This window comes from Lycorma delicatula, chromosome 8, assembly GCF_047948215.1.
Source record: "Lycorma delicatula isolate Av1 chromosome 8, ASM4794821v1, whole genome shotgun sequence".
NCBI lineage: Eukaryota > Metazoa > Arthropoda > Insecta > Hemiptera > Fulgoridae > Lycorma > Lycorma delicatula.
Genome location: NC_134462.1, coordinates 63,654,239 through 64,222,242, shown reverse-complemented (window position 1 = coordinate 64,222,242; position 568,004 = coordinate 63,654,239). Strand labels below are relative to the sequence as shown.

Genomic DNA, 568,004 nt, shown 5'->3' with positions numbered 1-568,004 from the left:
TCGGATGTTCGTCATTACCACAATTACAAATATATTATATGATTGTACTAAATACGTCACCACTGGTGGTTTGAGGAGCATGGTGGGGAATGACTGTCACTACTCCTCCCACCGCGTTCTCTCGCAACCGATAAGCGAGAATTACATTAACAAGCATTACTGATTGACGCTATTCATTACTGGCTACTTCGTGACGTTCGATTGAAATGCTGCTAATTGACACCTTTCGATACTTTAATAATCAATGTGGTTGAAATCAATTTGATATTAAAAAAAAAAAGTCGCGTGTATTCTGTTAACATGATAATAATGCGGTTAAGAACAAAAATAACGTTTACTGGTGAACCACCTGTACGTTATACCATCAATTATGTTTATAATACAATCAATGTGTAATACAAATTAATGCAATTTTTTTCTAATTACAGAATATAGTTTTTATATTATTATATTAATTTTATATTGTTTTTTGTTAAGATTTATATTTTGGCAAAGATGGTAGTCCCAATTTTGTTGATTAAGTTTGCAGTAGATTAAAAAATATATACCGAAGGTTATATGTAATACTAAATTTGAGATTTGTTTCTCCCACTAGCAAATCTGATCTTGAGCAACTGTGCTTGAAATGAATAATGAACCATAGAAATCAGAATTTATTCTCAATTCAATAGAACAAAAAAAATTAAATTGGGTTTTACAGAAATAAAAAAAATTCATATTTGTTAAATGTCTTGCCTCACACATTTATATATCTTCGACATATTTTTTTTTTCATTATTGCAATTTTCAAAACAATAAAAAATTAGCTTTATGGTTTACTTTTTAAAAAACTTTTTATGTTCATCTTTAATAAATTTGATATATCAATTCATTTTCAGTATAATTTGATGGGCCAATCACCATACTCAATGTTAAAAGTGCTCTATAATACACAATCCGGAGGTATATTTTTCTAGTTTAGACAGTTTTTAATACTTAAAAAATATAAATTTACTAAAAAATTGTTTAAAACAAGATTAATTTGATTTTTACCTACAAAATGTAGATAATCAATAAATTTATACCAAGCAATCTTGCACAATTTTATTTAGAGAATAATTTAATCTTGTATAAGATTTATTTTAGACTCCTACCAATTACTTAACTGATTTGATGGACTCTTGTATGCGTTATATTACAGTATTCCTTATAGTGATCATGAGATCTTTTCTTAGTTAGGAAAATTGTTTGTCTCTGAGAAACATAGCTTTTCCACAGGAAATAATATTAGATTGGATGTATGTACAGAGGCCAGAATAGGGGGAAAATTCCTAGATGGGGCAGTTGTCATTTTAACAATTTTTAGGATGTAAATTGTCTGATTATGGCCTGAATTCTAAGCCTTTCTTGTTGTAAGCCTGAAATACTGTATGGCTAAAGGGAATGGAAAACCAGCCGGTGTTTTTCAAAGAATGTTTTCTTCATTCCTCCTCATAGTAAAATGCAAACAAGAATTTTTTGAGTAAAATATTCCAGAGGTAAGATAATCAGCCAGTTGGATCTCTGAATAGGACCACTCAAGAGGTAACCAAAAGAATATAAGTAAATTAATGATTTACCAAACGTTTAACTATTTATTTCCTTCAACACACATAACACTTCAAGCATATGTTCTACAGATATAGGCAGAAAGTTATCATAGGAGGATAAAGAATAATTAAGATTTTCTCCCATTTTAAGTGGCACGAATGTAGTATAGTCACGTGTAACAAACATATATGTGTCTAGACAAAAACAGGATAAAACGGATTCAGGTATATCAATAAATGAACTAAAAATTAATAAAATATTTTCAAACTTTCTTCCATTCTAAATGCTCAGAGAAAATTTAATTACTTCTACACAAAAGCCAATTTCCATGGTGGAGTGGTAGCATCTCAGCCTTTCAGCCAGGGGTCCTGAGTTTGAATCACAGTCAGACTGGTCATTTTTCAAATGCAACAAAATGTCATATTCACGCATACATGTTTCTCTAATATTAATTCAGTAAGTAAAAAAGAACAGCTGACAGACTGGTTTACAGTTTAAATAGTCTGAATAAACCCAAATTTGATTGACAACAAAAATCTTCAAATTTCAAAATCATTATCAATATGATAATGATAGTTAACATGATGTAAAATTCATCTTTTTGCTATCTTCCAAACCCATACTTCCAAAGTTTTAAAAAACATTTGGTTTAGGAAATAATGAAAGAAATAAAGTTTATTTACAAAATATCTATTTTATTTTCTTACACATATACTATAATAACAATAATAATAAATAAAAATTGAAAAGGCAATAATACAAAATACAATATTAAATAAATGACTTAAGTGATGTTTACAGAAATATAAATATGAATATATAAATTATATAAGAGGAAACCACTGTTAATAATTAATAATATAATAAAATTTGGTTCAACAATAATGCATACTGTACAAAACTATCCTTTCTTCCTTGAATTTTTTTGTCATTAGCATGAAAATTTAAAGGAAAACTCAATATTCTTGTATAATTTTAGTAAGCTATAGGGATGTATTTTTCTAATTTGGCTTTGGCTGTTAGCTTTATCTTGAAATACATCCTTTTATATATTTGAAAGTTAATCCTTTGAAAGATTCCAGGTATCAAAGAACAGTCGGGTTCTAAGGGACAAAATTTATTATTACCAGGAATTCACTTTTATATAGATCTGTAAAAGGTGGTAAATAATCAGCTTTTTATGCAAATGGTACTTCGAACCATTAATAAATATTGTGATTTAGAATTTATGTACAAGAAATAATTACATATTATAACATAGGAATACAAAATATTATTGGTTGATTATATTTTAAATGGTTTTTTGCATTTAAAATTTTTTTTTTAAATTCTTCAATGAAAATACTCTACTTTCAGGATTACTGTAAAATAAACAGTCAATGTTCTAATGAATAAATATATAAATACATGGTAACCCACTATATTATTGATCTGTAACCAATATACACAGCCATAAAACTGTTTTTGTGTGCTTCGCAAAAATTCTTAATAATATTGGAAAATTAATAAAATTGAAAACTTTATTACTTAAGCAGTCATAAAGGAAAATTTCATAATATTAAATACGTGTGAGTAGGACTAGTTATTATTATTACCATACCAATCTTTAGTGTAATTATAATGAATTTAATTAACAAGTAAAAACACTTCAAAATGTATAATTCTGGAATAATATTACACATTCATTTACATAAACTATACACAAATATAATATTAATAAAAATAAATATTAATAAAGTAGTTTTATTAAAAGTTAAATATTAAGAAAAAGGCATTATACAATAGTTATGAAAGTGGTAAATTAAATGAAGAATCAAGATATATTTTTACAAAGTATCCTTAACAACTAAGCAGACTTTGAAGTCTTTACATATTTTTTATATCAGTAAAATATTTGTATTCAGTAGAATTTGAATCAAACAGGATAAAAAAAATTATGCAGGTAACTGTAAATTTAACTTATAACATTAGCAAGTACATTATCTCATAATTGTTAAATCATGACAACTAAAATAAGTAATATATAAGCACGAAGACAAATGTATAAAAAAGAAAGCTGAATTTATAATTAAAAAGGGTCAATTAAATAATAACAGTTTTTTAATTTAAACTGAAAAAATCTCTTAGCTGAAATTACACTTTTAAAACAAAAAAAATTATCATTTAATCCATCTTCATTACTTTAAATTCATTTACATTAAACTTAAATGTAAAAAAAAATTATTCAATTTTTTTTACATTTTATTTCAGTTTTTGATTCTGTTAAAATTAGAAAAATAAATATAAATTAAATACAAAAAGGTAAATAAAATGTGATAAGAATCATCATTTTATTTTTAATTAAAAATAAAATAAAACATAAATCATTTTGACAAAGCATTAAAACATTATGTTAACAGACCGGATGGTAAGCTTTCAAAATGTTTTTGCCATGTTTCTCTATCTTTTAATACTTTCCAAGCTTGTTCACGTTCTTTCTTTGTTACTTGTTTCTTTTTAAGTTTAGCTGCAGCCATACGTCGATAAATTTCAACAATCTAAAAACGATAAGTAAAAAAAGTATTAGAAATAAATTTTAAACTACATATTTAATAAATTAACAAATATTTTATCAGGAATAGTATATAATTTATACATTAAAGTTAGGAACTGGAAGGTGTGCTGCTGTATAAATGATAAAAAAATTGCTTTAGCATTTACCTGGAAGGATCAAGAAAACCTTCATCAGACCAGAATCACAAAATTAGTAAATCAAAGAGAAAATGTTCAAGTCACACTAATAAATAAATAATAAGTATATGAAATAATACTGAATCTATTATTTCATGTAAGTTAATTATGTCCATGCTTGGAATTTTTCACATTACAAAATTGCCATATATTCCCAACAAACTTTAAGTGTGTAATGAACTAAACATAAAAAAATAATATTTTTTTGTAATAAATCAAAAAAATGTTTACATGGTTAGGTAATATGTCAAAATGGAAGCAGAAGCATTATGTCCTTTCCTGATGTGGATATATGATATTGTATAACGTAGAACTAGTAATATCATCTGGTTTGGTAGGAGTACATATTTTACCTTTTTAAGGATTTTTTTATGAATTTTCTTTGAGTAAAAATAATAATAAATATATGACAAGTATCCCTTTATAAAGATACACAAATTTCATTTTTTTCTATTTTGTAAGTTTTTCATGATTATGAAACACAATAGGAAGGAAAATATTATAGTGATTACAAAAATTCACATTCTGAATTTATTTTTAAAAAATATATATATACAGCATGGCAAGTGGGTTTCTCAGTAAAAGAAAAATTTATTATTAAAAGATACATTTTTAGTATAGGTAGCATAATCTTAAACCCACCTCATAAATATTTCTTACCATGAACAAAATTTAAGTTATAACTTTTTAATATTACTTGAAAAAAAAAAATTAATACAAATTTTTTAATAAATATAAAATTCTAAAAGGTTATTTAGAATATTTAAGTATATTATTGGTCCCAACATTATAAAAAAAAGATGTTTCTGCATAATTATGTTAAACATAATTTCTACTACCTAACTCTTGTTTATTAAGAACACTTTTTCAAAATTTTTGTTTCCAATAAACTAATTCTTTGATCAACTATCAAAAAATTACAGCCGATTTCTCTGGATTTTTATAATTAAAATGTATCAAATGCTTCTTCAGAATAAAGGAGGTATCTTTATTTTAGTATTAACCAATCTTCCATCATCAACTTGTTCTATGTATTATTTGAATAAAGTATTTACTCAATTTAATTGTAATACATTGAATATATATTTGTGCTTTTCAAAACCTTAATATACAAATTTTAAACTATTCTCAACGTATCATGATCAAGAAATTTTAAGAAAGGAGTAAGAATGTAACACTAATCATCACTGATTGTTTTAAGTTTAATTTTATTGCATAAAACAATCATGTTGCTAAAGAATGTATATTCTAATTAGCAATATATTTGCAATGTTTTACATTGTCCTCTTTTTAAAGGATGTCTAGAACAAATTTTAAATTACTTTACGAATTTTTGTGAAACAGTCATTTTTTTCAATTAATTCACCAAATAAGCTAAAGCTTGTGCAATGAATATGTATAATATTTGTATTGTATGAAAAATGTCAAGCTAAATCAAGATTCAAACCCTGATCCTTTTGAATGAGAGGAAAGATGCTGCCATAGAGTTTGATGATAAATATTTATTTATCTTATAATGATTAATTTTTACTTTTTTGCATGTTAAATGACATAAATTTTCTTGAACACTGATGAAGTTACTTTCAGAGAATACTTACGTATTCTCTATGATAAAACTATTCCCTCTCACCAAATTTCATAGCAGATGAAATTGTTCAATTGTGCTACAAATTGACAATATGTACCAATTAATTTTGATAATGCTCACAACATTGTAAAAATCATTAAACATTTCAGTGCGATTTTTATAATGTTATGAGCATTATTGAAATCAATTGATACATACTTATTATATATATTTACAGAGTAATTTCAAATTGCACAGTAATCTCTCAGGAGATTATTCTATAGCCAAAAATAAGAAAGAAAAGTTCATATAAACATAGATTAGAAAACAGTTTGTTAGGTAGTGTCAGCTCACAAAACATTTATCCCTGCTTTCTAATCCTTCTGTGAAATTAAATCATACCAAAATTCTTGGAGTTATAAATCGAAGGGTAAAAATTTCATGCTTCCTTATGGTTTTAAGAAGAATGGAGTAAAACACGTTTTTAGGTTTGGAATAAAATAACTTTTTTAATTTACCAACGACAAATAAACATTTCTAGTTAGTAAAATTTGTAATATGGATAAAATCAAAACTTAAGCAAACAACAATTGTTAACGTCTATAACAGACGGAGCATATAGGGAAGTTAAGGAGAATTTTGTGATACATAAATTAAAATTTAATAATGTGTTAAATAAAAATGGTATAATGATTTATAATACAAAAGAAAAGGTTGATAGGTGGATGGAATGTATTGAGTAGTTAGTTATGTGGAGGAAATGAATTAGAAGCTGGTGTTACACAGGAAGAAGAGGAAGTCAAATAGGATGAAAAGGGAGAAACAATGCTGAGATCTGAATTTACTAGAGCATTCATTAAAAGGTTTTGAATGGCAGAAAGGCTACTGGAAGAGACAGGATACCTGCAGAATTACTGCGCAGTGCATGTGAGGATGCGATAGATAGACTAAAGAAACTGGGTGTGTAATATTTACGTAAAAGGGGAAGTTCCGTCAGACTTCAAAAAGAATGTTATTGTCATGATAACAAAGAAAGCAGGAGCAGAAAAATGTGAAGAATACAGAACAATCAGTTTAATTACTCATGCATCAAATATCAACTAGAATTCTGTACAGAAGAATTGAGAGGGGAATGGAAGAAGTGTTAGGAGAAGACCAATTTGGTTTCAGGAAAAGTATAGGGACAAGGGAAGCAACTTTAGGCCTCAGATTAATAGTAGAAGGAAGATTAAAGAAAAACAAACCAATATACTTGGCGTTTATAGACCTAGAAAAGGCATTCGATAACGTAGACAGGAATAAAATATTCAGCATTTTAAAAAATTTAGGGTTCAAGTATAGAGATAGAAAAACAATTGCTAACATTTACAGGATCCAAATTGCAACAGTAATAATCGAAGAACATAAGAAAGAAGCCATAATAAAAAAAGGAGTCTGACAAGGATGTTCCCTACCCGCGTTACTTTTTAATCTTTACATAGAATTACAGTTAATGATGTTAAAGAACAACTTAGATCTGGAGTAAGAGTGCAAGGTGAAAAGATAAAGATGCTGATTTGCTGATGATTAGTAATTCTAGCCGAGAGTAAAAAAGATTTAAAAGAAACAATAAATGGCATGGAAGAAGTCCTATGCATGAAGTACCACATGAAAATAAACAAGAACAAAATTAAAGTAATGAAATGTAGTAGATATAATGTAGATGGACCACTGAATATAAAAATAGAAGGAGAAAAGATTATGGAGGTTGAAGAATTTTGTTATATGGTAACTTAAGATGGACGAAGCAGGAGTGATATAAAATGCCGAATAACACAGATAAAATATGAGCTTTCAGTTAGAAATATAATTTACTTACATCAAAAATTAATTTAAACATTTTTGAAAGTATATGTTTGAAGAGTATATGGAAGTGAAACTCGGATGATCAGAGTACCTGAGAAGAAAAGATTAGAAGCTTTTGAAATGTGGTGTTATAGGAGAATGTTAAAAATCAGATGGGTGGATAAAGTGACAAATGAAGAGGTGTTGCGCCAAATTGATGAAGAAAGAAGCATTTGGAAAAATATAGTTAAAAGAAGAGACAACTTGTGGGAGACACCCTGGAATAGGGGCTTTGATATTGAAAGGACAGGTAGATGGGAAAAATTGTGCAGGCAGGCAACGTTTGGAACATGTAAAACAAATTGTTTCGGATGTAGGATGTAGGGGGTATACTAAAATGAAATGAGTAGGACTAGATACAGAATCTTGGAGAGCTGCATCAAGCTGGTCAAATGACTGAAGACAAAAAAAAATTCTATACTAGGTGGTTTAATTAATAGAATTTAATATATACTGGAATTCAGCAGTAAAAGAGTAAATATTTACAATTTTATTTAATTTTAAAAATCTATGACTAAGGACATTTAAAAAACCCAATTTTACGTCGTTCTGATCAGGTACTCAAATCTAAATGCAAATGAATGGGACAATTCACTTAACCTCAACTAAAAAGCAAATATAGACTAAAACTTTCACATTTAAACTTTTTCTTTTAACAAAACAATACTTACTTCAGCATCGGTCTGTCTAAGTTTTTTCCTGACTTGATTTCTGGCCACTTCAGCTTGAGCTAATTTTAATACATGCTTTAACTGTCCAATATTATGAAGAGCACAATTTCTTAGTTCTTCTTGGCATTTTTTAATCTCCTTTAAGATTTCATCATTTTCTTCCTAAAAAAAAATCCTGTTCATTACACATGAATAAGAAAATAACATAACAAAGGAAAGATTGTACAGCACAAATATGTGTAACTGTAGACTGTTTAAAGGAACTATTTTTCATATCTTTAATATTAATATTTCCTTGGATTATTGGTAGGGTTTTTTGTAGACACATACCTACTTATCTGATAAAAAAAAGATAATCACAAAATTATATGGCATAAAATTCATATTTAGATAAAAGGGAGTTATTTTTATCTTGCTTCTTGAGCACCCTTATTTTTATACTGTCAGAATGGATACACTACTTCTGATCTATTTCATTTGAGATATCGCAATATGGATTTATTTATGAATAATCAACAAGAATATGAATTATATTTTCATTTCATAATTATATAAACTAACAGTAATACTCTAAGGATCACATATTATAGCTTTTTTCATTAGGCCAGTCTTCATACATTTTACTGAACTCAAGGAATAGGTAAGTTACGCTAGTGTTGACCTCATATCCAGGGCTGGCTTAAGATTTCCACACATTTCAGGAAATAATCTAAAAAACAGGACCCAATCAAAATTCTTAAAACCTCTGCTACAGTTACTATTTATATAAACTGAGATTTAAAAAAAAATGTTTAAAGACAAAGCCAAGTTATTAGAAAAGATCCATATCATTCAATCATGGAGAGACAAGAAAACATTATGTACAACATCAAACACCAAAATTAATAACTTAAATGTGCCTGCTAGAAATACTTCTGATAGAAATTTAAGTAGAAATAAGATCTTTCTCATAGAATAGTTTATTTCTAAGGGCCTGCCCTGCCTCTATCTAGGATATTTCAATATGGTTTTATTTCTAGAAATAAGAATTAATATGTCCCATTTTATACTCTTACGTTTATAAATAATAAAAAATATTATACATTTACTTAGTTGTTAATGTTGCCTTTGTTTATGATTATAATTAAAACTTTTACTGACAAAAACTATTGAAAGAATACTCTTATCTCCTACAGGTTTTTTCTAACTAAAGGAAAAAGAAAATAAACTGACTTTCTACCTAGAATAATAGACAATAATGTTACTACTTGCTTTCAGTTTTTATTTAACTTAAACTAAACCGGTGTAAAAAAAAAGCACAAACCTCTTCAGTTATTAAAAAATAAATGTTAAAATATTTCAAAATAGTAACTATTAAAACTGATTAGTCACCTGATTTTCAACAAGCATGATAAAATTCTATGCTTCCTTTCTTCACAAAAAAAAAGAAGAAAAACTTCTGAGTAACATAACTTTCTCAGTATGGTTCATTATATTTAACAGTATAAAATTTCATACTTTCAATGGTTTGACTTGAGTCGATTGATGTAATCTCTCATAAGCACTTAATACAACTTTAGTCATGGCCATGCTATAATATATAGTTAGGAGAGTTAACACTACTTAAGTATCTGACATATGCTAGCACCTTGTCAAATATAACACTTCCAAACGTTCAGCTAGTCATATTGCTTTTGTTTGTTTAAATTCTTACAGTAAGTAAAATTTTTTTTTTGGGATATGATAAACATTTTAAGTTACATTAATGTAATTTTTCTACACAGTAAAGATGACTAATTTTTATATGCTTTTATTTGTTTTCATTTGAGTACTAAAGGTTTAAATAACAATTTTTTGTTTCCTTTTTAATAATTAACTCTACTTATTTTGTTCTGCTTAACATAATTTAAAAGCGAAAATTATTAAAAAAAAAATTTGTAAAAGATTCACTGTAGCTGCATGTTTGAAAGTCAATTTAAAAATACTTTTAGAGGAAATTTCTTATTAACTTTTCTTTTCACAAAACTATACAATACTTGGCTAAAATAAATACAGATACATGTTCATAATATTTATTAAAAAAAAATTAGTGTAATGAAACACTTTGTAGGGGCGATCATGTAATCAGCAGGCGAAAGAGTAAAAAATTAATAAGCAATGGAAGAATTAAATGATAATATTCATATCAATTAAAGAATAGAGAAACTCAGTACCAAATTAACAAACTAGGAAATAAAAATTAATCCAAAACTTAAAAAGTAATAGGTAGTAATGAATGTAACCAACAATGGACAAACAAGCAATGCAGCATAGTGTGCAGCCAAAATGGTGGAAATAATGAGGTGTTAACTCTTGTAAAAATATCTGCTTATTCCTGCCTACAATGTAATTTTAATAAAAAAAGATTATTACCTCTAATCTATTGCAATAAAATATAAGTATATTATCTATTTAAAGAAATAATATTTTTTTTTTTTTTTTATTTAACAGAAATTGCGAAAATCAGGACATTATGTGTCAGTAAATAAAATACTCTGTTAAATTAATATTAAGTGTTAAGCTAACAAGTTTTTCCCTAATCCACTTTTCAAAGTTTGCCAAACTCATCTAACCTGGTACATTTCTAACCTTAAATAACAATGGAGCAATCTTCACAGCCCACATGAATAGATATCGGTGAACTAGTCAGACTGAAATTCAGTACCTTTAATCTATTAAAAGTGTTTCATGTTCACCCAAATTTATCAATGCAAAGTATTGGCTGTCGTTCATTTCTGGATCAATTTATCATACTTAAATTATTAGACCATCAATCAATTTTTATGGCTGTGGCTGTTGCAGTAAAATCTTCAGTGATTTTTTCGTTTACTCCATTTACTTCAGAGCACACATTAAGGATCGTGCTCCCCAATGGGAAATCTGTTCATGAACAGATATAATAGTTTCTAGCAAGTTTTCATCTTTTTCCTCAATTATGCAAAAATTATGAATTAACTATATTACTTCATATCTATCAAACAAATCAAAAGTTACATTTCTGTTAAGTGAAAATGGATAATGTTTAACTGCCATAAGAAATGTGTCCCAGCATTTTTAATCTGTTTATCTACCTGAGAAACAGTTTGTTCAGAGATGCCAATTACTTTCATTAATATTTCAAGTTTTCATCTTCCTTCTAAATTAAATTATAACAATTTTTCTACCCTCTTTGTTTCTTTTTTATATAAAAAAAAAACACAATTGATCTTTAGCATAACTGATGAAAATAGTGAAGACATTACCTGCGTCTTTCTTTAGCTTATAAGTACCTGAGGCTGCTGGGAGTCAAGGAAACCAGCTGCTTCCAATCCTCTTCGTATTCTTCTTTCGAAACAAACAGATGTATGATATAGAGGTAATTTCTTGACATAATTAGGTACTGCATTCTCACCTAAAATGTATATAGTTAAAAACAGATTTAAAAAATATTTTTACCATTGGTTTTTACTAAATATTCAAAATATCAAAACAACCAACATCTTTTTCTCTTTCAAAAAGATCATTTGTCAATTTATCAAGTTCAACCCTTATATGACTGTTTATACTTTCTTTCTTTTTCCTGTTTATCCTCCGGTAACTACCGTTTAGATAATTCTTCAGAGGATGAATGAGGATGATATGTATGAGTGTGAATGAAGTGTAGTCTTGTACATTCTCAGTTCGACCATACCTGAGATGTGTGGTTAATTGAAACCCAACCACCAAAGAACACCGGTATCCATGATCTAGTATTCAAGTCCGTGTAAAAATAGCTGGCTTTACTAGGACTTGAACGCTGGAACTCTCGACTTCCAAATCTGCTGATTATTGGGAAGATGCGTTCACCACTGGACCAACCCGGTGGGGTATGACTGTTTATACTGAGATCCTCCATTCACACTGGCTGTTTTTTCTGCCAAGTAAATACGAGACAGACTTCTTTACATATTTTCCTACAATACAAATTTTAATTCAAAAAATTTGAAAGAATTCAGCATTAATGATGGTTAGATAATAAAGTATAAAAAAAATACTGAAACAGTTCATTGATTTTTAGCCACAAATTGATATAACGGTTATAAGGTTTTTGTGTATTTTTCATGTTTTTACAAAAACTTTCTTCTGGTGTAATGTATATACTTGTCATACAGAATTTTTTCTTCACATAATATTCATTTACAGAAGTAAACAAGTGTTCTAGACCACATTTAATGATTAAGTATATGCATGTAAAATGTACAGTATGTAATTACATATGTACTAAACAAATTTACTTGCACAGTATACTTTTTTACATTATGTACCAGAAAAACCATAGACATGTCTGTAAGATTATGTCTGTAAGACATGCTACAGTATTATCAAAGTGAGTGTGTATATATATATATATATATATATATATATATATATATATATATATATATATATATATATGTGTGTGTGTGTGTGTGTGTGTGTGTGTGTGTGTGTGTGTGTGTGTGTGTGTGTCTACGAAATGCACTATTATTATCTATTTTGCATTATTACTTCCCAGAAGAAATATATTCTAACAAAAAAATAAAAATAAATAAATAATAAAAAATAAAAACTTATAGCTAAACTACCATTAAAACTCACTTAAAACTAATATCAAGTCGGAATCTTAAAAATAAGATATATTTATTTGAAAGAAAAGCAAACAAAAAATATAAAATTTAAATAAACTCAAATAAAATTTAACTAAGTCTGAAAAGAGTAAAATTGTTTTTGGATAACAAAACAATTACCAAAAACTAAGATAAAAACCATAACAATTATAAGATTACAACTACACTAAAAAAAAGGTCAGAACCTTAACAAAATTTGAATCAAAAATTATTGTTGATTTCATATGGCAAAACAATATTAAAGTCTATGAAACATACTGATACTTCAGAGAAATAACAATACCTGGTCTAAAACCTCCTTATCATTGTTCAAGATATAGCAAATGTTTCTTGGTAATTTAAATTTACAATGGAAGGCTGCATTACATATGCAATCCACAAGGATAGGAAGCACAGTAAAGCAGCAGTTACATCATACACAGAGGAGTGTGCTTTCTGAAGATGTCAGATACTTGAGAGCAGCTCTGGTAGAATCTAACTGCAAATGGCAGGTGACCACTTCCTCTCAGTGAATTTGTCTATATGAAGAGTTCCATAGCAGCACAGTATTCTTGATGTGTCATAATCAACCTATTGTAGCAATCAAGTCACCTTGCCATTTTGATCAAAGAATGTGTTTTACAAAATTAATAAAGTCAGCAATAGTAATGGTGAAAGAGATGGTTGACTACATTGTCTTTAGCATCAGAATGTGCACATTCATTACCCAGAATTCCAGAGTGGCTAGGGATCCAGTAGAAACTAACTTGTGTGTTGCGATGGTTCAATCCAGCGACTGTATTATAGATTTCACTGATGATAAAATGTCTAGAATACAAATCTTCTAAAGCTTGAAGTGCACTACATGAGTTGCTGCAAATAAGGACAGGATGGTACTTTGGGTTAATGATATTCAAAGCTTTATTGATGGTGTACAGTTCAGCAGTGAAGATACTTGTGATACTAGGCAGATGGAAGATATAGGTTCTGTCAATAACTACAAATGCGCCTCCAACTTATTATTGTTATTAACTTGTTATTCTATTTCCTATCTATATATACTATTGCGTCTGGGTTTGTCTTCAAGAGAAATTCATAAAACATTTGCTGAAAGATGATAGGAGTTGTTTCAAGACTTTTTTATTACATATATTTATTAAAATTTAAATTTATGGGGTCAAGTCTCCATGGAGAACATGGATAGGTTGGGAAAAATAGGAGTATCAAAATTTAAAAGGTATAGTAAACGCTGAGTATGAACACCCATTGGTGCTGTATAATGAGGCTGGTCTTCATACTGTTATAAATGAGAGTTTGTGAGGACTGCTTTAAAAAGCAAGTGATTTGGCTGTCCTTTAAAACAAGCATTGTAGGATGTTAGCAGATGGTCCAGTCTATCCCAAAGTAATGGCTCACTGCAATCAACACATATGCTTGCAACAGGGCTTGATTTAAAAGTACCTGTAGCAAAAGTACCTGAAGAAAAGTGTGATGTACAGTATCCAGCATCTTAAACACAATGACATGCTGAAGAGTAGGCAATACAACCGTAATCCAAACAGGACAGAACTAAAAATATAAAAAATATTAAAACTAATGAAATATTAAAAATCGAACATAGATGATCGACTGGCTACCCAATTGGTGTTGCTAAGGTCTCACAACATATCTCGAATTTTGAAACATTTCGTTTTTAATTGTTTCATGTGTCTGACTCTTATAAGATGATTATCAAAAAGTAAATCAAAAAACATAACATCAGAAGAGACAGTAATTGACTCTGTGAGAAAGACATGTGGAATAAAAGGGTCTCGTAGAAAAGACTACACATTTAGTTTTCTCAGGTGAGATAAACAAGCCACTAAAGCTTGGTGAAGGTGAAACTTGGTTACCTTGGACCAAACATCAAGGTGAGATGTAATATTCCTTAGTTAATATTATACATGAGTATATATGTAGCAAAATCAACAACAAATAAGGAACATGAAACATGTGGCTGCACACTTTTAGTAATACTGTTGATGGCTATAGCAAACAAGGTGGCACTTAATACACTTCCTGAGGCACTCCATTCTCCAAGGTGACAATACTCGATACAGAATCTTGAACACCAACAAGGAAAGTTCTGTAATTTAAGAAATCAATAATAACGCCAAGCATATTGCTCATGACTTCCCATTCTATAAGGGTGTTTAGGCTACCATGTTGTCACACCGTGTCTTACACCTTCCTGATGTCAAAGAAGATAACAAGACAAGACAATGATGGAGCAAAAAATCGTTTTGGATAGCTATTACCAGAAGGTCAATGGAAAATCATCCTTGGTGGAAACCACACTGTTCTGGAAATATAAGAGCATGTTTCTCTAAATACAATCTAATCCTGCGGTTCACCATTCTCTCCATCAACTTGCAAAAACGTGCTTGTCAAAAGGTTAGGGTGGTAGTCTGAGGTGTATGGTTTAAGTACTGGTACAACAATGGCTTCTGATCAGACAGATGGGAAGACTTGCGCAGAGAACAACACATTATAAATACGCAAAAAGTGTGTCGAAAATAAATTGGTGTATGCTGAATTGGGAAGGTTTGAGAGTATACTGAGACAAATGTTGTCAGGTCCAGGAGAAGTGTCATGTGAGTTTTTTTAGTGAATGTATACAACTTATCGAATGTAAAGGAAGCATTTAATTCATAGACTGAATCACCAATGTTTAACAGTACTATTTTCATCTGTATCTTATATCTTTGAAATTTTTTAGTATATGAGAAACACTGAACAAAAACAACCTGCCAAATTAGTTGCGATTGCAGAAGTTCTCCATTGTGAGAAGTCCAAGAATAGATTGTTTCTGTGATCTGCAAATTGCACGAAGCTTCTGCCACTCAGTAGATGTTAAAGTAGTGTACGAGATGGTGTCTAAGTAATTCATCTAAAACTCTCCTAGCGTCTATGAATATCTGATGACATATTGCTCTAGCCTTATGGCACAAATTCAGGTGTTCATTTGTAGGTCAGCAGTTAAAATTATGCAGTACGTGCCATAATTTACTAATGCATTTTGGCAATCATCATCCACCAAGGAATTGAGGGATATCTAGAGTTTCCAAATGTTTGTGGAATGTATCTACTAGCAGTCTCAAGTACCAGAGAGTTAAAAGAGGTAAGTTGATCAAGGGTGTCAACACTATTGTCAAAGTGTGATAGGAAGGCTTTATAGTAACCGTTCTAATTTGCTCTTTCAACAATCCATCTCCAAGGCCTTTTGTTCATCACCAAAAGCAATAACAATTGGCCTGTGATCACTGCTGTAAAAGTCATCACAAACAGACCAACTAAGATTAGGAGTAAACTCAGTGAGAATAAGGAGAAGTTGATGTTGGATAATGTACCAGACAAGGATGACATAAACGTGCATGATCCATCATTCAGCAGTTAGAGGTCCAAGTCTTACCTTACTCAGTAAGATAAGATATATTTCCTCAAGGGGAACATACTGTTGAGCCCAATGAAATAAGGTGTGTGCATTAAAGTCTCCTACTATTAATGACAGAGATGGAATTTGGGAAAGGAGATTTTGTATATTTAGAGTATCAAATTTAGAGTTCGGTGAGAGATATAGATTGCAGATATGCAATTTGAAAGTGATAAAGATTTTTATGACAACAGCAGGGATGAGGGTAGCTTGCAGCTGACACCCTGTCCCACAAGATAGCAACCCCACCACTTTCACTGCTATCTATGAGACAGTCATACCTTTCAGAGAAATAGCGCCTGAGTGTAACTGCATCTTGCTGCAGGAGGTGCATTTCTTGGAAGCACATTATTAAAGGATCTTGTGTGTGCATTAATATTCTAACATCTTCAATGCGAAACTGAAGACCTTGAATGGTCCACTGAGTAATGTTCATAAATGAAGGTAACTATAGATATAGAATTACAGATATATATCAAATTAATTACATGGTGATCTGGTTTTTCTTTTTAGAATTTTTAATTTTAATAAACTCTTTTGCCCTGGGGTCAGGTGGATTCTCAACCATATCCTCCAATATTTGAGGTGATGGAGAGGGTTTTTGAAAAATGGGAAGTCTCAGATGATAATCCAGAAGGGGTGTTTGTGTGGGGTCCTTTAAGAGGGAGCTTATTAGACGGCTTACTGCCAACTGTATTTACTCCTGCCCATGACAGCAAAACTTTGGGGGCAGGGGCTTTCAGAGGGATCCCACTAACGTTGATTTCACTAGCTGCAAATACTTCTTGTTCATCTTAGTTAGCACAGAAATAGTGGCTATGAGGGAAGTAACTTGATAACATATGAACAAGCTGTTTTAACTCATTGCAGGTTCCACACTGTTTATTATTCATATCTGCAGGGCTTGTCTTGATGCAGTGGTAGCAAAAGAGATGTCTGGTTTAACCAGGTTCCAGAAGTTCAGGGTCTTTTTATATCCTTTTTTGTGCAGCTGGAAACGATAGCTTCTGCATGCATCTCGTGAATGAGCTGAATGTGATCCACCACAGTCAGCACATTTTTCTTTCTCTTGACAGTTAATATTGTTGACCTTCTTTAGCGCCTACTATAGTTTTCAAGCAAGATGTAGTGTTGCCACCATACCCTTGACACTGGAAACATCATCATGTTAGGAATGGTCGTACTCAAATAAACAAGTAACCTCCTAACTGGAGCTATTTTCTCCAGTTGTTAAACGTTACTATAAGAGAGGGAGTAGGTTTCTCCATTCCGCTGATGTTTCATAATTTGTCTAATCTCTACAACACCTTGGGGACAAAGCTCATTGGCAATCTCACTGACAGGATGTTCAAAAGATCCTAGCAAAAGATTACTCCTCATCTGGAATTCAAGGATTTGTGGCATATTGCTTTTATATGTTGATATCCTATTGGTGAAAAGCCAAGAGTGATCAACTCTGTCACTAAACATCTCAACCAGTATCAATCCATCTCTCAATTTCCTGACTTTTTTGGTGAACCAATTGAACCTGTTATTACTTTATTTATCAGGAAAGGTGAGACCTTTTGAAGGGAGGTCTCTTCCTAATTTTTTTGAAGAACTGCAAATTGGACGTTTTTATACTATGGATGGGATATGTCACCATTTGACATATAAAATCTCTCTGAAACTATTATCTTCGATAGAGTACTTATCCTCATCAGTCAATGCTGAGTAAGGTCTTTTCACATGACATCAGGTAGTGGTTTTTCAGATGGTTGGAGTAACCATCATAGGATTTTATCAGGACTAATAATTTTGGTCCCATGAGTACCAGGGAAATATAGGACTACCTATGCACAGCCCACACGTACAGAGACTAGAACTAACTGAGTTTACCTAGGTGCCCAGAGGATATAGTTTGATACTCACTATGCAGAACCATCCACCCTTTGGCACGATAGTTTACACCTAGGGTTAAATTTGTTTCGTAAGGTATTGCAACACCACCGAGTATAAGTGTAAGTAGAGACAGTATAAGATGTTATGTTGCTGGGTAAGAGTATATGTTGTTGTAATCTGCATAGTGTTTGTGGTGTGGTTTACTTGTATGGTATAAAAAATTATGCAGCTCAGTGTGTAAAACACACTGAAAGAAAAACTTCATAGGCTAGGGCAGTAGGGAAGCCAACCCCCAAAGTTTTAAAGAGCAAGACATCGCAAGTCAGCGATGATGGAAATTAAAAAAAGGCAAGATATTTAAATGTGCTAGAAAATACACAATCAGCTTAATTTAATTAAGCTGATTGTGTATTTATAATGAAGGGAACTTTAAAATTCTAAATCAATGAAAAGCGTATAAATCTTATTAATTTTCTTGGAATAAAGGTTAACACAAACATAAATCAAGAGTGATTATTAAATACAATAAAATAAAATACTAACCACCTTTACTATCAACAACAGTAGCATTTGATGAACTATCTAATTTTTGCCTTTTAGCTGGATTTTCATCTTGATCAGGTACAACTGAACTTTGTTTTTCAACTGTTAAAAAAAGAAATTCAATATATAATCACACAATTTGAAAGAGAACTTTAATTAAATAATAAATACGAATATCAAAAACCAAAAAGCTGGTGAAAGCATCAAAATTTAAATGTAAATTTAAACTTTTTTAAGAACACTTTAATTTTTCTACTTATGAGTTCTTACACTACAAGACACTTTTTTAATCTTTTGACATTCATAATAACATCTTCAAATGCTTTTAAGTAGGATTTTCACAGCATCTGCTACATACCCAAGAGAAGCGTTTCTCTGTTGACAAATACTGCAGCTTACTTATCATCTTCTTTTGAAATATACATACTTCTCAGAATTAAGAAAAACCTCATACAGAAATAAAAAGAGAGGGAGGAATATTTACTTTCTTGTTTTAGAATAAGTGATTACTTACTTAAATAAGAAATATTTTCTTATTTTAGAATAAATGCTTTAATTGAGTTGCAAAATTTCATAATTAATGAACTTTGGTATTGATAATAACAACCACAATGTCAAAAAAATTGCAGCCAATTATCAGAAATTTTAAAAATAAGGCTAGCATTTACACCATCATAATAAAATTTACAAAGTTATGACACTACCTAACCCTTCTTTCTGTCAGCGAATGCTTGATAATATAAAAAAACGACTACGACACATTCAGATAGCTGAGATGAGATTTCTAATTACAGTAAAAAAAATCTAACCACAAAATTGTAATACTTTCCTACCACTTTTATTTACTCTTTACATTCTTACAACTATTACATAATTATACATTAAGTTTTATTATAATTTTTTTTTCATTATATGCTTAAACAAACAAAAAAAACTATTAAAAATTCAAAAAATTGTATTTTTTATTTTTTCTGCTCCCCATCACCAAAATCGCTTTCCAAGAAAATCTGTTGATTTTTCTATGTTTATTATTTTAAATATAAGAAACTAAAAAAATTTCACTAAAAAATGTACAACCAATGTTACCTAAGATTTCTTTTTTGGGGTGGGGGTATTATTATGATGAAAGTTTTATTGTAATATTATTACCAAAATTTATTTACAAACATTTTGGAAAATTAAAAAAAAAAATTTAATTTTAAGTTTTTTGTCTAGGAAGAAAAAAGAAATTTTGGTTAAAAAATATGCAATAAATAAAAATTGCTATTTCCAATTTTTGGGCAAATATTTTTTTTAAAATGGTAAGAAGCAAGCATGCATGTACTGAGCTTAATATAAAGTGGGTTTATGTTTGCAAAATTCTGAGATAATTGACCTCCAAAAAAACCCGCACCCCATAGTGATTCTGATTCCAAAATTTGACCAACAAATTGCTCCATATACACAAGTTTCTGTACAAAACTTTATCAAAGAGTTTATCCAATTAAAAGTGTTAAGCTTCAAACACACCAATGCATCTACATACGTATGTACGAATGAAAATTACCCCTAATTTTTGTTTGTTTTAGGGTCCCTAGGTCATGAAACGTCGAGAAATACAAAATAACCATACCCCATTTTTTCAATATATACCATACTTCCCTTCCTGCAGCATAGCTCTAGAGCTATGAAGCCAGGAAAGTAAAAAAAGTAACAAAATTACATAAATGTAGGAATGAAATACTATAAATGAGCTCTATGTTACCACTGTAAATGATACGATATAGATATTGCAGAGATTGAAAAATGATAGGCTTCCCCTATAAAAAATCTAATGATAGGTTGCATATGCTTGTGTTTATGCTAATCCAAAGAGGTTTTTTAGAAAGTGTAAGAAGGTACTGTACAAAAATTACTTGTCAGTTTTGACCTAAGAGGAAATGTGGGTGAAAAGGACAGTAAAATCCCGGTAATTATAATGAGATTTTTAAGCAGTATGATCAGTAAGATAAAGCATAATAGAATTAGTAAAGAAGAAGAGTGGATGAGTATGAAGATAAACAGCTTAGTAGTAAAATTAGAAAAAAATAAAGTTGAGATTGGCTCTTTTAGAACGATGAAAGAAGAAAAACAAGAAACATAATGAATATCAGCACAAAACATGCATTTTTATAATTAATTCTATATAAATGATTATCATACCTTTTAATTTATTACCACTATCCTGAAGAGGAGTAATATTAATATTTTCTTCTAACAATGCAGAAATAAGACGTTGTGTTAACGGGCCAGGAATCCGTTCCCTCGCACTAAAACAAAAATTCTATATGTACGTGTCATTTACACCAATACTCTTAAAAATGAAATAAAACATCAAATGTTTATATAAACAACTCTTTGTTCAATATTTTATTTAAATACCTCCTCTTTTTATACGATAATAGAAAGAAGAAACATTTTACAAAAACATTACTGAAGATCGGCTTGTACCTGTAAGCGCTGTAATTAGAAAAAAGTAAAGGTAAGAATGTTCTTTAATTCTATACTTTGTGGAATGGCTAAAAAAATATTATATTATATGATTAGCTAAAATTTAAGTGCAGAGATATGGACTACTAATTTAAATAAATTTATTTATTTATAGGCCATGTGTAAAATTTTGTGGCTTGAAAATCTTCACAACTAATAGATCAATTTCACTGAAATTTAAATAGGACTGTAGTAGCCCTTCAAACTGTGCATCTGAAAATTTCATGAAGATTGGTTGAGTCATTCTTGAGTTGTGCAAAATTTAAGGTCGAAAAAATTGAGCAGGGCAAGTTAGAAGCGTGGTTCGTTATGATTCTACAAGTTGGAATGTTGACGTTTCTTTATCTGTGGTATATATTGTAAGCAATATTGTTTGTTATATTCAGGAACCTTCTTTAAGGGTCATGGTGACTGGCTAAGTGTTTATTAATTAAGGGTTTTGTTGACTGTGTTGTGGTGTATTTTTCATATGCACTTATGCAGTGAGTCATAGTGGTAAGAGATGCTTGTGTGGATAATTAACAAATGTAGTGAGTGCATTGTACTAAAATTAGTACATTTGTGATAAAATAGTGTGGGTAGTGAAATCATTGAATTATTAATGATTTTTTTGTTACAGTATATTAAAATTATTTTCTTATTATTATTTATAATTGTAAATAATTTTTTATTTTATTTTAATTTGTTTCTTGGTAGTTTAGTTACTTCTGTTTCTTATTTATTTCATAATTAATTTCCTTTGTAAAATTTTAAATTAAAACGAGTTAATACTTTTTGAAAAAGAAACAAAATAAAGTAACGAATGAATGTCTGTCTTTTTTGGGCAGAACTATGCAAGATTATTATTTTTACAATCTTCTCTACATGTGCTTACTCTGCAAGATTTAAATTTTCATGTGCAACTATGATCAATAAAGCTACACTGCACTTAGTACTTGAGAATATTATGAACAATGACAGGAAAAAGAAAATTAATAGAAAAAGAAGAATTTAAATAAGAAAGTCAATGTGATGGTTTGAAATTGAAGAAAAAAATATTTGTTAGGCAATTTATACAAAAATAGGATGAATGAGAGAACAGTGACAACAGTGTTTGAATAACTCAATGGTGGAAACCACTAGGATGCCTCTGTAAAAGAAATTAATATGGTAGGTGTAGGAAGAATGAGCAAAAGAAGAAAGAACAGCAACAAATATTATAAGAGGTGAAAATGGATATTATTTATAAAACATTGATTCTTAAACAAGACATGAATAGTAATGGAAGAACCAAAAATAGAACAGTTAAGGTGAATTTGTAAAAAACTATATAATAATAGTTTTTATTTATTTTACATTAAAAGACAATCTGCATAATTTATTTTGTCCAATGTTTAATCTTCTATACATTTTAAATTTATTTTGGATTATAAACATTTATAAATCTATACATCATACACTGAAAATCAAATAAATTCTCTATTAGTTTAAAACTTCCAATATATATATATATATATATATATTTGAATACATTACATCATAGTTTTCATTATAAAGTAACTTTCCTTCATGAGACTGTTTTTTCAACATGCCTTGATGTTTACAATTATGCTGATTAATATAATAATAATTTTAAGAAAGGTGCTAAAACCTGGTCAGCTGCACATTTTGAAATGCTATAAGATTTTCATTTCCATTCCATATTTTCATATAAAATAGTTTTGGGCTTATATCCTTCTATGTTTACTTATATGAGGGTGTTCAATAATTAACAAGACAAATTGAAGTAGAGAAAAAACTGTTCATTCAATGACAATGAAACTTTTTGAGGGTCAAGTTGGCAACCTTAACCCACCGGGTTGGTCTAGTGGTTAACGCGTCTTCCCAAATCAGCTGATTTGGAAGTCGAGAGTTACAGCGTTCCAAGTCCTAGTAAAGCCAGTTATTTTTACACGGATTTGAATACTAGATCGTGGATACCGGTGTTCTTTGGTGGTTGGGTTTCAATTAACCACACATCTCAGGAATGGTCGAACTGAGAATGTACAAGACTACACTTCATTTACACTCATACATATCATCCTCATTCATTCTCTGAAGAATTATCTAAACGGTAGTTACCGGAGGCTAAACAGGAAAAAGAAAGTTGGCAACCTTGGGAACACATTTAATCAGTTGTTTGATCATAGTTAATCTAAACAAAACCTCTTTTGTTAAATTCAGAATATCAGCTACGCTTGAAATGTGTACACCGGAAGAGCAATGTTCAGTAATAAGATTTTTGCTATCAGAAGGTGTGAAACCGGCAGATACTCAAGTATATTGAAAAGTGTTTAAACTGCAGTAACCAGTATAAGTGGGCGTAACAGTTTAATTTGGGCAAAACCAGTGTGACTGATCTCCATTGCTCTGAAAGACCAATTGAAGTTTCAACTATTGTGCTGTAAAATTGCATAAATGATCTTATTCATGAAGACAGGCAAATCAAAATTTCTCAAATTGCTAGTTTGCACAATATTAGTGTTGAAATCATGCATTCAATCATTCATGACCTGCTGAATTATCGCAAAATGTATTAGAGATACATTCCAAAACAGTTGATTCAGAATCATTCGGAGAATGGAAGGTACACTCGAGAAGTTGGGTTGGGAGATGTTACCACATCCTCCTTACAGCCCAGACATCATCTGACCAATTTTCATTTGTTCGGCCCACTGAAAAACTTTTTATGCAACAAGAAGTTCGATGACAATGAAGAGGTCAAAAAAGCAGTACATGAATGGTTCTAACAGCAAGGTAGACTTCTACGCTGCGAGAATCAAAAGCTCACAGAATGGTGGGCCAAGTGTCTAAATGTTGCTAGATATTGTACTGAAAAGTAGTGTGTTTCATTTTCATTGAATAAATCGTTTTTCTCTACATCAATTTGTCTTGTTAATTACTGACATCCCTCGCACATACATAAGAAATAAAGAAAGACAAGGTTTGTCTTCTACTAAAAACAGTTTATTTAAATGCACATCAAAAACAAATTTTAGAAGGTGGTTGATCTATACAAATTGTTGAAGTTAGTATATAAATAAAGGCACATATTTGGAATACGGTGTTCGCAACAAAATGAATCAAGAAAATGGGGAGAAATTTGACAAATTCATATACATCAAAACAATTTTCTTTGTTTCTTCAAAGAAAAATAAACATATAAAAAAACTTACCATAATTTTTCAGCTTTCTTTAATAATTCCTTTGGTCCACTAGCACCAGTACTGCTACTATTATTATTACTAGATAACTGATTGTCACCAGAACCACTATTATTATTAATGGTAATGTTTGAACTATCTGTTGATTTACGTTTTAATTTAACAACAGCAGAAGCATCTCTTTCTTCTGCTAAATCTTCCTCAGCCCATCGTAATGTGTAATGTTTACCTAACGGAGGTATCTTCATCATTTCTGCATCTTTTTCACAACTTGCAATTAGATCTTCAAGATACTAAATCAAGTAATTAAAGAAAAAAGAATCATCAAACAAACATAAATATGCAGAAAATAACAGCTGGTTTATCTGCTAGTTACATTAAAAGTTATTATAACTGGAAGAGGTTTTGGGTTTTGAACTATACACAGGAAAATGTAGAGAATTACATGGTTAGATAAAATAAGAATTAAATAAGTATTACAATAAGAAAGGAAAGAAGTTTGTGATAAATTTTTTTAAAGAATTGAACTATGTTAGTTAAATAGGGTACATTAAGACATCCATGTTTGATTAACATTTTGTAGTAGAGGCTAAATACTATACAGGAAGAATGGAATATTAAAACTGATAACTTAAAATGTAATGATTAAGTTAAAATCAGCATAAAACAGAAAGTAATGGAGATCAAGGCAATTAACAAACTGATGATTCAAAAAAAGGTTTAAAGCTAATATTTTAATTTTAAAGTTTTAAGCTCATCACTACTACTAGTCATCATTAATGATGTTTATTATAAGTAATTGTTGTATTTATGAAATTTGTTATTTTTAAAATACTAAAGACCATTTTTTAAATGCAGGATTACTTATCAATTACAGGGCAGTGGGTTAAAAGTTACAATTAGGTGAAAAATTTGAAGTTATTTATAAATTATCTAAGATTACTTAATGAAATTGGAATTGGACCGCAGATTATGAAAATCCCATTATGTAAAAATATTACAATATTTTTATACACTGATATAATTAAAGATTTGATATAAATTAAATAGTTAACAACAATGTTTAAATTTTATGTAGATAAGGTGTTGAAAGTGATTTATAATATTTGCTTTTGTGCAGACTGCTTTTATTTATGTTCTTAATTTAAGTCAATAGATTTTGTTTTGGAGACTATTCTGTTAGTCTTAACCAGCTGAATAGTTGAACTTTTCTTCCAAGTATAAGTAAGAATAAGTTTAATAACTTTACTTACAGCATAATTCATTTTATAACAGTTAAACAGCTAGCACTTAAACAAAATTCATGTGTTCAAATGCTGAACAATCTGTATCAGTGTTGTTGCTCTTAAAATTCTTTAAAAAAATTAAATTAAAATAAAAACAAATTCTTTAATAATAATAAAAAGTAAAATAAAATGTCATAGTGAATGAAAACTTTTAATGTGATTAATATATAACTTTCTCTCAGCACATATAGATATTAATTTAAACAAAATTAATAAATACATAAAAATGTAACCTTTTTTTAGTTTTCTTCCCAACACTTTTTAAATGCAAGTGAATTTTTTACTACTACAGTACATTCATTTGTGGTCTAAGGTGGTACAAATTAAAAAATAACTTTTGGAAAATTCAATTAGAAATAAACAATTACTTGTCTTAATTTTTCACATAAAACATAACTTCAAAAATTATCAACTTGCTTTTATTTTTCTGGTATACACTAATAAGTTATGCTTAAAATTTAATCACATCTTTGTCATTAGCAGAAAAACTTATTGATCATCAATAAAATATATGTTAACCATTCAGTTCATCTGATTTTTCTTAAATTCAATTAAATAAATTTCAGGATACTAAATACAGAAAATAAATCATTTAAATATTTAATATTGTAATTTTTTAATCATTAACACATTTTCTTTCCTCGAGGAGAAAAAATCATTAAGAAATTATAAAGAAAAACAACACACACTTAGTTCTTGAAATGAATAACTAAATAAGACATGTTGAATCAATCAATAAATGTAAACTACCATTTTACTGATTGTTAAAATACATTAAAAAATGAAGAAGAGTACTCAATTTAGATAAAATTATCTATAATAACTGCCTATTTTTTAAAAATAATTCTCTCACTCACTTCATCTATATATAAAAAACAAATCACCTTAACATCATCTGCAGTTATTTCAGAACAATATGCTTCTACATAAGCCCAAAATTTATTTGGTGTATCATTTTTAGGTACCACTACTTTTGTTTGATCTGTAACAACTGCTGGATCAGGTAGAATATTTTCTGGTAAAACATCCTGGAAAAAACACAAAAATATAAATCCAATACAAAACTAAATTAAATGTCATTACTTTTCTTTCCTATTGTATATGTTACAATCTGTTCAATTAGTGAACAATAAGCAAACCCCCCTCTGGCCCAATGAGATGAGCATAATATGTATGACATATAAGAGAGGTGTAGTCTTATATAAACTCAGGCCGACCATTCCTAAGATGTATGGTTAATTGAACTACACTAGTGGTACACCATACTACACCAAGTGCACCAAAGTACACTGGCATCCACTGTCCAGTATTCAAATCTGTATAAAAGCAACTAACTTTTACTAAGATTTGAACCTAAAACCTTCAACCAAAAATAAGCTGTTAAACAACTGATTTGCGATGATGAATAAACCACTAGACCAACCAAGTGGGTTATATCATTATGTACATCAAATAATAAACAACACATCGGAACACATAATTTTTTTTTATAGTTAATTTTTTTAATATTATGTGATAAATGACAAAATTAAACACTAAAATCATGCACAAAAAATTATTTTTCTATAATTTGTAAGTCAAATAAGTAAGAACTAAATGATCAGAATAAATTCAATGAAGAAAATTTAAAACTTAATCTAAGACTGCAATGTACTGAAAAGATGTAACAAAACATAAGTTTTAGTTACACAATTATCATTACATGAAGATAGTAAATACAAGATTTATTCAATGAATAACTGAACTTTTTTAATTAAGTGCCAATGAAGATTATTTGTGATAGGCAGCCGGCAGCATTCTGTTCCACATAACCTCCTCTGTAACCACATGTTCTTGGATTGCTGATATTTCGTTTAGTTTTCGTGTTATTGTTATTTGAGTGAACATGTTTAAGTGTTAGTAGCGATTTTTATATGTGCAATTTTTTGATGATTAAACTTTTATCTCAATGTCGTACCCAGCTTTTGTCTCCCGTTACGATCCTTTGCAAGAATGTTTCATTGTCATTAGCTTGTTCAAGGAGTTAACAGCAATTGTCCACTCAATGTTCTTTCTATTGTTCGGTCATCTAACAAAGGAATAAACTTTGCTGCAACTTGATGCATGTTTAATTTTTCAGTCAAAATGTCATGGCATAATCCACTCAAGATGCTAATCCTTTCTGCAAGTTCTCTGACAGTCAATCAGCGATTTGCACACACCAGATCATTGATTTTCCGAATGTGTGTGTCATCAGTTGAAGTCATAGGCCTTCCTGGTCAAGGGTCATCTTCAATTAATTGATGACCACTCTTGAAGCGTGAAAACCATTCGCATCATCTCTGTAAGCTTGTTTCAAAACTTGAAAAGTTTCTGTGAAAGTTTTTCCCAATTTCATGCAAAATTTTATGTTGTATTGTTGCTCTCGAAAAATGCACATTACAAAAATCGCTACTAGCACTTAAACATGTTATACTCAAACAACAATAACAGAAAAACTAAACAAGATATCAACAATCCAAGAACATGTGGTTACAAAGGAGATTTTACAGAACACAATACTGCCAATTGCACATCACTAAATATTTCTGTTGGTACGTAATTAAAAATGTTCAGTTATTTTTTGAACAGACCTCGTACTTATTACACAGTAAAGAAAAGTCTAATCAGTTTTATTTCAAAATGATAAATAAAAATAAACATGTAACACTAAAAATAAATGTAATACTATACCTGATCAACACCTGGTGGAACACTCTTCGATTTGGTTTTGATTGGAGGAACAGCTGAAGTAATTGTTAATTTAGTATCTTTTACAGGTTTACTCACTTTAACAACAGATTTATCATCAACCTTTTTCTGAAAATTACAAACAATAATTAATGTAAATGTATCATTTATTACTATTTTTAAGAAAAATAACACTAATTTCTTAATACATATGTCATAGTAATTCAATTTTTAAATTATGTTTTTATCAGTTAAAGTTTGTAAAAGGAAGCCACCAATCTTTTTTTCTTTGTTTCAAAACCAGTACCAATGTAGTAGGCTCTAAATAATATAAGCAAACTCATCAAAATATGTTTACACATAACAACAACTTATATTATCTTTCTATGGAAAAATTATATAATTTTTTCTTGAAATGTCATTTGACCGATCTGATATTACTCTATCTTCCTTTCTATTGTGTCAATCTTTTAACCTTGACAATTACTATAACCTAGATCCTCAGTGAACCATTTGAAAAAAGTTAAATCTCTTTCTTTCCCTGTAGATTTTACTTTCTACACATCCATTACCATATTAATTAAACTGAGTATTTTAACATATGAGCCTAGTTTCATCTTTTTATAAAATTTCATTGTAATATTTTTTCTGCTACTTGCCCCAACTCTTTTTTCTTTATGATTTCACCATGTAAGCTTGAAGCTGGTCTGTGGGATATGGAAATGGAATTTTGTAGCATATGAAAAATGCCATCCCTGACTGGGAGGCCGACACTACCATTCTGCCAAGGAGTGGTGGTTGTTAATTTCATACTTCATCACATAATTTTCAACATCCTTCTGAAACAACATAATTTTTTTTTTTTTTTTGAAAGCCTCCTTCTTTTTACGTTCCCTAATGTTCACGTTTCACTACCATAAAGGACTAAATTTAACAAAAATTCATAATATCTTTCTAATCTTACATTATATTTGACTTTTTGTACAAAAGTTCTTCTTGCTAATGCCATTCTCACTTGAACTCTTACCTTACTTTTTTCATTGTTTGGAACATTTCTACCTAAATAGCAAAATTCAGCAATTTTTGTTATATGATTGGTGTTCCCTTTTCTTAATGATTAAGTCCTCATTATCCTGTTTTCTGTCAGATTTCTTTACCTTTGTATTATTTTAAAAGCAAATTTCTATCCTAGCAATGAATCTATATCACTTAGAAATTATAAAAATTTACTTTTAATTCATGCCAAAAAGAACAATGTTATCAGTAGATCTCAATATTTCTGTTCTTCCCTTTTTGATAGTTATTTCATGTTTTTTAATACTTTTGATAAAGTATATGTTAACCCTTTCAGAATCAAACGAGCAGTGTAATATTGCACATAGTATATAGTACATATGATGAGCAGTGTCTCCTCATGCTGGCTAATTTTCTTTCTATGATTATCTTACCAAAAAAATTTAAAAAAGTCCTGTACAAAATGAAAAACAGACCATTCAAAATATAAAATTTTATACAAAATGTTAACTTTTATACAAGAGAGAATAATAATAATAAAATTAATAAAAAAAAGGTAGGAAACAAGTAGTGAAATACTTAAAATTTCTATGACATGCCATATGATCATTTGCTAGGTGATGCTCACTAGAAAATAAAAATTATCCATTGTCTTAAAGAAATAAATACAAATAAACACAGACTTAAATTTAATGACACTTCTACATGACTACGGTAAGAGGCATTATGAGAACAACTGATAAGGACATCATTAATCCACGACAATGCAGTGGAACCTGCTGACAGAGTGTAAAGCAAAAATACATATAAAACTTTGTATGAATCCTGAACTCACACTCTTCTGCTAAAGATCTTCTCTTCTATAATATTGTTGTCTCCTATAAAGAAGGCAGAACATATATCAAACATCCAAAACAGGTCATCTATGTTCATAACCGGTTACATTATATATTGTGAAAAAAAAATCCCCTTCACCCAACAAAATTGTTCTCTTTCCATATGTGTTTCAAAATAAAGAAGAGATATCAAAAGATAATTAAGCATCTAAAATTACTATTATCATACTTACTTGCAAGCCCCACTAAAATACCACTGAATTTAATATTACTATGATTACCCATTTCCAAATCATTATCGCTTAATCACACTGAATACCAAGGGTACCTTGGCAGATCACCACTTTATACACATGATCTCCATCCCCATACTGAGTCAAACTCCTATCTGTCTTTTTAATAAAATATCATTAAGCTCTGCAATCTCCTAACTTAAACCAGCACCTCATGTACATAAACATTTCACATGAACATAAAGTTTATCCACTGGCATACAGTTTTTCTCACCCACAGTTTCTATTTTTCCTTCATTAGCAACACCAATACAATACAAATTTTTCAATTTTTGACACTAAAATCACTATGAATCACATGGGCATGCCCTACAATTAATATACAAATATTTTTCAAGCCCTTATCATCGGGAATATGCATAATGATTGTCGCATTGTACATTCCATAAACATTTCTAACCTAACTGATGAATGTGATTTACGTTAATATTATTTAATATATTTAAAACAGAAACACAAAAATTCTCAACAATCTGCATCTTTATCATTTATTAATTAGGGGTAATCCCTTTAAAAATTCAATTATTAGGTTTAGCATAATCCTCCAAATTAATCATTTTACTTTTCTGAGAATTTTTTTTTATCCTTCAATTCCAAACCTTGTTTTTAAACATAGATTTTCTTCCATCAACTTAGTAATACATTCCTTCAACTAACTTACATCAATCAATGGATGTTGGATTACTTCTTTTTTTTAAACATAAAAGTTTCTCTAACACCACTTCCATTAGACTAATTGGCACATGCGACAATCTAATGATTGCCATCCACCACCATAATATCTGTACCTCATTTTCTATCTTACTATAAACTTTCAGAACTTAAGCTAAGACCATTTATAAGGTGATAAATATTTTTAAATTACATTGAGGAACAACTACTCAAAGCAAAATAAATAATGAAATCAGAAGGAAAAGAATATCATAAAAATATAAGAACTAATATTGCAAATCTAGATAAAATAACACGTTTCTTCCTGTACATCTACAATACTTATTGTCCTTCCTTGACAAAGGATTGTTCATAATTTACGGAGTTTGAATTTAAAAGACACTAAGATTTTGACTATAAATATTATATTTACCTTTAAAACAAGTAGCATGTGTTTTATTTAATAATATTAACTAAACAATCATTAAAATCACAAAAATTAAAATAATAGATATTCAGAATTGTGAGAGGATGGTTGTGCAGGTTTTTTTTTGAAAACATGAAAAACTTCATAAAATTTTCAGTTTATATTTACATTTATATCAGAATCATAGAATTGAACTGGCAGCCTTTATGCTTCATGTGTTTTTTTAAATTGCAAATACAGAACAGTAAATATAACTCAATTCAGAAATGTAATCATCTCAAGTTTATAATACTTCTGTCTGTAGAATAATATTTCTGAAGTTGTAAAGTATGTGCATGTTTGTTTTAATGCAAATAAACATCATAAATGAAGCAATTAAATTAACATTTAACACAATAAATCTGAATAAATGCAAGTGAATTGTAAAATAAAGCCTGGCCAGTGGCATGGCTGACGTCCACCTTTAACAGCAATACTAATTTATACTGGAAAAGAAATTATTAGATTAAAATAAAGAAATGCTTTGCGTGTTTTAGTTTTCTTTTAATATAGGTATATGTAATTTATGTTATAATAATCTGAATTTTTGTAGCTAAAAAAAATCTGTTGGCAATATTGTAAGCATTTACTGTTAAGATAAATTGAAAGAAATTATTATTATTACTTTAAACCTAATCATGTTGTATTTTTTTTTTTTTTTTAATGAAGATTGACAAAATTATTTTTTAGTGTGATTTAAAAAGAAAAAAATAATAATTCATAATTATTTTCTTTCTGAAATTAAAGAATATCATAAAATAATAGGAATCTGAAAATTAATTAGCAGAAAAGTTATATTTTGTTATTTAAGTAAATTCTTTATTTCAAATAGCTTTTCTATACTATCAGTGAAATAAATTAAAATATTAGCAACTTGTAGAACAAAAAATAATATCCATACACAATTTTTTTTTTATAAGTTTAAAATTGTTTCCTAAATTCTCTCATTTAAATGACTTAAAGTCATGTAACTTTTGTGAATAATTAACTTTTTTTATGTAGGGTTGCTTCACCTGGAAATGTTTCATTCAAATCCTGAAAAATAATTACATAATGGATAATCTCATTGGGGACAGATTTTTTCTTTGATTTTCAAATTAATCCAGTCAAGAGAAGAATAACTGGAAAAAAGTATTATTGAAATATTTAACCTGATAAGTTAATCAGTTTAAAAATTTTGATGAATAAAAATCAAACTACATGACTATTAAACCATACTAAACCATCACGTTTATGCAGCTAGCTTCAAGTTGGTAGTTAAGACAAATTATAAGAGTGCAGATAGATCTAGAGTGCTGGCAATTAATTTTTCAAATTTCCCTAATAGTAGATATGATATAACTGTAATACCAGAATTATTTTATTTTCATGCATCTTATAAAAAAAAAAAAAAGATTAAGAGATAAATTTTTTAAAATTAACAAAAATAATTATAATAAAAATACTTACTGTTAACATTGTTTTTCCAGCAGTTAATTTTCCTTTTTTATCTTTAATACGTTCATCAGTATTGGTTAAAGTAACTATTTCGCCTTGAAGATCTCTTATTCTAACAGATACAGCTGATAATAAAGTTTCTAATTCGAGTTGTAAATTATCCAGATCATCCATTCCAATCATCTCTTCTTTTGATTTACTTAAAACTTGGAAAAAAAATTATTTTCTAACCGCTAATTGCAAGTCTACACTCAATTAGTTATCCTACTTTTAAAATAAAAAATTAATCTTGTGGCATATAAAAAAATGTCATGGCTGACTGAGATTCAAACTCAGAACCTTCCAGATAAAAGAGAGACATATTGTTACTTTGGCGTGGAGATCAATAATCATAATAATAATTTAACCAATAGGCTCCATCATTATTTATTTAATTGATCAACCAAAATAACTGTTGCTCTTTTGAGGAAAACCAGTCATCGAATCATTTTTGTACATTTTCATAAGTAAAGCACTGCTCAGCAAGTGCAGGTCTCATCGATGCAAATAAATAATAGTCAAATGGAGCCAAGTCTGGTGAGTAAGCCGCATGCGAAAAAAGCATTTTCCAACTGAACGCCTCAATCGTTTCCTTTAATAGTTTTTTCTGTGTGTGATCATGCTTTACCATGATGCAAAATCACTTTGTGTTGCCTGTTTTGATATTCTTGTTGTTTTTCACGCAATGCTTGATTCAAATCAATCGTTTGTTGTTGGTAGTGTTCAGTATTAATGGTTTCGCCAGGTTTTAGCAGCTCATACTAGATCACACCCTTCTGATCCCATCAAACACAGAGCATTGTCTTCTGTTCATAGCAGTTTGACCTTGAAATCAATGTCGATGGTTTGCCTGAAGTTACCCATGATCTTTTACGCTTAGGATTCTCGAAATATATCCACTTTTCATCACCTGTCACAATTCAATGGAGAAATTACTTTCTTTTGTACCTGGCAAGCAGCATTTTGCAAGTGGTTTTTCGGTTTTCTTGTGTCTTTCATTCAGTTCATGTGAAACCCATTTTCTCATCTTGGATCTTTCCCATGGCTTTCAAATGTATGGAAACGGCTTCTCATGTTACATTTAATTGATTCGCAAGTTGTTGCATTTGAGCGTCATCCTCATCCAACAATGCTTGCAATTCACTGTCTTCAAACTTTTTATGTGGTCTTCCACGTTCTTCGTTTCTCATGTCAAAATCACCACTTTTGAATCTTTTAAACCACTCAAAACACTGTGATTTACCAAGAGCATGCTCACTGTAAGCTTCGACAAGCATTCAATGCGATTCTGCAGCAGTTTTCTTTAAATGGTAACAGAAAATCAATGCTGTCCACAAATCGTAGTTTGTAGGTACAAAACTCAACATGTTCAACACTAATTAAAACTATGCTGTTGTATGAAACTTGTATTGTAGCGAGTTGAAAATCTTTGTCAGCTGTCAAAGAAAGAAAATGGCGCCAATGATGTGGTTTGAAGGTAACTAAATTGACAGCTAGGGGAAAATCTGGGCAATCTATGGGCAAATTCTGGTTTCATATTTACACACCTGGTAATTTTATAATCTAAGTACTTTATGCTGTATAATTATTACACCAATAAGATTTACTAGATTTTTGAACTTTAAAATATGATGTTTACTTTTGAAAAAATTATTTAAATCATTTTTTGTTCAACGTCTCTTAACCCATTCAAATATGATCGACAATCTTTTTACACACGAATGGTTCTCTAAAAACATTAAATAAAATGGTAAATATAAATACAATATCTACATATACATTGATTCAGAAAAAATTAAAATATTAAAATAAGAAATTGTAATAAAGAAAAATATTGTATGGAGTTTTAAAATATATAGAAAACAACTGGTACCACAGAATGGAGAATTTCTCAATGAAACAGCAAAGTAAATCATGACTGACAGCTGTTAGTAGTTTGATTTTAATTTGGTATAACTTCAAAAGTCAAACTGTAAAAAAAAACTGTTTTTTAATTTTTATTCATTTTTGAATTTAATTATTATTTTTCTCTTTTTCATTTTATTAACACTGATAAAATCTTATAAAATAATAATATAAACTAAAACCAATATAAATATAAATCTTAGAAAATAAACCAAAACTAGCACAAAATATATTATGGTAAAATGTGAAATTCAATTTTAAAAAAATTATAAAAAGCATCAGATAAATCAATAAATCACTAAATTAATAATAGTGATTGAACGTTAAATAAATGTATTGTTACTTATATTTTCATTAACTTTAGTTAAAAAAAGATAAATCATTTGGTATGTTTACTAATTAATGAATAGAATTTTATTAATAACTTTAAAAAAATAAAAGAAAAAATTTAAAATAGGATATTGATTCCACTGATCAAAAGAATACAGCACACCAATAATGAAAGCTAAAAATGTTATATAAAGATTCCAAAAAAACTAAAACTAGATCAATAATGGTCTACACAGCAGTCAGCTAATTAAAAAAAAATTATTTAAAACTATCTCTATAAGAATATAATTATGTGTCCAGCAATAAAATATAGAATAATCGCTGTAAAAAGAGAATATTTAATTACACTTAATACAATAAAACAAAAATTACAATACCATAAAGAATTTTTTTTTAAATTACAAAATAGACAAAATATTTTTCATAAAAAAATATATGGCCGCTTTTGGTTTTAATATCTTCGTGAGTACCTTTCTTTTCCATCCTATTTTAATCTCTAAAATAACACAATAAAGATGCGCAGCTCCATGATGGTGCAGCTGGATAACTTAATCCAATAAAGGGTAAAATTAAGTGAACTAAAACAAAACCCTCTACAGCTCACAACCTTAGTAGTATAATGTTGGTCAAAATTTATGTCATGGAAATGACTTCTCACATAATAAATTACCCCAAAGACAAAACCAGGCAATTGGATTTCAGGGTGCCTGGGTATTTCAAGTTATGTGAAATTGATGAGTCAGAGGATCATAAGAAAACCTCTAGTTTTAAAAACAAAAGAAAATATTTTTTTGACACTTTCAATATAAACTCTTTAATCTAAGTTGGAAAATTAAAACGATTAACTAGTGCATTAAAAAAATATAATATTTCAATCTTAGCAATACAAGCAACCAGAGTTTCAGACGAAGAAAGCATTTTAATTAGATGGTTTCAAAATCTATATAGGGAAATGTGGAAGAATGATAATGAAGTCACATTTAGGAACTGCTTTCATAGTAGATTCCAAATTTCAATCCTAAATCTATAAATTCAGACTGTCCCTTTCAACTTTAAAATCTGTAAATAAGAAATATATTTTAATGTCTGTGCCCCAATAAATCAAGTAAATAACTAGACCCAATCAAGATCTGGGATAGTCTAGAAGACTACATAATCAAAATTCCTAAAAATAATATTAAAATTTTACTGGGAGATTTCAACGCCTAGTTGGGTACAGACAGAAAATTTTTAAATATAACTGGAGAGTACCCAGCTCATAAAAGAACAAATAAAAATGGAAAAAGATTAATCCAATCTGTAAAAATTGTAACCTTGCAATAATGTAACCAATTTTAAAGCTAAAATTGTAAGGAAGAATTTCAGTTAGATCATCTAAAAACTGCTATAAAAAAATTCAGAGAGTAAAAGTTAGAAAATATAACTTCTGATTATTTATCTCAAATTAAAATAAATTTTATTCCAGCTTTAAAACGAAAACCTGAAGTTAAAATCCTAAAATTTTACTACAAAATCCTAGAAACAAATAAAAAGGAATTCCAGAATAAGATCCTAGCAAACAATTCCCAAAAGAAATTCAAGAGAGTTTAATAAATACTGCCAGGGAAGTCGGTCCATTACAATACAATAAAAAAGCATCCATGGTAGAATTCTAAACGTGAATTGGCTATAGAAAAAATCTCCGAGATGGAAGAACTAGAATTCTAAAAAAGATGAGAGTAACCTTCAAATTTTGAAGAAGCTAAGAAAAACAACACACAAAATTCTGAGAGAAGAAATTAGCAAATATCATAAAGAACAAATTGAAAAATTAGATGAATATTTTAAAAACAATAATACTCAAAATTTTTAAAGTAAAATCACAAAGTACAACCCACCAAACTTATACTTTAAAAGAAAACATCGATCTCTAGCTACAAATAATAAAGAGAATTGTGAAACCTAGCAGAATATTTCAGAAATTTATTAAACTGCGAAACCCCACAAAATAAGTTAAACTTTGACTATAACCCACAAAATAAGTTAAATTTTGATTATAAACCTAACAAAACAAAAATTCCATACTAACAAATTTGGAAGAAATAAAAGAAACTACAAAATCTTTGAAAAATGATAAAGCTCCTGGTGAGGACATTATAAACGTGGAATTGTGCTAATAATGGTGGAAATTAACCAATAAAAAGTTTCTTTCGGAAACAGTAGAACTTTTTGGAAAAATTTGGCAGAAAGAAAATATCCCTAAAGATATTAGGAGAACTGCAACTGCCCATCCTCTTCACAAAAAGAATGATAAAAAAGATGTGAATAATTACAGAGGGATCTCCCTCTTTAACATAGTAGCATAGAAATTTTTTTCTAAATTACTGTTAATTTAGAAATACAAATTCATCCAAATTAGACAAGTTTCAAGGAGGCTTCAGAAGGGGTAGGTCATGTTCAGAACAGATTTTAAATTTTAAATTAATCATTAAAAACCAGATATTAAGATCAACAATTATTCATAACATTTGTTGATTTTCTAAAAGCATGTAATTCTGTAAACAGGGAAACTTTTACTGACACAATGAAACAATATGGAGTTGATCAGACAATTATAAATTCAATATAACTAACTCTACCAAACACATTCCAAAAATAAAATTTTTAGACAAAGTCAGCGATCCGTTCGAAACTAAAACAAGTCTGAGACAGACTGATGGTCCTTCCCCTATACTCTAACTAGGACTAGATAAAATAATGAAAACATTTTGGAATGTTAACAATCTGCTTTTGGAATTAGGGCAGGGAAAGGAAAAATAAAGAGTAAATTATTGAACTTTCACAGATGATTTGAAAATAAAGACTACATTAATTAACTTTCACAGATGATTTGGCTTTACAGGCAAATTAAAAAACAGATGTAATTTATCAAATTGAGGATCTGAAAATAATTGCCAAAAAAATGGGTTTACAAAACTCCCTTTCTAAAACAGAAAATATGACAAATTCTAAATAAAACAAGAAATGTATAGAAACCAAATTTTTATAAATTTAAATGTCTAGGTGAAATAAAATAACCTAAAATGGCTCGAATAATAATAAGCTTGAAAGCAGAAAAACAGTTCTTGAGAAATTAAAATTTTTAACTAAATGTATGTACAAGAAAAATTTACCCATAAATGCAAAATTGAAACATTATAATAGCGTAATGAAACCAGTAATCCTCTATGCTACAGAAACCTCCAATATAACAAATCCAAAATTACTTTTAAAAACTGAAAGGAAAATTTTAAGAACAATCTATGGTCCTAAAAAAACAAAAAGACAGATACAGAATGAAGTCAAATAAAGAGATTTACAAAATTAAAGAAAAAAATAAATAAAAATTTTGAAGATTTGGAAACCACAATACAAAAAAAGACAAATTTGTGGGAATCCATTTATGATTCAAATGGATTCAGATAGATTCAGATAGAACAAAACTTTTTATAAATTTTGAAAATATAAAACTTCATCCCCATACATAAAAGAAGTAAAGGAAGACCTAACTAAAGTAAATATTGAAATAAAAAAACTGTCATGATAGAAAAAAATCTGCAGAATAGAGGTTGTTATTGTGAATGTTATTGCTTGACAGAAGAATGAAAAGCACAGCATAGTGAAAGAAAGAAGGAATTCTGTTGGGAGAGGGAAAAGCAGTATAGAAGTTATTAAAATGATGTTTGCCTAGTCCTCTGCAGACCTGTTCAGAAAAAAAGAAAGAAATATGAACTTTTTTCATTTTTTTAATACTTTTAAGGGGAAAATTTTTAGTTTTACAGAAAAAAGTTTTTTCCAACTAGTAAAGCAGTGATAAAGCTTGTTGCAAACCACAATAAGTCTGTGTTTGTTTTGTTTGTTTCTTCGCTGTCGTAGTGTGTTTGTAACTGTGTCTGTATGATTGTGTCTGTGTGAGTATATTATATTAGTTTTATGAAACCATCGTGTTGTTTTGTTTATAAGATTATCAGTGTTTTTACAATTTTTTAATTTTTACATTTTCTGTTGTTAATGGATTTTGTTTCTTTAGATTACAATAAGTTTAACAAAGGATAGTATTATAATTCCCCTTCATTATCATGAAAGGTGAAAGTAGTACGGTATACATGAAACACATTTTGGGGGGGAGAATGCACTTATCCACAGCCAGACGAGAGTCATGTTTAATGTTTTCAACTTTAAGACAAAGGAGGCACAAGGTGGACTGATCCTTCTTAAACATGTTCAGAAAGCTATGGAATTTCACTCAGTAGTGTTCAAAAAAATTTATACAAAGCAAAAACTAATCTCCCAATTAATGCTTTAATACTCCTATAAAACGTTTTAATACTAAAAAATTAAAACATCCATGGATAACTTTGATAAAAGCGTCATTCATGAAATTATTTTTAATTTTCACAATAATAAGAGTAAACACGTTACTCTTCAATTGATACTACCAGTCGTAAAAGAGAAAATCAATTTTCAAGGAAGCTTTTGGTCCTTATGGTGCATTATCAAAGACATGGAGTTCAAATGGTAAAAACTGTAGATAATAGAAAAATTAGAAAACTGGGACCTGAAGCTATGTAAGAGCTATTAGATTACTATAACTAAAATAACCTATAATTTACATGGACAAATCCTATGAACATGCTACTCATACCAAATCAATATTGTATATAGATGGCTCTGGTCTCAACCAACCTTGATGCTGCACTTTCTACATGCAAGTGTGCGCTTGCATTGTTCATGCTGGTTCTGAAATTGACTTCATCAAGAACATGCTTCTTATATCTAAATCTGGTGCCAAAACAGGATATTACCATGACAATATGAATTCTGTTGATTACGAGCAGCGGGTAAAAAAAGTTCTAAAGTTCAAAAGAAAAGGAAATATGATTGATTGGCTTACACTAAATAACATGTCATTTACAAGTACAATGTTGAAACCAGACCTGAACAGTTTAATAAAACTGCATAAGCCGCATCTTATATTATTTAAAATCTATTCAATTTTAACTGAGAAAGGTTGTCACAATGTTTTGAGATTGCCTCCTTATTTTTCAGTATTAAATACAACTGAAAAAATTTGGGCGGTTGTTTTCAAAAGTATGTTGCAAAAAAAATGTTTATTTGACTCTTTATAAGTGTTGAAGATCATAAAATGCAATAAAAATAAATAAATAAAAAAAATGACTTTAGACAGCTGTGCACTAAATAACACTGCCACCATAATAATATTTTATTGTAATTCATTGATGAGTATACAGTGATTAAATTTTCTTTAAATTACAACATTTTCTCACTAAAAACATAGGACTGAGCTGACATGAATGTTTTTGTTGTAACAAATGCCCCTGTCTATTCTAATGTTTTTATAAAGTTTTTTGCAGGACTGATTAGTTTGTTTACAATTATACTACATAATTGTATTAAATGATGTTTCATGTTAGAATAGCAATATGTTTACCAAGTAACAATATTTACTTGGGAAATATTTTAAATATAAAATGATACATCAATGTTTCACTTGATTCTGTATAACTCAAATAAGATTAGTTCCATAATAAAAACAATTTTTGGATGTAAGGATCTAATATGGATTAGACAGTTTGGTAACAGTTTTCTAGTTTATTAGAATTAAAACATATGGTTGTCAAAGCACGATAAATAAAATGTAGATCTCAAATTCTAAAATGAAGAATAACTACAGAAATTTTAATACTTACTAGATGAATAACAATGTAATTTATTCTTATCAACGATTCTTAGATCAGGAAATGCTAAGGTACATTCTTCAGCTGTATCAGGAACTTTAGGTAATCTAGCCTCCTTTCCTTTAAAATTACTACTACTGCTCCCCCCAACAGATCCAGATGCAGCTCCTCTACTGTGTTCTTTTTGTTTTAAACCTTTCTTTGAACTATGTTTCATTTTGAAGGATTACCTAAAAAATTAATTAAAAATAAAACAAAGTAGCATATGTAGACTTCTTACAGCAGTTTTAGAATAATGTTATCTTAATAGTAGTACATATGATAAAAGACATAAAGTGATATGACACAACAGGTGTATATGACTTAAACCACTGAAGAAGTTAAGAAAAACAAAATCAACTTTGGATACAGATAAAATTATTTTGAATAAAATAGTATGGGCATATTACAAGGATCAAATATTTCTATTATAAGCTCCACGTAAGTGTTAACAACTTATCCTCTCCACCACTAAAATAATATGGAACAGAATTTGGCTAATAATAATAATAATGGCTTAGCCATAATTGTAGGCTGGAAAAACATCTCATATAATTATTTAATACTTCCCTAAAACAATCAGTCTTAAAAAGATAAATCTTTTAAGACACAAGAAAAAAATGTTCTTTACAACATGAACAAGTTTTTAAGTAAAAATGATTGATGACAATATTCTAAAAACATTTGCTATAACAAAATAAAATTAGTTTCTTTTTTAACTCTGTTGTAATTTTTGAGCATTATTTAGTTATTAAAATAATTATTTCTTGCTACTCAACACTTGAAATATAGTCCAGAGATTGTTTGAACTGATGGATATTGTTCCTAAAAACTGCACTATACTTCTGAACAGATTTTCTGGAATCATATTTCTAAATACTTAAAAGATGTCAAATTTATACAAATGCAATCAATACAGTAAATTAATTACATGTGACAAGTGTAGGATAGATATACAAAATATCTTCTTTTTTTATTCCACAAAGCAGTGTAAGCAATTACTCATCCTACTTTTTTAAATTTGTAGTGAATAAAAAATGCCAGGCCTTATACGGACTCGAACGTAGTACCTTCCGAATGAAAGGTCGCTACCACTTTGCACGGGCTTCGGCAAATCATAACTTATTTTATATTTTTAGTAGTCTTCAGGAAAATGTAATAAAAAAACTAATTTTAGAAAAATGAGGAATAAAAGATTTTACCAATTATATTTTTTTCTTTCAAATGAATTAAAACGAATTTTATTCAATTTTTTCGTATATCAAACATAACACGATTCTACTCGAATCATAACAACAAAATTAAAATAGTAAACACCTTTTGGTCACTACTGTTACGTCAATCAGCTGACAAGAAAGTAATTATACAATGTACAGCAAAAGGTTGGATGAGTAATATAGGTTCATAAGCCTATAACGTCACTACTTACGAAAAGATCATAACCTCGCTAACTTACTTCGTAGAGATTATACTACAAAAGTTGTGAAATAAACAACCAATCAACTAAAAAAACTGTATGCTTTTACAAAATGTGAAGAAGACTATATGCGATACACATTTTAAAAACTTTTAATCGAATAATATCATACGTAGACAAATATGAAACCACTAAATTAATTAAATTCACAATTCAATAACTACAATTACCGTGCCAGCTGGCGTCCGGCGTTGTGCAAAGCGGTTAGTTTGGAAAACAAGGATATGTATTCTACTAGCGGGAGATTATGAATCCTGTAGTTATTAGTATGTAAAAATTGTTACTGAATCGTAAAATTCATAATTTACGGTCATTATTTCTATAACAAATTATTGCTGTAAATGTTTATACAATAACTAATCACATACAAGCGAATTATCTTAGCAAGCCAAACAAAACAGTTTTGATTTTTATAAAAATTATTATGGTAATCACTTATTTTAAACAACATAAAAATGTTTAAAAAATATATTACATTAAGTTTTTGAGATACTTTATAATCACAGCTCATCCCATATTCATTTTTAACTTTTTTCTATTTAATGGGGAAGAGTTTAAAAAATAATATTAAAATGAAATTCTCAAATAACATAAAATTATATCAATTTCAAATTCGAATAAAAATTCTCAGAACCACTAAAGGAGGATAATCGCTTTTATTACTTCACACGATCTCAGTAACTAATGTAAAGTGAATACTTTACAAATAGTAGAAATACAAATACTTTACAATAGTAGAAATTGAATAATTTCTACTATTGATTTTGTAGTGCATTAGGTGAACTGGTTTATTAATTTCTTGAAAATATAAAATCAGATTAAGAATTACAGAGATTGAGAGAATGTTATATCTTGAAGTATACTGGATTTTTTTTAGCTTATAAAATAATAAATCTTTAAAAAATTAAATTTCATAAAAGTACCTCTACCCCTAAAAATTTGTATCAATAATCTTTCTAACTTTTAAATATTTCAAATGATTGAACTATTTTTTTTCCAAATGTTAATTTTGAATCCTTACCAGATGGGGTAATAAATCTTTAAAAAATGTTCAGACTTTTAAATTTTCACACTGACTTTTTTTATTACATTTACAGACCAATATAAGAAAATTTACTTTAAGTTTTATGAAATAATAACTTGCTATAATTAATGTTTTTAAATACTTTGAGATATGCTTTCAGAAAATTATTTCAGTAGAATAATGAAGTTCCATTTTCAACTATCTAATATTTAGAAAATGAGTTGTAGTAAATTGTTTTATTAAAAAAAAAATTTATTGAGGGATTAAATATTACACCTTTATCATAGAATAGCAAGAACATTTTTAAAATATAAATTTTTTTCTCTAGTAGTTCACACAATATTTTTAAATACAATTTATCGTAACTAAGACAAAATGCGTTTTTGCTCATTTTTATTGCTTTAAAAAAAATGTTTAATTCATTTTTATTACTGTTTTAACAATTATAGCCTCAGTGCTCAGTTATAGTTGCTTTTTTTATACAATAGATGATAAATGAATCTGTTGGAAAGACATTATAATGTAGTAGACTTACAGTATGCTCTTTATTATTAGAAAATGAAAAAATAAATAAAAACTATATAAGAAAATAACTAGGGTACAATAATAATTTTCAAATGCATTACTCTGAGAGAAGTTAAAATCTTATCCAAACATTGAAACATCAGCATTACTGTTGTGTTAATATTTGAATGAAAATACAATATATTATACAACTTAGTAGACTTCATATTATTCTCTACATTATATAGTAATGTAATAAAGTAAAATAATGTATAGTATAGCATAGTAATAGTTTAGCAAATTGTATACTAGCAGCCAAATACAATTGTATATAAAACTAAATTTGTCTCTTACTTTTGTTTATCTTCTTCCTATCTAGCACTTTTGCAGAGATCTCTGCTTCATCTGAATGTTTTATAAGGAATTAATTAGATTAAAAACATTATTTAAAATATTAAAATTATTTAGAGATATATTTTATAATTACAGTTACTGATACAAAATTAACTATTCTGCTGCTATTACAATCTGTGGCAGATAATGAAACTATTGTATTTGGTACTATAATATGAATATATATTTTAAGTAAAGGTTGAATAATTTAAATTAAATGTATTATTTCCCTAATTCAATCATTGTGTTCAAACTTAACTTCTTCATTAATTATATTTTCATAACAGTTTTTATTATATAGTATGTCCAAAAAAAGATTCATCAGATTTGAATTGTTTATATTTTGAAAAATATTGTAATTTTCTTGACAGTAAGGGATCTAAATTTATAGCAATTTATTTCTTATATCTTAATCTTTTCATTTAACAATGTATCTTTATTTTCCCTAGTATGATCAGTGTAATTAGATTACTTTGCATTACATTTGTATGGTTGTAAATGTTCCTGAAAGTGGTTTTTAACATTTCTATTTGTCATTCCTATGTACAGTGGCTGGTGAAACTCCCATTCAACCTAAGTTCTCTCTTTTTAATGCAACTGCAGCACTATGCATGGACCATTGTAAAATATTTTACAATTTGCTGAGTAAATTTTTACAAATTTTAAGAGTTCAGGTATATTACTTTATAAACACCTGCTTGTTATAAATACCACAGTTAGATTTGTTATTTTATCTAATTTTTTTTATAATACTTTTATTTATAACACCCATATCCTGAATCTAGTATTCAAATCTGTGTAAAAGTATACCTACCTTTATTAGGATTTGAACCTGAGAACATAGATTTCAAAATCAGCCGATTTACAATGACGAATTTAGTCAATTTTTTATTGTTACTTTTAAAAGAAATTTCATAAGTTAAATATTCTCAAAATACTTATTTTGTTAGTAATATAATCGTATTAATAACTCTAATGAAGAAATAAAAAAAATACTGTTTGTCTCTTAATTCGAATTATGGTGCAAAAAATTATACATTCAGTATCTCAGATATATATTAATAATAGCAGCATAGTTCATTTTCTATCAGTGACAGAGATGTAAACAAACTTTCTACATCTTAAAATATTTTTCATTTAAATCTACATGAAACATTCTGATGAAGCAGAAATCTCTGCAAAAGTACTAAATGTGAAAGAAAAAACAAAGGAATAAATGAAATACCTAATTACTTATAAAATGGAATGAAAAAGGAAAATGGGGATAAAAAAAATAGGAATGACTGATAGGAAAATTGATCAACAAAATAATATTAACTTTTTTTAACAAGTAAAATTGTATTTACTGAATTAATACAACAATAAATAAAGCGTATAATATTAAAGACTTAAATTTAATAAAATATTAAAGCACACCTCATAAAAAATTAAAAACTATTACAACATATATCCCAAAACAAAAATAAATTTTGAACAGATACTTATTTAATGTTAGTAATTATTTTTGCAAATGAACAAAACTGTAACTCGGTTCATAAAAATTATACTTGTAATATCAGTTCATAAAATTTAAGTTGTTTTACACAGCCTTTTTAAAAATTTTGGTTATTTTATATATATATAATTCATTTCAATTTGTGTATTTCTTCCAGTTTTTTTATAATTGATGATAGATTAGGTCTCATTTCTGGTTTGTGATGCCAACACAGTTTATATAAATCAATGAAACGTTCTTCTCTGTTTGAGTTAATTTCAAAATTTCTTGGCCTATAATTTTGTGAAACTACCTAATCAAAAGAAAATTGATTGGTATATATTTAAATAAAATAAAAAAAAATTAAAAATCAATATTCTATTATGATGTAAATTTAATACTTACAGCAATTTAACTTGAAACAACTAAACTAGATTATAGTGTAGAGCCTTAAAAATCTCTGTTCACAGTGATTCTAGAAAAAAATATGAAAAATCTACCAACAATTTAGACAAAAAGTACAGTACAATTCTGTTCACCCTGACTAGATGGGATCAAATGCGGTCTTGCTAAACATGTGTGTAGATAAACCAGAAATGTAATTTAGCCTATTGAATCACATAGTAAGTGTAAAGTGTAAAATACAAAATGTATTCAAAATTCTTTTAGATGTATGTAATTTTAAATCAATATCATTTAGTATAAACTTAACTTATTTAGATTATTATTATTACTTATTTAGAAAATAGACCCACAAAATATGAAATGCATTAATAATACAGTCACTACATCGTATTTCTTTGAGCAAAGAATGGAATGGGCAAATTTAATATCCTATAGTGGCTACTACTAAACTTTATACAAGCACATACTTCAAACTGATGGGTCTATAACATAATAAGTCTTTTATTTATTGAGAATGAATATGAAAAATTTGAATTGATAATGAAAATATTATAGTATATTAAATTCATTCAACAAAACAGTTTGTATTTCACAACATTGTACCAACCTGAAACAAAATGGACTAAAATAAATGGGAGTTTTAAAATTCTGTAAAAAATAATATACAAATGTAATTGTTTCCAGTACTCTGTAATAAAAAAATAATGGTAGTTTGGTCATTTACACTAGCTAGACATTATTGATAATTCAATAAGCTCCATTTAATTCATTTGTGTTTTGATTTCATCTGTATAAATTTAATATGATTGGCTCATCTTCTAAGTATTTAAAATTGTGATTCCAGAACATCTGCTTAGAAGAGCTGAAATGATTTGCTGTTATTGGTGAGGAAAATCTGGATATATGGGATCTGGATAAACAAAGTTATACTGTAATGTAGGTGGAAAGAAAATGGGTTGAGCTTCATTATCTACTCTTGTCTCATCTATGCCATCTGACACCGTTTAACAGAATAATGACAACAGGTTTCATTCTTAATGGCAACTGAAGTAGTAACACACTTTATATTTATAAATTACATCAACTTCTACTATTGAATATAATAATGCATGAGCTAGAAGGAAGTATAACCAAAACTCCAGGTACATGAAAAATTAACAAATGGTTCCCTCAATAATGTTATTTGTTATGTCTACACATGTGCAACTGAACCTACAATGATTCATATAGCAATATGGTTGTTTGTTCATCAATTCAATAGAGAAAGGACCAATACTTTTTCTAGATTATGCTAACACAATAGATACAAATACTAAAAAAGTATTTTGTAGTAAAGCTACTACAACATATTAATGTTTTTGAAACCAACTGTGTTCCATGACATAAAAATCCACTATTTTTTATTTCATTACTAAAGAATTAAAAAAAAACCAAACAGTGATTAAATAGAATATTTTGCTTTTCTGAAAACCTGTCAGTTCCAGTTATGTGCTTGGAGAGAATATATCTAATTTTAAAACTATAATGACGTTTGTATATTTACACAGCTTTTTTTGAATTCATAAAATTTTATTGAACTTTCTATCACTTTTTGGTTAATATATTACTTCCTTGTATGAAAGAAGTATTGTGATCACGAAAAATTTCGGTTTTCAGATTTCAATGTAAATATACATTTTGACCATCCCTGAATCCATTTTGACTTGTCTCGGCGTGACATCTGTACGTATGTATCTCACATAACTCAAGAATGATTAGCTGAAATATGTTGAAATTTTGGATTTACAACTGTTGTAACATTTAGTTGTGCACCTCTCCTTTTGATTGCAATCAACTGAACCAAAAGTGTCCAAAAAAGCCCAAAATCCAAAAACATTTGGATTTTGGACTTTTTCTTAATTGCAGTAATAAGCCCTCATTGAGAGCTTTTCAACGATATATCATAAATGGTACTTATTTTCACTGGTTCCAGAGTTATAGCCAAATAAAATTTTAATTAATGAACTATTTGGATCTTACAAGGGAAGTCACTTCCTTTTCTTTTTTTTAACTTTTTTTTTTAATTTAAATATATTGATTTATCAATAATTATTAACCAGTGATTGTAAAAGGATTTTTACAATAAATAATTATTCAATAATAACAATAAAAAAAAAATATTAAAAAAAATAGAAGTTATTTGTGAAATAAAATTTTATGTACTTTTAAAAATGTGTATGTATAATTTGATAGGCATTATTACATATGTGTATATGTAATAGATTTGGTGAAACATCTGATTGTTTAATTTTAATTGAAAATTACAATTTTAATTATATTATTTTTGGATTTTCTAGTTTAATTTCTGTTAAACCTTATTTAATTATCTGCATTAATTTAATGTCTACATTTAATTATCTACATTAATGTTAACTACAGCGTGACTGAAAAATAGACCCTCACAAGAACATATACATTGAGACATACATGCCCGATCATTGATAAATTGCAAAAAATTCTTATCTTTTAGTTCATTACTCTTCTGATATTGTCAGACAATATTCTCCCTAAGTCAGAGTTGATCATCATTTCATTTATTTCTTTTTGTTGCCAATCATTTAATCACTTTTTGGTTTGATATAATTCTTCTAATCTTAATTTGCGTGCACATTCTCTAGTTTTCAAATTTTCTCTCTTTATATTCATCATCCTCTCTTAATCTTTTTATTTTCTTTCCTTGATCTTAACATTTTCTTCCTCTTTATATTTATTATCTTCTTTTAATCGTTTTATTCTTTCTTTTTTTGCAACATTTTCTTCCTGTTATTTTTTTGTTTGCAACATTTTCTTCCTGTTCATTTTTGTTTGCAACATTTTCTTCTTTTTTTCTAACTTCTTTATTTTAATTTAAATATATTGATTTATTAATTAACCTCTGATTATAAAAGAATTTTTACAATAAATAATTTAAAAAAATAAATGAAAAAAAATCAGAAGTTACTAGTGAAGTAACATTTTATGTACTTTTAAAAATGTGTATATGCAATTTAATAGGCGTAGAAGGAAGTCATGTGGTGTCCACATCAGATTTTTAATAATGTATTTATACATACATGTATGAGCAAAAAAAGAAAGAAAGAAATAGAGAGAAAGAGGGAGAGCTATGATATTCTCATGCCATTCAAGAAAACAGACAATTATTTTGATAAACATTTTAAAAACACAGAAAATTTACAATAAGATGATTGGGCCTATTATACACTTATAGTAGCTTTTGCATTTGACTTTGACTGGGAGTTTCAAATAAATTTCTTTTCAGGAGGAAAATTTCATAAAAACATTCTTATTGTCTAGCTAGATAATTCATTTTCTCTTAAATTTCTACCCAAAGAATATTTATATGTATACTCCTAAAATTTGTTTGAGTTAATATCCTTGATTGTTTGAAATCCTTGATTTCTTGTTATTTTATAATATTAGCAATACAATTCTGAAGAAACAAGGTACAAAAAATTATCATTTCTTATAAAATGAAGCACTTAGGTTTGCAGTTAAGAGTTTGATCTTTTTTGTATTCAACTATGAAAATAAGTGTGATAAATGTCTCACAAAGAAATTTCCACGTCTTTGTTTTGTTTGTAGTCATTCTATCTCTGATCTCTGTCCTTAATGTAATTTCTGAGCAGAATTTCAATAATAATTTATATTTTTCACCAAAGAAAATTTCAAAGAAATTTTTCAAGTATGCACAAAAATACAATTACATAATAACTACTAATTCTAGTAAAATATCATTAAAGGATTAAAATAAATGTTAAACCTTATAGGCAATTATATCCAAGTCTTCCCCACTGTATGGTGTTTCTTCATGTAACAACTGCCACATAGTAACTCCAAGAGAAAATATATCAGCCTTTCCTGTTATTGAACTACCACATAACAATTCTGGAGCCATATATTTAATTGTTCCCTAACAAAATTAACAATATATAAATTAGTCAAACATAAAATTAATTATATATGTATATATACACGATCAGCAGACCAACTTTTATAAAATACTTATACTTATAGTCATCTATTATAATTATCATTATCTATATTATAATTATAGATAATAAATAGTTAAAAAATGTAGTTAAAGTTTTAAAATTGTTAGTATGCATATACTACTGTCATATTTAAAACTCTGTATATCCACCATGGTAAAATAAAGAATAGTATTATCAAAGTATGATAGTTATTTTTTTTTCAAGGTCTGATCGGTCGCGAAATAAAAACCTGCACGAAAATCGGATGAACCTTTGCACATATGTGTTGCGCAGCATCTCTAGTATTGCCTTCAATCACGCCGCGTCACTTTTAGTTCTGAACATGCAGCTAGTACATAAACATGTCTACAACAATGACATCTCCCGCCCAAGTGTGAAATTCGATTTCTTCAGGCTGAGGGGTGTAATGCAGCTGAAATTCATAGACGAATAAGTAATGTGTATGGTGAAACTTCAATAAGTGACAGCAGAGTGCGACAATGGTGCAGGAACTTTAAAGCAGGACGTGCAAATGTTCATGATGCAGGCGATCAGGGAAGAAAGCACTCAGTATTGAGTGATTCGTTTCCTGAACTTTCAAGGTCAGCTCTCTATACCATTTTGAGTGAGACTTCAGTACCGCAAACTGTGTGAGAGATGGGTTTTCCCAAGATGCTGTCCAACCATCACAAAACAATGAGAATGGACGCTTCCCTAACGTTTCTCCAGCGCTACCACAATGAAGGAGAAGATTTTTTGAACAAAATTGTCACAGGGGACGAGACATGGGTCCATTTCAAAACTGAAGAAACAAAAGAACAATCCAAACAGCGGATGCATTCTCATTCTCCCAGTAAACCAAAGAAGTTCAAGTGAACCTTCTCCAACAGAAAGTGTATCGCTACTGTGTTCTGGGACCGGAATGGAGTTCTGTTGGTGGAATTCATGGAACGTGGCATGACCATCACTGCAGCCTCATATTGCGTGACTCTTCAACGTCTACGAAGGGCAATTCAGAATAAGCGGAGAGGAATGTTGTCATTAGGCATTGTTTTTCTCCATGACAATACTCGGCCGCACACTGCAGCTGTAACAAAGAAGCTCCTGCAGCGTTTTCGTTGGGAAGTGTTTGATCACCCACCACAGCACGGACTTGGCTCCATCTGATTTTCACCTCTTTGCTCACATGAAGCGTTGGCTAGGAGGACAACATTTTGGCACAGACACCGAGCTGCAAACCAGCGTAGAAACATGGCTGAAAACACAGGCGGCTCCGTTCTATGATGAGGTATTGGAAAGTTGGTACCAAGCTACGACAAATGTCTAAATCGTAGATGGGAAAGTAATGATATATTAGAGAAATATTATATTAATAAATATAAAAAAATAGACTTACTAATAAACAGATTGAATTTGAATTGATTAAACTGGAAACCTGACAATGATTGAATACTTTGATAATACTATTCTTTATCATACCTTGGTGGATGTAGGAAGTTTTAAATATGACAATAGTATAAATATATATATATATATATGTCATATTTAAAACTGTCATAGAAAATTGTCATAATAAGAACTGTTAGTATATATATATATATATATATATATATTATTTTAATTATGTTTAAAGAAAACTGAATTTTTAGCTATTTATTTTATCTATAATTATGTGTATTTTAAAAAATTGGTCTGCTAATGTTGGAGTTAAAGCTATGAAAGCACAACAGAGAGATAGGAAAGTGCTCTTACTTTTTACTGAACTGTGTCTGGCAGTTTAAATATTTATTTATTAATTATTAACAAATATATATTTATTATTTATTTGTTAATGATTATTTTTGATACAATGGTATATAATGTTTGATAAAAAATATATGCATAGACTTAACTGCAATATATATTTGTCATGGCTGAGATTATTTACTGAATTACCAACTAATACACATGAAACAGCTAACTGGAGACTCATTATTCAGAAAAATGCTGTGCAGGGAATCAGTCACAGCAACCACTCAGAATAATCAAAATTCTGATCAATACCATGCTCTGACAGCAAAACAGTAATTAATTACATAGTCTGGCAGCTGCAGTACTTATAATAAAAAAAGTGGACTTGCATTACTTATAGTCTATTCTGATGGCACATCTTGGAACAAAAAAGAAAAAGAAAATGCACAGAAAGTCAGCCTGCTGGTGAGACAAAGATTAATTTGTCTTTTCAGATCAGTTAAAGGTTGAATAACCACCCTGAAGAGGTTTCTTGTTCTGACCACCAGATACTAATTCAAAATTGACTTTTTAAATACTAGCCTGAGGTGGTTTAGGCTTCCCTGCTGGCATTGTTGTCAACAGTGGAGGTTTGCAAACAAGATGATTTCTTAAATTTGATTTCTCAAAGATCTTTCATTGCCAATCTCTTAAGGTGAATGTACCTTAACAGATTTTTGCTCAAACAGCAACTAACTTAAATGATCTTTTAAGTTAGTTAAGATTGTTTTTTTCTGGTAAAAAAAAAATTAAGTATATTTATTTCTTAAAATTTTTCTTTTTTTTCTTTCTTGTTATTTTTTTATGGAAATGGATATGCTACTTTTAATATATTAAAATGTTCATGTTGGTAACTGCTCTAATAGAAAATTTACAGAGTGAATGGAATCTCTTCTCTTGGTCTGCATGCAGCACAGTCATTTTGTAGCATTTTCATTTTATACTGTCTATTGAAAGTGGCTGGTTTTGTGTCAGAGCTTCCCCTACCTTAGTCTTAAGAAAATCTTAACTACCAACCAGGCTAAATCATTTTATTAATATGAGTATTATATTAAATACACGTCAAGATTAATAATCCAATGCTAAGAATTAATTTTAATAGAAATTAAATTTTAAAAATAGTACAAAAGCTAGAAACCTGTATTTGATAAAACCAAAAAAGAATTGCTGAGAAGAGACATAAAAAGACTATTGAAGTGTGAACTAAGATGGTATTTCTTAAAAAAAATAAAAAACAAACATTTATAAAGATACAACGCTCCCTGGATGTGGTAATATGTTTATTTTTTCATTATCTTCATACAAGTATGAAAAAATGTAAAGAAACTGATACAAAGTTTGAGCTCAAGAAAATGGGAAAGTGTACTTTTTTCAACCAATTTTCTTGAATTTCAGCAGGAATTTCCAACAAGTAAATGCTATCTCATAATCACAAATTACACAATTTAATAGATTTTCAATACATTAATAATAAGTGTTTCCAGTTTTTAAATGTTTAAAAATTTACCTGTTCCTTCCCTAATAAAAAAATGAAAACCATTTTCCAACTGTCGACACATAATTTAATTAAAAGAGAAATAAACATAAAATGTTTTAATGTAATGAAACAGTAAATGTTAGAATAACAGACCATTTAGAAACTAACAATAAAAAAATCAAGTCTATAAGTTGGAACAGTAAAAAATTAACAAAATTCCTATTTTTAAGGAAAGATATATAGCATCCTACCTCTACTTGATAAAAGTTGAAAACTGAGAACTATTTTTGAAGAAAAATAATAAAAATAAGCAACTCAAAAGGCTTAAATTTATTTAAATGATACTATTTTTAATAAGCTAAAAAAACACAAGTAAAATTTTCATTAATTGGAACCCCCTTGATGTTCTAATTGAATTAATTTAATAAGAATTTATATTAATTTCAATCCGTTTTGAGACATATTAACCCCACTACTTCATCATCCAAACAATACATAACAAACCCACTGTTGTGTTCAAACATATTCAGAATTTTGCAACCATTTAAGTATTTTTTAGCATATGGGAGAAAAAAAAAGATTTAATGTGTACTTTAAGTACTAAAAAAACAACTAAAAGTTGTAGGTAACCTGATGAGAGTCACAACAGTCTTGAAAATAACAGGAGTGACAACTTGATTCTCAAGAATAACAAACATTCCATGCAAGGATTACAAGATAAATGGGTTTTATGTTGCTTTCTTCACTAAGTCACATATACAGTAGCAAATCAGTAAGTCAATCCTACCAAAATGCAGGTGATAAGATTTAAAAGTGATATTTTTACTTAGTTTACCATACTGTGTTGTGTAGTAAATCATTACTATTGGACAGAGCAATTTTGACTTGTGCCTCTTGAATCTCAGGATTATTTTTTTTTTAAATAGTGATGCTGTATAATTTCTGTTTGGGAGATTAATATTAAGATCTAATCATAATTATAAAATAAACTAGCTGTACCCTGCCACGCTTTGCTGTGGCAAAGCGAAGTTTCTGCGACATTTATCAATTGATCGTTTCTTCGATGGAGAACAATATCTCTAGGTTGGAACTGATCTCAGACTATGACAATTGCTACTTCGTCTATAGTTGGAGCATTATATCTCCGGACATGTTCTCCAGCGGGCGTTTTGTCTGCGTGAAAGCCAATGTTGTGGGTATCTGATGGCATCATATCAATTAACAGTTTGAACAAACGCACCAGATTGTTCCTTTCGTGAAGGAGCTTCTGTAGCTGCGAAATAATGGATCTTCTTAGCGAGGTATGTACTCCACAACATGCATCGACTTCATCTCTATCATCTCCAATGAAGTACATTTGAAGGAATTTATGGTCACTATCTGGCAACGGGAGCAGGGAGCCAGCTTTGTGATATATTTGCCCTTTGATTTTAAAAGTTGGCATGAATTGAGTCGTCACGATTTCCGCACCAAATGACATCATTTGGAAGCAAGAGTTATATTTCCTGATGTTCGATAGGAAATGCTTCGATTCAGCGGTAGATCCAGCAAGTAGAGTTTTCAATGGCTCTGGTGGTGCATCAAGTTTAGGCAATTTGATTTTTCCGCCAGCGCAATACATCCCTTTCGTTTCATTATTAAACTTTAGAGCCTGGCAGTAGGTACAGACATGACTCATCTGGCCAATGACAACATGCCGACATGAACTATAATCAACAGCTGGATTGTACCAGAATGCAAGACGATTGTATTGCAGATTCAGATCAGCTGTTCTTTGGGTTCGTGTTTCAGCTATCCTTACCCTGTCGCGTTCATTCCGTTGAGAACGAACCAAATCTGTTGCTGCAGAACGCAACTGACATGCTCGCAATCGTTCATCCTCAAGCCTGGCTACTCGTCTTTCTGCTGGTTCCACGTTACGTATCTGGATGGTGCTTAGTCTGTTCCTCTCTCGTACGGATGCCCGCTTTTCCTCAGTCATATTCGAAAGCCGTCTTCTTAATCCTGCTGTGTGGTGAGTGTGACGGCCCAAATTCGATTTTCTGCGAGGCATTATTTCGGGTTTCTCTGGAATAGAAGGAAGGGATAAGATTATAACCTCTTATGGCTCTCACAGCTCTAGGTTGAAAACCATGACAGAAAGGACAAAAAGTTTAATAATGAAAAATTTTAATTTTGAAAAGGCCAAAAAAATTTATTTAAACTTTTTTCACCTATCTCTCATGGTTCTCATAGCTGCAGCTCGACAACAATGAGACACAGGACAGACAGTATTGAAAAGTGGCTAAAAATTAATAATATTAACTAAATACATGAATTTAAATAAATAAGTAAATTATTAGTTAAATGAAATAGTTATATAATAATTATAAAAAAATATTATTTTTTCTGACCATCTCTCATATAAAACATAACCTCTACTTACGATTTGGTGAAAGGCGCAGCTCAATCACGACACGATCACACAAAAGTACCTCGATTAAAGTGAATATTTAATTCAGATTGTATAATAATCTGAATCAGATGCAAGTGGATATATATATATTTTTTTTTGTTAATAAACAATGTAATTGGGAACAGGTATTGTTTCACATGTGACTGCGGTTGTCGTTAGCTAGTATGGCGAGTGTTCCCCTCGCTTCCGGCAGATGGCGCGGTCACTGGTACACAGCTGACCGTTAAAAAAACTGTTTTCTCGCGGTCGCGGGTATGTGACTGATGCGAAAAATAGATAAAAACAATCTTTGATGCGGGTTACATATCGTGCTAAAATTTGAGCTCAATCAGTGCAGAACATTTTGAGTTTTTGAAGCATACACAAACGAACTTAACATTTTTATATATAAAGATGAATAAAAATCAAACCTGATGATGTATATAGCTGCTGCATTTTTGTTCACTACCAATTACAAATGAGCTACCAAAATCACAAATCTTACAGTATTGATGTTGATCTGTATCTTGTTGACTTACAAGCACATTTTTAGGTTTAATATCTAAATGTAAAACTCCATTATCATGACAATATTGAAGAGCCTGACATATATTCACTATATATCTACAAAAAAAAAAAATAGTTATAAAATAAAGAACACAAACACTAAGAATGTGTTACTTTTAAAATTATTCAGAGAATTTCAGTTTATACTCTTTGAAAATCAAACTATAATTCTGATCATGTTGAAATATTTTAATATTTAAATTTTTTTTTAGTGGAAAATGAGTTTTAGGGGAGAAAAGGTTTGGAGTAAAGGAATCTTAAGTTTAAAGTTTATTAGTATAAGTACCTGTAGGTACTTATAATGAACTTTTTACTTACCCTTGAAATTAAAACATTTTTTGAAAGAGAAGTTTCAACATTACAATATTCCAATTTATGGTTAATTGGCAAATAACTTTTTACTCAACCCAAAAGATTTCATATTTTTACAAAAAGAATAATTTACATAGCACAATTTTACAATTATTTGCCGTTTCAAGGAAGGCTAGAAGGTCCCAAGGGCTTCTTCAAGGTCATTAATTTTTCTACTTTATTCTGAAGGCAGAACTCATTTGGTAAAATTAATAACTAATAATTTAGAGGCTTTCAGGGGTGTGGAGAAAGGGTAGCCTGCACTTTCACACACCTACTGACAATTTCCTTCCTGAATCTGAAGAATGAGATCCCAAGTTAGGTAACTTAAGCTGAATGGTTTCCTTGAAAAATCTTTATTTATTTATATATTATTCTCACAAGCAGCATACACTCAGATGGAAAGATGGGTAAATGAAATTTAGAGTTTATAACTTAAAATGTTAATATAAATTTTTTCAGTCTCGAAAATGGATAAATAATAAATAAGCCTCAAACAATTTAAGTACCCTGAAGCCTTTAGTATTTGAAACAGATGATTTAGACTTAACTGTATGAATTTATTGCTCAGGAGAGAAGCTGATGAACTGACCCAGAGGAAAATCCCTAGCCAGTCAATGAAAGGTTATCTCTAAAGTAGTAAAGACCGTTTCATTGTCAAAACATTTATTCTGAAAACTTTACAAATATTTTGTATTTCTGTTAAACTACATTCCTTATACTACTTCGCTATACAATTTCCACATGAATTAAGACATTTATCGTAACGATATATCAGCTTCAATATACCCTCGTTGTGTTCTTCTGCCACCAGTCCTTTTAGCCCCTGATTAACAGCATTTTTAAGTTCATCATCAACTGTGAATTGCTTACCACTCAAAAATTCTTTCAATTTCCCAAACAAATGGTAATCAGAAGGTGCTAAGTCTGGACTATATGGTGGGTGATATTTCCCATCTAAATGTTCTCCATAAATCATGTGTTGGAACCAACATGCGGGCATGCATTATCATACAGTAGTACGATGATGTCGGTGAACTGCCCACGTCGCCGATTTTGAATGGCTCACCATTACTTAAATAGAGTTTCACAGTAGGCTTCTGCATTTACAGTCATTCCACATGGCCTGAAATCAATCAGCAGTATGCAAAACCGATCCCAAAAAACTGTGGCCATCATTTTACGTCCAAATGGCTCTGGCCTGACATTTGTTGGACTGGTTGGTGATTGAGGATGATGCCATTCACTTGACTGTTGTTTTCTCTCTGGCATCTAATATGAAATTGAATTAAGGAACTCATCAACTTTTTCTGTGTAGCGCATCAAAAATTCCAAACCAGATCCTATTCGTATTATTTTGTGATGTTCTGTTAAGATGTGCAGCACCCGATGTGCAAAAACCTTTCTGAAGCCTAAATAGTCATGAACAATGTGACCAATAACAGCTTTTGAAACATCAGGAAAAAGAAATGCCAGGTCGGAAATCATTGAGCGACAATCTTGTCTGATTTCATCATTGATGCGTATCAACAAGTCCTTGGTGATTATCAAGGGCCTCCCCGAATATTCTTCATCAAGCACATTATTTATGTTATTTCTAAACATTTCATACCATTTCTTGCATTAATTATATTATCACCATTCACAGCAACCAATTGCCTATAAATTTCAGCCGCCTTAATGTTTTGAAAACATATGACTCCATGTATTTCAGAGTTGGCGGCAAAATTGATTTTCCTATTGATTTTATAACATAACAACTCACATGTAATCAAAGATACACTAACATGACAACTTATAGATAACAATGCAGTATGTACATTACTAGCGTGGCCATGAACAACACAGATTCGCCAACCTTAAGTAGAGAAATTTCCCAGCAGTTTTTGCTTTAGAGATATCCCTCGTAATAAAGAAATGGCATAAAATAAGAAAACAAGATTTTTGTCATAATTGTCAGTTCCATATGTTCTGCAATAAACCTAAGATTCTTTATAGACAGTTTTTCTTTTAATTTTAACGTATATGCATATTATTTTTAACTAAACACAATAAAACATCTCGTAAAGTAGCAAGAATGGCTTCTAAAAATGTTATAAAGTGAATTTTTGGATTGTGATTTTATTTTTATAATTTAGAATCATTAGTTAATTAACTGAGTACTACCAAAAATTGAAATTTTAACCTACACATGATAAAACCTTTAGTTTTTGAAAAAAATCTTCTTAGATTAATACTTGAGAATTCTCCAGAAAATCAGTTTACAGGTTGCTGAAACCCAATAAGTTCAGAACAACTTTGAGTTTGAATAATACGAAGTGAATTATATGGAAAGGTAATGTTTCCAAGTGGGATAGTAATTCAGTGATTAAATTTGATTTCACGAACTGAAGAAATAGAGAAAAATATAAAATTGAGATTAGTAGTAACTACTCAATGCACTTCTATTACAAATGCAATTTGGACGTGGGAGAAAGTAAAGAAAGTAAAGTTGAGCTTTGATGCTGCAGTTTGGAATTTTTACGGAATATTTGTTGGGTTTCAAAGTTAAAATGAAGAAATTAGAAGTAAAATGGAAACACAGAGCATTATAATGTACAATATTGATAATGTATTTTGACTCTACTGAAGCATGAAAAAGCGATATGTGAGAAATGATCTTTGCAAGGTCAGAGATGTAGCAGATGTCAATCCTTGATAAAATTATAAATGAGATAATGTGAAGGAAATGCCGTTTACAACTAGTAAAAGATTTCTGTAAAAATAAACAGTAAAATAATATTAACAATAAATAAGGTAAAATAATAAAATTAAAATAAAAAAAAATATTTTGCAATATTTTAGTTAATCACTATATTTACCTGACCTTTAACTGGAACAATATACTTGATTTACGTAAGTCAATTAAATTCTGCATGTTAGTTGTATACCATAATTCCATAATTACTAGACCATAATTTATATTTATGTCATCAACTACTTTAAGAATATTAATTATATTTGGATGACTGAGATTTATTCCATTCATTTCCTTTAAAAGAGTATTGCTTTTTATTTCTTTATCTTTTTCAATAATCTTTACAGCAACGCTTCTATCTAAATAAAAAACCCCAAAAATACCTATTAATTTTTTTAAATAAATATGTAATTAATCAAACATATTAGACATTGAAATCCCCTTATAGATGAGCGAGTACTATTGATAAATTTATTACATTTTCCATTAAAAAGCAGATTTTTTTTTTAAATGAAGCAATAATTTACATTTAATAAATAAGTAATATAGATGGGGTGTCAGCTCCTTCCCAAATCTCCCATAAAGTATTCTACTACCAATATAGATTAAATTTCAGAGAAAAGATGAACAGTTTTTTTTGGTGCTAATTTAAATCTCTGCTGTAGTGCCACATAATATTCACAATCAAGGAGAATTAAATGAACTGTTACAAGGCAGTTATCAAAGGGACATATTGGTGACTCACTAGATAATAAAAATCCATACTCCGACCTACTATGCTCCATGCAAAACTGACAGAATTTGACTTCCATACAGTAACTGACAATTTTCACGAAAATATAATGTACTTCTTAAAGCTAATTGTCAAGAATCATCAGAAACTCTTTCTGCCAAACTGCCTTCAATAAACATTCACATTGTATGTATAACTGTAATGAATTATGTGCTATCAAAAGTCAGTTCGGTCAATACTGAAAACAAGCTAAACAGCTGTATTGGCTCACACATTGTCTGGAACTGCTATGTGCTTAGAATCCATGATAAATACACATAGTGTGGTTACAGGAAAAGGAAGTAGATACATATATGTAGAAACTAATACATTTGTCTCTTTCATTTTCTGTAACCACACTCACGTGTGTAAAATTTCTCGAGTGTAGTATACATGAAACTGCTTATAATGCACTACATAAATCAAAACATATTAAACACAGCACCAACCACCAATAAGGTGACTCAAGATTAGGAATATGGCGTAAAGTCCAGATGTAATTGTAGTGATTTCAAAATAACTACAATTACACTAGTGAGCAGCATACATATTGTGTAATTTGAGGCCAAACTTTGAAAGTATGTTTACTTTGAATATCCATAGGAGCTGTGCAATGGGGATGTTAGGTGAAACAGTCAAGAAGTCCATTCCTACAAAAAAAAATATAACAGAGATGATATGATGAGGCAAAACACCTGTAGGCTGTTATAAGCTGATTCTATCACTGCCTGAGAGAAGGTGTGTCACTCTCACTAAACTTCTTACAACCAGGCTAGATCAAAAAGCACCAGTAATAGAAAGAAAATGAAAATTGTTGTAACTGGAATCCAATAACCAAAGAGGTTTATTAAACTGCCCTTAGCACTGGCATTTCATTCTTACTTCACACACTTTAATCTTTATACTGTCTCCTGAAATGCTCTATATGTTTCAGAACAATCAGATTGTAACTGATTCAGTATTCTGGAAATGATACATCAGTAAAAATGGAAATACAAAGAAATGTACTAATGTTTACTATTGACATTCTCAAAACAATTAACATGCTATGTACACAGAAAACATTAAAACAAAAAAAAAATTGTTGTTTATAAAGGATTCATTTTTTTTCTTGTACAGGGAGATTCAAAGAAACGGGAAATTTAAAAAATTAAATAACGTTAATAAAAATTTTTTTAAAAAATGAATTTTATTTCATGTAATTGTACAAATGTTGCCATTTTAGGATACATACATTTTAGTTTTTTTTTAAGGATGACATCTTGTAGGTGATCTCCTCTACGTAAACACTCACGAAGTCTCTTCGTTAAATTGTTCATGGTTTGACGTAACATCTCAACGGGAATTTCCGCAATTGCTTCTCGGATCTTTGCCTTCAGTTCTTCCGTTGTAGCAGGTCTACTGTGGAACACTTTGCTTGTCGCAAAGCTAAGAGATCAGGCGATCTGGGAGGCCATCTAATGTCACCATTTCATGAAATGACACGTTGTCCAAACAATCGACGTACAGCTGCCATCGATATTCGTGCAGTATGTGACGTTGCTCAGTCTTGTTGAAACCAGGCTGTGATAAGAATTGGTGGAAATCTCTTTTATTGTTCCACAACAAAGGTTTCAAGCACAGCTACGTAACGAGTCGACGTCACTGTAATCGCAAGACCGTTGTCATCCTCAAAAAAATAAGGGCCTATAACACCGTAAGATGACATAGCACACCACACGGTCACTTTCTGGCTGTGCAACGGACGCTGGTGTAGCTGCGTAGGATTTTCTTGTGCCCAGTATCTGAAATTTTGCTTGTTAACAAATCCACTGAGGTGGAAATGCGCTTCGTCTGACTTCCACAGTTCGTGAACAAACTCTTCGTTATCATTTATCTTCTGAAGCATTACATTACAGAATTGTGCTCGCACAACTGCATCGTTCGGTTTCAGTTCCTGGACGATCTGCAACTTGTATGGATGGAATTGCAAGTCCTTCACTAACATTCTTCGAACACTTGAACTATGCAATTGTAAAGATGCTGAGAGACGACAGATTGACCGATGTGGACTTCGTGTGACAGCATCTTGTAAACCTTGAACATTCTGTGGTGTACGGACGGTTCGCTCACAGCCTGGAGGTTACTTTTTCATTGCCGAACCAGTTTCCTCAAAATTAGATATCCATGTTTTAATTGCGTGTGCTGATGGAACACGGTCGTGCCATCCCAGATTAAAATGACAACGAAATACTCTACTGTCATTGTTTTTGTAAAATGCTTTGATAGCAAATGCACATTGCGCTCCACTCCAAGGATCCATGACAACTAAATGGCAGGTTAGGTTAGAGAGGCTGGCGCCACTTATCAAGTGGTACCAATCGCCCACAGCTACCAACACAACTTTCAAAATTTCCCGTTTCTTTGAATTACCCTGTACTTTTGTATAACACTGATAAACATAATTTTTGTTTTCTAACATGCAGTACATGATTTTAATCTGAAACATGATTGTTTTTTGATGCTGAAAACGAAAATGAACTCTGAATCTTTTATCAATCTCCATTTTTGAAAAATTTTTTAAATTTAATTAAAGAATTTTCTTAAATTTTTCAACGTATAGTTAGTTTCCTATATTTTATTTTGTTAGGTCATTTTTTATTGTTTAACTTTGTTAACATAATTTGTAAATTATAAATAAACAATACTAGACAAATAATTAAATCATATCATAGTCACATATTATGATGTCATAACTAATACTGTAGAGTGAGCCTTCACGGACAAGACTAATCATGTCTGTGCAGGTCAAAACATGTAGCTGAAAACACAGCTGTGTTGTTTGTAATAAGCACTGGATTTAGGAATGAATTAATTTTGTTCAGTCTTATTATTGTCTTAAGTTTTTATTAACAGTGCAGTGCCAAAATGCCTCAAAATTGTGTAAATGATTTGGATGCCTTTTGTTAAGTATGAGGTGAGTTTACCATATAATCAAATAAAAAATAAATTACATCTTTAATTAAAAAAGCATATCATTTGTACTTTCAGTGTAAAATTGGTAATCAGGATAAGACGTGCACTCCTCATATAGTATGCACTAATTTTTCTGTACATTTAAGAGGATGGCTGAAAGGTCCATGGAAAGCTTTGCCATTTGGTGTACCTATGGTTTGGCATGAACCAAAGGATCATGTAACCAACTGTTACTTTTGTTTAACAAATGTATCTTGAATTTCTAAAAAATCTTAACATACTGTAAAATATCCTTCATTGCAATCTGCAATCAGGCCTGTAGCTCACAGTGAAATTATTCCAGTTCCTGAGCCACCTGTGAATGTATGTTTCGAAAGCAGGGATGAAGAATCAGGCATTACTGAAAAAGACAATGATTTTGTTTTTGAATTATCTTCCAATAAGTTACATTTTATATCACAAGGTGAATTAAATGTTTTGGTTACGGATTTAAATTTATCAAAATATCAAGGTGAACTGTTAGGATCAAGATTGCAAGGTTGGAATTTATTTTAAAAAAATACAAAAATTTTGGGCTTTTGAAGCCAACAAAAAGAACTTTCTCAGTACTTTATTGATGAAAATAATTTGGTTTATTGCACAAATTTTGATGAGCTTATGTTGCACTTAGGACAAGTTCATAAACCTGAGGAGTGGCGCCTTTAAAAGTGGTTCTACTACACAACGGTAACAAATATCCTTCGATATTGATTGCTTTTGGTATTAATTTGAAAGAGACATACAATGTGATAAAAGACGTGTATAAAATACTATCGTTTAAAATAAAAGATTAACAAGTAATTAAGTTTATAAGTTTTGTATTATCTGATAAGCAAGATCCTTTTTTAAACAACACAGCAGCAATTTCATCAGAATTATGTTTAATAATGGTTGACTGTATATTTGTCTTTTCATTACAGCAAATGTCATTTCTGCAAACCAATTACGAACAGGAAGTGATTAAGAATGCTGAATACAACAAAGAAACAGCAAATATAATAAAGTAATCATTACACCTTTGAAAACTAAATGAGCAGTACCAATAAGGAACACGTGTAATTAGGATTTCATCATTTAATGAAAACATTTCTCACAGCTGTTTAATTGTAACCACTACAAAAAAGATTACTCACTATCAAGGTAAATAAAGCGAATACTAATTAGGATATGTCGTTGCTGACAGTTTCATATCAATTTTAAATCAAATATTATAAAAGTAGAAAGTGATTTATATAATTCATTTACCTTTATATTTTGCTTTAATAACAGTTCCAAAACGACCATGCCCAATAACTGACCAAACTTCTTTTGGATTAATTCCTTTAATTAATAATGCTTTTCTTTTGGGTGTATCAACTGATGGTAAATATTTTACTTGACTCTTTTCATTACATTCAATATTATTTGAATCTCTATCATTTTGAGGAAATAACTTTTTTGAAATAATATTTTGATCATGTTTTTTCAAAACCAATGTATTCTTATCACTTATGGGGGAAATATTATCAAAACAAAGTGTTCTTCGTACTTCTGGTGTTCTAAAATTATGTTGACAAGACTTACGCTTCTTATTTTCTGATCTAGAACAAATAAAAAGATTATAAATTCATTTATATAATTTCATTATACAATGATGAAAATGTAATTCACAAATTGAATATTATTTAGGATAAATAAATAAAATTATACCAAATATATGTGCAAAGTCAGTTCAATGTTATAACCAAACTGGTATAGAAGATATGACATGATAAATAAATTGTCACCCCTGAAAACTGTACATCATTGTCAAGCTCAACAAGCATACTCTTCTATACAAGAACTACAAGGAAAAGTAAAAATGAATTAATTTTCCTCTTACTTCTTCAATGCACTATATTATTGTTCAGTGTATTAAACAATAATGCATGTGCACTCAGATATTTCCATATGCTACACAAATCCAGGGATGGGTGAGATTATTTCTTTAGGAATGCTTACAAATGGTTCTTTAACTTTGGGAGAAAAACAATTTTTGTTGCTGATGATACACAGCATTGGTACTAAATAAAGACTAAATTTATTGTAAATTTTTTTACTTTTTGAAATGTTTAAACATCTAAATTATAATAAAAATGCCTTAGTTACATTTATGTAACGTGAAGTTTTTGTTTTTAGTTTTCATACATCTTCAGTAAAGCAATAGAACTCTTAGGACCAATTAAAAGGCAGAAACTGAAGTTAAAATTCATGCTTAAATCACTGAAACATAATAAGCTTCTTAAAAAGTGATTTAGAATCAAATATGAAATTACAAGATTTCAACTAGTAGTTTAAAATGTTAATAACAGTAATTTAAATTTGTTTTATCCTCACTAATTGCTTTATTCCATTAACCATGTATCAACAAAATTGACAATTTTAAAATTGTGCATATAACAAGTGTAAGCAAAGTGAATTTTTATTGTCTTTTTAAAGTTCTACAAAATAATCCTTGGATCCTCTGGTGTTGTATTTCTAATCCATATTTTAATAATTAATGGGTGGGTGGACATGTACTTGTGAACAACTAATCTTCAACTACTTATAAGATAATTTATCTATTTATTAACAGCATACACCAATTCACAAAATATGACTTACAAGTACAAAATGAAAAAAAAAACCAGTAAAATTGATTACTTATTTAGAAGACCAGATACAATAAATAATAACAAGATGATCATCAGCTCAACCTTACAATATAAAAAGTACCGGTAACAAAATAAAATAACAGTAATAAAATGCCAACTAGAAGATATAATGACTATAAGGATATAATAGCAATATAATCTTAATGGAGTTATCAATAAAAATCTAATCTGTGAACCGTCACAGAATAGTACTATGCAGCTCATAACTATTAGAATACTCATGACAGCTGAACAGGTGTGATGGACGAGTCTGGCATGGAATTCTGATATCAAGCAATTCAGGACAGTCCACCTTTCTGATCAGAACTCTATGGAGAAACATAACATCATGCAACCGTTGTCTTCTCAGCAATGGCTCCAACCATAATCTCCCCCACGGCACGGACCGGTATTCAAAGCCAAATCCAACCCCTACAACATGCAAAAATCTGTCCTGAATTCTCTGGAGATGCCGGATGCGTCCAAGCTGATGAAGTAACCAAACAACAATCACAAACTCCAGAACTGATCTGACAAGAGCAACATAAACAATCCTCATCGCCTCCACACTCAGTCCCCTCTTGGATGTTCTAATGAGAAGACCCAGAGCTTTTAGCAGCCCTACCAGTAATAGCATTAATGTGATCCTCAGGGTTGAGATTGTATGAAAGAGTAATCCCCAAGTAATGGATGAATGACTCACGCCTTAGCATAAGGCGTGAGTCTTGGAGCTCAGCTCCATTAAACTGTAGTAAAAACAGAAGGACACCAGAAGAACGACAAAAAGTAACAATGCACTTGCCAGCATTAAACCTCATTCAATTCAGTGCACACCATTCATCAATTTTAGTGAGACAGTGCTAGAGCTGATGACACTCATCCACACAGAAGAGTAGCTCTTAATATCATCAGCAAACAACTGGCACTCAACATTGATGCAGTCCACAGTATCATTAAAAAAGATGGTAAATAAGAAGGGTCCCATGTGAGAGCCTCGTGGAACTCTGGATGTTGCAACAAAAGCTCAGGAAGAAGCACCAAGAAATTTAAAAATGGTGTCTGGTCGGAAAGATAGGTGTGAAACCACCAAAGAAGACTGCCCAAGATGCCATAAGCTTTTAACTTAGCAAGGAGATGTCTATGGCTGACAGTGTCAAATGCCTTAGAGTAGTCAATGTGAGCACTATCAACCTACTTACCTTCTCTGAAAGAGGAATGAATATAGTGTTTGTAAGGAATGAGGTTTGTAGTGATGGATCTACCATGAGTAAAACCATGCTGCTATTACTTCATGATACCACCACAATGGAAACCAATATAATCGAGCACAAGGGACTCTTACCCAAGGTTGGCTGGATAACAATGGGTTAGTTGGTACATACATCAATATCAGAAGTATGAATCGGAACTGCATAACTGGTCTTGAGTCTATCTGGGAAGACTCCAAGTTCTAAAAGTCTATTAAAAACTAAGTTGAGGTGTAAGTAGCTTATTGCAGCGCTTGAGAACCAGTGGCACTATTTCATCAGATCCTGCACCCTTATATAGATCAAGGCAGGACAGTTCATGCTCAACATCAATCTCATCCAGCACACACCCAGAGATTTAAAGAAGTTTCAAACAGGTAAAGAGGAGTAGGAGCATCGTCTTGAGTATATACAGAGCTAAAGTGGTCGGCAAAAAGATAGCAGATTCCAGTAGGGAAAGACTCGAAGCTGCCATCGAGGTAGTAAGTTTCTACAGAACTTGAGGAATCTTTTACGCTATTAAAGAACTCCAAAAAGATCTGATATTCAGAGGGATAGTGCTGTTAACATGGTAGATGTACTCAGCATAACAATTGAGCTCATCTCCTTGCACACTGACCACAGTCAACAAAATTCAAAGTAATTATTGGGATCAAAAGAAGTTTTAAACCTCTTATGGAAAACTTTAGAAAGTGTTTCTTCAATAATAACAAAGAGAAAAAAATCTTTATCAAATTTGCTGGATGGCAAATTTTTACACGATTATCAAACCGATTTAATTTGCAAAAAATTATAATTGTATTATTTAACGATATTCATAATCAATATCCACTGTTTGAAACTAGAACGGTTTTTGCATAACACAGCATTCAAAAAAAGACCTTTGCCATTTTTAATAAATTATCAGTCTATCTAAAAGATCTTATCACCAATTTATTTAAAATATAATTAAAACATTTCCTTTTCGAAAATAAATTACTTTATGGAGTTAAAAAAATAACTTCAATTAATGCTTGCTAAAATGTATTTTGTTTATTTAATTTTTACTATGATTTCATTTATTAATATAGACTTAATCATTTATAAACACATGCATTTAAATTAATAGTGTATTTATTGATACATGTTTTAGTGTATTAATGTTTTAACGAAATTTTCCTAGTTCCATCTAGACAAATGATGGAGCAATAATAACGATTCTGAGTAATGTATTTTATACTAATGAGAATAAGGCATTTGTTTAATAAAATGTAAATCATTTATTTTCTTTACGATTACTAATTTTTAAAGAAATCCTTTTAAAATTTGGACAAACAATTACCCTGAAGAGATTGGATGAATAACTAAATATATTGTTAACAAAAATACACTCACCATAGTTGAAAAATATAATTTTTTTAAGCCTCCGGAGCCACCGTTAGGTATTGCTTCCGAGAATGGGACGGAAGGGCAATTTTGTAGCATGTGAAAATGCCATGCCTGACCGGGATTTGAATCCGGGACCTCCGGCTAACTTACGGCCACATCAACAAATGTTTCTTACTTTCAATACAAAAAAAAATTGTTTATATTAATAATTTATAAAGTTAATTCAGTTTTCTATATATATATTTTTTTTTAATTTATAAAGTACTTTCAATCAAAATTTACAAAGAACGAAATATATTTGCCAATATTAAGTTTAGTAAAACTAAATTCTTTCATAATACTTACTTTTAATTCTATTATACGTTTCAAATTTTTAAATTGTTTCTTTAAAACGTTCTATTTTAACTGCTACTACTTTTAGTAAAAGCCTGATGTTCACGTTAGCAACACTGACGCATCAAACCACTTTGCAGTGGCTTTTTGTTTAGATAAAACGTTCTAACCTACAAACTCTTGTTTATCAAAATGACTGCCTCAGTCGCTACTAACCCTTCAACTTTGTTACCGTTAGGTATTATTTATATATTATATTGTTCAGTATTTCATTAAATATTATCTTAAATCATATATTTATAGCAAACGTACATACGAATATTACAATTTTTATTAACCTCTCTCGTAACCGGAAACATGAGATTGTATTTTCATTATTACTTTTTTAACGAATTAAGGCAATAATACCATAATCCAGAAGATAAATTCATAATTTACTATATTCACGCGTTAACATTTCGTTTTGTAGATACTTTCTTGTTTATATTCGTTTAGAATAGTCACTTTTGTGTACTGTCAGGGTGGTAAATTCATTCCAAAGGCAACAAAGTTCTTGTTTTTAGTTAAACGTAGGCGTACAGATTTGTTTTACCTACCGTTGTACAACAATATTTGGATCAGACTGTGTTTGAAGCTTGTATACTGTTGAAACTAGTAGTGTAATTTCAACTTTGTCATAGTTTTTTACTTATTTTATTCAGGAAATTATTTTTCTTGAATGTTTGAATATAACTTAACCTCAACTTCCAATAAACTTATTTATAAAATTTGTTTTAAAAACGTTACTCTGTTGATAATACTAATTAAATTAACGTCAATTTTGATGATTAATCCGACAAAGTTGCATGTATAACGGTATTTATAGCTTGTGTATAATAGTGTAAATTATGTACAGATTTGATTATAAGATTTCTTAATCCCATCTTCTACTCTTTGTTTATAAAATAATTTGCATAATGCTTGGTTAAGCAACATAACATGGCAATTCAGTTTCGGTTGTCCAAAGTTTTAGATAATTTCATTATTGTAGTGGTGTAATTTATATTTTTTCCTTTTTACAGAATTGGTGGATAAATGTATTGGATCAAGGATTCATATAATTATGAAAAATGATAAAGAAATAGTTGGTACATTATTAGGGTTTGATGATTTTGTAAATATGCTTTTGGAAGATGTAACAGAGTATGAATCTACACCAGAAGGAAGAAGAATTACTAAATTAGATCAGATATTATTGAATGGCAATAATATCACAATGGTAACTATAATTTTTGGTAGGCAATGTTGTTTTTTTTTTCAATTTATTAGGTTATTTTATAGTTTTTTTTTCATAATATAATTGTAAGTAGAATTTATAATATTTTTGAATCTATGTTAGCATTATCAACATTCATGAACCACTTTCTAATCCAACTTGATTAGAAAAGACACAACATGACTGTTGCTACCGTATAATAATTAATCACAATTATTTTTGTTCCTTGTTATCATTTTTTAATCCAACTTGATTAGAAAAGACACAACATGACTGTTGCTACCGTATAATAATTAATCACAATTATTTTTGTTCCTTGTTATCATTTTTTTTCAGTTCTTTCACTGAAATAATTGTTTTTATATTTTGAATTAGTAATAATTGGAGTAGATTGGACCGCATTTATTACAGATATTTCAGTTAGTAGCTGTGTAATGTATGTTGCTTAGTGCAGCTGTGATAAAACAATTATGGTACAATTTTGAATATAAGATACACTTTTATCTCTAGAAATAATTATGTAAATTTAATTTACAGCTTGCAGTTTTGCCTTCTAAAACAGATCAAATGTAGTAACCAAACTATCAGTTTTTAAATAACTGAAGTTATAATAATTTGTGTGGTTATTTTTTCTGTGTATGCATGTGCACAACACACATGAGGTGTGTGCATGTTTACTATCATTCAGTTACAGAAATTTTATGCAAATAACAACTAATAATCCTTTTCATATATAAATCATGCAATTGTAGCCATGCTGTGTTAGTTTTGTTTGATAATATTTATTTAAATATGTGTTTGTTATTTATTTAATGCAAGACAAAGTTCTTAATCAGAAGAAGACTTATGGGAAAATACCGAGAATTAATGGTGATAGACATAAATTTTGGGAAGGATGTAATAACCACTAATTTCCCTTCTGTGCTCCTGTTTCATTACGAAACTATATTAACAAAAAAGGTATATTTATATATTTTACAATGGAAATCAGAATTAATTATTTAGAAAATTTGGGATAGATGAAAACCCTTCATTAGATGGTACAAAAAAGAACAATTTTTGATTGATAATATATAGTAGTTTTGCATAATTAAATTATTGATTTTAGAAAAATATGCACCACATATTTTAAATTTAATTTAAATAATAGATTTTGTGAATACATCTTACAGATCTAAAGCTAATTATCTGTGTGGCTAGTATTTAGAATGCATATACTGATATCTAAATTTACAGATCCCTTGTTCCCTTCAAAGTACACTCCTTTCCTATTCACTCACTTTTCCCAGCAGTTTCTACTTCGTGAAGCAGTCCTGGATAGTTTCATTTGAAATGGCCTTTAAGATCCATGACAAATTTGCTTTAATCTCATCAATAGTCTCAAAACACTCCTTTCAGCACTTATTTTATTTTTGGAAATTGGAAAAAATTGCAAGCGGCCAGTTCTAGCAAGTAGGGAGGTCTCTACTTGCCTGAGAGAGGGCAGTCATCTGATTTTTGGCACAAAGCTGAGTATGCAGGCGCATTGTCGTGGTGAAGGAACCATAAGTTGTCTCACCACAACTCTGATCTCAAACTCCTTGGTAGTATGGTTTACTGTTTTTTTAAATTTTAAAAAGAGAGAGCAACACTGGATTGAGATAGACATGCTTTCTTGGGATATGGAGATCCTTTGCCAATCCATTGTGATAATTAAACTTCTGTCTTGTTGTCATAGTCGTAAACCCAGCTTTCATCTCTCGTTATGATCCTCTGTGTGAAAGTTTTATCATCATTAGCTTGTTCAAGAAGTTGCTGATAAGCGTCCACTTGATGTTCTTTCTGCTGCTCGGTTATCAAACGAGAAACAAACTTTGCTGCAACTCTATGCATATTCAATTTTTCAGTCAGAATCTCATGGCATGATCTAGTCAAAATGCTAACTTCTGCAAGTTCTCTGACAGTCAATTGATGATCTAAATGCATCAGATTGTTGATTTTTTGAATGCAGGTATCACCAGTTGAAGTCGAAGGCCTTCCTGGACTAGGGTCATCAATTGACTGACAATCATGAAAACCATTCATACATTGTGTACAACCCAGGGTATTATCTCCATAAGCTTGTTTCAAAAGTTGAAACATTTCTGTGAAAACTTTCCCCAGTTTTATGCAAAATTTTATGTTGTATCATTGCTCCTGAAAATCGCACATTACAAAATTCACTAATAATACCTAAAACAAGTTGCACTCAAATAACACAAAAACTAAAAGAGACATCAGCAATCCAAGAACATGGGGTTACAGAGGAGGTTATGCGGAACAATGAAGCCAACCACACATCACTAAATATCTCTGTTGATGTATAATTAAAAATGTTCGGTTATTTTCTGAACAGACCTCATAAGCTTATCTTTGGAATAGAATATTAGAGAGTGGGGCATGAATATATTTTCTCTGTTATCATGGCAGGGGAATATTAAAACTATGTTAATCATTTTAAAAAGAAGGTTTTTTATTTTGACCCTTACGTATTCTTTATCAAATAGACTAGTCCGAGTCTCATGATTCTTCTTGAGAGGAAGTTCTTCATGGGTAGTCCTATTGTAATTTATTTATAAGTTAAAGTAACTTAACTTTTAGTAAGTATTCTTACTTCTAGTAAGTATTTATTTAGAAGTTGATAAAATTACTTTTATTAAGTAATTTCATAAACTTCTGTGGAAGATTTTAAAATAAAAAAAGCTCATTATATACATTTATCATCTTTAGATATTTTTCATTTTTTTGCTACCATTGATTTGTTTTGTAATAACATTATGATTTTTTTCTTCTATATTCTTACTATTTAAATATTACTAAAAAATTAAGAAAAAATTAATACATAATCCCAGATTCTAGAGTACTAATGCTTGCTTGATAACAGTCTCTTTGTCATTTTGTCCACTTTTTTTAAATTTTTTATAGGCTTATTTATAATTTAAATTAGTAAAAAAAAGTTTTTTAAAAAAGGCTTGCTTCAATTTTTAAAATTTTGACTTTTTGTATCCATCACAAAGTTAATAACAAAGAGGAATTACTAACTCTTAACAACCCATATTTTAGTAGCAACTTCTAATTTTAAAGAAGAAAATATTTAATATCAACTATTTATAAATTCTCTTTTTATTTACACTTTACAGTTGGTTCCTGGAGGAGACATGCCTGGAGAATAACCTCATGTTTACAAGAGACAACAAGAGTTGAACAATATCCGCCGTATCAACACCCATACTATGTTTATATATTCAATGATATATATTTAAGGGCTTTTTATTATAATTTGTCGCCTTTCTTAGTTAAAAAATAAAATTTATTTTTATTAATATGCATATATCATTTTATTTATTTAAATCTTTCATCGCCAAATTTTTCTTTATTATTTGAAGAAAATTGTTGTTGAAAAATGTTATGACATTAACAAATACAATGTTAAATTAAATGATAAACTTGACTATAAAAAAATTCCACATTTAGTTAATCTTTATTGAATTACAAATCATTTAATTTGAAAGAATAAACAATACACAAATAACATATATTAATTTGTAATAAATGATAATATTTTTTATTCAAATTTATAAATTTATTTTGTTAATATTTTCATGATTATTATTGCTACATATTTTTTTTTAAATCAATTCTTTTAAGAATCATACTCCTCTGTACTATATACAAATATATTTATTTTATTTTATTAGATAAACTGAAGTACAGAATAAATAAAGTAGGATGACTTACCTTATTTCACTATATGCAGGAACACTTCTGTGATTTACTTGCACATCATCAGCTGCATTACATATTCATTTTAAATTACATTACAAACTTCATAAAATATTAACTTATCATGTATTTATTTAAAATTTAAAACCTTTCATATTTTTATTTTAAGAATTTAAACTTTTATTCAATTAAATTAAAAATTAAATAATTTAAAAATATGAAAAATTAATTAAAATTAACATTAAAAATGTAATTGTAAAAATTCTTACATATGTAAAAATAAGACATCAAGGCCACTAGAAAGACCATTAGATCCTTTAAGGCTAGATTTTTGGAATATTTTGGAAATTATATAAAAAAAGGTAACTAGGTTTCTCTAATATATCTGATTAAGAATAAATATACAATATCTGATATTAGGACAAAGTTAAAATACTTGAAATTAAATATGAATACAAATAGTAAGAGATTAAACATCTTAGAAAGAAACTATATGTATATAAATTTAATATGATTCACCTTCAGTCAGAATATCAGGATGACAGTATTTTGAAAGCCACAGTAGCTGGCACCAACATCTATTTTGAGAGTGATATATAATTTATTATTTTTCAATCAGTATAATAAATTAAGTTCAATAAAATGGACAACATGCATAAATGCTTAACTTAAAATTATTTTAATTTTAATTTTTGATTTTATGCCTTGACATCATATTTTTACATATGTAAAACTTTTTACAATTTAATTTTTAATGTTAATTTTAATTAATTTTTCATATTTTAAAATTTTGTAATTTAACTAAATAAAAGTTAAATTCTTAAAATAAAAAGATTAAAGATTTTAAATAAAATAAATAAATGCACGATAAGTTATATTTTATGAAGTTTGAAATGAATATGTAATGCAGCTGATGATGCGAGTAAATTGTAAAAGTGCTCCTGCATGTATAGTGGAACAAGGTAAGTCATTCTACTTTAATTATTCTGTACTTTCGTTGATGTAATAAAATAAATATAAATATAAATATATACATATATATTATGTAATACTATATTGTGTGTGTGTGTGTGTGTGTATATATATATATATATTATATACATACACACACACACACACACACACACACACACATTCTTTTTGTTAAAATCCTCTTTTCAAAATCTTTATTATTTTATATAATATAAAAGGGCGAGTCAAACTTATGGAAATCCCTCAACAACTTTAAAACAATTCTTGATAGAATACTGTAAATTTCAGGATAAGTATTGGTCAACTACTTTACCTTTTGATGAGAAATAGAATTTCTCAACCCCTTCTTGTGGGGTGGCCCAAGGGTTGAAACTCAAATATTTTAAATAGTGGGATAAAACTTGGATTTTGAAAATGGCTAAATTTAGTAAATTCAAATAAAATTAAATAAAAAGAAATTACACATAATTAATTTTTTTTAAACACAAAAAATTGTTTTTGTTCCAGTAAATGAGTAAATAAATGAAAATATTGTCACCTAATCATGCTAATCAGCTGATCATTGATGGTCTCTTAATCATTGCAGCAAAAATGAAGCTTACTTCAATTTGTGTATATTGCATTTAGTGTTTCATTACTACATTTAAGTTTCTTATGAAAAAAAAATATTGTGATCAGTTTACTAATTGATTTTGTCAAACTTTACCACATTTGTTATTTACATCTTTATCACCTTTTTTGTAATTATTTTTTACTGAATTAATTTTTTCTATGCTACCTGCTTTCAATATGTCACTTAGTGACCATGAGGGGGTCACAATTTTAATGATGAGGCTTTGGTGATAGAGTTAGGTAGTACAATGAAGTTTATGAATTATTCATTGCAACACTTAATAATCGTAACCCTATTTCAAAAGGTACATTGTCAAAAACCATCAAAAAATTTGAAGAAACATTTTTTGGGAGAATTAATAAGGGAAAACCAGGGAGGCCTAAACTTGCAACAAATAATAAGTCATTAGAGAACATGCAAGAATTTATCAAAAATCCTCTTTCCTCGATTTGAACAGAAGTATAATAACGTAAGTTCAGTATCAACAATTCACTTCCGTTCTTCCAATACTTTCAGTATCCCAATAATCGTCGATTTTGACTGATATTTATTCACATAAATTGTATATTAATTGATATTTGTTCACTGCTATTGTGAAGCACATATACAGTATCCAGTCAAAGTAAATGTACAGGCAGGTATTGTTGATGGACGATTGATTAGGGCCTATATTTATTGATAGAAACTTAAATGCATTGAAATATGAAGATTTGCTTCTCAACCATATCATTTCAAACATTCAAAACGTTGTTGGCCTTAACTTCCAAAATGTTTAGTTTCAAAAAGATGGTGCACCGTTTAATTTCGGTCTTCAGGTATGTGAAATTTTAAATGTATTTCTTCCTGGACGGTGGACTGGCCAAAGGGGTCAAATAGACAGGCCAGCAAGATCACCCGACTTGTCACCATTGGATTACCTTTTGTGGGGCCACTTAAAAAGTATTGTTTATCATTGTAAGCCCAAGGTATTGATGATTTACAAAAAATCCCAGAATCAGCACAAAATATTACTAGGGAATCAATGAATAAGCAGTATCATCCTTTTACAGCCGACTGTTACTGTCAAACAAAGGAGGATATTTTGAACCTACATTAAAATGAAATGTAAATAAATAAGCAAACGTTATGCTTAAAAAATCTATAATTTATTTAAAATTTATCCTGCCACCATTTTGGATACAGACATCGTACCAACATTTTATTTATATCATTTTTCTTGTCATAAAGAGAGCTTTAAATTGATGTATCACATAAAGGGTGTCACTATTTGAAATACTTTAGTTACATCCCCTGGGTTTTTATTTCAGGGGCATCTCCTGGGCCCCTGGGGTTACAAACTCTCCAATAAGGGGTTGAAATTCTATTCATCAAAAGGTAAAGTAGTTAACCGATACTTATCTAGAAAGTCACAATCTATCTGGAACGCTTTTAAAGTTGTTGAGGGGTTTACATACATTTGATTCACTGTATATAATACATATATATATATATATAAAGAAAAAATATTTGTTGCGAATAGATAAACAATTTTTTTTTCAATTTTAATATGGACGTTGCTATCTGTTCAACTTATGAATAAGCAACCCCAAGGCCCAATGAAATGAGGGTGATATGTGTGACTTGTAAATAATGTGTAATTCTTGTACAAAACCAGGCCAACCATTCCTCAGATGTGTGGTTAATTGAATCCCAACCACTAAAGAACAGTAATATCCACTCTCTATTAATCAAATCCGTATAAGTAACTTACCTTTACTAGGATTTGAACCTCAGAAAACCTTTGACTTCGAAAATCAGTTAAACTGTGATTTACAACTATGATCTTACCATTAAATCAACCTGGTAGGTACATAAAAATAGTATTTAAAATAATAAATATATATATTGGCACAAAACAAAGATCAGAGCACTGATTCTTGTAAGCTGAAAACTCTGACTTGAAGTTATCTCACAATAAAATATTACATTTCAGGTAGGAACGTACATAAACATATTAAATATTTAACAATACTGCTAACCTTAGAATCTGATTAAGGTAATTCAAAATGAAATAATAAGATTTATTTATTTACTATATTTTGAAAGAAATGATGGCAGTTGTAAATCAATTATAGTCTCAAAAGTTTTATCGACAATACTCCAAAACATTTTACACTAAGGCAATAGAAAATTCTGATATTAACATTAATAGGAATGCTATCCACTTATGATTGCTAATGATACATCTGCTCAAGAAGTATACTGCAACAGTTTTATTCATATTTAAAGTTAGTGCCATATATTGAAAGGATGATTTTTTAAACTACTTTTCAACAGCATTAGGAAAAATTGGAACAAAAGATGGTGAAATTAAAAAAAAACATCTTTTCTGTGTTTAACTGCATTTGAAAAAACAAAATAGATAAATACAATGAGACAGATTAATGTAACAAGATGATAACAATTAAATTGAATTCCAATCTATAAATGTATTTATTGATGTTACACTCAACTGGTGGTAAATTTTAAAGGATTATGATCATTTCACAATGCAGGGTGATTGTAACTCAGGAGATATGATTTCATTATCGATAAATCACATTATTGTGGCTTTCAATTTATTTACACTAATAATATACAATATTAGTAAATTATACAGATCAACTAATATAATTGCTATGATTATAAGAATTGTGTCTAATATTTTAAGTACAGAATCAAACGTTATTATTTATCAAAGATAAATCAATCACCAAAAAGTCAACTAATTATTCCATTCTACATAGAATGGCATGACTCAGCTAATAGCAGATATGATACTATTGTATAAAAAATAAATAGGCTTTTACCTGCAATAATTTGGCGATGTCGTTGGTAACTTGAATATTTTTCTTTCACTTGAACACTTTACAATTCTCCTTTCAGAAAATATATTAAGTCGAAGTCTTTTTTTTATCGGGGAAACACTATAACCTTTATTTTTTAATAAATTGAATTTTGGGGTTGATAAATGTTGCATTTTGGAAGTTTCCATTGTAGATAATGAGGTTAAAAATATAGATTAGTTGTAATTTTAACAACGATACTCAAATATCAGTTAAGCACAACCAGCTGACTGATAAACGATACTCACCCTACCTCTGATAACTGAAAAAGTATCAAATCTTTGTAAACATACGAGTAGCCAACTTAACAGTAAACATATATTTTTTATAGATGTCCCTTGGCTACTGAATAATTAGTAAATTCATACATTACATCTTATATTCGTTCGCGTTCATACTACTCCATTAATTTGATTCTTTTTATAGTTTTACAGCGTGTGACGCTGGTTAGAGCGGAATTATATATTTTCATAATTTATAGAGAAAGTATATGAACTTAACAATAAAAATGATTTTAACATACTGCATTAAAATCATTGCTCAAAATTGCTTAGCTATCTTAAAAATGATTGGACTTTAAATAAAATAACTTTTTTATAAATAATAAAACGTTCTGTAAATTCTTAGTAGAAGTTCAAGAATTAAAATTATATGAAACTCAAATACAATTTAACAATTAACTTATTTCACATTTATGTATATAAGGCATTATGAATGCCTTTTAACGTTGAGCCACCAAAGAAAAAATTAAGAAAAAAAATTATCAAATAAAAGGTAGAAGTTTCGAGGTTATTCATAAGCTCCCTTCGACATGCTCTACTTTAAATGTAGAGTGATTCAAGGAAACAGAAAATGACTTGTTATGGAAAAAAAATATTTGTAACATTTAAATAGAAAAACATGTCGATTACGAATAAGTACATAAAGTGTATTTTTGGAAGATCATAATTTACAGCTGTGCTCTGTCTTGGGGTAAACATTCGTGCAGTCTATAGTGAAACTCTGAATGGTTCTACTCAACATTTCAATAGAAATTTCAGCAACTGTTTTTCTTGGATCTTGGTTTTTAGATTACTACGTACTTTGCTATTAAGGTCAGCCCATAGAAGAAATCGCACACTGGCAATTCAAGAAACCTAGGAGGCTATGGAATCTCACCGTTTTTTTCGAAATTAAATGGTTGCCGAACCACTGACGTGTTACAATAATCGTTATTCGTGCTTTGTGATGTTGATTCATCTTGTTGAAACCAAGTGTGTCAATAAACTGTGGAAATATCTATAGTTTTTGCGCGACAAGTTTTTCATCATGTTGTAATTATCTGATATGACTGTAATTGTGAAATCATTCACGTTTACAAAAGAATAAGATCGTTAACGCCATATATGACACAACGTACCACCACATGGGTAGGATTTCTATATTTTCAGTGAGTAAAACCGGAACAGTTGTTACCTATAACTAGTGGGTATGAACCCCTGCAACCAAGAAAATGTGTGCTCCAAGGGTCCTTCTCTGTAAATATTTAAAAAAATTAACATTTGAAAAAACTTTTTTATTACTAAATTAAAATAATTACAATATTATTGTCGTAAGTTATAAACAGAATATAGGACAAATAACATTCCAACAGCAATATTCATGAATTACAAGTCTCTACAGCTGTAGTAGTGGGTTGAATAGATTCACTTTGATTATCAGTGTACCACTCATATTTCTCAGACAAATTCGCAGCTTTTATAAGGTCTGGTTGATTTTTCACATATTGTAAAACTCAGCACAGGTTTTGTTGAAGTTATACTGACAAATTAGTAAGTTTTGAACTGTTTCCACTGAAAGGTGGTTGCGTTCATCAGTCCACTGAGATGACATCATTGAAGAAACTCTCTACATTTGCGTTGTGAGCTGGTATTGAAAATTAGTACATTTTCAACAAGTGAAAATAGTGCCACTTATCCATACTCTCAAAGTACCTTATCCACTTTTCACTTGAATTTAAATTCTCCATGCTGTTTGCAATTCTCTTCAATTTACTCATGCTGTTTGTCCATTGAGACTGTAACTGTGCTCTTTAAACAAGAAACTGATTAAAAACTTCATTTTCTGGGAAGGAAATGTTCTTTGAGGTAAAATAAGTCAAATTTGATCCAATTAGGGATACCTTTAGCATCATTCTGTTGAAAGATGGTTAAGTGCTGAAGGGATTCACTCCACTTATCCAAGTAACTGTAAGCTGTCTGGAAAAATTCCTTATGTTCCCCAGTAAACTTCTCCTTATCACTTTCTTTCTCTTTAACAATTATTTGCTTAGTTTTAAACCCAATAAAGAGAAATTCTTCTCTTTCTTTAAGAGTTTTCAAAGTTTTTTCAAGGTTTAATTTAAACTCAGTAACTGAAATATTTGAAAATTTAATTGTTTTTATTTTTCAATGAAAGATAAACAAACAGCTGGTTGTGAAGAAACTACAGATCAGCTCCACTCAGTGTGGTTGAGAAAAACTCCGGGAGTATCTTAGGGGATTTTTCCCAACTGAAGAAGTACACCTTAGAAAGCTTCCCAAAAACTTAAAATGCATTTAACTTTAGACATAAGCGATACCTGACTTGTTCTTGTGTGGTAAAGTAACTGTTTGTAAGTTATGTCAACAGACTCACAGAAACTCTTAAGCTCTTCAGTTCTGTTTGTATAAATAGGGAAGTAAATGAAGAGTTTGACAACTACTCTTTAAACATCCAAAGCAAGGATATCAGCTGCACAAGAAACTGTGTTGTACAATATGTGAGCAGGGCACCAAATCCCCTCTATGTCTTTCTCCAAATTACCTTGGAGTTTGTGGAAAATGTTGTTTACCCTTTGTGGTTTGCACCTCCAAAATTAGTGTTTGTGTTATCACCACAAAATGACAAACGCTTGTCTAAAGGAAGGTTTACTTCAGCTAGGCTTGTTAAGCAGTAGCTGGTTATGGTATCTAAAGTGTCATCTTTCAGTGATGAAATGTTTATTATTTTACTGGTAATACCATCTACCATCTTTAAAGTATTGAATAACAGAAGGAAATATTTTTTCTGCTTTATGGTTGCTAGCATCAGTTGAAACCCCATAATATGGAATCTTTTCTAATTCTGAAACACAAGTACCAACTGAATGTGGAGAAAGCACATTACTGTTAAGTAACTTTAGTGTGCGCTGTTCATTGCTTTGCTGCAATCTTAGAGTTGGAATAAACAGTGGGATTTAATGTATTTAAAATATCATCTCATTTGAAAGAGTGATTATGTTTCACAATATGGTACGCTGTTGTAAACTCAGCAGCAACTACCATTATATCTTCTTTGTAATCCTTTTTCACAAAAAAATTGCCATCAGCTTAGAAGAAATTACACTGCGCATGCTATTTTTATGTCTGTTTTCAAGTGATCTAACAAATCAGCTCTACCTGAAGCTGTTGCAGAACAATACCCCTCTTCTTCATTCCTTCCGCTTTTAATAAATGTCCACTCTTTAGGATATTCTTCTCTGAAATGACATTTTCATTTTAGCATTGTACATGTACATACTATACTAACACCCAATACGCTACAACAACTTAAATATGTGCACAATGAAGTAGGCTAAAACATCAAAACAACAATAATGGCACTGACTACTTGTGAGCAGTGAAGTGACTGACCTTGATTTGGCTTTTGTTTTGGTTTGATGTCTGCTGTCTGCAGGCAGGCGTACAGGCCACAGATTGCCAACCCTCAACACATGAAATTTCCCTAAAGTGTAGCAAAATTTCTCTTCCGCAAAAGATTTACCCTTGTATGTTTACAATATTTATTATACCAGGACAATTTGATGTCCCAAAAAATCTTTTTGGGACACGGGGGCAATGAGGTCAAAACTGGTGACAGTCCCAGAAAACTAGGATGTATGGCAACCCTACACATACCTTGTTGCTATGTAGCGTGTGCTGATGTAGCTGTGTAGGACCTTCTTGTGCCAAAAACAAAAATGTTATTTGTTAAGAAAAACATTAAAGTGGAAATGGGCTTTGCCAACATCCAGTTTATTAACAAAGTCATTGTTCTTGTTTATCTTTCAATTACTAATTCATAGAATTGATGGCGCATCATGTGGTCGTTTGGTTTCAGTTTCTGATGATCTGCAACTGTAAAGGTCACTGCATAAGAATGGAGAGCTCAAATAGCCTCAATATTGTCTGATACAAACAGTGCGCTTACCGCCTAGAGATTTCTCTTTTATTGCTGAATCTGTTTCCTCAAAATTACTTATCCATATGTTAATTGCATGTGCTGATGATACACAATTGTGACTTCCTAATTCTATACACGCAGCCTCCACACTGTCATTAAACTCGTATCAGCGCAAAGTCGTGGTCTGGGGTATCCGATTTGGTGCCACAACTGCAAAGAAGTGGGAGAGAAGCTCTCCTCACTAGGCAATGACATGACTTAAGTAAAAAAGCTGATCACAAGGGATGGTAGAGAGACCCTTATGTGCCTTGTGGCACTTAAAAGAATGCCAGTCACCCCGGTCACCAGTTACCTGGACAGTATGTTTTACTGTAAAATAACAGCGAGCATCGTGTCATGAGAGGACCCCCTCAATGCCACAGACGCCAAAAGTTCGGCCACTCGTCGAACTATTGCCGCAAGGCGCAACTCTGCGTCAAATGTGCTGGGGACCATGAAACGGCGTCCTGCCTAAAGTCGCGAAAAGAACCCGCCTCATGCGCGAATGGTAAGAGGCCTCACGCGGCAAATTATAGCGGATGCCTTTATTACAAGGTTCTCTTGACCTAACAGAAGGGCACCCTATAAATGTCCGTGATCACTGCCGGGCGTAGCTAGGCGCGGGTCGTCAGGGGGGACCAAAACCCTAGCCGCAAGAGGTTCAGCTCGCGGCTAGCCCGGCGATGGGAAAACAGACGCCACCTCCTCCCACACCGCAAAAGCTCCAACAGGTTTCGGTGACCGAGAAGGTCGCGGCCGCAAAATCGACCAAAACCAAAATTAAGCCTTCCTTATAAGCGACAAAAGAAGCCAAAAATTCGGGAAAGCCTTGGCGGATGATCGACAAGACTGTAACAATACCCACAAGAGCTCCCGAGGCTCCGCGCCCATCGAAAATTGCGTCAAAAACACCTAGCCACCCCGGCGGGAAAAAGCCGGAAGCTGTGTCCTCGAAGGAGAGCGCCGGGAACGGCTTTCGGTCGAGGATATCAATAAAGGAGGTCCTGCCTAAAATTTTGGCTGTATTGCCCCGCCTGTTTAAATCTATTAGGGACCTATTTCAGTCCTTGATTGAATGTCTCATCACCTTACTCTCCCGGTATGGCTAGGCAAACTTTGCGACTGCTGCAGTGGAACGCGCGATCCGAAGCAGGCAAGACGGCGGAGCTATGCCGTCTGGCCGATGACTTAAAAAAAATTGAGTGATACTGTTAGCAGAAACGCGTCTCAAGCCGAACAAATCATTGACCTTTCGGGACTATTTCACCGAAATAGTCCCTGTTTTCCCGAAGCCCCGCCAGCGGCGGAACCGCTATTTTAGTCCACAGACGAATCACGCATATGCGGATCGAAGTCCGCACCGAACACCAATGTCATGGAACAGACCTGCATACATGTGCAGGATCTGGGCACAGTATACAGACTGGTCTCAGCATATAACAGGCCGAACTCAGCTGTACCCGGCGCTGCCCTAGATGCCGTGCTGGAAAATTGGGATGATTCCTTCATACTTCAGTGCGATTTCAATTCTAAGCACACATCTTGGAATACAACGTAGTAAATGCTAATGGCAGGTTGCTGTGCGATCAAGCGAAGGCCCGAAGTGGGCCCTTGAATGGCAAATGGCCGTGAATGAGTGCAAATGGCCGGTCGAAACCTGACGTGCTCGACATCGCAATTCTGAGAGCGGTACAAATTCCGTTCATAGTAGAAACAATCGAGGACATCAGTTCGGATGATTCTCCGGTCTTACTGGAATAGCGACCAAGGCCACCCTTTTCAGTACGCGTTAGGGGACCCTTATCAACTACCAAAGCGATAACCGTCGGGGTTCCCTAAGGGGCAGTCCTGTTGCCGATTCTGTACACTGCATATACAAACGATATGCTGTTGTCAGAAGTCGTCAACCCCGCTTTATACGCCGATGATACAGCATGTAATACACATCCCGAAATATGGATTACGCGGTTGAAAGACTCCAACGGCAACTGGATTTAGTGGAGCCGTGGCTTGATATGTGGAGAATCAGGGTCAACGGGGAAACATTTGTGGCCGTGCTATTCAAATGCAAGCGACGCGCTTCGGCCAGACAGCTGGAAATCTCAGGGGAAAAATACTCTTTGAGATAAAATATTTGGGAGTGGTCCTGGATAAACGGCTTACCTTAGGGGAACATGTAAAATATGTGACCCAGAGGGCAAAGTCCACCAAGGCTTCCCAGTGCTTAATCGAGCCAACCCCATTCCGCTGGCGACTAAGATACTCATATACCGACTCTACGTCTTACCAATTCTGACATACGCCTACCCGGCACGGGGGGAGGGCTCTTTGTGCTCCACGTTCCAGAAAAAGCTGAAGGCCATCCAAAACCTGGTGCTGAGGACGATCTTCGGAGCGCCGTGGTTTGTCAGAAACGCCACATTTCGCTACGACACGGACATAAAAACTGTGTCGGAAGTGAACGCGTAGTACAGGCGCGCGGACTGTTCGGGAGAGCGGCCGTGTCCGAGCACAGCCATCTCAGGGACATCTGCCGAGAAGACCGCAAGTGTGAGGCAACACACCATCGTGAAAAGGCGGGACGAGGGTTTGTGTATGATAAACCAGGCCAAAAGCCTCTGCATCGGGTGAGCCAACACGGAACTTCCAGAACGATTGCGGGCCTTTAAAAAAAGAAAAAGATCATTAAAAAGAGATGTGCTCGCAAAGTCTTATATTGCGTGTAAAGTTGTTACAGTACATAAATGTATGGACATACGGTTTATTTTTTATTTTTTGACAAAACTTAAATCAATTTTATTTACCCCATTTCAGAATCATACAAAACTACAGAATTAGAAAATATAACATAACATCCTAACTAGTGATTAACAAATAATTAAACATTAGGTTGCATTGCATTTTATTCAAATTAAATGTAAAATAAAATAAATACTTGAACCAATATTAATTTAATCTACCCCGTTATAATATCCTACAATAGTACAGATAAATTAATATAATCCACCTTACCAGCACGTTGATATGCACTCTAGATCTTTCAGCTTATTTGGAAGCCATTATCAGGCGTTAAAATTAATACATTTAAAGTCAAAAGTTTAAAAAATTATAGTTAAAATTAAAAACAGTCATGACTGTCCCGGTCATACTAGTATACTGAAGGAATATACATGTACTCTGGTGGATTAAAATGAAATCAAATGGAACCATGTTTTCAGAGAGATACATGGCTCAGTTTGATTTCAGTTTCGTTGTTCCGTTTGAGTTCAGTCCAGATAGGTTTGAGTTCAGAAAATATCGATATTACGTTGAACACTACAAAAAAAATCTAATACGTTATTTTGCGTACAAAAAGGTTCCGTTTTGAATTTTTGAAAGTATAAATTAATAAAAGTACATATTTTACATATTAAATTGAGCTTGCAATATATGTATACAGAGGGTTGTATAAATCATGAATAATATATGGAGGTTAAAAAATGTTTTTAGATTTTCGAATAAAATAATGTTGATAACTCTTTTTCTTGTTTTTCATCAATATGAATTTTTTGTCTGAATGGTCGTCAGGCTTTGTAAGTGATTTAAATTAATCTTTTTTAATTGTACATAATATAGAGTTATACACATTCGTGTATACGAAGAGATTGATGAAGCAATTAAACACGTAAAAGGAGATGAAAATTTAATAATAGTTGGAGATTGGAATGCAAGCATTGGAAAAGGCAAGGAAGGAATACGGGTGAATACGGGCTGGACAAAAGGAATGAAAGAGGGGACCGACTTATAGAGTTTTGCACGAAGTATAATTTAGTAATTACCAACACCCAATTTAAAAATCATAATAGAAGAATATACACTTGGAAAAAGCCAGGCGATACTGCAAGGTATCAGATAGATTATATCATGGTTAAGCAAAGATTTAGAAATCAACTCGTTGACTGCAAAACTTACCCTGCAGCAGACATTGATAGCGACCATAATTTGGTGATAATGAAATGTAGATTGGGGTTTAAAAACCTGAAGAAAAGGTGTCAGATGAATCGGTGGAATTTAGAGAAGCTTGAGGAAGAGGAGGTAAAGAAGATTTTTGAGGAGGACATCGCAAGAGGTCTGAGTAAAAAAGATAAGGTAGAAAATGTAGAAGAAGAATGGGAGAATGTTAAAAAGGAAATTCTTAAATCAGCAGAAGCAAACTTAGGCGGAATAAAGAGAACCGGTAGAAAACCTTGGGTTTCAGACGATATATTGCAGCTGATGGATGAACGTAGAAAATATAAGAATGCTAGTGATGAAGAAAGTAAAAGGAACTATCGGAAATTAAGAAATGCTATAAACAGGAAGTGCAAACTGGTGAAAGAAGAGTGGATTAAAGAAAAGTGTTCAGAAGTGGAAAGAGAAATGAACATTGGTAAAATAGACGGAGCATACAGGAAAGTTAAGGAAAATTTTGGGGTACGTAAATTAAAATCTAATAATGTGTTAAACAAAGATGGTACACCAATATATAATACGAAAGGTAAAGTCGATAGATGGGTGGAATATATTGAAGAGTTATACGGAGGAAATGAATTAGAAGATGGTGTTATAGAGGAAGAAGAGGAAGTTGAGGAGGATGAAATGGGAGAAACAATACTGAGATCTGAATTTAAGAGAGCATTAAAAGATTTAAATGGCAGAAAGGCTCCTGGAATAGACGGAATACCTGTAGAATTAGTGCGCAGTGCAGTTGAGGAAGCGATTGATAGATTATACAAACTGGTGTGTAATATTTATGAAAAAGGGGAATTTCCGTCAGACTTCAAAAAAAGTGTTATAGTAATGATACCAAAGAAAGCAGGGGCAGATAAATGTGAAGAATACAGAACAATTAGTTTAACTAGTCATGCATCAAAAATCTTAACTAGAATTCTATACAGAAGAATTGAGAGGAGAGTGGAGGAAGTGTTAGGAGAAGACCAATTTGGTTTCAGGAAAAGTATAGGGGCAAGGGAAGCAATTTTAGGCCTCAGATTAATACTAGAAGGAAGATTAAAGAAAAACAAACCAACATACTTGGCGTTTATAGACCTAGAAAAGGCAATCGATAACGTAGACTGGAATAAAATGTTCTGCATTTTAAAAAAATTAGGGTTCAAATACAGAGATAGAAGAACAATTGCTAACATGTACAGGAACCAAACAGCAACAGTAACAATTGAAGAACAAAAGAAAGAAGCCGTAATAAGAAAGGGAGTCTGACAAGGGTGTTCCCTGTCTCCGTTACTTTTTAATTTTTACATGGAACTAGCAGTTAATGATGTTAAAGAACAATTTAGATTCGGAGTAACCGTACAACGTGAAAAGATAAAGATGCTACGATTTGCTGATGATATAGTAATTCTAGCCGAGAGTAAAAAGGATCTAGAAGAAACAATGAACGGCATAGATGAAGTCCTATGCAAGAACTATCGCATGAAAATAAACAAGAACAAAACAAAAGTAATGAAATGTAGTAGAAATAACAAAGATGGACCACTGAATGTGAAAATAGGAGGAGAAAAGATTATGGAGGTAGAAGAATTTTGTTATTTGGGAAGTAGAATTACTAAAGATGGACGAAGCAGGAGCGATATAAAATGGCGAATAGCACAAGCTAAACGAGCCTTCAGTAAGAAATATAATTTGTTCACATCAAAAATTAATTTAAATGTCAGGAAAAGATTTTTGAAAGTGTATGTTTGGAGTTTCGCTTTATATGGAAGTGAAACTTGGACGATCGGAGTATCTGAGAAGAAAAGATTAGAAGCTTTTGAAATGTGGTGCTATAGGAGAATGTTAAAAATCAGATGGGTGGATAAAGTGACAAATGAAGAGGTATTGCGGCAAATAGATGAAGAAAGAAGCATTTTGAAAAATATAGTTAAAAGAAGAGACAGACTTATAGGCCACATACTAAGGCATCCTGGAATAGTCGCTTTAATATTGGAAGGACAGGTAGAAGGGAAAAATTGTGTAGGCAGGCCACGTTTGGAATATGTAAAACAAATTGTTGGGGATGTAGGATGTAGAAGGTATACTGAAATGAAACGACTAGCACTAGATAGGGAATCTTGGAGAGCTGCATCAAACCAGTCAAATGACTGAAGACAAAAAAAAATACACATTCAGGCTCGGTACCTATCTTATCGGTAAAAAATTTTGTTGTTTCAATTGTAAGTTTTATTCTCACCTTATGATTAATTAATGAAAAAGGATTATGATTGATGGGAAAATACTATTTATCATTGTTCAGTATCTGTTACAGTTCTGATTGCTGGGAATTAGCGACTTTTCAATTGGTCAATCGTTTTCGTTATTTTGATTGATAAGGAAAATGCGGCATTCTGATTGGTTAGTTACTGCCGTAATCTCTGGGAGCGGTGAAACTTAAGTGTTGTATTTGCGATACGCAAGAATGAATGTGTAATGCCATTGGTTTAATTTTATCAGCATTGGTATGGGAGAAATAGAATGATGAGGTTTTATTTTCATATAACATTGTTTAATTGAGTGTTTCAGAAGGAGCCATTGATGAACAAATATTCACAGAATTTTACTGTTATTTATAAGCAATGAATACTGGTATCTCAATCTTTTATTTATATCTACATTAGCCACTGCCATTAAAAATTTTATTTAAAATTTATAAACGTTTTACGCATGTAAATTTTTTAAACTATAATTTTATATCTTCCACATATTAAATAAAAAGCTTGCAATGTATGTAAATCATAAATAATACATGGATTTGGTTAACAAATATTGTTTTTTAACTTTTGAATAAAATAATGTTAATTACTCTTTTTCTTTTTTTTCATCAATGTGAATTCTTTGTCTGGATGGTTGTCAGTCTTTGCGTCTGATTTAAATGTAAAGTTTTTAGTTGTATATAATATAGTGTTATACACATTCAGGCACGGTACCTATCTTATCGGTCAAAAATTGGTTTGTTCCAATCGGTAAGTTTTATTCTCACCTTATTATTGGTTAATGAACAAGGATTTTGATTGATAGAAAATTACTATCTTATCATTGTTCAGTATTTTTTTCAGTTCTGATTCGTGGGAATTAAACGTTCGCATAATGTTAAAATTGGTCGAATTACTAATCATATTGTAACTTTAAGGCTATGCCCCCCCTCACCATTTAAACTGAAACTTGATTGCACTCGAATTTCGGTAAATGCCTTGGGACCTGTTCATCCAGTTATGTGTGTAAAACATTGTTTGAAAGAGATAAATCTTTGAGAAACAGTAGTTTACATTAATACCCATGCCCATGGAGGTTTAGAACAGTCTTCAAAAAGAGCTTTTATTATTTTTTTTTTCTTCTGAAAAGGAGAGTTTAATCAAACATCACTTCCAACGACCACCCAACGCACCCTTGAAGACCATCTTCAACTTCAATTTCATCACTTTGTTCAGATCGTCCTCGGTGATCGTAACAGCGAAGCGTTTTGGAAGGAACTCGTTTAAAAGCTCACCCTTATCCTGGGTAGAACAGACGACATTTCTCCCATATCTTGTGTCTACTATAACACTTTGGATCGCATTATTTATTAACAACAAGATCGCCAACCCTTTTTGTTTCAGCGTTGCGAGTAGAGGTCTTGTTGTGAAGGTGTTGGATAATATTTCGCTTCGTGGTATCAGTCATGATGCATCTTCTAGCTTCGGCGTTGATTTCCCTGTACGGTTACGTGGGAATATGTATGCCCGGCCTGACATCGATGCGCGTCCTGTCAGCATTTCACACGAAACACCACACACAACTGGTCGAATTAAATAAGCATATTTATCACATCCAGTATTCTAAGAAGTAATTGATAGTGGTCATCTGAAACTGATTAACTAACATCTTTATAATCACGCGCGCCCTGCCCGCACTATCCACGAAACAGCCATACATAACTGGTCAAATTAAATAAAAATATTTTTCACATCATAAAACACTGTTTCCACACGCGCGGAGCGATCCATCTCAAATCGAAAATTTAAAAAGAGGCACAGCATTCTTCTTCCAAACATCAAGTGTTTGATGATCTTCAAATTCGGGTAAGACTTGCGGTGTTTAACTTTCTGTTTGATCCTAACGGGTTGAGTTCCAGCAAAATTTACCTCTTTTCTAAATCATTGCACCAGACGAAGTATTTATTTATTAAGAGTTTACTGACCGATGTTGAAGGAATAGGTTACTATCCTTTTAGCGACAATGATGTTATGTAACACCGGAAGAAACAGAGCCGAATTCGATAACGGAATATGTGAAAAACAAATTAACGTAACGAAATACTTTACCATGGGCCGACAACAACATATACGTGTTTTGTATGTGTCAGACGTACAGGAAAATTCCTAAACAATTGGTCCGTGATAATGCTAATTTTCTTATGGTTTTTCATCTGGACGAAAGAAATTAAAACATACATATCACGATCATGTGACACTTTTGATTGCGCTATTTCTTGGAACTTTAAAACGGTGAACATTTTCGTGAAATTGTCAATAAAAACCCATCGGAGGAAGGCAAATATTTTCAGTCTGTGCACCAGTTATTTTCTGACTTGTGTAATAAACTTCGTCATTTTATTTCTGAATTTCAACATGGATTTTTAAGTAATTCTTCAACTTCAACGAATTTAAAATCCTTCTTTCATCTATTGGTTAAGAAGTCGAGTGTAGAGGTTAGGTAGACATTGTGCATTTTGATTTCGTCAAGGATTTTGATAAGAGCCTCATTTCTTATTACTTTGTAAGCTTCGCAACTATGGTCTTAGCGAGCAATTTGTGACATGATTCTCATCTTATCTTAAAGAGAGGCGTTTTAGAGTCCGTTAAAACAGAAAAAATTCTGATGAATATTTCACACCACGTCTTGAGTTTCGCAGGGTCCCTTGCTGTTTCTTCTCTTCATAAATGGTACTTCCGAAGTCATTTCTATTGATTTTCAACTGTATGCCGAAAACTTAAAGATAAATCATTGTATCTGTTCGTATGATCACGATCACCTCTAGAAGAATATTCACCCTCTTCTCAGATGGTCACAGCTGAATTATATGCCGCTGAACATCGACATATTTTTGTACCACTTATTCACGAAAGGCAAACCAATCTATCTTTCATTATTCCATAATTTTCATGTTATAAGGAGAGAAATTTTGTTCGCGATATTGGCGTCCTTCTTGACTCTGAATTATATGTGAATAATCTATTAATAATATTGTTAATAAGGTTAAGCGAAATCTCGGACTTATAAAATTTATATCCAGACCTTTCGGAGAGATTTCCACATGTTTGCTAGTGTACAAAGCATATGTCAGATCATCTGGAGTGTGTTACAATAGTTTGTAACAGAGCACTTGTTTACACTGATGCGGATATTGAGGGCATCCAGAATAATTTCATATCATGGTTGAGTCATAAATTCAAGTTAAATCACCTTACTAATGATGATATTCGACTCCAATATAAGTTACTGCTTATATTTTAAGAAGAGAGTTCAATGATCCACTACTATGTTACAACACATCTTAAAGGGTAGTGGTGCTGTGTCGAGTATCGGTCTCAGAATATTGAACAGAAGACTGCGTAATATTTTTCCTTTGGTTGCCCCAATGCAAAGAATACTCACTTCAGATTGATGATGTTTTGGCCACGTAGTGAAATGATACTGATTTCTTCGAACAGAATCTAAATATTTTCAAGAATAATCACCTCGAATGATTTCAATGTTGCCTGGTGTACGAACAGTCCACACATCGCCTTGAGGTTTCTTTTTTATTGGTGAACCTGTTTCCTCAAAATTACATATCCATGTGTTAATTGCATATGCTGACAGTACATGATTATGGTGTCCTAAATTAAAGTGGCGGCAAAATTCTGCAAGTGCAGCCTCCACACTGACATTATTTTTACAAAAAGCTTTGATGGTAATAGCACATTGTGTACCACTCCAAATATCCAAGGTAGCTAAATGTCAAGTTGATGCAATCTAGTTTCTACAAATTATTAGACACTGACACTCTCCCAGGGTGACCAAATTTCAAAATTCCACGTTTTCCAGAATCATTCTGTATATACATACATCCTACCAGAATCAGAATTCTTTTTACAGTGGTTAAGTACTGGAAAATTTTATTTAGTACTTAAATAAGCTACTTGAAAATTATCTGTATCTATTATAAACCGATACACGTATTTACCAGGAAATGAAGAATTAGAATTTCATTGTCAAATTAAATCAGATTAGAAATGAATTGGATTTGACTCTTTCAGTCTCTCAAGTACCAAGAGATGTAACCAACTCTAGGGAGACTTGACCAGACCCACTGGGTTGGTCTAGTGGTTAACGCGTCTTTCCAAATCAGCTGATTTGGAAGCCGAGAGTTACAGCGTTCAAGTCCTAGTAAAGCCAGTTATTTTTACACGGATTTGAATACTAGATTGTGAATACCGGTGTTCTTTGATGGTTGGGTTTCAATTAACCACACATCTCAGGAATGGTCGAACTGAGAGTGTACACTTCATTTACACTTATACATATCATCCTCATTCATCCTCTGAAGAATTATCTAAACGGTAGTTACCTAAACAGGAACAGGAAAAAGAGAGGGAGACTTGACCAGATTTGTAATGTCTGAGTAGATAATAACTGTGTAAAAAAAAGTAGCACATTTTTTAACAAAAACATACTGGTTGTGTAGACAACTTATTAGATTACTTGTTCACCAGTATAATCATCTGTCTAGTATGTGAATGCCTACATTCACATACATATTATGAGTAATAAAACAACTAAATCTGATCCAGATTTAAGGAGAGTAAATTAAAATAAGGTATATATATATATATTAGTTACTGAATATATTTAAAAAATGAAACCATTAACAATGGATAAAATTTTTAAAAGAAATATATTTCATTAGAAGAATATACACAATGTTTTTAGATGTAAAAACTGAAAGATAGATAACAATTTTTTTAATAAAAGAATAAATAAATTAGATATTTATTTTTTTATTTATGTAAACTGCATTAATTCAAACATGTAATAATTTAAACTATAAAGTACGGAAAGCTTAGTAAACAGCACTAAATTATTTGACAAACCTTTATCTTATGGCCCTGTTACCAAAGTTAATCTGCTTCCTTTTATACTCCTGCAACATTCCCCTCTCTATTCACACAGTGCTGAAGTAGTTTAAATATAATGTAATAATATTTATGAAATATGTTGTCTCCTGCCATTAGGTGTAATAATCTGTGTAATCTAGCAGGTAAACAATACTTTAAAATACATAATTAATCAATGACCTCTTTCAATAAATCATTTGCTATGTTCATGCTTGCATAAGTGAACATTATCACAATTCATATGGCAATATTGTTGTCTATAAGATCAATGCTTTTTTTTGTAAGTTTTGCAACACGTAATAGTACGAGCCTTGCAACAAAAACTACATTTATGAAGATGAAACAGAAAGAAAAATAAAAGAGTAAAAATTTATAATGTGAGAACAGTCTTATAATTAAATTATTATGAAACATTTACAAAATCATATAGGTAAAAAAAAAAAAAAATAATAATAGAAAGCATTTAAAAGCTGTTTAAAACAATATAAAAATATAAAACTAGATGTGCATTTCATTATAAAACAATCATCGTCAGTAGATAGGTGAATTAGCAAAGGTTACAAGAATAACCATATATTATTATATTCTTATGTAATAAGAGCTAATTATATTCTATATATATATATATATATATATATATATATATATATATATATATATATATATATATATATATATATATATATATATATATATATATATAATATATATAATATTATAATAATATAATAATATAATATAACAAAAAAATTAATAAATGATAATCAATAATTAATTAATAAATTACCTATACTTAGAAAACATTACAAAAAGAGTATTTCTAGCTCTGATTAAAATAAAAAGTAATAAAACTGTTTATAATAATAATAAAAAACTACTGACTAAAAACCGTATTACCAATTAAACAGTGTAAATTACTTAAATTACTACTCAGACTGGCCATTCTGTACATAAAGTAGGATACAACAAACACTAACTTCAGGAAAGACAAAATATGCTGAAGATTCAAGCGGTTTTTGTTTTACTTTACATCTAGTTTCAGATTTTTATTTTCTTTTAAATGGTTTCTGAGTTTCTATTCATGATTTTCTATTTAGTAAAATACCAAATAAAAACAATTGTTATTATTATTTTTAGCAAATTTTATTTAGCACAATCTTTTTTATATTAAAAAAACTTATTTTGTTATTTTTAGTATGATCAAATAACATAACTCTTTTTCTGAATTTTAAAGATAATGATGTAGAATGTGATCTATTTAATTTTTGTTTGGTGACTTAGAAATAACTAATAACAATTATTATAACAAATAATTATATTTTCAAAAGAATGGTTTTGAAAATAACATAACTGGCAATCAACTATTATTCCATGAATTTTATTATGCAATTATCCTGGCCTAAATTCAGGTTAAACATAGCTCATTTTAGATGGAGCTGGATAAGTATGTTACCAACTTACATAGGTAGTTGTGGTTTTAAAATGAAATGAATAAAATTAAAAAAATAATCCATAATGTGGGAAAAATTAATTAATAAAAATCATGAATTTTTTCTTCTAATGGAAAACTACTTTATACTACATCTGAATAATATAATAATTTTAAATATCTACCAATCTAACAAATTTTATTTTTATATATATATTTACTTTAATGAACATTTACAGCACTCTATATATATATTTTTTTTTTTTTTAGTGGAAGTACACATTTTCTTTTACTATATATATATATATATATATATATATATATATATATATAGAAATAAAACATATTCTTACATTAGACTTAATAATTCTTAAATATATAACAGATTAAATTTATTAGAAAGAGAATTTTATTAATTAATAAAAATTTAATTATAATTTTAATACTTTTTTAGTGTATCTCGTAAAGAAATATATATATATTAGTCCTTTAAATATAACAGATAAAAATACAGAATCATAAAATAATTCCTTAAGAACAAAAACAAACGTTTTAATTTATGAATTTATTACTTCTAAATAAATTTAGGAAAGAAACAAAACAACATTAATTAAACATGTTTACAGTAGATACAATACAAAACCAGAAGAAACTTATCCTCATTTAACCATCATTGACATGAATTAAATTATGATACTGTTACAAGAATCTCACTGATCTGATATTCTTGTATTTTACATTATGTTTTCATAAGAAAAGCCGGTTTGGATCTGAGAGGGTTTATAGAATCAGATGCTCTTCCTAACATAAACCTACTAGTGACAACAATTTAATGATAATAGCTGATGTTATTTGCTTCAAGGTTCAATTAATTTAAGATGTATCAACCCTTGATATATTCTTAGTGTGTATATATATATATATATATATGTTACAGTAAAACCCCGAATACCGGTAAATCTTAAGTTTTACCAGTAAATTCTAACATTTACCAAGTCACTTGGTAAAAGTCTGAAAAAATCTGGAAAACACATTTATTTCGGACTTTTAGCAAATAGTTTTGGTCATTATTTACATTTACCATAGACTGTTGGTAAAAGTTGACAATTCTGTACTGAAATTACTCAAAAGTATGAATTTAAAAATGCTCTTCCCAATTTCGGAATTTCAGTGCATTTCAGTGGGTGAAAAATGAAACAGGTTTTTTTCAAAAGATTACAAAAAACTTTATTTTGCTATATAATATTAAGACATTTCAAAAACTTTACAAGTAATTAATTCATATACACTGTCATTCAGGAATGAATCATTTTCAGCAAACTTCTACAACGGTAAATAGCAATATGTTCATTGTTATAATTAAATGAATCCTTTTGAGACTGCAAATTACAAAAAAACCCTATAACTAAAAATAATGCCCATCTCAAGTACTAGATAATAACTCGTATGCAAGAAACATTTGCTCTTCATGTTAATTACTTTTTGAATGAAAAATTTTGTTAAACTTAGTGTTCCAATTGTACGAAATTTTGAAATTCACACGTTATTATTTATTGCAGCAAGGTTGACTATTATAGCATTTAGAATTACAAAGTAATTTTGCAGATTTGCGCAAACATCTGTTCGTCGTACACTTTTTCATGCATTTGCATTTTCTGAATCCCTGCCCACCAACTAAAGACAGTTTTTTCAAACTTCTCATATGCTTACTGTCTTAGTTCCAACTTCCTCAACACTCAAAAAAGTTTCTTTGCACATCATAATCTGGTTTCTCATATACATCGCTTGTAGTTTACCCACCTTTGTACAAAGTACAAATTGGGTTAAAAAACAATCCGGGTGTTAGACCCAGACTGTGTATTTACGAGTTAACTATTAATTGATTATTCCCACATTTGAAAATGATTAATTTTAATGCAATTTTTGAACTGAAATCCTGAAATTGAGAAGAGCATTTTTAAATTCATGCTCTTTCCTATTTAGAGGTGATTTTGTTACAGAATTGTCAACTTTTACCAAGAATATGGTAATTGTCAACAATGACCAAAACGATTTGGTAAAAGTCCGAATTAAATGTGTTTTCAAGATTTTTTCGGACTTTTACCAAGTAACTTGGTAAATTTTAGAATTTACTGGTAAAACTTAAGATTTACCGCTATTCAGTGTTTTACCGTAACACACACATATATATATATATATATATATATATATATATATATATTATATGTCAGAATCAAATCTTTGATGTAAAATGATTTTAACCTACATCAAATGTGTCAGAATCAATAGTAATGAAAACATCATATTCTATTTATTGTTTACTTGAAAACTTTCAGTTTTAAAGCAGAATTTTATATTTCTTCTTTGCTTTAAAAGTGCACAATTGTTTCTATGTATTAACATTGATCATTCCAGAAAGAACATAACTCTTAGAATAATGGTGTATAACTTTACATTTTATTTTAAACTGTTTGTTAAATAGTAACATTATTCTTGAGGTTTGCTTCATATAGGAGCTGAAAAAACCTTGATATGCATGTTTTATTTCATTATCTATTCCTTTATGCAGTGCAAACTTCTTTGTGTTTTGCTTATAAATTTTTCAAACATGTAAAAGGTTAGATTTAATAGAAGTTTCCCCAGTCAGTTTTTCCCAATAAGTATGTTTGTTACATAAAATTTGTCTTATTAAACCAAAATTATACAGTCCATAAAAAATTTTTAACTATGGAGATTATTTAGAATGAAGAAGAATGTTTAATTTATTCACGCAGAAAATCTAAAAAAAAATTCTCCTCACAGGTTACTGTCAGCAGCAACTACTTTCATGGATACAACGTAGTTTAAGACTTTAAACTGCACAATTACTGTATTCTATCAATTGGCGTTGTTCATGAACTGGAAAAAGCAGATCATGAAAAACATTTAAACTGTCGACATTTTTTGATTTTTGTTGATGAAAATGGGACTGAGGTGCTGTGCTATGTTCGTTTTAATGACAAGGCTTGATTCCAACTGAATGGGTAGATGAACAGTAAAAATAGCTGAGTATGAAATGGTGAAAATCCTCTTACTTTTAATGAACAATCATTAAATACATACAAAATAGGTGTTTGGTAAGAAATCTCGTGCTATTGTAAGAAGTTTTTTATTTATTTATAAAGTACAGTTCATGATAAAGTTCATTATGATTTAACCAAAAGTTGTACTATTAGAGGGTAGAGGAGAATTTTGGCTCTTGCATTGGCTGATACCTGTCATACTGTTAATCAAACATCATTTAAAAGTTTTTTGGTCCTAGTTTAATCTCAAAAGACTTGTTGCCATTAATATTTTAATGAATAGCTATTTCATCATGAAGAGTGTACAAACATAGATTAGTAGGGTGCAGGTTATTAGACCTAAACAGAACCAAGACAATTTTTTTTAAAAATTTAATCTCAAGAATACTGTGGTATTGTTTCAGAGGTTGAGATGAATGACAATTTTTGTAGCAAATGAAAATGCCATCCCTGACCAGGAGATTCAAACCTGAGACCTCTGGATGAAAGGCCAAAACACTCATGCCACGAAAGCCAGCAACCAAGAGGATTTACAAAAAAAAAAAATACTTGTACCAAAATGAAGTGGTGTAACAAATATGCAAATAAATAAAAATAGGAAAAAAATTTTTTAACTAATGGGATATCAGAATTAAATAAATATTAAGCAGTAATGAATGTGATTTTATCACATTTTTAACAATCAGTTAGTGTAATTCAGAAAGAATAAAAAAATTACGAATAAATTATACAATAAAGTAATTTTATTTGGACTCAATATCATGCCAATAGAGGCTTTAATCTGTTGACATAAATCCCAATAAAAATTATTTTAGTTTAATTAATGTGTAATTTATATTTTTTACTGCTGAAGTTGGAGTGACACTTCAAAAGCACTACAGTTGGGTAGGTAAGTGTTCTTACTTTTTTATTCTAACTGTATCTGGTGGTTGTACTATTATAACTGTTTAAATTATTTTATCTGAATAAGTGGTAAATATAATGTTTTAAAAATAATATACAAATTATGTAGTTTGCATTTCAATACCTAAATCTTACTATATAAGACTCAATTAATAAAGTTTATTTTTCAGATTTAATTTTCTTTTTTACAGTAGTGTCATCTCAAGGGTATAAAATCCTTAGTAATACCTACAAAAAGGTCATACATTTTCAGTAATTTTTTTCACTAAATTTTCTTGCTCTAATAATAGACTCTGTTTGTAATTGATAATGTGCTGGTGTAATAATGTGTGATCAGTTAGTTCAAGCTGTTCATCAGTGACATAAAAACTCATAATAGGAAAGCAGTATTTAAAAACGTATCGCTACTCTTTGGATGGACAGTACCTTCAAAAGTGAGTTACTGAAGCTAGCTTTAAGTTACCTTCAACAAGCCACATTAACTGAATACTTGCATTCAGTGAGATGAAACAGATGGAATAGGATAACTGTAAATAACATAATCTGGTACTCTATGATAGTTGTCAATTTTTCAGAACAACATAAATACAATTTTATTATTATTAGTTTTATAGTACTGGTATTTATTATTTAGGTTTTAGTATTATTAGTTATAGGTATTTCTCACACCTCTGCTCTTTGTTGGATTATCTTTATTGGCATAAATCTGGAATCGGTCTGTAATGTTATTAATCATTTCTACTTTTATCTTTTTTCTGCTTTAAAAATTTTGCGTAGTCAGAAATGCCACTCAGTATTCTGGAGGTTTTTAGTAGTTGAACAAATTTAGATAAGTTTGTTTAAATAAATACACTTCGCCTGAAGTTCTCATCCAAAACTTTGTAGTAAATTTATAACCTGTATGATTTGCCAACCTAGTTTATCTGATAAAATTCTATCACAAATTTTTCTCTTTACCTATTTTCTTAAGACCTCTTATTTTTGTACTTTATCAACCCATCTAATTTTTAACATCATCCTTTCAAGAACACATTTCTAAAGTTTATGTTCCTTTTCTTTCTACATTGCATAACTTCCATGTTCTATTAACATACCACTAAATATTTTTTAGAATATCTTTCTAATTCTTAGATCTGTATTTGATAGGAAACAGACTTTATTTCATATGAAAGTTCATGATTTGCAATCTGATTTTGATTTCTACCTTATTTGCCCACCATTTGTAATTTTATTATTAAACAATAAATCTAAGCAATAATCTATGACAATTAGTATTTCTCCTAACAAATTTTTTATTGGAAAAATAAAGATAATATCAGCGAATTTAAATATTTTTCTTGTTGGGCCGTTACACACTTTCAAATTTTATATTCAACTCTTGAACAGCTTCTTCTGTGTACAAGTTGAAAAGCGGAACATGCCAGACAACCATCCTTAAATCACTTCCTTTTGAATCAGAGCCAGCATTTATGTTTTATTCTTATCTCTGCTACCTTATACTGATACAGATTAACTATAAGTCTTCTTTCCCAATATACCAGTCCAATTTCCTTTAAATTTTTTTTTACATTAGAAATAATATATATGTAGATTTTTCTTAATTCTGTCTTCTAAGATTAATTTTAGAGTATTAGAATTTTTCTCTTACACGTATGATCTTTATGAAACTTAACTGCTCTTTACACAGTATAATTTCTACTAAATTTATTTACCTGTAAACCTTTCTAGTAAGTATTTTTTATGTTTGATATGCAAGACAGATGGAATTATAATTCTCACACTTATATGTTCGTCTTTATTTTGGTATGGTAACAATTACACTGTTAATAATAAGATTCACTTAAAAAATCTCAACAGGTATTTTACTTTAAAGATTTTGCAGAAATCAAAGTGACAGATTTGTCTTAAAAATTATTTCTATCTCTTCCTAGAGGTAATATACAAGTAACCACCACATATGTTGTGAAGAAAGTACAAAGGTACTCTTACACATTTAAAATACATTGTGAAAAAAGAAAATATTGGAAAATGACTTTATTTTTTTAAAGTTGCAATTATTTGATTTCTACCCATACAAATATCGTTAGGAGAATTACTGTTCTCATTTTATTTGAAATATACTGCCATAGATATAAATGATTATTGTCACTAAAATATATTTATTTTGAAAGCTACCAATATATCAAGAAAATCTATCAATATATTTTTAGATTCAAAAAATATACTTTTGCAAGAAAAAATCATATTTTGGGAGTTTTATGAGAATTCTAGCTCTTAGAAGAACCCTGCCACTGGCTATTACTGTATCTACTACAAACTGAGACAAAACAAAATAGTATACTGTAATGTAAGATACTGAAATAAAAGTGGCAATAAATCATTTTGTTATATGTTATAATTATATAAGTACTATATTCATTATATACTCAACAAAATATATATTTTTTTTTACATAACTTAGTCTACACAATTTAAAAATAAGAATTTTACAGCAATAATTATAATAAAAGAAGCATAATAAAAATCTAATTATATTATTTATATTCAAATAAACAGTGAATGTATATTATGAGTAAACATAAATATATTTATAAGTAGAAAGGCACAAGAATTACTAACTACACAATTAATTAATTAACTTTATAAAAAAATAAATACAAAAATAAGTAAAATATATACTTTAACATTTCTTCTACTCAATAGAAAAATAAATTTAATGAGTTAACATATTAAAATTTTTTTAAATATTTGGTCTCATGAATTTATTTTTAAGTACTATATGAAAATTAATATTTACTGTTTTAACTAAGATTAAATATATTTAGTTTACAATTAATCAACTACATTAATATATCTTTATTTAATTGTAAAGAATATTTACATAAAAATTGAATTTAACAGATTAAATTCATGAACTGTAATAACTGTAAGTTTAAAGTCATGCACTGCAATAACTGTAATAATGAACTGTAATATTTGTATAAATATACATATATATATATATATTAAGTAATTTTTTATACATTTTATCCATTTATACAATAATTTGTCTTTTTTAATTTTTTTTTATTACCAAAAACCAGATTCCCTGCTTAAAATTAGCATCATTGCTGATAACTTTTGATTGCTATTCCATGATGTTACGAGACCTTGATTTTAATTTCATTGAAGATATAGTTTCACAGTATACACATATGTACAAGATAAGGATCAAAAAATAAGTTACACCCTTGCCATGTGCTTGAATTGAAAGGGATATATCAATGTCTTGTGATGGCAGCACTGGTTGTATTGTTCTCTTCACACTCCCACAGCAGCAAATCTGTATGATATTCAGTATGTGTGTAGTGTTGTTGTCAATATGGCATGTCCTCTAGAGGTTTCGTCCAGCATAGAAGTGCATTTAGTAGTACTATTTTTTGGGGCAAAAAATTATTGTGAAATTCATCATTAAATTGTTGAGGTATACAGTGAGAATGCAATGCCCCATGATCACAAAATGGTGCCAAATGTTCAGAAATGGAAGAACAAATGTGAGTGACGAACTGTATGTTGGTGGGCTTCCTTCAACTGCAAACACGACAGGTAATGCAGAATGAGTGAATGAAATGATCTTGAGTAACTGGCATATTACAATCAGCGAGATTGCAAGTGAAATTAATATCAGTTATGGTTGTGTGTTTGCAATTATTCATGATCAGCTTAGATTCGTAAGATGTGTGCTACATATGTTGACCGACAACCAGAAAAATCAACATTTTGCGTATTCTTCCTTTTCTTCAAAGTTATTCCAGGATTGGTCCACAATTTTTGAAACAAATCATCACAGAGGATGATAACTGAGTGCTTCATTACACTCCTGAGACTAAACGAGCATCACATGAATGAAGACACAAAAATTTGCCGCAACCAAAAAAAGTGAAAACATCCCCACATGTTCAAAAGGTTATGCTGACAGTCTTTTACGATTCTGAAGGAGTTGTTTACAGTGAATTAATGGCCCAAGGAACAACAATAAATGCTGAATCTTACTGTAAGACTAAAAAATTGCATAAAGCCATTAAAGATTGAAGACCCGGAAGATTGAGTGATGGAGTTGTTTTTCTTCACAACAATGCTACTCCTCATTCAGCTCATGTGACAAAGGAGTTACTGTAAAAATTCAAGAGGGAAATGTGGTCTCAACTGCCTTACAGCCCTGACCTAACACCTGTTTGGTCCTCTCAAGCGAGACCTGGAAGGGGAGCGTTTCGCTAATGATGATGAACTGAAGGAAGCAGTCCTTAAATAGTTGAAGGAAATTGGATGAAATTTTTATGAGAGTGGAATTGAAAAACTTGTCACAAGGTATGAAAAGTGTTTAGAAAAACTTGGTAATTATGTAAAAAAATATGTAGTTTTTTGTTCAATAAAAAAAAATTTCTTATAAATATGTTTCTTTCATAGAGGGGGTGTAACTTACTTTCTGATTGTCCCTTGTATTACCATGATATGGTGCCAATGGTGTCCAATTAATGACACTGCTCCAGAAATTCTTGGCCTGTTACTGTAGAAGAAAAACTACTGAAATTTGACTTGGATTAACACTATTTAAGAGATAGTATAATATTGAAATAAAAATAATCATAAACAAAATAACCATTTTTCTAAGTGCTTTATTTTCTTATTATTTATTTAATTCCTCTTGTCTGTACTTTATCTATTTTCGAGATCAAAGTTTGCCATCAGTTTTCATCACTACCCATTGACTTAAAAATTTGTATCGATTCATTCCTAGTGATAATATTACAATCATTCATTTACAGATTATTAGTGAAATTATAATAAAATAAATTCCAATATGGAGTTCACAATTAACAAAGAAAATTGGAACTTACTACACTGGTTAATAAGATGTGATAAATAAGTACATGGATACATAAGATGCGACAGGATCTTAACCTAAAAAGCTCAAAAATAAAAATACACTAACATTCTTTTTAAGTAATAACTTAATTTAAAATTGAATAAAAAGTGAAAAATAATTCTGTAAGTCATCAAAGTAATGTTGGCATTATGCAGTTAAAATAAAAGCACGAGGGTGATTAAAAGTAAAATAACACTGCTTGCCATTAACATTAAATTAACTTTGCATTTAACATTAAATTAGTTATATTATAGTCTTAATGTTCAACTAATGTTAAAGCCCTTTTCAGTATTATGCAATGACAAGTATGTATCTCACTTTAATTTTTAGTCATATAACATGAACTTCATTTTGACAGCAAAAAATCTTTTATTTTTATCTTTTAATGAATTTAAATAAAAATGGTTTTTAATACATTTTTATTGTTAAGTAATAAGTAAAAAACCAAGGGATGAAATATCCCACTTATAAAATATTTCTTTAAAGAATTTTGAGGGACATATAAATAGTAAATTAAATTTCTAAGACAGAAGATAATTTTATAGTATGAACGGGGAGGAAATCTTGCAATTTTATAATAATGTTAGGTAAAATTTTGGCCACAATAGAAATCTATAATTTGTAATTTATTTTTAAAACCATAATTTCTTCTTTTAAGAAGAATTTTATTTCAAAATTCTAATGTGAACAGAATAAACCTTTTTACATAAATATTAAATAATAGCTTACCGGATAGCAAAAGTACATTCTAATTTTGCTTTTTGTACTATTCAAAATAAAAAAGTCAGTTTCTATGTAAACTATGTATTATAATATTCTGATGAAGAATAAAAAATATAAAATAATACATTTGTAAACTTCGTTAATATTACATAATGAATTAAAATATGTTTCTTGTTTCTAAAAACAATAAATATATTAACAAATAAATATAAAAACAGCCTATACAATTTTTGGCTACAATAAAGATCAATATTAGCATATCATAATCTGTGAAATGCCTTACATTAACAACATAAATTAAATTTATTTGATTTCTTTTAATAATATATAGTAAAGCTTTAAATCAAAATATTCTGATTATTTAAAATATTAGCATTTATTTTGTTGAAAACCATTTCAAAATTAAACATTTTAAAATTTTACTGCTAATTTTCCCAAGGATCAAGATTACAAATATGTAGCATATTTTTCAATATCATTGCTCAACTGTTGGCTATATTAATGCAATCACATTATTGGTAAATAATCTACTTTTTCAAATTTATGAAATGAGTATTAAAATAAATAATCCTGTTGAATATGAAATTTGACTTGTAGTTTGATTTTGTTAGTGAAAAACTACTACAAAAATTCAAAGGAAAATTCGTTTGATTTATGAACTAAATGTAAAATAGGAACAATAAAATTAAGGCAATGGTCTTATTTTGAAAACAATTATTCATAATCATGATAAATGTAGAGTTGCCCCATAGATTTAACTATTTTGCAAAAAAAAGTAAATGAAAAATATTTCTAAAAACACCATTTAGCAGTTTCCGAAATTCATTGATAGAAATTTAAAGATAAGAAAAAGACAACATGAAAATTATTCTAGTAATTTGTAATTAAGAGGTAAATAATATTTAGGCAATAGATTGATTTTATTTGATAATAAAATTTCTTACCTTATTTTATTATGTTTCTGTATAAAAATTGATCTAACTTAGAAAACTTTTCTTATATTTTTTATTGAGTAATAATATATTACCATATATCATTCTACATAGTTTAACATTACCAGAAAAAAACACGTTCCTGGCGGAAGGAGAAAACAATCATTATGGTCAGTAGGTTAGATATGCTGGACTCCATACAAGATCTGTAACCGTTTCCAACTATAGGAACATTTCTCCTTAATGTTTAATTATGAGTTATTATGCAAATTTTTTTTTTCTGAACGAAGTTAATAAACTTAATTCTTACAACTTAGAAACAAAGATTTTCTTTAATTGTCTTATATAACAACAAACAATGGGATTGTTTTTTGTTTTTTTGGATGTGGTAATGTAAACAAATGAGCAGTAATTCTCAATTTAAACATTTTACAAATGGGGTGATGTTAATTCTATCTATTAAATAAGAACCTAATCATATGCTAATAAAAAATGAATTTCTTGATGTTAAAGTTGAAAATTAGAATTAAAATCAATTTCTGCAATTTTTTTTTATACGCTACATGTACTCTGAAGTAACAACATTCATTTTTTTAAGATTATTTTGGTTTCTTAGAGAATAACTTACAGCAATAATATATGCAGGCATCACATACATAAAAAGATTTTCTTTAAAACTCAATCCACAATCATAAGCAGAAATTCATTCTTAATCCTTTGTTTTAAATGGTGATGTACGTTAAATACCATCTGTCATATTTCATATAAATTCATCATATTAATGTATAAAATGTTAAAAAAGATAAAAATGTTATTTAAAAAGACACCTGAAATGGCTGGTTATGTTTGGTAATAAATTAGAAAATATACAGTGTTTGCACTAATAAAATATCATGGATATTATATAAGCAAAAGTTAAGAGAAATTTTAAATTATTTGCAAAATTTGGTTTAAATTTTAAGTAAATATATCACTAACAATAACTATAAACAATTAACACCATATAAATCACACAACAATATTAATAATTAGGAAACAGTTGGTTTATATCTATTAACATTAAGGAATAAATAATTAAAAATCTGCATGCATTATCTAACAATGTTTATATACACATCTATAATCAGAAATTTCTTGCATAATTTTTATCTTATCTTTATATCAATATAATTTATACTTTGAATCAATCAGAAAGCGATCAGTTTTTTAATATATTTAAAGTTTTGACAATGATATTTTATCATACAACTTTTCTTCAGTATTATTTAACTAGTGATAACTAGTTAAAATAATGAAAAATAAAATATTTTTTTCTTATAAGTACAACTAACTTATACTGATTACTTATTATATTCTATATCAAACAAAAAAAAAGAAAAACATCCAAAAGTATTCTGACAAGAACTTGAGGAAAAATAGACTAAACTTCTGTTGCTGTTTTTATCAGAAAAACCTTTGATAAAAATTCAGGTTAGTGAAATCCTTTAATTGTTGAAATCCTATTGGTTAATATCTGACTTTTGGATCTCACATTTTCAACAGTATGTGAAATATTTCTATAAGAGTTCCACAGCCTGATAAGTCTTAGGTTTAAAAAAAAAATGATTATAATCAAATCCAACCTCACCTTAGGATTTCCACAGCTTGATATGTCTTATGTTTAAAAAAAAATGATTATAATCCAATCCAACCTCAGCTTTGGAATCCTAAAAAATATATTTACATAGTACACAGCATTTACTTTAGTCATGGAATAATAATTAGCACATCATCAGTATGAATCACTGTCAAATATATGATTCCTATAACACGAGTCAGAAATTTCAGAGAACTATTTCTGTGATATTTAAAGCACATGTTGTAAAAAAAAGTATTTCAATTTTTAGACCTTTCTAATTGCTATCCAGTAACAAAGCACATACTGTCAGTATCTCCCAGTTATTGTGTACAAAGACCCTCCAGGATCGATTTATACTAAAGAATCAATTGTTCAAAATATTCCTTACTAATTCATATTTCAGCAATTCAGCTGTTGGTCAGATTATTTTGTTTGCTCTTTAAATTACAGATGTTTCGTCCTATTTTAAATCAAATTATTACTGGAAAGTTTCTAAGTACTGTAAATGTGTTTTTGATTCATATTTTTTATGAATTAAAATTTTTTGTTTTGTATAAACTTAGTTCACAGTATTTTTATATTTCTACACTTTTTCATCACAAAGGTGAGGTTTTTAGTTTTTTACAGTCTTACATTCATATTTTAACATTAAAATAGTTAAGTAATATAGTTTATATTTTTTATTACACACACACACACACACACCCACAAAGTTTACTGTTGAGTTGGGAAGTAATTGATTTCATAAAAGTGATAGAAGACATTTGATAAAAAGAGGTAAAAAGTTGTAAATATGGAGTCCAAAAAATAGATAATGATGACTTGCAATAAAGAATTAAAATCACATTTTAATAAAACTTACTCTGAATCAACTTAAAACCTTAAATAGTTAGTTGTAAATATAACATGTATTATGCTCCACAAAAGTTTTTTACTGCATGCCAAGGAAAAAGATGATCAATCTGAAAGAATTGTAACAAGGCAGAATAATCTGAATGCACCTATTTCTTAGATAACATATATTCTAATTTTCTCAGCAAATTTATATTCATGATTAGAAAAAAATTACCTACAACAAAAATAATTATGTACTATTAATCAGTGTAATATTGAGGTATGTAAGAGGCCTACATAGAAAGGGTTATCATGGAGGTATAAAATAAGATAGTAGTCTGGTCTATTTTATTAGTTAAGGGTACTAGATAAGAGAAAAATAACTACAATAACAGCAGGAAAGCTTGAACTTATATCCTTACTTTTCCTTTTTGATTTCTTGCTTCAATAAGTTTAACATAAAATTTTGCTCACATCATCTAATCTTTTTAAAAATTAACATATGAGCGATATTAAGTTGTATGTTGTATAAAAGCCTGTTATACAGAGTATGTTTATAATGTTTAGCTGATTGCAGGTGCAGGTAATCTATGTGATTGTTTCAAGTAGGTCAGTTGGTTTACAATTAAAATAATAAAATAGGTATGTTTCATAAAAACTTTCTTGTAAAGATGTAAGCTTTTGGAAGAAAATAACAGGGAATATTTTTTAAAAATAACTTGAACTGAAACATAATTAATTTTATTACATTAATATTAAAAAGTATTTTTAACTACAATTAATAACTTTGAATAAGAAAATGAGCAAGATAAAACACTGTAGTTAAGTAAATAATGTGTTTCATTTTTTGTTTCTTCACGAATGAATTCACTGTACCAACACCTGATAAGCAAGCATATTAGGAAGTGGTGAGTTTTAATTTTCAATATGATGAGGAAAACTTATCATTAATTAGTTTCTGTTTTGATGTTGCTTCTTGAATAAGATTTTCTTGAACTGATCAAAATGTTCACAGTAACAGTGAATGCCTGTTTTGCTGACAAGTCAATTAATGAAATGAACATTAGCAATGGGCTTGTATACACAACAAAATGTTGACTTTTTAATCATTTTCTGTTCAGTTGCATTACTTTTATCAGTGGCATTCCTCAAAAGGACCTCACAATTGTCTAACCACAAACATTATTTTTATAACTTCAGTTGCTCCTGTTCTTTTGAATATTTAATAAAAAAAAAAAAAAAAAAAAAAACAATTTCATAATTGATATATTTATTGTACAAATTTCTTTGATGTATTTTGTAAGTGAATTCATCATAAACTTTTGTACACCGGCTACATTGGCTCTACCAAAATGGCTGTTTTGATAAAGTAATTTTGATATTATTCAGTTTTTTTCTGTAGTTACTTGCATTCAAACCCTTGCTTAAGGTAATAAGAATTTCATCTAAATATCTTCTCTGTCATAACCTTTTATATCCTACAGTCATAATTTCTTAATCCATATATTGCTTGTGTGATATTACATTAAATGAAAAAAATAAAAAAACCTTATTTTGTTATTATTAAAAGCTGATCAAGAACTGGATGTGTGGATGCATTATTAAATACTAAAAGAGTACTTGAATTCAGACAGCAATTTTGAAGATTCTATTCTCAATTATCAAACTACTGTACAGAAAAAGATGTTAATAAAAACTAATCATTAAAGATTTAGATAATTAACCAGGACTTATTATAATTATAATAATGTACAGATTGTGATAGAGTTCAGAATATATGGACAGACAAATTTGCATCTAACATAAGTATTGTCTTCAAAAAGAATAGTAATAGTATTTGTTTTATACTCAGGCCACTTCTCTTCATGTTGTAAAATTTAGGCAATGAGGAGAGATGGATAAATTAGAAAACTTTCATCCAAGCTGTTTACTTGGATAAACAGAGAGAACTTATTTTTTATAAGACAGTTTGTTTCTTACCTCTGTACAATTCTACCTAATCTGAATTTTTACTGTAGACTTCAGCTAAGGGTTTTGTATTCAACACAAATTTCTAAATTACCATAACTAACCATCACTAGCTTCAAAACATCTGAATCCTAAGTAAAGAGCAAACTTTTCGTTGTATTTTCAATTTCAACTTCACAAATATTTACTCCACAATAACTTTGCTAGAATACCATTTAAAAAATTTTACTTCTAAATTATTAAGTGTAATTATCATGTGCTTCTTTTCATTGGCTCTATTCAATGAAAAATAAACAAGCTTCTTGTCAAAATAGAATTTACTTTACGTTGTATTCCTCATATAACCTAGAAATGCTAGTACCCAAACAATTCCAATTACTGGACAAATAATTAATTTTTGTCAAATTCACACATTTTCTTTTTTATACTAAATTTTCTTGAATTTTATAAATAAAAAAAGATTAAGGAAAATTATTTAAAACATCAAGTTAAAATGCTGCTATGATAAGATTGTTTGGTAGTACTAAGAAGTAAGCTAAATAAGAAAAATTTGTATTTAATTACAGTATTACCTTACGATCCAAGATTTGAGTAATTTTCCATGTTACCTACACAAAGTTCATTATACTTGAAGTCTCTGTTACCAGGTTAACTGTTAATGAACTTATAGTTAATGAAAATTAAAGCCTTACATTTTTCTGTTTTATGGCAGTGAATTTCAGTGCTCCTCTAATTAACTTAAGTAGCATAAGATTTAATTCTTCATGAGCACATACGTTTTTATGCTTAAATTAGAAAACAAGGTTATATAATAATTATTTAATTACGTATAATTATGTAGATAAATTAATTACAATTTTTTATAAAAATAAATTTTCAAAACATTAAAATTTATTTTTAAAATAACACTTTGAAACAATAATTATTTTGGGGAAAAATCTTTATTTTTTCAAAAGAAAGTAATATAAGAAAAAATTTAAGGAATTAGAGTAATAATAAAATGACAGTAGCAATCAAAAAATTAAATTCATTGAAAAAATTATTTTTATTAAATTCCACATAATGCTGTACCTTTTAACAATGATTCTCCATAGTACTTTTATTCTAATTAGTTTACGAGTAAAAATATTCTGTAGTTACAGATCATGGTTTATTGTCTACCAGACATATGTGCGTGTTCCCTTGGAAAAAAGAAGAAAAATTTGAACCAGTCATTAAAATATTGTTGAACTAGTAAATGAAATGAGACTGGGTGAAATTTATAAAGATATAGAACTGTTGTTTACACATGCTGAAAAACTAAGTAACTTAAAAGTTTTACCAAATTTCAATGCATTACATTTTCAAAGAACCAAATGATTCTGGAATGCTGAAGAATTAAAAAGAATGTTGAAAAATTACAACTGAATTCCTTAGTAGCTGAATAACAACGATTCCACAGATTATGGATCAGCTGGTCGATAACTACAATTATGAGTGAAGTTCTAAAGAGAAGAATGGAATACTAAAAATATTATCAAAAAGAAATGCATAATGACCAAAAAGAGCAATTAGCTATGAAAATGACTCCAGTAGTTGCTAGCAGTGAATGGACTTGATACATCAACTGGTAGTCCTAAAGTGGACCCCAAATGACCGAATGTAACACAATGATTTAAACTTACATCTTTGTAAAATATGTAGTTGCAAAAATTAGCTATATTACTACAAAATAAAACTCATTTAACAGAAAATACCATTACCAACCATCAGTTACTAACAAGTAATTAGGATTTTATTCTGTAATAATTCAATATTCAGCAGAGAAATAATACATTTCAGTTACATATATCATACTCAGTAATTAATCATTGTTTCAATTATTTATTTAAAATAATATCTGGTAACATACGCATTACATTGGAAGATGGATAAATCTTTCAATTTAAAAAAAATAATAAATGTTTAAAAAAATTCTGTTTATGTAAAATATGAATTAGTACTTTTTTTAAACAAATCGTTTCTTTCCTCTCAAGTGTACTCTTCTTCTTGGTCCTTCATTTTTATTAAAAAATCTTTTGTTCCTAATGCTTTGGAATCATCTTCAATAGACTTGAAAAATCTTTAGCAGTTTAAATTTTACATAAATACTTACATTTATGTGCATATAAAGTTTAAATCTCTACATCAAATTATTGATCCTGACATACAACTTTGGATATAAAGGTGGTGATGTGTAGGATTTAATTTTCAAAAGGCAGCTGAAATTTTTCTAGATGGAGAATTTTTAACGACTGAAAATTCCAATTCGAGTTATATTTTTAATTTTCACAGATTAATTTACTTTCAGGATAGAGTTTAATCTGTTAACTCAGTCAAATGAGCATGGTTAATAGAACTAACAATTATTATACATTAAATACATTTAATGTACATTAAATGACAAAAGAGGAACAACTCTTCCTTTTATTTATCTTGCATTAAAATACCAACCTATTTTATGTAAAACGGTCTCATATGGTATATTTTTTATGTAATGCATATTAAAGTTATTCTTAATTTTAAGTATGCCTGCGCTGTTTAAATATACTGGTAGGAGATAGTAGAAGCAAGAATAAGAAGGGTGCTTTATAATGAAGAAATCTCCTACAATTTACCTTCATATTCAACATGCTAAAACCCATTAGCTAACTTAAATACCATTCAGACTGCTGCAAGCAGGATTGCTACTTATTAAATTACCATATTTCAATTCATTTACAGAAAGTAATAGGCTCAAATAGGCTAAGTTTGTAAATGAGCATGAAACACTGTTATTCTACAGAAATTTAACCTACTAAAATAAGATCAAGCTTTTTAAACTAATACAAAATAAAAATAAAAGGTAAAATAAATTTATTATTTTTTTTACATAAAACACACAAAACAAATAGCTCTGAATGAAGTTTTATGAAGCTAATAACATTTTTCCATTACAATAATTCTTCATATATAGAGAAAAAAAGAAGAAAATCATAATAAAATAACTGTCAAACAATTTCGGAGAAGTTTAAATATATCAACGTATTAAAAGTGTGTTAAACAGAAACACAAACAAGCAAAGATGAAAATCCTTTCCAAGGACTTCACAATACCCTAAGCTACAGAATGCTCTGCAGCCTCTCTGCTGACTGAATCCACAATCTTTCTCTTGAATAAAAGTAATTTTTATTTCAATAAATGTTTTTTTTTCTTTAAGTTTTTCATACAAATATTGAAATATATATGAAAAATCTGTTTTAACAAATGATTTATTTATTTAATTTTACATAACTTGCACACCTCTTATATCTGGTGAAATATTTAGGCTGTGTATCAATAAAAAGAATATTTTTATTATGAAAATGTATTGTAAAAGTGTTTTTATGAAAAACTGTGAACACTAAGAATTTGCATTATGTTAAAATATTTGTTAGGTGGATATAGATTCTACTGTTCAACACAGCTCCCATATATTTATTAGTATAATATAAACAAATACAAGTAAATGAAGTGATGAGTTGACTGATTGCCGCTCATCTCCAGAACTACTATTACGATATGTAGTATAAAATCTGCTTTTAAACATGTTTTATTGATCAGAGATAACAAGATCAAAGAGTAATTCATTCTTGACTTTGAACCAACACACATCCAGAAAAACATATAATCATATACACTTCTTCCATTACATTAAGATTAAAAAGAGAATTATGTAAGACTGAATAAAAAAAAAACTTCTTCCATTATATTAAGATTAAAAAGAGAATTACGTAAAACTGAATAAAAAAAAAACTCCTTCCATTATATTACGATTAAAAAGAGAATTATGTAAGATTGAGTAAAAACAAAAAAAAAAAAAACAAAAAAACATTAAATAAAAAAATATGTATTTTATACAATTAACGGAATGTGAATTTATAAAATTCAAATAAGGTTTAACTTGAATATGTGATATAAATTTAAAAAACTAAAAGTTTACTGATTTTTTTACAATTAGTAATTTACTTCATTTTTAATTGTGAAAGAAATGCTGTAATTAAAAAAATGATAAAAAATGACTGAAAATATTAAATTAAAAAGGGAATAATTCAAATAGTTATAAATTAAATTGGCTTTGAAAATACATCACACAATCTCATCAATTAACATTGAAAATAAAGTAATTACAATAAGTGTACACATCATTAAAAACTACAGATAAGCAATTATTAAATTATTATAATATTAATTCATTAATTTACATTTAAGTAAGTATTATATATGATACTAATTTTACTAATAAACCACATCAATTAAGAAATATATATACTTATAAATTATAAGTTAAAATACCCAAAACCAAATATTATTATACAATTCAATTTATTATCTATCTATTTATCACCCATTTATGTAATACCAATTAGTTAATTTATTTTATTAAATAGATATTAATATATTGCAAGAGGTACTAAATTCCAGAACTACCAAGAACAAGAAAAGGGTGTACATTATTTATTAATTATTACAAATGATTACCAAGATCATTGTCAATAAATTCTTTGGGAATGTTTGTAAGTGTATGGGAGGCAATTAATTTATGTTCACTTTGTTAATTTAATTCTAATTACTAGATTTAAATGTAGGCAGTATAGGACCAACCGTAAATTACATAAGTATAAAATTGTGATTTTTTAAATTACCCTTCCTCCACTGACATTTATCACATTTTATAAGAAATGCCCTTTAATAAACCATTATATAAATATTTCTTCAAGAAGAAAATTAATAAGTGAACAACAAAAATTTGTTGTTTACCAAAAAGTTTGAATTATTATATCATTTGTATACTAACTAACACATACGTATTATGTAGGTACTTTCAGTCTTCAGTTAACTTTTTTAAATTAACTCTGTAGATAAATAATATAAAAAGAAAAGAAATTAAATTACATGCAAGCATAATGGTAGTGATTTTTTAAAATATGAAAATTGTATATTTCAAATAAGAGTGTTCTTGACCGACACTAAGTGTGCTACTTATTTTTAAATCACCATAATAGGGAAATTCTTAAATACGTAAAATATCTTTTTAATAAAAATGTACCTACGTCTTTCACTACAATAATTTACAAGGAGCAAATTTGGTTTGCATTTTTTTTAGGATACTTACAAAGTTATATACTTCTGATAGAAACTAAACGTGAAATCCATAAGATAAACACCGAACCGAAGGAAATGTGTTTTAAATAAATTGTAGCTATATTTTACCATTATTTAAATTAAAATGATAAAACTACTATTATTTAAATTAAATTAATTTTGATATTACAGAATTACTTAAAAGTTGTTTTATTTTAATTTGATTTATTTGTAAAAAGAGGTAAATCTATAAATTTCTAACAGGGAGCGCACAAATGAATGCTTTAGACCTCCACCCCTTTATATAAGATTACGATTTTGTTAAATCCTCTCCCACTCCTTTATGTTTAATGGATGGCCCTGATGAACCGTAAACATTAATGTACTTTTTCATCTTTTTTTTGAATTATTTGTATATGTTTTTTCTGTTGAGTTACATTTCACATCAGTGAGGTAGTTAATTAGTGCAATTACCGATCCAGCTGTCTAAACATGCTACATAGTTGAATATATCTCGATTTCCCAAAAGTTCATGTAATTATGCTATATCGTAAAGGTATTAACCTATTATTTATTTTACAAAAAAAAAAAATTACAGTAATAATAAATATCTCTGATATACTTGAGCAATTTTCCCCACAGAAATTTACCAAATTGTAGGGGAAAATAATTTTACACATTCCAGCAGAATGGAATACCATCACATTTCAATTAATATGTACTGAATGAGAAATTTACTAATTGTTGGTATGGTAGGGGAAAACTATCTTCCTAGTTTAGATTTAATATAGTGAATTTTTTGTAAAGGTACACATTACAAATAAAGAATACTCAGAAAAAAAATTATACAATTTATTTAGTTGCAATTGTTACAAAGGGAATTATTGAGTACAACTGGGCTTAAACAAAATGGCCTTTTGTCTAACAAGTACCCAACTAAGCAAAGATTTGAGCATATAAACACTGGTAATACTAACTTTTCTCTGTAAAAAAATTACCTTCCCATATCAATAAATATCAATGATACTAATATTCATAATTTTCATTATATGAATACCCAGTATTACAAAATCATATAGTAAAAATCAGAAGTCTCAATAAAAGAAACTTAATTAAAAAAGTTCAAAACAGGAATAAATGGATGCAATTTAGAAGATATTATAGGATGATTCATGGATTGCAAGTTATTTATACTCAGAGAATATTTTAGCTTAAATGGCTTCCAAAAAGTATATTATTAAGTAATCTAACTTGTCAATGGTGTGTTGTTAAATGATAATAATGTATATCGTACGGTGTTGTAACAATAAGCAAGAGGATGCATTTAAATTTTGAGTGCTGAGCCCCTAATGTTTCTTACATTTCCATTCATATTACTACAAAAACATGGTGAAAATTAGTTTAATACAATATTACAGTTACGCGTGTTTAAAATATAAAAATGACTCCTCCAAATTTTGTGAAAATGCCGCTTCGAAAAGGTATTTTGGAGCTATTATTTGATTTCGCTAGCATAGTTACAGGCGACCATGATGTTCATGGCACCCCTTTTAGAAGCACAATTCCACATAATTTTAAAAAGGTTATGACAAAAAGGTTACTGGTCATTTTTTAATGTTTAGATTGGTGTCGTTACGGTTGGACATGCTGATCAATGAAATTATATCTTAAAAAAAAAGACATTATTTTATTGGTGGCTGAAGGGGAGGGGAAAACAATTTATATTTTCTAAAATTTGGTATTGTAGACAATAGTAGTTTTGATATTTAGTACCTTAATAAATATACATGCGTGTATGAATATATACATAATTATTACATTCTTAACAAATACATCACAGCATAAATTAATAATAATTTATTATTAATGCATCAATATGCATTTCTATAAATTTAATACCATATCTGTTAATACTATATTACAATTACTTTAGTAAAATAAAAATAAAAATATGGCAATATATAAATGCCATATTAATTAAAGAAAAAAATTATTAATTTAATTTTCAATAAAAAATAATAGTTATATTAAAATTTGAATAACAAATATATAAATATAATTCTAATTATTGCATTGAGCTGATTTCTTTTTTTTTATAATATACACAATAATTCTAGAATATTATCAACAGAAATACAGAGGTAAAAATAATAATGATATTATAAAATTAGGATGTTCTCTCATTTAAGTGATGCAACATATACTTATGTCATAACTCCAATTAAATTATCAAAAAAAGATTATAAGTGAATCATTTTTTGACGAGATGAACACATTTCTTACATCAAGAAAATTAAATTTTAAAGAAAAACACTTAGAAAAAATAAATAGTGAACATATGCAATAATGTTTATATATATATATATATATATATATATATATATATATATACAAACATATTAATCAAACAATGTTTATTCCAGCTAAAAAGAGACGGTAGGAGGATAACAAAGTTTTAGTACGTTTATAAAATGTAAATGCAGTGCTTTAGTAACTACAAAAAATGTAATTTAATTTGTTAAAAATACTAAGAAAATAAACATCATAAATATTAAAGATAATGCTAATGTATGTTTGAAAAATATCCTTTTAAAATTTTGGGTAAAAATAAATGTAAACATGGCACTCTAAAAAAAAATATATATATATATAATTATATTGAAATTAAAAATTAATTTAAAATTAAATTTTATATGCAGGAACTCTCTTTGCTAAACTCCCAATAACAGAAAGGGCTTTTCCAAGTTTTTGTCAGTGTTAGCCGTGTGGCATAGAACCTAAAAATGAATTCACTGACTTTTGACATATTAGGTTGTAAAGATTAAACTTTTCTAAATTAAACTAGAAAAACAGGTAAAGCAGAAATATGCTGGAATATGAATCAGCATATGTAAAACTTTATTATGATAAAACACATAGTGGATTGTTAAACAGAAATTTTAATAAAGAATTGTCATATTAATTTAAAAAAATTCTATATTATAAAGAATTTATTATTTTTCTTTAATAAACAGAAATATTATATTATGTAATATGACTATAAAAATAAATTTATAACATTTTTTTTAAGTTAATTCTGAAGTTTCAACTGACAAGAAATAAAAATTATTTCTAACAATATGACATACTTCACTCTCTAAATCTTTAACCTGAACACATTCAACTGTTAATAAGCAATATTTTATATTAAAAAATGAAATTCTGATAAAAATTTATAAAGAAATATTAAATGTTTTTATATAAAATAATATTTCAGCTAAAATTATTAAGTAATTATTCTTGACAAGCTGATATATGTCAAGTCATTTGTCAATTATAGGCTGCAGATACCTGAAGATAATACTGTGGTTGAGTTGATAGAATTATTCTACAAAAACAATATAAATAGTGGTTTTCGTTAAATAGCTTGGGAGAGAGAACAACCTTAATGTAAATTTTTATACATTATTCATAATAATTACTGATATTATTTTATTATATCCACAAAATAAATAAATATATATATGTATATATTTATATATAATTTTTGGAAAAAATAAACAAGCTATATTTAAAATTACATATAATATAGCAAATTAATAACATTAATAAAAAAAAAATTAAGTGGTAAATAAAATAATATTAATGTACAGCCACATGTGAAATGTACAAACTTTATTTTGTTTTATTTACTTTAGTGTTCGTTATTTCTCTATGTTGTTAAAAAAAAACAAAATAAAAACAAAAATAAATTATTATCGTAATATATAATGCAACTGTACGAATTGTTTGTTTTATTAATCACGATTATACGATTAATTTTACTGAAATATTCTCATTTATTTGTTGATATTATTTATTAACTATTATCCAGGTAATAACGATTCAGCATAGAAATCAGGTTCATCTTCTCGATCATCAATATCAGGCTCATCACTATCAAGCTGGAAAATTTAATAAGTAAACAAAATTAATCAATAATTTAAAACAAAATCAATGAATAAACATTAAAAAAATGATTTATTTAGGGGAAAAACAAACATTAAACATGTCTTGAGTTCTTTATCTGCCGTTATATATATATATATTTATATCTTTTTTTTGCGCACAACAAAGGTTCATCATTAGCATCTGGAAGCAATAATTCTACAATAAATAACGCTAATTCTATAACAAAATGTAATAAGTATAACAGATATGTAAACTAAACAACAGAAAAATAGAAAATAAAATAACAAACAAGCCGCAGAATAACACAGAAAAGTAAAACACAGTATAAAATACTAAAAAAAACATATCACATTAAATAATTGAATATAGATGTCTGAGTTTAAGAAACAACAAGATATTCGATAAGATCCTCATATTTTTTCCTAGAATAACTTAGATGTTAGCTCCTAATTTAAATTTCTGACACATACCACATAACACATGCAGTCCACAAGGATGTGGTGTATTGTCAGTTGGCAGTTGCAGCATATGCAAATGGGTGCATCAGTCTGATTCATTAAGTGTCCTTGAGTAAGATTAGTATGCCACATTCATAAACAGCAAATAATAACCTTCTTTTGAAGATTATTCCAGATTGAAGAGCTCCATGGCAGCACAGTGTCTTGATATATCAGAATTTATTATCTAGTGTAGCAGTCCAGTTATCTTGCTACCTTCCTCACAGTGTGTTTAGTAAAATTAATAAAATTGGTAGTAGTAACACAAGTAGTGAAAGACCATTGCTGCAAGCATCTTTAGTAGCAGAATCTACCCGTTCATTACCCAGGATCATTTGTGTGTTGTGACGGTTCAACTCAGCAATTACATTATGAATTTTGATGACAATAGGATCTAGAATACAAATTTTCTAAAGCTGGAGTGGACTACATGAATCGCTACAAATAAGGATATGACTGTATTTTGGTTTAATGATATTCAAACTCTTATTGATGGCATACATTTTAGCATTGTAGACACTTGTAATGCCAGGTAGACTGAACATGTAAGTAATATTCATTTACATCAAAAGTGCATCTAACGGTATCATTCAGTTTTGACCCCATCTGTGCATACTACTGTGTCTGGGTTTGTCTTGATATAAATTGGTAAAATATTTGCTAAAAGACGATAGGAGTTTTTAATTTTTTATTATATATGGTGAGGTCATAAGTAAAATTTATGGGGTTGAATCTTCACATAGGATATTAACACGGATAAGTTGGGAAAATAGTAGGTGTATCAAAATTTAAAAGGTACAGTAAACACTGGGTACGAACAACCATAGGTGCTATATTATGTGGATGGTCTTCATTCCGTTCAGGGTTTGCGAGGACTGATTTAAAAACTGAGTGATTTGGTTATCCTTTAAGACGGGCAGAGTAAGATGCTAGCAGCTGGTCCCATCTATCTCAAAGTGATAGCTCACCGCAATCAACAAGTATGTTCGTGAAAGGACTTGATCTAAAGGCACCTGTAGCAAGAGGAAGAAAAGCATGGTGTACAGCATCTAACATCTTAAGCATGCACTGAAAATTGGGTGATGCAACCGTAATCTAAATGGGACTGAACTAAATAATAAAAACACAACATAAATGATCCACACAAAACACAACATAAATGGCTCCCCTCTTGGTGTTTGTTAAGAACTCATAGCAAATCTAGAATTTTTAAACATTTCACTTTTAACAGTTTTATGTGCTTGACCCATGTAAGGGGTGACTATCAAAACGCAAACCAGCATACATTATGCATATATTTTGCAGCATATATATCTGTTAAAGAAATAGATGCTGTGATGAAAACTGTCATTAATGTAGTAAATTTCATTTGAACCAGAGAATTAAACCACAAAAAATTAAAAAATCATTCAGAAGAAATTTACAGTAATTATGGCAACTTACTTTTACATATTTTAGTACGATGGCAAAGCAAAGGAAAAATTCTGAATCAGTTTTTTCTAAAATTCTGAAATTATCTTATTCTTACAAGAAAACAAAAACATTTACAGCGAGCTTGACAGTAATGGGTAGTAGTCTATTGTAATCTTTCTTTGCGACATTAAAGACAAATTTCTGTGATCTAAACCTTGACTTATGAGGTGAAAATACAATTGTTTCACAAATGGCAAATAAAGTATTCGCCTCTGAAGAGAAAGTATCTATTATGAAGAAATACAAAACCAAATACTACTTCACTTTCCAACCTTAACAAAAGCTAAGGAAGATGGTATATCATTTCTTCAGACATCTACATGATCATTTCAAGTTATTTATCTGCCTTACTGAAGGAATTTAAAAGCAGATTTCAAGATTTAAAAAGAATTAAAAATTGTCTTTTGCTGACAGAAAAACGCTGGTGCTTAGAAACAGCAACTCCTACACAACTAACTACATGTGAATATGATTATGGAAGGCCATTTAATCAATTCATTGAGTTCAAAAACAATAAGAATCTGGATGTTATTTTTTAAAGAAAACTGAGAGGAGTATGTAGAATTTTGGATATTAGTGCCTGAAATATAAGATTGTACAAAAATGCATATAAATGTTGCTCACATTGTTCACATAACATATCTTTGTGAAATACCCTATTCTAAAATGAGAAATGTGATGAACGTTTACAGAATCCTGATTACTGATTCATATCTCTATAATGTATTAAGAGTAGCATGTAGCAATTATAAACCTGATTACTTTGAAATTGTTAAAACTCTATCTCACTGTCAAAAAATAACATTAATACTTAAATAAATAAATGTCTGGAATATTTACATTTATATATTATAATTCCTTTGATTAAAGTTGCCAGTGGTCTTAACTAATCTGGCCATTTTGTACATTACAAGTTGGCGCCTGCTTTACATAGCAAACAAATGTAATTGGTCCAAAAAAAAAAGAAGTTAAGCATGGCTGTTCTAGTGTTGACAGATCTATATTCTTTAGTTACCTATTTTTAAATATCAGTCAGAAGTTTTTGTTGATTAGATAAAGTATGCCTAAAAGATACGAATTTTAAAAAAAATGTGGTTCTGAATTATTATTATTAATATTATGCTTTTACGGCCAACATGGGACCACTTAAGTCAATTTTAGTTGGATCTTTTCTGAGAAAAGCATGTTATTTTACTCTTCCGAGCTGCCCAGTATTTCTTCATCTGTTCAGATCTTGCTTTCTTTTCTTCATCCGTAAACATGAATCGTATTTTGTCGTTTGTCGATCTTTTGTTTAAATCTAATGCTTTTGTCTTTTAGCTTTGTAATTTTTCCAGTTTTATTCTGTAGGTCAGTCAGGGAAATTCCCAATTCTTTCATATCTTCTCTAATTTCTTTGATCCATCCTACTTCTAGCTTTTGGAACCAGAGCTTTTCAATGATATTTCTTGACAGTCTTGTTTCCGGTGTCCTTATGAGATGACCAAAGAAAGAGATTCTTTTTTTCCGCATAGTATCAGTAACAGGCTTTAATTCTCGATACACCACCTCGTTTGGCACAATCCACCATTGGCCTTCTTTTTGGTGTTTTTTATTGATACACGTTCTGACAATTCTCCTCTCTATTTTCAGAATTTTTTCAATTTGGTTTTTCTGAGTGATTTTGAAAAGGGTCTCGCTTCCGTAGGTGACTTCTGGCTGTACTACAGTTTTATAATGTTTAAGTTTTGTTTTAGCAGAAAGGCATTTTTTGTTATATGTTGACCAAGTTAATTTTTGAAATTTAATCATTTTATTTGTCCTGTTTTGCCATGTCACTTTTTCATTTAAATTATAAGTTATTACTTCCCCTAGATATTTAAATTGTTTTACTATTTTAATTTTCTGATTGTTTACCGTAATGTGCTCTATTACCAGAGGATCTATGGCCATTAGTTCAGTTTTTTCGAAAGAGATATGAAGCCCTATCTTTTGTGCTAGGTTTTGAAGGCTCATGATTTGTGTTTTGGCTTCTTGAATATTATTTGCTAAAAGAGCGAGGTCATCTGCACATCCTAGGCAATTTAGTGTGATGGAGTTTTTCTTAGTACCCATTTTTATATTTTTGGGATTTATTTCATACCATTTTCTCATGACAAATTCGAGGGCGCAGTTAAAAAGGAGTGGTGAGAGGCCGTCTCCTTGCCTCAATCCAGTTTTTATGTAGACGGGTTGAGAGAGTTCACCTCTGAATTTCACTCTGGACTGGGTATTGGTTAAAGTTAATTTTATCATGTTTATGAGTTTAGGGTGAAGGCCCAGGTTTCTCAGAATATTCAGCATGGATGGTCGGTGTATACAATCATAGGCCCTTTTAAAGTCGACGAAGGTGATTATTAGTTGTTTTTTCCGTCTTTTATATAAGTCCATCATAAGTTTTAGGGATATTATTTGCTCCGGGCAACCTCTCTTGGTGTGGGCCATATTTCCTTTTTTTCCTCTCAGCATAAGGGTGGGTGGTTCATATCTTTGAAGAGCCTGACCAAAAATTTTATAATAGTCTCGGGAGTTAGTATTCTTGGAACTTTCTTCTATTTGCTGAATCAAGTTTTTTTGGGCTTGTCGTTTGGTTCCTCTTATAATTTTCCGAGTTATTTTCCTTTGTTTGGTGAATTCATGGTTAGATTCTTCAGTTTTCTGGGTTTGGTGATTGATCCAAGCCCGGTGTCGGTCTTTGAATGCTTTGTCACATTCTTCATTCCACCATTGGTGTTTTTTTCTTTGGTTTATAGGGGCTAGTTCTTCAGCTATTTCTTTCAGTTGGGATGTCAGTTCTTTTAAATTATTAGTTAATTTGATTTTTTTTTTTGTTTCTTCAAAGATGGCATTGTTTATTAATTTATGTGGGTCATAAGCTCTTTTGTTTTTAGGTTGGGATTTTTTCTTTTTATGCGGGGTGAATTTTATTTTAACTTTAATTAAGTAATGGTCCGATCCAGTATCTGTTCCTCTCAAGACTTTTACATTATAAATCTCCTTGTGATAATTCCGGTCCATGCAAACATGATCGAGTTGCCATTCCCCTTTTTTCCAATCTGGGTGTTTCCAAGTCTTCAATTTGTTTGGTTTTCTCATAAAATAGGTGGATTTTGAGATCATATTATGGTTTCTGCAAAATTCGACAAGTCTTTGGCCGTTCTTGTTAGTTTTCTTCTGGGCAGGCCATTTTCCGATAATATCACGATATCTTCGTTCTTTACCAAGTTGGGCATTAAAGTCCCCTATTAAAATCTTGGTGTGGGTCTTATTTATGTTGTTTGCAGTTTGGTCAAGAAGTTCCCAGAATTTGTCCATTTCTTCTCTATCTTTTTTAAATTGTTTTTGTCATTGGTGGGAGCATGGACATTTATTATGGTGTAGAATTTATTGGCTGATTTTAGGGTTAAGGTTGAAATCCTGGGGGAGTAAGACTTAAATTCTACAACTGAGTCAATTATTTTAAGATTGATTGCAAATCCTGTTCCGAACTGTGGGCAATTCTTCATCACACATTTCCCGGGGATTCCTTTGTAAATTCTGTAACCCTGAGATTCAAACGGCGCTCGATCGGTGTTTCTCATTTCTTGAAGTCCTGCGATTAGGATTTTTTGTTTGTCCATTATGTCTGTTAGAGTTTTTAGTTTGCCGGGTTGAGTTAGAGAATTAATGTTGTGAGTGGCAATGTAGTTTATTTGCTTGTGTTTTATCCTCAATTTTGAAGTTGTGTTGTTTTTGGGTGTTTCCAAACACTCAGATTCATTGTTATCTTTTAAGCAGCTGCCCACCGGATCCGAGTGCAGCCTTCTCTGGTATTTACCAGACGGTGGATTTTTTCTTAAAAAACCTTCCATATTTGACTTTCAAAGGCAGGTCAGCCTTGGGTGGGAATAAATTCCCGAGTTACAACTCTGGATGTGATTCCGATTGATTCCTCAGAGAGGTGATTCCGATTTAGTTCACCAGTAGAAATCTCCACGTTTCTAACTGGTTATCCAGACGAACCAACGTGGAGGCGCAAACTGATTTTCTTAATTGAGATTTTAAATATGGAGAAAGTTTAAATCGGTTCCGGAATCATTTCGTCCTGAATTATATACTCATATAAAAATAGAAAAATACAAATAGATGAAAAGCTCAATAAATTAACACATTCAACTACAGTTAAAATTTTGTAATAACTAAGAAGTATATATAACAGGTACAAATTATTTTAATATTTAATCCTTTAAATCATTAATCTTTATTTAAAAAATTATCTCTAATTTTTTTTATCCTCTATTCAAAAGATATTACATTTTAGAGAATCAACCAACAGACATAAATATACAGCAAAAACAATTTTTTACAATATCATAGCTCTTTAGCGTCCTTGACAACATTAGGAAAATTGGGTAAGATAATACTTACCGCTCTCAATTCAGCAGGCGTAAACATGCATCGTAATTGTGCTCTCAACGGTACCATTAATATTAAAACAAATGGAAATGCTAATGAAGCTGGTGTTGATTTAATAATCCATAATAATACAAGACATAACAACTGTATAATTGTAAATAAATGCATCTTATACGTTTGCACCTAAAACAAGAATAAAAAAAAATTATTCAAAAAGTTTATAACTTTTTAACATCTAATAATACGTGAATAAAAGATTTACCATACATATGAGTAAATTGAAAATTAACAACAAACATAGTTAATGTTTATAAGTCATGACCAAGAAGTGGACACACTTCTTGAAGTGGACTTCACTTCATTTCACATCCTGTTGTTTTGACTATTATACAAAAATAATAATTATTGGACACCTTTTATGTAGATATTTTGTTTTACATGTTTCATTGATGGCAACTATGATACATAAATATTAAGCCAACTAAGTAGGCTGCTTTTATACATTACATTTTCTGTAGCCCAATACACAAGAGAAAAAATTTAGTAGTAGGGTAAACAAACATGTACTGGTGCTTCCACTGCCCGATCTATAATACCTTTTAGCAGGACTAGTGTATGTAACTAGATGGATCCTTGCATTTATATTTTATCTACCATCACCTGTCAGAAAAAAGCTAGCAAAAGGCACTGTTAGGGAATTTATGCTAAATAGGTTCATTGTTAAATACCAGTTAATGGTTACTGTTTCAGTTATGAAACGGAGTCTTCTATGGTTACAGTTGGTAAGCAGCTCTGTTCAAGGGAATCTTATTTTCATGCTACCTTGACAACTCTTGAGCAATGTATTATGGCATGTGGGTTGTTCCATTAAATAATCAGATCAAAGGAGGGGGAAAAGGTGTATTCTCAGCATCTTAAAGCACAGATAATTTGAATAAATTATGGTAATCCTGACAGAAGTACTCATGGACTCAAAATTGGTCATAGGATTAACAACCCAACTCTGAAAAAATCCAGTATTTGTGAAAACAACAGACTTGAATGATGAACAGTAGTTACAGATTAAATAAATGGAATATCTTAACAAATAAAGATTTGTGTTCAATGATAATAGAAGGTGCAAGATTGATATCAACTAATATCAAGGCTTGGAGAAGGACTGTTGAGGAAGCCAGTCTACCAAAAGTTGCAGAGCTACAATAAGAAGAACTGTAAATAATAACATCTTAATTGTACTTGATAATTTCTTTTACATCTGTTTGAAAATAACCTAATCAGCTATAATTTCCAGAACACCAATAGCATAAATGTGAAAAGTTATATGAATTTATATATAAATCACCTCTTTTAATTGTATTTCCTCTAATCAATAATTCAATCAGCAATAGTATATTTTTTTCTTTTTGTAAAGTAAGTACTTGCTTTTTCAGTTACTTGAACTATACTCATTACTGGCAGTCAAGCTTTGTTTATTTTTTTTTGGCAATGCCCACATTGTCAAAGAAATTATTTTTAATATTATTTTCTTTCTTATTATAATATATTATTAATTACTGTACATAAAAAATGTGGTACATAAATAAATTAAAAAATGTAATTTCACACTAACTGTAAATAACTCTTTTCATATAATTCAATCCTATATTTTATAAAATTTTTAACATTATCCCACTGTACATAAGCAAATGCTTTTTCCAGACCTACAATGTTTACTAAGCGGCTTTATTTTTCAAAAGCCTGCCTTCTAAAATTATTCTGAAAGCAAGAATGGAATCTCTTGAGCCCATTATTCCCTTCCTGAAATCAAACTTCTCTAGTCTAATAAATTCTACATATGTATACAACCTATTCAGTCTTGATGTAGCAGAAATAGTTCTGAGTGCTAAATTTAGTAACCATTAAAAACTTCCCAGTTTCTACCAGAATTGGTAGAAAGAGATGTGCACTAGCGCACCGGATATAGAATGCAGCAGTGTTATCCCATCTGCAGATGTGCAGGAGATATAGCAGTAAATGTCTTCTGTGAACATATTCTTTTCTTACAAACATAACTGGTAAAGAAAAGATTGTACATAAAAAAAAACTTTTTTTTTTCTTTAAATGGCTTCAAATATATGCACCTGTTGAAATGTTTATTTTATAAGTTAATGTTAAAAATTAATTTTCTTACCCTTCTAACATAAGTAGCTTGTGTATGATGTTTAACGGGAACAAAAAATAGTCTTAGACGCTCAAAGAATTGTATACCATCAATAGATGAAATACCCATGTACAAGAATACACCAAATAGTACAGCCATAGGTACAAGACGCAGCAATGGTGCCATCAGTACAGATACACCAACTAAAATACTAACAAGCAGTGCACTGACTCTCTGCTCTGTAAAAAAAGCAGAAAAAAAAATGATTCTATTAATACAAATAAATTTAATAGAGTGTAATAAAACCGAACACCCCATTTTTATTTTATTATTTTAACAGCTCATTTAAGAAACACCTAACCAGAAAAAAAAATTGTTCAAATTAAGCAATAACCAAAAACAAGAGATAACAAAATGAAACAACTAACGGGTATTTATACAATAATTTGAGAATGCTGAAATCTCAATATTAAAATGAAGTTTTTAATGCTAAGTTCATTGGAAGAAGGGGGGGTGTTAAAATCACTACATGACCAAATGGATGGACTTTAATTACTGTATTTATTCGAGTACCCCCCGCCCCGAATAAGCCCCGCACCACGATTTTCCGGTCCAAAAATCTAAAAAAAAATTGAGTATATACCAGTATTTTAAAGTGCAACAGATATGATAAAAAAATACGTAAATACGAAAATATTCGGAAAGTAAAGCATTTAATTCGTTCATTTAAATTAAGTACGTACTAGTTTAGTTCGGAAACAGTAGGCCAGTAAATCGAAAAGAAAGTATCATGTTGAAAAGGATCATTTCAATACACTTTTTAATATGGGATTTTATTTTTAATTAATCACTGTCACTGTCAATGTCTACAGAAGAGTTACCAGTAGTCTGCACATCGCTCTGCCAAAGGTGATCATTTTCACTGCCATCAAGTTCATTAGATATTCCACATTTTTAAAACTTTTCCTTACTAATTCCGTGGAAATACCTTCCCAAGCATCTTTTATCCAAACACAAATCTAGTTAAAATCTGGGCATTTGATTCTTCCTGTAGGAGTGAGAAAGAAATTTTCATCAGCCATCCATTTACCGTACAGTTGTTTTAATGCAGATTTGAACGGTTTATTAATGCAGACATCTAGTGGTTGCAATAGAGATGTCAATCCGCCTGGGATTATTACTTGGTCTGTCATACCCTTTTTTAAAATGTCTTTCACTTTATCAGTCGTATGCCCCTGATAAGTATCCATTACTAGCGTACTGGTATTTTTTTTATTAAGTAAATCTCCTGATCGCTTTTGCCATACACACCTGATCCAATCTATAATTAAGGTTTCGTCCATACAACCTAATTCCTGTGCTCTGATAATAACTCCATTTATCTGTATGGTAGGAAGAGTTTTTCTTTTAAAAACAATGTATGGAGGTAATTTTGATCCATCAGAAGTAACACTACACCTTTGTTTTTCATTACCACCAGTGCAAATCGTAACACTTTTTTCACCTTTTTTGTTTACGGTTTTGTCAAATGGCATTTCAAAATATAAGGGGATTTGATCAGCGTTTCCTATTTGAGAAGGCAAATAGCCTTTATCTTTTCTAAGATTTATTATGTATTTGTGAAAATGAAATATTTTTTGTTCATAAGCATCTGGAAGTCGTTGAGAAATGGTCGTCTTATTGAAAAATCATTTTGAGCAAAAAAATCATGTTATCCATCCACAGCATGCTTTAAAATCAACTTTATTCAATGATTAACACATTTCTGTCATGACAGCATAACTGCATTTCCTTTTTTTCATAACAAAGTCATACAATTTTTTTTCTATGTCTGTGTATTTTGGTTTTAAGCCACAAAAAGCCATTTTATTACCAGTGCCTTTCATCAGAAGTTGTTTCTTCTTACGCCAGTCTCGAATGCAGCTTTCATCTATGTCAAATTTTCTTCCTGCCGCCCGATTTCCAATTTTTTCAGCCTCTTCTACAACGCGCAGTTTTTCATTTACTGTAAAAGATTGTAGACGTTGTCTTTTTGTACTCATTTTAATGCCGTAATTAAAATAAATCACCATATTAAACTTTACAAGATAAACTAAACAGATAAAATGCACATAACCGTCCACATATACAAACAGTACAATGACTATGGTGAATAGACAAGACGACGATGGGTAACTGATACTGTAACTGTAGTGTCATTAGAACTAGATGCAGCCTATACAGAATGAATCAGTTTATGAAAATACTGTAACTTTGTTCCTATCGATAATATGAACAGGATGTTAATAATTAAGAATGTATTCTGTATAAGCGGCATCCGATATTGATAAACAAAAGCCTAATGTAACTATATTTATGCGATTGAATTTAGGTACTTCTAAGAAAACATTTACTTTACATAAATTATCCTGGCTAAAGGCTATGTTTCAAGTAAGCCCTCCACCCTTATTTTTCTCTCCAATTCCAAGAAAAAAAGTGCTGGGGGATACTCGAATAAATATGGTATTTTACTTTTATTCTATAGAAGTTTCTCTAGCAGTCTTATTATAAACATTTTAACAATGATTTGAGTGAAAGATTTTTTAAGCAAAAAGTAAAGTCTACAGAAATTATTTAAAGCAATTTTTCATAGTATTGTCATAATCACTGCTTAGTATTGGATTTTTATAATATAATGATATATAAATTGATATTCCAATATTGAAAATATTTTCATGTGAAAATTCAAGCAAATTATTAAGAAAAAGAAAAGGTGTAAAAACAATATATACTCTTGCATTCCAAAGAGTCTTAATTCATTCTCAGTAGTATACTTGGGTTATTTCATTGCAATTTGTTTCATGTTTTTAACAAGAACATAGTTTTACACATCTACTCACATATGTCTTGCGAACAATTATTTCATATGAGCAGTATCTGTACACCTGACTATAATTTAAAAAAAAATAAAATTATTCTACTATGTATATTAATTACTGACACTGACATTTATGAGTAGGCCTTATATCACAAGCAAATGTTTTTAAATGTATATCACTTATATACACAGGCAAAAAACAAAATGTTTTTAAATGTGCTGTAGAATGTTATAACATCTAATTTATAAATTGGGTTATTGAATATAAATAATATTCAATATTCTTTTTAATTTAACTAGACTGGCCAACAATGTTTATTTATAATCATAAATGAAACTGTGGTTTAATTATATATATGTAATTCAAATACGGTGGTACAAGTATAACATTGTTACTTATTGCTTTGTGGAGTGATGCATTATTCCCTAACATTTTAAAGGTACACAAACTGGCAACTATGCTTCATATTTCAGAAACATTCAATAATACTTTCAGCTGTAATACGACACCTAACCTGATTCAGAAATAGTGTTGCAAATAGATATTTTCATTTCAGGTCTGGTAGTTTTTCAATTTACGCTCCCCACTTTTTTCACATAAAAAATCCCTTTCGGCACGCTGGAAGGCAGAGATAAATTTCACCAGTGCTAAGTAGGGAATAAAAAATATTTCCACCTTGAAGTTAAGAAAAACTTCAAATTTATTCAATACGACAATGGTTGCATGTGAAAAAAGTTTCACATGTATAGTGTAAGACAAGCCCCATTCTTACAATTCCAGCAACATTTTGGTCATCCTTTGCCGTAAGGGTTGGTCGTATCAAAAATTTTTCAGACAAAAGTTTCAGGTAATCTTTAGAGGACTAATGACTACTTTAAACTGAATTGATACTGTAACTATTAAGGAAGGTATGGTTTTTTTATTTGTTTTCAAAACCACATTTTTCCACTCCCTGGGTTGGTGATATCAAAAAACTTTACTTAGATAAGTTTTAGGCCCTTATCTAAAGAATAGTTGGAACTTTAAACAAATTCGATATTTTACTTAATAAGAAAGTAATAATATATTTTTTTTAAACCCCCCCCATTTCCACCTCCATGGTCCATTTCGCCTATTAATGAACTTGACCAAGATTTTGGGTTGTTATATTTTATATATCAATTTGAAAGTGATTGGCGCAAAATTACAGCAGTTATTCGTGTCCACAAGAAAGTGAAATATATATATATATATATATAAACTTTTAAACCGAGACGGTTTTGCAGTCTGGGGATGCGAAACGCAAAGATATGTAAAAATTTTCCAGAAGTCGAATCACAGTACCCATTACAATAGGTAGCTTTCTTATGAAATCTACCTAAAAATTACTTGATATATGATTTATATAATTGATGAATATAAATTAGAGAAAATATACTAACATGCTGTTTACACCCATAATTTTAAACACATCAGTCAAGGTTAGTGGGCGAAGTGAACGTAGGTTAATGTCATGTGAAGCAATAACAGATTGGAAAATGTACCTGAGAGAGGTGTATGTGCTGATCATTTATTAAAAAACCTAAAAAAAGGAGGTGATCCAGGAATATTGATAGAAATTGATGAGTCTTTATTTTCAAAAAGAAAGTACAACAGAGGCAGAATTCTTCCAAACAGTGGGTATTTACAGAGAAATTATAAATATAATCTAACCAAACCTAACAATTGCAATAATTACTGAATTTATTTATATTTAAATAATTAAAACATTACTGTTAATTAGTCAAAGTTATAGTTAAGTTTAGTCAAATTTATAAGCAATAATGTTTATATTTTTAATATGTAAAATATGTTACTATGGAGAATGTTTAAAATGACTGGTATAAAATAGCATGTTAGTGTGTTTTTTCAAATATATTATTGGTTTTTTTTTTGTAGAGTTACAGGGTTATTATAATATTTCTCTTGTGCTTTATTCAACAATAATTATAAAACATGCTATATTAAGTAATTTTTATGTGAAAAAAGTGGGAGGCATAAAACAAATATGTACCCAGGTCTTTTGAAATTTTCTCAAAGTGAAACAAGTACTTTTAACTATAAATATAAATCATAACTTCTTGCACTTTTTTTTTAAGTAGTTGTAAAAAAATGTAATTTGTTTAATTTATCTATTATGTAGTAAATCATCAAAATTTTATTTGTCTTCCAATTTTCAAAAAGGAGCTATTTTGAAAATCAATCCTAACTTAGCAAATGCAAACTTTTTTTGTTAATTTTAACAGAAAAGAACAAACTTTGGGTAAATTTACGTTGATTGTAAAGTTGCCTAATTTTTATTTATTACTGCCCTGATGGGAATACGTGTGTCAGCAATCATGCCTGAAATTTAGAAAGGCCTTAATATGCTACGCTGTCAATTTATACATTCTGAATGACGTACGAGTACTGAAGTGAATATATTAAACATAATAACAGAATTAAAAAATCTTTAAATTTAATAAATTTGTTGCACAAATAATGAGATAGCTAAAATATAAGAGTAGAGGTTGCTATTAACTGAAATATAGATTTTACACACTTAGTATTCTTTAACACATTCAGGTTTTTATTTAGTTTCTTGTGGATATTTATTTTCACAGTATAGCAAAAAACTAATCTTGGTTCTCTTTTTATGGCAATTTGTGCATTAAATAAGCCTTGTAAAAATGTTATAAAAACAATTCTTCCATGGTGTATTGCCCATTTGTATAATGCATGCAATTCCTGCTGTTTTCTTAAATGTAAATTTAATGTCAATTAACATAAAAATATCCTCTTTTCAATGAAAAAACCATCACTTAGGCTTTTCTGTCCCTTTTGACTTATTATAAAATTTTGATTAAATAATGATAAAATGTAATAATTTACATAAGATATGTTCTTTCATCCTATTCAAAGTTATTATTTGAATATACTTTATTATTTTGTTATAATAGCATTACGCTAAGAAAAAAAGACCATCTCAAAAAAACCATTCCACCTCTAGCCTAAGTGACCTTTTTTGTATATTAATCTACATAAAAGAAATACTATGTGCCAAATATTTGCCAGCTGGAAATTTTTGTTTCCTTTGTTTTGTTTTATTTTCTTTGATTCAAGTAAATCCTGAAACAGTTCCTTCTGTTACCTTGGGATAGCATATGAATAATTATATGCATAACAGTGCATTATGCACTGATTTTTTATAAGTGCGTAGTGCATTATGCACAGACAAAAATAAAATATTTTTTTTAAAAATTATTTATCTTCATAAGGTAAATGAGGAAAAAAGACAGCAAAATTTTTTTTGTTATCTTTCATAATCAACTGCATTATATTTATTGAATTTCATAATTAGAGCATTTGTTGCTAAAACGAATCAGTAAATGAACCAAAATTTCACTAACACAGGTCCAAAGACTGTATTAAATTTTGCAATAAGTGTTATGAATGTTGCACCAAACAGTGTAAATATTTTTAGTGACAGTGCTGATCCATGTTGTACAATCACAGAAATATATCAAATTATAATCACTCATCAGTGTATTTTCTATTAATGAAAGGAAGAAAAATAAAATAAATACTTGATAAATAATTTTTAAGATTTATAAAAAAAATCATTATAAAATTACCTTTAACATCAATAATATGTGGTTTTTCTCCAGGAGCATGAGTACGAGACATAACAGTTACGGCAGAAACATGAGTAACTGATCGAACAGTGGCAGCACACATGAATGGAGCTCCCAATAAACCACAACCAATGTTAGTAATACATATTAAAACAATATCCAAATGAAAACCAGATCCTTTTTTTAATTTTCTTTCTTTCTTGTCTATTATTAATCTAAAAAATAAAAACATCAAATTTAAACTAAAATAAAAAAAATAATAACTTTAACATTATAAAAAATATAACACTGAATCATTAGATATATGGTAACATATATGATGTCATTAGATGATATGGTGATATTGGGCAAACCTATGACAAGGCTTAGCTGAGATTATACAAGATTAAGTGATAAATTTCAGTAGTACATATGTACTAAATTTAAAAGAAGTTATATATGTATATATATATTTTTTTAAGTTGTTTTATATTTTATTTTAATATTGTTAGCATGAGCAAAAAATACACATGTTAGTAGCTGTACTTCACCTATTTAATGCCAGACCAGTTACTGGAATGAATTTGATTTTTTGACTAATTCTCTTAATACCTTGAATACATAAAAGCAATAGATTAATGAAAATATAGAAAAACATAAAGTAATAAAATTTTATGTGGAAAAGGCTAAGCCCCGTCTGACCTGATATTCCTGTAACAAGTCCAATTGAAAGAACAGCAAAACAATTCAGTGGATATAAAAAGAAGGTGAGATGAATGAGTTAGAACTAATTTCTATTCAAAACCAGTTCAAATTTCTTAAATTTAGGCAGTTTGAATAACTATAAATGTTTATAAATTTTTGAAAGTCTTTGTTACTTGGTGTTTTATCATTATTTTAATATTTAAAATAAATTTAAAAAAATACATAAATGACTACAGAGCACCTTATAAACAGGGAGGGTAGTAAAAAAAAATGTTCTGGTCCAATATAAAACAATACAATGTTTTCAGAATGTGTGAATTTATAAGTGAGTGAGAAAGATAAATTTCTGTTACACTTCAACAGCAACAGAACTTTAGCTGCATAGTAATAAATATACATGTAGCAGGAAAAGTTAAGTATCACTGCAGCCTAGAATAGAATAGGTGGTCAACAGGAATTATTGCTTAATTGTTTATAATTTTGCCAAACAGTTCTCAGGATTTCCAAGCCTTGTCAGTAATCAACAAAGGAACAAGGTTACACATTTTTAGTGTAAAGATATACTTACTCGCATATATGTGTTTCCATAAACAGAAGAATATAAATAAGAAGTGCAGGAACAACAGCAGCAAACATTACCCAAGGCTGTATTGGCTGAAATAATCCCCAAGGAGAAATAACCCATCCTCTTACTGTCGAATCTGATGGTGACAAACCTTCTGGTACTTTTAGTTTTTCAGTATATGTACCAGGCACAATGTAATCCAATCCAACCATAATAACAATTGCTATAGGTACACCAAAATCACCCAGTGCTCTTCTTGCCTAAAAAATAAAATAAATATTAAATTATCTATACAAAAACATATATCTAAAGTTTGAATCTGTAACTATACAAAAGTGAAAGTCCTCAATGACTCATTAATTATGCCAATTCCTGAATAGAAAGAATGCTAGTAGAGTTAATTCAAAGGAGGGGTTAGGAAAAGTTATTTGATTAACAACTCCTGAAGATTTAAACTAAATTGTGGATCAAACATGCTAGAAACCCAAAAAACTGAAAACCTAATAGGTATGATTATGTACTGAGGAAACTGCAGCTACGATGCAATAATTTTTTTCACTCATCCCTAAGAGGATAAAAATGAATACAAAACAACTTTTAACTAACTAGATTTGATCAAATTTAGCAAAGAATAATTATCAGATTTTTTAAAATAGTTCAAGAACTTTCTCATATTCAGCTTTGCTCAATATTTTATAAATTACATACAATATTCTAAAAACAACTTTATTACATACTTCAAACATTTCAAAAAAGTGATAGATATTTACGAAGGCAGCCAGCCAACTCTCACATTGAAGTAGCGTGAGATGTCCTTAAAGGGGAGAGAATGTGAACCTACAGGTCTGCTTTTTATATTAATATTCACTTACTTAATGTATAAGTGAATACTATACTAATACTTACTAATAGTTGATACACCTTTCACAGACAACAGAAGTGCTATATTCATAAATCCTCATGCAGTTCTGTAGACAGTGGTAACCTTGTAGTATCAACATGAAAAAATATCAAAATAAATAAAATGTACTAATGCGTGTTCACTTATACTTTGTACTAATACTTTCCTCTAGATTCAATCATCACAGAAATGATCATATTTTTCTACTTATATGTCATTATTGAAATAATTCTTCCAACTGAATCAAACAGTAATTAGAGTTATATTAAGTTAAAAAATTCATTAATTTGCATTTATACAAATTAATAGTTTAATTAAAATTTGGCAAAATATTATTAATATAACCAACTTTAAAACAACCTGGAATTAATAATAGATTTGACAAAGCTATATTTGTAAAATTTTTGGTTAAGACTTCTTACTAATTTTGATTCAATAGTCATGAAAAATAATAGGGTGAATACTGAAAATTATATAATTTAATGAAAACACCAATATAAGTTAAATAAGGGCTGAATATCTGTCCTGTTAAATAAAGAAACAAAAGGAAGTTTTATATTCTAAAAAAATTACCCAAAAGGCTACCTTTTAACTATTGTAAGCAATCAAGTCTCTTTTTAAGGTTGTAAGCTGTCCTAGTATTACTCAATAAAAAATTTATTCACAGAGAATCATAAAATTATATTAAAAAGGAAAAAATAATTTACTAGTCAAACATAAAATCAAGAGTGTATACCAAAATTATTATATTAGAACTCTATTATATTAGAAGTATTTTAAATCAAAAGTTATTCCATTATGATCAAGGAGCAAATTTAAGATAAGCTCAATTGCATATGACTTGTTTTGGAATGGTTTTTCAAAAAATTACAATAAGTGAAATTATGATCAGATTTCCCCTTTTCAATATAATACAGTAAACCATATTATTTTAATAAAATATGAAATAATGTACAACATGTTTCAAAATGAATATCGGGGTTTTAAAGCTATGTAATATTTCTCAACTTTCACATATACTGATTAATTATTTATACATGAAATAAAAGAGCAACTCAAACAGTTTTAGTTGTGTGAAAGCTCATAAATAGTTTCCTGTACTTACTGCTTGAACAGTTTGCTTACTTAAAGCAAAGATAGCAATCCCCCAACAGAAAGCGTTTTGTGTTTTGCTGTTTGCTAAGTGTGAATCTGTAATTACATTCAACATGCATTCTGTTCTGGTCCCCCAAGTGACAATAACGTTAGTGGATGGCATAAATAATTTGAAGCTAGTGGCTGTATTTGTAAAGGGAAGAGTACAGGACAATTTGTAAAGGGAAGAGTACAGGACAACTGAGTGTGTCCAAAGACAATGTTGAACATTCGTTCAACATTGTCTTTCCATGCCAGTGAGGAGATGCACCACATCTCCTCACTGGCATAACGCTGAATGTGATTGATTGAATGAAATTCTTCCCAACCACTGGACCAGATGACATGATGTTTACCATGGCCTCCCCATGTTCACCCGATCTGACCCTGTGTGGTTTTTTCTTTGTGGGTTTATAAAGGATCAAATGTACGTGTCATTATTACCAGCTGACCTACCTGACTTGAGATACAGGTTTGAAGCAGCTGTTGCATCAATTACTCCAGACTTGCTGATTAAAATATGGAATGAACTCTCCTATTAGCTGGATGTGAGCCATGTGATGAATGGTGCTCACATTGGACGCTTATAGGAAAAACTGTTTGAGTTGCTCTTTCATTTCATGTATAATTTATCAATGTAAGTAAAATTTAATAAATATTACATAACTTTAAAACTCTGATATTCATTTTGAAACTCATGCTATTATAAATATCAAACCTTAATGATAATATACTACACTAAAAAAAATTAATTATATTAAAAAAAAAAATAATAATAATAATAATAATACTTTTTTTAAATAAAATTTCAAAATGACTTCTAAAATTTTCTGAGCTATAAAACCATTTTCTTAAAAATAAACAAGACTTACTTCAAAAATAAATTTACTAGGGATTACATTACCTTTTATAATCTTCAGAGAGGTTGTAGCTCATGAGTTGCAAAGCTCTTCACTGAGCCACGAACTCAATGAAACATTACCACAAAAAATTTAAACAGAAACAATTAATTCAAATTTAAGTTTAGGCAAGCAAAAATCCTTTTACATATCTACTTTTGTAGAAAGAGAAAGACATATAGCTTATCTAATAGCTCAACAAATAAGGCTATTGAATTAAACTGACGTTTAATTATTACTATTAGAGTACTAATAATTTATTGAAAAGTAAATAAATAAGTAAAAAAATAATAATTTACTGACACTTCTTCCCAAAAATTTGCTGTTACGGAAATGCCTCAAATAATAAGCAATAAAAAATGTTCCAAGTGCTAATATTGTACAGAAGAGAGCTGTATTAGGTTGATTTCGAACATCTTCAGGATAATGAAACGGTGATGTTAATGTTGAATTTGCATTAAATGCTGGAAATGATTCATTCTGAAAACTGAAGAAAAAATGATTAAGAAGACTATAACAGTGAGTGATATGAATAATGATTAATACTATAAGTTTTGATATGAATTGATATTGTTAATGTTATAAGTTTTCAGTACAATGTTAACATATTATGAGCAAAGGAAAATTACAAAAGCCATCAGAGCAAGTCTTTCTAGTGAGCATGGGTTTGTTAGTTAACAACATAGGTTGCCGCATGGAAGTATCATTGGTTCCTATTTCTTGTTAATATTTATAAAGGTTTTTCCTAAAAAAAAAAAATAGACTATTCATTGTTTACCTTCTTTTCAAATAATAATACTGTATCTATATCTGAAGTTAATTACTTAAGAGGATTAGGAAATTCTACATTAACAGTAAGAAAAATTATTCATTAGATGGATACTAACTAAATTAAAATATGGATAAAACAGTTGCAATGTTCTCAAATACGAGGTCTGCCCAGAAACTAACCAAACTTTATTTTTTTAATCTTTATTATTAATTTTACAGATTATTGGTCCTTGTCCCCTTCAAAATACTCCCTTCCCTTATTCACACACTTTTCCCCCAGTCGTGTTTCCATTTCACAAAGCAGTCCTGGATAGCTTCATTTGAAATGGCCTTTAAGATCCATGATGAATTTGCTTTAATGTCATCAATAGTCTCAAAAACAATGTTGCACTCAAATAACAATATCACGAAAACTAAACAAGATGTCAACAATCCAAGAACATGTTGTTACAGAGGAGGTTATGCAGAACACAATGCTTCCAACCACATGCCACTAAATATCTTTGTTGGCGCATAATTAAAAATATTCGGTTGTTTTCTGAATAGACCTCACACATTTATCATGGTTAACTTGTGGATTGTACTTTCTTTAATGATTAGAAGTAGTAGTAGTATTTACACTGATTATAGTGTAAAATATTTTGAGTGTTTAATTAAATGAAATTTTTTTTAGGGGGCGACTACACTGATTTTGTTACAAACAGGATCAAGTTATATTTTGATTTATTTAAATGCATCTTGATCAATTTATAATCTTGCCAACATCACTAATATTTGACTACTTCTTCAACTACTTCAAAAAGTACAATTTCAGAGATAAATAAAATTTATAAAAGTTGAATTATAACTATCCCACTATACATTTATGAATGAAAAACACATGTATACAAGTAGTATAAAACTGTTAGTACAGTTTTAAATACAATTTCATTACGTGCATACATGTAAACTAAAAATTTTTAGACTTAATATTGTTTCTAAATACCTTTAGAAACAGCCAATCATAATTAGAACAGAAAAACTATTTTTCAAAGTCTTTTGTGGACTTAACATTTTTTTTTTATTTTTTATAACAGAAATAAAATATGAAACATTTATATTACACATAAACATAAGATTCAAAATAATAATTTTAATGATCTTTGAATTCGAACTAGTCTCATCACTCAAAAACAAATGCATTGTTGATAAATGTTGTTTTCATTCTACCAGTATGTATGCTTATTTATTTTCTAATCTTTATGATCTGATCTCTGTGAGCATAACTCCAAGCTGGCTGACCAAAATTACATATTTGAATCTATTTAAATATATAATTTCAGAGATCGTAAAACATTTAGTGAAGAATTTTATTTGAATTTACAATCAAATAAAATTTAATAATTTAAAATTTCATTTATTCAAATTTTTTTACTGTTCCTTCAAATTTTAGAATAGTAAAATTTCTGTTTACTCATAAATAAATGCATATTATATTTACAGAATGAAGTAACCAGAAGATTCTTGGAAACCTATTGTCAATTAAATAATTCATTTTCTATGAAAATGTCTTTGAATATTAAACCATTTCTATTCAATAAAGTTTAATAAAACTATAATTTGGTATTAAAAATGTACTCACTCTAATGAAGATGAATTATAAAAGCTGCCGATGTTACCAATTGATAACGTACCAGATTCCAGTGAGTCAATTTTTGAAGCATTACCAATAGGGGTAATGCCATTAAGTTCAATTTTGTTATTAACATACACAGATGGCCAAAAATTAGTTTCATTATTCTTAGAACAATATTCTTTCAGAGACAGTAAAGGATGTTTTTTAAACAACTAAAAAAAAAACAAAAGAAAAGATATTACTTATTGTGAGATTATAAATTACTATACATTTAGAATTTGATAGATCACATTGTGTTTTTACAGAAAAAGGTACAACTAATTTTGAACGTTTTACGAAGCATCAGTATTTTTCTTTGAGGCAAACCTAAACAATTACTACACTTACACACAATAATTTTTTTTAAATATCCATTCTTGATTATTTTTCCTTCACACCTTTTGATAAAGCAATCTTTTCTAAGATTTTGAGTTGCTTTCTATATACAATGAGTGTCACTGAATGAAATCTACAAAATAAAGTTTGGCTTATTAAACATTTTAATAAGTTTGATTTGCATAAAGCAAAGTTTGAACTTTATTTCATTTGTAGAGCTGGAAGCCAAACAGTATCTCTATATTTTTCTGTTATAATTTATGGAAACTTTAATCTTTCATGCAAATGTCCCTCCAGTTTAGCTAACATTATAATTATATACATTTTTCTTTGAAGTATGAACACGTAAAAAAAAACCCACATGAATACAAGTTTGAGGAAAAAGGCAACCATAAATTTTTTTTACTGTGTATTCCCTGTCTACATATCTTGAATATTTGAAAACATGTGATGACAACAAATACAGTAAGCAGACCATTCTAATAGAAAAAGCATTGTTGATGAGAATTTTTCTTATCCTGTAAAGAATCTTTGTCCTTTTTTAATGAAAAATTCACTATTTTAGATTTAATTTCAAACCTTTATTTGTCTGTTCAGGTTTCAAACACAGCTGACGTTTATTGACATTATCAGGAAGAATCATATTAACAATCATGTTAGCTTATTAATAAAATAAGTAGTAAAATTAATTTAGAACTTATAGTGTATTTTTTACAATAAAAAAGTTGCAGCAAATACACTGATCACAATAAATAATCTATCAAAATTTTATAATTTTTCAAAATTTCTTGAAATACGAAAATTAAACTCTAGAGTATAAATTTAATTTTTTGAGTACTAATATTAAATTTTCCAGGTGTAAAAGATTCTTACACAAAGTGTCTATGTACTGTTTATTAAATGTTTACAGTTTTGATAAACAGAATACAAAGTTCTAAATGTAAATCTGATGTCCAATTTTATGGACATGAGGAAAATAAAAGAGAATAAAATGTTAAAATGTTTTTGGCCAGTTTCTTTTAGTTGTATTAAAAACTTTAATATCATACGACATGTTATGAAGTAGTCTTAGCCAAGACAAGGTTGATACTACCATTTAATTTTTATGAATAATTTCAGAAATAATGGTTTTATAAAATCATGAATATTTCGTTGAACAGAAATAAATTTATAAAGATAACAAAAAAAAACTCATTGAAATTTAAAAATAAATTACAGACAGAATTTAAAAATAGGATTGTAAACTATGCTGCTGTTTTCTAAACATACCACACTATAAATACAAAACTAACCTATGAACTTACAAATCTTAGTAAAACAGAAAACTTCTTTTAAAAATAAAGCCTTTTCACAGGATTAAGTTTTTTGAAATCCACAAAAATGCCAAATTTAAAATACTTGAATTATCCCACAAAACACTATATTTTATTATACAGTGCCTTACTATATTGGATGATCAATTTTTGTATGCTGCAATAACAATAAATAATCTTCAGATTCTTTACAATAATTAAATACTACATAATAATTGCTTTGAGAATGTTCCTAGACTTTCAGTTTTTTATGTACATGACTGTTAAATATTTTCTGTTTAAATTTACAAAAGGTTTTCCTAAAAGACATTTGATTAACAAACAATATAACAGTAACTAATGTAAATACATAAGAAATTCAACTGAAATCCAAAAAGTGAATGATTAAAATTCTGATAAATCCATATCCCTACAACTACTATTTTATAATGATAGAAATTATCATTTTATTGACAAAAACTATAGATACAATAACAAACTGAAACAAAATAACAAGTTATATAATAAAAAGAAAGAAAGAAATTTAAATACTTACATCATACAACTTAAGTACACTTTCAACAATGTATAACAGTGATATAAGTGATGCAAATATATCTTCAGAGAAGCGAGTAAACATTTTTATAAATACACTGCCTTCGAAAAAACTAATTAACAAAGCGATAACCCCTAACCATATACCTATATAAACTCTCATCGTCAAATACTCTATACCATTCTCCTGGCAAAACTGTAATGAAAAACAAATGATATTAATAAATAGTAAGTAAAAGCTTCTTACAATATAGAATGAAAATTTGTAATAATTTTCACTCTCCACCGGAAATCTCTTTCAGAAATAATTTTTTCCGGTTAATTTATGAACAAAAAAAGTAAATAATAAAACTTTTATTTTCCATTCCAAATAATTAAACATAGTTTCCACCCATTACAATACACATACACTCTTGTCAATGCTGCATAATTATTGAAATCAAAAAATTAATGTTCTCTTTCTGAAATTATTTCTTCACTGCAGATTACATCACTTCATCAGCTGAATTGCTGGCGTGTCTTTAGTTTTGAGAACAAGTAGAAATCAGTAGGCATAATATCTGGAAAAATGATGGAAGCATTAAACTATTCGGGCTTGAATTGCATATTTAGTTGTTGTACTTGTATGAGGCATGACAATGTCACGTTGAAAAAACATTTTTTTTTATCCTCAGCCCTTTTTAATTTTCTTTTCAACTGTAAGCGTTTAAATGCAACACTCAAATTTTATTGTCATCCCCTTTTCAAGAAAATCTGCAGGAATACTAAAATACAGTCAATATGACCTTCACAACTGAGACTTGAATTTTCATCTGAGGTATTCCTTATTATGGTATTTCATGAAATACTTTTTGTTCTCATGGTTGTAATGGTAAACCCAAATTTTATCATCTGTCTTCATTATGAACTCCCTATCTTCTTTTAAAAAAATGGTGCAGGAATTCTCAAGAAATGAAAACTCTTTCAGTTTTAACTTCATTAGATAGTGCCCATCTGTCATATACCTTGTGGAATTCAAGAACTTCAATAATGTATTCCACTCTGTCTGGAGAAATCCTTAATGTAACAGCAGTCTCTTCTGGCTTGATGTGATGATTTTCAACACACCTAGTCAATTAGTCACAGGCTTTCCTCTTTGTAACTTATTTCTGCTTGTATCACTTCATCATCTAAATTGCCTAATCTGGCTTCTATCTGTAATCACATCATACACTGACAAATAGCTTTCATTTGTGTATGAATTTTAATTTTAAGAGCTTTTTCCAATACTAAGAATAACAGTGCACTATTTAAACTGCAAAGTATCTGGAAACCCTCAGCTGCATATACAGAGTCAAACATGATGAAGGAAGATACATTTTGACTGTACAGAACCAGCTTCATCAATATCCGTCAGCTATAACTAAATATATTTTAGCTGAAGAAAAACTTTTCAGTCTTCCCTATCATGACTATAAACACCTTATGTTACATATAATATTCCTTTCAAGTAGTTAGGTTAAATATTCATATAGTGCCAAATGTTCAAATCTATAAAAATCCAGTTAATTCAGTTTTAACCCATAATTTAAAAAAAAGAATTCATTTGAAAAAAAGGATGTTTAGAAAGAAACAATATGTTTTCATTTGAAAACTACTGTTTACCAATCAGTAGATTTAGAAAGGGTTAAAAGAGTGAAATACTAATGCACCTTCACGCCAAATTATGTTTTGGGAAAATTTTTTAATTAAAAACTTTGTAAGAGGGAAAATGTTTTATAAATATTTTTCTGAAAAATGTTTTGAAATATTTTCATGCTATTGGGGAGAGAATATTAAGAATAATATTTTTTATATCTGAAATTGGATTCTATATTTCAAATTACATTATAGTAAGCTGAAGTAAAAGAACATTGAAATTAAGGAAAAATTTCTGAGAAATTATATATTGTTCTTTATATAAATATTTGTGATAAACATCAAGAAAAAAAAAATCAAAAAATCTAAATAATCAGAAAGCCTATTCAGTGATAAAATTCCTCTATTTTCAGGCTGAGGAATATAAATAAACAATATCTGAATGATGGAATTGACAAGGAAAAATGAGAAGAGTTGAAGTACAAAAGCTCAAGACAGAGAGAAATGGCATAAAACAGCTTAGATGGGATCTAAGATGTAAAGAATGTAAGAAAACTGGTGGATACCAGTTTTCTTACATTTTGTCACAGGAGATTATTTTTTGGCATATACTTTACGAATTATATAATAAGTGTGAACATGCACATGTGCAGCATGCATAATTATGAAACTCAAAGTTAATCTTCATTACCAGATTTTCCATATAATTCATGTATTTAATCACTAATAATTTGATTATAAATCTTTTCAAAAATCAGTCAGGCAGTCATACACTCTAATTTACCATTGTTCTAGATTTTTACTTTTTGATGTTAGTTGATTAATTAAATTGTAAAAAAAAATGGTTTTACTCTCACGGTTACATCCTTTATTTTTTCAATAAAATTAGTTTATCAGCAAATTTACCAATATCTTTTTACATCCTTGGATCACTAAGTTATCATGTTAATTAGAACTCGGTAACTAAATAGGTCTATGTAGTGATAATGATTCAGGATGAAAAAAAATTGTACATAAACATAAAAAACAAAAACATATGATGATAAATTGTAATAAAATACAAAAAAATTAAGTAAAATAGTAATAATGATAATATCTACTTAGAAACTTGTGATGTCATACTTGAAACAACGACTCATCAAACAACAACAAAGGCCCAGTAGTTCCAACAATAACTAAAGGTTGACCAGCCAACAAACCAAATACAACACCAGCACCAGACGTAGCTACCAATGTTTCTGATATACCGATTAAATTATGAGTTTTATCAGCTGAAATAAAAAATCAAATGCAAATCACAATTAAATATTAAAATATTTATTTAAGAAAAAAAATTTATGTTTTGTTTAAAAGATATTTTAAAAATATGTTTTAGTAAAAGAAATTATGTCACTTATGAATATTACATAGACAAACTAAAGACAATATGAATGTTTTTGTGCAATGATACAATTCTAAGAGCTAGTAAGAACAAATTAATTATACTATGTTGCTGTTACATTTTACGAAGCAAAAAGAAACAACGCTTAAATATTTATTAGAAAATATGCTCACTAACAGTAAAACAACAAAAATAAATATTAAAAAAGAGATTTTTGTGGCAATTTTCATGATAAAATATATGAAATATGTTGCAAAATGGAAATATCTATCATTATGTTAAATTGGTGAAAAATTTTACAGAGATTTATAAAATATTACAATAAAGTTTTATATATATAGTATATATACTTTATTGAAATTAATCTTTTTAAGATTGATATTATCCTGTATAATGCTAAATCATATTTAAAGTCTATTAAATAAACCATCCAGTACAAGTATTGAGATAAGAGATGTCTTACCTTAATTTTTCACCAAAGTACTTTCACAGGATCCCATATCCACACTCAGGTTTGAAATAATTCCATTATTGCATAATAAAATACTAAAATAATGAATATTGTGTACTAAATTACACAAGTGCTGCTATCTGTTACAGTTTTTATAAGGCCATCTCTATCAAACATTGTTGATGGTTTATCAAATTGAAATTTTTTTGTATTTAAATACATAATATTTTTCTAATATATTTAATTTTATGTTATAGTTTTTATTTTCATTTAAGCTATTTAATTTATACTAATTCGTAACCATTTTTTATATTAAAGGTATTAGGTAAATTCATTTTATTCCTAAGAATTTTATCTATTATTATGGATTAATATAACAGGGGCAGATTTAAAATTGATTAAAGGTTGGTTTGGGATGTTTAATGTATGAATTTTTGGTAGTCCAGTTAATTTAGGTGCAATCTACTCAAAATGATATAATTTAGAATGGTGTTTTAAGTTATTATAATTAAAAATTGATCTAAATTTTTTTAATTAAACCTTTTGTTACTTTTAGAAATTTGTTAGTTGGGGTTCATTAATTTCCTCAAATTTATTATCAATAATGTATTATTTCATTAAGTTATAATAATTTTCAACTGTATGATAACCGGTGTATTTGTTTTACCTGATTTTATTACTAAAAAAGGTTTTGTATTTAATTTTTTGGATATTGTAGCTGATAATATTATGTAATTATTTCTTATCTGTAGGATTCATTCCGTTAGAAATTATTTCAGAATCTAAAACGTTCTTAATAATATTAATTTTATTATTATCCATTGTTGAATTTAAATGCGTTAGTGATGATTCATTTTTCATTATCATTAAAATTGACATTGGTTAAGATCAAAAATTTATTACTTATGATATTATCTGAATTTTCTTGAGAATATACAAAATTAGGTTTAAATTTATTTAAATTATTATTATTAATATATTGTTTTCGATCAAAAAATTCTGTATCATACTTACTTGTATTTTTATTTTTAATTTTGATTGAATGATATATTTTGGTTTCATGAGTCTTTTTTAGGTTATATTTATGTTTTTCTATATTAAATTTTTTATATAGGTCCTAAGCTTTTTTGTACAGCGCTATCATCTTATTGCACACATCATTTAATGAGATGGGCATACTGGATAATGATTTTTAGTGGGCCCAATTTTTTTTCATAACCCTTGAGAGTTCGCAACACCAGATATAATTATGCAATTTGTAACTCTTCACCAGCCTGATGAACACTATTGTTACCTGCAATAAGGCGGATCAATGCGCCATTCATTCACACAGCTTAACATTTTTGAAAGAAATGTTTGGAGATTGTTTGATTTCAAAAGGTCTGTAGCCCCTCATTCCCCTGACTTACTGTCACCAGACTTATTTCTCTGGAGTTTTTTGAAAGCATGTGTATAACAAGCAAACCATGTACTCTACAAGACCTGAAACGAGCCATTACTGCAGAGGTGAATTCCATTAGCCCTGATGCTCTACGAAGAATGTAAAAAAATATGGTGTGAAGGACCTGCCTTCAAGAAAATTGTGGACATTTCCAACACTTGCTGTAAGACATTACCAGTAGTGGGTAACTTCATTCCAAGAATCAAATCAAATATGAGTATTTCTGTATTATAAACCAAAATGGAATTATAATGTATATATAATATTATGATGTAAATGATAAAATGATCACACTGAAATTTTAAATGTAATATACAATTCAATATTTATACAATTTCTCTTGTAATATCCTTGTTTATTAATCTCTTGTTTTACTTGGAAATGTTTGACAAATTCATAAAAACATTTGTTTTTATCATGGCTTTATTGTACTGGAAATTACTCATTTTTATGATTGTGTATTTAATTATAAAGTTTAATATGCAATGTATAAGAATAAAAACATGAACTTTTAAACAGATTAATTTCAGTAAAATAATAAATATATAGCTATCAGGTCTGTTCCATTCCTAGTTTGACCCAGCTAGTGCTGCTCTCTAGTTTCTATTAGCACTGGCCTGCGAGCCAGTTCATACATTCATTTGAGTTAAGAATTCCATCTGGCGCGGTCACGTATTTCGTGGTCTTATGTGATTTGTGTTATTTAGTATTTTTACGAATTAAATTCAATTACCTAGAAGAACATTGTCTCATTCTTTCATCAACAATTAATACAGTCATCCATCCTAGCTCTAAAGATTTAACAGGGCCATCTACTTTACTTTTGACAAGAAATAAAATTTCAACACCTTCTTGGGTACGATAAGCATTTACAACAATGAAGTAAACTTCATTTTTTGCAGCAATGGTAAGAGACCATCAATGGTCAGTATGATTAGGTAACAATATTCTTATTTATTTACTCATTAAATTGGAAATTTAGTTATGTTTAATTTCGTTTTATTTAATTTTATTATTTGAACTTACTAAAATTTAATAACTTTCAAAATATAAACTTTATCCTGCCACCATTCTGGGTACAGTCATCATACCACGTTTTTATTCCCATCACTTTTCTTATCTTACAGAAACCTTTAAAAATGATAATCACACACAGGATATTATCATTTAAAATATATGACTTACATCCTCTGGGACACAACCAAGAAGAGATTGAAATTCTATTTCTTGCCGAAAGGTAAAGTAGTTGACCTATACCTTATCCTGAAAGTTACAGTAGTCTATCTGGAACGGTTTTAAAGTTGTTGAGGGATTTCCGTACTTGTGACTCGCTCACAGAGCACTTCAAAAGTATTGAGTGTATATATATATATAAATAAGAGAAGGAATGTATCAACCACACATAGTAGTATACAAGTGCTTATTGAGTGGTATTTCATTTTATTTTAGGTAGAATAATTAACAAAGGTAATGAAAACTTTTTATAGGCATCAACATCAATTGATGAAAATCATTTTGAAAGAGCATAATGTAGTCAGGAAATAGTCATTGATTAACTGTTCATGAAGAGTAAAACTAAGAATTTGTAAAAGTTTGTCACTTTATTTTGACCGGAAGAAAAACTTCTAAGAAGTGTTTTAACAGTGCCAGAAATATGCTGGCAAGAGAAAAGTAACAGTGCAATGCAGTATTCTATAAGTGATAAACTGTAATAATATGTTACCAAATAATTTGTAGGTAAGGTTCTTTATGAATATCCCTTATAGAAATTTAGGATTTCCAACTGCTAAAACTAACAATACTAAATGCATGAATCTGACCAAGCATTTTACTTATAATAGAACTATTAATTATATTGTTGTGTAAAAAAATTAAAAATGCTGACTTAAAATTAAAAATCTCATATCAATTGTAGATATGATTTCCCTTGAGAAATTAAGAATAACGTATGAACACAATGTTTCACAATAGAAAGACGTACATTAATTTGTTGCTTTTTACTATGTTTTCCAGTTTTTTCATATTAAAACTTAGCTATAACTGCACATTTCTGCTTCAACTGTCATTTATGAATTAAGCGTTAAAATAAAATATTGTAACATGATGTCATCTTGTCAACATGATACATAAAAAATAAATAATTTTAATAATTACCCATAAGACCACCAAATGTTATAGCACCAGATAAAGCAGCAAAATACATAAATATTGCAGCAGCAAGACATTGACAATTAAGACCATCAATTATATCAGTATAATAATGAGGAAATCTGCGTTTAATATCATTTAATAGACCCCCAAATGGTCTTCTAGTTCTTCTTAGTGGATTATCAATAGGTTTCTTTCCACCATCAGGAAGAAGAGCTAAAAAGGAAAAACAACAATGTACACAAAAAACTTACTTTTAATTCAGCAATGTATACAAATAAACAATAACAATGTATACACTAAATAAATAATTTTTTTTTTTTGCACACAACAAAGTGACATTATCAGTGCCCGGACACAATGTTACTATAAGAAACAATTACCAAAAAACACCACTTTTACAACAACACCAAACTTAAAAATTAAATACCAGTCTATAAAAGAATAAAATAAATAAAAAATGCGCAATATCAAAATGGAAAATAGTTCTTATGTAGTACAGCACACATATAAAGTGCCTATGCCATATGATTGATAAATGAAATAAAACCACAATCACATACAATGTTGAAAATCTAACCTAAAACAACAAAATTCTGGTATACACCTAATGGCATCAAATAAAAAAACAACTACACTGATTGTTTATTAAAACACTCAAAACCTATTATGTGTCGTCACATCAAATGATTAGACCAGCTACTTTAACATCTGACCTAATTATTTTTTTTGTCAATGGGCTATGTATTTAGAGATCACATTAAAATGCTTACATAAATTGTTGTTAAAGCAGCATTGATTGTATGTATTAGCTAATAAAATACAACTTAACAGTAGTTTTTTTGCAATGAAAAAAAGAAAAAGTCATTAGGAAGTATAATTACACGCAGGAACCAAAATAAATGAAACATTACTGAAAAAGACAATAATATAACAACACTCTTTCAGCATTTATTGATACTATAAAATGATTTACGTATTGTCTGATTTATTATTATAGGTACACATTTTAAATCACCTTAAGAATTCTTTTTTCTTTGTTGGACATAAAAAAATTGCTGAAAACAATTGTTACTTTTATACAGAAATAAATTGCTGAAAAGAGTTACAACCCTAATTAAAGAGTAAACATACTTTGCACTTACATACAAAAGCTTGCATGCTTACAAAAAACAATACCTTTTTTCTCAATTCCAGCTGCTATGCTTCTGCCACGACTTTGCCGCCTTTTAATAGCTTCATTTTTCTCTTTCAATTCACTAAATTGTAATAAAGCTTGGTTTTCCCAATCACCTGGAGGTAATACAATACTATAATCCAAAAATTCATTTATAGCAGACAATAATTCCTTACGATCATTAGCTCTATAAGCAACTTTATGAAATTCCTGAAAAAAAACCGATCATATAATTAGAAAATGAAAAAAAACAATAGAATTCATATGATGTATTCCTGTGCAACATATAATAATACATGTCAGTGACAAAATTTAATTTTCTTTTTATTTAATAGTATGAGATTTTAAATGCCTAATATTAACGAATTAAATTAATTTTATTGGGCATGTAATGTTACAGTTTTACAAGTACATGAATGTATATATCATCCTCATCCATCCTCTAAAGTAATACCTTATGGTGGTTCCAGAGACTAAACAGAGAAAGAAAACAGAAAGCAGTACATGCATATTCTACATAAAAAAGAAAGCACATCTGAATGCTAAAAATATATAATGAATTCCTCGTAAACTAGAAATACATTTGTTTTCAGTCATGTAGCAGCTATCAGTACCAAACAAAATTTCAAAACAAGAAATGCAATTTAAAAAAAAATTATGTAAAATAATGATTTAAAGATAAAACAGAAGAATTTAAAAAAGAAATGTTACATCTTCTGGAACTGCCAACATATGTTATACATTGTTGATGATCATACGCTCTCTTGTCCAGAAGATAATCAGAGATATTCAGTGTTTCCAGTATTTCTACATCATTATTTACATAGTACTTACATTTTAATCTTTTAGAAGTTCTAATATCAGTTTAGTTCCCTTAACAAACACTTGAAGAAGCTAATGTATAATTTTCGGATATTTAATTTTTTTTAATGCTTCCTCATTGTTATGTTTGTTTATTATTATGGAGCATGAGATTAGTCTAATAATTGTTTTATAGATTTTTCTAAGAATTTATTCAGTTACATACAGTTCTGTGATTATAAAATATCTAAAGATATTATTACAATTTAAATAATAGCAGTCCGATTTTGAAATATTTTATGATCTATTCACTGCCAACAAGGAAATAAATTGGATAGAAACTCTTTATACCAACCAAGAAATGGAAAAGATTTATCTTTTCAAAATACATTTTTTCATTTTAGTGATGTTCTTAGCTTACTAATATTAAAAAATAACATTTTAAACAATTATATTAGTTTCAGCAACCATTTTTTAAAAAAGTTTAATTAATGAAAGAGTGTTAGCTTTAGAGAATTTTTAACAAGTTGTTCTCTGTAGTTATGGTTGGCGAATGAAAATATTTATGGATCAAGTAAAGTTTTATTTTCTACTAAAGTTTTCAATTACAGTCTGTAACTAAGTTTTTCATTACAAATCTGAGTAAGAAAAGTAATACTATATTTTAAAGATCATACCATTTAACCTTATAATACATTGAATTTGGCATCCTTTTTTACTGTATTTAGTATGGAACAGAACCATTGCTGTTCATAGCATATATTTAAAACAAGAGAAAAAAAATTCCTTATTTTTTTCCACATGATTTGATGTCTTACATGAAATGAATTAAAGCAATTGCTGTCATAACAGCAGTTATACTGCACTGAAATTTGAACTGCTGGTCTGCAGGTCCATTGTACTGAATGTATTACAAAAAAATGCACGATTTGTAGAATTATAAGAAATAGATGTATAATTTTAAGTTACAAAATTTTAAGCATTCAGAGAATGTGAAGTACTGAAATATATTATATACTTGTAATTGATTAACATGTATAAAAATGCTTCAGGTAAGAGGGACAACGATTTTGAAGTATAAATATTTGATGATACAGTATATTTAAAACACAAAGAAAGAAACTGTTCGAGTGTTAAAAGAAAATAAAAACTACCTGAAGTAGTACAAGGAAGTAAAACAGAATAGAATGTACATAGAATATATAAATAAAGTTTGAATAAACTTAACAAATTATAAATACAAAAAGGTATTAACAAAATTATAATAGAAAAAAAATGAGGAGAAAAATATATCAAAGAAAAAAATATAATTATATAAAGTGAAATGTAACAAATGTAAATGTAAATGTAAGTAAATGTGAAGTTTTATAACATAAAAAACCAGCAAGATTGTAATAAAATTCTCCTTGTGATATATGGTTAATAAAATGAAATCTTATTTGTATAACTAGCTGCAGGGTTGTACCTATGATACGCCTCTGCAGCTAGGCCCTCCAGGCAGGTTGCCCTGGCGGGTGGCATCTCAGAATGGGATTATTAGGTGTCCAAAATTGATTACCTTTTGTGTAAAAATTTTTTTTTTGAGTGATGAAAATTGATATAGCGAAAGTTAAATTAGAAATTTAAGTCTAGAAATTGATACTAATGAATCAGGATTTTCCGCTAGTGATCGGTACATTCTAGTGCCTACTTTCTGGTTATAGTTCATTATTTTATGAAGAAAAACTATCACATAAATAAATATAAGATATGTAAAAAAAAACTTTTTACACCACACTTAAATTAAATGCACTAAAAGGTAAAATAATTGTAAAATAATTTTAGTACGGTATCTCAGAATGGATTTGACAACAAGCTTTGATAGTGATATGTAAGATTATGTGTAAGTTATAGCTTCAAATTAAAAATTTGATGTTTTTGCCAGTTTTTTCTTATGCATGATTGTACTCCATTCTTTAGGCAATTCATCACGCATAAGAAAAATTGGAAAAACATCAATTTTTAATTTCAAGCTATGATTTTCACATAATCTTACCTATCACCATCAAAGCTCGTCAAATCCATTCTGAGAGACTGTCCTAAAATTTATTTATTACATTTTTGTGCATTTATTTATGAGTGGTGTTTTAAAATTTTTTTTACATATTTTATATTTTCTTCTTTTTAGTCTTCCTTGATAAGTTTACTTTACAGCTGTGCTAGTGCACAGATTTGAGCGTATTTAGTGAAAGATCGGATCGGTACTTTTACAGTGGGTGAGTGCAATCAAAACAGAGGGCTAAACAATTTAATTTCCCGACAACCAAGATCCAGTCGATCTAGAGTGTACCTGATGCATTAAACAGTTAGCACTTGATGTGCTGATACATACACCATTTGAATCATCAAAATCGGACGAGCAATTGCTGAGATATTACGGTAGCACCCTGTTGCATCCCCCCCCAACTTCCAAACGGCGCCCAGGGGGCACTTGAAAATATTACTATCTGACGGGTACAACAGGAGCAGATAGAATATTGGCAAGCAGGGTTGAAACAGTCTGTCAGAGCACTAGGAGCGACTGTTTTCAAGATATTTACAATTTTCATCTGAAAATTCAGATCTGGTTAATAAGTACTAAATTTTCTCAAAACTTTGATATATATGGTATATTGATATATAATATAACAAATATACACTTGACCACCACGATACATGTACTAACGAATCGAGATTTTCTGTAACACACTATGTGTGGGTCCGAGATCAATTTTTAAAGAAATTTTATAAATAATAAAAATGTATAATATATAAATCACATCAATTTTGTTTATGTTAATTATTGAATTTACAGAAAAAATGAGTGATAAAAAGAAAATGAAATCTTTATATTTTACAATGTAATAATTTTACAGTAAACATTATAGAAGCAAAATTAGAATGGGATAAGGTTGCTGAACAACAGAAACTGGTGGATGAGAAGGTAGCTTATGTAGAACATAAATAAAAAACTTACAAGGAATTGAAAATACTGGCTCATAGCAGAAAAAATGGTGAATTACAGGGTACCAAACATCCAAAAGGTTAAAAAATGAATAAACAAAATATAATTCACTAGCCAGTCCTGTCTAGTCCTGGAACCCCACTGTGTTCATTGTCCTCATGGTTGTGAAAATAATTTTATTAAATTATAGCCTGAAAACCTCTCTTTCCTCCAATGTTTCTCTCGTTCTTGATGTAGAAGCTCCTGCTGTAGCTGAATATAACCCTTTTGGTTCCCCTTTCCATTACCCTCTTATACCTTATATCTCAGGAAGGGATCAAGATAGACAGCTGAAGTCATTTTTGTTATAAAACACCGTAGTCTATTATTTTTACATTGAAAAATAAAAGTCATTGTCCAAGAGGAAAAATTCACAACTTCACTCCCACGGGGGCTAAGGGTCTCGATTTATGACTTAAAATCTTCCCTAGGATAACATGAATGTATCCTGAAAATCTGAAAGCAATCGATTAGTTGGTTCTTGCATGATGCTGTTGCAAACGGACAGATCCACCACAAACTTTGGAATTTATGTTAGATGCAAAAAAAAATCTTACTAATGAAAAAAAAATTAAAAAATGTTTACACAAAGAGGATTAAATTATAATTAAGAATATGAAATTAAGTGATATAAGAAATACCATGAGTCAGTCAACTTACAGAATTAGACATTAAAGTTGAAATTGATCGACCAATTTCATGATAATCTAAATCAGCATCACTTGGTCCAAGTAAAATAAACAGAAATCTCACAGGAATTGTAACCTAAAAAAAATTAATAAAAATCAATAATAAATCTTTTTCACAATATCTTGAAGAAAGACTTAAAATATAAAAAAAATAATTTAAAAATGTTTTCCTAATTTAAATATAAAAATTTCAGTACATGACTGACAATAAAACAAGCTGCAATGTTTTTGTTTATGATTATGAACAATGAAAATTACCAACACATCTTAAAAACTCTTATTTTTTGTTTAAATCACAGTTAAAAACATAGCAATTTCATTGTTCAAAAGAACTTTTGTAAACATAAACTTTGTTTCAGATCAATTAGTTCTTTTCTTTAAATAACTAGACGAATAGTTTATAACTTATCTAACACTGATATTTTTAAAAACTTACATCCAGCTACGAGAAAGAGCTAAGAGAAATCGAGCACAAGAAGATCGTTTTTTATCAAGCTACCTAACTGTAGCTAAACTAAGGCTTCAAAACAAAATTTTCATTAAAGGAAATTATGTTACTAAATTCAGTTAAGTAGCTCAGAAAGTCAGTTTTCAAAATTATTATAAGTATTTTGAATGAAAAATGAAGTAATCAAATTCTGGAATAATTCAGGATACGAGGCATATTCATAAAGTAAGGGCCGTTTAGTCATTAAAAAAAAAATTAACTTAAGAGAAAAAGTTTTTACTTACAGTTTTAGTTTACTACATATCTACTTCACTTTTCCACATAATCACCATTCAGTTCTAAGCACTTTTCATAACACTGCACCAGTTTCTTTAACCCTTTGCATAAAAGTTCAGTGCCAGGAAATTGAACCAGTTGACAACAGCAGTCTTGAGTTTCATGTCGTTTACAAACCATTGTCCACCAAGCCACTTTTTCAAATACAAGAAGAGGAAGTAGTTGCTAGGTGCAAGGTTGGGACTATATGGAGGGTGATCAAAAAGATCCCAACGAGAATTTTGAATCTTCTTCTTGGTAAAGGCAGTGGTGTGAGGACGCGCATTGTTATGAAGGCTTACACTGAACGACAGTTTCCTGCGTCGTCGATTTTGGATTGCACATTTCAGTTTGGTGAACATTCTGCATTACACGTTATCTGTAGTTGTTGACCCACGTTCTATTAAATCAACCAAAATGTTGCCCTTTTCATCCCAAAAAACAGTAGCCAACATTTTTCAACTCAAGTACAGAGATTTCTTAAATTTTTTCAGTTTTGGGGAACTTGAATGGTGCCACTACATTGACTGTTGTTTTGGTTTTGCACTGATGTAGGGTATCCATGTATCTTGGCCCGTAAAAATGTAGAAAAACAAATCATCTCTATTTTGTTGATAGCAGTCCAAAAACACTCATACATACATTAGGCACAACTCCTGATGAATTTCGGCAACTGAAGATCCTTTTGGACACAAAAATCAAATCACTGTGCACACTTCACAACTGGTGGGAGAAATGACTGTCACAGACATAGTGATCTGCATTCACCGACGGGCAAACAACTACAGTGGCTTTGTAAATAGCCGATAGGTAGATGACCCTGCATGCGTGAAACTGCGTTCGGACCCGCTAATATTTAAATATAAGTTGACAGCCCTTATTTTATGAATATGCCTCATATTTTCATACAATGTTAAAATGTAGCCATTTTTCAGCAAGATTCTGAAAAAAATAATTGTAAGATAGCTGCAAATGAACAGACCACTTTAGAAAAACTGCACTGTTACAAGCATTTTTGTGACTTGTGTACATTCATTTATTAGCAGTCCAATATCAAGCTTAAACTTGATAAAGATTACATCAAATAGTGAACATCAATTATTCTGTGTCAAACACAGGAAAACAGCAACAGAGATACTTAAAATTCTTCAACAGCTTCTAGCAATAAAGCATGAGCTGAGGTATTTGTGCTCTAAGAAGAGAACTCCACAGGAAGATGATGTGATGAGAAGTCAGGATGATACTAAATTGCTTTTTTTCACATAAAAGAAGTAAACAAAGAATTTGTCTTTGAAGGTCAACAAGCTATCATTGGCAAGTTCTGCTCTCAAGTTTTTATGTATCTGAGAGAGGAGCTTTGAGATAAATGAATTGAGGGAATGTAGAGTGAGGGAATCAAGTATTTCTCACAGCAAGACTGTTCAAATTACACTCAAAATGTGTAAAATTATTTGTTTCACAAATTTTATCTCTCTTCTAATACCATAATTGCCTGTGATTTCTTCAAAGTGATAAATCATTTGTTGAGTAATATGGAAGAGATTCAGCAATAAATTATAGTTGGTTCTTAAAACAATTGAATGAATAATTTTCAGTGAGCATCCAAGCCGAGAAAAGTTAATGGTAATGGTTTATTGCTGGATAAAGATGCTTTTTAATTACACAATTAACAAAAGACATCTACAAAACTTATAATTCAATGTAATGTTTCAGTTATTATCAATTATGAGGCTTTCTCATTCTACTATAAAAGACAAACCTTAAGAAATAATTGTACTTTGTAATAATAGGGTCAGGTTTAAGGAATTACTTCACTGAACTTGCATCTGGTGTTAAGTTTCTATACTAGAATCTGTAAAAAAAATATGCCATCAACTTTAGAAAAGCATGTTTTGGCAGATTTTTTTATAGATTCTAGTCTAGAAAATCACATTTTCTCAATAGACAAGAATAAAATTTCTCATACATGAATTTAAAATTAAATAAACTGAGCAACTGGGAGCTAACATCAAAATTATCTTAGTCAGGTAGCCGACACTATAACTAAATAATATAACTAAAACTATTTTAAAAGAAAAAAAATTAACAAAATAAAATAAATAAATTATTAATAGTAAAATAAAATGAGCTGATACCTCTGTAATAGAAGGAATAAGTATACCCTCAGCAAGTCTAATGAAAGCAATAGTAGGTTGTTCAAGAAATTCGACCGCACCGACCAAAACAGTAGTCGCTTCTGCTCCAACAGGTATCCTTTTCAATATGCTTTCTTTAGCAGCTTTACGTGTTAAATCTTCAGACGATGACATGTAAGTCTCCTCCTTCATATCTACCTTCACAAATAACAAACATATCAGATTATCTTGAATCATAAATGTAAAACATTACACCACTATACTTTTTCATAAAAGAAAGTTCCCTTGGAACTTTCAAAATCATATAGTGGAAAAGTGAACTTACTATTTCACAGCCAAGAGTACTCAGCAGGGGGGGATGGTGACATTAGTAATGCCCAACAGCTTTAAACTTCTCCATAAATAAAATAAGGTACTTATTATAATAAGCATGATGGGAAGACACTAGCTATGTTATACATTTTAACTGATTTAAGGCAGATTTGAACTATTACCACTTGGGTTAAAAAGTAATTATTTAAATACTGTGCTATCATAACCACAAGCATTCTGTTTTTATTATAAAAAATAATTCAATGAATAATTAAAGGTATGCATAAAATTTCACAATTTTTTTAAACATTCTCCCACCATAAACTACCAAACCAAAGAAAAGTTTAACTCAGCAGTAATCAGAGAAAACTTTAATAATGCACAGCCACATACTTCACATTCTTTTATTACTCGATGATACTTGATGCAATTTACTTTTTGTAAAAGCATCATTATAAGAGTGACACCAATTACATTTCTTTAAATACATATTAATATTTCAAAAATATTCCTTCTCTTTGTATACTTGAATTGATCTGTTTATTTATTTATATTCTCATCTTACAAAATAATGAAAGTAAACAGAAATTAATCCCAAATTATTTCTAAGAATATAAAAAAGAGCAAGTGTTTTTAAAAATTAAATCAAAGTTTATGATTGTTTTAAACACAACACTTGAAAAATAACATTACACTCACCTTAGTTTATAACAGCAGAAAATTATTTTAATGATAAAAAAATAACTATAATAAACAGAAATGATGAATGAGAAAAAACCTGGCTCATATTTCACGCAAGAATACTTCTTTTTAAATTGCTCATCAATATTTCTTAAAATCTAAGCAAATAAATATATATATAGCAAATAAATAAGAAAAACTTACATACAAGCTGTATAGCTGAATTCAGAATTAAGATGATGTAACATCATCTTAGAATGATGAAAAAAATAAAATGGACATTACAATTCTTCAAACATAAAAATAAGTAGAACAAAAAGTAGGGTACAGGATAAAGCTTATTATTTTGTAAACAATAAAGAAACAAAAAACAACTTAATCAATATTTTTCTACAACAGCTTCTATATTACTCAACAGCCTCTCAGAAAAGAAGTAGGAAAGTAGAAGGAGCAAGATCTTTTATTACCTATATTTGTTCAAGCCTAAGTGTTACATTATTTCTAAATGGATTCGATCCAATCAGCATACAGTCTACTTTACAGTGCATCAATGAGGTGTAGAAACATTTCCAAGAACTCTTTACTGCATTAATAAAATAATGATAGGGTCTTAAGAAAACTCTATTAAAGAATGGTTTACAAATCAAGGAATAAATGAAATTTACAAATTTCACACTTTTATTAACCCTTTTATTGCCAGGTTCTTAAAATCCAAACTAAACTTGCCATACCGGTTTTTTTTTTTGTAAATACATTTTTCTCTAAATTTTGTAGTTTTCTATATTATTAAAATTAGCTATAATCATATATAATGTTATATCTTATATATATATATATATATATATATATATATATATATATATATATATATATTTAAAAATGAATGTTTGTCCCATATGCGTTCCTACATACCATTCATCCAATTGCAATGAAACCTTTGTGAGTTGTGCGCATGCCGATAAAGGTTTATGAATTACTTTGGACCCGCTAGGTGGTGCTGGGGTAGAGATATTTTGAAAAATTCTATTTATGGTGTGATTTGGCTCATATTCAGAATATATATTAGTTACATGAAAAGAAATAATTTTGCAAAAAATGGACCCGCTAGGTGGCACTACGGTTGTAATATTTAGAAAAAATTTATTTATGGCCCAATTTGGGTGATATTCAATTCAAAATATATATTAATTACGTAAAAAGAAAAAGTTTTGAAAAAACTGTACCCGCTAGGTGGCGCTGATGTCAAAGTACTTACAAAATAAACAAAAAACAAATATACAAATAGACTTGCTTCTTCTATATATATATATATATATTTATATATAAAAGGCAATGTTCATATGTGTATCCGCTATAGACTAAAAAACTACTGTATCAATTTATGCGTGGGTTTTTGCAAAATGGTCCGTGTTGTCCAAAGAAGGTTTAAAGCTATTGAAATCCTCGATCTAACCAGTAGAAAGAAAGTTAGGGGTATTTTGAACTGACTATCTGTTTAGAGAGTAGTTTGAAGTAAATCCAGTAGATAGTGTTGTTTTGACAATTGGATCTATTTACATTCTAACTTTTATAAAGTGAACGTTTAAATTTTGTGAAGTTCCGTAATGCTTTATAAGTTTCTTAATGTTCAGTATTAATTGTGATGAATTTACAGTCATATCTTTTTTTTGTTAAAAAGTTATTTTCTACTGAATATTGTGTTTAGAAAGTGGTTTGAATTAAATCCAATATGTAGTGCTGTTGTTTTGCCAGTTGGATTCATTTATATTCTCACTATTATAAAGTGAAAGGTTAAATTTTGAGAAACTCCGTAATGTTCAGTTTTTTAATGTTTTAACAAACTTTCAATTGTGTCATTTAATGTATATATATATATATATATATATATATATACACTCAAATCTAGCAATAACGAATCATTGCTGGGTCTGCCAGTATAAAAATGTAACATAACTCACGTTCAGAATACAAGTTACTGCAACAAGGACAGTTTGAAGCCATAACAAAACAATTCTAAATACAACATAAACAGTAAGCGTAATGGCTATGAAGGATAGCATGAGGAGAACATCTGTTCAAAGTTTACTTGATTTCGTCTTTCTATAAAATATTATGGACAGTTTTACTTGAAAATAATGTTGGCAGCACTACTAGGCATGTATTCAATGCATTTTTAAATAATACGAATATATCCAGGAATGGCACAGCAGGTTTGAAGTTGAAATCGTATATTTATGGGTTTGGTCTACCAAGACAACATAGCTTAACCGTAATAATACAGGTTTGGTAGTGAATAGGTTAAATACACAATAATTAAATAACCGCAAAAATAGCTGTTAGGCTTCAAACTCTGAAGTTAGCTACAGAAACGCATCAGTACACATCAGTAGTTATATATTTTTATATATACACATATTTCTTTTCATTTTACATACTGCATTCAACTCTTACTTCAGAGATTTATTTATGTACTTCCCAAATTATGATCCAATGTAATAAATTTCCTAATCTTTAATATCTGACTGATCAGGATTGGTGAGGATTCTCTTTTACAAATTTCCTCCATTCAATATTTACAAGTATGAAACATGGATTTGAGCAAAAGACTTGAAAGACTTAAAGTCTAAGGAAATTAATATAAGAGAAATATGAAAACAAAAAACAGGGGAAGTATAAAAACCAATAAATTAGTAATGAGGACTAAAAATTAGGGATGATAAATAATCTGATTGGTTAGATTTCAAAACATCTATACACAATACCATATGTAACACAATATTTGTTGAACTCCAGTGGAGTGGTAACATATTAGCTTTTCATCTAGGTCTTGGGCTTGTAACCGGAAAAAGCTTTGGATTTTTGATATTTTAATATTTTAACGAATTTCTGTACCATATTTCCAAGAACAAACTTCAAGTTTATGCAGTCAAATTTATAACAAATCTAATAATTACAACTAATTAAACATAAATAGTAATTATTATATATAATATATTTTGGCTTACTGCAGTATGATTATTATTAAACGCGGAATTTAATTTATTTTCACTGCTTCCAAGATGATTAGTTGTGTGATTATCAACCAGTTTAGAAGACGGTACTTCAAGAGATGATGCTGATGGAACAATTTTCACTTTACCTTTGTGATCTTCACTTAAATTCTGTACATAAATAAAGCAATAAACAAGTAAATTAAATAAAATTCATAAAATATAAACTGATTTCAATATAATGAATTACACTGATGAACAAAAAGTAACATAAGGAAAATAAATTATAAGTACAATAAAAATACAGTTTTGAGCCGAATGCAAAGAAAAATGAGGTAAAATGATAATGAGATTAGTAAAAATAAGCTAAAATTAGCTAAGACACACAGAACCTAAACAATAATCTGTTACAAGCGGCTTCCCACCTCAAAGGTATAATTTCAAATTGCATTTAATTTATGAAAATTATTTCATTAGAGTATTCCATCTTCTTCATAAAATATTGTATTTAAAACATTGAAGAAGGGAATAGAGTACTAGAGAAAAAACTGTTTGACCCTGATCTCTAATCATCTGAAATAGTTTATTTTTACATCACTGTAAAAAAAATTAATAAAGATCTGTAAAACAAAGGATGACAGATCATCAATGAAAATATTTTAAAGGTTTTATCACAAAGTTTTACAGTATAACATTTTAAATTAAGCTATGAAAGATGATTGGTCAACAACATCCTTCATTCCAGGGAAATTTATTTTCATTTAGACATAAAAATGTTTATGAAACCTATCATATAGTTATGCTTTCATCCAATTATAATTTCTAAGTAAAAAAAGAAATCCACCATAAGTTTTAAAAATCCAAAACAAAACAGTCTAGCCCATGATGAAGTAGCTTATCTGAAGCAGAAAGCTATGCTACTGGGTCTTGATCATACTATGTTAATGTTTTAAAAACAGTTTTATTTATTGTAGTCATTAATAGAAAAAAGTGATCAAGTTTTTTTATGCTACAATCATTTACAAATTTATATAAAGAAATAAAATTAAATATGACATATATAAAACTGCCCTCCATAAACCATTAAAAAAATAGTAGTATGAAAAAAACTAACAAAGAAAAATAATTTTATTTTTTTAAAATTATACATTATATTTATTCCAAAAGCATAAAGAAAATTCAGCATAATCCACCACAGAACAAAATCAATAAGCACTCTTATCTTTACTTATTAATTTTCTTTTTCTTTTCTATATATCAAAAGTGCTTTCGAGGAAAGTCCTCTTCAACAGTTGATTAAAATTAAAAATTAATTACATATTAAAACATTAATATTATTATATTAATATATTCAATCAAATAATTAATAAAAATAATTAAAAATATTTAAAAACTTTAAGAAAATATTAAAATCTTATAATTTTTGTTTATTTTTGAAACATGTTTGTGACCAGCCATTAAATACAGCACTGTACTATTACAATTTAAACTTTACCTAATATTGACAAAAGTGAAGCTATCTATAGCAGCTTTGATAAGAGTATAATTATCAAATTCTGACTGTAGATTGATCAAGCTGAATTTCTGTCTATATTTATATACATACATATGATATTTTTCTAAAATGTCCAATTTTTTATTATAGTTTTCTTTTGTTTCTTCAATTATTTTCAAATTAGTTTCTAAGTCAGTAATAGAATGTTAATTCACCATTAGATGGTCGGCAACATTATAAAACCCCAGTTTATTGTTTATATAACTAAAATGTTCTGCAAATTTTACTTTAAATGATCTATTCGTTTTCCCAATATAAATTTTATCGCAATCATTACATATTTTATAAATGCCACATGAACTATTAAAATCATTATTATCATTATGTTTAGTTTTTAAATGGCTTATTATATGGTTGTTGGGCTTGTATGCTGGTTTATATTTTTCATCTTTATAAACATAAACGATTTTTAATAGTATAGTGCTGCTATATTTAGTGGCTGGCCACAAACATGTTTCAAAAATTAAACAAATTAAAAGATTTTAATATTTTGTTAAAGTCTTTAAAGATTTTTAATAATTTTTATTAATTATTTGAGTGCATATATTATGTCATATATGTAATTAACATTAATTTTTAATGTTTTAATGTGTAATTAATTTTTAATTTTAACAACTGTTGATGAAGACTTTCCTCGAAAGCGCTTTTAATATATAGAAAAGAAAAAGAAAAAAGAAAATTAATAAGAAAAGGTAAGAGCTCTTATTGATTCTGAACTTTGGTGGATTGTGCTGAATTTTTTTTATGCTTTTGTTATTAATTAGTACAGAGGAAGATAATAACAAATTTAATTTACTAAATTAATTATATTTATTATATAGATAAAAGTTATGTAAATTTAAAAACATAACATTGGCAAAAAATTCATTATATAATTATAATTAAATAAATTAATAAATTTAAAAAACACTAAAAAATTTAAAAAAGATGTATACATTTCAGTTCTTTTTTATTTTCACTTTCTGTCAATTGATGCATATTTCTGAAAAATCTATAGAAAGTAGGTATTACCTTTTTTCTACATATGTGTTTAAAAGCTGGTATTACTAAAAAAAAGTCTATTTTAGTTTTACTTCTATTTAAAGTAACGGTAGGCCTGTAAAAAGCTTTACCTATATTAAAAACTGCTGTTTGCAAAAAATTGTTTTCTAAAGATTCTATAGTTTTAAAAATCTTTAACACAAGTTATTTAGAGACCACCAAAAGATATATCCTTTACAAAACAAAAAAAAAAATTATAATTGAAATTGTAAATTTGGTGAAAAGTAAAATCTGAACACATTAAAAAAAAGTATACAGGTTAATTTGAGAGCCTCCTCTTTTTAGAAGTCTGTTAAAAAAAACACTATTCAGTAGTAAAATGAGTTTACCATTTCAAAAGCGGCTGGGAATCATGTAATTAATAAGCACATTCAGTTTGTGATAAGTAAATATGCAAAGAGAAGTGGCATTTTCTTTTATTCACATGATATTTGCTGTTAAAAAAAAAACAGTGTCCTGGGAGGATTCTGCTAAACTTCATAGGCATATTTCTCATTAAAATAAAAAAAAATTATATAAACATGGGTCCGAAAACACTTTGTTGGCAAGTTATGGCTGGAGAAAGATTTTGCCCCAATTTCTGCTCCTCCGCTGAAATGAAGTCCTACTGAAATTCTGAGAAGGCAAATTAAGGGGCAAATTCAGCAGTTTCTTATGGTTTTGACCTGAAAAATTAAAAAAAATCAGTCTCAGAAATGTATCACTATTACTTTCTACAAAATAGGGCGTAATAAACAAAAAAAATTGAATTGAAAAACACATTTTTTTTAGCTGTGATATAAAATAACTTTATTGAATTGTCAATAAATGATTAAAACTTATTGGTTAAATTGATAGAGAATTTAATTCTGAGAAAATTGATGTAAGTTATCTACCAACAACATCATCCCATTAATAGCAATTTAGTTATACTATTAAGTGAAACAATAACAGAAAAATTATGCTTATATATATTTTTGTCTGCCTGCAATATTATGATGTTATTTCTTAATTATTAGTTCATTAATTCCCCACTAGGGTGGCTGTAATGATGTACAATATTAGTAATCTGCGTTTAATCTTCCAGAGAGCAAAGCTCTACAAATAAAATTTTCATACAAACAAAATTTTCAAACATTCGGTTATGATTCAGTATCTTGCTTCAGTGTGTACTTGTAATTTTGAAGTTAATTTTCTGTATAAAATTTTATTTCATTTATGAAATGTATATTTTTGATTTGTTTGTATTTAAGTAGTTCAAAACAACATGTTTCCATTGCTATTATTTACAGATGGTTGCTTCATCTGTAAATGTTGATTTACGAGAGATGGGAAAAACAACACACGAAACAAAAATTTTTGGAAACATGACAATCCTCATGAAACCATTGAAATTGACCTCCAGCACTGTTTTTCACTAAATGTGTGGGATAATAGGAAATGTTCTTATCAGACCTAACATTTTCAACAGTAGACTCACAGGTAATGGGTACTTGAACTTTCTTCAAAATGAGCTGTCAGTTCTTTTAGAGGTGTTTCACTTAGTACAAGAACTGATATGTAGTTCCAACACAATGGTGTACCAGCCCATGTTTATGGTCCTGTTATACATTATCTGAATGAAATATTTCCTAATCACTGGATTGTTCAAGATGGACCTAAACTATGGCCAGCTAGATAAACTTGGATTTCTTTTTGAAGGGATATATGAAAGCGTTAGGTGTATACACAAAAATCAGAAAATGCAAACAAGCTTTATAAAGAATTATGTGCGCCATTGAAAAATAAAAAATAACCCAAGAATGCTAGAAAATATTATCTCATCTGTAACTAGACGTGCTGAAATGTATTTTCAGGCTGATGGGGGACATTTTGAACAGTTTATGTAGTGTAAGAATAACTTATGCTATTTTATTTGGTTTTAGAAGTTAAATTTGTTTTTACAATTTCATCCAATAATAAACGGCATAAAATTGGTTTTAGTCCAAAATTGTAATTCTGTATTTTCCATACTGTTCTGCATTAAATAATACATTATTTTCTTGCACTATTATTTATTGACTTCATTTATATGAACTTTCTCTGAATTAAATTCTCTATTAATTTAACCAATATGTTTTTGTTTACTGACAATTCAACAAAGTTATTTTACGCCAAAGCTAAAAATTGTGTTTTTCAATTCAATTTTTGTTTATTACATCCTATTTCGTAGAAAATAATGGTGATATAGTTCTGGGACTGATTTTAAAAAATTTTTCAGATCAAAGACCTGAAACCAATAACTTTGCCTCCTAATTTACCTTCCAAGAATTTCAGTAGTGCTTCATTTCAGTGGTGGAGCAGAAATCATGGTGAAATTTTTCACTAGCCGTAACTCATTAACAAAGCGTTTTCTGAATCATGTTTATATGAACATTTTTCATTACTTTAATGAAAGAAATAAGACTATGAAGTTTAGCAGAATCCTTCCAGGACACACTTTACATTTCTGTGATCATAATATAAGGAATAAGGTTAATATTCATACTTCACATCATAATTTAAAATTACTTTAAAATAACAGGCAAATTTCCAAACAAGAAATAATAATTTATTAAAAAAGAAATAAAAAAAACAACTCTTTTTCTAAATTAATGTGCTTCCAAGATCTTTTAATTGCTAAAAAGAGGCTCCTTTGTCATTGATGTTATTAATAACACCCTCTGCTATACACCACTGACAAAGGAGCTGTATATTAGCTGTAAAAATATTTTTATAACAATTAGAAAGTGGGCCACCTCTAATTTTATTTTAAATATTCTGTCATGCTGATCAGTAAAATACCTAGTTGTATTTAACAGCTTTTCTTTAAATAATTAATCAATACAGTACCATGCAAAAAAGATTTATTAAAAATAATAACAGTATACTAAATACTACTGTCTAAGACATTATAATTGTTAAAAAAAAAACCTAGGCTACTAAGAAAAATTAATAAACAAAAACCAACTTAAAGTAAAGTAGCCTATAAAAAACTGCAGTTAAATTTATGTTAATGATGGCAACATGTAATAATATCATAAGCATATAATTAATATAGTTTATAGAACGATAATATAGATTTGAATAAAAAAAAAAATACATTATTCATTAACAGAAATGTTTATGAGTTAATTTTGAAATAGTTAGTAAACCAAAATGATTACTACATAATGAAAATGTTAAATAAGGTCAAATTTTTCTGTTATGGTTGTTAAGTATTAACTATTAATCTCTACTAACAACTACATTTTGAGTTATTGAATCAAAATTTCATGCTACAATTTTATAATTAAATAATTACAAATACTAAAACTCCATAAAAAGTTTTACAGACAAGAAAGAAATCTTAAAATCTTAAAACAATGATTTTAAATAAATAAATAACAAACAAAACCAAAAGTCTAGAACTTCTAAGATATTTAATAAATATTTAAATAAAATTAGGAAGCATGATATTAGAAAAACTCAACAATTTCCAACTGATGCAAGAGCTAATCTAAATTCATAAATAAAACTGTTTAAAATGTTACACATACCTTAACGATAGAGAAAAACTCCACAATAATGAAACTAATGTAAATCTACAAATCTAACATAAATCTAAACTTTAACTGAACTTAGTGTGGAAGAGTATGCATCTACTAATCAAGCAGCTTTACAAATGGATCTCAAAGTTTGAATATTATTACTAAAAAATGCTTTACATATATATATATTTCTCAGCCCATTTCAGTATGAAATTTGAAAATAATCAATAATGGAATCAAAATTTTGAAAAAATGAAGTGAGTTTAGTGAGAATTTGATGGCTTTCATTTATCACCCTTCTGAATTAAATTGGTTTTGCAATTTAAAAAAAAAAATTACTGTAGAAAAAATTTGCTTTCAGGTACAATATAAAAAAAAAAAAATAATGTATGAGATTCTGCATCTCATTGCTAAATATTTTTTACTACTAACATGACAATACACATTAGTTTCATAGTGAACAACACAGCACACTTCATTAGAAGATAGTATTATTACACATATAATGATATCATGTGTTGAGTAAGAGCAAACAATAACAGAAGATTGGAGGAAAAGAAATTCTTAGATTGGTAAGGAAGGTGTGTGAACACAGATTAGTACAGGAAGAGCACCAGCAAACTCAGAGAGTATAAGTTTTCTGAATAGTACTAAAGTATTTCTCAATACTTCTCAGAAATACTACTGTATATATGCATACTATAACTGTAGTATGTAGTATGTACTATGCCTGAAATCCCCTCCTCTATTTGCTAACACATCTAGCAATAAAAGATAAGAAAAATAAACATTTTATTCTAATCAATATGCAATAATACAATGTATACACATCACAAACAGGTGGATGTTCTACTCCATGGGTAACAAAAGAACTGCCCAGTAATTGCCTAGACTGATGGAAATAACAGAGAATAAAAAATGCAGAGAGAATATATAAAGGAGAACTGCAAAGTTTTTAATGTACAGGATAACTAATAAGAGCTTCTACTGGTAAAATATTAAAATATAAGTATTTTTACAATCCCTAAAGAGTAGGTGAAAATAAAAAATAAATGATAACTATTATTTATAATAAATAAAAACATGGGTAATGAATGTTTTATAATAGCAAATTTCTATTCATTAAACAAAAATTTGTACTCCTTAAAAAATTAGCAAAAAATAATGACATTAACAAATTTTCAGCTGCTTAAAAGAAATAATTTATTAAATAATATGTTAAAATTTAATACATTTATTGAACAATGCATTTAAGGTTAAAGGAATATAATAACATGCAATCTAGATAAAAATTTACAAATTACAAGTAATATTATTCATCCTTTAATTACAACAGTAATAGATGTCCAAAAATATAAGTAACAAAAAGAAATCACAATAGTATTTTCCTAAAATCTTGAACAAGTATTTTTACTTTTCCTTCTTATGTAAAAAAACTAATACTAAAAGGATTGAAAGGGAAGTAAACAACTATGAATAAATATGAAGTTTATGTCAAACGTAAAGATCAAATGGTAATAAAGCTGATTGGTAACAGTGAATTTGATTGCTCTTATTTAATAGCTTAAAGTGGTTATTTTGTAGCAAGTCATTTTGTGGCAGTTTAATTTTAAGTGACAGTGAATTGTAATGACCGTAACAGATATTATCAGTTGTGGAATTAGATATCTGATTAACTTCAGAGTGCAAAATATGTTTACATTGCCAAAATTCATGGTAAATTATGTGAAATTTCTTGACCTAGATTAATTATTAAAACAGGGTCATTTTTAGTTCAAATGCATAAACTTGCTGAAGAAGTGAATGTAAAAATTTGTAAAAATCAACAGTAATTCATGCATGTTCTGGTTGAGGAATTTCCATGTACTTCCAATAATTTTCTAAATATGCAAAATTGTTATTGAAAATTGGCAGTTTATAGGTTCCATAAATTTTAACTGTAGCACGAAAAATGTAAGAAAGACTTAAGGACATACATTCAGTAAGGAGGGCATAATTTTCTTGCATCATTATTAATGATAAAACGTGGATTTCTTATGTTGAACTTAACAACAAATAATACAATTCGGTAGTATCATTTAATTTCAGTTAAAAAAATTCAAGAAAACCTAATAAGCAAGGTAGATCATGGCCTCAGATACTAATAACAAGTAACTGGCAACATTGACCAAATTATAAATATGTTATAACTTCCAATGATACATTGGATAGCTATGCAAGTTGATCTATAAACCAAGGTAGGTAACATATTTTAACCCATGAGGTTGGTCTAGTGGTAAACTCGTCATAAATCAGCTGATTTCGAAGTCAGAGTTTTCAGGTTCAAATCCTAATATAAATATTTGCATTTATTGAAATTTTAATAATAGATTGTGGATACTGGTGTTCTTTGGTGGTTGGATTTTAATTAACCACACATATAAGGAATGGTTGGCCTGAATTCATGACTACACATTTAATGGTAGTTACATTAAGTAACTGCCTAGTCGCAAATGACTTTAATTTTTAATGCAACTATAAATAGAAGTATTTAAAAAAAAACATATTGCATCAGACACATTAAATTGTTTTTAAAAAAAGTTAACCAAATTAAATCTGATGGCAAACTTAGAAAATTTTGAATTTTATCACTGAAACAAGTTACTACAATCTAAATCCCAGAACACTATACGGCCATAATCTATATCGCCATATAGAATAAGACAATAGAAATTTTTTCCTGGACAGATTAACTGAATTTTTAGTAAATCTTTTTAAAGGCCTAAATAAATTACTGCCATAAACTGTTCCACACCTTAATACAATAAAAAAATATATGTATATATGTGTGGATAATATATAACAATAAATAATTTCATGTAACAAATATACTAATGTTTTTGGACATCTATGAATGAATCAATATTTTAAAGAAAATAGCGGGAAAACGCACAATAATATATTAAAGCCAATGCACATCAAGACAAACTGAAATAATTAAAATAAAACAAAGTAAACGAAACAATCAATCAAAATGAAACCAAAAAGAAAAGAATGGTTTGTACCAACGAACAATCAGACAAACATTACATGATTCGGATCGGTGTTATCTTCGCTGGAGTCATCATCTTCATCCAGCGACTGCAGAAATGAGTAAAAATCTTACTTAGATAATGAACTGATTTATTTTCAAAAAAGTCTTACGATTCATATTCTCAACAATGAATGAGAAAATGAATAAGGAAAAAACTTCAAATATTATAATAAATAAAAAGAATAAACACTAATTATTTAAAACCAAAAGATCAGTTAACTTATCATTAATTATTTACTAAAAAAAATGAATTCCCTGTAATATTAATTATAAGAAACTGAAAGAGATAAAATTATTCTGGGGAGGAATAACTAAATGTATTTTCACATAAATATATTTGTAGGTTGTGATATATAATTTCTAAGGATATATATAAATCCAAATTCTAAGGAAGAATCAACTATAACTAATCAAATATAATTATCTTACAATTTTCACTTTGAAACAAATTAAGATATATATTTGCTGTAGTGATAAGTCAACTGATCAAAAATTAAATAGATTTAGACTGAAGTAAAATTATTTATTAAGTGGAACATGAAAAAAGAACATTTTGAAATAAATCCTATGACGTCTAATGAATTTACAGAATATTATGCATGTATGATTTTAATGTTTGTATGTCACCTGCTATAAACAATTTTAATACAGATTATTTTAATAAATATATACATATTTATATATATATATTTATTATAAACAATTAGTCACAAAAATATTACACCAAAGTTGCTTGACTAAAATTATTTAAATATTTTATTATGAAAACAACAAACTAACAAAGAAAAAGCTACTGAATTTATTTTATTTATTTATTTTGAACGTTATTGATTTTTTCAGGTTTTTTTGTAATAAAAAAATTAAATAAAGAAGTTGTAACCAAAAGATGAGCAATTTTTGGTCCCAATAAAATAATTTATGTTAATTATAATAAATTAATCAACTTTTTAGAATTATGCAGCAATAAAATAAAAAGAAACTATCACCCTATTTTGTAAGTGTATAATGTAGAACATTTTAAGGGAATAGGGAATTACCAATTAATACAGCCGATCTTTTAATTTTTATTCATTTAAACCTACAGAATATTTTTTAAAAACAACAGTTAGATGTATATAATGCAAACAGAGCAACTGGAAACTGACAAGTTTTGCTGTTTTTTAACAAATTCTTAAAAAGTTTAAATATTACAGAAAATTCTGAATGCTCTTTTAATGTGCGATCATGGGCTTTTTAGAATTTTAGAATACTGTTACTGTTATTCATTTAAATGACAGTTATATGCAAAATCCCTGGAGGATAGTTTTCTTTAAAGTACAAATGAGAAACAGAAGGAAAAATCATTATAAAATAGTATATGCAGTTTTCCTTTATTAACAAATCAAATTCTTTCATAAAGTGTTTTAACTTCATCAAAACAGCAAAACAAAGTTGCTTCAAAACAAAAGCATCCGTGTGACTTCTTAGAGAAATTGCTTAGTTGAGTTGTTTCTGAGGTAGCAAGTAAACAAATTCTTTTTACAGGCCTTTAAATTGGCAAACAGAAAAATGGCTATCTCTTCAGATTGATAATCATAATAACTTTATTCACTCTCCCTGGTTTATATAATAGAAGGTGATGATCTTCACCGTACTTCAGGTTACTTATACTGAGTTTGTAAAGGGATGATGATAAAAATATGTACATAAAGTTTTGAGCGAATAGTTAACTTTTCCAGCTGAAATAAGTTAAATGAGATGGGAAACAAATTTTTTATTATATATTATATAACAATATTAACCTATAATATTAACTTATTTATATGCATGAAGGGAGGGGGGAGGAAACATTTCTGAGAGTAATTGTACATGACTGAAATAAAACGAATACTATCCAAGATATAAGAAATTAAATTTAATAGAAAGTATATGGTTGAATTTTTTTTTAGGGAGAAAAAATTCAAGTAATGCATTTAGAATTACAGCAAATCACTAATATAATTTTTAGAGGATACAAACAAAAGGCTTTTAAAGGTTACCAAACCAATTTTATAAGACTAATAATATCATAATTTAAAAACATGTGAAAACAGCTTTTCATTTTTACCTATTTATTATAGGTTATAAATAAGCATGGCAAGAAAAATAATAAAGATTGGTGTAGATAATAATTTATAACAAACATGTATGAATTCTTTAACATAAAAATTCTTGATAATAAAATATTAAATCAATGTGTAAATATCACATCATATAACAACATGTAAAATTATACAACAAAAGGAAAAAAGTCCATTCAACAAATCCAAGTAATAAAAACTAGTAACATTGATAAATGAAGAAAGTAAGTTTGTTTTAAAAAAAAGGAAATCTTCAAGATGTTAAATAATTTAAAATATAAAATCAAAAGTCATAACTTCTCCATCATTGCAGTAATAATAAAGATGATTGTGCACCAGGTGAAATACAGGCATTAAAATTAATAAAAGAAAAAAACAAATACAAATAAATAAATGATATTATCTAATAACAATCCATGTATGACAATATGATGTCACTGTACAATGTACTCAAACTTTTAAAAATTTCTACAGTAGTTACATTTATAAAGTTAAACAGATACCTGATTATTTTGAAATAGGTACTTTGGTGTTACAAGTAGGGAACACTTTCCTCATGGCATAAAAATATTACATAATTAAAGTTCAGTTCTGTCTTACAATTAAAGTTCCGTCTTATAAAGTTCAGTTTGTCATGGAGTCGAGGTTATCAGTGACAATAGCGTAACCATTTAAATATTTAATCTAACACAGTCTATATTAACAACTCGGTTAGTGTTTTTTAAGGAGTTCAACTAATGATATTCTTTATCTAGCAACACCATTTTTATTTGTATACCATAGTTTTGGGAAGGTTTTCTAGATGGCAGAATATCATCAAGTTGACCTAGATGTTTGTATAGAGGAAACTACTGTTTTATGTATTAATTTCAGTCATTTAAATCTAAGTTGAAGAAGACTGATTCTGAAGTAAGTTTATGACAAAGTATTTGAATACTTAAGGATTTAAATCTTTATTCCTATAAAGTTCAAGTGGTCATCAACAAGTAGTCTTAAAAGGATTTAAAATTATATAATTTAGAAAAATCATAAAATGTTCATAATTTGTTAAAATGAAGTATATTCTATTATGATGCAGTCTGGTTAACAAGCAGAACTTTTGTTACTTAGCAGTTGATAGTTCCTTCGACCTTTATCAATGAACATTTGCAAAATTTGAAATTTATTATTTGGTGTAATTTTTTTCACCTGCATAATTAATTGGACTGTATTTGAAGATTATGGTAATACTTTGACAGTGAATACTAAATGCTGTATAGACATGTAATAAAACTCTCTTCACTCTAAAAATTAAATGGTATACCTACCTGAGAGAACTTCCGGTTTCAGTAAAATGGTTTAATCACACTATGCTACAGCATATGCCATACATGCAAGCATGGCTGCAAGTGTAACTTACATCAAGCACAAGTTGTTTTAATTTGTAAGTGTGGAATTATCATTTTGTTTTGCTGAAATTTCACCTCCAAACCTTTTTCTATGGGAATTAGTTAAAAGGTGTGAAACCAGCAATATTCAAATAAACTTTAATAATAATGGATGACGCAAGAAAATGAAAACAATCCAAAAGAAATGCTGCAGTGGTTTATTTGAACATCCTATGTTAGTAGACCAGATTACTAGATTGAAGTACGTAAGGTTTCATTAACAAAATGTGATGCCTCTAATTTATTAAAAGCATTAGGTGTTTTTGCTCAATCTTTAAGAACGACATAAAAAATATATCAAAATCATAAGTTCAAGTAAAATAATAATTACATCAATCCTCAATCCCTACCAATAATAATTCATTCAAATTTTATAGTTTCTTAATTAAGGAAATTGTGATAAACTGAATTTCCAAAAGACATTTAACTGTTTCATTGTTTTATTCTTTTCACTAATTTAAAAAAAAGATAAAAGTTACACAGTAAGAAATTCAAATTAAAGGCTACATGAAAAAAATTTGATAGCAGATTCATAGAAAAGGTTTTTCTGACCATTTAGTGAAATGAGTAAGCATGCCTTTGCAAAAGATTTACATATTTACTCATATTTGAATTATATTACTCCACATTGTGGAGTTATATGAAGCTATAATAAATTAAATGTTATGATATGAATAGATTTTCTTTCAGGTGATCCCAAAGAAAAAATATGAAAACAAAATATCTATCAACCCAAAGTCCACAATAAATTAAATCTTTCCAGAAGGACTTGTGCAACACTATCATAATACCATTCACTTTGTACATTGTCACAAACCTATAACACCAGTAGTCCCCCTTCAACAGGGCAACAAATGGTAATTATAACTGTTAACATTTAACTGTTTAATTTCATTAAACAACATTTTCTGTAATCATGATTCTTATTTTCAGAAACACAATCTAAATACTTCTCCTTCTCGGTGAATCTGTCAAGCGACAGATTCAGGTTTCAACTGGACAGTTTTTTCCTTCTCGATCCTGAGCTTCTCTTTTCATTTGCCAATAACTTCTTTCCTTTCTTATGTTCTTTGTCATTCCTATCTTTCTCCTACCCTTTCCTCATGTTCCTTTTATTTTCCCTTCAAGTATCCTAAGTAAACAGTCTCTTCTTAAAATATGTCCTACCCATGATGCCTTCAAAATCTTCCTTTTTCCTCCTACTCTTCTTAGTAATCCTCATTTCTCACTTTGTCAGTCCGTCTAAATACTAAGCTACTGAAATTGTAATGGAAACACACAGAACATACAAGGGTTTTCTGAACTTCAATATCTGTTGTTCTGGCTGTTATACTACTTGTAGCCAATTACATAAAAACCATCTTCATCATAATAGAAAGTATAATCTAAAATTTGAACACTGTTAGAAACAATATTCATTAAAAATTAGGACTGATAAAATCTTTTTCGTACGGTTTTTTTAAAAAAATCAATCTCAAAAGTTGTGCATAATACACCAATGAATTCAAAAATTAATCACAAAAGATCCAAATTAAGATCACAATATTGAGAAATATGTATGGCATCACATATTACTCAATAGTAATATTTTGTTTTTACAAAAAAAAAGTCTTGTGTCATTTTAATTAGTTGAGGCAGTCTTCATGTTATCTTGCTGGCTTTTATATTTTACTATAAGGAAATCTGTCAAATTATTAGAGGCCTGATATTCTATTAAGGCTGTTGAAGTATCTGTCTGGCATTTTAAGAATGACTGATTTGAAATAATTCAAAAGAATAAACGAACATTGTGTCCAGGTGAACCCCCTGTTTTAGTCCACTCATTGTTCATTTGCTACTGAGACAGAAGGTGAAATTATTTTGCTACAATATGAACAATTACTACCACAAAGTCATACATTCTCAGTAGATACAGGTACACCACAAGAAAAGAAGTAGACTTCCCTCTGCATTATATTTTTGAGTTGAATGATTACATTAAGGATAATTCTGTGCACCTTAAAATAGAATAATAGGGAATGGCATTGGTTTATGATGGGAATAAAGAAAGCTTTGTGATGCTAATAAACATTATATTACATATCAACCATACTACAATGTGTACAGAAAGATATGAAAGCACAATCAATTCAGAATGGGCGGTCTCAATATCATTAATGATTTCAATAAATTCGTGATCAAAAGTCCAGACTAACTGCATGAAATACTGCTTCAAAGTAAGTCTTTATACTGAAGCTAGATGTTTAAATCTTTTAAGTGTTATAAAACTTCCTACAAAAACTCTATATTATAAAAACATTTTTTAAAATTCCTGAACTAATATTTAAGATCTTGTTTGAAATATAAAATAATACAATCATTCTGATCAGTTAGAATAAATCGTTAACATTTTTGGAATGTCAAAACACATTACTTATATATACAACATCAGGTCAAATTGGTTAACACTTTTTGCAATGTGGTTAGTTTATTTGGTGATAATTTAAACAATAATAATTTGGATGGTGTTATTAACGTGATGCTTTAAAAGCTGCTGTAAAATGAGGTTTATCAAAAAATAAAAGTTATAAGAACAAGACCTTGCTAAAATATATGCTCTTCTGCAAATACTTTTTTTAATGAATGGATATTTTGATAATGGCCTTCAGTTATCTACCATTTGCTATTAGACGCAATAAAAAGACTTTCTGCTCAAACTAATGATTAACAGTACAATCGTGTAAAAAATTATTTTATGAACTGTACTAGTCAGAACAAAGTTAATAATAATGACTTGAACCGATCTGATATCTTATTAATTCTACAACTTTTAACAATCATAAAGAAAAATAAACAAGTTATGAGCACATCCCCACAGAATAGTTATTAATACACAAACATCCGTGGCATCTTTGAAAGTGCAAATGTACGTAAATTATAAAATTGCATTTAATAATAACCAGTACATTCCTCTAATGGCAATGTTAATTATTCTATTCTCAATTTAATTATATAATACAGTAATGATACAACAGTTTCTTCAACTACTACCAATAAAACAACCAAAAAGCTGAATAAGTTGAAGGGATACTTTAAAAGGTGTTTACAATAAATCTATCATAAGATTTTGGCACCTTTAATTATCATCTTTAAAATAAACCTTATAACTTTTTTTTACAAAAACATACAACTAATAATGCAGAAACCAGTCACATCTGAAATTTAAATAATTTTCTTTTAACATTCTACATTACTTAATTTCAAATAACTTCAGTCAAAATAAAAAAAGGAACATCAACTAAAACAATTTAACATTGTGATAATGGATTAAGTGAATATAAGATCACAAATGTAAGACAAAAGTGAGCATATACAACACTAAAAATACTAATTAATACTTTATTTTTAATAAACAAGTTTAAGTGGAAAAATTATCCATAGGATTTTTTTTAAATAGTGAATTAATTAAAATTAAAAAAAGAAAGAGCCGATAGAATTAAAACAAGAGTACAAAATTAAAAACATACAAATAAAAAAATTTAACAGTAAACTGCCAAACGTACAACAGCAAATTACATAACTTATTAAGAAATAATTATTACATAAACAAATACAATATCATCAAAAACAATAAAGCACTCATCACAATACAACACCTCTAATTGCAACACAAAAAGTATACAACAATAAATTATAAGAAATAATTACAATATTAATACACATAATTTTTTATAAAGCACACACATATAATGTATGTGAATTGTAGATAATTACCTGAAGGCTGGTGTAACTTGAAGTATTTTTTCTAACGCTGAAACGGAAGCGGTCATGTTCATGTACATGCCTATGACGTAACAGAAGTGCTCTCATAACAGTTGATTTATTTTCTGCTGAAATAAGTTCGTCAATAACCATCTGTTCTACCACACGGTACGCGACACCTGGAAGATCTTTTTCTTCTAGATCGAGTAAAATTACCCCTGAAAAATAAGAGTAATTACATTCAAATATTATGTTATCAGCTGGCTATTTTTTTTTAATAATTTATTAAATAGTAAACATTTATTATTTTTTTAATTAAAAATTAATTTCTTATATTCCAGTAATTACATTGAAAATAAAATATTGATATTTATCTAGAATGCCTAGATTTAGATTTACATTGATATTTTCAATATCTTGATATTGAAGACTGTACTTCATCATTTACATTCATAAATATCATCCTCACATCCTCTAAAGTAATACCTTACAGTGGTTCCAAAGGCTAAACAGAAAAAATTGATCAAGATAATTCTTGGCATTCACTTCTTGCTGTTTATAAAATAAAGTTGAACAACTTTTTATATATTCTAAGTTCATAACAAAAGAAAATTATTTACAAATCAAAATTTAACTGACATTTTTGGGTACACTTACTAATGATTAAATATGGAACAAATCACACATTTTGGTTTTATGATACTGTAGCTTAATGAAATGTAGTCAAAGTTGCAGGAAATTTACAGAATTTTTATTCACGTTAAAATCACTGAAGTGCTTGTAACTCAAGTTAAACATGTTTTATGTTTCAACAATAAAACCTGACACAAACATTTTTTAAGGGGCATAGCATTGATAAAGCCGATCAAAAGGTTTTGTTTTATGCACCTAGAAACCTGCATAAAAAATACTGAATTTTTCATAACTGAGAAAAGAATTAAAAAAAATGAGATTATAACATTACATTGTCTCATGACTTGTCAGGCAAACTAGAAAAAACAACTGAAAATTAAATGAAATCAGTAATCAATAACTAATAAAATTTTATTTTTATAACAATCTCCACTAAACTTCATTCCATCTTACGTTTTTACATCACTGTGATTTAAAAGGTAAATCTGTCTTCAGTAGAAATTCTAAACTTTTTAGAAGGAAATAAATGAATAAAAGCAGATTGTGTTTAATTGACGGTGACATTAACTACAAGTTAAAGCACCTTGTCTTGTAAATATAATTTTGCTATGGTATACTATAAAATATTAACATAAAAGAAAAATCATAAGAATAACATACCGGTTTCAAGACATCTTCTAAGATTGAGAAGAGAATGAAAACTGAGAGATGCAACATGAGGACGACCCCACCTGTCAGCACCCTCTTCCAAGTCTTCTTCATATTTGATCCATCTGGCTGTTTCTTTCCATTCCCTTTCATCACCGATTCCATGCAGTTCATCCAGTTGGACAAATACCTACAGTAAGAAAAATAAATTATTATGCATTACACGGTTTCTTCAATTTAGAAAAATTAAAAAAAAATAAATAAATATTTTAATAGGATAATTAACCCTTTTTACATGAAGAATACAGACTCTTCATCCTACTTCAATTCTAACATTAATGCAGCTTCTTCCCTTGAAGTTCTAACATATTCTAGTGGTGATATTTTCGTTTCCAAAAGCCAAATTATCCATACTATCTTCCAACAACAATATTTTAAAGCTATTTTACTTTCATGAATATCTCTAAACTATGATGTGCATATTTTTTTATAGGATTTTTAACATTTTTACAGTAAGGGTTATTATGATCGCAAAAATTTTTTTTGAACCGGCCAATCCGGGCTCCTCCCTACCAAGGGCTAGATAAGAGGGAGCTATTACAGCGGCGGAAGTTAAGTACCACAAAAAAGAAATATGAAAAAAAAACTCCAAAAAATAGTCGCGGCTCCTGATGATGGTTCCTAGGAACAGCAAGCTGGGCTCAGTTCCATCACCGCAGGTTTGAGGCAAAGGGTGAAGGAGAAAAGATCTGGAACCGGCAAGCTAACCTGTCATGCCATACTTACTGCTGGTAGGCATGGAGGCCTGTTAGAGTCAGAGGGATACCCCCTGGGATTGAGTATTAGTTGCTTGGATGCAGATCCTTCCCAGGGGGCGGAAGGATGAAAAAAAAAGTTAATACAATGGATATAACCCCACGAAAGCGGTAAAAAATTGTTCCTCTCTCCCAACACACACAAATGACTCAAAGACAGATTGCCAGTGAGTGTAGTGTGAGGTTAGGCACTGCAAATGAAATCAAGAAAAAGTTTAGGGAAACACGTTCTGTCTTTCCAACAAGAAAAGGAAAATGTGGACAGAAAAAGAAAACCACACCTACACAGGATCGATTACTAACAAGAAAAAGCAAAATTAATCCATGATTGTCAGCTGTTGACCTTAATAGGGACTTGAGAACCAGTGTGACTAATGTTTCTGATATGACAGTTCGTAGAAGGTTGTTGGCAGTGGGAAGGATTGCTTAGAAACCTGAAAAGAAGCAGTTACTGACACAGATTAAAAAGACAAAAAGACTTCATTAGGCAAAGGAACATAAAGAATGGACTATTGAGATGTGGAAAATATTATTTTTTCAAACAAGACTCATTTCTTTGTCCAAGGATATTTCTTGTGTCCACACATACCAAAAACCAAATAAATAAAAAAATCCTATTAAAATAATAATACAAAAAAATGAATATAATAATAAATACACCAGAACTAAAAGACATAACAAAAAATACATACGGCCTACATTTATAAGTCAGCAGATGAGAAGACTACTACACCAACTCATCTGCAACAAGCTCCCAAATACCCAGCCAAAAAGATGTTTTATGGATGTTTTACACATGAAGGGCCAGGACCACTTATGCCTGTGGATGGAACGATGAAATCGGACCAATACATAAACATATGCCAAAGAAAAATAGTCCCACTTATGCAGAAGAACCCAGAACTCATTTTCCAAGAGGACCTTGCACCATGTCACACGTCAAAGAAAGCAAAAGAGTTCTTCAGAAACCAAAAAATTCAAGTGCTCTCGTGGCCAGGGAACTCCCCCGACATGGATTCCATTGAAAATTTATGGGCCATACTAAAAAGATGATTTGTGAAAAGGAATTGTAGTACAAAAACTGAACCTAATTCAGAGATACAGGTTTGGTTTCGAGATGAAGAAATCAAAAATCATGTTCTACCTTAGTGGAATCACTGCCAAAGAGGATTAATGAGATTATCAAAAAAAAAGGAGGACATATAAACTATTAAATTTGAGTAAGTTTGACTATTAAACATTTTTTCTTTTAAAAAATACTGTGTTCAGATTAATTTGTTCATCACTGTAGTCAATATTGCTTATAAGAGGCACAAAGCAAATTATAACTTTTGTATTAGCAATATTCTGAAATTCTGCATTAATTGTGAATCAGTTATAAAATTCTGAAATATCCTATCTATATAAACAAATTATTTTAATACACACATGCACAGTGAATACAATCTGTTACAATGACTACAGTCAATTTATTACTGGCAAAAGGATTCAGAAAAGTCTGCCTAGAATGCCTAGGCATTCTAGGCCTAAATTCTAAATCTAGATGTTAACTCGGTTCACTTTAAGATTCAGCTAGAGATGTTTACTAATTATCACAGTTAATAAAAACTATTATGAAAGTATTTTGTGTAGAATTCTAAATATTTCAGTAATTCAGTAATTGCTTATCTCTATGGCGGAATGGTAGCATATTGACCTTTCATCCAGAGGTCCCAGGTTTGAATCCCAGTCAAGCATGGTATTTTTCATATGCTACAAAACTCCATTTCCATATCCCATGTACAAACTTCAAGCTTATGTGGCAATATCATCAAGCAAAAAAAAAAGAAAAAATTCAACAAAAAAAATACAATTTAACAAAATTATTTAATTGTTTATATAAGCAGTTATAAGATACAAAGTATGTTACACAGATGTATCAAACAACAGATAAGCTAAAATATTTAACACATATTTTCATAAATAAATGAAATGTGTTCTTTAAACATGGCTTCTATTAGATCCATTAATAGTTGTGAAGCTATTTCAAAAATCCTTATTCTTGAAATTTTACAAAATATGAGCTATATCTTTAAAGTAAAGACCACTGGGAAATTTCTCTCCTTAAGGTTGGTCAACTTGAGTCATTCATGGCCACGCTATTAATGTACACACTGCATTGTTGTCTGTAAGTTGTCGCATTGTAGTATCTCTGATTACATGTGAGTTATTACATTATAAAATGAATAGGAAAATTGATGTTGCCACCGACTGTAAAATATGTGGAGTCATAATTTTTTTCAACCATCAAAGCTGGCTAAAATTTATAGGCAGTTGGTTGTTGTGTACAGTGATAATGAATGAAGGAAATATCCAAAAATGGTGTGGAAGGTTTAGAAATAACAGAATTAATGTGCATGATGAACATTCGGGGAGGTCCTCGATAATCACAGAGGAATTGTTGAAATGCGTCAATGATGAAATCAGAAAAGATCGTCACTCAATGATTTCCAACCGGCCCTTCTTTTTCCTAATGTTTCAAGAACTGTTATTGGTCACATTGTTCACGACCATTTAAGCTTCAGAAAGATTTATGCACATTGGGTGCCGCACGTCTTAATGGAACTTCACAAAAAAATCCAAATGGGATCTGTTTTGCAATTTTTGATGCACTACAGAGAAAAATGAATGAATTATGAATTAAAGAAATCAGCAAACTTAAGCAGATGAAAGAAATATATTTACCTCATGAGGACTGTGATCAAATGTTTTCTTATAACCAAATATAGGAAGGCCAGGATATAATGAAGCAGCAGTACCAGTATCCCTACGAGATGATATAGATGGTGCTTTGGATTTGGCACTATATCTTCTTTTACCACGAGGTTCATCAAATCTATGGCCTAAAATCAAACAGAAATACTCAAATATAAAATAGATAACAAAAAAAATTTTATTTAAGAAATGAATAATCCAATTTGAGATCAATAATAAATATATAAATAGTTTACTACTTACCATAATGTAGTAAAATCAGTTTAATTATGAATGAAGTATGTTGATCCCGGGCAAGATGGTAAAATGTCCTACCGATCTAATCTAAAGTATTTTAATTTAACACAATTAACCTTAACCCTATTTCATACAAAATATTATTCAAAATAAACTAAATGGATAGTCCAACTTTAATTGTTTGATTCTATCATACACAATGTTATATAAGTAAAGATAAGTAACTACAAAAGTAAATATGAAGGAGTCAGATACTTACACTAAAGATTCTGAATATTAATAACACTGTATAATCTCAATCATATAATAACAAAAAAAATAAAATTTACTAACCAACTAACCACTTTTCTGATTCAAAGACGAATCTTCAGCGATGTCAAGATTTTCACGTTTAAACACCATGTAAGAATTCTATAATTTTTATTTCACAAATATTTTCATTTGTCATGAGTGTAATAAAAAAAAATTAATCTATAATTATTGCAATAAGTAAAACTGACTTATAATTGTCATCAAATTCTATTTATTCTCATACTCATTAATTCCCTTTTATTTTTCAATTAACTTTATTTTTTACCAATTTTATTTTCATCAATTTTTCTCATTTTCTTTCATCATCAATTTTATTTTCATTCTCATCAAATTCTACTTCGTTATTCATCAAATTAAATTTCTGTTTATATTATACAAGTAAATATAACATTTTTCTAGATCATATTCCAACATGATTTACTATTTCTATACTGGGAGCCTTTCTTAGCTTCATTCTTTTATTAATAAAAGAATACAGCTAAGAGGGGTAAACAGTACTCAACAGAAATCATAACGCTCTTAGCAGAAAAGATAATAATAATTATTATCTTAATAACAACAATGGTTTATTATTATTCCACTGAGTGATAATTATTTATTTCAAATTAATCAATCAAGACTACTATCAACACTATTATAGTATATTTATTAATAATGAGATATGCTGCACAATTTGTTGATTTTTTTATATTTAATACTTTTGGGAAAGATTCAAAGAGTATTTCCTCTTAAATTAACAATCTGTAAGTTTTCCATGTTTTTGTTCCCAATAATTACTCTTAATTTAATTTTATACCTATTCTAGTAATTACATTTATTCAGTGATTCAGTTTTTTTTTATAATTAAGTATTTTGATACTCCATTAGTTTAATATTTTGGTCATGTGATGAGAGAACAATGTTATAGACTTCTATGAATATTTTATAAGGGAAGATCAATGGAAAGGGAAGTGTAGGATAACAAGGAATATGATGACTCGGAGAATGGTTTCATCGTACATCAAACAATTATTTAGAGCAACAAATTATATGAATAAGATAAAAATACTCATGATAGTTACTGACCTTCGTTCGAGAATGGCATAATAAGAAATTATAACAAATTACTTTTCAATTTTTAATATACTTACTTCAATTACTACGACTGTAACTTCATGAAATGTATATATTTGTTAATATGTATACTTTGCTATATTTTTTAAATGAAAACAATATTGAACTAAAAGTTCTTAAATCATTATTTAGAGTTTTTCTTTATACGTATAATCAACAATGCTCTCATTATGTTTGTTTTGGTCTGAAAGTTTAATTTCATTACTATGAAAAAAAGAAATTTTTAATATTGAAAATTATTAACTAAACATATTCATATTATATGTTGCTTTTTTCTTCTGGAGTAACTCTGAGAGCTAAATATCCTAAAAAAATTCTTAAAAAATATGTATCATTAAAGGTAGTATCCCTAGTAATCTCATTGAAAAAAGAACTGTACAATTACCTCTGAAAGGACCTATGGAAAAACAATCTCCATATAATTTGAAACTGAGTTATTTGTAATTACACTGAGGAACAGAATTAAACTTGTTTTCTGAACAAGGAAGATCCTAATAGAACTTAACTGAATTTAAATATGTAAATAGATTTTCTCAATCATTCATCAATTTTTTTGTGGTAAATAGGTAAACAATGAAAGAAACGTAAAAATTAATATGCAAGCAAGATACTATTCAACTTACTAAAAGAAAGGTAAATGTTGTTTTCCTTTTGTCATTGACATCCCTTTTTAGTGTTCAACAGTAATCTGCAAGTATTATTGCAATCCACTGTTACTGATACCTGTTTTCCATGTCAGAGATTAGCTGTGGAAACGCTACCCATGCTAGTCACTGATGGTGCCAAGATTTTCCAGAAAGAACTCCAGGTATGAATCCAAAAAATGAATTTTTAAGGGTTGTATGAAAGAATTTTCATGTATGTAAGACTGTAATAATTCACCCACAATATCCAGGTACTTGGAAAATTTGTGGTTTCCTAAATGTTTTACACAACACTTTTAAAGGAACCTCATGCTGTCTTTTCAATTTGGTTTAACAAGTTTTTAAATTGTCCACATATAATCAAAGTTCTTACTTGGAGAGCCATAAAAGTTCCTTTTTTGATTTTAGGATCACTAATATGAAGAAATGTTTTTTCAAATAATGAAATCTAGTACCATTTTTATAATAATGAAATAACTTTTTAATCACAATATATAGTCCAACAGTATTTGTTGCTTAAATTTAACAGTTGTTGTTGTTTAAATTTTTTCTAAAAAAATCTTCATATTGTTATATGTTTCTTTCTTCTTATTAGTTGCATAAGGTAAAAGTACAAAAGGAAATTTCTAGGCATTGAGCAAAGAGATAGCTTTTAAACTATTTTTTAAGGATCAATGATGAGTTTCCATTCTGTTGAGCTATGTTCATGATGAAATGTATCCATGACAGCACAAATATTCTTATAGTACACTAAACTATCTTCTTCAGGATATAAATCTTGAAACTCTTTCTGACGATTATGAAAGAAACACACTTCACACAACACACTGTTAGTATGGAGAAGATTCCAGCCTTTCGACCTACATTTCAAAACCACAGCTTGTTTGTTTCACAAATTCAAATCCTGAACAAGGTTGTTGTTAACCTTGAGTTATCAGATGAAGTTCACAGGAAGAGGATTTTGCTTCAAAAGTAGGATCATCTTGTTCTTCATGTCAAACTTCAGTAGCTACATCATATTCTGATTCATTTTCTAAATTTAGTTGTGTTGGAGGATGCAGTATAGGTAAGTACTCACCATGAGGCATGCAGTATAGGTAAGTACTCACCATGAGGCACTGGCCTTATAGTAAATAGTAAGTTTGGGTACTGCCATGTATGTTTGGATTTATTACTTATTCCTCTTATATTTATTATACAGAAATATGACCAATGGTACTGTGGTTCACACTACGTCATCGGTATAACAAACTCTTGTGCCAGTTTTCTCTAACTCAGTCTGTCAGACATTTCACACAGATTGAACAGCAGTTGTAAGGGGTCCACTTCTTATCTTGATCCCAAACTTTACAGCTAAAATATAGTTCATAACATTTATTAAGTATAAAACTTTGTCAAACTTTTCTGTACTTATTTAAACGTCAAATCCCCACACAAGTAGCAGAAGTTATTCCAATCATTTATATACTATCTTAGCATATTTATTCACTAATACAAAACATTTGACACAGTAAATGTAAATCATAAAACAGAATGAAACCACAGTACATACACACACATTGAACGTTTAAACAACAGGGTCAATTGTATTATTCAGAAGACTGCTCTGTGTTAACATGAAAAAAATCTACACTAAATCATGCATATAATGTATTCACTAATTGCCTTCATAATGTTATGTTTATACCCCACATTCAATTAAAAACCATTTAAAATATTCTTTTATATAAATAAGTTATACCTAACAAATATGCAAATTCTGCAAAAGCAATACTTCAAAAATGTTATTAAACAAAAATTATTGCTGATGGAAAAATTCTGATTGCATTTTTGATTAAATTGGCATAAAAAGTTATAACAGGAACACAAAAAAATTTCATGTGCAAACCTGTTTTTTTAGCGTTAACAATATTTTAAAAGTGTTATCTCAATTCATCATGCTGTTCAACTAACAAAAATACGCATCACACTGTAATTAATACATACTTCAATCAAGAACAGTTTAACTTTAATGCCCAGCTCTGAAAAATTAAAAAAAAAAAAAATAAGACTGTAGAAACTGATAGTATATTATCTGGCCTTTAAATGATTATACTGTTTGAAAGTTATACGGCTGTGTAGGCTGTAAATACAAGTAGGCATTTATGAGACTGGAGAAATACCCTCAGATAAAAAAAAAACCATACCAAAAAAATGACAAATAAATATAATCACAAATAAACTATAATTTAAAAATCTGATTCTTCCAAATAACTAACTGTAATAACTATAACGAATAGAACAAGAAATAGAAAATGGACCTAAACTAATTTCATTGCAGAAGAAGGATAGGTATTTTTTTATTTATAATTTATGAGAGATTGGCAGGCTCAAATGCTTCAACCATTAGGCTTAATATGCCAGTAAATGAGTCCCCAGTTCTTACCACATGGGTAAAAACTGTAAAGGAAGACAAGATATACAAAAAAGATAGTAAGCATATGTAAGTATGGGATTGATACAAATAGATGATTGAATGATGAAGTGAAAAAATGCATCAAACCAGTAAAATGAGAAAACTTAAGTAAAATGACATGATTTTATTTTAATATCATTAAAAAAAGGCTTAGGAGCTGCTTCTTTGTTTTTTAAGTGATTTTTTACCTTGTAGAATTCATCACTCAACTAAATTTAGCTTTATGAAGATGGCACAACTTCCGTATGTATTTGAAAAACTATTCAGAAAACAATAAAAGTTGCTAATTTAAACGTTTTAGAACCAGGATTAAAAATAAAAAAGTATCTGACTTATTTTGCAGTATAATTATTTTAATGAAGGTAAAATCTAATTTTCATGGCAAAGATTTAAATTTAAATCATTTGCGGGTTTATAAAATTGCCATTCAAATTTTGTGAATTTGGGATCCTGTAGACATCCTATCAAAGTATTAAAAAAGTTCATTATTATTCAGGTATGAACTCATTTAAATATGACAATGAAAGTGTGATAAAACTCTTACTTATCTCAGTATTTTTTTGGTATAAGTGTTGTATAACTGATATTTTTAATAAAATATTTTAAAAAATTACAATATTTTGTGCTACCAGTTAGGTTTGATATGGGTAGATCGAGTCAGAGTTTTCATCGCTTGAGAAGAATTTTTCTTAAAATTCTATAATTCTGTAAATTACCTCAATCCACCTAATGAGCTGTTCCTAAACACTCACCCTTCTTCCCCATTATCATTTAGTGAGTGTAGTTCTGATACTGCCAGATCATTCATTGCTACTTATAAAGCCAGTGCATTCTTAGTGTTATCAGGTAAGGAGCTTCAACAGACCAACTAGGGATTTTGTTTCCTATCCAGTGGCTAGACAATAAGCCTTATGGCTAAAATGCTTATCAGTAAAGCCAGACCTTTTAATATCCCCTCTCTAGAAAAAAAGGTAAAATAATAACTGTCAAAGCCATGTTCAATGTACTACTGGAATTCATAAGTCATTGAAGTTAAAGTGCAGTTCAATGGCATTTTTGCCATGGTTTAAGTATTTAATGGTCATAGAATTTGATAACACTTAAAAAAATAACAATCAGATTCAAATTTTTTGGTGTGGATTTAAAATACTTCTACTTTCTCCAGAACATGGGAATGGAAAAAAAATTATTTTAGAAAAACAGTTTGAAAATGAATTCAAGAAAGGTTACATAAATTCATCTACTGAAAATAGATTCGTTAATATTGATTTTAAAACTGTAGTAAATAAAAGACATTTAAAAAAAACTTACTAGTCAAATCATCTTTGTCAACTTCTTGAAGCATTGACACTTCTTCAGGTTTAATACTATGTTTTCTATCATCCAATGTAAGAAATTCAGCACCTGATCTCTTTTTCCATACCGAATCATCCGCACAACTATGTTTACGTCCTTTATGAGAATGTCTAAAAAAATCACACATTATACAACATATTAAAAAATTATAATTATCACTTCAATTATAAAAACAAGTCATATAAACAAAAAACAAATTAAAAGAAAAAAACATATATCATTAAAATGAAAAATTACAAATAGTTCTTTTTAAGCAGATATTTAAATTATGAGCCAAGTATTAAATGCTTTTTATTATATGAAAAAAAAAAAAACTAAGATTAATATCCACTTTGTCAGCTACTGAAGTACTTACTCAAGTAATAATTGTAATTAATATTATTAAGATAACAAATTACATCAAAATATAAAATATTCTGGATGTCTAACGTCATAATACTGCTTATTTGTTAATGCATAAAAATATACATAAAAATTATTGCAGTATTAAATTTTTTAAAGTAAATAATAAAATTATATTATTAAAGTAACATTAGAATTAATAAGCCAAGTATAAAAAAAGCAAAATTCAAAACGTAAAAATGAGATATTGATACTTCATATTTTTTAAATGAAATAAAACACTCAAATACACATGAATCATTGAAATAATTTTAGATTTCTATGAACAGTACAATAAAGATTAAAAAAATCATATTATAAAGATAAGAAAAGGATTAAGAGAAAACTTGAAGTTTGAAAATGAGCTTTTTTACTAGAATAATTAGTGGGGATATGCCGATTAAGAAATGAGAAATTTGAATCAATTTTAAACTGAAAGACTGCAAGAGTGAACTGAAAAAGCTAGTTTCAGGTAGGCTTATGACACGTGAGGAAAATGACTTTGATAATAAATTCTGTACTTTAAATTATTATTTTAACTGAAATGTCCAAGTGCATTATCTAGAATTAAATGCAAAGATATGACAATCAGAAGTATTGAAATAAGACATTATGCAACAACTGAACCAAGATATCAAATGACAGTTAAGTATTATAGAGTAACTTCTAATCTCTGTCAAATCATATTAAGTAAGTACAAGACATGATATAAACACTGGGAAAACGTACACCTCATGTAAACTATTCCTTTTTATAGCGAATAAATATTTATTAAAATGCTTTTTAAAATTAAATGAAACAAATGGTTATTATTAACAAAAATATTAAAAAACTGTATTTCAAAAACATAAGTGATAAACGTATCACATGATATTAATGTTAAAAATAATTTCTGTAGTGATAGTTAATACTTTATATTTAAATTTTGTTAAATAAACCACTTATTACAGAATATTGAGATAAGATATATCTTACCTTAATTTTTCATGGAAGTATTTCACAGGATCCCACATCCTCAGTCATGACTGAAATAATTCTGTTATTGCATAATAAAAATAAAAATAATGAAAATTGCGTATCAATTGAAATGAGTGCTGCTCTTTTTTTATAAGACCGTCTCCCTCAAACCTATCTGATGGTTTATCAAATTGAAATTTTATATATGTTATATTTGTTAGTATTTATATATGTAATATTTTTTTAATATGTTTAATTTTATGTCATCTTTATTAATTTCTAATATTTCTAAATTTATGTTAATAGCAGAAATAGAATTTTTATTGTTTATTAGGTCTGCCTTATTATATAAACCTAATTTATTATTTTTGTAATTTCTATAATGTTCAAGAAATCTAGTTTTAAAGGATCTATTTATTTTTCCTATATAAATACCACCCCAATCATTACATTTAATTTTATAATAGACATATATAAAAAAAGTACCTTACCTATGGGATTTCCACTATCACCAATTATGTCATAAATATATTTGCAGGATTTTGAGAGTAAATTAATACATGGCATCACTCATACAAATGAAGATTTAATATGGATACTGTATGTTGATGATGTTCTTTTAATAAACAAGGAACATCTAATAATGTTAAACAACTTAAATTCTTACAACAGAAATTAAAAATTCACATTTGAAATAGATAATAGAATGTTAAATAATTTAATGTCAATGTCAATGTCAAAAAAAAAACAAGGGCAACCAAATTGAAACATCAATAAATAGAAAACCTAACCTAATAGTAAAATAAATCATAAATAATCAGATCACCCTTGGCCTCCTAAAATTAACACTTACATAAATATGATTATTAGAACAATATGTACATAATAATAAAGAAAATTTAAATAATGAAAGAAACATATAGCGGTTGAAAATGGATGGATATACTATTTTAATTAATAGTATTTAAACAACTATCAAGACACAATAACAAATAATTAACTTACAAACAATACATAATAAGACATAAAAGAATGAAAAAGAAAACATAAAATATCTATACATTAATAAGATCATTGAAAACATTACTAAAACTTACAATAAAGAAATATTTAAACTAGCATACAAACCTAATAACCATAAAATAAAATATTTAAAAATATAATAATAATAAGATAAACAATATGTAAGAATTTTTTAATATAAATGTAATGATTGTAATGCTATTTATACAGGAAAAACAAATAGATCCTTTAAAAACTATTACTTAAATTTTATAGAAATTAAAAAAAAAAAATTAGGTTTATCTAATATCACACATCATCTAATAAACAATAAACATTCATTTCTGATATTAACATTAATTTAGAAATATTATAAATTAGTAAAGATGGCATAAAATTAAGTATATTAGAAAATACAATAAAATATATAAACACAAACAAAATTTCAATTTGTTAAACCGTCAGGGTAGTGTTTGAGATGGTCTTATAAAAACTGCAATAGATAGCACCACTCATTTAAATTAATACGCAATTTTCATTACTTTAGTATTCTTATTTTTATAATGCAATAAGAGAATTATTTTAATCATGACTGAGGATGTGGGATCCAGTGACAGTATTTTCATCAAAACTTACGGTAAGATATGTCTTATCTCAATATTCTGTTCTGGGTGGTTTATTTAATAGCATTTAAATATAATTTAACAACACAGAGGAATAATATGAATCTTAATATTAATTTCAGTAAAATCATGAGATCATTGGATTTCAAGTTAGTTAACGACTTTATCAGTACAACTTATCAGTACTTTAGCAGTACAACTTTATCTAGAAACATTTATTTTTTAATGTTATTTTTTTATATTTCAAACAAATTTAAGTAATATTTGTCCTTATATAGAAAAATGCATATTATAATAATAATAATAAAATCATCAGTAAATTTTTTTCCTCAGAGATTTTATTTTAAATGTTTAGTGTAATATCCCCAATTTTTCAAAATTCTTGTCAAACTTAAATATAATATTATTACAGTATCAAAAAAATACATTATTTAATACGTCAACTATATGGTATATCATTCATATGCTAGTAACTTTTTATCAGTTACCAATGGAAAACATGTAATTAAATATAACTGATAGAAGTATATTATAACTAATTTATAGTGATCATAGTTTGCATAAGAGCAAAAAACACATGCAAAATGCTAGTAAAAAGCAATTTCCACAAACCTACATTCCATCTGCTCTATGTATGTATGCATTAAAAGGAATTAAGAACTATAGTAAATGTTTTACTTCTTTCAGTAATTAAAACCTGAATAACGGCCAACATGAATAAAGGGTAAAGGGCTGTTTTATAAAAAAAAGCCAACTTAACACCATGTTAAGAATTTTTAAAATACAAAAAATAGAAATCAAGATTTTTCACTCAGCCCCGTTATTAGAGCTGAGTCCACCAAACTATACAGTTACCAAAGACACAATAACTCTATAGGTCCCCCACAACTTTAACACAAAACGAATCCAGCAGATCTTTTTGATCTTTATGTGAAAGATAAGAGAAGAGATGGAAAAATAAAGGAAAAGGCATGATTTAACCACAAAAGGATAATAAAATGAGAATAAATCCATTCAAAGTGATATTCCAAAGCTCACCGAGGTAATTTTTGCCAATCTTGCCCATAATTCCTATGGTAATAGAACTTTATCAAATATAAGCAGCACATCACTAATCAACAAGTTTATATTCACTAGCTGATCTATAGGCTGTAGAAATGCATTTATCTAAGATGTTTAAGAGCCTTTTGTGAACAGACTCGTCCTAACTAAGAAAGATGGTCACCCAATCCCTCAGTTGTGTGGTGTAGAGGAAATATGAGGGTTGTCTGGAAAGTTTTGAGCCTCATCATGGATAGCAGCACTTGTCAATAAAAGTTAAGGAATGTATTCGTGAGAATAAATCCATTCAAAGTGATATTCCAAAGCTCACCGAGGTAATTTTTGCCAATCTTGCCCATAATTCCTATGGTAATAGAACTTTATCAAATATAAGCAGCACATCACTAATCAACAAGTTTATATTCACTAGCTGATCTATAGGCTGTAGAAATGCATTTATCTAAGATGTTTAAGAGCCTTTTGAGAACAGACTCGTCCTAACTAAGGAAGATGGTCACTCAATCCCTCAGTTGTGTGGTGTAGAGGAAATATGAGGGTTGTCTGGAAAGTTTTGAGCCTCATCATGGATAGCAGCACTTGTCAATAAAAGTTAAGGAATGTATTCGTGCGTGCATTAAAAGCTACTGACTAAAATTTCAGCCATTTTGGACGCTCAGTTGCTGTTTGATAATCGTTTGAGTAAATCATTGCGAGTGTTTTTGTGAAACTGTAAAAAACTGAATATTGTGCCATGATTAAAAACATGCATTTGAAAAGCAGTACGCCTACATGAATTAAAACTGAGTTGGATGCTGTTTACACAGATCTGTCCCATCATTTGCCAGTGTGAAATGATGGACAGCTGAATTTAAACATGGTCGTATCAGCTTGGGTGATGATGTGTTCAGAATGACCAAAAACTGCAACCACCACCAATATCATAGAAAAAGTTCACCAAATGGTACTGGACGACCGATGAGTTAAGGTTATAGAGATATAGCAGAGGTTATGGACATATCGAAAGAACGTATATGTCATATATTAACTGAAGAATTGGATATGCGTAAGATATCTGCTATTTTTTGAGTGCTGTGTTTGCTCACTCTGGACCAAAAACACATTCGAATGAACATTTCCAAGTCCCTGCTGGAGCAGTTCAAGCAAAACAAGTCAGATTTTTTGCGTTGATTCATAACTGTAGATGAAACGTGGATCCACCAGTACACTCCTGAGATGAAACAACAATCAAAACAGTGGAGTGCAAAGGGTGAACCTGCTCCAAAAAAAGACAAAGACGGTTCCATCGGCCGGGAAGGTAATGGCAACTGTTTTTTGGGATAGTAACAGAATTTTGTTTATCAATTATCTTCAAAAGGGTAAAGCAGTAACAAGTCAGTATTATGCATCATTACTTAACAAGCTGAAGGCAGAAATTTAAAAAAAACAACCACATTTGAAGAAAAAGAAAGTGCTTTTCCATCAGGATAATGCACCTGTTCACACTCGGAGGTCAGCATGGTTAAAAATCACAAATTGCACTGAATTGGTTGACCAATCCATATTCACCAATTGGCCCCAAGCAACTTTTTCTTGTTTCCTAACCTTAAAGTTTTGCTTGGAGAAAAGAGATTTTCATCAGAAGAGGAGGTTATCACATATGTAAACACTTATTTTGCGGAGAAAGATGCCAGCTACTACTTGGAAGGGTTAAAGAGGTTAAAGTATTGCTGGAAAAAGTGTATCGACTTGAAAGAAGACTTTGTTGAAAAATAAAACTATATTTGACAGAAAAAATACATCTTTCTATGTTAGGCTCAAAACTTTTCAGACAACCAACTGAACTGTAACCTGCTGTAATGTAACATCTCTTTTAAGCATCATAATCACCAAAATTATTTTAGTCAAGTGCAGTAAAATATTAACAAACAAACGCTTTATTAAGATTTTATTACAGATTTGTTTAAGACACACATGAAGGAGTTCCCGATCTTTAATCTTTATATAATAATGGCTCATTTTTTTTAATTTTTCTGAAATATTAATTTGAGGTAAACATTTATAATTTCTACCAAAATTGCAACAGAAATTAGTGAACTCAAAAATGTCTACAACATAAAAAAAAATATAAATTAATAAATTACTCAACAATGATGAGAAATATTTGTAAAAATAAAGAAAAAATCTAGAAAAAAGGCAAAATATCAATTAGCAATTTTCATGATTAAAACAGTTTATTTCTGTTTGTTTCCTAATATATATATATATAAACATATTCAAGTATCCATAATTATGAGCTGGAGTGGAAGAAGATAACATAAATCAATAAAAGAATATGTAACAAGAAACATTATAATAAAAAAAAGATAAATTAATTTTAAAATTAATAAGTACTATAACAACAAAATAATAATAATAATATGTGCTTGTGCCTATCCAAACAACTTTATCACAAATTTAAATCATCTTGTACCTTTATCTTAATCCCAAGGCCACTTCCCTTACATTGTTAAATTAACATGGATCAGAAAATTTTATTATAAAAATTTTATCAATAGAATTAAAAACATAAGACGTAACAGTTTTTAAAATATAACATTAAATTGTTTGAATTCTGAATAAGTACAAATTATTATCAAATTAAACCTAACCTTTCAAATAAAAGTTATATCTAACTCTTATTCAATCAAAATTTTCATTAGATTAATATCTTCATTTATTTTTTCAATACGGAATCATGATCTTCCTAGGAATTATACTATTACAAAATACTCATAAATCTTATTTCTTACAAAAATGCATGGGATAAGGGTTCATTTTTTGGATGACACACGTACCACTGACTGCATAATATGAGATCTACTCAAAACCATAGGTTGAGAAAAACAAAATAGCTTACTTATTGGCTTTTTACTCAAATATTCTTCAACCCCTTGTGACACCACACACTTAATCAGTTTACTTCCATAGCTGGAAAAATTTCTGAAAGTTCTCTTTTGGTATGGTATCAGCTTTGCTGTAGTGTTTTTTTTCTCTTAGATCTCAAATCAGGAGCCTTTCAGTGGTACCTTTAAGTTATGGAACAACTACATATCACAAGGAGCCATGTCTGGTGGGTAACAAGCCTGATGAAATAGAGAAATTTTGAGCTTTGATCAAGAAATCCTGCATCGGACACAAAAAATGGATGGGACCACTGTAATAATTCAATTGCCCGTTTTGTAACTACCATGTGTCTTGATTTCTTATGCCAGATCATATCAAAAAAAGGAAATTGTAAAACCTCTTGATAATAATATTTGTCAATCATTTTTGGTGAATTTTTTTACTATTGATGACTGATCACGATCAAGTGAAGTTCAACTACTTTTCAATTAGTATTTATCATTCTTCAATTGTGTTATATCTGTAGTTATTTCCAAAAACCTGCTCAATTTTACAAATTGTTTTACTTTGGTGGTGTCATAAGCTTTTGGCAAAACTTAATGCAGTAGTACTGTTCAGTAGGTCCTATCATCCTATCACTGGGCAGGCATCCACACATGCATACACAGACAGAGAGATGGAGAGAGAGAGAGAGAGAGAGAGAGAGAGAAATCCAACAAGCATGTTACACAAACATACTCACACATCCTGAGTTTTGATATTTATATTCAAGTGACAAAACTCAGCGTGTATAACATGTTGCGTTTATATCCATAATCAAAAAAATCTGAATTACAATATTTTTATAATTTAAACAAATAATTAATATTTGTTTATTTGAAAAAAAAGTTACTTTTTAAAAACATTTTAAAGTAACCACTATCTTTCCAGTAAAGTATGAAGAATATTTATTTCAGCACTAAGAAAAGCAATATAAAAAAATACAAATTTTAATTCAATATGTTTAAATTCAAAAGGTTTAAATTCTTCACCCTGAAAAATCATAATCAAGAAAAAATCAGATGCGGTAAGAAAAATAAAAATAAAATTTACTGAACACCTATTTATATACAAAAACTGAGAAGAGTAATTTTTCTGACTACAGTAATATTTTTACTTCTGTTATATACGATAATAATAACCAAGAAACAGAAAAGTTCAAACAATACTTTTTATTCAGAAGCCACTTTTCAAATGAATTTTTAATATTCTGAAATTATTAATATTTTAATAAATAATTGAGGCATCTAACAAAGAAAATGCTTATAACCATAAAGAAAAGGTTATTGATAAAAAGCATACGGCAAAATCAACCTGGACATCTATTAACAATTTAAAAATATATAAATGGAAAAACATAGATGCTTTTAGTTAAAGTAATTTGGATATAATAAAATTTAGTGGTTGGAGTAAATATTCAATTATCAGTTAATATCAATTCAATGATTATAATTTTTTGGTTCTATAAATACATACTTTACAAATAAATAAACCTGTCATCAGTAAGTAAAAGAATTATTGTAATTAATAAAATGACAAAAAAAATTCTATATTAACTTTACCAAGAGATACTTAATTTTTTTTTTTTTGTTCAGTGTCATTTAAATATTTTACATCAAAAGAAATATTATAAGTAATAACATCTGAAATATCCTAAAGTAAGAACAAAACATCAAAGAAATTATTTGCTAACAAAAAATTGAAAATTTGTGGTTTTATTGCTGAATTTCAGTCACCTCCCAACAGAAAAAAAGAAAAATTAAGCAAAATGAGTTTAACAATATACATTTTTAGTAGCAAGTCTACCTGAGATGAATGAAATCTAAGTTAATACAGAAAGTTGACTGAAATCATAATTCAAAGCACAAAATTTTCAGAATTATTAAATAAATTAAACTTGAAAAGTTCTAGGTATTTCTTTAACCATGAAGTAAATTATTGTAATTTTATAGTTTGAGGGGATTTAGAGTTTTCATTTTTTATAAGGAAAATGTGGGTTTATTATATGACTGCAAATGACTTGCAGGCAAAAATGTTTTTTGGTTTTTCATTAAAAAAAAAACTAATTTTACTTGTGGTTTGCGTACTACAAAGAACCTAAATATTTTACACAAATAAATGCATATTAATTTTACAGAATGTACTGTAACTACTATCAATTATTAATAATGCAATGTAAGAATTTTACTCAGCGACATTATAAAGATAATTACTATAATGAATATGTAAATTAACCTGTGCTTTCTCCTGTGCTTCTTTTCACTTCTGCTATCTTCATCATCAAGTTTTTTATCATCTGATAGCTCTTTAATTGTTTCACTGGCTTCACCCTCAGCCTCACCATCACCTGCTGCTTCAGAACTCTGTCCTATGTCACCAACTCTTTCTGCAATTGATATTTTTAAAAAATTACATTACAATTAAGCGTGAATACATCAAATTAATTATAACAATTCATATGAATAGCCAATTAAGCAACTGTATTCTATGTTTTTAAAGAATTAGTAAACTATTTTTTAATTTTTTAAAAGAGGTGCATTAATTCTAAATAATATAAACCTAATGTTTATTGCAAAATAACACAAGTTTTTCTTTTATGAAACATGGTTATTATTTAATAATGAAAACACAAGCCAAAACTTTTTTTTCTGTTTCAATCCATTCAGTCACTGTGCATTGATCACACAGATTAAGAGACTTTTGCAGCACTTAATTTATTACAAATAGGAGATTATTAGAATCAGTTTTAAAAGACATGAAAGCAATTTTAGTTACACTTGCACAGTTCAGAACAAATTTCAATTTGTTTTAAAACATTTTAAAATTGGTTTCAAAAATACTTGGAGAACATGTAGTTAACTAAAATTTCAATTGTTTCAATTTGGTGAGGTTACTTTCATTTACTGTTGGACCTCATTTAATTTCATGTCTGAGAAGGCTAAAAGCCGTTTTAGATGATCTGACCCGATCAGAAACACAACATGAGTGTATCATTGTCCTGTCAATACAATACACTGCAGTGTGGGATCATCTTGTTGGAACCAAGCATAACTAATCCAAACCTCCTCTGCGTTTTGAGTAAAAGACAGATAAAATTGATGAGAATTTCAGAAAAATTGTAATTAACCATCCTTATCAAAAAAACATAAGGCCCATAATAATTTTAGCCAAGGCCAATCCATAGTTCAACTTTTAAATCTTGATTGAGGTCTTTTATATAAACCCTGAAAGGAACTCAAGGCAATGGTGTAAATGTTTTTCTGGAAATTATCTTTATTTAATATGAATATTAGCTTCATTATTAAGGATTGTTACATCAGTATACTTTTCTAAGTTTTATGAGAAATAAAATTAAAATAAAGTCATTTTTCTGATGAATGTTAGTCACAGGATATTATTTTTTTTTAACTACAGTAACTAATCATTTTTTAACTACGTGACTTCACAAACACATAGATTGCTTTCATGTCTTTTAAAATCTATTCAATTAATCTCTAGTCTGTAATAAATTAAGTGCTGTAAATATCTGAAAAAACTGTGTACTCAAAAGCATAGTGACTGAATAGATTGGATTAGAAGAAAAAAGAAAACAATCATGAGTTTTCTGTGTTAATAAAATGTTCTAGCATGACACACAAAATACTGGGAAACTAAAGCGTAATACATATTATTAAAACCAAAACTAAGTAAATAGAAATAAATCATATTTCAAAGCAAAAAATAAAATAACTAAATGCTTGAAAAGCTATGATTAGCAAAATGGTGAAAACTAAATTGCTGAAATGGTGAAAAGCTGAAACAAAGTGATAACTACATTGCAATATAGCATCATATACTATCATACTATATTTATAATACAAAATAAACCATAAGTAAATAAAATTTACACAGCGTCTCAGAGAAAGGAAATTTTTTAATTTGTAATACCTAGCCTGGAATGTTGAAATTACCACTGTCATCATTACCTAACTTCTTCCATTTAATTATTGTAGTATATTACAGTGGAGTGGTGTACAATATGCTTTCATAATCAAAGAAAGGATTTCACAAAAAAACACTCTACGCTTAGGCAGAGAGAATTTACCCTTAATTCAAATATGAACATAATCAGGGGGTTCCTTTAGCTCATAAAATTAATATATGGGTCTAAAATCTTGAAAAAGAGACAGAGTTGATTATATAAAAATGGAACCTGTAAGCAGTTTGAGCCGGATATAGAAATTCTGATAGAACTGCTTTTATAAGACGTCCACAACTTTCACTTTATCACCATTCAGTATCTTTAAACTTTGCATCATTTGAGAGATACAGATTCTATTCAAGGACTAAAAGTTCTATTAACCCAAATTTAAAGTTTATCCCTACAACTTGGTAATTAAATAATTTGAAAAAGTTTAGTAAATAAATGATGGAAAAATTAATGGAAATGAGTATTTCATTCATAATCTGCGGATGACTGATGACATTTCACATCTATCTGTATGGTTTTGTTAATAATCAACATTTTTTGCTACAGAATGAACAAATTTCATTTTCACTAGCCAATCAGTTTCACTAATGCCTACCTCACAGAAACAAGGCAACATGTGATATAATGTTATTAAGCCTTAATTATTTTTAGATTTAAGAAAGCCTTGTGACTTCTATAATATATATATTTTACTCTCTACATTGCAACTCGTTTATATTGATGTTCACATCACAAGTAAGAGATTGATAGTAACTATATGACAGAAGATCCTCTTAGCAGCTAGCATGAGGTTTGTTTTTGTGGAAACACCTAAAAACTAATGTCGGCACTACTGACATCAAGTAAACCAAAATTAAGGTTATCAAAAAAATTTCTATTGTAATGTCCAATTTCTAAGAGAATTTAAGAATGCCTGTCTACATACACATATATTCAAGACATAAATTTAGAGTTTGCAGTTCTTAAATTAAATTTTTTATATATCATCATGTATAAATTTATTTTTTTAAATTTTCACTTTTCTGGAACATCTGTTTAATTACAGTATTAATATAATAACATGAATAAATAAAATGACACACTAGAAGCTTTTACAGAAAAAAAAAACCTATCCATTAACATGAAACCTGACATTTTTCTTTTCTTTTTTTTACTAAAATTAAAAACACTGCCTTTTAAAAATGGTATGCAGTAATATTTGCCTGAAACTTTGATAAAAGTACAATCTTTAGAATGCATTTCAGTCATTCAGTTATTATTAATTATTTAATTTTCTTAAATAAAAAAAAAAGTTTGTTTGCACAACCATTTTGGATGAAAATATTTTTTTCTTTTAGATACAAAAATGAAGTAAAAATAATTATGCTTCATTCTGCACTACAAACTTATCTCAGAGAAAGAAAACAAGGCATTTAAAAATAATGTGACAGTACTACTTAAGAGCACATAGATAAAAAACTACGTCAACAGCCTGATGTAACATAATGGTGTACTTGGCAAGGTCATGGCTAACAGGGTTTCTAATTATACCTCATTTTAACAATCCACTAAACAACAAATTCTGAAATGTTTTCAACTAATGATCTTATTTTTATAATTTCTTCTATAGTTTTAATAAATATCTGAATGAACCATGTCACCATAAAAAGTGACAATAAACTATGACAATATTAAATGTCAATTCTCTTGATGGATTAATTCATCATGGAAATATCACCTTTTAGAATATTTGGATATGAAAAAGTGTAAAAAACTACCTGAAAAAAATAATAAAAAAAATACCTGTAGAAGCCATGTTTATGTATTTGTACAAACATACAAGAGAAAAACAGTATAATAGACTTTAACTTCAAACAAATTATAACATACTTGTACTATTAGTGACAAATGGCAATTGAGTCAATGCCAATTAAAAAAAAAATATATATATACCACATGAGCTCTAAATTAATATGAAAAATTATACTTAATTATTATAAATCATCAATTATACACCAAATACAACAAGGGTATTTAAGCTGAAATAAAAAAAAGAATATTGTAACAAAGAGTTAATTAATTTCACTGAAAGCCATAATAAAATTTTTGTTTGAAAATGGACTTAAGTCCACAGAGGCTTAATAGAAAAAAATAATGATTTAAGTATAAATAACTATTCACTTCAAACATGTAACAATATAAACTGATACAGAGAAATGAAATAACAGTAATTTGATTTAAAGATGATTAGTTGTTTTCTTCATAAATATAGCATCAAATTAGCTTGCCCAGCTACCTGAAGCCCAAAATTTTAGAAAAAATGAGTTTGACAAGATCCTACAATACTGAAATTTAAACTTTTAATCATGGTTATTTTTTTTGGACAGAAAGTAAGACATTGTATTGATTTTCAAATAAAGTAATGTATCTGAACTTGTAATTCAAATAAAATATACCTTAAAGTAATATTGTTTCTAAAAAAAACAATTTTCTTTAGAAAACTTTTACAAAATTTTAATTAATTTCTTAACTAGGTTTATAAAGAATATGTGAGCTCAATTAACAGAAGCATTAGATAATAGATATCTTGACCTTATATCATGATTAGTTATACAATTAATTTGCAGGAGATGTTTATAAAATCCAAATTAAAAGACTTCATAATTTTTTTTATGAAGCTTAGCTGAAGTTCAAATAAAGACTACACTAACTCTTTTCAAACTAGTTTATCAAAAACTAGATGTACCATTTACACATTAGAAGCAAGAAGGAACAATGAAACAAGATTCATTAGATTGGTTGGTAGAACATTAGGCAGACAAATTTTTTATGCTGCTCAATAATGGAAGTAAAGTAATGTGTCTGACACTCTTAATATACATATAAATATAACTCTAGAACAGCTATGCTAACTTTCATAAAGTATTATCAGACTTTTCTTCTGAACTACCTGATATATAATACCCGACAGATATTAAATATTTGGGTCAAACACAATGGTAAGTGGTAATTTAATCAATTTAATAAGAGATGAAAAATTAAAATTAAAAAACCAAAAAAAGTTCACATAAAATTTAAAAAAATTAAAATTAATTATTATGGTTGTGAGTTGTGAGTTTCTCCAAATAAATAGTTTTCTATTCCATTTTATTTCATAATATTCTAATTACTGTCTCTACGGATATATTAATAAAATGATGATGCCAGGCTCTGAACTTTAGGTGGGAGTTACATCCAACATAAGTAGATCCAACCTCAAGATCCCAAGTAAGGTGAAAAACTTATTTGGAACTTGACAGTACCAAAAAACCTGGAATTGCACAGCAAATAATATACTGGTAAATAAAAGGAGAGAAATATGGCAAAATGTCAGTGGCCAAACTTAAAACACCAGTTGCAGTAAAAAAAAAGAAAAGAATATATTTACCTACAATTTTTTAGGCAAAACTGTAAATGCTGTGCAGCTTAAGTTTGAACTGGAGCCAAGTTGTGAATTTCACTAAACATATCATTGGATATGCCATTGAAAAGTAATAACCAGACAGAATTTTTATAAATTTGGATAGTACATTAAAGTGGAAAAATCTCAGAACTAATAAACGTAATCTAAATTAAAAGCTAATTTTTGGATAATAAAAAAAATTTCACATATTATTATTTATTTGTATTTAAAAAATTCATAATAACAAAAAGTACATGTTATATGTGTATATGTTATAAATAATATTATTTATAACTAATCAATTTACAATATTAGCTTTTTATTTTTAAAAGTTAAAAAAATTTTTTATCCTTATTTTCATTGATAATTAATGCAGCATGATCATACTAATCTATATTATGTTAACTATATCAATGTATGGAAAATTGCCACTTATAAGAAATCTAAGTCTTCAAACATTTCTTTCGCTATCAGTCATTTGAATGGTTAGATGTAAATTTCATTTTGCACATTATTAACTTTTTCAGACCTCTTACTTCCTACAGCCTCAATTATATGCTTTATATATTCAAAAATTGATTGTATTCTTATACATATTACACTTCTATTAAAAAAATAATAAATCCCAAAAATGTGATTCTTCTTATTGTTAAAATCATTTTATCTTATACTTTATCAAACCACATCAAACACTCTTCAGTAGGACCACATTTCTAAATTTTAATTCTTCATTTTTCTGGTTTTTCCTGTAGTCTGTTTATTACTGCAATAAAGAACTACACTCCATACAAACATTTTTAAGATCTTCTTTGTAATTACTTGGTTTATGATGAATATAAGCAGATTTTGAACTGGTATGAAAACTGCCACCCAGCTTGTGCCAATCAGCTACTGACATCTTTCATCATACAAACTTTGAATTGCAACTATATAATTAGTAAAATTCTGCACTTTGTTCTTGCATTTTCCCTTGTTTCCTTGTTCTAATAGTTGTTCTATTTTACTTTCCCTTACACTTTGATATTTTATTTTTATTTTTTTTTTTTAAATTGGATTTCTTTTTAACAAAGGATCCATAGAGTTTGTTAAAAATCATAAGATATTTATTTTTGTCCTTTGACATTTTTTTGGCCTCAAATTTTTCTATTAGTTTCTTAAAAGCTTTTTTCCACAAATATAACAATATCTTCCCCAAATAACAACTTAAAAACTATTAGATTTAGTGCTAGGAAATATGTACCACATTTCTTTACTGTTAAAAACTAGTTGGATAAAAAAAGACCAGATAAATTTACAACCTCCAGGTCTATTTCATTTAATCTAGTGATTTTACGATTATATTAATATATACATTTAAAAAAACAAAAACTGAAATACTGAAGATAAAACTGAAGCTCAATAATAAAAAAGGAGAATAAAAATTACTGAAGCAAAACAAAAAAAAAATATTTAAAAAAATGTTAGTCTACAAACTAAGTCATTCTTAATGAAGAAAAAACCTAATAAATCATGAAAATAAGAGCATGCCCAAGTAAATAAATATGAAGTTTATAAGCACACAAAGTGTGGAGTGCATATTTACAATTCATGCATAAACATCTTAACATTGTGCATGATAAGTAAGAAATGAAATAACTGATTACATTAATAAAAATGAGAGATTTGAGATTCTTTCCCAAACTACATTATTTAAAAATACTGTTTTCACTTTAATTAAGTGGGACTAAAAGTAAGAATATAAAATTTATGTCTGTAAAAAATTTAAAAGCCATTAATGAAAACTCTAAGATAATATGTCTGCATTTAATCATTTCATACAACTTATCGTGAAAACAATACATGAAAAATAAATATGTGAAAAAAAATGTGATAAAAATTGTAGTTCAATTTTTTTTCTGACAAGACCAATTTGATTTTTAAAAGAAATTCTTTTACAAAAGTTCTTATGGTAATTATTAACAAACAGATGTTCTGTTTTAATGGAAAAATAAAATTTCAACAAGATGAAAATTAAACAATAAATGAAAAAAAAAAATCACTGCTTAGGGAAACTTTGTTCCTTGACATTTCTTAACTCTGCAGTACATAATTTATCTACATTTAAGATTTTCCAGCTTAGAATATTTTTTAAAAAAAGATGAAAAACAGTAAAATTCCCAAATGAACATTATGAATTATCAAACATTTATAAAAAAAATTACAGGAAAGAGAGAAGGGGAGAGAGAGATTAAAATGGCTATTTGCCAAATTTAAATCGTACACATATATTTCTGAATTTTATTCTTCTGAATTAGGTAAAATTTATCACACATATTCAAGTGACAATCTGCTACAGATTGTCAATAACTTAAAAATTTAAAGATTATGTTCAAAAAGGAAAAGTCTTTTAACTCTTATTGGTTTAATACATTTAGCATTCTAAGAAATATACTCAATTGAGTTTGGCAGTGTTTAAAAAAATCTCTTTTCATTCCTGGCTTCATTTCAGTAAAATTCTTAATTTAGTAGCCAGAAGCAGTTAAGTATGGGCAAATTAAACAAGGTATATGTATATATATATATAGTAACAGAGTATTTAAATCCAGCTAAAAAAAGAGAGTAGAAATCAATTAAGAAAAAAAAATGTTACTAAATTAATCCATGGGGGAAATGTGAGTTATATTTTAATTACTAATTTGTTTGTTTTCTAGAGTGTAGCATTTACTAGGCAGAAAAATAAATTAATATTTTCACATAAACCTGATATAAGGAAAGAGGGTTTCCAATGATATTGTAATTAATAAATTATCTGTAACAATGACAATTATGAGAATTACAGATAAATCAGTTTAGGGGAAAAAATCAGATTAATTAAGAAAATCAATTGGTAAACATAAATAATCCTTATATAACTATTAAGTTTATAAAAGATACTATCATCCAGTAAAAGTGATACACAGTAAACTCAGAGTTCTTCATAACAAAGGTTTCTCATTAACTGACCCTTTAACAATTACTATACCAATCAATGTATTTTAGGTTATTATATAACAGAAAATGCCACAATTTCTCTATAGTTGAATAATACAGCTAAAAAATATATATCCACAACTACTTTTGATATCAATTAGCTGTCAATGTGCCATCAATGAGCACAGTATATTTTTAGTTAGTGACCAAAATATCTGAACTCTTTCAATAACAAGGAGGGTTGACAATTCAACAGCAAGTACACATCCCTTTACTTTGTGTAGGCCATGGTTCGCTACTATAGAAGTGGAAGTACCACTTCCTGAAACAGGTCATCTGTGGGAAGCACATCAATTCAGATTCAAAACTTGGCTGCTGTTGTGGAGAGACTGGTTTCTGCTTTCATGCTGTACTCTATGAGGGCAAAAAGACAAGCACACCTGATGGTGAATTAACTTCTATCGGCTCATCTGCTGTTCTGAGCAAAGTAAATATAGCTGGAATTCCAGAAAATCATGTATTTTTTTGACAATTTCTTTACTAGCTTTGATCTGATGAAATGCCAGATAGAAAAAAATGTGTGTGCAAATAGAACTGTTAAAATCAACAGAATGAACTACTTTCCTAAAACCCTGACAAGGAAATGAAGAATTAGGATCAAGGAACACATAACTGTTGGTTTGATGACAAAAATGGACTATTTGCCATAATTTGGAAAGATAACAATGTAAAATTCTATCTAATCATGAAGCATTGAAACCAAAGACTAGTATTTTTTATACTCATTAGTCGATAGTCAAAACTAGGAGAAGAGAAAATTGTTTAGAGCCTAAATGCATTGCAACCTATAATAAGTGGACAGGAGGAGATGATCAGATGGACTGGACCGTAAACATATACAGAAAAAAAAACAAGAGTGAAAAGATCCCACTTCTTCACTAACCTCATTGACGTGACATTTGTCAATGCACATATTCTTTACTGCTTGGAGGTTATAAGATTCCACTATTCAACTTCAAGAGAATTATTGCCAGAAGTTACCTCACTATGAGTTCTCTATCAAACCCTTAAAATTCTGACAGACCAGTTTCAAAGAAAAGAGTGTTGGACACTGCGATTTGATCCAACGGGTCATTCCATTGAGAGAATAGCTGATTTAGACAGCTTAATTTTAGCAGCTGATTTTAGTCGAACATCAGATAGCAGTGCTCAAAATGTAATGTTGGTCTACAGATTGACTGCTTCCAGGAATAGCATCAAAAGCAGTAATAAGCATAAAAATACATTTTTTCATATTCAGTACCTCCAACATATGATTTCTTTGTAAATAGCTGTTTTGGTGTATTTGTGAAAGCAATAAACAACTTTATCTGACTTTTTCTTACGGTACATGCCCCAAGCCCCATGTGGGAGTTTTACAAAAAAATTTGTAAAAATATAAAAATTTACAGAGGATTTTTTTAAATTATTTTTTTGTGTTATTTGGAGTAAAAAGAACATGATAACAATAAAAAAAACAAAGTTTTAAAATTTAGCAGTTAATGGATTAACTACTGCGAATTAACTATTATGACTAAAAATACTATTTCATGATTTTATCATTATTGTCTTGAGACAATTATCTGTCTGAAAAATGGTTCTTTATAAATACCTGGTAAATTTTGTATTCCCACATTTTTACAAATATTTTTTTTTTTAATTTAGTCTAATTTTATTTATTTTTAGACACTGAAATAGTTTTTCAGGCGTAAACAGTATGCAACTTCAAAAATATATGTTTTAATTTTAAAAATGTAACATATGATTCCTTTTAATGAAATTTCTCTCACAGCCTTACTAAATTCATTATAAGAGGGTTTATTGCAGTACATATTTGTAAAATATGAACAAATTTTTCACTAATATTTTTATATAAAAAAAAAATTAATTTATTATATATTATATAAAATTTTAATTAAGTGACAAAGGGCTTCCTATACATAACCAAAGGTTTTTTGATGTAAATAACTATCTGAGATAATAGGTAATATACACCTGCCATTGTTGCCAAGTAAGTATACATCTTTCACAACAAACTTTGCTCAAATGTTTAAAATTTATGATTAAATACTACAAAATAAAACTTCTCAATAAATTTTCAAATAAAGGAAAGCACAAGTGTTGACACATAATTTTTTCAGCTGAATTGTAATTAAAACTGTAAACTTCTTCATAATCGACATACAAGTTTGAGAATTCATGTTTAAATTTTGTACTGTGCTCACTTATATGAAATAAATATAAATAGCAGTAAAACATAAAGCAAAATAAAACATTGTACTGTATTATACTATAAAAATTAGTATGCTTTGTATTTTGTATAATAAATACATTATTTCTCTTATTGTAAGTGCTTTAAATCTTTGCTTAACACCAATATTTTTTTCAAAAATCATATCCAGTAGATATAAATTTATAGCTTAAAAAATATAATCCACTAATATCACACATTATACTGTAATCAATCACAATATTGTGTATTATGTCAAATACTGTGCTCCATAGTTGTACGATGGACTTGAATATATTGCAAAAGAAAATTTATGTGTACTTATCTTTTTAAGACTAATCTTTTCTTATTAAAAACTATTTTTTTCAGAGCTATGAGTACAAAATGTAAATAAGATATAATAAAACAGCAGGGGAAAATGCTCAAAAAGTTTTGCCAGCAATATAGGAAAATATAAAAGGAAGAATTATAAACTTTTGGTCTATTAGTACTAATGAATAATTTTATAAATTAAAAAATGCACTAGGAAAATCAGATTCTCGAAACAAACTCTTCTAGATTAATGAGTGGATATCAATAATAAACCATATAAAAGATATGGATGATAATTATCATCATATGATATATGATGCAACTAATTTATTCCTTTAGTCTGAAAAGTGTCCAGTGAAATAGAAACAATCTATATAAAAAATTATAGTACATTTACACTTATTGAAACATTCATTACTCATAAATATTCTATACAGAACCTAATTAAAATCCTGTTTATTAATGGGTTCTGCCTGTATGATTTTTTTTAAAAATAGAAGTATCAAATGTCATGGTATTAAAATTAATATTTAGCCCATTCTTGAAATCAGCTGTTTAGTAGATTCAGGTAATTGGTTAGCTGGCATCTCTCCCGCCACCACCCCATTCGGTCGCCCTAGAGCATAGACCAAATGTCCGTGCCATTGTGATAGTAAAGTAAATTGTGCATAGATTCAGGTAAAGTATTTTCAGTATGAATATATTATTTGTCAGTTATAAACAGCCAACATTCATTAGAAAATAAGAAAAAGCAATTTATATGGTGGGCAAGGTCATTCATTCCATGTTTACCACAGATATATAACACACCTTTTTGTAACACCTTTTCTTATATATGATATAATAGGGAGCTCTATATTTTTTATTTATTTATTAAGTTAATTCAGTTCTAAAAAACATGTGGGTAAATTTTTTTCATTAAAAAATATAAATAATAACAAAAAAAGCTTTGTAACAAAAATAATTTTACAAATAAACTCTACAAAACTTAAAAAGAAAATATCAAACTAATTTTTAACGGTTATACCAAAATTGCAGTATTTTGCATGCAGCGTGAATGAGCATACGGAAACACATGATCATCCAACAAGAAGCAGAATTCGTGCGATAATATTCAGTATATTTATATATACAACCTGGAAGTGATATAATAATGGGAGGTGTACCAATATCAAATTGAACTCTCCGATCGGGTGATGAACTGAATACACTGCCATCACGTGCAGCTGCTCTTTCCGAAACAAGCGCCTCTGATTCACTACTGAGTAATGTATCATCAGCTCTTGACTCTGTGTCATCTTCTTCTTCAAGATCAGGGCTTGATAAGATGACACCACTGTAAAAGAACAATATTAGTAGTAAATATTTAGAACTACTTTTCACAAATTTTTTTTGCAACAGCAAATCCTCAACATAGAAGGGATAGAAATCATTACTTTAACTTGAGAGTAATCTACTTAAAGTCAGGTGTATTTATAATGAAACAATACTACTCTAACAATAAATTTTTAAATAATAGTAATTAGATAAATATGAATGAACATGTAAAAATTAATGCTTTTTATACTTTTTTTGTTGATTACAATTCTTCTTTTTTAATCATTAATTTTGTACTTTTTAATGCTTCTCTAATCCAAGTTTATCAATGGTTTCCTCTGATCAATCCACACAAATGCTTAAGTAGTTCATTCTTCTTAATTGTAGAATAGTCAGCCTACCATTCTTATAGAATGCTACATAATTATACTATTATCTAAATAAATATTAATCTATTTATTTTATTTTTTTAAAAATTGGAAATTTGTATAATGATTCTCAAAAAAAATTAAGCAAACAAAAATTCAAATACAAATGGATTAATTTTGGGAGTAGAAGTTCACTATAATTCACTTTAATTTCAGTTTCATTCAAATCAGAGACATGACAAATGTTGCTTAAATCAACTGAAAGAATTTTAAAATTAAACAGTAAAACTATATTTATTTTGTCTGGACAAATAAAATATAATGTGCAGAAAGTGAAACGTAAACAAACTAAAATAAAGAAATGACAGTTGACAAGGCTTCTACATTTTTTTGTGCAATATATGAGAAGTATGTAATATACTGTTGAAATACACTACCAACTATATAGTTAAATGATACAGTAAAGACTTAAAATAAACATGAACTGATATGGATCCATCTAGTGAAAATATATGAAACCATACGATGATGTTAAAATAGATCTGTCATTTATCTGGTAAGCCATAATTGAAGTTAGTACCTAACAATGGATGAATACTCAGAAAACTCTAAGGGACAAATTCAAAGTTCTAGAATAATTAAAATTCAATAATAAATAATGCCATTAACTGCATCTTTAAAAGTGAAATGTAGTGAAACATTTTATTCCACCAACAAACAGTAATATTTTAATGCATGTATTAATTAGAAAACAAAGGTAGGTTAACCAATGCATTTGTGTATATTTTTAAACAAAATCATAAATTATTATAAAAAATTTTCACTCTATACTTTTTTTGTAGAATACTCATGTTTCTTTTCACATTAAGATAGCGAATCATAAAACCATCAAGTTTATGCTGTCAGCAATATTTTGATACATACATGGATAGTTGAAATGTGTTATATGCACCTATCTGCTTTTAGTACTCCAAGCCTCTATAAATCAGAATTAGAGCTTTAGGTTATCTTTTTACGAGGGCTATTCAGAAAGTAACTTCCGATTCGTTACTTAAAAAACACCAATTGATAAAAAAGCAATTTATTATAGACATCTTATAGTTACATCTTTTAGCTACTTTTCTACATAATTGCCATCAAAATTAACACACTTCTCATATCTGTAAATAAGTTTTTGAATACAATCATCATACAACTGCCACCTATGAATTAAGCCAGGTTGTAACACAGTTTTCCATTTTCTCGTCATTTTCAAAACTCTACATCGCTAACCATTTCTTGATTTTCAAGAAAAGGTGACAATCACTGAGAGCCAAATCACAGCTATATGGAGAATGATTAAAGAATTCCCATTTGAAACTGTCAATTTGGGGTTGAGAGTGCATATTGCAGTATGCGGAAGAGCATTGTCTTGAAGAAAAACAATGCCTGAACTCACTCAATGCATGCCTGAATGCACGCTGTTTGTTTTGTATGACCCTTCTCAATTTCTTCAAAATCTCGTACTAGTTTAGGGCTCTTCAGAAATTAAATTCTGGTACTCAGTACTGCAAGTAGTTGAAAAATGGTGTTACTACCTGGCTTAATTCCACAGGCGGAAGTTTTATGACGAGGGTGTTCAAAAACCTGTTTACAGATATGACAGCAAGTTTAATTTGGACAGCAATTATGTAGAAAAGTAGCTAAAAGATGTGCGTAATAAATTGCTTTTTCATCAGCTGGTGTTTTTTTTAATAATAAGTTGGAAGTTACTTTCCAAATAGCCCTTGTATTACTACTTTACATTTCCTTGGCACATTCTTATTCCATATTAATGTCTTGCAAACAGATAAAAATGCCTTGCACTCTCACTCTGCACACATTTTCCTATCTCTACCAATCTTCCAGGTATCTGCAAGATTACGACTTAACTATTTGAAAGTTTTTACTACTTTAACAATTTCATCTTATATTTCAGCTTTCCTCTTTGTTTCCTCAATTTTCAGACTAACACTGATATAACTTTTCTTTACTTTCTTAAATACCCTACACTGCATTCTTAAATATCAAGCATTCCCTGAACTTTATTTTACCCCAAATGATACTATATCACCTACCAAAAAGCGTGTTTTTACTATTCTCATCCATTGTTATTTTTAATAAAAATGATGAAAATATTCTCCTATGTCTCAAGCCACTGTAACATCAAACCGCTCTCAGAATTCCACTTTCATTTTCAAACATTTTTGGTACATTGTCTTGGCCATTTATATTATGCCACATCCTCTTTTTTGTAAAGTGCTCTGTATTAATTTTCTTGGTGTGCTATCATATGCTTCACAAGCTAGTTCACTTTTATCTTCTACGGGTAGGTAGTTCAATTCTTTGTTTAGTTAGGTCCTTTCAGTCTTACTTAAGACTCGGTGAGATGTATGTTGTTTTGACTTCATTAAATAGTAGTACACCAATGGCAATGTCACTCATGGCATTCGCATTGACGGCATCCAGACCAAGGCAGACTGGAATGAAAAGCTGAGGTTTCAAAGATGACCTCCAGTAAAGTCCATAAGGGCTCCAAACAGATGGTGAGGCAGAGGGTGTCTTCCCCTACAGGGTCAGGATATGTCTTTGTATCCAAAAGTACCCAAATCCTTCTTAAATTTTTATCTCTTTTTCATGAGTATTCTCGCTGCATTCTTTAGTAAATAAATATTTAAAAAATATATAGGCAGTTCATTATCATAAATAATATAAAGTTATAATTAACATTTTATATTGTTAATTGAAGCACTAATGAATTTTTTCAAACCAAACCTGCATACAGTTCAATTCTCAGTTTATTTTTTACCAGTTTTCCAGCTATTACTGGGTCTGGGTGTGTGTGTATATAGGCACACAATTACCATTACTGACTTGCCAGGCCGGACATAGCAAGTTGTGGAATGCAAGCATACCAGTAAACATGTAGAATGGAACAGACTCAGGTCAACCACTCCTGAGACATGGTTAATTGAAACCCAATCGCCAGAATACCAGTATCCACAGTCTAGCATTCAAATCCATATAAAAGCAACTGCCTTTACAAGGACTTGAACCTTAGAAGTCTCAACTTTAAAACCAGCTGGTTTTGCGATGATGAGTTTAACAAAGAGACTATCCTGGTGGGTTCAGTTCAATTTTCAGTACGTTTTAAATTTATATCAGAAATGTATATCAATATTATAGCCTCCTGCCTATTGGAAGCACATGACATATAAACAAAAAATAACTAAATAAAAACAAAAGTTTTATAAATTTAATACATATGCAAATTAAAATAACGCACAAGTGATAATCTTATATGTTATTTAGCATTTATAGATAAATTAAATACAATATTCTTACCTTGGTAAAACAGTTGAGTTCAGGGGCGGAGATATAGTAGTATCTGAATCTGTTCCAACTTGTGAATTCTTACGAGAATCTGTACCCTACAATAAAAAATAATCTACAGATTAATCCAGTCAAACAATGAACATTAAAGGTTGTGTTTTTAAGTGAGAAAATACAACTCTGAATTTAAAAAATATAAACAATAATCTCTAATATAGCACCTAAACTCAAGACAGTAAGTGTAGCAAATCAAAATTAAAAGATTCTGATCAATAATCAGTAAAGAATTAATCTCTTAAAATGAAAATAGCTTTATTTATAATAGTACCGAAATAAAATCTTAACTTTTGGTCTTAAATAATTCAGAATCGTATTTAACAATGCTACTCTGTTAGCCTACAATGTCTGCTTTTCAAATCTATATTACTGCATCACAGTTCAAAAAAAGGGAAAAGAAAAGGAATTGATCAATCGGTAAAAGATTTCTTTTGTTTTTATAATCAAAATACAGGAAACTCTTCTAAGGTGAGACCTTTTTCCAGTTACCATCATTCTGAATAACACATTTCTTCCCTTAACATTTTACTGGCTGTTCAAAACAACAGATGGCTTCCCTCTCACTATGACCTAAATGACAAAACCTATTTGAACTGACATTAAACTTTCAACCTATAAATTTCTTATAGGTATAGTTACATACATTTGCAAAAATTACATGTAACCAAGATACATTTAAAGTCCTTTTACTGCAGTCTAAGAATCTGCCTCTATAAGGGTATAGAGAATTTATAGATTTAGTTAGTAAACTACAGTAATCAGAATAATACCCTGTATGGATTGATCTTCCTTTTTGTTCTTTACTTTCCTAATCCTTTATTTCTAATTCCTTATGGGTTTCATGGTAATTGGATGAGACATTTTTCCATCTCTTACATCACTCTGGCATCTTCTAATATCCAGCAAGTTAATACCTTCTTTATAGTTCAACAGAATGGCATCACTCTTTACCTATGAAATTGCCAGAAGATTGAATGTTAGTCAGGGGGTTGTAAAATTGTAAGACTAGTGGTCCTATTAAAAAAAGCCTAGCAGAAAACAATTCCTAAAGCATTTAATTTAATCTACCTTTATAGCTCTACCCTTCTTTTCAGCCACAAAATTCTAAATATAAACCTGTTAGATATAGCATTTTTCACAGGATATAAATTTCATCTACAGAAAATATTTTATAAAAATAATTATTATTATTATTGTTGTTGTTTATTTTTTGATGGGATATAAGAATTGACCCAATAGAAATTTCAATAATATTATAATTAAATTATTAGTATTAGTCTTACTATACAGCCACCAGACAGGACAGTCCCCAAGTCAGTTAACAGGAAGTTTGCTTACTAGATAACAAGGATGTAGTAGATATTCTACAAAAGTTCTGGTAGGAGAATTCAGAAGGATCAAACTTATATCCACATAATCCATACTGGGGAAAAAAGGGATCAAGGATAAGGAAAGTGGGAAGGTGGGGGAGAAAGAGTGACCTCCCATCAGGGTAGATCAAATTAGTTTAATATCTTTCCAGCGACTCAATTATTAAAATTATATTAAAAGGAACTTATTATCATAACTGTTTGAGTCAGAGTAGTGCAGTGGGTTAGCACTTATTTTCCTGTAAAATTGACAGGTCGAGGCCAGGCAGGACCACTCATATTTTAATGCTCCTTGATACTTAAGTATCATCTCCCAGCTACTAATCTGTTAGGTTCTAATTAGCAATAATACATCATGGTATTAGGAATTCTAATCGACAATAAGCTACAATTACAATTATTACAAAATAAAAGATGCAGCTGTCTACAGCTTACAATTAAACATAGCTTGATTAGATAAGCAGAGGAACTTCCAGTTTTCATATAAACTGATCATAATCAATAATGATACATTATATTTCCTAAAAATAATGACTTAAGATTTCATCTTAATTTTAAAAAAAATTGTTAATAACATGTTTCATTTTATCCAAACACCTTCAGTTAAAATTTTTCTTTTTTCTGGGTATATGATTTATTTATACAAACATAAAACATTAAAATACAGGGATGATCAGCCCTTGCAAGCTTCATTCTTAATTAATTTACAGATGCTGACAGGTAACAATCATCCCAAGATTTTAAAGTTTTATGTTTACAATAAATACAGAATATATTTTTGTAAAACTTAAAAATTTTATAAAATGTTTCAGAAAAAAAACAAAAAAAAAAACAATAAACGGCACTAACATTGAAAATATTTTAAATGTTTTGAGGTGAGAATATTATTCAAAGATTTACTTTTCATCAGTATTTTATTTGATTCTTGCATCAGTTTAGTTGACTTTCAGTAACATCCCATTTGTAAAAAACTTCTTGTCTTTGTTAAATTTGTTGGTAACATATGAAGAAATGCTTATCAGTTTGAAAATTACTTGTCTAAGCAGTTCAAAATATGAAAGACAAATAGATAAGATGTTATATATTTGGTAGAGAATAAATCATCCAAGTTGATAAAAAAAAAAATCAAAAACAAATATGTTGGTTTAGGAGATGAATTGAAAATGTTAGGTAGGGAAAAGTGTTGATAGCTGTTTTTTGGGGAGATTAAGAATTCAGGAGATTTGCTGTACCCCAAGAGAAAAACTGTGAAAATTTCATAAAAATTTAAGAGAAAATAAAATAAGTAAAGATTATTTGTAACATATTGCATGCTGTAATTTAACATGTGATGGTAGTACTTCAGATGTATTGCAAACGTCAGTAGACATTCCAATTGACATTACTTAAATGTTATAAATAGAAACGGTTTATATTTATGTGCAGTTGAAAGACTTAAAGTAAGGTCAGAAGCAAGATTAACAAATTCTTTTGGCATCTACAATATGTACAACTATGAGAATTTTTCTATCAATAAACACACACTTATTCATTCAGTACTTGCTCTTAATATCAATTACAAATATACAATTATGTTGGTGTTTCTCATAAAATAAGCACACCTGATACAATAGTACTTCACTCACCTTTCTTGCCAAAAGGATGTGGTGTGATTTCATTTTACCTGAACTACGTAAATGGTCATTAAATTTACCCATTTCTACCTTATGTTACATCACAATGAGAAAAGTTTTAAAAATTTGGTAGTAATAAAAAATGACCTAAACGATACATAAATGTATACAACATACTAATATATATCTTTCACATACCATGATGAACAGGAGCTGTTTTTTAAACTATTTTAAATAACTACAAAGAAGTTTACATACTGAAAATTCAAAAGAAAAAAAAATAGAAAAAAAATTAAAACATAATTACTTAATTTTAGTAAATTATGAAAATGAACGATAAATTTTGTAAAGTAAACCACTGATTTAAAAAATAATAATTTAAACCCATTAATGGGTAAAATAAATAACAAAGCAATCTTTTTACATACTCAGAAACTTTAAATATGGTATTCAACTAAAAAACTTTTATATTTTATATAATTTACTTATATAAAAAATAAATGTATATTGTTATCACAGATTTATTAAAATTTATATTGCATGCTTAAATTTAAATATGTACAAATGTTATATAATGCACTATGATAAAATTTATACTATTTAAAACAGCATGTAATTGTTACAAAACAACATACAGTAACTGAACACATATACATAAAAATTTTATTTTACAGAAAAAATACTAATAATATTAATTATTCGGAATATAAAAATATAAATTTAAACAATGTAGAACTGATTTTCACAAAGCAATAAAGTATCTAATGTAATGTATACCCCAATCTAACTCTGTTTATAAGGAAATTAAAATTATGTAACAAAATTATGATTTAAATGCCTATTCTTTTAATAATAATCTCAAACACTTTCATGAGGAGGAATATCCCGTGATATTAAAAATTTGCTTATATAAGCTTCTTCTACAAGAAGGGCTACAGTACAGAGTGTGAGAATTACTGGGCTATTAGTATGACACTTTCTATACCCAGATTGTAGGAACAGATATTATTAAATCTAGATTGGAGAGGCAGTTAACTCAGAAGAGAAAAGTAAATTTTGGGGCAGAAGGTAATATTTTTTGTTTTGTTTAAAACAGTTTGTAGAAAAATCTATTACATATAGGAAGGAGTTACAAATTATTTTTGTTGACCTAAGGAAAGAAAATATATATATACAAATGCAATTAAAAGTCTGAGACAGAAATGTAAGCCAATGGATATAGATGTGAATGTATGATGGAGAGATGTGCAGTTTGTTAATTGCTGATGATCAAGTAATTTTAGGGAAGATAAGGATGACATAACTTCTATGTCTAAGAAGCAGAAAAGAGAATATGAAAAGTAGAGTTTATTGATTAATATTGATAAGACAAAGTGTTTGGTGATCAAAGAACAAGGGAAAAACCTGCAAGTGAGAAAGGAAATGATTCAATGAATTTAAGTATCTGGGACTCAAGCTAACATCAAACAGACAAGATGAAACTGATATTTTAAATAAAGAAGAAGGGAAAATGTATTATTCGTCAATCTGCATTCTCTGGAAATCTAAAAAATTTAGAAAAATGAAAATGCAGTTGTTTGTTTCATTTATAGAGCGTAAAATTACGTATGGTGTGTAATTTTACACTGAACAAAAACCTGAAAAAAAAATCACAGCAATAGATACAATGTTTTGTAGAAGACATCAGAGGATTGTATAAATAACCAAAGGATAAAGAAATGGAAATAGATTCACTGTTGAAATGCACCATTGAAACAATATGATTTAATGGTATGGGCACATGCATAGAATATAAAATAGTCAACTGCCATAAAAGATTTCAGAGTGGACTCGGCATTGCAGAAGTTAACAGGGACAACCAAGGAGTAGCTGAAGAGAGGGAGTGGATGAAGCAATACAGAAGAGACAGTTAAATAATGAGAACATTTTTGATACAGAAAAATGGAGACTAGAATGCAGTAAATGGATGCAATAGCTGTAGGTTACCAGTGGATAAGTAAATAAGTATAGAATAGTTATCATATTTATTGCTGAGATTCTTTTTTTCATGTTTTTGTTCAGTGTCCAAAATTATACACCATACACTAATTCCATACTTTAAAAATGAAGCAAACACCTGCTTTTTCGTTTTTCTAAATTTTTTTAGAGTTCCAGAGAACAGAATGCAGTTGCCAAATAATATATTTTCCCTTCTTAAATTCATTTAAAATATCAGTCTCATCTCATCTGTCTGATGTTAGCTTGAGTCCCAGATACTTAAATTCATTGAATCATTTCCTTTCTCATCTGCAGGTATTATGTAAGAAGCTAAGATACACATAGTTTGGAGATGAAACTTTAAAAAAGCACAATATGAAAATACAGAACAAAATGCTGCAGTAAGAGAAGACCTACCTCAAGTAAATACACTGTGGGATGGTTTGGGTACTTGTACAGAAAATGGCAAGTAGAACAGTAGTAAAAGAAATGCTGTGATTGAAAAATAATAGGAAAAACACCTAGAGGAAAACTGAAAAAAAAACACGATTAAATTGTGCTGAGAAAAACCTGAAAAAGAGAATAATAGTACAGAAAGTTTTTGAGTAAGAACGGTGAAGAGACAAGAGACAAGAGTCAAGTGAAGAAGATCCATGGATTTGCAGCTTAATAACATTAGACACGAATGAAAATAAGCTGCTGCAATAATACATTCCCATTATAAGAACATGAAATAATAAACAATGAGTTTTTAGAATCTCAAATTAAAATTTTTTTTAATATCTTTTAACTGTGAAAAATAAAATACTTAGTGGTCTTAAAAATTCTTAGTCCTAAAGCTCAACATATATCGATATTAATCCAAGTAAATATTTTGACTGAGCATTTAATATATATATATATATATATATATATATGTGTGTGTGTGTGTGTGTGTGTACATGCATATGTGCATGTACACATGCTTTATTGTGATGTTTTATCAGTGTACCACTGATAAAATGTTTCATTGCAAAAATGGAGAAAATTACTACAAAATAAATGATGTATAACTAAATAAGTCACACTCAAATTTTCATACCTCAGTTCCATCGTTGCTCTCCTTTGTAGAGATGGTTGAGCGTTTCCTCATCGACGAACGTGGGTGCATAGTTTTGATTGGCATATGCATATGAGGGTAGCTCTTTTTACGATGGACTGAAAAAAAGACATACATTTGCAGATAAATACTAGTAATTAAAAATATTTTTCTAAAAAAAACTTTATTTGAGGAATAATTTAAATTTGGAGAGAATAACATTTAAAAAAAAGTAAAAAAACCTGAGGAAAATAATATGAGAAATAATATAAAGAACCAGAATGAAATAATATTTCCATATTATATAATCTATTTTATATCTCATTATAAGTTTCATGTTAAAATTATGTAAAATAATGCTTTACAAGTCAATGTTTTCAATGAAACATTTTCTATAAAATCATAAAAAAATAATTCAATTGTTATTATATGTATAATTTAATAAGATTCAAAACAAATTTAACAGTCATTCCTCTACAATACCTTTTATTTAAATAAAACTTACTATATGTATGCTTTAATTCAAAATCATATAGTGATATAAATTATTTGTGCTTACCTCTTTTGTATTGCTGGGAATAAAAATATTCTGAAAAACTTGGGATGCAGAAAGGCATACTATAATTTATTGTTTTTTTTATTACTTTTATATTTATAATTTATAAAGAAAAACTCACTTGAAAATGTATTTTTTTACACAAAAATATAATCAATATTATTCAAAAGGAATTTAACAGCTTTATTATTAAGATGTGTTACATAAATATTAAGAGTAAATTTAAATTCTAATCAGACTACATTAATTGTACTCTTTTACTTGAAAAAAAAAGTAGTCATGCATGAACAAATAAATAGCAAAATCATACTGATTTATATATTTAAAACATACTAACAAAAAACAAAATTAATTAAAATCAATAAATCAAATCAAACATGAGATGAAAAAAGTTACAACATAAATCAATTATCTTATTGATTTGTAATAAAAAAAAATTCATACTATCACACTATTAATTAAAAGATGTATATAAAAGGACACACCTGTAAAATGAAAACAATTGCCAACAATTTTCAATAGTATGAATTTTCATTAAAAATTGTTACAACATTCGATAAAATACTTTCATTCAGTCCCAAACCAAGGACTTTTTAGAAAATATATCAGGAAGTACCATAATCATTCTTTTATCTTTTCAGATGGAGATACATTATAAAAATTTATAGTACAAGATATGAGTAGTAGGAGTGGTAATAGAATAATACAAATTATTATTTTTTTATCATTCCGACATTATTCAATTTAATAATATCAGAAAAAAACAATTAAAACAAATAAAAATAAAATCATTTTAAAGAAAAATAAGCAATGTATTAATATATATATATATAAAACTTGAATAAGTGATATCATATTATATTGAGAAAAGAGTAAAGGAATGACTAAATATGAGGGGTGTTCAGAAAAGACTGAAGATAAGTTGTTTTATACATAAAATGAGTATCAAATAATAAAGAGGGTGTTTTATAAAGATAAGGTAATGATGATACTAGACAGATAGAGAGACAGAGAGAACGTTTTATAAGAGGAAAGCAAATTTCTCTCCCTGCAACAGCCTACCAACACACAACCGTGATAATCAATTATCACAAAACAACCACACATGAGTGCACAAACACAGTCTTTTTAATAAATGCATTTTAACACAATAAATTACACAATCTACTACATCTTTGTACAGAAAGATAATTTTTTTTTTGTTTGCTCATCTCCTGAATAATTTCAGAGACTACGGAATCAATTTGTAAATTTTTTTCATTATTTAAACATCTACTTTTTCTTAAATGTTTCATTTAGTTTTTTTTTTTTTTTCACTTTTTCTTAAACCCTTCATTCCATCACCTTTGGCAAACTTTTATAGTAATAATAATACCAAAATTAATAAATAAACTGTTTATTTCATGTTAACCTAATCTGCAATATGATTTTTTTGGTATGCGTATAAATATTTTAAATAAATGATAAAGATAAAAAAAATTTGAATTTTACTTTTTATTTATATTTGAATTTATATTTATTTGAATATTTTTACATTAGATTTGATTCCTTCTGCTATGAGCCAAGGGTTCACAGTTGGGAACACTTTTAATAAACAAAAATTTAAAAGAGCAATATTCAAATTTTTTTTTATTAAAAAAAAAAGGTTCTGATTTTAGTGGCTTATATTAAACTGAAGTACCTTTGGATCTTTATATTTCTTTCAATTAACATTAGTCAACATTTTGAAATTTTTAAAAAGTTATTTTTCAAAGAATGTTTTACTTCAAGGGAAGAATACCATTAAAGGTGGACTGACCTCAAAGTCTCTTCAGTTAATGAAGGAAAACATGACAAAAATGAATATAATATTTGAGAAAACCAATGTTTATTAAAAACCAATTTAAATCTATGACTATCTCTTTAAAAGCATATTATCTAAATTGCAAGTCCATTCCACTCAATGAGAAGTAATTACCACAGTTTCCATTCATAACCAAAGCCAATCACAAAGATATTGGTAGATGAACTGCTCCACTATAAATATGTACGTAAATATTTCATCTCCTTTGATCTGCACAATAATAGTCAAAACATTTAAAGTCATTTTTCTCTGAATATGTTGCTGGTACAATTAAAGGTTGATTTTCTCTGAATATGTGAACAATGTGATCTTATTAAAGTCACTACACTCTTTTATTGCAGTTTGTGTAGCGATTGCTTTTGGTCACTTTATGCCATTTGTTTTAATTTTCCTTGATATTGATATGCTTCTCTTCTCTACTTCTTTGCTACCATCTGTCAGGATGACCATTCACTTGAAAATTTCCTTCACCTGTGAACTCAACTTTTTTTTCTTCTTCTTCTTTACGCAGCATTTTCTATGAAAGATCGGCTGTCATAACTTTACTAACTGCCACTCTAAAGAATCATATGTTCAATGGAACCATCCTTCCAGATACCTAAGCTATGACATTCTCCTCCACTGAATACTTTATCATTAAATTGCCCTCTAAATTATTAGATTAAATAATAAATATTCCTTCCCTCTTAAAATATGTCCTAAACAGTGAAATTTTTCTCTTCTTTACCAGTTGGTAACTTCTAGATTCTTATGCATAATCCCTAAAACATCATTATTGCACACTCAAAATCTTCCAACTTTTGGATCTCTTCTTGAATATCCAAGCTACCATAATATAAAACAGATAGGTATTTGATCATTCTAATCTCATCTGTAAATTAATATTCCTGATGGATAGCATATTCCATCATTTTATAAAATTAATTACTAGTAATTTCTATAACTGTATATACTTGTACTTCAAGAGACTTATCCTCAATACAGTTTAGCAAGTAGCCGGTTATTTCATATTTAAACAACTTTTCTGCACTTATAATGTTAATTTTGAGGTGAGCATACAAATAATTCTGTTTGCTAAATACCATTATTTTGATTTTTTAAAAATTATTCTTAAATATACTCATCAGATGTATCATTTAAGCTTTGGGTCAAAAACTGTTCAACATAGATATAAAACAGTACTGTCTATATTTTTGGCTGTTATAAATTCAGTAATAATTCAGAAAGATTCCTTCGATCAATGTCATTAAAAGATTCTTGAGAAATTGGCTCTGAATATACATGTAATTATATACCTTTGCCAAAAGGTTTCCAAAAACCTTCAATACTAGTAGTATTTTTTTCTAATCAGTACAGTCACAAAGATTATGAATAGAGATCAATCTCTGAACAAAAACAGTGTTCTTTGCGACGGGACCGAGCTGATGAATAAATTTAAGCAAGTAGGTTTCATAACATCATTAAATGGAATTTCATATTATCATTTAACAAATCAAACATTTCTACAAAGTTTTTCATCCACTTTCTGGAAAGTGGAATCACCAGTAAACGGACATGCATGTGCATGTAACACTCACTGTTTTATTGTAGCAGTGTTGTTCAGATTTAATAGATCTACCCAAGCACACAAGTCATTCTGTTTGCTAAATACCATTATTTTGATTTATTTAAAATTAATTCTTAAACATACCCATCACATGTATCTTTTAAGCTTTGGGTTTGAAAACTGTACATTATCAATACAGTCAGATGTAAAACAGTGCATCAAATTTACCAAAGTCAAAATAATAAAATTGTGGAATTCCTTCTCCTAGTACTAGTATCCGAAGAAACTTCCTGAAAAAGGAGCGAAATAGAAATGAATTCACACGAGAACAATTGAAACAATCATCTAAAACAACCATTTCGCTGTGTCGTGCAAGTTGTACTTGACATTTTTATTAAAACAATTGTTTTGTCATTTTCAAGGCTTAAGTGTTTAATACTATTCGTAATTTCTCTGCTCAAATACCTTTATGAGAATTTTCAACTTTTTAAATTAATCAAACATATATGAATAAAATATGTCAAATGGTATCTAATAAGATGCTCTTCTAATTTAAGAAAAAATCATGGAACGACAACATTAATATTTTCTTGAACATAACATTTTTTTAATATAACATAACATTTCAGCTGCATCTTTCCATTTTTCTAGCAAAGATTTTCCTTTACAATCGATAATCAACAACAGTGTAGTGTTACTGTTGTCTTAAGGTAGTTTTGCCTTTGAAATGGTGATTTCACTTAATAAGACCTTAGCATTTATTTTGTTCTGACTCTTTCTAATGAGAATTATACTATATCTGAAAAGTGTGCTTCATAATAATTACATTGTTTTTTATTTTAATTAAATTAAATAAATATCAAATAAAATAACTGTTAATTATAATTATCTCATTAAGTAACAAATAATTCCAGAAGAACTAAAATCTGGTAATTAATATAGGACAGACACTGTTTCATTCATCTTCAGGATAGTGTGTGATTACTTTTATAAAGGCAGAAATTATATATTTTCAAATTTTTTTACAGGAGCTAGCGAAGTATAATATAAACTGAAAGGCAAGGCTGGTGCTGAACTCTTCCGGTCCTGATACACCACTTCAACTGAATTTGAGGTAATCTGTATACCTTACTGGGATTAAGATGAAATTGTCACACTATTTCAGTGACAAAAAAAAAATCATTATACAACATTCAAGCATGAATAATAATCACACCCCTTCTTCATGAATCCTTTCTTATTGTCTTCAACCTCTTTTCTGTAATTGCTCTCCTCTAGTTTTTATTTTCTTTATTTTCACTCTTCTCTCTTTTCCCTTCTATGTCCTTATTTCTTTAAACAGATACTGCTGGACAACAGAATTTCCCTAGTTTCTATGATACATTTTTGAAATTAAGATAAAAGAGAGCTTAGTTTTTTTTTAAAAAGATACCTTTTTCTTTAAATTCCTAAATTATAATAAATTTTAATCAATGATTTTTTATTAGACTGCTTAGCTCTGTTGATGCTCAAATAATATATTACAGTAGTGTTCACCTGATAGAGTATCATATCTATAACTCAAATTGGTGTTGTACCTAGGTACCCAGGAATGTTGGAAGCACTCTAGATCGCTATGTATATCACTAAATTACAATTTATATACATAAAATAAAAATATGCATGTTAATAAATTTATCTTAAACAGATTTATAATGGTAAATAATATTAAGACTGTTTTCAGGAACAGGATCTTATAATACAAGAAAAAAAATTGTGATGAAACAGAAGCAGTGTGATAATTAACAAAAATGCTAGTGCAGTTCAAATTCCAGATCCTAATCATTTATTATATGCAATGTTCCTTACGTCAGTTTTAGGAAAATTTATTTTTATTTTAACATTATGATCACGAACATGTTAAATATGTATTCTAAATCTGTATGATAAAATTATTTTAATAAAAACATGATTTAAATAAATGGCTTTATTCTTGGTTTCTAGAATACATAAAGAAATAATTAATAAAATAAAACTAATTAAAACTTCTTACTTTTTAAATTCATGAAAATTCAAATTTTTTCAAACTATGATACAATTGTTAATGAAAGTTTCTCCATAAATTCTAAAAAAAATCTTCTGGAAGCATACGAATATGCATTAAGAATTAAAGAATTTTTTTTTATAAAGGTTTATACCACATTTAGTCATGTTAATCTACATAAATAATAAATATTTTATTTTGATCAGTACATTATAATACATCAGAACATAATATATTAGCCAATACATAAACACAAAAATACCTAACTAAATTAGCTCCTTATTAAAAAAAAAATGATTAAGTATTATACATCAAAGATAAAGTCTGCTGCTAAATAAAGCACAGGTTTTTTCTGAAAAAATTTATTTTGTAAAAAAAAACCACCACTTGACTACATGCTTCAATATCATCATTTTCTACTTATCACAATGAATAAAAAATTTTCAATGAAAAAAATGGCTATTTCTTCTTGATTTCCTTCTCACCACAATTTAAAGAAAAATTTATTTATCAAGATAGGCTTCAAGAATTATTATATTTCATACACATGGTTATCAGCGTAAACATGAGTTAGTACCAACTTTCTCTAAAATACAGGTGATGAATTTAAAAAAAGTACACCATTATTTAATAAAATTAATATTATTCATATTTTTTACATTTGGGCTGACTTTATACAGACTATACGGACTAATCTACAGTAAATGCTGAAAGTAATTACAATTTTGTTCCAGAGACTTATCTACACGTTTAACCACTGACCTAAATAAGTAAACATCCCAGGCATAATTGTTTGTATTTTAGTAGTAATGTTCATCTTAAGTTTTTCTAGAGTATGAAGATTGTTCTGAAAAACCTTTTCCTTTAGAAAACCCCATACAAAGAAACCCAAACTGGAGAGGCTTGGGGATTGTGGTGGCCAAAGACCTCTAGAAATCAGCCTTCCCGAAAAATTCATGAAGAAACTCTGTCATAGCATGAGCAGTATGGCTGGTTGCATTATCCTGTTGTAACCAAGTACCTCTCTTCCTCTTCTAACAGCGCTATAAACTGCATAATCTCTTGGTAGCATTCAGAATTTATAGACTGAACAAAAAAATATTCGTCCAACTACACTCTTTCTTGATACAGCATGCCATACATGATACTTTTGGCTGTTTACGTATCCATTAAGGTGAAACCAAGCTTCATCAGAAAAGAAAAGTGTATCTAAAGTGTTACCACAGATAAAGTTTTTGATCCGCTAACAATAAATAATAAATCCTTTTTTTAATCAGCTTCATGGAGTTCATGGAAAATTTGAATATGATATGAGTAAAACTTCAAAAATTTGCTGACCCGTTGTATGAGCCAAACCGTACAAAATATTCACTTCTTGTCCTAACTTCCTAGAGATTTGTGTGGGGATGCAACCATTTTCTCCTTAATTGTATTCATCACCTCTTCTGTTAAAATTGTCCTCTTTTTGATTGGTGTTTTGTCACAAACAGAACCCGTATCGTGTAATTTTTTTACCAATTTCTCAATTTTTTTACCGCCACCTCGTTGAATTTATCAGTAAATTCGTTCATGCACTGAATATAACAACGTGTGGCAAAATACTGTTTGACAATGAACATTCTTTCTTCTATTGATACAAAACTGTTCAAACAACTAACCGTGTATCGATAGATGTAACCAACTACTGAATCAGTTATGATCCAGTCTAAGGGTCTTTCCCTCACATACCATATAAAATACACTAAATTTTCCTCATTCAAATGAATTATTACCACTACAACAAATTCTGATGTAAACATTCACAAAGAAAGTATAAAAAAAATCATGGTTTATACCATAGAGCTCGCTTTGGTCGCCATTCCCATTTACCCTGGACCCCCGCACTGTTCGTTATTCTCATGATTGTGAGAATACTACTGATAAGTAACAATTAAGATATTCAGGCTTTATAGAATCCTGAAAAAGAAACTAAAATACAAAAGAATGAATAATAGTACCTTTCTTTCTTTCTTTCTTTCTTTTCCTGTTTAGCTTCCGGTACCTACCGTTCAGATAATACTTCAGAGGATGAATGAGGATGATATGTATGAGTGTAAATGAAGTGTAGTCTTGTACATCTCATTTCGACCATTCCTGAGATGTGTGGTTAATTGAAAACTCAACTACCAAAGAACACCGGCATCCACGATCTAGTATTCAAATCCGTGTAAAAATAACTGGCTTTACTAGGACTTGAACGCTGGAACTCTCAACTTCCAAATCAGTTGATTTGGGAAGACGCGTTCACCACTAGACCAACCCGGTGGGTTGAATACCTATGGTAACTGAAGTACACACACATCTTTGACGATGAAAAATTCATAACTTATTTCTTTGCCATGGAGGCAGAAATATAATAAGTAAAAGGATTAATCTTTTTTCCCTTAATGAATATCTTTAATTTACAACTTCTAAAAACGTCTCAATTATACAAAGAAACATGGGTAAAATTTGGTTGTGATTGATGGAATAGTTTATCCCGAACAAATAAAAACCTTCTTCGACTTTATACAGTATAATAGAATAGATATAAATTTATATCACTTCCTCCTCCCGAAACCGGGAGCCGAAGAAACCAGGAAATACCGGCCGATCTGCCTCATCAACACGATGGGAAAGCTGTATGAGAGACTGATCGCTGAAAGACTGCGGTCGGAGATTGAGGCGGGCGGAGGTCTTTCCCCAGACCAGTACGGCTTCGTTCGGGGAAGATCGAGCGTCGACGCCGTCCGACGGGTGCTAGAGTGGGCCAGAGTTCAGTCGGCAGGCACGTGGCGACGAAGGAAGATCCCATTGATCATTCTCCTAGACATCAGGAATGCATTTAACAGCGTGCCATGGGGAGTGATCATGGGAATACTCCGGGAGAGAGGGATCAGCGGCTACTTGCTCGCCGTAATACATGACTATCTGCATGAGAGATCTCTGCGGGTACGCACAGAGGAAGGAGAAGATGACTTCAACATGTTTGGAGGCGTTCCGCAGGGGTCGGTGCTTGGGCCTCTTCTTTGGAACATCGCGTACGACGGCCTTCTGCGGGAAGAACTCCCGGATGGATGCCAGTCGGTCGCGTACGCAGATGACCTCGCGCTGATGGTGTCGGGACGGACGGAGGAGGAGGTAGAAGATAAGGCAAACTTGGCGGTGGCAGTCGTCAGCAGATGGCTGGGGGAGAGAGGACTACGACTGGCACCGCACAAGACGGCAGCTGTCCCGATCACCGGCAGAAGAAGACTGAGGGGAATGTCCTTCATGGTGGACGACGTACGGGTCCACACGTCCGGTTGCGCTAAGTACCTAGGCGTGTGGATTGACATGAATGGGCTGTCTAACACCCACCTCAGAGAGGTCACGAAGAGGGCCGAGCAGATACAAGACGCTCTACAAAAACTAATGGGCAACAAGAGCGGACCACGGGCGAGCAAGCGACGGCTGATCCTTTCAGTGGTTTCCTCCGTCTTGCTGTACGCGGTCCCGGCCTGGAAGGACGCACTTTCGAGAAAGAAGAACGTACGGATGCTAGCCTCCCTTACCAGAAGAGCGGCGATACGCATAACATCGGCGTACCGCACCGTATCTGGATGCGCAGTGGTAGTCATCGCAGGGGTGCCTCCCATCGGGCTGTGGGCTACGCAGCTGGTCTCCACATACGAAGGAACGCCGAAGCCGGGAGGCAGCTGATGGTCAACTGGCAGGAGATGTGGAGAACGGCTACGGCTGGGGCATGGACCAGGAGACTGATCCCGGACTTGGGACCGTGGGTCAGGCGGAGGCATGGGGAGGTAGATTACTTCCTCACGCAGTTCCTGTCTGGACACGGGGAGTTCGGGGTCTACCTACATCGGTTCAAGAGAAGACACGACACCGAGGTGCTTCTACTGCGGTCAGGATGACACGCCGGAGCACACCTTTTACGAGTACGAAAGGTGGGCTGTGGTCCGGCGTAGGCATGGCACAGATGGCCTCACTCCAGAAACAACTGTAGCTCACATGCTGAAAGGGAAGAGAGAATGGGATGCGGTACAGAGCACGGTGGCTAGCATCCTGAAGTCGAAGGAGGTACATGGAAGAGAGTGGGGAGAAGACTTCTAGGCGCGGGTAAGCAGCAATGTCCCTAGCAAGTATACTGTGTGTTTCTTCTACTATATATATTATTTTTGTGTTGTATTGTATTGTATTGTGAATTCATTGTCTCCATTGTCACTGTGGTTGGTACTCTACGGCCGGCTCGAGATGACAAGCACGATCGCTTCGACCGTGTGCAGGAGGGGCACGGCTAGAGGTGACATCGCCGAAGAGACAACATGAAGTGTGGGTTTCATTTATTATGTATTTTCCTTGTATTGTATGATTGTGGTATTATTTTATTTTATTGATTGTGTTCCTGCTAATGGTTACGAGGGCACTCACAGCGAACGCGTCCGCGGATTGCGGAAGGAGGAATAAGTTCAGACGCCAACGTGATGGGCTGCAACTGAAGGGAGGGTTCTTCGCTATTGTCCTGATTGTGTTTTATTTATCTTATTTTATTTCATTTTATTGAGTTGTTTTGTGTTTTGCTGCTGGTTGAGGAGTGCAATCGCAGCCAACGTGATAGTGGTGGCTGACTGCGACGAGAGCTGCCGCAGCAGCGGGAAGTTACTGTGTTTACTGAATTTTATTTTATCGTAGTGTGTATTTCATTTCTTTTGTTTATGTTTTTGTGTTTATATTGCTGGCGGGATGGCATACACGATCACTGCGACCGTGTGTAGGAAGGTCACGACCAGTGGTGACGAAGCCGAAGAATAAGACGGATGGGAAGAATAGACTTTTATTAATTATGTATTCTGTATGGGTGTGTTACTAGGCTTAACTGCGTTTTCCTGATGGCGGCTAAGTGGTGGTGTGAGTGTGTTTTATTACTTGTGTTGTGTCCTGCGGATGGGTGAAAAAAATAAAAAATAAATAAATAAAATAAAATACAGGGGGCGAATCGTGGTCGCCGTGCAGGGCCAGGGAGGCAGCCTGGATGCAGAGGACGCTTTGGCTCCTTCATATGCAAGAATGAAGGTCAGTTGGGGTGCTCCGATGATGCATTTGGGACCCTCAGGTGTGAGAGGGGGGACGCGGCGGTTTGCCGGCTTCGCGCAATGCGTAGCCGGCAACCTAGTGTAGGGACGGTAAGGGTAGCCTCTAAGTGGAGGGATGTAGTGGTCGTCCAGAAGGGAGGGCTGCTGCATCTTGATGAAACTGAAAGGACCCCGATGGGACGCCAAAGAAAAGGCAAGACAGGGGGGCAGTCGACTGCCACGACACTCCGACATTCCTGCGTATAGCCTAACGGCGGAGGCCGGGGATGTTGGGGGTGTTTTAGAACAAAAAAAAAAAAAAAAAATGTATATCACTGATCTCTACATAACTGGATAGTGGGATCCCAAGTATTGGAATTAGTAAAATTTGAAGCATAAACTAGCGCCACTAATTGAGCGGTAGAACTGGTAAAACTAAATAAAATGTAACGGCGCATGCGCAGAGGTAAATGCAAGAGTAGCGATAAAACCACGTTTTAAATTTAAACCGTTGCAGTAGAATGATCTTATTTTGCATTTTAAATAAAGTGACCTATTTTTATCGCATTAAAAAACAACAGATCGTGATTGTGAATACTTGTAAATTGAAAATAAATTTGTGAGAAAAAATCATACGGAAGTGTGTGTTTTGCAAAACAAAAGATACAAAATTGAACAATGTATATTTCTTTAAGTTAGTACAACGTAAGATTTGCGGTTATAACAATGTAAGAATTACAAACTTGAGTAATTAATAAGATGTTTTTCATAAATAATAAAAAATATTGATTAAATATATACAGCGTCGTAAAACTTTGTCCAATTCGGTTATTTGACTGGAGTAAAATAAACATCCCTACCATCACGAATTTAATCGCGCAAGCGTACAATGGGTTTTAGTTCCCAGCATCTCATTCTGCGGCGATGAGGTACGCTTCAATATGAACACTTAATTATATTTTACGCCATAAGGATCCATATCCAGTTATATAGAGATCAGTGATTTATATACACACATACCAAATACAAACACCCGAGAGACGCGTTGCCACAGTGAAGTCCGATAAAGATAAATCATTTCTCCCTTCTACAATTCTGAACAAGGATTACACAGATCAAATGGTTAGTTCGTACACTGGTTTTACTTGGAAATTAATATATTAAAACTTTAAAATGTACAAAGGAAAACTGTTTATACAGTTTTAGTATACAAGAGGTATAACTTGTGGAACGTTTTTATTTTCCGTGAAACCAAAAAATTACCTATAACTCCAGATCAGCCTTCACAAAAATTATTTAAAATCACTAGCTCTGTATTACACGCTACTTATCATCATTTTTTTCTTCAATCTCTTTGATTTTCGGTCCTGCCACAATTCTTTATTCCTGAGAAAATTTACACATTAGCTTCCAATTTAATAGTGCGAATAAATATTATCTACTATGTAAAAAAAAGTTTAAAATTGTACAATTTGGGGAAAACATCAAAACGGTTTAATATTTTAGCTGAAAGTTCGAGTCTAATTTCTTCACTGGCAATTCTCATCTCTGCAAGATAAAAAGAAATGTTCTTATTTGTATTACGGTGATTAAAGTGAGATCAGCTCTCCGATCAATAACAACAAAAATCATTATTGAAATTAATGTTTTAGAGGTTACTTAACAAAAATAAATGAATTTCGTAATAAACCATAAAAAATCTACGCAATGAAACAAATTTAAGTGAAAATGTTACGTTTATTATATAATTTACTGTTTAAGTTATATTATTAACCTCATTATATAATCTCTATACATTCCTTACTTGTTTGTCTTTTACGCACACTTTCTCCTATTTAGGTAAAAATCTTTTGACGGATTTTAAAGCCGTACGCCATTCCTAACGCCGAAGTATCAAAAAAGAGGTAGAAAGTTCTAGCGCGTCAAAAGTGCTATACAAATCCGGATCCGAAACCTTCAGATGAAAGGCAAACTCGTTATTAGTTCGTCACAAAAGTAGGCAAAAATTTTTAATGAAAAATAAAATGCGATTTAATTATAAGTACAAAAGTGAAATAAAGAATAGAAAAAAAAAATGAGAGATAAAATGAAATGCAGTCAATAAAGGTCATGCGAGTGTGAAAAATATATCCTATTTCAGGAGTAGTATTAAATTACCTTTTCTATTATTTATTTTTATTCTTTCCATTGAAAGGTAATATTCTTTTCGTTAACTGTTTTAATCTCGACTCGTAGGAGAAAAATAAAAATCTGACGTGGACAACACATGACTTCCTTGTACATCTATTAAATTTACACGCTTTTATAAAAATGAGAAGTACATAAAATTTTATTTCATTAAAAATTTCTGATATTTTTTCATATTTTTTTTATTATTATTACTGAATTATTCTTATTCATCGTAAAAATATTTTTACAATTATAGGTTAATAATTATTAATAAATCAATATATTTAAAATTAAAAACAAAAAAACAAAAGAAGATTAAGTCTGATTCGAATAGATGTGCCTTCCCCTAAGATCCAAATATTTCATTAATTAGAAATTTTATTTGGCTATTTACTCTGGAACCGATGAAAATAACTACCACTTATAATACATCGATAAAAATCTCTCAATGAGGGCTTATTACTGTAATTAAGAGAAAGTCCAAAATCCAAATTCTGGGGGATTTTGGGCTTTTTTGAACACTTTTGGTTCAGTCGATTGCAATCAAACGGGGAGGAGCACAACTAGATGTTACAACAGAGTCCTAAATCCAAAATTTCAACATTCTACGACTAATCATTTTTGAGTTATGTGAAATATATACGTAGACGTCACGCCGAAACTAGTCAAAATGGATTTAGGTATGGTCAAAATGGATATTTCGTTGAAATTTGAAAACCGAAATTTTTTCGGGATCACAATACTTCCTTTACTTCGCACAAGGAAGTAAAAATGAGTGTTTCAACAAAAGAGAATATTTAAAGGAAATAAATATCTGCTCGTTCACTTAACTAATATTAATTTCAAAAATAAACATAAAAATGAGAGAAAAAATGTTTATTTCCAATGGAATTAGCTCTAATGGTAAGAAAATACGTTCTATTTCAGACACGCACGCCCAAGCTTGTACACCACCTAGCATGATTCTAATTTCATTATAATTATTGACTTACACTTTTAATAACTACCGAAGTCGACATGGCATATGTAATACACTATAACACACGAGATGAAAGATTCTTCGCCGTAATGTAGGGGAAACTGTACAAAAATTGACGAGAACTGATTCGTATTCTCCCACTTGTACTGCTGTAAAATTCACCTACTTGCTTACACTGTCAACTGAATCGGTCTGATATGAGATCGGAAGTAGAGGGAGAAGTAGATTCAATCAATGTAGACAAAGAAGTGGCAAGAGGGAGAAGTAGGAAGGGATGAGTAAAGAGAAAGAGTAGGAGAAAATATATTGTACTTCTCTTATTACGTCTCGTATAATATAATTACGAATTATACAATTCTTGGAAAACTAAAAGCTCCTCTAAATGTAAGATAATAGTTTTAAAGCAGTGGTTTTAAACGTTTAAAAAAATCACAAACAAATTAAATTATCCAGAAGAAGAAAAAGAGAAAGAGAGTGAGAGAGAGAGATATTCCCGCTCGCCCGCTCAATAATCCGAAAAATGTTTATTATTTATTTTTATATTTATCGGTTAAAAAGTTTTTACTAAAATACATTCTCAATCAATAAATACTGTATAATCCTCTACCAGAAGATACCTATGTCTCCATTTACAGACAGATCCCAAAGAGTAACCGGAACACCACTCTAAGTAACCTAGAAGTAATCCGTTTATATAGTTATTATACGGCTGTCTATAATCTCTCCATCGGTTTCATGAGAATTTGGTAATAACATCTTTCCCAGATATTTATTTTCTTACTTTTCAAATTTTCAGAAATTTTTTTAAAAAATAAACAAGAGCTTTTTTGTCTTAAGTCACTTGAATATTTCGATGTTAATCTTCAGAAATGGTCTCAGGTCGACCATTTCTGAGATGTGTGATTAATTGAAACCCAACCACCAAAGAACACCGGTATCCACGATCTAGTATTCAAATCCGTAAAAAAGTAATTGCCCTTACTAGGATTTGAACGCTGGACTTCGAAATCAACTGATTTGCAAGGACGCGTTCACCACTAGACCAACCCGGTGGGTTACCTCTTTCTTGTCAGTGTTAATTTTAAGCACCACAACATACCTGCTACTTTAACCACTTCAATTCCTTTAGCTATTTTAAACTACCTGCATTACCTTTCTTTCATTAATAAATTTTACTAATGTCTTAACCCACACGTTAGAAAAGTAACGCTTACGATTCCTACATATTAATATTATCAAGTATTTATATACACGTAACAAATTTTAAATTTTGGAAATGCCACTGAAATAATCGATGAAAGTTCTTGTCAAGTACTTCAGCGTATGCTTGAACCTTTTTTCACATTGTTTAAAATTATCAACAATGAAAATTTGTGCATAAAGCTGTACATTATGCACAAATTCTATGTGCATAATGCACATTTTCATCGTTTGTTGACGAAGTTGGTCTTCTAGAATGAGGGTCGTCTTCAACATTTTCTCGGCCCCCTTTGAAAGCTTTGTGCTACTTAAAAACCATATTTCTCGATAGAGTGGCATCTCCATAAGCTTTGGTTAAAGAATCAAATGTTTCTACGGCAGACTTGAGTTTATAAAAAATTTGATAGGGTAACGTTGTTCACCATTTTCCTCCATCGCAAACGTAACGAGGTTTTAAAAACACGACTCTACACGAACAGCAGTAGCACGCGACTGACAACCGATCCAGTTGAAACAAGTATGCACGTACAGCCAAGGAGTACGCGCTTTTATAAAACAACCAACGCCTATCTACGCGCTTTTATACATCAAGAACGTTTTACATTACCAGTACTTCCTCAGGAAAATCACTTACTTAGGAAAAGTACACTTACTTTTGGGACAAACCTCGTACATATAAATCTCACATTTTGCTACTATAAAGGTTTACACTTCATTACAAATATTTTTAAGTTTTTTCTCTAAATCTGTGTTTGATTCCAACATTTTTTTAATCGGATAAAAAAGCTCTTTATCTTTGTATTCACTTTTTAATGTCTTGTTCAATTCCTCTTAAAACATCTTAATTTTTTACTCAAACGACTCTCATGTTGCATAATATTTCAAAAGCATCTTATCTTTATATTGTTGGCTTTTCTATTCACCATTTTTGTTGCATAAAGGGCTACTCCATACAAATACTTTTACGAAATTCTACCTAATTTCTAAATCTATATTTGTTACAGCAATTTTTTCTCTTTTTTGTTATTTAAAAAGCTCTCCTAGTATATGCAATTTTGATATAGAGTTTCTTTATTTATCCTTTTTATTTTACTAGCCGATTGACACAACATTCCCAGACAACTACAGAGCTCTTTTATCTTAAATCTTCCGCTCATTTTACTCCTTTCTGTCATTTCATTTTACATACATTTTACTCTTGTTTACTTAAACAATGAATTTTTCTCTCGCAACGAATTCATACCGGTCTTCAAAAAATATTCACCCTACTTGAAGGCTATTTTCAACAAAAATGACTATAAAAAATCGTGACATTTCTATTTTTGTTCCTGTAATTTTATTGTCAAACTGTTAATGGTTTCCCCCCAAATAATAAAAAATAAATAAAATAGAGGGAACAAGCGACATCTTTTTCTCACTTTTTATTTAATGCAACATACTTTTCCTCATTTTCTATTATTAGTAGAGTTATCTAATTCTTTACTAATTAAAGATAAGTCTTCTTTTTCTAATATTCTTTTTTAAATCTACAACATTGTATACAGCTTCACATTATTAAGATATTCTCTTCTTTCAAATTATTCCCTAAATAAAATCTTTTTGTATTCTAAAGGAGATTAGTATAAAGATCTGAAATATTTCATTGAACTACAACATTAAATATTAATGCATTTTTACTCTAAATTTAAATACTGTAACGCAGCTCAAAAATCATTTCAACTTCATACGGACAACTCAAACAAAAATACCTGTCGATTAGAATCGAAAGGCTTAAACAATTTATTTATATTCGATTATTCTTGTATTGTGACAGTTCTATCTTTTTATGTATCCGTACATTTATCAATGTTCCATATAAAAATAGAATAATGGTGTAAATAAGATTTACACAATTTTTTTTTTTTTTTAAATAACTCAACCGACAGATTTAAATAACTGGCTGTATTTAAAAAACAATTAAAATATTGGAAAACTGCTTTCAAATACTGCAACAATTTCAATAACCACTAAACATAAATCACCAAATGCAATTAAAAACGAACGCATATAGAATATTGCAAAATAAAATAACGTCAAACCGAAACATGAACATAAATAATAAAATAAAAGATATAACAAAAAGAAATATATAACTTTAATTAGCTTACATTTAAATACGTAAATAATTATTTATGTCAGGGTTAACTATAAATGAATGTATAAGAACACATGACTAAAAATGAATCGAGGGAAAATTAAAAATAAAAACCCATAATTAATAGTCAAGCGCTAATTATTATGAACAATACAAAAATGAATGCATAAAGAAAAATAATGTTAACAAGTACACGTTTAATTAATTAAACCGTTAAATTAAACAAAAAGCTAATCGACCTAACTTAAGTTCAAAAAAATAATATTACTATTTACGACAACAAATAGCAAAAAGGTGATGTTTTTAACGAAACGGTATTCAATATAAGCCGTTTATAAATAAACGTGGAGATAAATATTAATAAGGGTATAATTTCAAGAACAAATGCTTGTGCGCAAGCAGTCAACTTTTAAAATTCAGATTTAACATTTAAATCGTTTAGCTGAACGTACGACAGAATCCATTACAATAATTATGAAATTTTCCGAGCTAGAATTCTGTACTTTTTAACAACGTACTTTAAAGTAACCGATATAAAAACAACAATATAATTTTTCACCCCGGCTATAAGACTTGAAAATGTAATAAATAGAATTCAACAAAGGAACTTGATAATAACAGATATAATTAAAAAAGATATTAATTTTAGAAGATCACTGACTGGAACAATGTTTCAATGGGGGATTTAAAGGTTAATTACGGGGGCTGTTCGGAAAATAACCGAACTTTCATTTTTTTAATCTATATTTATTAATTTTACAGATTACTGGTCCTTGTCCCCTTCAAAGTACTCCTCTATTCACACACTTTTCCCAGCGGTGTTTCCACTTCGCGAAGAAGTCCTGGAGAACTTCATTTGAAATGGCCTTTAAGGTCTGTGACGAATTTGCTTTAATGTCATCAATAGTCTCAAAACGGCGTCCTTTCATCACCGATTTTAATTTCGAAAATAAGAAAAACTCGGAAGGAGCCAGGTCTGGCGAGTAGGGAGGCTGACGAAGGACAGTCGGCTAGTTTTTGGCCCAAAACTGACGAATTGACAAAACTGAGTGTGCGGGCGCATTGTCATGGTGAAAGAACTATGAATTGTCTCGCCGCAACTCTGGTCTCTTTTAGCGGATTTTTTCACGTAACCGTTGTAAAACGCCTTGATAGTACCACACGGTTCACCGTTTCACATTGAGACAAGAATTCAAAATCTACGACTCCATTAAAATCAAAAATAGAAACCATCACTCTGACACTGGATCGAGACTGACGTGCTTTTTTGGGGCGTGGAGATCCTATGCCGAACCGTTGTGATGATTGAACTTTTGTCTCCATATCGTAGCCGTAAACCCAGCTTTCGTCTCCCGTTATGATCCTTTACATGAATGTTTCATCGTCATCAGCTTGTTCAAGAAGTTGCCGACAAAAACGTCCACTCTGTTCTTTCTGCTGTTCGGTCTTCAAACGAGTTTTTCAGTCAAAATGTCACGGCATGATCCAATCGAGGTGCTAACCTCTTCTGTAAATTCTCTGACAGTCAATCGGCGATTTGCATGCACCAGATCATTGAACCAATTTCTGCGATTTGCATGCACCAATTTCTGAACGCGAGTCATCAGTTGAACTCGCCTTCGTGGTCGAGGGTGATCTTAAATTTGAATGACGACTATTTTTAAATCGTGAAAATCATTCGTAACATTCGGTACGACCTAGAGCATCATCTCCGCAAGCTTGTTTCAGAAGTTGAAACACGTTTCTGTGAAAGTTTTCCCCAGTTTCACGCAAAATTTTCTTGGTTGTATCGTTGCTCCCGAAAATCGCACAATACAAGTAATAATACAATAAAAATCGCTACTAACAAGTTGTACTCAAATAACAGTAAGATGAAAAATAAACGAGATATCAACAATCCAAGAACATGTCAATACAGAGGAGGTTATGCGGAACACAATGCTGCCAACCGCACGTCACTAAATATCCCCGTTGACGCGTAATTAAAATGTTCGGTTATTTTCTGAACAGACCTAGTAAATTGGATAAGCGATTATTTATTTAAATTAGTTTGAACATCGTTTCTGTCTGACCGATGGGTTTGATAAACGATTAGATTTGTGATTAAAATTATCTTTAAAACTTCAATGAATGCAGTGAAATTCTTCTTTGACATACTGGGTACATAATTCTAGTGTAATAATGGTTACGTTACAAACAGAACTTTGAATCGGTTGTTTTATCAATAGTTCCTACAAATTTTCAATGGAATTCAAAAGATATGACAAGATGAGTTTTACTGAAAAACAATAAATTTGGCTACTATAAACCCAAACTAGTATTTATAAAATAGATCTATGAATTGAGAATTATAGGTGAAGCGTACCTTTAACCGACTTGAAAATCAAAAGATGCTCTATCTTTTGATTTCCAAGTCGGTTGCTTTGTCGGTTTATCTAAAATTTTACTATAGTAACATTAGGATTTCTAATCAGTCGTTTATCGGTGTAAAGAGCTACATATTTCGCTGTCAGTTTGATGTAGGAGTGTACCATGCAAATAATCAATTTTGGCTCCTACCGATAAGGAGCATAAACTACGTTTAGTTAGTGTTAATTTTTATAATTCGGCCGTTGAATCGGGCTACGAGATTAATAAAATAATTTCGTAAATGTATTAAGCGATATTAAGTAGGGCATAGTTTGCATACAAGATGAAATAACCGTACCTTCTGCGTAAGAAACCGCAGCTGTTTGGGATAGAGAGGTTATGAGGATATATGTTCTACAAAGTGGGAACGAGAATAGATTCGAAATAAACAATTTAATCTAATGAAAATAAATCATATTTAAAACTTACAGCTGTAATCAGTCTCATTGTAACGTCGTTGTTCAGGGGGTTGATGGCCAGAGGATTCCGGTGAGGTGGAGAATCTCGCGAGGTCAAAACGTTCTCCTTCTGACATCGCAAACACCTTCTCCATTTCCTCATCCAGATCCGGCCCCGGTGAGCCTCCATCACGATCACCCTATAACAAAAACAAAAAATTAATCGTAAGTAAATAAAAATAATAGATGAAAATATCTTTCCCGTAAGAAAGATTGAGGCGTGGGTTTGTTTGTTTGAGATGTGCTCACATTTTAATTTAACTGCGATTGGCACAGAGTGGACCGCGTGCGCTAGGCCGCTGCGCGAAGCACACGAACGACTCATTCGTTCGAACGATTATACTTTTTCATACGAACGATTTATCTATCTAAAATTATATTTGTGTTTTGGGTATAAATATGGAAAACATTGGGGTTAGAGCTATGTTAAAAAACAACTCGATAAACAGCTAAAAATGTTCAGTATTTTGAAGCTTTTGGTTGTTGTTAGTACCGTAAATTTATGAACGTTATTTAGTTAGTTAGCAAAAAAATTTAACAAAATCATGTAACATTTTCGCGGCGGGTTATAAACCTACTTTTTTATAGTTACGGAATAAAAAACCGCATGATGACTTGGTCTATTTGCTGTATGTGCTCACATTTTTATTTTGAATGAAGCGCACGAACGATTCATTCGTTCAAACGATTTATTCTTCTTGATACGAACAATTTATCTAAAATTATATTTGTGTTTTGATAAAAAAAGAAAAATACTGGGATTAGAGTTGTGTTAAAAAATCACAACATAAAAATCGTATATATATAAATGCGAAAGTTTGTCTGTTTGTCTGTTTGCCACAGCATCACGCGAGAACCAGCTAAATGATTGCTTTCAAATTTTCAGGATATATTTGTATTATCCCATGCATTTATGAAACACAAATACATTTGTGTTCCAGGATAAATGTGTTATCAGGAAATAACACATTTGTGATATTTCCTAACAGCTATATCGAATAAAAAATTATTTAACTTAATATATGAAGTGTTTATTCGTGTTCATACGAGTACGCTCCGATTAACAGATACAGTTTAAAATTTCTACAGAAAAGTTGAATTTTTTGAGAATGAAAAATCAACTTAAACTGGAATACAATTTTGAAATGTTTTACGCAGTTTAATTCGTAGATGCCATTTTTGTTATATAATTCGATGCTAATAAAGATTTTCACTACATTAAAAAATAAAAAAAAAAATACAAGCCATAAAATTAAATAATTATACAAAAGATCGCTGCAGAAATAAAAAAATAAAAAGCGCATAAAGTAAATATAACCCGTATGTTAAACAGGCAACGTATAACAGATGAAATCTGAGGGTTGTTTTGGAGAGAAATTTTATCAAATAATTAGAAAGTGTTTTTTGCTACTTTAAATAGCTACCAAAACTGTTTCGTAAAACAAAACTATCGTTAATCGCTAAAAATAAATAAAAAAACGATTTATTTTTCTTTGAATTTTGATGTTTTGCAAGCAGAGGTAATATTAAAAATAAAATATATTTCCTAATCCTTAATCTGCAAGCAGTCTTCAAAAAAATCAAAGATGTATTATCTTTTTCAACTGCAGTTTTTTTCTTTTACATTAATTTTGTTAAACTTTATATTATGATAAATTTTTTATTTAAAATATGAATAGGCCTACAAAAAACCTTTTCGCAAATTTAAATAACGCACATGTAATAAACGCAAAGATGAAAAACCAGCATCTTGATTAAATTAATATAAAAGGAATGTCGAGAAACAGCGTGAAATGATTTGGCGACTCGATAACGAATGTGAAACGAGGCTTTCTGTAATGCGAGTAGACGTCATGTATTTTAACCCGAAGTTTTCATTCTAATTTATAAAATGATAATGACAAAAAAAAGAGAAAAATATGTTCAAATAGTTTATGTAAATAATGTATTTTTTCATTTAAATAATTTTTCACTTAATGGAAAATACCATATAACCGAACCACAAAAGAAAAAAGTTTCCTTTTAAGAAGGAAGAAAAATAGAAATTGATTAACAGTTAATCTTCTTTTTTTTGTGACAATATGTATATTTTTTGATAATTCATATTTTTTTTACAAATGTACCAACAATTTTTATTTATATAGTATATCATTTTAATACGATATAGGAAGTTTTATTGTATTATTTCAAAGTCTAAAACTATAGCAAAAGGATTACATAATATAAATTTTCGAAACATCTTCCTAATTAAACTACAAAAAATTCACTAAAATAACATGTTCAAAACAATTTTTTTCTAAATATTGATAAAATGTTACAACCTGTTGCTTTTTTTTTAAAGTTTAAGTAGTTTCTTTTTCCAAATAAAACTTTACTTTGAAATTTAATGAAAAAATTAGGCACATAAATATAATTAATTAAAATTATTAAAAAATATTTACGAAAAAAAAAATCACAGTTATTTTTGCGTAGAGCTAAACATAAAGAAATATAAACAGATTCTACTACATTATTACGCGATTATTACGTAAAAAAATTATAAAGGTACAACCAGCAAACAATTGATCATTAAAACTTGCAATAATTACAACCGTCTCGGATTATCTTTCAGCACAAAAGAAATGATGAATCATTAGAACAATAATAATAGGATAATTTAAAACAATAAAGAAAAATTAAATAAGAAGAATTTTTTACATATATAAATAGATAAAAAACAGTTAATGCAGGCTATGAAAAACATTGTTAGAAATATTTTATACTAAATCAGTATTAAATGGGGAATATTTCCAAGTCTTTACTCATTGCTTTAAAAAGGGTTACAGTGGTTTCCAATTCGTTTTAGTATTGATCGGCGTACACGATGAAGGTCGTAGTCGAATGTTATCGTCCAGTAATTTTTAATCCTACACAGTACATTTTTTTTTTAAATATTAAAAAAAAACCACACCATCGGATATTTAAAAAAATTTTAATTTCTTAATTTATAAATTATTGAGAAATAAAATTATTTCATAAAAAATTTTTATTTTCCACTGAATTTTGTATCAAAACGGACCTTTACCCAGCCTGATATTCAAATCTGGATGAAAAGAAAAGCCACTAAAATGAAATGAATATCTGGAAAATCATTACAATTATTTTTCACTTAAAAAAAAAAGAAGACTAATCTCTCTAGTACGCTTGCGGTTCGGTACAAGATGAAGAGAAGAGATTGTAAAGAAATTAAGGAAGATGCTATGAACCAATAGTATTGAATAGAATCTAAATACTGTAGAAATACAAATCCACCGATGAAAAAAAGTAAAACACTAAGTAACGCGGTATCAGAAAATATATTGTAACGGATAGAAAAGCTTCCAGTTATACAAACTGCCAGAATAAGAAAGAGATAGAAAATGAAGGGAAGTATATCGACAGATTGAAAAAGAAGATCCCAAAAACAACAACATTATTTATTTAAAAATAACTTCTAGAATAGAACGTTCGGATAAAAAAAAAACATTACATTTCAACTTTTTTAAAAAAGGATGGGTCAGTTGCTGTTAACTACAGATTAGCCCTAGATCTAGGTATACATACAGACGACGATAAGAGAACTTTGGGACAGTGTGCGATAAATGCAGGTACAGTTTTCGATAAATGTGAGGACAGTGCGCGAACGATTCGAAGTGAACGTGCAGTTAACAAACAAGCGAAAAGTACGTCGCGAGTATTACGTTTTGGGATAGTATTCTTGTATGCGGTAAAGTATGAAAATTTTTTCAGTGATTTTGTTGTGAACGGAGGACGAGGTACATTACTCATTGATAGAAGTGATGTCAGTTTCCTTTTGTAAATACTAGAAACAAATTATTCTTGTGTAAAGTTAAATTATTGCGTTTGTACCTTACTGTTGTAATCACTAGTTAATTTTGTAATAATGGTTATTAACTATTCTAAAGTTCATATTAAAATCAGAATGCAATTCAGGACTTATAATTTAGTTATTTTGAATGCAAGAAGATATTCTAAACTTTTATACGTGCTCTCTTTCAATATCCTTGTCAAACCGCCAACTCGCGACATTATCGACCACTAATTACTGAGAAATATGCAAGAGTATCCTAGCAGTACGTCTGCTAGATTATAGATTCCACTTAATAATTATTAATAGAAAAATAAAATGTGCTATAAAAATTAACTTTACATGATAGAATGCAACAGAAAATTGTAATTATTTTTTATTTATTTATAATTTGGGCCTGATTTGAAATAATTGGGAATATATGATCAATTTAATTGTTATAGATCGACTTCTAATAGATATTAATAACTTGTAGTTAAAACTATTTAAAACTCGTAAAATGCGTTTTGTATGCAAAGAATAAAAAGAAAATAATGAAATGGAGTAAAGCAGTAGTTTTAAACCAACAAGAAGTGGTATTAGGTTATACATTCCAGTCAAACAGGGGTCGAGGTCAAAGTAGTTATATCTAATTCTAGATCACGCTTCCTTATTTTACTTTAATACAAAACGTGCACGAAAACATTAATTTTATATGAAAACAGGTAGAATGCATAAAATTAAAAATAGTTTTACAAATACAAGGGTCTTTTACTAAATAAAATGCAATTTTATTTATTATGCAATTTTTCTTTCCAAAACAAAAGAAAATTCGACAGAACCCCTTCATAAATATGTTGTGATAATTTTGAAATAATAATAATTATCTTTTAGAGTATTAAGGCTAATTTTTAATTAATCTGTAATTCAATTACACTTGCGACTAAACAACTTGTAAAGCGTTGTTTAATATCTTAGACCGTTCGTAAAAATGCTTTAGCAAGAAAAAAGACAAAAAAAACTGATATGGACATCACATGACTTCCTTGTACGCCTATTAAATTGCATATATACTTTTTTTTTAAATAAAAAGTACATAAAATTTTATTTCATTAATAACTTCTAATATTTTTTTTATTGTTATTATTGAATTATTAATTATCATAAACATATTTTTCAATCAGAAGTTAATAATTTTAATAAATCAATATATTTAAATTTAAAAAAAAGTTAAAAGAAAAAAAGGAGATGAAGTCTGATTCGTACCGATGTGCCTTCCACTGTAAGATCCAAATATTTTATTAATTAAAATTTTATTTGACTATAACTCTGGAATCAATGAAAACAAGTACCACTTATGATATATCGTTAAAAGCTCTCAACTCAAGGAGGGCTTATTATTGCAGTTAAGAAAAATTCAAAAATCCAAATTCTTTTGTATTTTGGGCTTTTTTGGACACTTCTGGTTCAGTCGATTGCAATCAAAAGGAGAGGTGTACAACTAGGTGTTACATTCCTAAATTCAAAATACCAACATCCTACTGCGCTAATCGTTTTTGAGTTATGCGAAATACATACATACCTACGTACGTACATACATGAATACGTACGTACAGACGTCACGCCGAAACTAGTCAAAATGGATATTTCTGTTGAAATCTGAAAAGCGACATTTTTCGCGATCACAATACGTCCGTATCTTCGTACAAGGAAGTAAAAATAGAGCGTTTATAGGGATGAGTGAAATGGGTAACAGAAAGAGAAGTAGAAATTTCATGCAATCAAATTGGAAAAAGTTGAATGGCATCGTTCCATTAAAAGTAATTTAAATATATAAAGGAATTTTACAATTCAATGACCATTTAATTATATAAATTTAATTTTTTTTTCAATACTAACTTCTTTTTATTAAAATATATTCATATGTTTTTTATAAATTGTAATAATCATATGTCGTGTGTTGGTAATTGTAAAAAATTAGTTGGGACGCTAACTAGTATTGAAAAAAAATTATCCAAATATTTTCACCCCCTTCTTGGAAAATTACAACTTTGTTTATTTAGAATTATTATTCTCTTTTCCTAATGTGAACGTTCCAATCTGTCTATTGAGGAATAAACAACCCCTCCCGCCAGGCCCAATGAGATGAACCCACCGCATTGGTCTAGTGGTGAACACGTCTTCCCAAATCAGCTGATTTGGAAGTCGAGAATTCCAGCGTTCAAGTCCTAGTAAAGTCAGTTATTTTTACACGGATTTGAATGCTAGATCGTGGATACCGGTGTTCTTTGGTGGTTGAGTTTCAATTAACCACACATCTCAGGTACAGTCGAACTGAGACTGTACAAGACTTACACTTCATTTACACTAATACATATCATCCTCTGAAGTATTATCTGAAAGGTAATTACGGGAGGCTAAACAGGAAAAAGAAAGGACCCAATGAGATGAGGATGATATGTATGACATATTAATGAGGTGTACTTGTACAGACTCAGTTCGACCGTTCCTGAGATGTGTGCAGTTAATTGAACCACAACCAACAAAGTACACCTGTATCTATTGTCTAGTATTCAAATCTTTATAAAAGCAATTAACTTTTACGCGGATTTGATTTAGAATTATGGCTGTATCTTTCTACTTTTTAAACAGTTTTAACTAGAATTTGATTTAGAATATATTCTACCTTTATTTATTTTTTATTTTTTAATTTTAAACGTTCTTTATTTTTTAAATTTATTATTACCACTTAGGAATTATTCTCAAAAAAAAAAAATTATCCTATTGCTTCCCTTTGAGAAATGAGCCACCCCAAAATGGAAAAAAACCAAGTTTTTAATGCTCAAAACGTACTTTTTAAAATAATAATCACTAAAATAACTTAATACCCCTTCTCTTGAGGAGGGGATCCCAAATTATTTAAAAAATCGGACAAAATTGTAAATTTATTGTAAATTCAGATTTAATTTATTTAAAACCAGTTTTAGCGAATATTTTAATCATTAAAAAGGCTCTTGAAATTTTCAATAAATCGTAAACATATTTTTTCTACGGATCTATTATTATAACATTTGAATTAGGCGGCTTTGACCTGACCATAATGAGGGTCATTATGAAACCGTTTTTCATTACAATACAGATGTTAACCGATTAAAAGCCTACTCATTTTAATCGTTGACCGACCAGTAGGGCGGGTATTATTTAATGTAACAGCTGTTTTTTTTTTTACTCTGGTTTTAATTCGATTTAATAGTTGACAAGCAGAAGTTAATTTGAAAGTTCACCGACAGGTAATAACTAAGTTCATCCGTACAGTCGACTGTAATCAAAAGAAGAGGTGTACAACTATATGTTACAACAGTTCTAAATCCAAAATTTCAACATCCTACGACTAATTGTTGTTGAGTTATGCGAGATATATACGCACATATATACTTACGTACAGACGTCACGCCGAAACTAGTCAAAATGGATTCAGGGATGGCCAAAATGGATATTTCTGTTGAAATCTGAAAACCGAATGTTTTTTTATCACAATACTCCTTTACTTCGTACAAGGAAGCAAAAAAGACGGAAAATTACACAACTTTTGTATGCCAATGAAATTTTAAACAATTATATCGACTATAATGAAGTAGTGGTTAAATTACTTATTCCAGACGATCGGTGGCCAAGAACAAGAGAATTAAACTGTAATTCTATATCCCGCTCCGTAATTTATATGGCAATTAAAAAAGTGTTAATTTTATAAGAACTAAAATGATACTACAATTACATTTAAAAGTACTTAAATCTCATACATCAGAACAATATTCATACATTTTTTTTCATTTAGTCAAATTTCAAACAATTGACTCCATGATAAAGAAAGTTGAAACTGACCGACTTCCTAGGCAGATCTTAATTTATGTTTATTTAAAAAAAATTAATTTTGCGCGTCAAAATTAATGTAGGGAACAAAGATAAAATGTGGGAAAACAATAAATGACAATCTATAGTTATTTATTTACCATGATGTAGTACTACTAGATAGAATATTCCAGTCGATCGGGGGTCGAGATGAAAAGAGTAAATCTTCATTTATTGATCCCACTCCGTTTTAACTACAATGCTCTAAGAAAACTTAATAAAATTTAATTAACAATTTTTCTAAAAAGTTTCTTCTTTTCAGGGCAATATGAAATTAATTAATCCACAATAAATATGTTATGACCAACCGACTTTAGATTTTAATATTTATTTTATATAATTTTAAAAAACAGCTTACCAAATTCCAGTTTAATTTCCTCGAGCGCTTTCGGCTATTCTACAATCTTCAAAAGGAATATAATTATGATTAAAATGATAAAACTACCATAATTGAAATATATAAAAAAATTAATTGTCATTTTATTATTCGTTAAAAGTTAAAGTCTAAATGACTGTGTCCGTATTGTAATATATTTTTTTTTAATTATATAAAATAGTTATTATTCCACACGGTACCATGTTCGAAAAACTAAATTTCGTTTTTGAAAATGTAATTTTCAAAAATATATTTTTTTAAGAAAAGATCAAGAGAAAATTATGGATATTGAAATATCATTTAGAAAATAAATAGATTTTAGGCAAATATTACTGACTACGATTACATAGTATTTACAACACATATTCCAGCCAAGCAGTATTCCATATTATTATTATTATCCGTACACCATATTCCTGCCAGTCAAGATCTAATCTGTTGTTTCAAATCCTCCTGCTTCGTTATTTTAATCCCGATATAAATTTCTTCTAGTAAAATTAGGCAATGAGTATTATTTCTCACAGAACTGGGGTACATTGATTTACCTCTTCAACAATATCTTTTATAGTTTTATGAATGCGACGCATTTACAGCCCTTAGTATAAATTTTGTTAAAAAAGAGTAGCATTCTACCCGCTGAGAGTAATGATGTTCATTACAAGATCAATCCCTGCGGTGAACAGAGCGACCGTGTAATCGGTTTGGCATGCAAATACAAAATAGTATATTCCGCTCAATGAAGAAGATAATGAAAACCGCTTCATCCCTCATTATCTTTAATAAATCTGGCACCGGGTGCTTGTTACTCATTAGAATGGCTATGCAATTTTTAAATTCACATCGCTTACAAGCTTACGATTATGGTAACTAACATGTAAGACATAAAACTTGGATGAAAACTAATTTCGTTTGGAGGTTGATAGAAAACAAACGGTTAAAAAGGATTTATCGGAATGTAATTCACATTTCATACTATTGAAGCCACGATAAAAGACCTGCCCTTCTTAACCGATCTTTATTACATTTTAATACACAAAAAATGAATTTTAATAGTTAAAAATGTATTTTGTTTGCAAAAATTAATAAAAAACGATAAAGACTGATAAAAATGCAGGAAACCTGGATAAGATGACGTAATACTTACTACTTTCCAGCCGATCGGCAGTCGAGTACATAAGACTTGAACAGGGATTCAAATACAGTTCCTTTATTTTGATGGTGGTACAGCACAAATGTAGATGTAGATAAATCATTTCACTGAATCAACAGTAATAAATTAATGGAAAATAGAAGGTTAATTAACGAATTCTATATGAAACAGACAACGGATACGAAAATGATGGATGCTCAAAGCGAGCGACCGAAGGAAAGAAATAAGGTGCTGCCCATCACTAAATATATAGAAGATATGACAAAATGTCTTCTAGAAAAAGGTGAAGGGATGAGTGTGCTCGAAAAGAGAATAAATTACCGAACTCCGTGTCGGAACGGTCGCGTATCGGCCTTTCATTCGGGGGTCCCGAGTTCGAATCCCGGTCAGGAATGCATTTTTCATACACTCCAAAAATTCCACTTCTGTATCTCCACCTACAAGCTTCTATGGTAAATTAATGAGTTAATTCACAAGAAAACAAATTGTATAAGGTTCTCAGATGGGATGTTTTTTTGGAGATGAAACACAGGATATTTTCAGACTTAGAAGGCACAATGAAAAAATTTTGATTGAAAATAAATGTTAAGAAAATAAACGTAATAAAAATAGAAGAAAATAAGCCGATTAAGTCTGTGCGAAAAAAGGAAGAATTGAACACGTAAAACAGTGCAAATATATAAATATCACGTTAACAGAAGGAAACAAAAAGTGAAAATTAAATAAAAATAAGAACAGAAAACGCTAAGGAAAATTTAACGGAGAGAAATATTTATTATGAAATAAAATGGAGGTAAGAGATGAAAAAGCGTCTAGTGAGTGAACTGTAATGTATGGAGTATTCATCAGTATGAAACATGGAGACTGAAAAATAAGAAAAAGGATTTTAAAAGAGCAGGAGATTGGAGAAGATTAAACGGACAGACAAAGTGAAAAATTAATTAGTAACGAGGAAGAATCAGAACAGGAAAACCAGCCGACTGAAACATATTGTGAAAGAAGATTGATTAAAACAGTACTAGAAAGATCGGCAGAAAGTTAAAAAAAGAAGTCTGAAAATTACAGACGGTCTAAAAGGATATGGGAGCTATCAGCATCTTCAAACGTTTAGCAAGCAAGAGAGGAAAATAAAGAACACGATGTAAAGGACCTGCCTCAAAGCAGACAACCGCATGATAGAAAAATATGTCTGAAAGTTTATATGAAATTTGGTTTGAATATCGGTTAAACGATTTCTTTTTCATGTAATGAAGAAGGGACATAAAGGATTACGTAATAATACGAATAGGTTTGTGTCAAGCGTAAACAGTACCGATTGTGTATTATAATAAGGAAACGTGGAAAAAAGAAAAGCGCGACACAAAGCGGTGTGGGTGAGATACTGTCTATTATCGATTAGCGTACGGTTGCACGAAAGCAACTTGTAGAGCGACAAGCTCAGAGATACGAGGAGACAACGAAAAGGAGGGGGTAGACCGTTCCCAGACGCAGCCCGGCAGACCAAACGCCGCGCAACCGATAACAAAGCACAATATAAAATATAGTAAGATAGGCCAAGGCTAAATGAAATCGCCTTTTTTTTTTGCGTGCGCGCATTATGCAAGTAGTAGATAGAGGAAGAAAAACACACACTTATAGAAAAAAAGGAAACGGTGTATATATTTATTTACAAATGGTTTATAACAATGGTATTCGTGTTTCATAAACAGTCAATTTTCTAAAAACTAAAAATGGATAATAATGTGTAAAAATAAACTGTCTACAATAATAACTTAAAAAAAAAAAACATACAAAATTATTAAGTAATATTGAACGCGTCTTTTTCTAATTTTACTAAAAAATTACAAGATACGTAAACAGCAATTTAACAAGTTAAAAAACTATCATTTATATTCCTAAAATACAATTTTTATAGAAAAAGCCACACATACATGCAAACATCAATCGAATGCTACATCTCTATTTTTAGTTTAATTTTACTTAGAAGTTACTGTGATCATGAATTGTTTACGGTACTTTTAATTAGACGATTTTCAAGTTACAAATAAGTAGCATTTGAATACAAAAAATTTTCAATTTTATTATCTATATCGATCTTACAAAATTATTTTGTAAGAAAAATACAATTATAACGAAAAAATAAATTTGGTCCAGTTCATTATTTACCCTCCAAATAAACTACGCGTAACCCAACGGGTTGGTCTAATGGTGAACGCATCTTCCCAAATCGGCTGATTTGGAAATCGAGAGTTCCAGCGTTCAAGTCCTAGTAAAGGCAGTACTTTTATACAGATTTGAATACTAGATCGTGGATACCGGTGTTCTTTGGTGGTTGGGTCTTAATTAACCAAACATCTCAGTAATGGTCGAACTGAGAATATACAAGACTACAATTCATTTACACTCATACATATCATCCTCTGAAGTATTATCTGAACGGTAATCCCGGAGACTAAACAAGAAAAGATAAACTACACGTAAAAAAAGATAAATAATCTTATATTATTCTATATATTACTTCAATATTAACTACCCGCGTCTTTAATACTATCTCAAAAGGTCGTTCGGTAAAATTAAAAATGAAGAAATCTTAAAACGAATTGGAGAGAGGAGAAATTTGTGCCAAACTCTTGTAAAGAGACCAACTATTCGTAAAAAAGTCGGCACTTAATTGCATAACTTACTCGGTTAAGGTGATCAAGTTATGAAATTCATTTTTTCAATTCAATAATTTTAAGCTCTATTTGTATTTTTATGAAAAAAAAAATCCCTTTATACTGAAAAACAATAACCCGAATTATGTATTCTTTTTACAAATTCGAATGTATTACAAAATGTCAACCAAAAATGTGTACTTCAGTTACTTCTTCATCGACGTAAAATAAAAACATGTATCATAATAAATTTTAATATTATTGATTTAATTTTTATATAAAATTACAGTTTGATTATATTTAAATTTTTTAATTTTAAATTTTCAAGCCAAAATGCTCAACAAAATAATGTAATAACCAAAATTTTTAATTTAGTATTTTAGTATCGTACTTTCGATATAGTACATTACACAAAAAGCCTATAATAACTATTAATGTTCGAATGCGAAGTAAGTTCGCAGCAGTGCATTATTATTGACCATTATAGAGAGTTGCATATAGTATTTTTTCTTCAGCTAAGAAAATATTGATTTAAATCAACGATAGAATAATACATTAGTTACGGAATAGTTTTTTTTTCGAAAAATATATTAAACAATATGCTCTGTGGCAATAGGTCATTAGTCGTAAGTTCTAACTTTTCTTTAATATCGATCGGTGTTAAAGATCATTTCCTCCTCAAAATCCTACATAATTAACAAAGGAATAAACAGTGTAACACAGAAACTTAATTGTTTTTTTTTTTGTTTAACTTCCGGAACCACCGTTAGGTATTGCTTCAGAGGCTGGATGAATTATCTGTAGCGTGTCTGAAATTGCCATGCCTGACCGGGATTCGAACCCGAGACCTCCGGATGAACTTAGTTATTTTACCTGTCGGTGAACTTTCAAATTAACTTCTGCTTGTCAACTATTAAATCGAATTAAAACCAGAGTAAAAAAAAAAAACAGCTGATACATTAAATAATACCCGACCTACTGGTCGGTCAACGATTAAAATGAGTAGGCTTTTAATCGGTTAACATCTGTATTGTAATGAAAAACGGTTTCATAATACCCTCATTATGGTCAGGTCCAAGCCGCGTAATTCAAATGTTATAATAATAGATCCGTAGAAAAAATATGTTTACGATTTATTGAAAATTTCAGGAGCTTTTTAATGATTAAAATATTCACTAAAACTGGTTTTAAATAAATTAAATCTGAATTTACAATAAATTTACAATTTTTTTAATAATTTGGGATCCTCTCCTCAAGAGAAGGGGTATTAAGTTATTTTAGTGATTATTATTTTAAAAAGTACGTTTTGAGCATTAAAAACTTGAAATTGTGAAAAAAGTTTTTTTCCATTTTGGGGTGGCTCCTTTCTCAAAGGGAAGCAATAGGATAATTTTTTTTAAAGAGAATAATCCCTAAGTGGTAATAATAAATTTAAAAAATAGAGAACGTTTAAAATTAAAAAAAAAAAAATACAAAGGTAGACCATATTCTAAATTAAATTCTAGTTAAAACTGTTTAAAAAGTAGAAAGGGGTACTTGTATTCATTGGTCCCAGAGTTAAGCCAAAGAAAAGTTTAATTAATGAAATATTTGGATCTTAGGAGAAGGCACATCGGTTGGAATCAGACTTCATCTCCTTTGTTTTTTAACTTTTTTTTTAATTTAAATATATTGATTTTTTTCCATTGACGATCGGTTTACATTCCTGGAACATCTTTGCGAAATCTTCCCCTCTCGTGTTTATTTACACCGTCAAGATTTTCCTTATCGAAGTGAAAACCAAGGAAATGTAATTTCGAGTTCATCGAACTGATGATCGACGTTGAATTTCGTCACCTAAAGTTCGTACAAATTGTTTATGTTTAATTTTAAGATAGACAACTTTTTTTTGTTAAAAAGAAATTAAGAGCGATAAGAGATTAATAAATAATAAGCTAACAAAAAAATTACATTTTTTGAAAAAAATAATAAAGAAATTAAAAACAAAAGTAGGCTAATCGTAAATACCGTAAATGTAGATTTATGTTTTCGTTTTCTTTAGGACTTGGGAAAGAGTTAGTAAACAAATAAAATAAGTAGATTACAGCAGCTTTTCATATTGGATAACAACTTGTTAGGATTCACATTGATAAAAAGCCAAAGAACTAGTACTACGGTTATAATGTCTGTAAGCATTTTTTTTTCTTATATAATTTTATATAAACGTTGGTAAAAATAAAATTGACCTTATAACATTTACGAATGATTAAGTATTTTCATAAATTATTTTTGAAACGCAAAATTAACTTTCAAAATTAAAAAAAACAAAAACAATATAATATGTCTTTTTTTATAAATTAGGTCTCAAGTTAAATTAATATATTAATAGATTAAAGTTAAATTGTGGGGAGAAATCAATAAAATATTCCAAATCAAGGATTAACAGGAAGATAGTCTAGTCTACCCAAACTTTTCAATATTGTATTAGATAAAATTATGAAAACGTTTTAGGAGGAGAATAACAAAGGACTAAGATTGGGCACTTAAAAACTGGGAGATGACAGTTAAATGTTCAGCGTTAGCTGACGATTTAGCGGGATCAGAGGAAATTGGAATTGCCTAAATTGAAGACCTAAACATTAGATCTGAACAGGCTGAACAAATTTCTTTTACCTAAGCTGAAACCATGGCAAATATTAAAAATTTTAATAAGAAAATAATCTATTCAGAATTTGGAAGAGTAAAAACAACTAAAACCTTTAAATATTTAGAAGAAATAATAAAAAATAATGGAACAGACAACAATTCCTTACAGAGTATATTGACAAAATTATAAAAACTAGATTTTTATAACAAAAAATATTTATCTACCAATCACAAAATTAGACAGTACCGTAATTAAACCTGTCGTTCTTTACAGTATGAAAACAGTTTACTTTAAAAATTTTCTACAAAAATTATTAAAAATAAAAAGGAGAACCGAGCTAAACAGGAACAAAATAGTTATAAACTAGATAAAATAAAGAAGTTTATCAAAATATCAATACATTAGAAACAGACTGTACAAAAGAAGATTGAGATTTTTGGACATATGAAGATGAATGAATCTAGAAAGAAAAAATAAATCTTTGATAAAACAGGCAAATATAAAAACCACCAAGTTACACCAAAAAAAAGAAAACTGAAATGATAAACTTCGATCTAACACAGCAAAGTTTCCAAACAGAGATGATTTTAGAAAGTTCTTGTACAATTTGAACGTACCTGAGCAACAGAAACGGCTCAGCTATTGGAAATGAGCTGAAGAAGACAAAAAAATCAAATTAGAACAGAGGAAGAAATTCTAGAAAAAAGAAAACTAAACTAAAAGTGATCCTTTGAGGATAAATTCCCACAAAAAAATATGTTTATAAAATTGCATTCCGCATGATCCATCACATTCAGTTTATAAATGAATATTTGCTAAATATATTTTTTATTGCAGCTAAACGTTTAGTTTTTTATTGTACCTTAATACTTTTAAAAGGGTACTTTCGTGGTCTGAAATAAAATTAAAAAAATATCGGTCTTATTACATTGCAATCGGATTCCATTCCAATAAGACCGAAGGTACATTTTCGAAAATGTTAAGGTAACAGTACACAACTAAACGATAATAGCAAACAATAAAAATATTTTAAAAATAGGCGCGAAAATATTAAATTTTTATACAAAAAAGTAACGTAACTAAATGTAAGATTTTAAAACCACAATATTTAACTCCTACTTTTGAACGCTTTTTAAATTAAATAAAGGCTTATTGAAAGCGGGTAGCTGGCTCTCATAAAATAAAATATCATACCAACTAATCGCGCTTGTAAAAAACCACTGACATTAGAAGGATTCTAGAGTAAAGAATACTCATATTTAAAAATTACTACTGTTTACTGTTTCACCTTTATCATTTTACATATGTGTATACCCCTAACTTATTTTTTCGGAGGAAGCCTAATTAAGTAAAACGTTTTTGGATGTTACTCGTAAGCCCCACGTTATGGTAGGATCCGAATCGGATGGGTCAGCTGCCGTAAGATGGGCCCGGCATCATATGTTGAGGTGGGAAGGATTTTAGTAGGTAGAAGCACACTACCGTGGGGCTCGAGACCACATGGTGCCTATAAAAGTTTTCCCCTACACCGACAAAAAAATAGGACGCTGGAAACAACACCTTCGTGTAACAATACCTTTCTTATTCTAACGCTGAAAAACCGATGATCGTGATAGATTTGAATCTATTTGATTTTTTTCTTCAATTTTTTAAAGTAACTATTCAAATTTGTAATTGCATCCAATAGAAAAAGATTACCTTTTGGTAATTCTGTATATAATTAAATTTTTATATTTTAAACGCCTTATAAAAATTCTTATAAAAAATACACCATTATTTTGTATAGATTCTTTATCCTTTGAAATTCAAGGTGCTCCTTAACACTTGTAAAAGGAGAATAAAAAATTTTCATTATCAACTATTGATTGAGAAATTCCTGGATTCTGTCATCTAAGATATTTTTCCAATAACATAAGTGAAACAATAAAGTTTCTGCGATCCTCAGGTTTACGTTTTGACAAAATAGTTAAGTGGTACAAGTTAATATTTTCTAACTCGATTTTTCTAAAGAAATAAGTTTGTTTTAAAATGTGATATAAGCAAATACGTATGGATGGTGAGTACAGCTATCTCCCTGCAATTTCAAGATAACTTTATTTAGGTACAAGGTTAAATTTACCCCAAAAAAATATCCTCCAATCATTCATTGCTTTCAGTACATCAAGATCCGTTTCTAACTTCTAAAGCGTTTTGCTTTTGCTGAGCAAGAGCAAAATTGCTTAAACCCTCAGAGTTCTATATCTAAAAATACTTAGATTTTCTCAAAAAGTACAAATTACTTACAGTAATTCAAGTCGAGATAATTAAATTATATCTAAGTTGTAGAATATTTATACCTAAGCAGAAAGTTAACGCTTATCAGATGAATTAATAATTAAAAAAAGAAGTAAAAAAGGGAAAAGTTTTGAGTTTTTCCCGAAATTCCAACTCTTGAACTTTTGAATGATAATTAACTTATCAAATTAACGATAAGTTAGACAACATAAATGTCACAATATATTCCTTATCTACAGCGTAGATTAATTTATATGCAGACATCTTCTTTTTTTTTAAAAAAATAAAATAGACAATAAAAATTAGTAATAAGTGTGCATTTAATAAAATCGTACCAAGGTGAATGTATACAGTCTAATTATAGTTTGTCAGAACTAAATGCTTTACACGAATCGCCTTATATTTTTATATAATTTAAAACTATCTTAAATCGGTACCGAATAACCTTGGCAATTTATTATTTAACAATTCATAACTTAGTTTACCCTAAATGCAGTTTAATATTCTTTAATACTTAATATTCTTAATATTCTTTTATACTTAAAATCATTTGTAAAAAACAATTTTAAGTATAAAAATGACGTTGTGATTTTTAGTATAAAAATCAGTACATCCGTGTGTTAGTACCGATATTAGCTGAACAATCTTAATGCTTCTTTTACCATTCTAATTTGAACTTTGTGGACACTTTTAACGTAAATGTTTGCAGCATTATTTGATGAAAAGTAAGGCATAATCTAAGAGTCTGTCATATTTTATAGCAGTACTTTTTGTGTAGTAATATTTAAAGTCGATGAAATGATGTTTTGTAAATAATAACAACTGTTCATGGCTCTCGAAAATGAAATAAGGAAATAGATTAAATTTGTTTTTTTATTTTATTTATTAGACCGGATATCTAATTCTATTATATCTAGTCTGTAGATATTACATATAGTAAAATGAGGAAGAAACATAGTGTACGGAGGTTACTAACTTTCGGTAACATTATTTTCTTTCAACATCAGTAAAAAATAAGCTTAGAATTTTTTCTTTCTTAAATTCATTTTTTGGTACAATCATGGGTAATTTTTTTTTATAATTTTAATAAAACAAAAAATTACTCCGATGAATTTTTTAAAATATATTTTTTTATGTTTAGCTGTGTAAAAACATTTAAAAATGCTTTTTTCTCATTAACTGATGTAGTCTCATAGGGTGACACGGATTAAAAAACTGAGAAAATTTTATTTTTTTAATAGAAAACTTGGAAAAATGAGATGATACGGCTTAACGTTAGCATCAACCGAATTTGAATTATTAAGCAGTTAGCCTTCTTAATAGAAAATTTTATTGTTTCACTATTTTAAGCAGATGGATAGTTGACGTAAATTTTCGTAGCGTTTTATTCATATACGGTTTACATAAATAAAGTTTTGACAGTAAATATATAAAAATGTTGTTTGTTTTCAAGTAATTTTTACATTTCATAAAAAATATATCACTACAATTTTATTACTGTGTCAACTTATCTCAATTTATAACTATTTTTCTGTTATTACAGGGTATACACAAAGAACGATAAAACATGGTACATCAAATCTTGTAGAATGAGCTTAATTAGTTACTTATGCTATGTTTTTACTTGAAATACTTACTAATGGACAAACACCTCTTGATGAAAAATAAGTGAAAGAATTTACTCGCTCAGGATAATATTTACAAAATGAAATTAATAAAATATAGGAAAAGATTATATTCAGTTTTATTTTGGAAAAACCTCTTTTGGAAAATTTACAAGCTCAAAATATATTTTAGAGAATTTCAACGATAAGAAAAAAAATTTTCAAATTATTTTGAGAAAACTAAGTTTTTATTAACAAAGTATGAACTTCAGCAAAAATTTCATCTGGTGTAAATTGAAAAAACAAAATTTGAAACCCATTTTTATCTGAACTATTTTTTTTTTTAATTTCATATGGGGTTTCTTTCCCTATCGTGCAAATAGTTTCTTCTAATTTACTCAGTGAAAATTTCATGAGAAACGAATTAAAACAACACGTACAATTTGGGGCTCCTTTTGTAGAAAATGTATCTATAATAATGATTTGGTCCAGAACTGTTACTTACAAGACAGAGAAACAAGAGAACTACTTACAAGAAAAGTCTCAGAGAAGAACACAAGTAATTTAAGGGGCGGTTAACAACCACTTGAATAAAGAACTCAACAATAAAGTTTATATCACCAATGACTGAATTCTAGTTTTAATTTTAAATTGAAATTAAACATTTTTCAGTTTTATTTTTTGATTACTGCAAACGTAATTTTTTTTCCAATTTAGTTTGTAACTCATTTTTTATCCTTCAAGACAAGTCTTCATATTGCAGGATTGCAAAAGAAAGGCCCAATCCAAGAGAATAACTTATAAAAGCGACAAGTAGCAGTGATTTCACTTCCAAAGCCAACAAAAAAGCATGGATTTATGTGAAGCATTCCTTACAAATAATATTCCTCTTCACAAACTTACAAATCCTACATTCAAAAATTTTCTACGAAACTATTGCTCGAGTCAAAATATACCAGATGAATCAAGAATGCGTAACGATTACATACCAACAATTTACCTACATATTCTGGAAGAAATACGCAATAAACTAAAGGATAGCATTAATTGGATTTCAGCTAACGAAACTACCGATAGTTGTGGCCGTTACATTGCGAATTTAATTGTCGATGCATTAAAGCTAGAAGCCTTCTTCTTCCTATCAGGTGGCCTACAAAGACTTTGAAAAGACAAATCATTCTACGATCGCCAGATTTGTGAATGAATGTATTAAAAAAATATTTCCTGAATCTTCTGCAGATGAATGGGTGTTTATATTTCTTTCAGATGTTGATTCCTATATGATCAAGGCTGCCAAAGCCCTCCAAGTATTTTATCCCAATTTGATTCATCTGACGTGCTTTGCCCACGGAGTACATTGACTCGCTCAAGAAGTACGTTTGGAAATGTAAATTAACTGATTTAATCAACAAAGAAAATGTTTCTTAAGGCACCTGCTCGCAATAAGGCCTATAAAGAAAAACCGCCAATTGTGCCTTTATCTCCCGAACCAGTGGTAACTCGATGGGAAACGTGGATTGAAGCTGTACGTTTTACAATGAACATTTCGAGGCCGTGAAAGGTGTAGTAAACGGCTTTGATAGTGCAGTGGCTATGGCAGTTTGTCAGTCCAAGGAAACATTTAAAGATTCTAGTATAAAAAAAAAAACATAGGTGTGATTAGCACTCATTTTTAAAAAGCTTGAAACTCATGGTTTGGCGTTGACTGAATCTATTCAGTTAATGAATAAAAAATCCGCCAAATGAACTCCGCATTGCCATAGATATTCCCGTGTAATCTTAAAGAAAAATTTGAAAACATTTTGAACAATAACCCAGGCTTTGAACCTTTATGTCAAATTGATAGTTTTATTAATGGAACAAGTGAACTTTTGCCAGAAGCAATAAGTGCTAACATAGCACCCAAATTCAAATATTGCCCAGTTACTTCAGTGAATGTGGAACAATCCTTTTCCACTTATAAAAATATTTTGAGTGATCAAAGACTCAATCTTTCTACCCAACATTTGGAACAGAACCTGAATGTTTACGCTTACAAAAGTAGAAAAATGTTAAATAATTATTAATTATCGATCTGTTATTCAACTGCTTACTAATTGTATGCTGATTTTGAAATAAAAAAAACTAAAAATTACTATTTTTTATTATTTAAAGTTGCATATCTTAACACTTTTCATTAAAATATTTTAAGCATTCTTCATGCATATTTCAAGAGTTTTATATTGCATATAATCCGGTCTCTAATTATAATTAATAAAATTTTAATAATCAAAGAAACAATTTTGTACGCCTTTCTTAAGAGGAAATTTCAAACACTATTTTTAGGTTAAAAATCGGAAGGTAATTTTTCGTTTTTCGCCCCCCCGCACTTTTTTCGAATTTTTTCATATAAAATATATAGCATGTTTTATAATAAATTATGAATAAAACATTAGAGAAAACACACTAATATCCTGCTTTATATTGGGCATTCTATATCGGTCAAGGATAGGTACCGAGCAAAGCAAGCGTAAGTTAGTCAAATGAAGCAATAACGGACTGGAAATGTACCTCAGCGAGGAGTATATGGTGATCATTTATTAAAATACCCAAATACCCAAAAAAGATAAGTAGTCCAGGAATGACGGTAGAAATAGACGAGTCCTCATTTTTAAAAAGAAAGTACAATAGAGGCAGAATTCTTCTAAATCAGGTATTTGGAGATTTTTGCAGAGAAATAATAAATATAATCTAACCAAACTTAACCTACGCTAATTAAAAGTAATGTTTTAATTATTTAAATATAATTCAGTAATTAATTATTGAATCTATTATCTAAATAAATTCATTAATTAATTACTGAATCTATTGTCTAAATAAATTCAGTATGCAAATAAATAACTAAAACATAAATGTTATTTAGTCAAGGTTAGCGAACGAAGCGAGCCCATATTTTTTTTATTGCTAATATTTTCAATGTATAAAATATGTTAATATGTAGAACGTTTAAAATGACCAGTATAAAACAGCATGTTAGTGTATTTTCTTTAATGTATTATTAGGTTATTTTTATTGAGTTCGAGGGTTACTACGGTATCAGACGACTTGGCCATCCTGGTAGAGCCGAGTACCCTGAGAGAGTCCATCGCCCGGATACAAGAGTCATACATAACAATCAAAACCTGGATGGCAGGAGTCGGATTAACTATTGCTCCAGATAAGACGGACTTTGTTGCGATTACAATAACCAAGCGAAAGTCAACACTGAAGATGGTGCTTGAGGTGCAAAGGATAGTTTCAAGGACTGCGATAAAATACCTTGGCATATAAGTGGAGGCCAAGATGTGTTTCGGCACCCACGTCTTGGAGACCTGCTCGAAAGTTGAAAAAGTCATGCGTCTGGTTGCCAGATTACTGCCGAACTGTGGGGGAGCGAAGCAGCAGAGGAGAAGACTGCTATCTGGAGTGATATACTCCACGTTATTTTACGCTGCCGAGATATGGGGAGGTGTCACTAGATACGGCGTATACAGTGGTGGTCTCGAATTAATACACAAAAGAAGCTGCCTGCGTATTACAGGCGCATATCGCACGGTTTCTCGAAAGGGAATCGAAGTGTTGTTGGGAATATTACCTGTCGACCAGGAGGAGATCACTCGCAGGAAGAAGATTAAAGAGCAACGGGTGTTAACACCTGCGGAAAAAAGGAGAGTGGCTAGCTCCATTATGGAAGAAATGAGGAGAATGGCAGATGCGTAGGACACTAGTGTTAGAGGCTGACGGACACACCGCATAATTGGGGACCTCAGAAGTTGGTGCGAGGGCCCATCGCTAGATTACTGTCTCACACAATTTTTAGCGGGCCATGGGGGGTTTAGAGAATACCTTTTTAGGTTTAAGCTAGATCATTCCGCTAGTTGTCCGGTGTATATAGACGAGAAAGAGACAGCATATCACGTCTTCTTTCGCTGCCCCCGATTTGATAATGCGAAGAGGAAAATATTGGACACCAGATAGAAGGGAAATGTTCCTTCCAGAGGAATTACAGCAGATCATGTTGGAAAGCGCAGAAAACTGGACGGCTGTAGCAAGGTTTGCTAGGAAGATCACGGAGGAGCTGTACGTCTGGGAAGAGTCTCGCAAGGGTAGACGAAGAGATCGTCGGAGGGTACGGGGGCGGACAGGCACGCGGCTGAAGGCCTAGGGGGTTCCCCGTACATGTGGGGATCGCCTGGGTGCTATGAAGTCGTGGGCATTCCGCTCCCGCGTCCGATGGTGACCCGTGAGGTAAGTATGCTGTAGTGTTCGATTGTCTGTGAAGTGTTTGTTTATGTGATTGGATGTGTCTGACTTTGATGTGATGTGAAGTGTGGAATGTGTGGCGTGAGGTATGTTTTCTGAGTGATTATTGGATGTCGTGGAGTGTGTGATGAGATTTTAGTCTGATGTTTGGTATCTTGTGAGGTACGGTCTGAATGTGTGTGAGGGCGTATTCCCCCCTTCCTGATGTAATGCACATCACCTGTACCAGGACGGGTGGGTAGCCAGGGTACAGGTTTAGTCGGTATTGCGCAGGAACATTATTTATCTAATGTTTTTATTCATCAATTATTACAAAACATATTGCATTAAGTAATTTTTATGAAAAATGTGGAGGGGGCGTAAAAACGAAAAAGAACCAATCGGAAATTTAATTTTTTCCTAACTACATTCTCTCATATAATATTATAATTGAATTTAGTAATATTACTAAAAACCTGTCAAGCAAACTTGCAATAAAAATAATATAAATACACTAACAATATAAGTACTGTAAGAAAAAAAAACTACAATAAAGTGTGAAATTTAAATACTCGTACGTAATGATAACACTAAGTTTGTTCTTATGCAGATAGCCTCAATTTTTTTAAATTAAATTTAAAAAAAAATTTTTTTATTAGAAATAAAATCAGTTCGTGTGTGATAATTAAAAGAAAATAACAAGATATAAATGAATGGAAATTTATGTTTATCAAGTGTAAATTTCAAGTAGTAGAAAAAATATTCTCAACAAATTACGAAGCAAATAATTTATTCTCAATGCACCGAAATACTTAAATCATAACTGAAAAAAAAAATTATATTAAATAAGTTAATTAATGCTTATTAACAATAGGAGGTTTCAAAAATCGGTTGAAAGGACCTATATTAAAAAAAGGCACGATGATACTGAAATACTGGGAAAAGATTTTATTTTCTTTAAACATTTTGTAAGAAGTTATACTGGGTATGTTTTCCCCATCTTCCGAAAGCTTGTTCTAGCTAGTTTTACAGTGGTAATCTACTAGCAAAAATTTCATTAAGAACGAACATTTAATTAACAAACAATTCTCAATTTTCACAGAATTGCCGTTATGTTCCCTGCAAGAGCGCTTCAATCAAATAAAACTCACCTCTGAAAAACTAATTTGTGATCCGTAAAAATATTTATCTACCGATTTATAATAAAACTCACTGTTTTTAATGATAAATTTGTAACAAAAACGAAACAGAGATAAGAATTTAACTAATTTTTGAGTTCTCTAATTAGCTGTTTGACGAAATCAGAGTCAGCTATTAGAAGTTACAAAGTTAGGATCAAATTTTTTTTTTTTTTAACCCCCGAGTCCACAGTTAAGCATTACTTCAGAGGATGAGATAAATGATTTGTAGCGTGTGTGAAAATGCCATGCCTAACCGGGATTCGAACCCGGGACCTCTGCGTGAAAGGCCGAGACGCTACCACTCGCGCCACAGAGGCCGGCCGGATCAATTTTTACGACGTTTATAATTCACTTTTGGACAAAATCTGTTTTTCTTCAATATTCTATAAAAATAAAGGGCGTGTTTAAAGTACAATGACGATAAAGAACCAGTTAAGACCGACAATTAAAAGAAAAAAATTCAACTTTTATTCGTACTAATTAAAATAAAATCCACATTTATTAACAATATTTTTCTATTTTTATGCTATTAAGCGTTCGGGGTTCATTACCTAACCACTTGGAGCGCTCGATGTCCATTTCCTTAAATAAGTGTATTAAAAACACAAGTGAAATATAAATATTCAAGCCGTTACAGGCTATTCTGTTTTTTTAAATGATTTAACAGGTACGTGAATGTTGCATTAAAATCTCGTAAAGTTTTCTTTACAGCATAGTTTACTAAATGAAGTAAAAAATTCTTTTTTTTTTTTTAATGAATACTGTTTAATTACCTAAAACGTTGTATTACTACTGAATGAAAAATATTTAAAACACAATTTATCTTTTTATAATTAATATAAGAACAACTTATTGTTATTTCCTGAGTGAAATTAATTCAATAATTTTTTAAACACTAATGTCAGATCTATTTCGTTGCAAGTTTTTAAATTTTAATAAGTATTCTGCTCTTAACCTTTCACTGTTATTCTGTTTTAAAATCGGTTAATCAAACATATTAAAATTCTCGCTCTTCTTTTATCAGAATTATTTATTTGTAACTGCATTTGAGGAACTTTTTCAAACATTTCAAATATTTAGATTTATTAATATTTAAGATTTTAAGATTCAAAATCTTAAGAAACTTAAAAATATTTTAAAATAAACTTTTGAAAAACGTCATAGTAGAATAAGGAGAATTAATCAAAACTAAACTCATGTCACAACAGGAGGAACTCAGACGTCACAGGAACAGAGTACCAAACTTCATGCTACAATCAGTTTAATGTGATTATAATAACTGCTATTTTAAAACTCAATACGATTATTATTACTGTAAAACCAGCTACAACACTGCTTCACCGTTCTCAGAAGATAGGAAAAACATATCGGGTATTCCATAATAATTTTCAAAATGTTTAAAGAACATAAAATTGGATGCACATCATATCTGAAACTACAATGAAATAATTTTTCCCCCAACATCTACATCATGACAAACATACTGAATAATAACTAAGAAGATCAAAGGGTTTATTAAACCGTTACGTTTCATGAAGTAACGGGAATCAGAGTAACTTTTATCAGTAGAATATGGATTGTTGAAAGGTTATAATGAAATTAACGATAAGATACCAGAAATTGGAAAAAAAATTAGCAATTCGTTGCAGAACGACCAGAAAAACTCTCGTCACAGAAAGCACTGGCAAACGGGATCGAAGCAATTAGAATATTGCCAAATAAAATGTTACATAAATGGGTAAATACCTTAGTTAAAAACTATTATCAGATACCGTGATCAAGAAGATTTAAAAACCAAACCTATCACATTATTCCCAAAGCTATTAAAATTGGCGTCCAAAGAAAACAACAGGATCCGGGCACTTTGAACGATATTTCAGATGATGATTAGATTACTAAAAAAGTTCTAAGAGATATGACTGAATCAGAATATTTATCTGCTTCACACTAAACGAAAATTTAATGGATTATGAAACAGGAAAGTGGAGAATGTAATGGTAAATATTTCAGGGCCGCAGTTTTGCAAGAAAAAAGAATTTCATTTTCACAAGATGTCAATAATAATAACACCATCGGTTGGAAAACATTTTTTTTCCAAAAAAAAAATCCCGGTTGGGTCTTTTAAAGCAAACCAAACTGTTCCGGAACAGCGGTATCGATTTCTCTGGAAAATCTGAACGGTTACCATTTATTTGATAATTTTAAGACTTAAAGTTGCTTTTGAGTTAGGCGATTACGGAACACGACCGCAGCCAGTCGCACAATCCTTCTTCACGATACATAAATTCTTGGTGTTCGGGTATTCAACGTCCTTTTTTAAAAGTTTACATTCTGTTCGAAAAACAACAGATGAAGAAATCTCATACTAATAAAAACGTAACCGTAAAGGGTTTTTTAATTGAGAATATAATGTTTATATAAACCGTTACAAAAGGCTATGGATAATTTTGTACGTAAAACATCTGGTTTACCGGTAGCAATTACTGAAAGAAATACTAACCTGATCGAACTAGGATGTCAGACAGCTACTATAGCAAGCTATTTTTACGGACAAAAACGTAACACTCGCTAATCTCAACGAAATAAAATCCACAAAAAAAATCGCATAAATCTACAGAAGTTTGTAACTTATTAATTTAATTAACCCAAAGGAATTACGGTTTCTGAGCAATTAATAGTTCGGTTGGAGTTTTATGAAACCATTCAATTTCAAGAAAAAGAGCCTGATCCTGTTCACGGGTGGCTTTTAATTTTAGGAAGGAGATTAAAATGTTTAATATTTTTCTTCAAACCGATGAACGAAAAAATCTACGATCAGTAATCTGTTGCTTCCTTTTTATTTTTTATTTTATTTTTCCTATTTAGCCTCCGGGAATTACCGTTCAGTTATTACTTCAGACGATGAATGAGGATGATATGTATGAGTGTGAATGAAGTGAAGTATTCTACAGTCTCAGTTCGACCATACCTGAGATGTGTGGTTAATTGAAACCCAACCACCAAAGAACACCGGTATCCACGACCTAGTATTCAAATCCGTGTGAAAATAACTGGCTTTACTAGGACTTGAACGCTGGAACTCTCGACTTCCAAATCAGCTGATTTGGGAAGACGCGTTCACCACTAGACCAACCCGGTGGCTTATCTTATGTAATCCTAGATTACGGAAAAGTGCACCGTTCAAATAATCTAGCGGGAACGGAGACTTGCAAAACTATAAGGTTATTGCCTGTTGACTAAAGTTCCTACTGGATGAATGTTTTTCATGCGGTTTAACGTCCGACTCTTTCGAACCGAGGGCTAATGAACACACATCATTATAAGATGTTAACGAACGGATAAGCGATGAAATACCAGACCTTTGCCGAAGATCGGGGCCGTGACCATTAATTTACCAGTTTAGCATGATACCAGATAAACCATCGAGGCTCCCTTATAGGATAAAGCCAGGCAATTTAATCTCCACTGAATTACAAAAAAGTATTCAGAATACGGGAAGGTGAAGGGTAAAAAATCTATAACAAGGGACAGAGGTTAGAATTTATAACCCAAATTATTACTAAACAAATTATCACTAATACGCTGGGAATAATAAATTAACTTAGAATAAACAAAATAAAAAAATGTAATGCATGCTACAGTAACAAAACTCGAAAAAAAAATAAAAAACTTTTTTTACTATTTCTACTTTATTTTCATGTAAGATTCACTCTTGCTCAGCAAAATATATCAAAACAATTAAAAATCAAAAGCTTAATACTCTGGTAAATCTTTATCTGCGAATATTAGACTTATAACTCGCTTTATAATAATGATAAAAGATCGAGTATGTTATTTTCTTCCCTAAAAATCACATTATAATTTTTTAAAGTCCAGTTAGGTTATTTCTTTTTCACGTTTCGTAAGATGCACCAAGAAAAACGTTATATTATACCTTAGCGACAACCTAACAACTAGTTTTTTCTCATTCATGTCACGAACATTTACGAGTTTTTGACTAAAGATATTCCAGTTATCAACTTTTTAAAGTAATAGCTATTTCTTCAAGAATTATTACGTTTAAAAAGACTACCACGTTAATTTGAAAAGCTAAGTAAAAACGTGTGTAAAACATTTGTTTACTGATAATTGAAGCGGATTATTACGTTGAAATTCATCGGCAAAAGTAGAAGATAGAACTGAAAAAAATCTTGTAATGAAAATATGCATATTTAAATAGATTAAATTTTTAATCCTGTTTTTGTTTTTTTTAATTCGTTCACATTTAAATAAGCAAACCCATCTCCGGTGAAAGTCGAGAGTTCCAGCGTTCAAGTCCTAGTAAAGTCAGTTATTTTTACACGGATTTGAATACTAGATCGTGGATACCGGTGTTCTTTGGTGGTTGGGTTTCAATTAACTACACATTTCAGGAATGGTCGATGTACAAGACTACACTTAATTTACACTTATACATATCATCCTCATTCATCTGAAGTATTATCTGAACGGTAAATACCAGAGGCTAAACAAGAAAAAATAGAAACCCATCTCCGAAACAAAAATTGTGAATTTCAATAACTAAGGTTAAAATAAATACCTTCAAATTAATAAAAAAAATTAGAAATTTAATTAAACATTAAAACGTAATACATAAATTATTTAAAATTAAAACTATTTTTAAAAAAATATAAAATATTGCAGACAAAAAACTGACACACAGAGAAGATGAAAACAAAGTCACTCATTGATTTATTTAAAATTTTATGTCCTGTATTATCCATGCAATCAAACCAAAACTTTTAATAACAATAATGAATAATTAATTAAAAAATAAAAACAATCAATAATCTAATTGTGGCATTAAATTTTTAATGACAATCTCATTTTTAATAAATGCCTCGTATAATATTTTAAATAAAAACAAATATTTACAAAAACAAAAATAACTGAAATCAAACAAATAAATTAATTTAAAAAAAATAAATAAACTGACCGAAAAAAATAAATTTTTGTATGAAGACGTCTCCGACATGATGTATCACATAAAATTTTAATAAAAATTTATTGCGATTTATTTAACACTTCAATAAATAATTAATTCATAATTCTTAATATCAGGGAAAAACCACATTATGTCAACCACATCGCGAATGGAATAATACAAAATAACAAATTACATTATGACTGAATCGATCACTAGACGATAAAAAATAAAATATGTCCAGAACTAGAATAGTCTAATACTTTACACGGTTATCTTAAGGTTCTTCTTAAATGATACCACTCAATCTTATCAAATAACAAAAAGAATACATATATATAAAAATATAATATAGGTTTTTGTAACATACAATGAGATAAAAGATAATAAAATAATAGTTGAAGAGCCATAGAATGTTTTTCAGCACCTTTTTTTATATAAAATACACTTAACATAAATATAACAAATGACACTTCTGTCAAATAATCAATTATTTGATTTTTATTCAGTTTAATAAAATGTGATTATTCATTTACAATAATGAAGAGTATCACACAAAGGGACCACTTAATAATAAATCACTAAACGTCTACATCAAATGGAGTGTTTAGTTATTAGATATAAAAAGAAGAGGCGTAATAATTAATTTACTGTAATTACGTAACGAATGTGTAGCGCGCATTATATAAAGCATTAGATGCATACCTAGATTTAGAAATGCAGACGTAAAATATTATAATTACAAATTTCGAATCAAAATTATTATCAATTGTATAATAAATAAAACGTCTGATAAAATTTTCTTGAATGATTTTAATTAATACAGCTAAACATATTTTATATATTTAAAATACATACAATTTTAAAAAAAATAATTTTTAACTAAAACCTTAATAACAGTCCTCTCAAAAACCAGCATATAATATAATTGTTTTATCTGCAATGCGAACCATTTTTATGAATTTAAGTTTAGTACTGTTGGAATCACAATGTTATTATAAATAAAAGAAAAAAAATATTTAGATAACAGTGAAACGAATAAAATGAATTTTTCAGGAAAATATGAATTAAATCGTTAAGGAAGTTCATTGATATAACAACCAAACTTTAACTATGAACAGTACAGTACTTTCCGCATTCTAGTAAAGTCAGTTATTTTTACACGGATTTGAATACTAGATCGTGGATACTGGTGTTCTTTGGCGGTTGGGTTTCAATTAACCATACTTCATTTACACTCATACGTATCATCCTCATTCATTCTCTGAACAGTAATTACCGGAGGCTAAACAGAAAAAAGAAAGAAAAAATAATTTCCGCACTTACTAGTAACTACAAAATATATGAACCGTCCTAAAAATATCAATTAATTGTATTTTACATCACTGGTTCAACGTAATAAGATACCAATAAAATTAATACCACTTTTGATATCTCGTTGAAGAGCTCTCAATGAGGTCTGATTACCGCAGTTAAAAAAAATCCAAAATCCAATTTTTTTTTATTTTGGGCTTTTTGGACACTTTTGGTCCTGTCGATTACAATCAAAAGGGGAAGTGCACAACTAGATGTTACAACAGTTATAAATACAAAATTTCAACATTCCACGGCTAATCATCGTTTTTGGGTTTACTTCGTATAAGGAAGAAACAAGTATACACCTGACCACCACGAGACGTACTAACGAATCGGGATTTTCTGCTATTGATCGGGACATTTCGGTGGTAAGCTAAGGGACAAACAAACACTCGCACACACAAACACACACACACACACACACACACACACACACACAGAGAGAGAGAGAGAGAGAGAGAGAGAGAGAGAGAGAGAGAGAGAGAGAGAGAGAGAGAGAGAGAGAGAGAGAGAGAGAGAGAGAGAGGAGAGGGAGAGAGAGAGAGAGAGAGAGAGAGAGAGAGAGAGAGAGAGAGAGAGAGAGAGAGAGAGAGAGAGACATACAAATGCCCTTTAGTAGGATAGGATTTTAAAATTAATAACATCTTTAAAAAAAAATTAATTTCATTTTAGGGTTTTGAAAAAAGCACACCATAATCATAATATAAAACGAACACATTGAGAAAAATTGAACTATTTTTCCAGTTCAATGTTTTGTGGAACAAAGTTCAAGAGATCGATTTTTTGGATATCACATACAGCCAAGTCAATTATTACTATAATCATACAGTATTAATTACATGGGCGTCACGTTTTAAATATGCGACAGTCGTTGCTGGATCGGGAAAAATTACACAAGACTTTTTATGTAATAAACGGTTTTAAAATGTGAATAAAACTAAATAAAACGTTTAAAAGAACCTTTAATTTATTATACTTTCGAATCGAATTATAGGGTTTCTTTACTCGACTGCTGGAAAAGCGACAAGTAAATACAAAACTACCAGAAATTGTTAACAACACACGTATACGCTTATGAATATAAATTTATACAAATAAGGGTATGGAAATATTTAAGAATATTTTAACTATTTTTTTAAATTTAATATTAAACTATAATTTTTTTCGTACCGGTACTTTTAACATAAAAATGCTGAAAGCAGATCTACAATACTATAAATTAGAAACTAGTTACGTTGTCGCGTGCCATTAATGTAAATAAAAATGTTAATAAAATATTAATAATAGAGTTTAAATAAGGCAAAATATTATCTACGAGTACTTATAAATCAATGATAACAGACTACACTTCAATAAGAGAAATTCTAATAGAATTAACTGTAAGCATATAGAATACAGTTAACAGAAAAACATCAAATATTAACTACAACTATTTTTTGTTGCTTTTTTATCTTAATTGCAGCAGTTATATTATTTTATCAACTACGTTTACGATTTAAGCTCTATAATAAAATTAACAGAAAAAATCATAAAAAAGTAAACAAGCATTAAATAATTATATCGTATCCGATAATAAAATTATCCTGAAATAATAATAATTGTAACAAAGAACCACTGACATGATTCCATGTGACCATATCTCCCATGAAGAATGGAAGATGTGAGACAGTAAATTAAGGAAACACAGATCATCTTTCATTATAAGAGACGGCCGATCACTTCAAAAGCTTGAATGAGGAAAGAATCTTGGAGGCATTTGAACTGAAGTACGTTGTTGAAGAAGAATGATAAACAAGACATAAATAAAGTACGTTCAGAGAGTAGAAGAACGTAGCAGTAAAAAGTGAACGAATAAAAAATACAGGAGTGCTCCGTTACGGATTGTATTTATGCACAATGAATGCTTTGTTAATATCCTAGTAATACTCGAACGGGATAAAGGAAGGTCTTGTCTACATTTATATTTAAATAAGAGTCGCGAAAGATGCCGGAGCTAACTATGAGAATGACTTATGAAAGATTAATGGACAAATCCAACAAATTATTATTGTAAGCTCTCGATAAACCGCACATATCGGGCAGCCCTGGTGTCGGATCACCGGAATTTGTCGGATTACTAGAATTACCCTAATTTTAATGGAATACCAACAGAAAACGTTACGTACCTTCATATGCATTTTTAATTAGAATAATTGATGAAATTTGATTAAAAAAATAACAACAATACTTACTTAACAGAAAAATACTAGCCAATCCTTTTTTATTTTTTAATGGACAATTTAAAATTATTTTCTTGCAAACGTTCTAAGTTAAAATATCGGCCTCTGGCACTTCATTTTCTTCAGCCCACTTTATACACACGTTAAACGCACTCAAAGCACACGTTCGTGACCTGCGGTGCTAATCGATGGCAAAGGTGGCACGTTTTCGCTGACATCATCGTCTTCCTCGTGGCCGGGCTGTACACTGTGGAATGTGTTACAGTTTGAGGGCAAGAAGATGTTCTCCGTTAAAGCCATTACTGGCAAGGAACGGGGAGGGGGGTTGTAGCGACCTGACACGCTACGAGGCGGGATCTTCTCCCCTCGGGGGGGAATTGAGATGTCATCATCGTCTTCGTCCTGATCCAACATATCTTCAATTATCTCCCGGTCAGTCATCAATTGATAATTTTCATCTTCAATTCCGGTCAGCATTCATTTAAGTCGTCTTGTGTTAGTCTTCTGAGTCACCCTGACTGCATAAATGGGCTAGCGACTCCGTAACGTCGTTTATTTCAGCATCACGACTTTCGGATGTCGTCGGTATTTCTTCATTTTCCAATGGTTATTTTTGCGTTTTTTGTATAAATGTAATAGAGGATGAGCACACTATTGTTTTGGTAGGAATTTTTTCCCATTCTTGCAGAAATCAAACACGATGTCTTTTTAAAATTTATTTCTTTTAAATGATAGCCGTAACATTTGGTGGAAAATTAAGACACGGATAAACCCATCTTTACTTTCTAAGTCTTCCTCATCATGGTAGCCCGTACAGTTCGCTAGAAGTAAAAATGCTTTTCTGGTAAATGTATTTGTTTAAGGAATTTTTTTACTGATGACGCGAACTATTTTTAAACCATTCAATAAATACTTAACTTGTCATTCACGCTCGGCTTTGAGTTTTGTACTTTACAGGAATTATTATGTTTTTAAAAACCCTAGGATTTTTGGATTTTCCTGTATAACAAGCAATTTAAGTTTACGATTACCGTTTGAGTTTTAACAAAGCATAAACGTAATTCTGTTCTGTTGCGCCCAACTGCAGACACAACTAATGACATTGTCGGCGACGATCAGAAGTATTGTACCGTAATTTATTAGACCATTCCTCGTAATCACGGCCTACTCACCTAAAACATCATATTCACCATATTCTCTGTTTTATCAGTTGTGACGGGGTGCATAAAAGTCGGAAGTAAAAAAAAATAAATATATATATAGTTGGATTACACGGATTGTCTCAGCATTTAAACGAAAAGTGTAGGATTATTGGAGGTGTCAGAATAAAGAATGTCGGATTATCGAGGGAAACCTTAGTATCGATAAAAATAAGAAGTCTAGGGAAAGATTATTTATGTACTTAAACATATTTTTTTTATTAATATATATTTTCGAAAAATCTGTTAATAAAAATAATTTTTAGACTTTTTCATGTAAAATGATAAATCTTTCAATTTGTAATGTACGAGTATTATGTTCGGAAATGAAAAAAAAAAAGATTTTAACTGAAGAACTCGGTGAATATTCCTTCCAGCACTCTCAACTATAGTAACCCTAAATTATCTTCATATAGATTTTGAGAAAGTAAGAAAAATCGATGAATAAAAGTTTAGTTTTTTTTTTTTGAGGCATTTGATAAAATTTAACGAGTTGCGGTATCTCATAGCAAAATTACATACCCGAACAACGAGCGCCCTCTACTACAATATAGCAACTACTTTTTGAAAGCAAATAACTATGTGTAAAAATATCCATCTAAAATGCTATGATCATATAATAGGAAATAAGAATAATTTAACGATTAAATACGTTAGATACTGATGCTAACTCATCGAAACGCACAATCACGGTAACAAAATTTATGATTCAGATATTGATGATATATGAATAATTTATTACACAATTTTCATTTACAACTAAAAACGTGATAATATTTTTAAATAATATTAAACGACTTTCAAAGTAATGAAACTTTTTCTTCTAAAGAAATTTCGAAGCTAATATCACAATCCTCCTTAAAAGCACTATCCGGTAGAAACATCCGGGTCATTAAAAAAAGTACTACCGGAAATTCCACAGAAATAAGCCGAATTTGAAGAAAAAGTTTTATTATTTTAAAAATAAATCGTTAAAAACATAATCATTTTAAAACATATTTGTAACTTTAGTATAGATTGGTAATCAGAAAAACTTATTAAAAATTAGTCCGATATATATAACTACATGATATATATTTTGTCACCGACAACATTTTACTTTACGTGAATAATAATTTGACAGCCCAGAAAATAGGGTTGTTAAAAATAAAAGCAATAATACTGTTTATAAGATCTCTGCAACCACCTATTGTTAATTTCTGTCTCGTAGAAGACTCACATTTTACAAACTAGACTCCGAGAGTCGTGCAGCTGTACGCCGTTTATGACTGATTTCTTCTGATATAGAACAACACTTTTTTCGGAAACGATATTTATTCCCAAATAGTCATTGTCCTAAAAAACGTAGAAATGTAAATTACTGCTACTTCACAGCTTGATTATGGAAATCCCATCTCATTTGATGTAACATTTATAATAATTTTGATTCTGGGGGAAGTTATTTTACAAACGTAATAGGGATACACGTGTGTAGAACTAAGTGAGCTCCCTCCTCCGCAATTTTACCCGATAAACAATATATCAGCCCGGTATTAAACGTTTCTAACATCACCTCATTATAAACAACTCTCGTCAGGTCTCCGGTCAGAAACGCCCTAAACTATTTAAATACCTGGAAGAATTAATTATACAAGTCCCTAAATCCTTAGCATAGATCACTATTTAAACAAAACCATTTACGCAAAACCGACGCATCATCACAAGGCAGTAAATATCAAGAAGAAAAATACGTTAGTGAAAAGGATCGATTTACACAGGATCCTGAAACTGCACAAATAAACCGTAAATGCTTGAATTTCAAAAAGGAGTGCGTCAACGCTAATTGTTCAAGAAATATTTTTTTTTGTGCCGTCTTCATTACGATTGTTTGCAAGGAGGAAATACATTTGTCCAGGATTAAGTAGGGTACTTCTTAATAATTTTTTGAGTGACTTTATTAATGCAAGCTACAAAATATTGCTTCTCCTTCAGAAAATCAACAATCACCGAGAACAATTTTAGGTTTCTCTAACAAAAACATCGTCAATCCCCAAAAATTTTGTGAAGAATAAAATGTCACATCATTTAGCTAAATCACTGCTGCAGGTTATAGAGGGTTCATACTCAGGGCCTTAAACTTACATTCAATGCTTATACAAACTAATATTTAATAAGATGTACAGATTCATTACTAACGAACGCATTCTGTAATTTCTAATTAATCAATAGCTTATAAAAATAGGCCATAGAAAATTATACGCACCGATAAAAAGAAAGTATAACTACAATACGATTAAAAGAAAAAGGATGCGTTAATAATAGTAAAATACCTTAAGACTATCGTCTAGCTGCAATTAATCGAAATAGAATCATATTCTAAAAAGATATTAAAATATTATCTTTATAAAGAAACTACGGCCAAGTTACTTAATTATTTTGGCACTATTCTTGATAATTTAAGAACTTTTGTACAGAATAATCAGTGTTAATCTACTCTTAAATAATTTAAGCATAATTAACATATTTATCTACTAATATTTAAATAAAATTACGTATACTTGGACCGATCACAAAAGTACCTGCGTTGTTCAAAATAATGAAAATAACTTCATTTTTCGTTTAATCGGTACGGATCTAATAATTTAAAATAAAACTTTAAATACTGGAGAGATACTGTATATCTTCAGTATAATGTGGAATTATATCGAATACAAAAAAGAACGAAGGTGACCGAGAACGTAAACGAAAAAGCGCGCGCGCGCGCACACACACAGAGCCTAAAATCAACTCACATGAGTAGTGCTACATTCAACTTGAATAATAAATTTATGCGTACGTAAATAATACATAAGATACTAGAATGGATGTGTTCCAAATACAAAATTTAACTAAAGTAGGGCAGTAAACATAATATAAGCCAGCCACGTGCATCTTTTATATGAAAACAGAAATACATAAGACCGGGCGTTAAAAATTATATAAAATATATAGTAGAATACAGAATATTACGTGGTAAAACCAAATGATAAATCGGCTGTTTGGTGAACTGAACTTATTTGTAACAATGTGAGGGCATTAATAGAAGAAATAGAATACAATAAATTTTCTCGTGATAAGTCGACATTCATTATGCACATATATTTTTCACGCGCTGTATCAATTTGATTCAATCATTTATAATTTTTTATTGATTAGTAATACAGCATATCTTATTTCAGAAACATTACGTATCAATTACTAAGGAAAGAACACGATGTGCTACACCGCTAAATTTTGAAATTTTTGAACATAGTCATTTTTTACGTATTCGACAAAAAACTGTTCTTTAAATATAATATACACAGTTATAGTACATATCATATTTACCAATACATAATTTACATTTTTAATTAATACTAACTTAACTTTGACATGAACTCCCCACTCTTTAGGCCATTCATCACACACATGAAAAATTGGCAAAAACATCAGATTTTTAATTTGGAGCTATGACTTTCACATAATCTTACATATCACCATCAAAGCTTGTTGTCAAACCCATTCTGAGATACCGTTCTAAAATTATTTTTTACCTTTTAGTGCGTTTAATTTAAGAGTGGTATTTTACACATATTTTTTTACATATTTTTTATTTTCTAATTTTTAGTGCATGTAATATATGAGTAGTTTTTAAAAAGTTTTTTTTTATATATATTTTATTTTTTACTTTTTAGTCTTTATAAGTTTATACATTACAGCAGCGCTGGGGCACAGATTTGAGCGATCGTTCTTAGTTTTCATGCCTCCAATTTCCAATACCGCAGACAAGAGTATAGGCAGCTTTAAAAGTTCATACATCTTAAAATATTACTTATATACTCATATGCACTTCAAACATTTTAAACAGTAAAAATGTTATGTCTCTAGTCTCACATATTAAAATCTCTCATGCATTCAAACACTGAACTCGTCAGTTATGTTACTCATTACACCAAAGGGAATTTCAGAATTCCAAAGTCCAGCCATAAGTAACAAAAGTTGCGGGCAACTGTTTTTTCACCGTGTGTGCGATCGCGTGTTCAAGTTCTGTCGGCAGCAAAATTACTTTTTCGAACCTTTTTAATGTTTTTTTTTTTTTTGCCCACTTCTCACTTATGATGAAAGAGGAGTAATGACTTTTATTTACTAGCTCATAAGTATCATGAATCATCAGACATAAACATTAAATGTAACGGTTATATGAAATTTCAATTTTTCCCTCAGCCGTAGAAAAAATACTTTCGTTCAATTTAATCAATTGAAACGGCAATATCACAAACATAGATAATTCTTTCACAAGAAAATATTCATGTAAAAGGGGTTGCATAAGTTCAAGGGGCATTTTTTTCACTAATTAACGCGACTTGAAAATATTGCTAAAATGCGTCACATTCGACTGAAAGGTTCCGTACCACGAATCTCACATACATAGTCCAAAAGCGAGTTAATGTAAGAGTGGCAAAAATAAACTGGTTCAAAAGATTTATTTATACATTTTGGCGAAAAAAGACTGCCGTCCAATTAACCTTTCCCTTATTACTCACTTTTTTTATCTGTTGAGAAATGAACATTGAAAAATACTAAGCTCGTCCGAAGATATGACCCAGATCCTTCTGAATGATGAAGAATGGTCATTCCGCTAAAGATATCGAAAAAATTAACAATTCTTTTTTTAAAAATATAACATTTAAAAAAAATTTTTAACAACATTAAATCAGGGAAATACCATAAAGGAAAATTATAAATAAAAAATCTCCGTAATTCAATAAATAATAATAAAAAAATTTAATTAATATATTTTTATAACTATTTATTACACTGACCATGAGTTAGAAAGAATCAATTGAGTAATTTATTGAAAAATTATAATATTTAAAAGAGTGATCTTAAATATAACAGTATCTAAATTGAACTAATACTTTAACAAAAACTCCCGTTACGAGGTGATTTATAAAACTGTAATTTGTCCGATAAAATTAATCGATATATATTAAAATAACTATCACTATTAGAAAAGTTAAAAAAACATTAAATTTTTATTCCGAAATTAATAAGCTGTTTGAAATTATGACATTTACACATAAAAATTATCGACCTCAATAATTTACACTACGTAATAAATTTCTTTACTGTAAATGCGGTTGAGTTGTACAAGAATAAAAAGATAACGTAAGTTAAACTCATTTTGATAGAAAATAAAATTAAAATAATTTAAGATTTCATTGTCAAAGTGAAAGAAAAAAAATGTCAAAATTCAACAACAATGTTTATTAAAGTTGACAAATGTTATACACGATAAGGAATCTATTTAAAACACAAATAATAAAATATTAAAACATATCAAATTTAATGTCATATTAGAGAAGAAAAAACTTAAATGAAAAGAAAAAATGAAGGCATATCAAATAAATGACATGACACATTGTATACATATCAGAACAATATTTAGTTTTTTCTCTCTTTTTTAAATCAAAGTAAAAAATAGTTGCAAGAATTACAGCAATATTAAATATTTTATAATGATACTGTTTTTTTTTTAATCATACTAACCAGCATAGTAGACATAAAAACGCTAATATTATCATCCTAAGTTACTTAGTCAGTACATGAAGAATGAAAAAATACAGCATATTAATACGTAAAATAACGTAACGGAGGTGACATGTGACATGTTGCCTAATTATTTTTACAAAGAAAATTTCAAGTACTTCAGAAAAATATTTATCTCTTTTTATCTTAGGAACAGTATCACTTATAATCTTAAATTCCATCTTATTGACTAAAGTGGAGGTTTGATTAGTATGTACATATATTTTTTATGAAATCAGGTAACAGGTGGAGAAAATAATTGCCATTATATCTTGAAAGGGTTAACACCGCAAAAAAAAATCCCTCAACGATATAAACTACAGATTAAAGCGTTCATAAATACACGTATAGTAAAATAAATACTGGAAGCCGAGAGTTCCAGCGTTCAAGTCCTAGTAAAGCCAGTTATTTTTACACGGACTTAAGAATACTAGATCGTGGATACCGGTGTTCTTTGGTGGTTGGGTTTCAATTAACCACACATCTCAGGAATGGTCGAACTGAGAATGTACAAGACTACACTTCATTTACACTCATACATATCATCCTCTGAAGAATTATCTAAACGGTAGTTACCGGAGGCTAAACAGGAAAAAGGAAAAGGAAAGTAAAATAAATACGGGCTAGAGTCCCGTGATATACCCTTGATTAATATTTTTAAGCACCATTGGGAGTGCAAATTAATGGCAATAATTACTTGATTAATGAGCTACTTTACGCCGATGAAGAAGTATTGTTGAGGGAATCGTGGAAAAGAATACAAAAGCACAGTTACAAATTAAATGAAGTAGCAAAAGCATTTGATTATAAAAATGTATTTTGGAAAAATTAACAACAAAAACCAAAGATGATGATATTCTGTGGTGAACGGAATTTGTTACAATAAAGATAGTAATGGACGAAATAAACGTAAAAGAAATTAATTTTAATTATATGGGCTTTAAATACTTCGTATCTATCTTATAAATACATAAGAAAAGAACACGTTTCCAACTAATATATGGAACCATTAATAGATACACGAGAAAAAGGCACACATTGAGACAATAATTACTTTGTATAAGTCTATTGGCAATACCGAAAATATTATATAAGAGAAAAACATGGATGATGTATGAAGCAAATAAAGAAAAATCATTTTCAGACAAATGAGATGGATTTCGGTAGAGACTATAAATATTGAAACGACCGTATATAAGGAATAAAGATATTCGAAAACAATCAAACGAAGAACCGTTTAATCGCTGATTAAACATCGTTAATCCAATACCGAAGTAACTGAATGAATCTTTTGAACTTATATAACTCCACCGTTTACCGAAGAGATCGTTTCAGTATGCATGTTACTACGCAGATTGAATAAACGGACTAAGTTGTGGGAAACAGATCATGAGACTTAATTTTTGAAGTAAGAATTATAGTAAATTTTTTATAACTTGACAGTTGACTTTCACAACTTATTACCAGGAATTCTATTTTTCTTTAAATAGTAAATTAGCGATTCCACCCTTATCACACAGATACAAGTATTTCATACTCCGAATTTCTTCTTTTTTCTAAAAAGAGTTTTATCAGGGTAGGAATTATTTTCAAATAATACGACAGAGGTAGAAAGTAAGTTTTGCTACGGATTTTGAAAGTACGATGTTTTTTGTTGTTTTGTTTTTTAAATACGGTCAATTTTAATTATTCAAATACAAAAACAAGTGAAAAGATTTTCAAAGAAGCAATATTCATTAATTTAGTCGTTCCATGTTTCGACGTTTAATGAATTGTTTAAGAGAACGAATGGTTTAATTAAATAAAATCGAGATACTCTGCAATATAATTTATTGTTATTGCCAACTGGGGAAAAAATAAAGAAAAGGAGAAATATTAAATTTTTCGAATTAATCTAATAAACCTAAATATTAAGCCTAAAGTTTTATATTTCATCCGAGAAGATTAAATATAAAATTTTAATATACATTAAAAAAGCATTGTTTTTAAGAATTGCATGTAAAATAAAAAAATAATAAAAGACAAATATAAAAAGAACTAAGACCACTAAACAAAACAAAATTTAAAAATTTAAAGAAAACTAAAAGGCGAGAAACCATGACTTGTACTGAAGACTTGTACTGAGAAGCATGACTTGTACTGTGATTTGGAATCAGACGATAATTTTGTTTTACCTCAAGTTTTCCTAAAACTTATCTGACTTTTCGGATGAATACGTTGAATTTCAGCCGCGTACTAACAACGAAAAACTTCAAAACCCTGAATATATTTAACTGTTTCTTCAGTTGTGATTTTTAACACAGCACTAACCCCAATTTTTTCCTTCTTAAACCACAAATATAATTTTAGATAAATCGTTCGTATCAAGAAATATAAATCGTTCGTGGGATATGCGCAGCTGCCAGGCGAAACACCATTAGTCCGCTCTGCGCCCATAGCAGCTAAAATAAAAATGTGAGTACATACAACAAACAAACCCACGCACCATCCTTTTTACTTTCTTGTGCGAAATAAAAGAAGTATTGTGATTGCAAAAAATTCAGGTTTTCAGTTTTCAACGGAAATATCTAATTTGACTAACCCTGAATTCATTTTGGCTAGTTTCGGGTTGATGTCTGTAAGTATGTATGTATGTATCTCGCATAATTCAAAAACGATTAGCCGTAGGATCTTGAAATTTTTTATTTAGGACTGTTGTAACATCTAGTTGTGCACCTCCTTTTTGATTGCAATAGTCTGTACCAGAAGTGTCCAAAAAAGCCTAAAATCTAAAAAACTTGGATTTTGGACTTTTTCTTAACTGCAATAATAAGCCCTCATTGAGTGCTTTTTAACTATATATCTATCCTAAGTGGTAATTATTTTCATTGATTCCAGGGTTATAGCCAAATTAATTTTTAATTAATGAAATATTTGGATCTTAGAAGAGGAAAGAAATCGGTTCAAATCAGACTTCATTTTATTCTATTTAACTTTTTTTTTTCTAATTTAAATATATTACTAATTTATTAATAATTATTAGTTTATGATTGTCAAACAATTTTTACGATAAATAATTGAAAAAACTATGAGAAGTTATTAATAAAATAAAATTATATGTAATTCTCAATTTAAAAAAATGTGTACATGTAATTTAATAGGCGTACAAGAAATTCATGTTGGGGTCCACATCAGATTTTTTATGGGAAAGATGATTATATATATATATATATATATATATATATATATATATATGTGTGTGTGTGTGTGTGTAGGCGCGCTCGAGCGCGTATAAGACTAGTAGAATTGAAAATCCAATCCTACTTTTCTAAGTATGTAAAGCAAATAATTTTTTTTTCTAAATTTACCATTAAAAACAAATAGATGAAAATAAATCATACCTATCATTTAAAATTGGTAGCAGTGACTTTTACATCCGGCGTATTAGAATGATTTCACGATTCTACCACAATCTAACAACTTTATTTTATCTTTAATTTACTGTAGGAAAAATATTATTATATTTTACATCTTGTGTATATATATATATTTTTTTTTTTCCTGGAAAATATTATATAATGGAAAATGATTTGCAAAATTGACTACTTAGGTATATTAAAGGAAAGCATATTACGTGATTCAGAGAAAAAGGAAATTAGTTATGATTTATTATCGTATATAATTATAAATACTTTAATTCATGTTTCTTTGATTAAATATTCCGTAATACAGAATATAATTATGATAGACGAGATTTGTACAATTTATTAGTTTGCATGATAAATTTAATCTATATGTTAACCGTCAATCAAAACTGAAAACCGACAGATAGTAGTTATTTAAGCGAGTTATAAAATAGAACCGTTTAAACGTTATCGTGTCGTATACAACGTCGGAATGACAACGAGAACGGATGAGGCAGGGAATTTAGGTAAGACGTAAATACACACGATACAAGTAGAATAACGTAAAGAATAAAGTTTTTAATATGAATTGCCGGCAGTCATGCGATGTTTATTATAAAGTAAGGTCTGGTAGAAGTGTACCGGTACATGCGGATTACCTTAACGTAAAATAAATAAAGAATACCTATTTACTGACAACAGTAAAGTAGATAAATTTATTGACATTTTAGCCCGTAGGTCAACATCAATACAACCCACCTCATACTCTTAAATATGACAACCGATGACTACAAAATATGATAAAAGGTAAATAAATTGTACTAAAAGAGAAACGAAAACGACTACTGGAATAAATAAACTAAAAATTGTTATTTCAAAAGAAAGAAAAGGAAATAATGATATTTTGTTAATAAAAATTCAAGAAATATCAAGGTGCATGTCACAAATGTCAATGTCAAGGTCAAATTGAATAATACTACCGAATATAACCCCGGTAATGTTCCTTCGTGCATATATATATATATATATATATATATATACATAGCCTTAAAAAATCAAGAACATAAATAAAACGAGTAGAAGTAACATGTACACTAATAAACACAAATAAACCTTTTTAGGTACATTTCATAAGAAAGCTACCTATTGTAATGGGTACCATGATTCGACATCCAGAAAAGTTCGACATATCTTCGGTTTCACATCACCCAGACCCCAAAACCAACGTCAGTTCAAAAGTATATATATATATATATATATTGTAACAAGTCCATTATAACAGGCCTGAGTAACGGATTCCTACCAATTATTATGAAAGTAATAAAAATTATAATAATGGGAAGAATCCCAAAAGGGACAAAAAAGAGAATCTTTTTTGTAAATAGTAAGTCCGTTTAACAATCGTCCTTTGTTATACTGCTCGCTGAAAAACAATCACAGCTGTTGTACGGTAAGAAGAAACCAGATATGGAATTCATGGGAACAAAAGCCTCGGTCAACTGTTATCACGCTTCAACTTGGGTCCGGTCTGACGGGTTAACGAGGCTAGCAGTACAAATAGCTCAGTAAAATCAGTTAAACAAGGAGTTCTATTAGAACCAGTCTGCGGGGCGTTACGGCGTCGGTCCCGCAAGGGTAGTTCTGGGAGGAGTACAGTGAGGAGAGGCTGCGAGTTGTATAAATTCGGCGGAGTTCTGCGAACCAGTTAAACGAGACGTTACAACGACGGTCCAGCGAGGAGAGTCAAAGGTGTGAGTCTGCGAGACGAAAGTACGAGACGTCAGTCCAGCGAAGAGGGTCTGAATCCAGTTAAGGACGAGTAAGATGGCGCCACGAGTAATTCCAGTAAACTAGAAATACTATTGGTGAGTTACAGTAACACTGTAAGTGTAAAAGTGGAAGAAATAATGCAATAGACTTCATTCTAAAACTGTTAGGGTAGATAGCAAAGACATTTGTAAGTGAAAACTATACGATTGTTTGTTAATACAAGTGGTTAGTGATTAGGAAGGGTTAAGACTAGCGGTTTTTTTGTTAACGGGTCTGAATTCTAGTTTTCCATTTATCTACCTGGAATAAATTTCGAATGGTTATTTATTTTGAACTCTGTCTTATGTGTAATTTGTATTTATTAGTTACTATAGACATTTATCACTATTTGATGTGTAATATTTTGATTGTTATTCTTTGTTGATTATGTTATGTATTATTTCATGTATTACATTATGTATTAATTGTTTGATTTGTTATTACTGACATGTAATATTATCATCGTTTATTATTATTATTAGTACTGTTATCCTGATTATTATTGTGGTTGTAATTACTATACTAATATTTGGATATTTATTATTTTTTATTGTCACATTATTATTATCATTATCATTATTGTATTTATCACTACTGTTATTATTATTAATTTGTCTGGGTGTAATTATGAACATTTTAAACCAATGAACTGTAATTATATAAACATAAATTATCAACCTTTCAATATCCCGATGAAGCCGCAAAACACGAGACAATATATATATATATATATATATAAATGTAATATATATATATATTTCACTTTCTTGTGGACACGATAATTGCCGTAATTTTACGCTAATCACTTTCAAATTGATACATAAAGTATAAGAACCCAAAATCTCGGTCGAGTTCGTTGATGGGAAAAATCGGACCATGAGGGTTGAAATGGGAGGGCTTTTTCGAGAAAAAAAACAATATAGCACTATAACGTTCTTATTAAGTAAAATATTGAACTCGTTTAAAGTTCCTGCTATTCTTTGGATAATGGATACTGTTCCTTAACAGGCACAGTATCGAATCGGTTTAAAAGTGTTCGTTAGACCTCTAAACATTACCTAAAGCTTTTGTCTGAAACAATTTTTGATATGACCAATCCTTACGGCAAGGGATGACCAAAATGTTGCTGTAATTATAAGAAGATGGGCTTGTCGTATGCTGAACATGTGAAACTTTTTTTCACATGCAACCATTGTCGTATTGAGTAAATCAGAAGTTTTTCTTAACTTTAAGGTGGAAATCTTTTTTATCCTCTACTTAGCACCGGTGAAATCTACCTCCGCCTTCCGGCGTGCCGAAAGGTCCCTTCAATTCTAATAAAAGCTTTTTTAATTCGAAAATACTTTTTTTAAATGCTAATATAAAAGCTCGGTAATTAAACGATAGGCAAGTGGGGTTAACTACAACAATCGTACACCTGCAGTGCAAAATATTTCAAATTCATTAATAAATATTAAATTATTTTTATTAAGATCAAAACGTTGATATTACTTATATAATATTGTTTTTAGGGTGGAAGTAAAATGCATAAAAATAAAAGAGTAAAATAGCCAAATAATCACACTAATACTATATCCGTTAACCTCGCTATTTACTAATTTAATAATAAATAATTTCATCAATAATTACTATAGAGTAATGTCACAAAAAACTTGTTTTTAGGACAGTTAAAAAAAATGCTAATAAAAGAAAGAAGTTATTTACTACGAAACAGTTTACGGAACAAATTGTGTTTTATAACACAGTAAACTTTTTCTACTATATTCTTGGAAATTTCAGTTTATTAAAAAAAAAAAACATACAACAAAATTATCCGTAAATGAAAAGAAACCCGTTCTTCGCCTATTTTTACGGTGATGTAATTTCTAAGTACTACATTTATTATGTAAATAAATTATATAAGAGTATTTAAAAAAAAAAATTAAGTATATTAAATAATTAGATTCTATTTGTTACGTACTAATAAAAGTATTCTAAGAACAATTTCTATAAAACTATTTTAAAAAAATTCTCCTGGTAAAGGTAGAATGAATGCTGTTTGTTTACTGACTGCAATGAATTTCACGCTTATATGAGACGATTGTACTCTTTCCTAGCAATCGGTGGTGGCTCCCACCCGTTTTAAATGGAAATTATTCTTTCCTTTATAACCCATTATTACATACTGTTAATTAACTGAAATTATGAAACAATATATGTACTACAAAACTGTTTTAAAAGCACAATAAAATTTAAAAAAAAAAAACAAAAAGCAACATAAAACATCTTTATTGAAAAGCCGAAAATGCACTATTCTTGTACAACACTTAAAAATTTTCTTAAAAATAAGAAAATCTGAATTTTTTTGTGAAAAATGTAATAACAAGATTTAAATTTAACATGATTTATATCCAGGTTGTAAATGCACTGCTACAAAAACTGGTTACTTTTACTCATAATACGCTTTTTAAAAAAATCTTACCAAGATTTCCATAAAATAAATTGGAACTTTTAAGAATTACACAGAAAAGAACGTGGTTTAATGTAATGTACAAATTAATTTTTTTCCATAAGTGGTAAGTAACATGAAACTTTTGAAAGACAAGCTTTTTCTTCCCTTAGTATGACTGTAGTCAACGATAAAATTAATCTTTTTATAAACTTGATCCGCAATATCTGTAAAATCTGATGGAGTAGCATCTTGGAAAATGAAAGGTGTGAAATGAGAATAATATACAACAGTATCCATAGATCATCGAAATTAAAAACGCTAAATGTAATTTTGCTGTACATTGTCGATATTTGATAATGGCCGATGACCGTAGTAGTCTACGTCGATTAATATAAAAATAAATGAACAAAAAATAGTGCGGACTTTAATGATCAAACTATATGAATTACGGACTCTCCGAATAACGTGTGCAGTTTTTTTAGGCGAGGCCTGTGGCAGCTGCTTCTCTTCGTGTTGAATGTGGACCGACATATAAAAAAAAATCCGAGAAAATATATGAAGTGTTCATGGCATTAAATACTTGTGATAATCTCTCAAACAAAAGATGTATGGCTAATCTAGTAAACAGACTCGACAAGTAATGAGCAAACTATAAATAGTTTAAAAATAAACCGATAATATAATTAAATCTTACATAAAATATTTTATTTATATTACATTTACCAAAAAAGAACCGATAATATAATCTAATACTTACTCTCCCACTTTCGTTATGACCGTATTATGAAGAGGGGTCAACCTTATCAGATATGAAATTCATATTATGTCTTCTATCGGACAATTAGGACGTAAGTGAAATCTCCTGTAAAATTTCAATTTCCAAGTTAATTGAAATTTCATCGAGTTTAAACCAGCCGAGTAACCAATAAATTTAATAATAACGGGAAAATATAACCTAAGGTGGTCTCAATTTCTTTCCCGAACACTTTTCTGTGAAGTTTTCTTTAGAAAAAATAAAAAATATAGATTTTTGACTAGTTCTTAAAACTACTTTATGCCTACGTGAAACGCACAAAACCTCTTTAAAAGTATCGGGTATAGTACGCCGGTGAAGGGTACTCTCCGTACTTGGCGGCGAAACCTGTTGGACCCACAAAGTTATGCAAATTCCCGGTCCGATAAAATTCTCCAGCAAAATTGCAATCTGTATATCGGCATGAATCTATCCCTCACATTATTACAGCATAATATAAAATAATATTATTTACCGTTCTCAATGAATACTGAAGGGCTGGTCCAAAGTTGTTTCCCGGTAATAACTAATTCAATCTAGAATTATTATTCATACAATTTCAAATAAATGAAATATTCGTTATGATAAGCTGAATAAAAATGCATAGGTATGTATAATAATTAAAACTAGCCGTTATTACTAGCATGGATGGAGTGATATTAAAAAAAACTCTCAATAGAAAAAAAAAAAAAGAGCTGCGAAAAGGAAAACAACTGTTACGTAACGATCACGTAGTAACATACAACGGAAAGCCATTGTTCATAAGAAAATACCCATCTTTACATAAATTTTTATTTACAATTCATAAGATACATAATAACAACTTTTTTAGGTTAAAAAGTAGAAAAAAGGTACTTCTCTTTAATTTTCCTTCATTTTTTTAAGGAATAATTTAGTAAAGAAATGCAACTGTGTTACGTAAAAAAAAAAATGTAGGAGAGTAATATAACACTATCCTCCATTTTTTATCATAATTATTAAGCTTCAAACTCAACGGCAACGATATGAAACAACTAATTTAGATAATACTATGACGAATGGACAATTAATTACCTTTCGTTATCCACATAAAATATAAAGTGTCTTAGTAAAACAATGTTTCTTTAGCGAGTAAGCAATTTACCGATAAATATTACATTTATTTGAATATTGATAGAAATGAAAAAAAAAGAAGTATTTTAAAAGAAAAATTTTAAGAAGTTAATTAGTAATGAAAGCGCAAGATAATGCATAAAAGTCAAGCTTATCACTTGATATTCAAAAGACCCGATGTAGTTTCACCTCAATCAATATATAATAATTAAAAACCCTCAATTAAAACAAATCATAAAATATGGAATGATAACAAAATAATGAATTTAATCAGCGAAAATAATAGACTATCATAAGAATGCCTTAATTTTCTTGTATAAAAAATTCAACCTAATTATTGATTGAAATAATTTCACAAAGCTGAACCTCCTTCTAAAAATAAATCTTACAAAGAAATCGATAATTTACATATATGAGTACATACAAAACATTATAAGGATTTAAATTTTTTAACGGAAGGGTTTGTTTATTTCTTTAAAGGGCTTTTTTATTTACTAAAATTTCACATTGATTATCGATAAATAACATTGGTCAACATGATTTTTGTCCCGAGAGTACCAGTAGGTGTATTTAATGCAGTTTTTTTAATCCTGTGTTTAAATATGTATTCGGAATTTTTCCATTAGCCACAGTTTTTTGTTATTTTAATTTTTTTTAAATATTTTAAAACGTTTTTTCGTTCATTTGTCAATTGTCAAATAAAAGCTTATACAGCATTGTAAATATGATGGAACCAAATGAGCTAACTCAAAGGGTAGCGTTGCTACTGTTGTGCAGGTGCAGAGTGTATAGACATATACAAACGTGATTTAGTGTAGCACATTCATCAAAACGATGCCAGTTGTGAGATAGTAGTAAACTAGTAAACACATCATTGTGAGTGCTTATTGTGTCTTAATTACTGTGTATTACACATTTACAACTTTATTTCTTTTAATTATTCATTAGTTACAAAATGCCTAAGTTTGTTTAAATCATCCTAACAATTTTTGTTATATATATGATGAAGTAACGTCAATTCCCAAAGGCGAAACCTTACTCGATTGGTAAAAAAGTTTTATGAACTTTATTTTGGGTGTAAAGTCGAGGACCAAACAAGGGCCTGGGCTCCATATATCTGTTGTTTATCGTGTTCTATAGGCTTTTCACTGCGTGAAAAAATGGCACACGCCACATGCCATTTTTTATCCCTACGATTTGGAGGGAACCCAAAGATCACTCTTCTGACTGTGTTTCTGCTTAACAAACATTAAAGGGATTACGTCAAAATCAAAACATACAGTGGTGTACCCTAACTTGCAATCTGCAATGAAACCAGTTCCACACTGCGAAGAATTGCCCACGCCAAAGCCTCCAGAACATGTGACATTAGATGAAGAGAGCTCAGAGTCTGATGGAAGTAAGGAAGAAAAAGAAACAGATTCTGATGATACAAATTTTGAACAAAGTAGTTCATCTGAGCCTCATTTACTGATTCAAGAAAATCTTAACGATCTCATACGAGATTTAAAGTTATTCAAAAAACAGTCTGAAATGCTTGCTTCTCGGCTAAAAGAATGGGATCTTCTTCAAAAGAATACAAAGATATGTACTTATCGTAATCGTCATTCTAAAATTAAAGACTATTTTTCTGAAGAAAATGGCTTAGTGTTTTGTAATGACATTTCTTTTCTTATGGAAACACTTTGTAATAAACATAACCCAACAGAATGGCACTTGTTCAGCTATTCCTCTAAAGTTAGGTTAAAAACTGTGCTTTTGTATAATGGCAATAAATTTCCACACCAGTGCCTGTGGCTCTACTAGTATGAAAGAAACATGAAAACTTTACATTGGAAAAGCTTCAATATGCAGTGTATGAATGGAATATTTGTGGGGATTTTGAAGGTAATTGCACTTATTCTTGGTCTGCAGCTTGATTACACAAAGTACTGCTGTTTTTTGTGTGAATGGGATAGTAGGGACAGAAAAGGCTATTTCATTAGAAAAAAAGACCTAAACGCGAATCACTCATTCCTGAATACAAAAATGTGAAACATGACCCATTGTGTAATCCTAAAAACGTGTATCTAACTCCGTTATATATCAAACTAGGATTAATGAAGAATTTCGTCAAGACCATGGACAATACTCCAGGTTTAATGTACTTAAAACAGAAGTTTCCTAAAATTAGTGATGCAAAAATTAAAGAAGCAATATTTGTAGGTCCACAAATATTGTTTATACATAACTATCAAACATAATCATATACTAATGATTATGAAAAGTTTGAGGAATTATTGAATCCACCGGAGAAAGTAGCTTGGCAAGCATTCAAAAATGTTACTCAGAGTTTTTTGGGAAATCGAAAGGCGGAAAATTACCGTGATATTGTCAACGATCTTATAAAAATTTGGGTTGAAATATGATCTTAAAAGTACATCTTCTGCACTCGCACCTAGAATTATTCCTTGAAAATCATGGCGCAGTGAGCAATGAGCACGGGGAAAACTTTCATATTTGAATTCAGGAGAAAAAATACTATCAGAATCACATATTTTTCTTCCTGAGATACAAAAAAAAATTATTTTTTGTTCCCTATTTCAAATGGAGACGATTGAATTATATTACTTTCGAACTGGATACACACGAAAGAATGAGCGACTTAAATTGCAAGGGAAAGCGAAGCGTGTCTAAGACTACAGAAAGTTGCCATCTACAAAAATTAACACAAATTTTTCTTCAAGGTAATTTAAATTTTTCATTGTATTATGTAAAATTAAGTTTTATCCTGCTACAATTAAAGGATTTAATTTGTACTCAACTAAGAAGCAATACTTGAATGCACCGATAACGTAACGAACACCACTCAAAGTTTACGACATCCAATCTACAAGAAAATGTTTGTCCAAAATATTATTGCTTCAATTCTTACCGGGATGATTCACAATAAATCAGGTAGATGAATATAACTGGGAATTTTTAAAACTACGGCAGCCATCAAGCGTTTGATGATTTCAAGTGTCTAGAACTGTTCTTTCACCTGAAGAAATTTTTGTCGAGAAAAGCAGAGAATGATCGATAAGCTATTACGAAGACCTAAAATATGGCGCTCGATTCTGTATATCGAATGATTATGAAGGCGTACACATTTCATTCCTTGGATACCCGTATATCAATTTTGTACTTCGATGTATTTTGAAATTAACTAATCAAACGTTAAGTTACTTTTAGTATGAAAGTAGTTTATTACAAATGTAAAATAAAAATATATAGCTTTAGGAGTTTATTAAAATTAATAGAAAAAGCATCGATTATAGCAAATTAGAGTTTAGTATATCAATGAAATATAAAACAAAGTACATATATATATTTTCAGGGAGATAAGAACTGCAATTTGTTAATTAAAAATTAATTTACAAATTAAAAGTTGAATATTAAAATTACGCAACCGCTTTATCATTAAAAATGTAATTACAGTCAGCCTAAGCATAAAAATCGTACAACATAAATATTTTATAGTTAAAATATTGAACTTACAGCAAAATTAAGAAAAGTTAAACTCTGAAACAATGAATCGGTTAAATACTTTTTTGTAGGTTAAATTACGCTTTACTAAACCAAGTTCTCATTTATAAAGTCCGCGTATATGTCTATAAAAACATTCTGGCATGTTGGTACGCTACATAAATTATGAAATGATCGGATACATTAATTGTTCAATGTAATTAATCAGCAATTAAAAATTATAATCTATAAAATAAATAACAAAGTAAACACTAATAAAAAACAAGCAAAGCAGAAAAAACTATATATAAAATATAAAATTAGCTGATAAACTGAGCTGTGATTTAATCAAATAAAAAAGAAAAATCTAAACATCATCAGAAAAAATTATCTAAAATCTGGCAAATAAACTTTACCGTTGACCAACTGAAACCTGACCAGAAGAAGCACCTTGCTGCCGAGCTGTACTTCACATTAGACCGACAGTATTAAAAATACCAACAAATAGTACGATGTCAACAAATCTGATAGTAGTTCACAATAATAATACTTCAAAGAAAGCGTCGTAAAAAATAAAATAGATCAATTAGACGGGTGTAATTAATGGATAAAAAATAAATAACAGAATACAATTCAAATTAATTTCAACTAAATAACCTATTGATCATTAATTTAAGATAATACAAGAAACAAGTCAATACCAATAATTTATTAATTAAAATTATCTACGTATAGAACAAATAAAATAGTTTTCCTGAATAGAAGGAGCATCCGTCTAGTTTTCCTTTATTCAAAACTCAAGGTTAGAACGCACAACCCAGTCAAGGTCGGCGACATGAATATCAGTGGCCCAGTCACAGGCCATTTGTCAGACCAGAAGACAGTTACATAAAAAGCTCTACACACTATTACTCACAACCCACCGGGTTGGTCTAGTGGTGAACGCGTCTTCCCAAATAAGTTGATTTGGAAGTCGAAAGTTCCAGCGTTTAAGTCCTAGTAAAGCTAGTTATTTTTACACGGATTTGAATACTAGATCGTGGATACCGGTGTTCTTTGGTGGTTGGGTTTCAATTAACCAGACATCTCAGGAATGGTCGAACTGAGAATGTACAAGACTATACACTTCATTTATACACTCATACATATATCATCCTCATTCATCCTCTGAAGAATTATCTAAAACGGTGGTTACCAGAGGCTAAACAGGAAAAAAAAAGAAAGAGACACTATTACTTTACTCACGGACCGCCTGCTCATAAATAAAATTCGTCTGCTCATAAATACATAACGAATACGTTATGCTAACTGCTCTGATTACAATCTTAATGCTTTTCCGTAAATTATCGATGAAGGGTGATCTAGGATGTTTCTTGTGCCCGACTGCAAAATGTAACAAATTTGTCTGGTAGTTATCGATTGTATGGCATTCTGATAATCTTTAATAATATAGTATAGCGTTCTTGATTCGGAGTTATACAGCTGCTTCCTTGTTCGTGCAGCGAGTTATCTGTAATTTGTTACTGTATGGATCGCCAAGCTAGCAAGTGCTAACTCTACATGCTATTCAACTGGTTCTGCTAAGAGAAGATTACAATAGAATTTCATAATTCTTATTTTTATGGTAAAAACACTAAGAATACATGTGTAACTGTGTCTTAAAACTCCAGACAAATAAAAAAAATTAACTTAATAAATTTTTATCTACGAAGCTCGGCTGATAAATTTTGTACACTAGCGTGCTATACGGAGACAAAAGATACTATCGAGTTGGGCGTGGTAGCACGTGACAGTTAAAATCCCCCTCTACAAACCTTCGATAATGCGTTGAAATCCGTTTACCGGTTTGTTTTCAATAGCAGTTAAAATGAAGTCGAGTACGGTCAATATGTCTACACGGTTAAAATAACGCGCAGTGATCGAATTTTTAACAGCAGAAAATGCGAATCCTACGAATATTTTTCATCGTTTAAAAGCGGATTACGGTAATGAAACCGTTGACAAGAATACTGTGAATAGATGGGCGTTGAAATTTTGCGAATGTGAAGCTAGTAAAGTCACAATTGAGGACGCACCTCGCAGCGGACGACTAGTTTCTGTAACTGAGAAGAAACATCGAAAGGAGGTGGAAGATTTGCTTCAAAGTGAACGGCGAATCACCCAGTAACGCATCGCTATTCAGTTAGTCATATCTGAAGAACGAGTAGGGCATATTATCGAGCAATTGGGTTACCGTAAAATCTGTGCACTATGGGTACCGCGCAAACTGACGGACGAATACAAGCAGCGTCGTTAGGAAATAATTTTTACAGCGCTATCGTTCCGAAGGAAACTACTTCCTTTTCAATATTGTGACCGGAGATGAGAGTTGGGTACAGGTGCATCATTACCATCCGGGAAAAAAAAGGCAGAGCACGGAATTCAAACATTACGAATCGCCAAAACCCAAAAAATTTAAAACTCAACCCTCAGCGAAGAAACTTCTTTTGATGGTATTTTGGGACGCCAAACGCCTTTATGTAACTGAGTATCTGGAACATGGGACGACTGTGAACTCCGAACGGTACGTTGAGACGTTAAGACACCTCAGACCACGAACATGTCGCGTTTGAAAGACCACCATGCCCATAATCTTGTAACGTGACAATGCGCAGCCTCACACATCGCACATTACTACAGAGGCTCTCCGCAACCTGAATGATGAGCCTATTCCGCATCCGCCATACTCGCCGGATTTGGCTACGCTGCGACTTACACTTCTTCCCTCGCCACAAGAGGGATCTCCCAAAGGCAATCGTTACGCCACCGACAATGACGTGAAGGAAGCTGTGACCATTTGGATCCGAGAAAGACCGCCAGAATGTTTTGGTTACGGGATCCAAAAACTGGTCACACGTTGAGAAAAGTGTATTAGTGTAAGCAGGGATTATATTTAAAAATAAATAATGCATTTTGTAGCTAAGATATTGTACTTTTATTCATTTGTTATTTCATTCCAATATCTCTTTTTACTCCCATGCTACGCATGAATGTGCAAAATTTATCAGCCGAGCCTCGTATAAGAAATATATCCGGGACGTATTCGCCGAACTTTCCAGGAATTGATTTGTTCAGGATCAGTCCAGGAACGGATTCAAGATACCAAGATGAGCAAAAAAGCTCATATCAACATAGGTTCTACTTTGCTTTGTTTTCCTTCTGGACGCCAATTTTGTGTCTGTTTTTAATTCCTCCACTAAATGTCATGAAAATTAATAACAAATAAATTGTAAATTAACAAAAATTATCACATTGCATTATGATGCGCAAGCGTACTGCCGAGTTAATTATCCACAATAACTCGATTGTTTGTCAACGAATTTTTACAAATGAGGTAAGTTGGTTTACCCGTTCCTGAGATATAATCTTTTTCCTGAAAATCACAAAATTGATCCAGAAGGAAAACAAAGCAAAATAAAACTTATGTCGATATAAACGTTTGTGCTTATTTTGGCGTTTTAAATCAGTCCCTGATGATCGACGAATACGTCCCGGAACATTCAGCATATCATAAAAACGAATACATTAATTCGGCATTTTGAGAATCAATGCGAGTAGTAATTATTACTGAATGATTCTGTAATTTTCCTGTTTTATTAAAACGAAGCAGTATCAATTACTAGATAACACTTCGGTATAAATTTCTTCGATTAGTACTAAAATAAATCCCTTTCGGCCCGTCGAAAGACGGAGGTAGATTTCACCGGTGTTAAGTAGGGAATAACAAAGATTTCCACCTTAAAATTAAGAAAAACTTCAAATTTACTCAATGGTTCCGCGTGAAAAAAAGTTTCACATGTTAAGCATACGACCTTCTTACAATTCCAGCAACATTCTAGTCTTCCCTTGCCGTAAGAGTTGGTAATATCAAAGGTTGTTTCACACAAACGTTTTAGGTAATGTTTAGAGAACCGACGACCACTTTAAACCGATTCGATACTGTGCCTATTAAGGGATGTATGATTTTTTTGTCTTCGAAATCCCATTTTTCCACTCTCTTGGCCAATGGTTGGCGATATCAAAAGACTTTACTTAGATAAGTTTTAGGTCCTTATCCAAAGAATAGTAGGAACTTAATCGATATGTTACTTAATAAGAAACTTATAACGATACTCTGTTTTATCGAAAAAGCCCCCAATCCCACCCCCATAGTCCTATTTTGTCCATTAACGAACTCGACCGAGATTTTGGGTCGTTATATTTTATGTATCAATTTGAAAGTGATTGACGTAAAATTACGGCAGTTATCGTGTCTACAAGTGAAATATATTTAATGTATATATAAACTCTTAAACTGACGGTGGTTTTCGGGTCTGGGTACGTGAAACGCGAAGATATGTCGAAATTTTCCGGAAGTCGAATCATGGTTCTTAAGAAAATCTACCTAAAAGAAAAAATCATAAACAATAATATAACTTTATACCGTAAAAATTGGTTTCGTTTTTTAAGCAAAATAATTTTGTGAAAATTCCTACCAAGTATTAAAAAAAAATATTCACGATAAATTACAAATATTAAAATTTATCAAAATTGGTGAATTGCTTTTTTCGCAACTGGGAAACTGAGGATTATACAAAAAATAATCATTATTATTTATAAAACACTATTTATAAACAAGAGACGAAACATTTATTTCATGGTATAATTCAGGTTGTAACTTTCACTACACAATCAAATTAAAATTTAAGGTGTACTCACAAAAAGCGTAAATAATATTTTGTAAAAATACTGTTATTTAAGATCTGGAAACCATTACGCACGACAAAGTTTTTCAAGCGCAATTACCGCAGTAGGTAGGAAGGGAATGTAATTCTTGAAAGATGATTTGTTGATGGATAGAGTACGAGTTGTAAGCGAAGAGAAGTAAACTCAATCGCTCAGGGCCTTCTTTCTGTATCTTCAGTCTCGCTTTTCACCATATGTATACTATTATATAAAGAGGAAAAGAGTTTTTGTTTGTTCGGAATAAACAAAAAAACTACTCGATCAATCGCAACCAAATTTTTACCCATGTTTCTTAGCATAACTGAGAATGTTTTTAGATATATTTCATCTTGAAGATATATACCTGTATACATATGTAGTAGTGAAGACTTGTTGATTGAAGCACAAACTTTAATGAACTTAGTCTCTATCACTGCATGAGCTTGGTTTTGAACTGAATGATTCGAATCAATCAAATGAATAATATTACAAAAATAATATATTTTGACTTCGTTAAATAAAATAAATTTAAAGAAGTTCTGTTTATTAATAATAGGCTTCCCTTAGGGAGTGCGTGTAAGGCTAGAGTGGTAAGGTGAAACGAACACCTTGTGCAAGGCTAGCCCAATCATCCATCATCAACTGGTAACAAACGGGGTGCCCTTAGGACGCTCTTTTGGTAGGTGCAGTGGGTATGCTCTTATAATACCTCTGAAAAAAATCGTCCGATTTTCAAAATTCAAACGGGGTATTTGTTAGTAGATTGAAGGTTAACTTTTGCATGCATCATGTACACTTTTGATCTAAGAGATCACAGTTATTCGGAAATATATTTCCGAATAAATTAAAAATAAAATTATTAAATAAATATAAATTTTCAAACTTTATATATAATTATATAAATTTTTCTAGCTGGTTAGTTATCGCATAACGCGAGTACCAACCGGCCAATTACTTTCAAATTTGCAGGATACATTTGTGTTATCCCAGGAAAGATTTTAAGCCATCGACCGAGACCCTAGCTCCCTTGAAGGTTAAGATATTAAAATTATCGATTATTTCTTTGCCCCGAGGAGGGTGAAGTTGTGAATTAAACATAATCATTAAGAAAAAAGTTATGAATTTTTCATCGTCAAAGGTGTACTTTAGTTACCACAGTCATTATTATTATTATTAATAATAATAGACGGACCGGCTAGTACAGTATATTATGATCATTCCCTCTATGAAATACTACAACCCGCTTTTATGTGCACGACGACGTCAGAAACGCTATTTCACACTACCGTTGTCTACGTTAGGGTAATTTTGACAAACCGTAATTATGTAATGCTTAGCCTGCAGGCGCATGTATTTAAGACATTTAAAAAGTGATCGTGATTTTAATTTTAAAACAGTGACCGTAAAAATGATCATGTTTCCAGACATAAATACATTAGAAAGTACGATTAAATTAACGAAATCCTGAGAAAAAAATATTTACTGAAAGACTCTAGCTGGAATCCCAGTTTTTATCACTCAATAAATTCATCTTATTTCCAAGGAAAAATCATTTAAAAATAAATATCAGTAAAAAGTAAGTAACAAACCTAAAAAATTTGTCCTTACCATCTACAACATAAAAATAAACTAATTTAAATGACAGAATAACGTAGACCTCCATTAATTTCAGAAGAGATAAAAATTAAATTAAAATCAAGTATTAATATGGAAGATTATTATTAACGAACACGAAACAATTATTATCTAACTTTATTAATAAAAAAAGCGAGACGAAATCATTTCAAAAAAAAACTTTCCTTTCAAGTCATCCATTCAAATATATATTTTTTCATTACTTAAATTTAAATGACTTCAGTTAATCGATTTGAATGCACGGTTCGTAAAGGTAAAACTAAAATTTATTTTATATAGAAAAAAGATTAAAATCTAAACACACGTCAAATAAGATGATACACATAAACACGTACACAAATAATATAAAATTTGGCTAAGTAACAATAAAAGATTTACTTTAGTTCAGCGGTTGAAAGAAAAAGCAATATAATATATTTCTGCAGAACTTGGCAAATTGCATTACTAGATATGAACAGAAGCCAAATAAAAATAATAAAAGAAAAAACGGGAAGAAAATCATCCTTTAAAACTAAACTCGTACAAGCGTGTCTGATATTTATTTACGTAAGTAAAATGTTTGCTTTTATCTTTTGAAGTACATCTGTTGTCAATTACCTTTGCTTCTTTTTAAATATTCATCAATACGTCAAACAAAAATTTAAAATAATATCTGAGATGATTCTTTATTACTAACCTACAAGTTTCATACAAGGTATACTTTTTTTTTTTTTTATTTGCAGATGACCAAAATATTAGATGAATAATGGTAAAGTAATTAATATTTATATAATTTTCTTAAGTTTTTTTTTTGTCTTCAGTCATTTGACTGGTTTGATGCAGCTCTCCAAGATTCCCTATCTAGTGCTAGTCGTTTCATTTCAGTATACCCTCTACATCCTACATCCCTAACAATTTGTTTTACATATTCCAAACGTGGCCTGCCTACACAATTTTTCCCTTCTACCTGTCCTTCCAATATTAAAGCGACTATTCCAGGATGCCTTAGTATGTGGCCTATAAGTCTGTCTCTTCTTTTAACTATATTTTTCCAAATGCTTCTTTCTTCATCTATTTGCCGCAATACCTCTTCATTTGTCACTTTATCCACCCATCTGATTTTTAACATTCTCCTATAGCACCACATTTCAAAAGCTTCTAATCTTTTCTTAAGTGTGTGTTAAAACTTTATATGAAATCTCTCTGTAGAATATCCATTTTATATGACTAGAGATTTACGAAATATTATGATGAATAGTATTTTGCATGGGTGTATATATATATATATATATATATATATATATATATATATATATATATATATATATAATGTTGATTAACGGTCGAAAAAATTAAAAATCTCTCAGGAGTTAATAAAAATTAAAAAGTGTGGCTTGATAATCTTTTTATGTACCGCCTGCGTAGCAACTGTGATTACATTTTAATATCCTTCAACTATTAAAATTAAAAATCGGAAATTTTGTAAAAAGGGTAATTCGAATATTTTTAAATTACCGTTTAAAGATATTTCACAATTGAAAAATTCTTTTTGATGAATATATACAAATCAAAATGCGCAATTTCTTCTTCTCAGGCTGTTTAAAATACGGAAAAATTACCGATATTCCATCAATCCCAATTTTTGCACTACCGAGGTTAATTTTTGTTTTTATTCTTAGAGTATATCTAGACCTAACTGAAATTACGACGGGGAGAGAAACATTTCGAATTACTCGAGTAAAATCTCCTACAGACTGCATATTAATTTATCTTTAACATCCATTTCCCCCGTTTTTTCCCTGACTTTAGACAGAAAAAATTTGATGCTTTTTTAAAACACCGATGGCGTGAATGATACTTTCATGAGTTTCTAGATAGGAAAAAACATTTTTCTCTTAAATCCTAATTTTAATAAAAAAATAGGAGCGATGGATACTTCTCTTATGGAATTTAAGTCGTACAGATAAACACGGATATATACAGGAAATAGTTCTGAGAACTACTTGCTCGTATTCTCTCTTAGACAAAGTATTCATCCCTCGGGATGAATTTCTTTGGCGAAGGACATTAATTTCCTTGGGGAAGAACGAATTAGCTCGGTTGTATTTCCTGAGTGAAATTTTGAAATCTTGAAATCCAATTTCTCTAAGATCACAACGATTTAACGACCCCAGAACTGGCGGCAATTCACGCCTCCTCAGCTCACGGACCGCAATATTAAAATAGTCATGCTGTTAGATTGTTAAGAGATAGGTACCATCTTAATCCATACCGTCGGAACAAAATATTACAAGGATAGAATTAGTTCGTCAAATTAAGAGCGTAGTACATTAAAATTTACATCTTGTGATAAACAGAATCTTTAGTTGCCAAAACCTAAATTAACTAAAGTAACCGAATAAAAGAAACTTAAAATTATATGCCGATCGATGTCAATAATGCATTTAAACTTTTAAGTGGTATCGCCAAAGATATAAATAAATAAACTTTAGACGGTTCTCTAAAACAAATAAACCTTCGAAGTTCTAATTTCACCGAAAAACTGTTTAAATTGTAGCACGATATAATAAAATTCCGAGACAAAAAATTCTCGCTAATAAAAAAAAGAGTTCTGTCACGAAGCCTAATTCTTTTACAAAAGACAAGAAGTCTTACGTCTAATAATGGATTATAACTGACTGATATTTGATAACCACATGTCAGTGAATTCAGCTGTATTTTATACAATAATTTCCATTTAGATCAGTAAATTTATATAAAAATGAGAACAATTCCCGATTTGATTAACGATCTTCAATTTAAACGAATTCCGGGAGAAAAAATGTCGGAAGATTCCTTCTAAGTCCCGAATGACTCAGGAGGAAAAATAAGCGTTAAAGAATAATGAAACTAACAATAATTTGTATTTTTCATAAACTAAAAGTTAGTAGCCTATATATTAATAATTACCGTTATCAAAAAATAGATGCAACGTTAAAAGAAAATTTTTATTTTTGTAATGCTTTTAACATAATTTTTACAAATAATATTCAATATCAAATTAGGATTTTCGTTTGTGGTAGAAAAATTACATTATTCTATATTTTGTTTCCATCGGATGACTGCTTTTCTGGATAGAATCACAACACCCATACTTTAAAAAGCACAATCACTAAAATAATAAAAAAGTTTACAAAGACCGACATTTCTTCCTTCTAAGTAAGAAAATGAAACATTTGACGTCACTTCTAAAATTTACAGCGTTAATATATTTACCAAGAAAAGAGTGCGGATGTGAAGAAATGAAAATGAATTCGATTACCTGGCGTAGAGGAAGTCATTTGATTTCGGAAGAAAAACGGGTAGAGAAGAAACATCTATCGAATAGAGGCGAAAAATGGAGAATTAAAAGGGGAATGAGTGACATAAAGTATAAAGAAATCAGAGCAAAATTAACAAAACATACAAGAATTCATAATCCAGCATTAAATTACAGTACAAATAACCTAATTTGAGTAATTGATGAAGTAACATGTAAAAATTAAACTTAAGTAAGTTTCATACTGAAAATATTGATAAAGAATGATACAAAAATCAAATTAAAGGAAGAAATGAGTTGGATGTGGTATTATCATTTCATTTGGTGTTATTTTGAAGATTTATTTTATATGTAGCACAAGAGTGATTGGAGTTTACCGGCATATGTAACGGTCCAACCGGTCATCCTGTATTATTTAAGCGGTACGTTTTCATCAATATGCAAATAACAGAAATTACGAAATTTTAACTATCAAGGTTCACTTAAAGAGTACAGCAAAGTACTTATCCAAATAAGATGTATCACGAAGTTCACCCGGGACTTTCATAATCTATTCTACTCGTGAAAGTAATGGAAAAAATTCATATAAATATATGTCCTAAAATACTTTGTTAGCGAGTTACGGCTAGTGAAACATTTCGCTACCCCTGTAAAATGAGGTCGTTCTTAAATGTTTAGGACGTTAATTAAGGGGCAAAATTAGTGACTTCCTATGGTATTTTACCTGAAAAATCGAATAAAATAGGTCGCAGAACCATATCCCCAGTAGGTTTTGAGAAATCTAAGGTGACATATAATAAATTGGGGTAAAAAACCCTGTTTTTTTATGTTTGACCACAATAACTTCGTTAAATGGGTAATAAAACATTTGAAGAAAACTTGTAGAACAGTGTTTCTTTACCTGTGTTGTGCTTCCCCCCTAGGGGGGGGGGGCGTAATAACACTAAATGGGGGGTGCGAGCATATCGAAAAAACAATATTAAAAAAATGTATTAATTTACTGAAAGGAAAGCTAAATAAATACGTACATATAATAAATAATAAAATATACATTTACACTGATAAAATACACTTATAGATAGGATTGTATCAGTACTGCACAAAGTATTTAAAAATTAACTTATCAATACTAAATTAAAAACAAGTTTAATAATTATTAGTGACTCCCTTGAGCCTGTCTTGTAAAGCAAAGTTTTACAAAGAAAAGTTTAATATTAGAAACATATATTCTATGTTTAGCTAGCATTTATATTTTGTCTTCAAAGCAGCCACCGCAGAAAATCCGGTTTCAAAAAGGTAGGATGTTGAAAATGGTAATAGAATAAGAGATACTCTTGTTTTCAGTACAGAAAATTCAACATCCATCGCTGCCTAAAATTCAAAGATAGATTTATTACTCAACTGTCTTTTGATTTCGCCTCTTGCCGTGAAGTCTACATAGTTAGTAATGTACTGTTCCTAAATAAAATTCAAATTTTCCTAACTTTTTTTTTATTTAACTTATGTTACACCAATTTGTTCAGAATTCTACAAGTTTTGTTTAAATGTTTTATGTGTTTAGTACCCATTTAACAAAGTTACTGTACGTTAAACATAAAAAAACAGGGGGTTTTATGTATGTGTGTGTGTGTATATGTGTATATATATATATATATATATACACATGTCTGTATATGAAACACGAACCCAAACACAAAACTATTTTTATCAAATAAATAAATCAACTGTTTAGTGTAAATATTGAAATAAAATTAATTGTAAAACGCTTTGGAAATTTTGTTATAAACCACATACCAATGTTTAAATGGATTATAACAAATAAATATAACGATTTTAAGTATTTAACGGAGAGTTAAGATAGAGCATTCGCTAGTTTTTATTACACATAAAAAACTTAACGACTAAGAAAAAACAATAACATTAGCGAGTAAAAAGATAAATATTGCATAAGCATTTAAATATTCAAACAGATTCAAATTTTTTTTCAAAATATTACACTATCAAAGTACAAAATTTTCACGTAATGATTAAATAAATTTATCAATATTTTTCTATTTCAATCGATTAATTACCACCTTTACATTGTTTAGATGAAATATCTTTAACATTTTATTAAATAACGATATGTTGAAAGACAGTTTTATTTAAATTTAATATTAATGGCAGCAAATATGAATACCGAAGATAATAGGTAGGTATAAAATAAAAATCTATGATTAACAGGAAAGGGAGCGAATAAATATCGGCGTAAAAATAGTGGAAGGAGACCCTAAGTGTTATAAAGATAAGATTTAGATAAGATGTACAGATTTAGCACAAGATATACAATAGTTCCAATCCTTGACCTAAAGCTGGAAATTATAAAAAATTGTTTACGGTTTCAAACATATAAATTAAAAAAAAAAATCAATGTCATAGAAATAAATTATTTAATGAATACAACTCATTTAAATAAATTAAAAGCAATGTGTGTGTGTGTGTGTGTGTTTGTGTATGTATATATATATATATATATATATATATATATATATACACACACACATACATCTAGCCAGGGGCTCCGCCTAGTCTCCCGACGCGTTCATTATCCTCATGGTTGAGAGAAATTTTCTCATTTATATGCTCATTCAACCTCCAGGCGGCTGACCTCTTTCCGAAAAAAAAATTACAAAAGACAGAATAGAAGTAACTACAGTTCTGTGATTATTAAATATTTTAGAGGAAAAATGAATTAGTCATTTTATTTTACTTCATTATATTTCTGTTACCACAGTGACAGAAATGTAAGGTTATCCTCATGGAAGGGAGTAAAAAGAATAATTTTTGTTTCTTTAATGAATATCTTTAAATCAAACTTCATCCCCAAGGATGCTGGGGCCTCGATCTATAGCTAAAACCTTTTCCAGGTTAAGGCGAATGTATTCTGAAAATATGAAAACAATCGGTCGGTTGATTCTCGCGTGATGCTCTTGAAAACAAACAAACAGACAAACTTTCGCAATATATATATATATATATATATATATATATATATATATATATATATATGATACATAATATAATATAAAAAAAAATTATCTAATTAAATAATGATACATATATTACTGAGAGATATATATATTTAATTAATTTGTTTATAAGTAGATAAAGTTGACCTAGTTTAAGGGCTGCGGGAGATACATCCACTGCAGTGTATAAATGTGTGCGTTATTCTGGGTTTAACGTATATATTCGTATTTCGTTTCTTCTGGCAAGTTTAATCTGTGTTTTAAATGAATATATTGTTAGAGTGTATTCTAAAAATCTTTTATATATTTTTCAGAAAAATTTGTTGTATGCGGTTTTCGAATCACGACGAATTAACACAAATCGATCACCTCAATTACTATTTATTTTTCTAAAAAAAAAATTAAAACTCAGGCGGTAAAAAGAACAACTGCACCAATTTATGTACATTTACTCAATATCATCTCGAATGAAATCAACGAATGATTTCGAACACAATAAAAAAAACTAAATGTTTTTATTTTATACATTTTCAACAGTACTTTCGTAAATATCTGACAGATGAAATTTATTTTATACGTAACTTAAATTCATAACGTTTACTAATGCGATTTTAAACTTTATTTGTAAGCCACGAAAAAAAGGTGTTGATTATCCACAAAATATTATTATATTATTTAAAAAGCTACAGTCGTCTGACTTTTATAAAACAATAACCAAAATAACAGTTAAAAATTAATTTCATACATTATATCCATCTATGATAACTTTCTTTTGGGTTCTGCTTACTTTTCTTATAGACAAACATAAGTTATTAAATTAATTATCAATAGTGACTCGGATAAATTTTGATGAATTTTATCGTTTAAAACTTATAATTAACGTGAAGTTTTTAGAAAATATTTCTCGACGTAAACGCACAAAAAATGTGACGGTTATTTTTAGTTTTCTGAAAAAATTTAAGTCAATTGAATATTTTTGTAATCGTATCATATTTATAACTGGATTGTGCTAAATATCAAAGAAGTGACAGATTTAGAGATATTACAAGAATCACTCTATTGAGGGAATACTGTGTGAACTATCATAAAACTTAAGAGGAAATAGCCTTGATATTTGAGAAAAAACGAAAAACAGAAGACGGTCGATCGAGTTAGATACTGATGGAACGGACATCTATAAACGAGAATAGAAATAGGAGGACATAGTTAAAGGGATAGCAGGAAGAGATTACAATGAAAGGATTACCGAGACGGATGATGAAGATATCGGAGATGAAATGCAAGGATGTGCAGAAGAGATCGGGGAAATCCGGATTCGAATTAAGATCGGACAACGAAATGACTATAGTACTCCCCTTAAGAAAAGAGAAACATATTTTATTTTAAAAATAAAAGAAGTTTGTTTTTGTGAATACTGATACGCGATTGTAAATATTGGTAATGTAACTTTTTATGTGAATTACGTATAAGACTCGGCAGATAAATTTTGCACACTAGCGTGCTACACGGAGATAAAAGGTACTATCGAGTTGGGCGTGGCAGCATATGATAACTAAAATCCCCTCTACAAACCTGCAATAATGCGTAGAAACCCGTTTACCGGTTTGTTTTCAGTAGCAGTTGAAATGGAGTCGAGTACGACCAATATGTCAACACGGTTAACACATTGGGCAATGATCGATTTTTTAACAGCAGAAATTGTGAATTCTACGCATATTCTTTAATAGTTTAAAAGCGGTTTACGGTAGTGAAAATCTTGAAAGGAGTACTGCTAATAGGTGGGCGTTGAAATTTAGCGAATGTGAAGCTGGTAGAGCGACAATTGAGCACGCAGCACGCACCTCGCAGCGGACGACTAGTTTCTGTAACTGAGAAGAAACGTCGAAAGAAGGTGGACTATTTGCTTCAAAGTGACTGGCCAATCACCCAGAAACGCATCGTTATTCAGTTAGGCACGCCTAAAGAACGAGTAGATCATATTATCGAGCATTAGGTTACCGTAAAATCTGTGCACGATGGGTACCGTGCAAACTCTCTGATTGCTCTCCTCAATCTGAAGTTTGAGCCTATTCCAGATCCGCCATACTCGCCGGATTTGACTACGTGCGACTTCCATTTCTTCCCTCACCTCAAGAGGGATCTTTCAAAGGTAATCATTATACCACCGACGATGAAGTGAAGGAAGCTGTAGCAACTTGGATCTAAGAAAGACGGCCAGAAGTTTACAGTGATGGGATGCAAAAACTTGTCACACGTTGGGTAAAGTGTATTAGTGTAAACGGAGATCATATTGAAAAAAAATACTGTATTTTGTAGCTAAGGTACTTTTATACATTTTTTATTTCATTCCAATATCTCTTCATTCCCATGTTATGCATGTATATGCAAAATTTATAAGCCGAGCCTCGTATAATAAAGTGTATATTATTAGAATTGCAGGTTAGAAATGAAAAAAATCATAAATTTTACGCCATTACTAATGGACAGTGTATGAGTATATCATTAGAAAAAATATTAACTTAGATAAGCATGTTAATACTGCTTTAAGCAAAAAATTAACACAACGCAACTGGATACACACTATTTTCTTATTTATTATAATTTTTTTTTTTTTTAGTTTGAAAAAATATTATTTATTTATTTAATTTCAAACATATAATGAGTTAGCGTATACTCTGTGAATATTATTATTAGAACTATTTTATTTCATACCATATGCTTAGTAATTAATTCTATTTTTATGTTAGTATGTTTGCTTGCTTGTACGAATTGTTATAAAAAGTTTAGTAAATCTGGGGATTGTATGCTAAATCGGTTTGATATATTAGTTGTAGCGGGTGTTAAAAAAACAACACGAAACGGCTGTCTAGATGTAAAACAACAATAAGTTCTGAAGCAAGATTATAATAAAATAAAAATATTTTACTGATTATAAACTTGTAACACCTTTCATCGGTACTAATCTAGGGGTTATACCCGTATTTTTGCACATGAGTGTGAAGCTTAATAATAAAGATAACAAACAACTACGGATAGTTTTATACTAATCATGATCAATTTTTCTCTATACGTACGTAATTCCATTTCATACCTGAAAATTGTCTAAAAAATAAACTAATAAAATTAATCTTTTGATTACATTTTACCTTGCGTTACAAATTTTTTCTTCTTAATCTTTTTGCCTAACTAGGTTCCTCACTCTCACACCCAAATTTATTTATTTTTAGACTAGTAATTTTCAAGTAATCGACCATTTTTGAACTAAGATGTTTCAGCCTTGAAAAATTAAAAAAAAAATTGACATGTTCGTTTTTTTTATAAAGTAAGAAAAATAAAAACAATTATACCAGGGTAAGTCAATTATTATCCGCAATGTAGTTATAAATTTTATTGCAATACAAATAGGAAACTTTCATGGACATCACTTTTCAACATAGTCCCCTTGCATTTCAACGCACTTGGTCCATCGTTGCACAAGCTTCCTGAAGCCCTCATAAAAGAAGGTTTTCGGTTGAGCTGCGAGCCTGGAATGCACCGCTTCTTTCACTGTTTCTTCCAAGGTAAATCGACGGCCCCTTAATGCCTCTTTGAGTGGACCAAACAAGCGGTAATCAGAAGGGGCAAGATGAGGATTATATGGAGGATGAGCCAGTACTTCAAAGTTGAGTTTCCGGAGCGTTTCAGCAGTGGGAACAGCAGTATGTGGACGGGCATTGTCGTACAACACAACACCTTTCGACAGCGGTCCTCGGCGTTTGCTTCGAATTGCAGGCTTCAGCGCTTGGCAGTAAGCATCTCACTGTAACGCGCAGTGTTTATTGTCGGGCCCCTTTCCTCATAATGTTGCAGTACTGGGCCTTGTGAGTCCCAAAAAACCGTAAGCATCAGTTTTCCTGCGGACGGTTATTTTGCAAGGCGAATTTGGATGTTTCCATTCCATACTCTGCCGTTTACTCCCGGCTCATAATGATGGATCGACGTTTCGTCACCAGTGATGATTCTGTCTAAGAAGATGTCCCGTTCGTTACCATAGCGATCCAAATGTTTTTGGCAGATGTCCGAGCGCGTTTGTTTATGCAACTGTGTGAGTTGTCTTGGGACCCATCTTGCACAGACTTTATGAAACCCAAGTCTGTTGTGGATAATTTCGTAGGCAGAACCGTGACTAATTTGCAGACGTGCCACTTCATCATAGTTACTCGTCTGTCTAAGAAAACCATATCACGTGCACGCTCAATGTTTTCCTTATTTGTGGAGGTAAACAGTCGTTCGGCTCCTTCGTCGTGCGTAACACTTGTGCGACCATTTTTGAATTTTTCAATCCATTCGTAGACACTCCGTTGCGGCAACATACTATTCCCGTACTGCACCGAAAGTCTTCGATGAATTTCGGCCCCTGATGCACCTTCCGACCACAAAAAACGGATCACTGAACGTTGCTCTTCTTTGGTGCAAACAGAAAGCGGAGCAGCCGTGGTTAACGGCAGGGCAGCGATAATGGAACTAACCTAGCAGCATCAAACCTGCACAGACATAACAACAATTAAACCACGCATGCGTCATCTACGCAATACGACAGTACTACCAACATAAAAAAAATATAACTAAATTGCGGATAATAATTGACTTTCCCTCGTAATTTAGCATTAATACATTATTCCTTTCTTTCGAGATTACATTATTTTCTTTTGTTTTGGATTATCACAAAATAAAATCTACAACAAACATATACAATAGAAAATCTATGAAAAAATTTAAACGTTATTCCAACAAACGTGGAATAATAAAACAGGAAATTTTATTAAAAGCGGGCCTCCGTGGCGGAATCGTAGCGTCTCGGCCTTTCATCCGAAGATCCCGGGTTCGAATCCCGGTCAGGCATGGCATTTTCACACGCTACAAAAAATTGTCATTCATCTCATCCTCTGAAGTAATACCTAACGGTGGTCTGGGAGGTTAAAAAAAATATATATATTAAAATTTAATAAAATTCTTTTAAATGAAAAAGAAGTTAAATCAATAAGTACACATTGACTATTATTACTAACTTATTTACCTTCATTTTGAACTTAATTTGTTTTTTTAAACCGACTTATAAAACAACAAATCGCCTAATGAGAAGCATAAATTATGCAGGTCTCATCCCATAAATGAAAAATTACTCTGCACAAATTCAAGCATGTATGTATAATAAAAACGTATTAATTAAAAGTTTTATATTTTTACTCGACTACACCAGGAGGTAAGAATGCATTTAAATAGTAACGTGTATTTGGGCCACTGTAATTTTAAAAGAGATGAATGATTTCATGAAATAAATGTCAACCTAAAAATAAACCTGGCACACGGGGCACGCCATTTTTTCCAAATCAAAAATGAAAAATCTAATGTGAACAATACATGACTACTTATACTCCTATTAAATTACATTAGAATTTTTTTTTCTAACTTCATTTAAACTTATTTCATTTGAAAGTGAGATACGATCCTCCAATTCTTTATAAAGTATATATATATATATATATATATATATATATATATATATATATTAAACAGATCCTGATCAATTTTCCTCTACACGTATGCAATTCCATTTTATACCTGAAACTTGTCTAAAAAATAAACTAATAAAATTAATCTTTTGATTACATTTTACCTTGAGTTACAAATTTTTTCTTCTTAGTCTTTTTGCCTAACTAGGTTCCTCACTCTCACACCCAAATTTATTTATTTTTAGACCAGTAATTTTCAACTAATCGACCAAGTAACTAGTTATGTGGTGTAAGTGAAAAAGTGGCGGATCCGTAACCATGCACACATCGGTTCGAATCCGACTTCATATACATTTTTTAAACTTTTTTTAATTTAAATATATTGATTTATTAATAATTATTAACCTCTGTAAAATTTTTGAATTAAAATAAAAAGTACATAAAATTTTATTTCCCTAATAACTTCTGATTTTTTCATAGTCATTATTGAAAATTATAATTTATATATTTTTTTTTTTACAATCAGATGTTAACAATTAATATTAAATTTAAAAAAAAAGTTAAAAAAAATATATATATGAAGTCGTATTCTAACCGATGCGCCTTACCCTTGCATCATCCAAATACTTCATTAATTAAAATTTCATTTGGCTATAACTCTGGAATCAATGGGAAAAGTACTATTTACGATATATAGTTGAAAATCTCTCAATGAGGGCTTATTACTGCAGTTAAGAAAAAGTCGAAAATCCAAATAATTTGGATTTTGGGCTTTTTTGAACACCTTCGTTCCAGTCGATTGCAATCAAAAGGGGAAATCCTAAATCCAAAATTTCAACCGAAATTTTTCGAAATTTAAAACCGAAATTTTTCGCGATTACGATACATCCTTTACTTCGTATAAGGAAATAAAAACTGTTCTGAAGTGATCAATTGTCTTGCCGAATAAAATTTACCGAAAAGAATAATAAAAGTTATATCACAAAAATACTATATCTATTTAATATTGCTACAACTTATTTAAGTGTTATTAATTTTGGAAAAATAAAGACTTTCGAAAAATGTTGTTCATTACCGATAATAAAATTAAAAAATTAAACATATTACCATTACGTAAAACCTTAGCTGCGCAAAAATATTATAATAAATCATTCAATTCACTACAGATGGCAGCAGCATCTCTCAATAATTCTCCTAAAAATCCAACCACCTCGTTTAACATTTCTTTTTTTTAATTTATTTAAATAAATATAAAGATTTTCCATCACATCAATCTCAGCATTTCTGCAGTTATTACAATAAGCATTATATTTATACATATATAATAAATATTACAATTCTTTTCTAGCATTCCAAATTTATGATAAATCATTTTAGTCCAAATTTCTTTATTTCTGAGGGTAAGCAGACGCATACACTCTCAAACAATAAAATTAAAAGGAATTCGACCAATTATCAAACTTATCTTTATTTTTTTTCGAAATGATATCTAATAAAGTCCTTTGCTTTTTCCATTATTTAAATTTTTTATTTACGGAGATACTTGCATATAATAATAATAAGACTGAACAATTTTAAGTAATCTTAGGGGTCATTTAAAAATATTATATGAAAAAGTTAATTTAATGAAAGATTAACATAAATTACACGTTTAAAAAAATTCAAAACCGGTATTGAAAAAAGGAAAAGAAAACGAACGGACTTTAAATTAAACATCGTATGAATATTGATTTTACAACATAAAAGAACAATTTATATTAAAGGCTTTATCAATAACCTCTAAGAGACAACGGATACAACCTACTTCGTTGAGTACCTCATGAAACGAAAGTAACGATCAGTTTTAAGCGGTAGTAACTACTGAACTCTACATGACAAAGCTAAATACTTTGTGAAAATACTTAAAAAATTAAAAGTAACTACTTAAGGGATAGCTTAATTAAGTTTAGAAATTATAACGACTACACGGTTACAAAGATAAACTATCTAAAAAAATCGAGGAAATCGGGTAATTTTTCCTTTATCAACTATTTTATTCCCATGTTAGATAAAAATAAATTTTTTATGCATTTCCATCAGCACATGATTGTAAAATTAGTGTCTCCATCTTTCACTATAAAAAGAATAACTTCTGTAATAAAAGAAAAAAGCTAAAAACAGTAGTAATATTAAAATAAAAAAATTAAAAATTTTGATACATAATTTCATGTTCAAGAGGAATTATATTAAAATTTTATTTTTCTTCAGAATTAGCTACACGTACGAGTATATTATTCCAGTATATAAGTTATTTCTGAATGACAAATAAAGACTACCACTATAAACGGAGTAAAAAACCAATTTATTTAATTACAATATCATCGTGTTGTCTATTGAATAAACTGTCAAAAAATACTTTACTGTCGGCACAAATATTTAACTTTTTTTATTATTTTACAGCAGCACTCTTTTCTTAACATTTACTATTATTCTCTTTCTTTCCTTCTACTTCTCTAAGTTTAATACACAAGTCATTTGCGGAACATTTCTCCTTAGATGTGCTCCATGTAATTAGCCTTCCTTTTTTAATAACTTCTCAGATCGCTTGCCACTCGACACATTTTTTTAATAGGTTTACACCTTTATTTTAATGTCGGCTGTCTATCTCTTTTCCCTTCCATAATCTCCACAAACCAAGGTTTTTCCGCTATTTCTCCTAAGTTTTTTTAATTTTAATAAAAAAAAGAAGAGAAAAATTTCCGTATGTAGTATTTACTCAAGTCTAATCTAATTAAAAATTAATTAAAAAAAACATTAATAATATTCATAATCTTAACGATGAAATTTCAGGATGTGGAACGCAATCTATTTACAGTACAATCTTGTAAACTTTAAAGATTTTCTATAGTCCAAAATAAAATTTACACCCTAAATAACATTCTTTCCTCGACTGTATGAAATGATTTCGGCACGATACATTTGTTTTCCAGAACGGTAACGTTCTGGAAACCTTCACCCGGTGAAGATCCTGAGTTCAAATCCTTATTAGGATTGGAATTTTTTTACAGGATACAAAATTAATACCGAATGGAAATAAATAAATAAATAAATTTTTCGTTTTATTCTTCATCTGATGCAAATTTCTTATGACGGTTTAAAATATAAATCAACTTAAGCACAAAGGACATCATTAATAGTTAACTTTCACTGCGATTAATGGTTTTTACTTCATAGCCGACCCCAGTTTTAAACGAATCGTATCACTTATACAGCAAAACACCAACTAAATTTCGGTTGGCTTACCGTGCTGATATATAAATAACATATCGGCCCAGCTGAAGAAGGTGATGAAAAAACACTTTACTCCCCGTTTTTTTAAGACCCCGGTATGAAATGTTTGTTATTTTTTAAAATGGCAATCGTTTTCAAGTAAAGCAGTATTTTACGTTAAGTTGTTACCGCCCTTAATATAAAAACACAACATTTTATTTTCGTTATAAATATACAGGAGTCTACCCAAAAACTTCACAAATTCGGTTCTAAATATTACGAGTTTATCTTTCAAAGTTCTCAAAACTTAAAACATTTAAATCGTACCGCTTTCCTTTTTGTTTAAATATTTCTGGAAATCTTAATTTGAAATGATAATCGACTGCTCCACTCGGTAGTGAAATTACGATCATTACTTTAAGTAGAATATGCAGAATATTAAACAGTATTTCCACTTTTAGGAATAATCAAAATATCGAAGGAAGTACGAATATCTCGTAGTAACTGAAAAATGTTTGACAAATCTACAAGTTCATATATTTAACCAAAACATTCCGGACTATATGAAATAAAGCAAAGAAGTTATGATAAGAATGTTCAGGAGATTTTCTATAGGTCTTGCTTGGTCTTTTTAAATGAAAATCATCAATAAGACAACAGAGAAGTTCTTCGTAATACTATTTATTATACTCGTGATGAACGATTTCACTATCGATAACATAAACGGTACAACTCCTTTAACATTCTACCAAAATCAAAAATTATTTTTCATCTAATATCGGCTATTTTAGAAACGATTACACCATTGTTTATTCGAATAAAACATATATCATGCGACTAATATAGCCGAATCCTTTTTAAGCCTTACATATAGTTTCAGCTATAACCAAAATTTAGGAAAACATGACGCAGTAACGTTTATCAACAAGTTTTAGAATTAAAAAAGAAACTGAGGAAACCGTTAAATAAGTAAAATACAAACGAACGGCTACAACATTAATCGCCTTTTGACTCGATTGACTCCGGCTGTTTTCCAAGAAAAAAATAAGTTCAGATATCTTTTAAAATACTTCGAATTCGAATTAATTTCTGCATATCAAAATATATAACTATACGTAAATAAACGTGCGCTCATCTAAAATTAATAATAAATCAACAATGAGTTTTTGCATAAGCTTCTAAATATACGTACCGACCATATAAAGAATGCACGTGTGTTTTCCGTGTAAAAAGAATGAAATAAATAAAAATAACTAATTTCTTTTATGTTTAACAAGCGTAAACGACTTCTTTTATAGCGACCGGCCTTCTCGTACAATAAAAACGACAGTAAAAATAACCACTTACATAAAAACAATAAAAGAATAAAATTTTCTAGAGAGTGGAGAAACTATTGCCATATGAATTAAAGTAAAAACGAAAACGACATTCTATGTTACATAACAATTTACATAGCCAAAATTCTCCTACATGATACAAAGCAAGAAGTAATACATTTGGACCGGTGCCTATATAATCTGGCAGTAATACATTTGCTTAACAGTCTTTTGAAACGCGGTCCATAAAAAGGAAAAAGATTTTAAAAACGTAGCTTGTCACTTCTACGTAATTCAAAATTTATTTTTAGCTTACCGCCCAACACATCACACTTTTCCTTACAGTAAAAAAAAAATTAAATATATAACATTAAAAAAAAAATTATATCATTCAAAATTGTTTTAATCCGTGTTATAAGTGCTGTGAACACGCCATAAATATACACCCACACAGAGCCACGACCAACATATGTAAAAATTTTGAAAAACTCTTATTCAGATATTTTAAAGCAGGATACCGATCACAACAACGATCATAAACAACAAACAGCTTACAATTACAATCATACGATTTCATTAATAACGGTAAGTATTTTAAAATTAAAACTAAAAAATAAATAAAAATTCATGAACTGCAAAATTTGTAGAGCAGTAATCAACAACAACAAAATGGCTACCATTTTAAGTATACAGCTTTTAAATAGATTTCATAAGAAAGCTACCTACTGTAATGAAAAATCGAAAAAAAATTCGAAATTTCGACATATCTTCGCGTTTTACATCCCCCAGACCCCAAAACCACCGTCAGTTTAAAAGTTTATTTATATACATATATATATATATATATTTCACTTTCTTGTAGACACGATAACTGCCGTAATTTTGCATCAATCACTTTCAACTTGATACATAAAATATAATAACCCAAAATTTCGGTCGAGTTCGTTAATGGGAAAAATCGGACCATGGTCGTGGAAAAGGGGGAGATTTTTCGAAAAAACAAAACATCATTATAACATTCTTATTATGTAAAAAATCGAATTCCTTTAAAGTTCCTACTATTTTTTTGGATGAGGGCCTAACATTTACCTAAATAAAGTTTTTTTGATATCACCAACCATTGGCCCAGGGGGTGGAAAAAAATGGGGTTTTGAAAACAAAAAATCATACCTCCCTTAATAGGCACAGAATCGAATCGGTTTAAAGTGGTCGTTAGTTCTCTAAATATTAACTTTCGTCTGAAACAATATTTAATATGACCAACCCTTACGGCAAAGGATGACCAAAATGTTGCTGGAATTGTAAGAAGATTAATGTCGTACGCTAAACATATGAAACTTTTTCACATGCAACCATTGTCGTATTGAGTAAGTTTTTCTTAATTTTAAGGTGGAAATCTTTTTTATCCTCTACTTAGCAGCGGTTAAATCTACCTCTGCTTATTATTATATCCATCTACTTATTATCTTTTAGTGGCCCTTTACCGATGAATAAAAAAAGAAACATTCATGATTTGAAACTTGTGGGTGTATACAGAGAATTCATATACTCGCGAAGGAAAAGTAATTTTAGGCCGATTTAATGGCATATATTTATGTATAAAATTAACATTACATAGATATGAGATCAATAAGCTCTTGCACCCGATACTGTGAAGCGCTTTAAAAAGAAAAATAAGTTTTTTCATTAATTTTATAAAATTGACTGCAGGTGTTAAAAATATGACATTAAAAATTATTTTTATTTATCTACAGGACGACATCATACTCATCTCTGCTGAAAGATGAGGCAATGGAAATGGAATTGGAATGCAATTAACATAGCTTTAAAACAATTGTTGGCCAGATCTGAAATTCCCAAAAAATTAGTATTGGTTTTTAATTCTAAATCTGCCCCCCAAGAGATCTCGTTTCGTCTCCCAATAAAGTCAAGAATATCTGAAATTAGGAAATCTGTTGGTAGATTAGGTAAAGTTGAAGCTTTCAACTTTACCAGTTATCTTTCAACGGATACCATCTCACATTGGAATTGAAGGAATACCAGAAGGCTGACGAGAAATCCGAATAATGATACCGAAACATGTAGCTTGACTTCATTCCATTAAAAATGTTATACACCGAAAATTTAAACGAAAGTTCCTGAATTATCTAACAACTAAGATGGAAAATAAACAGGGGTATATAGCCCTAATTAATGGCGAAAATGTAATTCCTGACAACCCTCGAAGGGAATCTGTGGAAGTCTTCAGGATGACAAAGGGTCATGATTGCCTTGCAAAACATCTTTTCAGGATGAAAATCCTCGCATCTCCTGTGTGTGTTATCAGTAGATGTGAAGGTTCTGTTACGAATTTGGAATATTTAAAAGTATATATATATATATATATATATATATATATATATATATATAGACCTGATTGGTTGTAGAAACATGTCTGATGGAATACTGTACTAGGAAGCCAGAAATCTAATAATATTTTATTAATAGAATAATCGATAAATTAATATAAATAAGTATAAATTAATAGATTATGGTTCTGATTTAATTAAACTGTATGTATGTATATATAATCTTGTGACTAGCTGAAATTTTAGTACTGCAAGACTTGCATCGTGTAATTATTTTTTAAATCCACTTGGAAATCCACACTTGACCATTATTCAATAAATCGTTAGTCTATTATTTTGCTCATTGAATAACTTCCCAATGGGATGGTAACTTCCCAATACAGTTTTTTACCTCAGGGTCCACCGTTAGGCATGCTTCAGAGGATGAATGATTTTCAGCATGTGAAAAATGCCATGCCTGACCGGAATTCGACCCTGGGACCTCCCGATAAAAAGCCGAGACGCTACCACTCGCGCCACGGAGGCCGGCTACAGTTTTTACTTAGGGAGTAGCTAGTTCCAGTAGATTATGTAATAATTGTTTATTTCTATTTTATATTGTTTGGTTGTATGTCTACTAAGCTTATGTATTAAGATTTTATAATTGTAAATAATTTTATTTTTATTTGTAATCTGTTTATTTTGTAGAATAAAGATTCTTATTATTAGATTGAACAACGTATATATAAAATAAATAATATTAAAAATGAAAAATTAATGAATTAAGATAAATTAACATATTGCACTATATATATATATATATATATATATATATATATATATATATATGTGTGTGTGTGTGTGTGTGTGTGTGTGTGTGCGCGCGCGCGCGCGCGCACGCAAGGATTATTAACAGGAAAGTTGTATTTTTATATACAAGAAAAACTCTTAAGGCAAACTCCTTATTTCAACACACTTAAAAGATACTCTTAGATAATTCGATCAATATACATGACATTATAGCAAGTTTACGAGAATATATCTAAAGCCATCCATGATAAAATTAAAAATTTCATTAAAATGTACGTCTATGAATTTTCCATTAGCTTATTAAAAATGTATAACAATGTTTAGATTTTTTTACATGAATTTCAATTGTTTTATTGAATAAAGAAATAACAAAATCAATTTTATATGATAAAAATTCAAATCAGTTAAAACAAGTGTGCTTTTCTTTTTAATATCTTAAAAGACATTTCAAGTCAAACCGATCGTTAATTTTTTTTTTTAAACATTTCTAAACTTATTTTTGTAAGGATTCAATCCAGATTTTGAACTTACAACGTTATAGTATTATGTAAATAAAAATTAGACCAAAGAATTATAACTTGAAATAAAATCAATATTTTTTTTAATAACTTTCATAATTTAACTGTAGAAAAATTCCTATGTAATTTTTCCAATCTAACTCCAACTTTTCTAATGATTTTTTATTACTTTTTTAAGACCTAATAAATACAGTAATTAAAAAAAAATGAAAATAACACCAACTAATAATTTTAAAATAATCTTTTGTAGTCCCAAGGATACGTGATAAAAAAATACAATAAGTACTGTATGTAAAATCGACTTGTATGGAAAATTAATAAGGTTTTTATTAAAAAATCTCATTCGTAAGGCTTTTTATTCGGTTGAAAAGTTTATTAAACTCGTATTTTTAAAAAAAAATACCAGTAATATTGTAATTTCCACTAATAATATGAATTGATATATGATATCTGAATATATGATAACTGAATAATATGATTTGATAATATAAAAATCGGCTATTTAACAAGTAAACTCCTACAGTTTTACTTTTATATAACCTTTTTATAAATGTATTTTTATACTCGAATATATAAACATTTTGTTGTAACGTAAATTACATATACTAGATTACACAATATTTAGTGAAATTTTATAGCTTAGTATCAGTAACGTTGTTTTTTTGTTTGTTTATGATGTCTCTCGTATATATTATGATGTAGAATTTTTTTAGTCGTGAATTTATCTACCGAATTCAAAAATAATTATGATATATAGATGAAAATATACATAAAAAAGAAAACAAGGCCGAAAAAGAATATCATTTGCAATTGTGTAAATATTAATAAATATGCAAAAATTGACAGTTTTGATCATGATTTAAAAATACGACTTTCAATTTACCTTGAAATCATGACAAATTTTTAAATTAAAAAGTTAAAAACGAAAATAAATTTTTAATTTATTAAAAATTATCTAAGCCAGGCATGGCCAACATACGGCCCGCGAAAAACTTTTCAATATTAACTTTTTCTCTAAGCAATTGAATAATGGAAAATACGGAAATTAAAAAACTTGCCAAGAAATATTTCAGTTGAGTAATCTTCAACTCAACTTATATTTGTGAATAATTTTTTCTTTAGTGACTAAAAAAAAAGTACAACAAAATCCATAATAAAATTTTGTTTATTTAAATGAATCGTTTTTGTATTTAACATTTTTTTAATTTTAATATTTCGTTCGGTTCGTGAAAAAATTTTTTTTTCCAATTCGGCCCCGAGACAAAAATTGTTGGTCACGCCTGATCTAAGCAGTAAGAACTTCTTGAAATTTTTCCTAAAAATTGTAAAATTAGGTAACTATTCAAGAATTTTTAATTGATGTTTCTACGGTTAAAGTTGGAACACATAAAAATTTGAGTTTTTTAAAATGGGTTGTGGAGATTAATAATTTTAAATGTTTACTTTGAAGTGTAATATTTTATTTTTAACTTTACATTTAATCTTAAATTAAATCGTAAAATTTGGTACAAAAGTTTGCATTGAGAGAAAATTATAGTATTAAATATTTTTTTTTTTTTTTTTAAAGGATAGAGAAGTAATAAAGAGAAATATATCTTAAATGGATTCGGACTTAAAAAAAAATTACAAAAGGCGTTTGAAAAGTAATTTTAAAGTTATTTTCTTATAAAATAATTTCTACTTTTAAGAAAAAAGACCTTGAAAACTTTGTAAAAATTTATTTTTTATAAAAACAACTTTCAAGATTTTCATAGATGTTTTGTATACTTATTTTAGGATATAATACTTTTCTGGTTTTTTTCCTGTTTAGCCTCCGGGAATCACCGTCAGAGGATGATATGTATGAGTGTAAGTGAAGTGTAGTCTTGTACAGTCTCAGTTCGACCAGTTCTGAGATGTGTGGTTAATTGAAACCTAACCACCAAAGAACACCGGTATCCACGATTTAGTATTCAAATCCGTGTAAAAATAACTGACGTTACTAGGACTTGAAAACGTTGGAACCCTCGACTTCCAAATCAGCTGATTTGGGAAGACGCGTTCACCACTAGACCAACCCGGTGGATTAATAGGATATAATACTAAATTTTTTTAACGTTACGGTCGCCTGACAGAAGTTATTACAAAAGTACTGAAAAAAGTAATAACTAGTAATAAATAAAAGGTACTAAAAAAAATTAACAATAAAGAACTAAAGACGGAAGTACACAGAAATAAAATTTATGGTGTGTGACCTGGTACGGCAGGAGTTATGCACTAGATGACACAAGGTAACCATCAAAAGGTCGTAATCAGTCTACCGGATAAGATGTACATTGTAATTACTCTTGAAAACCCTTCTTTGTATAGCTAATATGAGATAACCAAGTGCAAATTGATAAACAGGCAGTATTTCTAAACTGTCGATATAACTATTATATTGTAGTGTTACTACTACTGAGCGATAAACATCTTTTAAAAAAACTGTTAACTATGCAAAAATCCTAATTTTATTAACTTATAAAATCCAATTGGGAACGCTATATAGCCCGTTATCTAAACGACAATAATAGACCTATCTCGATTCCAACGTAATGAGGGGGAAACATACGACCAATGAGTATTGAACAGAAGAGTTGAATAAGAGGAATAAATAATGAAGAAAGAGATATAAACAAACAGGAAACAATTATACATTTCCATAATGTTGATAGGCTAAAATCTTACAAAAAATGTTGAATCTAATCTTAAAAAAGATAGCACATTTTATATAAAAAGTTAATTTTGACATACTAAGCAAGCTATCATCGAATAAAAACATGGAGATGCACAATGTTTAATTTTTTTTTTAATTTAACATATCGGAACGGAAAATTCCTTACCCAAAACAATATATAAATAATATAAATATTAAAAAATATAAATATAATATATTATTAATATATTATATATTTATATATATTATTAATATATAATATAAATATTAAAACAATATATAAATAAATAATGAAGAAAGAGATATAAACAAACAGGAAACAATTATACATTTCCATAATGTTGATAGGCTAAAATCTTACAAAAAATGTTGAATCTAATCTTAAAAAAGATAGCACATTTTATATAAAAAGTTAATTTTGACATACTAAGCAAGCTATCATCGAATAAAAACATGGAGATGCACAATGTTTAATTTTTTTTTAATTTAACATATCGGAACGGAAAATTCCTTACCCAAAACAATAAATAATAAAAATTTTAAAAACCTTCAGTAGTAATGGGGAAAAAAATTTGTTAAAAAAGCTACGTATTTCTTATTAATTCTCTAAATCAGTAATTAATTAACTACAGATTACATATTTCACTGCCAATTCTTGTAATGAATAGAAATAGGCGTAATCATTTTCCTCCTTATGTTTCTTAGGAATGCATGGAATGAGATATTTGCTTGTCATGACTATACCATATTCCATTCTACTTTTTACTTTTTTTTGCCTGAAATTAGGTCAGCTATATACATCATTACATTATATAGGTTATTTCTATAATACAATTACTGATAAAATTTACTATCAATATTGTTAAATTAAAAAAATTCTACAAAAAAAAATATTCAGATTCACTTTAAACAAACTAAGCATCTATTTTTTTTTCTTTAATCATTTATCATCGGTCGGGTATGTTTGTACATTCAAGTAAGAGATAAAAAATTAGCGCATAGTAAAGTGTTTAATAGTTATGTATTAGCATAATTGAAATAATTACAATAAACTAACAAGGTCAAGCTTCAAGCAACAGTAAACAACGTTTACTTATTAATTATATTTAATAACCCGGAACTAAATAAAAATGAATTTATTTTAAAGTATTTAATAATTTTATTATTTCACTAATTATACTAATTTTAAAATGCATTATAATATTATATATTATTACACATTTAATTGGTTTTATTACGTTAAATTCCACAGTTATTTCAATACACTGGTAATTTTAATAAGCCATAATTAATTTTTTCTATTAAATTCACGCCTGCATATAATAACATATAATTTGTAAAATATTATAATCCATTCCTCCACGGTAGATTGGTCCCATTACTACCTTTTATCCGGAAGATTCCAGGTTCGAACCCCAGTCAAATTTAGTAATTTCCAGACGCTGTAAATTAAATATATATACTTCCATACTGATCCTTTTAGCTTAATCCCCTAGCTTCAAAATTTTAATATTAATAATAAATAGTATTTCCACATAAAAATCTAAAAAATTACACACATACAATTAAATTTGATTTAAATGAATTTAGTTATTATTTTAAACACACAAAATTTAAATGTGTAACAAAGTATTTTTATTTATTTTACAATGCATATTGTGTTTTATTATAGCTTACTGTCCATATATATATATATATATATATATATATATATATATATATATATATATATATATAAGTTAGCAAACAATCTATGACGTGACTTTAACGTAATCATCTCGGTGACACGGTTACTGCATGCTACACTTAAGAACACGGTTTCGATTTCTGGCAAGGATATGAAAAATATGTAATCAATCGATCCCAATCGCTTAAGACCACAGCAGTCGATGTGACTAATTAATAAGATAAACAATAAATATTTAAATATAATTTTAAAAAATAAATAAATCCTATTAAAAAAAAATAGTTTAAAATAATTTAAACGACAAAATTCATATTAGAATGTAATTGAAAAATAACATTGAGAAAACTTTGCACGATTAACACATTTTACAGGTAAAAAGGGTAAATTTTTTTTATAAATTCACGAATTAAAATAAAATCTATTTAAATATCTCTATAAATAAACTACACTGATTTAATGGTTCAGATATAATAGTACCTCCAGCAGTTCTGATGTTAAATTGCGGAATAGTTGCTAACGTTAAAATGATGAAGATTATAATAAAAGCAGATATGACGAAACTTTTAATAAAAAAAAAAAAAAAAACTGATTAATATAAATTTAGTACTGGTACGCAGTAATTAATAATTAAAAAAAAAAACAAACAATAATTATATATTTATATATCTGTATAAAATAATAATAAGCCTGCAAATATTTTATACTAATAACCGTGTGCGGGTGGCCGCCGAGGCACAACTGCACGCCGGTTCCCCGGGTCAGGAGCACATCGCCGCTGCTGCCGGATCGGTTCGATATGAACGTCAACCCCCCACCACAGAGCTTAAACTAACCAACCCCTACCTCAACATTTATTATATACCATACCACACCCCATCGTGCAGGAACATACCCTACATAAAACATACACCGCTAAAACGATGAAAGCTTATTTTTACTTTTTGTTTCAATTTAAATTGGATGTATAATATTGGAATATAAACCAAACCTATACGTATATTTATTTATAGCTTTATATATAATAATGAAAAAATATTTATTAAATATAAAAAATATATATTTTTTAAACAAATATTTCGATTTAATTTTATTATTGTTTTAATTTTTTTTAATTGCTTTTACGACCTCATAGGATCACTTTAGTTCAATTTCTGGGTCAGTCCATTCTGTAATCGGTTCTTCTTATTTCCGAATCGTGTGAGTTGTTTTATTCTTGCTTCTTTTTTTTTTACCACATCCTTTTGAGGCGTTCTGATATTTGGCGCCTGTACTCGTCTGAATACCCGTTGGATTTCTTTTTGATTTAAATGTTATCATATTAGTTTTAATTACTTTGTCATATTTTCCAGATTTTGTGATTAAATCTTCTTTGGAGATTTTCAACTCTTCCATATCTTTTCGGACTTCCTTTATCTATTTCGGTTTTGTTGTTCTTTCCCAGTATAAGTTAATTATTTGGTTTTCAAGTCTAGTGTGTTCTGCTCTAAGTAGGTTCCCCAAGAATGAAATTTTTTTTCCTGAAGAAATTTGTTAGCGGGGTTATTATTTCATATACTTCTTCATTTGGGATTATCCTCCACTGTCTTTCTACTATGTTTTTCTTGTTTATGCATTTTCAGACTATCTTCCTTTCTATCTTTTCCATCCTTTCTGCCTCTCCAATTCTGAATGGTCCGAAGAGAGTCTCGCTGTCGTATTGTATCTTTGGCGTAATGTCTGATTTTAGTTTTTGTCAATAGGCATTTTTTATTGTATGTTTTGGGTAGTTATTAATGATTTTTTAAGTTTCTCAGTTCTTTCTAGCCAGTTTGTTTTCTGATTGATGTTATGTGTTATGGTATCTCCTCGGTATTTAAATTTTCCCACTAGTTTTAATTGTTTTAATTTATTCATTAAAATATGTTAGACATTTTAATCTGACTATAGATGTTGCAGGATCTTCTTACTTTCTAATGAAAGGGAATTTTAATTAATTCATCCTATTCCAGATGAAGTTTTTTTAATAATAAAAAATTGTTAATTTTATAAAACTCTAAGAGCACTGATTTTTCTACCCATTTAAGGTTCGTACATAATCCTACATAAAATACACTTTAAATCTGATAAAAACCAATGAAATTTATTGCAAAGTGTTTTGTAATCGAAAGAAATAATCACATTCTATTTGGAAAAATTAGATTTCAAAAGTCTTCACCCTTCCATCAGCCGATATCACCATTACATGTACAATCTGGGTTTTCTAAAGGTTTGTTTGACTCATTTATTGGTGGATAAATTTTGCAAATAATTATTATTAAAATTATAAAAATAATTATTTTTTCAAATCGGTACACATATAATTATTATACATTATAAAAGATCAGATTAGCAACTGATAGGTGTACTATTTCATGGATAAAAAAACCGGAAGTTTAAACAAAATTGTTAGAAAATCTTGATGAGAGCAATGTCGCAAAAAAAAGAGGGAAAGAAAGAATGGTTAAAGTCTATCTATATTGGTACATTAAAACTTGAATGATTACATGTACAAAGGAAATAATAGCAACGCTAACATTACAAATATTTACTATATCAGCAAGTTAGTAATTGAAATTAGTTGAGTACACATTATTTTACACGTGAGCAAAAATGCATGATCTCAGATCTTTTCTAAATTAATATTTTTGTGAAATATCACAACAGGGTATTATGATTTTCTAAAAGAAAATAATTTTATAAACGGGTTTGTAATTTATTAAAAGTAATGTCAATATTATAAATCCAGGTTCATCACTAAACATTATTTTATTTGCAGTAGATAACGTGTAAAAAATAATAATTTACAATCTTCTTGTTTTTTTTTTTTTTTTAATCGATACTCTTATTGGCATCTCGTTTCTTTTGTTCCCAATACGTTTTCATTTTGCGTGAACGTTCTTTTCACCTTTGTTTGGTCCATTCTTTTCATGTTCTTTTCTTCTGGAATCCTTCACATGTTCTAATTTTTATCTATACGTATGTCTCTCTCTGTAACTTCGTGTGTTACTATGTTTGCGTCTTTTAGAATTTCTTTGACCTGTCTGAACTACTTTGCAATTTTCTATATATAGTTTTCTCGATCGGTCTGTTTTCGTCCATTATCATCAAATTTCTTTACAATGCAAATATTTATTACATAATCTACCTCCCGGTAATGTTCATCGATTTTTTGTAGTTTCCACCACCTTCTGCTTTTCCGGGTCCTGAGTATTTTCCTTTCTATGTTTTTAACTTGTTCATTTCTCCTTTGTTTAAGATTATGCATCCGGCCGCGTATAGTACATCGGATTTTACCTGTTACGTAATGCCTCAGTTTTCCCATCCTTGAGATTCGTTTGTTAAATAAATTCTCAGTCATTCCCTAAGCTTTATTGAGTTTTGTAATTCTGGTTTTATTGGATTATTGGGCTGTATTACTTCTTAAATTACTCGATCTGGCCTTATTACTCCTTCAAAGTAAATGTTGATGTCAATTATCTTGATTTTATTCTATCTTGTTCTGTGCTGTTTGGGTGCATCTGTTTTTTTTTCTTCAAAGAATTGGCTGTTTTATATTAAATAACATTACTATTCGGTATAATCGGGTAAATACGACGAAAAACTACGAAATTTCGAGGAGAAAAATCCTCAATGAGGTCGAAGATAGTCGTAAATCAAGATAATAAACACTGTCATATTTTCACAGGCATGAATACAACTTATATAAACACAAATTTACGTATCTTAATAAATTACAGTCAGATTGCGGCATCAACAAAAGATCCACATTATGAATAAAACCATCAAAACATATTAAACTAAAATTTTATAAATTAAGGTTTCAATAAGTAGAAGCGGCTGAAAAGCACTTTCTTAAGAGATATTAGGATCTGATCTAATAGGAAATTATTTGGGAAATTTAATTATAACAAAAGAGCTTCGTATAACTACGTTGTCAGATCGTTATTAAAACGAAAGTACTGACTGACCTGTTGCGACAAACTCATTTATTATTAGTAAATAACTATATAACAGTCGATAACATTTTAAAAAAATAAGTTAAAATAAAAATCATTGGAGCCGAACAAATGGAATACCTAATCCTTCAGGGGGAGGAAGTAGATTTTTTTGTGAGATGACGGGCATCGACTACTTTCGTCATTTTTCCCTATGAGAATGGAAAGCTGTAGCGTAAAAAAAATGCTATGCCTGACCGGGATTCGAACCCAGGACCTCCGGATGAAAGGCTGAGACCTAGCACTCCGTCAAGGAGATCGGCGGAGTGGTTATTATTATTATAGTGGTTATTATTACCGATATGTTCTGTAATGCTGAATGTTACTGGTTAAAAGCTTGTTGTAGCAATAATTACTTATAAAGTGCCCTAAATACTTTTGTTAGGGGTACACTTAGATTGTGACGTTCAATTAACGGCGATGCTTAGGAGTATCGGCCTGAAACGAGACAAGACCGGTTTGATGTGAAATACAACAGCGAAAAAATAAAAATATTTACAAACAGATTTAAAAAATGTTTATCTTCAACTTTCATTTCTAAATTATCCACGATAAATATTAGCTAGTAATCCAGACAGGGGCGTATTCATTTGCTGTTCCAAAGCACTTCGTTAACTCTATATTTCTCAACTTTAAAAGAGGAATCAACCCGTGCTCAACTTATCCATCGCTCAGCTTTACGTTGAACAAACGATTAATCTAAACGAGAAAACCAAGCTCAAGGGTAATTTTAAAAGTTGATAGGTGGGAGTATTATTTTTTGCTTTTTATATTGAAAATTAAAAAAAGCTTAAACCAAGGGATTCGAATCCGGGACTTCCGGATGAAGTCTATTTTTTTTATCCGACCTATAAAAGACGTGAATGAATTCAAGCGATCTGAGTCGGAGGTTTGAGTGGTTTACATGACTTTAAGCTAAATTTACGCTTTCTATTCGAACTGCCTACACAACAGTTGAATAAACGTTTTGCTTTTATTACTTTCCTTGCCTGACAACTCTAGAGAGGTATGCTGAAAGAAGGAACGTATGGTAATCGGTCAAAAAATGAGGTGTAGGTTTTTTTATCTCTCGACGTTTTATGATCCAGGGACTGCAAAAGTAAAAGAAAAAGTAGGGGGAAATATCTTTACGTATGAACGTGTGTTAGCCTATTTGAAGCTTGAGAACTTTTGACTGGATAAACCGATTTTGATGAAATTTTGTACAGATTCATGTATATGGGGTAATTTATTGGTAAAATTTAGGGGGTCAATTTTGTCAAAATTTTGCAAACATAGCCCTATTTTATATTAAGTTCAGTACATACATGCACGTTTATCTTATCATTTTTAAAACGAATTTTGCTCCAAAATTCCCTTTTCTCCAAAAATCGAAAAGTTATCTTATTATTTATGGCACATTTTTTAACCGAATTTTTTTTTTATGTCCTCCTAGGCACATTAGTAGTGAAAATGACCTCAATATTAGGGGGTAGGAAGCCGATCAGTTTAAAAATATAGATTTTTTTTTTTGGTTCATTTTCATGTATAATTTATTTTTCCAATACATAAGTATAACCTATTTCAGGAAAGTATTACAACTTTGTTGTCAGCTCTTTTTTTTAACGCTTTCTCTAAAAACATTATACAAATACACGTTTTATAATATTTCGTAACTTCTGTATATTTTCAACAAATATTAATTATTATTTTTTATTTACTAGTTTATACATCTAGGTTTATAATTAAAGTAATTTTTTTTTTGGAATAATTAATGCGGTAATTTTGTTCTCCAATTTACTTCAATAAACGTTTAGCATACTTCATTATTAAAAGAGTAAAAATAAATGAATAGGATCCCTCTTTTAAGCAAATTTATATTTAGTAAAAACAAAAATAATAAAATTAACCATATTTTTTAACTTTATCTCTCGACTTTAAATTATTTAAATGAGAATGAACCAGAAACCTAAAAATGGAACAAGGAAATAACCCCCATCAAAATAAATGTAGCAATTTGATGAGTAAATTTCATTGAAGTTAATGCAATGTTTATTTTTTAGTTATTCCTACATCCCATACCTATACGTACAAAAAAGTACTTTATACTATATTAAGTACGTCTAATTATTTTTTTTTTTTTATTATAAAGTTTTTTTTCAAAATATTATTTTTCATAACGTTAATTGTACTAGTTAAATTTAATATTAGCGACTATTATTAGTTAACAGAATAATCCAAACAGATTTCAAAGTTTTTTTTTTTTTTTTTTTTTTTTTTTTTTTTTATTTGGCGATCATGGTTACAAAACTATAACTGAAATTTTATTCTTAGTTTCATATCAGGTCCTCTGACGTTGTCTAATAATCTGGTGTATTCCTCTCTGTTCTGAGCACTATGAAAAATCGCATCTGCGCCTAGGATACCGGATCCAATCCCTAATGTTGTCCAACCAGAAGGTTCGTCTCCTTCCAACTCCTTTACACCCCTCAATCTTTCCCAGAACCAATTTCAAAAGCCGATACTGGCTCCCCCTTAAAATATGACCTAAATAAGTCAACTTCTTGCACGTAATAGTTGTCAGGAGTTCTCGTCCAACATCGGCTCTTCTAAAAACCTCTTCATTAGACGTTCCGTCGACGGGACGCAAAACATTCTTTTATGAAGCAACATTTCAAACGCTTCCATTCGTTTAACAAACTGCTTTCAATGTCAAGAACTCACACCCGTACATCGACGTAGACGAAATTTAACATTTGAACATTCTTTGTCTAAGCTTCAAATTCAATTCTTATTGCAAAACATGGGCTTCATTCTAAAAAGATTTTCTCAAGCTATCTCTACTCTTTGTTTCACCTCTTCAGGATGAAACAGGATCCGGCTGATTGGTTATGTAACAGCCCAAACAATTGAACGACTCTTTCAAGTCGAAATAACTCTTTCTACTTGTGCCCATTGATATACAGACTATCGTCACGGCTAATCTAGATGTCATATAGATATATAGGCTAGTTAGTCTACAATAATAATTTGTCTTTATTGATCTCACAAGAAAAATACATTACAATCTGAAGAATAACATTACAATTACAATTAGGCAATACTCATGGTCCATGGACCGTCTAAGGGGTTAACAGTAAACATTAATAATATAAAATATCACTATACGGATATTAAAAGCAAATACGTATATATATATCAAACAGTTACAATGAAATTTAAGAAGAAAAACAATAAAAAGGAAGAAAAATATTAAAAATTAAATTCCTGAATAAAACTGAAACGATAAGCCCTAAGCCCAAGCATCGTTACATAATTTACTCACAAGTGCCTAAATATTACCGTTTAAATAGTTATAGGCTAGTTAGTCTGTATGCCAATATCTATATGGACACGGCTAATCAATTATGTCATACAGACATATGGACTTATAAACTAGACTGTTGTTCACGGCTGGATACAATGAATTTAGTCTTTGATGAGTTAATATTTAACCCATACTCAGTCCTCCTTGATTAATTCGGTTCAACAAAAGTTGAAGATCTTCAAGTATATCACTTAAGATAATAGTATCATCGGCGTGGCTATCGTAATTGTATCGCTTTGAACTTCTCCGTTCACTCTTACTCCAATATGTTCTCCGCATAAAGCTTCCTTAAAGACTTTGTACAGATTGAATAATATTGAGTAAATATTGAATATATACTCAAAACATATTCAATGAATAATTCATTGCAATAACCAAAGAAAGATCGGGAAAAAAGATTTTAAAATGCGGAAAAATGAAAAGATAACTCAAGTTTATCACTATCAATTGAAATTGGAATAAACCGACCCCCAAAATCAATTAAACTTTTCAACCCAATGATCTAATTATTTCAAAAACGAAAAATTTTTTCTTCAACTTTTTTCCTAACATTGAGCAATTGCTGGGTTCTAGGTAATTAATACATCCTGACCCGAATCATACAAGAATAAAATAAGCTAGCTACATATACAGTAATTACACAATGAGCGATGAACGCGGCTACATATAGGGTGCGAATTAACAAAGTTAAACGAAAAATCTGAAATTTCATATAAATCAATCAATTAATACAAAATCCAAACATTTTAAAGAAAAACTTTTTTTCCAAGTATTATCCATCGAAGAAAAAATTAAAATTAACTGGAAGGGAAGATGATAGGAAAAATTATAAATTCATGTATTCTTCATTAAAATACAATTACAATTGAACAGACTGTAAGATGAGGCGAAAAAGAAATAAAAAACCGATGTAAAAACTTACTAAAAATTTAAATCATTTTACTACAAATTTTTATATTTCAGATAAACGATTTTCATCGAAAAATTAATATTTTTAAAATTACATTTACAAATCGAAAGCTACTCAGGAAATAATATAATTTTAAAGCAATTAAGTTTACAATTTCAACTATTAGACGGAAAAATAGAGACTAGACTATTGGGAAACGATAATATACCAATAATTTTGAAGAATATAACAGTGACAAATTATTGCGAAAAAAAATTTATCGGAAAAAAGATTAGGTGTGAAATTAATTTTAACCTGCAGAAGTAATTCTCCAATCAAATAAAAAAAAAAGAAAACTAAAACGATTAAAGAAAATTACAAGGTCTGAAAAGCGATATATCTAAAAATGTCATATTTTATTACCATCATGGACAGAATTGTTCGTATAAACAACTAACTAACCTCTATAAAAATCAACCAAGCTTAACTAATAACGTTTAAAATACTTTTTTTTTCTTTCTAAGCTGTTATCGTTAAATGTCAACTCCACCCATCATCCAAATGCAAAGTAAAAAATCAATGAAAAATAATAATATTAAAAAAAGAAGAAAAATTAGTAAAAATAAACTAAATAACTGTTCATAAAAAAATAATTGAGATTTCATTCTTTTCTAATTTAAATTTTATCAATCTTCTTCTTTATTCTTGCTTTTTAACAATTGATAATAAAGAAAGTAAAAACTATAAAATGAAATAAATAAAAAATTCATTAGATATATGCAGAATACGTATAAATCTACTTTTTGGATGAATACATTTTAAATGAATGATCGATAATATAATAAGAAACTGTAAATGAACTAAAAATCATAAATATATTAATCGAGTAGCTAAAGATAACTTTTTTCAAATGAATTCTTCAAAACATTGAAAGTAAATGGGTTTGATTCTGCAACTTGGATTTCACTTATTTCATCCTCTACAATTCATTTCATTACAGACATTTGAGCTACGGTATACCTATGAAATAAATACCAATTTAAAAAAAAAATATATATATATATACAGATTGTTCAAAAAGTGATGCAACCTTATGGAAGAATGTTTCCTTCTTTTGTTGCAAGTTTAATTGAGGAAAAAGGGGTTATACAAAACAGCAGAAAATATTTATTGTTTGCCAGTTATGGTGAGATGTGCCAGTTATACTGAGACCCAGAATAATTCCTTCACGAAAAGTATGTTGTGAAGGCACCAAAAAGTCCTCCATCAAGCGTCTGTACGATAAGTTCCAAAAGAGAGGGAATGTTGCAGATGCAGCTAAAAATGGTCGACCGAAAGTGCTAACAGCAGAAAAGTTGATCGACGGGCAAGCTACATATTCTTGTTAAGTCCACAGAAGTCTGCGTGAAAACCAGAAAGACCAGGCCATGAAGACCAACCCATCGGATTGGTCTAGTGGTTAACGCGTCTTCCCAAATCAGCTGATTTGGAAAGTCAAGAGTTACAGCGTTCAATTCCTAGTAAAGCTAGTTATTTTTACACGGATTTGAATACTAGATCGTGGATACCGGTGTTCTTTGGTGGTTGGGTTTCAATTAACCACACATCTCAGGAATGGTCGAACTGAGAATGTACAAGACTACACTTCATTTACACTCATACATATCATCCTCATTCATCCTCTGAAGAATTATCTAAACGGTAGTTACCGGAAGCTAAACAGGAAAAAAGAGAGGCCATGAAGACCGGAAGTCCCCATTATAAAAACTGCGCCACGCTTTTATTTAACTAAATATTTTCATTACTTTTAATTTTAAAATTTAATAATTATTACATTTATTTATTTTTTATTTATTAGATATTTATATAATTTATTTTTTATTTTTCAGTGCGTTTTATATTTGTTAATATATTATATTTTTTTGTTTTAAATGTTCAATTTGATTTAATTCTGTTTTTTTTTACTTTTTAGAGTGTTTTTCTAATTTGCTTCCTTTTTTTATTAATGCTAATATTAATTAAATAAAAACGTTTTTAAAAAAAATAATTTTTTATATGTAATCAAATCATTTGTTTGTAATTTTTTTTTTGTATTTTTTACTTTTTAGTCTTAATGAACAATAAACTTTTTATATCCAAAAAAAAAATTCTTAATAATATTTATATCTGAATATTATTATTAGTTCAAGTTTGTTTGTTTATTAAGACTAAAAAGTAAAAATATTTTTTTTACACATCGAAGTTGCATACGTGTACCAACATTTCAATCATTTTCATACGATAGTTCATGAGAAATGAAAATTTTCAACTAAATACATGAATTTAGCGTAGGGGTAGCGCGTGGGGGCGTGGAGGTGGGTCATATCAAATTCAGACACCGTAGCGCAATATTGTCATCGAAGTTACATACATACATGTACCAAATTTCATTGATTTTCATAAGATAGATCAAAAGATATAGGGGTTGCAAGATTTGATTATTCCTAAAGCGAGTTAAATAAAAGCTTTTAAAAAAAGAGAATTTTTAAACCAATATTGGTTTTCCCCCCCCAGATTTCTCAAACACTACTGCAGATACGGTTCTGGATCTTATTTTATTCGATATTTTTCAGTCAAAAACCATAAGAAATCACTAATTCTGCCCCTTAATTAATTTCCTAAAAATTTCAATATGACATCATTTCTGTTTCTATTTCTCTTTTCTATTTTCATATATTTATATATATATATATATATTTTGTTTTTTTTTCCTTTCATTTCTATTTCATAATATGTATATATATGTCTGAACGGAAAGGATTTGGTCTGACTTTACTCAATAAATATCTCATCCCTAGATTTTGAATTTCTTTTAGTCACCTAACAGAACAAGGTCTTCAGACAGGCCCATAAGCATAGCTGTCGTCACTAAATCGATCAAAAACGGAACAAAAACAACCTTAACACAGAACCAGTGGACGTATGACCAAACCTAACACAACTGTAACAGATAATAATACGGGAAAGTTGTAGATAGTGTTGAAAAGGATCAACCCGTTCAGCGACCGCTGAAAGAAACAAGCTGTCTTACTCAAAGAGATGCATCATGGCAATTACCAAGCGATGGGCATCGCACTTTGGGCATCCATCGTGCGCAAAGTTCCTCACGAAGTGTATCTTTACGTTAAATAATCGCTTATCATATTCGGGACGACAATTTTTCATCGAAAAGCTAAAAAAAAACTGACAACACTGACTATGTTACAGTAATACAGAGGCGCTTACATACGAAACGTTAATAAAGTAAACCAATTTTTTTCTTCTATAATGAGGACTGTTAAAAATAAGACTGTTATCGTACATATTAAATATCTTTATAAAACATAATAAAAATTGTATGTAATGTAGATTATTAGCACAGATGAATAATTAAACTGTACAGGATAATTAATTTCCAACTGATTTATGATGTGGCGTATGTAGGATAACAATAACGCAAACATAGCTGTTCAAATAACAATTACACGAGATAGTGAATAATTCACACATATAGACCTAAGTATTGTTCGTACATTACAATTAACTGTATACTGTATTAGTTTTAATGTCAAGTATGAGTTACGAATAGTGATATGAAAAAAATCTGTAATGTACAGGTGGTAAAATTTCAACTGCACTATAAAAGAAATTATTCAACGAGTTGTACCGGGAATTTAAATAATAAAACATAAAATTTAAATAAAAAAAAAGTTAAAACTTATAACTCATATACACTCTTACAGCACGTAGAGTGTGTTCTCTCTAAAAGAATCATAATAAAAGAAAAGAAAATTGAAAAATAAAAATAATAAAATAAATACAGATTCTGATCTGATGAGTTTTTTCTTTTTCTGTTTAGCCTCCGGAACCACCGTAAGGTATTAATTCAAAGGATGTATAAATATTCTTATACAGTCTCAGGTCGACCATTCCTGAGATATGTGATTAATTGAAACCCAACCACCAAAGAACGCCGGTATCCACGATCTAATATTCAAATCCATGTAAAAACCTTTACTAGGATTTGAAATTAAAAAAAAAAATTCAGTAAAATAAATTTGAAATCAGCAGATTTGAAATGACGAGTTCACCACTAGACCAACCCGGTGGGTTGATTTGATGGGTTAAACCGATAAAAAGATTCTTTAAACTTCTCATAACTGGTACAATGAACTAAGCGACACGTTTCTGGATATGAAAAATATAATTTTATTTTCAAAATTAGTCAATTACACTGCTTGAACAGAGACTATGCATGTTAAATCAATGCAGTACTAATTTTGAAAAAAAAAACTTTCAGCCCGATTTATCCTACGGAAATTATCTTAATTTTTTATACTAGATATGACTTGACGTCAATTTACTGACGCTAAACTGAATAATATAACTTCGAAAGCACTGCATTTGGAACTGCTATACGCAGAAATGTAATTCGAAACAATAGATTCATGAAACTTTCAAATAAACCAAATTAAATTTATGAATTTCTTTGATTTTATTTCCAGATAACAAAAAACTAAATAAAATATATTAGCGCAATCTAGATTAAGAATTTTAATTGTAGCGGAATCGGATTATTACTGATTGTTCGGAGTAAAAAAAATTGAAATTCAGTCCAACCTCAACGTTAATATATTTCTTAACTCGTCTATCTTTCTGTATTATTTTTAAATTAAACTGTACCACTTTTATCGCTAGTTACTTGCCATCAATTAAAGCTAACTAACTGTCTTATATACAGTACGAGGTGAAAAGATAAAGATGCTACGATTTGCTGATGATATAGTAATTCTATCTGAGAGTAAGGATTTAGAAGAAACAATGAACGGCATGCATGAAGTCCTACGCAAGAACTACCGCATGAAAATAAACAAGTACAAAACGAAAGTAATGAAATATAGTAGAAATAATGTAGATGGACCATTAAATATTAAAATAGGAAGAGAAAAGATTATGGAGGTAGAAGAATTTTGATATCTGTGATGTAGAATTACTAAAGATGGACGATGCAGGAGCGACATAAAATGCCAAATAGCACAGGCGAAACGAGTCTTCAGTCAGAAATATAATATGCATCAAAAAGTTTACATTACATTACATTACATTACATTAAGTTTACATCAAAAATTGATTTAAATGTCAGGAAAAGATTTTTGAAAGTATACGTTTGGAGTGTCACTTTATATGGAAGTGAAACTTGGAAGATCGGAGTATCTGAGAAGAAAAGATTAGAAGCTTTTGAAATGTGGTGCTATAGGAGAATGTTAAAAATCAAACGGGTGGATAAAGTGAAAATTGAAGAGGTGTTGCGGCAAATACATGAAGAAAGAAGCATTTGAAAAAATATAGCTAAAAGAAGAGACAGACTTGTAGGCCACATATTAAGGCATCCCGGAATAGTCGCTTTAATACTGGAGGGACAGGTAGAAGGAACAAATTGTGTAGGCAGGCAACGTTTGGAATATGTAAAACAAATTATTAGGGATGTAGGATGTAGGGGATATTCCAAAATGAAACCACTATATAGGGAATCTTGGAGAGCTGCATCAAACCAGTCAAATGACTGAAGACAAAAAAAAACTATAAAAACAATACAATGAAAATTTTAACGAACGAAAACAACGTTCCCCAATACTAGTTTTATACAACTAGAACATTTTAAGAAAACTTAAAAAGTAACCGTATAACTTAATAATAAAAAATCCTGACTGATTTTACTCCTCTCAGTTTACTTTCACCTTTCATCAGAATAATGGTACATAGACTTTTTTTTCTGGATAAATCAGATTAGCATGCTGGCTATAACATAAGTTAGTATCGGGTTCAATTTCCGATAATACTGGAAGTTTTTTACCTCACATTCATCTCATCTTCCTTGTTAAAATACAAGAGAATGCATGTCCAAGGTCGTATAAATAAAATAATAATAATAATTTTATTTATGTGACAAAATATCATCCAGGACATAAAAGCAGCAACGATCAGGAGATAAAGCAGATCACAAGGCTAATTACTGGCCAGAATTCGAATTGAAATTCAATTTTGTTTTGTAGGTATAGATATATAATTATCCCGAACGAAAATTGTAACTCTATATTGAGTTCCCTCAAGGTCATTACAAACCAGCCGCGGTCAACTTGTATAAAAGCAAACGATTCTACTGTTACAGTTTGGCGGTTTAATTTTCACAAAATATCAACCTAATATTTTAGATCGGAATCGCTAACCGCGACAGATTTTGTCTTATGCCAAGGACGTTTTGTCGGAGAAGTAGGTTGTACGGCAGGCTCTGCAACCTTGTTTGGAAAAACAACGCGATTAAATAATGAATACATTTTGTTAAGAAAAATTGTATGATACACCTTCGCCGTTGAATTTTATGAAGTCCGTCGATCACTATAGAACTGTTTTTTAAGCAGATGGCCCGTTGAAAAAAAATGATGATACAGGCAAGAAAATATTTCAGTGAATTAAATTCTTTAGAAACAGCACCCTCTCAATATATCCTCGCTTTCTGTAGCTTTTTTTTTCCAAATTAACACATTTGATTTACCTAATGCATAAATAGCATAACCGATTTTTATAACTGTAGTTAAAACCGTCGAGAAAAATGTATAAAAATAGAAATCAACCTATATTTCTACAAAAACATTTTTTTGATGAATAATTCTATTAACACAACCTAATAGTATAATTCCTGCTGAATAGAAGCGAAACGATTCATTGTTCCTCGGTCGAAAGGTAAATTTATTGATTTACACTATCTGGATGTAACTCGTGTAAAGTACCAGAGCTTTAAGAAACTTCAATCTAGCTGGTTTTCTCTGAAAGTAATGATAATCAGAATGCGAATGGTACCTTATGCTGATCAAATCCTAGTAAAGGCAGTTGCACTTATACGGATTTGAATACTAGATCGTGGAAACCGGTGTTCTTTGGTGGTTGGCTTTCAATTAACCACACATTACAGGAATGTTCGACCTGAGACTCAGAAGACTTCATTTACTTTCATACATATCATCATCAGAAGTAATACCTCAGGTGGTTCCGGAGGCTAAACAGGAAAATAAAAAGTACATCGGCTGAACGAAGTGAAAGTGTGATAGGGCTAAATATCACCTGCGTTCAGAGCGCTTGCCGTGCAGGTAATCCAGCGTACATTCGGCTCTTCCACTCCTCACTTTCCTTAATAAGGTTATTATTCGTAAGAACGGTTGTGGGATTTTCGAGAGGCTTGTGACATGTCAGATCGCCAACAGTCACTTCGGTTACGGAATTTTTAAGTTCATAAAGCAGTAGAACAATATTAAAATTGTTTTTAATACTTCAGCCTTTTTTCCCATATATATATATATATATATATATATATATATATATATATATAAACACAAACACGCGAGCGGGCACACATGACTGCTTCCATAGAAATCGCTGCTTCATGGGATTAGTATTATTTAAAAAATTATTTGTTGTAAAAATATAAACTAAGAGGCATTAAAAGTTTCATCAATGACAGTAATTTTACTAAATTACAAATAATAATCAATAGGAAATCAATGCTAATCATTTTATCATATTATATGACTGTAAGAAGGGGTAGTTTTCTTTTAAGATAATTTTAAAGAGATAAAATTATTTTTCTTTTAAAAAATCATTTGATGAAGTAACAACCCCTCCTAAAACACTATTTTAAAATTAAAAAAACCCGGTAAGGCGTTCCGTTTTTAATACGCAATTTTTAAATAAACATTTTTCATAATATTGAACACAAGAGAAGGGCCTCGTAACGAAAAAAATTAGTAAATCCAGGGAAGACCATGTTTATTTAAAAGCACAATTCCTCTGAGCAATGACCGCAAACTGCAGGACGTTCACAAAACGTAGCCCTGTGACCAAACCTGCAGCACTTAAAATAGCGCTGGACACCTAAATACTCCTTGACCTTACACGAGGAGAAGTCTCAAAACAAACTGTCCTCCGCAGTAAAGCTCTTGAAAAGATTAGACTAACCTCGAAAATCCCATGGTAGAGCTTCGTCTAGCGCCTACCCGATTTAAATAATAATCGAAACTCAAGACTTGAATGCAACCTCATCAATCTGAATATTTTTCTCTTAATGAGAGCTATTAATTCTTCCTCAGATAGACGTCGATATATGTCATAGACAATCACTTTAGGACGCCTTTTGCCTTTAGCGTCGACTTTCATGTCGGACTTTCCGACTTTAAACGAGTCAAAGATGACCCGCACAGTTTCTTTGTCGTTAGCAATGACGATTAAACCCTCTTTCGACTCTCTAATATTACGAATTCACAGGGTTCTGCCTCTTTTGTCGAAGGAGGGGCGGTAACTACCTCCCGCACAACCTCTCTCACCTAAGACCTAATAGCCAATTTTTCATAGCCTTGAGCCAAGGCCTCAACAATGGGTTTGAGTTCCCTGATCTTGGGGAGAATCTTACCTCGCACATTAACCTTAGTACTTCTTGGATTTTCCAAAAATTGAATTAATAAATCGTACTTCTCTTCAAACGCCCGTACTAACGGGACTGAACCTCCGGCCCTCCCATTACCTTTAAAAAACTTCTCGATCATTAATTTATTCTTTCCAGCCCGCGAAGAAGCAAAAGCACTTCATCCCCAGAAGAGCATGAAGAGTCGTCGAGCCTAACCTCGATCGTTTCCTTAATCTCCTTGTGAAGTTTAGCCCGCTTGGACTTGCCCTTTTTTCCTTCAGTTTCAGACAATTCTGAAATCACAAACACAACAAAAACAGATCCTAAACACAAAACGCACACTGATGTCGTAAATAAACAACAGCCAATGGCGAAACACCTTAACAAAATAACTACCAATAGAGACACAAGTAAACAAAGACGGCATCCAATAAGAAACAAAACGGTTGCCAAGCGGTTGCTAATAAACAACAATAACTTATTAATACCAAAATAAGTAATAATTAAATTAAACTATTTAAATTGAAATAAATATTTGTAACTTAAATATAAATTAATTAAATAACTATCGAACGCAGTCCCAGTCACAAAAAGCCAAACAAACTACTAATTTTAAACAAGTAGTCTAGATAACCATAAAGAAACCCACCCAACCAAAACAAAATCACAAATAAATAACATGTATACACCAATCACTTAAAAACTACACAAAAACAAAACCCAATCCCTTACTAATGTATCTTGTAATAATACTTTTTTTATAAAAAAAAACAAAGAAAACCGAAATATAAGTAAATTTTCAGCACTTTTTTTGGATGAGATGAATGATCTGTAGCGTGTGTAAAAATGCCATGCCTGGCCGGGATTTGAACCGGGGATCTCCACAAAGTTTCAATATCTACGCAAACTCAATCGTCCTAGTTCTTGTTGCATGTTGAACTATCATATCTTAAGACAAACATGTCTCGGCCTGTTCAGGGCGAGAACTTGATGACCCTGATGACCTAGCCATTTAATTATTATTAATATTGATAATTATTGTAAAGGCTATTATTATTAATGTTTGGGCCACTAATACCAACATTAACTGTTTAAAGATTATTATCGGATGGCAACCCGAAAGAAAAAGAGTTTCAACAGGGATTTTTAACTCGGTTTTAGTACCGTGATTTTTCCCGTTTTCATAAAACGAAGTTTTTTTTATCGAAAATTGTTTTCGCCATCGTTTTTCTCGTAAAAGTTTATACTAAAATCATGTATCGCATGTCCACCTTCCTACTTAAAAAAAAAAAGATAGTTTGATTCAGTGAGGCGGATTCAAGACAGCAAGCGAAAATGTCAAACACACCGTATAGAAGTAATTATGTAACTATGTAGATCCGCACTTGTTTCTACCTTCTAGTATCCCTCAGTTTTGATATATGAAGCCGTTTCCATGCTTTAATATCACCTGTATAGTAATTAAATCAGAACACTGAACTATGTCTTTATTCTATTTAAGAATAATATACTAACGTAATGTAATCCCACTATTCAAATCTGAATTACAATAAAGCCTACAAACCGGTTATAAATGGTAATGGTTATATTATACTATACGTATTCAAAAACCGGTCTCCACCGGTAAAAACCTGATAATAAAATTGAATTGTAGCTGGTTTGCTGTGATTCATGTAACTAAAAGTACATGTATACACGCACACAAATACGAATATAATGTGGAAATCATTGACCTTAATGTTGATTTACTTATTATTTAATTTAAATGTAAAATGTAAAGTTATTATACAGATGAAGGGGAAGGAATTCGTATTACATACAATGTATGTGTGTTAATGCAACATAAAAATAATTAAAGCAGAACTAAATGATTAAGAAACAAATAACGCCTTAAATAATATAATAATGTTTTACAATTGTAATCAAAACAACTTATGTGTCTTATTAATATTCGATAAAATTATTTTTAAAAAAGAAGCAAAACAACCAATAAAGTAATCAGTCAGATTTTAGTGTTAATTATGAATAATAGAGTACTTATCAACAGGCTTATAAAATGCATTTATCACATTATAACATTTATTCCTAATTGAATAACAGCCAATATTATTACTATACAAACATAATTTTAATCGTATTCATTATCAATGAATTTCAAATGAGCTAAACACGTTTTATTTAATGCGATTACAACATTACAATATTTTTAATCGCTAATAGAAAACATTCCAATATACTACAAAAAAATTATATTCCTTTACACTATTGATTCTCAAAATTTTTCGCCCACCGCCCACATTGATAATAAAAAATTTTCTAGCGTCCAAAAAAATTGTTAAACTTAACATCTGTTAAAAATAATAATTGCAATTACTGTTTTTAAGATGCGCTCTTAAAAACAGCAATTGCAATTATTCTTTTTAAATGTGGCATATTCTATTTCTGAGTTGAAACTTACATTTTAGTTTGAAATATCAAGAAAACATAATTTTTGCCTTCGTCTTCAGCCATCGCCTTCCTAGAACGCCCCCAATTTTTCAATGGGCCTCCAGCGCTCACTTTGAGAACGAATACTTTATACAAAATAAATAATACTATTACTTCTCAACTAGATAAAGGAAATGAAAAAAAAAAAGTTGTATGCTAAGGAGTCAAGTTAATAAAACGTAGCAACTTCATAGAAGAATGTAGGATGTAGTGATAACTTTTATCGAATCAAAATCAATAAACAAACACTACATCAAAGTAGTTATATTTATCCTGACAGGAGAGGTATCTGGAAAAACTGAAGATATAAATATAGGTATCAGTATAGTTATAAATACAGTGCAGCTATAACTATCACGTTGCAACTTGTTTCTCGTTACCTCTGCCATCCACCCCGCACTGACTCACCCACCGTGTAATCTTAGCTCAGTGTGTAGCCGTAGCTCACAAAAGGAAGATCCTTCTATTGTTTTAGAACACTCATCTTATTTTAAACTATCCTTTTTTTAAGTCTGATAAAGAGCACACTAATATTAGGTAGTCGTAGCCATGCCAATATTCATGACAGTTCGTGAGTAGTAAAAGACGGCGATGAAAACGATGAATATAATGAACAGAAAAATGAAAATGAAGGAACAAAAATTCGAGCTAAACAAAACTGTCAAGAAATGTCAGAGTTTTTATTAAATACATGTTAACTTACTTAAATATTTTTTTATATTTTGTAGGCTAAACTCGTACTTTTCAATTTATGTCCTTTTCCTTCCCGCAAAATTCCTTTAAAAAATTAATAAAGATAGATCAAAATAAATTTAAAAAAATTTAACATAACATGTTAATAATAATATCTAAGTAGGCGTTTTTGTGTGCGCGTATTACTTACATACACTGAATTTTCGTGTAAGTGCAGTATACTGAATGTACTTTACAGTGTACGTGCACCCGTACGCGCGTGTGCAACAACGGGTTAAATTTTTTTTTTATTGAAGTAAAAACTTCTTTAGGCGCGTTGTGTCAGAATTTCTTGTACATACGAATTACATGGGAACATGGGGAAAAAAATCGCTGACTCGTAATCAAAATCTGTAACGTAACGCAAGACGCTAAGCAAATATAAATGGGTTAGTTTTCTCAAAATACAACAGATGGCGCTGATGTGAGACCGCGTACTTAAAAATAGTTTATAACAATTAAAAATTAGTTTGAATTGATATTTATTTTTAGCAGTAATAATTTATTTTAATTAAATGAATACTTACTTAATAATTTTTAACACTATTCAAATAATCCCACATCAATCAACGCATCACTTGCATTTTAAGAGAACTAACCAAGACCAGCAATATGTATATTGTACATTCTAAAATTCAGCAGATTCAAAAAATTTCCTTTGTATACATTTAATTCATGTAGAATTGCGCAAAATTTTACGCAATATTCATGTAGAATTGCGTAAAATATTATAATAGGTTATATATATAATAATTTAAAAAAAATATTTTATTAGGATCAGTTATGGAGGAAAATGAAGATAGATGTTATAGTTCAATAAACAGCCGCAAAAGAGTTACTGACGATGAAAGCGAAGATGAAAATTTGACTTATAAAATATTCAAAAAAGGAAAGCATGAAGAGAATGACAGTAGTAATGAAGAAAATTATGAACAAAATAGTGACGATGTAATAGCTAAAAATGAACATTCAAAAGAATTAAGAAGATTACGTAACCAGCAGTATAGAAAAAGGGCATGACGACAGAACATTTCTCGAAAAAATGAACATTCTAATGAATTAACAAGATTGCGTGTTCAACGATATAGAGAAAGGCAAAAGAGCAATTCCTCACAATCAGAAATTTGTGATGAAAAAAACAAGAAAAAGAATTAACAAAATTACGTGTACGAAAACACAGAGATAAAAAAATTCTGACACAAGCGCCTAAAGAAGTTTTCACTTCAAAAATAAATTCAGTTAATTATGAAAAGAATTAACTGTTCTCTTTTAATTTCTTTATCTATTTGATTTTTTGATAAAGGAAAACAATTTTAGGATGTATTTTATTTTAACTAAGAGGACAAAAAACTAAAAATTCTTCCAACTCCTCGTTAGTATAAAACTTAAAGAACAAAATTAAAAAAAACCAAATAAAAAAACAACGGGAAAAGAAAATACCACACAATTGGAAAAGTATTTTAATTAATATTGGGTGAAAAAGAAAATCCAGTTTTCACCAAAGTGTCCGGAAGTATTTCCATGTTGAAATGGAGTGTGCCCTACCTCAGACTCCGAAATAATAGAGTTGTAACTACACTTAAGTAGTTTTGTATCTTCACTTTATTCACATCAAAAGTGAAGTTATAACTTCAAAAAGACCGACTTTTCGTTTCCGACGCCCTCACTATTTCATAATCATAACGCACAGATTTTCGGAGTACATCGAACTATATGCGTTCGATTAACCAGCAGATCGGTAGAAACAAGCGTCTAGTTCCAACTCGTTCGCCGCTGTGATTCGCCGCATAAGTTCGTATGAAAAATATACAACACAGTCAACATAACCTTAAATTTATTCTAACTTAAACTGAGCGTAATCAAGAACGACACGATCAATCTTCATCAAACTTTCACAAGCATAACTTCAGATACACTACTGCAGCATATCTAAATTTCAATCAAATTGAACTCGTCGTTTTGGAACCACAAAATGTTATACATAGGCATATAAATATATAAGGAAATCTCATTTTAAGTGAATGGTATTTTCGTACTCTTCATACATCAAAAGGTAAATACAATCGATTTTTCACCCAAAATCCCAACATGCCAACATGTTGCAAAAAACCTAATAATTAAAATAAAGAAGCTGTTTACAGTTGAATTAAGTCAAACCATGAGCGAGGTTAAAATTTCATCTTTTGACAAATCTTATAAATTAAGTCTCGCTTTAAAATGTAGAAATCGGGGTGCTCCAAAGAAGTATTCTTGGTCCTTTGCTCTTAATTAAAAATTTTAGGAGGTTGGCTAAAATTTAATTACTATTTCTACTATGTAAATTACTACTTCTAGTTTTAATAAATTCACGTTTAATGAATTCTTGTAAATTCTTACGTAGATTTTGCTACGTAAGAAACTTTCAAAATACTTTCGAGATACTTTCGTACTTTTCGAAATAAAAGTACGGTAATAATTTCGGTCACAAGGTGGAATTGGGAGATGAAATTGAGTTTTCTTTACGTTTTGAAGTATGAGGAGTACGAAAATACCAATTACTTAAAATGTAATTTCTTTACATACATATTTATAAAATTTGAAGCTCGAAAATCTCCAAAACTACAACATTAATTTCATCGAAATTCAGATATGCTGTAGTAGTGTTCACATCTGATGTTATGCATGTGAAAATTGGATATTATTGATTGGATGAATATTGGTTGAGTCGTTTTTCAGTTACGCTGAATTTAAGGACGAAAACAGACAACATAACCTGAATTTGAGGTTATATAGTCTATTTCACTTAAATTGAGTGAGTTTTAACTTGATACCTGTGTGTAGGGTCTACCTGGTTAATCGAACGTTTGTAGTGTCTTGTACTCTGAAAATCAGTGCGTTTCTGACTGTAAAATAATGAGGGCATCGAAAACGAAAGTCGGTCTTCTTGCGCAAAACTGCGCAAGAGTTTTTAATCTTTCTAATGAATAAATCTTATCAGGAACGTTTAATAAGTAAAAGTAACACATACAAAAAATATTAAGTACGATCACTACGAACGTTAACTACTATATAAAAATGATATCTGTCTCCGTTTTCTTATATCCGTTCTACCCGCTCACGTTACGCGTGAATTTCGCGAAAATATCGCTGTATGTAGAAGTAATTTGAATATAAATAACTGCAGTTAATACAATACGAATAAAATTTTTAACACACATTTTTATAGAAAAAACTGAACCGAGGTAGAATTTCGATTAAAAAAGAATCGTTTAACAATTTGCCGATACAAAAAATAAAAAAAATACGAAATTTTTAAAATTACTTTTAAACCAAAAATCAATAGAGATAATGAAAATAATACACTTTATTAAATTTACAATTAATATGTGTAAAAGTCAAAGAGATTTACATAGTTAAAAAATAAAAAACCGACTGAAGGGATTACATTTCTTGTAATTATTACGTCATCAATAAATATCTGATATCTGTTTTCTATAATACAGAATTATAAAAAAAATATAATTTGAACATATCACAAGTAACATGACATAAGCAAAAACGACAGCAGCAGTGCTCTAATTAGGTTAACATTCACCGTTGTCGTGAAATAGTGACAACACGGTTAGGGTGCTACAGTTACGGGAGAAATATATGATCATCTAATTATTCATGTTCTGTACATAATGTAATATTAGAAAATTAAAAAAATCGGAATTATAATCTTTTTTTCAATTATTGTTTTATACGATATCTTAAACTCAATTCTTGTTTTGAATTATTCATTAATGTTATATTAAATACGATGTATATTATTTTCCCGGCTAGACAGAGCTATAGCTCTAAAAGGAAAAGTGTTGTAATCGGTCCAATTTGGGTAAATGCGATTTTCATCGTACCTTGACGTTTTGATACCTCAGGAACGCAAAAGACCGGATAGAAATTTTCCGAATGTTAATCTTCGTGCGCGCGCGCGTGTGTTTTCGGTGTTGGCCTCTAAATCACCTTACTGAACCTAAGAACTACTAGACTAATTTTGAACAAACTTTGTCAGATTACTTCTGTATATAGGGCACTGGCCATTAAATTTTCAACTTATAAGGTGAAGGGTGAAGGTGATGGGGGGGGGTTAAGGGGGTAAATCTCGAGACTTCGCCTAATCTTATCTTATATATATATATATATATATATATATATATATATATATATAAATGAATGTTTCTTTGTTCGTCCGGTATTAGTTTCTAACCATTCATCAGATTGCGATGAAACTTTCGTGAGTTGTTGTGCACACGCCCGTGAAGATTTTTGAATTAGTTTAGACCCGCTAGGTGGCGCGGGGGTCGAGATATTTAAAAAAAAAAAACTGTATTTATGATCCGATTTGGCTGATATTCAGAATATTGTTACATGGAAAAAAATACCTCTGCAAAAAACGGACCAATAAACTTAATATTGCAAAATTTACAATTGCTTATGATTTAGTCAGTGTAATTTCCTATAAAGACGGATATAAATACCCTTTGTGGGTTGTTATATGCAACGGGTTTCCGGATTGAAACAATTTTTTTTTTTGTCACTAGCCGTACTACTAAACATTTACTTCATAGTAAAGTCCACGGCAAACGTCACGGTGAACAATATTATCTGATTTTTGGACGTGTTTAAATACTATGACACTGACGTCTGGAAAATGTTAAATTTACCAAAACGTGAAATACGTTAAATTATAGAGAATCAAACTTCTACCTAATAAATTTAGGAGAACGTAAAGAGACTACAATGAAAGGAAATTTAAATCACAAGGCTCAAACCATACTCGTATTTTGTACATATGTACAAAGACACGCTTTATTAGATAGTTTCGATAGAGTGTTTATCGATGCGGTTTTCAAACTTCGGAATTCGGGTAGCACGTACACTGTTTAGTGTGACTTTACTTTAATTAATGTAAGAATATTTAAGTATTAAAATTATTTAAGAATAATAATATATAATATAAAGGTTTACATAATAATATTTAATAAAAAAAAGCAACATAAAATCAAAAGGATAACAAAAAAAAAACTTCATTAAGTAAAGAAGGGTTGTATCATTAATGTTCGAAGATTTGTTTCTACGGAAAGGGAATAATTTTTGTTTGGGATGATCCTAGTCGCTAAACCAAGATACCTAAATATGGCCTTATTTTACTTTTCTTATTTAAATATTCTTCCAAAAACTTTTCTTTTCACAAGTACGTGCCAAACTTCTTAATCTAGTGCTTTATTAACTCACCTAATTTTAACAATTCTTCTACTATAGTTATTTTCCTTTTAATTTTTATGATTTACAAGTTTTACTAAAACATAAAGCTCTGCACTCCATACAAATATTAAACATAATTTCTAATACGTAATTCTAAGTTTTAGTAAACATAGATTACTACATACCAGATTTCTTCCTTAATTTCAAAATAATTACCGCTTTAAAAAAAAACTGAAATACCGATTTTCCTGTTTATCTTTTACAACTGTAAAGGTTTTTTAATTTACTAAATCAACTAAATCTGATGCTATCTAAATATATAATCTATTAACTAACCCCTTTCTTCTAGCAATTATCTCAAACTTATGTCTTTTCAACTTTATTTCCGTTCATTTGCTAATAGTATTTTTGTTTTTTTTTTTTTTAAATGCCTAAGATTATAGAACTTTCCCGCGATTACAACCTAGATTTCTGGCGTAAAGTTAATTAAACAAGAGAAAGTCTCAGAAATGGTCGACCTGAGACTGTACAAGACTACACTTCATTTACGTTTATACATATCATTCTCACTCATCGTCTGAAGTAATACCTTGAAGTGGTTCCGGAGGCTTAACAGAAAAAGAGAGGAAAAGTAAAATAGATATCCTGCAATAACGCTTATCGTAGAATAAGATAACATAAATAACAGTCTCCCGAATTGGGTTCCCACTGGAATCTGGTTGTCGATTTGTTCTGTCACACTCAAAGCAGGATCTACAAAGACGAGGATCTCAGTCACGTTTTCCACACTATATTTTTAACCTATCTTGTAAGTACTTTAACAGAAATTTCATCCCTAAAAATCTCTAAGGATCCCACATTTTCAATTACCTCTTTCCTATAGATTTACATATTATTCAAGAAAAAACATAATATTTAATTAATTAGTGTACTGTCTTATACTTTCTAAGAATAAAAATATATAAAAAGTAAGAATTAATATGTATTAGAAATGCGTTTATTTTGGTTTATTCCATTTTCTCTACTAATCTGCTAAATCTAACACCAATATTTCAAAAGAAAATAATTTATTTATAATTTTTTTAAATCTTTTTGGTGTTCTTATCTTGGTGCCCTCTATTACTTCTGATTAATTTGAAGCTAAATTCGTTTCACAATAATATTAAAAAAACAAGATCGCTATTATTTTTCTTGTCCATCAGTTTTCAGTTATTACTCTTTGCAGTTAAATGTGAATATTAAAAATTTTCTTGTAATATTTTTTTTTAGCCTAAATCGATTTTACACCCTTATGAATCGCGAACTTTTTTATAAATGTCCTATTAACTGCCAGGCAACTAAAATAAATTTGTTCACCCAATCTGGTTAATTTTGATCAAACAATTTGGAGTTTTTGGCAATTTTTCAAGTAACTGTTAATTAATCAGTAATAATTATTTTGAAAAATGAAATATTCGTTTAGAAAACGTTATCGAAAAAGTGTATATGGTAATTAAAAACAACTACAACACGATGCGGATGAAAGGGACACGTTTAAATACAAATGTGAATAAATATATTGCGTAGGAACTGGTAATTTACATTAACTCTCAGGAGGAAATTACCAGCCGACCCTGTTAAGAGCAACAGCAGCACACAATAGTAATTATAAAGATCGTGGTTGTACACAGTGATTACAACTGTATAACGATTGATCAAAAATTTATTCTGAAACATTCTTTTCAAATTAATTTCGTTTGCGTCGTAATAATGAATATTATTTTCCTTTTTTTAGCCAAAACAAAACGCACATTACAGTTTTTTACTTTTTCTACATTACTATTAAATGCAATGTTAATAAATTTATATTTTTTTTACACATAAAAAATTTTATTTAAACTCGAATAGGAAGTTAAAAATGCATTCAATTTTACTAAATGTTATCGCTAAAGTAGTTACTGCTATTTAATTAACTTGATAACAATAAGAGATGTGTCAACTAGCTATTTATTATGCTTAAATGTTGATCCTACATATAAACCGTAAATTAACAAATAAAATTCGTCCTTGCAAGCAGAAAATAACTGCAATATAAATATGGCGTAACAATAATAATAATAATTTAGCGAAGGTAATATCTAATAATGTCAAACCTAATAAGGTAATATAATAAATCATGGCATTTTAAAACGTAATTAAAATACAATTAAATGTATATATATGTGTGAATATCAATATATTTAAACATACATTAAAATTTACTATCAAAATAAACTTTAATAAATGAAAGAGTTCAAAAACCCAAAAGAAATTATTTTTTTTTAATTCTTCTTTAAATACCGACAAATACAAATTGACGCTACGATAAAAATAAATATAAACAAATTTCTTGATTAAAAAAAGAAAACCTATTAATTTGACACCGCCTAAAAAGTTAAATTTGATGAACTGACAAATATATTTTTACGTTTTTAAAAAGTTTTTAAAGTCGGTTTAAATTTTTTAAAGTTTATTTTACCTTACGATTATTAGCTTTATTTTAATTAAAAAATTGGACAAGACTTACAAATAACGCACGAAAAAAAATTTGCTTACAAGAAATAAAATGGATCTTGAAAAAAAACTAATGCGGAGAAACGCAATAAAGAAACTGTGACGGCATGTTCTCTTGGAATGTGATAATATAAATTATATTTTTATCTTAAGTTTTCAATAAACGTTACATTCATTACCGAAAAAATTTTAATAAACGTTGAAATATGGTTTTCAAATAAATGTGTCGATGTTAATTGGGAGAATAGTATTCTAGTTTACGGCAACAATAGAATTTTTGTTGCTCAAAGTGTGAAATTTTTGGGTTTTTGTTAGATGATAAAATCTCTGCGACGATCAAATCGATTTCGTTAACATCAAATCAAACCGCACCGTTTTCCTTTGAAACGTCTTAACCTTGCAATCATTAATATATTTTTATTATGATTACGTATATTGCAGTCTGAAACATAATATAATTTTTGGGGATCCCCAAAAAAATCAGAACCATTTTTAAAGAAACAAAAATGAGCTGTCATATCATTGTTTGGCATCCATAAATATGAATTATCCTCGAGTTGATTGGTATTTAGTAAATTAAAAAGCCAGCCGTGAGTTTTTATTATTAACAGTGCAAACGTTACAAAAAGAAAAAAAAATCACTTTGTGTTAAAAAATAACAATATCCAACCATCTATCAAACCAAAGACCAAAACTGTCGTATAACTCAGCACAATACATCGTCGTAAGAGGACTCTTTACATTTTAAATAAATTAGACATCCATTTAAAAGATCTTGCCATCAATTTACTTAAAATAACCCATCGTGCTGGTCTAGTGGTTAACTAGTCGCAAAACACTTGTGTAATATCTGATTTTCCAAGTCGAAGGTTCAGAGGTTAAATCCTAGTAAAATTTAGTTGCTTTTATATGGATTTCAATACTAGACTGAGGACATCGGTATACTTTAGTGGCCATGGTTCAATTAACCATACGTTTCAAAAAAGACTGAACAAGACGATCCCCATTATCATATCGTACATATCATCCTAATCTCAGTGGTCGGTAGTGGGGGGGGGGGGGGGAGTTGCTTACTAGTTGAACAGATTGCAACGTACACATTAGAAAAATTAAAAAAAAAAATTAAAATAAATGTAAAAAATTGTCTTCATTAAATGTAATTTTAAAAAAGTTTAATTTTCTGCAACTCCATTTAAGATGTAAAATATCTGCTTAAATAATTGTTCTTAACACCTTCTAAATTGTTATTTATTGTTATGTAATTTTACAATTTTTTATATAAATATTATTTTTAATTATTAGTATGGATTTTAACCACTTTAGCATTTTTATTTTAAAATTAATCGCGCGACACTGATGTATATATTACCACGGTAACCCTTTATTCAATCCAAGTAACAGCTGAAGGAGACCCTTTTTAGGTAGATTTCATAAGAAAGCTGCCTATTGTAATGGGTACAATGATTCGACTTCCGGAAAATTTCGACGTATCCTCGCGTTTCACATCCCCCATACCCCAAAATCACCGTCAGTTCAAAAGTTTATTTCTACATTAAATTTTTATATATATATATATCTTGTGAACAAGAAAACTGCCGTAATTTTGCGCCAATCACTTCCAAGTTGATACATAAAATATAACGACTTAAAACTTTGGTTGAGTTCGTTAATGGACAAAATCGGACCATGGGGGATGGAAATGGAGGGGGCTTTTTCGAAAAACCAAAATATCGCTATAAGTTTCTTATTACGAAAAATATCGAATTCGTTTAAAGTTCCTACTATTCTTTGGATAAGGGCCTAAAATTTACGTAAGTAAAGTTTATTAATATCACTAACCATTAGCCCAAGGGATGGAAAAAAAATGGGGTTTTGAAGATAAAAAAATTATACCTCCTTTAATAGGCAGAGTATCGAATCGGTTTAAAGTGGTCGTTAGTCCTTTTAAACATTACCTATAACATCTGTCTGAAACAAGGTTTGATATGACCAACCCTTACGGTAAGAGATGACCAAGATGTTGCTGGAATCGTAAGAAGGGCTTGTCGTATGCTAAATATGTGAAACTTTTTTCACATGCAACCACTATATTGAATAAATTTGAAGTTATTCTTAACTTTAAAGTGGAAATATTTTTTATCCTCCACTTAGCACCGGTGAAATCTACTTAACCCTTCCGGCGTGGCGAAAGGGATTTTTTATTCGAATAGTCAAGTAGATCCAACCATTCCTGTTGTAATCAATATAATTTTCATTAGTATTATGTGGTGACAAAAATATGATTATTTATTTATGCACTAAAAAACGGTCTTTGAGTACAAAAAGTTGATAACTGTTTCGAAAGGAAAAATTTGAACTACTAAAATTAGATGATTATTTTGATTCTTAAGCAATAATCAACAGCTGATTTTAACAAAATTAGAGCGTGAAAGAATAAATGAAAAAAGTAAGCGCTTTATAGGTATAACAGACGTATTATTAACCCTTCTTCTATTATTTAAGAATTTTCTATTAAGATCCCTTATATCTATTACATATTACTTTTACGTTTATTCACTAAACTTTTTTTAAAAATAATCCAAAACAATTTTTTTGATTTTCATTTCCTTCAATATTAATTCATTAAAACTTTCAAAATAATCACAATAATAGCTCCAACAGAGAAAATAAGTCGTCGTTTTTTTTTTATTTACATTATGAAAAATGTTTATCAATAATGAAATTATTTTTTATTTCGAAAAAAAGAAGCCTTGCTCAAAATTTCAAAACAAAAGAAGAAAAACCGCACAGCAAATATAAGAAAACTCGGCTATAGAATTTTGGTGAAGGAAGAGTATAAAAAAGAACTTAACAAATTATTTTTATAACAAATACATCACTTACCAACATTTTATACGGTGCCTCCATAAAATTATATAAACTTTCAGTAATAAGAGGAATACTTTCATCGCGTTCATCATCATCCATTTTTAAAATTAATACTTACGATTAAACTACGATTACAAATAACCAAATTAGCCTGATTACAGATTACGTAATTTTCACAAATCAACTTTTATTAATTTTTTGTTAAAAAAATAAATCAATTTAACGAATAGATATGCTATATTTCAAGAAAACCATTTTTTTATACGATAATAATATGCGCACAACAGATTTTAACATTTGATACAATGTACTTGGTTACGGGCGGTTTTATGTAATAAATGTAAAAACGCTGTTATCGCATAAAAAAGTTTATAATTACATGATAGGTAATAAAAAAATTACAGATAAATCTCTTACACATTCAAAAATCCTACTTTTTATCTGCAGATAACAAAATCTCTGTAATAAATCCATATATATAAAAAAAGAAAGAACACAAAAAATGAAGAAACTAAAGAAAACAAGACTCTTAATAATTTTTCAATTACGGACGAAATTTATAAAATATACAAAACACTAGAGATAGATTTAAAGTTATCTGAGAGTTATAATCGTCTTATTTTGTGAAAGGAGATAATTTTAAAGAGAAATCAAGCCGCTGTGATTCCCTTACGAATAACAGATTCATTCATTTTTATTTCCCAACTCTCCACAGACACGAGCAGCTAAAAAGAGTACTGTAAAAAAGTAACAGTCACAAAATGTGAGGGAAATGAGAGTAAAAAATACTTTTAAAAAAATGAACATTAAAAATTAAAAAAAATAGAAATTATATCGAGGGATCTATATCGAATAATACGAGTAGAAGTAATAACAAACACGTAGTAGCTTTCATAAAATAAAAAAAGGAAGATGAAAATTGACTATTAAAATTCATATTTAATTTTTGTAGTAATTTTCTAATGAAGTAACAAACATATTTTTCCATAAAAATAGCCGGGAAGAAAAAATAAACTACTATTTTCGGTATTAAATAGGATCAGAGATTACTTTAATAGTACGGGTACAAATAAGAAAATCATAATGCAGTTAATGAAGAACGACAAAAATTTATAATAAATAACGTTAGATTAAGTTAATTTACTAACCGGTCAGGAGTTGCTTCGCTCGCCCGACCGTCTAGCCAGGAAGCTCTGAACGCGTCGGAGCTCTCCCTTAGACGCGTTCGTATCTTCATGTTTGTGAGAATATTAAGTATTAGTTCCCCGTCGCAGCTTTGTCCTCGTTATATGGTCACTTACCTTTCCCGTAGCAATCAAACTTTTAATTTTATGTTTATTAGCCAAGTAACCGGAGGCAGGTGCAGCCAGTCACACATACAGTAACGATGACAATGGCTGTGGTGGTTGAGCCACACCTACGCATCCCTTAAAAAAAATCGAAATTAAAAAACCCAAAATTGGTTTTTAAATATTTATCTGAAGAGTATATTTGTAAACCCAAATCTACTGAATATCTCGTTTGCTATAGTCGGAATTGGGAAAATTTACAATCGTAGTTCAAAAATGTTTTTACCTTTCTTCATCCCCTTTCATGGTCGAATTTAAAAAATCTAGAAATTACTTTATTGACGTAAAAATTACACTAATCAAAAATCAAATTGATTTCTTCATTTTTTTACCGAGAAATTAAAACAGTAACACGGTTTCAAAAAAAAAGAAAAATAAATTTTAACCCTTGAAACTAGGAATGAAACTCAAAAAATCTAGAAATTGATCTTTAGATGTTCGTAATCAATCAGTTCAATTCCAGCTCACACAGTGATAGACACTCACAGTTCACAATTCATTAAAGTTTGTGCTTCAACCGGCAAAAATCTCCACTACCCATGTATATAAATAATATATATATATATATATATTAGAGATTTTTCAAGATGAAATATAACCAAAAACCTTCCCAGTTATACCAAGAAACATGGGTAAAGATTTTTATTAAGGATAGATCGGGTAGTTTTTTTGTTTATCCCGAACAAAAAAAAAATTCTCTTCCTCTTTATATAATGGTATAGATTTTACAGAAATATTTTAAGGAAAAAAAATTAAGTGTAGAGAATATTTTTCTGAACATTTTGGTGTTTTTGTTTTAAAAATAAGCTTAAGTAGTGAATAGATATAGAATTTAATAATTTTTAATATAATGTTTAACGCTAGCTATACTGATAACAGGGAGCTGGGATACGCCTTTTCGTTTAGTCTTGCGTGTATTCTTGCGAGATTGTGTGTTAGCTGCCAGTTCAGCAGCAGCTATTGGTGCAAAGCGGACTGCGTGATGCGCCGGCCGGATGCGCGCAAACGACTCTCTCAAGCTAAATAAAGAATCCTTTTTTTATTGCTAAATATTAACTAATAATCTCTTTATTTTATTAATAAAATTAGTAAATAATAATAAATAAATACTAAACAAAAATAATTTACGCTTGGAAATTAAATTAAATAATCTGTAAATTAATTGACAACGGTCTGCTTCTAGCGGGAGAGAGTCGGCTGAGACAGAGTCGCCGTACGCAGTCGCCCGGCGCACTACCACTGGTCCGCTCTGTGCCAATAGCAACTAAAATAAAAGTGTTAAAAAAAAATAGCAGCTAAAAAACAAACAAAACCACAATCCGTCATTTTTTATGAGAAAGATTTAAAGGTATTTTAAATAGCTTAAAATTGTAAGCAAAATCATTTTGCAGTATATTTTAACGAGTAATAACATTACCCGTTATTTTTTTTTGTTTTTAAAATAATTATAAGCAAATAATTTCTACATTTAAACAAAAAATTCGCTCATTGATCATAATATAATTTTTCCATCTCGGATGCTATGAAATCGAGGTATTAGAGAAGTGTTCCGCGTAGATCCTAAACAAATAATATAAAGTCTTTTTAATGAAGTCAAACTGCAAAAAATAAAGAAAAACTGTATTGTATGTTCATCCCAAAACCAATTTTAAAACAACTAGAAAGCAGAAATTCGGCTTTTTGATTTCGAAATATTTGTTACGAAGAAAGTAACGTACAATTCTGGACGAAGTCAGAAATTTTATAATAATCACGCAAGCTGCGATATATCGCTTTATTCATCTTCCGAATTCCAGCGTCTAGGAGAGAGAAATCATAAACTGATATCGCTTAGATCCCAGACACCTTCTAAGAAATCTTTAGAAAACTGAAAAACCTTTAGAATAAACTTGATTAATTACTCTCAAATCAAACCTACCGAGATTCTTTTTAGGGCGTGGATTCCAATTTTAATTATTTTTACAGATTTAAAAATCTTTTTAGTTGGCCATCAGGCGGTTGCATGCAGTAGGAAGCCTGACTGGCTGACTCCTGATTGGGATGCATGGTATTGATCAGAATAACGATCGTTCTGACTGGTTACCGTAGCTGAATTCACCAGACACCATCAGTTATGATACAGTCTGTATCAATTAACTGTTTCATACGAAGTAATTTAATGTTATTGGCGTCCGTGACAACAGTACCGATATGGATTTTTAACCGCGGCTACTTTTTTCATTATTAATTTTATACTTTGTGACATCACCTTGATTAAGCTTTTTCGAATTGTTTCAAATGAATTTTCCATGCAAATGCTAGAGCAGTCGTTTTTCCTATCTGCGGAGAAGTACATCTAGGCATTCGTGATGTGATCAATGTTTTATTTTAAATAAAATATTTATTTATTTGAAAAATTAAAAAGCAACCGTAATATCCGTTTAGTACATTGATTATCAATCTTTTTTGCCCACTGCCCAGATTGATAATCAAACATTTTTTTGCGCCCCCCAGAATTTGTAAACTTGCCATCTGTTAAAAATAATAATTGTAATTGCTGTTTTTAAGATGCGCTCATAAAAACAGCAATTTCAAATATTGTTTTTAAACGTAGCATATCCTATTTCTAAGTTGAGACTTACATTTTACTTTAAATTTTAGTTTGAAATATCAGAAAAAAATAATTTTTTTTGCCTTTTTTTTAATTAGCCATCGCCTTCCTAGACCGACGGCCTCCAGCGCCCCCACTTTGAGAACGAATACTCTAATGAAACAGTAAATTACTACGGCTGTGTTTTTGTAAAATACAATAATAATAACCAAAATACTTTAGGAAAAACACAAAAAAGGAGTATAAATGAAAATAATTAATTTTTTAAGCGTAATTATTACTTACGCTTTTAAAAAAAATATGCATGTTTATCATGCCAATATACAATAACACATTCGACTAGTAACTAAAGAAGGCAACGAGAAACTAATTCGCTACTAAACTTCCTGTAATAAAGCTTGGCATGAGTTGCGCTAATATACTAAATATCGATATGCAACTTTTGAGAATAAATGATGTCACATAACAGGTTGTCTACAACCAATCGGTCAGTACCTAACACACATATAATTATTATTAATTATTTATCTCTATAAATAATATGTACGTGTACTTAAGTCGATAGTTCAATTAACAAACGATTAGGAGACTTAAAATAAGCACGATCAATTTGTTTTATATTAATTTAATGTGCATTTTAATTTACTTAAATATTTTTTATAAAACCTTGAACTAAAACCGACGGTATATATGCACGTATTTACAATAGACAACACAAAACCACAAATATGTATACAGATAACCAAATTCACGTGTAAATGTGGCAACATCGCAATATCATTCCTCCAGGCTAAAAAAAGAAAACTTGACAACGGTCATTACAATAACAACCACCGTCTCAACAAATGAGTAATGAAAAGCAAGGTGTATATTATAACTGCTTGTACATTTGTATCATACTTTGACTTTTATATATATATATTTTTAAATTTTGATTAAAAATGTTAAAACATAAAAAAGAAAATAATACACCACTTATTATTAATAATGCTAAAATATTAATTTTTATTGATTTAAGGCTTTAAAATTTTTGTTATCGAAATACTGATCGAGATATGTATAAAGATGTCCCTCTAGTTACGCAAGCGAAAATAAGGGTTTTCCCACTTTTTTGTGCCAACGCGGTTAATAATTTGTCATTTTTATATAAGAGTATACAAAATAAAAAAATCTGATGTGGACACCACATGACTTCCTTACATATTTAAAAAAAAGTATGTAATATTTAAAAAAAAATATATTATTATTATATATTATATTATTTAATATATATATATATATTTTTTTTTAATTGAAAAGTACATAAAATATTATTTCATTAAAAACTTCTGATATTTTGTTTTATTTTTAGTGTTAGTGAATTATTATTTATTGTAATTTTTTTTTACAATCAGAGGTTAATAATTATTAATATATCAATATATATAAATTAAAAAAAAAAAAGTTAAAATAAAGGAGATGATCTGATTCGAACCGATTGCCTTCCCCTTGTAAGACCAAATTATTTCATTAATTAAAATTTTATTTGGCTATATTTCTGCAACCAATGAAAAATAAGTACCACTTATGATATATCGTTTGAAAAGTTCTCAATGAGAGCTTATTAGTGCAGTTAAGAAAAAGTACAAAATCCAAATTTGTTAGATTTTGGGCTTTTTTGGACACTTTTGGTCCAATCGATAGCAATCAAAAGGGGAGATAACAACTAGATGTTACAACAGTCCTAAATCCAAAATTGAACATCCTAGCTAATCGTTTTTTACTTATGTGAGATACATACGCACAGACATCACACCGAAACTAGTCAAACGCTAGTTTCGGAGATCTCTGGATTCAGAGATGGTCAAAATGGATATTTCCGTTGAAATCTGAAAACTTCGCGATCACAATACTTTTTACTTCGAACAAGGAAGTAAAAAAAAGATTGAGAACATTTTAACCGGACCAGCAATCCACAACAAAAATAAAAATAATAAATTCGTTTTTCATCACTTAAATGGAATATATTTCATTATAAATTGTATACATTGTAATAAAGTATATATAAATCGTAGTCTTATTTCTTACGGCATAGCTTCAGCCGTAATTCATCACTATTGATGATTATTTTATGAAAAAATAACATTTACTTTTTTGAAATCGTAACGTATTAAAAAAATAATCCGGTGACAATTTTTGGAAACAGGAGTATGAAATTCCCCAAACCGCTCTCAATCGTTACTCGTGTCCAAAATTTATTCTCGCAAAAACTCTTATTTTTTATCTCTATATTCATCATTCGTAATAGATTATTATTACTTACTCTTTTCGATGACTTCGTACAGATCCAATAACGTGCACCGTTTGAAGACGGATTCTGTGTGGTCAATGCGCACGAAAGGTTTTTAAAAATTAAATTACATGCCACATGACCCAATTTGTACTAACAAAAGTATCGTTTTATTGATGTTGTGAATAAATTAAGGTAAAAAATTTCAAATCTATTCAAACCTTTAGTTTTGCTATTACTATGTAGTAATAATTTCGTGTCTTCCAGCATTCATTTCTGTCGATATAATTAATTTTGTTATTAGTACACGAGGAGGCAGCCTCATCTGACAGCTCAATTGCCAACATTTTAAAATTAGAATTCGTATACTTCAAATTTTCAAACAAATTTTTATTCGGATTATAATGATCATCGATTAATCATTAAAAAGATAGCAAATAAAAAATACCGAACAAACGTAAAACCAGGTTTTACGTAAAAACGCGTAAAAAACTAAAATGTGAAAATATTAAAATTATTGTAAGTCAAATTCTAACAATATTTCTTTCACCACAACTTTATCTATCATTCCGTGCCACTGCATATGAAGAAAGAGGAGATTGTGAATATGACTCATATTCAATATTGTGAATATCATCTATTAAATTTAATTACAATATAATTAACTTTAAGAGAACATACTTTCCTTTCTTGATAATTACGAAATCGCTTAGCAAACTTTGAAAAAAAACAGCAAATCTTCGTCCTCGTTTTCATGCAACACGTACAAAAATAACATGATATTATTAATTCTGTTTCTAACAACTAAAATTTTTTCCTAAATGAAACGACAGTTTTTATTTATCAAACAACAATTCTTTTTACAACTTGTTCCTTTGTTTCAAAACTTCTAAAGTGACAGTTTCATCAGTATGTGGTAATAAATCTTTCGAAAACAACGTCATTTTGCGCTTCTGAAACCGGTTTCAATATTAAACTAATATATTATATATTTTACTGTATTATTTTCCTTTACGAGAACGCTGATTAATGATCAAATTTTTCGAAAAAATAATCGTGAAAGATTAAACAATGTAATTTTAAAATGATCAATAATTAGTGTACGACTATTATCATGCAAACTAAACTTTTTCACAGTTTTTTAATTAATGATAATTAATAATAAAACATCGCAAATTAATGAATTAAATTAAAAATATATGAGAACTTATGCATTATTTAATTTTTAAAAATTTAGGATTCAAAATAGAACATTCCGAATAGCACAGGCGAAACGAGGTTTCAATCAGAAATATAATTTGCTTACATTAAAAATTAATTTAAACGATAGGAAAATATTTTTGAATGTATATGTTTGGATCTTAGCTTTATATGGAAGTGAAACTTTGACGATCGGAGTACCTGAGAAGAGAAGATTAGAAGCTTTTGAAATGTGGCGCCATAGAAGAATGTTAAAAATCAAACGGGTAGATAAAGTGAAAAATGAAGAGGTGTTGCGGCAAATAGATGAAGAAAAAAGTATTTGGAAAAACATAGTTAAAAAAAGAGACAGACTTAAAAGCCACATATTAAGGCATCCTGGAATAGTAGCTTTGATACTGGAGGGACAGGTAGATAGGAAAAATTGTGCGGGGCAGGCAACATTTGGAATATGTAAAACAAATTGTTAGGGATGTAGGATGTAGGGGGTATACCCAAATGAAACGACTGGTACTAGATAGGGAATCTTGAAGAAGAGCTGAATAAAACCAGTCAAATGACTGAAGATAAAAAAACACTTCTGTTTCCGATTCTTTCGGTAAACCTTCTGAAAAAATTCCTGTTTAGCGTATTAGATGGATTACAAAGAGAAGAATGCTAACCATTCGCAATAACGACTAAATATTTCGGCAACAGTCAACATACGTGAAGTTTATTCGTCTTGGATTTTCAAATATATCGTTTTGAATGACAACAGATGACGTGTAAATGACGAAAGCGATCGACCCGACTCTTCCGTATGCGTGTGAACTTACCCGCACTCCCGTTAGCTAAAATTGTTTTAATCGAAAATTACTTATTTGACGGATCGCACACTTAACGGACACTGTCTGAACGTAACCAAACTAATCTGACCCTAAAAACACATACTGTTTTAACATGAGATCGTGGATTAAAAACAGAATTAGATAGAATTCCATTAAAATAACTCAAATATCTAACATCTACGCTAGAAAAAAATTTAATTGAAATGAAAAAATACAAAGATTATAAATATTACTTAAAACACAGCTTACCAAACTAAAATCTATTTTAAAATCGGTTTTTTCACGAGAAAAAAACCAACCTTTTCCCCGATTTAAAGGTCTCACGACTTCGTAACAAAACGATACAATATATAAAAACTACGACACAGAAATGAATCATTTACAATTTATACATGTATTAACAAAATTACATGCTAACAGGAAATATGTAATCTAGAAGATAACATTATCGCAGAGAAATAATGACGACCGAGATCGGAAACCACACATGTTCATAACCAGGAATATAGAATCAAGTGTCAATGCCATACATTGCGCCAGAAGCCACAAATATCCAATTGTTTTACAGTATGTCACACTTATTTATCACAATACATAGCCGCATTTAATATGTTGTATTATTATATTACAAACTTGTTTGGTTTGTAAAGTCATTATAGTGCAGTTTTAAATAATGTAACTTTGAAACTGAAAACGATAAAGGTTCGTAGTGTATGATGAAATGTTGGATGGGAGTACACTCTCGCGCAGAGGAAGGAATTTCCGTACGCGTACTCAGCACAACTGACGTTACTTCAATAGTCGAAATGATGTTCATACAAAGGAAGGTTCAACACGTATTATGAATAGCAAGATCTGAATGCTCGTCACTAATGTAAAAATAATATTGTCACGTTTTTCAAAGAGGACCTCCGCATCAAAACATCATCAGTCTTTGCGACAAATAGTTAAAAGAACAGGAAATTTACCGCAAAAGAAATCTTCATTTAGACTGATTACCTTTCGGTAGTAAAAATATTTTTTTAAAAATCAAGAACGTCATCTTAATTCCAAAAACTTTTTGCGTGAATTTGGTCACCAACTCAAGACTGATCCGTTTATTAAACGTTATAAAAAAATCAGATTACATTACATATTATTAAATTACATATACACATTTTTTTTAAAATTTAAAGTGCATAAAATTTTATTACACTAATATTTTTTTTATTATTATTATTGAATTATTTATTGTAAAAGTTTTTTAATAAATATTTAAATTTATTATTAATAATTATTAATAAATCAATATATTTAAATTAAAAAAAAAAAAGGAAATGAAGTCTGATTTGAACCGATATGCCTTCCCCTTGTAAGCTCCAAATATATCATTAATTAAAATTTCATTTAGCTATAACTCTGAAACCAATGAGAATAAGTACCACTTATGATATATCTTTGAAAATTTCTCAATGAGGGCTTATTACTGCAGTTAAGAAAAAGTCCAAAATCAAATGTTTTGGGATTTTGGGCTTTTTTGGACAGTTTTGGTCCAATCGATTGCAATCAAAAGGGGATGTGCACAACTAGGTGTTACAACAGTCCTAAATCCAAAATTTAAACATTCTACGGCTAATTGGTTCTGAGTTATGGGAGATACATACGTACATAAGTACAGACATCACGCCGAAACTAGTCAAAATGGATATTTCCATTGATATCTGAAAAACGAAATTTTTCGTGATTACAATACTTCCTTTACTTCGTACAAGGAAGTAAAAACGTTTTCATCTTACCGGTTGTAAAATCCATTTATGGTACAAGTTGGCGATAACGTAAAGAAGTATATTTTCTACCGATGTTATCAATGAGATTGATAACGATAAAAATGTGCTGACAAGAGTAATTTTCAGTGACTAATCCAGTTTCTGTGTAGTCGGACATGGTGACAAAGACACAATATAAAGATTTTTATTTTAGAAAAATAATAAATAAAATAAGTTTTTTTTAACATTCTAATATTAGTAAATTTAGTACTAGTAGTATTTATAAGATCAGTAAAAAGATCCAAATCACGATTATTACTCAAAAATGACTGTATATCACCCACACTGGAAAGAATTTTTATATCTTATAATTATTTATATTTATTAGCAAACACAACTTCATTTACCGACATAGTTAAGAATTTTTTTTTGGCTACACCAAATTAACTAAACGAATATACTAGTTTTATTTATTTTCCAATTTTATGTAGTTACTGTTGACTGAAACAACCGATAGTTAAAAAATGCCCGATAACTGGAAAACAGTTTTCCAATAACTGTTAAATCGTACGAGGACAATTACTATAAGAATATCTTTAGATTTTTCTTACATACTTTCGAACGGGCTTTAAAATGACGATCTAACATAAATATATACATATATATATATATATATAATTTTTTTTTGAAAAATCTCTGTAACAAAATCAAATTTTATTGATGAAAAAAAAATTGAGAATAAACTAAACCCTTAAATCTGTTAGGCATTATTATGAAGCAATATATTAACTTTCAAAATCATCGGCAAAGATATAAATTAGTAATACATTCAAAATTTAATGAAACGTAATGTAGAAGCGTTAAAATGTTCAGGATCACCTTGGATCATGATAAACGCTCCGTTACGAATAAATATTATAATATCACGCATTGAAGAAACAACAATAACCGACATAAATCGACAAATATTAGTATTAACTATATTAACCTATTTCATATTACGTACCTGAATATAAATTATAAATATACACACGTGTATTCTAAGAGTTTATTTTAAAAAAATATCACAACATAAAAGATGACGTGATATTACCATATTTAGTTTTCATTGTTTCAATAGAAGAATAAATATACTCCGGAGTTGTAAATTACATTTGTACAATTAACTACCAAGCACTACTCGGTATAGAGGTATAGAAGAATTTTATTACATCAGTCAATTGTATCGTTTATGGTGATTTAAATAAAAATATAACATCATTATATCATACAGAAAAAAATAATTAACTTGATACGTAATTATACGCACGAGTACTGTGTATAATTTGTTCGTGAGGTCACACTTTTTATTAATGTTCTTTAACAAAAGCGTCGCACCAAATTTTAATTATTTTTTGTACGTAATTATTTCTTTTACAAATAGATTCGATAAGATCAGCTAAATAGATATACTGTTGAATTCTGATTTTGTTCGGAAAACTTAATATCAGCATATTTAATTTACAGAGGTAATTAAGATTTTTAAAGATTAACCTTTTCGAGTTTAGTTAACCGAAATTAGTCTGAGAAGTGCACGGCAACGCTATTAACCGACGAAATAGTTTGATTTGTTGAGTAAGTAGGAACTTTTTCCTCAGAGTACATATATCGTATCTGCTTTTATAATTATGTGCAACTGAAATGTATTCTCGCTTCACTTAAGTTACTGGCCGATCGCTAACGATCAGACGTTTCTGATAACATGGAAGATTCATTGAAAGAGTATAGTCTGTTACACCATCGCCTTGGAATGACGCTTTTAAATATAAAAAATATATTAAAAAAAACTTAAAAACCACTCATACTCATATTGAATGTATTAAAAAGTAGAAAGTAAAAAAATATGTAAAAAAAATTTAAAACCTCAATTAAACGCACTAAAAGGTAAAAAATAATTTTAGTAAGTTTAATTAAAAGTGGTTTTAAAAATATTTTTTACATATTTTTTTCTTTTTTTTTTCTACTTTTTAGTGGATTTAATATGAAAGATTTTTAAAATGTTTTTTTATATATTTTTTATTTTCTACTTTTTACTCTTCATAAGTTTATAGTTTACAGCTACGTTGGGGCGCAGGTATGAGGAATTTTTCACAATTTTCACGCCTCCAATTTCCAATACCGCAGACAAGAGTATAGACAGCTTTAAAAGTTCATATATCTTAAAATATTACTGTATATACTCATGTACGCTTCAAACATCACAAACGGCACAAACTTAGGTCTCCAGTCTCACATATTAAAATCTTTCATGCATTCATACATTGAACCAGTCAGTAATGACACTCATTACACCAAAAAGGAAATTCGGGATTTTCAAACTTCAGCCATAATTTAACATGAACCAGATACGATTCTATTTGCACAATATATGTATACCTTAAACTCCGTTACTTTCAGTAAAACACTACTGTTTAACCATATCAGCTACAATGTATCACTCAGCTTTACTGTTGTGTAACCGTATCGATACGGTTACACCGTAGATACGGTAAAATCTGAATGTGCATTAATTTAAGTTCAAGGGGTACTCTTTTCACTTAGAAAATATTTAAGTTTAAATTAAACGTACAGGTTTTAGCGATTATATGAAATTTGAATTTTTGTGTCAGCCGTAGAAAAAATACTTTCGAACAATTCAATCAACTGAAACATCACAAACATGGATAATTCTTTCACTAAGAAAATATACACGTAAAAGAGGTTGCATAAGTTCAAGGGGAATTTTTCTTTCGCTTAGCATCTTGGCGACAAAATGTTGCTAAAATGTGTTGTTATCAGGACCGAACTTATATGCAAAATTTCAGAACGAATGGATAAGCGGAAGTGCTTCAAAATTCGACTGAAAGATTCCATACCATGAATCGCATACATAGTCCAAGAGCGAGTTAATATAAGAGTGGTAATAATAAATCAAAATCATGCTTCTCTATAACTCGGTGTTATTTATTCCTCAATTTCAAGGCTTCCTTAAAGCCTTTCCACCTTTGCTTTACATTTTTCTCCGGGTCATTTTTTAAATATGAACAGTTTCGTTAAAAATTAATAATTATTTATTGTACATAAAAATACTTATTTTTACATTGAAAATATATCTTAAAACTATTTTAACAAAATCCTGGTTAACATCCGAGTATTTACGGGATAGAATGACGAGGTAGAAGTTCTGTTCGTTATATAAACCTACTTGGTACACCTTGAACGAATTTTTTACGATCCGGTAGACTACGCTTAAAAAAATTCCTTTTATTTCAGCGAGAAATATAAAATTCAAACGGCGTCAGAGTCTATCTGTAAGAACGATTATCCGATATTTCCCATCGAAACATTTGGAACTGTTCTGACGAATTTTGAAAGAGTGAGGACGTGCGATATGAGGGAGCAGACAGTTCTTCCTGATTAAACCACGCTCGCAGTTCTGTACAGCGCACCATAATTTTTTTTTTAAGATTTCGAATAACCATTTTTCGCTAAAGCTTTCTCCTCGAGGCAACTAATCGATCAGAAGAATGCTTTGTCGGAACCAGAAACTTTTGCCGTAACTTTCAAGGTTGAACTTTTAGAATTTGGTCGGAGAATACGATACCTATTCTGCACATTTGCCTTTCAGCATATCCCATCTTCTCCGTATACATCGACTAACGATTGGCGGGATTTAAGATCGACATGAGATGTTCTTGAAAAAAAAAAGTCGGAGAGCTTGGAAAACTGACAGCGTCAAAGACAAATTAAGACGCGTTTCCGACCGCATTGCATTCCACATCAGCTTGTGTCGTTCAAACGATTCTTAAACACTGATCTCAGTTTTACATATTGTAGGCTTTGAAATGTTGAAACCTTGCTGTTTAAAGACTTATGATACAATACGCTCTGATTTTACATCATCGAATGAAAGATCTCAGCTTAAATTAATTTTGATGGAATCAGTTATTTACTGTGGAATGTATTGCGTATGATTTGCTGACCTAGTGTCTGCTAAAAGAAGGAAGGTTCTGGTGTCTGCAAATTACACCGTATGTATAATAAAGTATTGCGTATGATTTGCTGATCTAGTGTCTGCTAAAGGAAGGAAGTGGTGTCTGCAAATTATACCGGCATCCACTGAAAGGCTGATAGTACAAACTTCAATCTCTGCTTCAATTTACCGTTTAGTGTAGATATTAAAAAAGAGCATGTAACAAACTTGCAAAACGGAGAAATACGGTCGCGGATGTTGAGCCTGTAACTTCAAAGCTGTTGCTGACAGTTGAAATTTATAACAAAACCGACCAGTCATCGGTTAATGCAGAAGTAACCTAACACGTATTAAAAATTAACGTTCCAGATTGAAGGATCAGACACAAATAATATCTAATTATAATGAAACTAATATAATAGATCAGTAAACTTTTTTTCTTTTTCCTTTCTGATTAAAGAAGCTATTACTTGAAAAACTGTTTTCTAAAAATCACCCGAAGTAGAAAATTGCAATAAGGAAAGACATACTGTATTAATGCAGTTAACACCCCGTATTTTTAGAATATTTTTTCGTGTTTCATACGCAAAACGTATAATCAGTCTAAAAATTTATATTTTTGAAATTTTTTCATTTTTTTAAAAAAAAAGAAGAAGACAATAAATATTATTAACAATGAAGATTGGTAGTAAAGTAACTGTGAAAAAAGATAAGACCACAATCGATTTCTTACAGTGATTATGAAGTGACGAATAAAGCTTTAATTTCATACGTGAATCCATCGCAGGGTGCCAAGAATCCATGATACCGTTGCAGGATTCGTGGCGAGGGTTCTTCAGAAGAAGGATCGATGGGAGGGGACCTCGGGGGTGAGGGACAGCCCTCTGCGGAGCTTCCGTTCGCACGTGCTTGCACGAGCGAGCGGTAGCGATGAGACACGGAGACTCTCGCACCCCGAGCGAAAAAGACCTAGTCCCGGTGGGGATGCCTCACTCGGGGTGACCCCGTTAGAGGCATTGGCATAAAGACCGAGTCCCGGCTCCCGGAGTGGAGACCCAGGGACGGCACAGCCGGGCCTGGTAAGATCCTACTCTGGGGGTTTGAGGCGGGCGCAAAGTGAGATCCGACCGGCGGGCTGAGACGTGAAGGCCCGTTATAGTACAGGACATTTCCCTGGGCTGTGAAATACTTAACGGCCCGGGGGAGAAAAAAAAAGAATACATCGCCGGTCTCCGTGGCGCGAGTGGTAGCGTCTCGGCCTTTCATCCGGAGGTTCCGGGTTCGAGTCCCGGTCAGACATGGTATTTTCACACGCTACAAAAATTGACATTCATCTCATCCTCTAAAGCAATACCTAACCGTGGTCACGGAGGTTAAAAAAATAATAAAAAGAAAAAATCCATATCATTTTCACGTAGTAAGTTCCACACATATAATTACGGTTAAATGAATATGAATCACATACATGAAACTGTGTGAATCCGTATCACATACATCAACATATCACATGTATATTTACTAATACATTGAAATTCTTACGCAAATATACAATGAAAAAATTGCAGTATTATGTTAGTAATAAAAAGTTAATAATAAACATAACATTTCAACTGGTATCAATATGAGTAAATAATAATTAGGAAGACCACCCTAAACCGGCTTTCTTTATCGTATTCTATTTATCAAAAAGCTTAACAACAGAAGAATAGCGACATATAAGGTCGTCGACGATGATAATAGTAATAATAATAAAGAAGAGGTCAATGTAATGTTCGACGCAAACTGATGCGTGCAGCTGTAACATCATACGAGAGACGGGAAGCGTTAGCGCTACACAATTGTAATTATTGTGTAGCCAACAAAATAATAAAAACCAATTTTCCCAGCCGGCACATCATAAAGACCCCTCAAAAACGACTGTTCCTCGTTCTACTGTCTCTATTTAATTATTTCCCTTTCTTTCTCTTAAGCGATGAAAAAAATAACAGTATAAATAAAAGAGTTAATATTGGGGTCAGACTATTTCTAAATGAAGCAGGAAAACATCAATCAATTCACCGACAAAACTACTAAGCAAATGAAATTGTTTACCTTAAAAAAAGGTTAAAATAACGTTTCACAAAAAAACAAAAAACAAAATCAGAATCAACAGCTGTGAAAAATATTGGAATCTGGCTAATCAAAGAAGACACCTGAGTTTGAGAAATAATAAGTTTCACAAACAGATGTTCCAAGAGTATTCTGCTGAACTTTAAAGAGGTTTTCATCTGATTAAAAGATGAAAACATTTGATATACACATAGTTTCAGAAACAGTAAAAGTTGTTCTACATTAATCTCAAAGGTAGAACAGAGCGATCCTTTACTTACGCAATCTGCTGGGTAAAAAATATTATTTTAGATGTAATCTATACAAACAACACAAAAAACAAAATGGTGCCAATGTCGTGCGTTGAATATCGTTTGATAAACATCTAAGAAATATCGTAAAACATATCCAAACATTTATCATTTCACTTTTTTTTTAAACAAAAATTATAAAAAAAAATTTATTAAAATTGTAAAATATTTAATTCTGAACAAACATTCGGATGTACGTTACGTGTCATCCTCTCAGTCTGGAATTAAAAATGACATGGAGGCTAACCTGAGGATCATAAGATGGTAGCTTGTGATGAATGGAATTTCATTAAATGTAAATAGACAAATTACATGGACATTAATTTTCAAAGTATGGCAGAAAATGTTGAATTGTATTAATTATCACTCGTTGGGTTGTAAGGTGAATACTGGTTGTTCATGAGAGGATATTTCACATGCTCATCTGGGAAATACTTGGGAATTACTTTGGACATTAGACTATCCTGTTATGTTCATATTACTTATCTCAAAAAGCAATTACGTGCTTGTGTAAATAAATTCTATTATTTAAAATAATATTGCCCTGTTAGAGTTCTGAAATCGCTGTATTATGCTTTTGTAGTGTCAAGGTTAAAGTATGGGGTGGAGCTTACTACAGTGTTTTTAGATCTGTTTACATTGTTCAGAAGCATAGTTCGTATAATATTGGGTAAAAGTAGACGACATGAATCTTTTCCATTATTCAGAGGCCTTAAGATCATGCCACTGCGTCATATGTATTTCTATAGAATACTAATGACGTATTATGAAGGCTGTAAACAGGATAGGATCCTTGGTACTTTGGTTACGAGGCCTTTGCGGCAATCGGATAGAGTAGTTCCTCCTAGGCCAAGAATTGAATTATTTATACGTTTTTATTCATACTTAGATCTACAAATATTTAATCACTTACCAGGGGAATTTAAATCCATAGAAGACTAAAAGGTTTTCACCAATCTATGATTGGTTGTTATCAATTGAAGATGTAGAGAGTTTTTTTTTAATTGATTGCCCTGTGATTGTGGGTGAAATAATGAATAAAATTTTCATATTTTTATTTTTGTTATTTTTCTTTCAATTTTTTATCTAGGATTAATTTCATTTTATTTTAATTTCACCGTATTCTTGTATATATGGTTCCAATTTATTTAATCAATATGTATGTACAGGGTCCGGCATATAAACCTGACGATTTTTGAGGGATAATAATTAAACTGTGTTTCCTGCTATTACAACATTTAATATATCAAATTAAAGATAAATTTGTGAAATTTATAGTGAATTACTTACATAGATTTTTTTTTTTTAATATTATGTCGTCCAAATGTTGTCCATTACTCCTCACACACTCACTTAACCTCATTCTAAAATTTGACAAGCAGTTCCACTGCTTCAATTTCTCGTTGAAAGGCCTCCTTGAGTTCTGCAGTTGACTGTGGTCGACTACTGAAGACCACATGTTTGCGATACCCCCACAGAAAAAAATCACAAACAGCCAGATCAGGTGAGCGCGCTGGCCAAGGAATGTAGGCAAATCGGGAAATCAAACACCCAGGAAAGGTTTCTCGCAGAACATCCATTGCGATTCTCGCCGTATGGGCGGTGGCACTATCCTGTTGAAACCAAATTTCATCTCCTTGAAAGTCATTCAGTTTCGGTCGCAGAAATTCATTTAACATTTTACGTATCGATGAGATGTTACTATTACTCTGCGATTTAACTCCTCAAAAAAATATGGGCCAATTACGCCGAACTTTGAAATCGCACACCACACTGTAACATATTGACTGAAGTGGTTTTTCAAGAATTTGCCGTTATTGTAATATAATTGGTAGAGACCGGATTATATGCATTTGCATATTAAACCCATTCTAACCGAGTTATCGCATATTTTCCTTAAAATCTAGTGATGATGCATATTTTCAATACTTTTCGGTGGGATACCTTGTTAATAAATGATAAATGAAATCTTACGTTGTAGCCGGCCAAACCTATTAGCTGCACGGTACGGCTCTTAGAGCGCACTTAGCAGCCGCGGAACAGTACCTCTGATTGTTTACGATTACAAATGTAACAAAATGTTAAATAATTAATTATCGATATATTATTCAACTACTTACTAATTGTACGCTGATTTTGAAATAAAAAAACTAAAAATGACTTTTTTTTTATTATTTAAAGTTGCATATTTTGACACTTTTCATGCATATTTTAAACATTTTTCATGTGTATTTCAAGCTTTTTATGTTGCATATAATCCGGTCTCCAATAATTGGTTTCTATTGATAAATAAGAATGTGGATAAAAATAATTTTAAAAAGCTTTCTTTTAATCAAAAAACTGTAAAAATAAAATTAAAAAAAAATTTTCAAAAACTATTTTCTTCCAATCTACAAAGTATAAAAATAACTAGCTCTAGCGATTTTGGTCAATGAAACAAGAAGGATTTTGATTAATAAGAAACTGGGAAATTGATGAATATTTCACATGGTATACCAACACTCAAAGGATAAATGTCCATTATCTAATTCCACCATAATCCGACAGATATGTTACATAAACAAAATGTTAAACTTCTTTACTCTAGAATAAGTTCTACTTAAGAGATTTACCTTTTCAGCTTCTGTATACCTTATAAAGTATTTATCAATTTCTCCCCAAATAAAATCCTTCTTGTTTTATTATCAACAGAGTTAGTAATGTTTATTTTTATATTTTTTATTATTGTTATTTTATGTTTATTGTAACTGTTTTACTTTTGATTTTTATTTCTATCGATTTTAGATTAGAAGAAACTTTTTTTCAGCAAAAACATTTGTTCTTTATTTATTATTATCGTTTTTAGCTGAAAAGCCAATGTTTTAAGCAAATATTTTTGTTGCTCTATTATTAATTTTCATTACTTTTTTGGTTTACTGATTATTTAAAACTTTAAGTCGAGAGATTAAAATAAAGAAAGAGATAAAAATGTTATTCTTATTTACATTTAATTTACTTGAAAACACCGAATGGTTAAGAGCACCCCGGAACCTGTTAATTCAAGAAAAAATCAAAGTGTATATTCCACGAGCTTATTCCACTTGACTTATTCTCTGCGCCTCAGCCGATGATAGATGGTACCGTCAAAACAAATTTAGAAGGCTCGCGGTAGTTTCTAACCGTTCGAATGTGGCAGCAATGTTTTTTTATATTTGACAGGATGCAGCTTTCCCGAAGTGAATAGATCAATAATTTGTTTTACGAAAGCGAACAGCAAACCAACCGTATGATGATTTTAATTTAATTTAGCGCAATCCACTCAAGGAAAACACTTCTCTTTACTTTTAACATAAAAATGAAGTAAAAATAACTACTACTTGTAATACAAAAATCAGAAAACTGTAATAAAATTATACATTTATCGTAAAAATAAAAAAAATAAGAAAGTACGTTACCGCTGTATTAAAATTTCATCCAATAAAACAGAAAAAAAAAAATCTGTTACCGCAGTATATTTCTTCAATACCCGATAAGTTACTGTCTGTTAAATTATTGTCATCGTTTCCCTAATTTATCATAATATCTTCAATGATATTTTCATACAAACTATCCGCTTCCCGTGCTTTTTTCCTTCTTCAATTGCATGTTGAATACAATTTTTCCAAGTAATTGCATCTATCCTATTAATACTCTCTATTAACAAATAATGTTTTACATCACTTGAATTAAATGTTGTGTTATTACTCCCAATGAAGTCTTTGACTTCTGTTTATATCAATTCTATCGGGTTAAAATTGCAATCGTAGACAGGAAGGTACAAAATGACAATTTTTTTTTATTTTGCTATTTCATCTACTTTATAATGAAGTAGCAGACGGAATTGCTTCACTATTATTAGATTTGAGTGTGTGTATATGTATATTTATGTAGATTAAATGAACACAATTGAAAGTTTGATAAAACATTAAAAAACTGAATATTACGAAACTTCAAAAATTTAACCTTTCACTTTATAAAAAGTCAGAATGTAAATAAATCCAATTGGCAAAACAACAGTACTAACTATCGAATTTAATTCAAATCACTTTCTTAACACAGTAATCGGTGGAAAATGACTTTTTAAGAAAATATATGACTGCAAAATCATCACAATTATAATTAACATTAAGAAACTTACAAAACATTACGGAACTTGACAAAATTTAACCTTTCACTATATAAAAGTTAGAATGTAAATAAATCCAATCGTCAAAACAGCACTACCTATCGGATTTAATTCAAACTACTCTCTAAACACAGTAGTCTGTTCAAAATAGCCCCTAACTTTGTAATGGTCAAATCCAGGATTTCAGTAGCTGTGAACCTTCTCCGGTCAATGCGTACCATTTTGTAAAAACCCACGCGTAAATCGGTCCAGTAGTTTTTTAGTCTATAGTGAACACACATACGAACATTGCCTTTTATATATATATATATATATATATATAGAAGAAGAAAGTATGTTTGTTTCGTAAATATCTCGACCTAACAGGTATAGTTTTTGAAAACAAATATTTATTTTCAAGTAATTAATATATATTATGAATATGAGCCAAATCGGAACATAAATGCAATTTTTCCAAATCTCAACCCCAGCGCCATCTAGCGGGTCCATGTTTTGGAGAGGTATTTCTTTCCATGTAACACATATTCTAAATATGAACCAAAACGGTCCATAAATACAATTTTTCGAAATATCTCTATCATAGCGCCACCTACCGGGTCCAACCTGATTCAGAAACCTTCGCGGGCGTGCGCACTACAACCCACCAAAGTTTCACCGCAGTTGGATGAATGGTATAGGAACTCATACGGAAAAACAAACATTCATTTTTATACATATAGATATATTTTTGTTTAAATGATTTTAATCTTATAAGTTCTACTTCTAATATGTCATCGGTGTACGCGATTTTCTTCGATTTTAATCGAAATTGACAATTTCCGATTTTCGGGCCGAAGAGATTGGAATTTTTTTCAGTTTACAGGCAATGGTATGACGCATATCCATTACTATGACGGATCTTTCAGCAACAATTTCGATAATTTTTGTAAACTATTGGATAAAATTGTCACCATTCATTTCATCATTGTATTTTTGAAAGATCTAGATTCAAATACCATAAATTACCGTTCAAAAACCCATTTACATTTCCTACGTGCGTTACTATCAATCGCTTACCTTTTCGGCCGGGGTTTTCATCCCAAAAGGTTTGTAACCTTTCATAAAACCATCTTTTACGCTATTATTCATCTATACTTTCTGCGCTGTTATCCATCCATACCTTTTCTAGTACATGTCCCACATTAATGCAAGTTTCATCTAGACAAACTGTCTTACCCTCTTCACGAAATCGCTTAATTTTTCTTAAATATTCCCTAAGTTATGAAATATCTTCGCGTTCAGTCAATAAAAAATTTTTTTTTCTGCATATGAAACGAAAATTCATTTACTTTAAAACACGATGTACTGTACTTCTACAAAAATTTTCAGTTCATAATCAGTATTCACGGCATTTAATACAAAGTGCGGCAGAACCGACTAAACGGTTAAGAGGGGCCAATGCTTGGGCGTCGGTGGGAGTTGGCAGGTGCACATGATCTCCCTCTGTTCTGTCGGTGATCCCATTTCAATAGCCAGCATGGTTTGGACCACAGCACATCGTGGCTTTGCCGCGCACGCGTATTTTGTAAACGACCTATCTGTAATCGCGAAGCAAAGGGCTTTTCGGCGACCGTCCAACATTCTGCGCAACTATGCTGCTCGTAATGCGAACACAATTCGGTCCTGGATTAGGCAGTTGGTGGAAACTGATAGCATACTAAAAGGAGACACACATGGCCAACGCGGGTCTATCAGATCACCAGAAAATATGCAGCTAATGAGAGCAGCGATCGAGCAATTGCCAAGACCTCTGCTCGGAGGTACGCTGATCCCTTGAGGATGTTTGAAAAGGATTCTGCGTTTCAATTTGAATTTTCAACCCTTCAAAATAGTGAAGTTTCAAGAACTGAGCCCGGCAGACTATGCCAACCGTCAAAATCTGTGTGAGCAAATGATTGCACACATCACACCCGAGGCAGCTTCCTTCAGTAGCGACGAGGCACATTTCACCTCACCGGACCGTGAAAATAAGCAAAATTTTCGCAACTGGCTGAAAATAACCCCTAGGTATTTACGAACGACCGCTACATTCCCCTAAGATAACAGTGCGGTATGCCGTACCAAAATTTGGCGTAACAGGCCCTACTTCTTTGAGCTGGACGACATGACCGTGAATTTCGAATGTTAACGTCTCAATGTTGCGAAATTTTCTGCAGCCCAGAATGAAAGAGATTGTTGACGAAGAAGGACTGGTTGAAATGTGGTTCCAACAGCTTACACAGTCCGAAACTCTCTCAATGTTTTGAGAGAAACTTTTCCCGGACGTGTAGCAATTTTTTCCCGTCTCTGAGGGATGATGTGGGACGGCCTGCGCGGTCACCCGATTTGAGTATTTGTGATTTCTTTCTTTGGGAATATATCTCTTCAGATATATTCAGAAAAGGTGTTTAAACATCGCCCTCATACCCTATCAGAGCTAAGAGAGCGGATTGTTGAAGAAGTTGATGCCATACCCCGCGATATGTGTAAACGAGCTGTACAAAGGTTCAGAGATCTTCTCCAACAGTGTGTTGCTGCTAATGGTCACCATCTTGAGGACGTTATTTTCAAAACTTAATGATTATTAAATGGTATGTACGGCTAATTTAGAAAATAAAAACATTTTTTCTCTATATACCCCCATTACTTTTTTACAACGCCTCAAAACATCTTAATCGGTTCTGCCGCATCCTGATTTTTTTTTCAATTTAGGAAGTTCGATATTGAAATAAAAAGAATAAACTTTTTCCTGATAGCAGTTTAAGTAAAATCAATCAACTTTTCACTCTTTTTCACATGTTTACAATTAATTTTATTTCTTTATTATATTAAAAATTGCCCTTTCGTTAATGCACTATTTGCTTTCGGAGCAATGCCTCTGACTGCAGTTTCAGGGTTGTCTTGTTTTAAGGTTATATGTACGTTGCTGATTTTGTTTTTTCTTTTTCGGAGCTACTTAAAGGGTTTCCCCGGTTTGTGTTTCACGACAGAATCACTCATTGTTAAAACCCGATTGGCACAATAACACAGGTAAATTAAAATTAACGAAAATAATACTGAATAAAACCGTTACAAAAATGAACTATAAAACTGTATTGTACCGTTTGTAGTAACACGATAACACAAATTAAAATACTTCATTTCACTGAATTGAATAACTGAATAATGGTGTGAAGCATATTACAAATGACGTTATCGTTATTAAACATCAATAACAAAGACCCAACAAAATTTTTAATTTGCTTATCTACCTTTTACCTTTTATCTATCTTATTTACTTACTTACAGTTTTACGCATAAAACAATAATTTTACTTGCACAAAGGAGTGACAGAATGATTCAGCAATAACTACCGAGATATGAATACATATTTATATCTGCTGCACTGTTTTGTGTCATGTCGTATAACTCCATAACATGCTAATATAATATTGTTCCTTTTGTCGAAGAGCACCAAATATTTTACTGTGAACAATTGGAAATATTTTCAACGTCTATATTAATTTATATTTGATAATGATTCTCAATTAAAAAGATAGTACAAGCTACAGTTATAACCCCAGTCCCAGCATGATTGGTGTATGACTGTGTGTGAAGGCGTATCACCACCCACCCTTCTAGATGAAACGCTTGCTTAAGCTGTTCCAGGAAGGGTGAGGAGCCAGGGGTGGAGGTTTAGTCGGTAGTGCGCAGGTATACATACGCACTTAATAACACTTTACGGAACCTGTTAGCGAGTCCGACACTGCCTAAGCGTCCGTAAATGGGGTTCCTCTATTTCTATAAAAAAGAAAAAAAGTCCTCATGGACGAGCCGTTACTAAAAATTATAAGTTAGATCTAAACTTAAACATAAACCTGCATATTCAATTGCACCTAACTATTTAACACCTATATGGATTTAGTAGAAGCTAAAGTTAAAATTCCGATCGAGCCGTTTTCAGATGTACACGCCACACACAAATATCACGCTGTAAATTTAAAACAATTTTAACAAACATATTTAAAGTAGTTTAGTTGTAAATAAAGAAATTCCTCGTTTTCAACAATATTGACTGTATTAAGTTAGATACAGAAAAACCCTCCATATCACTTCACATAAGAGGAATACGCAGATATTAATTTCATTTATGATTATTGTATAATGTTGGTAATGTTACTAGACAAGCTGTTTCAAAACATTCGCGGTGATTTTTCAACTAAAAGCTTTCTAATAGACATACAAAGTGATTCAGGAAGAAAGGGAAATAATTTGAGAACTGATTCTAGACTTAAAAATAAGGAAAAAAGTTCATACTAATATATATTCGAAAAAGCTATATTATAGAGTTACGGCTAGCGAAAAGTTTCGCCCGAATTTCAATTCCCCCGGTAAAATGAGGTCATACTGAAATTTTTAAGGCCTTATATAAGGAGTAAACTGATGGTTTCTATTTTTTTTTGACCTGAAAAATCGAATAAAACATGTCCCAGAATTACATCTCTCGTAGTTTTACGAAAGACCCTATCCAAATTATTCTGTTCATAATCTTGAAGAATTTTTAAACAAATAACGCCTGAATTAAAGTCCACACTCTTCGCAGATGAATAATTTCTACAAATGACGATAAAAAAAATATAAAAAAAATCACACAGTTTTGGAATGATAATAATCCTCTCCATGTGATCATTGAAACTAATTTCCTGTAAACATCTAGTGTAGCGTAATACATTTTTAAAGAACCTCTTAATTTCAATGGAAAACCCCAATGTTAACGGTTATCCAAACTTTCTTCAAAATAAGCTACCAAAAATTTAGAAGGACATCTGACAAACAAAGGTTTATATATTTAAAAAATGATACGAGTTCCAGCTCATTTTTTATTTCACGGTAATTCGTCGACTAAATAGAACATTTCCCAACCGGTGGATTGTTTAATTACAACACATGCACGGATGACTAGATCACCTCATATGAATCTCTCGATTTATTTTTGTGGTGGCGTATTGAAGCCTAAAAAGATATGCCCAAAAGTCTCCAACGATACCGAACATTTTACAAAGAATCGTGTTTGTCGCCGAAGAAAAAACCCAAGATTTTAAAACTTTTATTTTGCGAAACGATTAATTAATTAAATTGTAAAATAATATGTTAATTTCATGAAATTATTTTGATATAAATATTAATAATTGACTTTAGAGAAATACAGGGAAATTTTTAAGTTTTTTTTTTTTTAAATAAAAATTCAACTTATATTTACTCTCGTTGCATATTACTGTTGTTTTTTATTCACATTAATTTATTCAGTAACAAATAGGTTACAATATGTGAAGCAAAACTTTTTATTTGCTTTGCTCTGCAATTTTAGTCATTTTTTTCATAAAAATGTGAAAAATTTGTATACGTACTAAAACAGATTTTTTTTAAAAATGTTGTTTTACGATATTTTAGAGAAAAATTATTCAATAAAAGATATTGAACATTTAACAAATATATAAAAATCACTTCTAAAATAATAAATTTAATCAGGTAAATTGAATTCGCTTAATTGCAATACCGTATTCATGCATCATTAAAGCCAACAAGGGGGAAATTATTTGACCCGCTTTACTGAAAGTGTTTCATTATTTTAATCAGAGTAGTAAGCCTATAAAATTTAGCATTTCTCGAAACATCTATACAATTATAAAATATAATCTAATCAAACTTAACCTACGCTCGCTAACTTTGATATTTAAATAACAAATTTTGTAATGACTGCAATTATTTAAAACATTAACGTTAATTAGTCGAAGGTGGCGAGCGTAGGTTAAGTTTGGTTAGATTATATTTATAATTTATATTCATAATTATAAGCAATAATACTTACATTTTTAATATATAAAATACGACATGTGTAAATAAAGTAATGAGACTAGTTTTTTTTTTTGGCAGCCAAAGTGGCAACACTAAGTTACTAGTAAACGTGTGGTTAAATGAACAGCTGATTTATATTATTAATATTTTTAGTCTATTGTTGCCACGTGAGACGTAAACAATTTTTGAAGTGAGTTACAAAATGAGGGATAATAATTATGAGCAACGTTGTGCAATCAAGTTTTGTGTTAAACTCGGTAAGAATGCTACTGAACCTTTTTAAAAATTGAAAAGGGCATTTGGAGATGATGCTCTGTTACAAGCCCAAGTTTTTAGGTAGTTTAAAGCATTTTCAGATGGTTGGGAATCAGATGCGGACGATCCACTCTCTAAAAACCGTTAACGTCAAAAAGTGACGACAATGTTGAGCGAATCAGACTTCATACGGTACGACCGGCGATGAACTATCAGAATGAATACAGAACAATTGAATTTGAACCATACCAGAGTCCGTTAAATTTTGACGAACGAATTGGACATGAAAAGAGTTTTTACAAAATTGGTCCCAAAAAACCTCACTGTTGAAGAGAAAAACAACAGGGTGAAAGTGTGCCGCGATCTTCTAGGGCGAATTGAAAATGACCCTGATTTTCTTAAAAAAATGGTACTACTGGTGATGAATCTTGGATATTTGAGTACGGCCCAGAAACAAATCGCCAGAGCATTGAGTAACACACTTCAAGCACACTTTCAAACTCATCACGTCCCAATAAAGCAAAAATGAGCAAATCAAAACCGTGCTAATTTGTTTCTTCGATAGTAATAGCATTGTCCATAAGGAGCTTTTGCTTACAGGACAGACTGTAAATTAATATGTTTACCGAGAAATTCTTGAAAGACTGGAAAAGAGTTGACCGCATGAGACCAGCCACTAAAGACAACTGAATGCTGCATCATGACAATGCACCTTGTCACACTGCATTCTCAATTAATGAGTTTTTGGCAAATAAAAACATTCCTGTAGTTCCTCAACCACCTTATTCACCTGACCTGAGTCCATGCGACTTTTTTCTGTTCCCGACTTTAAAAAACACCTCAAAGAACACCATTTTGGAACAGTAGAAAACATAAAAAAAAGATGTAACCGAGCATCTGAAGGATATTCCCGTTTCTGAGTTCCAATACTGCTGTGAAGAGTGGGAAAATTGTTTGAAGCGTTGTGTGGCTTCCCAAGGGAACTATTTCGAAAATGTCCATGAAAAAATTGGATTGTAAATAAATTTTTTTTCTGAACCAGTCTCATTACTTTATTTACAGACCTCTTATGTTAATAAGGAGAATGTTTAAAATGACCGGTATAAAACAGCATGTTACTGTTATCGGTTTATTTCTCCAACCTGGTTTATTGTTACTATCAATATTTCCTGCGGCTATTTTGAGTTATTTCCAGGTGAAAAACTTGAAAAGTTTTTTTTTTTTGGGGGGGAGAGTAATAAAAAAGTACCAAAATTGTTCTTAAAAGTAGTGGCTAAATAAACTGTAACCATGAACTCCTAACGAATTTATGGAACGTTGAAGTTGAACTACGGAAAAAGCATAAGAAGGATTTCTTACAATTATGCGTAGTTTTCCGTAATTTCCAGAATTTCTTTTAAATATATTACAACTACTACAACAGTAATGTTGAAAAGAAAAGGTTTTAATAAGATATAAAATTAATAAAACGCTGGTTAAAAAACTTCAGATAGGTACCCACCCCATCCTAATTCTAATCTATTATACTAAATAACCACATTAATAGTTAAAACAGTTTTTAAAGAGCCGTAGCGACCTTGTTAAATCGCACTCCAATGCATAACAGTTCTGTAAGAACTTTGTATACTCACATAAAATTAAAAATGATGTACCCTCGTGTAAGTGTGTGAGTGCGAATAAGTGAGCGCGCGCGCGCGTGTGTGTATACAATAAAACAACATTATTTAATACTATAAAAAAAGATAACAGTAGAATTGTCTCTGCTGAAAATTTATTTTTCACAAAGTAATTGAATTTTCAATTAAAATAACGAATCTAAAAGATATTTATATTAACGTAATTGTTTTTTCACGTAGGCATTAACACTATTTTAATTTTCCAACAATGAAATATTTAATAGTATATACATTTAGTATACATTAGTATATACATTTTGATTACACAATCATTTAAAAATCAACTTTTCATTCGATTCGCTCAAATAAATGAAAAACTATAGTTAAAATAATACAAAATAAATATGTTGAAATAATAAAAAAAAGAGGATAACATAATATCGTAAATGCAATTCCAAATACAGTAACATACTTCACTATTGTAATTAACATTTAATTTCAGGCTGTCATCACTAAACAGCTGGGAATAATGTGATATAATAATGTTGTTCCAATGAACGACATGTACGTCTCAATTACATAATGAAAAATGTCAATTAATGTACGTCATTTAAAATAACTACAACCTGTAACCGCGACCTCTTTAGGCGGGTTCTTCAACATTAATGTAATTTATAAAATATGCTAAATATCTTTATCATCGTGCTTTTGAAGCTAAATAATTTATTCATCACAAAGAAAAAGAATTGACAGTATTCTAATTTCATTTTCCAATTTTTTTTTTCTGTCAATTTACGCAATTGCATTTCATTACTTATATTTAATAAAAAAACTGAAGGAAAATCCAGAAAAATACTCCTTTTGGCTACTTTTTTTAGTAAAACAAACTTATTTTATGCGTGAAATGTTAAGATAAGAATTCTAAAAATATATTTTATTAATTAGGAAAATACTATTACAACTATGTGGCATCGTAGTCTTTGCGACTTCTACTGTGTACTACTCCCCGTTAAGGAAAGGTGATGGCAAATCATTTTCTTCCAAGTGTTATTGATTTGGGTGATTCAGGGAAACGGGAGATTTTGAAGTTTGTGTCGGTAGCTTTGTGCAAGTGTCAGCGCTGAAAAACTTATAAAAGCCAGCTCACGCCATCTTGCTATTTATTTATCACGGATACTTGTAGTAGAACGCAATGTGCTTTTGGCATCAACGCTTTTTATAAACATAATGACGGTGTGGAAGCTTCGCGTAAAGAATTTCACCGCCACTTTTAGGACATCACGATCATGTATGTGAATACATAAATGAACACATAATACGTAACTATGAGGAAACAAACTTCAGCAATTAAAAAGAAATTTCCAGGCGTATGCGGACTGTTCGTACGCCAGACCGGTCAATTCGTCGCCGCAGTTGTCTTTACAGTTGTTTAGTGTTCGAAGAATATTATTGCAGGACTTATTTATACATAAATTGCAGATCGTCCAGGAACTGAAACCAAACGATCGCACGATGCGCCATCTATTCTGTAAACGAATGACTGTAAGATAAACGAGGATAATGATTTTGTTAACAAACTGTAAACATCGGAAGAAACCTGAATTTCCACCTTAACGGAGTTAATAACAAAATTTTAGTTTTTGGGAACATAAGAATCCTACACAGCAAGAAGGTTACCGTGTGGTGCGCTGTGTCATCGTACACTATAATATAGGCCCTTACTTTTTTGAAAACGAGGATAGCTCGTTGGCGATGAAACATCGCTATGCTGAAGTATTTTATCGCACAAAACTACAGACATGTCCACAAACTACAGACAACGCTAGGTTTCAACAAAATGGATCGACATCATCCACAGCACATATACCGATGGCTGGCTGCTGTACGCCAAATTATTTGGCAACCGTATAATTACGAGAAATTATGACATTCTATGATTTCACTGGTCACCCGATTTGTCAGAATGCGATTTCTTCTTGTTGGGTCACCTTAAAAGCAAAGTGTATAGTAATCGACCCTGTACTATGTCGTGACCTAAATGTACAGAAGAACGGAAAGGATTACAGACAGAAGACCTAAAAGCCACGATCCGAACATCAAATGTTGAAATTCCACTTGAAATTATGCATCTAACTTTGTAGTCACACTACGAAACTGCAGGAATGTCAACACAGAAATTGAACTCACCTGCAAGATGTGATCTTCAAAAAACATATTTTATGTATGTATTCATAAATGGCATATTTTTTTTCTATTTAAATGTTATAAATGAATTTATTTAATACAATGTTTTCATAAAAATATCAAATTTTCAAAATATCCCGTTTCCCTAAATCAGTCTATATAGACTGCTCTATTTCAAAATTTATTCATGCTTTTATTTAAAAACGTAAAATAAAAATTTTTAACAAATAATTATTTCTACAAAAAATCGGCCCATAATTAAAAAGCTTTTACCTCAAATTATACAAGTAAATATAAATATAATATTAGTTGCCATTTAACAGGACATTCTTTAAAATAGAGTTTACCAATATTAATGTATAAAAGATTTAGGATTTAAAAATACTTATATTATTTCACAATACTGATATAAAAAACAGCCGTTTATAGTAACGAAACATCGAAAAAAAAAATTCAGCTAGAACGTAATAAAAGTGTGACTAATACGAGAATCCGCTTCAGTAAATTTTTTTTTAATTTCATATAGACATGCAAGTAATTCTAATTTCATGCCGGATTTAGTCTCCTCTTCTAAGAAATTATAAAACAATGGGCGAGATATAATCGACAATAGCTTATTGACAGGTAAGCAGTAATTAATTATTGAGATTAATTACATTAATCAGAAATTTCTAATGATTTTAACTTCAATAAAATTCCCATAACTAAAAAAAAATTCATATTATTTTTCTACTTAAAAATTTAGAGTATTGACTAGCAATTGCCACATAACACGGTTGTTTTTTTTTTTTATAACTACTTCACAGAAAAAAGGCCAAAGCGCTACCCCACTCCACCACGGAGATAGGCGTGTTTGAAATCGTAATTGCAACAATGAAGGTAGCATTCAATTACAATAAAATATCCAAAATTTAATACTATATTAATTATTTTAGGACTAATATGACCAACAATTTTTTAAAACATAGAAATTTCACATTTATATATTTCTTTTTTAGATTATCGATTAAAACTTATGTAGGGTAATAAATGCTATTAAAATAGATTGCTCGATCTGATCGCGAGTATAATTTCTATTCCATAAAAAAACATTACAAAATTAAGCTTTTTACTTCCTTATACAAAATAAAGGAAGTATTGTAATCGCGAAAAATTTTGGTTTTCAGATTTCAACGGAAATATCCATTTTGATTGACCATCCCTGAATCCATTTTGATTAGTTTCAGCGTGATGTCTGAACGTATATATCTCGTATAACTCAAAAACGATTAACCGTAGGATGTAGAAATTTTGGATTTAGAACTGTTGTAACATCCAGTTGTGCATCTCTTCTTTTGATTGCAATCGACTGAACCAAGAGTGTTCAAAAAAGCCCAAAAACCGAAAAAAAGGATTCTGGACTTTTTCTTAACTGTAGTAATAACCCCTCATTAACAGCTTTCAACGATATGTCATAAGTGGTACTTATTTTCATTGGTTCCAGAGTTATAGCCAAATAAAATTTTAATTAATGAAATATTTGGATCTTACAAGGGGAACGAAGATCGTTCAAATCCGACTTCATTTCCTTTAATTTCCTTTAACTTATTTTTTTAACTTTTTTTTTTAATTTAAATATATTGATTTATATATAATTATTAACCTGATTGTAAAAAAAAATTACAATAAATAATAATTCAATAATAACAATAGAAAAAAATTAAAAATTAAGAGAAGTTATTAATGAAATAAAATTTTAAGTACTTTTCATTTAAAAAATATGTGTATATGTAATTTAATAGGCATACAAGGAAGTCATGTGGTGTCCACATCAAATTTTTTTTTTAATTAATTTTTTCACTTATTTGTTTAGTACTGGCAAGGATTTCTGTTACATCAGTTTATACAAAATTTAATTTAGAACAATTCAAAATATTAAAATTATAGAGATGTATTTACAACATCGGACACTACTGATTTTAATATTATAAATAATTAACTTCTGCAGCTTAACTAATTATTCAAAGCGTTACCCAACAACACATTACATGTAAAACATTAATATATTCTTTTAATGTTAAGATCCTTAGAAAATGTAAAGTATATAACTTCTACCCCGACACCTACACTCGTGTTGTTGAGCCGGTGATCAAAGAAGTGTATAAACAGCGTAAAGGGAATAGTGGAAAAGGCAAAGAAGAATATCCTTGGATAATCCATCTGCTCTATAAGGACATATACGAACGGTCTGAAATAATGGAGTTACTTTCAAACTAAAACTAATGGAAGAGCCATAATTTATAATTGTAATATATAAAACTTTAAAAGATGCAAAACATAAGTATAGATGATTCGAATGAATAATTAATAATAGAAATACAACGTAAAATAATATGTGAAAATAATTAACGTAATAGAGTAAAATTAACAACCGGTCAAGCCAGAACCTGAATGTAAGACCTTCACATTTGAAAGCGATTACTATAACATAAGCCGATTCTACGTAACAGTTATATAAATACAAACACTCATACATCGCAATTTTTTTTGCTAAGTGAAAGTTTTTTTGATACGTTATAATAAATTAAAATACAAAAGAGAACGAGGGCGAAACGAACAACCAACGCCTACTCAGTAACTGTTCACTGTCACTGTCAGTCCTCGCTGCCAACAACTTGCTATACTAGTCAAATGGGTTACGTCAAAGCAGGAGATCGACTTTACTATTCGGTACACAGGTCTGGTGCTCATCACTACATAAATATACTTACTTGCAAATAAATATCCCATATATTTGGTTCAAATAAATTATTTCTAATTACAAAGAAATCGTTTTGTTTTGTTTTGAAGGGGTTAAAAGTAAAATAAAACTAATCAGCGTATAATATAAAAGACTGGTTTAAAAAAAAAAAAAAACTGAACAGTCTTCACTTTTTAACTTAACTAATTTTAATGAAAAATCATAAGTGAAAATTTAAAAATCAGTAAGTGGTATGGATCCTTTACTCAAAGGTGGACCGTGCCCAAATCCAATTTTATTATCCGAATATCCGTTCAATTAAAAGAAATACGTTCAGTACTTTTTCTATACAAATAACAAAATATATATACAGGAGATACAAAACGCTGTAACTTTTTACTTCATTTGAGTAAATAAGCACGTAATGCAAAAATCATAGATAAGAAAAAATCTCATGTGGACAGCAAATGACGACTTTCTTGTACGCCTATTAAATTACATTACACATTTTTTTTTTTTTTTTTTTTTTGTTAAATGAAAAGTACATAAAATTTTATTTCACTAACTTCTGATTTTTTTTGTTATTATTGGATTTACTGTAAAAATTTAAAAAAAAATGTATAAATATTTTAATATATTATTAATAAATTTAAATTAAAAAAAGAAGTTAAAAAACAAAAAGGATATGAAGTTGGATTCGAACCAAAAACGTGCATTCTCCTGATAAGATTGAAATATTTCATTAATTAAAATTTCATTTGGCTATAAATCTGGAATTAATGAAAATAAGTACCACTTGTTATATCGTTGAAAAGCTCTCAATAAGGGCTCATTACTGCAGTTAAGAAAAAGTCTTTGAAAAAGTTTTTGAATATTTTTGTTCAAGTCGATTGCAATGAAAAGGGGAAGTGCACAACTAGATTTTATAGCAGTTCTAAATCAAAAATGTCAACATTCTACGGCTAATCATTTTTGAGTTATGCGAGATACACACGTACGTACGTTCAGACGTCACACCGAAACTAGTCAACATGGACTGAGGGATGGTCAAAATGAATATTTCCGTTGAAATCTAAAAACCGACATTTTCGCAATTACAATACTTCCTTTGCTTCGTACGAGGAAATAAAAAGATCTCAAGTTGCTAGAAAGTCTCTTATATTTTGACCATCCCTAAGTCCATTTTGACTTGTTTCAGCGTGACGTCTGGACATACGTACGCGTGTATCTCTTGCATAATTCAAAAACGATTAGCCGTATAATGTTGAAATTTTGGATTTAGAACTGCTGTAACTCTAGTTGTGCACCTCCCCTTTTGATTGCTATCGAATGAATCAAAACTGTCCAAAAAAAGCCCAAAATCCCCAAAAATTTGGATTTTGAACTTTTTCTTAACTGTCGTAATAAGCCCTCATTGAAAGCTTTTCAACGATATATCATAAGAGGTACTTATTTTCACCGGTTCCAAAGTTATAGTAAGATCCAAATAAATATTTGGATCTTAGGGGAAAGTACATCGGTTCGAATCAGACTTCATCTCCTCTTCTTTTTAATTTTTTTCCTTAATTTAAATACATTGATTTATTAGTAATTATTAACTTCTCATTTTAAACAACCTTTTACGATGAATAATAACTCAACAACAACAAAAAATATCAGTTTTTAATGAAATGAAATTTTATGTACATTTCATTTTTTTTAAATGTGTTCAATTTAATAGGCGTAGAAGGAAGTCATGTATTGTTCACATCAGATTTTTTTTTCATACACCTAACATTCACGTGGAACGGATCGTAAACTCATTCGTGTTTTCACATTAAAAATCAAAATCCTACGGCAATAAAATCACTCATTTTTTAATTGATTTAATTAAAATTAAAATGAACAATTTTTTTTAATCGAAAAATGAGAATAAGGCGCGTTATAATTATTTAATTTATAACTTAAAAAGAAAACTTTTCGTTTTATTAATTATCAAATAAGGACCAGACTTCAAAGTCGATACCCCTAAAATAACAAAGATGGACCACTGAATGTGAAAATAGGAGGAGAAAAGATTATGGAGGTAGAAGAATTTTGTTATTTGGGAAGTAAAATTACTAAAGATGGACGAAGCAGGAGCGATATAAAATGCCGAATAGCACAAGCGAAACGAGCCTTCAGTAAGAAATATAATTTGTTTACATCAAAAATTAATTTAAATGTCAGGAAAAGATTTTTGAAAGTGTATGTTTGGAGTGTCGCTTTATATGGAAGTGAAACATGGACAATCGGAGTATCTGAGAAGAAAAGATTAGAAGCTTTTGAAATGTGGTGCTATAGGAGAATGTTAAAAATCAGATGGGTGGATAAAATGACAAATGAAGAGGTATTGCGGCAAATAGATGAAGAAAGAAGCATTTGGAAAAATATAGTTAAAAGAAGAGACAGACTTATAGGCCACATACTAAGGCATCCTGGAATAGTCGCTTTAATATTGGAAGGACAGGTAGAAGGGAAAAATTGTGTAGGCAGGCCACGTTTGGAGTATGTAAAACAAATTGTTGGGGATGTAGGATGTAGAGGGTATACTGAAATGAAACGACTAGCACTAGATAGGGAATCTTGGAGAGCTGTATCAAACCAGTCAAATGACTGAAGACAAAAAAAAAAACCCTAAAATTCAAAACTTAACGAAATAGATTACACTGTTTGCATTTCAGTAAACATTTTTTTTTTTTAATTTAAATTTAAATCTAGAATTATATTTAATAGTTTACAACCTCTTAGGTGTTGATGTAACATTCAAATGTGAAGGACATTCAAATGGACGATTTTAATTCAATTGAAGAAAAAATACGTCGACCGAAATATAATCATGATGTATTTGTTGAATTGATGTATTTCGTTGATTTCGGTAATAAAAATATCGAAGGAATGGAAAAAAATGTTTATTGAAGTACTCTGGGAATTATCAAACGAGACAGCTGACTTATCGTAGCAACTCCACGATTCATAAGGCTGCTGTGGAATCTCCTGCAACGTATATTTGCTAAGTATATTTTATTATAAAGATTTATCTTAAGGTCATCTATATCTTCTATTGTAACTTAAGATCTGAATATAAAAATATTTAAATAAAATGAGTTTCTATCATGATTCTTCAGATTTTTTTAAAGAAACGTCTAATGTTTTACAATTTCTTAATAAAAGCTAATCATCAAACCGGTCGGGTTTGATACATGTAAATAGAGTTTACGAAGGTTCTGAATAATCTCACTTAAGAAGAAGATTGATAAACTCATTTGCCAGATATGAGAAGGTTTTTAACTGGGAAAAAACAAAATATAACTGAAACGGCTTTCCTAAGATTTTTTTTGAACAAGGATTCAACTAAATCAAACTTGTGAAAAAACTATTTTGTCATTCATGCACTGAGGATGGTACATTTAAAAAAATAATAATAATAAATAATAATAAAGGAATAATTAATAAATATAACACCGTTTTAAAACATCCATTTAACGATAATTTTATGAATTAATAACATTCGTTATGGGAGATCTGGAATATGTAAAACAAATTGTTAGGGATGTAGGATGAAGGGGGTATACCGAAATGAAATGACTGGCATAAATTCCAGAGCATTAATTTTTTTTAAATATAGAAAATTTTTGAATTAACTATTTTTTTTTTAATTTCGGGCAAGGGATAATTTGAATCGGATTATCAAATTGCATCATTTGAACCGGATAAAAGATAAGAATTAATAACCAGAAGAACATTAGTGATGGAATAATTAAATTAAATTTAAAAATATAGCTATATTTATTCAAAAAGATAATCACTACTACTAATTATTTAATAGCAGCCTTAAAAAAATAGGGGGAAAAATAGATAAAATATGCATTAAAATAATGCAAAAACCTATTTCAAAATCTATTTAAATGAAAAATAGCTTTTATAAGATTAATAAATGCTAATTAGAGCAAATGTACAAAATTAAAAAAGTATTAACAAAAAAAAAAACTGATGTAGGTTAAAAAGTTACTTTTCTTTTTCAATAATACGAAATTACTGTTAATTTAACTCATTGATTGAAACAAACAAAAATTACTAGGTAATTAAAAACTAACTATAGGTCATACCGATAATAATTTAGGTACGCTTTAAATGTTTCTAATGACCGAAACGTTTTCAACAAATACGTAGTTTTAAATGTAAATGTAAAGTTATTAATTAAAATAAATTAATGAATACACGATCACAATCTTTTCTGGCCTTGAACTTTCCCGACTAATGCTTTTATTCAAAACAAGTCAGAAAAAATATTAATCTTGAAATATGTCTTTATTATTTGGCTATCTGGCTAATGGAAAAATTATCGATCGGTAATGTACGCGGTTAAGATGAAGAAGGACTCTGTTTCTACACTAGGTAGATTTTTCTACATTTACCTAATATTAGGTTATACAAATTTATGACATTATTGGATAGATAAATCACCGTAAGGCTAAGATAATTTACATAAATATACACGAATATTCACAGACGATGAAGAGTCGTGCAATTTGATAGGAAGTTACCCAATTGATCTGAAACCTTTCTCACTTCTTTGATAGGGAAATTACGAAGAGAAACCATCAGCAGCTAATAGAACGGGCAGCTGACATCAAGGAAAATATCTGATTATATACACACTGTTTCGAAAATGGTGGGCTCGCTGTACTTTTTCGGGTTCTATTTGTAAAACTAAACAAAACATATCCTTAGAAAAAAATGGCAATTTCTCCTTCGTTCTCCCCCTGTCCGCCGTTTTGTTATTTTTATATAAAAATTTATATCTCAAGTTCGGATAGACGAATCCTATTAATATTTGGTAAGCGTCTTGGTAATAAAGTTTTAAAATTAGCAAAAAATTAGGACTTAAATACCTTCGCAAATTACAAAATTGCGTCCATGTTTATTTTTCAATCCGTTATATCTCCATAAATATTAGTTCCATCAAAATTAATGTTATTTACTAAAATATTAAGCCTTTTATTTTGAGCAAAATGGCTTTGTTTTTTGAAAATCGATTAAAAAATAGCCGTGTTTTGACAGAAAATTGATGTAATTATGTGTTTGTTTTCATGTCCTCCACTTTACGTTCAATTCGATTAAATAGTCTTTTTTTTTATTTATTGTAAATTACTAACAAATTAAAAAATAATTTTCTCACAATAATACACTTAATAATTATGATACAAAATTATAACATCAATTTTCTCCCAAACTCGACTATTTGTTAACCGATTTAAAAAAATAAAATATAATTTTGTTCAAAATACGAGGGTTATTTTTTTCAAGGTCCGATCGGTCACGAAATTAAAACCACATTGAAAATAAAAAATATTTTATTTGTAACAAGTACTTACATATTTACGCTATTTCTCTACATAGTCGCCACTCCGATTTAGACATTTGTCGTAGCGTGATACCAACTTTCCAATACCCTCGTCACAGAATGGATCCGCCTGTGTTTTCAGCCATCTTTCTACGCTGGTCTGCAGCTCGATGTCTGTGCCAAAATGTTGTCCTCCTAGCCAGCGTTTCATGTGAGCAAAGAGGTGAAAATCAGATAGAGCCAATCCGTATGGTGGGTGATCAAAGACTTCCCAACGAAAACGCTGCAAAAGCTTCTTTGTTACAGCTGCAGTATGCAGCCGAGCATTGTTATGGAGAAAGACAATGCCTGATGACAACATTCCTCTCCGATTATTCTGAATTGCCCTTCGTAGACGTTGAAAAGTCACGCAGTATGAGGCTGCAGTGATGTTCGTGCCACGTTTCATGAATTCCGCCAAGAGAACTCCATTCCGGTCCCAGAACACAGTAGCCGTACACTTTCTGTTGGAGAAGTTCGCTTGAACCTGAGGTTTACTGGGAAAATGAGAATGCATCCACTGTTTGGATTGTTCTTTTGTTTCTTCAGTTTCGAAATGGACCCATGTCTCGTCCCCTGTGACAATTTTATTCAAAAAATTGTCTCCTTCATTGTGGTAGCGCTGGAGAAACCTTAGGGAGACGTCCATTCTCATTGTTTTGTGATGGTCGGACAGCATCTTGGGAACGCATCTCGCACACAGCTTGCGGTACTGAAGTCTCTCGCTGACAGTGGTGTAGAGAGCTGACCTTGAAATTTCAGGAAACTAATCACTCAATACTCAATACAGAAATTGTGAACCGACGATTTTCTCGAATTGCCTCATCCACTCGCTCAACGAGATCATCGGTTGACACTCGCTTCCTTCCCTGACCGCCTGCATCATGAATATCTGTACGCCCTGCTTTAAAGTTCCTGCACCATAGTCGCACTTTGCTGTAACTCATTAAAGTTTCACCGTACACATTACCTATTCGTCGATGAATTTCAGCTGCATTACACCCCTCAGTCTGAAGAAATCGAATTACCGCATGCACTTCACACTTGGCGGAAGATGCTATTGTTGTAGACATGTTTACGTGCTAGCGGGGTGTTCAGAACTAAACGAAGTGACGCAACATGATTGAAAGCCATACTAGAGACGCTGCGCAACACATATGCACAATGGTTCATCCAATTTTTGCGCCGGTTTTTATTTCGCGACCGATCGGACCTTGAAAAAAATAACCCTCGTAAAAGGCTTAGTATATTAGCATATAACATAAATTTCGATAAAACTAATATTTATAGAGATATAACGGATTAAAAAATAAATTTGGCCGCCATTTTGTAATTTGCGAAGGTATTTAAGTCCTGATTTTTAGCTAATTTTAAAACTTTATTACCAAGATGCTTACCAAATATTAATGTGATTCGTCTATCCGAACTTGAGATATACATTTTTATATAAAAATAATTATATAAATAGTAGAATATTTTTTGTTTAGTTTTACAAGTAGAATCCGAAAAAGTATAGCCAGCCGATCATTTTAGAAACACTCTGTATATTTTTGTCTTAATAATCCTGATATGAAATCGACTAGCCAACGTAGCAGTTATATTGCTTAATTGTATACAACAAAACCAAAGTAATTATGAGGAAAATAAATTATTAAGATAACAATAAGTTTATGTTAAATAAGTGAATAGTTGCTTATTGCCGCGACTGTAGAATAAATAACGGTAAAAGTACGTCAGGAAAGGTTAATCGCTGCTCTTGGTAGTAGATTTATAAATCGCCTCGTTCTACCCGTTTCTCAGGGATTATATTATATAACACGGTGGATGGACGTGGACATTTGTCAACCAAAAGCTGGCCGTGGAAAATCAAACTTCATGGGGGTCGAATACGCAATATTGATGAAAAATTAAAAACTAATCGTGATCTCGTAAAGTTTTTAAAAGCGACATTATTTATACGTACATACACAGATCTGATGTTGCAGAATTCCTCGACTCTAGATTCATCAGGAACATTTCACTGTAAAGGAACGATGCGCTTAAATAAAAATGTCAGGAATTAATGGTTTTACAGTTTTTTATTCTCTCTTTTTTACATACTAAAACACTGATGCCCGTTTTACGGAACCGATTCCTGTTGTTCTTCCTTGCGACAAAGAACCTATATCTCGTTACAGGCAAGGGATCAATCTACAACTCACTGCAGTGCTTAATATTGTAAGCAAACAGATTTTTCAAGGAAAATAGGCAATTACCGGAACGGCCAGTAGGACAGATACGACAGGAATGATTACGGTAGCTGTACCCTTCAACGGGCATCTTCCACTTTTATAGATACGTAATTACTTACCTTGAATATCTTTGGATATTGTAGGCCAACACGATATTCTAAGTCACATGACGTGTACCGCTTTGACAATTCCCTGTTGTAATGAAGATCTTCAGAACCCGTCATCCATTACGGGGGAGTTACGAGCAGAGTTCCGGTGGGGGATCCTCTTGGGGACCCCTCTTTTGAGGCATAAGGCACAGACAAGAACGAGCCCCGGCCTTCGGCGTGAGGATAAAGGTTGCAGCTTAGATGGATCCGGAGTCTCCTCGCTAAGGGTTTAAGACTGGCACAATAAAAGATTCAATCGGCGGGCCGACCGCTTCTAAGAAGAGGTAACATGCTGCATTTAACAACCCTTTTAATCATTTTAAGCAAGCACTCCTCCCTCTTTAACCACAACTCAAGAAATTATAAGATAGATACGATGAAAATACTTGATAACTTCTCTCAAAAGATTATTTATTTACTAGAACGAGTACTACCTAAATACAATATTAATAATCCTTTTTTTATAATTTGGAAAATATATTTCTCTTCCTATTGCATTCTAAAAGTTAAAGAAAACGAAAAATGATTTACTGTCAGCCGTTTCAATACACTAACAATAGACCATTGGCTTTAATCCTTAAACAGTTACATAAATTTCTTTTACATAATTAAAACACCTCAATTTAACGGATAATTAGACACAACTAATATTTGCAATAAATAATTCAGCAGTCGTTAATGATTTCAATACAAAGCGAAGAAAATTAAAAAAAACTAACAATACATATGCATATATCATTCTGAAAACAAAGATTACGATTTCCATAAATATAAACGAGCACTTCATCCTAAATTAAATAAAAATTAAAAACCAAATTTTACCACCATTTTAGAAACGTTTAAAATGGAAACGTGACTTTACAATAATCTGTGGGTAAATTGATGAAATGAAGCGGAAAAATTGTTACTGCAAACCCATTTACAGCAATTAATAAAATATGAATTTTTGTTTAAATAATTTATCTTATAATTAGGTGTTACAGAGAGCTTTTGTATTATTTACACTTATATAACAAACTTATAGGAAAGTAATATTTACTGAATTATATACTCATACAATACTGTACCTTCCATTAAACCATTTTTCCTACCCCTACCATTTTTGTAGAAATGGGCTTTTGGAAACCTACGAAAATTCTGAGTCAGGAATACTGGGCTTTTTGAGCCGTAAAAAATTATCTTTTCATTCGAAAGTTACAAATTTCACTCAGATATCGAGTTCTACATTAATCGGTTGGAAATAACCTTGAGAAGCAACTTTCTTATTTTTGAGAGCTAACCAGTTAAATGGCTGGAATATAAATTCTAACACTTAATAATTGGTTAATTTTATTCGATACTTATAACTTTTTATCGATCGGTGTTTGAACGCTCTAGCAGTTTTCTTACGAACACTTCTCAAATATTCTCAAAACTTTTGCCCTGATAAACTTAATTTTGTTTCTAGAAAACGGTTAAAATTATTATTAAAACGTTTTCATCTCTTATGAGTAGAATACTACGTTCTGTAGAAATTTATTTAAGTAAGCAAGATATAGAACTATTAAAATGTTAAACTGACTTTATTTTCTTTAGTTGTATCATCTGATCCCGCACTTCTAAACTCTAATTCTTTTATATTCAACACTAAACCAATTAATTTTGTAACAGTTAAATCGTTTTCTTCCTTTACTATTAATACACGCTACCCTTTCGTCTAGAATCAATTTCATTATCAATGCATAGGTGTTTCACACGTTTAAAGAAAATAAAGATATCGAACAAGAAAAATAATTAATAATCGTTATAAATAAAATATGTCTTCAAATTTTTATTCAGTCCACTAAATCGAACAGTTAGCAAAAATCAAATATAGTAATTGTTCCGTTCCACGTCGAGCCATCCGGCGCTGCGATCTAGTGGGTGCTAACGCTCACCAACGAGTGAAGTCGTACGACTATTCTACGTCAGAATCCCGCGCAGTGCGATCGTGTTTTCATTTCAGTACAAGGGGACTCATAGTTTCTTGATAATGTAGAAGTTCAATTATGACTAAAGCGTCATACATTCTTAAATTTAATGTAACTATTGTAATTCAATTAAAACGTCAAGGGTGACAAGAAATTAAATACAACGATTCAAGAAGAACATAGCGTTGCTTCATTTCATCAAAAACACAGTCCACATTAACTCTATATTCTACCAGTAATATTCCAATAAAAACCACAAACTGAATCTGTTATCACAATTTGTTATCTCTGTAAGATAATCTGTTAAACTTAGGAATAAACATCTATTAACGCTAACTAAAAACCTTAACAAAAAAAATCCCCTTCGGCATGCTCGAAGGCGGAGGTAGATTTCATCGGTGCTAAGTAGGGGATAAAAAAGATTTTAACCTTAAAGTTAAGAAAAACTTCAAATTTAATCAATACCACAATTGTTACACGTGAAAAAAGTTTCACATGTTTAGCATACGACATCAATCTATCTAGCATATCTTACAATTCCAGCAATATTTTGGTCATCCGTTGCCATTAAGGGTTGGTCATATCAAAATTTGTTACAGACAAAAGTTTTAGGTAATGTTTAGACGACTAACTATCATTTTAAACCGATTCGATACTGTGCCTATGATATACTATGATATTATGATATACTATGATACTGGAGGTATGATATTTTATGTCTTCAAAACCCCATTTTTTCATCCTCTGGGCTAATAGTTGATGATATCAAAACTTTACTTAAATAAGTTTTAGGCCCTTATCCTAAGAATAGTGAAACTTTAAACGAAATCGATATTTTACTTAATAATAAAGTTGTAGCGATATTTTTTTTCTCCAAAAAGCCCCCCATTTCCACCCCCTGGTCCGATTTTGGTCGTTAACGAACTAGACCAAGATTCTGGAACGAGTTATTTTTAAGGAACAATTTTAAAGTGATTGGCAAACAATTACGGCAGTTATCGTGTCCACAAGAAAGTGAAATATATATATATATATATATATAAACTTTTGAACTGACGGTGGTTTTGGGGTCTGGGGATGTGAAACGCGAAGATATGACGAAATTTTCCGGAAGTCATGATACCAATTTCAATACGTAGCTTTCTTATGAAATCTACCTAAAAAGAGGATACTATAAATTTTTGAGCTGAATAACAACTAGAATCCGAACTAACAACCTCATTATCAGAGAAAATCAGAATTGTATTCACAAATCCTACACACACGTACACAATAGACATACAACCAAATCGAATTTAACAAAATATTGCCAAAAATATTTTACTACTTTACGACTGTATAGCACAAAACCTACCTTAGGAACGCATAATATACTAAGTGGAAAACCGGGGTTTGGTCAACTTGTATTTGCATAATAGTCACAAATAATCCCGATATGTAGTAATCCAGGTGTTTAATAATCCGAACAAAATTTCTTAACAGTTACAAATGTACACTATAAACAATCTATCTTTTCAATATTGTAAAGTTTAGAGAATGACAGGCCTACTGTCGAATTGGATTTTGATTTGTCTTTTCCTTGTACAGTCCATAATAAAATTGAATTTGATTACAATGCTATAACAGAGCATCTTGTTAAACAGAATTTTATCTCAGCATCTGTCCGTATATTACAGGAAATGAGTGGACCAAAATACTGTAATATTAAAACTTTAAATTGTTAGTCTTATCTAAAAGAGGAAGGGTGAATGGCTAAGAGGTTTAAATACTTGGATTAAATGCATAATACATTTTTTTTCTCTTACTCCCCCGAGCCGGACATACAATCAAGTAAAGCTCAGCCCAGGAGAGTGTCCTTTACTCTAAGGGGCCTCCCTACCTACCGGCAGTAAGTCCGGCATAGCAGGTCAGCCCCCGGTTGGATCTTATCATTCTTTATTGCCCACTCTAATGGGGGTAAATGCATAACACATGGTAAAATAAAAGCTAACGGAAAGGGTTCATTCAACATGAAATTCTTAGCAGTTAGGAGAAATGTAGGAAACGTTTAAAAAATTAAATTAGAAAATACGAAACTATTTTAAATAGCAATAAATCGTCTATTAACAAAAATTACATTGCAGATTCTCGGTGTGTAAATAATTCCTTCATGGTAACTGCTGAATCATACAAGCATAATATTTTTTATGATAAAGACGTCACAGAAAAAATAATGACAAAAAAATTGAAAACAAGAAGGTGAAGGTCATGGAACAGGTTTACTCTACAACAAAGAAAAATGCCAACTTTCGTAGTTTTACTAAAAATATTATTTACACATTCAGGAACAAATTTCTCACTGTGCGATAAAGCCATAAACCTTTTTCCAATTTGTTTCAGCTAACTGAACTTAATAAAGTTTAATTAAAATTAGCTACAGTGTAAAAAAAATTAAATAAATACTAACAGATTTTTTCCTAAATTGTTGGAAAAGCTGCAATCTAGATCGTAATGGATTTTACTATTTAAGCTACATGAAATAAGTTATAAAAACTTCAGTCAAAAATGTTATTTAGTTTTAGAAAACTACATGAAATAATTGGAAAAAAATACATATACGGATGATAGAAGAATTTTAGTTATGCCAGAATCTCTTTTTAACTGAATAAACATATCAATGTTGAATATAAATCGAATCAAATGGCAAAAGAAAAATTATATTTATTGAAATAATTATGGTAGAGTGTGATATACAACGCAGATTAAGACGTTAACTAATCGTATACGTGTAGTAAAATCGAATGCAGATAAAAATACAGTGATTACAAATGAAATAGAGTACTCGAACAGTATAATTAAAATAAATGAAAATTATCATAGCAACATAAAGGGAAATTACAGTCATTATTATATCATAATAAATTATTATAGTAATCAATTACTATCCTATAATTATAAATAAACAAAAACAAAAAAATAATTATTATGCAATTATCAATTCTAAAACTAGGCAAGAAAAAAAGAAGACCTAAAAAACAACCATAAATTATGAATTTATTTTATAAATTTTCTTTCAGAATTATTTACTAACATATATTTTCTTCTTATTTATAATATATTAAATAAATGCTTTCCTAATATTTTAATAAAATGTTATTTATATATAAACCTCTGGTACACAGCAAATTAGTGGACTTTTTTTTTAATTAACGTCTTCGAAAAATCATCAATCTCACTTGTCGTCTGAAGAAAAAAAAATATTACTTTAATTTTAGCTCCTCATTCACCTTGAAACACCTATATATATATATAAAATACGTTTCCAGGCTCCCAAAAAAAGAAAGGAAAAAAGCAGAGTAGACACTAACAACCGCTTCATTCAACAAGAATAATAATTCGCTCAACAATAACATAAACACCAATAAAATAAATATCTTAAGAGGTAGACTAATACACCCTAAAATACAATACTTGACTAAAATGCAACAAATTTTCCCCTCCATTTTTTTCTTTTCAATCTATACATTTTTCATACAAAATTTCATTCCAACTTAAATTCTGTGTACATATAATAAAAAAAAAGTGAGACATAAATTTGGGACTCAACAGTACAACGAGACAAATTAATGAAAAAGATAAATTCAGCGAACGAGACATAAGTATACTGTTTTGTTTACAAGGATGAAATAAGAAACAAAAATCATTTGTCTTCTAAAATAATGAAATCCAATAATGCGGGTTTATGTAGTTCACAATGCACATGACAAAATCCCTTTCAGCACGCCGGAAGACGGAGGTAGATTTCACCGGTGCTAAGTAGGGGATAAAAAGATCGCCACCTTAAAGTTAAGAAAAACCTCAAATTTACTCAATACGATAATGATTACATGTGAAAAACAAACGACAAGCCCCCATCTTCTTACAATTCCAGCAACATTTTGGTCATCCCTTGCCGTAACGGTTGGTCATATCAAAAGTTTTCAAGTTAAACATTTTAAGTAATGTTTAAAATACTAACGACCACCTTAAACCGATTCGATACTGTGCCTATTAGGGGGAGGTATGATTCTTTTTCGTCTTCGAAATCCCATTTTTTCAACCTCCTGGGCCAATGGTTGGTGATATCATAAAAACTTATTTAGATAAGTTTTAGGCCCTTATCCAAAGAATAGTAGGAACTTTAAACGAATTCGATATTTTACTTAATAAGAAAATTATAGCGATACTTTTTTTCGAAAAAGTCCCCATTTCCATCCCCATAGTATGATTTTGACCATTAACGAACTCGACCGAGATTTTGGGACGATTTATTTTCAAGGAACAATTTGAAAGTGATCGGCGCAAAATTACGGCAGTTATCGTGTCCACAAGAAAGTGAAATATATAAAAAAATAAATATATGTATATATATATATATATATATATACACACACACACACACACACACACACACACACGTGTATATAAACTTTTGAACTGACGGTGGTTCTCGGGTCTCGGGGATGTGAAACGCGAAGATATGACGAAATTTTCCGGAAGTCGAATCATGGTACCATTACATAGGCAGGTTTCTAATAAAATCTACCTAAAACTTTACTTACACTTTTTTAAATTTTTATTATATCCATTACTTGTAATAACATAATTTAAAAGAAAATTTGATGTGGGAAAAATAAACTATTTTTAATAAATGTAGCAATTTTTTAAAAATTTAAAAAAATTTACGTTCACATTTTACAAAGTTTTTTTTTATATACAATTATTTACATCTAATAGTGACTTAGAAAAAAACAGTACAAGTACACACACGTATAGAACACGTTTTTGGTCACCAGATCTTAACTTGTTTACTGATCTGAATAACAAAATAATTCTAATAATAAATTTATTTTGTAAAAATTAGGTGTTATATTACAACAATGTTGTACAATTTTTAATCTTTGATAAGAAGGAAATAGCTAAGTAACTTTTGAATGAAAAAATGCACAGTTTGTCTATAAAAATAAAATGCATTAAAGACCCTTAACAGTTGGAAACCAATATTACACTAAGATGTCTCACACCCCAGCTGCATATATAATTTAAAACCCGGAATTGAGTCTCATAGCAGTCAACCTGTTAATAATGAAAACTAACAAGATTAAAAAATAATTATAGCAATAAAAAAAAAATTAAAAATTAAGAAATTAAAAATCTAAGAATTTTTTATACTCATATACGGAACACTTACATAAAAATTTAAACAAACTATAATATAAAAATTACACATAAAGAACCAACCTAATAAAAAATAAAAAATAAAAAAAAAATAAAATAGTTAAAATTATAAACATAATTCTGATTTAAAAAAAATATTTACCCTGATCCCAATACGCCCCAAAAAGGATTGTTTCCTGCGTGGGGCATCGGCCATAGCAGCTACAGTGGAAGCAGTATATCATGTGGCAGCTTGGAACTTTTCTGTAATAAATCCAATTATACAAATTATAAATAATATTTATAAAAAGTAACTCGATAAATAATTAATACATAATATTATTGGTGTTCCCTCATAAGAAGGCTTTATTAATTCTTCAATTACACAATGTCTCACTTTTTAAAATTAAATAACTAATGGTAAGCAATATGTTCCTGTAATGAAAAATAATTCAGTCCTGTTTTATAAGCTGTTTCCAAAATATTAACGAATAGTCGAAATGAATTACAGGAGTGTACGTGTGATCATAACTGACAAACCGGTACATATGAAAAATAAGATCGTTTTGCACAAAGCCGTTTATCTCCAGAAAATGAGAAAATTAGTTATTTCCTTCTTTGAATTTCTCTATTTTGGCATATTTTTTTCAGATCTCAAATACACTAATTCTAGGCCACCAACTCAGCAAAAAAAAAAAACATTACTTTGAATAAATAAGTAAAATTAAAATCAAATGAATGATAGGCTTTAAATAATAAACGTAGGTTAGGTGAGATCAACTGAACCGTTGATCTGACACGAGTCGACCTTAAAAATGGCATACCTATTCTAAAGAATAGCAGGTACCAAACTCTCTCAACAAATGAATTATGAAATGGTTTCCCATCGACTTCACCCTACCGAATGTATTGTTGTACATTACATACTCACCAAAATACAGATGATATTCAACCCAATACGCGACAATTTCATTCTGTTCACCAGAGGGGAACTTATATACATAGATAAAGAAAAAGATTATTATCAAAGGGCACATTATAAAGAAAAAATAACAATAAACGTAACATAAAATTGCGTTAAACTTTCACAGAAACGTTTTCTGAAATCAAACAATAGTTCCTTCTCTCACATTACCATAAAAGAAAATTTTATTAGATTTTCACGCTACAGGTGAATTTAAATCAAAAATTTCAAGGGAACAAGACTTAGATTAAATAAATTTGAAAAATTTACGGCTTGGTAGCCGGAAAAAACTGGATGGTTCATCTCGTGTGTGTGTTTTCACCGCAATATATTGGGAACTGATTTTGGATATTACAATAAATAAAAACGTTCCCATAAATATATGTCCGAAAACGCTTTGTTTTCGAGTTACGACTAACGTGACCTAATTTCTGCTTCAAGGAAAAAAATAAGGCCAAATTGAAATTTTTGAGAAACGGGAATATTTGGTTTGGTGGTTTTATGTTTTTTTTTTTTTAATATCTTATTATGTAATATAGTTTCTTTTTTTACTTTAATTTCTTAGGCTTTGCAATAATTTTGTATTTATATCATAACGAGATGAGAAGCTATTACACAAGAATACCGGGAAGAGAATAAATGATGAATATAAACGAATAAATAAATGTAAAAACAAAAAATCTAAAAACAAGAACAAAAAGGAATAACGGGAAGAATTTTTAAGAATAGCGTAGAAAATTCGAAATAAAAGAAAAATCTGGACAAATAGAAGTTGTTTCGAAAACATTACGCTTGAATAAACAAGACTGCTGTTACACCAGGACACCCTCTACGCTTGGAGGTGTAAATACTACCGGAGTTGTGAGTGCGATAACAGTTAGAGCGTGTTAAGAGAGAATGTGTGAATTCCACGTTCTGAGGTTACGTGCGAGAAAATTTTTTTTTTTTTTGAGTTCATTGTGAACAGAAGACAAGGTTTAATAGTTGTTAAAAGTATAAGCTAGTTTCCTTTTATAAATGTCGAAATAAATAATCGTTGTAAACAATTATTATTGATTTTGTAACTGAAATCTCACTGGGGTAATTACTTCGTAATATTCTATTAATCTTTATCAGTCGTGTAAATTTCACAATATAATCTGATTTATCGTTTGTGACATATAATCTACTTACTTTATAAGTAATACAATACTAAAGAGTAAATAAATTTTATATTATTAAGAATTTCAGTATCACAATATCCTTTATTGAACAGATAACACCCGATTATATTTATATATTGTAAGTATCTGCTTCGTAATGATTTTTTTTTTTTACGGCTTGGTATCAGATCACAATGGCCGAAACAGCTTAACTTATCTTAAATGCGAATGAAATACTAATCGTTTAATCGTGTACTAATCGTTAGTTGATTCAACTACTCTCGACGGAAAACGGCAGTTAATTAACCAGAACTGAATTACGTCAAACAACTTCACGAGATAAAAATTAGTATGAATAAAATTCGCAGAAAAGCAATGAAGAAAATATTTTTTCTTGAAATTATGAACAGGTTATTCTGACCGTTTGACTATTCGATATGTATCTATCATGTATTGTTAACATACGGTATCAGTTTGTTTCATTATAAGGGTAAAAAATAAAATCATTAATTTTACTCCTTTGCCTTTTTTTGTTAACAAACGAGAAAATAATTTAAAAGTATGATTTAAAAAGCTACCCTTAATAACTAATTTTTTTTCATCGAAAACGATCAACGAATTTCAAATTCCATTACGAATTGTTATTAAAATATATTAAGGAAACGAATGCTCTTTTAGATAAGCTGCTTAAAAAAAAAAATCTGTGCGGAAATTCAGAGTGATAATAATTAAGACGTGACATTCTGAATAGAAAAACAAATTAACGTATTTGTATTAAGTATTATTAAGTATTTGTATTTTTTTTTGTATTTTTATTAAGTATTTAAACGATCAATACTTAAACACACATGCTGCAGCTCCTAACGCAAAAAGCCCTTTAACCGTCTTTTTCTTGTGAATGTTACTTTACACTGTAGGTATACATTGCCGGAAACTGGAAAAATATTGATCGAAAAACCCCTAAATCGGTCTATGAAATAGAAAAAAATTTCAGTTAATAATAAGAAAGGCATCTTAAATGTTTTTGTAATGTTTCATACAAGCGTAAACGAAAGGTTAAAATCTCTAAAAAAAGGAATTCTTCAGTTTTCTATTAGTTTGAAAACAAATCTTTAATGAAATCAAATAAGGTGAATAACTTGTCATCGTAAAATCAGCCGATTTCGAAGTCGAAAGTTCTAAGGTTCGAGTCCTTGTAAAGGCAGCAGTTGCTTTTAAATGAATTTGAATGCTAGACTGTGGATACCGGTGTTCTTTGGTGGTTGGGTTTCAATTAAACACACGTCTCAGGAGTGGTCGGCCTGAATTTGTTCAAAAGTACACATTTACCGGTACATTTACACTTACACGTCAGATTGCGATCGGATCATCTCTGCAAAGTACTGTTGAAATTGATATTACGATGTATAAACCACAATACGACGATTCAACAGGAAAATAACAAGTAAAATAATATAAAAGAGAGATGAAACATTTTATATTTAATAAAATAAAATGTTTATTCCTCTTTATGCACCCTCCTAATTAATTTTTATCATAAAAAAAATATTACGAAAACTTAAGAAATGAACCGTAAATGTTAAATTCTCATTTAAATAAGTAGGTCAACAGACAACAAAAAAAGATAATAAATTAATGATGTATTTAATTAAATTATCACGAGTATTATACAAATTTTTTAATATATAAAAAAAAAACACACTGAATGCGTATGTGTAATCCTTTTATGACTAATAAAAAAATTAATTAATTCTAACAATCTTTAATGAGGGAACTAACACCACTCTTTTGCTCATTGTCAGTATAAAAGATAGAAAGAGAGAGAGAGTGACAGAGAAAGAGAGAGTGAAAATGGTCGGAAGTATTTCCGAAACGTTTACTGCAACTAGAAACAATATCATTACGTTGTTTAATACAGTATACTACGAGGAAAACCGACCACATTTAAAATAATTTACCGTACAGCATTTTACAAAAGCTTCTGCGCAAAAATCTTTATTATTATCATCGTTTTTAAAAAGTTTCCCTTTATACGATGCTAAAAGGATGAGAAGCAAACTATGCTTTAGAAAACGTTCATTCAATTTATTAAATAACATATTTTACTGTGTAATCTACCAGTTCAATTATTTCATAACTTTTGAACTGTCTGTCATTACACATACTAATAATAAATGAATATCCGATTGTAAAATCCTTGCGGTATTTAATTACTAAACTAATTAACAGACATAACAATCTCGATAAAATTATTATTGTTCAGTAAATCTTTAAGACCAATCACATAATACAACAATCAATACAGAATCAGAATTAATTATAAACCTATAAATCTTAGAAAAAATAACCCTTAACATCTAATGGGATAATATATACGTGAACATACATTATATATATGTTCACGTGAACCACGTGAAAATTATGTCTGATTCGAACCGATGTGCCTTCCCCTTATAAGATTAAAATATTTCATTAATCGTTGAAAAGCTCTCAAATGAAATCCAAAATCCGAATTTTTTTTGGATTTCGGGTTTTTTGGACACTTTTGGTACAGACGATTGCAATCAAAAGGGGACGTGCACAACTAGATGTTACAAAAGTCTTAAATCCATAATTTCATCATCCTACGGCTAATAGTTTTTGAGTTATGCGAGATACAATCGTGCGTACAGACGTCACTAGTCAAAATGCATTCAGGTATGGTCAAAATGGAGATTTCCGTTGAAATCTGAAAACCGAAATTTTTCGCGATTACTATAATTCCTTTACTCCCTACAAAGAAGTAAAAATTGAAGAAAGGAGAATTCCGATTCAAAAAAGTGTAAGACGAAGATTTAGTTTGTCACACCGATTTTTAATAATTTGTACACAGAAGAAAAAATGCAGGAATAGAAGGAAATATTCGAAATGCGAAAGGACATATTTGAAATAACAACCCAAATAAAATATGAAAAATGTTAAGATTACACTTTACTTTTACCAGAAATCAAAGATTATTTTGAAGAAATATTGAATGTAAAAAGCCGGTAAGAATACCATATCGATACAAAAAATAAATCAAAAATTATCAACCACTTCGTAGAAAATTAAAACTTAGTTTATTTAGAATTAAGGCTGTATCTTTGTATTTTTTAAACAATTTTAACGTTTTTTTTTTGAATTTATTATCACCAATTAGGAAATTATTTTCTTAAAAATTAATTTTACCCGAATGCTTCCCACTTGATAACAGGAGTTCCAAAAAAAAAAAACATTTTCACAATTTCAAATATGTACAAAACATATTTTGTTAAACAATAAAGTCACTAAAATAGTTTAATAGCCCTCCATTGTTTGGGGAAAATTTTAAAAAGTGGATGTTTTTTTCATTTCGATTTTAGCATATTTAAAATCAATTTTACTGAATATTTTAATCATTAAAATAAAAACCTGATGCATGAGCCACCAAATTTTAAAAAGTCGAAAACATATTTTTCGAAATTGTAATGCTAAAAATCTAATGTGAACACCACATGACCAATTAAATTACATATACGCATTTTTAAAAGTACATAAAATTTTATTTCATTAATAACTTCTGATTTTTTCATATTTTCTTTGTATTGTTATTATTGAAGTAATTATTATAAAACTTTTTTTTACAATCAGAGGTTAATTATTAATAAATCAATATATTTAATTAAAAAAATAAACTTAAAAAAAGGAAATGAAATCGGATTTGAACCGATGTTCCTTGTCCTTACAAGATCCAAATATTTCATTAATTAAAATTTTATTTGCCTATAACTCTGGAACCAATGAAAATACTTACGATACACCATTGAAAAGCTCCCATTGAGGGCTGATTACTGCAGTTAAGAAAAGATCCAAAATAAAATTTTCTTTGGATTTTGGGCTTTTTTGGATACTTTTGGTCCAATCGATTGCAATCAAAAGGGGAGTTGCACAACTAGATGTTACAACAGTCCTAAATCCAATATTTCAACATTCTACGACTAATCGTTTTTGAGTTACGCGAGATACATACGTACGTACAGACGTCATGCAGAAACTAGTCAAAATGGAAAGTACAAGGATGTAAAAAGTAATATTAATAACTTTGGTTATTACTTCAATCTGTTGAGCATTTTGGTTTCAAAAATTTTAATATTTAAATATTATCAAAATGGATTTAAATTGATATTCAATTCACTGAACGCATAACTTAAATACGTCGGTAAAATTATGTTTTATTTTCTTAAACGTTATGCAACTATAAATTTATTAAATTAAAAAAGTATTAAAATATTTTTATTACGGCAATTCATTGGAATAGTGAGATGGGCAAAACACTGTTATATTAGTTTGAAAGCCTATTGATGGAAAAAACTCCCATTATCTCATTTTCTGATGAAAGTATAAAAGAAAGGAAAATATTTAAAATCATTTTTGGGGAGGGGGTGAATGTTAAATAAAAACTTTTCATAATTACTATATTTGATGCAATAGACTTTGAACTTTGTAAGAAAATTCTTTTTTCTTAAGTGCTTCAATAAAGATTTGAAATTTTATTTCGGCTAAATGACTCCCTTGTTTTTCCATTTTTCTCTAAAACTTAATACATTCTTTCCCCCTGAAGGTAATACCTGCCTCCAAAGTTTGAAGAATGCGGTCAACGGGGTCCAGTCCTAACAACAAATTAATGCAACCGATATATTTTCAAAACAACTTTTAATCTCTTAGCCCTCCCCTCACGAAGGTAGACCGAATTTTCAATTAACGACTCATTATACTGAAATAACATCTGGAAGTGATTCAACTGTGTATTTTTCAACGATATCAATGTTTTATTATGCAAATAATTTCCAACAAAACCAATTACATAAAATTAAACATTAAAGCAAGGATATTACAGAAAAACAACTTTTAATATTGTATAGGATTGTAATAAGATTCCTTACAAGCTTTTTGTTAGAAAAAAATTCATTCGTAAAATTAAGATTATTTTTGTTTTAATCAAATAAGATAAATATTAAAAAATTAAAATACACGACTGCCAAAAAAAAAAAACAATGTTCTTTAATAAAAAATAATTAAAGAGTGTGCGACTGAAAATTTTGTATACAGTATTATTTTTTTCAAATTGTTTAACACATATATATCATATATGTGTGTATATACATATAATATAATATATACAAACATCTAATTCGGTAATTTTGATTAATTTACTACCGATTATAATGAATAACTTATTTTATTAAATACTTTTTAACTTTATTTAAGCATTTGAAATATGCGAGATGCAATTTTTTAACCTTTTGTGTTTCTCGTGAACGGCTTTTGTCACACGCAGCACTTTTTGTAGATATATTTTACACTTCTGCAGCATAATAGAACTATGAAGTGATAATTGTATAAAATAAACTGATGTGGACAACACATTACTTCCTTGTACGCCTATTAAATTACATATACACATTTTTTTTTAATGAAAAATATATAAAATTTTATTTAACTAATAATTTCTGATATTTTTTCATAGCTTTTTTTTACTGTTATTATTGAATGATTATTTATCATAATTATTTTTACAATCAGAGGTTAATAATTATTAATAAATCAATATATTTAAATTAAAAAAAAGTTAAAAAAAGAGATTAAGTCTAATTCAAACCGATGTGCCTTTCCTGTGTAAGATCCAAATATTTCATTAAGTAAAATTTTATTTGGTTATAACTCTGGAACCGATGAAAATAAATACCACTTAAGATATATCGTTGAAAAGCTCTCGATTAGGGTTTATAACTACAGTTAACAAAAATTCCAAAGTCCAACTTTGTTTAGATTTTGGACTTTTTTTTGGATACTTTTGGTCCAATTGATTGCAATCAAAAGGGGAGGTGCACAATCTGTTGTTACAATAGACCTAAATCCAAAATTTCAACATTCTACGGCTAATAGTTTTTGAGTTATGCTAGATACATACGTACAGATGTACGTACGTACAGATGTCATGCCGAAACCACTCAAAATGAATTCAGGGAGGTCAAAACGGATATTTCCGTTGAAATCTGAAAACCGAAATTTTTCGTAATCACAATACTTCCTTTACTTCGTACAAGGAAGTAAAAATTGGCATAAAAACTGCATTTAAAATTAAAAAATAAAATATTTCTTTGTAGTTTGAATTTCAACTCGACAGACCGAAAAACTATTATTTTTCTAATTTTTGTTGTTTTTACATTGTTTTATTTTTTTTTAATTTTAAATTTATTAAGCGGGAAGATCTTTTGGTATATAAATTATCTTTTGCTACAATAAATTTACAATCACGGACAGTTTTTACGTTTCGGATATGGGATGCTATTTTTCATACGTTATACAATAATTCCTATGTTTTTATTTACTTATTTTTTATTTTCCTTACCGTAGGATTGGATATAATCAGGCACATGTGACTCATATTTTCTTTTTTAAACAGTCTGATTTTGTACAAAAGTAAACTATTGTAATATTTTTATTTTATTTGATTCCTGCACTACTGTAACCTGATATTAAAGAATTCTAGATATTATATCGATATAAAAATGATTGATAAGTAATTTTTGATGGACAACTTTCTCAAGGTGTTGTTTTTATTTTCGAGTATCGAAATAAATGTCCTTGTAAAATAATCTATGATAGTTTAGCTCTGCATTATTCTTCACATAATCCTTTCATTTAGTTTTCTTTTTTTTCTTTATTAATAAAAAGAATATCTTATTCTACTGAATAACTAATTTTAAAGTAGTTTAGACTGACCGTGTCTAATTTAATTATGAAAATTGATCGCTCTTACGAAAACTCATCTCTCCGTTCTTTTCAACGCATAATCTCCTAATGCATGTCTTTATTTTTAGATAATCTGTTTTTAAGTATGTATCATGACGCATAGCTACATGCCTTGTGTAAGTATTATTTTTAAATGATTTTTCTCATCATATTTTTTATTGAAAATTTTAATCTCTTATATTCTTAGAAGTCAGATACTCTTATAAAAAACAATCTAAAATACTTAAAAAAACGGGTGGATTTTCCTTGAAAAAGGAAAAATTATTAGAAAAATAAAACAAATGACAATAACATAATTGTCACGCTATATCTTAGCCGATTAGTTTGAAGCTTAACAATTCCTTAATAATAATAAAAAATCACGATCTTATTTTACTGTGCAATCCTGTTAACACATTAAATTTCATTTTCTTTTGAAAACTTTGGTTGAGATTTTTCTACAAAACCTAAAAACAGTGTACTTTTTTTGATTAAATTTTTATTTAATTACGTTTTACAAATGAATGTAAAGGGCAAAATAATTTCTAAAAATATGACATGAATAATATTTTTTTCAGTTTATTAAAAAAAAAAAATACCAACTTTTTATTTTTAAAAATGACCATTTCTGATTGAAACAACCATCAAATGAAAAATGGTCGACGACTGGAAATTCGTCGTCATAAACGCCAAAAATGGAGGAAGACACTGAGAAAAAAATATTTATTATGTAGTTAGTATACCATTTTTAAAGATTTTTCCTGTTTTACATAGGAGTAGAGTCAAATGAAGCAAAAAATGGTTAAAAAGAAATACTTTTTGTTTAGGGTAAAAGTAAAAAAAATTTATGAAACTTTATGGAAACATTTTTTTTGTAGTTTTCACATAGTTTTATAGGAAGTACATACACAATTATAGTAAAAGTTATAATTCTCAACTAACCGGTTAATGTTTTTTTCTTCTTTTCTCTGCTGCACAATATTACACGATATCTGCAAACAGTAAGAGTGGTTCATTTTATATCAGACACCGAGGTGGTAAACAAACTTCTCAAAATAAGTTTTTGGTCATATTTTTATATGTTCTACCGAAGCAGAAATCTCTGCAAAAGGCATAACATAAAGAGAAAAACATTCAATAATAAATAAATATAGAATTTTATTTTTATTAATAATTATATTCTACTAAGTAGATAACTCAAAAATTCAGTAATGGTTAATTAGTTTGAAGAAACATAATACGTAAGCATCTTAAACTCGGTGCAATGTATTTTTTTTAACCGCCATTGTTTTTTCTAGTGTTCATTTTTAAGAAGTTCACCGTGAAAGCCTATTCTCAATATCTCTTTTCGTTAAATAAAATATAACAATCTATTAAAATTTGAAAAAAAAATTAATACTTATGTTCTATACAATAAATTAGTTATAATTTCTTCAACGACAATTAATAACCGTGAAAAATTAGTTACAAATAAAATTTAGATAGATTCGATGGTGAAAAACGATTCTGAATATTTCCTATCGGTCGGATGTTGGATTTTGAAAAATAATTACATTCTTTTACGCTAACATGGGTCGAGTATTTTATGTATGGGATTAATCCAGTCGAAAAAAAATAATATTACACGAAAAAAAAGTTTTTGATCATTTTTCAACATTAACTATTTGAGGAAAAGAAATATTCAAAATACCCTTCAATTACGGATCTTTCGTTAAAATATACTAAAAATGTGAGGCAACTCCTTGGCATTTAAAATAATTTAATTTAGGTTCAAGATGGCGGGAAAAAAAGATTTCAAACACCTATTTTATTACCATTAATATATACACGAGAAAGGTAACTGTTTCCAGACTTGAAATGGCCGGTATACGAGAGCTGTTCAAAAAGTAATAGTAATAGTGACCCTGATGGAAAATGTGTTGCGAAGGGTGTAAATACTGCATTACCACCGTGTAGCCCAGAGGTTCCCAAACTTATTTTTCTCGTAGACCACTTTCAAATGTTTCCTGGTTCCGGTGGACCCCCTGCAGCCACATTTCTACCATATTTCCAGTCGACGGAAAATGTGAAGATTAGATCTAACTATGAAAATTTGCGTGACGGCTCAGTTCCACGAACTACCAGCTTCCGAAAAAAAAGTGAGAATTGATTGGTTAATTTTTGATTGACAGTGCTGTGAGTGGATGTCAAAAATGTAAAGTCGGCCGATCAAAAAAAATGCTTCCATCCAACTTTACATTTTTGACATCTACTCACAGCACAAGAAAGCAATCAATTCTCACTTATTTTATATAGAAAACTTCCCATTCAGAGTGGTAAAAAGCAAAAGAAAAATAGTATATTTTTTTGTGTTGCATTTATTCAAATAGGTAATATTTGGAAACAAATGAGTAACGTTTATCCTTGGCAATCGTATTTATATTAGTGAAGAATCAAACAAGTTCATGCAAGATTGCTAGCACACACACACCACAAGTCGTATTTCGTCCCTTTGCACGTCTGAACAAGCGTTGCGGACGGGAGCGGCGGCGCATTGCAAGTCTTGACACGTTCGTTGTACTGAATATGGAATATGCAAGTTTTTACAAGTAACAGTCGCTGAGCTTCTCAAAACATTATCTGCCTAGATTGATACGCAAAGTCAAGCCAACATTTTAGTTCTTCACTATCGAAACCAGTTGAATTTTCGTGGACCCCCGCTTACGAATTGTGAACCCCATTTTTTTGTCACGCCAACGTAGACCCCCGTCGAGTCTCCCGTGGACCCCTGGGGGTCCCCCTGGACCACTTTGGGAATCAATGGTGTAGCCCATTCTTTTAGTTTCAAGTCGATCGGTGCAGTGAGTGGACGTAGATGAAGATTCGCGAAACGTGTGTTAGATATTCGCCTACCATGTTCCAGCATGAATAAAAAGTTAGAGCAACGTTGCAACGTCAAATTTTTAGTCAAATTCGGGAATAACCGAACAGACGCGTATGAATTATTAACTACGGTGTATGGTAAAGATGTTACGAACCAGGTGACGTAAGAGATCGAGGTGTGTCGGTCCCGATGAGCTGCTGGGGACTCCAAGGGTATGAGATAGGGTTAAGGAAAATAAGTGATTTAGGAAAAGACCCGGCACCACACCATGACACACGAGGTATGGTGTGGTGTCTAAACCTGAACAAAAATCAATGGTTACTCTCTCAAAGGAGCTACACCGGTAGGCCGACCTGCCATGCCGGTATATAGCCGGCAGGTGGGGACACCTCCTCCCCTGGGCCGGTCCGACTGGTTGGTATTGCGCCACCCAGGGGAGTGCCTGTTGTACTCAAATGGGCCTTCCCACCTACCGGCTGTATGTCCGGCATGGCAGGTCGGCCCACCAGTCAGTTCTTTTGAGTCTATTGATATGCCCATCTATATAGGTGGGGAGGCCTATTAGAGTTAAAAGACACTCCCCTGGACGGCGCAATACCACCAAGTCAGTCCGGCCCAGGTGAGTTGAGAAAAAAAAAGTGACGTAAGAGAGCAAATCACGATTATCCCAGATATCGTAATAAGCTATAAGGTAAGTGGTACACAGGAATGAAGAAAAATAATGATGATTATTAATATTAGATACGAAAGAATCAGATAGTAACGGTTGGCTCCAGAAAGTAATATGAAGTTAATAGACAACCGGCGGCCGGAGACGGACCCGGGATCAACATAATCCGGGGTCAGGATTACCCCTCTCTAGTTGGCCGGTGGCAAACAAAGACGAAACCCACAGCAATCATCTTACCCTGATAAGTTTATGAATAGAAATCGATGGAAGATAATGAAGAAACTCTCTATGGATAGTTTTAATCCAGGCAGAAAATACGATGGAAAGTCAGGAGAGAAATAGAGGAGACAGATAAAGGGATAGGGATTTAGAAAAAAACCTCCCAGCCGCCAGGGAGGGGTCCGGGAACAAATTAGTCGGGCCCGAACTACCCCACTCTGGTTCGTTAGAGACATGGTAAGATGAAGAAATCTCAAAAGATCAGAACCGGCAAACCGACCTGCCGCACCGGACATACAGCCGGCGGGTAGGGAGGCTCGTTAGAGTCAAGAGATACTCTGCTTGGACCATGGTACGCTTTAATTCAAATTCATCCCAAGTAGAGCAGAGAGAAAAAAAAGGTGACCTACAAGTTGTATAAAGCGTTCGAGGAGGATAGAGAAAGCATCGCCGATGAGCCGCGCGAGGGGCGCCCTTCAACGTCTCGCACCGAGGTTGTAATGAATACAGCTGCCGGTTTCGTTCGCGAAGAACGACAAATTACCGTTAGGGAGCTCACCGCGTGTCAGTTGGAAGCACATTTTTGATTTTGCACGATGATTTGGCCGTGCGACGCGTGTCTTGTAGATGGTTACAGCGCCTACTTACACCGGAGCAAATGCAACATCGTGTCTCCGTGTGTCAAGACCGCGGTTTGGTGCGGAAGCAAACGAAGAAATGAATCGAATCATAACAGTAGATGAATCTTGGATGTATCACTACTACAATCCGGAAATAAAACAACAAAGTTCTCAATGAAAAAGGGCGCAGTAGTTACTTCTAAAAAAAGCAAAGATGAGTCGCAGCACCGGTAAGGTTATGATGATAATCTTCTTCGATTTCGAGGGTTTTTGGTACCAACATGCTGTCCCTCAAGGCAGGCCACGCGGCACGGCCTCAAGGCGGGCGGTCACGGCAGATTATTGCAAATCTGTTTTGATCACGATGTTGTGTCATTTTAAGAAAAAAAACGTCCGTAGAAAAACATTAATGAAATTTTACTGCATCATAACAATGCCCGACCCTATGTCGCTAACGCTGTAGTTGATTTCTTGAGCGCTCGCGGCATCGCAACTGTACCCCACCCACCGTACAGTCCAGATTTGGTCACTTACGACTTCTGGCTGTTCCCCGAAGTAGAGTTTCCACTCAAGGGACGGAAATTCAAGACCAACCACGAGGTCATCAAAACTGTGCAGGCGCACTGCAAGGAGCTCAAGAAAGATGGTCTGACGTTCGTGTTTAAAAAGTGGCAGGAACGGTGGGAAAAGTGTATTAGAAGTGAGGGGGGGGGTTACTTTGAAAGAGAGCATATAGATTTGACTGAATAAATATTTTCTATAGAGCGTTTTTATCATTGCTCTTTGAAGAGCCTCCGTATATTAGAATTTTAATCAGATGTCTGTCTTAATTTATTGATTTTTTTTTGCACTAATTAAGAAGTGGTAATATAATATTTAAAGTGTTAAAAAATGCGTTACTATTTAACAGTTGTTTATTTTAAAATACCTATTTTCGATCACATTTCGATCTTGTCATGATTTGATAATTAATCTGGCATATACCCAATCAGTTTAAGGCTAAACCGAAGAAAGTATGTCAATTTGTTTACCTCTTACGTAATATTCTAGGAGATAAACAGTACCTATTATTGTTACATAATTTCCATTTAGAAATTTGTTATAATATTTTTAAGCACGAACACTATCTATTATTTTTAAGTAGCGTGTCATAATTTTGGTTACACTAAAAAAGAGGTGATACCACCTCCTTTTCCGAGTGTGTGTGTATGTATATATTTAGCAATTTTGTATGCGTACTTTACACAGTCCTCTTTTAAATTGATCACTACGTAAAACTTAGAAATGTCTTGTTATGCAGCTAACCAAAATTATCTAATAATTTATTTTCAAAATAGCAATAGGAAGGCTAATTTAGAACGATATATATATAATTGTTTTTTACAATTTCTTCCTGTAAACTGGTACTAAAAAATCTATAAAAAAATATACCATTACATTTTTTAGGTAATTTCTTGACGTATCAAACCTTATTTATCGTTCTCCATTTTTTAGAGATCAGAATAAATAAAACGTACCATGCAGTCAGAAATTCGAAAGCGTTATATTTTCCAGGTTACCGAAAATTTTTCCGATATTACTATTTTTGCAGTTATACTGCATTTCAGAATACGATAGTTTCGGAGCAGCTTTTAGTTGCTTTAAGCAATGATGATGATATTAGAATATAACAATGACAAATATTATCATTCTAGAAATAAAAACCAGGTAAATAAAAATAAATGACATATTATTCTAATTATTATGTTTGTCATTTAACTAAATAATATAGTTCAAATAAATTAAAATAATAGTATAGGAAATATAATTATGTAGTTTGCTTATGTTAATTGAATAATTTCTTTATATCGTCTTTTTTTTTGTTTCCTTTTAAATAAAACTTGATTATTTTAAAAGGTTAACTTATTTATTTATTAAAAACAAAAAACTAACATTCACATCCGTCAATAAACTATTCAAGTGATGACAATATATTTTTAAAATAATTTTTAAATCACAAACTGTGTAATTTTTAATTATAAATATCCTACTACACGCATAAGTATTTACCAACTGCAAAAAAAAAAGAAAGTATGAATTAATGTTTGTAGTCTAAGAAAGATTAACCCATCGGGTTGGTATAGTGGTGAACGCGTCTTCCCAAATCAACTAATTTGGAAATCGAAAAATTCCAGCGTTTAATCCCTAGTAAAGGCATTTACTTTTATACGGATTTGAATACTAGATCGTGGATACCGGTGGCGTTCTTTGGTGGTTGGGTTTCAATTAACAACACATATCAGGATTGGTCGAACTGAGACTGTACAAGACTACACTTCATTTACAATAATACATATCATCCTCATTCATCCTCTGAAGTAATACCTGAACGGTAATTCCCAGAGGCTAAACAGGAAAAGAAAGAAAGAAAAAAGAAGAAGAAGATGAAGTCTAAGAAGGACTAGTATAGATGTGGTTTACTCATATAGGCAGTTTAAACGTTTAATTTTCTGATTAATTCTGAAAACACCGAATAGGACATATTTTTGGATGGTTTCATTGACAGCGGCTTCCTAAAAAGAAAACCTAAAGATGCACAGATTCTACTGGTTTCCGTTTCAGAACTACCGGTATTTGTAACTATAGACTCCTAAATGGTAAAAAAGAGATCAAGGAGACTGACAGATGGCGATAAAGGACTGCAGCACGTAAACAACCCCATCAAAAGGAGTACTTAAGTCACTTAACCAGATTTCATGGTAACTTTACCAGCGTATGAGCAGCAGATTATCAATCAAAAGTTTTACGTAGACCAGAATTAGTAAATGCTAGAAAAGCATTTATTTTCTGAATATGTCAAAGATCCATCTATCAAAAGTTTCAGGCTTCTTAAACAATTATTGTCCTTGTTTATCCCCAGGATTTTGTAGTATTTGATATTATCCAATTGAAAAATAATAAGTCGTTCAACCACACTTACGTTGTAGTAAAGTGAAACGCCTAAAAACTTAACAAAAAAAATTTCCATAAATTAGAATAAGTGATTGTTCTTTCTAAAAATTTTACTATTTGTAACTTCAGTTGTACTAAACGTACATACTCCATCGACTGAAGATACTACGAGATCTGTTCAAAATGCAACTAATAATATTATTTTTCTCAATAATAGCGCTCAGTAGAATGGAATACTAGTACATCTTGCGCGTGGGTTGCTTTTTTATAACATCCTAGACCGCATCGGTTTATCAACAACTAAAATTGTGAATATTCGCGTAACAAGTGCTTGTCGCATTTTTGATTTTTGCATAACGACGGAACAAAGTTATTGTATCGTATTCTACCAAAAGCTTGGAGTTATCCAAAGCAAAATAAATCGTACGATCAGGAATGAAGTTTTGAATTTTACACAAATTAAAGAGTAATATAAGAGTTTTCAAAACAGCTGAACTTCAGTTGAGAGTGACCAGGGTACAAGCCGAAATTCAAATGCCATTAACAACGTGTGCTACTGATAAAGGAAATTAGTTGGCTTCGAGAAATGGCAAACGAAATCCGGTTTATAGATGGTTCCATACACACGACTTTAATAGACGATTTAGGGGAAGTACATAGCGGCCCCGAAATCTTCGTCAAAGTTGTTAACTTGAATATTTTAACAAAAAGGGACTCGTTTTGATGTTGCATAGGACATGCTGGGCTGCGCCACCGGTGTTCTTAATGTCCTTTCGATCAAGATATCCGAAATTTAATCGTCACAGATAATCCTTATCCTAGAGGATAAGTCACTATTATCGCCGAGGCCGAAGAAAGAAAGCACGACAAGTGAAGAACAAAGTAAAGGTGATGTTTTCTCAACTATCAGGGATTTATTTATTATGAATACTCACCGACGCCAAACTGTTATCAGATAATAGTAGCTGAACGTTCTGCGACGTCTTCGTGGTGCAGTATAGCGCAAGAGAATAGACTCGTGGGAAGTACACTAGTGGCAGTTTCATAACGATAACACATCCACCTCATTAGTTACGTCTAATCCAGGATTTCATGGTTACGCACGAAATTCATCAGTTTCACCAGGATCCTTACTCATCGGGCATGGTTCCTTGTGATTTTTTATATTTCCCGAATCGAAAATGTCGCTGAAAGAGTCCAGATTGAATAGCTGGTAGGACACAATGACAACCGCAACAGCATAGCTGATATTCATTCCAAAGAGGATTAAACAAAATGTCTCCATCTATAAAATGGTGCCTGAGGTAAATGTATGGAATCACAAGGGGACTACATCGAAGAAGATTTTTTATTTCACAGCCTACGATCGGATGATTTTTGAACGTACATTATATAATAAGTTATAATCCACAAAAAGGGAAGCATTAATTTTGCTGTTTTTCATTTTCTACTCAGCATCTTTTATGGTTTTTATAAATATAATGACGTATAAACAACACTAATTAGTGTTGTTTTCTCTGAGATTAATGTTGTGTGTAATAGCCAGTTGTTGTTTTGAACAAGTGACGGAGTCGCTAGGGGAATGAAATATTACCTTCATTTTAAAGGGCCCCTTTGGCTCAGTAAAGAAGACAACGGGAAACTATTTAAACTGAATGGTAACGCAGTTTTACGGGATTGATTGGTGTTTTACGCCAACCTGTCCGTTCCCATTTGGTTTCAACATCTGACTTACACAAAATTGAGTATTTTATTTAAGTATTGATTTATTATTTTTTAATCTATTCATTCTATTTTGAACTTTAATAAAACATTAAATTCTTTATTTTTAACTTGAAATCCATCATTTTTAAACCTCGAGAAACAACTGTGTGAACTAAAAGTGCCATTCAATACTCACTAGTTTTTTTTAGATTATTTTTATTTTATTATTTATTTATTTTTTAATATAAATATGATCCAATAAATTTTTATGGGATCGAATAAATCTTATCTAACCTAACTTCCAGCAGGTTTCATTCAGAAACTGCTTATAAAAATAAACTGAATGAAGAGAAATGACATAAAGGTATTACTACCGAGATTGTAAGTACTATTGCCATGACGAGTTGATTTTCTAGAATATTACTTTTTTATTCTAAGTTTTCCAACTAATTTTCTTGAATTTTCACGCGAAAATATTTTTAACCTTTAAAAAATAATACTATATGATTACATTATAAAAATCCATTTTACGCTACGAAACCTTCAAATCTTCTACTAAGACGATGTAAATGTTTGTTTAAAAAAGTCCCGCTTAAGTTTACTGGAATAAAAGGGGGTTAACAGAAGAATATTCTTTACAAAAAATTAAGATAGGATTATTTGGTAAAAACTAAGGTTGAACTTACGTAAAAATAAGAAAGGGAAAAACGATTTGGATATGTAACAGCAGAAAAAAAAATTATTTTTAACCTTATTTGTACCAATCACCAAACGTCAAGGATAATTTCTATAAATGAACAACAATCTCATGTTGACAATTTCCACGGTAACAAAGAATGTGTGCCAACGCTTTTTTTTCTTCAATAACTCACTACGCCACACTGCTTTAATTCGACATTTTATCGATATGCATAATCGCAACCGCCTATCAAAATAAAACATAAAAAACCCCGGCCGAATAAAGTTTAATTAACGGTTTGTTTTTTATCTGAAATTCTACGTATCTAGTAATCAAATAGAAACTGGAACGTGTATTACATTAATAAGGAACTGAAAACTGAGATAGACGCACATATTTCTAAATTTATTAGATGAGTAAATACATCAGAGAGAGCATGAAATACTCAAAATGAATCACAGTATACAAGAAAGAATATGAGGTAAATATCCGCAACGTGATGTAAAACAACGTGTACAATTACACCTCTGTTATAAATATTCCAGTCTGGTCTATTCTAATAAGATTACATACCGAACCAAATTACACTTACTTAGATATATCGCTCTACATATATGCAAATAATAGTAAATAAAATCTGTTCTTACAAAAAAAGAGATTTTGGGGGGAAACTACTGAACTATAATTCAAGAAAATCTCACAAAAGAACGGTTTTAGTTAGAAAACTGGTAAGCTAGCTGTATCTTGTTTAGTTTTTTTTCGGATTGATGGCTGACGTATTTTTCCACTTCTCATCGTAAATTAAGCAAATGCATAACACAATTTAGCCCAAGTGTTGAACAGAGGGAGTACTCACTCGATCGTTAGAAATAACCAAACAAATCTAGACGTTATTTTTTTAATTTTGTTTCACGTTTATTATTACCATACAAAAAGAAATAATTCAGTATATTCTAAACCAAGGAAAGCCTTTGTTTGTAATGACATAATGTTTTATAAATAGGAGCCATCTTTTAAGCAGTTTTTAGTTTTTAAATAAATACAGGTCTTGGATAATTTAAATTTGTTACTCTTCATAATTTTCAAAAAAAGACTTTAGCATTCATAAACATTTTTTACTCTAATAATTAACAGTCATTCATTGATATTCGTAAGGTCAAGTTTTTCTGGAAAAACCTTTTCCATACATTAATTACAACGAAAAGGCATTAAAAAATTTTACCCTTTGGACATTTTTATCGAAATGTGACAACACTCTTTCAACTACCACATCTTTCGACTACCACAAGAAGATTTATCAAACATCAGTGAACCGCATACAGAAGTCAAATTTTATGTGTTTACCCAACCTCTTCCTGCGATATCAAGGGAAATATAGATCAACAAACACATTTCTGTTAATGACTTTTTTCCCGATAAAAGAATATGAAAATAAAGTCAAAAAAATATGATATGAAAATGTCATATTTTCTTGAATCAGAAAATATATAATTATCCGGATGGGTCATCATTTTTTGAAACTGTAGTAATTCTTTGCCTCCAGCTACAACAGTCAGATGAAAAAACAAAGTAAAATATTTTTAAATTCTTATATAATTTATTTTTTTATTTTTAAGTAAAAAAAAAAATTATAATGGAACGGAACAAAACAACTTTATTCTATCCTACTTTTTTTTATTACCGTAATTTAACTGATATTTTATTATTTTCCTTTAATTTTGATATTTTTCATAGACGCAGTTTTGTTTCTACCTGGTTACTGAATAAAACATTTCTGAAAATAGTTTTTAACATCTAAAACCTGAAATTTAGAATTTTACATGATTTAATTCTATGACTTGTTATTCCATTTCAATATACGAATAAATGCACCAATTATGTTAGATTACAATGGAATACTACATAGAACGTAAAATCAGCAAATTACGAAGCTGACTTACGAATGGCGTTACATTTCAGAAAAATAAAAACATTATGGAGACCGATATAACTTAACTATTAACTGGAACAGAACAAAAACAATACCAAATTCGAATGGGAAAATAAAAAACTATAACTTAACAGTGGCAATGAATTAGTTAAAACATATTGACAATACTTTTGCACAGCTAAGTTATTTGTGTGAATTAGCCTATAGGTTAGGTAAAATTCCCACCAAATATATTTGTTCTGTACCCTAATTTCTGTTATTAGCTAAAACATAATATATCTAGATTTAACACTTACTCTTTGAAATCGCTTAATTGTTTAATACTCGTTAAAGATTCCTAGATGGCAAGAAAAACAAACTAATCTTTAACATCGCAAATTGTTTTTATTTGTATATCTTACTTTAATCGGTTTTAAAATATCGATAGTTTGTACTTATGTAATTTTTTTATTTATTTATTCTAATATGAGATTAAATTCAGTGGTATTCATAAATAAACAGCTAAATGAATAGAAAGATGATGATGATATATAGTGTTTTATTTAGTTCAAGGGTAATCGAAAGTAATCAATTCGGTTTTAATAAATTCAGCTGTCAGAAACATAAACATTTTATATCGGTATGTAAGCACGTGCGATTCATACATAGTAAGAAGCAAAAGCAAACGCATTCGTGTACATCGTGTAACTTCATTGAACGTAAAAGATACGTGACAATAATATTTATTCAGTTTATCCAAGTAATAAAACGAATTCATCATTCAAAGATACTGTTACGATAAAATGTAACAAGTACGATTCAAAGATGAGATTTGAATTAATTTAATACAAAAAATGTACTAGTCGACGGCTGCAACTGAAAAAACATGAAATCGCATTTAAATACTGAAATTAATAAGTTTATTACGGCGTAGTAAGTAAATAAACGGCTGATAAATAATTTAGATCACTAGATGCTAATTTCTTTTAACCTAAGTGGTCTCACGAACCGCAACCGGCGTTAAAATCCCGGGAAATTTTAACAATTTAAAGCTAAAAACCTGTTAAGATTAAACTGGCGTAAAAACAATTAAATACAATTTAATGTTAATAAACAATGGTAAACAAAATTTTATTTTTTGTTTGTTAAATCAGAGAGAATGTCTATTATTATTACTTTTTATGATGATTTCACATTTGTTAATAGATTTTTTTCTATCGAGCTTAGAGTTTTAATAACAGTAGTGTTACAATTTCTATAATGTAGTGTTCGATTTCCTGTGAGGTGTTTATGTGATTGGATGTAACTGACTTTGAAGTGATGTGTGGTGTGTGCGGCGTGAGATATGAATTCTGAGTGAAGTTTGGGGGTGAGATTTTAGTCTGATGTGAGGTCGGTGTGTGTTGACTGTGGTACCTGAATGTGTGAGGGCGTATTCCCCTTCCTGAAGTAATGCACACCAGTTGTACCAGGAACGGTGGTAGTCAGGGATGGAGATTTAATCCGTAGTGCGCATTTAATTACATCTTGCGGAACCTGTCAGCGAGCCCGACACTGCCTAGGCGCCCGTAAATGGGGTGGGTTCCTCCACCACACCAAAAAAAAAGTGTTTTTGTAATTTCTTTTGAAAAAAATGTATGGTGAATATAATATAAAAATACATTACGTACATTTTGTACTCGCCTAAAATCTATTTCTTTTGGATTTTCTGTAGGTAGATCCCTCTTTAGACTCCAATAGTAGTCAGCTAACATCTTTGGGTCCCATCTTCTCTGGTATTGTTTCCATTGTAGATATCTCCTGGTGAAAGCATTCTTCATGTTCCTCACTGATAGCGTCGATTGTTAAGGAAAAAATTCAAAGTGAATGTAAGAAATGGACTTTGAGTGACATATTACACCCGAGTTCTCTGTAGTTATTGGCCTTACATTTTGAAATGATTTCCGTGGAAAAACTTTCCAAGTCATTCAAACATTCTTCAAACACCAGATCAGTCCTTAGTTTTCTTATTTGTGTTCTAACAAATATACCTTCCTTTAATTTAGCATCGCTTATATTAGGGAATTTGTTTTTTTTTTTAGAAACTGAAACACGGCACCATTACGATCCATTGCTTTAACAAAATTTTGGAATAAACCTAGCTTAATGTGTAGCAGAGAAAAATAATTTTTTTCTGGTTTTACTAATGCCTGACTAACAACATTCTTCTCTTCAACAGTCAATACCTCTCTCTTTGGCTACTGATCTTTATGTAATGGTTTTTCCTATCCCTGCTATCCCACTCGCACAAAAAGCATCAGTACTTATTGTTTCCCAAGATGCAGTTCAAGTAAAAGCGCTATTACTTGCAGATCTCCACAAATACATCAAAATATTTCTCATCCTGAATCCTGTTCAATACAAGTTTCATATTTTCATAAAACTCCATGTGAACAGCGTATGCTAATGGTATTGAATGGGTAGTTATTTCTTTCCAATTTGAAGTAGAACAGCTTTCATACTAAGTTTTGATCCGTCAATAAAAAGTCGCCGTTTGTCAGGATGGTGCATATGTCCCAAAGCTTCCAGTAAAGGGTCCAAATCATTAGAGTATACTAACTTATCGTACTCAGAGAAGAAATATTCAAATTCCGACTATCACGGAAAGCACTTATTTTAGTGTTTGGTTGTAAAAGATGCCATCCTTTCAGTGTTGATGCCAGTATTTCTGCTTGATTTTTTGATAAATTTAGATCACGATCCAGATCATTCAATTCTGATTGATTAATTAAACGGGGTTCAGTATATCGATTTTTTAATAAGTCTGGTTTTTTCTTCATCAGTGTAATCTAGCGTACTACATCCTAGCAAAAGAATATAATTAGTCATAAAAATTCAATTTTCCAATTACTGCTTTGTTTGTGTATTTATTCTCTACGTTTAGCAATTTCATAGAGATTTCCACATTCAGGTAGTTTTAGAAAGTATTTGTGAACTTTACATAAATGTATGCAGTAGTTGCAGAAAAACACATACATACTTAAAATTGACATGTATAAATGGAAATTTAAATTAAAAATATAGTTGATATTTTAAATATAAAGAGGTGTGTTTATCATCTCACGGATATAATGTTTTAATCTAAAATTCCAAACATACATTTTGATGAAGCAGAGATCTGCGAAAGGTAGAAAAATAGAAAAGATAATGACAAAATTTTATATTCCCGTTAGGATTATCGTGTCTGATATGAGTATTAATTTCTGCCCTTCCTAGTATTGTCACTTTATCATTCGTAGTAGATGCGTTTCAGAGTCCTTCCATTCTCAAAATGACCCGTGAGCCCCGTTTCAACTCAGTATTTATTAAATTCAGTTTTATTTTAATAGTTACAAATAAATTTTACGGAAGTACTCCTTTTGCTTGGGGTAATTTATCTTTATTCGTAATTTATTTAGATTTTTGTAAGTAATTTTTACAATAATACACAAGTTTATTTATTTGACTTTAAACAACAGAGTAAAAAACCAGCACGACTATTTAGAAAGAAAGAAAGAAAATCAAACAATTCCATTCAAAAGAAACAAATCACAACAAACAGTTAGTATATTCAAATGAATTTTTTAAAGACTGTGCATATATCTAGCACATTACTTTTGTACTACTTTACATAAATCAATTAGATTGAACTCCTATTATTCGAATAATAATTTGAATGCTTTAGTTATTATTTTTTTTATTAATTCATCATACATACTCGAAATTTGCCAGTGGTTAGTATGGAATGAAAACTTTTTTAGCGTATGAAAAATGCTATACCTGACAAGGTTTTGAACCTTGAGCCTTCCGAATGAAAGGTTTAAACGCTACCACTCCATACGTAGATACACAAATTAATAATACATGTACGCATACACAATATAAACATAGATTACATAACATAATATAAATAGGTTACGCATACGTAGTTTTATGGACTATTCTTTTATCTTTATTTTTTTTCTTTTCCTATCGGAATGGTTTTTCCCATCGTTCATGTTTCACTACCGTACTATAAAAAGCGGTATACTCCGCATTAATTTTTTCAAGATTTTTTTCTAATTCTTAAACACAAGTAGATTTCTCTTCAGCTTCCAAACACTCCTTCTTTGTATCAAACTACTTTTGATTAGTGCATTATTTCGTCCATCCTTTATAATTTTATTACTAAAATAACAAAATTCTCCCGCTTTTGGTTTACCGAGTTATTCTAACTTAGCAGTTAATTCCTCATTACCTTCCTTTCTTTCACATTTCAATATGTTTGTTTTACTCTTTATTATTTTTAATTGAAATTGCATATTAGTAATAAATCTATGCCGTTCATTATTTCTTCTAACTCATCCTTGGTTTCTGCTAAAAGAACGATTTCATTAGCGAACCATCTTTATTTTTTCCGTTGGAAAATCACTCCACAGGAGATTTTTTCACAAAGAGGCAATTCCTGTATTGCTTCTTCTACGTAAAATTTAAAAAAGATCAGAGATAAACTACACCCTTGTCTCACATTCTTTTTTATTAGAGTTCAGTTTATCATTTTCTACTCGTATCCCATTCTTATAAAGATTAAGCAAATGTTTCTTTTTCTATTTGTTATACGTCAGCTGAATTTTCTTTAAAACGTTTAATATTTATTCCATTTCAATTATTAGATCCCTTCATCAAGCCTATAAATGGCTTATTCTTTTTAAATATGCCTTCTAAAAATAGTCTGAGAACCGGAGTGGCCTCTCTTGCACTCACGCTGTTTCTGAGACCGAAGACTTCTGAAAATGAAGACTATCGGTTAGATTTAACTAGTTAGTGTAGTGCACCGATGGAAATGTCATTAGGATCTCCGGTAAAGCCCTTAAGAGCTGGCTACGGAGAAGGTGGATCGGCGACCGCAACCGCAATGGAGGGTTCTTCCCCTTTGGGATCAGTATGATCTTCATCTAATTCACCTTCTACTATACGTTCCATTCGCCTATATACTTTCCTACTAAATATTTTCTATACATGAGACGTTAAATTAATAATGCAATTGTCTCAATATTTACATAAAATATAAATGCAAGTGTGTACAGACATAAATGGTTTTAATAAGTTTAAAATTTACAGTAAACGTTTCTAAGACGTAGAAGTGTTTATATAAATAAAGTAACCTTTAATTAAGAGAGAAATAAAACAAAATACGTGCCGTATTTCATCGTAATTATTACTGACTAATGTTTATTAATAACAAAGTAAAACTACTTAATCGATTAGAAATAATTTTTTTTTTTAAACTCCCCCAAGACGATCAGCTCACGCTAAAAAGCTTAACACAGTCGCCTCAGGGTTTCATGGCAGCGCAGTCTGAACTCGGACATCCCATCGGGGTCTCCCGTGCCTCCTCGAAAACACACTAATCACCTCTTCCGGTGATCAGAATGTTTCTCCGCAGGAGAGCTACCCTTTCCGTCCCTATTATACCTGATCCAGACATACATTTCTCTTGGCCTTCACAGTTACGCGTCCCCCCAAGCACGCCTCGAGGGTCCCCCATGCCATCATCGGGGAGCTCCGACCCACCCACTCTTGCGCGTGAGTAGGCCCGAACACCCTAGGCATAGAGGAAAAAGAAATAATTAAACAAAAAAACTTTTACAGTAATATGCGATTTTAGTTTTTATATTATTCAATAAATATTATCAATTTTACAATAAATTTCATTTTAACGAAATCATCTGTACTATCTTTAATACTACTACTACTTCAACCGTACTATCTCGCGATTTCGTCAAAATAAATTAAAAAAGAACAAAAAACGCGATCCATTATAGCCAATAGACACCTTCCTTTACTTTTTCAACAAGATCCCATTACCTAATTCGCGTTTCAAAGCATATCTGAGAAAATATTTTCCAGTAATTTTACGGTAAAAATTAATGTTACGTTTAAAACATTTATTTATTTTTTTTACTTACATATATAATATTTTAATTCGAAAATGCGATTAAGTATTTTCCTCAGCAGGATGTACTGATAAAAATGACTTGTCTTGGCCTTACAACAACAACTAGCAACTTATAACAGAAACGTTTTCTTTAAATATTATTAAATTTTAGATTAATTTTCAATTCACATACGTAGCTTTTTATTCGATTTATCAAAAAGAACATACCCGTTCATACAATACCATTTATTTCATTTAAAAAAATAACCATCACAGTTTTCTTGGCGATAACCGAAATCCCCAAATCCATATGGAGGATAAAAACAAATTACTGCAGTTAACAGGCGACCAACAAAATAAATATATTTGTTTTTAATTTCTGTACGGTTCTTCTGGACGTAAATTTAACTTAAGATTCGTGAATTAGGATAGTTTTTACTAGTTTCCTTCAAATTTCAGCAATGAAATGAAATTTTTAGTTTTGCAGTAAACCGATCGGGAAATAAAAAAAGTCCATTCTCGATGTCATATCATTAGGATTAAAATTAGTTATTCAGTTCAAACACATCGACAACCGTATAACGCGGTTAATATATGCTGTACGATTACTGAAAATTATTTTTATTAACTGTAATGATTGATTTCAGGTTATTAGTAAAGCAGTAACTTTGTTTTGTAACCTACTTCGAAAAAATTTGATGTGGACATCACACGACTTCTTTGTACGCCTATTGAATAACATATACACATTTTTTGCTGCACTTCATTTATATTTATTTCATTTGAAACCGAGATACGATTCTCCAATTCTTTAATGAAATGGATAGTTACATAATTGCACTGTGGTGGATACCACATTGCATCAAATTTTTTTGTGGTGTACGCATCAGCATTTTATACTAAGTTTATACATTAATTTTGTTTCACGTCACTCAAGTACTTATGTGGTGTAAGTGAGAATGTGTCGGATTCGTAACCATGCACACATCGGTTCGAATCCGACTTCATATACATTTTTTTTTTTAACTTTTTTTAACGTAAATATATTGATTTACTAATAATTATTAACCTCTGAAAAATGTTTTTAATTAAAATAAAAAGTACATAAAATGTTATTTATTATTGAATTATTATTTATTGTATTTTTTTTTACAATCATAGGTTAAATCCAAATATTTAAATTAAGAAAAAAACTCGGAAATGAAGTTGAATGTGCCTTCCTCTAGTAAAATCCAAATATTTAATTAAAATTTTATTTCGCTATAAATCCGGAAACAATGAAAATAAGTACCACTTATGATACTCGTTGAACAGCTCAATGAGGGCTTATTACTACAGTTAAGAAAAAGTCCAAAATCAATTGTTTTTGGATTTTGGGCTCTTTTGGTAACTTTTGGTCCAGTCGATTGCAATCAAAAGGGGAGGTGCACAAATGGATGTTACAACAGTCACTTATATTATAACTTACAGTTATGTTATAACTATAATAGCTCAAACCTGAGTTTGAGCTATTATAATATTTTAACTTTCACAAATAAAGCAGGCAGAGTCGCACAAATTTCCCTATTAATTTCGTCTTTGTACAAGACCCATGAGGTCTTTTAGGTCTTTCCCTAGCCTCTGAAAAAATTTAATGGCAACAAAAAACTCAGAAATTATCGTGCCAAATTTCATCCAAATCGGGTACGTTCTTCCGGAATTTCATAAAGGTAAGTATGTTTGTTTTTTTTTTGGAGGGAAACATGAAATAACAAGATTCAAATATTAAAAAAATTAAAAAATTTCACCAGTTTAGCACATTTGCCAATTTTTTTTTTTTTTTTTTTTTTTTATTTTTTTTTTTTTACTTTTAAGACCATAATGGATCACTTTAGATCATTTTTTTGGCAAGTTCTTTCTTTTCTTGCCGGTTTGTTGTTTTTCAGCTTTTCTTTTTTGCCAGTAATTTCTAAGTGTTTCAGATCTTCTTGTCCTTTCTTGTTCAGAGTACACCCGGCTGATTGTTTTCTTGGGTTTTGATAGGAATCTTGTTTCTTTATTTTTTAATTTCTCATAGTTTCCGGTTTTCGTTTTTAGGTTTTCACGGGTTATGTCTAATTCCTCCATGTCTTTCTGTACTTTGTACAACCAGTTCGGTCTGCTTTTCTTGTTCCAGAAAAGTTCGATTATCCGTCTGATAAGTCTGGTCTCTTCTATTCTGAAAATATGTCCTAGAAAGGAAATTCTCTTCTTTCTAAATTTATTAGTTATCGGGATGATCGTTTTGTAAATCTCTTCGTTTGAAATAATTCTCCAAATCCCGTCTTTTTTAATATTTTTCCCGATTCATCGTCGTAGAATCTGTCTTTCAATCTTTTCTAGTTTGTCGGTAAACCTTGTCTGGTACGATCGAAATATGGTTTCGCATCCGTAAAGTATTTCTGGTTTGGTAACTGAGTTATAATGTCTTATTTTTGTGTTTATGAACATGAATTTTTCGTTATAGATGTTTTGTGTTTTTATTGTGGCTTTGATGAGTTTATTTTTTCTTTCATTCCAGTTTGGATTTTCTTGGAGGTTGTATGTGATGTTTTCCCCCCAATATTTAAAGTTTTCTACTAGTTCTATGTCATTATTGTTTATTTTTACTTTGCTTATGCATAGTGGGTCTCTCACTGTGCATAATATTTGCCCTTTTATATTATACTGAATTGCTAAACAGTGTAACTATTTACAATCATGTGGAAGGTAAGCAACATGATAAGAATTTCATCAACAGTGTTTTACATTATTTTTACTAAGAACTTGGTTAAAAGGTCAGATAAAACTTTAAACGTTCAGAAAATCGGTTCCGCTCCGATTTTTTTACTTCCTTGTACAAAGTAAAGGAGTATTGTGATCGCGAAAAATTTCGGTTTTCAGATTTCAACGGAAATATCCATTTTAACTAGTTTCGGCCTGATACGTCTACGTACGTACGTACGTATCTCGCATAACTCAAAAATGATTACCTGTAGAATGTTGAAATTTTGGATTTAGGACTGTTGCAACATCTATTTCTGCACCTCTCCTTTTGATTTCAATCGACTGGACCAAAAGTGTCCAAAACAGTCCATAAACCAAAAATAAATTGAATTTTTGACTTTTTCTTAACTACAGTAATAAGCCCTCATTGAGAGCTTTTCAACGGTATATCATAAGCGGCACTTAATTTCATTGGTTCCAGAGTTATAGCCAGATATATTTTTAATTAATGAAATATTTGGATCTTACAAGGGGGGCACATCGTTCTGAATCCGACTTCTTTTCCAGCTTGTTTTTTAAATTTATATGTATTGATTTATTAATAATAATTAACCTGCGATTTAAAAAAAATATAATAACTAATAACTCAATAGTAGTAATAAAAACATGAAAAAAATCAGAAGTTATTAGTGAAATAAAATGTTACATATTTTTCATTTTTTTTAAAAATGATTATTTGTAATTTAATAGGTGTACAAGGAAGTCATATGGTGTTCACATCAGGGTTTTAATATCTTAATTTCTACGACATCGACAACTGTTTAACTGTGATTTCTGCAAATGTAAATGACGCGTTTATTTCAGTTCAAACGAGTTATTAATAATATACGAATAATTAACAAGAACAAATAAAAACGTAATATATATATTATTTTTCTGCAAATATTATTTACAAAATTATAACCGCTCCAACTCAAGCGTTTTCTTTCGTTAGTCAGACAATAGACAATTGCTCTGTGCATAACTGTCATTGCACAAGTATAATGTCTTTTAAATTAATTTTATTAACCATGGCCCGTTGGTATTGATATATTATAATTTAATTTTATAGTAGTTTCCACTTACCAACAATCTTTAATAGTATGTTCAAGCGCTTTTGGATTAGCAATCCATCCTCAGGAACATTGATGTGTTATAATTATTTACTTCACATATCATTAAATATTCTAACTTGAATTTTAAAAACAAAAATTATAAATATAACACAACTGATCGTCAAAAGGTAAAATAATGTAAACGTTAACCGTCATGCCAGTATGAAGTTTCACTCAATTGTTATATCTAATTGAGACCTTCATACTGACATGACGGATAACGTTTACATTATTTTACATTTTGACGATCAATTGTTATATTTATATTATTTGTTTTCAAAATTCAAGTTAGTATAATTAATGATATGTGAAGTAAATAATTATAACACATCAATGTTCTGAGGATGGATTACTAATCTGAAAGCGCTCGAACGTACTATTAAAGATTGTTGGTAAGTGGAAACGATTATATAAATAAATTATAATGTTTTTGTAAAACGCAATAACAAGTCGTCATATGCTTTCAAAACTGTATTGTATTAAAACACATGTGGTTTGCTGTAACGTATCGAGCTAATCAAATGTTTTAGAAAGACGTGCTACTATTTATCACGATACCTACCTCTATAATCTTCATACTCTCTCGCTTTTTTTACATCGTATGCATTTTAAAAACGTCTCATCCGTTAAGTACCGCAGATATTGCGACTTGTTGCTTATTCAAGAGCAATTCGTCGATTAACAAATGTTCTTGGAAACTAAATGAATTATACAACATAACCGCACAACGAAAAGTGAAAGCATCTACAAATACGTGAGTGAACGATCGCCTTCGCAGTCGTGCACTTGTTCATCAATGATGACGTTTGGGTAGATAAGCTATCATTTATAAACTAGGAGTTCTATCTTCAACGAAGTAACAATGAAAACATCGGTTTCGCATAAAAGATATAAAACATTCTATCAGAAATTCCATTTATATTACACGCTTTTAACAATAATCACGCAAACAATAAAAAAACACATTAACTCATCCCAAAGCAGAAAAATCTGGTATAATATAAAAGAACACCGATTACAGAATATATACAATAAAAGACAAACATCCTCGTTGTGGATTATCTGCACCTCCAAAAACAAAAATGTGAATATATATATATTTTTTTTTAAATTAAACAAGTATTTAAAAAATAAATTTGTAAAATAATTAATCATTAATTAATTCCTTTCCATTTTACATTAACATTATGAATTAATCAACAATATTATGAAGTTTAGTTTACAAAAATATAGATTAATTTTGAGAATAATGTTACGTCAATATGAAACAAGTGTATACGTTTACTTCGAGTATCTTAATTTTCATGCAAAGACAATTCATACTGAATTAGAAAAAAAGGGTTCCGTGAAGGATGTATATATAATATATATCCCAGAACCTCTCTTTTTTCTGTTTAGCCTCCGGAACCACCTTAAGGTATTACTTCAGAATATGAATGAGGATGATATGTTTGAATTTAAATTTATATTATAAATTATTTTATAAATTTATCTATTCTCGACCACAGTTGCTTGTTCTAATTAATAATAAATCCTGGTTTAGTGATCCGGAGATGGTGCAATTTATAGATTACACACAACACGGACAAGAGTTGCAGCTGCCTTCGGTGACTCTGTTCAATATAGCCGCAATAGATATCTGGAAACTTCCGGAATATAATAGGAATCAAACTACAGTGATTTTGTTCCAGCCGAATTCGGCAAGTAATCGTACAGAAACCGGATATTAAAGGATATAATGTGTAGAAAATTTCATAACTGTACATAAAAAAATTTTCATAAATTATTTTGCAAAATGATAAGCGATTTCAGAATGCAGTTACACGTTAAAAATATTAAATACACCGGTAAGAAAAGCACACATCTCCCCATCGGCAACTGTACGAAGGATTTATAGTTCAGTTGAATACTTCTTTCTATATGCTACATAATTCCAGCGATGGATCGGCTTGTTCTTTCAGGAACCCTTTAACCATTCTGAGAAGAGCGCTTAATTTTTGGAGGAAAAGCAATTTTTGTGGCAACATACATTTAGGCTAATTAACGTAAAATCGTTGACCGGTAACGCGCTTCTCCCAATCTGAATAAAAATACCCCTAATCCCCAAGAAGTAACGGGAAGGTTAGACACCTGTTACCAAGATGGGGTCTAGAATTTAATACCTACAAGGGGAATTGTTTGTCTTCAGAGGTAATTCCGCCGTGGATTTTCCATTTTAATTTCTGCGGGTGTAAGTCGAACCCTGCTAAGCCAACGCTGTGGATACCAGGATCTATAGAAAACACATCCTTCTGCGACCCTGAGTACCGATCCAGTAATTCTGTTTCCTGTTCGGTGGCTGCATACTAAATTTAATGTGCCTATCACATAAAACCTCCTAAAATTCGAAATATAACATCGTACGTTTATGTTTACAAGGGTATCACGCTTAATTCACTGATAAGATTTAATCGAAAACCGACAGATTTAGAAAGTAAAAAACTTGTAGGGTTCTCCTACATCGCAAAATTATTTTTTTTTTACATTAGTTTGGACTTCATTAATAATTTCTTATGCGGTAATGATTCTCCTCTCCATCATAATCTCACTTGATACGCTAATCTTCTATATCCAAACTTTACTATAAAAAAAACCCGGTATATGTAAAAATACATTAAATATGTAGTCTTTCACAAAAGCAATTATTCTTTAATATATTCTAAATTTTGTGTAATCTTTTGAGAAATTTATAAAATATTCTCAAAACAGAAAAATATACAAATAGTAATTACTATATTCTAATTAGAATTTACAGTATTAGATAAGACAAAGGAGGTTAGAAATTTTAAATAAGGGTAATGACTAAATAGGAAAATAAAATTATTGTATAAAGGACGCGCGTGAGAAACATTTTCCCTTTCGATAAACTACTATATATATATATATATGTCGGAGAGGCGAGGAGATTTGTCAGGGATTCAACGTTTTGTGCTTCACTCATTCCCACCATTACAAGTGGAGAATATATAAGATTACAATAAAGTTCAATTAATAAAAATGAGTAGATAACTCGTACAATGAAATAATTACAAATGATAATTATCACTTATCAATAACTCAGTAGCACACGAATTACAATATAAGATTAATTCAATTTAGAATTCAAATAATATTAAAACAACTTGCGATAGACCGAGGCTCAGGGAAATAACGAATTCGCGACCACCAGGACGTCTGTTCGATCTGGGTTCCAAAGCAAGACTACCCTTTCTCTATATTCTCAAATAATATACCTACTGCATATTTCCTTTTCCTTATTAATTTTATGATACCCCTATCGTCCTGGGATCCCGACTACGTTGACAACCATGTGCCTACCTAGGCCTAGCCTACCGCAATAAAACAATTTAAACCTTATTTTACAAAACATTACAAGTAATGGTACATTTCTTAAAACTACTAAAAATACAGATATTCTAAAGAATATTCTCATCGTTTTGTCGGAAGATACTCCACTGTACTTTATTCTCCGACACGGCCATTCTGACAATCACACGCCCTCGGGTGTATCTAAAACATTGAGTTACAGTGGTATTTTAATTTTTGTTTTCAACTGACCTCGGTCATTATAAAGCATTTTACAATAGTTAAAGTACAAAAGATAGATTCAGAAGTCCTCTCGAGTAACAGAAATCCATTAATTATTCATTATCCTAAATAGTCATCGTACAGTACTCAAGAGATCGAAAAGCCATCAATCATTATTCCTTATCAGTTAACTGTCAAATAAGATTTTATTTCCTCCACCAATAGACCTCTGCACTATCTCTAGGCTACCCTGTATGCCACATACAGTATCATACATATTCTGTAGTTGCCACAACTACCTGCCCGACACATCATCAGGTGCCCATCGCGCCCTGATCAAACTAACATTAGCCACTAATTTAGTTTGCAGTTACGACTACACACTGATGCATGTGCGAAAAATAAAAATTCCAGGTCCACGACCTGCTGCCAGCCATTAGTGCATTGCGTCATTGGTGGTCTCTTTTTAAACCATAGTCCCTGTTTCAGGACCAACATCAACAGTCTCCTCGGCACAACTTTCATTGTCCGAGGAAACATCCAACTCATTAGGAATATAATTCTCAGGCATTTCTCTCAACTTATCATGACTATACTTATAACTTCTACTACTACTTAAAGATTTTAGTGTGTACCTGTCGGTATCAAGTAATTCTGTTACTACGAATGGACCTCTAAATTTCCTATCGAGTTTCGTTTGATTACGTTCTTCGTTCTTAATCAAAACGTGATCTCCTATTTTAAATTTATTAACCTGTTTTGGTAAATCGGACAAAGGGTTTCGAGAGAAGAAATCCGCGTGCGACATACGTTTGCCTTCTCTATAAACTATATAGAACTGAAAAGCCTGTAAATAAGCCCACCACCTATGGACTCTATCATTAAGATCAATCTTATTTTGAGAAGATTTCAATGAATTACAATCAGTTACAACAGTAAATTGTCGTCCATGCAAGTAATGCCGAAAAGGTTTAATAGATTTAACAACGGCCATAGTTTCGAGTTCGTAAGAATGATACCTGGACTCGGCTGGGCTTGTCCTTTTACTAAAGTATTCAATAACTTTATTTTTACCGTCTACTTTATGCATGAGTATTGCTCCGTACCCATCGGTATGCAGTTCTATAGAGTAATCCGGGTCAAAGATAATTAAGACGGGTTCGTTGGTCAAAGTATGAATTACTTTTTGTCGGGCGTTTTCATGTGTCTCAGTCCACTCAATATATTTTTTACCTGAGGTAAGAGCATATAATGGTTTCATGATTTGTGAAAACTTAGGGACAAACCGTCGGAAATAAGATGCAAGGCCAAAAAACTGTCTAAGCTGAGTAACGGTCCTTCGAGCGGGTAACATTGTCAAAGAGTTTATTTTACGAGGGTTTGGACGAACTTGTCCTTCTTGAATCTCATACCCAAGGTATGAAACAGATGTTTTGAGAAAAGAACATTTTGAAAAATTAAATGAGAATCCCGCATCTATAAGAATTTTTAATACCACTCGAAGTCTTTCAAACGCTTCTTCTATCGTATCTGCAATTATCAAAATTTATAATTTCGAATTTACTACATTCATTTGCTACTGTAGATTTACAGATTTTAAAATTATTTTGAGAAATATTTACTTCAAAACCCAAGCTCAAAATTTCTCGACCAATTAAAATATTATAACTCAAATATTCATCTGGGACAACGTGAAAAAGAATCTCTAATGTAAACAAATCCATAATTACAATAGATAAAATTTGCATGCTACAATTTACTACAACATTTCCGATGCCTTTCAAAATTATTAATTCATTAATTCTACGTCCAGAAAACTTAATCACTATCGATTCCTTTATTAATGAGCATTCCGCTCCTGAATCAAAACAATATGGAAACGACTCACCAAGATGGTTTAGAATACCAGTAGGAGCTGCAACTGTGCAAAGATTCACACGGCGTTCGACGCTACCATTCTCCTTGTTGTTCCCTGGGCCGCTACGGCTGCTACCTGGAGCCGTACAGTTTGGCGCAATATGACCAGCTACCCCACATTTGAAACACGTCACATTGCGCGATGAAGAGGATTTTCTAATAGACACAGTTCTGCTGCAGAGCACCAAGCAACAGAATCCGATCCCGCACTCTCTGGATTAAATCGTGGTAACGCAACACTTTTCTTTGTCGATAATGGCTTTTGCATACAACACTTCATAAACTCAAACAATGTATTCCACTGATCAGGTGATGGACCAGATGGAGACGATCCCACTTCTGATGTCGGAGAGGCGAGGAGATTTGTCAGGGATTCAACGTTTTGTGCTTCACTCATTCCCACCATTACAAGTGGAGAATATATAAGATTACAATAAAGTTCAATTAATAAAAATGAGTAGATAACTCGTACAATGAAATAATTACAAATGATAATTATCACTTATCAATAACTCAGTAGCACACGAATTACAATATAAGATTAATTCAATTTAGAATTCAAATAATATTAAAACAACTTGCGATAGACCGAGGCTCAGGGAAATAACGAATTCGCGACCACCAGGACGTCTGTTCGATCTGGGTTCCAAAGCAAGACTACCCTTTCTCTATATTCTCAAATAATATACCTACTGCATATTTCCTTTTCCTTATTAATTTTATGATACCCCTATCGTCCTGGGATCCCGACTACGTTGACAACTATGTGCCTACCTAGGCCTAGCCTACCGCAATAAAACAATTTAAACCTTATTTTACAAAACATTACAAGTAATGGTACATTTCTTAAAACTACTAAAAATACAGATATTCTAAAGAATATTCTCATCGTTTTGTCGGAAGATACTGTACTTTATTCTCCGACATATATTTATTTATTTTTTCAATGAAGGAGTCGTCAAACTCGAACCACCGGTTTTCCGGTGATATAAGACAAAGTTATTTTACATAATGAGCTTCTATTAATAATTAATAACATTTTCTTATCGAGATTGCTTCTAAACGTTTTTTATGGAATGTAAAAATAAATATTTCCAATTAAATCATGTTTCCACGAAATACATTCATTTTATCCTTGTACAAAACTATATAAAACTGATTTATATCGGTCGTGTTAATATTATAACTTTTAGTTACAACATTAACGCGTTTTATAACAGAAAAATGAATACTTTTATAGTCCGATCACTTTTCTATCCACCTATAAAATTTATTTCATTACTGAAATCTTTCTTAAAGAAAAATCAAAACGAACAAACTATTTTACGCCGGTAAACAAATCAAAAACTGTTAAAAAAGAGATCTAAAAATATGATTTATTAACCCAAATCAAATTCCAAATTCTAATTCAAATTTAACGGTTGTAAATACTCGTATTAACGAATATCTAATGTAGCTTTTAAATTACACGATGTATGTGTTGTTTCTAAATAATTTACGAATCGTGCAAGATAATGTACCGATAAATTTTTAACAAGAAAATTTGCTTAATAATTTAATCTGTAGAACACCATATATCCTTATCCAGTTTGAGCGTTTTTAAACAGAAGGATTTCCAGTTACCGGATACTTTTCCAGAAATAGCAATTTTAATAAAAAGTGGATACATATATTTTATAAATTAAACAGAAATATGTTGATTTTGATAAGATGGAAAAAATCTGTGTGTTCCACAGCAACTAAAAATAACGATTACGACTACTACTATTTACGATGTAGAGAATTATACGCACGCGCACACAAACACACACACACACACACACACTATAAATAAATATATATATATGTTAACGTTTTTTTGGTGATGATGTTAGTGATCTTCAAATATTTTTTTAAATGCTTTAAATGCAATCAATCTTTAATTTAAAAAAATATGGTTTAACACATTTGGTTTAATGTCTATTAATAAAATAAAAGTTTAATCATTAAAAATGTTCCGTTCAGAAATGAGTTTTAACAATAGCTATTTAATTAGATTGTAAAATTATTAATGTACATATGTTTACATTTTTTCATATTCACTCACTCAATCTTTCTCTCTCTCTTTTCATTTTAAAACAACTGCAATATCAATCATCAACTGCAGCAAAAAGTAATATACTGTAACGATATAATTAACATACATATTTATAACTAATTGTGGTTTTCTGATAAAAGAGAAATAAAAAAAGCAGTGTCATTTTCTAGCCAAACTTAATTTACATCGTCCTTAATAACGTAAAACACTTGTTTATACTTTAAAATAAAGTTCTTTTATTGTTTTTCATTATTATATAAATTTTCGGATGGTTTTAGTTATCCTCCTCTAAACAGTTACAGAAATGATTGAAAATCAAGCAACCTTGTTTCAAATCTTATCGACAATTATTTGAAACAGAATATAATTTAACCGTGACCCGTCAGAATAGCGGAAGACTTGTATATTGTATAAAAAACTTGTATATTTAATGTTAATTAGACGAGGTTAGCGAGCGTAGTTAATGTTTGGCTTAAATTTCAATTTCCCCTGTTTTTTACGAGGGTTTCTCGAAATCTATTTGATACAGCCTTAAGTATACTAGTAAGTGTCAGGTGATTTTTTTTTTTTAATTTATAGTTATCCTTTCATTACCACCAGTGCTTATCTGTGTTTGTACATAGTCTTGAGCTACTTTAGAATAAGCTATTTTGTCGGGGATGTTTAGTCTAGGGCTATTTTGACGAAGTACCTACTTTAAGGTTAACGTATCATTAAATAATAAATATTAATTTATTAATCATATTCGATAATTTATCGCGGTACCGATCGAGATGAAACGAAGACTAATTATTTCGTTAAGACATTGTGCAAATTGAAAACGAAATAAAAGGACAGCAGCATATGAAACGACTTTGATTAATAGTAAGGAAATAGTAATTAGTAAAAACTAATTGAGATATGATGTAATGTGATTTATAGTTTACATTCTGTTCAATATTTACAAAATGCGTCCTAGAATCAAAAGGATTATAAAAATATCTTCAGTAATACGAAAATTATGTTCGATGTTTAATTATTGTGACGTCGAGATATTATCCAGAATAAAACAAGGTTATTTAAAATTTTTTAAGGTTTGCTAGTCCGAGGGAGAAAAATAAATATAAGATTAAGATTTATTTATTCGGTTTACCAAAATAAGCAAACCGGGATTTCTAAAAAAAAAACTACCGATTTACATAGCTATATTTTTTTTTTTTTTTTTTTAATTTGTACGAATTGGACGAAATAAAAAGAAAATATTAAACGACGGGTTGGGTTAGTCCAGTAATTAAACTCGTGTAGTAGTAAAACTCGACAGTTCCACGATTCAAGTCCTTGTAAAGGCAGTTGCTTTTGTATGGATTTGAATGATAGAATATGGATATCGGTGTTCTTTGGCGGTTGGGTTTCAATTAACCACACAACTCCGGAGCGTCGACTTGAGTCTATTCCATACTACATATTTACCGGTACATTTACACTTGCACTGCGCAGCTAAGTCAGGCCTTGCAAACCGGTAGCAGTAATTGCATTTTACTTCAGACACACACACCCACACCCACACCCTGGAAAACTAATTGAAGAAAACAAAAAGGGGAATATTAGGTATTTAACAGACCATTATTTTAGTTTTTTCTCATTTAACACGAGCCGAGTGTTAAGTCGAATGGGGCGAAAACATATAAAGCATACATTTTTTTTTTCATGTTAATAAAGGCGAATTACACAAATTAAATTAAAACATGAGTCGAATATAAAACTGAGTTTTTAATTAGGAAATAAAATAACACCACACTCAATCTTTGGCTGTAATATAACATCAAACCCTCATCGGTAAGTACATTGAGTGGTTCAAAATTTCATTGCAATTTCTGGAAAGTTGATTCTCTGGACATTAATATATTCCAAAACGTTTCTGGACATTATCTAGTAAACGTATGTCCATTACGAGTTTTCAAAAAGTTAAATGAATCATACGGAAAATTCTTGGAACCCAAATTAACGGGAAAAAATTGTGGTTTTATATGTTTTTGACCTGAAAAATTGGATAAAATAAATCCAAGAAGTTATATCTAGTAGGTTTTAACAAAACTGTCAAAGAACAAAAATTGGAGCCAAAAAATTTTTCAAGTTGGCTAAATTAAATTTGTTAAATTTAAATTGTTAATCTATATATATAAAAATGAATATAGGCTGTCTATATGTCTCTTTTTAAAGAGAACGAGGAAAAGAGTTGACCGTGTAATACCAGCCACCAAAAACAACTGAATGCTGCATCATGACAATGCACTCTCAATTAATGAGTTTTTGGCAAAGAAAAACATTCCTGTAGTTCCTTAACCGCCTTATCCACCAGACTTGAGTTCTGTTTCTGACTTAAAAAAACACCTCGAAGGACACAATTTTGAAACGGTAGAAAACATTTTAAAAAATATAACCGACCATCAGAAGGATATTCCGATTTCTGAGTTCAAACACTGCTATGAGGAGTTGGAAAACCATTTAATTGGATTGTAAATAAAAGGTTTTTCTGAACCAGTCTCATTACTTTATTTACAGGTCTTATAAATACGTTTCTTAACATTCCAGGCGTAATTGTTTATATTGTAGTAGTAATGTTCTTCTTAGGTTCTTCTAAGGTATGAAGATTGTTCTGATAAACCTTTTCCTTTAGAAAACCCCAAAGATAATATCCAAACTGGAGAGATCTGGGGATGGTGGTGGCCAGAGACTTCTAGAAATCAGGCAATCCCCGAAAAACTCATTAAGAAACTCTGTAGAACAGTGAGCAGTATGGCTGGTGGCATTATCCTATTGTTAGAAGAGAAAGAGTACCTTTCTTCCTCTTCTAACAGCGCGATAAACTGCATAACAATCTCTTGGAAGCGTTCAGAATTTACAGTTTGGTCAAAAATAGTGCACCACAAACCTAATTTTTGCATATGAAGAGGCGACTACAAAAATATATCTGCATGCCATACACGATAGTTTTGGCTGTTTATGTATCCATTAAGGTGAAACCAAGCCTCATCAGAAAAGAAAAGTGTATCTAAAATTGATATGTTACCACGGATAGAGTTTATGACAATAAACTGACAATAGTAATTCCTTTCTTTTAATCAGCTTCATATAGTTCATGGAAAATTTGAATACGATATTGGTAAAACTTCAAAAATTTGCTGTCCGTTGTATGAGCCGAACCATACGGAATATTCACTTCTTGTCTTAAGTTCCTAAGAGATTTGTGTGGGGATGCAACCATTTTCTCCTTAATTGTATTCATCACCTATTCTGTTAAAATTTTCCTCTTCCTGATTTTTTTGTGTTTGTCACAAACAGAACTGTATCTTTTTTTTTAGAAATTTCTCAGTAGCTTTTCTTGTTGGTGCCATCATGTAGAAGTTTTCAGTAAATTTGTTCACGCAACAAATATAAGAACGCATGGCGAAATACCGTACGACAAAGAACGCTCTTACTTCTATTGATAAATGCATATTGACATCACTGTTGTAACAACTAACCGTGTACCGATAGATGTAACTACCTATTGAGTAAGTTAAGATCCAGTTTAACGGTCTTTCCGTCGCGTACCAACTGTAATACACTAAATTTCCCTCATACGACAATTATTCCCACTACGACAAATTTTGATATAAACATTCACAAAGAAAGTAGTGGTTTACTTTTAAATTGATTACCCGGTATTAAAATAATAACAAAATAAATAGAAAACTTCTAAACCAAATTAAATTGTTTGAAAAAAATATTTATCTCACGAGTTGACAATAACAGCTGATCCAATAATTAAGTTCTGTATAGTACACGTGAATAATTTTGTGAAAATAGTCCGTGTTGTTGCATGTTGTTGCGTGTTGTTAACGGTACTTTTCCCTCTCTGTGGTGTTATATTAAAATAATTTTTTCTTTCAATAACTATTTAACCTCCATCTTAATAATAAGCAACTTTTGATTATCGCGTAACTATGCAAATTTTCTTATTCTTACGTTGTTTTAACCCTCCGGGCTGGTCTAGTGGTAAATTCGTCGTTGCAAAATCACCTATTTAAACAGCTGATTTTCGAAGTCGAAGATTTCGAAGTTCAAATCCTAGTAAACATTATTTGCTTTTATAAGGAATTGAATTTTAGACGTGGATACGGGTGTACATTGGTGGTTGAGGTTCAATTAACCACACATCTCAGGAACGGTTGATCTGAGCCTGTACAAGACTACACCTCATTTACATATCATCCTCATCTCATTGGGCCATTGGGTCGTTAGGCTATGAAAGGGGTTACACTAGTGTCTTTTTGTTTTATTGTTTTTTTATTTTTTTAGCCTCCGGAACTATCTTCAGGTATTGCTTCAAAGGATAAGATGAAATGGCAATTTTGTAGCGTTGAAAATGCCATTCCTGATCGGGATTCGAACCCGGAATCTCCGGATGAAAGGCCGAAACGCTACCACTCGCACTACGAAGGCCGGCTTGTTCACAAATTTTAACAGATTGCAACGTACACAACAGAAAAAAAATTAACTGTTTTATTTGAAAAATGACCAACAATTTTCCAATTGGTTGTCCAAAAACGACCAAATTTAGCGAGGATAATTAAAAAAATATTAATTAATTAAAAAGTCATTTTTTTACGAAATTTTGTGCATTACATCAGAATGTAAAAGTCGTGTTAGGGGGAAAATATATAAATAAAATATTTAAAGAACCAATTGTATTGAAAATGTACTACAAATTTAAAAAAACAAAACATTTTAGTAAGCCATAAAAACATGTAACTAGCAGTTAAAAATAAATATATGGACGTTCATAGTTACTAATCATGTGAAGGGCCTTGTTGAACCGCTTAGTCCATTTGTAACCACGAGAACACACGCTTTTATTTTTGTCATAAGACACCACAACATTTGTTTAATGACTTTAAAAACGTACTCGTTATATATTTTTTTCTTTAATTCTTTCTCAAGTTTTATTTTTTTATTTTTAAATCTGATGAGTGCACCACATGACTTCCTTGTTAGCCTATTAAATTACATGTACACACAATTTTATTTTATTAATAACTTCTGATATATTTTCTTTTTTTTATTATTTATCATAATTTTTTTTTACAAATAGAAGTTATTAATAAATCAATATATTTAAATTTAAAAAAAAGTTGAAAAAAGTAGATATTAAGTCTGATTCGAACCGATGTGCCCCTTCTAAGATCCACTTTTTTTTAAATTTTTTTTATTATTTTACTTTTTAAGACTTTAAGGCCGCAAAGGACCACTTTAGTCAGAATAATTCAAGTCTTTTTTGCCGATCTTTTGGCCTTTAAGTTCTTAGCTTTTACTTTCTCCCAATATTTAGTCATTCTTAATGATCTTGCTTTACGATCCTCTTCTGAATAAACCCTTTTTGTATAATTAAAAGTTCTTACTTTAAAGTTGATATTCGGATCTTTAATAACAAATTTTAATTTTTTCGGATTTATTAAGTAAATCTTCGTAAATCAAATTTAATTCTTGCATGTCTTTTTTAATTTCTTTGATCCATAATGGCGGATTTTTTAAAAACCAAAATTGATCGATAATTCTCTTAGTACTCCTATCCTGCGGTAATCTTAACAAGTGTGCACAGAAAGAAATTAGCTTCTTTTTCATAGTATCAATTAAGGATTCCAAATTTTCGTACAGAAATTTATTAGGCATTTATCTGTACTGATTTTCGTGTTTATATTTTATGTTTCTGCAGGTTCTAAGAATCCTGCGTTCAACTTTAAGCAAAGGTTCAGTCCTTTGCTTAAAGTTAAAACATATTTTATTAATTAAAATTTTATTTGGCTATAACTCTGGAAAAAATGAAAATAAATAGTACTTGTATCGTTGAAAAGCTCTCAATGAGGGCTAACTACTGCAGGTAAGAAAAAGTCCAAAACCCAAATTCTTTGGATTTTGGGCTTTTTTGGACACTTTTGGTTCACTGAATTCCAATGAAAAGGGGAGGGGCACAACTAGATGTTACAACAATCCTAAATCAAAATTTCAACATCGTACGGCTAATCGTTTTTGAGTTATGCGAGATACACACATACATACGTACATAGACGTCACGCCAAAACTAATCAAAATGGATATTTCCGTTGAAATCTGAAAACTGAAATTTTTCGCGAACACAATACTTCCTTTACTTCGTACAAGCAAGTAAAAACAAATTAACAGGATGCTTATTAAAAATAAGTATACAAAATTATACGTTGAAAAAATTACAATTTATTGTTATTACAGTACTGTATAAAAATTATTTATTTTTATTTCCGTTTTCCCAATGAAATAACATTCTACTACGATTTTAACTTGATAATGTTATCACAATGGCTTAAAAAAAATAATTTTTACTTTTTAGTGATTTTTTTTAGATGCATTCTTAAAAACATTTCATATATTTTTTTTCTACTATATAGTTAATTATTTATTTATTTATTAGTCATTCACAAAATACCAAAAACAGGTCTAATTACTGCAAATTTAAACAAATATTACGAAGTATAATTATAATTGGATTGTACTGTCTTCACATTTACAAAATAAAAATAAAAATAAAATAAAATCGAAATACAAACTAACTCCACACATGCAATTACAATACTCAAAAAGATTTAAAAATAATTTAAAAAAGTATATAACAATTTACAAAAGAAAGAACAAAATCTACATGATAAATTGTGTAAATGAAAAAAACAAAATCTACCTAACACTGCAGGTATTCCCTGAAAGATCTATGAAGGAAAAACTTAAAGAGTAATTATTGATAAAATAAATACAATTTTATTTTATATTTGGTACACAAATTAACCATGAAGAATATTTTTTTGATTTTGTTTTTCTTTTAACATATGCTCTAATAAAATCACAGTGCATTGTAGTAAATACTCTTTTTTTATACATTTCACATTAAAAAAATGTATAATTTCAAAAATTAACATTTAATTGGTATCGATAATGACTAATTACCATATCACCGGGAACGAGAACCACACCGCGAGTGTGAAATGTCTCAACTACAGAAAGTGAAATGGATAAAAAATAGTTGCAGATCTGATACGTAAGAATGGAAAAATCTTACAAGATTTATTTAGTTACGGCTAATAAAAAACTAATTGGGAAATAAATCAGGGATATTATGTGTCAGTCATCCACAAAAACATAAAACGACTCTTATCTTATTCAGTTAGCATAGAGTGTAAGTAAACAAACTGCGCGTACGAGTGTTCAAGCGGCCGATTCACAAGCATCTCCTACAAATCCTGATGTATATAAAAGAAACTAAGCGACGCGACATTAATATTCAGTAACCATGCGCTACTATACTGTACAAAAAATATACATATCCTTTACATTAAAATAAATTAAAACGTTTTATTTGAGTTTTTTAAGAGTTATGAAATTGCCAATTTAACACAAACTGTAAAATTTCATTAATATCTTCGATTAAATTTCTACGATAATAAATGTAAAGAACGATAATGTTAAAGAACAATTCAGATCCGGAGTAACAGTGCAAGGTGAAAAAATAAAGATGCTACGATTTGCTGATGATATAGTAATTCTAGCTGAGAGTAAAAAAGATTTAGAAGGAACAATGAACGGCATGGATGAAATCCAACGCAAGAACTACCGCGTGAAAATAAACAAGAGCAAAATGAAAGTAATGAAATGTAGTAGAAATAACGAAGATGGATCACTGAATGTAGAAATAAAAAGAGAAAAGATTATGGAGGTAGAAGAATTTTGTTATTTGGAAGTAGAATTACTAATGATGGACGAAGCAGGGGCGATATAAAATGCCGAATAGCACAGGCGAAACAAGCTTTCAGTCAGAAATATAATTTGTTTAAATCAAAAATTAATTTAAACGTCAGTAAAAGATTTTTGAGAGTATATGTTTGTATTTTTGGAGCGTAGCTTTACATAGAAGTGAAACTTGGACGATCGGAGTAACTGAGAAGAAAAGTTTAGAAGTTTTGAAATGTGGTGCTATAGGAGAATGTTAAAAATCAAATAGGTAGATAAAATGACAAATAAAGAGGTGTTGTGGCAAATACATGAAGAAAGAAGCATTTGAAAAAATATAGCTAAAAGAAGAGACAGACATAGGCCACATATTAAGGCATCCTGGTCACTTTAATATTGGAGGGACAGGTAGAAGGGAAAAATTGTGCAGGCAGGCAACGTTTGGAATATGTAAAACTAATTGTTAGGGATGTAGGATGTAAGAGGTATACCGAAATGAAACGATTAGCACTAGTTAGGGAATCTTGGAGAGCTGCATCAAACCAGTCACATGACTGAAGACAAAAAAAAACGATAATAAACAAATAAATTCAATTCAATTTTCGTCAAGTGACTGCGAGAAATCCGTAGTATTGTCAGTACTAAGAGATACAACCGGAGGCTCAATTTTGTTTTCTATTATATTTTCCAATTCAACAGTGTCCGTTACATGTTTTATACAGTTTTTCCATTCCTGCTGCCCGTTTTGTCGATGGCTTTTAAGCATAAATTTTTAACATCCGATATTTTAAAGGCCGTATTTTCTGACGCCATGAAACTTTTGATTTGTCCCCAAATTAACTCAATTGGGACGAGTACACAATCATAGGGAGGTAATCGAAGAACGGTTTTGCCACTAGATCTTGTTAACTCATCAATTTTATAAACACATTAAATTTACTTTTAATACTGTTTGTAAGTTCATCCTCTTCAAACGTTCTTTTGAATTAAGCCACATTTTGACATCACTCTTTTTCCAAAATATGGCTGGAATTTTTTTCCTTTTTACAACAATGATAAGGGGCGTTGTCTATGACAATAATCGGATTATCTTCCAGACGGGGTAACACACTGCTAAACCATTTCTCAATAAATAAAATTCGTGTTCTTTTATATGAATCGCGTTTTCATCGAGAACGTCAACTTTTTCTTCAATTGATCAGCGGGGTTTTGCTGTTTTTTGTTTTTTTTAGGAGACCGTAATTCGTTAGTAGATTCATAGTTGCGAATCACACTGAACACTGAAGCAGCACAACTTCCACTTATGTTAGCAGTGTATTAACGACATCCAAAATCAACGCCGTTGGATTATTCTGCAGTTCGACAAAACGACAAAGCTTTACCGACCGCGGAGGGCAGGATGGACATTCAAAATTTAAAGATTTCTGTACACAAGACGAAGTTTATGCTTCTCAAGGGTGCAGACAAATTTTCGTACAGTCGTAACTCTCCACATAAAGTATAAAGGCTGTGTGATCAGCACGAGTTAGAGTTCTTAAGTACCTAGGTGTTTTGTTTGATAAGAAGTTCCTGTTTAGCAACCACATTAGGCAAGTAGTGGCGGACGTCGTCTCTGTGATGCAAACGTTTAGGAGGATTTCTCGGAAGGATTACGGGCTGTCGGGGCCGTTATTTGTACATCGTGTACCGAGGTGTCTTCGAAAGCATGGCCTCTTATGCTGCTTCCGTTTGTGCGCATAGACTGGACAGAAATCGAGCACTTATTCAGAATTTAAGGAGTGCCCAGCGCAGAGCATTAATAGTATGCACTGGTATTTTTAAAACAACCTCCAACGAGGCTACCACCGTACTGGAAAAGGCTCTCCCAATCGATTTAGAGGTGAAAGTTCGGGCGGCCATGAGAAAATTGGGAAAAGGGAAGGAGGCTGAGGTATTTGGGATGCGGTTTCGAGCCGGGTTTGAACCGGAACAGAACGGTGATCACAATGCACCAGTTCTAAATTTCGTTCAGTTGTCCATCTTCCGCCTGAGGAGGAGGCTTTACAGCCTCGCGATGGATGCATGGCAGCAAGAATGGCACACCACAACTAAGGGAAGGTCCTTGTATAGATTTATACAGAACTTGGGAGGATGGTATATGCCTCTGCTTCGTTTTTAAGGGCAACGGGTGCCCAGGTGCTCTCCAACCACGCGTACTTGAACCAATATTTGTTTCGGTTCCGCCTGGCAGCTGATGAGCTTTGCGTCTGCGGGTAAGTCCAGCCGAACGAACATATGATCTTCGACTGCCCAACTCTTGGGGGTGCCAGAACTCAGACCGCCCTGGGACTTAGAGGTCAAGGGGAAAATTGGCCACTCATAATCGGCGAGTCAATGTGGCGTGAGCCGCATTGTCGGACCGTGTGGGTGTTTCTTGATGCCGTTGCTTTGTTCAACCAGCATCTTTCTTTAAGAGAAAGACTCCTACCTCGCTGCTGTGGGAAGCTACCCGACAGTTATAGCTAGCCATCAGCTAATTAAAACTCCAAGCGCTTTAATATTGGTGGACCGGTAGTTGCTGGCTGCGACCTAGGCGTGGCAGCGAATTGCTGTCTTGACAACATAAATTTAATTTATTGAATGTCATATTTATTTTAGTAGCTGACCGGGTGCGTCTACCCATTTTAGAATATATGATACGTGAGCGGTGGAACACGAAGCAAGTGGTATGTGGCACGATGCTTAGTTCGCTCACGCAATTAAGTTAGCTCTAGGAGCTAGTTAGGATACTGGTCGCTAAACTGATTCGAGGCTCAGTAGCCGTTTATGTCTTATGCTTTATGTCTAAAGCATTCTTTATGCTTTAGGGCAACCGAAAGGGGTGGTGGCGGGAGAAATGCCATGCAAATCAATGTTCTGTAATTCGCTTTTGTAAGCAATTAAAATGATGTGTTATTTCGTACGACCTAAGGGCTTTTTGCGACTTTTTTCGGAGGGGCTATCAGTAATCGTGTACTGTTATCAGCCAAATCGGTATCAGATATGGTGTCAAAATAATGGTATAACTCGTCGTATACACAAATCTTTTTTTCCTGTTATCCTCCGGAATTATAGTTGAGGTATTACTTCAGAGGATGAATGAGGATGATATGTATGAGTGTAAATGAAGTGTAGTCTTGTACAGTCTCGGTTCGACCATTCCTGAGATGTGTGGTTAATTGAAACTCAACCACTACAGAACACGGTATCCACGATCTAGTATTAAAATCCAAATAAAAATAACTACCTTTACTAGGCCTTGAACGCTGGAACTCTCTTTTTCAAATCAGTTGATTTGGAAAAACTAACACAAATCTAGGAATACACTAAACTAACGTTCCAGTAAACTTAAAAAAATTGCATTACCAGAATATTAACTTTAAATAGCAGACTAAATAAATAAGTAACAGAAACAGAAAAACTGAACACGAGAACTAAAGGGTGATCATATGAAAAGATCAAGGATTTTAATAGAACTGAAAGACGCAATTCTATAAATTTATAAACGTTAGATTACATGAATACTATATGACTACTATAATTAATTATACGGCGACTAATACAAGTAATGATTATTGTGTTGTATATAGATACAGCCGCGTTGTGAACGGCAGATACAAGAGACGTGACTCAGCAGAAACGTTACGAAGTCAGTAAACAAATACAACGTTTTTTTATTCTTGACTCTATAAAAGCTCTCTCTCTCTTTTTCCTGTTTAGCCTCCGGTACTACCGTTTAGATAATTCTTCAGAGGATGAATGAGGATGATATGTATGAGTGTAAATGAAGTGTAGTCTTGTACATTCTCAGTTCGACCATTCCTGAGATGTGTAGTTAATTGAAACCCAACCACTAAAGAACACCGGTATCCACGATCTAGAATTCAAATCCGAGTAAAAATAACTGACTTTACTAGGAATTGAACGCTGGAACTCTCGACTTCCAAATCAGCTGATTTGGGAAGACGCGTTAACCACTAGACCAACCCGGTGGGTTAACTCTATAAAAGCTAACTGAATACAATATAACAGTGATTTTACAAGAAAAACAAAATCGCATTACAAATAATTCATTTATTTTTATTCATAAATTATTGTTAATTAATTTATTAGGTACATATTATACCGATATAAAATTGTTTAGCAATTTTATAAACAATAATGTATTCATCAACCCGATATAAGTAATAAACTTAGTAACACAACAATTATGTAATAAAGTTGCAAAATAATGATAATAATGTAGAATCAAATTTTACACAAGATAAATAAATACAACGCAAACTAATAAGCCGTGTTGTAAATTATAACAACGCATTTATCAAGATAAAATCAATAATCGTAACAGAAAAATAGATAGATAGATGTTATATTACATATATGACATTGTAATTTTTTATTAGCGATAGAAGTGAATGGTTTTTAAAATAAAATCGATAAGGACGAAAGAAGGGGTTAAGGATAAAAGGGATAGTGCTGTGAAAACGTGTACGTAGAAGAATCCTTGAGAAGAGAGATTGCAAATTCATACTACAACAAATATTGTATACCTACGAGGAGAGTTCGCAACCTAGCGGAATTTATGCAATTACTGTATTACCAACTCAGGTGTGTCAAACTCGTGTTAGTGACACGATTTTCTAAATACAACAATAATAATCATATTAAAGTCAACGAACTTTTATTAAGGCAAAATGTTACTGTACCGTATTGTTTTACGTATCTGAAAGCGACCCGTCAGTTACTAATATGAAAAAATCATATTTCTATATAATTGTATACATAATAATGGATATATTACTAAATTTTTAACGATTACTTCTAATATATAAAATTATAACTCTATATATATATATATATAACAACTCAGCTGAAAAAGCAAGCGACCTGTGTGCGTAAAGTAAAGACCCTCAGTTCGAATTCCACCTTCACTAGATATACTCGTATATTTCATAAATCTATATGCTAGTAAAATTCACTCATTAAAACAGCAAAAAAGAGGGCAGGAGGAGAGGGAGGGAGCAAATTAAGATGGGCATAAAAATAAAAACGCTAAGACAAATATCAAAAATAAGTTTCCCATAAACATGTAGAACGATTATGAAGAAAATAAAATAAATTTTACAATAAAACCTCATTTATCTGTAACCCGTTTAAACATCAGTCTCTGTTAATCGCCAGGGTCGAAGAAATAACCTCCTGCGTGCGATTAACTGCTCGCAACATACTATTCTAACCCATCGGGTTGGTCTAGTGGTTTACGCGTCTTCCCAAATCAGCTGATTTGGAAGTCGAGAGTTACAGCGTTCAAGTCCTAGTAAAGCCAGTTATTTTTACACGGATTTGAATACTAGATCGTGGATACCGGTGTTCTTTGGTGGTTGGGTTTTCAATTAACCACACATCTCAGGAATGGTCGAACTGAGAATGTACAAGACTACTACACTTCATTTACACTCATACATATCATCCTCATTCATCCTCTGAAGAATTATCTAAACGGTAGTTACCGGAGGCTTAACAGGAAAAAAAATAAAATAAAGAAGGATATATTAAGTACCCAAATCAGCTGATTTGGAGGTCGAGAGTTCCAGCGTTCAAGTCCTAGTAAATTCAGTTATTTTTACACGAATTTGAATACTAGATCATGGATGCCGATGTTCTTTGGTGGTTGGGTTTCAATTAACCACACATCTCAAGAATGGTCGAACTGAGGCTGTACAAGACTACACTTCATTTGCACTCATACATATCATCCTCATTCATCCTCTGAAGTATTATCTGAACGGTAATTACCGGAGGCTAAACAGGAAAAAGAAAGAAAGAAAAGGTATATTAAATAAAGTTGAAAGTGCTGAACAGCGCAACGGGAGGATGATAGCGTGTAATATACCGCGAAAGAAATGGTAACAAGAATCCACGACCAGTCTGCTCGCTGAGCTTTTTAAACTTTGTTGAGTATACTTCTATCTATTCGCCGTTTATCCGACAAACCGTAGTTCCGATACCTAACGGTAATACAAGTTACAATATAATTTTGCAATCAGATTTCAACTAATAGGTCTGCTACCGAAAGTTACAACAAATAGTAGTAGGCTATTTATAATACAAAATCATATTTTACAAATTTCAAATGTGGCAAGATCTTATGACAAAAAAATTCATACGATGTTTCAAATAGGTCAATCCTAAATAAATATTTAATTAAATTAACAGCAAAATTGCAATCTATTCAACTCTGAAAAAAAAACAAATAAATTTTGAACATTATGAATGAAAATGAAGTATGTTAAACGATTAGATAAAATGATCAGATAATATTGATAGTGACAACAGAAATATAGTAGTAGAGAAATTACCCAATAACTGACATAATTACTAGTTACAATTAATTTAGATCGCAATAACAATACTGCAGCGAAATAATATCGAATGAGAAGTGTAATAATGGAACGTTAAGATTAAACTTATTATAAATTAAAATTGTTCATATAATTAATATAAATCATATCTGTCAAACCAAAATAATAAATTAAACATCATATGTTTTTCATTTTTAATAACAAAAAATTAACAAACTTTAATAGTAATAACCTAATAAAATCGGCATCAAAAAAAAAAATCAAACTAAGAAGTAAAAAATAAAAAAATTATAATAATCCTACCAATTTAAATTTTGAAGATAGCAGAAAAATACAAACACTAAACCAACAACAAATTACAAAAAACCTCAGTCAAGTACCGATTTCCAAAACTTAAAAGAACAAATTAACCTATTTTTTTTATGTTTATTTTATATATTCTTTTTATTTATTTAACTATGGGTATGCCTACAAAAAAACTGACGTTGCAAGAAATAGAAAGTCCAGAAAGTTATGGTTTGATAAAGTTAAAAATAAAAACAACGAAGTTAAGTAACTACCAAGAAGTGTATTAACAGTATGAAGTTGAACGGAGTTCGGGAATGGAATTTTTTTACAAGTTTTCTAACTAACATTCTTGCAGTTTTGCATAAAAATACTTTGTATATCAAAATAACTTCAAGTTATAGACATCATTACGTTATAACGATCAAATATTATGTAATGAAATCGACAAACAAAGAGCTGTTCGCGCATTCCGTAAACACATTTTCGTAATGATTTTACCCTCTCCCTCTTGTGAACAAATATAAGCAAATACAATAACACCAATTTCCTTAGATAAGTTTTCTATTTAGGTTATTATTATTTCACTATAGATTAAAAGTTATTGAATAAATAGCGGTATATAAATTTATAAAATGAATCTATAGATCTATCAAATGAAAAATAAGATGCGTGGTACATATTCATAAAATTTTTTTCAGTCCATTATTCGTTTACCTATGCAACATACTTTAATTAAATGCTATAACAAAAACTTAGCAAAAGGCGTTTTAATTTTATCGAATGATCTTAAATTTTACGTTTAGTACAGCAAAACTGCTGCAGTCTTTGAAAATATCGTAAAAGGTTCCTAGAATACATTAGAGTAACCAAATATGCTTGTGAAACATATGTGGAAAGTTCCTGGGGCATTCAAGACATAAAAAAAAATTCCTTTCGGTACGCCGGAAGGCGGAGGTAGATTTCAATAGGGGTAGGCGAAATCGGATTGTACGAGCTCGTATCAAACATTACTTTCCATATTAACACTGTTTTCTCATTATATTGCAAGCTATTGCTAAATTTATCAAGACTTCCTCATAATTCCTGTGCCTATTAAGGGAGCTATGATTTTTTTTGTCCTTGAAACCCCATTTTTTCCACCCCTTGGCCCTTATCAAAAGAATAGTAGGAACTTTAAACGAATTCGATATTTTACTTAACAAGAAAGTTGTGGCGATATTTTGTTTTTACATGTTTTTGTTTTATTGATCATTCCTTGCCGTAAGGGTTGGTCATATCAAAAATTGTTACAGACAAAATTTTTAGATGATGTTTACAGGACTAACGATCACTTTAAACCGATTCGATACTGTGTTCTATTAAGGGAGGTATGATGTTTTTTGACTTCGAAACCCCATTAACCCAATCTTTTCCACCTCATAAGCCAATGGTTGGCGGATAAGTTTCAGGCCCTTACCCGAAGAATATTAGGAACTTTAAACGAGTTCGATATTTTACTTAATACGAAAGTTATACCGATATTTTTTTTTTCGAAAAAGCCCCCTCCCATTTTCACCCCATGCTCCAATTTTGCCCATTAACGTACTCGACCGAAATTTTTGGTCTTTATATTTTATGTATCAATTTGAAAGTGATTGGCGCAAAATTACGGTAGTTGTAGTATCCACAAGAAAGTGAAATATATATATATATAAATGTATTTATAAACTTTTGAACTAACGGTGGTTTTGGGGGTCTGAGGGATGTGAAACGAGAAGATATGTCGAAATTTTCCGGAAGTCGAATCATGGTATCAATTACAATGATAGCTTTCATATGAAATCTACCTAAAAGAGTATATTATCAACATTCAATGTTGATTGAAAATACATTTTTATCGATTTGTTTCTCTGTATTTTCTTAGACAAGCATTTAAGTAGGCCCCCGTGGCAAACTAACCCGAACTTATTTGAACTAACGCCAAAGAAAAAAATCTGTGATTCACAGCAACAGCAGCAATACGTGATACTCCGCCAAACACAAGCACGTATGACACATCAAAATCCAATTTTTTTATTTCATAAATTAATTTTTGGTAATTAAATATGTTCTTAACACAATATTTTCAACAGCAACACGAATAAATATTCTCAGAATTAAATTTTCTACAAGTTTTGATACTAAAATTTACGCATATAATAGTCATTTAACAAAGATATTGTATTTTAAACTTAAAAAAAAAAAATGTGTTTTTCGTCACTAAATTTTTCTGTTTTACGTTGGATATCATGAAAACTACGGGAGATAAATTTCTGGGATCCGTTTTATTAGATTTTCAGTTCAAAAAACGTAAGAAAAAATCAATTCTATCCCTTATATAACGCCTAAAAAATTTCAATTTGACCTTATTTCACCGGGGGAACTGAAATCCGGGCTAAATGTTTCGCTAGTTGTAACTTGATAACATTTCGCACAAATGTTTATATATATTTTTTTTTTGTTATTTCAAGCTCCAGAATCGGTTCTCAAATTTTCCCCCTTCCTCCTGAATCACCTTTATGAATATTAATAAATAAAGTAATAAATACTTATTAACAAATAAATAATACTTTACGAAACACTGTAATATGAGATTTTTAACAGGATTTATAAAATAAATAAAAAAATATGAACTGTATTTTTTAAAGAAATCCCAATCGAGAAGTAGTAATTAGCTCTGGAGCAATCTAGGTTGGAAGTTTCAATGGTTTAGTAGTTTTTTAAGTTAACTTTTTTACGCTTTTCACTGAAACTGTCTTAAACGACAACAGTTTTGTATTTTTTTTCTTTCATTCTACAAACTTTATAACAAGAGTTTTATAGCATTTCGTAAATATTATTTACTTGTTAATTTATAGTTATTTCTTCTTTTTATTCTTTATTTATTTAGATATTATTATTTTTATGTATTACTTCCACATCAGAATTTGGGCTAATTACCATTTAACAAACAAAACAAGCATATAATGTTTGATTACAAATAAAGAATTTCTTTAGCGTTCTCTTAATTTACCTATTTATTATATTATATTATTTATTTATATTTATATTTTATTATATTATATGATTGAATACTTATAAAAAAATAACCAATCTACGTTGTACTGATCTTTAAAGGAAAATTTTCTAAACAAACTAATAAATTTTTAACTAGCTTAAAAACGTGTACAATAACAAAAAAAGCAAAAAATACATTATATACAACATGCAGTTTAACGATAAGATGAAAACATAATTTATAATGTCGTAGAAGGGCTACTAAATGACGTCAATGAAAAATTAGAAAATTGAAAACAAAACAATCTCATTAACAGTCATTTTATATAACCGTATTCGTTACTTTTAAAAAAGTAATAACAGATACTAAATAAAAATAATGAAATATGAGGTACACTACTAAAAAGTAACATAAAAATAAAAGATAATAAATTATATTAATAATAAATGTACTTTATCACAAAGAAACAATGATTTTGTAATATTTTCGTTTCAACTTAGCATAATTCAAAAAAGTTAAAACATAATTTATTTTTACTACATAAATTATAAATATATTCGTACATTAAAATTCATTATTTAAAATGAGATTTATTTTCACTAAAAAAATCACTACCAAATTAGCCAATCAAGCAAAATAAAATATTTATAAAAAAAAAACTAAAATAGAGTTAAAAAACGTTGTTATAAATTATAAATCAAAACAAACCGTAAAATATAAATTTCAGTATTTTTTTTTTACATTAAGCGTTATATTATATTAAATAATTTTAAAAATATCATTAAAAAATAACTAACGTTACATGCGACCAATAAAAGAAATACGTTTTCAGGGGCTTGGAAGTTAAATGCATTGTTGGAAGAATCATTTAAAAGGATGCCTGTTGGAGAAGTGAAGGTAGAAATCACAATAGACTGCTCGCAACAAACGCTTCATAAATCAGAATCTTTTTTTTTATTTATAAAAATAAAAAAAGGCCTAAGATTTCGATTATTAGCCGCTGAATTTAATCTCAACTCAGTAGTACGAGGAAAACAATAAGAATAAGTCTATAAAATAAAGTCTATAAGATGATAATTGTTTTTTTAATGTTAATGAAATAGAATGAATCATAACGACGTCATGTTTTAGGTTTTTTAATAATTATATACACTTCATCAGGCTGATCTGAATCGCAAACCTACCAAAATGTATAACCAAAAGCAAAGATTAGTGTAAAAAATAGGTTTGAGATATTAATATCGGTTAAAACAATACTTTTTTTTAGATTTAATATACATAATATGAAACGAATATAATAATAATAATTAATTAATCCTAAAATAAAATCGATATTACACAAATCCTAATCGAGTCTGACAAAATCTTACTCATAAAATTAATATAACGGTATCTAATTATTGCAAATAATACCAGTTCGTGCAGTAAGTATTTACCTTAAAAATCATAAAGAAACCAATCTGTATAAGCCTCCTACTATGTCACGGACGGAATCAGATCTTCCTCTCCACAGCCATCCTCACACAATACTCCACAATTTCAACTTATATTACACTTTCGGAGTTATAAAGTGACGGTAATGGTGATACTGTTTGAAAGATGGATGGACTCTAATCACTTGCACTTTGTATACGATGAAAAAAACCGACCAACTTTTTCCTCTGCCAAATGGATAAAGGATTATAACCCAACCTAGCGTTTGTTACAAAAAAAAAATAGCGATGGGATACCACTACCAGCCAAATAAGAGGTCCTTTACAGCTTTTCTCACGGTCAATATCGAACAGTTAAGACCGTCATGGGCCTAACAATTCCATTTATCAAATCATACCCAAGAAAAAGATGAACTTTGGTTAGACAAATTGAAATAAATTCGTTCGGATCCTGATAACGATATACGATGGATACAGACAGGTATGTGTGGAAAATTATAATAAATTCGTTAGAATCATTCATTGCTATCAAGAGGAATATCCCAAATGTTTTTAGGAGATCGTACATCCCGGGCTGGATTGAGAAATGTCAAAATAGCTATGATCAATACATGGAGAATGGAAATTCAGAGAATTGCTGAATACAATTGCAGAATAATGCACTTGATCACGGCCGGAGGGAAAAGTGGAAGGCAGCAGTTGAAACTATCAACTTCCAACGCTCAAGCAAAGAGTACTGAACCTTGTTGAAAGGAAAATTCTCAGCACCCTTTGAGACGGAGGAAGCTCTGATCGAGGGATTGCATCGGTCAAAACATGTAAAGCCGCCAGTGCAATGAAATCTATCCTGAATCCTTGAAGAATTGCGGTCGGAATAAAGTGGCTGAAGGCTTTTTATAATAGTATATTGACCTCTGTGAGATTACAGTTCTTGATAAAAAAGAGTAAGATAATAACAACACTGAAATCAGGCAAACATGTGACAGACTTCTCTAGCTATAGCCTACATCTGAGTGTGTTATAAATTGTTAGAGAGGCTATTGTACAATAGGATATGGACATCAGCCTGCCACAACTACGCAGCTGGCTTTGGAGAAGGTCTGATTGGCTTTAGAGATGGCTGGTTAGAGAAGGTTGTGCAGATCAGCAATGCTTATTTGCGCTTACCTCTAGAAATGAAGGATTACAGGAAAACTAAAAACAGCAGCTGCGTTCGTAGACCTTTCTTCACCGTATGATACTGTTCGGAGGTACGGACTACTAAATAAACTAACAGTGGTAATCAAGTGCAAAATCTTTAATAACGTCATAAATGATATCCTGATAAATAGGCAGATAACGGTACATCTTGGTGAGGCTCAGACTAAGCCACAAGAATATTAAACAATGATTTCCCTCAGGGATCAGTTCTTGCACCTTCATCTATACAAGTAAGTGGAACCCCCCCCCCCCACCCCAACCTACTAGCTGCGCAATATAAAACGTTTAGGGAAGGTGAGTTAATGACTGAGAAGGATTTCAGGTTGCTTGATACATTCTTTGATAACCGGAGTCTATAACCTAACCCGACTAATACACAGATAAGCTGTTTCCATTTAAGCAATAGAGATTCCAGAAAGTCACTAAAGGCCTCATTTATGAAGAAAGAACTACGACACAATCCAACCCCGACGTACTTCGGCGTAATACTTGACAGAACCCTGACTATAAGCAACATATTATGAATATTGCTATAAAATTGAGAACTTGAATTAACATAATTCAAGTATCTGGGAAGCGGACACAAGCATACTTCGAACATCAGCATTAACATTAGCCTATTCTGTAGCTAAGTATTGTGTATCTGTACGTTCAATAGCTGACGTAGGTGGATATTGAGTTGAATAAAATTATGAGAACAATTACTGGTACAATCTCCTCTACCCCAGTCAGATGGCTCCCAGTACTACCTAATACATCTCCACCATATATCAGGCGCCAGAATGCCCTCGTACTTTTCTGGAAAAATATTACCAAAGCAAGTGACACCAATCAACATGATCGTCAGTGGATTAATTAAGTGGCACTTGAAATCTCGAAAACCTGCAAGGAAACTGGTCCAAAATCTTATAGAGAATTTTAATATCAAACAACAATGACAAATATCATGGGATGGAAAGTACAGCTGTCAATGGATAGTGACGGTCCACGAGTAAGTGCCGGACTTTAGTCCACCAAGACGACGATTGTGGTGCAGTCTTAAACGCAGAAGAACTGGGCATGGTAGATGGTGAACAAATGGGAAACGTCACCTACGGCTGGTTGTGAGTGTGGTGAGCCACTCCAAACTGTTGATCATGTAATTACGTACTATCCACACCGTGTAAAACTGGATGACAGTTTGTAGCTATACTGAAATTTGCAAACATACCTGTATACACATTATATATTCTGTTATTATAATTGTTTGAATATTTTGGACACAATACATCTGTGTATAAATACGATAAATAAATTAATATTATTATTAATTATTATTATAGATAAGCTGACGCCCTATAACAGTTTTCGATGGATGAAAAATTTTTAAGTGTGTGAAGAAGTTTCATGCCTGACAAGACTTCGAACCGAGAACCTCCGAGTGAAAGGCAAAGATACTACCACTCCACCACGAAGATTCTAACATCAATAATAGAATGGGTACTTAAAATTATTCTAGAACATAAATCAAATATATAAAATAGTTTATACATTGACAACAATAAAAGCGAAATAAATATAACGAAGAATAAAATAAAATTCAACTATACTTAGAATAATACCATACTGTAATGATGTTTCAATAAATGTAACTTAACATTTCTTTATTTGAAGTTTAATACTTTCTACAACGTAAAAGTACGTCTAAAGTAATTTTCATTTAATTTTTAATTACAATCCAAATTTTGGCACAAAACATTTTGCAATTACTATACCGATTTTTATTAATTTCTTTTTAATTTGTAATCAAATCTGGGTGAAAAACTTGTTTATTTATAAAATTTAACAAAATCCGATTATATAAACTTTCAATGCATCGAGTTTAAATATCCCTATTTCACCATAGTACTTCGACATTACTTCAATTAAGGTACTTAATTTAAAATGTCAGCTTCGTTCCAAAAATATTCGAATATTGACAGTCGATTCGGTTGTGATCATTCAAATAAAAAATTATCCACCAACGGTTTACCCCTGATGTATATCCTGATTCCATAGGGGAAAACACCCTCCGCCTCCCCTCTGTTTCGAGCCCTTATGGGCTTTACCGGAGGTCATCTTCGAAACCTCTGCTTTTGACATATTCCAGTCCGCCTCGGCCAAGATACCACCGATGAGAATTCCATGAGTGACATTTGTATCGGTGTACTACTATAATGAACTCAAAACAAAACAAATCCCACCAAGTTTTAAGCAAAATTGAAAAGACCTAACTAAACAAGGAATTGAACTACCTACCCGTAGAAGGCAAAGTGAGTTCAACACATAACACGAAACATAAAAATATTACACAGTGACAGTGAACAATAACAACACCGTGACATTGGAACAAAACAAAAGAGAAGAAAACAACAAAAACAGAATACAATAGAAATCCAAGCACAGCTCCAAATCCCCTCAGCAATCCTTTCCTTTACTAAGTAAATCGAAACAACGGTTCATTTCTTCTATACTGCACGAACAAAAATGGGTGAAATATCAGGTGGCCGCTTAGAGAATTATACGTCCCGCTGCAATCAGGTAATCCCTTAAAAACTTCGAATTATTGTCATAATTAGATTCCGAGATCAGGAAATTAATAAAAAGTAAATATATTATTTGTAATTACGAAAGAATTCTTTTTAATTCTTAAGAACCTAGTCCCGTACGTATCAATGTATATGATCATTTGTTTCTACAACTATTTCTGCAAAGCGTCACGTCCACACAACGGTCCGTCATTCGCGATAAGGGAATTCGTTTACTAGATTCTTTTCCAATAACTAGGTATTAAAACCTACAAAAGTTCTGCTGTACTTCAAATAAATATTAAAAATCGGTAAGTTTATAAATAATTTCATAAAAAAAAAGGGCAGAATAAAATTATGGCATTTTTTATAAATTTTCATTAACACGTTCTGCCAAAATACATAGGTTTTTATTTAATATTAGGTTTTAGTTATTTACACGTATATTTACAAAAATCCGGAATTTTTTTTTAAATTTTTTAGTTTAAATTTGATGATATATATGAAACAAGTATAATTTCAAAGAAATAAAACTTCAATCGCATGTTTTCTTACTTTTTTTGCGTGTACCCTGTCGGGTGTCCGACGTGCCTTTGCTACGACATAAACTCCTGGGCGTCGTGCATCCCGGGGTACACAAGCTTTCTTATTCCTCCGAGCCTGCCGCTAGGAAGACCACTAGTTGTGCAGACACCTTAATATAATATTATCTGAATAATCATATATATTTACCCGAATAAAATAGTTATTTGTAAACTTGTGTTATACAGTTCTTTTCATGACACTGCTAATATGCCGTTGCGTGATTTTAAACACCTACAATATAGTCAGACTAAAAATAAATGCTATAAGAAACCCGTGAAAACATATACTTTGTTGGGCACACGATGCACTTTACTAATGGTCTGAGTGCGTCCCTACGGGTACACGACGTCATTTAAAAAAGAACTCGTGTATCAGTACGGGGGCAAGACGTCGCGAACGTGTTAATAAAACATAACTGCGTTTAATTCTTTATAAACGTTATTTTAAAAAAGACTTTCTGTAAAGTTTATCGTCAGGTTTTTTGTATTTCATTTAAAATAACTTATGGGATAAGATTGTAATATTTAATTCTTAATGCAATTAATATAACAGGTATATAATAATCGGTAAATTAAAAAAAAAAATGTAGTAAATAATTAAATTTTATATCATACATCAATGTTAATAAATAATTCAATCAAAATAAAACTCTACGATTAAAACATAATTGAAAAAAAATGTAATAATAATATTTCATTAAAATAAACATTTATTGGCAATTATATTATTAACAGTATGAAACATTCGAACATTTATATCAATAAACTCTATAAAAATCATAAAATACCAAACAAACTACATCATTACTGTCTGGTTAACGAAAGAAGACACCCGAAACGTTAAGTTCGAAATTAAAGTCAGTTCTGCTGAACATTATTTTTATTAAAAACTCGTTTTAAAACCCAAAAAACTGTAATAAATATATATCCTTTGGAAAACACGATTTTCGCCCTTTACATTTTTGTTGTTTGCACAATTTCTTATTAAGAACTTGTTTTTTATTATAATATTTAGATCAAGACCGGCTTTAATGTGATAATATGTTTTTTACTATTAAAAAAAAAGTTGTAATTCAAACTCAAGTGTCTTCGTTTGCCAGACTTTAGGACAGTAACAGAAACACGTAATTAACTGAGCAATAAAAAATAACAGTTATGAAACTTATTTTTATGATTCTTATTAATTAAATTTTTCTTTTTTTTACACAAAAATGCAACATTTTAATTAAAAAACAATCCAATAAAACTAGCCGAGTAAGATCGTACATGCATCTAAAATTAGAATCAATCTGAAATAGATCTCGTGTATTTCAATATTTTTTGGAACGCGGGTTAAAATTAAGATTAATCTACATTTTCAAAGGGAATAGTTCAGTTTTTCGGAGCAAACAAAACTGTTCTGATATCGATGAAGACAAGTACTGCAGAAGAGTTTTCACCGATAGCGATGTCATTGTAACCTAATGACATAGCTGATACAACTAAAGGTGTTCGGGAAAAAATGAATGGCAGCACACAAGTGCATGAAGGCAAGCCTCCAAACTGAAGTGGAGTTCACAAGGAATATAGGAGGACGAAACAGGTAATAAACGCAACTCGTCTTGCCTCTTCCGTTACACATAATATGATTATAGAGCAGTTACGAGACAGATGAATGAAAGCAATATAACGAAGCTTTTATGTTTATAACAAAGCGAAAAAAGATATAAGATACAGATAAGAAAAGTTTTCATATAAAGTTGACGTGCGCCTATCATCATCATATTCCAATCGTTCATCCTGTCATCGACATTCTTTTAATAATGCAAGTAATACGGTATGTTGCTTATATGGAACGTGCACCCGGTTTACAGGACTGTTGCGAATGTATCATATAGGATAATTGAAAGAAGACATAAATACACATACACTGTACATGAACCTCAATCAATCGTTTTATCATATTAAAAATATGACGTCACACATTTTATGGAGGGTTGTACAACTGAAGTGGTAGTTGTAAGTTCTATTACACTCACCTCAACGGTCCGCTATCATTGCAACTAAAGTATCTCTACTACAACTAAATCAAATTCAAGCATTGTAATAATAGCACGCGTAAAATAATATGTGAATAAATTTACAGTAGAATTTAATGATTACTTAACAAATTAAATTAACATTATATGAATATTTAATAAGGTACAAATCGAAATAAAACAATACAGAATAATAAAATTATCATACTACTATCAAGCGAACACACACAAACAAATACATAAAGCAATACTGTTGATTTAATACCACAAATAAACCGAACAGCAACTGAGATCAAGTACAACTCTTGAGAAATCTAGGACGAATTGATAAATTATATTCATACAATGTATACAAACGTTTATTAATACACACAAACTTGTACCGAACACATGCAACCTTCAAAATCATAAGAAAAAAATGTATGCAAACTATTCAGTTTATAAGTGAAATATACTAAATAAACTAGGAGTAAATATTTAATAAAAACAATCTTGCAACATTATGGAACTTTCCTAATAATTGTAGAAACCTCGATAATTTTTTTTTCTAAATTCCATAGTCATCATTTAAATTTTTCAAAACCTTTCGCCGTACATAATAAAATCTGAGCTATTTGAAAAAAAAATATATTTTTTAAAAGATAAATTTGTGGTGCTATAAAAGAATGTTAAAAATCAGATGGGTGGATAAAGTGACAAATGAAGAGGTGGCAAATTGATGAAGAACAAAGCATTTGAAAAAACATAGTTAAAAGAAGAGACAGAATTATAGGCCACATATTAAGATATCCTGGAATAGTCGCTTTGATATTGGAGGGACAAGTAGATGGGGAAATATTATGCAGGCAGGCAACGTTTGGAATGTGTAAAACAAATTGTTAGGGATGTAAGATGTACCGAAATGAAACATCTGGTACTAGATAGGGAATCTTGAAGAGCTGTATCAAATCAGTCAAATGTCTGAAGACAAAAAAAGCAACCTTATTACTCTTTATCAAAAAAAAAAAGATAGGTGGACTGAAAAAGTAATGGCCAAAAACGTTTTATAGAATTTTTTAAAACTCCAAGTTTTTAAGGTAGATGCTTTATTAAAATTTTATTTAAAAAATTGTTCAATTATATTATTTCCAAAGATATTATTATAGTTTTTAAATTTTAAAAACACAGAGTAGAAAAATATTTCATTAAAATCAACTCGCTTAAAGATACATTACTTCCCTAAGCTTTTCACTTCTATTGTATTGTATTAGGAAAATGTAGGAGGCCCTGCTTAACCCGATCAGCACACCACAGCTGAGCGAACCCTTTTTGGGAACTACCCCTCACAACAGGTAGGTCCAAAACAGACCTCAGTCGCCCCATCAAATCACACAAATATAAAGTACGAGCTAACTAAAGCGGTCTTTTTATCTCTAACGCGGATCCAATGGGCGTCTAGACCGGAAAGTAATCAACAGGATCAAGGATACGAAAAGGAAATGAACGATGATAAAAGGGTAATATTAACAGAAACCGTTAAATTAGACCAAAACAACCAACCTAAGGAGTAACTCGGATCCAGGCCAAAGAATGAGTCCACAAATCTTTAGGAAAGCCGGGAATAGAATATCATCGTTTGGAAGCAAGTCTGCCTTCCGAAGGGAGCATATTATTGATCAAGGATTTGACGTAGATCGACTTAAATACATTAAAAGTAAAACAGCTCTACTCTAGAAACCAAAAAACCACCAAAAGTGACTTGAGCTTACTTTTTTTAAGTAGTCCTCTCGTCTTTCCCTAGATTCGACTGAACGAATCACATTAGGTAAGTCTGTTCAGATCTAACTGAACTGTATAAAAACCGTTCGGCCAGATCCCCATGGGAAGATTAATAAATGTCTCTTCAGTTTCTAATCCGGCTTTTCAAGTGTTTTATATACTCAATCTCTCAATACAGAATTTACCAATAAAAATCCGATGACAGTAAAATAACCCCGTACCCGAAATACACGAGAATAATAAAGTAAATACTAACAAGGACGCATACGAAGAGATTTATGTAAAAAAAATACAGATTCTTTTTTTGAATCTATTGAACCGCAAAAAAAAATCTGATCGAGGTATTTTTTGAACGATAATAATAATTTGGAATGTCTACATATACATATGTTACTCGGTCGGATAGGTAAATATGTAGTTTACTCGGCAATTTTTAAACATTACCTAAACCTACTTTTAAAGTGACAATCAATAAACAAAAATAATCTACAATGTAAAAAAAAAATAATAATGCAAACATATAAATAATCCGCAATGCTTCCCCTTAAATTTCTAGCCTTCATCACCTGCAACCCATTCAAACAATTTTCACACTAAAATCCCTTCCTTTTAACTAAATACCCAAAAATTGCAACCACTTTGACAGATAGAATAAAAATCCTATAGGCTGACCACCTCCACGACTATTCCACCAAGCCACTTTTCCCAATCACAGACGAGTAATATAATATAATATCCCAATATTTGAATATACTAAAACAAATCGTAGCAGTATTCAAAAATTCATAATCCGCAAAATAGTTGCGTAAATGCATTTTCATATACTGTTACATTTTATTTTGGCATATTCAAATACTAACTTTTTATTTAAAATACCTATTTCTTTGCATAAGCTCGAAGATTGCGCATAGAAATACGGAGTCGTAATTTTTTACCGATCGTTATTTATTACGAATTTCTTTTTTACCAACGCCAAGCGTGATCGGAATTCGAACACGGACCTTAGAGATTAAAGGCTAAATTATTTTAACGAAGCGATCGGTCATCTTAAGTGTGCATACTTCTTGAATTATGAACGCGACCTTATTTTATAAACATTTTCGTTAACGATGTTCTACCAAAAAGAAATTGAAGGCACGATTCTCTATTATCGGAAAAGTTTTTCATAATTACACAATAAAGATGTTTACCGAAAAAGATTTCAAAGAAAAAAAAAACATTTTTTTAATGCAAACAAAAGTTAAGGACGGTTAAATAGTAATATTATTATCGGGAGAAGATTTAATTTTGACAAGAAAGAATAAGTTATGTCCTTGGGTACCGGAGATGTAAAGCGATTGTGCAAATAAATTCTACAGAACACACTCATTGACTACTCCGTACTTATACAAGTTTTATTCTGAAAGTAATTATCTGTTTATTTTTTAATAAATTTCAAGATTAATTATATTTTCATGATTCATCTTATTCATTCTTCAATAATAGCAGAACCTCATTAGAAAGAATTGACGCATCTGTAAAAAAAAATGTTAAGAACTTTACTCGATGAAAGATTCATCTTTTATAAAAACCGTACTTTTTTCTTTTATTATTTTAATGTTTTTTTTTTTTATTAAGGTAAACTTCTTTAATAGAATTTAATACATTAAAAATAATAAATAAATGAAGTTGCATTTTCTATTCATGTTTTCACTTCGTAACACATCGGTAATTAATATTTTTAACAAATTACATGAACTAACATTTTAATTTTCAAAGAAAGAATGTAAATTCAAGTGCGATTAAAATAATTTCATAACTTATATAAAACCAGAATCCGAAAAACAGTTAAACAAGTAGTAAAATAAAATGTATGAGCGTATTTCTTTATTTTAATAAAATGTTAAACACTTTTCATCTTCAATATTATTAGATCCGTTTGATATTTTTTTCAATAAAAGGAAACCGCAGAAGTAACCAGACGCTTTAAAATTAAGTCAAAACAAACGTTGGCTTTGATTTAAAAATCGGTTTAGTTTCGGAGAAATTTGAAGGACCCGGAGAAGCCAGGGTGAAGCCGGCTTCACCCTTTCTTTTTCCTGTTTAGCCTTCGGTAATTACCTTTCAGATAATATTTCAGAGGATGAATGAGGATGATATGTATGAGTGCAAATAAAGTGTAGTCTTGTACAGTCTCAGTTCGACCATTCCTGAGATGTGTAGTTAATTGAAACCCAACAACCAAAGACCACCGGTATCCACGGCCTAGTATTCAAATTCGCGTAAAAATAACTGACTTTACTATGACTTGAACGCTGGAACTCTCGACTTCCAAATCAGCTGATTTGGGAAGACGCGTTCACCACTAGACCAACCCGGGATGAGAAGCCAGGGTGAAGCCGGCTTCACCCTGACTAGAAATTAAACAAACGGCCTAAGTCCCACTTTTATTATTGAAAATGGAGAAGATACGAGGTTAAATTTACGGTTGTCCTATAAAATTCACATTATCCAACCAAAGGCTTTTTATGCTCGAAATAATATTAATAAATCGGCAAAAAAACTTCCATTTAAAATTTCTTAGTATTTCCTTTTCGGTATTAAAACATCGGTAAATACACAAAGGTTTAATTTTTTTAATAATAAATTTACAAAATAAAACATTTAAAAAATGTGTATCCTTACATGATAAAAAGAAAATTATATTTCACGTAAAAATATAATCACGGATGACTGTGCGGAAAGGATGTTACCTGTTATCCTGATATTCCAAGAACAAAATGATGACGAAGACAAAAAAGAAATGCAATAAAAAACTGACATTTTATGTAATATAAAAAACCAAAAACTAAATAAGTTGTCTCATCGACCTACCTGAAAAAACGCTACGAAACAGTACTTCACATAAATGTAATGAAACGTATGTCATACACATACGCGCGCGCGCAGGCAAAGTAGAGAATCAAATAATGATTTTAGGGCCGGTTAATGAAACAATAGCATTTATTAACGATAATAACAAACTAACAATCAGTTCCCGATTGTATGTACATAAAAACAAGTAAGAAATACCAAATAATAAAGTAACAATTACCGGAAAAAATATTATTAGACGTTATTACTTAAATGTAATTTGGTAAGTCATTATTTCTTGTGATATGCCGTTATTACCTAAATAAAGCCATCAAATTAAAAACAATTTTATGTATCAATCGTTAGAACGAGTGAAAATACACCTGATCTTTCAAAACCATCACTTTTTTATACTTTTTCCTATTTATATTACCTCATAATATATCCTCTAATCATTAAATAAATATTTTTAATTATTTACGTATAAATTATTTTGAAATTTTTAAACGTTTAAACAAATTTACAATCGATCGTACGAATATTCACACAAGCGAACGGACGAATAACTACGGAATCAAGTTTCAAATAAGCAAATATTTTGTTTGTTTAAGATCAATATGAAACGCTTTATTTATTTAATTTTGGATACGAAGCTGTAAATCGTTAAACTGATTATTTCATTTTTAAAAGTTATCTCCCGATCAAATTTTGATATTCACAAATATCTATAAAATAAAGACTGCTGAGAAACGTTCTCATCGCCTCCAGTACACACTGTATAATGGATGAATATAATTCATAAGACATAATCAAACAAAACTTTTGAAAAAAACTTTCATGCTAACACGAGTAGGCTACTGCATGTAATCAAAAACTACTGCAAGTTAAAAAACGAGATGACTGACGAACGAATAAGTTACGACTCAAAGTGTGATTCTAACCGAAAAAGAAGACTCTTTTAAATCTCCCATTACTGTATTTATAACATTTTTATAAATCTACACGCAACATTGCAAACTAAACAAACTAAAGAAAGGAATTTCCAATGGTTTAAACTACGTAATTATTCGTTACAGAAAACATTATAAGGCTTTAACTTCTCAAAATAAGTTTTTTTATGGGATTTTTTGCGCAAAAAGGTCTTCTATATAGGTGCACTTGGTAGAAATTAACTGTTTGAGCATTAATTTACAGAAAAAAGTTTTTGAAGTCCGTTCCAAGAGTTAACACTTGAACGGACTAATCACAAAATATTCCGAGGGATTCACGAAGAATATAACAAACTTCAAAATTTCAGGAAATCTTCTGATGTTGAAAATAAAGAAGAAAGAAAGCTCATACAAACATAAGTTTGGAAACAATTCGTTAGCTAGTGCCGGTTAAACCCACCGGGTTGGTCTAGTGGTGAACGCGTCTTCCCAAATCAGCTGATTTGGAAGTCGAGAGTTTCAGCGTTCAAGCCCCAATAAAATCAGTTATTTTTACTCAGATCTGAATACCAGATCGTGGATACCGGTGTTCTTTAGTTTTCTTTGGTGGTTGGGTTTCAATTAACCACACATCTCAGGAATGGTCGACCTGAGTCTGTACAAGACTACACTTCATTTACACTCATACATATCATCCTCAATCATCCTCTGAAGTATTATCTGAAAGATAATTACCGGAGGCTAAACAGGAAAAAGAAAGAAAGCTAGTGTCGGTTAGCGAAAGATTTAACCTGATTTCTGCGCCTTTTTTTTCATTTTCTTCTTCTCCCCCGGGCCGGATCCTGCAGTTAAGTATTCTCCCTCATTTCTTTTAAAATATTTATCAAAATAAAAGTGTAGCATCCTTAAAAGTATCCCAAAATTGGCATTCATTTGAAATTCATATAAACGATTCTTTTTGAAATAAAAATTATTTCACAAATAGAAATCTGATGTGGACACATGACTTCCTTGTACGCCTATTTAATTACGTATACACATTCTTTTAGAATGAAAAGATCTTCAAATTTTATTTCATTAATAACTTCTAATATTTTTCATAATTTTTTTTATAGTTATTATTGAATTATTATTTAACGTAAAAAATATTTTTACAATCAGTTAATTTTATTATTAAATCAATATATTTAAATTAAAAAAAAAAAGTTAAAAAAAGGAGATGATGTCTGATTCGAACCGGACCTTCCCCTAAGATCTAAATATTTATTTGGCTATAACTCTGGAACCAATGAAAACTAGTACCACTTATGATATATCGTTTAAAAGCTCTCAATGGGGGCTTATTACTGCAGTTAAGAAAAAGTCCAAAGTACAAATTTGTTTAGATTTTGGGTTTTTTCGGACACTTTTAGTCCAGTCGATTGCAATCAAAAGAGGAGATGCACAACTAGATGTTACAACAGTCCTAAATCTAGAATTTCAACAACCTACAGCTAATCGTTTTTGAGTTATGCAAGATACATACGTACATATATACATACGTCACGCCGAAACTAGTCAAAATGGATTCAGGGATTGTCAAAATGGATATTTCCGTTGAAATCTGAAAACCGCAATTTTTCGCGATCACAATACTTCCTTCACTTCGTACAAAAAAGTAAAAATTAGACAAAAAGTAGATGAGAAAATAATTTACTCGCCGGACATTTTTATCGATATATGATACCTCGTACTGCGTCAACCCACTTCTAGAGGAATGTCTAAAAAGATTTAATTACATCAATCGCCCAATATATAGAAATCATCCTAACAAATTTTAAAATTTTACAACGACCGCTTCCTGAAATATTAAACTAAATGGAGATCAACAAACATGTATTTTTGTAAACGGTATTTATAGGATCTCAATGTTTCACAGTCCCGTTAGTCAGAAGATACACAAACATACAAATCAACGGATTAATTTTGAAACAGGATAGTTTCTCTCAATTATATTCTAGGATAGTCGAAAAAATAAAAGTGGCAAAATCGGCTTCCTATCTTATCAGAATTAAATAATAATAATAACACGCATAAGAAATCTGGTTGTTTTTTGTTTATATGACGATTTTAAATGTATAACATTATAACAAACCTGTTTATTATACTTTAGAGATTCAAAAAATTATAGTAATAGCCTGTATAACAAAATCGGTTAAATTGCAATTCATAAAAATGTGCATCTTTGTTATTAATAATAGTTATTTTTATTTTTATTTGTTTAAATGACAGTTAACTAAACTGTAAACACAGACACTACTTAATAATACAGAATATGTGTAAATAAACAATAAAACAAAGTGATGGCTTTATTTACTTAAACAGAAAGAAAGAAATAACAGCGTTCGTTTTAAAATGAACTGAAATGTTTTAACACCTTTTTTTTCTTCTTAGTATTCCTCAAAATTTAATGAACTTTAAAAAATTTAACATATATACATAAAAATAGTACCGATAATCATATTTAATAAACTAAAAAAATTTCTCTTTTGCTTCATCTCGTACAATTAAACCCGGAATACTAATTAATTTTAAAGTAAGATTGATTAACGTAAAGGAGATTCATCGTGAATATATATTTTTTCCTGCTTTAGCCTCCGGTAACTACCGTTTAGATAATTCTTCAGAGGATGAATGAGGATGATATGTATGAGTGTAAATGAAATGTAGTCTTGTACATTCTCAGTTCGACCATTCCTGAGATGTGTGGTTAATTGAAACCAAACCACCAAAGAACACCGGTACCCACGATCTAGTATGCAAATCCATGTAAAAATAACTGGCTTTACTAGGACTTGAACGCTGTAACTCTCGACTTTCAAATCAGCTGATTTGGGAAGACCCGTTAACCACTAGACCAACCCGGTGGGTTCATCGTGAATATTTAACACGATTAATTTCCCCTACCGAGTAGAGGGACTAGGTACACTATTTCTTTCTCTGTTTTAGCCTCCGGCACCACCGTAACATATGACTTCAGAGGAAGAATGAGGATGTTATGTATGAATGTAAATGAAGTGTAGTCTTGTACAGTCTCAGGTCGACCATTCCTGAGATGTGTGGTTAATTAAAACCCAACCACCAAAGAACACCGGTAATCACGATCTAGTATTCAAATCGGTATAAAAGTAACTGCCTTTGCTAGAATATCTATTTAGTCTTTCCTAAAGATGACGCATATAAAAACACTTGTAAGAGATCCTAGTCGTACTTTCTTTGGGTGTATTCACGTTCGAATATACAGCGAATAACTGTAGTGAACGGAAAAATTAACTTATACCAAAAACAATCGGATCGATTAAGAAAACAAATTTATTTTTTGTATTTTTTTAGTTCCGAGCTTTTAAGAACCGATAGTTATGTGGTGGATCCGTCTGGGCTGTTGAATAAATTTTATTACTAATAATAGGATTCATTTCTTATACAAAAGGCGAATGAATACTATTTTAGGTTTTGTAAGTTCTTTCATAGTAACTGTCCTTGTGGGTTTCTTTTTTTTCAGGATTTATTCAAAATGATCTGAAGACGTACTTAATTAAGCGTATTTGTAATGGAAAGAACAAAACATGTAAATAAGATAAAGGAGGAAATAAACCGAAAATGATGAAAGCAGAGCTCTAATAGGTTTACGTAGCTCGTTGTTTCATACATTTTTCTCAGAGATCACCAAAAAGTAGGTACCGTGGAGCATTCCTTGATCCAGACATTAACAGGCCGTGGAAAATTAAATCACCCGACGTTAGTAACTGTACAAAATTTAATCGGAAGACAATGTCATGAAGTATGTTAAATTATTAGACCCGTACCCTTAATTTCAACCCTCAGTTTACCCTTGTACAGAGGGATGTTTGCAAAAGTAATGATGGAATATTGTATTGTCACCTGACCTTAGTAACTGTGCACAATTTCATCAATCTGCAATGTCAGGAAATATGTTAAATTAAGGATGCAAGATTTGAGGACAAACATGAAAAAAAAACATTGCGAGTTAAAGAAAAGCAAGTAAAAATATTCATTAATGTAGATACAATAAAGAAAGGCTATTCATAAATTTTTAACAGATTGTCTGGGATCTTTCAATTGTGTATTAGACCGTCGCAAGATTGTAAATTACAAATTTTAAGTTTTAATAATTGAAAAACCTTAATTTAAAATTTTTTTTTTAACAAAAATAATAAAAGCTTTTTTTTCGAAAATGCTTTTCGAAAAAAGGGAATTAATTTGTACGAACATCACATCATTTTATAATTAGCATTCTCAAAATACACATTCATATCACAACTAAATGTTGAAGCTTAATCATATAAACTTTACAAGAGTATATTTCCTGTGATTATCTACTGTAGTAAACTTTAATGAATTATCTGTAATCAAAATAATAGTTCAGAGTGATTCAGAAGGAAAAAAAAATATTTTAGGAATTATTTTTAGAGATATTTGCCATCTAAACAGAGGCCTGAAAATGTTTCTTTTCAAGTTTTATCCTTTTAAAATCTTTTTCTTAATTTTTCAAAGGATTTCAAAATTTTGAGCCGAGCTTAAAATATATTGCGAATCTTAATACGAGAGTAGAATTTTCGGGTATAATCTTTTTCTGTTAAAATTTAAATAATTGTAAAATGAAATTGTTCATTAATTCCGGGAGAAAAAAACGAAAATTTCCGCTGCGTTACAGCAGAGAATACAATGAACCGTTTAACAAACGTAGGGTTATTAAACACTACTAAACACTATTTATCCCGTTCTTTCCTTACCAATTGCTTTCTCTGAAAGTAATGATTTTCATTAATCAAGCCCTAAAGTGAGTGGAATGAGGTATTACTTGTAAATCTGAATAAAAATTGTATTCCTGCGAGCTAGATGATTGGCTGGGTGATAAACCGACAAGAAAAAAGTCACTCTTCTTTTCTCTTAATATGTTTGGCAAGGGATATTAATTATTATTAGCAATTGCTGCGCTGAAAATTTATGAATTTTGAATAGTTATTTATGTGAATATTTATTTATTTATTATAAATAAGTACATTACAGAAACATTATGAAAGATGAATTTTGTAGCAGAGACGCTACCACATCGCAACGGAGATCGACATAATAGTAATAATAAAACCAGTTACAAAAAAAGTACAATTTTACTTTATTAAATGCAATATCAAATGAAAAATAATTAGAAATAACGAAAAATTTCAATACAGCACTTGGATTTACAATATAGCTATTGATATTCCAAATTTTTAGGCGTTTTATCAACTTTTAGGCAATACAGATAGTCTGAAATCTTAGCCGAGGTTTAAATTACAAACAGTTCCACTTGAATAATTTTTTTTGTAATTTAACTTCTGAAAATGAATCAAAGAAAAAATATTTTTTCAAATTTACAAAAAAAAAAATGTATTTTGTTTCATTAGAAAGGTACTTCTGACGAGATTTACGGTGAGAATAAATATTAATAAAACATATTAAAGAGAGACAAAAATTAAGTAAAGAAAAAAGTAAAATAACTTCTATACGAATTATTTCCTGGAAACTTAACTGAAAGTTTCTCTTCTGAATTAAATAAACAAACGACAAATGTAGGAAATCGGCTATTTTATAAAAATGTATAATTATATTACGTCTACACTCAATTACAAAAAGTTAAAATAACAATAATAATACAAATTATTAAAAATGTTTTCAATAAAAAAAACCCTATAAAAATTTTAAAAAATGCAAAGTTTTATTGATTTTAGAAAGTATAAAGAGTTCATAAAACAGATAACGCAGTATTACTTACACGTTAAAATCGAGTATGAATAATAACAGTCACGGATTTTCCTTTATTGACACAGTGTAATGAAAGAAACAACAATATAAATTACAACTTGCTATGTTTATGCGATGTGACTGTGCATCGATTATAAGAAATTGTAATGCATTAATAATGCAAAAAATGGTATTACTAATTAGAAAAGCATAATCATATAATAAATAAGTGTTTTTCTACTTTGTAATATTCTAGAAAATCACGTGCGCGCGCGTACACACACATTAAACACTGATAGGATTATAAATGCATACCAAACTAATTCAGAACGAAGATAAAAAGAAAAAAATATATTTTTAACAAGCGTCATGTACTTGCAGGTAAAAAAGAAAATTAATGGTATATATTAATTCAATATAGCGTGCCGCAATCCAATCATCTCCTAAATTGGTATAATATATGTATATTAGCTCATGATAATATAAAGTATAGTATAGTAACATAAGTATAAACATAGTCATGACGTAAGTGTTTGTCGTAGCCATAAATGTATAGTGCGTACAATGAAAATATTTTTTTTTTTTTTTACTTGGTTTTTCTGGGCGAAAAACGCCTCAGCGTTATCATAGCCCGAACACGACGTATGTGTTTTTAAACACTAAATTTTAAAAATTCACAATTAAAAATTAAATAAAAATGCCCAGAAAACAAAAAATGAAATGAAATTTAAAACAAAAATGAAACAAAATGAAATGTTAATACAAAAACAATAGAATAAAAAAATTAAAACAAAATGAAAACAAAGAAGAAATTTAAAAACAAAATAAAATATTAAAAATAAAGACAAAACAAAACACTTAAACTAAATATTAAAACAAAAAACATACACTACTACAAACAAAAAAAAACAACAAAAAACAGTATTACAAAAGATGTAAAATATTAGCACCCCTAGTTATTAGGAGAACAACTGGTTTTCTTAAACACTGTCTTTTTACACATTATACCTTAAATACTGGTCTTCTTAAACTTCTTCATTATTGTCCAGGATTTGACAAAAATTCCTGGGCGATTTAAATTAATTAATTTAAGGCCGCATAACGTATACATTCCACAAAAATGTGGCGCACAGTCAAGCGGCAGTTGCATCGTATATATACTGGTGCGTTTACTGCTGACATCAGATACCCGTGAGTAGCTCTTGTATGTCCTATCCGCAATCGGCAGAAGACCACTTCCTCAAGAAGAATTTTCATATTTGAGGAGTTCCATGGCAACACAGAACCTTTAATTTCCCGGAGTTTGTTATCTACTGTAGCCGTCCAGTCATCTTGCCACTTTACACGAAAAGTGAGTTTCACACAGTTAACAAATTCGGATGCAGTAACACGGGAAGTGAAGGATGATTCTTCAGCAGCAGAATCTGCACGTTCATTACCCGGAATCCCCACGTGGCTAGGGATCTAGCAGAAAACTCACTTGTGTGTTGCGATGGTTCAACTCGGCGATTGCATCGTAGATTTCAGTGACGATAGGATGCCTGGAATTAAAATTTTCTAAGGCTTGGAGAACACTACACGAGTCGCTACAAATAAGGATATGATGGTATTTAGGGTTAATTATATTCAAAGCCTTATGTATAGCGTATAGTTCAGCAGTAAACACACTCGTAAGACTGTATAGACCAAACATCAACGTTCGGTCGTTAACAACAAACGCGCATCCACCGGTATCGTTCCGTCTCGACCCATCTGTATATACCACTGCATCCAATTTGCCTTGGAGAGAATATGGTGAAACATTTGCTGGAAAAAAAATAGATGGTGTTGATTCTTTATTGCATATCGTGAGGTCAAATATAAAATTAATAAGGTTGATTCTCCTCTGAGGATACGAACACGGATAGATCGGAACAATGGAAGGTGCATCAATACTTATAAGGTGCAGTAAACGCCTGGTACGAATACCTACAGGTGCAGTATAACGTGGATGGTCCTCATATCTTCGAAGGTAAGGATTTCCAAGAACTGCGTCAAAAGCCAGGCGATATGGCAGTCCTTTGAGGCGGGTAAAATAAGATGCTAATATGTTAATATTAGAATCTTATTTTTGCTAATTTAGCCGGTCTCGTCTAACACAAAGTGACTGCTCAACGCATTCAACAAGGATGCTTACGACAGGACTTGATCTAAAGGTACCTGTAGCAAACCGAAGGAAAGCTTGATGTACAGCATCAAGCAATAAAGTGTATAGCATGAAAGGTATTACGCGCTGAAGAGTAGGCGACACAACCATAATCAATAAATCATAAAAAATGAAAATAAAAGCTCGTGTTGGAGAAGGGCAAGACTGCATTATTTTATTTGAAATTTGCATTACATGTTCAGTTCCTATGCAAATTCACCATCTTCTCTGTCTTCATCGGAACAGTCGTTTTCACTACCACTGTCTAGATATATGATAAATTTAGCCGTTATTTCGTCGATTAGCAGTTCTATCTTCTTATACTCAATTTCAGATGTTTTTACAAGTTCGCAATACGGTTTCCAATCATCTTTATTCATTTTTTCCTCGGCTTATTTCTTTAATATTTGTATAAAACATGCGCTACATATCTTTTCAGAGCCTACCAAACAACCTCGATCGCATTTAAATTGAGATGGTAAGGTGGAAGTCGCAAAATCTGACGCCCGTGCTCTTTTAATTGTTCATCAAAATGGTGCCTATTTTTTAATTTCTATTTGATTTAATTATGTCATACAATTGTGGTTTTAACATTGCTTTATTAAACGGAATATTGTTCTTTTCTAACCAATTAATTATGACAATTTTTCTTATCATTTGAATAAGTGAACTGTAGTACGGCGCATTATCGATAACAACCACTGACTGCGGGGGGGGGGGGAAGACCAGGAATTAATTTTTCAGATGCCCACTTCATGAAATTGTTGTTGACGCTCTTTTGAACTCGTTTTCCAAGTTAACGTCGCATTCGGAATGTACCCTACTTCTCCACCAGCATGGAATATGATTAACCTTTATTAATCACTTTTACTCCTGAACCACAGTCATCCGACCACGATTTTGCAGCCGAATGAGACGTTAAAATATACCATTTTTTTCAAATAAACAATCGAAGAATTATCTTTTCTAAAAAAATCGGTAATTTTCTTAAATAATCTATCCTCTTGCACCAGATGTCTTGGTCAATCAAGAGTTTCCTATTATTATCATCAGTTTTACACCACATAGCCTACATGCTAGTGCAGTTCTAGAACCTTTAAACTGAGCATTATTTTGAAGTTTTTCGCGTAATTTATTTAATATACAGTTCATTATGTTTTGCGTGAAACTCGTTAACTGTTCGTCTTACAACACCTTGATCAAAACTGACTTATCCGGTAACTGGTTTTGAACGTTGCTTATACTTTTTTGAAGTGCTGATGGACCCGACTGTGATTTAGATTTAAGAAGATCCTGCTTTTCATTTCGGAGATTTTAACTTGTGATTTTCAAATCCCACAAGCTGCAGCTTGGCGGTTCTTTCTTCACATTTTTGAATGCGTAATAAATATTTGTCGACAATAGTACTCCCCATAACAAGTACATATAAATATAACTCAAATGAAATATTATGATAACCTTCATTCGTATAAAGTGGTCATTCATTTTATGACTCGCTTGAGGGAATGTAATAAAAATCTATTAATACAAGTATAAACCATTCGTCGCTGTATGGCATACAATAAGAAATATTTATAAGTACGCTAAATATTTTTTTAAAGAAATTACTGCCTGAAATTAAACATGTTAATAAATTTTAATTGTGGAAAGACGGTTTGCTATTTATAAACGTCTATTTATAGACTTTTTACGTTTGTTAGTTAAACACATTGTATTGTAGAATACTCGGTTAATGAATGAGCCTAATGTTACGAACAAAGAGTAATATAATGTCCTACACGGTGACTTGACTGTCTGCCTCGTGCAAACAGCTTTTATTTTCATCTTACGCACTGCACTTTGATATATAAAGAATGATTCACGAAGAATGTACCAAACTTTAAGGACACGTTTTACTGGTAAAAACAAACAACAAAGTCCGTATGAGCACAGGGTTGAGAAACCGCTCCGTTAGCGATTGTCGGCTAGCGAAAGATTTCGCTTTGATTTATGCGCCTTTGGTAAAATTACGCCAGACTGTATGTAATTAATTGGTTTTATATGAAATCTGATCTGAAAGACTGAAAATCTGGGGTAAAAGACAAAAGTTTAGGTCGTAAAACAATACTATTTTGTGTGTTTGACTTAAAATAATTGTTACGTGTTACTAAATATATAAATAACTAAAATATATCAATTAATGTTATAAATATATAAATAACATAAATTGACAATAATAACAGCTTATTCCAAAAATTAAGTTTTTTGTATTGCATTTGAACAGCAATAAACATTTAAATAAGTGAATGGAATAGTGTCATGTATGAAGTACAGGTTGCCGTAGCGAATCTTTTCTTTTTCTTGTTTAGCCTCCGGTAACTACCGTTTAGATAATTCTTCAGAGGATGAATGAGGATGATATATATGAGTGTAAATGAAGTGTAGTCTTGTACATTCTCAGTTCGGCCATTCCTGAGATGTGTGGTTAATTGAAACCCAACCACCAAAAAATACCGGTATCCACGATCTAGTATTCAAATCCGTGTAAAAATAACTGGCTTTACTAGGACTTGAACGCTGGAACTCTCGACTTCCAAATCAGCTGATTTGGGAAGACGCGATCACCACTAGACCAACCCGGTGGGTTGCCGCAGCGAATCTACGAGCTTGTGACGTCACGTGCTGACATATCATTACTGTTTTCCAAAGCATTATTTTTGCGCGTAATTATTATTTTTATTTCATTTCTCGACTTACAAATAATACGGTCGCCAAAACAATACATTTATGTTGTTGCGTGTTCAATTCTTTCAAACTTGAGTTGATTACACGTATAAAAATGCTTGATTCAATCTTGTACACAATAACAATTCCTTAATCAATGATTAATGCTCTGATTGGTATTGCGCACAGGTCTATAAAAATTTATACATGCAGTTAGAAATTATGTCTCTCGTTACGATTATATTTATATCGGTCATTCGTAGTACACAATGTGTGTATAAAGAAATAAACTTTAGCATTTTCCAAATGCTTCTTTCTTCATCTATTTGCCGCAATACCTCTTCATTTGTCACTTTATCCACCCATCTGATTTTTAACATTCTCCTATAGCACCACATTTCAAAAGCTTCTAATCTTTTCTTCTCAGATACTCCGATTGTCCATGTTTCACTTCCATATAAAGCGACACTCCAAACATACACTTTCAAAAATCTTTTCCTGACATTTAAATTAATTTTTGATGTAAACAAATTATATTTCTTACTGAAGGCTCGTTTAGCTTGTGCTATTCGGCATACTTCGTCCATCTTTAGTAATTTTACTTCCCAAATAACAAAATTCTTCTACCTCCATAATCTTTTCTCCTCCTATTTTCACATTCAGTGGTCCATCTTTGTTATTTCTACTACATTTCATTACTTTTGTTTTGTTCTTGTTTATTTTCATGCGATAGTTCTTGCGCAGGACTTCATCTATGCCGTTCATTGTTTCTTCTAAATCCTTTTTACTCTCGGCTAGAATTACTATATCATCAGCAAATCGTAGCATCTTTATCTTTTCACCTTGTACTGTTACTCCGAATCTAAATTGTTCTTTAATATCATTAACTGCTAGTTCCATGTAAAGATTAAAAAGTAACGGAGATAGGGAACATCCTTGTCGGACTCCCTTTCTTATTAGGGCTTCTTTCTTATGTTCTTCAATTGTTATTGTTGCTGTTTGGTTCCTGTACATGTTAGCAATTGTTCTTCTATCTCTGTATTTGAACCCTAATTTTTTTAAAATGTTGAACATTTTATTCCAGTCTACGTTATCGAAAGCCTTTTCTAGGTCTATAAACGCCAAGTATGTTGGTTTGTTTTTCTTTAATCTTCCTTCTACTATTAATCTGAGGCCTAAAATTGCTCCCCTTGTCCCTATACTTTTCCTGAAACCAAATTGGTCTTCTCCTAACACTTCTTCCACTCTCCTCTCAATTCTTCTGTATAAAATTCTAGTTAAGATTTTTGATGCATGACTAGTTAAACTAATTGTTCTGTATTCTTCACATTTATCTACCCCTGCTTTCTTTGGTATCATAACTATAACACTTTTTTTGAAGTCTGATGGAAATTCCCCATTTTCATAATTATTACACACCAGTTTGTATAATCTATCAATCGCTTCCTCACCTGCACTGCGCAGTAATTCTACAGGTATTCCGTCTGTTCCAGGAGCCTTTCTGCCATTTAAATCTTTTAATGCTCTCTTAAATTCAGATCTCAGTATTTTTTCTCCCATTTCATCCTCCTCAACTTCCTCTTCTTCCTCTATAACACCATTTTCTAATTCATTTCCTCCGTATAACTTTTCAATATATTCCATCCATCTATCGACTTTACCTTTCGTATTATATATTGGTGTACCATCTTTATTTAACACATTATTAGATTTTAATTTATGTACCCCAAAATTTTCCTTAACTTTCCTGTATGCTCCGTCTATTTTACCAATGTTCATTTCTCTTTCCACTTCTGAACACTTTTCTTTAATCCACTCTTCTTTCGCCAGTTGCAAAACATATATTTCCCATATATTATATTATTTAAATCTACACGTAAGGGAAATTGGATTTTAACTCACCATGAATACAACCTCAATTTAAGATTTTTTTTTCATTATGAAACTATTCAGTCGCAATCGAATTTCTTTTCTTTTTTTTACATTATATTCTTTCTAGGACATCGGGAAATTTGTCATTTTTCTGAACAGACACAGTAAGAAGCAATTATGGTAAAAATAATTTTCACTAATTTAGATATGCATAATATCTATTTTAATGAAGATAAATTAAAATAAATCATAGATTAAATATGCCATATGCTGTGACTGATGTCTTAAAAGTTAGAGCTATACTAATTTATAAGAAAATCAAGAAAACTTGGTTTCTTTTTTATATTACATTTAATTAAATAATACTTATTACAAGCAGAAGTCTCGTAGTGCAAGTTCAGTAATACCTGCATTAACGTAGCCAGTACGACCGGGTTCATATCGATTAAAGGTAATTATATATTTTTTTTTAATGTTGTTTCGGAGAGTTGGATGCAATTTACCGTTACGATGCAATAAACGGTACTTTCTCGCGAACCAGCGACCCAAATCGACTACTACGATTGTATGAACGTTGTTCAGCATCATTATTCTTCTGTATACATATTACATAAAGTTTAATGTAAATCTAAGACGTTCAAAATGGAATTATGAAAAAATTTAGAACACTTACAGAGTCATTTTGTTACCAACCTAATTATAAATTTAATAAAGAATTAATCAAAATTACAATAAAAATTCGTGCGTGTGAATAAATACACAAAAAAAATTGTTCCAACTGGGACTAGCCCCGGTCAAAAGTTTGTGTTTCAGTATAATTTACCCAAAAGATTGTACGTGAAGTGACACGAGATATAAGTTACTTTCAAAAAAGCACAATCATCCTGAAGTCTAACAAACATTTAATGCCTGACTTATTACGGAAAGTGATCGAGTGAAAAAAATTCCTGTTTGTTGTCTTCTTTACTCAATCATACATACTGATCCACTTCGGCACGCCAAAAGTCGACCGAAATGCAGATGTTCGGCCTACAAATCACACCATCCGTTCACAACAATGAATATCATTGCGCTTATTCAAAAGGGGAAGTTTATTATCATATACAACGGAAAATACATTCAGCTGAACATATTTTCTTAAGAATAATACTAAACTTTAATTAATTTCAATGACGACTCTTTCAATATAAATGTTTTTGTCATTAATAAACTGGAATGTAAATTAATAAGTACGGGGGAATAGGCATCCAATTATACATTTTCCCTATATCACCTCTTTTCTTTAAATCGCTTCGGAGTTTAATAACTACGCACGATTGAAAGTTCAAAAAAAGAAAATAATACGTTTACACCATACTTTACATAATATTCCGGCGTTTACTCGATTAGCAGTTTTATCTATCGGTGCCAGTTAAATCATAATTAATAATTTTTTTTTACCTGTTATGTAACTTTTCAGTCAAAATTTAAAAATAATTAATCGTAAGGAAATTATTTCAAATTATATTCGGTTTAATCAATTTATATGTTCTTCTTTCCTGAAATTTTTAACACAAATACATTCACAGCTTCTTTTTTTAGTCAGACAAGTTAAAAATTTCAAATTTTTTTTTTAAGAAATCAGTTCAAAATTTTAATTGAATTGATTTTTATCGCCAGAAATTTTTCTCAATAAGATAATTAAAAACAGATTACCAAAATACAAGGTAAAAATATCCTGTCGAAATTAAAAAGAAAACATCAAGGAAAGTTGTTTCAAATAAATAAATAAATAAAAAATATATATATATATATATATATATATATATATATATAAGCGCATCCTTCATGAAAATGTAATCTTCATGAAAATGTAATTTTCATGAAGAGATAAAGTCATCCCGAAGTAAAGCTTTAAAATGAAGATATATCACTTAACAAAGATTTCTTTTTTTTACATCTGGTTAAAAATAGATTACAAGTTTATTTTTAAACAGGTTCTGTTTTATTCATAATCCCATAGAAACAGGAAAAAATGAGATAACGAGTTTTTGCTTAAGTTTTGTACAGAATATAAAGATAACAAGAAATATAACACGGCTTACAGTCAAAACATATACTATATTTATATTAGTATACCGTATAATTAGCGCACGCTACGAATTACGTTATACTACCCGTACAACAATTATAAACCAATAAAATCGCAGTTATCTTGTACGCTCTCGATTTAAGGAGATTCAGATCTTATATACTTCTCGATACTATAGCAAGGGATTTTTTTTTAAATGATAAGATTATTCAAATTTTTACCAATGTTTTACTTGACCTTTTTAATGCTTGTAACTAGAGGATTATAAAACATTAATTTATAAAAAATTCATCTTGACATGTCGGAACATTTCAAATTTATCTTATAAAATATTTATTTAAAAAAATGTTTTAATATAATTTTATAGAAACTCTTATGGTGTTCTGTGTTATTCGTAAGTCGATAATAACCGTGAAAATTTCATCAATTTATCTGCAACTAATCTTGTTAAAATATTTCTTATATCCTAAAAATATGAATTTTCAGGAAATCGCAAAAATTAAAACGTAATGAAAACTGACTTATTCTAAAGCGTCTTATGTTCCAACAATTGGTCATATACATCAGAAATTATAGTTTCAAAACTTACTTCTGAATAGTCTGAATTTATTTCTTGCAATCCTTCCTCAATCGTGTTTTTCCTTCTTAAAAATTTCTGATCCTTTCAATATCAAATAGCAGTAAAGTCGTTATCATAAATGACTCCAGGTTTCATCCCTAACCCACTAGGTTGGTCTAGTGGTGAACGCGTCTTCGCAAATCAACTGATTTCGAAACCGAAGGGTTCCAACGTTCAAATCCTAGTAAAGGCAGTTACTTTTATACGGATTTAAATACTAGATCGTGGATACCGGTGTTCATTGGTGATTTGGTTTCAATTAACCGCACATCTCAGGAATGGTCGAACTGAGACTGAACAAGACTACACTTCATTCATCTTCTGAAGTAATACCTGACGGTGATTCCCGGAGGCTAAACAGGAAAAAAAAAGGTTTCATCTGTAATCTACATAACGTATCGCACTAACTAATGTTGTTTTCACGAAACCTGACATTCTAAAAACGCCCGATATTCAAATTATCCGGATAAATTTATCTTTGAATCGTTCTTCTAAAGTTCAATAAATAAAATAATAAAAGAATCATTCATTCGCATCGGCTAAACGATCGCGAATTTTAAGTAAACATCGATATATACAAAAATATAAGTAAACATCGATATATACAAAAATAATGTCTACTAATTCTTATTTATATTAAAATATAAAGATAAGAAACTAGTATGTAAAATTTTCAGCGGAAAATTATCAAAATAACAGCGACGTATCCGCGCTTTGTTTCTCATTTATAATCAAATAACTTTAACATCAAATTTTATTATTTTTATAGAATTAATATTTTGTTTGTGCTATAACTACAATGCTTATAGCGGCCTAATGAAACAAAAATTACTTCATGGCTACGCAATTGTTATTCAAAATTAACAAGAATTTCATTAAATTTTCCGGTCTCCGTGGCGCGAGTGGTAGCGTCTCGGCCTTTCATCCGGAGGTCCTGGGTTCGAATCCCGGTCAGGCATGGCATTTTTCATGCGCAACATTTCCATATGCCACGTACAAGCTTTAAGCTTACGTGGCAATATCATCAAGCAAAAAAAAAAAAAAATTTAAACAATATTCAACTCTACAAGTGACATTTTTATTCTATTTATTCGATTCCTCTTCCACCACAAGTACGGTGGTTATAAAGCGACTATTGACACTCCTACAGAAAATAACTCGCATTAGAAAATAATATTAGAGCTAAAAATTATATATTTTAGTCTTATAACCAAAAATGCATGAAGAATGCTCTATCATCGAGGATCTAATATCCTCGGCGCAGAAAATCTAGCAGCATCAGTTAACTAAAACCAATAATAGAAAAGAAGGGATCAAATATAAGGAAAATGGACAGGTGATGAAAAAATAACAATAGAAACATAATACTACCATCAGCCGGTTACCTCTTGAATAACAATTCCTAAGACAACTAAAATTGTAATTATTATTAATCACAAAATCCATATTGTCGGTATGATAATCTCTTCATTATATTAAGTTTACATGGATTTGTATCGCAGATGATAATCTATTACAAAAATTTTAATATAGAAATATGTATGAATAAATAAATGGAAACGATTGTAAAAACGTTACATTGAACACTTTATTCGGATTAATCGCATCGTTCAAATAATTAAACCGCACACATAAAACAAATTTTTTTGTTCCAAAAACAATTTAGAAACAAATTATTTAATCTGAACATGAAAAAAAGGTATTTTACTTTCTAAACGGTTTATTTTCTCTGTATAATAAAGTAAACCGTCCAAAGAACCTTAAACTAGCCACATTAACTGGTATAAAAAAATAGTCTAATTAATAGATTAGTACGTACGTAGTAATGACGTAGGGTCATTAAACAATTAAACTAGGCTTATCAAATACAAACTGCTCTGTAGCTAAAACGGTTTATTTAATCGTTGTGACTATTTCACTTTCAAAACAATCACCAGCAGCATTAATACGTTTATCACTTCTCTGAATCATCTTATTTATGGAAATCCGACGGGGTCGAGTCAGGACTTTATGGCGGGATGTACATTCCCGTGCAACTTGTCGATGGTTTTTCGATTTAACTGGGCTGTGCGAAGCCGGGCGTTATTGTGAAGTAGAATAATGTCGTAGTATGCGCCGTTTATTGTTCGCCGATCCACAAAATCGACAAACCGGGCCTTTTGCATCCCAAAATTTTATGTCATCGTGATTTATCCTGGTGATTCTGGGTTTCGGAATCTTTCTCGACAGGTGAACTCGTATGCTTCCGTTCCATCCTCTTTCTTTTTGATTCCGGTTCATAATGTCTCATCAAAAGTTAGAATATTGTGGAGAAAAAGCACCGTCTTGCCGATACCGATGTTTTAGCTCTGTGTAAATGCGGAGTCTTGCTTCCTTATGATGATCTGTCAGTTCTCTTGGAACCCATCTTGCCCTTGTTTTACGGTACTCGAGCTTGTGGGGATGTTATTAATTGTAGCGACACTTACTTGTAATTTTTCAGTTATTATCTCAACCGTAATCTGTCGGTCATCTAGATGAGAGAGTCGCCTTTGCAAGTTTCAAGCGCCGGAGTTGAAACTTCAAACGGATGTTCAGAACAGTACTCGCCAGTAGATATGTCAAAATTTTCCGGAATTCGAATGACGGTACCCATTACAATAGGTAGCTTTCTTATGAAATCTACCTAAAAATCTGACAACACAGTTGTAGGATTTTCCCGCCACGCGCCTTTTTTCTGATGCACGGCTTACAAACACACACACACACACACACACAGACACACACAACTTAATTAAAAATATTTATCATTTTATTTAAATACAATATTTTTTATTTATTTAATTCAATGATTCCAACTAAAGCACGCGCGCATACCATATTTCATTCGCGCGGGTGTGGCGATACTAGCGGCCACTTTAAATATTATTCATTTATTCAATTTTACCGTTCACCTGCGACGTCAGAACATAACAGGTCGACTACAGCAGTATTCCGGCCGCTAATTGCAATGTTGGTATCTAAGGGGAGCGGGGTGGCTGGGTTAAGACTTCACTTTGATGGAAAAAAATTTGTGGATTCAACGAGATGCTAATAGAAAAGACTGCAATGAAAAATACCCACTGTACTGCCTTCTACAAAGTTTAAAAATTATTACTATTTCTTGGAGTGTGGATGCAATTTAGCAAAAAAAAAAACTTCTTACACAAGATTTGTTTTTTTTATAATTGTTCAGAAAAATATTTTTTTAAATCCAACGAAAATCACCCCATATACTGCCTTTTATAACTCATCAAAACTAAAAATATTTTTAGGGGTGGGGGTGCAAGTTAGCAAAAAAATATTTTTTTGCAAAAGTTACTTTATTAACATTCACAAAATTATAAAAAAATATGTAACCTTAATTATGCAAAATCTGGAGACGACTTCGTTTCCCCCTTGCATCTCCCATCCCTTGACATTTTGAATTGAAAATTTAATAGCATCAATGCCCTTACTATAGAAATATTATAGCCAAGTTTGGTGAAAATTGGTCAAATAGTTCTGGAGATATAAGGCAATTTACACGCCAATATAGATAGATACATAGATACAACCTACGCACATTTTGTCGCGGAAATTTCGATGCCATTTTTCGGTTTTCTGGGGTCCTTAGAAATCAATTCGTCAACAATCGGTGAAAACCGGATATGTCCAATTTTGACCGATCACCATACTTTCTCTTCTACATAGCTATAGCTGCTATATAGACGGGAAAGTAATATAAGCACAATAAATGTGGACTGGCTGTGTCGTTTTAAACCTAGGTACGTTCAATAAGAATAACATTGACGAGATCTTAGAAAAATGAATAAGGATAGGAAAATGACAATTTAATACCCGGTAAAAGTTAGTTTGAATACATAATAATTAACAGAAAGTACTGACTACTTCAACTGGTCGTTAAGTGTAAAATAGAAAAAGAGCTGTTCATCAAAACAGAACGGGGAACACTACAGGAAACCCATTGATAAAAAGCATACACCCGGAAATGAGATCATCAACAACCAATCAAGACAGAAAGAGAAAAAAAGGTAATGAATAGTATAAAACAGAACATTTACATTCAAAACAAACACAATTACTTAAATTATTAACAAAGAGAATACGATGGAAAATACAGATTAAATAACAATACCCAGATTTAAAAATATTAACACCAAAGAAAATTAATAACTTCATTTTCTAATGTCACTTGACATTATGTCAAACAGTTAAACTGAAACTAACAAAGTTCACTGTAAAATGAACACTACAAAAATTTAAATACTCGCTAACACTTGTATAAATATACAGATAATAATAAATAAATTTTAGAAACGTAAATTAATCATCTTTAACCTTTTAATTACTTCAAAAAATCTATTTATAATTTTTTTGTCTAAAACGGAAAAAAGAAATTGTTTTCAATGAAGAATATACTTAACTAATAAAAACTTTATTTTTATCTGGCATAACATTCTTACATTACATTCTCCGTAAAATGATTTTTTTTAAATTTGTTTAAACTAATATAAAAACAACATAATCTATATAATAATAAACCTAACGAATAAACAATCCTTTATAGATGTCTTTTATTGCTCCATAAAAAAACAAAAAACAATTCATACATGAAAAACTCAGCTTAACAGTCGCTATAATAGATCAATTAATGGTACTTCAATACTTAAATTTGTAAACAATAATTTTACCTAAAATTATTGTTCAAATTCATTTCATCTTCTGATGAAATGAATGATATCTTTGTAGTGTGTGATAATGCCATGTCTGACCGGGATTCGAACTTGGGACCTCCGGATGAAAGGCCAAGACGCTACCATTCGCTTTTATTGTAAACAATAATACAAAAAATTAGTGGATGACATTTTCAATAAAACACAATAGTATTTATAGTATTTCGTAAGCGTTAATCTAAAAATCACAGATATATAATAAGAACAACTTTATAAAGTGATCGTACATGAATCTACTGATTCAGAACTAAGTTTATCTATTAAGTACCAGTATCAACTAGTAAGACTGATCATATCATATATAAAACTACAAAAACCTAATACAAATGAACATTACTATTCACTAGGCATATCATTTTACACAATAACTATATCAATTAATAAAATTATGGTTGTTCTACATTACTTGTATTATCGTTATTGAATATGTAGATGCAAAAGAAGATTTGGGTTAACCTGATTACATACAAAGAAATTCTAACCGTCAATTTTCTGTGAATCCATTTCAAAACTGTTACATCACATTTTTCCTAGAATAAATATGCACGCTCTTAACTATATAAACACTTTTTTTTAAACTCTGGGACCACCATGAAAAAAAAAAAAAAAAAAGAGAGAGAGAGAGACGGGGGGACCAATCTGACATCCCAGACTGGTTTTATATGATCTATCTAGACATTTCCTTCGTTTATAGTTATGAATTCCTTCTATACCTTATAATGCGATCTTGAACGATCAAAGTAATGAGATCATCAGTACTATTAAATTAGATTCCCATAACAAGAAAGAATTTATATAACCACCCTCTTAAGAGCTATCCTTTAAAAATTTCTCCAATTGTCTTCGTAGTAGATTCTGCAGCCAACCAGTCTTGTCACTTAAAATGCAGAAATAATCCTAAATCTTTCCAAAGCTACTGTTGTGGTGATTTTAAAAAACAGTAAGACAAAAATGTATTTATCAGCTTGCTAGTCTTATCTCAAACAGAGTAACTTATTCATTATCTGCTATTTGATGGCATCCAATTCCATACTGGTGTTTAATCACTGCACAGTTACAGAATGATTGCAGGCTTTAAATCCCAGGATTTACCAATAAAATTTATGCAGACCGAAAGCAAATATCTTGATATATGGTAGTAATATAATATGTAAAGTGAATGAAAATAAGTTGAAGTTATCACTATGATATTTTAAGTTCTAGCTACCTTTGGTGTGAACAATAGCAAATTACAACTAGCCCCTGTAGTTACAACTTCGTTTTTCCATAAAGGTTACAACTTCACTTTTGATATGAATAAAGTGAAGAAATAACTACTTAAATGTAGTTACAACTTCATTAATTTGGAGTCGGAGGTAGTGCACACTCCAATTAGTAGTAGTCTTTGACATGGAAATATTTCCGGACACTTTGATGAAAACTCGATTTTCTTTTTCACCCAATACTAATAAAAACATTTTTCCCAATGTTTAAGTTTGATAATTTTGTTTCCCATTGTTTTTTTATAGTTTTCTTTTTTTGGTTTTTTGTCCTCTTTAGTTAAAATAAAATACACCCTAAAACCTTTTTCCTTTATCAAAAAAGTAAATAAATTTAAAAAAAATACTTAACCCATTGCTGCATACGCACATGCAGGTGCACATACACTGTAAAGTACATTCAGTATACCGCACTTAACACAAATATTCACTATATGTAAGTTCACAGGCGTATACAAAACCGCCTATTTAGAAGTTATTAGCATGTTATTTTAACATTTTTAGCTATTACTTTGAAATATCTTTATTAAATTTTTAAAGGAATTTGAGGGAAAGAAAAGAACATAAAATGAAAAGTACAAGTTTACAAAATACAATGATTGAAAAAAGTAAGTTAATATGCATTTAATAAAAACTCTTCTTGATGGTTTTATTCACCTAAAATTTTTGTTCCTTCATTTTCACTTTGCTGTTCATTATATTCACTTTTTTCATTCTCATCTTCTACTACCATGTTATTTTCAAAATCAAATCTGTCATTCAATCGTTTTGCTACATTAATACAGTACAACAAACAACAACTTTTGATATTTTCTCTACAGTTACTCAAATACAATTCACCAGTACTGGAAAGCATTGCTTGATCTGTCTAGAGCATCTTTCTATAATGATTCTTTCTTAAGTATGATTCTTTCTTTGAGGAGCAGCATTACAAGAAACTGGAATCATTAATAAACCAATAATCAGCTGAATCCAGCTGAATATGGATCAGCTGAATCCAAAGTGAACAATTCAAAATAATGTTGAATAACAAGAATTATTTGTGAAGATGGATACCAATTATTGCAACGAAAAAGGAAACACTTATTTACCAAACCATAAGCCTATACTGCTTATAACAGTATAAATAATTTTTCTTTCTTGTGAGTTAATTAATTAATTATTATTAACATTACTTTTCAAATGAGCTCAGCATTTTATATTACAATTACTTAGTATTTAATTATACTTATTTTGATGAAACATTTATGAAATTCAGTAAATGAAATGAGTAAAGTAAAACAAGAAATATTGTAAACTTTAGAAAAGAAAATGGGAAAATTTTAATAAGCGATTAAGTTTTTTATTTTTATTTTAGTATTACAACCTTGGAAATTATATACACATACTTTAATGAAGAAAAGAGAGATCAACTGTTAGATCTTACTGGAAATCAAATCCTAGCCCCAATGTTCTAGAAGGAGCTACGCTTGCATTACTTTATGTGTTTTCTTTTTCTTTCTTTTCTACTGGAAACCATTAAATTTGCCCAAACTTATTTACTTGGGTTATTTTTTTTATTATAAACATGGCATTATCCCAATTTAAAAAAATACACCCAGAAATAGAAAACAGTGATAAAGTGAATCAATCAAGATAAAGGACCAACCACAAATAATACTGTGGTGCTAAGAAGAGTAACAGCAACACTGTTATGTCAAGATTCTAGACATACACTAATGTAAAAATGCATAAACTTTAAATGAAAGTCAGCTTCAAAACAGATCACCACCATGATTATTAAATTTACCTATTTACTTATATAATAAATCATCATTAATACATTCAATTTTTTATGATAAATCAGAAAAAAAGACTGTAGTGAAATGGTTTTTACTATAGTAATAAACAGTATCACAAATTAATTAACTTAGCATGTATAATAAACACAGCATTTTAAAGAATAGATTTTTTTATTATCACCATAAGGTACTTCATTTGTTTATGAATGATGTGCAAGTGTTAAAACAAATTATTCACAGTGATTTATTTTTAGTATGCTATTATACTTGTCAGATTGATTATGTAAGTAACGGGTAGATTATTGTCAATACTGTCAGAAAACTTATTGGTTTTACACAACTGGCGGTAAAGGCAATACAGTACACAAGATTAGAAGATGAAGAATATTAATTACCGTAAAAAATAACATTACATATCATAATTATATAAACACACATGTAAGAGGTACAAGAATAATAAGCACTCTTAGTTTTAATTTTAAAAAAGCTACCGTGAAATTTGTGTAAATAATCTAGTGCAACAATTACATAAATTTTTTCTATTAACTGAAATCCACTTTAAACCAGAAATTTGCAAAAATTTTATAAAGAAGTTTATGCATACTGAAAATTATGTATCGAGATAAACATATTTTTATCTCAACCTCTCAATGAAAAATAGTAACTTAAATTTATTTAATTCAATATGTTTGAGGCATTTACCCTAAAATGGATAAGTTTATTTTGAAGCAGTCTTCTTTAAACAATAAAAAAGGTTTATTAAGTTTGTAGCTTATAATTTATTATGATACTGATGACACTATATGCTCATGGCATATTTTATACTCCAAATAAGAATTGATAATACTGGGAAACCTCTGTTTAAATTACACTAATATTTTATTTATTTCATTTAGAATAAGTTTTAACCTTAAAATCCATCAGAAAATGTCATAAAGGGTTCTGCATATAGATATAAAAGATAAGTACTTGAGAAGTAAAAAATACCACCACTGATGACTATTGAAAAAGAAAACACTAACATAAAAACCATTATTTTCTATCATCTCGGTCACAAAAGCAAAGAGAGAATTATCACAAAAACACAATTTTTCATGAATATCTTCTTTATCTTTACTCATCAATCATCTGACAGGTTTGATGCGATTCCCCATTCCTTTCTGATAATCACTGAATCTCAAAATAATTATTACAAACTACATCCTCATTTACCTGTTGTTTAATATATTTCTCTGTCCTCTGTACTTAATTGTTCTCTATCTTTCTATTACCATATTAATCAAACCTATATGTTTTAACATTCAATTACATATGTTTGTATATGGATATCATCTAGCAGGTAGAAGGAAAAAATTGTGCAGACAGGCAACATTTGAAATATGTAAAACAAATTGTTAGGGATGTCGGATGTAGGGGGTATACTGAAATGAAATGACTAGTACTAGATAGGGAATCTTGGAGAGCTGCAACAATCTTTTATCATTTTGAATTAATACCTACTGTTAAAACATTTTTAGATTCAGCCATATTTATATTAACTGGTTTTCTGATTTTTTAATTATGTACTGCTATTTTAATCGATTTAAAAAAAAGAAGAATAACCTTTTATCACATCTATTACTTCTACAAACATTTTCAAAAAAATTTTAAATAATTTATTTTCAAACATAAAAAATTAATGGTTTTTAATGATTTTTTCACAAACAGCAAAATGTTATATACTAAGTGATTACAACAAAAAAAAAACTTATAATGAATAATTATTTTATTCTGATTATAAAATGTAAAAATCAAATCACAAAAACAGTAAGTCAAGCTAGTACAAAATACCTTACACATTTTAGAGAACATAAATTATGAGCCAACTTGACACATGCTTTTATAAATTTATGTATGACAATACATATTTACATTTCCTATTAAAAATACTAATTTCCTATTTCCTTTAACACTACAATTTTTTTTATCACTGTACAAGGAAATTATAAGTATATGTAATTCATAATTTTATCAATTATGATGTGTTAATTTAAACACCATTATTATAAAATATGAAATATAGTTCTGAGCAATAATTTCATGGGACTGTTGCTGATTGTATGTAATAATAAACTATGCAATATGTACAGACAAATTGTGAATTCATCTTTAAAATCATATTATAAAAATGAAATGTTTTACCTGTTTCTTTTATCTGTTTCTAATGTTTTTAAAAGTTAAGAAATAATTATGGATTTTTTTTTTTGATTCATAACATTTTTCTTAACTTGAAAAATTATTTTAAGATGTGGTTTATACAAGCGTAAGAAAACCTAAAATATATTTTTTTAAATAAACATAGATCAACATCCCTGTTGTATCAAGAAAACATAATACATGTAAGCAATTATTAATATACGTACACAAAATTTTACAGGTGCACATGAACACAATAAACAAATTTCTTGACTTCAACCCCACACAAACAACCATCAGAAACTTATTTTCAGAATACATAGAAAACAAATAACAACAGACACTCATTTATGAGATCTCAAACCACTCAACCTCAAACAAACCATCAGCATTAGAAGTACGATCCGCAGGCCTGTTCAACACACCCATTTCATCTAAAGATCACATAGAAAAACTTAACACAATGAAACATCTAGCACACACAAACAGATAAAACAACAAACTCCTACACAAAATAAATAAAAATCAATAAAAAATGCATTGTACTAACATGCATTAAACTCAAAAAAAAGCTCACAAATTTTTAAAAACTGGATACAATATGGACTAAACTCAAAAAAAAAGCTCACAAATTTTTAAAAACTGGATACAATATGGACTTCACAACAACAATAAAAAAAAAGCAAATAATTACATTTCAAACACAGTGCCACTAAATATATAAAACTGGATTGCTCCAACCACACAATATTCTATATTGATCAAACAATACACAGCTTCAAACAAAAGAACAATGAACATTTAAAAAGCCCTCCACAGCAGCAATGAGTTACATTTGCCAACTATGTAATAGATATAAATCAAAAACCCAATGACAATGACAACAAACTTATTCTACTCGTACACAAAAAAGATATCACATCTTAACAAACACCAAAATTATTAAATATATAAACACACAAAAGCACTATATAAATACACAAACACATATATTAACAAACAGATCTGACTAACTTTTCAAACATATTTTAAATACACAAGTGCCTAATTCAAATAACTGATTAGCAATATAAACAACCGACAAAGAGGGTAAACAATAGCACCAGTCACTAAAAAGGTCAATAACAGTGTCTGTAAATATGTTAGAATGTAAATTTGTAAAAATACTGAGTGTATTAAATTTGATTTCAATTTGTCATTTGAAAAGTTTTTTGTTTTAAATAATAAAAATCCTCACACTAAAGATAAGAACAATTTTAAATATGAAATAGTCTTTTTTCTTTTTTCAATCAAAAGCATTAAAATTTATAAGGGCAGTGAGTCCTATCTATCCATCCCACATTTTTATGCATACTATCAGCTGAAGTAAACAATACAAAGAGTTTGAAGTTTATGCTTTCAATTTTTAGGGTATTATAAATCTGCAAAACAGTAATAGTACATACACTACTTTCCTATCCAAAAGAAAACTATTCACAAAACTCTAAAATAAAAAGAAGCACATTAAAGAACAGTACAAAGACTTAATATTTCTTGGAAAAAACAAAGATCAATCAAATTTCAATAAGAATAATAATAAATTTGGTTTTCTAAGTCAGTTCATTCTGTTCCAGTCATTAAACTCAACATACTTTTATATTTAACCTCCTCAATTTATTTAATATATAATTCAATCTTTATCTTCCTTTACTGTTTTTATTCTTTTCATGTTCTTGGACATATGCAAGTACCATAACCATTACTGGCTGTAGGCAACTTGATAAAGTTACAAGTTACTCCTGAAAATGACAAAAATAACAAATAATCTGTACCTGGATTTCTACAAAAAATAAGGAGTGAATTGATTTTCTGTTATCTTTTTCCCCAAGTCAATATATGATTGTAAAAAGCATCTGAGCCCACAAAATGCAAGCGATAATCAGTCTACAAGCGACTTCTTCCTTCTGAGCACTAAAGTGAACATCATTATTTGCAGAGAAAGGAACTCTCACTGTTGCCTTTTGTACCTCTTAATGGTTTACATGTGTCACAGCCATAAGAAAGGCTGAGAAAGGTAAAGTAAAACAATAAATTAATGTACTCCCTTCTGCAGTGAAACAATCAATACTAAACACTACTATACAATTGAGGGGAAGTTGCCCCCTTCTGAATAGAAGGGGAAACACTTCCTACCAGAAGCAAATTCACTAAACCTGGATTAGTGAAATCGTTAGACTTGCCTTTCTATTATAAATATTCACCTCCACAAGCTCCTCTCTCTTTCCAATTCATCTGAAATCTCAATTCACACTCTCAAAAATCCAAATTTTTTTAACTACCTGCTTTAATACCACCAAGGTAACCAAGAAGTCAATCTCTAATATCTCTATTCTCAGTTCACTGGTTTCCTTATTGTCCATATTTGTTATAATCGTTCAAAAGGTAATCTTTTGTAAAGAGAAACAATTAATACTATCTATAACAAGCCTGGCCACCAATTAGGTAACAGATCTCAAAGAGTTTATTAAACCCAAGTTATTTGTTCCTTACAAGTTTTACCATATTTTACCAAAACATTTATGAATGCCCAGTTAGTTCATTCAATAATGTATTTTATTTTGTTTTAATCTTTGAAAACCAAACGTTCCGATTTAGTTAAGATTGAATAGCATTATATTAATAACATACATCCTACCCTACTAAATGGCATTTGTTTGAGTGTCTGTGCGCGCGCCCCGCTTAGCTTAGCACCGGAATGTACCGATCAATAGCAGAAAATCCCGATTTGTTAGTAAATGTCTCATGGTGGTCAGGTGTACATGTGTTATATTATTATATATCGATATACCGCATATATATTGATATATGCGAAATATAAATCTTCGTTTTGAGGAAATTTACTTTTTAACAGGATCCGAATATTAGGACAAAAATCTCAAATATCTCGAAAACGCTCGGTCCTACCTCTCTGAAAACTTTTTTCGCCCCCAAAACCACACACGATCCGCTCCCAGCGGTACCCATCGGATGATAATATTTTCAATAATATTTCTCCCCAGTGCAACGTTCGGAAATTGGGTAAGGGGTGTGATGGGGTGCCACCGTAATACCTCGGCAACCGCTCGTCCGATTTTTACGATTCAAACGGCGTATGTATCAGCAGGTCGAGCAGTAACTGTTTAACGCATCGGGTACATTCTTGATCGACTGGATCTTTGTTATCCGGAAATTAAATCGTTTAGCTCTATCGTTCAGCTCTGGGTTGATTACACTCACCCACCGTAAAACATACCGATCCGATCTTTCGCTAAATACTCTCATATCTGTGCGCTAGCGCGCTGTAAAGTATAAACTGATCAATACTGAATAGTAGAAAATAAAAAATATATAAAATAAACTTTTTAAAAACCATTCTTAAATTAAACGCACTAAAATGTAAAAAATAATTTTAGGACGGTATCTCAGAAGGATTTGACATCAAGCTTTGATGGTGATATGTAATTATTATGTGAGTCATAGCTTCAAATTAAAAATTTAATGTTTTTGCCAATTTTTTTCTTATGCGTGATGAATAGCCTAAAGAGTGAGGTGCATCAAAAAATTGGCAAAAATATCAAATTTTTAATTTGAAGTTACGACTTTCACATAATATTACATATCACCGTAGCTTGTCAAATCCACTCTGAGATAACGTCCTAAAATTATTTTTTAACTTTCAATGCGTTTAATTTAAAAGTAGTGTTTTAAAGCGTTTTAAAGTGGTATTTGATCGTGGATACCGGTGTTCTTTGATGGTTGGGTTTCAATTAACAACACATCTCAGAAATGGTTGACCTGAGACTGTACAAGACTACACTTCACTTGCACTCATACATATCATCCTCATTCATCTTCTTAAGTAATACCTGACGCTGATTCCCGGAGGCTAAACAGGGCAAAAAAAGTGTTTTAAAAGTTTTTTCTACATATTTTTTATTTATTTATGTGATTGTTTATTTTCATAAAATAATGAACTATAACCAAAAAGTAGGCACCGGAATAACGGAAAGTCCCGAGTGGTTAGTATAAATTTCTAATTTAACTTAAGTTACATCAATTTTCTTCATTCAAAAAAATTATTTTACGCTAGAGGTAATCAATTTTAGATACCTAATAAACCCATTCCTAACGCCGCCCGCCAAGACAACCCACCCGAAGGGCCTCTAGCTTCGAAGGCGTGCCCCTACGGCACGCCCTGCAGCTATTCTTATAATAAAACAAAAAAAATTAATATGCATTTAAACAATGTTTTCAGCAGTGTTTAATGGTTTAGATCATTTAATAATCTAAATCATTAACTATAACGCATATCATAGATAACTCAAGTTACTTAAATCTTACAACTGAAATTTTGTGACTTAATTTGCAACCACACTTTTTTTAAATCCCAAACTCTAGTTTCTTTATTACAGTCAATTAGTCAGTTTAAATTTAAAAAGAAACAATAATACTCGAAATAGGATAGCTGTTCTGACAGCTTACTGGGAAAAGAGAAAACAGAATTATAATAGAATACTTGGATACAAATTTTCACAAAATAATTCAATTCTGTTTAAAATTTTTTAATGTACAAATAGGTATCATAAAATAAAAACAAAGTATACCGAATTACAGATGAATAGAGTAGGTCATTGAACCAAAGGGTTTAATGAATATACAGACTATATATATGGTCTCATTGTTAAGGATGGCTTAAGGTATACAAAACATCTCAGTTGGTGAGGAGCACGTTTAAAATTAACGATTGTACTAGTCTTATACAGACACTATCTTATATATCTTACATCAATATAAAAAATATAATGTGGACACCACATGAGTTCCTTGTACGCCTATTAAATTACATATACACATTTTTAAAAGAACATAAAATTTTATTTCATTAATAAACTCTGATATTTTTTCATTTTTTTTTTTTTTTTATTGTTATTACTGAATTATTATTTATTATAATTTTTTTTTTTACAATCAGAGGTTAAGAAAGAAATATAAAATAAACAGGTTTAAAAATATTAATAAATCAATTATTTAAATTTAAAAAAAAAAGTTAAAAAAAGGAGATGAAGTCGGATTTGAACCGATGTGACTTTCTCTGTAAGATCCAAATATTTCATTAATTAAACTTTTATTTGGCTATAACCAATGAAAATAAGTACCACTTATGATACAAAAATAGTTGAAAAGCTGTCAATGAGGGCTTACTGCAGTTAAGAAAAAATCCAAAATCAAAATTATTTGGTTTATTATTATTTTCAGAAGTCACGCCGAAACTAGTCAAAATGGATTCAGGGATGGTCAAAATGGATATTTCTGTTGAAATCTGAAAACCCATAAATAAATAAATAAAAATAAAAACGTATATAAAAAACAGAGTATACGTACAAATATTGATAGTTTAAAAATTATACCAACAAAATCCATACAGACAGAATTTCACGGAAAAAATATAAAATGTAGCTCATTTAAAAAATTTGCAAATCATTGTGTAACAGCACCCGCAATCGTTCATGAATCTTACATTACAGAACTAGCAGATGATATTAAACTATGTAAAAGATTGCAGTCATTACATATGTAAATAATAAACTAGAACACAGAGTAATGGTGATTACGTTTAAAAAAATTAAAGAATCAAACAATAAATAAATAAATAAGTACCATGTAATTAAAAATTATTATTAGACTGGAAATATGGAATGATATTTAAGACTTCACAGACAAAAAAAATATATTATACTAAACTATTTACCATGAGAAGATACTGTACCAGTGCGCTAGAATTCAAACAAACAAGTTAGTTCACCAAATAGCCAGGCTGGCAATTGACTTTACTACAAAGTAACTAATAATAGATACTTTTTATTTTTTTTAATATATAATACTACATTTATTTCACGAATAAATATTACGATGTTTTTGACATTAATGCAAAAGAAAATGTGGTAACCTGATCAGAATATGATTAAATACTTAACAGGGCAATCAACTGACATGAGGCCTTTTTAATTTATTAGTACAATTTTATCTATCCATTGATTAATATGGACAGACCTGACAAGAAAAAATATCAATTAGATAACAAAACTCAACCTCAAGGTTAAAAACAAAACAAAAAGTACAAGATAAATGTTTTTCTACAGTTATTTTCCAATTTTTGAATTACTTTTAACAATGAAATTTTGGTAGATAAAACTTCTTATACCACAACTCACTGTCAACTGTTGTAAAAAATAAAAAAACCAATAAATATTGATACAGTCTTGATTACCTGGTAATAACAGAATCAGTTATCAGTTAATGTATCTTTTTACTCAACACAACACTTTGGCTGCTTCCATTGCCATTTTTAATACATAAATTATCAAACCATTTAAAAAAATTCTCGCAGCAACTTATTTAAAATATAATTAAAAGATCTACTTTTACAGAAACAATGTAGTCTGCCGATGTTTTTTTTTTTTAATAGTACTAACTAAATTAATTTTCTTCAATTTATACATAAAAACGTGCTCAAATAACTTTCATTAATATATTTTGAATTATGATTTATTTTGTAGTTGTTTTCCATATTTTACCATAATATTATTTCACGGGTTTATATTTTAAATAATCACATTTGGAATTTAATTACACATATTTTTTATTTCATAACTAGCAGACCCGGCAATGCTTCGCTATTGGTAGATTTGAGTATATGTAGATTAGTTGAACATAATTAAAAGTTTGATAAAACATTAACAAAATGAACATTACGGAACTTCACAAAATATAACCTTTCACTTTATCACTTTTCCCTATTTCACTTTGTCCCTTCCCCCTATTTCTCCTTTCTACTTTTCCTTATTTCCCTTTTTTCCTTTTTGATTTTCTCCTTTCTTCTGCGTGTAAATCGGTCCAATAGATTTTTTAGTCTACAGCGGACACACATACGAACATTGCCTTTTATATATATAGAAGAAGAAAGTCTGTATATTTTTTTGTTTGTTTCGTAAAAATCTCAACCCCAGCGCCATATAGCGGGTACATTTTTTGCAGAGGCATTTCTTTTCATGTAACTAATATACATTCAGAATATGAGCCAAATCGGACCATAAATACAATTTTTCAAAATATCTCGACCCCAGCACCACCTGACGGGTCCAAACTATCTCAGAAACCTTCGCGGGCGTGCGCACAGCTCACTAAAGTTACATTGCAATTGCATTAATGGTACAGGACAAACAAACATTCGTTTACATATATATATATATGATTAATCATGATACTGCTCTGATCCAGGTATTACCGCTGCTTCCCTTGTTCTATACAAGAAAAATGCTGCAAGAGATCCTTTTTATATCCATGGAGTAGCATATCAACTCATTTATAACATGATTTATATAATTTATTATTATGTGCCACTTAAAATAAAATATTTATTTGTTAATCTGCTTGATGTTACTATTAACAAAAATCACGACACATAATGGATACAAATGAGAGCAGATTTTATCTGCTACAGAACAAACTGCAAGAAAAAGTGCTGCAAAAGAGAGGTGTTAATAAAAAAAAAAACAGTTTTGTATGTAAAAATTGTAAAATTCGGTTTTCAAAATCACTGCAGAGGTATTCAGAACAGCAGCTAACTAACTCATATATAAGTAATAGAATAACACAGTCAAAATGGTTCCTAACATTTGAAATGAATAAATACTATCATAGGATATGTATTTCACATCAGTTATCCCAACAAAAATTTACCAAATCTCTGCCAACTAAAAGTTTAACAATATAGCTAAGAAAAAAATTCTCTTTCGCTTGCATTACCAATCTGCAAACATGTTTACCTATCCATTCTATTACATCTATTCAATCCATTCTATTACACGAATAATGATGAAAATATCTGTTACGTTTAAGTATTGATAAATCAGAATGAATTCAGTTTGAAGAAGCATAAATTGTTAAAATTCAATTGTTATCACCTAAAAAATAAAAATAATTCCCAACCTTTCCTTCAAAATCAGAAACTACAAAAAATATATATTAAAAACCAACGAGACTTCAAAATCATTAAAAATGTATTACTATTAAAAGTTAATGTTGATTTTTCTTCATATTTTATTTCAAGGCTGCAGCCCTGTAAGGTTTTAAATCTAATTATAAATAACTTTTCTTATCTGGTATGAGGCTAACCATTCCTATAACACTAATAAACTAGTATCGTGTAACAGTAGTCTGAACCTGACAAAGTTCTAAGTACTCGCTAAAAACAATGAGTTAACCAATAATGTTTTTGAAATTTAAAAACTCAAACACGAGAAGAAATCTTTAATTAAAAGAACTAATGAAAAAAAAATCCATAGAAAAGGTAAACTTACAATTTTTAACCGCTTTTCTGTCTTATTATTTTGATTCTTTAATTATGCATTTCAAAGTTGTAACACCATCAAATTAAATTATAAAACAAAATGCTTCTACACTGATATTTTATACTTACATTCTGCAATTACAATTTTGCTTTCATACGATCTGTATCATCACGTTAAATGCACACATCACCTTATCTTCTTCCTTATGATTCGTCTTCTCTACCTTATGATTGTGTATGCTGAAGGCTTTTTTTCTTACGGTTAACTATGTTAAAATTATAAAGGTTCAAGTACAACACTGATTTCTTAAATGACAAAAATCTCCTTTTAACAAACAGTTTATATGATACACCCATTAGAATATGATATAAGGAAAATTTATTATATCATAAGGAAAAATCTATATTACAAGGAAAATTTATACAAGTCATTATTCTGTCTCATATCAGAATAATGTCAGGGGGACAGAACAATGAACTCAGTTTTAAATTATTACTGCACAACATCCAACAATAAGATGGTAAAACTCCGCATGAAAACACAACCACAATCTTACAATATATAACTGTAATACAGTTTAAAGCAATATAGTACAACTGCAACATAGTTTAAAAGCAGTAGTTTATTTATTTTAATAAGTTTTAAAATTTAACAATGTTGGCTTAAACAACAAAACTATGAATAAAGAAATGGAAACTCGAAATGCATAAACAAATCATTTCATGAATATAAAAAAATTGGGCATTTTTACTTTTTAACTGTAATTTTTTGGTTATACAAATAAAAAGTTTGAAGTTTGAGACAAAATCATCAAATTAAAAAACCTAAGTTGGTTTTTTTTTTTTGTCTTCAGTCATTTGACTGGTTTGATGCAGCTCTCCAAGATTCCCTATCTAGTGCTAGTCGTTTCATTTCAGTATACCCTCTACATCCTACATCCCCAACAATTTGTTTTACATACTCCAAACGTGGCCTGCCTACACAATTTTTCCCTTCTACCTGTCCTTCCAATATTAAAGCTACTATTTCAGGATGCCTTAGTATGTGGCCTATAAGTCTGTCTCTTCTTTTAACTATATTTTTCCAAATGCTTCTTTCTTCATCTATTTGCCGCAATACCTCTTCATTTGTCACTTTATCCACCCATCTGATTTTTAACATTCTCCTATAGCACCACATTTCAAAAGCTTCTAATCTTTTCTTCTCAGATACTCCGATTGTCCAAGTTTCACTTCCATATAAAGCGACACTCCAAACATATACTTTCAAAAATCTTTTCCTGAGATTTAAATTAATTTTTGATGTAAACAAATTATATTTCTTACTGAAGGCTCGTTTAGCTTGTGCTATTCGGCATTTTATATCGCTCCTGCTTCGTCCATCTTTAGTAATTTTACTTCCCAAATAACAAAATTCTTCTACCTCCATAATCTTTTCTCCTCCTATTTTCACATTCAGTGGTCCATCTTTGTTATTTCTACTACATTTCATTACTTTTGTTTTGTTCTTGTTTATTTTCATGCGATAGTTTTTGCGTAGGACTTCATCTATGCCGTTCATTGTTTCTTCTAAATCCTTTTTACTCTCGGCTAGAATTACTATATCATCAGCAAATCGTAGCATCTTTATCTTTTCACCTTGTACTGTTACTCCGAATCTAAATTGTTCTTTAATATCATTAACTGCTAGTTCCATGTAAAGATTAAAAAGTAACGGAGATAGGGAACATCCTTGTCGGACTCCCTTTCTTATTAGGGCTTCTTTCTTATGTTCTTCAATTGTTATTGTTGCTGTTTGGTTCCTGTACATGTTAACAATTGTTCTTCTATCTCTGTATTTGAACCCTAATTTTTTTAAAATGCTGAACATTTTATTCCAATCTACGTTATCGAAAGCCTTTTCTAGGTCTATAAACGCCAAGTATGTCGGTTTGTTTTTCTTTAATCTTCCTTCTACTATTAATCTGAGGCCTAAAATTGCTTCCCTTGTCCCTATACTTTTCCTGAAAGCAAATTGGTCTTCTCCTAACACTTCTTCCACTCTCCTCTCAATTCTTCTGTATAAAATTCTAGTTAAGATTTTTGAGTTGGTTAATCACATCTAAAAATATGCAGGTTGTCTAATCTGGTGATGGATATAAGTAAAGAATGTAAAAGTATTATAAATTAATTATTATTGGTCGTAAAATAATGAGGTAAGAGGAGGTATTTTACAGTTACGAATAATCTGCAATTCATATGATATTTGATTACTCCTCAGATGTTTATTGTATTCTTGAATCAATTAAGCAGTTATGCCTCACATATACATGTGTAATGAGTATACTTGTAGCTATGTTACATGCACAAGATATAACAATATCCTTGGATCATCAGCCCAAGAAAGAGACACTACTCTGAAATAAGTTAATCTGTTGAGCTGCCTCCACCAAACCATAAATATCGACGACACATTAACACCGAAGGTTTTTACATCCTTAGTATTGATTCAGTAACCAATTAGCTTATACATATACACAAACACCATGAGTAAAGAAGAGATCAAGTGCATAGAAAAAAAGGGGAAAATGAAAAAAGATGATTTAGTTAAGTAGGACAGCTAAATGAGACAAATCCAATTAAAAGAATGATTTAACACTGGTAGAAGAGAGTTGGTATTCATCTATCTAAAGTTTCAAGACATTTTTATTCTGTATGGAAATAACACATTAATAATTAACAAGTAACTAACTTCTTTCTCATCTTTCAGAAATCAAAGAGGCGTGGAGGGAGGCATCTGTGAACAGGCTAAGTCATGCTTCTCTATGAAAAACACTTGCCCATTCACAGAACTGTGCAAAAAATGAAAGCAACTTATAGCTATATAACTTTTAGGCCAGACCCTAAGACACTCTAGCAGCCCCTAAAAAAAAGCAGCCCTTAAAAAGGATGAAGGTCCATCCATCTTTCATTGATTTAATTTCTCTTTAATTTTATTAATTAATTATTTATATTAAATTAAAATACTATTATATTTTTTGTATTACAAATGCCCAATAATTTAATTTATAAAAAATATCTTATTACTTTCATAAATTTAAATCACAATTTATATAATTATAATTTTTAAGCATTGATACAGATAGAATCTTTTTTGTATTACAAATGCCCAAGAATTTAATTTATAAAAAATATTTTATTACTTTCATAAATTTAAATCACAATTATTTTATATAATTATAATTTTTATGGATTAATACAGAATAAAATCTTTTTCTTTTTTAATTTATTAATTTTTTTACTTTTTTTACCCAAGACGCTGATAATATTCTCCCATAATATTAATATTATAGCATTCTCCCTTTCTTTAGATCATAGAAAGCAAATACTGCAGCAGTCATTTTTATTATCTGGTGAATATCACACTTACACTTATCCATTCCTGATGCAATTAAAATAATGTTTAATTATGTATAAAATATTTATTAATTACTTGACTTTTGATTTGTAGGATCAATGTGTTGATCAAATACATTTTCAAATAAGAAAAGTTTCTTCATAAAAGTAATAAGTACAAATAAATCTCCTATTCAAATACAATTTTTTTTTAACTAGTAAAAATATTGTAAGAAAAGCCTATTTCAACTATGTAAATATACTGAGATTAAAAGAAGAATATACAATCAAAAGGAATGAAGATGTGTTCATAAAAAAAAACCTGATGAGAATATATGAAAAAAAAAAAAAAACAATATTTGTGATAAGTTTTTAAGAATTTCTGAATTAAAAATGAAATCAATATATTCAATCTACCAAAGAACTGTTCTAAAATACCTAATGACTAGGTTTCTGTTAGAAAAGGTGGTTAATGTTTTTTTGGCTTTCAATATTGCTATTGCTACGAGAGTTCTTCAATAATTAATGACATAAATTCTTCTGTAGTTAAAATTTTTTATTTAATCAAATGATGGGTGAACTCGTGTGCTTTGATTCAGTTTCATAATGGTGAATCCATATCTCATCACAGGTTAGAAATGGAAAAAAAATCATCACTTTCCCACCGATATCGATGTGTCAACTCTGTGCACATGCAAGGTCTTGTCTCCTTATGATGATCTGTCAATTCTCTTAGAACCCATCTTGCACTTGTTTTACAGTGTTTGAACTTGTTGGTGAAAATGTTATGAACTATACAAACACTTATTTATAATTTTTCAGTTATCTCAATTGTAATCCGTTGGGCTTCATGGATGAGAGTCTTCGTGAGTTTTAAGCACTGAAGTTGAAACTTCAATTTGACATCCAGAACAGTGCTCGTCAATCACTTAAGTTCAACTGTCTTCAAATGTTTCTACCTACTTATAAAAATTTATCTGCTTCATTCAACTTTGTGTTGTTTGGTCATAGGAGAGTTAATTTTTAACAGTTTTTCACCTTCAGAAAGTAAAAAACAGATCACTTACATGCTGTTCAACTAATTCACAAACTAGAAAAGAGCTTGCGATTGCAAAATGAGATTTTGTGCTCATAAACAAAACAACTTTACTCAAAAGCTGGTCAAGAGTCATCACAGGATTACCGAATTACACTCTGAAAGTATCTTAACCAACTTACCAACTTTCTGCCTCCGCAGCTGTTTGTATCTTTAATTATTGAAAGACCCTCGAATGTTGTAACTGGAATTCAATTAAAATGATTGTTTAATGACTAACAAATCTGACAATAGATGTTTAATGATGCTCACTATCTGTATTACATAAGAACCCCTCAAAAAAGTTTCCTAGATTCATTCACGTAATCTCCAATATTTAATTTGCAAAAGGTGCGTCTGTAAATCTGATAACTAATTGTATGTTTAGGTAACAGATTCCACCAAAATACTAGAACAGTAGACAGTTTTGCACCGGGACTGGTGGAACTTTGATTTATGCAAGTTCTTAACTGTAATAAACAACACCTGTTTATGATGTTCATTGGATTACAAATGCTGGCTATTGAGCAGCCTTTTCATAAATCTGTCTCGGCATGACAGTAAATAGTCTGATCAGGATGAAATTATAAAAGAAAGAAAATGCAGGGCAGGTATTCTGAATAAAGAACTGGGAACAGAAAAATAAATATTAAGATTTTTGGAACAAGAGAAAGGAATCACTACAGACAGAAGAATAGATAAAATTTGACTGTATACTCCGATGCTGCAAGTCATATAAATATAAATGACAAAGAAGACGACAAGACCAAGTTCTGAACAGCAAATATGCTTTAAAGCTTATAATGAGATTATATAAACTTTTAAATAATTTACTTATTATTTTTCTTCTTTGTTTTTCAAAACAAAATTATAGAACCAGATTCAAAAGTACAGTTTTCAGATATATCGACATAAGAATAACATACTTACACTTAGTTATTAAGACCATTCTTTCGTACTTATTTCTACAATTAAAAGAGTATTAAGGTAATATCAATAAATTAAGTAAATTATTGCATAATAAAATAAATATATATAAAATAACATATTAAAATTTAAATTTGTAATCAATAAAAATAAAAACATAATTTATTAACATTAAAAAAACAATCCTAGTCATAAATTAAACACATAAAAATTATTATTGAAATAATAATTATTATAACATATTTAATAGCGAATAAGAATCAAATTACTATTTTAAAACTTGTAAAAGATAAAACTTCTTTAATTAACACTTCATGCCTTATTATTATTATGAACATAAAGATAAAGACTCAGATTAATAAAACTCGTGTTTTTAAAATATAATAAAAATTAATAATTTAAAAATAATATTATTATTTTTAAATGGGTAATTAAGGAACTAACTTTTTAATTATTTTTTTTAATTACTAATGTTCAATGAATATTTGAAAGATCGGGTCGAGAGTACATTATTAGACACTTCTACTCTTTGTCAAATCTTTTTAATGCTGACATCTGAGTAATTTATCTCGTTTGCCTTTCAAACAGTTGGATCTAGTTTCGAATTATGACTTTGCATTGTTTTACGACGACTACCACACAAACACACGCTTCAAAAAGCTTAATTGGCGAATTAGATCATCTAAAAATTAAATTGTACAATAGGTCGTGTCTTCTTTTAAACACACAACAGCATGTTTTATTTCCTTAACCGTATTTATACTATTATATTAATAAAGGTTAGGTGAGGTCGAATCGAGGATAACTATTTTGCAAATTAAATGACGTATTTTCAAAAAGTATAAAAATTTTAGGCCAGTAAGTTTTATGTTGGTTAACCAGTTTTAAACATTTTTTAGATAATTTATATAAGATTACATTTTTTTACTTATATTCGTAAAAACCCGCGATTTTCTGTTTTTCCCCCACAATGTTTTTTTTTTTTTTTACGTTACGTATTGGTATTTCATCTCTAAAGGTCAAGTAATGCAATATTATACCTGTACAGGCACAAATTATTAAGTACTTTTTCGGAATCCGACGGCACTTTTTTTCAATTTTTTCTTCCAAATCAGTGGGTATTTGGAGGTATTTGCTGAGAAATTATAAATATAATCTAAACAAACTTAACCTACGCTCGCTAGTCAAGATCACTGAGCCTTCAATTCAACGCCTTTCACCTTTGAATCAATTTCCTTAACTAAACGAAACAATGATATCTTCACAGCGCAATAACTAGACACAGACTGATTACAGGCAGCGACACCAATGTCTAGTAATATTGTGCAATGTTGTACTAAATAAAAGCTAGCGCGCAGGGGTGATTTTTGTCACCGTGACAAAAACATCTCTGTCACTGTCACGTCACATCAAAGTGGAGTGCGCTCACAAAGGATGACAATCACTAACTTTTTGAAATTCAAGCGTGATTTGTTGATTTGAAGAGACTGCGAACTCATGAGACGTAAAAGAAAATATCGTAAAAAAGAATACTGGGTAACCCCCTTTGGTGTGAAAGGCTAATAAGTGAAAAGTTTTACACTATGTTTCTTTCATAAACTTTGACAACATCCAAATAAATTTTTTTTCGAATGAGTGTTGAAGGTTTTGATGAATTACTGTACTTTTTACTTGCATTAACACACGAAAATACAAACGTGAGATTGTCTGTACCAGCTGAACAAAGACTCGCTATAACTTTAAGTTAAGTAAACAAAAATAAGTAATTTGAATTGTTTTAATAAATAATTAGCTGCAAATTAACAAATTAGCACAGTGTATATAAATGTTGAAAGTGAGGGTGATGCGTATCACCATCCTTAAATTAGGCTCAATTATTGCAGTCCTGGCAAATGTCGTATACTTCGGAATCTTCTTTAGAGTCAGGAGTACATTGTGAAACATAGGATTGAATACTGTTCGATGTGGCTGAGGAGTCTTCGGGTGATGTTGAATAATAATAATATACCGGGTTTTGGAGACTCGGCGGTGGCAAGAAGACAGAATATTTCGTTGTAATCTGGGAATTTTGAGGAATCGCGGGAGGTAATGACAGTGGAGAAGAATTCGTATGATTGCTTGTAGCCCTGGTTTTGGAGACTCGGAAGTGGTAGAGAGACAGAATATTTGGGTTTTATCTGGGAATATTGAGGACTTCTAGATAGTATATACATAGGAGAATAATTTCGCTGTGTACTTGACCTGCGACCAACTGCGATTATCCAACCTGCGACTATCTACGAACTGACCTTGCCCAGATGGAACCGGTTGTTGAGAGAAATATGAGGATTGCATCATTCTATCAGTTTTGTTTTTGAACGTCCTGAATAATTTGTACTTCTAATTTATTCTCCTCCGGGACTGCTTTTAAAAATGGCACCAGAGACAGCGCAAAATGTTTTTCCTCCTCATTGTTATCACTTTCATTATTATTTTTCCCTAAAACCTCAATCGATTTATTTTCGTCAGCTCTTTTTTTATTTAAAATGTTCAGAACCATTTTTTCGTAAGGTTTTTTATTTGTATTTTTCTTTCGAGTATTTTACCTTCGCTGTGGTACATCTTCATTGGTATCTCCATTATCTTCTTCGCAATCACCTTCCTGTACAAAAGCTGCGTTTCCTATTGACTCTCAGTTTTCATGCTTGGGAGAAGAAATAAAAGTTGTTCAGAATATTAGTACTTTCTTCTCTTCTTAGCGGCCTGACCCGACTTGGAGGATTTTTGTTCGCGCAGCTCTCGTGAGAAACAAGCTCTTAAATTTTTCCACCTTTTTTGCACTAGTTTACCTGAAAATAAATATTTAGAATAAAACAATCATTGAATTATAAATATCAATATTATATTAATGTTGATAATAGGTAATTAAGTACCTAAGTTAATGTATATATGTGTTTGAGAGGACATGTGTGTACGTCATAGTGAAAATTATTATTCTAACTCGATCTTAACAAAGAGGTTTTTGTTTCACATATCTCACGACCGCCGCCAGCTTCTACAGTATATCATTTGAATATTTGTTCGATGCCACCACAGTACGAGAAATTGTAAATTCTACATGTACCGAAATCTGAAATTTGTACCAACTATTCATACCAGAAAAGATTGAAGAAAATTGGCTGATTATTTCTAATCACTTTTACCAACGTACAAATTTTCCTAATATACTGGGCGCGATAGAAGGCAAACATATTTGAATAATTCAGCCAGCAAATACAGGTTCACAATGTTTTAATTACAATATATTTTTCCATAATTTTTATGACGTGCGTAGATGCAGATTAAAAATTAAATTGCAAATTCGTATACATAGACGTCAATGCGAGTGGAGCAGCAAGCGAGTGCAGTATATCCCAGAATTCAAACGTGGGTAAAGGGTTGCAGCAAAATCAATTAAACATACCAAACGATTGTATTTTGCCTAATGACGAAAATGGAAAAAAGATGCCATTTTTTCCGGTAGCAGATGAGGCATTTGGCATTTTAGTCGAGGCACATTTTACGACCGTATGCAAGAACATCATTGACTACTGTAAAGAAGATTTACAACTACCGGCAGGTTGTACTTAGCAATAAATGGCGAGTTTTGTACAGGTCTCTTGACGTCAGTCTCGATTTTGCTGATATAACAGTAAAATCATGTTGCATTTTACACAATTTTGTACGTTGCAAAGATGGCATTCGATTTATTGATATTGTTTATGAATGTTCATTACAAAGTATCTCAACAAATCCGACTGATAGAACCATATCAGCAGAGCAAACATACACAATTATTTTGCATTTTACTTTACTTCGCCGCAAAGAGCTGTACCATGACAATATGATAAAATTTAAATAATAAAAATACGTAGTTACCTATTGCACGTAAAGGTAATAATAAATAATATAATAATAAGTAATAATAAATAATTGTAATTTTAAAATAAAAATGTAAAACTTACCAGCTTCCGTTTTTTGTTGTTACAAATTATACCAAGCACTTGAAAATACTATTAGACTGATTTCTTCCCATCCTTCAATTTTCAAAATTATGTCCGAAGAATACTTCAATTGTTTGTCGAAAACTGCTGGTTTTTGTCCACTTATTTTATAAGAACATTATTATCGATATCATCTTCGTTCACAGTCACGTTGTGCGAAGACATTGACGCCGTGTTTGCGTGTCGATAGTCGGAAAACAAATGAGTAAAGGGAACGCGGAAAATGCACGGAGTGACATTTTTGTCACTCGTGCGCGCACGGCTATTAAAACCTAGCAGCGCAGTGACAGTTTTGTCACGGACTTGTTCGCGAGTCGGCAGACGAGAATTTCACCCGGGTGTCACGTCATAACATGCGCGCATCGCCTTACATATCCACACACTGGACAAGAGTAACGAAACATAATCACGGTGACAAAATGCGCGCTAGCTCTAACCAGACATGTTTAAGCATGACCAATTAGTTTAAAGATGAACAATTACTATAACGTAATACGTAAAGAAAAAAAAAGTATTGTGGGGGGAAACATAAAGACCCAAAAACCCTTTTAGAGCACGATTTTCGAAAGATTTGGCTGATTATAACTCACAAAAAGATAGTTCAGAATGTGAAACAGTTCGTATTCCTTACGGCTTCTGAATGGGTCTTTCACACATCAAATTAATTTTTTTTAATAATTATTAAATAATTTTATTATTAATAAATAATAATAATTTAATAATTATTAATAATTACACACATTTAACCAGGCATTTAATAATTTTTTTTTTAAGAAAATGTAAAGCCATCGCAACTACCACTCGCAAAGATATGAACTGTTAACGAATTCCCGTGTAATAAATTAATGTTAAAATTAATCTCATATTTCTAATATGGAGATTCTAAGTTGGCAGATACTTTCTGGAAAGCCAACTGGTCATAGCTGGAAATAATACAATTTACTGATAACATCTTGGACACCATATTTGCCACCCGTTTAATTCTGTTAATTTATAAAAAAAGAATAATTCTAATGTGGCGTAATCACAAAGCAAACACATTAGTGTGTAATCCACCGGGTTGATCTAGTGATGAACGCGTCTTTGCAAATCAGCTGATTTCGAAGTCTAGAATTCCAACATTCAAATCCTAGTAAAGGCAGTTACTTTTATGCGGATTTGAATACAAGATCGTGGATACCGGTGTTCTTTGGTGGGTTGGGTTTCAATTAACCACATCTCAGAAATAGTCGACCTGAGACTGTACAAGACTACACTTACTTACACTCATACACATCCTCATTCATAATACCTGACGATGATTCCCAAAGGCTAAATAGGGAGGAAAAAACATCGTGGATCGATATTTCTTCGAATTGTAATTACCAAAATATCGAATTTTTATAAAAAGCGGAAAAAAATTAAAGAGAACAAAAATATAAAATGTATTGACAAGTTTCAAAAAACCACCAAAACGTATCAAAAATTAAAAAGATTATGGATTTCGCAAGTTATAATCGATCTTCGGAATTAGAGCTCTAAGAACAGATTTTTTTAGGATTCACTAAAATAAAAACCTCACTCCTTCAGTACCTGAAAAATTATTAAAAGCGATCAACGAATTCAAACTTACACACAGCATAACCTTTATTTTTATGTATATTTTAGGAACCTATTTCAAAATCTCAAAACTTGATGGTGCATAACGTGTAATCCAATATTATTAAATCTAACAAATTACAATTTTACCAGTGAATCTGGGTACAAATTCGTTATATTTATGTGTTATTTTCCACGATTTTGAAATCTAATAACTTTCTTTATAATAAATTCACGTATAGTTTTATTCCCTAACCACTTTTTATCAACTTACAAAATTTCATACCGTTCCTGAGATTTATCTTCAAAAAACACAACTAACGTTTAGGATTATTTGATTACCTTTTTAACGTTACTCGACTAGTAATACTCGCAAATTCATATTAATATTCGGATAACTAATCATTTTCATTATTTTTGCTAATTTTAACTTTCTGGACTAACAATTTTCAAATTATTTACCATTATCCAAATAACAGAAAAGTCAGTCACGAATGATTATGTTTAAAAAATGAAAAAAAAAAAAACGGTATGTTAATTTTGAAAAGCTTATAATCTACGTGGTATTTTTTTTTTTTAATCACTAATACGACGCGGGTAAAAACGTATTAAAAAAAATTTCTAACAACTAAAAAACCGACTACTGGCCAGAGTAAAAGTACTGTAGCAATCATGTAATAATAAAATAACATAAATGAGGTTCGTAAGAGACAACGGGTCCAACTAATTATGATTTTCTTGGGATTACGTACATAGCAGGCGCACTGACACAAAATATTTAATCGTATTTTTATTTATAAATATTAATCCACCAATCATCTACTAATGGCTGGGATTTGTTTCATTATCATATTTTCAACACAGTTTACAGAAAACAAGGGGTACCAACTTCTTTAATTTAAAAAAAATCTTCTTGACTGAAATAATATGAAAACGATCGGTACATAGAAAACCATTAATTCAGAAAGATTCAAATTAAGCAACGGCAATTAAAAAAAAAAAAAATTAGTTATTCGGACATTAAATACGACATATGTTTTTAGTATTTGTTCTGAGCGTTTCACACTTAAAAAAATACATCAGAAATGGAAAATTTTACCAAGGTTTTCTTCAGTTTCCTGAAAAAGGTGTCATTAATGAAGTTGATTTGAAAAGTAGGTACAAAAGATAACATCGATAAATAAAATAAGATCATAGTCAATTTTTTACCGTTATTAACCCCTTAAACTCGTCAGGTTATAAGCTAACAGCGTCAAGTGGGGAAAAAATGATGAAAAACATAAAACGCAGATAAAATAAACTGTAAACAATTTTTATTTTACAATAAATTTAAATCCTTTTTACTTATTTATTTTTACAGGTTTTTGGCAATTAATAACCATTAATACTTGCAATTTTTCTCATAATTTTCATTTAGCGCTTTCGTGGGGTTTTCAACTTCTTCAGTAAGGGTTTTAAAAATTTGTAATCCAAAATAATGATTTCATTATCTAATATCAGACTGTTACATTAATACAGTAGTTGTTAATTTTACTTCAATGACCGAAATACAATAGTTAGCATACGATTAGAAAAAAATGTACAGTTAAGACATCGTATTTTTTCATTTTGTTCTTTTTTTTTGAAAAAGAAATTGTGGTAAAAAATTGTGAAAAATTTTTTTTTTTGTGATGAAGCAGAAATCTCTGCAAAAGCACTTAACAGAAATAATGAATAAAGTTGTAATAATTAACATAACATTCCGCTACTAGCATACGATTTGCTAAGCCGAAAACTATTGTTGACAACATTAATTTCACAACATAAAATATAAAACAAGAGAATTAAAATAGATTTTCAACAGATAATGATGTAAATATCGAACAAAGAATGTCCGATTAAGTTTGTAGTAAACAAAATTCAACCAAGGCAGAACTATTGATACAGTTTACCGATCAGACCAATTAAAAGCTAGTTTCAGATAATTCGACAGACACGATTCTTACAAATCCACCTGATAAAAAGATCAAAAATAAAAGATCTGACGTGGACACCACATGACTTCCTTGTACGCCTATTAAATTATATAAACACATTTTTAGCGGCAGTTCATTTAAACTAATTTCATTTGAAAGTGATACGATCCTCCAATTTTTTAATAAAGTGAACAGTTACACAACTGCTGAAATATAAGTTTTTATTAACATCAAATATTTATACAATTATTAATCTAACAATCTTACATGAAATATTAGGATAAAGTAAAAGTCCCTTTATTACTCGTATTATTAGATCAGTATTATTTGTATCTTCCTGAGTTGAGGATTAACAAAAGTTTCAGATTTCTGGTGTGTCGAATAAATAAAAGTTAATAATAATTAAACTATTACGTTTAGTGAACTCCTATATTCTGGTTACGAATGTTAATTTCAACCTTCGGTGTAAAATATTTAGTTTTTATTATCGGATTATTTGGTGTAATAATCAAAAAATGAAAAAGAAACAATCATACAGGAAAAACAAAGATAACATGAAGAAACATATTTCAAAAAAGTAACAAGAAGATGAATATGAAGAGGAAGAAAATGTTAAAACCAAAGAAAGAATAAAAAGATTAAGAGAAGATGATAAATACAAAGAGGAAGAAAACGATAAAACCAAGGAAAAAATAAAAAGTTTAACATAGGGTGATGAATATAAAGAGAGAAGTTTGAAAACTAGAGAACGTGCACAAAAATTAAGATCAGAAGAATTATAACAAACCAAAGAGCGATTAAATGACTGGCAACAAAAAACAAATAAACGAAATGATGATCAACTCCGACGTAGAGAGAATATTGTCCAACAATATCAGAGGAGTAATGAACTAAAAGATAAGAACTTTTTGCAATTTATTAAAGATCGGGCTTGTATGCCTCAGTGTATATGTTCTTGTGAGGGTCTATTTTTCAGTCAGCCTGTAGTTAACTTTATTGTAGATAAAAATAAACAGAAATTCCTGAATAATTAAACAATAAACAGAAATTAAACAAGAAAATCCAAAAACTTCAATTCTAAATTATAATTTTCAATTAATATTGAATAATCAGATGTTTCACCAATTCTATTGCATATACACATATGTAATAATGCCTATTAAATTACATATACACATTTTTAAAAGTACATAAAATTTTATTTCACTAATAATTACTGATTTTTTTTCATTTTTTTTATTATTGAATAATTATTATTTATTGTAAAAGATTTTTACAATCAGGGTTAATAATTATTAATAAAGCAATATATATTTAAATTAAAAAAAGGTTAAAAAAGGAGATGAAGTCTAATTCAAACTGAAGTGCCTTCCCTTGTACGATCCAAATATTTCATTAATTAAAATTTTATTTGGCTATAACTCCGGAACCAATGAAAATAAGTACCACACTTATGATATATCGTTGAAAAGTTCTCAATGAGAGCTTATTACTGCAGTTCAGAAGAAGTCCAAAATTCAATTATTTTTTTTATTTTGGACACTTTTGGTTCAGCTGATTGCAATCAAAAGGGGAGGTGCACAACTAGATGTTACAACTGTTCTAAATCCAAAATTTCAACATCCTACGGCTAATGGTTTTTTTAGTTATGCGAGGTACATACGCTCATTACATTATGCACAGATACATATGTACGTATGGATTCAGGGATGGTCAAGTTGGATATTTCCGTTCCAATCTGAAAACCGAAATTTTTCGCGATCACAAAAGTTCCTTTACTTCGTAAAAATAAGTAAAAATAGAACAGAAAACATATTTATTAATTTGAATAAATTTTAATAACGAACTGTAATTACACATCTGTAAACTCTTTCGTAATCGGAAGTTCTATATATTATATATTCTTTTTAATATATACACATATTTTGCAAACAATACGATCAAGCGATAATCAACAATTCTCGATTATAGTAATTTGACAGGTTAAAAAATGAAAGAAAAGCTTTATTATAAACGTTTCACTGAAATTTAGAGTTCAAAGATGCAAAATTTAAATTCATTAAAATACGAATATTTATACACAGACTGAACAAGATCCTAGAAAACAATAGCTGTTTAAAATTAAAACATTCATACAGAGGTTGTATAACTACACATGTATCAACTGCTCGAACAATAGTTTTAAAAATTATTTTGCTCCATAATATTTTTAAACTTTAAAATAAAAGAAATTCTGTATGAAAGCAAATTTTAATAAACATATAAATAAAAGAAAATTTTCTAACAGTATTACAATATCATGATAAAAATGGATTAAGTAAACAAAACACATTAATTGCAAAATTACCAATTAAATAATATTATTAACAATTTTCATCACAAAATATGAATTAATGAACTATTACAAGAGAGTGTGTGTGTGTGTGTGTGTGGTATAAGAAGTGGATGCCAAAACCTAGTAGTTATGGATGAGTTGATGATATAAGATACAATAATCAATAATAATATACAATACAATAGTCCAAGTACAATATGTGCCAAACATCAGGATAACAAAGAAACTAAAGCGATGAAAAAAAAAGTGAAATGGTTTTTTTATTGCCTCTTCACAGATACAAATACGGAAATTAAATGCCAAAACCATGAGTAGTGATACGAGTTACAAGTAACTCCAAAAAATTGCATATCTTTAAAACTGACAAGAACCTTTGCTTAGCTTACTAGAGAAAGTCAGGAGTGAAACTGTTCTGTTACCTTCTTCAGTGAGCCGATATACGGTTGCATATCAGCACGTCAAACCCGATGAAATGCAGTCGATATTCTGCCTACAAGTGATACTTTCAATCTATTCATTGTCACATAAGAAAGACAGGGAAAGATAATGTAAAATAATGATTAATTTAGCCCTTTCTTTAGTAAAACAGAATATTTTGTGAAAGGAAGGGCCAAATATACTGCTATAATAAAATACCCCTTCAGAAACGTAAGCAATATTTAGCTCTACAAGCAATACCCTTCACTGTGGTTACTACAGTAACTGGATGTTAAACATTATTTCTTAAGAAACAACTGAAAATAGCACAGCCTGCACTTTAGATAACTTACATGCATCACAGTCAAAAAATGCCAGATCCATTAATATGATTGTAATAGCCACTAGTGTGTTTATGTCAATAACTTCCATAATTTGTCACCTCAAATAACTTACAAATTCATCTCCAATTAAATAGCCCTACTCCTTTTTTTTATCTACTTAATGTAGACTTGTTATTTAGCACTGTAATACACACCTCTGAAATAAAAAGGAACCGGCTACTTTTACAGTTTGGCCTCTGGAACCACCACACGGTAATAACCTCAGAGGATGAATGGGGTTGATATGCATAAAAGTAAATGAAGTGTAGTCTTGCACAGTCTCAGGTCAACCATTCCTGAGATGTGTCGTTATTTGAAACCCAACAACCAAAGAACCAGGCTTGTTAACACCGGTAACACCTCATTAATACTGTTCATTATTGTACATAACAGCTTATGAATGTAAGCTGATTTTACGATTAAATAAGTCAAACCGATTTTCAACCTTATAACTGTAAACAGATATTTGTTTTTCTGAATGTTCTAATATTATACTTATTTATAAATAAATCCACTTATTGATACTTGTTAAAAATGTTTAAACGATAACATTTATTAAAATTTTCCCACAGTGAATGGAAATTTATTAAAGTAAAGAAACATACTAAAACCAATAACAACATTTTTATAATATTGATAAATAAAACAAGCTTTTAAGGACAACTATATCTTCAAGAAAGTGTATGCATAGCACATAAAAATCTAACAGCAACAATATTTTGTTTTAAATTGCAGTTCATGTAATTTTATTCAGCAAACAAAATCCTAACAAATGCGACAAGTAACATCCACAAAATTAGAAACTATAAACAAACCAAATAAAAGAGTAAAATAATAATTCCTTCTTGTTTTTCTCTAAACAAACATTTATACATTAAAATGTACAATTTTAACATAATTATTAATAAAAATTATAAATTTTGCTAAAAATCTTTAATGATTACACCTTTTTTATAATAATTAACTTCCGCTTTTGTTGATTTTCATTCAGTTTAACATATTACAATTGTAGTATTTCAGATTCAAAACCTAGATACCAGTGTTCTTGCATTTTAATTAACCAGAAATGGTTAATTCAATCTGGTCTCAGAAATGGTTGACCTCTCTTTTTCTGTTTTGCCTCTGGAACCACTGTAAGGTGTTACCTCAGAGAATGAATGAGGATATGTATGAATGTAACTGAAGTGTAGTCTTGTACAGTCTCAGGAATTGTGTGGTTAATTAAAACCCCACTACCAAAGAACACAGGTATCCACGATCTATTGAGACTGTCCAAGACTACACTTCATTTACATTTACGCACATTATCCTCTCAATTAATACCTTAAGGTGGTTGTGTAAGCTAAATAGAAAAAATAGGTACAAAAGTGAATGTTGTGAATTTTTTTTTTAAATTCAACAAATTTTTTTGTTATAAATTCAGAAGTAAAAATTAATATAGTATTGTTAAAAATATAATAATTGAGCTTTCAAGTACTAAAAGTATGGTTTATGAATTCTTATTATAAAAAGATGTAAACATCAGATATCAACTAAAAATTAAATTTCAAGTTTTGAGATACCATTCAGAGAAATCTGAATGTTGCATCAGAAATGATTATGAGGTATAAAGGTTTGATAATTACCATTACTTGTAGGCAGAAATGTTTGAGTTCTTGTAAAATTGGAAAATAGCATTAAACTGATAAAATGCAGTTTTAGAAATTCAATATATAAAAGAAGGATAGATAAATAGATATAATTAAAATAGATAAACAATCTGAGTTCAACAACAATAAAATTAACTGATAATAAAGAAAAATTAACAAAAAAAGGTTGGCAGGACATCAAATAAGAATGCACACTGAAATAAATCCCCCCAAAAAATTCCAATAATCAGAAAGTGAGACGTACATCATTAAAAGATATCTAAGAAAATTAAGTCACCCCAAAAAATAAATAAAAATATGGTTTTATAATAATATGATGTACACCATACAGATAAAGTTCTGATGACAAAATTTTATTTCCAACAAATAATTAATTTTTACATATATTTACTAATTTTTAAATAGGAAACATAATCTCAAGTTCTTTTTTATTAAAAACTGGAATTTAAAACATTCTTATTACAAAAACAATTTTGCATCAACTTCATACAACACTGTAAGGTTTTTTCTTTTTAACTGAGTTTTTATATTCCAAACTTCACACAAAGGTCTCTTGTTTCTCAAGTCAACATAGAAAACAATTTTATAAGATCACAAATACACTTACATGCACATACATTTTTGTAAAACAGCTCATTCCTTTACATACAGAAAATAAAAATCAAATATTACAAGTTTTAAACTGCTTCCATATCCTCATAAATTAAATTAAAAAGTACTAATAGAATAAAAACTGTACGCTAATCAATTAAAAATGTGCTTTTTTCAACACCTCAGAATTAAAATAATGTTGGTTAAAGAAATAAAATTATTATGGTTATATAAATTTCCCATTTTTCGTTTTCACTATATCGAAAAATATAATGTGACCTTACAATAAGGAATAAAAATTATTTAAAACAAAATACGAAATTAACCGGTAATGAGGATGACCGTTAATAACAATAATGTACGCAAAATAACAATTTATCTCGCACTTTACTTCTTCATATTTGAAATACAAAATTAATTCAAGTTTAAAAAATGTAACAACTAAATAAAATACACAATTAACTAGATAACATACTTTTTAACAGTTATAACCTAGGTTATGGGCGACCACAAAATGCAACAAACATCATGATCACGTACAAAACAAAGACGCATAAAAAAATTATTTTACTTTTTTTTTTGCTATTAGGTTATATTACCAAAACATGACATATTTACACATATGTGAACGATTGTAATCAGTTTTTCTTAATCTCTAAATAGTCCGAAAATGATACAGTTTCAGTTTACTTAAAATTACCGGTAACAATTTTTTTTTTTAATTAATAAAAAATTATGTACAGGTACGATTATATATCGTAAATAAAAAATGTAAACAATCGATAAAAACTGTATGACTCACAATGAGTGCAAAAGAAAAAAAATGGAATTTAGTGGGCATACTAATAATTTTAACATAACAACAACCGCAAATGTCATTTCAATGAATGAGTAAAAAGTAATGTCAACATTACACAACCTATATATATTATGATCGCGAGATCAGTAATATCATACAAAACACTACAGTAAACTTGTTACTTGAATAAAAATGAAACAGATTATTTTAGAAAAATATCCCGAACTTACCGTTAAATGTGTTTTGATAGACACCTTTAAAAAAATATGTACTTCACTTCACTACGATCATTCATAAAACGTTTAAAAAAAATTGTGTCACAACTAAAAACGGAATGTAAACGAAAACAGTAAACGGGCCTTCACAACGCCACGAGGGGCCGGCAAACAGTGCAGCCAACAGTCCCTATATAATTGTAAAAATACCGTAAAATATCGTATTCTACTATAATTCTTTAAATTAAATTTTAACCTGAACTTATGATTCTTGGTAAATGAGTTAATTGGAAAAGAAAATAATTATCAATTCTTGTTACAAACTGCATGTCTAAAAATTTTAATGGTAATTTTTCAAAAAGATAATAATGTAAATGCAAAGTTTTACACCTTTTATGAATATTTCGGTAATAAAACGGTTAACATATAAAATTAAAATACAATTGTTAAAAAAATTTATTGACTCGCAAATATAAATAATTTTAAAGCAAAATTAAGCATAAATAAAGAAAATCAATTTTTGTATAAAACGACTATGTAATATTACCAAAAGCTATTATTTCGCTAATGAATGGGTTTTCTTAAATAGTTAAATATTTTATTGTTTTTTAACATTTCAGCTTAATTATTAAACAATAGATCATATACTCGTGTTTCTATTCAATTCAAATAATGTAATTACAATATTTTCATATTATTTCATAATTCAGTTTTTCTCTCGGTTATTTTTACCTACACTAACAATATATTGGAAACTGTGAATTAATAATTGTGAAGTTGCGTGTTAGAATACCCGCACTATAAATTCATTGTAACATAAGGGTATGAAAACTTATTTGTTAAAATTTGTAAATTAATTCACAATGTTTTATTTTTTTTTATTTAATTTTTGCTCGCTTAAATAAGTCTAAAATTAATATTACCATGTTATGTGTACAGACAACGATTCTAATACAACGAAATAAAAATTTAGGATGATTTTTTTTAACGACAAATGTATATTAAAATAATTAATTATGAATTATTAAATTATTTATTTATATGCAGGAGACCGGTTGTTTAAAAATAAAAACAACTTGACTGCTGTTCAAACAGAACCTACGAAAAAAATTGTTGTATGAAACAAAAGAAGAAATATCAAATCTAGTACACCTCTTAAGTATTATTAAATTTTGTTTTGCTATGTTTTTATCCATGATGTTCGGGCGATGGTATTAATTTAAAAATATAATTTACAAAGTAGACTTCAGAACAAAAAATCACACAAAGAAAACGAACACAATGCCTCTAGAATATACTCGTACAAATAAAACTTTTCCTACTGCAGCATGTTCTACATCGATCAAAACGAATGCGGTTTCAGATATGTAATGAACACTTACAAGTTAAACCCCATAAACATTTGCCGACCACATCACAGCTACAAATACCTCAATTTTATCAAAAACCCCCGATATTATTAAAAAAAAGACCATACTTGAATATTGTATAATATTTAATTATATAAAACATACAAAATTGTAAACTAAATCAAGAAAGTTCGAATCCGAAACATTCATCTTCGACATACCACAATTCCAAAAAACCGCCAGTCGTAACCCGACACCAGGATGACAACAGCAGCACCAATCACTGAAGATGGTAGCAACGACGAATGAAAAGTAAGTTTTTAAAAAATGTTTTATTTTAAAATTTTTTTTGCTTTGTCATTGCAAAAGTTTTTTTTTTTTTTTTTTTTTTTTTAATACCACTTCGTATCCGGTGTGAATAGTGATGTTCCCTTCCTAAAAACATTTTCATGCATTTAATATTATTCAATTTATTAAATAAGTTAAAAGTAATGTCAGTAAACTTCTTTAAATAAAAAGATGATAGCAAAAAATAAATGCGAGTATTGTTGTATTGATTATCTTTTGGACTACATATCAATGTCAGTATCGATTCCATGCAATTAAAATTGTTTTAGGGAACACCCAAACTTAAATACATCATAAAAATTTAAAAAGGTTTTCTGAACGATATTAGTAATTTCAAAAATAATTATTCCATTTTATTCAACACGGAAAAAATCAAATAATCGTATAATTTTCAATAAATAAACTATTATAAGTAGAAATTTGTCACAACCTATGGGAGTTGGTTAGTAATACTATAGTTGCCAATAATGACAGCAGTTTACGGCTGATCGCTTCGCTAATCTTAAAGATAATCAACTATAAAAAAATAACGATTCATATATTTTTTCGTTTTTTTTTATGTACTGAAGAACTATAGTCGAAATCACAGATTTTTATTATACTTTTTTCATTTCAAGAAAGAATTTTTTTTGGCCATCATATAATAACTTTCTTCAAGATAACATCAATGGAAGGACTTTTTATATGAAAAATTAAACGACACTGAACCTTTTTAAAGTTACTTTTTTCTGTAATTACAATTTAATAGGGTATTTTATTATTATATTTTTAGAATGGACAATAAAAAAAGATTAAACAAACTTTCAATATTTTCGAAAAATCGAAATGGTTACAAGAAGCGGGAAAAGGATCTCAGAATTACAAAAAATTGACAAAAGATTTTGAACCAAGATAAATAAAGGGAAACATTAATTGAAACGGAGTTTCTAGAAAAAGAAAATAAATAATAATAATAAGCTTAAAGAGGTTTGGACTGAGAAGAAAAAAGAGCATCATAGTCAAAAGATGAAAGAAGAGAAAAAAGTCTAATAACATTTAAAGTGGTCTTCGTTTGGCGTACACAAAAAGAGGGGGAAAATATTTATCACATCTATTAATTCTTCCGAAGAACTAATTGTAGATAATAAAACTGTGTTTAAATAATGTGCTTGTTTGACGGTACTAACATTTATTTTCCAGACAATTAGCTCTTTTCCTTAATCACTATCTTCATTCGTCGGGGAGTAGTTTTCTTTATTCGTTAAATAAGAAATTAATTCTTCCCAGCTTGATTGACAATCTTTTCTCACCTACCCTAGCTTCTTTCTATATCAAACATTTATTCGATAAGAATAAAAACATGAGATAAAACTGATTTAAGATTGAGACATGAATCGAATGAAGGAAAATAAATAACTTTTAGATAATAAAATAATTATATCTATTCTTGAATAACGCTCCGGTTTCATTTTCAAGACTTTCCTCTTTAAAATTTAAATAATATTTTATTCCTTCAGATTACGCTAATAAATTGTACAGAGCCAGTCAAGAGTATTGAAACTTCGCAACAACTTTAAAACTGTTCCAGATAGAATACTGTAACTTTCAGAATAAGGTATCGGTCGACTACTTTACCTTTTGACCAAAAATAGAATTTCAAACCCGTTTTGGGAGGTTGTCTAGGGATTGTAACTCAAATATTTTAAATGGTACATCATTCTAACGTTCTCTTTAAGACAATAAAATGGTATAAATAAAAATTTGGTACGATGTCTGTACTCAAAATGGCAGCAGAATAAAATTTGGAATGGTAAAAAAATTATGTTGATAATTTAAGGAAGTTTTATTGCAAATAAATAAATAAATTTATAAAAATTTGATTAAATGGATATTATCGATAAATTTATTTAAAAAAAAAATTATTAAACATAACATTTGCTTAGTTACTGACATTTCATTTTAATAAATGTTTGAAACGTCCTCCTTCGTTGTTTGACGGTGTACCAGTCGGTTATAAAAGGATGATACTGCATTATTCAATGATTCCCTAGTGATATTTTGTGCTGATTCTCGAATTCTATTTTGTAAATCATCGATATCTTGGGGCTTATTATATTAAAAAACACATTTTAAGTGACCCCATAAAAAGTAATCCAGCAGTGACAAGTCGGGTGATCTCATTGGCCATTCTATTTGACCTCTTCGGCCAGTCAATCTTCCATGAAAAAATGTATTTAAAGTTTCTGAACACAAAAATGAGGCGGGGCACCATTTTGTTGAAACCAAATATTTTCGAAGTTGGAATCAACGACGTTGTGAGTGATTGGAACGATACGGTCGAGAAGCAAAGCCTCATTTCATCGCATTTCATCTATAAATATAGACCCCCATCAATCGCCCACCAATAATACCTGCCCGTACATTTACTTTAGATAGTGAGTATGAGGCTCACGATACCGGCGTAGATTAATATCAGTCCAGTATCGACAAATGTAATCCAGCGGGTTGGTCTAGTGATGAACGCGTCTTCCCAAATCAGTTGATTTGGAAGTCGAGAGTTCCAGCGTTGAAGTCCTAGTAAAGTCAATTATTTTTACACGGATTTGAATTCTAGATCGTGGATACCGGTGAACTTTGGTGGTTGGGTTTCAATTAACCACACATCTCAGGAACGGTCGAACTGAGAATGTACAAGACTACACTTCATTTACACTCATACATATCATCCTCATTCATCCTCTGAAGTATTATCTAAACGGTAGTTACCGGAGGCTAAACAGGAAAAAGAAAGAAAGTATCGACAAATGTAATCCACCGGATTGGTCTAGTGATGAACGCGTCTTCTCAAATCAGTTGATTTGGAAGTCGAGAGTTCCAGCGTTCAAGTCCTAGTAAAGTCAATTATTTTTACACGGATTTGAATACTAGATCGTGGATACCGGTGTACTTTGGTGGTTGGGTGTCAATTAACCACACATCTCAGGAATGGTCAAACTGAGACTGTACAAGACTACACTTCATTTACAGACAACATATCATCCTCTGAAATATTATCTGAACGGTAAATACCGGAGGCTAAACAGTAAATAGAAAAGTATCGACAAATGTGGGGATTTACACTACCGTTAAAAAAAATGTGGCCTCATCACTAAAAAATATGTTATTTAATAAATTAGGATTTTCACAAATATTGTTCATTAAAATTTCGCAGAACTGGAGTCTTTGATCGTAGGCATCATCTTCAGTAAGTTTTTGCACTGGACAAATATTGAACGGTTTTTAATTTTCGCTTTTTAATGTTCAAATCACTGAACTTTAGCTAATGTTATGCTTTTGTCCCGTTGTTCGAGTTAAGAAATGAGGATTCTCGATAAATTGTTGCATAATTTCTAACAATATTTTATAATTTGTTGCAGATTTAGTTCTCCCTGGTTTTTCCCTATTATTAATGCTCCCTGTTTTTTTTTTTTTCAAATTGTTTGATGGTTTTTGACACTGTACCTTTTCAAATATGGTTACGATTATTAAATGTTGCATTGAACAATTCACAAACTTCATTATACAATCTAACTCTATCACCAAAGCCTTCATAATTCACTAACGTCGTGACCCTTCCTGTTCACTAAGTGACATATTGATAGCAATGTTAGCAGGTAGTACAGAAAAAATTAAAACAATAAAAAAAAATTACAAAAAAGTAAAAAAAGATATAAATAACGAAAGTAGCTTATAATTTGATAAAGGTAGACAAAATCAATTAGCCAACTGATCACAATATTTTCTCATAAGAAACTTATGACGTAGTAATGAAAACCTCTAAATGGAATATACACAGATTGAAGTAAGCTTCATTTTCGCAATAATGGTAAGAAACCATCAACGATCAACTTATCAGCATGATTGGATGACAATATTTTATTTTTGTTTGTTTACTCATTAAATTGGAACAAAAACATTTTTTTTTTAATTGTTATAAATTTAAATTTAACTTTTAAAATAAATTTTAATGAAATCAGATTAAATTATTTAATTCAGTTTAATCTCTTTTTTTATTATTTAACCTACTGCATTTAGTAATTTTCTAAATCCAAACTTTATCCCGCGGCCATTTTGGGTACAGACATCGTACCAACCTTTTATTTATACCATTTTCCTTGTCTTAAAAATACCTTTAGAATGATTTACCACACAAAGGGTGTTACGGTTAAAATAATTGAATTATAACCCCTGGGCCACCCTCCGAAGAACGGGGGGTAAAAAAGTAAAGTAGTTGATCGATACCTTATCCTGAAAGTTACAGTTTTCTATCTGGAATGGTTTTAAAGTTGTTGAGGGGTTTCCATACTTTTTGACTCATTCTATATATATTATAATAAATATATCTGTAATATAACTGATCATTTTTAAACGACTTCAATTAAAGATGAATTTTTCAATTTAACTAATACAATTTTTTAAAGAATGTTCGCCGATGATTCTTTTTATTCTGTACAGTAAATTCCTCCGGTATCCTCTAGTAAGTGTTTTGCAGACAATGTAGAGTTGTCTTTGTAAACGGTTAGAACAAATTAAAACAGATTTGTTTTTTTATCATTGCTTGTTTTGTATTTTGAAAACTTCCCCGATGTTATTCTGATATCGAAACTATTTCCATGTAAAATATTCAAGAAATTCAGTCGGAAAATTTAAGGTAAAACAATTTTTTTTTTCACCATTCTATAAGTTTGGCTCACAACCGTAACTGTATTTTTATTCGTTTCTGTACAATTATTTTCTTACTTTGATCGAAACGCAAGTTACTCTCTTTCCTGTCGTTTCTTCTTGACAGTTTTATTACACAGCAGAAATTTTCTGGGTTATTCATGAAATTTTTTTTTTAAATGTAGAAATATAGTTTCCAAAGAGATAAATAAAATTATTCTAATTCACACACAGAATGCTGTAACTGATGAAAATCAGTTTTGAAATGAAAATTTAATTTAATTTAACGATAATAAATTCCATTTAATAGTCGGAAGTAAAAGTTAACAACCAACAAATGTAAAATAAAAGAATGCTTCTATTATGTACGGACAATAAACTAGTGTCTAATCAATTTAAATTTTAATAATAATATTGATGACAAACATCTCTTATCGTAGATATAAATAAAATTCATTAATGATACACCAAATCATCGTTATTATACTTAATTTATTACTTATCTGCAAATTATAAAAATTTGAAATTATATATAATGTACATTTGATATAAATATCTTAAAATCCTTTGCATGATAGAAAAAAATGTGGATCGCTAGATTAGACAGAATTTCAACAGATAACAACATAAAACAACTTTAATAATTTAACTGAGTTTCCGGAAGGTATAACAAAAATAATAATATTAAAAACTTATAAAACTGATTTGTTTTTGTTTTGCATTTATTTTGCGTGTAAAAAATTATAGCAGTTTTTTTTATAATTTCCAAAGTATGTAGAATATCTACAGGCAACTAACTATAAAACCGGAATCTATCTGGGTTGAAAGAGAAGACAAAAATAATCTTACAATTGTATTTCAAAACATTAAATGAATTAAAAGTGAAAAAAATAAATTTTAAAGACAACAAATTTGTACAATAAAATAAATTAAAAAAATAGTTAAATGAATTTTTTTTAATGTGTACGTTGCAATCTGTTCAACTAGTGAGCGATAAGCAACCATCGCATGACCCAATGAAATGAAGATGATATGTACAACATGTAAATGAGATATAATCTTGTATAGACTCAAGCCGACCGTTCCTGAGACGTGTGGTTAATTGAACCCCAACCACCAGAGTGCCGAGCTCCGTGGCGTGAGTGGTAGCGTCTCGGCCTTTCACCCGGAGATCCCGGATTCGAATCCCGGTCAGGCATGGCATTTTCACACACTCTACAAATCATTCATCTCATCCTCTGAAGCAATACTTAACGGTGGTCCCGGAAGTTAAAAAAAAGCACCAGAGTACACCGGTATCCACTGTGTAGTATTCAAATCCGTATAAAAGTAACCAACGTTTACTAGGATTTGAACCTAAGAACCTTCGACTTCAAAAATCAGCTGTCAAAAATCAGTTGTTTAGACGAGTTTACCACTAGATCAGCCTAGTGGACTAATATAATAAATCTGATATTAAACATCTCGCAAAAAAAAATTAAGTTTTTCTCTCTAAATTTCAACTCTTTTTTTTAAGTCGAAAAATTAGATAACTAAATAATGGTGATGACAAATAAAGATTTCTTCAGATAATGTTTTAACAGACATTTAAGTCTGTTTTAATATAATGTTTTACAGAATAATATATATTCTGTATTCTATAAAAATATTACTCACGAAAAATAATTATAAAATAAAAAAAAGTAAATAAATAAATGAAAATAGTTATTAAAATTAAGAAAATTTCAGCAAATTTAACTCGAATCGACTTGAAGATCATTAAATAATTTACTAAATTTGAAATTTATTGAGAAGTTAAAATTAAGAATAAATATTTTTTTTTTTTATAAAAACTAATTTTTAATTAATTTATTTGTTTATTAATTAAAAATAAATATTTGTTCTGAACAATTTATTTTTTTACAATCTTTTTTAGAATAGATAATTTTTAATTTACAAAAATCTTTTAAGAATAATTTTAGATCGGTACTTAGAAAACGAAAAAAAATCGTATGTTATTAGAAAATAAAATAAATAACACTAAGAAAATTAACAATTTTAAAATGTTTGATTCCTGCACTCAATTTTGTACGTACCATTGCCTACATGTTCAAAAACAAGAAATAAAATAAATATTTAAAAAAATAAAACTAACTTTAAAAGATCTGCACTAACAATTTAAAAAATAATTATTGTTTTAATTAGATGTTAATCTAGAAGTCAGCATTAATAACTTCAAACTGCAATATTATACTAAATTAACCGATCCGAAGTCATGCCCGATGACATATATATATATATATATACATCCGTTGTGCAAAAAGTTCAACTCGGTCCAAAGAGACCATAACGAAAAAAAAATATATATATATATAGACACAAAAAAGTTTTAAACAAAATTAGCACAAATTTTGATTCTCAGTAAAACTGTATGAATAAAATTCACAGAAACTAAATACAAACGTAAGAATTTCAAAACAAAATGTGATAGATTTTAACTAGGTATTCTATTGCTTACGTCCCTCTATTATCCATTAAATCAATTTATTTTACCCAAACACAAAAATAGTGCATTTGTTGACCCCAGATTGTTTTTTGTCGTTTCCCTTTACCCCAGAATTTTTCAAAAACTATTAAAAATACAGTTCTGTGATTTATTTTTTTCAATTTTTCAGGTTAGATTTCATGTAAAACAGTGGTTTTATAGTGAATTTGGTGAAATTCACTTCCTTTCTTTTTGCCGGTCCCGTGGCGCGAGTGGTAGCATCTCGGTCTTTCATCCGGAAGTCCTGGGTTCGAATCCCGGTCAGGCATGGCATTTTTCACACGCTACAAAACATTCATCTCATCCTCTGAAGCAATACCTAACGGTGGTCCCGGAGATTTGGCTTAACTTTACCAGTCCGGCTTAAGTTTACCGCAGGTTACCGTAAGTCGCAGAAATCAAGGTGAAATATTTCGCCAACCGACACTTGTTAAGAAGCGTTTGCGAACCTACGTTTGTATGAACTTTCTTATTAATTTTCGCCAGTAGAACATGTCTTGAGACATGAAGAATGTTCTGAAGAATGTCATGAAGAATGTTCTTGAATGAAGAATGTAACACATTCTTTGTGAATCACTCTGTATAATAGGTGTCTATTAAGGAGTGTCATTTTTAATTCCGCGGTATTTTTCAATAATCACACGTAAAGATGTTATTTAATATCGGATGTTAAATGAAAACAATAAAATTTTATTCAAAAACAATTCAAGTGAAAGTGGAACGATTTACTCTCCAACAACAAAAAGAAATTGTGAAAATTCACCTCAAAAAAATATGGTGAACTTTCATAAGAAGACAGTTCGTTTTCGACCGTAATGAAGTACTATCTCGTACAGCAATTGTAAAACTAATCGCTAAATTTGAGAAAATTGGCGAAGTTACTGATGTGAAAACTCAATTCCGTCAATGTAGTACCAAATTAGCCGAAAAAATTACTGCTGTTTTTGAAAGTGTCGCAGAAATTTTTAATTTTTTCAAGAACGACGAAGGTGCTGAAATTAGTACATAGTAAAGTGCCTTTACTAGGATTTGAACCTTAGAACTCTCGATTTCGAAATCAGCTGATTTCCGATGACGAGTTCACCACTAGACCAATCCGGTGGGTTTGGTTGTAATAACCTGACGTGATCAGAAGTTATTTCCAGAAATGGCAGACTCATACTAAAGAATAATAAACGTTCCACGCCGATGAAGAGCGAAGTGGCTTCCTGTTGCCTTTATCATTAAGATATTCTTTATTTATAAGAATGCTAAGCCTAATAAAATATCGGTGATATTCAGCAATGTAAATGACACATTAGGTTTAACATCATTACTCTCAGAGAAACAGAGAAATCAACCGATACCTCTTGTACTTCGGGTGTTTTTTAGATCCGCCATAGCAGTAAGAAATACTCGGACTGACTGTGCAAAGAAACGAATTTTACCGCTTACTATTGTTAAATAGCGCGATTTGTACATACTAACAGTTACGTGAATCGCTTCGACTCGAAAAAGAATGACATATTGTATTACTTCCTCCATATTATATAATTCATTGTTTTAAAAACCTGGAATCAATTCAATTTGCATATTAAGTTACAAAATAGTTAATTTGGAAAGGTTAAAAATTCATTGTGCATAGAAATGAATAAATATCGAACTCTTCATTATGAACCCGTCAAACCTGAAAAACTATTCAGTTGTAAAAATTACTTAAAATCTTCTATATCCTTTGCATAACAAGGCTAAAACCTTTGTAACGTACTAAAGAATATATACGAGAATGTCTTTTCCCCAAGAAAATTATTTTTAAAGTATTCTTAAATTATATGAAGTATGTGGTCTCAGAAGTCGACTTAAATGAAAAACATGGTAAAAGTTAGATCATTTTTATCCAGTTAAAACAATTTTAAAGTTACCTGAACATATTAATTACAAATATTATAGATTAATTAATTAAGAAACAGACTAAAACGAATCGTGAATCTAATTTTTCTGATTTCGAACTGGAATGGTATGTAGCTTTAAAATCAGTTTCCATCTTCATTTTGTGTACTACATGATATTTTTTTTTTATAATCCATGGAAAAACAAAAAAAGACAAGGTAAAATTAATAATTGAATTAAAGATTTTTCATTTTAGACTTACAGAACCACTCGAGATACAAGGTTTTCCAGGGGTAGCTGGGTAACATTAAGAGAGTTGGATATACATTATGATACATTATATTACCATATTTTATTATTTTTTCGTATATAAAAATAAAAGCAGGCGTATTTATAAAAGAAAGTTTTTAAATTTTTTTTAAAGACGTGGTAAAACTGCTTCTATCCTAGGTCATTGTCGGTTAAAAGCATATAACGTGCGTAATCATTACAGAACATTTATATGTTAAAATGTTTATACATTTTTACAACAGATAGCAAATAAAACGTAGTAAAATAAACAAACATACGAGTATAGTATAACGTATATAATATATGCAGCCCAGTAAAAACAGAATAAAAAGAATTTTAATAAGGGTTATTCGGTTCGATACTAATAATAATTAACAAAAAAAAAAAGTGGAAGTATTTATCTTTTAAACTTTCAGTTTTACTAAAAATATTACTTAACATAATCTCATTCGCACATAAAGTTGAAGTATTATTAAAATTGAAATACACGCCATGCCGAATCCGTTTTTGCTTTATCGGCTGCATAACGGAAATACTTTAACCTTTTCAGATCATGTAGCCAAAACTGGCTACAGTGGCTAAACTGGCTATGGGCGGCGTCAGTTTTAAAACGCTGTTACAAAATCATTTTATATGGGATCTAAGTCGGTTATTTTTTTAATATTCACAAAGGAATCAGTTTTATTATACAATTTGAACGACGTTTATACGATGTAAAATGTTTTATTTAGACTAGAAAGAATATGACCATTTTTTTCTCAGAAATGTGCTTGTGTGTGTGACTTGTGTATTATAATTGCTATGAGGGTTACGGATTTATTTATTATTTACAAAAATAGCTTATTTATATTAGCAACATATCGATGTATTGAAACACATAATAAATTATGTTATACGGCACACACAAAAAAAAAGGAATTTGTGGTCATAAATATGTCACTTTTACTTGAGGTCTAAAATATCTTTTCTGACAAACGATATCGGCAAATATGAAACACATAACGATACAGTAAAATGATACACATAACAGTATACAGTAAAAATGATTTTTTGTCAATCTGAATAGCCTTTTAAAATATGTTTTGCTGTAAATAAATCAGTTTATTTTATTTATTAGCTCTGAAACGATTGAACGTAAAATATTAAATCTATTATGTCGACTAGAGTTTGCAGGGTATCGATACTAATAAATTTTAATGAAAATGAAACGGGGATATGTATTTTCTTTTTAACTCGTGACTATTACCTCGAGATGGGAAAACTTCGGTGAAAACGAAAGAACTACTGAAGATTACTTTTGTTAATCTAGTTATTTTTTAATCGTCCCATCCCTAAAACAGAAAACATAAACCAAACGATTGGGATTTGACTGATTTTGAAAGTAGGACTCAGCTCCTCGCCCGGTCGAAATACTTATTTTAACCGGTAACGTAAACAAATCAAATCAAACCATAGTAACCTGTCAAAACTATCATTATTTTGATCGATAACGTATCTGGACTCCGCCGATCAACTAGGATTATTACCGCTGTAGACGTTCAGCTATATTAAGAGCATGCCAGGAAGGCCAAGCCAGAGCTTGGTAAAAACTCGGATGACATCCTGAGAAGAAAATGATCGTAGAGCAGACGTTCGACACGATTTTCTGCTTTTGGCGAGCACTAACAGTCTCTTTTCAGATCCATTTTAAAGTTAAAGGTGATCACTTTTATCTCAAAATGATTCTTTTAAAAATTAAATCGAGGTTAAGACTTTCGGCTGGTTCGACTGTTGCGTTTATCGATTCCTGGAGTTCAGTGAAAAAAAGTTTTTTTTTAGAGCCAACTCGTTAAGAGGGTGCCAGCCAGGCAGCTGAGTTATTAACTGGCAAAAGGGACTACAAATTCAAGGCGCTTCAGATCGTCAGTGGCGATAGGAAAATGAAAAAAGAGAAATTATATTTGAAACAACTTTCATGGGAACATCATTTATTATTATTTTCTCTTGAGTTTATATTTTAAAATAAAGAATAATAGGCCTTATAATACGTTTTATAACTTCCGTAGATAATATTTCTTTTGAAATTTAGAATGAGAACTCTTGAACAGAGCTCATTTTTTTGTACATGATTCCTATTAGACGTACCCAATTTTTTTGACTATCAAGGGATTATAAATTGTTACAAAAAAATCTCACTAAAAGCAAATCCATCCAGCTCTCTAATGCTACCCAGTTACCCCTGGGAATCTTGGATCTCGAGTGTCCTGCAAGTCTAAAATTAAAAATCTGTAAATTAATATTAATCTTATCTTTTATTATTTTGTGGATTATATATAAAATCTGTACATACATGGGAACGGTTTTAAGCAAATGGTATTTTCATACTCCTTATGCCTCAAAACGAAAAGAAAGTTCATTTCACCCAACACTATGCGACCGAACGTAATACGGTATTTGCCTTCTAAACGACGGTAAAAATGAAATGAAGTGAAAATTATATTCGATATATATATATATATATATGTTTTGTATAAGCTCGAGAAAATATTTTAGTAACTAGTAGACGACTAGTATTCCTCAACCAAGAATTGGGATGTACTGATATAACGAGCGGTTTTTACAAAAAATGAGTCGATCTTTGAAAGTATCACATTCTTTTTTCTTCATAAATTTCTTTGTATGAAAGAATCGTTGGCTTATACATGTTCAACCGTTCCGTCCAAATAAAACCATAACTCCCATTGCACAAAGCAAAGAAAAATTTTAGACTGAACAGAAAGATTGTTTAATCACAGAAACAGCCTTAAGGCAATCGGTACCCAAGGCAAAAGAATATTAGTGAGCTCCCTCCCATACTTCTTTAAAAATTATTTTGTTTAATTACGGCTAAAGATTTAAAAACTACACAAACAAAATACTTTATTTGCGCTTATTTCAATTTATTAAAACGTTAATATTTATACACCCTGATTTGGATACACACATTATGCCGCAAAAGTATTATATCTTTGTAGAATGGAGTAATTCTTTTGAATTACTAGACGTAGAAATATAAAAATACTTGTAGTGTAAATCGTATCAATAATTTACCCTTTTCAAATCCAAATTAAAAAATTTAACGCAACAACATATACAGTAAAATCGCGCTAATGCGGACCCCGGTGAACCGGACAGTCGGATAATGCGGATAGATTCTGCCGATCCGATCTTTACGAGTCGTAAAGAAGCATCTGAAAACACACATTTCAAGGAAAAATAAAGTATATTTTTAAGGCGCCAATAAGATGACTAATTACTTTCGTTTACGATTAGGTCTACGTCTCATTACTATTCTTTTTTCTATTTAGCTCCCGGTAATTACCTTTCAGATAATACTTCAGAGGATGAATGAGGATGATATGCATAAGTGTAGTCTTGTACAGTATCAGTTTGACCATTCCTGATATGTGTGGTTAATTGAAACCCAACCACCAAAGAACACCGGTATCCACCATCTAATATTCAAATCCGTGTAAAAATAACTGACTTTACTAGGACTTGAACGCTGGAACTCTCGATTTCCAGATCAGCTGATTTGGGAAGACGCGATCACCACTAGACCAACCCGGGGGTCAGGAACGGTAGACCTGGATCTGGAAAGGCTCAAACTTCAGCTTTTGTAGAGCCATTAGAAAGTTTGCGCGGTACCCATTACGGTAATCCAAATGCTCGAAAATATGGCCTACTCGTTCTTTAGATATGCCTAACTGAATAGCGAGGCGTTGCTAGGTGATACGTCGGTCACTTTGAAGGAAATCGTCTACCTCCTTTCGATGTTTCTCGTTAGTCACAGAAATTGGTCGTCCAATGCGAGGTGCGTCCTCAATTGTCGCTTTACCAGCTTCATATTCGCGAAATTTCAACGCCCACCTATTCATAATCACTCCTGTCAACAGTTTCACTACCGTAAACGGTTTTTAAACAAGGAAAAATATTCGTAGGATTCACATTTTATGCAGTTAAAAATTCTATCACTACATGCTATTTTAACTTTGTCGACATATTGACCGTACTCGACTCAATTTTAACTGTTACTGAAAACAAAACTGTAAACAGATTTCAAAGCATTATCGCAGGTTTATAGAGGGGGATTTTTTAGCTATCATTTACTGCCACGCCCAACTCAATAGTACCTTTTGTCTCCGTGTAGCACGCTCGTGTACAAAATGTATCAGCCGAGCCTTGTAATTACGTAAGTAAACGTTTTTAATTAACAGTAATTTTAGTAGCTACACTCACTAATTCCATGCTATTTACTGATACGTATAATAAACTGAGAAGGATTTGATCAATTATTCGAATATTGTAAGCATAAACAAAACTCCCGTCGATGCGTCTAATGTCCTCCAGGTAATCCGGATTTTACTAATCCGAACTAGCTGCGGTATTATCAAGTCTGAATTAGCACAATTTACTGTATATATATAAAGCTGGCAAAGTATTGCATAACTTTCCCGGCTATCTAAATAAAAATGTAATGTTCGTTTGTTCAAAATCTTAAATCTGCGAAAGCACCGATTGCTTTGAAATTTTGATACAACGTTGTATTCGAATACGCGCTTGTTTTATATACCTACTATTTATATACCTAAGATTTCATACCTGTGACAGGTAAAAACATGCCTTTTTTAATGACAGCACTATCTGTTGGATGTAAAAGCAACGCACGCTATACTAATTATTTTACGATTCCATTTCAATGTTTCCGATATGTGTCCGCTCTAGGCTTAAAAATTACTGGACCGATTTACGCGTGGGGAAAAAGGAGAAAGGGAAAAATCGGAAAAGGGAAAATCTAAAAAGGTAAAAGACAAGAAGATAAAAAGGAAAGAAGGGGAAATTTGAAAAAAAGAAAAAAGGGGAAAAGGAAATGGAAAGAGGAAAGGAGAAAAAGAAAAGGGGAAGGAAAAGAGGAAGGAAAAGAAAACAGGAGAAAGAGAAATGTGGGAATGAAAAGAAAGTGGGAAATCAACCAAAAGGGCTTCTTGGAAGCAATTCAGTGCTGAAATAGATAGACCCGTTGGGGAGACCATTCAAGGCCGTTGTTAAAAGGGTATTGAGAGCCAGAGCCCCTTTGACCCTGGATTCCGGTGAGGTCCAGAATATAATAAGCGGACTGTTCCCTCGCGGGGATGGAAATATGGAGGAGTTGGAAGAAGATGCGAATCCCCCACCGCTTCTCATGGAAGAGGAGTTAGTGGCTGCAGTAAAACGGATCCCACTGGATAAGGCGCCGGGATCGGATCTACTGCCGAACCGGGCACCAATCCCAGTGCTTTTTTGAGGGTGTACAACAATTGTTTAGTAGAAGGAGTGTACCCCCAGAGTTGGAGGCGGCAGCGCCTGGTACTAATTCCTAAGCCAGGGAAGGATCCGGTGCTGCCGTCCTTTTATAGACCTCTGGCAATGATTGACACAATATCTAAGGTATTCGAATGCACACTGCAACAGAGGTTGTCCGCAGCTATAGAGAACACAGGGAGGCTTTCGAACAAACAGTTTTGATTCCGTAGAGGGAGGTCGGCCTTAGATGGTGGTCGGCGGTGGCGGAGGTTGTGGGAATGGCGAGAAGAATAACTCGTGAGAAGAAGTTATGTGTGCTCGTGGCGTTGGATATCCGCAACGATTTTAATTATGTGACCCACGACGCCATCGGGACCGCGCTGGTGAACAAGAGAGTTCCCCCATACTTTCGAAGGACAATCCTGTCGTATTTCAATGGCCGCAAACTCATCTGCGAGGCGACGGACGGACCAGTTGAACTGCGTATGTGTAGAGGAGTACCACAGGGTTAGTTTTTGGACCGACCCTTTGGAATATTGTCAACGACAGTGAATTCCGGGTTCCATTACTGCCGGGAGTCATGGTTGTAGGGTATGCGGACGACTTGCCCTCGCGGTTGAGGCGACCATACTGAGGGAGTCCGTTGCCCGAATGTAAGAGTGCTATTCCGTGATTTGAGATTGGATGACAGGAGCAGGGCTAACCATGGCCCCAGACAAGACTAAGGTCGTTGTTATAACAACTACCAAGAGAAGACCAACTTTGAAAATGGTCCTTGAGGGTCAGACGGTAGGTTCGAAGGCCGCCATCAAGTATTTAGGTATATGGGTGGATGCGAGGTTACGCTTTGGCACTCACGTTATAGATACAAAAGGCAGAAAAGATGAGGCGGCTAATGGATTGTTTGCTTCCGAATAACGGGGGATCCAGCCAGCAGAAGAAGAGGTTGCTGTCTAGCGTCGTGTCCTCTGTGCTACTATATGGTGCCGAAGTCTGGGGAGGAATCACCAAATATGGTAAATACAGGGGTGCTTTCGAAGCGATACAAAGAAGGAGCTGTCTCCGAATTATAGCAGTGTTCCGCTCGGTTTCCCGCGAGGCTGCGGACGTCTTAGCTTGAATATTACCGGTAGACCTTGAGATTCTTCGTAGGAAGAGGATGAAAGAACTAGTCGCTCTAACACCCGCTGAAAAAATGAGACTGGCCAATTCCATCATGGAATATTTTAGAAGGGAGTGGCAGAGGCGGTGGGATGACAGTGAGAGGGGTCGATGGACGTACCGCATGATGGTGCGGGTGTACCCATGGATCGCTTGATTATTATCTTACACAGTTTCTGGCGGGTCATGGGGGATTTAGAGAGTACCTTTATAGGTTTGAACTTGACTACTCCCCATGTTGTCCGGTTTGACAGAGTGTGGATGAGACAGCATACCAGGTTTTTTTCAGCTGTGTCAGATTCGAGGATCATAGGAGTGAAGCATTGCATGCAATCGGCAGAAGGGATATGTTTTCACCTGAAGAAGTGCAACGGATCATGTTTGAGAGTGCAAGTAATTGGACAGCCGTAGTAATGTTGGCCAAGAAGGTAATGCAGAAACTCTACGCCTAGGAGGAGTCCCGCAGGGGCAGGCGAAGAAGGGCTCGCCGGAGGGCATTTGGGAGAACAGACTCACGTGCGGGGGTCGCCTGGATGTGATGAGGTCGGGAGCACTCCTCTTATGCGGTAAGTGGTATGTGGTAAGTATGTTGTATTTCACTAACTGTTAATGGCTGTGTGTGTTGTTGAGGAATGTGTCTATGTTGCGATTGTCTGTGTGTGTGCATGGTGTGTTGCTGTTGTATGCTGAGTAAGTTTTAACGAATGTGTTACTAAGGGGATGGATGTGAATTTTGATGTGTAGCGACGTGTATAGATTTTGTTTGTTGTTGTGTTGCATGTGTAGTGCACTTTTGCCTTAAGTCATCTTATTCGTGTACGTGACTTTCTGAGTGGTGTTTGATTGTGTATGTGGGCGTTTTACCCTCTTCCTGATGAATTGCACACCAGCTGTACCAGTAAGGGGGTAGCCAGAGGTGGAGGTTTAGTCGGTAGTACGCAGAAATACAATACGCACCTCATATCATCTTGCGGAACCTGTCAGCGACTGTCAGCGGACTGCTTCGGCGTCCGTAAATGGGATTCCTCTATTTCTTTAACAAAAAAGTATGGAATGTAACTTAAACACTGCCGATTGCAAATTTGCCTCTGAATTGGCTAGAACCACCTGGTCATTCGCAAACAACATCGTGTCTATGGTTAAAAATCTTAAAATGATTTTTTTAAACTTCTACCAATTTTCAACAGAATCGTTAATGTATAAATTAAATAACGTAGGTGATAACGAAAACTCTTGTCCGATACCTTGATTTATTTCACGCATTATTCCACTAACCTAATCGCCCGACTTAATACCAATTTGGATATTGTCCTAATCAAATGTTTCGGGACAGCATTCCTTAAACTTCCTACAACTTCAAACGAAACTCCTTATCAAAAGTTTTCGTAAATTTTAATAAAGTTTTCTCTAAAATATCTCTGAAGAAACTCGAAATCGGTTTTTTCGCAATATCTCCCAAACCCTTGTTAACGAGGTGGAGGAACCCCATTTACGGGTGCCAAGGCAGTGTAGTGTTCGCTAACAGGTTCCGCAAGATGTTATTAAGTGAGTATGTGTACCTGCGCACTACCGACTAAACCTCCAACCTAGGCTACTAAAGCTCTTCTCTTGAAACCGCTAAAGTGGCCATAATTAAGAAGGGGGTAAACGCCCACACACACAATTAGACACTAACAATAAAGTAGCACACGAGACAACCGAAGGCACAATGCCCACAATAAGCACAACAAACGTCACACACCAATACCAACACGCCCAAATCGACGCAACAACCATCAACACATAATACAGCTCATCAAAAAGAACACGACACAGCAACACACCAGTCAAAATAAATACCCACAGCAGACACCGCCGATCAGCACACACACACACACACATTCACCGCACAACTTACAGAGAAGCATATCCAACAAAAAAGACACAAAACAGCACTTACCGATACGGTTCTGACGTTCTCCTTACAGAAACCCTAACAGAATTTTGAAAAAAAATGAATACGATCAGTGTCCCATACATAGAAATATTTGAGCCGAATTTTAAGAAAATCGGTTTAATCAATTCTGAGATGTACGGTCAAAAGCAGTGCGATACACATACGTACGTACATAGCTATTCCAGGTATATTCGTCGAGCCCACCGGGTTGGTCTAGTGGTGAACACGTCTTCGCAAATCAGCTGATTTGGAAGTTGAGAGTTCCACCAATCAAATCCTAGAAAAGTCAATTATTTTTACACGGATTTGAATACTAGGTCGTGGATACTACCGGTGTTCATTGGTGGTTAGGTTTCAATTAACCAAACATCTCAGGAATGGTCGAACTGAGACTGTACAAGACTACACTTCATTTACATTCATACATATCATCCTCATTCATCCTCTGAAGTATTATCTGAAAGGTAATTACCGGAAGCTAAACAGGAAAAGAAAAAAAAAGCTGTATTCATCGGGTTAAGATAAAGGTATACCTATTAAGCTATATATATATATATATAAAATAAGTACGTGTACCCAATTTGCATGAAAACAACAAATCTGGATGAAGATTTTGGGAAAAATTTCATAAATAAAAAACCTTCATCTTATAATCTCAAAATGGAGTTCAAAAAATTAATACGAATAAAATTTTCATTAAATCCAGCTCCAGCCAAGATATGATCACTGCTTCCTTCTTTCTTCCAAGTCTTTGAGATGCTAACTACAAATTTTAATAGCGTCAATATCTCGTAAAGTCACCGTGAAAAATTAGATTTACGGTTCAATTTCGTGTTTTTAACTCAAATAGACGCCAAGACATAAATATTTAAACACGAATGTAAAAAAGTATTTCTTGATCTACCCTGAGTCCATAAAAGGAGAGATGTCTATTTTGACACAATTACCACTCTTTCCTCTTGTTGTTACAGTCTGCTTATGTATTATAACATAACTGTTGAAAAAATAAATAAACTAAGCTAAAAGCGGTAAGTTAAACCGATTAACTAAGTTAATCGGTAAGTGTTTTTCCTATTGATAGTATATGGAATTATTTTTTCCTTTAACTTAGGATTGGTAATGTAGAAAACGGATGTTGTTCCGAATTTGATTGAATTAGCCTACTAATTCTGCCTATAGCAAATGGAAGATTATTTTTTTAAATTTAAATATACAGATATCTTGCCGGACAGTATTTCACTGAATGCGTTACAATTATTTGCGCTTAAATACAATTAAAACTTTCCAAATTGAACGGTTCAAATAAAATTTCTTCCGAATAAACAACTGGAAAGGTGAAGGACTACAAATAAATAAACAGACATATGAAAATACCTTGTATTAACTTTTATTTTTCAATAACAGTACTACAAAGTCGACAATAGAATTTAGTTCATTATTTAGTATTCAGTTTGGGAATTTAATTTTTAAATAATCTATTTATTATTCTAGCAGAGTCGTTCTGACGTGACATCGAGTTTTAATCGAAGTATTTCGGCTAAACAAGAAAGTTTATTTTGAAATAGGTACCGCATTTACAAACAATTACCCGTACATCTCAATTCCCCCCCTCGAGGGAGAATAACACCCGCTTTATGACATGTCCAGTTGCCACACCACCACCTCCGTTCCTAGCCATTATCGGCTTAATTGGAGGACATCTTCTAGCCCTCGAACTGATCACATTCCACAGTCGTCAGCCGGCCTCGGTGAGATGCCACTGATGCGAATGACTCGAAAGACATTCCCATCAGTAAATTCCGAGTGTCTTAGCCTTCTCCGAAGGCATCGGACACTTAACATTAACACCTAGCCCTCTGGAACTGCTCTGCTCTACCAAACTCTCGGAAGTACGAAGACCCCGCACCTAACTTTGCTACCACTACAGAACCGGTTATTCGGTACAACGCCAATGCTACCATAGCAGTAATAAATTTAGTGATTGGAGTGCAAAAAAAACATAATCCCAGAGAACCAGGTCTGGTCCGTCCGGGAGCTGAGTACCCACTTCAGCTCCAATTTTGAGACCCGCTTGGATAAACTAAAAAGTTGATCGCAACTACAGTTCGTTAATTGCCCCTTAATAGTGTGCTCCAAATCAACCAAACACTACCGTGCTAAAATCAGTAACCGTACCCGGGAGAGTGAAAACACCCTCCCGAGCACGATCCCCATTGAAACTTGATTATCTAACCGGGATTTGGTGTCAAGCATGCCTACTCCCAGCCAATCAACTATCCGGCGGAACCCTAGCCACCCGGGATACAAAAATGAACCCGCAATCGCCAGTGCAGGGTATGAGACGAAGTACGCTAGCCAAGTAATCATTTATGAAGGATTATAGAGGTAAAAACCGCAGAAAGTAAAAACTCTAGCAGGTCCCCTATCACTACATAAACAGCCCTCAGTCAAAGACTAAGGCCAACGCAACTTAAGGTTAAGATCCATCCGTTTCCGATGCAGAAGCGTCCCTGCGAACAAGGTCGACGCCCATAAAAAGTGCCAACAGAATTCATCACCTAACTTTTACCAGAGAAGCGATTTGGCAATCGAATAAAACCTAAAATCAAAAGCCCTCTACATCGAAGAGCGGATGGATCGCAATACATTACGAAGAAATTGAAACCGCATGATCTGGCAGATCACCCAACTGTAGATGGGCGCTGCAGAAAGCAACCCCGAGACTCACAATACCTATTCACCTAATACTACGTACAGATATCAAGCATTCAAAGAAGAATTACCCGTACAACCGCTACACTCGACATTCCCTAAAAGACAGAATGCTTCTAATTGCTATTATCTGCTTCTAATTTTTATTATGAAAAATAACTGATGAAGTTAAAATTAAGCCTATAGTAATTATTTCAATAAGTTTTGGAAAAAATCGGATACACCGCTTGTATTTAGTATGCACAGAGACCGACTGAGAGATCACTGGAAAGAGCAAAATGAACTCTTACTTTAATCCTATAGATAGATATTCTTCAGCGATCGCACCAGTGCTTTCATACAAATTCAGATCTGTTTAATTTTTATAGATCTATACTTAAATGGATGCATACATAAACAAAAAAATTGTAAACTATGTAAACGCTTACTGTTTTAATTCTAATTTTTTTTCTCTATTAGGCGCGTTCAATTTTGTTCAAATTTCATCTTCACCGAAAATGTTCAATTTCCTCTTTTCAGCATTGTTTCCACAAACATGAAAATTCTCAATACCACAGCAAAATGTACTTGTTTATCATATTTTATTTTATTAAAGTAAATAATAATTTATCACTTTTCGGCTGTCTCGATTTTTCATGGAAATATTATCGAACGATTTGTCTCAATTATGTGAAAGACTCAAATTATAAATCGAAATGAAAAAATCGAAACGGCTGACTATAAAGGGTTTTTTTTCTAAACTGAAAAATTAACAAAAAACTCACTGGTAGGCCATAGTCATTGTTATTCGTTTAAATCTACAGATCGTACTGATCCAGCCAGGTTTTATGATGCATGCATGTTGTTTATCGATCGATTTTGCTGTTACAAAATGATGTAGTATAAAATATATCGAGTTGCTCGATGAATCATAATAAAATCTTTAAAGAACGATGAAAAGAAGTTTTCAAAGAATTCATTTTTAAAAAATTTCAAGCAAACTATGGAGAGAATATTAATTACAAACGAACATAAACGGTTAGGAAAAATAATTTTTAGACAAAAGACGCTATAACGAGGCAACCTCATTGTCAGCAATTGATATCTCGACTATCCTCTTATACCGTATTGAAAATTGATGAGATTTTTTAGCGATCAGTAATAAATAATTATTATTAATAAATCATTATTATTAATAAAATATTACGTTAGTATAGGACTTTTGAAGAAATACTGTGCACGAAGTTAGGTAAAAAAAGCGTTTGTAAGATTAGTTTACACTAAAGGACGAGGCAAAACTTTTAGCGGTTTAGCGATCGGGATTCAACTTACGTTTTGAAAGAGGACAACCTTTTTAACACTTGTTTCCTGTGACGAGAAGAGTCGTTCCCAATTTATTCCTGAATCGAAAACAACAAATACGAATTATCTAGTCCGAGTAAAGAAAACCAGCTGAGATCATAGTAATTTTGTTTTCATTTTCAGTATCAATCTCTAACACAAATGTAAGAATTTTTAGGAAGTAAAAAGTTAAAAAAATAATCATAGCATCATTGAATCTGTCTAAAGATGGTTCGAAAAGCAACCAAAATAACGGAACAAGTTCATCATGGTAGTAAAAAAGGACTACAATGAAAAGTAATAAATATTAACAAAAATGATTAAAATACTAAACGGCATGGACTATTACTACGAAAAAACTTCAGTCTAAAAATTAATAACATTAAAAGGAAAATAAAATTGTGAGAGAAAGAAGGAAAATTTAAAAATTAACATTAATATAGAGGGACACAATATACCAAAAGTGGGAGAATTTTTTTTATTCAAGTAGTGAAAGTTACAAGAGAAACTGATAAATGAATGCAGACAAAAAATAAACCGGCACAGACAAGTTCACATACACAAAAAAGATATCCAATTCAGATCCAAAAATGATTCGTACGAATCGAGGACTAACGGTAGCAAAACACGGACAATAAGGGAACCAGAAAGGAAAAAAATAAAGATCTCTAAAGTGTGATGTTACAAGAGGGCTGCAGAAAATTAGATGCCTAATGAAATTTATAGTGGAAGAAAGGAGAGAAATTATGATATCCAAGTTTAGTTAATTTCATGATTGGGGGACGGCCAAAACTGTAGAGGAAATCAAAGATTGGAATATGAAAAACAAACAAATAAGGATGAAAAAATGTTGTAAATATGCTGAGATTAAAAAAGTAGCACCGAACATTAAATTAACCTACCGACTAATTAAATAAATTAAACTAGTCAACCGACTATTTTATTTTTATTTCCCAATGTGTATGCTGCAGTCTGTTCAACTAGTGAACAATATTCACCGGGTTGGTCTAGGTTATGAACGCGTCTTTGTAAATCCGGCATGAACGCGTCTTTGTAAATCCTCTGTATGTCCGGCATGGCAGGTCAGTTCACCGGTTAGCTCTTTTATTTCGTAGGTGGAAATTCCACCTACGACAAGCCGTCATCAGCGAGCGGTTTCTTCTTGACGAGCTTCCTCATCTTTCTTCTTTATAACTGCGGTTATAAACGACGAGATCACATTAAAGTTATCCTCGTTAAGTAGCATTTTATCCACCACATTCTCCGTATAGACTCACGCCGACCGTTCCTGGGACGTGTGGTTAATTGAAATCCTATCACTAAAGTACACCTGTATCCAATGTCTAGTACTCAAATCCTTATAAAAGCAACTAACCTTTACTATGATTTTTCTTTTTCCTGTTTAGCCTCGGGAATTACTACTCAGTTATTACTTAAGAGGATGAATGAGAGGATGATATGTATGAGTGTAAATGAAGTGTAGTCTTGAGAGTCTCAGTTCGACCATTCCTGATATGTGTGATTAATTGAAACCCAACCACCAAAGAACACCGGTATCCACGATATAGTATTCAAATACGTGTAAAAATAACTGATTTTACTAGGATTTGAACACTAGAACTCTCGACTTCCAAATCAACTGATTTGGGAAAACGCGTTCACCACTAGACTAACCCGGTGGGTTTTACTATGATTTGAATCTCAGAACCTTCACTTCGAAAATCGGCTGTTAAACAACTGATTTGCGATGATGAGTTAACCAATAGACCAGCAGGAGGCTGAATAATGATTCAAAACAAAATTTATAACTCTTAATAAACCAGAAGATTAATTAATTAGATAACGTAATGTACTTAAACACTTTTGAAGTACTTCGAAATTGGATCCGAAAAAAAATGGAAAAATATTTAGTTAAGACTAAATTAAAAAATTAATTAATAAATATTTGGTCTGAACGAATATATTTGATGCGTGGGGAAAAATTATTATATTAGTTATAACATCAATCATAAAACCACAGTTCTGATTAATCATGCAAGCTTGACCTTATCACTATTAATTATCCTTTAGCTAACTAGTTGAATTTTGTCCGATTATTACTTCTTATCAATTAGGTTATCAGTACTTCTCAGACTTGATAACAGTATTATTTGCCATACCCTCGTTCAAAATAGTAAAAGTGGAGAGTAGATACTTATATTCCTTTAAATCATTTCCTTTAGAGATATATTGCTAATATGTATTATTGCAAGTGAATGAAAAAAATAAGTACCGAATTTTTTTTCAAATATAAGGTTGCAAATAAATTTACGGTATACTCATCAAAATAGAATGCGCCTTATAATAGGCAAATATTGTAATCAAAAGTAACTTTTGATTACAATATTTGCCTATTAATTAATGATATTTGCCTATTACTTTACAAATTAAATGGTGCAATCGGAAGCGAATAAAGCTGTAAAACGATTTGCAAGACTTTTCAACTATGATACTTGATTAAAACTAAAACAGAATAAACTGACTCGATAAATTACAAGAAGAGTTGTACTAAACTTTGATCATATTTCAAGAGCACTAACCTTGAGTCTGACTGAATATTCGGTCACAATTTAAGTAAATTTGGCGATTTAAAAAGTTGGTAAGACTGTTCTGGATATGTTGCGAAACTTCTTTTTATTGCTAATTAGACATAACCGGCTTTAGGATATAGTAGGTTTGCCATTAAGTAGGGGAAAAATAGTAATTTACTACGTAATTTGGTTTTAACATAAATTAGACCAGAATATTAAACTAGTCTCCTCTAATTCACCCAGGTACAACGTATCTCTTAAGTTAAGGATATATAAGCAAACAGTAGGTGATTACACCAATTTTAAATGCTTTTTTAATGCTCAATCAATTCATTCCTGCAGCGTTGGCCGCACAGAAAGAAAGAAATAAGAGTGGCAAGAAATAAGAGAGCGTCGTTTTGTTTCGTATTTTAGTTCAAAGGCGAGTGGCAACAGCGAACAAGAATGAATTTAATTAAAATTTGTATACATCTTAATGTTACGAATACCTTTTCTGGGATTGTGGCTCTCCTTCAATTCGTTATTTTTTTCACTTTGTGTAGCAAATATCGAAACTATCTATTGACATACGTTCGAAAACCTGTAGAGATATCTTCGGAAAGTGCGATATAGGTGAATTCTCCGTAAATGAGAAGACACCTTTTAACCAGAAATATTTCATATTATATTTTCCGTCGGTCATTAAAAGAGACGCTTTTTCCCCGACACAAAGAGTTCTCATCGTACGGGAATTCGACAACGGAACACAGACTAGATAAAAATTTGTCGCTTACCAGTACGGTTTAACCGAGCTTAAGGTCCTTATATTCATAGCTTTAAAGGATAAAAGACGGTAAAATCTCCTTCTAAAATACTAATGTCTACTATACAAGTACCTATAGTATGGCACAATTATGTCTTGATGTTAATGCATTACCAGCTAATAGGAAATCCTAAACCCGTTTTTTTCACTTTCTCTAGTATTATCTGTAGATATAAAAAAAAAACAATAATAAACTCTTGGAAAAGTATATAAATAACCAGTAGACTTCCAAATTGATGATTTTCATACTCTAATTTCGCCACCTCGATTTTTTCCCATATAACTAAGAAAGTTTTTTAACGAGAAAATGTGTTCAGACGTATATACATTTTTATTGAATAAAAAAAATATTATTAACAGTAACATTATCCCAAATTATCAGTTTCGCTTTAGAAGCGGCCGTTCATCCATTGAACAAACTCAAACAATTGTTAGTGTTTTCTGGAAAGGAAGGAATATTTTTCGGCAACTTTTTCAGATGTGCAGCAAGCCTTTGACAAAGTTTGGCTATCTGGTCTTCTTTACAAATTAAAGTCAGTCTAACTCAACAGTTTTATTTATTGCTACATAGCTACCTACATGGACGTTTTTCACAACCAGGAATTGTCTAATATCGATTTTCGGTCAGGGATTCCACAGGGTTCAGTTTTTATATTTAATCTTCACTGCACACCTTCCCAGTCCGGACTATATCACAGTTGCGTCCTTTGCGGGCGACACGGCAAGGTTGATGGCAATGCGGCTGTATTCTCAGGTAAACTGCAATCTACATTGGATCTCTTATCAATGTGTACTATGCAAATAGAAGAGTAAATATTCCCTAGTTGAATCGCATCACGCTTAAGGAGAGGCGATTGCCTTCGAATCCACCTGAATAATACTTTATACAAACATTGTTAGGTACTAGGGTTTTTACATCTAGATCATCGTATTACCTGGAGGGATCATATAAAAGGAAAGGGGAAGCAATTAAATATCAAGTTTACGCGGATGTACTAGTTAGTAAATCTCATTTGTCAAATAAATTATTACTATATAAGGGTCGAAAACAATATTGAACTACGGTATACAATAATGGAGAACAATTTGTAACAGCAATATTGAGGTCATCCAGCGATCCAAAACTAATACTTAGAATCATAACGGAGGCGCTGAGGTTGTTAAGAAACCATGAGTTTCACGACCATCCAAGGATCCCATAATCGAAACACTAAGCAGGGACTGCTAACACCATACTGCTAAAGTGGCTATAACTGTATGCGAGAAACGTAATTTTAAAAAGATAAAATAAAAATATGAGGAATATATACATTATAGAAAAAATTATTCAACTTTCAGTGGTAATAAACATTTTTCACTTTATTATTATTAAAACAAGACGATTAAAAAAAACACTATTTAACTAGAAACATTCTTTAATAGAGGCTGTAAGAGGGAATAAATGCTATACACGTTTGAAATCAAACAAGTGTCAGATGACGTCTTTTATACGCGCAGTGCTTCTTATATTTTTCAGTAGATGGCAGCACTTTGTGGCTAGATTCAGTGATACCTGACGTAGTTCATCTTATGCTATAAAATAACATTGTTCAAAAATAATTTTCATTATTATTTTCACGTAACACATCATATACCACTAGTTTTTATTAATAATATATAAATTTAAAAGTATATATATGTATATATAGATACATTTTCTTATTTCCTGTTTATGTTGCAAACTTGTGAAAAATAATGTCTTAAGTAAGACATAAAACGAGGTGTAGTCTTGTACAAACTCAGGCCGAACATTCCTGAAATTAGTGGTTAATTGAAACTCAACCACCAAAGTACACTCGTCTGGTATTTATGTAAAAGTAACTTACCTTTACTAAGAATTGAACCTGAGAACCTTCCAACAAAAATCAGCTGTAAGTATTAGATAGTATTGCTAAAAGTATTAAATAGTAATTTAATGCTACTTCAAAGAGAAGTAATAAAATAAAAGGTATCTTCACTAGTGAAAGGACTGAATAGAATTCAATCCTTTCAAAAATACACAATCCAAATTTCCTGTATGTCCAGAGACAAAATTCCCTAAAAAACCTGTCCGTCAGTAAAAATCATTGGTCAACACAAATACTATAACATGTAAAAAAACACAGAAAGGCCACATAAACAAAAAATAATAAAACATTAACATCATTTAACATAACAAATGTATACGCTATATCCCAGTAACAAAAATGCTCTCCATTCTTAAAAACAAACTTGATGAATACAAAGTTCCACCAGAATATATTTCAGAAATCATGAACAAACTAAAACACTATTCCAAAGAAATATTACACACTACATGATGACCTTCTTAATGATACTACTTTTCTAGTATCCTTACTGAAATCTATCAATGCAGAACAAACAAGCTCAAATAAAGTAATATAATGCCACAAACATGTTGTAGATCCATCTTATTACACAAGGCAACACGATGATGTGAAGAATTAGTAACGCATATAAAAAAACACACAACAAATTAAACTTTATAGCCTAACATAAATGCGATACACTAACAAATTTTCATCAGCTCAAGACCACAAAATGCAATAGTTTAAATCACTTTCAAAATATAAAAAGCAAAACGATGAAAGATAGTCACACCTCAAACCAGCTAGTTTCACATAAACCATCTGCTTTTAGAATTTGTAATTCACATGTAACAAATTGTACATTTTACCAAAAGATAACATGAAAAAAACCTGAAATAATAAAATTCAGCACACTCATCGACAAATTCCTTAATTCAATTGACAATTCCTTAATCTCATTAACATAGATAAATAAAAACTCTGAGGAAGTAGCTTACAAATTTAAAAAAAACCTGTATGTGATGTATCTTTACAATAACAAACGTTAAGCAATAAATATAATTGTTTATGAATATGGAAAAAAAAATATTAAAATTTATACATATGCTTTACACTAAACTCAAGAATTCAAAAAAATTGTCAATCTCAGGCACTTCATGTCTGCCCAAAATACTTGCAATTCTGTATGGTAGTCTGAATCACCAATACAATGTAATTTAATGTTCCATTCAAAAGGATATAATATACACAATTATGAGGCAATTGTTTCAAAGACATACAAGAAAATCTGAAGATAAGGGCACACACAATACCATGCCCCAAACACAAACATAAGACAATTTTTTACAATTATTGTACCACACTGACATCTTCCATGCTAATGCACAACCTTTAACACATGTAACTTATTGCAGACAACCAACAACCGATCATTCTGCTAAGCTGTTCTTCTTTCGTAAAGCATATATAACACAAGCCAACAAAAAAAAAAAATTAACATTAAGATGTTAAAAATGCTTATGGGTTTTTTGGTGCTGAATCCATATGTGACCTCAGTTTTTTAATTATTAATTAAACTAGTGGAACATATGAGAGGAATAAAAAGAAATCAATGTTACAATATGAACAAAGTTTTTATTTAAGTATAAACATTGAAATACCTCTTTATTACATAGGTCTTGCATGTTCACTGGCTTATATTTTTTTCCCCCTAATTTTCTTAAAGCTTTTTCTTCTGTGAGTCACTTGCTGAACTTCTTGGTGGAGTGACCAACAGTAGTCTCCATCATATTGGTATCCCAATCTGAATAAAGATCTATTAAAAAAAAAACAGCTGGATGTTTCCTTAGTGGCTACATCAGTGAAACTGGTAACAAAGAGCCTGGCACAAGAGTATTGCAGTTCTACTGATAATAGACATAGGTGCACGATTGCAAATACTGACTGTGTAGTGAAACTTTCATGTAGGGCATAAAAAGCACTTACTGAACTACAACAGCCTAGGATGTAGTGAAATCCACTCAATGAGATATAATTATGGTGCACATATAACACTGGTAAGGAAGTCAGAGCATGTAACACCTATCACAAAGAATATCCATTGGAATAACAGTGCTAACACCCATTAGTGAAAATCACTAAGTCTGGATAAACTTCATAAAGAAGTTAATAAAAATTCTTGTTATAACATCCCAGGTGATTAGTTAAATTTCCTTATAATTAGTTGCCTGAAAGTGACAATAAACTGGTGGACGGACCCAGTCTCTATGGTGAACTCATTGATGCATAGATAAGTATACATGTCATTTAACATTCAGAACCAAATATACTCTACATTATAATGCTTATCACAGTTTTTATGTGAGAATGTTCCATGAAAAGCTTTCTTATGCAAGCAAACAAAATCATATAAAGAATTCTGTACACCAATATTTCATGTCATTATTATATATAAAATGTGGGTACCGCACTATAATGATGCAATTACAAAAGTAATTAAATAAAATAAAACCATCTTGGTCAATAAGTATTACTTAAACTTCAAACTGCATAAATAAACAACATTAATGATTTATGAAAAAGAACTAAACTGCATTTTAGTTTCTTTTACCTTAAATGTATTTCAGTAATAAATTATAATTCTGTAACCAATGATCAATTTTTATCTTGTGTAGTTCCAAAATTCTGCACCCAACTAATAAGAGCTGAGGATTGTGAATATTCTCATATCTATTTACAATAATTTATGTAGCTGTTACAATACTTTTTTTGAAATGAATTTTTTCACTTAAAAGTTTTGTGACTAAAGTTACCTATACCAATACAGGACATTATTAATTAAAACTGTTACCCCAATGAATTTTCAATAACTGATGTGTGGCTATTAAATAAGTGATTTAATAGCCTGCATAGAAATCAAGAGGTTCAATATCAATGCAGCTAGTGAAAATCATAACCAATTTATTAAAGGAGAAAAAATCTCTTCTTTGCAGAAATTTACAATTTTAGTTAGTATTTCTTTTCAATCCCTTTGTAATTTTTTTAAACAGATTTGTCAAAATCGAGTTTCATAAATCAGAAAGCCTAATCTACATTCAAGAGTTATTTTTAATAACTGGGCTCCTTTTTTATTCAAACAAAATAATCCCTTATAATTGTTTTCTATTTATGTCTTGAGTTTTATATTAGTAAAACAAGACCTACCACTTTCGACAGTTTTGTGACGAAAGTTAGTCTGGTATAAGGTAACATTAGTCAATATTAGACTTTTTTAAAACCCTATACCAATGCAATGCAGGACATTTTTAAAACTTTGGCTATTAAATGAGACTAATGCTGCTACAGAATTGCACATGCACCAAATTCATACAACTGACAGCTGTATAGCATGAAGTCTTCTTCTCTTTCAACTCCAGTTTCTGTAGACATATTAGTCTGGCTGTGGCCTTCGTTTGGATAACATCTGTGTTTGTGTTTTGCTGAAAAAATTATAAGTGTTTTATTAGAGGAAAGAATTGTGAAATTTCATATGAAACTTGAAAATACCACTACTGAAACTATCTTTTATTAAAAAAGGTATATTAAAAAGGTACTGAATGTTTATATCATGTGCCCGGGTTTTTGAGTGGTTTAAGAGTTTCCAAGAAGACATGGAGATCAACATCAAAATGTTGATAAACTTTATAAAATAATTTTATGCGTTATAAAAACGCATAAAATAATCCCTTTCGGCACGCTAGAAGGCAAAAAAAAAAAAAAAAAAGAGGAAGTTTTTCATTGTTTTTTTTGTCATTGAAGTTTTTCCAGTTTTTCATTGAGGTAGATATCACTGGTGCTAAGTAGGGGATACAAAAGAATTCACCTTAAAGTTATGAAAAACTTCCAAGTTTTAGGTAATGTTTAGAATACTAACGACCACTTCAAAACCCAGTTTTTTCAACCCCCTGGGCCAATGGTTGGTGATATAAAAAAAAAATTTAGTCATAAGTTTTACGCCCTTATCCAAAGAATGGTAGGATAAACAATAAATTTGATATTTTATGTAAAATATAAGAAAATTATAGCAACATTTTGTTTTTTTAGAAAAAGCCCCCCCCCCCAACCAGTGGTCCAATTTTTCCCATTAATGAATTCAATTGAGATTTTGGAAGTTATTATTTTACAAGTTATTTTAATGAACAATCTGAAAGTGATTGGCGCAAAATTACGGCAGTAATTTTGAGGTCTAGGGGATGTGAATGCAAATATATGTTGAAATTTTCCAGAAGTCAATCGAATCATGGTACCCATTACAATAGGTAGCCATTGAACAAATTGGTAATCTGATTCGATCTGACTGTCGGTTAATAACCGACAAAATAACCCGAACTGTGGAAGAACAAGTCATGGGTTCTTCAACAGAACACACTGGCTCATACTGCATTGTCTGTCAAGATGTTTCTAGCCAAGTATAACATCACAATGTTAGACCATCCGTCTATTCCCCAAGGTCAAATCTGCATTAAAAGGAACAAGCTTCTTTCCTTCTGCTGTGAAAGAGCCCATCATGAAAGAGCCCACAGAAGAAGACTTCCAGCTCTGTTTTGCATGGAGCGTTGTAGGATTGTGTATATTGAAGGAGATATTTTAAATGTTATTTAATAGCCACATTCATTAAGAATTAAGAAAGAGTTAATATAAATTATAAAATGGGTAGTTACCATTTTGATGGAATAAGCATTCTAGATTTGAAAGTTAATAATTCAATAAACCACATCATTCATATGTATGTGGTTAATGAATTTGTCTGCACACTAACACTATCCAAACATAACAGAAGAGGTGAATTTATTAGAATTTAACATTTTAGGCTAATACTAACTTTTCTTATGCAAAATTACTACTCATGCTTAACTTAGATTAAGAATTTTATTTTTTTTAATACCAAAGAATTCAATTCTGATAAAATAAATAAACACTCAATTTTCTGGACAAACAGGATACTGCTTCCACAGTTTTTTTAGAGGATCCACAGTTTTTTTAGAAATAGAAAATTTCAGTAATTGTGTGTGCATTTTGGTTTTGATTTTATTCTGTATTTTAAATACTATAAAATATTGTATAATAGGAACCAATAAATGAAAGTGTATAATGAGCTTTAGTAGGAAATTTTCCTAGGAGTGGAACGAAGCGAGTTTCTACATTTAATAGAAAAGAAACCTATACGTTATAGGTTTCTTTTCTATTGTTTCTTAGCATGCATAATTCAAGTTATATAGTTGTAAATAGTTGTAAGAATCACTTTACATAAAATATTCTGAAAAGCCTTGACTAAAAAAAAAATTAAGGTTTATACTATTTTTAGTGCAATAATTTCTGTAATGTAAAGAAGCATTTAATTTTATAAGGAAGAGGAAGAGGAAAGCATTGGTCATTACTAACTTTAAAGTTTCTTTATAAAATTTATAAAGTTTCTCACAGAGTATGATTTTTAAAACATCACGTTATAAAAATCTTAGCCTTTTACATAATTATATGATTAAAGGTAAGCATGAATACAATTGTTTGCTCTAGAAGTCAACTGAAAAGAAAACACATTAGGTATATTTTTTGTACTTACAGTTTTATAGGATAATCATAAAAAATTAGTAAGAGAAAAGATTTATTATGTGTACACTGTACTTTTAATTACAGTCTAAAAGCTCAACCATAATTACATTAGGCCTGAAATTATGGTATATAAATAAATAAATGTACAATTCAGAATAAATATTATCATTAAGGACTAGTTAAATAATGTTATATAACACTATTATCACTTTTAAATTAAAAAATCCCATAGTATTTCTTAAAACATAAAAATAAACAAATGCAAGAATTAAGGATAATAAAATACATAGATGACTAAGATTATCTGGTTTAGGTCACATGTTTTTTTTTTTTTTTATATTTATCATATACTAATCAGACTTTCAAACAAATATTTTTAGAGGTTAATTAAACGTAATACCATCAAATATTATTTACGCATAGTATATAAGCTTTAAAACAATTTTACAATATGCTGTATTATTTATAATTATATATACATAAAAAAATTAGCTTAATACTGACAGTTTTTAAACATATTCATACATTAATGATTACACAGTGAATTTCCACAATATTTTATATTTAGGATTATAATAATTGATTTGAGTGTTATTTTCCACTTTTCCTTGCACTGTCACTAACATTCATAGTTGACACATTTTGGAGTACCTCCATTCTCAACTCTACTTTTAGCATTCCATTTTATTTTTAGAACTGGAATACTGAAAGTAGAGTTGGGAATGGAGGTACTCTGAAATGTTAACTAAGAATGTTAGAGTGACAATGCTAAGAAAGGCAGAAAATTACACTCAAAACAATTATGTAGTGAACGTTTAAAAATATATTTGATTGTAATTAACATCATACATTTACATACAGTTTCTAATCAACACAATAAAATTTATAATGAAGTCAGTTGGAAGTGTATTTTTCATCATGAAAACAAAATAGTTTCTCATAAATCTGTAACCAGTGGTGCTCAGCCCTTGGACCATTCTTCAAAGCTTTGAAAAACAATAACATTTTAAATGAAATTTAATTATTGTTTGATGTATGGATATCATGTTGAATGAAATTTAATTATTGTTTGATGTATGGATATCATATTGTTTTTATTTAAAATTTATCCTTAAACATTATGTAAGCTATAACAAAATGAACATTCTTAATAAAATGTATGTTTAAAATTGGTATTATTCACCCTGGTTTAAATTCGTATGTCACTCAGTCAGTTTTATTTGGACTATAGTGTTCATTATATGCCACAAATATCTACGGATTTGTTTGTTAATACCTAACAAAGTTGTTTCTTTAATCAGTTTTTCTCTGACAAACATTACATTCAAAAAGAAACTACTGACAACTTACTAATTCTTAATTTGCTGTAAACTTAAAGGTTACTTTTCAGTTTTTGTATAGTATTTTTTTAGATCAGTTTATTATTGTTTGTAAATAAGCATATTTTATTTTTTAATAAAAGTTTGGTCAGGCCTGCACAACATGAAAGAAATTTACTCACAACAGGGCTTAAAAGCAAGAATACTACTGCAATCTTGATAAAAAAAAAGTAATGAAACGAAGAAAAAAATACCTCTAAGTATGAGCTAGAACTATGAAATAAAGGGATATGTATTTTGTTTTATGCCCAAAAATTTTAAACAATAGTCTGAACAACAATCTCAAGAAAATAGTTGGTATATCAGAATGAATGATGACATAATCTTTATAACACCATGCAATAACTATTCAATACTATTCATTACAAAAAAATGAAATCAAAAAACCTATTTAGACAACATAATCTTTTCATTTAATTACCTGGTGAAGTTATAACAGGAGTTAACTTTAAATGTTGAATAGATAGACTATTGAATGGTGAAATAAATTACTATTAAAATTCTGAGTAAGCAAATACTAATAAGCTCAGGAAGTCTCATGTAAATATTTTAAATTATGTAACTGTAATGTTAAATAGATTCTGCAATCTCAAATAAATTCTATAAAATCAGGTTAACCCTAGCTATCCTGACTGATCTCCTGAATTTTTTGCGAGTTCCTTGTCTATAGCCATATCCTTTTTGTTATCCTTGACCACTACCACCACATAATAAGCTATGTAATAAAGCATTAAAAGAGTTTCCATCCTTAGAACAATTTCAGTTTTTATTTTTAACTATTATATTCATTTTAAAAACAGCAATAATATAATTAACATAAAAATAGAATAAAATATCTGAAATCTGATCGCAGTCTTAGTGTAGTTAAATTTTATGTTTTTACATAGTTTTGAAAATGTACAGGTATGGTCAACATAAAAGTTTAATATCTATTGTACCAATTTGAGTAAATGTTGTTTTTCATACCGTTAACATTTTTAATTGCTTTATTGTTTCTTTTCTTTAAAGCAACACTCCAGTAATAAAAACAAAAAATAAAAATTATGAAAAATTCTCAACAATCAATTAATCAACTATGTTGGCTGGCTACATTTGTTACACATTATCAATCTGAAAACATCACCATCACAGTTTATATATTCTTGGGAAGGAACTCAAACGCAATATACATTGTACCTAGACAACTATAAATTCCCCGACATGTGACAATATATATTAGCAGATTCCAAGTTAGGTGCTTTCTATTCAAAAACAGTAATTACAAATTTAATAACCATACAACCATAATAACAGCACACATCCAAAACACATCATATTTTACAAGTGCAATTCTTATATCTGTAAATTTCTTCTGGTCTCATGATTCTATAATCATAACTTCATGAATGTGTACATAAAATAATAAATATCACAAGTAAAAAAATATACTTTCATCATATCGGTTATCTTTACATTCTGAGTCACTCAAAACATGTTAAAAAATGAATTTTTTATTTACATAAGAATGTATTACTTTTAATGGATTCATATATAATATGTAAAACCTACTCCTAAAAAGTAACCTCAACCTGTTCATTGTATTTATCCAATAAATCCAATTATTAACAGAATCCTACAAGTGTGAAAGGGAAAGAAGAAAATTAGAAATTGGATATTAAATTTATAGTTGAAAAACCATTAAGTTCAGTTATCATAAGAAACTAAAACTGGTCATACACCATCTTAAAATCCATAAACAATTTTTAACATAATAGAATTCTACGAGGCATATTTATAAAGTAAGGGCTGTCAGCTTATATTTAAATAGCAGGACTGAACACAGTTTCACGCATGCAGGGCCATCTATCGGCTATTTACAAAGCCACTGTAGTTGTTTTGATTCAGTAGTCATTTGCCTACTGGTGAATGCAGATTGCAATGTCCGCAGCAACAATAGTTTCTCCAACCAGTTGTGAAGTGCGCGCTATGATTGGACTTTTGTATGCAAAAGGATCTTCAGTTGCTGAAATTCATCTAGAGTTGTGCCTAATGTATGGACCTACAGTAATGAGTGAAGTAAAGGTCAGATAATGATGTTGAAACTTTAAAAATGGCCGCACATATGTGTATGACGAAGAGCAGAGTGGCAGGCCACCAACCAACACAGAGAGCAAAGAATGTGCAGTGGATGAGCATTTTTCGACCGCTATCGATAAGATGGAGATGATTTGTTTTCCCACACTGTTGCGGGCGATGAGACATGGATATACCACACCAACGCAGAATTGAAACAGCAGTCAATGAGGTGGCACCATTCAAGTTTCCTGAAAAAGATTAACAATCTCAGAGTTGAAAAATGTTGGCTACCGTTTTTTGGGACAAAAAGGGTGTCATTTTGGTTATTTCATGGAATGTGGATCAACAATTACAGCTGATGTGTACTACGAAATGCTCACCAAACTGAGACTTGCGATTGAAAATCGACACGGGAAAATGATGTCCAGCGTAATCTTCCTTCATGATAACACGAGTCCTCACACCGCTGCCTTAACCAAGAAGATTCAAGATTTTTGTTGGAAATTTTTTGACCACCCTTCATGTAGTCCTGACCTTGCACCTGGTGACTGCTTCCTCTTCTTGCATTTGAAAAAGTGGCTTGGTGTACAACAGTTTGAAAACTACGAGGAACTCAAGACTGTCATTGTCAACTGGTTCAATTCCCAGATGGTGAACTTCTATGCAGAGGGGTTAAAGAAAGTGGTGCAGCATTATGAAAAATGCTTGGAACTGAATGGCAATTATGTGGAAAAGTGAGCAAATATGTAGTAAACTAAAACTGTACGTAAAAACCTTTTCTCACAAGTTTTTTAATGATCAAACGTCCCTTACTTTATGAATATGCCTTGTATATTTAACAAAAATTTTCAGTTATTCAATTTCAAGGTACAAGTAAAATAATACAATAATAAAACATAATAGAATGCGTTATCAAACAACCAAATTAAATGTTAAATTGCCAACTTAAAAATGAACTATAAGTTCCGACAAATGGAAAAATAAAATGTACAATATATATATAATAAAATAACAAATATCCTTAGTATAACACTGTTATTTTTACACAAAAATTATATACAATTAACAGTGATAAAATACATAAATTAGTCCATTTTATATGTAACACAACAATAACAATTTATTTATAGCACATATAAATATATAATGGAATAATAACCTTTATAACAGTTAACGTAAAACGGTTAAGTTTTATAAATATGTTTGTTATATTATACAATTTACCGATGTAATCTAATTTAGTATAAAACTTTTTTACTTGCTACCTGGATAATTCAGAAGTGACTTTAACATTCACTGAATTAGAATTCTTCTGTGGATTCCATATTTACCTTTAATTAAAGTTATGTCTTAATTATTAAAACATATTATACAAAATATTACTTGTTATTCTTTCTTCTACCTTAATACTTAAAAAAATTATAATAAAAATGTACATCAAAATAAAAAATTATGATGTACATCCCTACTGTACAGTAATTTCTACTCGTTAAACCACAATATAATAAAATAAGTTACTGGTCATCAACTTGTAACTACCTACAAAAATACTAGGCTGCATTTTATCCATATATTCATCCATTCATTTGGATTAATGTTTATATATCTTAACCAACTGAACACAGCACTAGTCGTGCTAGGCCGAGTTTTTTTTTATGGTATGTATATTAATTACTTTAGAAGCATTCAATCTAATTAAACATTAATATGAGTTCGGTTGTTTGCCAAACAAGTTTAAGAAAGCAAGAGTTAAAATTGTACTCAAATCTGGAAAGACTGCAGAGGTTCTTTATGTAATAAAGGTACCGTCACAGAGAAAGATTGATACAGTACAGATTAAGTCCAGAAGTTGAAAGTGTAATGCTAATAGAGCAAAAAAAGTTTACATCAAGTTAAATTTGTACTGACCAAGAATTATCTAGCACTTATAATCTTTTTTTGAAAGCTGGTTCTGTTAAGCACAATGACATTTGTTGCCTCTGTAGATTTGATCTTACCTTATGTTGTCATATGTACTCTGCCTAACTATGCTTAAAAGTGTCAACAGGAAGAACAAAAACTATCTACAAGGTTCAGTTTGTGCCAGTTCTCTTTAATACTTGCACATCTGATCTTTTGCCAACTTATAGTAAATTTATCTATGCAGTTGATATTGTTCACATCACTTAAGAATGAAAATTGTCAACTACTGAGAATATAATCACATCCAAACTTAAAGTAATTTTTTTAAAAGATTATACTGTAGTCAAAATCACTCATCAGATGTTTATGCATTATATCGTAAAAATCAAGTGGCATCAAATGGATAAACATTGAATTTATGAACAAGGTGCTTTGTTTCAACTTTAATCTAATCAGCTAATGAATCAATTCACATACAAGAGCATTTGAAGAAATTTATACAAATTTAAGCCAGAAATAAAAATGACCATTTATAAATTAGTATGCTCTTTCTACAATAAGTTGGCCAGTATTCTCTAACCCTATTCACTGATCTTTTTGTATTAACCTGAAGAATTTGATACGCCAATAAGAACTAAGCATATCAATACAAAGCTTTTTAATTATATCTTTTCCAACATGATACGATGCTGATAATACTATGCTGTTTTTTTTACATATAAAAAATGTTAAGTTATATTGCACTGTCACATGTCACTGGTTCTGAACCTGTAGCCTTAGAATAGTATTTTTCAACTTGTGCGTCACAGCACTGAATAACATTTCATGCAGAATAGGATTTTAAAAAGACAATCCACTACATATCATCTTTCACAAGGAGAATAAGGTAATTAGTATTTATCACTGTAACCATGTTTTATTACATTTCATTGAAGAAACTGTTTCTTGAATTAGACACCGGGTAGATAAAATGCAGAACAGTATAATTATTGCTACAGAAACAAAAAATTACAAAATTGTTGCTAATTTTACACTAATGATCCACCAGGTTGGTCCAGTAGTAAAATTTAACAGGAAATCAGGTTTTCTTCAAAATTTAAGGTTCTCAAGTGCAAATCCTAGTAAAGGTATGTTACATTCAGACAGATGTAAATAATTCGTTGTCTTTTTTTTCGTTTTGTGGTTTTTGCTACATTTTTTCATTTATTTTATCGAAGTTCCCATTGCTAAGGGTTGTTGTGCCAGTTAGCTAAGTGTTTTTATTATTATATTTTCTACGATATTTTGTATTTACCATTTCTGTGGACATTTTCAGTTGCTTATTGGATGGTTGTTTTCTGGGCACAATAACTGACTTTTGCTGTAGCAATTTGTTTACATCGCCACAACTGATTCTTGTTTACGTTTTGTTACTCATGTTTTTCAGTGATGACAGATCCTGGCATACCCTTGCCCATGGGTGGAAAGTTTGCTACACCTTTGAGTAAGTGGAAGCCTACACAGCATGGCAAGGCCCATGGGGAATTGTGACAGGGAAAGCGGGCTACTTGGGTACATAGGCGAGTGCATAAAGGAACTCTGAATCCTGCAGCTCGTACACATATGAACTCAAGACGAGATGAAAGACAGAAGTATAGTGCCACATTACTTTTAGGCAGCAATTACTGTCAAATGCCTCCTCACCGGTGGTTAGTGACAACTCAGGAGTGATGACACTGATTAGCCATTGAGTCATGTCTACCACAGCAAAGTGGGTCTCAATCTCAAACTGCAGATATGTTGTGGACATCATTGGTTTCTCCAGACTAGACTGCTGCAAATATGGAAGATCTACTGCAGGTTAGGACGATGGCAAAGCGGGAGCTACATTTGTCTTACCCAGTTAGGAAGAAGGGGGAAAATATAAGACTCATAGTGAAGACTCCTTCACCTTGATGAAGGAGATGGAAGATAGGACACCAGTCCGGAAGCTAGTTGGGCTTCATGAACAGGGTTCTGCTGCAAATATGGAACACCTTATGAATCGTAGTGGTGAGTTTAACTTAGTAATGCAGGAGTTGTAATATTCGCCGTGAACACTAAGCCGAGTGGTTCTATGAAGCAGTTTGATGACCACCGCAAAGTCTTCTGGCTGTCTGCCCAAGAGCAAGGAATCCAGATGACAGAGGTAGCCACACAGATGCCTGTTATGTATGGTGGCCAGGAGATCCAGAGGGCTTTGGAGGAGGGTGTGGAGAGGAATCGGTATTGATGGAGTTGGCCAGGAAGAGATGGCTGAAAGAATTTTTCGGGTACAGTGAGCTGGTGGAGGACCCCAAAGGCTTGGAGGATACATTGATGGCATGTCTTTGACCTGACGGCTGATGTTAGGCACGGATTACAGAGGAAAGTGGTGACAAAAATACCCTGGATAAAAAAAATTAGCTCTGGAGAAAAAACTACAAATGAGCCAGGTTATAGTGGAAAGGTCAAGTGCCGGCATCCTAGCGGGAGACACCTTGGAAAGTGGGAGCTCAGCAAGCTACATAATAGCAATTAACTCTGAGGGTGAGGAGGATATTGTGGGGAATCTAGTACAGGCCATCCCCAAAATACTGGAAAGTGATCAAAGGGCCTGCCGGCATGGTCCGACAATTTTTGAGATAGATCACAGAGTACCATGGATGGAGATGTAAGTAGAAATTGCTGGTCCACCAGGAGAAGTCAGATTTGGTAGGGAGGCCATCAAGGGGAAGCGCCAAAGAGACAAGGCTGGCAGGAGTCCCCACTGCTATGTGGTTGTAAAGGCGGAGGGGAGAACCTCTGATGACATTCTCAAGGTAGTGAAGGACAGTGTGTCATCTGACTTCGGCAGGATACTCTTGGCCAGCAAAGGCAATGGTGAGGATTTTCAGCTTAGAGTTATTGCTGAGAGAGGAACAGCGGAGAGTCAAGAGTGAAATTGCACAAAAGGTGCAAGGAATGATGGTGTCAGGGGGACAGAGTGTGTAGGCGAGTCCATGGTTGTGGTCAAAGATATAGATGATTTGACTACTGAACAACAGTTACTAGAGGTTCTCCGTTGGGTTATCAGGGAGACTGATTCAATTGAGGTAGTGTCTATGAGGCTGGTTTTTGGAGCAACAAAAGTTTTGATGGTGGCAATACCGGCATTTAATACAAGGGCACTGCTATTGAAGAGTCGGCTGAATGTAGGAAGAGTGGTCTGCAGGCCACTCTTCCAACAAAAGTGCAATAATACAAAAAATAATGTATTAAAGATAAAAGTAAAATAAAAAAAACATTATTAATGTTACTCAGGCAGTAAAGTTTATGTATCTTTCTTGAATTCACAATTAAATTTGAAATTTGAGAAATTATGATTTTTGTCATATCATCAGGGAATTGCATGTTTTGTGTTACTGCTGTAAATTTTTGCCAGTGCAGTGTAGTTTAATTAAAAGTATGTGTGTTTTATTGGTATCATTCTGCAAAAATTCCT

The 568,004-nt window shown here is 30.3% G+C and overlaps 4 protein-coding genes and 1 long non-coding RNA gene across 19 annotated transcripts; 2 read left to right on the top strand and 3 right to left on the bottom strand.

Annotated features, from left to right (window-relative positions):
* Positions 1-2,249: 2,249 nt before the first annotated feature.
* Ada3 (transcriptional adaptor 3) lies at positions 2,250-43,026 on the bottom strand. 5 transcript variants are annotated; one of them, XM_075374283.1, is made up of 11 exons: positions 42,999-43,026; positions 41,325-41,542; positions 33,334-33,527; positions 28,628-28,753; positions 26,800-26,943; positions 24,642-24,922; positions 21,121-21,227; positions 18,940-19,041; positions 11,709-11,830; positions 8,422-8,583; positions 2,250-4,106 (listed from the first exon to the last, which is right to left on the bottom strand). In XM_075374283.1, the coding sequence occupies exons 2-11, from the start codon at positions 41,527-41,529 to the stop codon at positions 3,957-3,959; spliced, it is 1,593 nt and encodes a 530-aa protein (XP_075230398.1). In that variant the 5' UTR covers positions 41,530-41,542; positions 42,999-43,026; the 3' UTR covers positions 2,250-3,956. The 5 variants fall into 5 exon arrangements, with proteins under 5 accessions (XP_075230398.1, XP_075230397.1, XP_075230395.1 ...); XM_075374282.1 differs by lacking the exon at positions 42,999-43,026 and adding an exon at positions 42,781-42,992; XM_075374280.1 differs by lacking the exon at positions 42,999-43,026 and adding an exon at positions 42,808-42,992.
* Positions 43,027-46,062: 3,036 nt separating this feature from the next.
* On the bottom strand, positions 46,063-79,077 carry Mos (proto-oncogene serine/threonine-protein kinase mos). 3 transcript variants are annotated; one of them, XM_075374286.1, is made up of 6 exons: positions 78,749-79,077; positions 64,986-65,320; positions 60,099-60,333; positions 56,751-56,943; positions 50,428-50,577; positions 46,063-46,532 (listed from the first exon to the last, which is right to left on the bottom strand). In XM_075374286.1, the coding sequence occupies exons 1-6, from the start codon at positions 78,931-78,933 to the stop codon at positions 46,431-46,433; spliced, it is 1,200 nt and encodes a 399-aa protein (XP_075230401.1). In that variant the 5' UTR covers positions 78,934-79,077; the 3' UTR covers positions 46,063-46,430. The 3 variants fall into 3 exon arrangements, with proteins under 3 accessions (XP_075230401.1, XP_075230400.1, XP_075230403.1); XM_075374285.1 differs by having other exon boundaries at positions 46,063-46,536; positions 78,749-79,074; XM_075374288.1 differs by lacking the exon at positions 46,063-46,532 and adding an exon at positions 46,553-47,235 and having other exon boundaries at positions 78,749-79,076.
* LOC142329584 (U6 snRNA-associated Sm-like protein LSm5) lies at positions 69,439-73,943 on the top strand. 2 transcript variants are annotated; one of them, XM_075374290.1, is made up of 3 exons: positions 69,439-69,577; positions 70,401-70,597; positions 73,753-73,943. In XM_075374290.1, exons 1-3 carry the CDS (start codon positions 69,532-69,534, stop codon positions 73,783-73,785), a joined length of 276 nt encoding a protein of 91 aa, XP_075230405.1. In that variant the 5' UTR covers positions 69,439-69,531; the 3' UTR covers positions 73,786-73,943. The 2 variants fall into 2 exon arrangements, with proteins under 2 accessions (XP_075230405.1, XP_075230404.1); XM_075374289.1 differs by having other exon boundaries at positions 70,401-70,613.
* Positions 79,078-118,071: 38,994 nt separating the features above from the next.
* Ae2 (anion exchange protein Ae2) lies at positions 118,072-525,048 on the bottom strand. Of its 8 annotated transcripts, XM_075374015.1 has the most exons (27): positions 524,904-525,005; positions 413,213-413,262; positions 403,536-403,636; positions 241,798-241,966; positions 221,423-221,538; positions 215,337-215,422; positions 211,425-211,624; positions 199,603-199,753; positions 190,397-190,551; positions 184,295-184,452; positions 180,768-180,945; positions 179,487-179,692; positions 172,204-172,254; positions 163,027-163,182; positions 159,029-159,226; positions 156,102-156,206; positions 151,621-151,828; positions 150,448-150,657; positions 146,143-146,291; positions 143,405-143,599; positions 141,188-141,393; positions 139,099-139,282; positions 135,865-136,121; positions 134,613-134,827; positions 128,153-128,361; positions 125,995-126,165; positions 118,072-119,592 (listed from the first exon to the last, which is right to left on the bottom strand). In XM_075374015.1, exons 3-27 carry the CDS (start codon positions 403,587-403,589, stop codon positions 119,515-119,517), a joined length of 4,065 nt encoding a protein of 1,354 aa, XP_075230130.1. In that variant the 5' UTR covers positions 403,590-403,636; positions 413,213-413,262; positions 524,904-525,005; the 3' UTR covers positions 118,072-119,514. The 8 variants fall into 8 exon arrangements, with proteins under 8 accessions (XP_075230130.1, XP_075230129.1, XP_075230133.1 ...); XM_075374014.1 differs by lacking the exon at positions 413,213-413,262 and having other exon boundaries at positions 524,904-525,048; XM_075374018.1 differs by lacking the exon at positions 413,213-413,262 and having other exon boundaries at positions 211,455-211,624; positions 524,904-525,048.
* On the top strand, positions 193,317-227,325 carry LOC142329420 (uncharacterized). The gene is made up of 3 exons (XR_012757494.1): positions 193,317-193,418; positions 226,393-226,478; positions 227,088-227,325. It is a non-coding gene; the product is annotated as an uncharacterized LOC142329420 (long non-coding RNA).
* Positions 525,049-568,004: the final 42,956 nt, after the last annotated feature.

Excerpts from the sequence above, each read along its gene's own strand:
- Ada3 (XM_075374283.1), bottom strand. The coding sequence starts at position 41,529 with ATGAAACATAGTTCAAAGAAAGGTTTAAAACAAAAAGAACACAGTAGA. Across the intron at positions 24,923-26,799 it reads TAACTGCAGATGATGTTAAG|TATCTTGAAGATCTAATTGC; the intron begins GTGATTTGTTTT and ends TACTTGATTTAG. Across the intron at positions 19,042-21,120 it reads TAGTGGTAATAAATTAAAAG|TTGAAAAACAAAGTTCAGTT; the intron begins GTATGATAATCA and ends TTTTTTTAACAG.
- Ae2 (XM_075374014.1), bottom strand. The coding sequence starts at position 403,589 with ATGGCCGATGCCCCACGCAGGAAACAATCCTTTTTGGGGCGTATTGGG. Across the intron at positions 163,183-172,203 it reads ATAACACCGATCCGAATCAT|AATTTAAGTGAAGATCACAA; the intron begins GTAATGTTTGTC and ends ATTTATGTACAG. Across the intron at positions 159,227-163,026 it reads TTAATAATAATCATACTGCA|GTAGATATGAAGGAGGAGAC; the intron begins GTAAGCCAAAAT and ends TTATTTGTGAAG.
- Mos (XM_075374285.1), bottom strand. The coding sequence starts at position 78,933 with ATGGAAACTTCCAAAATGCAACATTTATCAACCCCAAAATTCAATTTA. Across the intron at positions 60,334-64,985 it reads TATTAAAGCAAAATATAAAG|ATAGAAGCGTTGCTGTAAAG; the intron begins GTAAATGAATTA and ends TTTTTTATTTAG. Across the intron at positions 56,944-60,098 it reads TTGTTCCAGTTAAAGGTCAG|ATATATAGTGAATATATGTC; the intron begins GTAAATATAGTG and ends TTTTTTTTGTAG.
- LOC142329584 (XM_075374289.1), top strand. The coding sequence starts at position 69,532 with ATGACTGCCTCAGTCGCTACTAACCCTTCAACTTTGTTACCGTTAG. Across the intron at positions 69,578-70,400 it reads TTCAACTTTGTTACCGTTAG|AATTGGTGGATAAATGTATT; the intron begins GTATTATTTATA and ends TCCTTTTTACAG. Across the intron at positions 70,614-73,752 it reads AATGGTAACTATAATTTTTG|TTGGTTCCTGGAGGAGACAT; the intron begins GTAGGCAATGTT and ends TACACTTTACAG.